Below are 576,716 nucleotides of genomic sequence, written 5' to 3'. Positions count from 1 at the left end.
CTGCCCGTCTTTTTTGTTGACTGCTCCCCTGTTTTGTTGACCGCTCGCCTTTTTTGTTGACTGCTCGCCTCTTTTGATGACTGCTCGCCTCTTTTGTTGACTGCTCGCCTCTTTTGTTGACTGCTCGCCTCTTTTATTGACTGCTCGCCTCTTTTGTTGACTACTCGCCTCTTTTATTGACTGCCCGCCTCTTTTGTTGACTGCTCGCCTCTTTTGTTGACTGATCGCGTCTTTTGTTGACTGCTCGCCTCCTTTGTTGACTGCTCGCCTCTTTTGTTGGCTTCTCACCTCTTTTATTGACTGCCCGTCTCTTTTGTTGACTGCTCGCCTCTTTTATAGACTGCTCGCCTCTTTTGTTGACTGCTCGCCTCCTTTGATGACTGCTCGCCTCTTTTATTGACTGCTCGCCTCTTTTGTTGACTGCCCGCCTCTGTTTAGTGGTCATCTCGCCTCTGTTTAATGCTCTGCTCGCCTCTGTTTAATGCTCTGCTCGCCTCTGTTCAATGGTCTGCTCGCCTATGTTTAATGGTCAGCACACCTCTGTTTTATGGACAGCTCCCCTCAGTTAGATGGTCAGCTCGGCTTTGTTTAATGGTCAGCTCTCCTCTGTTTTATGGACAGCTCGCCTCAGTTATATGGTCAGCTCGCCTCTGTTTAATGGTCAGCTCGCTTCTGTTTTATGGAGAGCTCGCCTCAGTTATATGGTCAGCTCGCCTCAGTTATATGGTCAGCTCGCCTCTGTTTAATGGTCAGCTCGCCTCAGTTATATGGTCAGCTCGCCTCTGTTTAATGGTCAGCTCGCCTCAGTTATATGGTCAGCTCGCCACTGTTTAATGGTCAGCTCGCCTCTGTTTAATGGACAGCTCGTCTCAGTTATATGGTCAGCTTGTCTCATTTATATGGTCAGCTCGCCTCTGTTTAATGGTCTGTTCGCCTCTGTTTTATGGACAGCTCGCCTCAGTTATATGGTTAGCTCGCCTCAGTTATATGGTCAGCTCGCCTCTTTTTAATGGTCTGTTCGCCTCTCTTTTATGGACAGCTCGCCTCAGTTATATGGTCAGCTCGCCTCTGTTTAATGGTCAGCTCGCCTCAGTTATATGGTCAGCTCGCCTCTGTTTAATGGACAGCTCGCCTCAGTTATATGGTCAGCTTGCCTCATTTATACGGTCAGCTCGCCTCTGTTTAATGGTCTGTTCGCCTCTTTTTTATGGACAGCTCGCCTCAGTTATATGGTCAGCTCGCCTCAGTTATATGGTCAGCTCGCATCTTTTTAATGGTCTGTTCGCCTCTGTTTTATGGACAGCTCGCCTCAGTTATATGGTCAGCTCGCCTCAGTTATATGGTCAGCTCGCCTCAGTTATATGGTCAGCTCGCCTCAGTTATATGGTCAGCTCGCCTCTGTTTAATGGTCTGTTCGCCTCTGTTTTATGGACAGCTCGTCTCTGTTTTATGGACAATACGATCATTTCTCTTTTCTCGTATGTTCTTTCTAGATATGTAGACCGTTCGCTTCCCTTTCCTCATTCATTCGCCTCTCTTTTCTGATTCGCCTAGTTTTCTTTCCTTTTTCGCTAATTATCTCCTTCCAATGTATGTTCTGTGTAAAGAAAACTGAAACATTAATACTTTTTTTACTTTTATGTTTATGCCTCACCATTCGTAATTTATTCCTTCCTTATTCTGTAGAAATGGCATAAGAATGAAAACGTAACTTGGGAATGGTAGGAGAATTTTTAAAATAATATATCTGTTGTCTTGCATCAATATTACTTTGCTAATGACGCTGGTAGTCTAGTAAAAGTTCTTAAATACTATATTATTACTGTGAACGGTCGATGACATAAGCTCACGACCAGAAGGCCTAATACCAGGTAGACTGATCTAGTATCTCCTGAAATCGTATCCTTGACGTTTGATGACCTTACAGTAATCCATTTTTGACGTCCGTGAAAGTAATCTTTTAAAATATAATTAAGCTAGTCAGGCCGTGGGACTGTGTAAGATTTCCCAAGTGTGATCGTTGTGAAATATTTGAGCATTGTATTGGAATAGTTTTGTGTCTACTTGTATTTACAATTTAAGCCGTTGTATTTTTCATTAGGGTGACACGTATTTGTTGTTCTGACATTGACAACGATCCTCGTCTGTGAATGGAGGGTAAATGAAGAAAGCTCTCTGTAAATTATTAGACGCAAATGTAAAATCACGGCTAGTGTTGTCACTCTGCAATTTTAAATTCGTATTATACTTTTGTGAATGAATGGCTATGCTCATACTCTATAGCAGGGGTCCTCAACTTTTAGAAGATTGTGAGTCCCGCCCATATGTGATACTGAGGGACCAAGCACCGTGAACTCGAATGGGTTGAATAGAATTATATGAATAAATAAATAAATAAACAAATAAATAAAGGAATAAATAAATAAACAAATAAACAAATTAATAAAGGAATAAAGGAATAAATAAATAAATAAATAAATAAATATATATATATAATTAAAAAATAATAGATAAATAAAGGAATAAATGAATAAATAATAATAAATAGATAAATAAATAAACAAATAATCGAATAAAGGAACAAATGAATGAAAAATAAATAAAGGAATAAATGAATGAATAATAAATAAATAAAGGTATAAAGGAATAAAGAAATATATGAATAAATAAATGAATAAATAAACAAAAAAACAAATAAATAAATAAATAAATAATAAATAAAGGAATAAAGGAATATATGAATAAATAAAAAAATAAATAAACAAATAAATTAATAATAAATAAATAAAGGAATAAATGAATAAATAAATAAATAATAAATAAAGGAATAAATGAATAAATAATAATGAATAGATAAATAAATAAACAAATAATCGAATAAAGGAATAAATGAATGAAAAATAACTAACTAATCAAACAAATAAAGGAATAAATAAATGAATAATAATAAATATATATATATATATATATAAATGTGTAAATGCATAAACGAATAAACGAATAAAGGAATATATAATAAATAAACATATAAATAAATAAATAAAGGAATCAATTATTAAATAATAAATAAATCAATCAATAAACGACTAAAGGAATAAATGAACAAATAATAAATAAATAAAAAATAAATATATAGACAACCAAATAAATAAATATATAAATAAATACACAAGTAAATAAATAAAGTAATACATAAATAAATAAATAAATGAGTAAATGAATAAACGAATAGAGGAATAAATGGATAAATAATAATAATAATAATAATAATAATAATAACAATAATAAATAAGTAAAGAAATAAATAAAGGAATAAATGAATACATAATAATAAATAAATATATATAAATGAGTAAATGAATAAACGAATAAAGGAATAAATGAATAAATAAACTAATAAATGAATAAATAATAAATAAAGTATTAAATGAGTAAATAAATGATTAAATGAATAAACGAATAAATGAATAAATAATAATAAATAAATACCAATAAATAAATAAATGAGTAAACGAATAAAGGAATAAATGAACAAATAGTAAAAAAATAAAAAGTAAATAAATAGACAGACAAACAAACAAATAAATAAGTAAATAAATAAATGAAATGTTAAAACGCTCTCTACGCTTGAGTAACTATATTTGAATATAATTCAAAATTTATTTTTGTGATGTCCAAGGAGAAACAGTCTCGCAGATGTGAATTAGTAAATGATGATCGTACTTTGTTCTTGAGATATTTCATAAGTAAGAGTTTCTTCGCATAGGCTGGTTGCCCCTAACATAGCCAGACATTTTAAAGAAACACTCCGCATTAAAGAAGTCCTTTCTTATCTTCTTTTTCCTTAAATACTATGAATGTTTCTTTTAAAAACAAATATTTTAGCGCTAAGGACTGGCTATCTATCAATTAAAATCCCTGCGAGGGGCCATATTATTGTCTTGAATAATCTTGATTTTTCTGATTATGTCCACACTGAATTGAAAAGTTTTGTACACCATGAAACACGGGAAGGTCTACTAGAGAGCTAAAATAATATATTATTATTGATTGATAGAAACACTGTTTCGGTTGTACAAAAAGTTTGAATCGGAAAAAGGACATCAGAAGCGCTCGTGCTGGCGACCACATTTTTATTTACATGATGAGAGCACCAAATATCATTAACCCTTTCTTACCTATAGATACCATATGTCAATAATTAACTTTATAACATTTATATAATTGTGTGTTACTTATGAAGGTAAATTTTGCTGGATAACTTCTATTTCAATACATTTTCATCAATATAATTTTGTTTCAAATGTTGCCACTCCCGTAACTTGGTCACTTAATTAGTCCTAATACAGCTATTTGTTTCAACATGGATTGCTTGTAAATTTAATTTGGGTTAGAAAGGGTTAAAAGAGCACCAGGTTGAGGACACCTGCTCTACAGGGTGGAAGTTGATATAACAGATTGAAAGGATCGCTAGAGCATATTGAAACGAATAAAAAACATGAAATACGTTTTGTGATTAAATTCACAGTTAATTATAGAATTAAGTTGTAAGTTTTAGATGTCTGGCAACACCGTAGCTAACCTCTGAAGCCCATGATTACGACAGCCTGATATTACACTGCCAGTATCACGGACACACTGACAGGCCGCGATAAATGTGTCTGATTTGGCATATTCCTCTCCGGATATCGTTCTACATAAAGCTTATGATCTGCATCGCGATTACGTCTTGTTTCGCAACGTAAATTTTGGCATTGCGATACACGATACAAACCCACACCGAATACAGTACTGGTTCTCCTAGTAAATACTTGTGTAAGAGGGAAACGAACCTGGCCTGTCAGACATTACGGTGAACTTCTTCCTCACTCCCTCTAACTGCAATGTTGCATCTCCTTGCATTGTACTCTAAATTAAAATGTGTAATTTTAATCAAATTTATGGGAAAACCGTTCGCTCTATTGAAGGAATAAATAATTCTTCTTAAGATTTTCCAATGAAATGGACAAAAATCACAATCCTACTCGCAATAGTTATTGAATTAGAGGGTGTTAAACATTTGGCACAAAAATATTTCTTTCTGAAAAAAAAAAAAAAAAACTACGAACTTCCAACCTATATGGTGTTAGACATTTTTTTTTTTTTTTATAAAATATGAGGAATGCATTTGAAAATATGTGCAGTTATTCACTTCACTCTGTTTAAGGAAGTTATAGACTATTAATCAGGCATGTATTATAAACAAGCATCACAGAGTATGAAAATAATTTTATGCTCGACCATGCCGAAATGTAGTAATTATACACCTGGTAGCAGTCCTTTATTGAATGTCATTAAAGTACACCTATTCATTAAAGTTCAGGTTTTAGATGATTCTCGGATATGCAATCGAAAGAAAAACGAGGGTACGTCACGGAGGCTGGAAATCCAATACTGTCGTAGAAGGTTATGTTCTGTTACTATAATAATTATCGTTAATTGTAAATAATATTCAAATGAATTCAATGTGTCATCTCGTTTTTCAATTCTAAATAAATTTCCAGGTTATATCAGAATTAGTTCATGTTACATTACGTCAAGGTCAATGACAATATTGTTCCTCGGAAAAAATAAATATTTTCGCGTCTGCGCACATCTTACGAGCTATGAACAAGGTCACTTCCGATCTTCTATCAGATACAAATAAAATGAATACTTCTGAATAATTTCAAGTTAGAAATATGGTCGAGCATAAAAAGTCGTATGAAACTTGCTCTATAATGGTGATTAAGACGCTCGTATGAAAATTATGAAACTCGCTTGCGCTCGTTTCATGAACAAGCATACTCGCGTCTTAATTACTATCATTATAGGCTCGTTGCATAATATAGGGGAGAGTCGGGTAGTATCGGACATCGGGTAATATCGGACAGTGAGTTTCTTTCATCTACCACACGATGATAGTACCTGATTGACATGGTTACGTTTCTGTGATGTCGCATAGAGAAACGTAACCATGTCATTCAGGTACTACCATATGGTGGTAGATGAAAGAAACGCACTGTCCGATACTACCCGACTCTCCCCTACTATTAGGTATACGTAAATATTAACATGTATTAATATAAGGTACATAAGTTATGTAGCTAGCTATGCAATATGACCTATGGTATTTACAAAATTATTTGAAGACTTACCTTTTTAACATTACCAACGTAGAGCGCAAGATAAACTGTAATAATGTAGAACAATATGTACTTCAGTATGAATGAAAGAAATAATTTATAAAATTAACACTTTAAATTACGCATAAATCAAGTTTGTATTGAACGTCTAAGGAAGAACGCAGTGATGATATTGTAGACAGAATTTATAACAAATTCATAAGTACTATACTAGCAGCCTACGATGATGAAAATGGTTTTGCGAAATGGTATCTATAGCAATAAACTACATTGTCTTTTCTTCAACAATAAATGTAATTCAGTTTCCAAGACAACTGCAATTAAGAGAACCCAACAATTATTTCCTAGCTTAATTGCTAAAGTTAACAGCCTATAAAATTAAGGGATTTAAGTAGACAATACTTCTGGTTATGATTTTGTTATGATTTTATTAAATCGTGATTGTTGGAAGGAAAAAGTGTAGGCCTAGACTGTGTTAGTGACACGGTCGCGGGTTTTTGGCGTGATAACGTCAAAGAACAGCTATCTTATAAAATTACACGTTTATTATTATGGTTATTAGTATTATAGACATCCATATTCGAAAGTTTGCGGGTTCGATCCCGGGCCAGGTCGATGGCATTTTTTTTTAATTTAACTAATTTATTTAATACTTTACATTTGAGCTACATTAGGCACTGCAGCCCGAAAGAGCAGAAGCTCGTGCTCGGGCGCAGTTCAGATCAGTTATTCAAAATACGTGGTACAGTCATTATGTTCTAAGACTTGGCGCCTGGAGGGCAGGCTTCCACAAGAATATGGATGTATCACAAGATGCCGCATAACATGGCGTACATTTAAACAGACCCACATCCTCCCTCAAAATAGTCTCCGTTGGCCGTTATGCACGTTTGCCAACGTTGGTATAGCTGCTGGAAGCACCGTTGAAAGATGTTAGCAGGAAGGTCTCGTATGGCTTCTCTTGTGGCAGTCATGACCTCTTCGGAAGAATGAAATCTACGCCCGCGTAGGCTTGCCTTCATGCGAGGAAAGAGAAAAAAATCGCATGGTGCGAGATCAGGTGAGTATGGAGGGTGTGGAAGAACTGTCACCTGTTGTCTTGCAAGTTCCTCTTGGACAAGGACAGAGCGATGTGCAGGGTGTTGTCATGTAGCAACAGCCAATTCTTTGTACGCCATAGCTCAGGTCGCTTACGGCGAATTGAATCTCGTAAACGGCCAAGGATCTCTTTGTAGCGGGTTTTGTTCACAGTTGCACCTTCTGGGATGAATTCCATGTGAACAATTCCATTTGAATAAAAAAACAGCTCAAGCATCACCATGCCTTTTGACCTGTCTTGTCGCGGTTTTTTCTGTCGTGTGATAACGGCGTTTTCCAGGTGGTGGAATGTCGTTTCAGTTGCGGATCGTAAAGGAAACACCAAGTTTCGTCTCCAGTTATTATCCGGTTGAGAAACGTCGGATCATCGTCAGCACTACTGATGAGGTCACCACAAATCGTCATGCGATCATCACGTTGGTCTTGCGACAGGATTCGTGGCACACTGTGCTGGGTAACACGAGACATGTTCAGGTCATCAGACAGAATTTTGTAGCAAGTACCATGGCTGACCCCTACTTTTGCTGCGATATCGTCTACCGATTGGGAGCGGTTAGGACGCACCAACGTTGCAACTTCTTGGATCTTGCGTTCAGTTCGAATTGTTTGTGGCCGACCAGTACGCACATCATCTTCCAAACTGTCTCTTCCTTGCAAAAAACGTCGGTGCCACCTAAACACAACACTGCGACTAACTGCGTCCTCACCGTAAACGTGCTGCATCATTTGAAACGTTTCGGCAGGAGTTTTACCTAATTTCTGGCAGAACTTGATGTTTTCCCGTTGCTCAAACTGTGACATCTCGGGTTCCGACGTGCGCATTCAAATCACCGTCACAACAAAGACCGTAGTTCTGCTTACAGTGCATGCACTCAACTGTCTCTTGTTGGGTCGAGAGACTAACTGACAAGGCATCATACCACGGCGCCACCTATGCGCTATAGTGCACCACAACGCCACTATGCGCTCAGTATTAGAACTTAATGACTGTACCACGTATATTTGTTACTGTTGCTCCAAGATATTTGATTTTTTCCACTTCTTCGAAGGATAAATCTCCAATTTTTATATTTCCATTTCGTACAATATTCTGGTCACGAGACATGATCATATACTTAGTCTTTTCGGGATTTACTTCCAACCCTATCGCTTTACTTGCTTCAAGTAGAATTTCCCTGTTTTCCCTAATCGTTTGTGGATTTTCTCCTAACATATTCACGTCATCCGCATAGACAAGAAGCTGATGTAACCCGTTCAATTCCAAACCCTCTGTGTTATCCTGAACTTTTATAATGGCATATTCTAGAGCAAAATTAAAAACTAGAGGTGACAATGCATCTCCCTGCTTTAGCCCGCAGTGAATTGGAAAAGCATCAGATAGAAACTGGCCTATACGGACTCTGCTGTAAGTTTCACTAAGACACATTTTAATTAATCGAACCAGTTTCTTGGGAATACCAAATTCAATAAGAATATCATATAAAATAATAATAAATGTAATAATAATAATAATGAATGTAATAATAATAATAATAATAATAATAATAATAATAATAATAATAATAATGCTATTGATCTGTGAAATTTCGAACTTCTACATTTTTACACCAAGTAATCTGAAACTTTCCCGACATATTTCTTACGTGTGGACACGCAATACACAACTTTTTACTTTCATGTTGCAATTAGTTCGCTCATAATCAATATTTTTAATATAGAATTATGATTGTCCCAGTTTTCAAAATTTATATTATTTTTCTTTAAATTTATCTTTCATTTATTCGTGATGAATTTAAAATATAACGCATGCTTTTCATTTTTTCCAATTACTTTTTCAGAAAAAAGATTTAGCCGTTATTTGTTAATTTTCCAATTCTTTTTTAATGTTATAACATTCTCAACAAATGGAGATTTGAATATTTTCAATAGCAGAAGAAAACGCCTGTCAGTTTACTTTACATGCCTTTGTGGACTTCTGTGCCATTTGTTACTGAGATTGAACAAAAGCTGCATTCATTAGAAGATTTTGAATGTTACAAAATGGTGAAAATTGGGAAATCGAGAAAACGAGTATCAAAATACTGCATCAGATATCCTTCTTTACTATACAAGTCTACCACACACACATTTTTCTCCTACATAACATAAAATCGAAAGAATGTTTTTTTCGCTATTTTAACCGTTTCATGGCCTTAATAATAATAATAATAATAATAATAATAATAAAAATAATAATAAAAATAATAATAATAATAATAATAATAATAATAATAATTCTTTATTTATACTGGCAGAGTTAAGGCCATAGGGTCTTCTCTTACAATCTAGCAGGTCACAAAATATACAAGCAGTTAAAATTTAACAAAAAATTACAGAACAGAATACTAACATATTACAAACAAAATAATAATAATAGCATAATAAAGTCGACACTAAACAACATGAAAATAATACCATAATAAAAAAAAAGAAAGTAAAATACATTGGAATATAGTGAAAGCAACTCACTTAGTACAATGAAATGTAATAAAATAATAATAAAAAGAAAAGAAATACAAAAATTAAATAAAATTTACGATAAAAAGGCTATGATAATAAATTCATCGGCTGATAAAGAGAACAAAAAGGGGAAAAGAAAGAAAAAGAAATATATAGCCTATATTTTTACAAAACTATGGCAGAGAAAAGGGCTTATAACTGCAAGGAATCTAATTTAAAAAGTGCAATTTTAATTTATTTTTGAAACTAGACAATGTCCGACAGTCTCTGACATGTTGTGGTAGAGAGTTCCAGAGATGAGCTGCAGAGACGGTGAAAGATGAAGAGTAATAGGATGTTCTGTGTTTATTAATAGAGAGTGTGATATGGTGTTGTGAGCGAGTATCTATTTCGTGATATGAGGACAAATGTTGAAAACGAGAAGCTAAGTAGCTAGGGTTAGAAATTTGAAGAATATTGAAGTGTAAAGTGAGAGAGTGAATAGTTCTTCGCTCCTTTAGTCGGACCCAGGACAGCATATTTAGTGAAAGTGTGATACGGTCAGATCTAATAATAATAATAATAATAATAATAATAATAATAATAATAATAATAATAATAATAATAATAATAATAATAGTAATAATAATAATAATAGTAATAATAATAATAATAATAATAATAATAATAACAATAATAATAATAATAATAACAACAACAACAATAATAATAATCTAAAAGAATAATAAAACTGTAATCACTATTTTCTGGTAATTTTCGCTTTTTTCAAAAATATCTGCCAGACATTAAGTTCTGACACTGACGCCTGAAGGGTAGGCACACACAAGAATCTGGATGTCTCAGAAGATGCCGCGTGATACGGCGTACACTTAAACAGATCGACATCCTCCCTCAATATAGTCGCCGTTGGCCGCTATGCACGTCTGCCAACGTTGGTGTAGCTGCTGGAAGCACCGCTGGAAGATGTTGGCAGGAAGATGCCGTACGGCTTCTCTTGTGGTATTCATGACCTTTTCGGCCGCATAAAAATTACGCCTTCCTAGGATTGATTTCATGAGGGGAAAGAGAAAAAGAATCGCATGGTGCGAGATCAGGTGAGTACGGAGGGTGTGGCAAAACAGCGACCTGTTGCCTTGCAAGTTCCTCTTGGACAAGGATGGAGCGATATGCAGGGGCGTTGTCGTATAGCAACAGCCAATTCTTCCTATGCCAAAGCTCAGGACGCTTACGACGAATTGAATTGCTTAAACGGCCAAGAATCTCTTTGTAGAGGATCTTGTCTACAGTTGCACCTTGTGGGATGAATTCTATGTGAACAATTCCATTTGAATAAAAAAAAAATGTTAAAGCATCACCTTGCCTTTTGACCTGTCTTGTTGCGGATTTTTCTGTCGTGGAAATAATGGCGTTTTCCAGGTGGCGGATTGTCGCTTCAGTTGCGGATCGTAAAGGAAACACCATGTTTCGTCTCCAGTTATGATCGGTTATAGCATTTTCGCCTAATTTCTGACAGAACGTGACGTTTGCCCGTTGCTCAAACTGCAACATATTCGAGTTCCGACGCGCGCATTCAAATCACCGTCACAACAAAGACCGTAGTTCTGCTTGCAGTGCATGCACTCAACTGTCTCTTGTTTGGTCGAGAGACTGACAAGGTATCATACCATGGCGCCACCTATGCCCTATAGTGCACCATAACGCCATTATGCGCTCAGTATTAGAACTTAATGACTGTACCACGTATAACTTATGGTCACCTGGTTGGGAGTAATTTAATTCTCATACAAATTCAGAACAAACTTGTCATTCGTTATCATTTGACTCAGAGTAAAATATGAGGTCGATAATCGAATGTCTTTCCTCACTAACTCAAGACTAGGAAGGAACCGCGCATTGCTGAAATGTGATAGCTGCATGAGATAGGAATAAGGTGCCCCGAACGTGACCGTTAAGTAATGGGGCCAATATATTTAATCAACCTCGTGGCCTCAGAACTTTTCAGACATAGAAATTTACCGCGCCACACGAGTTTAAACAAATTAACTAAAGAATGGAAGTTTTCGGTGAAGTGTTTGCTTGACTGAATGCCGTGACCTGCCAGAGGACGCGCCATTCTTGGGTTTGTGATCTTTCCTCCAGGGAATATGAATTTCAGAACTCAACCTCCTATTGAAACCTTGCTACGTTGAATTTCAACTTCAGAACACTAAAACAGACTGCCATCAATGATCTCACTGTGCAACTGTGTTAACGGACGTGGATACAAACCCGAAGGTTCAAAGTTCGATTCTTGAAAGCAGAAGTGGAGAATTGAGTCCTTTCGAATAAAGTCTTAAAGCCGTATTCAGGAACGTCACTTGAATTTCACTTTACTTACATCCGACTTTATTAGGTAGAAAACGCAGAATTTCTATTCAGAGCAACAACTTAACTTTAGTCATAACTTAGCCAAAAACTAGTAAGAATTAAGATACGCGAACACCAACCTTAAGGCTCATTCACAATGAAAATTAAACATAACGTATGCGTTAACTTAACAATATAAACGTTACGGTAAAATCAAGAAATCATACCATCATTCACGATGGGAACATAAACACAACAGCAAACATACTTGGTAACCATGGAACATAACAACGACGCCATTTCCTCATATTTTGTCGTATACTTAAGCGCTCCACGATTGTGTTCTGTTTGCAAATCACGTAAGCATAAGCATGAAAGAATGGAGTTTGCAAACTTTCATGTTAACGTCTTAAGGTAATGTTTATGTGAATCATTGTGAATGGTCCCATTTGGTAGCCTGGGCGCAAACGTCTATGTTTATGTTACGGTTATGTTTAATATTCATTGTGAATGGCCCTTTACACTTCACTTAACGCTATAGGCCTATGAACAACAACTAATGAGACATATGTTTACTTGGATAAAGTTAAGTTTATGGGCTGAAATGGATTTAGAATATGGAAATTTCCAAAAGATTATTCGTTCTGTTTCATTTTATTTTTGCTTTTTCATTCTCAACTTGTGCCTATGTAATCATAACCTCAATCTTATCTCCAGTTTTATCAGTTTATTCTGAAGTTGTGTAGACTACCTATAAAAAGTATTTTTAATCTCGCATTACTCTTATGTTACTATATAGCCTATTTTATTTATTTATTTTGCGTTTTCCCTGCGAAACAGAATAGCTCACAATAAAATTTAAAATGAAAACTTATATAAACAGGTTTCAGACAAAATTGATTAAGACACAAGAAAAAAAATAGAACCAAATATAATTTAAATTAAATGTACATCATAAAGATGCTGACGAAATATCGCTACAGAAAATTTTATTATGGTGGTGACGATGGCATCTTGAAGATCTCTCGTCAGCTTGTATTTTTCCCTCCACTTTACAAAGGCTTTCGGAATGGTGCCTCTCGCTCCGAAGAAGAGATCGGTAACTGTGATTTTTTCTATGTTGTATTTCGCCGATAGGTACTGAATCGTGGGCTCGTAGATTTTCTTTTTCTCTTCGTTCACTTCAGATGGTTGAGTGACTGAGATTTCAAATCTTATTGTAGGATTGTATAATGTTGTAACGTTTTATTTTGAGTACTTATCCCTGTGGGCAACTCCCAAACACATGTGGTAAAGTTTCATACTCACTGCAGTGCCTACAGTGTGTTGTGCCTGTAGAGCGACCAGGGAGAGAACGTACAACTAATGAATTTCAAGGAACCCAGAGGTACATTGCCGCTCTCAAATAAGCCCGTCATCGGTCCCTATCCTAAGCAGGATTAATCCAGTCTCTATCATCATATCTCACCTCCTCAAACCCATTTTAATATTATCCTCCCATCTGCGTCTCGGCCTCCCCAAAGGTCTTTTAACTCCGGTCTCCCAACTAATACTCTGTATGCAACTATGGATTCGCCCATACGTGCTACATGTCCTGCCCATCTCAAACGTCCAGATTTAATATTCCTAATTATGTCAGGTGACGAATACAATTCGTGCAGTTCTGCGTTGTGTATATATGTTACCACATATTATTATTAATATTATTATTATTATTATTATTATTATTATTATTATTATTATTATTATTGCCATGTCTCGTGACCAGAATATTCTACGAAATGAAACTATAAAAATTGAAAATTTATCCTTTCATCACGTGGAAAAATTCCAATATCTTGGAGTAACAGTAACAAATATAAATGACACTCAAGGGGAAATTAAACGCAGAATGAATATAGGAAATGCCATTTATTATTCTGTTGAGAAGCTTTTATCATCCAATCCGCTCTCAAAAAACCTGAAAGTTAGAAATTATAAAACAGTTATATCACCGGTTGTTCTTTATGAGTGTGAAACTTGGACTCTCACTTTGAGAGAGGAAGAGAGGTTACGGGTGTTTGAAAATAAGTTGCTTAGGAAAATATCTGGGGCTAAGTGGGACGAAGTTACAGGAGAATGGAGAAAGCTACACAACGCAGAACTTGTCGCATTGTATTCTTCACCTGACATAATTACGAACATTAAATCCAGACGTTTGAGATAGACAGGGCATGTAGCAAATATGGGCAAATCTAGAAATGCATATGGAGTGTTAGTTGGGAGGCCGGAGGAAAATTACCTTTTGGGAGAATAACATGTAGATGGGAGGATAATATAAAAATGGATCTGAGGGAGGTGGGATATGATGATAGGGATTGGATTAATCTTGGTCACGATAGGGACCGATGAATGGCGGCTTATGTGACCACGGCAATGAACCTCCGGGTTTCATAAAAAGCTATAAGTAAGTAATATTATCATTTTCATCAGAAAATCAATGAAGAAGAAATATCTGTATAACATAATAGATTTTGTAAGCTATTATGTACTATGGACTGTAATATTTTCGTAGAATAAAAGTGATTTAAAATCTTGTATTAATATAGTTTACTCAACATTAGTTTAAAATTCTAATTCAATTCTCACGTAAATCTAAACGACGTCCGATTAATTTCCACCACGTCTTCATATTATGCAAGTTATTTGATGTAGGTCTACACCTTCATCTGCGGTTCTCTCCCTTTCAACGGTTGTTTCTAAGAATAAGAATGGTAGCCCCCATGTTTCGTTTTGAACAGCTACGTACTACGTTATAATATTATGACTTGAAACACCAAGCTCACTTTCTTTTTACTTACATTTGGCTTTGTCAAGGGAAATTCAGTATTGTCTTTATAATTATTGCCTAACTTCCGACTTGATGAAGTGAAGCTGAAATGAAGTTGAAGTGACATTCTTGAATAGTGTCCCTTATCCAGTTTTACTCTGCATTTTCTTACGCAATGCTTATGCAGTGCGAGCGACAAGTTTCTCCGCAGTGCTTCTATACCCACGGTGCAGCCGAGAATCCACTAGGCAGAGAATTTAAGTGGAGTACTCTCAGCTAAGCATATGATTGTCTGGGGATGTGAGATTGTAAAACCGGAATTAATGGTGAAGTGTCAACTTTCTACCAGATTACATACCAGCTGTCTACAGGCTTACTAAAACTAATGGAGCTGCGGAGGGACTTTTGGATCGCACTGTATTTCATCGGTATTTATTATTTTCTACAGAATATATAGGATGGAAGTGAAGGTTGCATAATTATAAATTAAAATAAATTTGAAACCTCTTCAGCGTTTTGAAATTAAGTAGAAGGTTTAATTAGATAATTAGGCCACATGTTTACGTAGTTCTGCAACAGCGCGTGTTCGGCTCGCCTACAAACACACAAACCGACTGAGGCTGAATAGCTGCATTCCGTCCCTTAGTCACTGCAGTAGAGTTGCTAGACAATCTAATTACAGAAGATAACGATACATATTATTCGTTTTATTAATTTCGAAGATAACTATGGAATTTATTTACAATCCTCAAAAAAAATTATAATAGAAGTAAAAACCATTACCGTACGGATTGTACTTACATTTAAAGTAAAGCAGTGTTAACATTTAGGAGATTTTATTCATAGAAAAGTATTAATTCCAGACTACGTCTTATAATATTTATTGTACTCTTCCCAGAGAATAAGAATTTATATTTGCACAGTTATTTATTTCCCTCTACATACTCGATGAAACAGACTAAGAAATTAAGGAATAATGCAAAAGTTAAAAAACTTCTTTATTGGTTTTTTTCAACCACATTTGAATTTCGTAAACACAAATTCGTCTACATATTTTTGTTTTACTTCTCAATTGCTGTTCTTACAACCACACCTTAATTTAGAAGACAAAAATTCACTCTCTATTCTTTATTGATTTCCATATATCTTCGTTAGTTACTAGCTCGCCTCTCGCCTCTATGCTGTGATTCGCTCGCTTTTCTTCTTTGGTTCGCTCGCATATCCGCTGGTGCGCTGGTCCCTCTCTTGCGCTTGTTTCAGTTGTCTAGCTCGCTCGTTGCACTTTTCTGGGCGGCCCGTTTCTCATATGGACTGCTCGCCCCTCTTTATAGAATGGTCGCCGATCGTTTATTGACTGCTCGCCTCTTTTATTGACTGCTCGCCTCTTTTGCTGACTGCTCGAGACCTTTATTGACTGCACTCCTCTTTTATTTACTCCTCGCCTCTTTTACTGACTGCTCGCATGTTTGATGGACTGCTCGCCTCTGTTATTGACTGCTCGCGTCGTTTATATACTGCTCGCATCTTTTGTTTACTGCTCGTATCTTTTATTGACAGCTCACCTCCTTTGTTGACGGCTAGCATCTTTTATTCACTACTCGCCTCTTTCATTGACTCCTCGACTCATTTATTCACTGCTCGCCACTTTTGTTGACTGCTCGCATTTTTTGTTGACTGCTCGCCTCTTGTGTTGACTACTCGCCTCTTTTGTTGACTGCCCGCCTCTTTTGCTGACTGCTCGCCTCTTTTGTTGACTGCTCGCCTCTTTTGCTGACTGTTCGCCTCTTTTCTTGAATGTTCGCCTCCTTTCGTGATTGCTCGCCTCCTTTATTGACTGCTCGCCTCTTTTGTTGACTGCCCGCCTGTTTTGTTGACTGCCCGCCTCTTTTGTTGACTGCCCGCCTCTCTTCTTGACTGCTCGCCTGCTTTATTGATTGCTCGAATCTTTTGTTGATTGCTCGCCTCTTTTGATGACTGCTCAACTCTTTTGTTGACTGCTCGCATTTTTTATTGACCGCTCGCCTCTTGTGTTGACTGCTCAAATCTTTTGTTGACTGCTCGCCTATTTTGTTGACTATTCCCCTCATTAGTTGACTGCTCGCCGCTTTTGTTAACTGCTCGCCCCTTTTGTTGACTGCTCCCTTCCTTTGTTGACTGCTCGCCTCTTTCGTTGACTGCCCGCCTCTTTTGTTGACTGCTCGCCTCTTTTGTTGACTGCTCGCCTCTTTTGTTGACTGCTCGCCTCTTTTGTCGACTGTTTGCCTATTTTGTTGAATGCTCGCCTCCTTTGGTGACTGCTCGCCTCCTTTATTGACTGCCCGCCTCTTTTGTTGACTGCCCGCCTCTTTTCTTGACTGCCCGCCTCTTTTCTTGACTGCTCGCCTGCTTTATTGATTACTCGAATCTTTTGTTGATTGCTCGCCTCTTTTGTTGACTGCTCACCTCTTTTGTTGACTGCTCGCATTTTTTATTGAACGATCGCCTCTTGTGTTGACTGCTCAAATCTTTTGTTGACTGCTCGCCTATTTTGTTGACTACTCCCCTCACTAGTTGACTGCTCGCCTCTTTTGTTAACTGCTCGCCTCTTTTGATGACTGCTCCCTTCCTTTGTTCATTGCTCGCCTCTTTCGTTGACTGTTCGGCTCTTTTGTTGCCTGCTCGCTTCTTTTAATGACTGCTCCCGTCTTTTGTTGATTGCCCGCCTCTTTTGCTGACTACTCGCCTCTCTTGTTGACTGCTCGCTTCTTTTGTTGACTGCCCGCCTCTTTTGTTGACTACTCGCCTGTTTTGTTGATTGCTCGCATCTTTTGTTGACCTCTCTCCTCTTTTCTTCACTGCTCAACTCTTTAGTTGACTGCTCGCATCTTTTGTTGACTGCCCGCCTCTTTTGTTGACTGCTCGCCTATTTTGTAGACTGTTCGCCACTTATGTTGAATGTTCGCCTCCTTTGTTCACTGCTCGCGTTTTTTCTTGACTCCTCGAATTTTTTGTTGACTGCTCGCCTCTGTTGTTGACTGCTCGCCTCTGTTGTTGACTGCCAGCCTCTTTTGTTGACTGCTCGCCTCTTTTGTTAACTGCTCACCTCCTTTATTCACTCCTCGCATCTTTTATTGCCTGCTCGCCTCTTTTGTTGACACTACGTATCTTTTGTTGACTGCTCACCTCTTGTGTTGACTGCTCGCCTCTTTTGTTGACTGCTCGCTTCTTTTGTTCACTGCCCGCCTCTTTTTTGACTCCTCGCCTCTTTTGTTGACTGATCGCCTCTGTTGTTGACTGCTCTCTTCTTTTGTTGACTGCTCGCCTCTTTTGTTGACTGCTCGCCTCTTGTGTTGACTGCTCACCACTTTTATTGACTGCACACATCTTTTGTTGCCTGCCCGCATCTTTTGTTGACTGCTCGCCTCCTTTATCGACTGCTCGCCTCTTTTGTTGCCTGCCCGCCTCTTTTGCTGATTGCTCGCCTCTTTTGTTGACTGCTCCCCTCCTTTATTGTCTGATCGGCTCTTTTATTCATTGCTCGCCAGTTATGTTCACTGCTCGCCTTTTTTGTTGACTGCTCGCCTGTTTTGTTAACTGCTTGCCTACTTTATTGACTGCTCGCCTCTTTTGTTAACTGCTCGCCTCTTTTTTTTTGACTGCCCGCCTCTTTTGTTGACTACTCGCCTCTTTTGTTGATTGCTCGCCTCTTTTGTTGACTGCCCGCCTCCTTTGTAGACTGCTCGCCTCCTCTGTTGACTGCTCCCCTCCTTTATTGACTGCTCGCCTCTTTTGTTGACTGCTCGCCACTTTTGTTAACTGCCCGCCTCTTTTGTTCACTGCTCGCCTCTTTTGTTGACGCTCGCCTCCTTTATTGACTGCCCGCCTCTTTTTTTTTTAGTGACTGCTCGCATCGTTTGTTGACTGCTCGCCTCGTTTGTTGACTGCTCACCTCTTTTGTTGACTGCACGCGTCTTTATTTGACAGCTCGCCTCTTTTGTTTACTATTAGCGTGTTTTATTGACTGCTCATCTCTTTTGTTGACTGCCCGCCTCTTTTGTTGACTGCTCGCCTCTTTTTTGACTCCTCGCCTCCTTTATTGACTGCTCGCCTCTTTTGTTGTCTGCTGGCCTCTTTTGTTGTCTGCTGGCCTCTTTTGTTGACTGCTCGCCTCTTTTCTTGACTGTTCGCCTCTTTTGTTGACTGGTCGCCTGCTCGCCTCCTTCATTGACTGCTCACTCTTTTATTGACTGCCCGTCTCTTTTGTTGACTGCTCCCCTGTTTTGTTGACTGCTCGCCTATTTTGTTGACAGCTCGCCTCTTTTGATGACTGCTCCCCTCTTTTGTTGACTGCTTGCCACTTTTGTTGACTGCTCGCCTCTTTTATTGACTGCTCGCCTCTTTTGTTGACTGCCCGCCACTTTTGTTGACTGCCCGCCTCTTTTATAGACTGCTCGCCTCTTTTGTTGACTGCTCGCCTCTTTTATTGACTGCCCGCCTCTTTTGTTGACTGCTCGCCTCTTTTGTTGACTGCTCGCCTCTTTTATTGACTGCTCGCCTATTTTGTTCCCTGCCCGCCTCTTTTCCTGATTACTCGCCTCTTTTGTTGACTGCTCCCCTCCTTTATTGACTGATCGTCTCTTTTATTCATTGCCCGCCAATTTTCTTCACTGCTCGCCTTTTTTGTTGACTGCTCGCCTGTTTTGTTGACTGCTCGCCTCTTTTGTTGACTGCTCGCCTCATTTGTTGACTGCCCGCCTCTTTTGTTGACTGCCGCCTGTTTTGTTGACTGCTCGCCTCTTTTGTTGACTGCTCGCCTCTTTTGTTGACTGCTCGCCTCCTTTATTGACTTCTCGCCCCTTTTGTTGACCGCTCGACTCTTTAGTTGACTGCTCGCATCTTTTGTTTACTGCTCGCCTCTTGTGTTGACTACTCGCCTCTTTTTTGACTTTTCGCCTCTTTTGTTTACTGCTCGCCTCTTTTGTTGACTGTTCGCCTTTGTTTTTGACAGCTCGCCTCCTTTATTGACTGCTCCCCACTGTTGATGACTACTCGCCTCTTTTGTTGACTGCTCGCCTCTTTTGTTGACTGCTCCCCTCCTTTATTGACTGCTCGCCTCTTTTGTTGACTGCTCGCCTCTTTTGTTAATTGCCCGTCTGTTTGGTTCACTGCTCGCCTCTTTTGTTGACGCTCGATTCCTCTATGGACTGCCCGCCTCTTTTTTTTTTAGTGACTGCTCGCCTTGTTTGTTGACTGCTCGCCTCGTTTGTCGACTGCTCGCCTCTTTTGTTGACTGCACGCGTCTTTATTTGACTGCTCGCCTCTTTTGTTGAATATTAGCCTGTTTTATTGACTGCTCACCTCTTTAGTTGACTGCCAGCCTCTTTTGTTGACTGCTCGCCTCCTTTATTGACTGCTCGCCTCTTTTGTTGACTGCTCGCCTCCTTTATTGACTGCTCGCCTCTTTTGTTGACTGTTTGCCCCTTTTGTTGACTGTTCGCCTCTTTTGTTGACTGCTCGTCTCTGTTATTGTCTGCTCGCCTTCTCGCCTCCTTTATTGACTTCTCACCTCTTTTATTGACTGCTCGCCTCTTTTATAGACTGCTCGCCTCTTTTGTTGACTGCACGCCTCTTTTGATGACTGCTCGCCTCTTTTGTTGACTGCTTGCCACTTTTGTTGACTGCTCCCCTGTTTTATTGACTGCTCGCCTCTTTTGTTGACTACTCGCCTCTTTTGTTGACTGCCCGCCTCTTTTGTTGACTGCCCGCCTCTTTTGTTGACTGCTCGCCTCCTTTATTGACTGCTCACCTCTTTTATTGACTGCCCGTCTCTTTTATTGACTGCCCGCCTCTTTTGTTGACTGCTCGCCTCTTTTGTTGACTGCTCGCCTCTTTTGTTGACTGATCGCGTCTTTTGTTGACTGCTCGCCTCCTTTGTTGACTGCTCGCCTCTTTTGTTGACTTCTCACCTCTTTTATTGACTGCCCGTCTCTTTTGTTGACTGCTCGCCTCTTTTATAGACTGCTCGCCTCTTATGTTGACTGCTCGCCTCTTTTGATGACTGCTCGCCTTTTTTATTGACTGCTCGCCTCTTTTGTTGACTGCCCGCCTCTTTTTAGTGGTCAGCTCGCCTCTGTTTAATGTTCTGCTCGCCTCTGTTTAATGCTCTGCTCGCCTATGTTCAATGGTCTGCTCGCCTATGTTTAATGGTCAGCACACCTCTGTTTTATGGACAGCTCGCCTCAGTTATATGGTCAGCTCGCCTCTGTGTAATGGTCAGCTCGCTTCTGTTTTATGGAGAGCTCGCCTCATTTATATGGTCAGCTCGCCTCTGTTTAATGGTCAGCTCGCCTCAGTTATATGGTCAGCTCGCCTCTGTTTAATGGACAGCTCGCCTCAGTTATATGGTCAGCTTGCCTCATTTATACGGTCAGCTCGCCTCTGTTTAATGGTCTGTTCGCCTCTGTTTTATGGACAGCTGGCCTCAGTTATATGGTCAGCTCGCCTCAGTTATATGGTCAGCTCGCCTCTTTTTAATGGTCTGTTCGCCTCTTTTTAATGGTCTGTTCGCCTCTGTTTTATGGGCAGCTCGCCTCAGTTATATGGTCAGCTCGCCTCAGTTATATCGTCAGCTCGCCTCTGTTTAATGGTCTGTTCGCCTCTGTTTTATGGACAGCTCGTCTCTGTTTTATGGACAATACGATCATTTCTCTTTTCTCGTATGTTCTTTCTAGATATGTAGACCGTTCGCTTCCCTTTCCTCATTCATTCGCCTCTCTTTTCTGATTCGCCTAGTTTTCTTCCCTTTTTCGCTAATTATCTGCTTCCAATATATGTTCTGTGTAAAGAAAACTGAAACATTAATACTTTTTTTACTTTTATGTTTATGCCTCACCATTCGTAATTTATTCCTTCCTTATTCTGTAGAAATGGCATAAGAATGAAAACGTAACTTGGGAATGGTAGGAGAATTTTTAAAATAATATATCTGTTGTCTTGCATCAATATTACTTTGCTAATGACGCTGGTAGTCTAGTAAAAGTTCTTAAATACTATATTATTACTGTGAACGGTCGATGACATAAGCTCACGACCAGAAGGCCTAATATCAGGTAGACTGATCTAGTATCTCCTGAAATCGTATCCTTGACGTTTGATGACCTTACAGTAATCCATTTTTGACGTCCGTGAAAGTAATCTTTTAAAATATAAATAAGCTAGTCAGGCCGTGGGACTGTGTAAGATTTCCCAAGTGTGATCGTTGTGAAATATTTGAGCATTGTATTGGAATAGTTTTGTGTCTACTTGTATTTACAATTTAAGTCGTTGTATTTTTCATTATGGTGACACGTATTTGTTGTTCTGACATTGACAACGATCCTCGTCTGTGAATGGAGAGTAAATGAGGAAAGCTCTCTGTGAATTATTAGACGCAAATGTAAAATCACGGCTAGTGTTGTCACTCTGCAATTTTAAATTCGTATTATACTTTTGTGAATGAATGGCTATGCTCATACTCTATAGCAGGTGTCCTCAACTTTTAGAAGATTGTGAGTCCCGCCCATATGTGATACTGAGGGACCAAGCACCGTGAACTCGAATGGGTTGAATAGAATTATATGAATAAATAAATAAATAAATAAACAAATAAATAAAGGAATAAATGAATAAATAAATAAATAAACAAATAAATAAAGGAATAAAGGAATAAATGAATGAATAAATAAATAAATATATATATATATATATATATATATATAAATAATAACATAAATAATAAATAAATAAAGGAATAAATGAATAAATAATAATAAATAGATAAATAAATAAACAAATAATCGAATAAAGGAATGAATGAATGAAAAATAAATAATGGAATAATTGAATGAATAATAAATAAATAAATAAATAAATAAATAAAGGAATAAAGGAATATATGAATAAATAAATAAATAAACAAATAAATAAATAAATAATAAATAAAGGAATAAAGGAATATATGAATAAATTAAAAAAAATAAACAAATAAATAAATAATAAATAAATAAAGGAATAAATGAATAAATAAATATATAATAAATAAATAATGGAATAAATGAATAAATAATAATAAATAGATAAATAAATAAACAAATAATCGAATATAGGAATAAATGAATGAAAAATAACTAACTAATCAAACAAATAAAGGAATAAATAAATGAATAATAATAAATATATATATATATATATATATATATATATATATATATATATATATATATATATAATGTGTAAATGCATAAACGAATAAACGAATAAAGGAATATATAATAAATAAACATATAAATAAATAAATAAATAAAGGAATCAATTATTAAATAATAAATAAATCAATCAATAAACGACTAAAGGAATAAATGAACAAATAATAAATAAATAAAAAATAAATATATAGACAACCATATAAATAAATATATAAATAAATAGACAAATAAATAAATAAAGTAATAAATAAATAAATAAATAAATAAATAAATGAGTAAATGAATAAACGAATAGAGGAATAAATGGATAAATAATAATAATAAATAAGTAAATAAATAAATAAATAAAGGAATAAATGAATAAATAATAATAAATAAATGAGTAAATGAATAAACGAATAAATGAATAAATGAATAAATAAACGAATAAATGAATAAATAATAAATAAAGGATTAAATGAGTAAATAAATGATTAAATGAATAAACGAATAATTGAATAAATAATAATAAATAAATAAATGACAATAAATAAATAAATGAGTAAACGAATAAAGGAATAAATGAACAAATAGTAAAAAAATAAAAAGGAAATAAATAGACAGACAAACAAACAAATAAATAAGTAAATAAATAAATAAATGAAATGTTAAAACGCTCTCTACGCTTGAGTAACTATATTTGAATATGACTCAAAATTTATTTTTGTGATGTCCAAGGAGAAACATTCTCGCAGATGTGAATTAGTAAATCATGATCGTACTTTGTTCTTGAGTTATTTCATAAGTAAGAGTTTCTTCGCATTGGCTGGTTGCCCCTAACATAGCCAGACATTTTAAAGAAACACTCCGCATTAAAGAAGTCCTTTCTTATCTTCTTTTTCCTTAAATACTATGAATGTCTCTTTTAAAAACAAATATTTTAGCGCTAAGGACGGGCTATCTATCAATTAAAATCCCTGCGAGGGGCCATATTATTGTCTTGAATAATCTTGATTTTTCTGATTATGTCCACACTGAATTGAAAAGTTTTGTACACCATGAAACACGGGAAGGCCTACTAGGGAGCTAAAATAATATATTATTATGGATTGATAGAAACACTGTTTCGGTTGTACAAAAAGTTTGAATCGAAACAAGGACATCAGAAGCGCTCGTGCTGGCGACCACATTTTTATTTACATGATGAGAGCACCAAATATCATTAACCCTTTCTTACCTATAGATAGCATATGTCAATAATTAACTCTATAGCATTAATATACTTGTGTGTTACTTATGAAAGTAAATTTTGCTGGATAACTTCTATTTCAATACGTTTTCATCAATATAGTTTTGTTTCAAATGTTGCCACTCCCGTAACTTGGTCACTTAATTAGTCCTAATACAGCTATTTGTTTCAACATGGATTGCTTGTAAATTTAATTTGGGTTAGAAAGGGTTAAAAGAGCACCAGGTTGAGGACACCTGCTCTACAGGGTGGAAGTTGATATAACAGATTGAAAGGATCGCTAGAGCACATTGAAACGAATAAAAAACATGAAATACGTTTTGTGATTAAATTCACAGTTAATTACAGAATTAAGTTGTAAGTTTTAGATGTCTGGCAACACCGCAGCTAACCTCTGAAGCCCATGATTACGACAGCCTGATATTACACTGCCAGGCCGCGATAAATGTATCTGATTTGGCATATTCCTCTCCGGATATCGTTCTACATAAAGCTTATGATCTGCATCGCGATTACGTCTTGTTTCGCAACGTAAATTTTGGCATTGCGATACACGATACAAACCCACACCGAATACAGTACTGGTTCTCCTAGTAAATACTTGTGTAAGAGGGAAACGAACCTGGCCTGTCAGACATTACGGTGAATTTCTTCCTCACTCCCTCTAACTGCAATGTTGCATCTCCTTGCATTGTACTCTAAATTAAAATGTGTAATTTTAATCAAATTTATGGGAAAACCGTTCGCTCTATTGAAGGAATAAATAATTCTTCTTAAGATTTTCCAATGAAATGGACAAAAATCACAATCCTACTCGCAATAATTATTGAATTAGAGGGTGTTAAACATTTGGCACAAAAATATTTCTTTCTGAAAAAAAAAAAAAAAAACTACGAACTTCCAACCAATATGGTGTTAGACATTTTTTTTTTTATAAAATATGAGGAATGCATTTGAAAATATGTGTAGTTATTCACTTCACTCTGTTTAAGGAAGTTATAGACTATTAATCAGGCATGTATTATAAACAAGCATCACAGAGTATGAAAATAATTTTATGCTCGACCATGCCGAAATGTAGTAATTATACACCTGGTAGCAGTCCTTTATTGCATGTCATTAAAGTACACCTATTCATTAAAGTTCAGGTTTTAGATGATTCTCGGATATGCAATCGAAAGAAAAACGAGGGTACGTCACGGAGGCTGGAAATCCAATACTGTCGTAGAAGGTTATGTTCTGTTACTATAATAATTATCGTTAATTGTAAATAATATTCAAATGAATTCAATGTGTCATCTCGTTTTTCAATTCTAAATAAATTTCCAGGTTATATCAGAATTAGTTCATGTTACATTACGTCAAGGTCAATGACAATATTGTTCCTCGGAAAAAATAAATATTTTCGCGTCTGCGCACATCTTACGAGCTATGAACAAGGTCACTTCCGATCTTCTATCAGATACAAATAAAATGAATACTTCTGAATAATTTCAAGTTAGAAATATGGTCGAGCATAAAAAGTCGTATGAAACTTGCTCTATAATGGTGATTAAGACGCTCGTATGAAAATTATGAAACTCGCTTGCGCTCGTTTCATGAACAAGCATACTCGCGTCTTAATTACTATCATTATAGGCTCGTTGCATAATATAGGGGAGAGTCGGGTAGTATCGGACATCGGGTAATATCGGACAGTGAGTTTCTTTCATCTACCACACGATGATAGTACCTGATTGACATGGTTACGTTTCTGTGATGTCGCATAGAGAAACGTAACCATGTCATTCAGGTACTACCATATGGTGGTAGATGAAAGAAACGCACTGTCCGATACTACCCGACTCTCCCCTACTATTAGGTATACGTAAATATTAACATGTATTAATATAAGGTACATAAGTTATGTAGCTAGCTATGCAATATGACCTATGGTATTTACAAAATTATTTGAAGACTTACCTTTTTAACATTACCAACGTAGAGCGCAAGATAAACTGTAATAATGTAGAACAATATGTACTTCAGTATGAATGAAAGAAATAATTTATAAAATTAACACTTTAAATTACGCATAAATCAAGTTTGTATTGAACGTCTAAGGAAGAACGCAGTGATGATATTGTAGACAGAATTTATAACAAATTCATAAGTACTATACTAGCAGCCTACGATGATGAAAATGGTTTTGCGAAATGGTATCTATAGCAATAAACTACATTGTCTTTTCTTCAACAATAAATGTAATTCAGTTTCCAAGACAACTGCAATTAAGAGAACCCAACAATTATTTCCTAGCTTAATTGCTAAAGTTAACAGCCTATAAAATTAAGGGATTTAAGTAGACAATACTTCTGGTTATGATTTTGTTATGATTTTATTAAATCGTGATTGTTGGAAGGAAAAAGTGTAGGCCTAGACTGTGTTAGTGACACGGTCGCGGGTTTTTGGCGTGATAACGTCAAAGAACAGCTATCTTATAAAATTACACGTTTATTATTATGGTTATTAGTATTATAGACATCCATATTCGAAAGTTTGCGGGTTCGATCCCGGGCCAGGTCGATGGCATTTTTTTTTAAATTTAACTAATTTATTTAATACTTTACTTTTGAGCTACATTAGGCACTGCAGCCCGAAAGAGCAGAAGCTCGTGCTCGGGCGCAGTTCAGATCAGTTATTCAAAATACGTGGTACAGTCATTATGTTCTAAGACTTGACGCCTGGAGGGTAGGCTTCCACAAGAATATGGATGTATCACAAGATGCCGCATAACATGGCGTACATTTTATCAGAACCACATCCTCCCTCAAAATAGTCTCCGTTGGCCGTTATGCACGTTTGCCAACGTTGGTATAGCTGCTGGAAGCACCGTTGAAAGATGTTAGCAGGAAGGTCCCGTATGGCTTCTCTTGTGGCAGTCATGACCTCTTCGGAAGAATGAAATCTACGCCCGCGTAGGCTTGCCTTCATGCGAGGAAAGAGAAAAAAATCGCATGGTGCGAGATCAGGTGAGTATGGAGGGTGTGGAAGAACTGTCACCTGTTGTCTTGCAAGTTCCTCTTGGACAAGGACAGAGCGATGTGCAGGGGCGTTGTCATGTAGCAACAGCCAATTCTTTGTACGCATAGCTCAGGTCGCTTACGGCGAATTGAATCTCGTAAACGGCCAAGGATCTCTTTGTAGCGGGTTTTGTTCACAGTTGCACCTTCTGGGATGAATTCCATGTGAACAATCCCATTAGAATAAAAAAACAGCTCAAGCATCACCATGCCTTTTGACCTGTCTTGTCGCGGTTTTTTCTGTCGTGTGATAACGGCGTTTACCAGGTGGTGGAATGTCGTTTCAGTTGCGGATCGTAAAGGAAACACCAAGTTTCGTCTCCAGTTATTATCCGGTTGAGAAACGTCGGATCATCGTCAGCACTACTGATGAGGTCACCACAAATCGTCATGCGATCATCACGTTGGTCTTGCGACAGGATTCGTGGCACACTGTGCTGGGTAACACGAGACATGTTCAGGTCATCAGACAGAATTTTGTAGCAAGTACCATGGCTGACCCCTACTGTTGCTGCGATATCGTCTACCGATTGGGAGCGGTTAGGACGCACCAACGTTGCAACTTCTTGGATCTTGCGTTCAGTTCGAATTGTTTGTGGCCGACCAGTACGCACATCATCTTCCAAACTGTCTCTTCCTTGCAAAAAACGTCGGTGCCACCTAAACACAACACTGCGACTAACTGCGTCCTCACCGTAAACGTGCTGCATCATTTGAAACGTTTCGGCAGCAGTTTTACCTAATTTCTGGCAGAACTTGATGTTTTCCCGTTGCTCAAACTGTGACATCTCGGTTTCCGACGTGCGCATTCAAATCACCGTCACAACAAAGACCGTAGTTCTGCTTACAGTGCATGCACTCAACTGTCTCTTGTTGGGTCGAGAGACTAACTGACAAGGCATCATACCACGGCGCCACCTATGCGCTATAGTGCACCACAACATCACTATGCGCTCAGTATTAGAACTTAATGACTGTACCACGTTTGTAAACGAAACTTGCAACATGCGTCTCAAATAAAGAGCTTCCGTTTTATACATTGAACAGAGTATGAATTCTATGTAATAAAGAAATTAGATATTTCACTTAATTTATAAATAGCATAATAGCGATCACATGCTGAGAAATACAGTAGATACCTACTAGGAAGATTTGATGTTTCTTCTAGAATTAATGATGATTTGCTTAATCGCTTTCAATTATTTGTAATTGTGTTATTTCTTTTTTTATTTTAATTGTTTTCCCTTTTTTCATTATAATTGTTTACCTACCATTTATTTAAAAAAATACAATTTTATGGTAAGCTTTGTCTTGTAGGCAGCCTCCACTTGGCGAAAGCTGAATAAAATTAACAAGGTTTATTCAAAATAAATGTAATTGATTTTTGCGAGAAATTTACACAAAATAACCAGCTGTTTATATTGTATTTATCTCTAATATAACTTTATATTCATGAATATCGTCATTTAAAAGAATCACAAATTTTATAATTACTAAACGTTCCTTTCATTCAAAATATCGACTCTGAAATGTTAGCAAAGAAAAGTAAAAATTGAAGATCTGTTGTATAAATAATGTTAACCCAAAATGAATACATCATAACACTTTTTACTACAAACGCAATAGCGCCGTCATATTTTTCAAGTAATATGTTCCTAGCACGTGAGAAACTTTTAAAACTATCGTTTCGCAAGTCGACCACTTATCGCCTTGGCTCCCTAGCATCCGCCGGCATCTTCCTCCGTGAGCTTACGGCGTCACAACTGTCTCAAACTGTGAGCCACGCTTTTTTTGTAGTAGTCCAGTCATGTTGTGCAATGGTTAGACATTAACTGCGTCATCTCTGTACATTTTAAAAAATAGACCTACATAAAGTACAAGAAATCATGCGGTAGAACAAGGCAAAAATTTAGGAGTAAATTTCCCAGCAGCCCAAAGTAAAGTGTAAAGTAAAGTGTATGCAACTAATTCTCACACTCTATATGAATTAAAAGAAAATATTCTAACAGTAATTCAGTCCATCAGAACTATGTAACAGAAACGTTTAAATGATAGTTTCTCAAGATGATGTAGAAAAAGCATCACACAAAATTAGCAACATTTTCAATACCTTCTGTGAGAAGGGTGAGTACCTAATTAATTATTGATTTATTTAACGTATTAATAGTACTTCGTAAATTTACGAACAGGGGGAATGTAGTGGAATGTCGGTGAAGAGTTACGTCACCATAAGTTCACGGAAAGAGATGCCGGGAGATACGAGGGAGTCGCGCCGGTAAATGGCCGACTTTCGAACCTCTAGTTTTAAAAGATTCTCATTGTATTTATATAATACTTCAACCAAATGATGATAGTATGATTTAGAGATAGTTTACAAATCATAAATTAATTATGAATCTGAATTTTTACAGTTATCACAAATCACTATTTCGCCTACTCTCAAGGTCTTCAAATATGCCATATATAATATTTAATTTCCCGGAACCATAGGATTCTGGGCACATACTGGTCAGTACATATAGATTATTTTAATTCTTAATTTCATTCAAGAAATTCTGTATGGGGCAGAATCATGGACATTGCGACGAAGTGAAGGAAGAAACTAGAAGCATTTGAAATGTGGATACGGGGAAGAATGGAGCGTGTGAAGTGGACTGTCAGAATAAGAAAAGAAGTTGTGTTGGAAAGATGAAGAAAGAATCAAGTTGAACGTGATCAGGTAGAGAAAAGGAATTGGCTGGGTCACTGGTTGGGGAGAAACTGCCTTTTGAAGGATACTCTGAAAGGAATGGTGAACGGGAGAAGAGTTCGGGGCAGAATAAATGAGATGATAGATGACATTAAGATATATGGATCATAAGTTGAGACAGAGAGGAAGACAGAAAATAAGGACAGGAAAATGCTTGATTTTCAGTGAAAGACCTGGCCTTGGCAGAACACTATGAATTAATAAATGAATGAATGTATGAATTAATTAATTAATTAATTAATTAATTAAATGAAATTTAGAACAAACGTTCGAGCCGTTTTCAATATCAATGCCATTTTATGTTCTTCATTTCAAAATAAAGCCCCATTATTTCTCTATTGAAATTACTGAATTTCATGTCTCTTATTTTCATATTATAATTAGGCTACTAATAAATAATGAATATAATGAAAAATGTGACTCGTACCTAGAAGAAGTGGCTACAAACAAAATAACTTGTTTTGGTATCAGTAACAATGAAACATAGGCTACATTTCTGCAAAAAACTCTAAATACATATTTTGCATCATCTATTTATCTTATTAGTTTATTTATTTATTTACTCATTTATTCAATTATTCATGCATTCATTCAAACATTCATTCCGTTCATTCATTCATTTACTCTTCCACGCCACCAGAAATGCAATACAACTATAAAAAGCTCGGGCGCGGGTTCGTTTCTCGCTTGGGTTTTTTTCCGAGATTTTCCCGAACCGTAAGGCGAATGTCAGGTAATATATGACGAATCCTCGACCTCATCTCGCCAAATACCATCTCGCTATCACCAATTCATTAACGCAAACAACCTCATAGTTGATACAGCGTCATTAAATAACCAAGTAAAAAATACTACCAAAAATTTATACATCGTTATGCAAATTAATCTAATATAATAATGTGTGATAAAGTGGATGTGATATAAAAAAGCTGAACATACAATTAGAAATTCAAAATAAAAATTATTCTAACATATTAAGTAGGCTTACACTAATAATGTTTTAATTTTTAATCTCATGACTTATCAATTTAATATTAACATTTGTTAATACATTTAAGTATTAAATCATGTATAAACGTTTTCGTCTTATATGGCATCTTCAGATACAATTTGCTTCTACGATATCTAAATTACATAGTGGAATTTTTGTTTTCTCTCATACGAGGGAGAGTCAAAAACTAACCATAATAATTGTTTTATTAATTGAATATTACAATAAGACTACAGACACTTCATCACTTTTCAACATAGTCCCAACTACGTTCAATGCAAGTGTTCCTGTTATGCTATGTTAAAAGTGATAAGTGTTTGTAGTCTTATTATACATATTCAATTAATAAAACAATATTATTACGGTTAATTTTTTACTCTCCTTCGTAGTAAACCATCAAGTTGGTTTTATAATAATAAGTAATAATGACTCATGAGTATTATGTATTTTACTTATTGGAAGACAAGAAAAAGGGTTAATCTAATGTAAGGCAATTATTGTCAAAATATTAAAAGATAAAAACAACAGCATAAATCTAGCAACTTCCCAGCAACGGAGTCCGTGGAATAAAACATACTTTTCTAGTATCTATAATGAGAAAATGGAAAGAGTTATTTACAATTACATTTATTTCAACGAAGAAAATTACTAGGATTGCTCCTAATCCAAGGTAAGGTAAGTAAAAGAATTTACTTGGATGCGATCTCTCTTACATATCCTCCACAGACGTAGAAAACAAGTTAAATAAATTTTTAAGACTTATTGGTACAATTAAACGTACACTCATAAATAAAGTTGACAGAAAAACTGTACTCAAATTTTACAAGACGCTGGCAATTCCGACATTGTTATATGGTTCAGAAACGTGGATTCTGACTAGAGCCCAACAGAGAAGAATTGAGGCCGCTGAGATGAGACTCTCAAGGCCACTAGCAGGATTTAGACTACAGGACCATAAGAGAAACGAAGACATACGTCGAGAACTGAATATCGAGAGTGTAATAACTATAATTGAAAAATATAGAAATAATTGGTACGACCATATAACAAGAATGCCCAACGACAGGATACCTTTCAGAACATGGTGTTATAGACCTACACGAAGAAGACGAGTGGGAAGACCAAAGAGAAGTTGGAGAGACCAGTTTGATGGATAAAATTCTGGAGGCGGAACAGGCCATCGGCCTAAACCTTGAAGTTATTGATGATGATGATGATGATGATGATGATGATGATGATGATGATGATGATGATGATGATGATGATGATGCTCCTAATCAAATCAAATGTTTGAATGTATTACATCGTTGTTAATTATGTTAAACTGGCCTCCTCTTTCCAAAATGAATGCGTTTATCCACAAAAGCAGTTCATGAAATAGTTGTCGTTCAGTCAATCTGAAAACAATGCTTTAGTCGATCAACTTGGCTGTTTATGCGACAGTTATAGCTGTCAAACAGTGTTGAACGAGAATGTTTGTTAATGAACAAAAATAGATTACGCCAATTCCAGCGCTTTAAGGGTACCAGCATGAATTCAAAGTATTCGATAACAGATATTTTCACGGGCCATTGAAAAACTCGTGTGCGGGTTGAGCTTCAGTTATTGAACTCTTTTAACAATTACATGCTTGCAATGCCACTTTCAAGTCGAACACTGACAAAGCTTCCGTCACAAATATTTAACGTTATCAACATATCACACATTTATGGTGTATGACATAACTGTTACATTGTTACAGGTTCCATTACATTCTCATTCTTCCGTAACGTATAAAAAAACACAATAGCTTAATTTACAATTCATTTTTGGTAGGGTCAGATAAGCCCAAAACTAATGTTGTTATATATCAATATATTAATTCTTTCAATCTTACGGCTTAACACAAATATAAAAAAATAGCAGTGTTTTATTTATTTACAATAATGTCGTATTATCTTACAAACGTTTTCACCATCCTATGGGCATCCTCAGGTACAATAGTGTTTACAACATCAAATATCTAAAATCAATTAAATAAATGTGACCACATGTTCAAATGTAACGCACCATAGTGAAGTAACGGTATAGAATATCAAGCATAGTGTGCAAATTGAACAAAATATTAGAATGAACATATAAATTATACAATTAAGGCATAACCAGGTCAAATGTTAAAATCGCAGGCCTAAATGGCTCATAGTTGTGTATTACGTTTCTAGTATTGAGAATGCAATATATTTAATTATTAACTATCTCATATTTTGGACAGAAAGCCAACTACAGTATTTGACTTCAGATTATTTACTACTCAACATTTAGTGATACGTCTGCATTATTATGAATCATGTAACATATCATTATTGTTCAACATACAATATATCGATGCATTCGCTTACACATAATATGGTTTTAAGTATATAATTTTTTTACGAAAGTTTATTTGCTATAAGCATAATGTGTCCAAAATATGAGATAGTTAATAATTCTTCACGATAGTATTTTAATGTTATATTAGGATTCAATTTTTATGTTTTAGCACTAAATCATAATTAAATATATTGCATTCTCAATACTATCAACGTAAAACACAATTATGAGCCATTTAGGCCTGCGACTTTAACATTTGACCTGGTTAAGCCTTAATTGTATAATTTGTATGTTCATTCTAATATTTTGTTCAAATTGCACAATATGCTTGATATTCTATATTATTACCCCACTATGATGCATTACATTGAACATGTGGTCACATTCATTTAATTGATTTTAGATATTTGATGTTGTAAACACTACTGTACCTGACGATGCCCCTGGGATGGTGAAAAGTTTGTAAGATAATACAACATTATTGTAAATATATGAAACACTGAGTTAATTTGTCTTATATTTGTATTAATCCATAAGATTTAAAGAATTAATATATTGATATATATCAACGCAATTGCTTAAGTTAATATTTATTTACTTATTCTCTCATAATTAGAACAATTAGGTCTACACGTTATATAGAGGAGTCCAAAAAAAATGTACTCACTATATGCAAGTCCATATCTCGTGACATATTTGACTTGACATAACAATTTTTGTCACTGAGAGAAGGTTATGGTATGTGTTCGAAATGAACATTACAAACTTGTATACAACGCTCATGGCGCCGAACAGCACACCGAAATACGGCTGCTAGTGTATATGGCGTAATGGCAGCACATGACTCTTCGATTTTTGCACGTAGCTCGTCGATTGTTGCTGGTCTTTGTCGATACACGTCATTCTTTACGGTTTCCCAGAGGTAGAAGTCCAGAGACGTCAAATCAGGAGACCTAGGTGGGTACTCAACAGTACTTACAAACAGTGAGTACAATTTTTTGGACCCCTCTGTATACAGAATTTGAAATCAACAACATATAAATCAAGTTTTATTGTAATAACCAAAATTAACTCTCTTCAATATCTTCGAAGAAGAACTAGCTGGGGCTGTTGAAGCAGACATAAACAATTTTATCATAGCATCTGTTGAAGTTAAAGTAATTACTGATCTTTTGAAATATGTAGATAAATATATTAAACTGAAATACCTCAGTCTTTGAATAAGAACAGTGTATAAGAAAGAGCCAAGATCTTGGAAAGAGCGCTATTGTGCCGATCTTCAAAAGGACTGGGGCATAATTAAAATAATTTATATTTTCAATAAGATAGAGAAAATAACATGATATGGTTCTGATGTAAACTAATTAATGGAAACATAAATTAATATTAAGCAGATGAACTAACTTACCGTAAAGAGATAAAAATTAGAAACCATTTATACAAAAACATCGCTTTGGCATGTAACTCAGTAACAATGCTTTGTATGACATGTTCATAGGACATTTTTCATTAGTTATGATCGTAGGAATCACCTCCTGAAGTTTGTCACAACAATTTACATACACCCTGTATATCAGTTGAGGAGATACGAAGAAGACAAATAACAAGGAGTATATTTTGTAGTATTAATTATGTTTTATTACTAAATTAAGTAATTATTAAGATGTACATAGAATTATATAAATAATGATAGTGAGAGAAATAACAAGGATAATAAATTAATGTCACGGGGGTTCCGAATGCAGAAATTTTACGGGCCACCATAAGTTATAGTAGGACTGGATGCAATAATATACAGAATACTAAAAAAGGAGTAAAATTTTAAACAAGATTCATTATCTCAATATTCTCAAAGGAGAATTTTACTCTGCAGTTGGGCTATAAATCACATATCACAATCTTAGAGAAAAATGTATAGAATAAAATATAAAGCTTATTATATAAGATTTCGTTTAGAGTTACGTTTGTCATTTTGTGTTAATTTAAACCTAATGCTTCTTCAGCATGTCTGAGATAGCAAGATAGATAGTTCAAGATTCTTTAGGGTCGATAAGAGGAAACAATTGTGTGTTGTTTACTCAAATTACAATCCCGGTATTGCCTTTATGTAAGTGAAACTTAACTTGGAAGTGGAGGACTCTATTCAGCCTCAAGAACAAAGATTTCATTTGCAGAGGCAATATAGAAGATTAAAGTTGCACGCACAATGTGACGCAGTCCCCGATACCACATACAAACATTAAAACTCAATCGTAAACGAGTTTCATTTTATACGTATTTCCTTATTTCACACAACACTCTAATTAAATAATAATTAATATAGAAAATGGTACAAATACGTATACCACAGGTGCAATATTTCATTACACATGGTACATAAGCTTATTTTGACATCAGTTTTCTCTGATAAACGAAGGTACAGATATGTTATTGGGTGGAATAAGGACTATCTCTAAGAACCCGAGCCCGAACAGGCCTTTTGTGCACTTGTGATGGAATGAACTGAGTTCGGAATGCGTTGAACAGCTAAGCAGCCTCTACCATCCGACACAACACGCATTCCTCTCCAGCATTCCTCCGTATACCATACACCTTTTGGTGGCCCTCCATATCTGATAGATCTACACAAGACATCTGTCAGGTTAGCAAGAACCTGAGGGACTCCTGTGCTTCTGTTGCAAAGTCTATGAGTCGCCTAGAAGTCATTACCACTTACTGACGGCTTTTAGAGAACCTTCATTCCCGCCCTCACATATGCCCGCCATCGGTCCCTATCCTGAGCAAGATTAATCCAATCTCTACCATCATATCCCATCTCCCTCAAATCCATTTTAATATTATTCTCCCATCTACGTCTCGGCCTCTCCAAAGGTCAATTTTCCCTCTAGCCTCCCAACTAATATTCTATATTCATTCCTGGACTTGCCCATACGTACTAAATGCCCTGCCCATCTCAAAAGTCTGAATTTAATGTTCCTAATTATGTCAGGTGAAGAATATAATGCGTACAGTTCTGCGTTGTGTAACGTTCTCCATTCTCCTGTAACTTCATTCCTCTTAGCCCCAAAATATATTTTCCTAAGCATCTCATTCCCGAACACCCTTAACTCTCTTCTTCTCTCAAAGCGAGAGTCCAAGTTTCAAAGCGGTGATATAAATTGTTTTATAAATTCTAACCTTCAGCATTTTTGAGAGCAGACTGGATGACAAAAGCTTCTCAACCGAATAATAACAGACATTTCTCATATTTATTCTGTGTTTAATATCCTCCCGAGTGTCATTTATATTTGCTACTGTTATTTCAAGATATTTCATTTTTTCCACTTGTTCAATGGATAAATTTCCAATTTTTATATTTCCATTTCATAAAATGTCCTGGTCAGTCACCACTATCACCATTTACAAATTTTTCGACAAAATTCAAGGAACATCCACCATGGCGGATGACTGATTCGGCGTCAAGCAAATACAAGTAATATCTTATTTTTCGAGACATGATATTGAAAGGTAATTGTGGAGTGTGTTACTGGAATGACGAAGGAAAAACAGGAGAAACTCTAGCAAAGCCCATAGAACCTTGGCTCTGTCCCTCACAAATGCAACCCCGCTCTCTAGTGCTGCGGTTCACGTCAGATTATTATGTTCATTTAGCGTTCTGTCCAGCGGTAATGCATCCCTGCCAGTCGGGAGGGGTCAGTTAACTGGGAAATGTATTATATACATTAATCAACAATAATATTGTTATTACTGTTCAACATACTGCAGCTACACATCGCGTCCAGAAAGTGAATGTTTCTTGCAGATAATCTTGTTGAATTTATATCAACAGCTCTTCTGTAAATGTGTGCACAACTTTTAAATGCTCGATGGGATGCTACTTACGTTACATAATATACCTACTATGTATTTCATTTAAAATAAACATATGTATGAATGTGTGGATGTAAGCGTGCAGCGTGCGTGAATGTGAGTGTGTGTATGTATGTACAGCTATGTATGTATGTATGTATGTATGTATGTATGTATGTATGTATGTATGTATGTATGTATGTATGTATGTATGCATGCATGCATTTATGTTGTAGTAGAGTGGGCATAACCTGTTCTGTGGTCTTATATGCCATGACTGTATCACCAATGGGTATGGAGGGGGAAGTTAGGTTACAGTGTGAGATTTCGTATAATATGAACTAGAGATGAACAACGATCGAGAAAGCAAGACTAACAGCGCCCGTAAAGACGAAAACCCGCACGACAATGTTGTATACGTCGCGTCGTTGAGATAAAGACTGCTTGTGAGTGTTTCGAGACGTCGAGATTGAGCACTCCCGAAGTCCCGAACGTTAAGAAGCCTTGAATCGCCACACTTGTTTATACCAGACTGAACTTTTATCTACTTTGGCAACTGTTATATAGGTATAAACAATCAAGTTGCCTATTTGAAACATCATATCTACCTTTCAGTATATAATAATCCGTTCCCCAGTCTTTATTTAATTACTAGGCCCTTATCAAAAGGCTAGGAATTTTCTTTTCATATGTTTGAGATCAAATGAGCAATCTCAAGTAAAAATATATTAACGTTATATTTTATGTTTCTTAGAAATGCAAATTTATTTGAGAATTCTTTTCTCCTTATATATCCATAGGTATTGTCATATAAAAATATTTCATTAAAGATCGGACATCCTCTCTCCTTTCTTGGTGGAAGTTTTGTTCTTGTGAACTTTCTACCCGTGCTCAAGCAGGTACGCTACACATTAAATGAGAAAGATCTCTTCTAACGAAATAGAGTTAGGAAATGATCCCAGGATGGAGGCAGCATTCCCTCGCTGAACCGCTATTCCAATGCGTTGACGAAGGAAATTGATACATCTAGGATCGCCGGTACGGGACAGTAGGCGTGTACCAATTTGGGTGAGTAGATCTTTAGCGTCTCTACACCACGGACCAAAGGTCTCAACTGCAAAAGCGACGAAGATGTAATTGGATGTTAAATGTTCATATTTGCGTCGTTTAGCATGATAAGCGGATTCAGCAGCAGATCCGGCACAATTGACAGAAGATTTTAAATGGGAAAGGGCTAATGTATCTACACATGTAAAATCCCAGATGAGTGATTTACCTTTGGACCAAGGAATTAATGTCAAGCCGTCAGGTCGTTTACCATCCGACCGGCTAATACCAGATGGTTCAAGAAGAGTTGGAATGTCACAGGAGGTTAAAGATCTACTAATGATGTTATTAATAGCAGAATGCCTAGGAATGCGACCTTTACTTCTGGCACAGCTTAAGGCATGATGTCCAAAGGAATCCACAGTCTCTCCGCATATACATTGGTGTACATGGCAAATTTTGCAGCCCAGACGCAATGCAGTAGCGATTTGGAAAGATTTACCGTCCATCAAGGTACCAACATAGGAGGAAGGCAGAGCATGGAGCCAAGATCCAGATTCCTTCTCTTGGAGAGCTTTCATACGAGCGATGTCCTTGTCAGATGTGAAAGAGGATATAAGAGAATCAAGTATTTGACCTGCAATAATCTCATCCCAGGCTTTTTGAATGGCTGGATTCTGGGGAGGAGCAAAGATATTCGTTTTTTCGTACCACTTATTTAAAGCTTCAGGAACATAGCAAATGTCGACAGCATCACTGTAAATAGGGAAAATAAATTTGATGAAGTCAATAACGCCAAAGACTGAAGATAAAAATGCTGGTATACAAATATCAGTAAGTGTACGAATACCGAGGCCTCCTAATTTAATTGGGAGAGAAGCCTGTACCCAACTGTCGTTGTCAAAAGAAGTATTTAAAATAGATTGTAAAGACTGCTTTAATAAATCATCTGCCTGCTGGAGAAAAGTAGGAAAAAGAAATAAGGGTGTAGTTCTTAAAAAATAAGTGAATTTAGGGATTAATAGGCAATTTTTGACAATGAAATAAGAGACTTGGGGGTGAAAATGTTCAAGACGACCAAACAGAGTTTTCAGGAGCTCCAATTTTTGAGTAGCCATTTCATCAACAGAATCTAAAAAGATGGGAGAACCCAGGACGGACAGATTTGACTTTGTGACAGTTTTAATGCCAGGAGCAATATTCTGGAAAGAAGATAAAATATTTGGGTTAATAGCAGAACAAAAATAAATTTCACATTTATTAGGATTAATCTCAAGACCAAGTTCGAACCCAAGATGAATGATTTTCTGTAGATCACAAAGAACATCATGGGAATCTCCAGCTAAAGTCCCATCATCCAAATAAAAGAGATTTAAGTCACTAGTTAATTTTTGGATGAGGGAGTGGACTGTAAGACTGAAGAGTAAAGGCCCTAAAGGGTCTCCCTGCTGACAGCCTGTTTGTGATAAAATAATTTTGGAATTAAAAAAGAGATTGGACGGATATCTATAAGACTGCCAAACAAAAGGGTAAAAGCTGGGGAATTTTTCTAAAAAAGAATTTAACATGATATCACGTTCAATGCTGTTAAATGCGTTCTTAAAATCTATCTTCAATAGAATTTTATCTGAGTTATCATAAGTATGTAAGAAGGATCGTACAGAGTGTATAACAGATTCACAACCTTTAGGGGAACCAAATCCTAGTTGATGAGGTCGAAAAATATGACCACTTTCAATCTTAATAGCGTGACAAATAATTTTAGAAACAAGGCGCCTGAAAGTATTACCTATTGCGATTGGGCGTATGCCACCGCCAGGTTTATTAACTGCAAGCAAAGAGGCACCAAAGAAATTTGTACGTACATTATCATTTAATTTACCTTGAGACAAAAAATTGCAGAGATTAGTTATGGATGAAAGGAGCTTTTTACCAGAGTCACCAGCGGAAATGGACACTAAATCAACTAGATGCTGAGGTCGCAGACCATCAATACCAGAAGCAGATCCTTGAGGGAAACTTTTAATGGCGTGTAGGACATCAGATTCAGAAAAAGATGGGTGATTAGCAGTAATAACAGGAGCATCAGGAAAAGTAGATGGTCGAGAAGGAGGCGGGTGTTTTGATAATAATTCTTCGTAAGTAAGTTGATTGTATTCAGCTATCCCCATATCGGATGATAATATACGAACAGCGTTGCGAATGTCTCCTTCAGCAATTTTCCTCTCTATACGTTGCGCCAGGGAGATATGTGGTGACTTCTTCTTAGTACGAATAGACTCGGTGAAAGAAGGATTTTGAAAATTGTTTATGTTTTCCTTAATCTTGGAGATTAGTGATTTATTAGTAGACTTTTCAGGAACACGAAGAGCAATGTAAGCGTAAAGCATTAAATTGACCCAATGGGCCTCGGAATTAAATGATATACAAAGGTCAATCAGATGTCGAAGTCGGTCCGCTGCCAATGGGCGAGCTCCCTTGGGGATTCTGCGTATGACAGCAACAGATTTCTTGCACTGTATGAGTATGGAGTGAAGCTCTTCGTGGGTGATATTTGAGGATGGAATTGCATCTTGAATGTCAGAATGCACACGTGAGTGATGAATGCGCAGACCACGAGTACCTCTAAAAAGTCTAGTATCACCTGATGGACAATGTGGGCACGGAATATATTCATCAGGTTCAGTGATAGCACTAATATGTGTAGAAATATCAGAAGAACTTCCTGCTGCGGATGGGGTAATATCCAGCGAAGAATCTTCTGATGTATGACATCTCGAAATGTGGGTACTGATGCCTCGATGAGTAAAAGATTTACCACATAAATTACAAGTCACAGAAGAAATGTTAGTAGATTCAGAAGGAGTACACAGAGGGATGTTGGTTGACATCACTGATAAATTAAAGTAAAACGCGTAAATAAACTAGACGAAGACGAAAACTGAATGAAATTAATTAGTTAATTAATAATTGTAAGCACTGTTGCTATGTAAAATCAACAAGTCTGTAAAGTCACTAGAAAACACGCTGAATTTCTTGAATATTCACATGACGAAAAACATTCCTAATACACACATGAAGAAACAAAATAAGCAAGTCTTCAGATAATCAAGAGTTAATCCACTTAAGGATATTAATCACATAATAATAAACGTTTGAAATGAAAGAGAAAACAAAGCACATATTATTAAATCATGGCCTTCTATATTCCATCTTGTCATATAATAGAACCAGAACATTTTGATAAGTAAGACACTGTTCTGTTTTGTCTTTTTGTCTCATTTAAACATTTATAATGTTATTTATTTCAATGATATATGTTTTTCAAAGTTACGAAATCTTTCCGCGCCGACCAAATGCTATTTCGAGAATGACGAGCGAGAATCGAAGTGCACGAGAATGACGAGACGAGACTCGAAAGACAAATGCAATGAACACAGCGAGCGAGAGCGGCAGTTAGTTTTGTTCATCTCTAATATGAACTATCATGAAACAAAACTCCCTTTCTGACAGCTCATTCTTTCCCCTCTCGCACAGTTAAAGGGCCAGATCGCGCCCCCTCATCTTTATGTGTTTGTAATATAAAACGTATGTATTCTCGTAAGAAGGTATGTTTGTAAGCTTGCATGCATGCTTTAGCTGTACGTGTATTAGAATGCAGTACAGGCATTCGCTTGTAAGGTTAGCATGTAAGTGCAGAGTATCTACAGTGATCATCTATGAATTGTTTTAAAATATGAAATGAGGTGTAAGTGAGAATTTATTAACGTACCATGGGTCGTTTATACACAAATGTTTCGCTTCCTCTCATTGGATTTGTTCTGGGATTTGAAACGGAGTGAGGCAGTGGCCGCAACTAAGTTACCGTCGTCTCGGAGAGCGTTTTGTTTAATTAAGCGACTTGTATTTACATAAAACACCCCGAGAGCTCATTTGTTTTGTTTTAAGCACTACAAACTAATGATGTAACCAGAGATTTTATAAACCTAGTACTAGCTGTATCGTTGAATGCCAACTCCCTTGGCTCTTGTGTTGGTCTGCAAATATGAATTGAAATGCAGGTGACTGTCAACGGATAGGTATAGAAAATAACGTACCAACCCACGGGTTATTCCAGGTAAGCGCTATGTAAATATATACACACTTCAGAACAAAGTTTAGGTTTCACGACGCAACATATGTAAAGGTTTCGAATGTCAATTCTCTTTAAATGATGAATGCATAAAATGCGAGGTTTATCTACTGATAATTTAGGCATTTATAAGTCAGGCCAAAACACGTAGTACTTTAATGAAACTAAAATAGTTGCGCCCCAGAGTCAGGTAAGATGCAGCAGATAAAAAAGGGTCCCTGTTTTATGGGCATAGTTGCGACCAGTTCCCACCAGGTTGAGAAAAGGGGCATGGCATAGTTGCGCCCCGATGAAATAGGTAGAGAAAAAGACACTACGGAAAGTTGAGCCTCGTAATCAACCAACCTTATTGATTTCTTATTCGATTTAATAAAATGAACACCATGAAGTTTGCAATACTTTATTAACTGTTTTTCTACTGTTCATGCAGTGATCATCGATAGCCTACCATAAAAATGAACACCATGAAGTTGGCAGTACTTTACTAACTGACATATTCAAATGAGTGAATATGGGGCCTTAGCAGTCTTGACATTTTATTAGAGATTTTCTCACCGTCTGTGGCGTATAGTGAGGTTAATTTCAAATGAATGTTAAGTTTCGTGTAAAGCAGGGCTGGGCAGCAAGAGTGGATTCTACTCTCTCACGGGAAGCCATATGATTTCTCTTCATCCCCTTTCTTCCCCGCCGAACACCGCACAGCGTTGATTGAGTAACGGATGAATATTAAGCGTCACCGTTTAGAGTCTAGTTTCGCTCCCGATGCCCAGCTCTGGTGTAAAAGGTAAAGAGTTAACAATTCACAATGGTTCCAAGTTTCAATTTTCGAAACCCTTTACCATAGGGTTAAGATATCGGTGTACAAAGAAAAAATGCAGTTCATTTATTGTGTGTGATCGATAAAAAAAAAGTGTTATTTAAAAAGCAAAATTGATCATATGTTAGGCCTATCTGATTTCAGTGCAGCTACCATTATAATATTTTTAAGTAATTTATTTATTTTGTGTACTATGTCCATCGGGGCGCAACTATGCCATGTCCATTCTGCTACCTGATTTATTCGGGGCGCAACTATGCCATGTCTAGGCCTCCCAATTGACCGCGGGTCGCAACTATGCCATACCGGAGCAGGCAGCAGAAAAGCATGAAAGCCATCACTTTACAATAATATGCTGTATTTATTTACACAGGAGCAAAGAAGCTAAAATAAATTAAAACATGAAATTGGTTCAACAGTTACCTGAACTGCCTATTATATTTTGTTGGTGGTTTTGTAAATGCACAATGGTTCTACTGTCACATAGGACTTTAAATGTTATCCATCAAGCTGTTTTATTGTTCTGTCCTTCATGAAAGGTAGGATTTACAATTAGTCCGCAGGGATTTTCACCGCCTCAACGGTCTACTGGTTCCCCAGTAACGATTTGTATGCTCATATTTCACATTTGTGTTTCCACTGATAAATTAGTACCTCAGTATTACAAATATTCGCAGAAGTGAATTTGCCCCTAACACCCGTAACATAAATAACATGAAAGCTGATTGTATAGCGTAGTTTCAAATATTAATAGCAACCATTTGCCATTATAACTAATTCAAAACGAGAAAAGATTAGTCTGCAAATTCAAAAGAGGAAAACAATATATATATATAATTTGAACTTGTAGTGGAAATTACGGGAAAACGGCTGAACGGATTTTAATAAATGACCCTCCATTTTGAAGCTTGGAACCTAAAGCTTTTCAGAAAAATAATAACTTTCAGTGAAGCGTTAGTTTTATTACATAAGTTTCCTATTTTCCAAAATCCATTCTTCGTCAGTTTTGAGAACTAACAGCATTTCAGTATAAAACAAACACACACTACAATAAACAATAGGCTATTACACGAATGCCATGACTTCCAGAATTGCTGACATATTTAGAGCTCAAATTCAATTGGTTATTAAAAACTTAAAGACTTGCTAAAAATAAGTTACAGGTCTGATTCTGCGGTGTGCAATTTTCTGAGTACAGCTGTGTATTGGATATTAAAATTTACAAAACGTGAGGTGGTTTGATGACTTTATTACCATTAGAAATGAAATATTATTATAGTTAATGCCATGATGTGACTATTTTTCATTAATTATACATATTAATGCTATATTGATATGAAAGTAAAACGTTTTGGGGTTATGTAAGTAGATGTAGAGAATATTTTAAATTAGATTTTCATTTCTATAATTTACTGAGTGGCGGCTATATAGTGTATATAAAACTTACGTAAGACAATAATATTGTTATTAAAAATAAAATATTTTCATAGTTATTAATCAAGTGGGTTTGGGTCTTTTTCATATACTTAATGGCGGTGTGGTGTAGATATTTATATGTGTCATTCTCTTCGGTATTGGCTCGAGAGAGCGCAAAAATTACATTTCATAAGGAAAGACCAAAAGGTATTACTTACTGATAAAATAAGAAGCCTACAAAATTATGTAGTTTCCCGATCATTTCAGCAAGATCTCTTAACAGAATAAAATGATTTTACTCTTTACATTTCAAGCTCTACATGTAGCAGCTATACCAAGATACTATGTCTATGGTTCGAAAGCATAGCAAATCTGACATTTTTTAACTTTCGCCTAGAATCCACAATGACCAGAAATAGCTATTGCTTTACTCCTACATGAAAAGCCCACTGGTCGTCCTGACATTGCTACTTGCGTTTTCGCGTTGAAACTCAAAAACTGAAGGTGGATAAGTTCAAGAAAAAGTATTTGGCATAAAAAACATTTAGGGGGAGTATGTTCATTATAATGGAAGCAAATAACTTTCAAAATGTCTGGTATTCTTCATTGAAAATAAATCTCAAAAATTTTTATTTGAACGTCTAATAAACTCAGTTTGCAAGCATTTGCTACACAAGCCACTAGTATCCATACATAACCGAAAATGTAGATTACGTAAGTGCACCTATGTTACGTAATTTATAAAATTAATAGGTTAATTATTATACAGTTCTGAATTACGGCATATAAATAGGTCTGACAGAACAGTGCATGCAGGAGAATAGAAGTACGATTATAACTACCAATGCTATGTTCCCAAGGCGATTAAATCTATTAGAAGCACAAGTATGCAGGGCCTGATTTAGGCAGGAGCATAAATGGTGCCTCTGTTCTGGGCCTGAAAAGCCAGGAACAAGCCTTTTTAAAACGAATTATGGAAATGAAATAGACAATAACTCTGTCAACTGAAAATCAGAATTGAGGAAATAAGTAATTACAGTACTTGATAAATTATTATTTTAGAGAACACATCAAGAATCACTTTACTGTTTTACGTTTAAAGCAGCGGTGATCAAAACTGGAAAGGCTGTGATTACACGCGAGAGACAGCCTAAGAAGTAAGGAGACGGGGGAGAGGTACTTGGCATGAAAACTACAGCCAGTGGTGGTTCGTGCACATACTGAGCTTACCAATCCGTAGTTCATTCTCTGTCAACAGTATCTCTGTAGGTAGAATGTGCTTTGATAGGATGTGTGTTTTTACAATCATGCAGTATATTCATTAATCTCAATACAATAGCTTTATTGCTAACAAGCAAATAGTTCTACATTAATGTACGAATAATTTAATAAGGAAAGACCAGACCTCATTTGTAAGAGTAGTTAGAAATAAAACCATTTTTGAAACAGATAAATATATGAACTTAGTGTCTGAAACAAAACTTTTTCCTTCAATTATTTTCTGTACATCTCTCTCAAAAGCAAAGAAAATTCGTCGGAATGTTAGACACGGCAATTCTCAACTCTGTTGTAAGGTTTTCTTTCGTGCTTAAGGCAACCCCTCCTTGTGTTTGATAAGTGTAACCTGTGAAAGCAGTTTTCGCATAAGATAAGACAAAATAATCTAATATGTTAATAGCAAATGTTTTAGGCACAGAATAACGGAGTTTAATATTCATACACATTAGAATTAGACCATTAACATCCCGGTGCGGGCAAGAGCCTCCTGTACAGAGTGGTTTACAGTTACGAGTGCCTTGGGTCAGCCATCCGTGACACTTTTTCGTACAGAATAATAAAATTATCGGTGTGGCATAGTTGCGTCCCGCGGTCAATCGGGAGGCCTAAGCATGGCATAGTTGCGCCCCGAAGAAATCAAGTAGCAGAATGGACATGGCATAGTTGCGCCCCGATGAACATAGTACACAAAATAAATAAATTACTTAAAAATATTATAATGTTAGCTGCATTGAAATCAGGTAGGCCAAGCATATGACCAATTTTCCTATTTAAAATAACACATCTTTTATCGATCACACATAATAAATGAACTGTGTTTTTTGTTTGTACGACGATATATTAACCCTACGGTACAGGGTTTCGAAAATTGAAACTTGGAATCATTGTGAATTATTAAGTCTTTACCCTTTTCACTAACCTTAACATTTATTTTAAATTAACCTCACTATACGCCACAGACGGTGTGAAAATTACTAATAAGATGTCAAGACTGCTAAGGCCCCATATTCCAACAGCTCACTCATTTGAATATGTCAGTTAGTAAAGTACTGCCAACTTCATGGTGTTCATTTTTACGGTAGGCTATCGATAATCACTGCATGAACAGTACAAAAACAGTTAATAAATTACTGGCAACTTCATGGTGTTCATTTTTTACGGTAGGCTATCGATGATCGCTTCATTAACAGTAGAAAAACAGTTAACAAAGTACTGCCAACTTCATGGTGTTCATTTTAATAAATATTAAATCGAATAAGAAATCAATAAGGTTGGTTGATTACGAGGCTCGACTTTCCGTAGTGTCTTTTTCTCTATCTATTTCTTCGAGGCGCAACTATGCCATGCCCCTTTTTTCTACCTGATGGGAACGGGGCGCAACTATGCCCACAAAATAGGGACTCTTTTTTTATCTGCTGCATCTTACCTGACCGTGGGGCGCAGCTATGCCCTGCCCAAAATTATAACAGCATTTACTGGCCAACAAATAATAAAAATGATAACATAAGTAATAATAATAATAATAATAATAATAATAATAATAATAATAATAATAATAATAATAATAATAATAATAATAATTTTTACGTTTGTATATTCAGTGTGACATTTCTTGTAATGCCTTTTGATGTTGCTTCAAAATACTCCTAATTGAACCTCTCAAAAAAGCAGAACAAAAAATTCCTCATCCGATTTGTTACGAAACATTGCCTTCCTGCTGTCAGAGGCAGAGGGTTTGTAGAGCGACATGATTCCACCACTGCCTGTCTTCAGTACGTGAATGGGACAGACAGGAATGTAGAGAAATCTCCCTTTACCTATTTGAATATCTGTGATTACACAGTGTAATCGCGATATCCGTTTTGGTCACCGCTGGTCTACATACTCTGAATAACCAGAGCGAGTGGGTTATCATGCTGTTGTCTAGTTCCTCTCAAGTCTGCAAATTACATTTTATAAATAATTCTCTCATATCTTAGTTTTATTTCGTTTCACATTAATTTTATTTTTCTAAAAATTATTCCACGGTGTGTATTAAGAGTTTAGGTAAGTATCTCCTATACCATAAGGATAATGTCAACCATATTTACCTCTTGGACAGTACACTTATTTCTCAATGTGTTAATGCAGTGATAATTCTATAGCCTATAATTCTATATACATACATATATATAGTGCAGTAAACATTGAAATGTGTTTTGGCTGTGATAAAAGTGTTGAAAATTGATTTACAGTGCCACATTGGCAGTGATGAAAGAGTGCAATATTCGTTCAGTGGCAGGTGGATGCTCTACCTTGAATAACCTTACTTGCAGCGTTGTCTTAACTCTGGAGCTATCACATAATTATAAGTACATCAGTAACTATCGCTATGGATAACACATCGGTCAGAGGTGGTGATTTCTCAGAGCTATAATTTTGTAACTATCACAGTCAGAACTTGTCACAAAATAACAGGTCTTCAAATGACACTCCACCACTTTAACGCACTCGCTTCAGTCTGCACTTTTTCGTTTTTAGCTCAATATTCGCCAGTTATTTTGTATTCTTTCTTTCACGCTACGATCCCGTCAGTTTATTCCTCATGCAGGCATGTTTTTTGTAAAACGTTTAAGATAATTTCACTCAATGGTTTGGAATGTATAACGTCATAATACTACGTGGAAGACATACTGTCTGGCAGCAGCCCCACTACCCAATAACCTATGCATTTATTTGTGTAAATTAGCGGAAAACTGCAACCATTAACAACTTTATTTACTCGATAGCCTAGCAACGTATACAAGTCCGTAGGAACGACACGTTAAGCCTCCGTCACAGAATTTTGTTCAACAGCGTTCGACTAGTACTCTGCCTAAACAAGTTTCACTTAAAAAAATGACAATGTTGCAAAGGTTGGATCTATTTAAGTCTTCAGGTGAATGAAAAAGGGGAGAAGAGTATTCCACTTCTTCTGATCGTTACAAGTAACTAAATTCACATGGGCTTTGTTCATGTGAAGAGGACGGTACATTCAACTTTGGAATTATAAATTTCTCACCAATGAAGAAAGACTAAAATGCCGTTTCACAATAAACCGGGATCGGAAACAGCGAGAACGAGAACGGAAATATTATTGAAATAAATGTAAACTTAGCCTATTTAAATGTGAGCATTCAGAATTAACTATTGTGAATGCTCAAATTTTAATACATTTATTTATACAATATTTCCGTTCTCGTTTCCGTTCCCGGTTTATTGTGAACCAACCTTAAGCTACAACTGTTTTCGATAATACCTTCTCTTTTTTTTCTTCCTCATTTGATGACAATACCTTCCTTTTCTACTTTTCTAATAAAATATTTCCGTTCTCGTTTCCGTTCCCGGTTTATTGTAAACCAACCTTAAGTTACAACTGTTCTCGATAATCCCTTCTCTTTTTTTTTCCTCATTTGATGACAATACCTTCCTTTTATACTTTTGTAATAAAATATTTCCGTTCCCGGTTTATTGTAAACCAACCTTAAGTTACAACTGTTCTCGATAATCCCTTCTCTTTTTTCCTCATTTGATGACAATACCTTACTTCTATACGTTTGTAATAAAATATTTCTGTTCTCGTTTCCGTTCCCGGTTTATTGTAAACCAACCTTAAGTTACAACTGTTCTCGATAATACCTTCTCCTTTTTACCTCATTTGATGACAATACCTTCCTTTTATAGTTTTGTAATAAAATATTTCCGTTCTCGTTTCCGTTCCCGGTATATTGTAAACCAACCTTAACGTACAAGTGATCTCAATAATCCCTTCTCTTTTTTTCCTAATTTGACGACAATACCTTCCTTTCATACTTTTGTAATAAAAAAGACGAAAAGAAAGATAGAATGTAGCCTAATTTGGTACTTTAATATCTTCCAGTGCCTCTCTTGCATTTTCACTAAGTCAGTGATTGACTCCATCATATAAATATTTATTAGTGAATAAAAAAAGTTTTCCCGTCCTTGAATGAAGTACGCAGCCTTTAAATAATATCATCGCAGCTTTGCGTTTTCTCCATTTCAGTACTTTGAGAAGCGAGTCAAACTACCAAATGTTATTGGCGAATGAATCTCGTATTCTGCGCACAGTTTCGCAGGATGAAGCAACAAAAAAATCCTCTCTGTCATTTGGCTGAGACAGATAGGGATGGAAAGCAGTGAACTGAACTAGCGAAAGTTAATATTGCTGCTCCATAAGCTCCAATGCCGAGGCAAATCAATATGAGGCTTATATGAAGCTGTATTTAGAACTCATTAGCTGGGGAGAGTGCCATTACAATGATAAATGCTCTAAGCGCCATTTCATAATCATGAAATGCGCAATACTTGCTTCAAAATTGTGAAAATTTCGTTTACTAAAGTAACATTTTCAATAAATCTACAAAAATGTCGTTACAGTCAATGCTCCAACAACTCTGTACACAAAGCAAAACCGCAGGTTTATCAATGAACATGACAAAAACACAGCTGATGACAAACAGACAAGAAATCCCCATCTCAATTGACGGAACAACTCTACCATATGCAACGGAATACACATACCTAGGCCAACTAATTTCCTTTAAAGACAAGACTGGAAAAGAAATAAGAAGAAGAATATCCTTAGCTTGGAAATCCTTCTGGTCCCTCCAGTTCATACTTCTGGACAAGTCAATCAGCAGAAGACTCAAATTCGAAGTACTACAAACCTGCGTCTACCCAACACTACTCTATTGATGCCAAACATGGTCGACAACAAACAGACAGATGAATGCGCTAGAAATATGCCAAAGGAAAATGGAACGAAAGATATTGGGAATAACTATGAGAGACAGAATTTCCAATGATTCGCTGTCCCAAATAGCATCAACAACAAACGTCACACAAAGAGCAAACAAATTGAAGTGGAAGTGGGGAGGCCACATCGCGCGGATAAAAGACGAAAGATGGACATACAGAGCCACCATGTGGGACCCGCGCACAGGAGACCGGCACAGAGGCAGACCAAGGAAGAGGTGGGCAGACTTCTACACAACACAAGCAGGCCAGCAATGGTCCAGAATAGCAAGAAGCAGGGGAACATGGAGAACAATTGGAAGTCGACTACAAACGAAGACAGTGCCAGCCACAAACAACATCCCAAGTTAACTCAGTGAAAGTGCATTCAATATAATAAAAGTGTTAGTGAAATCAAATTAATCAAAGTGACAGCGAAATCAACTCCAACCAGACAAAGAAACACTAGACATAACCTAACGCGGAGTAGCTCACCGCGTTAGTGAAACAGAACTACCCTCTAGCAGGAGGCCTTTGCCCTTCAAGGGACACATTAGGCTATTATTATTATTATATTATTATTATTTGTCTCTTTTTGATAATAGTCATACTTCGTTCTGAAACTAGTGCTTGAAATAATCTGAATCTTTATTAACTAGGAATGTTTGAAAATTGTATTTTAAGTTACATATTTCACGATGCTATACAGGATGTAAGGGGTATAAGTGTCACTATTTTAACTGATGATTATTCATGATATGGAAGAAAAATGTCCTTACAATTTTTTTCTAATTGCAATATTTAAATAATTATTGAAGTTTACAATATTAGACCTTTTGCAACGTTGCTGGATGGGGAGGAGGGGATTTATAAGTACACAGTACAGCTCAAGCGGGAAAAGGCATACCCCTACAGATGCTCTGTTCTAATGCAAGAGCGGACCATGATAATACTGTTGTTTACATAAAACGAGCAAGAAATGCAAACTTTCAATTTCATTAATAAAACATTATGGTAAATTTACATTTTATGTAACAATATTGCTCCATTTTTTATTGTATGCCTAAAAAATAAACAATAATTGTTTTCTGCACAAAATCACACGAACTATTTTTTTCTGATACAAAATTTTAATCTCTCCCGCTTCCGTACAGCAGTATCATTTTTAAACAGATTTCTGGTTGTTTGATTTTCGAAACGGAGTAAGAGACTCTTAGTTTCTAAGAATCGTTGAGAAACTGCTACAAAAGTTTGTAGATTAAGTAACCTTCTTTGAGGAAAACGTTGACGGTACATTCTTCTTGTCTCACTTGAATTACGACGACTTTCTACATAAATTAATAACATATGATATTCCTAAACTGTAAATGACATTGTAAGTTGTTTATCGAATATCCTGTACTGAACTATCATCCGCTCTACAATAAACCTACGGACAGGGAGCTTGAACTCAGCTGACTCGTACTTCAGTTTGTGCAGAGTATTCCCTGCTGAACACGTTGCCACGTCTCTCACGCTAGAATATTAACAAATATAAGCATGCATTTTTATTTAATTTCACGAAAACTTAATAGAACACACAGATATTTATTTAAACTAATATTAACTGTTTGCTAGATATACCTACTGACGTAATTGTTTTCGAAATTTTACTAATGATGTAAGCAGTCTACGAAAATAAAATAAGAAAATAGTTTTTTTTTTCATGGACATTTCTGTTGTATGGACATTTGTTGATCCTGTAGACAGTCCTCGACGACAGTGAAAAGGATGACACTTATACCCCTTACACCCTGTATAATTTTACTATGGAGGCAAAGGTCAAACTTCAAGGAGTGTGAAGCCACAGAAGATGACAGAAATTACAAGATTATGCAACGTCGATGGAATTAATTATAGTAAAATAGTATTTGGGGATCTGAAGCTACAGGGTCCGTCTTAAATTATTGGGGAAAACGGGCTAAGGATCCAAACCTGGTAATCAACGCGATTCGAACTCATGTCCGATCACAACCTTGAAGCAAGAGCTCTGTTCATTAACTTATATTTTTCACGTATATTATACATGGTTATCATAAGATAATAGAACGCTAAAAATATCGGCAGATGGTACAAAAATAATCCGGGACATAGTCGTCCTATGTTGCAAGATCTTAAATGTGGAACTACGTGTGCGATTCGATAGTATATGAAAGCCATGAACATAGTAGATTATACATTTATTTTGTTTCATTATTCTTAGTTACGTTTTATGCAATTATACACAGTGAAACGTAAGTAATGTCTTTAATTTCAGGGGGATATTCTTCGAGATATTTGAAACTAAATAGTTTGATAGACTATAATTTCGCTCGTCCCCCCCCCCTTTTTTAGATGAAAACTGTTTTATATGAAACATTTCATAGCGTGTTCTGGGAAAGCTATTGATTTAATTTGCAATAATATGCTCATTCAATTTAAGAGAACAGTGTATTATTATAATAAATGACTGAAAGAAATTCAGTTTTGTCTTTTAAATGTGTAGAAATTTGATCCAAACAAAAATAACTCTTTGTCCTGAAAAAGAATTTTACAATGTTACATTTGTTAGAATCAAATTCCTCCACATTTAAAGGACAAAACTAAAATTCTTTCAATCGTTTATTATCATAATACACTGTTCTCTTAAATGGACTGACTAGCAAACATTCTCATGGGGGCAGATGAAAGTTACTTTCTTTCCTTCCATCATGCTAATAATGTCAAAACAAGTGTTTATACAAATTTTGGCCACTCGAGCGCAATTACGAGAGCCGTAAAAATATTTCCCTGGGATCGTTTACAGAAAGAAAACACAATTTTATGGAAAGATTTATTGGAACAGATACAGCAATTGTTGAACTATTTTTTAACATATTCCCCACCAGAACTGAGGCATTTGTAGTACTGTGGGATAAACGTTTGTATCCCTATGTCGTATAAATCTGTGTTAGGGATTGGAACCGGTGTGTGACAGCCGTCTGCATCTCTCTGTCGATCCCATGGTATGACAAATGTCTCATTTCCGGTGTTGAATGTATTGAAAAATAGCTCATCGGTTGTATCTGTTCTAATACATTTTTCCAACGAAACTGGGTTTTCTTTCTGTAAACGACGGCAGGGAAACATTTTACGGCCCTCGCAATTGCACTCAAGTGGCCAAAATTTGTATAAACACTTGTTTAGATATTATTAACATGATGGAAGAAAAAAAATAACTTTTTATCTGCCCCCATGAGAATGTTTGCTTGTGAGCATATTGGGAATTCAATCAATGGCTTTCCCAAAACCTGCTATGAAATGAGGCGTTCAGAAGTCAACATGATTAACTCCTTTTCCAAAAATTTTGAGATATTCAAGGTTATAGTTGATTCTGTGTTGTAGTCAAGAAGAATATTGCATTCTGTGGGCTTTTTACTGAACTATGGGGTTAATCACATTTACCACTAAAAATATGGTCAATTTAATACATTACCAACTTAGGAACTGTAAAATAACCAAATGTGGAGTTAATGATGTTGACTTCTGAAAGCCTCAAATAATAATAATAATAATAATAATAATAATAATAATAATAATAATAATAATAATAATAATAATAGTGATAATAATAATAGTGATGATAATAATAGTGATGATGATAATAATAATAATAATAATAATAATAATAGTGATAATAATAAGTGATAATAATAACAGTGATAATAATAACAGTGATAATAATAATAATAATAATAATAATAATAATAATAATACTTCATTGCCAGAACAAAATACATAGCCTATTTCTTTTTTATATAATACTCTAGCATCCCCAGAAAGAGTATGTTTCATATAAAGCAATTTTTATCTCGAAAAGGAAGAAAAAACGAGAAAAATTGTATTAAAGGCTTTGTTTAAAATTTCTCAAAGAACAGCCCTCTAAAATTAATTATATTATTTAAGGTGCATCCCGTACAAGTATACTCGTGTTCATACTACAATGTTACAAACTTCATGTTTAGTTACAGGATATCGGGAGGAACCTGTTGTCATGAAGAATCCATGTCCTAATGGTGAGATTTAGTCCCTAGAAGCCAATACATACGGACAACACTTTGAAAATGGGGCTGAAATGTTGTGTGGATCTTGATTGAAATATTAGTTACACAATTACACTAAAAGTCTTTCTGAATCAATTTTTATTCAACTTACAAATAATATATATTTTTATAAAATGGTAACAGAAGTTTTTCATGAACATATATTACAGGAGATGTCCGAAATGGTGTCTCCCAATGTTAAGCAAACAGTACTAAAACTAAGTTTCTTAAAAAAAAAAACTCAGCTCGGATCATGTTACAGGCAAGAAAGATTTTTTCTAGTAGTTCCTCGACGGTATCAGCAGATACCTTGTAAACAATGGCTTTGATATAGCCTCACAACAAAATCTCAAATATTGGGGTCGCTTTAACCGACTGCCAGGACTTCCTCTGCCATTCCACTTTGCCACAGAACGGCCAATCAAGTGATATGGTAATGGATACCGTCACCTATAAATCCGCTCGGCTTCTCTGCCACAAACTCCAGCTGCCCCAAACACAAAGTGCATGTCAACAAGTTCTGATAATGTGTACTGAGCCATTTCATCAACAAACATAAACTGAACTGACGCTCTCGTGGTCAAAGGTGCCTTCTAAGTTAGAGTGGCACCTCAGGTTTCGAATAAGTACATAAATTATCCACAACTAATAAATATGTCTAAAGGTTTTCCTGGTGTAAGATAACACGGACACATTTTTTAATCTCTTTATGGCTTATCATTAGTAATGAGAAATATTATGTAAATGCATATTTGTATCAGAACAGCAAATCTTAATGAAACTTTGTAATTACATGTTTAATGTTAAATTAAGATGATTGGCGCATAACTGTTCTTGCATATATGTGCATATTTTGGACGTTAGTGCATATTTCGTGCATATTATTATTATTATTATTATTATTATTATTATTATTATTTTCTTTTTGTAGCGAAAACAGTTTTATAGTTTTACGGACTTCGGTCAAACATGTACCGGAACTCGTTGAAGGTCACGTAAGCGTTGCTGGGAAGTTGCTATTAGAGACCGGCAAATCAGACAAGACTCACGCCCGTACCTGCTTGCTGTCAGGCTTGGGTTCCGGTGACGCTACAAAGCAAGTTAACTTCTAACACTGAACCCATTGAGCCCGGGTTTTATAGGTTCAGTCCAGGCGGGACCCAAGAAAGCCTGCCTGTTTGCTCGTATTGTAAGGTAGAGTGATTAGCATTCACGGAAGACAGTCTGTGCTGGTTAAGATGAAACTGTACTAGTTTGAAATCTAAGTTCGTTGGCTATTTAGTCACTTCAAAAAATCTTTATCTTATGGTCCAACACGGTAGTTAATTCTTGATTAAAGAAACACGGTTTTACGATTTATTGCGCTACAGAATTCATAAAGTAATAAGACAATATTATGTATTTCATGTTCCTGCAAACTGTATCTGACTCAAAATAGTTACATTTCGTAACTCGTGACTAGTTGGGAAGGGAAGGGAAGGGAAGGGAAGGGGAGGGGAGAGGAGAGGAGAGGAGAGGAGAGGAGAGGAGAGGAGAGGAGAGGAGAGGAGAGGAGAGGAGAGGAGAGGAGAGGAGAGGAGAGGAGAGGAGAGGAGATTATAGAAAAATATTACATTTTAACTTTTTCCTTATGAACAATTAAAAGCCTCATGAATACCTGTAAAGTGTATAAAAGTTTTTCGTTCTTCAGAATATTGATTTGCTATTTAACTTCTGAGAGGCAGATTTCTTTTTATTTATGAAGCTGAAAGTTTAAATGGTTTGCATTAAATTTATATTACTACGATGAAAAGGAAAGTGCAAGTAATTTATAATTACTGTTGGCATTTAATGGATATTATGTTGACGAGAAATAGTTTTCTTTGTCTTTATTAACGGTACGTTTCAGAAGACAACAAATTCAGTTTCCAGTAGTTTGTCTATATCTGTAGGATTATTGTCAGGTTTGAATGACTTGGTTCATATTTATCACGCATCTGAAAGCAGCACAGTCTGGCGCAGGTCGGCGGAACCCAACAGTCCTTTCGGGTCACTCTTAGGTCTCTTTGCCTGCTTGTGAGGGAAGGTTGCAGGCGGGCGAACGATACGAAGAGTAAGCCCGCTCACGGACATAAACAGTCATGGGCAAGCCTGATAGACATTTTTCCTGTCTCTAGTTGCTATGCAGCAGAGGAATCCAATGCGGAACCTTGGTATAAGTAAGTTTGACAACGCTGTATAGTGGCGGAAGAAACGCGTTAATGCTTGGTGTGGCTGTGGTCTACCGATCTTTCTTTGTGTTGAGGTCGACCAATTCACATCTCGGTGTCAACCATACCCGTGGAGTTTGCAGTCCATTTTAGTGGATATTAAGATATCCTGGCTTAGAAAGAAAAATCCAAAATTTAAAGAGTTTTTGAAGAAGATGTCAGTTTCACATAGGACAACCTTGTCAAAGAAATATTTGCCCGTACGCTAATATAAGGTGAGTTGAAATATAATTTCGCAATGATATTTTAATATTTAAAACCAGTTTCTTACCAACTATTACAAATAGCCAGCTTGCAGTTTCTGCTATCATGCAAACTATATTTTTTGTGTTCTGTGAACAATTAAAAAGTTACATTTTTTTAAAGGCTATATCTGGGATTCGTGAGAAGATTGGAAATGGCAATGTATGGATTACAGTGGATGAGACCACAGATTCTCTAAGTAAAAAAGGAAAGCCCATGGTCATACTTAACTTCGTAATTATTGTTCACTATTTAGCGTTTAACGTAGACTTCGTTTGTTTACAATAGTAGAATAAGAGAAAAATACGTAAAAAAAAATGAGTTTCTTATTGCAAATCAACATATTTCTCACCTCCGACTATATTAGAATAACGTTATGAACCACTCTATAAAATTAAAAACATCGTATAAGTTCTGTATTTCATCATTTGTATCTTTGCAATGGAAAGAAATTATGATACAGAATATTCTGATTCATTGTGAACTAAGTGGAAAAAATATGAAAACTATATATATATTTTTTTCGAACAGAGTGGTAAAAATACGTTACAACATGAGATGAGTTGCCATGCCACTCTACAAAATTAAAAATAAACAGATTGTAAAAGAAATCAAAGAGCTATATATAAGGGACAGTGAAAACAATTAATTATAAAAAAGCATATTAACAGATATTTATACAATATTACAGTAATCTATTACTACAGCAAAGTAACAGCCATTTTAATTCAAAATGAATCCATACGAGTCTATTTTGACGACGCATTACTGGAGATTTTATATCACAAATTATCTTCTGAGTTGGAAAACATTCCATCATATTATTTGGAGCGTAATGAACTTTCATCACGCAACAAATTTGTAAGCGGACCGGATTAGAAACAATAAGCAATGCATGCGAACTGCTCTGTGATTAACAGAATTTCAGTTTCACAAACATCTGCCTACCTTAAATGATGAAAAGTAGCGTGTATTTCTAAGAATAAGATAAACTAGGAAATGAGGCGCTCGACTCTTTTGTTACGAATAACTTTAAAGTTCCAAGTCTTCAGGCGGTGACCAAGGAATAAGCATGCGAACAGTCTGTTAGAAGGATTATTTGTCGATTGTATCTGTTAATGTGGATGAACCTTTCAAGTAAGCTCTTATAACTTAAGAATGAAAGGTATTTCTTCAAAAACTCAATAAAATATTAATATTACAGTAACTTATAGTTCTTGCCAAGCTTAGACGACCTCACTCAGACCATTCTGCTGACTCGTGCCCTACACAAAACATAATAAATCATACGGTGAATCCCTGTTAGTTATGCAGCGTTGTCACATATGACTCTGAATTAGCCCAGCAGATGAGCTAAGGCAAGTACGATTTTTTTTAAAAGAGAAGTTAGTAGTTGTCTCTTGCGAGAAGACATTACATTCTTGCAATACCTCTGATGTAACACGAGCCTATAGTCGGACAGTGCAAGAGACAAGATAAGCTGACCTTTCTACTCGGGCTGAGGCCGTCAATGTTTGGCAACGCTGTTATAAAGCAATTCAGTCATCGGACGCAGTCAACTGGATAACATAAACATCGAGAGCATGTTGACGTGACTTCTTTGACTTCTTTCCTCGGAGCCGGGGTCGTTTAAATTTGGCGAGTACAGTATAGTGTTACGCATTATGCCAATGTCAGAGAAGTTGTAATTTTATTTTCACAGACATTTCTGTTTCAATTATGTCATTACTGTTGCTATAATAAATGAAATAAACAGCAATTGAAGCTATTCTTGAGAGAGTAGTTAAGGTTTATTTTTCTGAAAATGCACACAAGAAAATAAATGTTTCTGCTACATCACTGCAAATTGGCGTTATTCTATGTTATGAATGTAATAGGGATTGTTCCAGAGCAATGAGAATAGTCAGAACTCTAAATGGATCCTGCAATATTTCGTCATCGTAGAAGCTTACAAAATAATTAGCAGATATTCAGCAATATTTTCTTCTCAATGCTGTTCATTCTTTAAAAGAGTGGCTATTAATGATAGAGACGAAAATTAGAATATCTTAATGTTTTGAAATTGATGTGTATTTGACTAAACCCCACTCTTTTATGAATAACCCTACACTAATATTTTTCTATTACTTGCTTCTTAACAAAGTTACAGAACTTTTAAAAATTTTCTGAATTTTGAATTTATTCTGTAGGGTTATTTTACGACGCTGTATCAACATCTCGGGTTATTTAGCGTCTTAATGAATTGAAGGTGATAATGCCGGTGAAATGAGTCCGGGGTCCAGCACCGAAAGTTACCCAGCATTTGCTCGCATTGGGTTGAGGGAAAACCCCGGAAAAAACCTCAACCAGGTAACTTGCCCCGACCGGGATTCGAACCCGGGCCACCTGCCAGACGCGCTGGCCGTTACTCCACAGGTGTGGACCTGAATTTTGAATCACCCTATACTTTTAATACTACTAAGATTTATTTCAAATCATCCGTCCTCAAGTGAGGTAGACCACTGGGATCCGGAATTAACAAACATAAAAGATAAAGGTACATGAAACGAGCAAAATAATGATTCGATTTGTACATTAAAACAAAAATTTACATGTTAATATAGAGGTGATAGTGTAGAATTTGAAGAGAGGCCTTCAGTATTTTCATTACGATCTTCTGAACCTCATAAAAGGGAATTTGAAAGGATTTAAGGGTATTACATGTAAATTTTGGTAAACAACCCCTCGTTCCAAATAGTAAGACTGTAACAACCCAGTTGTAAAGCGAAATGCAATATTTTTCACTGAGGTATGGACGACAAGGTACATATTTAGCTCGCTTATCATTTAACTGCAGTGCTTGATTTGTGTCTCGTTCAAAGCAAATCGTAGGGTCCAAGACCATCGCTTTCTGGGTTCTTCTATTGATGGCAATTAGCCTATATCGACTCTTCTATGAGAATCATCTTCAGACACACAATGAATCTCCTCATGTACTTCCCATCCTCTGTTTCTTAGCAGATTGTCAAATGCTGTACGGGCACGATGGTGTCTGTTGTTACGCAGTAGCTCTCCCTTCTTACAGAACCCCAGTACGTGGCCAAGTGTTTCAGTCTCGCTGCAACCGGGATGACGACAACGGGTAGTACTGAAGGTTCTGCCAGGGACAGATCTTACTGCGGTGACGTTGGAAGACATCTTGATGGCATTTATTTATTCCCAGGACGAAAGACACTTTTTAGAGGAGATCCAGGAGTTGGCTTTGGGGCATTCTTCAAATGTACAAACACCTTTGCCTTTATGTGGGAGCTGGCACCATGACTGGAATGACTGTTTTCTGAGAACTTCTCTGAGATGTTTTGCTTTAACTTTTTTATTTATATTTTCTTGAATAAAGTATTATTACAATGTATGGACAGCAATTTATGTAAGTATTTTAAAATTAATTATATATACCTGCTTACAGCATACACTGTATAAATAGACATATTTTCTTACATCTTGGATTTTTAAGATTGATTTTCACGTGCAATCCAGAAATTGTAAGTTCATCTTCTCACTGATGAGTAATAAGTGATTTCTTTATTCCCGTATTTTGAATAATAGTTTGTTTACTTGGATATTAAACGACGCTATTTAAGCGTTATTTACGAGTTTATCTAGCATTGCAGGAACTGGTGGTGGCGAGGTGTTATTTTGGCAAGATGTGGTCATGGATTCGCCTAATATTCTATTTCCGAGTGGTGAATATTTCAGAAAAAAAATCTCAATTACATTATTAACACAAACGGGTTTCGAACTCACGCTCCAATGCAGTCCCACAACCTGACCTGCGCAGATGGTCGATAACAGTCCAAGAAAATAAATTATTAACAGTAATATAATTCACTTTACTGATACTTTAAACTTTATCCGAAAGGAAGAGAAAGTACTAACTCAAATACATCCATAGCTCTCATCAATTGTTGAGATAATGATTTTGGGACATGCAATCTTTAAAAGCTGTGGTAACCATAATGAAAGCCATTTTCTACTTAATGATTTCATTTTCTTCCGACATTACATTCTGTCTAATCCTGTCTATTCAAATTTCTTAAGTATGAACTTACATTGTTTGAAAACGTCTAACAGAATGGCGTACTATGTCTAGTAGGATAGGAAGCTCAACTTTGCAATGTCAACCTGTTGCAGTCGCAGACGAGCCTGAAGCTGTAATTCATATGTATGAGACATTTCCGACGCAAAGAAAATTTATCATCCCAATAAAGCGAACATATACACAGCGCATAAAGGGAAATTAGATTATGTAAAGATCTAACGGGAATCTAACCCATCGTTGAAGCAGAACTTGGCAATAATGTAATGTGAGGTGCAGACGCCTGAAAGACTTCCTCTCTGCAGAATAGCAAGGAAACTGCGAACGATAACGCCACGATGCCTTCTTTTGTAGTACCGGTAATTATTTTGTCTTCACAACATATTGAAAGGAAATGTGCTGATTACAAAAATATACTAATAATTTCGAAATAGAAAGAATTTCAATTAAGTTTCTTACACGAAGCTGCAGGGTAGAGTGTCTTCGACCAGCCAACAGAGTGGAATCGTGAAAAGAGATATTCACTCTCCTTAGCTGGTACATACATGTACTGCCAATGCAGGGCTGTCATAAATCACCTTTCCAGTTTGTCTTGGAAATGTATAATAGAAGAACTACTCGTATATCCTTATCGGATATAATATATCTTTGCATCAATTCATACGGAAAGCATTTCATGAAACATACGAGTAATTTCAATGACATTATATTCTACATCTTGATTACACAACTTTTATCACTGTATCACTTCGGAATATGTATGATAAGAACTTTCTTGTGTTAAATATTAACGCACCTTGTTAACATGTTTCGACCTATTTTCGGTAATCTTCGGAACTGGTCATTGTTAGTCTTGGCGCCTCTTGTTTACTGTGTGGGTGAATATTCTCAACACACAACTCATTTTCAAAACACATACACTCTTTGACTCTACACTACGAACGCACCCACACAGGAAACAAGAGGCGCCAAGACCAACAACGACCAGTTCCGAAGATGATCGAAAATAGGTCGAAACATGTTAACAAGGTACGTTAATATTTAACACAAGAAAGTTTTTACCATACATATTCCGACATTATATTATTTGGAACTGTAATTCCAAAATTGCACGCCTAAATGAATCATCCAAAGAAAGTTTTATTTTTTTTATTTCATTCACAACAGAAAATAATCAACGGAAAAGAATAGTCGTCTGTCTCTAAAAACATTTGATGGCAGTAAATACAAATAAATTTACTCATAGTATCTCAGGCTGTTTGGTATAGAAGACGAACAATGAAATGTAAAAAAAAGATAAAAGATATCTCAAGAACGATATAAAATGAAACACTGTTTAATGGAAAGACAGAAATAGTAATTATTGTATAATCCTTGATTACAGATGATGATGGGCTATTAAGAACCAGCTTGAAGGTTTAAATGCACTCAGTAGAGCGACCTAATACCCTTAGAAAACATTAACTTATTTGGACGAAAAATATCTTATGATGGAAGCCCCAAACATAGGCTTTGTCGGATAGATGAAACTTCATTGCGTGTAATACATGGCAGAGTCCCTTAAGCCTCAAAGGATACCAATTGCGTTGCATAGAATTCGGAATAGAGAATATCATGATAGTGCATTACAATTTAAGGAGAGTTTAATTAACTTCTTTCCATGTTAAAGCGGTAGACAAAATGAATTCACTGAAACCGAGGAATTTCATGATATATTCGCTTACGATCTATTAAATTCTTATAACGACGGTAATCATTACTGAATTCACATTAATTTCAATTGCCATGTAAAGTGAGACTTTCGTTTTTCTTATGACGAAATTAAAAGAAAAAACTGACAACAATTTAAGTAAATATTTTCCATAAGCCAGAACTTTGTAATTTGAAGCCATTTTTAGGCGGGCGAATAAAGCACGGCTTTCCAAACGGAGAACCTGACTTCGAACGCCGGAAGTATCAAATGTAATTCGTGGTGGAATAAGTCAGGGTTAAATAGATTTCCTCGAAGTATTGCATGTTTCTCGGCATAAGTTCACAATTTCTGATCCGGAGCTGCGTTCGGGCTTGGGTTGGATTCCCCTTTGGTATCATTGAATGGTTTCTTCCGAGGTTTTCCCCAGCCGTAGGACTGAAGCCTGATGGTCTATGGCGAGTCCTCGGCCTCACTTTATTTCACCCCTTTGGTCTGTTTACCTGGTTGGGTTTTTCCGAGGTTTTCCCCAAACACAAGGCAAATGCCGGGTAATCTTTTGGCAAATCCTCGGGCCTCACCTCATCTCACTACATATCGCCAAAATATTGTAGAAAATTGTAAAAACTGTAAAAATTGTAAAATGTTGTAAAAATTGTAAAAATTTGTAAAAATGTAATTGTAATCTTGTAAAATTTTGACTTGTTCCACATCTTAAAGCTTCATTGCTAATGTAAGATCTATGGAATATAATAAATGAAATTATAATTTACAATAACATATCTGCAGTGCTTGGGAAAAGTGACATAAGTCAGTTTCCACAAAGCTTTTTTGATAATTTATTGACAACTTACACTGGTTTATGTCGATTTGATTCTTTTCTGTATGAATTATTGTAATGGGAGAAATACATATGTATTTTTTCCCAAGCGAGCAGATGTAAAATTGATGACACTAAATGCATGGTTTGTTAGAAAATTACGAAATTGTATGTGTACTTCGTGGCAGCTCGGCTATAAAAGCAGTACACATCAAATTTCGTAACCACCACCATCACTAAAACTCGGCCAAGCTGACTCTCGCAACGTGACATTATCTTCCATCGGAAGAATTTTTACAATCATCTCACTATGTATCAAGCTACCGGTCACGTCTTTTGTAACTTTAATATTGATAACTTAAATTTTAACCATATATATAATTTATTGACCGGCTTATGTGAGGGCGACAATGAACTTCCGGGTTCCTTAAAAGCCATTTGTAAGTATTAAAACTATACTGTACTTAGATAAGCATATAGACCAGGGATTCCCAACCGGTGTGCCGCGGCACTTTAGTGTGTCGCGAAATTTTTGAAACGTGCCGCGAAATTTTGTCTTGTAAAAAAATAACGAAACACTGGCTTAGGCTATCTTGCAGACATATTTAAAAAAATTGAACGATTTGAACTTGTCACTACAAGAAAAAGTTCAAAACTATTTTTCATCGCAGTCCACAAAAAACGTAGACTGTAATAAGACGCCTTTTGATTTTGCCGATAGATTTGAAGATTTGGATCTGACGGCAGTAGAAAGAGAAGGACTAAGGGCCTGTACTACGATCGCCTGTTAAAGCTCCAGATTCGTATACTCCAGTTTAGCAATCTGGAAGTTAAATATTTTGTTCTGTACTACCAGCGGATTTTAACTGCAGGATTGTTATCCGGAAGATATAGTAACATTTTTATTGCGTTGGCAATGAAGTTACTGAAAATGTAGTGAAATTTATTGCGTTGGTATACCTTTCCCCGCGTATTTCATGTTTATGTTCCGTGTTTATATGGTACTATTTATTTTGAGGTTTTATTGTAAGCATTATTATAATGCTGAAGCTCCAGCCAAGAAAATAACAGAGTGAAGAACAGAAAATTACACATACTGTATGAAGAAACTTTACATGGAAGCAAAAGGTAAGATTTTAAAGGTTATGTTTCTTTTCGAATAGTAATAATTCCTACAATATGATAATATTTTGGCTCTAATTAGTAGGCCTAAAGAGGACGGGTGCGGGTTCCAGCAAAAGTGCGTTTTTCTCCATAATCATTGTTTTATTCATGTGTAACTGCACAAGAAGTGTAGGTGGCAATTATTTTTGTATTGTAATTAATATTAAGTGTGCTTCCAGTTTGTTGTATAGCCTACATTATTAGTGAATCGGTAATTTTTTTAGAAATAGTGTACTCACGGCTTCAAATCATGGGTCGAAGGCATAGTAACTCGTTTAAAAAGAAACGTTCACTGATACTGATAATAATGAATGATGTTTTTGGCCTGGGATTTCTAACCAACATTAGTACAGCAAGGTACACTGTTCCTAGCAAATTACCATATTTCAGTATGTTAGGCCTACGTATTTTACTGTTAGTAAATGGGCGGATATTTTGTATTAGGCCTATAATACCATTCGATCACAGATAGGGCCTAACATTATTTTTTAAAAGAACAGCATGAGGTGGAGAGACGTTTCCACTAAAGTGCAATATCTGTTGCTGCTACCAGTTCGACTATAATCACTCACTGTAATGCACATTCAACACCTCGTAAAATAACACAGAAACAGAAGATATTCAGTTTTTTCCAAAGTTTCTATGTACAATATAGTCATGTTTGATATTGTACTGACAATCGTCCATTAAAAGCTCTTGCTTATTTAGGTATAGAAACTTAGACAAGGGAAAAAGAGAATTACAGTATATCTTCTAATGTTGTAGGTTGCATATGGAATTAACCTAGTTTTACTTCCTTTTTAGTAATATAGAATGAAGCATGGGAAGAATATAGTAACATCAGCACAAATACAAGGACCTGAAAACAGCTGAGAAGCAAATTTGAATTCTTGGAAAAGAACACAAAGAAAATTGCTGCTGCAGAGAGACAATGCAGGCCACAAACAATTGGAGCCCCTCCAACTGAAGCAAAACCAAATCCAAACTTAGCCAAGGTAAGTGATTTAATTCTCCTATCAATTGAGTGATTTCTCAGTGATTTTTATTCATATTCAATGCATAAGTTCACTTATATGTTAATTTATACAATTATTACATAATAAGCAGAGGAAATTGTATAACACAAGTTTGAATTCTTTTTATTTATTTATTTATTTATTTATTTATTTATTTATTCATTCATTCATTCACTCATTTATTTATTTACTTACTTTTGTTACAGCCGAAGTAGTAACTAAACCAAGTTCCACTGATACCAGTGCAGCTAATAACACGAATGAGGTTAGTGTGTAAGGAATTAAGAGTCAGAAGAAGAGATGATGAGCTTTAGAGATAAAAGAAAATATTAGATTCTTGAAAATTGTTATACAAATTTAATTTAATGTCGGTATTACTTTATAATACTATTATTTCTATTATTACCATTCAGGTTCACAGTGCAATTCTTTAGTTTTTGAAGTGAAACTGGACATCCCAACAATATCTCCAGGTAATTTGATTTATACTACAAAACATTCTTTCACATTCTACGTATGATCCTTTTCCAATCTGAAATAGCTGTAACATGTAAACACATTTTCAGCCAACATGTTGAAAATAAAACTAACACACATACTATATGAAATCTGCAGCAAGCAGTAGATAAATTAGATGCAAAAGTTAAAAAAAAAAAAAAATGTTAAAATATAAATTGTACATAATGATGAAATGGTCACAAGAAATGGATGTCATAAAAACTAAACATCATTGTATTATAATATTATGTGGGATTTGAGTGGGAATTTGAAATTTATAAATGTAGGCCTAAAAGTAGAAAGTACACTAAACTGAAGAATTTATTTTGAGATTTCTCTGTAATGGGTTTGTAATTAGATTAGGCCACATTATGTTAAGTTGTATTTCAATTTTACCGTGAGGATTCTCACTTTGAAACTTGTGAATGATTTTTTGTGTACAGAAAAACTGAAAAATATCTTTTCATAAGGTAAAACAGAAACTGGCTACACTCTATTTACAATAGAACTATTTGCTTGGTTTTCTCTCTCTCTCTTTTTTATTGCAGCGTCACTTTCTTATTGTTAGAAATGAGTTTGGATTAATAGCACGTTAGAAAATACAATACTGTTACAGCTGCTGACTTTGAAGTGTCCACACATTTATGATAAAACATCATCTTTCTCCAGAATTAAATATCTTATGAATTAATTCCACTCTTAAAATATTACAGAGTCAGCTGGTGCAGCAGGTGAAGGTCTTCCACTGTACGGGTGTCTACACAGTGTAATGAAAGTAAGTTTTAAGTGAAATTACTGGTTTATTCAGTGTAGGTAGTGTAGGCTAAATTCAGAAAGATCTGATATAAGCATATATCCCTCTCTTAAATATTTCAGCTGATAATGGGATAATAGCTGATCGAGTTACACCCCAAGGATGCTTAAAAAAAAAGAAAGAAAGAAAAAGCAAGCCCCTGAGGAATGCATTAGCCACATTGAAAAATCTTTCTCCATCTGTGAACTGTAAGTTTAATGTTGACTTACTTTTACTTGAGATGTTAGAAATTCATGAACTTCAGTACTATTACAGTGATTTCTTTAAAAAATACATTAGTTGAAAGTTGGATGCTAACATTATAACATAGAATGACTTGAAATAAAAGTAAGTCATATCCTCATGTTTGCAAAGAGATGGGGTTTGGAATATCAAAAGTAAGATTTGGAGTTTTTACATTACTTTTTCCTCCTCTTTAATGGGTGGTCTATCTACAAAGACATCTTCAATTAGTGGCAGAAAGTAAATGCTACAATAATCACCCATTTTTATGTATTAACAAAAAATATGTTTAATTTTGTTGACCAGATTTGTTTGACCTGGATGACTGGGAGATTACTTCTTCTCATCCTTCTAATGGAGTGATAATGTCTTGCAGCTGTTCTTGATCCCTGTGGTCTCTGGCCTCTGCTTTATCTGCTAGTCTTCAGGATTAGGTTCGAGTCAGGTGATAATTATTAGCTAATCTAAGGTTTCTGGTTGGGTTCGGGTCTGGTTCAGATCAGGCCGAGATGGGCCGGGCCTAAGAATTATGGCCCGTGCAGATCTCTAACAAATGGGGCTTATAGCTGAAGTTGGCTCTGCCACAGTTTTCCAAGTTTTGTGTATTTGCATATGTATTTGTGTTGTGTTTAATTACAGTTACTATGTACTCTTATGTATTAGCCTGTATATTATTAATTTGTAAATATGACATGTACCATAGCATATATAATGAGACAGTGGATGTAATACATGATTATGCTTATTGTGTCTCCTGAAAAATGTCGTGTTTTGTTCACACAAAATAAATAAATAAATTTTAAATTTAATTGCAGCTATAGTGCATCTCTCTTGTTTTAAGTACACATTCACAGAGTACCTGAATACAATTGAAGCGTCAGCTGGAACAACGTTGTAAGTTACAAAATTTTCATTCGGTGTGTTTCCATGTAATAATGTTGTATGTCATGTTACCTTGCTATACTCCTTGGCTTGCAACTGTCCATCAATGCAGTACGTGAAATTTGTCCACTCAAAAGTTTGCTACCCTCATAAGAACAAAGTTGTACGCATATACACATTTTTGCAGCTACTGTAAATCCGAGGTCATGGAAAGCATGGGGCTCTATCTCCATGCCCCCCAAGTGCCTTCATGGCATGTTACGGGGATACCTTTACCTTTACCTTTTACTGTAAATTTTACCAAATATAATTTATAACGTTGTTCCAGCCGACGCTTCAATTAATGTGCCTCTTGAAAAATGTTTTACCATATTTTGCTTATGTAAAATAAATTTGAATTGCAGATACAGTGCATTTTTATTGTTTTAAATAGCCTACAGTGTACCTGGTCATAATTTTTAAAATGTATTTATCAAACCTTTGTGTTTGAATCATCTTAGCCTGTTAAGACATCACTGTGAGGGATCCAAGCAATAAAATATATATAAAAAGTAACGATATGAATATGTTTGCATACATGAATCACTAGGCCTAGCGTGAATGAAACAGCTCCCTTGCAAAACATAAATGCCAATTCCGAAACTTTCAGGAAATGAAGAAAAACTGTCACGTCTAAAATTTAATAAACTGTTACAGTTTGTTAAATAATAATACTGTATATAGCAAGCATATCTTAAGTCTGATTAATGAAATATGTTAGGCCTACTCCTACTGGTGAGCGATATATGCAAGGAAGGAGAAGGGAACTTGCCACCCTACCACATTATCTCCTGACAGTTGTCTCATGAGTGATGCCTTATTGGTATTCCAATCTATCTTCGGAGAGTTGACTAAACAACTAGCAGACACAAAATGAAACAGTTCTAGGAAAACTTTAATCAAGACCTATAATATATACATAAAACCTGTATTAAAATACTATTCAGAAGTATTCGTAACAGCATCAAAAAGAGACAGAATCCCTTGGGGGGGGGGGGAAATAAGCCTTGCACTTAATTACTGGAGCAAATAAAACTACTCCCAATGAAGCATTAAAAGTCATCACTTCAATTAAACCAAGCAGCAAGTGCAGCACTAGCTCGATTGACAACAGTTCCTGCTGTAACTTCGTGGACCCCACAAAAATCTCCTACTGTTGTCAATGTTCTCCCAGTGGCATAGAATCTCAATACCAGTAGTAGTTGGTCCATTGGAGGTAAGGCATTATTTCTGGAAAAATGTATGAACAATGAGATTTGGTTACAACTTTACCGGTAAATCTTTACAATAGCGTTACCAAAAGAAGGCAAGGCTCCCTACAGGATAGCCTGGAAGAGAGAGGTTTGGATGTAGTTTTGACTTTTTTTTTAGACAATTGTAAATATATGCAAATCATACTAACCTGTCACTAACTCGATCTTACGAAAATTTGTCTTTTCCCTTTAATTAGTAAGGAAACACAGTAATGAAATGAATGTGTTGCCCTTCCCTGCCGCCTACCCTTCTATCTCGATAGAGCGATCTCGCCTACCCGTACCTCTCCACCGCACTCCACTTTCACAGCAACTTTCCACCTTTATTTGGGAAATTGGTGTCGGCACCCAATTTTTCTTTCGTTTATGGTACATATGACTTGACTAGAACCCAAAATTGTGAATACATTTGTATCTTAAAGTGGTAACGCAATTGTGAAGAAATGGTAGTTTACCATATAAAGGATTTTGATATATTATATACTATTATTATTTTTTATATAAAAGTATTTTGAAACTGTTATTATTGTAGGTTGCCCTATATTATTATATCAATCACCTTCATACCTTGTAAGGGCAACAGAACACCTGCATGAAGCAACATTCTAACCTCACTTCTACTGTATTACAGGTTACTGTACTTCAAAGTAATTATTATAGTGCTATTATATACAAAATATTGATGTAATACCTACCGAAATAGTGTAGCTTATTATTAACTGTGTACTTACGAGCTGTGTCTTGTTTCAGTTGATAATTGATTTCATGTAGTAGGTTTCGTTATTCGAAACTGTCTAAAAAAATTTCTCGTCATCCCATTCTTCAAAATTATTTGGACGCGGCCTAATTCGTTTTGCTGTTCTGATATAACGAAGCATCTGCTCCAGAACTTATCATCAGAATCAGTATCAAAATTAAATTGATCCTTCAAATCACCAGCTGTACAACGTGCAGCCATCTTGATTTCAACACCGAGTTCCAACCTCCGGATAACGCCAATCTGCTACTCTGCCTTCCGGATTGCTAATCTGGAAGTTTAGCCTCCAGATTGCACATAACCAAAAGTCGTAGTACGCAATTACAACCCAACTTCCGGATAAATATGCCATCTGCCGGATAAGTTTAAACTAGAACTTTATCCGAGAGTCGTAGTACAGGCCCTAATTGATTTGTGTTGTGATTCTACATTGGTAGTGAGACCAATTGATCGTGTGAATTCCTTCTGGCTAAGCATTACAGAACATTATCCAACTATATGAAAGAAAGCTATTGCAATGTTGTTGCCATTTTCAACATCGTACTTGTGTGAGCAGACATATTCGACAATGAACAATATAAAATCAAATTGCAGGATTCGTCTGTCTAACATTGAAGTCGATCTATGACTTGCATGTTCAAACATTCGACCCAGAATTGACAAGATTTGCAAGCTACATCAATTCCAATTGTCACGTTGATGGAACAATTTTTTATAAAGTGCTTAAACTTCTTCTTTGTTTCGTAATAAGTTTTGTAATATGGAAGTAAATTAAGTTTCTGTCAACTGCAACTCGACATTAGCCTAATAATTTTTATTCAAACTTAAATTTAGTAGAAATCTCAGGAAACGAAAGTTCATCAATGCCAGTTGTTGGGCCGTTATAACGGCCTTTAAAACAGTGCGCCTCGAAAATTTGGCCTCCAATCAAGTGTGCAGCGAAATGGAAAAGGTTGGGAACCCCTGATATAGAAGGTCTTCATAGACATATACACTTATAAATTGTTTCCTGCTTATCGGCCAACTATCAATACGTTTATGAAACTTATTTAAAGGAAGATTGGTATTAGAAGGTGGAGAAGACTGGCAGAGGACAAGACAGAATGGCTACAAATATTGGAGGAGGCCCGGGCCCTGAATGCGCTGTGAATGAATAAATGAATGTAAAATTATTATAGTACCTGGCCACATTAACACAATCACCTACAATTTCTTTACTTTCAAATACTTTATTTTAATTCTACATTTACTGCAATTATACATATAAAATATAACTATATTATCTCCATTATATTTTCAGAACAAATTTTGAATAATAATGGATTTATTATATCTCGTCAGTACAGATGCTCTGTGATAAGATAACATCTAATATGTGAGAGATGAAGAAAGTACCCAATATGACCACCATTCATGATAAGGCAGGCATCGGCACGTTTCCTAATTGAAAATTGTACACGTTCGATTATCCCTGGCGCGTCTCTAATGCATTCATAACCACTTACAATGCATTCCCAGAGTTCGTTAACATTATCAACAAGGTTGGAATACATATAACATTTCAAATATCCCCAAACATAAAGTAAAAAAACTGAAGTCGGGGGACTTGGGAGGCCATGGTGTTGGTAAGCAATGGCCGATTTACTTGTTGTGGAAGATTGTGTCTAAGAACTCTCGGCTCTTCAAGTGAAAGTGAACTGGTACTTCATCATTCTTATACCTTAGCAGCTGCCTTTCCCAAAGAAGCACATCATTCAAAAGATCGCGTAGCTCGTATTACAAAAGACGGAGTTATTCACGACCATTAAGTCTGCCAAGTAAGTCATGTGGTTATAGATATACGAGGCGTATTTAATTTGTGGTCACAGTGATGATATATCTCGGACACGTTTGGTTTCCGGACCTATGTTTACTGCATTAGGATTTTTTACCTTCATTGTTCTCTAGTCACACCTGCAATTTCTACCTATAATTATTGAACACTCTGAATGTGTATCATAATACTTTTTCTTATCGTTCCGATAGAAGACTGTTTCTTATGGTTTTGATAAAGAAGAAGTGAGAACAATTAATTGGTTTTTATAAACAAAAACAAGTACGTAAGTGATTGCGCATTTCGAAATAGAAAATGAAAAAAGCTAACTGTCCAGGTCCATGAAGGAGTGCGGAATATTTTCCAATGATATGGATGGCACATTGAAAAGTTAAGTGGTAGGTAGTCAATCTTCGAATAGCGGGAAATACGTCAAGTATACGTCTGCTTACATGATACAACAAATGGGATTGATAACAGTTTAACACAAAAATACTGTATTAGAGTGACAACTCAATTACCAGGACTTTATTATTATTAACTTACTTTAATTGTCTGATAAACATCTCAGTACGGTCTAAAGTAGAGGTTTCCAAGATGTCTTTACATAAGAGATAACTTACATAGTTAAGGAGATCATTCTAACATTTATTTTATACAGAGGAATTCACGAAACATTGACCAACTTTTCAAAATCTAATTTAATGTACGAGAAACAAGTAATACTAAAGTTAAACACGGAATAAAACTGATGGAATACCAAAAATTTTTTGCAAAAAAATTCTATTTCAATGTAGGCTACAAGAATTATGAGCTTAAACACAGAATATTAAAGGCTTTCATCTGGAAGTTCGCAACATTTTCGTTCATTTTAGTCAGAAAAAGAATGATTATTATTTTATGTAATAGAGGATATAACAATAATCAGTACTTCATAAATACTATTTCTGTATTTCGCAGAATTAGTTAATTTTTTTTCTGTGGAAAGAGGATTTTATAGCAGTTAAATCATTTCTCACTTCAATGTGTGTGAATTGCGAGTCCTAGAAGATACAATGGTCAATCAGTTGACTCCTTTCGCACTATACAATACATATATCGTGAAGGTACATATAATAGTGCGCAGATATAAAGGAAAGAGAAACATTGTTGAAGTAATATATATTTACAAAAGGAGAAATATAAAACGTATAAATTTTGTCATAGATTACTGATTCCCACTCTGGGAATAACTTGGATATTACAATATTAGGGTACTATATTTATTAGTTTATTTTACAAATTTTTGTCAACTGCGATGTTATCTAGCGTCTGAGTGAAATGAAGGTGATAATGCCAACGAAATGAGTTCAGAATCCAAAGCCGAAAGTTACCCTGCATTTGCTCCTAATGGGTAGAAGGAAAGCCCAGTACAAAATCTCAACCAGGCAACTTGTCCCAAACAGAATTTCAACTCGGACCTGCCGTTTTAAGGTCAGACATGCTAACCGTTACTCTACAGTAGTGGACAGAGTACTATTTTTGAACATCTGAAGGACTGGCAAAATTGATAAAATCGATATTTTATGCTACAATACTTTCTTCTTATACTTCTTATAAATATGGATTAGAGGACTGAGGAAATAAACATTTAGGGTTTATAGAACAGAATGATATAACCACAGTCTAGTATATACAATCAGGAAACTTAATATGTAAGAAATATGCATCCATAGATAGTTGCTAACCTCTAGGATCGCTACTATCGCCTCATTACAGACAATGAGAAATAGTACCTGCACAGTCTATTGTTCCTAGTACCCTCATCAACTCAAGCTTCGTGATTGTATATACTAGACTATGATATAACCTTAATTCCTCTCCTATGTTTACTGTTGTTTCTTGGTGATGGTGCTATTGAACCTGTCGTTTAATCTCATTGAATGGTTTTCTTTGAATGTTAAATCTATCTTTGAAATAGCTAAGCTATAGCCAGAAAATATATAATTTCTCTTCCGTTTTCATACATTCAAGACATGATTGTAAAGTTCTGGATCTCCATTATGTTCAACAGGCAGACGAAGAATGGGATTCAACGCTGCGGTCGGTTGTGCCATTCTTCCACAAAAACTTGCACATGCTGCTCGCTGCAATTCTGAGCACACGAGAACTAATATTAGAAACGATTAGTTTGTTTGCACAGCTCAGTCCCTCTGCTAAAGTACTTGGCATCTGTTTTCAATTTAGATACTCGTGTTTTTATTCCCCTTGCAAGAAGCTGGCGACATGGAACAACACGAACAACACGAATGCTGAACAAGATCCTTTGAAGAAATTACAAATGCTTCATAAGGAAACCAATAAATTATCATTATCATAAGACATTGATGTATGTACTATATGCATGATATTATTGCGTATCATTTTATTCTGAAGGTAATTTAAGACCTAAATAGATATCAGTCAAAGGATATTATATATAGAATGTATCCGGCAGACATCATACATCGGATTTATAAAATAAAACCATCTACCCTTCAATAAGGGTGACCACAAGGATACAGAAAACAAATACAAATAGTATAAAAGTTTACAATGAAAATACATAAGTTATAATAAATTTCAGACGAAAATTAAAGAGTGAATCATATTACTTGAAATAGAGATGAAACTGCAAAATTTATATATAGGTATATATATATATATATGTATATATTTATTTATTTATTTACAGTCTGCATGCTCCATTACTGTGGAGTAATCCTACATGCATTGGTTTATCTTAAACTATGTTCATATAATTACTTTATATTATTCTAAGAGTTGTTTTATAGGCAATACAGATGGATGAATTTTGTACTTTTCTTAAATTGTAATTTATCAAATTGTATATTGTTAGTAAATTTGATCAAGTTCTTATGGTATTTCTGCACTTCTTTGTCTTTACTCACTGGCCAGTTTTCAGTCTTGAGAACTGCCACTTTCAGGATGTCTCTTTCTCTCTCAAGTAATTTACAATTGTATAACAAATGATCTATCGTTTGTTCGTCATTGTTGTATGGACATAATGGGTTATCTATACTAATTTTATATTTATGTAGATAAGATTTTATATTTTCGTGACCTGTTATTATGGTTGTGAAGTTTGGTTTTTTTTAGTTGGTTATTTAACGACGCTGTATCAACTACTAGGTTATTTAGCGTCGATGAGATTGGTGATAGCGAGATGGTATTTGGCGAGATGAAGCCGAAGATTCGCCATAGATTACTTGGCATTCACCTTACGATTGGAAAAAACCTCGGAAAAAACCCAACCAGGTAATCAGCCCAAGCGGGGATCGAACCCGCTACCAAGCGCAACTTCAGACAGGCAGGCAAGCACCTTAATCGACTGAGCCACGCCGGTAGCCTTTAGCCGATCGTTTTTATATTACAATATTTATTATATTTTACTTATATTTTCAAACGTCTCTTTCCGTTTCTATTTCTGATTCTTTTTTTCTCTTCCCCTCTGTTTTTTCCTTTCTTCTTCCTTCTTCCTTTGTGTTAATGCAAAAGTAATTCAGATATTTCCGCGGAAACAAGCTATACGATTTCAACATCTGTGATATCACTGCATGTTTGTCCTCGTCTGTGTGTTTGTGAACAGCGATTACTAGTAAATTACCGAAGGGATTTTATTCATACTGTATTCAGTATTTACGATTAAATTTATCCGAGAATGATGGATACACGATGTAGTAATTTTAGAATGGATGTGACTTTATTTAAAAATAAACACACAGTATAGCGAATTAGTCGAAATCTGCTAAAATGCATTTCTCCTTAATTTTTCTTCCAATAATATAAGATGAAGTGCTGCAAATACCTTGAGTATAATGATATATAAAGACACCATGTAAAAATGTTTCCAAAATTTAGAAATATGAACTTTTACATTTTGAGTACATTATTTTCCTGATGATAATTTTTGTTAAAAACAAAAATATATTAAGTACTAATCAAAACATTCATTACTTTAATACAAGACACAAAGCAGATCTCCATCTACCCTCTGTCAGTCTTACGTGTTAAAAAAATGAGTTCACTATTCATGTATTACGGTGTTCAATGCATTGCTAATTGTCTTAAAACTTTGAAGATCGAAGAGAAAACGTATGTGTCTTTGTCTTTTCTTTCCTTCCTAACTTTATTCTTAGTGTTTTCTTCTCGTGTTAACGGCGTAGCTTGAAAGTAGCGATCTGAATTCATAGATCGATCCTGCGCTCGGGCGTGGGTTCAAATCGCACTTGGACCGTATTATCTCTTTCGTGATCCCCCTTTACTATAGTCTTCTGCTCTTCTTGTAGTAGCACTCAGTTTAAAATAAGATGTATATGTTTATTGACTTCCTTCATTCCCTTCTTTGACAACTTTGCTATCTATTACATTTCATTCAAAAGCAATGAGGAAATTGTCAGTCATATTTTTTTTATGACAGAATTCCCGACTTGAAAATGAAAAATATTGGAAATGTGTACATTGTACATTCACTCTTCAACCATCAGATTCTCTAACATCTAACATATTTTAAAGTACAGAAACACACTTACGTCTCAGACGTAATAAATATCAAATGAGGTAGTCTACTCCAAAGCAACAGCTCCGTAGCGCATCAAGAAACGAACTGGATAAGCTGCCCGATAACAAAACGAAAAAGAAAGCTGAATTCAATTTTTAGCTTAAAGTATGCGTTTTTTTTTATTCAAAACTCTATTAGTCCTTTAACAAACGGATGAGGTATGTCTTCGTGATTATGTTCACGACTTTCAGAAGTGTTGGAGAAGGATAAATGCACCAATTTCAAATAAGGAACTCCGGTCAAGAAAACCCTCAGTGATAAGTAAAGCCCGGATTTCTAAGCACGATCAAACAGTAAAATAAGCAAGCAAATAAGCATAAAAAATGGTGAAAATAAGCACCAAACTAAGCGAAAACGAACACACGGAGACAGTAAAATAAGCACGAAAAATGGTGAAAATAAGCAAAAACGAATACACTGAAATGTTATGACAAATTATTTGTTTCGTAGAACTGTTACCTTCTTATTATTATTATTATTATTATTATTATTATTATTATTATTATTATTATTATTATTATTATTATTATTATTATTATTAATTTATTATTATTATTAATTTATTATTATCATCATCATCATTATCATCATCATCATTATCATTATCATTATCATTATCATTATCATTATCATTATTATTATTATTATTATTATTATTATTATTATTATTGGAAAATGTATCACTAGTACTCGACTGTTCACCCACATTGCTTTTAATCAGTTGCTAGTTTAACCCTGCTGTTCTGTTCGGGTCTATTTGACCCGAAGTGAATATTGTTTTCTTAATATTTTCTTTAAATAGTGAGATATGCTTATGAGACTCAGTGACTTTGTCTAATAATGCAATATGCATTTGTGATTTAAAAATAATTAAAATGTTTCAAATAGGTTTGTCATAATCTGTAATTGTTACTTATGTAACGTTCGGGTCAATATGACCCAACATAAGATTTTATTATTTTCTAATGTGGTATTAACACTTTTCAAGAATTTGTATCATGCTTTTATTAAAATGAGTAGAAACTGAATTATTCCCAACAATCAGATACACTAATTTACAACAATGCACTGGTTTCCTGTTGTTTTTCTGAATGAATTCCTTCTAAACTGTTGCATTTTATCTGGATAAATATTTCAATGTTGTTTCTCAGTTTGAGTTCACACACCATGACGGAAAGTTCACTGAGTAATGCTCAGTTAGTATCAATTGTGAATTCCTCCGACAGTGAAGAGTTTGTTTCAGAATTTGAAGATAATGTAAGTGAATCTGAAAGTGAAAATGATGACGATTTTGACAGTCAACAACCAGTCAATATTGTTCAGTCAATTCTTTCAAGAATAAAGCTATAGAATGGAACTTGAATCCACCTCCACAACAGGGCCATCTTTCTGCCTCGAACCTCATCAAGATTACACCAGGATTTACAAGATATGCCACCATAATGAAATAATGTAGATGCCAAACATAGAAGGGCGGCAAGTTTATGGCCAGCAATGGACAAATATCGACTGTAAACTTGCTGCTATTCGTTGCATTTGGGAGAAATGTCTGGAGGTTTTTCCTAAATTCTTCAATCCTAGCGAAAATATAACTGTCAAACAGTTAGTAAGATTTTGAAGTCGCTGTCATATTCAAGGTGTATATTCCCAGCAAACCATCGAAATACGGAATAAAAATATGGACGCTTTGTGACAGAAAAATTTCATATGCATTGGTAGCACAAGTTTATGCAGGGAAAGAATATGGACTATCAGAAAAAAGTCAGGGTATGAGGGTAGTGTGTGATCTTTCCAGTAACCTAAGGGGTCAAAATGTAACTTGTGACAAATTTTTCACTTCTTACAGTTTGGAACAATACTTTTGAAAAAAATGACAATGTTGGGGACTATACGGAAAAATAAGCCAGAACTTCCACAGCAAATGAACAAAAAGGAAATACATAGTTCTTCATTCTATTTCACAAATGATACTACTGTGGTCAAATGTATCCCAAAGAAAAACAAAAATGTTGTGCTAATGAGTACACTGCATCATGTCAATGAAGTCAGCAACAGGAATGATAAGAAGCCTCGAATGATTTTAGATTATAATGCAGCCAAAGAGGCTGTAGACACACTTGACCAAGTAACATATACATATACTTGCAAAACAAAAATAAACAGATGGCCAGTGATATTTTTCTACAACATTCTTGATGTATCTGATTACAATGCGTATGTCTTGTGGACTTCGATAGACCCAAATTGGAATGTAAATAAATTGACTAGAAGCAGATTATTCTTAGAGCTTGTAAAATCACTGGCAAAGGAACAGATTTCATCAAGAAAGCACTTTTCAAGAACAGAGGAAGCAATCAGAATTGTCAAGAACATTCAAAAACCTAAAATTGTGACTATAGTACCGGTAGTAGGTTATTATTTTTAGTAGGTTATTTTACGACGCTTTATCAACATCTAAGGTTATTTAGCGTCTGAATGAGATGAAGGTGATAATGCCGGTGAAATGAGTCCGGGGTCCAACACCGAAAGTTACCCAGCATTTGGTCATATTGGGTTGAAGGAAAACCGGGAAAACTCCGGAAAAAACCTCAACTAAGTAACTTGTCCCGACCGGGAATCGAACCCGGGCCACCTGGTTTCGCAGCCAGACGCGCTAGCCGTTACTTCACAGGTGTGGACCAGTACCGGTATGAGAGTCTACAAGAGGAAAAACTGTAAAACGTGAACGCTGTAAGTTCTGTCCATCAAGCAATGACAATAAAACGAACATGTTGTATGGAAACTACAGCAAACATATTGTAAAGGTCATGTCATATATTTGTGTCACATAATTGTAAGCAATGAGAAAGAATTGTGATTATGCATATCATGTGCGTTACATAAAACATAAGACAGAAGTTAATCATTATAACATAGTACAAGCATTTAGTTCAATCTATAATTTTTCAAGGCCTATTGTTATAAGTTAAACATTTCATTCAAACAAGTATGTTTCTTCAATTTGTTATTAATTTTTAATAAGAATGTAGAAAAAAACAAATGAATAATATAGCAAAATAAAATATCACAAACGAATAATAGTAAAAAAAAAAGCAAAATAATGTAAGATTACAATAAAATAAAAAAATTAATACCAGTAATATTAATTAACAATAACAATAATGATAAACTATGTTATTGTAGTCGTATTGTAGTCATATTGACCCGAACAGCACATTCGTATAGTAAAATGTAACAGAACAGCAGGGTTAACTTAGATTTATTCTTAAACCTTTCATTATGCCGCGTTGTATTAATATGCTGCACAATGTTATATTTTTTCTTCGCAGAAGCACTCTTTTCACACACCAAACAAAATAAGACACTGGCGTCCTCACTGAAAATATTACTTCCAAACTCATTTACGCATTTGCGTAAGAATGCTGATTGAGACGTTTTTGTGGGTGCCATTCCTTAACTACAACAGCGAGCAACCACACACACCTTACTCAATCAACGCGTATTGCATAATTTGCACACTGCAGCTTGGAACTCGGGGATGCACCATCCATGCACATGACATCATTCCGATAACGCGAAAAGTGCAATAACCGATTGGCCTGCCTAGTCCCAGAAGCTTGGCGGGGAATCCCAAGGTTCTCTCCTAATTAGAACTACGCAGTATTATTTCACAACATCCTGAGTCATACCCTAGCATTGCTTTCTTACGGATTTCACTGAAGTTAATTTTTATTAGCCAATAAAAGAAAGGTAATCGGTGATAAATGACGGTTAGGAGTGAAATATGCACTTTTAAAATTACAATTTTTGGGTAAAATATGCTGTTTTAATTAAATATCGTAAAATAAGTAAGCAAAAACGTTTTCCTGCGAAATAAGCATTTATAAGCACTAACAAACATAGTTAAAACTGCTTATCTAGGTGTGTCCTACGAAGTATAACCTTTCTGCTTACTTTTAAAAGTGTTGCTTTAGTCATAAGTTATAAGTTACAACCATTTTAGTGAGTAGCAGAAGGTATAAGAATTTTCAGCAAATTAGTAGTAGAAGGGTAGCCAACTCCGCCAACATGTAGGAATAACCCACAAAGGGATGAGAAAGTAAACACCACTAAAGAAGGAGTGACATCAACAACAATGTGGGTAGTTCCAGGCACGAGTGTTCCGAATACAGTCTGTGTTTACATATTGAAAATGACCACTTGATCAATGAAATGAAATACACGCTTGAGGAACTTGCAGATATGTTTGTTTACGGACAATCAAATGGAAACAGTGGGGAAGCGGAAAAGTTGTATCGGATCACGTATCCACGGAGAAGACATCCAGCTCATTCATGCTTCGGAAACTTGCTGGAAAGAAGTATAATTCCACAAGCAGAGAGGAAGAACTACAAGGACTCCCAGGTCTTCCGACTTTAAAGAAACAGTGTCTGATAGCGTGGCAGAACGACTTTGTATTAGCGACAGAGTGCCTGCGGCGCCATTTCCAATATCTGCTCTAGGCCTAAATGTATTCATCTTAGCTTGATAAGACCTATAGAATTGCATTCTATTATCATACAAAATATGAATATAAGACCTTCTAATAAGTTTATTCATTAAGATAGTAGAAGAGAAGTAATTCTCCTTAATAGATTTACAATCTATCACCTAATTAATCTCCCCCCTAAAACAGCTATAATTAATAAACCCAATATTCCTTTAATTATACTAAGTCTATATTCACCTATATTAAATATACTCAGTATATTAAAATCACCACACAAAGTATAATAGAACAAACGAAAAGAATAACAAACAGTTAAACCCGTAGAAAAAAAAAATAAAAAATCCAAAAATATTTACATATCTTAAAGATACAAATCCATTACAAAACAAAACTATGAACGAACAAAAAAAATTCTTAAAACAATAAAAAATAAAGTGCCTGAGTAATATGATCATATAATTTAATGATTAAATCTACAACGGTGAACCTTAAGTTTCCTTGTATCATTCTAATAGTTAATAGGTACCTCAAAAAACACAGGCTAAATGAAGAAGAGAATGCCTAACCCCCTGCTACCTAAACGGTTTCCACTTATAACTTTTGGCTAAGGCGATTCCTGACCGGAATTTCTCATCTCAAATTAGTGATTCTCTCCTTTCCCACCGTCCCTGAAAGTCCTGAACATGGTCAAGGAAAGACACTGCAGAAAATCGAATTCAATCTTGAAGATGGTTTCTAATAAGAATTTGACAAATTTTTGTCTCTTCTTAAAATGTTTCCCATTAATCAATACTCATCTTCAATTTATTCACCTCGGTGGAGTACGCCGATGAGTTCCTTACATATAGACGGCTACACATTAAAATAAGAGGAAATGGGAGGAGAAATAGTGATTCGTCCGTCGGACCGGGACGTTAAGCCTGGCGGCCCTCTTGGTGCTATTCGACAGGAGTAAGCTACGTGCCGGCACCGGATTTCCCCTTCTCCCTTCATCTTCATCATCATTACTCATTCCAAACACTACACTTACATGAACACTTACACATACACTCACCTTAGTACACGACATAACTCTCACAGATACACATCATGTACAGTGTGGCTTGCCGAAGTGGTGTACAAATAGAAAATGTGTCACAGTCCTGCCATCTGTCCGCAATATGCGGAACCTGAATATAAAGTGAAGTGGATAGGCATTAGATACATACATACAATTGAAGGGATGAGAATGATGTCGTCATAAGCCACGCAGACAACATTTTACAGGGGAGCTAAGTCCAAAAAAAAAAAAAAACTTTTATCAAATGTCACTGAAGGTTGCAAATAAATTTCCATCACATATTTTTAATTTAAGTAGAGCTGCTCTCAAATTTTACAGCTCTGGTTGGCAATTTTAAATCCGTTTTATAATCTTGACGATTTTTTAAATTATATAATCTCTTTGTAATCTAACTGACCTAGTCTACACATTTTGTTTTTAGACATGTACTGTAATTTAAATTTTTTTAACTATTGTAGGTTTAGAGTCCAATGTTATTAGGTGCGGTATCATAATTTCTTTGGCGTATACTTACGTCATTTGTTGAGTAATTTTTAGAATATTTTTACAGATAGCTTACCATATGTATAAGAAATGAATTCACATAAAAACCATTTTTGTTAAAAGTGCGGCTTTGGACCATCTCATTCTCACCCCTTCAAATTTAAAAGAACGCTATCGTGCATTGGTGCAAGGAAACTTGGGCCTGAAAGGAAGTGTATATGTAAACTCCAAATCTGTTGGCCACTTGTTTTTCACTCACTCTGATATCCACCCTTCCGTTTGAAGGTACATCTCGATTCAGCGTTATTGGCCCCTGTCCTTGGTTGTTTGGCTAGTGAGCGAACTGTGTGTTGCATCACAAAAAAAAAAAAAAAAGAAATTTAATCACAATTGTGCATAGGAGGGGAAGAGGGAAGAGGAAGTCTGAAAATAATATCTATACTCGTAGCTGAAGGAAACTCATGTCAAGGAAATGTGTCATCATGACAATGTTTAGTCAACAGACGTAGTGGTTAGTAACTGGACGTGTGGAAGAATATTGTGTTTTTAAGGCGGAGTATACCCCGACATGATAAGAAAGAAGTGTTAGGTGTTATGACTGCGCGGCCTGACCTGTGTGACCCAGCCCGCCAGTAGTGATGAGTAACTCTCTCTTAGTCTATCTACTTACTTTTTGTAGGGTCAAAATCCCTGAATCAAGCTGTACATAAGAGAATTTTGAAGGGTGAACGCTGAAAAGGACGTAACCTAATAGCTACCACACAAGGGGAGAAAGGTCACAAGCACTGCTGAATTGCAGCAGGACAGATTAGCCGAAGATGTTAAACGCCTTGGAGAGAGGCGGGCGTCCCTATCCTCGCTGAACAAGTAAACAGAGTCCTTGCATAGAATAAGAGAAGATCAAGTAAGCACGCCCTGAAGTAGATACCTAAGGCGACAAGCGAAAGTACTCCAAATTTGAAGACATTACTTTGGAAAAAGTGGAAAATTATATGGAGGAATATGCAGGTCTAGAGACCATTTATTTTAGGGCTCATCCCAACATTTGACCTTTAGAGTGATGAGATTACATATCGGCTTGCGTTTACTCTTCTCCGCCAAAGGTTATTTCCAATCGCTACCTGTAACCAAGAGTCGAGAATGGAGTAATTGGGGAGCCTGGATATAGAACTTTGCCTTTATTCAGGTCTACTGATAATCAAAGGGATACATTAAATTCAGCAAGTAGTGCACTATACGAGAGATGAAAGAGCGCTTTGGAATTTTTCTCTTTCTAAAAATCTACACCTCACCGACCCAGGATCGAACACTCATAGCACGCCAAGAACGACAAATGTTTCCTCATTTGTATTCAACAAGAAAATGAGACTGTATAGATGAGATGTAATTTAATTTGTTGTAATCAAAAAATACATTTAAACACTCAACTGTTGCATAGTATTATGATTATGAACTAACTGGAGTTTTGCGGCTTACTGCATGAATTCAATGATATGCAAAAACTTTCAAAGAAATACTTTAAATGATGTTACACTGTCATGACAATCTTCCACTGAATTCTGAAATTACTGCGAAGCTGGAGTTTCAGTAATTTATCTCTTATTTACCTACAGTTCCCAGTTTTTTATTTTTGTCGGTTCAAAATATTTTGCAACTTTTCTCAGCGCTCCTTTAAACTTTCTGAAAAGTTATTAAGTCTCTTACGTTGTATTTTAATTAAAATGTTTAATTCCTTTGTGGTTTACTTCTAGCTGTCTAGCAACTGGAAGAGCTACTTATGTTTGGAGCGGAAAATTAACACGACAACTTTGCAAGGAATAAAACTTATCTTATAGTTAACAATAATTCAATTTCCTTTCAAGCTCCAGCAATTGGCTTTGTGGTCACTTTCCAGTTACGAAGCTTGATCTGCACAAGGTGGACAGTACTACATCATGCTAGGAAGAAGAGGTAATCGAACTTGGTATCAATTTTCATCCATCAATTTCAAAATAGGCGGACGTCTTTGTAAAAACTGATAGGAATCACACAGATATTATGGTCTCATAAATGAATGTAATGTTATCATTAACTAAAATTGTAAATAGATTCGTTCTATTTAATACCTACTGTAAATACTATATATATTATGGAACGCGTGACTAATAGCCTACTATAGCTGAAATTAACTCACATTCATAATGTCTCTGCCAACCGTCATGTAAATTAATTGCGGTATTTAAATAAATAACAATACAAAAAGAAAAAATACTTACAGCACAAATTATAATTCGTACGATGACAAATCAAGATGGAATGGCAGAGAAAAGTAGCTACCTAATTAGTCATGTTCGAGTAAATTTGCTTTTAAAATGTATCATACGTTCCCGAAAATAAATCAATATTATTCAAATAATATCATGTGATTATTACACTTTTGCTACGTCATACTATTTTTGACCAATAAAACTGTACAAAACGACGTGTTTCAACCAATCATGGCTGCTTATCCTACAACTTTGTCACTTCCTTATTATTTGTTTTTATCACCTCTCTAGCATTTGTTTTATCACCTCCCTAGCATTTATTTCTTTGTTTGCCAACATTGTATTTTGAATAACTGTACAGTTTTAAATGATTCATGTTTAATTCATCATCCTCAATTCAAACTTTTCTATAATTTCTCTTGTTCATATTATTTAGGTTATGTTATAGCTTCTGCTATATGAGATTATGAACAGTTATGTTTCAGAGATTGTTTTATATATATATATATATATATATATATATATATATATATATATATATATATATACACATATATCACCGAAGTAGAATGCAACAGCTGTTTTAATAAAAATGAAACAATCAACAAAGCCTTCTTGGCAGTAATCGTCCATAGAGTTCAATGAAGATTGTATACTTGGTAACAAGGGAACAGCTGATCATAGCACACTACTACCATCTAGCGGAATATTTGTAATAATGAGATGGTACAATAATACATTTTAAAGACAGTTTAGTATTTTAGCAAATCAATATTTTATTGTATTAGAGTACTTTATTTCTTCTAATCTTTATATACTTTTTCTAATCGTGTAATAGTCAATTAAGTCCCACTCGAGTTTTTATTTTCTCCAGGTAAATCAAAACTTCTAATGAGATTACTATAGATAAAAAGAGACAGTATCCTAATTTGAGGTGAATTCTTGTGACTGTCCTTGAACTTGGGTTTTGAAAAAGGACATTTTTGCATGACTTAACGAATGGTACGTACACAGAAAGGAAGTAATTTTAAAATTTCTGGTGAATTTATTTTATTTGTATCGATTTCTTGTCAAGAAGGAAATTGTATGTGCTGATCTCCTAAGTTCAAAAGACTGCATGTTGAATGTTGACCTTAGCATTGTTCTTGAGGTATTAATGTGACATGGAAATTTGTACAATTTAAAAGACAGATAGCCTATCCTAGGAAATTATTTTGAGTAATTTCAACTGCTTGTATTTTTATCTCTTTGAACAGAGTCCCAAAGAATTACTTCTGAAAATACTGTTATATAACAGTATTATGGGCATACAATTTTGAGTTTCTTATGACAAATTTATGTGACTTTGCAGCCGAATTAACAATATTGATGATATACATTGTGTTAATTATGTATGGAATATTGCTAATAACTTTTATATATTAATTTTATTAAAAAATACCAAAAACAAAAATTGTTGGAGATATCTAACTAAAACTTAGGTGTGGTCTCACAAAAATATTGATTAATGTGTGGCAAAAAAAAAACACTTTTTTAAATGGCACCCTATATTACATTTTACATATTTGAAATCTCCATTCAATTTTACATAGAAATAGAAGTTTGACTCAGCATAAATGATGAATACTCTCTTGTAAATGTTATGGTTCTTTCAAATGCTTTGATAATGTAACACAAAATAAATGTGTGTATTCATATGAAGTGGTGCTACAATATGCTTAGCAGCGTAGCTAGGAAGCTGAAAAACCCAAGTGTGTAAGGAGCCTAACGCGCATGCTCAGCGATGTTCGGAAACCAACTTCAAACCATCTCTGCAAGAACACACTTATCAGATCTGTGATCACGTGATACTTCTTTTGTGGCCACACGCAACCTGTAACTGGACAGAAAAAAAGTGTTTTCTGTTGAAATAAGAGTCACTATCAGCAGCTGGCTTGTCATTTTTAATGTGTGTGTCATTAATCCTGAAAAACTTCTTTTCCGAAATCATCTATTACGACTTATTCTCGTCCTGTTGGCCTAGTTATAATTTTATTAGATAAGTTACCAACAAATTAAATAACTTTCTTCATAATTTCGAATAATGTACTCAACGAGAAGTAAAATCTATCACCTGCATCTCGAAGTGAAGCTGTTTGGTAGCCAACATACTAGAGACGTATAAGTATTTCTTGCAACCCTAATTTTTCATTACTTCCCTCGATTGATGTGCGAAGTATTGCGACACATCATATTGATCATTTAAACTTTCAGCAACGTCTTGCTTATTCGAAAATGTTACATAACTGTTTCATTATTTTCTGTAATAAACATTTTTTTTAATGTGACAGGGGATTCATAGGGTCAAAGTTATTGCGTGAAATGTTTTTCTTTCAGTCGGATGTTATTGTCACATTTAGGCTTTTAAGAACCCGGTTCTATACTTTAAGGATTATGAATACGACAGAGTGAAACAAAATTTAATGAAAATTACGTATTGTAGTGATAATCTCACGCAAACATTCCGCAGCCAATGAACGAGCTCTTTGACGCTAGATTGACAAATGAGAATCGAATAAAATTATACCGATAGTTAAAAGCACAGTCTAGTATATACAGTCACGAAGCTCAATACGTAGGGAATATGCATCCATAAACAGTTGCTAACCACTAGGATCGCTACTATCGCCTCATTACAGACAATGTGAAATAGTACCGGCACAGTCTATTGTTCCTAGTACTCTCAACAACTCAAGCTTCGTGACTGTATATATTAGACTGTGGTTAAAAATATGCTGCTCAAAATTAATAAGTGATAGTTTTTCCTCCTACGTTCATTTGGATTATGTAATTATTGCTCGACTTCCGGTCTTGGAATAATTATCATGACAACAAACATTCGTTAAGCTCAATTGAATTATACCGGAAAACTATCAGAACTTGTTGTATTATAGAAGATAATTATTATTTTTCTTGTATTGCTTTATTGAATATATAATATCATACAACTCTACAAGAATTTTCAATGTGTTTCACTTTAATTGATTTGTTGGAGAGCCGTTAGTATAGGTCTAAGAGAAATAAGGAGTATAATTCCTGCAAGAAAGTAGATCCAGTCCTTTAGATAACACCATATCACTGCAAGAGTCTGATTCGTCTAAAGGAGTGACGTCATAATATGGTGACATAAATCATTATCGTTGCTAAGGAAGTGCCGACAGGTGTTGAAACTTCCGTAACATTTTACCAAACTGACCCTAGAACGTAAATATTTTAAGTTAAAACATGTACTTTTCCCTCTAATTAAGAAGCACAGAATATATTACGGTATAGAAACTTCTGTTATATTTACCACTTTAATTAAGAAATTGTGAAATATTTGGGCTGTGTTTTAAAATCAATGTGCCACTTTCAATTATTTAAAAATAATCAGCAATATCATCGAGTATCTACTAATTTGAATTCTTTCAAAAGGATATATATTACATCGAAATATAGTATAGGATGAATGTTAGTAACTTATTTTTGTTCTTTCGCCTTTTGTTAAATTTCACAGCTTCTGTACTTTGTGACTTGGCACAGTGTAAGAAAAGGCCCTATGGCCTTAACTCTGTCAGCATGAATAAATAAATTTTAATAATAATAATAATAATAATAATAATAATAATAATAATAATAATATAATAATATAATAATAATAATAATACTAATAATAATAATAATATTAATATTAATAATAATATTAATATTAATAATAATATAATAATATAATAATAATAATAATACTAATAATAATAATAATATTAATATTAATAATAATATTAATATTAATAATAATAATAATAATAATAATAATAATAATAATAATAATAAGCTCCACTATAGTGAAGACAAGTTTTTTTTATATTCACAAGTTTATTGACAATTCAACCAAATCCCGTTATAAGACTTCATTTTTAACTTCGAATTCGTCATAATGAAACTTAATTTATACGGGCAAATATAAGAAAAATCAGGCTGCATAAAATGATAAATTTGATCGGAAGATATAATTTACCTATTTGTTCTCTCCTGACATTGCTGTTTCTGATATTGGTATTGGTGTTGGAGTTGTTGTTGGTGGTGGTGGTGGTGGTGGTAGTAGTGGTAGTGGTGGTGGTGGTGGTGGTGGTGGTGGTGGTGGTGGTGGTGGCGGCGGTGGTGATGGTGTTGGTGGTGGTGGTGGTGGTGGCGGTGATGATGATGGTAGTGATAATAATTATGAATATGATCTTGAAGGTCCTGGCAAGTGCGATTTCCAATATATTTACAGTAGAGTACCACAATGAAACAATGAAGTACTTCAGCAGCAGCAGTTGTTGTTTAAATGAATATGATAATTGATAAGTATCGACATGTGGGCGCCCACTACTTGCTCTGCTCGTGAAACCTTAAGCATCGAATCCCAACTACAGGCGCTTTGTAGTACCGCAACAGGACGTGGGGTAATTAGTAATGTTGGACGTGAATTCACCACAAATACGAGTACGGTCTCCGCAGTTTACAACTGCTGTGTTTGACAAGTACTTTCCCTCCGAAGTTAACTTTTTTAATTTTCTTCTCCACTGGGACTTTTTCGCTTTAGACACACTGTTTTCTACGGTCATTATGAGTGTACTACAGTTCTACGTATAGTTCTTTAGTGATTTTTGTAGTTTCGCAAAACAAAATAACTTGGGAAACCGAAAAAAAATCAAATCAGAATAGCCAGACTGGTATGTAACCTCGGACTTCCCGAATTAAGGTGGATGTAGTAACCACTACACCATTGGTTCTCAACCTGATTAAGTGACAAACAATCTCTTTCTTTCATTATAATTGAGTACGAGTTTAAAAGAACACATAACTTGTTTTTTACAGACATATACAGAATGATTGACAGGTTTTACCGTAACTTACAGAGCTAATATCCGAAACATCCTGAGCAAAAAATATCATATAAAGATTTGTTCTAATGATAATATTTTCAAAGTTACATTAATTTGAAGTTGCTAGTAAAATACCTCTCTTCTTTAGTTTTACGGGTAAAAAATACTACAAATAGAGAATGAACTATTCAGAAGTGTAATTTCTTTAATTGGATAATATTATGAAGCTAAAAATGTGTTGATAATTGCTTTGTACAGATTTTATTTTCCAATTTTTAACTAAAAATGACACCATTCTTACGCACTTATCACAAAAATTGTTACAAATCATATGACTTTCGGAACTTGATTCTTTACAGTCTAATTATGCATCCTAATGTACAGTCTTAAAGAATTTATAAGAATGGCACGATTTGTAAGAATTGTGATAAATGCGTAAGAAAATGTAATTTTGAAGTTAAAAATCGATAAAAAAAATTTGTACAAAGCAACTATGGAATTCACAACACATTTTTAGCTTCAGAATAAAGAAATGATACTCCTGAATAGTTTATCCTTTATCTGTAATATTCTTTTACCCTTAAAACTCAAGATAATGGTATTTTGCAAACAACTTCAAATTAGTGTAATTCTGAGATTAGGACAAAGGTTTGTATTACATTTTTTGCTAAGAATGTCTTCGGAAATAAGCCACGTAAGGGACGGTAAATCCTCGTGAATCATCCTGTATAACGACATTATTTTTACTAAGTATCACTATTTATTTATTAGTGCAAATTATTTATATTTATTTTAGTCACTTTTAAATTTAGTGTTTATTAGTGAGATGGCGCGATTCTGGCAGTAGTATTGAACCTCTGTGAAAACTTGGAATTGTACTGTCAGTTCGTAAGTAATGCATTTTGATATTGATAATATTAAATAGTGATTAAGGCGATATAATTTTTAAGTGTAGTTGCAAATTGTGTAATATACTACAATGAAAATAAATATTTCCTCAGAATAAAATCCAAGACACAGTAAACATTTTTGATAATATAGAGGATATATTAAACTTGTATAAGCAAATTAAGCTTTGAAGTGCTTCCACCAGATAGGCTATCATAATACAAATTGTGAACAAAGTTAATTATTGAGAGTATGAGTTTTTATCTCGTTAAGTTAGCGTCTTTATTCTTTGGAAGAAAAACTACTTGCTTAGTTGTTATTAGCACGATGTCAGAGTCTGAAGGAGCTGCCAATCTCTGTGCCTCTTCTTTCTTTTCTTTTTCCTTTAGACAACCCTCTGAACACGTATAGAATATCTTCAAAGAATATATCGTTCATATAATTTGCTTACATAACAATTAAACAAAAAACCTGGCATTGTATTCTGCATAAGAACGTGTATTTTAATAATGCGAGCATTCAGAAAAGTTCAGAAATATGTCATTATTCTTAATACTTGCGAAAACGGTACACGATAGGTATGTACAAATAATTAACAGCCCAATAATAATAATAATAATAATAATAATAATAATAATAATAATAATAATAATAATAATAATAATAATAGCAGTAATAATAATAATAATAATAATAATAATAATAATAATAATAATAATAATAATCCGTGGCGCTACAGCCCGTGAAGGGCCTAGATCGACCAGCCGGCTGCTGGCCTCACGCCCACATGCGAAAGCAGAGGTGGACGATCATCCAACCAGAATGGAGGTATTTTGTGGTTAGCACGATGATCCCTCCAGCCGTTATAGCTGACATTCGCAACCGGATTTCGCTACATCACGATGCTGAGTGGGCACCGGTCCCATACACTGGCCGAAATTTCATGAGAAAATTTCTTCCCCTATGAGGACTCGAACCAGCGCGTATTCCACGACCACGACGCCACGGCGCGGGACAAATTAACAGCCCAATAACTTTAAACATTCTGTAAATAAATTATTCAAGAAACTCCATTATTAGTAAAATGTATAATAAATAATTCATTAAGAGAATTGAGCTTTTTTCAAGGGAATTAAACTCAGGCCGGGTGGATTAGAAGCAAGGTAACACATTCGGCACATAGGGTATTGTGTAGCGATAGTGGTAGTGGTAGTAGTATATAGAGACACTGTTCTAAACTCAAAACATGAGAAATGGATCATTAAAATAGATGAAAAATTCAAGTTTCGAACATGGCATAAAAATTAAATATTTTCAAGGGTAATTCTTTGCTGCAACAGAAACTTTTCATACATGAAGTAACTAATTTTCAGCAAATGACAAAGACTATGACTTTCATTCAATGCTGTACCTCACAAGTCACCATGATTTTAACTCTATTTTGTAAACAGTTTCATAATGTGCAAGGTAGTAAACTGCATTGTAACACTATGAGAAATGGACACTACTATCAGTATTAAAAACAGGCTTTAGCCTTTATTAATAGACAGTAGTGTAAGTTGTTTGTAAATTAAAAAGACGTAAATACTGATAGTGCTTAGAATTATTGTGACAGCAAATTTCGTTGTGACAGTGAAGTTATAGGCTACTATTATAATATCAGTTAAAATGTTTATAGTGATAGAGAAAAGTGTTCTAGTGACCATGAATTGTGTTATAGTGTTAATTCAGTGACTGAGGTGAAAGTATACTCGTATTACGCACGACTCTGCTCTGTTTTTCCTTTGTTCTGCTTGTTTGATGCATTTTATGTCTGTTTATGGATCAAAGCGCTATAATTAATCTACAATAACGTTATATATAATGGAACTTAGACAAATTCTTGCTACAGAAGATCGGTTATTTTTTGTATCTAAAGATGTATTCGTGTTTATATTTGTAACCCATTTTTATGCTAACATTAATTTATTGATCATTTTTGTTATCTGTATCTGAGTCCCCATGAAAACCCATTCGTAGTTAATAAATATTTTCATTCATTCATTCATTCATCTTCATCGCATTTTTGTTATTCTTCCTACTCTTCTTCCTGCCAGAACAGCTATTATGGATAAAGTAGTTCATTAATTTATTTGAAAAAATTGTGAACTACTGAGTTATTTAGAGTTTCATAAATGTAAGACATGGGACTTCAGCTTTAATTCCCTCTTAGAGGTGACATGTTAAGGGGTGGGTGTGAATCATGATTCACGCAAATCTAGTTTTTCAGGTAAAGCTCCCTATAAATCAGATTTGAATAATTTCAAGGTAAAAATTGCTCCGGGCCGGGTATCGATCCCGGGACGTCTGGTTGAACGTATCAGCGCTCTACCTACTGAACTACCCAGGAACCCCACCGGACATCGTCTCAATTTTTCCCTTTATATCCACACAACTCGCGTGGGCTGACGAGACGTCAGAGACCAACATTTAGCTAGATATATGCTACAGATCTTGTATTAGAGCCGTCCTATATCTCTGTCTCTATGCAACGTCACAATTTGCTGTGAGGTGAAAGAGAGATGGCAGAAGAGAGGTTGTACTAATCTGTGAGAAAAAGTATGACTAACCTTTCACCTTATACTCAAGCAAGTAGTGACCAGAGCATTGGAATGAAGACAATCAGATAGGCTATCTTTTGTTTTGCGTTTTAGTACTCTGATACCCACGACCAAGGTAAGCCACTTCAAACTTAAGCGTCAGTCATCGGCAGAGATATAATAAAATATATGTCTGAACATCACTGAGGACCACAAGATTTGTTGTCCCTTAATTGAAATTTGAAAACTATACGCCTCAATATTAGCGAAAGGCTGGCATTAAACTCATTTGACATTTGCTTTTCCTACGAGCTGGACAACAACTCGATTTAACATCAGAAATCTGTAGCGAAGTGAAGAATACGTCGAGTTCGGTACTAAAAATTGATTTCTGTAGGACACTCACGTAACACATCGTCAAATGCCTACTACTTGAACTCCATCTGTAGCTGGCAGATTTGTCAGTAAATGGAAGAGAGCTGTGCAGGGAGGTTCTCTCCTCCCTGGAACTGTGTGACACAGGAAATGGGAAGATCCAACAACTGCAGCCGCACAGACGATTGTCGAATTTTTGTTTATATTGAGGAAAAATTCATTAAGCTGTCAGGAAAAAATTACCTGATGCTGACAACCTGTCGTGTTACAATTTTTTTCTGCACAAATATTTCAGGCATGTAATATAATCAGCAGGTTTTACTTTAGCCAAGGTAATCCGGAAAGGTTATGTTTATAAGTAAATGTGATTAATGATTACAATTACAGAATGAAAGTACCGTTTCGCCCTCAATCATTCGCGTGGCCACGGATATTAACTGAAGTTACGTTTTAGTTGAAAACTGAATATCGCACTGTTTTATTTGTTCTGAAAATGTTTGCAAACTTCCGAAAATTATTGTGTTCTTATTTCCTTTGAGAAAGAAAATGAAGGCCAGAAAACGAAACGAAACGCAATAAAAATGAAACAGAATAGATATAGAAAGGGGAATTTAAGTATAAAGAGAACAACATGAGGAAATAGAATGAGCTTATAAATTCTACACGCCGTAGAAGTGACACTTCTTAAGCTGTAGATGTATAGTTGTTGTTTGCTGTTTAGTCAATTGCCCGAAGACAGGTTGGAACCACATAAGTGACACCAATAAGACATCACTCATGAGACAACTAAGCCAGAATTGAATACTTCACTGACTAGGATATCCTTAGTTCCATAATGTCTGACAGGCGGCATAAACATTTTTTTACAATTCATTTTAATATATCAATATGCCTGGTAAATTATTAATATTTAATGAATTTCAATCTTAAGGCATATAAACTTGCAAATGTTTATTTGCTATTTAATAACAATATATGAACGTTTTCGCCGTTTAGGGCATCTTCAGATATAACAAAACATATTATCTGGACCTATGATAACATATTATGCAAATAACAAGGAAAATAGAGAACAAATGCCAACGGCCTCTCTAAGCGAAATAATTACAAAACACAAGAACATTAACTACGCATACTATCTTGTAACTTACGACAACTTTCAGTCATGATTACTTTAAATATTTTATTATCATCATTTTAAATTTAAAATTAACATCATTGACAAATTTTAAACATTGTATATTAATTGTAACATGAGCTATATGTATAAAATAAAATATTCGTCCAGTCTAAGTTCAGATTCAAAGATTATCTCAATATTCATCCTGTTTCATGTCATATCTACATAAAGCTCATGAATTTCATGTACCACATATATTGTTCTCTATTTTCCTTGTTATTTGCATAATATGTTATCATAGGTCCAGATAATATGTTTTGTTATATCTGAAGATGCCCTAAACGGCGAAAACGTTCATATATTGTTATTAAATAGCAAATAAACATTTGCAAGTTTATATGCCTTAAGATTGAAATTCATTAAATATTAATGGCATAAACATTGCCGGCAGAGGAGGAGAGAAGTACAATTTTGCTATTCAACCAATGACGGGGTCTCATTCCATGCCTGTCTGGAAGTTTCGACGAAAGTAAAACGCTTCAGACTATGCAACTTCAAGATTTGCGTGAAAATAAAACTTTCCCATTGGCTCAACATCAATTAACTATCGCTCTCTATTCCGGCAATGTTTAGCCTATGTCGTCTGTCATTCATTATGGAACGAAGTATAGTAACATATAAATGTATAGTAATATTTTTATATCTTTATGCAGGGACAAAAAAAATTGGAGTTAAATTTAACAGATTTATACTTAATACTCTTCAGAATTTAAAGATGAAACAGTTGGTTTATGCTAGTTAAAATAAGATAGGCTATAAAAATGAAGCGTACAAAACCAAATTAATTGTTTATAGATTTATTTTCTAATATTTGATAAACACTTTTATTTTATTAAATGTACAGAGTATACCAGCCAGGCTAGACTCCTAATCGCACTCACGGCGGCTGATTCATACATAACGACGCTACCATATGCTGAGGAATCGTTCCGCGCTTTTGCGGAAAAACGAAAAAAGAAGGAAAGAAACAAAGTAAGAAAGAAAAATGGAAAGAAACAAAGTAAGAAAGAAAGATGGAAAGAAATAAAGGAAGGAAAAACGAAAGAAATAAAGGAAGGAAAGAGGGAAAAAGAAAGAAAGATGCAAAGAAATAAAGTACGGAAAAACGAAAGAAAAAATAAAGGAAGGAATGAAAAAGAAAGACAGATGCAAAGAAATAAAGGAAGGAAAAACGACAGAAAAAAAGTAAGGAAGGAAAAACGAAAGAAAGAAATAAAGTAAGGAAGGAAAAAGAAAGAAAGATGCAAAGAAGTAAAGGAAGGAAAAACGAAAGAAAGAAATAAAGTAAGGAAGGAAAAAGAAAGAAAGATGCAAAGAAGTAAAGGAAGGAAAAACGAAAGAAAGAAATAAAGTAAGGAAGGAAAATGAAAAAAAGAAATAAAGTAGGGAAGGAAAATGAAAAAAAGAAATAAAGTACGGAAGGAAAAAGGAATAAGGTGCAAAGAAATAAAGTAAGGAAGGAAAAACGAAAGAAAGAAATAAAGTAAGGAAGGAAATACGAAAGAAAGAAATAAAGTAAGGAAGGAAAAACGAAAGAAAGAAATAAAGTAAGGAAGGAAAAACGAAAGAAAGAAATAAAGTAAGGAAGGAAAAACGACAGAAAGAAAAAAGTAAGGAAGGAAAAATAAAGAAAGATGCAAAAAAATAAAGGAAGGAAAAACGAAAGAAAGAAATAAAGTAAGGAAGGAAAAACGAAAGAAAGAAGGAAGGAAAAAGAAAGAAAGACGCAAAAAATAAAGGAAGGAAAAACGAAAGAAAGAAAGTAGGGAAGGAAAAACGAAAGAAAGAAATAAAGTAAGGAAGGAAAAAGAAAGAAAGATGCAAAGAAGTAAAGGAAGGAAAAACGGAAGAAAGAAATAAAGTAAGGAAGGAAAAACGAAAGAAAGAAATAAAGTAAGGAAGGAAAAAGAAAGAAAGATGCAAAGAAGTAAAGGAAGGAAAAACGAAAGAAAGAAATAAAGTAAGGAAGGAAAAACGAAAGAAAGAAATTAAGTAAGGAAGGAAAAAGAAAGAAAGATGCAAAGAAGTAAAGGGAGGAAAAACGAAAGAAAGAAATAAAGTAAGGAAGGAAAATGAAAGAAAGAAATAAAGTAAGGAAGGAAAAACGAAATAAAATAAGGAAGGGAAAGAAATAAGGTGCAAAGAAGTAAAGGAAGGAAAAACGAAAGAAAGAAATAAAGTAAGGAAGGAAAAACGAAAGAAAGAAATAAAGTAAGGAAGGAAAAACGAAAGAAAGAAATAAAGTAAGGAAGGATAAACGACAGAAAGAAAAAAGTAAGGAAGAAAAAAGAAAGAAAGATGCAAAAGAATAAAGGAAGGAAAAACGAAAGAAAGAAAGAAATAAAGTAAGGAAGGAAAAACGAAAGAAAGAAGTAAGGAAGGAAAAAGAAAGAAAGATGCAAAGGAATAAAGGAACGAAAAACGAAAGAAAGAAAGTAGGGAAGGAAAAACGAAAGAAAGAAATAAAGTAAGGAAGGAAAAAGAAAGAAAGATGCAAAGAAGTAAAGGAAGGAAAAACGAAAGAAAGAAATAAAGTAATAAAGGAAAAACGAAAGAAAGAAATAAAGTAAGGAAGGAAAAACGAAAGAAAGAAATAAAGTAAGGAAGGAAAAAGAAAGAAAAATGCAAAGAAGTAAAGGAAGGAAAAACGAAAGAAAGAAATAAAGTAAGGAAGGAAAAAGAAAGAAAGATGCAAAGAAGTAAAGGAAGGAAAAACGAAAGAAAGAAATAAAGTTAGGGAGGAAAAAGAAAGAAAGATGCAAAAAATAAAGGAAGGAAAAACGAAAGAAAGAAATAAAGTAAGGAAGGAAAAGAAAGAAAGATACAAAGAAATAAAGGGAAGAAGAAAAAAGAAATAGAAAGAAAGAAAGAAAGAAAAACAAACTAGACAAAGGGGATAATATACGAAGAAATGGAGGGAAGGAGAGAGGCTCAAAGAAAGGTGGAAAAACAAAAAAGGAAAGAAATAATGCGAAAAGATTAATTTAATTGAAGAAAAACAGAAAGAAAGAAAATAAAGAAGAAAAATTTCTATACAAAAGGAGAAGATAAGTGCATAAATTACATTCTACATACATACACTCACAACGTACATAAAATAATATATACTAAACGAGTTAAAAAGAAACTAAAGCATTTCTATGAAACAAAGCTTACAGAAAATTTTACTGTACGAATCAGTTACTATTTATCCTTTTCCGGTTAACCGCCTCTTCATGCAAGCTTCGTGAATCTGTGTGTACTAACATGAACATTCTCAGCCGCCTCCACGAAGCACTTAACAGTTTACCTTACTAATTCGCTAATTAAATAAAGAGGGATGAACGCGTGGGAGATGTTTGCAACAAATTGATGTTGTGTGGCTGATAATTGGAGTAGGAAACCCGTGTAGCGTGGAGTGCGGCTTTTATCTCTGCCAGACAGACTTAGCGACGGCCATGCGACCTAATATGAGCACCATATAAATAAAAATAAAATTTCTCTCCAACGCTCACTTGCCTGCCGCTAAGGCTTTCAGAGGAGACGTGATGCGTTTATTAATACGATGTATGGGAAACTTATGACTCGCGAAGAGCCATGTATAGTTAAATGTATTTCGTATGTCGTATTTGTTTCGCCATATTCAAATGTTACAAAAGGGAACCTTTGTTCAACGAATTACAATATACCCATCATACAGCAAAAAGTGATAAATTAACAATTTCGAAATAATTCGCGCTTCTCTTAAGCCTCTTATGAAACTTGATCAAGAGATTATTTTCTCTAATAATAGAACAACTGCTTTCTGAGGAAATGGCTTGGGAAGTAATTAGATATTTAGTCGTGGGAGAGGAACAGTGCCATCAAATTAATATATTTTTTTTCGAAATGTTCTTATCCTTGCCAAAGCTTAGCAATTTCTGCTTTTCAGGCAGTTCAAGCCTTACACACTCCAGAAGAAAATGTGAGTACTCTCGTAGCATGGTGTCAAGACGAACGCCGGAGCATTACTTCAGACAAAACAAAACATCATTCATTAAGATAAAAACATTCGAAATCATAACAGTAGTTTTAACGCACCGTTCAAAATTAATTAATTCATTCATAAAGTCTTTCATTCATTTATTATATAGCCACGGATTATTATTATTATTATTATTATTATTATTATTATTATTATTATTATTATTATTTATTGTTTTCTGCCCAACGGCAGGTCTTTCACTGCAAACCCAGAGTTATCCAATCTTTTCTATTTTCTGCCTTCCTCTTACCAGTGACTCTACCAATTCCTTTTCCTCTTGTGATCAATTTCAGCATCATTCTTTCTTCACCCACTAGGCTATTTACAACACAGCTTCAGTTCTTACTCTGTCCGTCCATTTCACACGCTCTCCATATTCATATTTCAAATGCTTCTAGTCTCTTCTCTTCACTTCACATCTTTACGAACAGTTTTTCAGGTTAAACCACCAGAAGGATAATGTTTGAAGCCGAATCACTAATGAAAATTTAGTACCGTATGTGCATTACGTTTAACCTCCTCCGAAATGGAACCTGAGTTCGACGCTATTGTAAACAAAAAAGTGAGAAATTTCAGTAGGCACGTAAAATGTAAATTTTAAAACGGAAAGAAATTTAAATAAATATTTAGTTAGTTTACCCATTTTCTGCCTAGTTTTGTAAAGTAAATACACGCCTATTTCAGGTGATAATACGTTTTCATTTTAATATCCCAAACATTTATAGGTTCTATATAAGTGAAATCATATGTAATTGTTAATTAACTTATGTATGACTACAGAAATTTCTTGTGTGTTTCCGTTTAGAAGACTGTATCTATTGTTCTATGTTATTTTCAATAACTGTTTAACGCAATAATATGCTCCAGAAGTATCATATATCGTTATATTACACATTCGTTACTATGTATTATAAAATGTGATAGGAGTAATGAGTAGTGTCTTTCGTTTGGTTACCCAAAGCCTCAAAGCAACCCGCAACAATTCGTTCCTTCTTTCTTCAGAAGCAGCAGTCTTTTTGTGATATTTCTTCTGTTTTCACTTGTTCGCACTGGGTCATTAATGCCAATTGAAGAGTATTAAAACAACGCAGGTCACTGACTACTGACCAATTAAAACAAATGGTGATTTTAACTTGCCTCTAACAAGTCAACGGACAATGTTATTGGCGCTCTTTCAAGCAAAAACGATGGGTTTATCAGTGAACTTTCGAAAATACGATTTTACAGTGTATGAAGTACAGCTCGGCGGCATGCTACTTAGTTCAGGTCTGCTGTTCGGTGAACATACGAAAATAAAATAAAGCTAGGCAGTTGGAAATGAGTGCTACAATAGAAGAATTACTGAGCACGTCATTAGGGGAGCAGAAAATGTATTTTGTCAGAAAGAAGAAAATATTTTTCATTTGAAACGCTTAAAATGTTTAGAGTCATTGATTGTGATTTTTAGAGATTAGTGAAGTACAGTACGATTATTTAGTTCTGACAGTCACAGACAATGTGCGGCTGAGTTAGGCTAGTCCATTACGTTAAGCCAAGGGGTTTTCGGGTTAGTCACTTGCATTCAGAGCGATCGGATGTAACGCGTGAGGTAGAGCGGTGTTTTTCCAGTACAGTTAAGCTTTACTGCATTTCTTTACTGACTGCTCGCTTTTATCTCTACTCCAGAGCTCTCCCCACTACTCCTATTACTTCCCCTCTTTCGCGTCCCTGAGCTGTCAGGACTAAATAATCGGTCTGTACGCACTCATAATGTTTTAGTTTAAGTTCGTACTGAAATTTATATTTTTTCATTTGTTAATTTCAAACTTTAATTCTAGCTAAAGTATCTAGACGCGTTTTACTTACTGTCAAAATCAGGGGTAGACAAATTCCTGGCACCAGGTAGCCTGGCGACTAAAATTGTATTTGGCGCTTGAATTGTTTATCGAATTCAAAATGTTTCAAGACCAGTCAGTATGACTAATTCATAATGTTTACAAAAGCGGTTGTAGGAAGAAATTTCAATGTGCTTTTTAAATTAATATCGTTACATTTGTTACGATTCTCAAGATATTGTCCTACATTGTTTCAAAGCGTCTCTGAGAGCGTGTATTTACATTTTATAGATCAGGGGTCGCCAGAGGTAGTACCTTTCATGGAGATCCATTTTCAGACAACTAAATGAAGTCGAGGTCCGACACTGCTATTGACTAAACATACGAAGTTGTTATTAAAATAATGTTGTAATATACAGGCCCTAATACTCTGAAAATTAATTGTGAGAACACTATTTAATTTAATGTCATGGGAATGAACTACACAAATTAAACAAAACATATGGTAATTACTAAAATGATACAGTACACATTTATTACTTCTAAAGCATAAAGTGCACATAAAAATTATTCATTATTAATCAGTTTAACCATTCATCATTCAAAGTGAAAAGTGAAACTTTTTTGACCCAACTATTTGGCTGAAATCTGGATCTAAATCAGTGTAAGCTATTTTCAGCAAATATCTTAAGTGTTCATTAGTTAATCGTGCCCTAAATTTGTCCTGTATACAATTCATTTTTGAAAATGCAGATTCACAAGTGTGTGTTGAACAGAAGAGTGTACCGGTACATAATTTTATTGCCATCTTTTGAAGCTCAGTATATTTATTTGCAGACACGTATATGCATCAAAATTGTTCGTAGGTAACAACTGAAGGTACTTTCTGGAATGCGTTTTTCAAAGCTGCATTCTCTTGACCTCAATAACCTCCAGGTGTCGGGGCCGTTCTTGCTGTTGAAAACTGCTTCTGTTTCACTGGTCCATTCACCGTTGGTTTTCAAAGAAAAATATTTATTAAAACTTATTACCGATTCTTTTAAACCGTTGAATCTGTTCTGGAACTCAGGTAATAAATCAGTTATCTTCATAATTAAATTATTGCAGTCTATTGCATTGTTATTTTGCACCCAATCCTTTTATTCGGGAAATACAACCGGTCATCGGCCAAATCTGTTAAAAATTACTTTAGTCTTTTTTAGAAAATTCTTGTTTACGATATTAATTCAACCACGAGTTCTCCCCTTTCTTGTAATTTCTTGTTTCGTACGTTCATGTGTTCAAAGAGATCTCTCAAGGAAGCAATTGCTCCTACACAGTTTTTTCTTCCAGATATTCGAAGTGCTCCTGAACCGATAATGTTTGTATTTAGATAATTATCTTATTTCTGGCAAACTTGTGTAGAATCTCTACAGCACCTTTACACCTTTAATTAGCCATCGTACATTGTTATGCAACAATAAATCATCGTATTCAGCATTTCATTCATCACGGAATGATCTGAATAAGCGATAATTCAGCACGAATAAAATTAACTATGTTTACAACATGATGCATCACTGGTTGGAGTTCAAGAAGTAATTGGCGACACAAAACATTTTAATGGATAATGCAGTAATATGATAACAAATGCGAATAGATGTTTTTCAGTCTCGGAACTAATCCTTTTTTATCGTTACGGTTAGAAAAGGGTACTTGTGAAACCAATATTATTTCCACATCTAAATTACTTCGTTATTCAATTTTTGTTCGCACGAATGAAGGAACTTAGTCTGCTAGTCATTTTGTTCCTATTACCCTGCATTTATAGATTTACTAGCTGTATTTCAAGTTCAATTCTCAGGTTGCAACGAGAAAAATATCCAATCCAAAATCTCATTGGCGGACATTTTACACAGTCTGCACGGCTTATGTATTGATGTCAGTTTTGAATATGCTTTTTAATGATGCTGCATTCACACGTCGCATTTTGTTAAACAGCGACCTTGCTCACTACTAAGCTTATTTCAACTGTATGAGCGCTCCCTAATAATGTGCTTACTCCAGCCGCTTGGAAATGTGTTGCGATACCCGACTTCGATTAACTGTAACAACGATAAAGAGCTTATTCTGCCAAACACGTGACAGATTAATAGCTGCAGCGTAATGTATGCAAACGAGTGCTTTGTTTAACTGCTAACAAAGGAAGTCAAATGGGATATTTACTTCATGAAATGTCATTGATTCGGGATGTACTGTAAATAACCTTTTTATTTTGTGTTTTGTGTCAGCTGGACTAAACAATTCTGAGTTGATTCATTCCACGAGGAATAGTATGGATGGCACCTATTGAAAGTTAGTTGCATGACTAAATATTTTTCAAATTGATATTAAAAAGGAAATTATCTAATTCCTACAAACCCACATTTCGGAAGAGATTATTTCTTTCCTTTATTTACATGTAATCTCTACAGTCTATTATTGTTATTGCTGCATTACCCCTGCAAGTCATGGACGATATTTCTGTGCCGAATATTTTGGTATTATACAATTTTGTGGGATCACCTGCAAGGGTGTCCGCAGGACCAATCTCATTGGTAGCAAGAAGGTTACTAAATTGGGGGAAACAGACAGACGAAAAGAGAGAAAATTGAACATTAAAAATAGCCTGTTCTGAAATATAAATTATCCTGTCCACGCATTCATAATTTAAAGCACTCACTTTTGTTGAATTGTTTACCGAGGGTTTGAGAAAACATGTATCGAATACATAGAGAGAAAAAAAACGCTTAAAAATAAAAATCTCAGTTGTAGCAATTGTTACTACTGACTACACCCTATGGGCGCCCTTGATCACCTGTGGCCAATAGTACGAATTCTTTCACAACATACTCTCTTTCATTCATAGTTTTCTGCCCAAGGGCAGGTCTTTCACTGCAAACTAAGTATTCTCCAATCTTTCCTATTCCCTGTCTTCCTCTTAGTCTCCGCATATGATCCATATATCTTAATGTCGTCTAACATCTGATATCGTCTGCCCCAAACTCTTCTCCCGTTCACCATTCCTTCCAATGTATCCTTTAGTAGGCAGTTTCTTCTCAGCCAGTGACTCAATAAATTCCTTTTTCTCTTCCTGATCAGTTTCAGGATCATTCTTTCTTCACTCACTTTTTCCAACACAGCTTCAATTCTTATTCTGTCTGTCCATTTCACACGCTCCATTCTTCTCCATATCCACATTTCAAACATTCCTAGTCGCTTCTCTTCACTTCGTCGTAATATCGATGTTTCTGCCCCATACAATCTCACACTCCATACAAAGCACTTAACTAGTCTTTTCCTTAGTTTATTTTCCAGAGGTCCGCAGAAGATGCTTCTTTTCCTAGTAATAGCTTCCTTTGCCATTACTATCCTCCTTTTCACTTCTGGTAGCAGTTCATTTTACTGCTTAAAGTACATCTTAGATAATAGAAACTGTCCACTTGCTCTGCCTCATTTTGAATTCACATGTTTACCTTCTTTATTTTTCTTCCTATGACCATGGTCTTCGTCTTATTTGTATTTATCTTCATCCTACACTGCTCACAGCTATCATTAAGCTCCAGTAGCATATCCCTTAATATCGTCTCCTCTTCTGCTAACAATGCCATATCTTCAGAAAATCTTATGCACTTTATTCTTCTTCCTCCTACTATCACTCCTACCATGTTCTGAAAGTAGTTCCACACTAGATCCTCCAAATAGGTGTTGAACAGTGTATGTCATAAAGGGCATCCTTGACGTACTGCAAACATAGCATGAAGGTGATAACACCAGCGAAATGAATCCAGCCAAAATCCAGAGCTGAAAGTTATCCAGAATTGGCTCTTAATGGGTTGAGGGAAAACTCCGGCAAAACATCAATCGGGTGACTGATTCCAATCAGGAATGTTCGAATTGAAGGAAGGTAATTATGAAAAGAGATACAAACTTCATTGCTAATTATTAGCTCACATCAGATGGAAATTGGACCGGAATTATCTGGATTACTGTCGACAAATGAGGCCCACTTTAGTGTCAACGGTGGATTCAATACTAACAATTGTTGAACATGAACAACAGACAATCCACGTTCGATCCGGTGCTGTGGATTGAACTTCGGCATAGCTCAGTGGTTAGAGCGCTTGGTATGTAGAACTAAGGACCCAGGTTAGTATATAGATAGTCTAATGAATAGGAATGATAGAAAGTAATAGGAAAATGGTTATAAAGTAGAAAGCATAGAAAAGTATTAGAACAAAGGTTAGAGAGTAGAGTGTATAAAAGGTTTAGAGGTTAAGGGGTATGAGTACAGAAACTGAAATGAAAGGAGTTAAAGTCGATAAATTATAACGAGAAGTACAAATTAAGTGCTAAGAGGGTAGTATTGTAAATTTAAATAAATGTGGTGATGGCACCATATAGAGAAATGTGAGAGCTATCACTACATGTAGACAAGTGTAACAGTTGTTGACAATGAATATTCATATTCATATTCATATGGCTGATAATAGAACACAAGTAAATCAACGCAGAAATGAGAGTTATTTTGTATTGAATAAAATGAAGACGATATCTATAATACTTTTGCAGTGAGTCTCGATGTTATGGTAACAGAAATGCCATATATTTCAGACAACCACGAGACATTAAACTTACAAAACTCAGAAAATACAAGTAAATTAAACTAGCATAATACTTAATGTCAACATTTGCAAAACAAATACGTAAAATGAAAAATGGAAGCTTATTTTTAAATGAATTTAATCAGCATAGAAATAAGAACCCTTCAGTGAATAAGATACAGTTGGACCGTGGGAGTAGGGGATGTAGATTCAAAACAAGTCGGAAATGCTAAAGTACCAGCAGAAGGAAGAAGAGAATACGAAGAGAAAGGGAAAGATAAGAAAAGCGAACGGGTGAAATAGAAGGAATTGAGGTAGGGGTGGGAAGAATGGAAAGAGCACTTTATATTTTCCCCCACAGTTCTTAGTCAGCAGCATTGCAAATACAGTAATTGTTCCTATTAACTACGGAATATGTACAGACATTCAAGAAATTTACTGTTCAGAGCGATTAATAGGGCAAATGAAATTTTGTTCGAAGTTAGAGAGAATTAAACAGTAATTTTTTTACAGTTGGAATAATATTTGTGAGCTATCCTGGTAAATATGATGATCTACATCACACATCTGCATTCATTATTTTGTAGTTATTTTTAAAGTTGAAAGTACACGTGGTTTGAATATACGTTTTTATAAAGTGGTTAAGTAGGGTAAAACAATCTAAAAAGGAAAAAAGTTACTTCAATTATAAAGAGACGTAGGAAAACACGAAAATTAGAGTGAACTTCATGAATTGCTCCGTAGTTATGTTACAATCTGCATACTATTAGGATGAAATAATTTGAACAGAACGTTGCAACGTTTCAGTGCAAAATAAAAAAGGAACGTAGCGTCGTGCAACAAACTACTGTAGTGTTTAACATGCTGAGAGTTACATTATAATCAACCATGTAAGTTCTATGGAATTAGATGACATCAGGGAGACATTACTACAGTCTAGTATATACAGTCAGGAAGCTCAATACTTACTAAATATGCAAACATAGTTGAAATATGCATCCATAGATAGTTGCTAACAGGGGCGGCTTTCGAAGAGGGGCTGCGGAGCTGCAGCACTCCCAGACATTTGTGGCTCTTGTCTCGTTTTATGTTGTGAAATACATTTATTATACAGTCTCTATTTAGCGGCTCGAATTTTTTAAAAATTTCGCTCTCATTGACATGCACGCAATCGTTAGTGATGTCACTTCCTCCCCTGGTGCTGCCACAGCAAAACGAGAGACAAGAACGGATTGGTGAAGCCACTTCCTCCCCTGGAGCTGCCAGTCTCGTCTCTGAAGCTTTACGCGTTTGTTTTACCCCTCCACCTGCTAGCCTCTTGCCATGAATCCAGAGTGTTCAGGCGCTGCAAAATTTGCAGCAGTTTGTCAGTAGCGCGCAGTTTTAAATACATTTTCTTTACCGTTGTGAGTATAAGAAGTGCGACAATGTTTAATTCTGTGCAATATTTACAGTCTATTCAGTTCAGTATCTTAACAATTCAGGAAAATGTGAAATTAAATGCCCATCAGTTGAATCTCATAATGGAAAGAGCCGCTAAACAAAATAGCCTACAATTCTCGCATATTTTTTGCTAATGTACTCGTATCCAGTATCCCTGCTTTCTTCTCTCGATCTCCACACAGTCTGTATTAAATTAATGTGTTTGAAAGACAATTCCATCAGCTGGGGCAACAAGATGGAGTTTTAAATAAGAACAGTAAATCTTGTTCATGAGAAGAAGGAGCCATTGCTAGAAAGTTTTCAAACCATAATGGAATCTGAAACATCTAATAACATCACAATACATGAGACAAGCGCCCTGGTGCCTACTCTTGAAGATCCTGAATTCAATATCTGGCTCAGTTTTTTTTTTTTTTTTTCATTTATTGATGTATCATGTAGATATATTACACAACCAACTACAACTTCGCCAGATAGATATTTCTAAGGTTCAAATCTGCATGAAAAAAAATTAAATTATGGTTTATTTAACGACACTCGCAACTGCAGAGGTTATATTAGCGTCGCCGGTGTGTCCCGCAGGATTCTTTTAAATGCCAGTAAATCTACTGACATGAGCCTATCTAATTTAAACACACTTAAATGCCATCGACCTGGGCCGGGATCGAACCCGCAACCGATTCTGCTACCGAGGCCGACTCTGCATATCAAGCTTTGTTAATGCCATACAGACGATACGAAACAGTGCACAGTTGAGCAGCGAGATCTGTGAAAATGAAAACCCTAAAAAGTGTCGTAAGGTCGAAGGGATTCAGACAAGGGTTGCGGCAGCCAAGGACGTGTATGACCTCATTATCACACAAGCTAACACCCGATTCCAGTTCATAGATCATCTGATATTATCTTCTCTTCTGTGTCAAGAAAAATTTGAATGCTATAAAAGCTCATTTCCTGAAAATGACCTAAATGTATGTGTGAAGCTTTTCCTAATGCTCGATAAAGACAAACTAAAAACGGAACTCACTGTGCTGTATCAGAGACAAGAATTCAGAAATTTCAGTGGCGCAGTCAAGCTCTTGTAGTTTCTTCTATCCTAGAACTTGCAGGCCTCATTTTCAGAAGTTGTGAAACTACTACGCATAGCTATCACCATACCAATGACAACTTCCGAACCTGAACGTTGCTTTTTGTGTTTGAAGAGAGTAAAGTCCTATCTTAGAAATACGGTGAGAGAAGAGAGACTGACCGCATTAGCTATGTTTTCCATTGTAAAGACTATGTTAAACGACATATCGGATTTTAATAAGATGATGATTCAAAAGTTTGCAACCTACAAGACAAGGCGCATGGAACAATCTTTAAATAAAGTAAGTTGCTTGGTTTATTGTTGTATGCAGCCCCCCTTAATTCAATACCCACGAGCCGCCACTGGTTGCTAACCACCAGGATCGCTACTATTGTCTCATCACAGACCCTTTCCCCAGCAGACGATAAAATGTATTGTGCTTTCGATATCGTATTCTTTTGAAAAAATTAACACCTTCCTTCCAAATGTGAAATATATACGGTTTATATATTATTTTCATAAACCATATATTATATTTTATAAACTCACATTCCTGGATCTTTCGGAAGAAGGATAACTCTTGGCATCTTTTTCTTACAATATTTATAGTACCAGAAACGTCTACTTGTCCCATATTATTATTCAAATTATTGTATTTTAGCCATTTACAGTTATTACAACCGATAACGAACATTTCACAGTTTACACAACTTTTCACAACAAAGCTAAATACGGCACAGTCAATGCCTTTTCGATCTAGACCAGGCCGTAATGTATGTTCGGGTTTTCTATTTCAGTGTATGTAGCTCAGTGAAATATATTATAACTCTATTGAGTATCATTGATAAGTTTTATTTAGTGTAATGTGTCCATAAGTTCCGTTTACTTCTTGTTGCATAATATGTAGCAGAAATAATTACAAAACTGTGTTATTTTAATGTGAAGAGAATTTTACGTGTTAACATAATCTGTCCGCATCAACATTTTAAGTTTAGAATGGAAGCTATTTTGAGGTTCAATAAAAAATAATTTATATTGCGATTTTAATTTAGCACATTTACCTTCCTTAATTGTAGACAGAAAATTTACCATACCACTCCTATGAAATTAGTGTACGTACGATTGTGTTACTTCGTCTCTTAGGTAGTAGATAAATACAATAATTCAGTACTCAATTTTAGTACTAAAATACAGACAAATAGAATGTGACGTGTGTCATACATGACATTATGTTTAATTATAATGTATAATTGCGAATATAGGAATATAAGTTAAATATAGTAAACGTAACCTATAAAATCCATATGACATAACATACATATGTAGTGGCAGGGCATTGGAGACCACTAAAATTAGACAGAAAGGGGCAACTGGTACAGTAAACATAACCTGTAATTTCAACATATCTAAATATCCGTGCGGTGCAACTGAAAATTATTGAATCGTGCATATATGAATGTACAAGAATTTCGCAACATTTAATCGAAATAAAGGCAGGCATTACACATACGAACAACGTACTTTTCACATCAAAAATAATATTACAGCCTAACTCGCAAGTAATTATGTCTGAAGTGTCTCCTAATCATTGTTTTAAATTTTATTAATGCAATTACACTACATTTGAGAGAAATATATGTTACTCTTCATGCATTCCAATTAATTTATATGGTTGAAACGCCGCCCTTAGTGATCGGGTTAAGCGAGTCACATGGCCTGCCTTACGGCCTGTATTAGATCACGATGGCAGTGACACAGTCTATTGTTCCTAGTACTCACAGCGCTCCAAGCGGCTAGCAACTATCGCGAGAAATGCAAAAAAATCATCCCAAGCTTCGTGACTGTATATAGTAGATTGTGATATTACTTTAAAATCTGCATAACAGTAGTTGTATAGTTCACTGTAGTTCTGTCTTACAAGCAAACATTCTCATGGGGGCAGACAAAAAAGTTATTTTCTTTCTTCCACCACGTTAATAATGTCAAAACAAGTGCTCATACAAATTTTGGCCACTCCACCGCAATTACGAGGCCGCACAGTGGTCTAGAATGCAAATTTAGCGGGACATATTAATAACTTTTCAGCTACCGAACAGATTTTTATGAAATTTTACACAGTAGTTACAGGTAGCATATATGTTTTGTATGCAAGCTCTCGTTACGTTGGTATAAGGGGAACTACCCCTTATAGGGGGGGCGAAATTAGACAAAATTAGTAACTTTTCTATTTAACAGATTTTTTTTTAAATTTTACAAAGCAGTTACAAGAAGCATATATGTTTTGTATACAAGCTCTGATTACGTTCGTATAAGGGGAACTACCCCTTATAGGGGGCGCAATTAGACAAAATTAGTAACTTTTCTCCTATTTAACAGAGTTGTATGAAATTTTACAAAGTAATTATAGGTAGCATGTATGTTTTGTATACAAGTTCTCGTTACGTTGGTATAAGGGGAACTACCCCTTATAGGGGGGCGCAATTAAACAAAATTAGTAACTTTTCTCCTATTTGATAGATTTGTATGAAATTTTACAAAACAGTTACAAGGAACGTATATGTTTTGTATACAAACTCTGATTACGTTGGTATAAGGAGAACCACCACTTATAGGGGGCACAATTAGACAAAATTAGTAACTTTTCTCCTATTTAACAGATTTGTATGAAATTTTACAAAGTAGTTACAGGTAGCATGTATGTTTTGTATACAAACTCTCATTACGTTGGTCTAAGTGTAACTACCCCTTATAGGGGGGCGCAATTAGACAAACTTAGTAACTTTTGTCCTATCTAACAGATTTTTATGAAATTTTATACAATAGTTACACTTAGTACATTTGTTTTGTATACAAACTCTGTTTACGTTGGTATAAGCAGAAGTGCCCCTTACAGGGGGATGCATTTAGACAAAACCTTATGGGGGGGGGGAAATTTAACATTTTAGGCACCTTTTGGACACACGGGAAAGCTTATTTGGTACATAATTAACAAGCTGTCATCTTGAATTCCCTGAATTATACTGCGGAAGCAGATTCGGTTCACAGATATTGAAATAACTGCAACCGAGAAAAATGCCACTACTGCACCTCGAAAGAATAGTGCTCATAAATTATTACTTCCGAAAATCTGCGCACCTTAAGACTAGATTTAAAATAGAGGTAAATAGTGGAGGAAGTGAAAAAAAAAACATTTTGGACGAACCAAAGGGGTTTTTTTTTCTCTACCTTAGCAAAGTCTGCACTCAATGGTTATACTTATATTTTGTCCCGTGTCTATTCATGTTAATTTTACATACTATAGTAACATTCAATGTAAGAAAAACAAACAGTGTTACATACCTAAAGAACTACTTGACACGTTGGTACCAAATATGAATGGAATCGACCACTTACAACAGAGTTACAGCACAAAGAAAACGGCAGACTCGCGGCGCTTGCTGAGTAAGAATGCTGGGTGGCGAAATGTGGCATGTTACCGGCCTCTTATCTCGCTATGCAGCCACCTCCGGTGATTAAGATAATCAGTTAAGTTTTACTCAGTTATATAAAAAAATAATTTAAGGATTTAATTTCATTTTTTTACATGACATTTTTCTGCATTTGTCCTCCTAAATATGGATTTTAGACCACTGTGGGCCGTCCAGAAAGTGATTTTCCCTGGGGTCTTCCACAAAAAAGCGGAGTTTCATGGAAAGATCACTGGAACAGGTACAGCAACTGTTGCGCTATTTTTCAACATATTCTTCACTGGAATTGAGACATTTGTCATACCATTGGATCAATATTTGTATCCTTGTGTCGTGTTGTGCATGTCTCTGTTGATCCCACGGTATGACAAATGTTTCAATTCTGGTATGGAATATGTTGAAAAATAGCGTAAAAATTGCTGTATGTGTTCCAATAAATCTTTCCATGAAATTGTGCTTTTTCTGTAAATGGCCCCAGGGAAAATCACTTTCAGGACTGCCACGTAATTGAGATGGAGTATGATGCGGATTTTGCCAGATCCTTAACACATTAACTTTATACTTTTGATTCGTACGAAGTAAGAAAATCTTTTCAAATACAGGCTGAACCGTAGGTAATGTTATTAATAACAGGGATTTTCTATTACATATTTCAGACAAAAAAGTTCAATACAACTTTGTTTGTTTTCGATTCCTTTTGAAGATAAAAACTGGTTTGGGTATATGAATCATTTCATTGAGTTTTTTTGGAGAGCCATTAATTTAATTCTCGGTATGCTCGGTCAATTTAAGAGAGCAGTGTATTACGATAGAGTTCGTATAGGTAGTTTCTGTAAGATGCGTTTACAATTCACTGTGGGCTAAAGCAAGGAGATGCACTATCACCTTTACTTTATAACTTCGCTCTAGAGTATGCCATTAGGAAAGTCCAGGATAACAGAGAGGGTTTTGAATTGAACGGGTTACATCAGTTGCTTGTCTATGCGGATGACGTGAATATGTTAGGAGAAAATCCACAAACAATTAGGGAAAACACGGGAATTTTACTGGAAACAAGTAAAGGGATAGGTTTGGAAGTAAATCCCGAAAAGACAAAGTATATGATTATGTCTCGTGACGAGAATATTTTACGAAATGGAAATATAAAAACTGGAAATTTATCTTTTGAAGAGGTGGAGAAGTTCAAATAGCCTATCTTGGAGCAACAGTAACAAATATAAACGATACTCGGGAGGAAATTAAACACAGAATAAATATGGAAAATGCCTGTTATTATTCGGTTGAGAAGCTTTTATCATCCAGTCTGCTGTCAAAAAAATCTGAAAGTTAGAATTTATAAAACAGTTATATTACTGGCTGTTCTTAAAGGTTGTGAAACTTGGACAGTCACCTTGAGAGAGGAACATAGGTTAAGGGTGTTTGAAAATAAGGTGCTTAGGAAAATATTTGGGGCTAAGAGGGATGAAGTTACAGGAGAATGGAGAAAGTTACATAACACAGAACTGCACGCATTGTATTCTTCACCAGAGATAATTAGGAACATTAAATCCAGACGTCTGAGATGGGCAGGGCATGTAGCACGTATGGGCGAATCCAGAAATGCATATAAATTGTTAGTTGGGAGGCCGGAAGGAAAAATACCTTTAGGGAGGCCGAGACGTAGATGGGAAGATAATATTAAATGGATTTGGGGGAGGTGGGATATGATGATAGAGAATGGATTAATCTTGCTCAGGATAGGGACCAATGGGCTTATGTGAGGGCTGCAATGAACCTCCGGGTTCCTTAAAAGCCAGTAAGTAAGTAAGTTTGTAAGTAAGTGTATTATGATAATAAATGTTTGAAAGAATTTCAGCTTTGTCCTTTAAATATACAGAAATTTGATCCGACCAAATGTAACATTTTAAATTCCTTTTCAGAACGAAAAGTTACACTGTTAACTATCATTACGATTCTGCTTTTTACTCTAATAATTAAACAAGCTGCTAGGGAATGATTTATTCCTTTGCAGTTTTACTTGCAAATTAAATAAAAATATTAACACTTATCGTTATTTCCTGTTATTAGGAAGTCTGGCAACAGTACTAGAGTGACTATGGGTCGGAACTCTGCTGTTTAGACAGAGTTCCTGTGCGGTTTCGTACATGAGCAGGCGACGCGCTGCGCTGTTGGCAATCTACGCAGATTTTCAGCCTAATTTTGTAATTACCATACCCTTAGTTACAAAACGCATAGGTAATGGTTTTTTATTTATTGAATGTTCAGAAATTCTATTGTTCCTTCAATCTCCAGAGTATGCACTATTTATCACACGGAAAAGTTATTGTTTAAGATGTATAAATATCACAATTCAACTAAGAAGTTCACAAAAAAAAATAAGTGTGAATTTAGTAACTTAACTGCATCGTTCTGATGCAAATTTTTACGTGATTACTGTATGCTGAAATTGTCACTGTTTTTAATCCCTGAATTTGAGCCGCTTTCAATTATTATTCTCTAAAGTAAAGTAGCTTGAAAATAATTATTCTGAACGTGATAGGCCTATTAGTTTCTCGTGATTTAGGATTCTGGTTGCCTGATAATCCGATGCTCAAGACTTTGATTAATTGCTTCCAAATATAACGGAGTGTGACTTTGATTAATTGCCTCTAAAGTAATTAAGTTTTTCTAAACGTTTCCAGGATTTTATTACCTACAAAGCTATGTATAATTTCCCCGGAATAATCCCAGAATATGAAATTGTTTATTCCTTTAAACTACCACCACACAGTATGCAGCAGTTTAATATCGCAGCTTTAACGTTCCGTGGAAGCCACAGTTTTGGGGTCGAATATTTGCCTGGAGCATGGATCTTTGTGTTATTCAATGTGACATCCTGTGTGGCAACACGACACGGGGTTCCACCGCCTGTCCATCTATTTTGAGTTAACATGAAACAAAAAAATCAACAGGAGTAAAAAAAAAAGCATGAAAATTCATCGAGGAATATAAATTAAAACTAAAGAACGACGAGAAGTAGGCGATTGTCATTCAAACTTATATACAGATTGGATGGTAATCTCTGCACCAAAATGCAACTGGCAGTAGATCATTAGGAGAGATTTGAAAATTCTAAGTTTTTCCTCTAACATTCACCGTTTTACAGGAAATCGTTATGGTTCTATGAAGTATTTGACAACATTACCGCTACTGCAATAACTTCAATAAATCGGCCTGCACTCCTTACCTTTCCCTTCCCCTCTGCTGTACTCAGTCAGTGACACGCGACAGTTCACTAAGTTGCAAGATTTATTTTAACGATTTTCACAATTATTCAATTTAAATTCTTGGATAAACGATTTAATCTGCAAAAGAAAAGATTCAAATATTAACTGTTCAGATTGTTTTTACCTATCTCCTTGTATAGCAATCAGCCATTTCTCTCTGGCCATTACCGCAATAGAGAGCAGCAAACATTGGGCAAAGACTATTTTTTTCCTGCTTAGAGGTCCTTCATTGAAGGAAAAGTGTAATAAAAGTTCTGTTTATTTAACAAGTAGAATCAATTTGGTGCATCTGTCCCCTTCCCCTCTGTATACTTCCAAATACAAATTGGAATTCTTGCAGAAAATAAGCTGAGAGCAATTAACTACAGTCTTTAATGGTAATGGTTAGAATGAATATGGAATCTTGAGCATTCGATTTACTCTCTTCAAAGGAATTATAGAATATTTTGTAGTTGCACTCGGGCGCGGGTTAGATTCCCGCTTGGACTGACTACTTGGTTGGGTTTTTTTTTTCAGAGGTCTTCCCCAACCGTAAGGCAAATGTCAAGTAATCTATGGCAAATTCTCGGCCTTATCTCGCCGCTATCACAAACTCCATCGACGCTAAATAACCCTGCAGTTGATACAACGTCGTTAAATAACCAAGTAAAAAAATATTGTAACACAAGTGGTTATCCAAGAGACTAAAGAGACGGATTTTCATGCTGATAAGGCAAAAGCCCGATTCGATTCCCGCTGAGTGCATGAGGACTTAAGTGGTAGGTTTTCGCCGATTACTCTCGTTTCCCTTAGTGGAATTCAACCATTGCTCCACTCTTTGAGGCACAGAACTCTTAATAAATTTTAGGTGGATATCGGTCAAATGAAATAAAATAAATAAAATAGAGATGAAATTGAGAGACAATTTGTATTTTCATAAATGTGTATGCAAAATAGGAGGTGGCTTGGCTTTATTTAAAGCCACTGTGGCACAACTTCATGACATTATAAAACAATTCAGACTTTTACCTAGAAACAACACCAGCACTATTTGTGATAGAGAATGATTCAAATGAAGCCACTAAGCCTCAAAGGGTTAATCATCATACTGGTGCACAGTAGACAACCTCTCATGGTGCATCAAAGGAAAATAGTCTACAATATCACCGTAGGACACTGATAGGTAAATCACCACTTTTGTGCCATTATCGAATTCGAATTCTCTGGTTGAATAACAGGAAATGTTGTGCCTGAAGACACAAACGAGGATTTAAATAATATTTTTCTAAAATGTAAACAATTTACTTCTAAACTCATATGCCAGAGGTTATTGCCACAGATATTCTTTTTTATTTCAAACGTGATTTTTTGCTTGTATATAAGCCATTTCTTTGACTTTCTGAGTCTGCTTCGTCTTTCCTTGGCTATTCTGTAACTGTTGGAAGTAAAATCAATAGCACGTATTGCAGTACGTTTGAAAAGGAAAACAGTAGCGTTTGATGGAATATTTAAATGTGTAAAATGACGTGTTACATTGGGCTCGATACACAAAGTAAACGTTTATGTAGTATAGCCACACCCTTCAACCAGTGCGAGCTCTGCGGGATGCCTGCTCTACCTGCAACAGGCTCGGTGCAGGTATACTAACCTGGCTCAGGTTCATAAGCCGGGTTACAAATAAACCCATTACATTAAACAAAACAGGGGATGTTATAATAAGAAAGAAGTGCGCACAAACGTGCAATTTAGTTTGGTATGAGTTACTTCTCTTTACTATATTCCACCAGTGACTTCGTTCTATTCACACATTTACTAAAATTATATTTTGGACATACTTCGTTGCACAGTTTGCACACGCATTCGGGGGAAGGTTCGTGGTACTCTGATCTTCTGCACAGTTTGTAATGAAAACCTTGAACTGCTAGCCTTGTTATGGCGCTTCGTAATTTGTTGTTCGGCCCTGTCCAGTTGCGGTTGATCATCGCGTCCGTTCCATAGAATTCACTTTCTATTTCCGCCTTATTCTCTTGCATGACCGTGCGTAGTCGAAGTTCTGCTGTGGTAGATGGCAGCATGAGTCTGCTTTGTAGTTCCTCTATCAGGAAGGGTTCTCGCGCGAGTTCGTACGCCATTCTGGAGGGTGCATATTTTGAGATTCCCAGTGCTGCTTTTAAGAACCTTACTTTGACGTTCTCCATGGTCTTGAGGTCATTGTAGTTTAACCGGGTCCATGTGATGTCCAGTCCATATGACAGTATAGGGAGTATCTTGGCATAGAAAAGCTGCATGGCTGTTGAGAGTGCTAGTTGGGTAATGTCTGTTATGTCGTGGATAGCTATTACTGCGGCCGTTGCTCGTTCTTGAGTGTGGATTCTGAAGGATTTTGCTGTCGTCTGTATCGTTACACCAAGGCATTTAAATGCATTTGTAATTTGCAGGGGTCGATTTTGTATCCAGATTGTGTCACTTTTTGCTATTCTTCCTCCCTTTCTGAATACCATTTGGACAGTTTTCGACTGGTTTATGAGCAGACCGTTTTCGTCAGCCCAAGCTGAAAGGTTGTTCATGGAGACCTGTAGCTCTCTTATGTTGGTAGACCCGAGCACCATGTCGTCTGCGTACATGTACATCACTGTTGAGGGAGCCTGTGTCTGTGTTACGTCCGCTGTCATGACGTTGAAAAGGAGCGGGCTTAGAGGGTCTCCCTGTGGTACCCCTCTAGTTTGGCAGACTTCCTTGGACTTCTGGACTGTATCGTCTATTTGAATGAAGTTTTGCGCTAATATATTGTGGACCAGGTTGAGGACGTGTTTGTCCAGACCTTGCATGTTGTTCAGCTTGTCCATTAGCCGCTGCCTGTTTACCCTGTCGAATGCTTTGCAGTAGTCTACGAAGACCGCGTAGAACTTCTGCTTCGGTACTCTCAAAACAGGGGATGTTGACCCTGCGTTAGAGAAGCAAGAAGATAGATTCTTGTCGAAGAAATTAAGTCTGGTTACTACCAAGGGAGGTAAGAGTTTTAAGTTATTCTTGTATAGGCTTACTTCATATGAAAATGTATCGGGACATCATTTTATTTTAGTAACATTTCTAATATTAACCTGGCTATACCTTTGAATTAACGGTTGAACACTGTTTGTTACCCCTTCCACGACCGGAGTTTGAGATACTAGCGTAAAATAAAAACAAATTACTTTACAAGGTATAGGAGGGAAGAAAAGTAGTACGTCCATTTACGTAAACTAGGAAATATTACGATTTTGATTTTTATAATTTGCGTTCAGTTTTTATTTACTCAAAATACAGTATTAATAATAAGTGTTTTTTACTCACTAACTGAACTATTCAGGCGGACGTATTCAATATGATATGTATAGTATAGTGTGTCCCGTGATCGATACGCGGCCCCGGAACAATTACTCTTAATCTTTGTTCTGAGAGTCCAAGTTTCAAATCATACAGGACAACCGGTAATATAACTGTTTTATAAATTCTAACTTCCAGATTTTTTTTGACAGAAGACTTGATGATAAAAGCTTCTCAACCGAATAATAACAGGCATTTCCCATACTTATTCTGGGTTTAATTTCCTCCCGAGTGCCATTTATATTTGTTACTGTTGCACCAAGATATTTGAACTTTTCCATCTCTTTGAAAGATAAATTTCCAATTTTTATATTATATTTTTATATTTCCATTTCGTACAATATTCTGGTCACGAGACATAATCATATACTTTGTCTTTGCGGGATTTACTTCCAAATCTATCTCTTTACTTGCTTCAAGTAAAATTTCCGTGTTTTCCCTAATCGTTTCTGAATTTTCTCCCAACATATTCACGACATCCATATAGACAAGAAGCTTATCTAACGTGTTCAATTCGAAACCCTCTCTGTTATCCTGAACTTTCTTTATGGCATATTCTAGAGCGAAGTTAAAAAATAAAGGTGATAATGCATCTCCTTGCTTTAGCCCGCAGTAAACTGAAAAAAACATCCGACAGAAACTGATCCAAACGGATTATGCTGTACGTTTCTTTGAGACACACTTTAATAAATCGAACTAGTTTCTTCGGAATACCAATTTGAATGTTACGCATAATAAGCCTTACCACTGGCAAGGAGGAATGACAAATGACGATGATTACATTTATTGCTCTTTTACATGGTACCAATAGATTTCGATAGTTCAATGTACTTTTTCACTATCTTAACAACATTGAGTGTTGCACTTATGAGGACATCATGTTGGATTTATGAGGACAGTACTATGCATAATGTGAGCAACCAATTCGTATCATGTTTATTTTGTTTTTTTTTACACATCGCCTTTCATTCACGTCCCCCTCACAGACAAATCGAGAGGAGCAATGTCTGGGAACATTGGTGGTCAATGCACGTGCCACCGTGGCCGATAAATCTTTCGAAAATGTGAGATTACAGATGATGTGTCACCTCACGGGTAAAATTTGTAGGAGCTCCGTCATGCTGGAAGAACATGTCCATCCTTGGAAACTAAAACATCTGTTTTTCATCCATTATGAACAGTGCTGTCCTCAGAAAATCTTTGAAAAGCGAGATGTACACTGGACGCCTGGAATCTGAAAGCATAGCAGCCGTTACCTTCGTCTGTAAAACAGAGAGTGCGCATGCGCGAGCATATACTACCTATACTGCTTCTACCCACCGCGTGACGTCACTCATGCTTGCAGATCCCAGACGGGAAGTAAGTGTACTATTCCTTTGTACGTAGCCAACAGTATGCAGTCATTTGTCGTTTCTTCTTGCAATTTGTGAGACTTGTTATGCGTAACATTCAAATAGCTATATCTCCACACCTATTGAGCATTGGACACATGTTAATATGAACCATTTTACTAGAATAGTCCATATTATCACAACTTAAAATATTTGCTATTTCTTTTTCTTCGCCCAATACTTCACACATACAGACAGGTAAATTAGTGCTGATTATACTAGAAAATAGCTACTTGCATATTGCCTATTAAAAAGGACTGAATTTATTACTTCACGAGTAACCAAATATTGTGAAAGAAAACTGTTCAGAGGGAACGTGTAATAACGATTAATATATTATATGAGCCTGAACGAGAAAGAATATCTTTGCAATTCTGCATCGTCGCTTGAAAGAAATGCATTTCCTTTACCAAGATCATTTGCGGATGGTTCTGCCTGAACTGAGAAATCATTTCTAAGAATACAGTTACGAGTTCAACAGGAAAGTGACGAATTTTAAAGAAAAATATACTTTTTATATTTTCATAACATTCAGAACTGCGTTTATTTGTTAAAATGATGTATCTTTAAGTCTTACAAACATTTAACAAAATTTTGAAATTACAGCCAGTAAAACTATAAGTTGCAGATAGGGAGATAATATTTTATATCTTGATTCGTCATCGTATCCCTTTTAACCCATTTGCGTATTTTAAAGTTGCCGTTCTGGAATTTGCATGGTTCACAGTCACTCAGGAAAATATCATTTGTGAACTTGACTATAGTTAGTCGAGTTATTTCATCCGAATATTTAACTGCAATTCATCACAATTAAGCCTGGAACTGTAGATATAACCTTCCCCTTATGATAAAATATAACTCTAGGGTTGAATTTATACACATATATAAATAAAAACCCTTAGATGAAAATTATACAGCAACCTAAAGACAATCTCTCAGATTGGCTTTATTCAGAGATGGCATACTTGACATAACTTTCCCAAAACAAGCAGTGTATTGTTTACAATGAATTCTGTGCGAAATGAGATCACAGCTGCACAAATTACCTGTTAAAATCCTCTATAATTAAATTCCAGAGGTTATCGTATTGTTATCGAATACTGAGCGAAAGGCAAACAGATTGTATTAATGGTTTGCCAAAATGTTAAATTTTAATATAAACGGATATTTTCTCAATGAACTGACAACATAATAATTATCATTTTAAATTGTGTTATTTCCTTACATTTTAAAAAAATAGTCCATTATTAATTACGCAGAATTTTTGTATATTTTATTTTATTTTATTGAGCTTCCTCAAATTAGAGGCTGCCATTAGACAAAGCATACAAAACAATACAAGAACAAATAGATGATGAAAGATAACAGAATAAGGAAAAACGTAAACAAGTACACAAACAAACATACAAACAAACAAACAAACAAACAAACAAACAATGGCAGTTTACAGAATAAAAAAAGTTACAAGTAAAGAAGCAATGAAAGCTAAAAAAAAAAGAAAAATGATAATAGTGCGTCAGTTTTTTCAGTACATTGAATTAGAGTTCATATAGGTGATTCCGTAAAAGTTTGACTGACTCTCTAATTATGACGAGGGCCAGTTCATTCTGAAAAGATTTGTCCAGTCCTAGAGTCTTACAGAATTGAGAAGAGAATTTGGCGTCTTTATGTTAAAATTATTTACTTTTAATGCAATTATTTTATTGTAGAATTATCTTTTAATATATATGTATTAAAATTTTTCCTCTCAATAAAAAAAAAATCATGAAAAGCACTGAAAATATTTCGTCTTAATAGAACACAACAATATAATATGACGATGAACATAAAAATTGCAAGCAATATTCAGAAATTTTGTTTGGTTTGCAATGTCGAGTAATTGGCAGCTGACCCTTCTAGACGGCGAGGGTTTCCTTTATACTCGCTTTGAATTTAAGCACCTCGTAAAGTAAGTCAAAGAGTTCGCTGTAAATAGAATCTTGAATCTTGAATCTACATGTTCTCTTTCCTTTTAACACAGACCTGTAAAACGTTACCTAGGTCAGACCTCTTATCAATAGTTCAGAATGCAATAATGACGGAGCTAGAAAATAAATTTGACCTTATTAACATTTTAAAGGTGAAGGATAAAGTCTTTACTTGAAGAAAGGCTCACACAGATATTTTCAAAGTATATTGCTACTGGCTTTGTTTGAACACTAGATATTTATATCCAGGAAGATTCAGCCCACAGATGACATACACAGGTACATGGTATAGGTATATTCAGAACACGGATTCTTATGTTCTATGTAATCGATTATGACAGGTTTATATTTGTTCATTAACGAAATTTTAGGAAAGAGATGAGACAAAGAGGCAGAAAGAATAAGTAAGGAATGTGATTGTTTATTATAGTATATTGTGTATTTCAAAATACTCTTACATATGGAATATTGCTATGGAGAACTGTGCTTTTATAAATAGGGTCCTATTGCTTCAAAAAAGGGCAATAAGATTTATATCAAATGCAGCTTTTAATGAACTTTGTAAACCATTATTTGTGAAAAACAAAATCATGACTGTAATAAATTTATATATTCTACAATTAATTTTGTATGTTAAAATAATCTTCCAACTTTAACATTACGAAATGATATTCATTCCTATGACACAAGACAAGGAAATGATTTTAATATCATAACTTATAAGACTTTCTAAATCGCAAAAAGAAATTTTGTGAAATGTCATTGAAGGTTGCAAATAAATTTCCACCGCATATTTTTAATTTAAGTAGAGCTACTCTCAAATTTTAGATCTCTAGTTGGTTGATTTTAAATCCGTTTTATAAGAATGATGAATTTTTTTATTGTACAATCTCTATGTAATTGTTCCATTTTTTTTATTTTACGACGCTTTATTAACATCTTAGGTTATTTAGCGTCTGAATGAGATGAAGGTGATAATGCCGGTGAAATGAGCCCAGGGTTCAGTACTGAAAGTTACACAGCATTTGCTCATATTGGGTTGAGGGAAAACTCCGGAAAAAATCTCAACCAGGTAACTTGCCCCAACCGGGAATCGAACCCGGACCAGCTGTTTTCGCAGCCAGACGCGCTAGCCGTTACTCCACAGGGTGGACTTGTTACATTTTAACTGACCTTGTCTATAGGCTACATATTGTTTTTAGACATGCAATTTAAACTATTAAAGTATTTCTTAAAATGTTTTGAGTTAGTTATATAACGACGCTGCATCAACTACTAGATTATTTAGCGTCGATGGAATTGATGATAGCAAAATGATATTTGGCGAGATAAAGCAGAGGGCTCGCCATAGATTACCTGAGATTCGCCTTACGTTTGAGTAAAACCTCTGAGAAAAAACAACCATGTGCTCAGTCCAAGTGAGAATCGAACCAACTGCAGATTGGCAGGCAAGTGTCTTAGCCGACTGAGCTACGCCGGTGGCTTACCAATGTAATATCATGTTTTGTCCTAGTGAGGACGTCCAAAATCGTGCTGACATTGACAATATATCAGTTTAGGATAAATCATTGAACTTAGTGTGTGGTACTGATAAATCTCATAGTTGCCTAATTGATAAAACCAAGACATACGACACAAAATAATGACAATACTACTCCCGGTTCTCAATACGCATTATATGTTGACAGAAGATAAACGTGCGAATACTAAATGAGGCAATAGAGCAAGTGGACAGCTTTAAATTATCGGAGTGTACTATAAGCAGTAATATGAGCTGCCAGGAAGTCAAAAGGGGGATAGAAATGGCAAAGTGAGCTTTCAATAGAAAAAGGACCATCTCCTGCGGACGTCTGGAAAAAGAACTAAGGAAGAGACTAATAAAGTGCTAAGGAAGAAACTATGGAGTGTGAGACTGTATGAGGCAGAAACATGAAAACTACGACAAAGTGAAGAGAAACGATTATAAGCATTGAAACGTGGATATGGAGAAGAATGTAACATGTGGACTAGACTGACAGAATAAGAAATGAAGCTGTGCTAGAAAGGGTGGGTGAAGAAAGAATAATGCTAAAACTGATCAGAAGACACAAATAAATTGGGTGGGTCACTGGCTGAGAAGAAACTGCCTACTAAAGGATGCACTGGAAGGAATAGTGAACGGGAGAAGAGTTCGGGGCAGAAGAAGTTATCAGATGATAGACGTCATTAGGATATATGGATGATATGCGAAGACTAAGAAGAAGGAAGAAAATAGGAAAGATTGGAGAATGCTGGATTTGCAGTAAAAGACCTGTCCTTGAGCTAAACACTATGTATATATTGCAGGGCACAACATTTACTGAAAACATAATTAGAATACTCCACTATGTTTCGTGGCATTTCACCTTCAATCCAGAAATTTCGGAATGACTTGATATTTTCAGTGGGCGAAGTCATGGATGATAAAATTGGGAAAGAGAATTGTAAAGCACCATTCGTTGCTATAATTCTGGATGAAAACTCATGAAAGCTCTGACATAATATGAAATAGCAGTTATATTCAATTCTGCGATATGTAACAGACATTAAAGGGGTTTAAAAAGGAACGGAATCAGCATGGATAGTCTGCAAATGCTCTTCTTGAAAATCCTCTCAAAGTCGTTAACTATTTTGATTGCAGTGATAAACTTATTGCTCAAACCTACGATGGAGCGACTTCGCTGCAATATCCCCACACTCTGATATTCTGTTTCAAAAAGTAACAGATGTTGCTTTTGTAAAACAAGAATTAATAATTTCGAGGAGTACATGCAAGGACAGAGAAACTACTTCGACGAATTTTGGGAACGCATGGATGATTTTGTTCCTGAAAATTATCCTCAATCTGAAAGATGACGGCTGGATGCAATCCCTGGAGGGGATACGAAAATTGTATGTAGGCGATTGTTCCATGAAATCCTGCACGTTATCAGAATTAATATTAGCCTAATCAAAAGTTTGCTGAAAATTCCAAATTGATGCTTTCGAATATGCTTCATCATACACAATTTACCACCTTTGCAAATTCTCTCCCTGAAGAAATATTTTTAAATCTAAAAGAAAACTACGAAGCATATTTTGATTTACTATATTATCAACAGTATCTCGTTCTATGCACTTTCGTCTTTCGTGTTTTACGTAAACAAGGTCAGGCTTCGGCCCGGTAAATATCCTTGTAACTTATGCTACAAGGAAATTATAAAGAACATTTGAAAATTCGACTCAGACATTCATCAATAAGCGGCTAATTTCAAGATATAACTAAAGTAGACTACTGTATTTTAACCATTTAAAAAATCGCATCCCTATGTCAAAATGTCACGCGACGCCACTGCGTACAACATTTGGAAATTCGAAGTGATTACTGGTGTGACAGGTACGTGGACCAGTCCCTCATGGGCTCATCCCGACATTTGTCGCAACGCTTTAGGGAAACCAAAGGAAAACTACAGTTAGGATGAGTGGTATTAATTTAGGAGACCAAGTTAAGTGACCCTTTAATATTGACTGTAATAAAAAAGGGATAGAAAAAATCAAGGCATATCAAATAGGGAATAGAGCGAGGCGAATCGCACGAAAAACAACTTCACTTCTGTTTACGTTGTACCACGGGTGACGTCATCGTATTGAAAGGAAATGGAACAATTTTGCCTGCACAGGATTCCACTTAAACTATTCGTTTTAAAAAGAACAAAAGAAAATAAGTGGTTGAGTAACATACACAAACCGATAACAATTAATTACACTAAGTATATTTTTAGTAATGGAGAAAAATGTGAGTATAAGGGTACAGTGCATGTCATTCATAGATTTCAAAAAGCCATATGATTCACAAGGAGAGGAAACGCTCTGTATATCACCGAATTAAATGAGATTGTGTGAGATGAAAGTACAAGACGTACTGGTTAAAGTCATACCTGGTATGGGTGGCCAATGACCCCTCGTTTTGGAAAAAAATATAGGACCAGTTAAGACTCGAACTCAGGTTGCCTGGATAACAACTCAGCATCAACCATATGAGCTACGCTGTTACATAGTCTAATGCTTCCCTATTAGGCACCTAATGGAAGTGTGTCACAAACAATAGCCAATATTTCCAAAACGAGGGGTCATTGGCCACCCATAACAGGTATGACTTTAAACAGTACTTCTTGTAATTTCATCTCACACAATCTTATTTCCTTCGGTGATATACAGAGCGTGTCCTCTCCTGGTCAGTTAAAAGATAAATTTTTGTATGATAATTTTTATTGAATTTTGTATTCCCAAGAAACCAGTTCGATTAATTAAAATCGTTTCAGTGAAACGTACAGCAAAGTCCGTATACGTCAGTTTCTGTCAGATGCGTTTACAATTCACTACGGCCTAAAGCAAGGAGATGCACGATCATATTTACTTTTTAACTTTGCTCTACAATATGCCATTAGGAAAGTCCAGCATAACAGAGAGGGTTTGGAATTGAACTGGTTAAATCAGCTGCTTGTCTATGCGGATGACGTGAATATGTTAGGAGAAAATCCACAAACGATTAGGGAAAGCACGGGAATTTTACTTGAAGCGAGTAAAGAGGTAGGTTTGGAAGTAAATCCCGTAAAGAAAAAGTATATGATTATGTCTCGTGACGAGAATATTGTACGAAATGGAAATATAAAAATTAGAAATTTATTCCTTGAAGAGGTGGAAAAACTCAAATTCCTAGGAGCAACAGTAACAAATATAAATGATACTCGGGAGGAAATTAAATGCAGAATAAATATGGGAAATGCGTGTATTATTCGGTTGAGAAGCTTTTGTCATCTAGTCTGCTATCAAATAATCTGAAAGTTAGAATTTATAAAACAGTTATATTACCGGTTGTTCTTTATGGTTGTGAAACTTGGACTCTCACTTTGAGAGAGGAACATAGATTAAGGGTGTTTTAGAATAAGTTGCTTAGGAAAATATTTGGGGCTAAGAGGGATGAAGTTACAGGAGAATGGAGAAAGTTACACAACACAGGACTGCACGCATTGTATTCTTGACCTGACATAATTAGGAACATTAAATCCAGATGTTTGAGATGAGCAGGGCATGTAGCACGTATGGGCGAATGCAGAAATGCATTATAGAGTGTTAGTTTAGAGACCGGAGGGAAAAGGACCTTTGGGGAGGCCGAGACATAGATGGGAAGATAATATTAATATGGATCTGAGGGAGGTGGGATATGTTAATAGAGACTGGATTAATCTTGGCGGGTTTATGTGAGGGCGGCAATGAACCTCCGGGTTCCTTAAAAGCCGGTAAGTAAGTAGGCTATATTTTTAGTGCCATATATTTTCAACATAGCACTTCATTAATAATCATAGCCACCAATATTATCAGGAAGTTGAGTAACGATCTTCTAGAAGTAAAAAAAAGAAAGTAATAGAACTAGTGACACTTATTTTAATATGGAGCAGCTAATAATGGAGTGTCTGTAATAAAATCATAGAGCAAAATATAAATTTTAAAGATACGGTGAGAATAAAATTGAAACTAAATGAATATTATACACTTACCTATGCAACGTTTATGATACTTTTTGTTTTAAATCTAATGGCTGGGATCTTAACTTGCCTCACTAGCCCCTAATCTACGATCGTGCTCATAGATGCCGCTAGTGTTTAGAAGCATAAATCACTTAGTTCGTCCGAGACTATTCAGAGTGCACCACAGATGGTGTATCTACAGTACATTGCACTCGTAATGGCCTGATGATAATAGAGAACACTTTGTTGGGATGTCACAGAGGTTCTGGAGTACCCAGTTTAAAATTTAAATATAAAGCATAACAAAAAATTGGAAGATCTTTCGCAATGCTATACCAATGAATTCACACAAATGAAAAATTATTTATCTTACACTAGAAAAGTAACACCTCCTATCAGGCAATCGGGTATCATAATATTTTTGTTGCTAATTTAAAAAGCAGTAATTGTTCTCTCTTGTCATGTGAGTATATTTTGTTCTTAAGTTATTAAAGCCAATTTGAATAAATTCTACTGTTGTTGTAACACTTGCCTTGCAAATGTCTTGGAGATTCTTTACGTTATATTGCTGCGGGAAAGTACTTAAACTTTGTAAGTTACTTAACAAAACAAACTTAGTTCACTATATTTACATTTCAGAGTTTAAACTCGCATTATATTTTAGTGAAAACATGCTTTAAACTTCCCAAGCAGAATGTGTTACTCATATGTCGACAATGAATCAAGTGTGAAATATTATATTGCCTAAACACAAATATCAAAAGGAAAGTATTATTGATTAGTTCGTGTATCAAATCTCAAGATATGCTTTAAAAAACTGTCTGTAATTGTGTAGGATTTCATTTCTGAAGTAGGGATAGGTATAAGGTGGAGCTATTTATTTCCAATGTTTTATTGTAACTCGTACGAGGTAACTCCTGGCGTAAGCAACCCGCAGCGCATATTCTGTAAGGTTGTTTTTCCTACTTTATATAGAAAGTTATTTACTTTAGCAGAGCTTGCTTGACGTGGTTCTTTAGGCGTTTGGACACCCATGCACTAATAGGAGAATAAGGCTAATAGTAGGGCAATTTTCAGAGGGAAAACATAAGACAAGAGACAAATATCCCGTGGAAAGGTACAAATCCCCGCCCGCAAAAAAATTCGAACTACGAATCGCTTCTTAGGGAAGTGGCGGGCTAGAATTTATTGTTACTGAAATATTTATACAGTAGGCTATAGATATTTTATTTTATTGAATAATTTAATTTGAAACGATTATGCAATTGACATTCTAAAATCTGGTCACACTTTCTGTTAATAGAGTGACGTCATTCAAGCGCGCTACATCGTGCAAGCGATAAAAGCCGCGCTATTCCGTTCAGGCAGGCTGAGAAAATTTAGATTTATTGAAATTCAGATAATGAAAATACAAATCTGTAATGAAAAATTAAATAAAGCGCAAAAGCACAATACAGTGGTAACGAAAATTCGATCAATGTAACTTTCAAAACTTGCGCCTGCCATTTTGAATTTGTGCTCTCAAGGCTTGCGAGATTTTCCGCATAAGATATGCATCAATAACGCATAAGCTTAGTTGGAAATCGGTAGTTGCAATAACATAATGAAAAGCAGTACCTTTTAATGTATATCATTCAAACAGACGTCACATGTAATGAGCGTATTATAGTTTAGTCGAGCAAAAAAATTCATCACAACTGCGATTGAACTCTTAACTTTAATTACACAAAATTAAAAAAAAAAAAAAAAGAAGCAGATTAAATATTATACATAAACATACTAAGTTAAGAATAAATTGTTATAGTGACAAAAAGTATAGAATAATAATTATATTATTATTATAGTTTTAAAACAGTTCAAGCACTTAATTTTCTAATAGTTTGTTATTAATATGTGCAACAAATTTAAAAGTTTAAAGAAATATTCAATTTATTTTTAATTTTGTAAGAAAATTATTATCGTACACAAATAGGGGTGATTATTAAATAATGCTATGAATACAAATACATAAATAGTTTGAATAATTTGGAGAGAAAAATTGTTCCGGGGCCGGGTATCGAACCCGGGACCTTTGGTTTAACGTACCAACGCTCTACCAACTGAGCTACCCGGGAACTCTACCAGACACCGATCCAATTTTTCCCTCTACATCCACAGACCTCAAAGTGGGCTGACAACCGTCAAGCAACCAACATTGAGTGCACACTAACTCCGTGTGGCTTTCTGTTAACGAAGAGTGACGTGCATTATGCAAATCAAGCTTTCAGGTATAACTCCCTGTAAAGTGATTACTTCTTGATTGTATTCAGATTTGTAAGACAATCAAACACAAAAAGAGAAAGTATAACTCACACATCCCTTCATTTGTTAACGTTTAGAATTACATTGTGCTCATCTGACGGAACTGCCAGGCACGTTGCCGTCTAACATTCAAGGTACACTGAGCTATTCATAGAGATATAAAACTCATCTGAGTTGTGTGTGGCTCTGATGTAAACAAAGAGGGTTCAATGATCTTCCTCTCTCTTCAGGATTCAAGACTTTACAATGTGGTCTACATATTTGCTCTTGGTGTGCACTCAAGATATAATTTAATTAAACATGAATTACATTTCTGTTTCACATTAGACAAGAGATTACCCAGATCATTTCATTAGACACACTGAATTTCATTAGACACAATCCGTCTTTCCTTTAGTATAGCTAAAGGCTTATATCACACGCGTCGTCCTTGATTTGCAGTTGGATTCAAGGTTCGCGACTTCAAACTTCGACGAGGTCGATGGATTTTAGAGAGCAATGAATTTTTAGCATGGCTTCCTCTGTGAGAAAAATGAAGCTGCAAGTCCTGCTACATACACGCTGATACTTTTGTTACAAAATGAATGCTGTGAATCTTGAACCGATATGTTGCCAATGAAATTTGTTTAGAGACAATTTACCTAGTTGCTGCCATATAATAAGAATAACATTTTGTAATATTGTTTTTGCTTATCAGCAGGATAGAAATCATGAGCTCTACATTTATTACAAGGATGGAATCGCGGTTTCTCCCTATAGCGTTTTTGAAAAGAACACCGGAGACTTTACTTGACATGAAATAGAATGATGTTAAATACAGAGTGATTCACGAGGATTTGCTGTCCTTTAGGGAGCTTATTTCCGAAAACATTCTGAGCAAAAGATGTCATATAAACATGGGTCCTATTCTCAATACTTACAGAGTTACGTTTCGTTATTGGAACGCATTGCTGTGAACGCGTGATCTTGGTCAGCGTGCAGTCAGCAACCAGCGCTAAGGAAATCGTAAGAAGTTACATAATGCCACGAGTGCCGTTCACAAGCGTGCGCCAAGTGTACTCAAGCGGACGGCGACATTTTTTAAAATGTGTTGTAAACTCTCCAATACTGTAAAGTAGGATGCAAAATTGAACAGTAAATAATTAAGTCGGTGGAAGTGGTGTGATTCGTAATAACTGTTGTGATAAGTGCGTAAGAATAATGTAATTTTCTAGTTAAAAATATAAAAAGATGTCTGTACGAAGCAACTAAGGAATTCAAAGCACATTTTTAGCTTCATAATACTTAATATTTGAGGAGAAAAATTCGCTCCGGCGCCGGGAATCGAACCCGGGTCCGTGGTTCTACGTACCAAGCGCTCTGACCACTGAGCTACGCCAAATTCAATCCACAGCACCGGATCGAACCTTCGATGTTTCCCTTTGTGGCCTGACTGCAAGTTAGCTTGGAGCGCTTGGTACGTAGAACCAAAGATCTGGGTTCGATCCCCGGCGCCGGAGCGAATTTTTTTCCTCAAATATTAAGTGTCAATATTACAGATAAATTCTGTAGGACAATTAATATATCTATAACATTCATAATACTTGCCAATTAAAGAAATGATACTTCTGAATAGTTCATTCTCTATTTGTATTATTGCTTTACCTTCAAACTAAAGAAAAAACGTATTTTACAAACAATTTTAAATTATTGTACCTCTGAAAATATTGAGAATAGGAACTATGCTTATATGACAATTTTTGCTCAAAATGTCTTCAGAAATAAGCTCCGTAAAGGACGGTAAATCCTCGTGAATCACGGTGTATAATTTCGAGGAAATATATTGAACAAGTTAGCAATAAACCGTAGAAAATAATGGAGCTGGAAATGAATGAAGCTAAATCAGCAGTATTTCATTTCATTTCATTCAGTTAATTAGTCAAACGGCGAGAGAGACTTTTCATATGGAAGATTCGAGTTCAAATACCGATAAGCTCGAAACGAATTTACAGTAGACGAAGACGTATTGAAGTTCTTCTATCTTTTTGTCATAATTCATGAATGTCATTGATGAACAAAGTCTTATCACTATCATTACCACTACTAATACTACAATCAAGAGCTAGTGAATCCTATCATTGATTAACAGATGCCAAAAAAATGACCTGTACATGGGAAGCATTTATGGACTTCGTATTAATTGGTCCCAGTGATGTCTCACATACAAGCGTAAAAAATAGTTATATCAGGAATTAATAATACAAGAGTACAAAATGTATACATCGAAAGAGCAAGAATTAAGTTCATTCTATCATTTATTCATAGTGTTCTATCCCAGGGAATGTCTTTCACGCAAACCCCGTATTCTTCAGTCTTTCTTATATTCTGCCTTCTTCTTTGTCTCCTCATGTGACCCATATATCTTAATGTCGTCTATCATTTGATATCTTCTTCTGTCCCGAACTCTTCTCACCTTCATAATTCCCTCCAGTGCATTATTTAGAAGGAAGTTTCTTTTCAATATTTAATGAAGCAAATCTTTACAAAAATGAAACATTTTATACTCCTTGGCTCATATGCATATCTTTGGTAATGACAACTCATTTGGTTATCATTTTCTTTAAACCCACTAAACATATTCAATAGGGTTAATGTGCAGGGAATTTTCTTGCCGCTTAAAACCTCAATTGTCTGCTTTTTTTAAGAACTGAAACTACTTATTAATGATTGCTTCTCAAAACGTTATATTTACGAGGATTGTTTTTGCAATTTTACCATGAATACTAGTCTGCTTTTCAACTCAGATTAATTTGGCAGTCTTCTTTACAATAAAACCTGCCTTTATTCCAAAAATTTATGTTGACAACTCTTACCATACAACATCAATCATTACTTTAAGTATAACGTATTGCAATATCTTGAATCAAGTGATTAAACTTGATATTTCTCGTGTAACATCTACATGAATATAGAGGAGCACGTAAGCCTGTCCCCTGTTTTTGAATTTGGAACATGCAGATGCGACGTGTAGTCTAGTAAGCCGGCGCAATGAGAGTTGTGGAACAGAACGGCAGGCATGGGAGATATCGATCACGAACATCCTACAGGTCGAGTTCGTACACAAACAGTACACAAACATATCGCATATACTCTTAACATCTACCGGATACGAGATGTAGTCTGGAAAGAGAGAGACGTAAATTATGAAATAAGATAACACTACAACAAATATTTTGTATACTTTCAGCCAGTATTGCTTCCTATTATGCATGCACAGATAATAAATACTAAACGCTATGTGCCCATTTTATGTGATCTTATTGGTTGTGATTTTGTGTTTCGAAACAAAAGTAATCAGAATAGAATATTGAGAGAAAGTAGAGAAACGCTCACTTGTACAGGTACTGGGGATATAGCTTGTGTTCCAGTTGCAGGTACTACGTAGCATAAAACAGAAACTAATCTGTAAACTAGACACGCAAGTAGAGAAAATTACTATTTCCAATATCAACGTAATCATCTCCAAGGGTTAGGGTTAGAATCCTACACAATCGGTTGGAGAAATTGTAAATGATTCAATGCTACTCAACGCCTGGAGCTGTAGGGAGTATGCAAAGCTCTTCCGTCTTGCTGACTGCCTTAGTGTTCGGTTTAAAAAAAAATCGATTTTTATTGCTCTCTTAGCAGACGAACGGCTCTGGGGCATAAAATGCAGATGACATTCAGCCATCTACGTATTACGGTTTGGTATCGTCAAGAGTAACAACATACAGCGTAAAACTACAACAATTAGGAGTCTGAAAGTATATTTTGTTACAAATAACATTCTATCTTCTTAAAATTATTTGTTAATGAATTAATTATGGATATGCATAGAGTAATTTAAAAGTATCTGTATTATACGGATATATTATATATGAACAACTACATTTTTTAGAACATATTCTGAGTTTGAAGTACAAACGTTACAATGGAATGTATATACTTATGTGCTTTTTTGTTTTATAATTAACTGCAATTCTATATTTGCATTTAATTGCATATATTTCACATTATGCATTATGCTTATTTCCTTTACTATTACGGGTGTCCATTTGTTCATTTATGTAACAGTCATGCACTTACTGCAAGTTTAAAATAATAAAGAAAATAAATGTATTAAAGTGTATATTCAATTGTAGGCCTATTTTTAATTAGATAAATTAAATTTCTTTCAATTCTATTATTAACTCCGTTTATATACTCAGAAAATGTCAGAGTTGGTGTATGATGAAATGCGCTTGGTGTTCTATGTAGTCCGCAGAACATTAGAGGTAATAGTTTGAAGGTCGAACATTCGGTCGGATGCTCGTTAACCGATAGAATCTAACCCGGTTCTAATCCGAAATCTGCAGCTCTTTAGTTAGAGTATTTTCCTATTTCGACTTCAGATCTCCATCTATCAAGTGGACGACAAAGAGCTCTTTTACCTAATGGTGAATATTTTAAAATTGATTTTGGAATTTTACTATACGTCTACTCAATTCTACCACGATGCTTTATTCAATGACACTACAATTCTAAATTGTTTGTCATTGTAATTATCATGAGTTTTGAAATAAACCTCTGTACAACAATTAAGTACACGTATAACATTATCAGGAAAATGAAATTCAAACTAAATGAATAGTACAAGTACCATTTGTTCAGAGACTATTTCACGTAAACACGGGTTTTGTTTTGTTACCCGCACCACTTATATAAGTTCTGAAGCATGTGCTTCATTAACATGAAACTCGGTGTGGGGGAGACCACATAATGGAAACTTAAAACCATGTTGTCTTTTTTTGCTGCGTTCGGTTAAACCGGAAGTGATGCTAGGTAGCCTATATGTTTTAAATGAAACCGTCTACATATTTTTATTTTTTAGAAAAAAATGCTCTTTACGAACTCTTAAAAAAGTATCCGCAATGAAGAGTTCTTTAGCAATTAAAATTGATATATCGAAAACAAAATTGTATACCATCCTTCACAGAAGAAAAAATTACGTACCATAAATGAAATTAACTTTATTTTGACATATAAAAGAAGTATAAATTCTCTGCTTAAATTAGTAGCCTTCATCTGCTTGACAATGCGTCAATCGATTATAGAAACCATTTTCTTACACTGCTTCCAGCATTTGACATTGCAGATCGAGTCTTCCTCGATATACAATTGACTTCAAATAACCCCACGAAAAGAAGTTCAAAGACGACTAGTCAGGAGATCTTGCCGGCCACTCTATGTGACCTCGCCTTTGAATATATCTTTGTAGAGAAAACTGATCGAAATACTGACGAACATTCTGTCCATAAAATTTCTGTCCTCACATAAGCCACGATTTTTACATAGCTCCTTAATACATTTATCGTACTTAACCTCAGAACTACTCAGAACATATGTAGCTAGTCCGCCATCTTGAAGAAAGATTAATACTGGTTTTGTTGACTATTGGAGTCACGTGATGTAAACGTGATGTATTTGTAACACCCACTCAAAACTGAAGTTTGTCTTATATATATATATATATATATATATATATATATATATATATATTGAACGTTTTTCAGACAGACACACACACACACACACACACACACACATATATATATATATATATATATAGGTCTATAGATATGCCCAAGGATCGCAAACCCATTTCACATATAAGAGTAACGGGGATATTAACGAAATTTACTGAAACCGGAAACATAAATAAAAATCCACAACATACTAACCTACCAAAGAAATGGAATAGTATACAATATTTTGTCTGTGTAGGACTATCCTGACATAAAATATTATATAGTCAATATTCCAGATTAAAAATATTTTGTTTTCTGTTGAAGAAGTATTTGGAACATACAAAATAAGCTGGTACCTAGTTTATACAGCACAACTAGATGATTGAACGTTTTTCAGACATCTAGCTAAAATTCATAGAAAACAATGTACAGAATTGCGTTATATTTGAATATGATCTTATTAACCGCATAACTATAAACTTAAACGTAATAATATCGTCAACAAATTGAAGGCATTAGTGGATGAATGGATTACGTTACAAACATTACCATAGACAAATAACACTTTCATCTTCCAAAAAACAGATTTACACCTGTAACATACGTTCGTAATCCTTCTTGTATTTATAATTATATTCTATCACAAGACACACTCAAATAAGGTGCTATGTAAAGAACACTTCACACAACTTTCATTCACTAACTCTGATTACATATATTCACTAAGAAACCTCAATTTTCCAAAAAATATTAATCTGAATGTCTTCAATTGTGAATGGATAGAAATATTTTATATTCAGTAAAACTACAGATCTGTTTACTAAGATGTTATCCCAATATATTATGAACGGTACACAGTGAAAGCTTTTTACTGTAACACGAAAGTAATATTCTAATGCATATTAAGAACTTGTTTACAAGATAGTAGATACATAGTTTGTAAAATTGTATTCTCATTGTTTAATAACTAACCAACTCATGAACATGGAATACGATATTCGAAAATAGCAAACTAATAAAATATAATATATGCAGACCTAATATAAACAAATGCATCTCGCATAAAGGTACTTCAGACTTCTCTCGATTTCGTTCATAATCTGTAAAATCTTACTGCTTTACAGTTGCCTATTATTCTACGAAATATACGTAAGTGAAAAAAGAAACCCTATAAAAATCGTTTAGATTAGTATAGTAAACATGTACGCGATTTTACATTTCCTCGTTTAGGAATTTATTGGGGACACTTTCTATCGTTTCTGGAATGCAGTGTCCATCTCAATAAAATTTGAATATACAGAAGCAAAATATTCCGTTTTATTTATTTATTTTTTGAATTAGAAATGCATTTTATATAAGAAAGAATAAAAGCCGATAAGATATAAAACTTTTATGAAGAATAAAATGTATTCTGGTATGACAAAGCAGCTGTTGATACAGCTCTCACGAAGGGTCGATCGAACGTAACACCACAGTCTAGTATATACAGGCTCGAAGCTCAATACGTAGTAAATATGCATCCATAGGTATTTGCTAACCACTAGGATCGCTAATATCGCCTCACTTCAGACAATGCGAAATAGTACTGTCACAGTCTATTGTTCCTAGCACCCTCACAACTCAAGCTTCGTGACTGTATATACTAGACTGTGGTAACACAATATGCTTCTCTGTCACCCTTTCTCGAATCGGCTACGGTTGTAAGGTATCATGCCGATTTGTTTTCTGGCATAGGACATTCTCAGGAGCAACAGATTAACACAAGCTCTTGTAATGTAGATATTACATTTTTGTATTCCTATTTCGTATTTAATTCAAACTTTACCTAGAAATATCAAGACAACAGGTAGACCTCTCGTCACGAAGAAAGAAAATAATTATATACATTAATATGTTTTTGATCTAACAGTTTCAAACCTAAGGCATACGAAAAAATGAGATTCTTTAACAAATCTACCGTGGTGAACGATTTCACATGATTTGAATGTTTATATGAAATAATATATTGATAAAACATATTATTCATGCACATTTTTCCCTTTTTAGCAGAAAATGAATACTTTTACTAAATCACATTAGCCTATAGCTCAGAGTTATTAATGGGATCCGGATGCAAAAAGTTGTGGTTTGAAAGCTTGAATATTATTTTATTTTTATCTAAGTGAAGTATTTATACGTATTTAAAATGCACGAGTGCAGCTGCAGATAAAACTACATTGATTCGTTTTATAAATATTCTCAGCATAAATAAAATAAAATAATTGAAAATTATATCCTAAACATAGATTTACACATAATACCGGTGGAAGTTATAGTACATATATCTGCAAATATGGACTCAGGTAGCTTAAAAATCAGTAAAAAAAGAAATGAAATACTTGGCCACGAAACCAAGCGATTATGATGTCATGATTAGTGCATAAAACATACATGGCATATTATTTTGTTCCAAGTTAAAGAATTTCTTATTTTGAAAATAAACACAATATTTTCTGTAGATGTAATAATTTTTTAGGAAAGCGTACCAAAGTCTGAAAAAAAAAAATACAGTTTTAGAAGGTTTTTTTTTTTTTTGTTCAGAAAAAGAACTTGTTTTGTTTTATTCAAACGGATATTTGAAATTCTAAGAGGAATATCGGAAACGGACGAATATTTGGAAGGTGCGAGTCAATCAGTTTGGAATGGAAATTTTAAGGATAAGAAATCTGAGACAGAAATTTATTTTATAATTCATAATGGTCTTACCTCTTTCAGAATACAGGAGTTTACTATATCATAAAGACTGTCGTATGAAAAATGTTAATTTCACATTTGTGTATTAAATCTGATACGTTACTCTTTCCAGTTTCAATATTGTTTGGGTACTAGTAACATTAGAGAGTTTTTGGAATAAAGTGTTTCTTGTTAGGGAATACTCTAATATCACGTGACAAAATACGGTAACTACAATAAAGGTCTTTAGTATGAGAAAGATTTTGCCCAGCGGTCTTTAGTATGAGAAAGATTTTGCCCAGTTACAAGTGACTGGATGAGGTAAAGACTAATAATGTTAAGAGAGGAAGGAACATTCAGGAAAGAGATTTGACGAAGTCTACATTTGATTTAAATCAATTCGTCTAAGTGATTTAGAATATCGACAAATATTGAGTTCGGCTTGGATGTGCAGTCAGTACAGTGCTAGCTTTCCGTCCCCGAGATTGCGAGCTCGACCCCGTGCCAGGTCGATGGCATTTAAGTGTGCTTAAATGCGACAGGCTCATGTCAGTAGATTTACTGACATGTACAAAAGCTCCTGCGGGACAAACTTAGGGCACACTAGCGACGCTGATATAATCTCGGCAGTTGCGAGCGTCGTTAAACAAAACAAAATTTAAATTTAAATTGACTATTATATTAACACGAACCTTAACAGGCTTATGTTTATAGTCAGTATTGTCAATATAACGACATTTAACTATTTTTCGAGGATAATTTTTTCAATTTTTTTATTGTTTAAATTGGGACTTTGAGACATTTTCATTATACTCCAGCGACAAAAATAAAACTTTCTCCGTTGATAATAAGCGATCTAGCAACATTTGAACTATAGTGTCATTCCTCCACCGCAAAATTTCACCTCAAATGAATCGTATTAGCATGTCACCTTACAGCTCATGCATTTTGTCAAGACACTCGCGGTGCGCAGTAGGGAAACAACGTTTCTGTAGTGTGGATAGGAGTAGAAGGGCATATATCTACAGAGTTCAAGGCAAAGACTAACCCATTCCCCTATAATTCGTAAGTAGATTCATCCGATCTCGTGCGCAGCTCTGTAGGAAGAGTGGGGGAGTGTCTGGACATAATGCATGGGCTGTACTAGTTTATCATTACGGGAAAGTGACGCATGCGTAAAAATATCAGTCAGCTGACGTTAGTGTTTACCGTAAATGCTTACAAGCTGAGCAAAATCTCTCTATTAAAATACGAAGAAATAATATTTTCACTTCAGGAAATTTTCTACAGCAAAACATGTAAAAAGTGCAGGAGGGAAATCTCAGAGTGACTGTAATTGCAAGCAGTTTTCATTTAGTTGTAGCACACACACATTAGTATAATCTTATGAACACCTTCATGAACTCCTCAGTATTTATTTCGCATAAGTACCCGTATTCCATGGATTACTAATTCTAATGTCGACGGTTGCAACATCCAATTTTACTTACAATTGTCTTCATGAACGATGGATATAATAGAAGAAATTCTGTACCCACAGATGGGCTATACTCACCTGGAAAGAAAGAAAACAACATCAGAAAAGATTTAACAAAAATGATCCCTACTAAAATACATTTTAACACTATAGGGAGATACGAATCTATTAATTACGGTTGTATTGATAGCTTTAAAGCAGTCATGCTTCAATATTGTCATGCTATGCACCACAGCATCGATCGTGTTCTATTATCTAAGTGACATGTAATGTACCCAACGTTGTGACGTCGGAACGTGACTAGAATCAATCATTTCCAGTTTCATAAAAGGGGATACAAATCTAGAGTTTCATAAGAAGTTTGAACAAAATGAAATTTTCTGGTTCCGTATGCGGTATTGTAACATATCGTGAGACAATAAAACTGGAATAAAAATAAATTATATATTTTTTCAATAGTAAATATATACAGGTGTACGGCTTGTAAAGAATAATTTAGGATAATCGACGTTTTTTTCTAGATTTACTGTCTCTCTGACGTTACGAAAATACTTAAGAGTTCCTTCATCAGAGTCTTAACTAGAGTGCGCCCAATTTAAAACCTTGCCATTAAGGGACATTTTTACTAGCATCAGCTGCGGTTCGCAACTTAGTCGCAAAATAATTTCTTACAATTCAAAACTTCCCAGTCTAAATAAATAATTATCTAAATTGAATTCAAATAAAAAAAAAGACGTCAGTTTAGATATTGAGGGGGAAGTCTGAAACCAGGCTTAATTGCATGTTAGATTTCACCCTCACCTCCCAGTCACCACTAATTTGAAATTTCAAATGGCACCGCTTTATTTTTATACTTAAACTAGCGGCTTGTGCAGCAAATGCTGCAAACTATGTTCATTAGACGTTCAAATAAAAAATTTGCAGATTTATTTTCAATGAAACATACTTTCAACGTGAAAACGCAAGTAAAAATGTCAGGACGATCAGTGGGTTTTTCATGTGGAAGTAAAGCAATAGCTATTTCAGGTCATTATGGATTGTAGGTGAAAGTTAAAGAAAGTCAGGTTTGCTATGCTTTCGAACAATAGACATAGCATCTTGGTATAGCTGCTTCATGTAGAACTTGAAATGTAGAGGGTAAAATCATTCTATCCTGCTAAGAGATCTTGCTGAAATAATCGGGAGACTACAAAATTTTCTAGGCCTCTTATTTTATTAATAAGTAATACCGTCTTTCCTTAGGAACTGTGATTTTTGCGCTCTCTCGAGCCAATACTGAAGAGAATGATGCATAGAAGTATCTAAACCACACCGCCATTAAATATATAAAAAGACTCAACCCCACTTGATTAATAACTATAAAAATATTTGATTTTTAATAACTATATTATTATCTTACGCAAGTTTTGTAGTTTATATTAACATCATGGCACTATAATATCAATTTTTGTTTTCCACCTGTGCTTATCTTAAGATAAGCACAGGTGGAAAACAAAAATTGACATTATAATACAGTGAGCTTATCGGCATCTCCAAAATGAAACTAATCATGGCATTAATTATAATAATAATTAATTTCTAATGATAATAATGTCATTAAACCACTTTAAGTTTCGTAGATTTTAACATCCAATACACAGCTGTACTCAGAAAATTACACACCGCAGAATCAGACCTGTAAATAATTTTTACTAAGTCTTGAAGCATTTAATAACCAATTGAATTTGAACTCTAAATATGTCAGCAATCCTGCAGGTCATGGCCTTCACGTAACAGCCTATTGTTTATTGTAGTGTGTGTTTTGTTTTATTTTGAAATGCAATTAGTTCTCAAAACTGGCGAAGGATGGATTTTGGAAAATAGGAAAATTATGTAGGAAAACTGACATTTCACTGAAAACTACTATTTTTCTGAAAAACTTTGGGTTCCAAGCTTCAAAATGAGAGGTCATTTATTAACATCCGTTCAGCTGTTGTCCCGTAATTTCCATTACCATTTAAAATTATATATATAGGCCTATAGATATGTAAGAGCATTCAATTGTTTATACACCTCATTCATTTGTTTTCGTATCTCTTGTTTTCGATTGTCGCGTTGCAACTTGGATTGTTGTTTTTGTTGATTAGAGCTGAAGAGAATAGAGCTACAGAAACTTATTGAGCATTTCATGTAATAGTTGTGCTTCTGTATTAAATTATTTTAAAATGGTGTATACCCTTCAAGGAAGAACATAAATCATCATCATTGATTAAATTTAGGAAATTACAAAAAATAAGCTGTGTTTTCATCCTACAAAATCAACTGGTTTCCAAGAAGCTTCGAAACTTCCTATTTGTATTGCAACATTAGAGAATTCGCCTGCCGGTACAGGACTATTTGATATTAAAATGACTGTTGAATCCTATCGACCTAAACTATCCATACGTCAATATTACAAATGTCAGACTTTTGGTCATGTGTCTACTGGGTGTCATCACCAAAGTGATAAACATGCTATAGCCGACTGTCCAAAGAAAGGACCACAACATGAAGCTCTATGTGTAAGTTGTGGAGATAAACATACTGTGAATTATCTTCATTGCCCTAAGTTCATTTCATACGTTAACCTCACCACGCCGAAATCAATACTACAAAGTGAACTCAGAATGCAACCCCCCCATCACCTTCGGTCTCAACTTCAACTTGGGCTAAAATAGCGTCTATGAATACTCAATCACCATTTAGACAAACAACTCAACCGTTACAGACAGAATTACATGAACTTCATAAATTGTTACGTTTTTTTTAACATCCAAAACTTTCTACTAGAAATCAAAGAGGTTTTCAAGCAAGTGTTGTTATTAGTATGTTCAATACAAAAAGTCTTGGCGACAATTCAGCCTTTCAATAAGCCAACGCAACATGGTCAATAAAACTACTCTACCCTGTCGATCATTATATACTGAAATGTCAATAGGTTGAAGTTTCGATTATGAGAATTATAGTTGAATTCAAACATTTTCTTTTCAGAAGACCATAATTTATTAGCCAATTAATCTAATTATTTTTGTTGTATTCATATAATATTTTTATTGTAATGAAGACAAACACCTCTTTCTGGTGTGATACTTGAAAAAAAAATGCATAACTTAGGTTATGCGTCACGTGATTGGTTGGTTGGTTCATCCTACAATCAAATGGCAATAACAAAAATACAGGTTACCAGGCGACGATAGAAAACAGAAGATGCGAAAACGAATGAGATATATGAACAATTGAATGCTCTTTCATATTTAAGTATAAACATATAGGGGTGCTATATGAAATTTCAAATTGGTGGTGGCTGGGAGATGGGGGTGAAATCTAAAATGCAATTCCCTCTCAATATCTAAATTGATGTGCTTTTTGTTTAAATTGAATTCAATTTGAATAATTAGTTATTTAGACTGGGAAGTTTTGAAATGAAAGCCCTGTATATGTGTGTATACATACAGACATACAAACAAAGATACATGCATGCATACATACATACATACATACATACATACATACATACATACATACATACATACATACAGTAACATCACAAATATGCATCACGATACTGTGTGGGTACCGGTTCCATACACTAGTCGAAAGTTTATAAGAGAATATTTTTTCCCATTAAAATATGAATCATAGCTTACGATTAGCTTCAGGGAAACAAGAAAAGAAATATAGGCTTATTATAACTGTTGGAAATTTTTTCGACAAAATAATGTTTACTTTGTAAAACTGTTTTGGAGGCGAGTTAAGCTAATCCATATGGAATATCACTTTCGTTTAAGTCGTAGCCAGAGGGCCTGTTTGTTAACATAATATGTTAAAAAAATAGCAAACGTGTTTTACAGCATTATATTTTAACAGACACTCGAAACTGAGCGCATATCAGGAAAAATGTTATGCTATTCCTGAGCTTACATACATTTTCATGAACTTTTTTTTAGATGAATTGCAAAAAATCTTTAGATGATACTTGACTGAACTACGTGAATTGAAATGAGACGCTGCGGTTGAACGACTTCATATTTAACCACGAATTTCTGCTTCCGTACGTAAATTATTGAAGAATAATAGCAATGAATAATACAAGAAGTCTTGAAAAAAGACGTACATATTTTAACATTTATACAGAGTGTTAGGAAAACGCAGTATAAGGAGTGAAAGGTGCCATAGAAAAGATCGAGACATGTCAAATCGGGATAATAACTTAACCTAAATCGCAATTTTGCCCGACGTCAAATGGGACACATCGTATTTCTGCAAGTTATCGTAGCATTAGTTAAGCTTCGGTCTAGGTTGTTTGTTTAGTTAACTGTCCGAATACAGGTCTGAACCTCAAAAGTGATACCAACATGGCAACTTATGAGGCAACTAGGCCAGAAAATAATGGGGTAGGGTGGCCAGTTCCTTTTCCCCTCCATTGCATACATCGCCGATTAGTTACATACCTATTTCACTAATCAGACTTCAGATGTATACAAACAATAATTGTTCTTCCTCTGATACATATGATTAAATGAGATTTACTGCCTGATAATAGATGTACATATAAGCCAGAATCTCAATCAGAGGTATCGGTCTAGGTATCTTTTTTTATCCTGATTGAGTGATTTTAGGAAGGCTAGATACAGGATGGATCCTTGCACTTAGGCTCTTTAGGATCATTGTACGCCTTATATTCGATGTTGGTCTAAGTCCCACGGATGGCCCGGATGGTATACGTGAATCCAATGCTAAAGGCGGACCATCCTTCCTGTGCCCCGCAGGTAAAGTCCCATAATCTACGAGCCCGAACTCAGAGCCCCAAGCCCTTAGAATTTAGAACAGCATGGGAAACCCGTATTACCCATAGACATCAGTCTAAGCTATTTTTATTATTACATATAACACACGAACATGAGGAGTAGAGATGAACAACGATCGAGAAAACGAGACTAACAGCGCCCGCAAAGCCGAAAACCCGCACGAAAATGTATTACTTCGCGTTCTTGACGTAAAGACTGGTTCTGAGTCTTCCGGGACTCGATATTGATCATTTCCAGAAGTCCCGAAGTCAGCAGTTGTTTATACCCGACTGAACTTTTAAATACTTTGGCAACTGTTATATATGTGTAAATAATCAAGTAGCCTACTTGAAATAACATCTCTACCTTTCAGTTTATAATACCAAATCCGTTCTCCAGTTTTTATTTAATTACTAGGCCCTTATTAAAAGGCTAGGATTTTTTTTCTGTTTAAGATGAAGTGTTGCAATCTCAAGTAAAAGATATTAATGTCGTGTTTTATGTTTCTTAGAAATGCAAATTTATTTGAGAATTGTTTTTTTTTCTATTTATATAACCATAAGTAATATCATATAATAGAACCAGAACATTTTGATAACTAGGGTACTGTTCTGTTTTGTCTTTCTGCCTCATTAAATATTTATGTTATTTATGTTATTCAAAGTTACGAAATCTTTCCACGCCGACGAAATACTACTTCGAGAATGACGAGCGAGACTCGAAGGGCAGCGGAAATTACGAGCCAAGACTCGAAAGACAAATGTAGCGAACACAGCGAGCGAGAGCGGCAGTTAGTTTCGTTCATCTCAAATGAGGAGGAAATGGAGTGTGTTGCTGGAAGAAAATAAGAAAAAAACCCTGCAGGTCTGTTTTGTCCACAACTTCCACCCAGACCTGATCGGGGATCGTACCCGAGACGCCTGCGCGCTAGCACTGTAGCTATAGGAATGGGTTTATTATTCTGAACGGAATTTCCTACGCAACCTGAAATCGCTTCCGTGATAAATGTGATTGTTTAGAAGTCAGATGAACACAGCATACACCTGGTGGCCAGCGCACTATTGTACTGTACGAGGGTATAATTCTTTCCTGCTAATAAAAAGACTGCTTACTGTTACAGTGATTTTATTGTATCAATTAGCTGAACGAAAACATGGGTCGTAGGTGGCATGTGTCTGTACATTACAAAGCTGTGTAGACATGCCATGCTTATTTCTAATTTGCATATGTTTAATTAAGGATGTGGTCAATGAAGAGTTGGCAACGTAATTTTGTTGAGTGCAGCGCAGCTTGTTTATGTAGGCGTACATTATATTTTGTTTGTATTACACGCAGCGTAAATGTGATAAGCAGGACACAGCTTGAATCATTTTATAATTTGGCGACAACTATGAGGAGCAGCAGAAGGAAAGAATATCTGTTTTCCTTATAGTAACTAGTGTCCGCCGGTTGGATTGATCGGAATGAGCTTAAATTGGTCGAATCAAGGTACGTTTTCTGCGCAGTCAAGGTCGATCGCTGCGAGTCGTGCTAGCTGATAAACAGTGTGGTATTATTTAAGTGCAAACCAGATCACTGGACCTATTTTTGATGTAGAATATGTTACAAATGATTGATAGCTTCTCTATCAGCTGCATCGTTGCCTGCAATGCCACAATGAGAGGGTATTCAGATCAAAATAACTTCTTTTCCTTTCGCTATAAGTTTATGAAATATGATCTGAAACAAAGCACCAAAGATTCCACCAAGCCCGACTATACCTTCTTACCATATCGAGATTTCATTTCCCTCATAGACAATAAATGTAAATAATCATGGATTACACTTTGGACTCTCAATCCTTCCAGAAAACTTTTCGAAGTCAAATCAAAATGCTCCATTAATATACCGATCCACAAACTTAATAGAAAAGATCAGGTTTTATTATCAAGATTAAGAATTGGACATATAAAATTAACCCTTCTTACCTCATCTCAAGAAATGAACCACCAACCTGTGAAACCTGTCACTGCTTCCTGACCATCAAACACGTCACGATAGAATGCCGAAAATACCACACCTCAAGGAAAAAGTACAACATACCAAATGATATATCTACAGCACTCAACAATACAGATGTTCTTCTACAAGTAATTCAATTCTTTAAAGAAATTTCCTTGTATAATATGATTTAATTGTAAAATTTATGCTATTCATATATTCTGGTTATTAATTTTTTGTTTATTTATTTATTTTTTTACCTCTAGACAAATTGTAATATATTGTGTACTTTGTAATCATCACTGCTTGTCTTGTATTGTTCTGTATATGAATACTGTGGTCGCAAAAAGACCCAGCAGTTATGCGACCTAAAATAAATCTAAAAAAAAAATGTTCGATAAAATGGCAAACTTACTAGTGTTAATTATGTAAGCACTTATGGCTTACAGCTGTTTCGGTATATACTGATGATGGTGTACAATATACACCGAAACAGCTGTAAGCTTATATAATTAACACTAGTAAGTTTGTGATTTTATCAATCATTTGTATTAAAGTGTTAAAAATAGTGTACGCAAGATTCAAGATAGAATATGTTGTTTTCTAATGTCAGGCGTTTGACAATAAAGTCATTTGACCTCTTGTACTCCAACATTTTTCAAAGATATTGTCATCGTCAGCCACTGAAGCACAGATTTTGAGGTATGATGTAGAATATGACCTTCCCCGCATCGAGTATGGATATCATTGATTAACCCTTAAATTAGCAAAACTTCATTTCTCACACTAGTTTATTAAACCTTGTCGGACTGTAAAGAAAACAACTATCGCAATATCCATATTTTATGTTGTATAATATTATAGAATTGTGAAATTTTATTTCTCGTTGCCAAACTTTCAGAACGGCCCCCAAGGTTCACTCAGCCTTCTATAAAATTGAGTACCGGGTCTTTCCCGGTGGTAAAAGGCGGTCAGAGCGTGGTGCCGACCACACCACCTCATTCTAGTGCCGAGGTCATGGAAAGCATGGGGCTCTACCTCCATGCCCCCCAAGTGCCTTCATGGCATGTTACGGGGATACCTTTACCTTTTTACCATTTTTTTTTCTATTGTTCTTTTAAAATTATAGCATATAGCCTATTAACCTGTAGTATCCTATAGGATATACTGTCAATTTAAGGGTTAACCGTGTCGCGCTGCCTCTCTTAGTAATATGTCGGCATCGAGAGCAGCTACAGACGTGCTACTTATATTTTTGGTTTATAATTGCGATTTCTGCAATATTGAAGTGTTAATAGACGTGTAACATACATTTTGAGTGAACTATAGTTAAAAATTTGTTATGAACCGAGACTAATTTATTTTGGAATGTCGGTTCATATGAAGAGAGCGAATATTGCACGGCCTACACTAATTACTTTTGTGCGAGATCGTGCGTATTTGCTTGTTTTCCGCACAGAACCAATACGCGGTAAGTGTGAAGTACCACATTCAGTATTCCCAACGTAACACACATAATAATTTCCCTCTTCTTACCGCTTAAGTGCGACATTCATTTTACTGCTTTAGGCTTTTAACATATTATTTTTAGAGACGTTTAACATAGTAATAATTATAAATTGGAAACTTACCACTGCAATTTCACCTAAATTGCAATGTTAATTATTGTTTTTAAATATTTGAAAAAATTAAGTAAAGTCTACTACTCCACGAAACTTATTGCATTCCTGATACAAGTAACATTAAGGAAGCCGTGAAAAAATCAACAAAATTCCAGATGCGGATGTTATTACTGCAATATGTTATATAAATAATATTGTCAAAATATTAAAATGAAAAATAAATCATTACATAACCTTACCGTTTGTTTTAAGTTCGCATTTATAGACTGGGGGAAAAAGAAGACAGACGTATATCACGGCATGCTGGAGTATAGTACACACAGAAAACATTTTATAGCAACAATGTTGAAAGATATTTTGGTGTTTCGAAGTTGCAGTCATTAAACAGAAACCAACATGGAGATTTCATTGCAACTAATTATAAATTCGTCTTTCAGGTATGTAATAAACGATCTTCGCACAAAATAATGTACGATACACGAGCGGTATGTTTGTTTTCATGTTCTCGGAAATTTAAAAATGCTCAACTATGTTTCGCTTTTTCAATCTTTTCCTCGAACATGAAAACGTCAACATACCGCTCTTGTAACGTATATTACTATTTTATCACAGACCTATACTCTCCAGTTGTTAACCGACATAAAAATATAACATTCAAACCAACACAATTGTAGTCTAATTCCGGATAATGGATGACTTATTTCACGTGCTGGTGCATCCTTTACAGGCCTACAGCGCAGAATTGTTTTAAGGTATCATTAATTCAGAAGGTTTGTAAATGAAATATTAAATCCATTTTTTCCTAATTTGGCTGAAGGAGAAGAAATTAATGGACTTTTTATGTAGGGTAATGCGACTCCGCATATATCCGAATATTCTATGAGTGCATTAAGCGAAATGTTAGACGACAGAATAATAACAGGGATTTTTATCCTCGCACATGCCTCAACCTAAATCCAGCTACTTTCATTTGTGAGCCACACTTAAGTCTAAACAAAAAGCGTAGGAAATTAATTCACGTATGGAGGATTCAAAGACAAATATTGCCAACAAATGTTTGCAAAACAGCAACATAAACTTCACGCAGTTTCTCGTATGTCTAAGAACAGACGTTGAACACTTTGATAATCTGATATGGTGAATACCATTTGATTATTTATAATAATAAGTAATTGAAGTAAGTACGCCAGTAAAGTAAGTTATTAATAATAACTAACATTTTAGCCGACGGCAAAACACTACCAGATCAACCTGACTGGTGGACACCAGTTAAAACAACAAATGGAAAATATGTATGTGCAGAATACTAGCATCCGACTAAATATTGATAGCAATATAAACATTTGCTTTTGTGAATTCAAGTTCATTAGAAGACATTCGCATCGTGACAGAGTACTGCGACATGTATTATGTCCTTTTGAGATTTGTAGTATGTCAGCGTCATTGTTAAAGACTATACAGAAGTAAATCTCGCACACCGAAAATGACTAGCAAATCTATACACTATTATATTATAAACACTTTTCCACGTGTTTTGGAAATGTTCTCTGTTTGGTCTACAGATACTAACTACGATATCTTCGTAAAAGTGATTACGGAGCACTGACTCCTGTACTTAAATTAATCGGAATTATGCCCTTTTTTTACTTTGTTATTTAACGACACTATATCAACTACGAGGTTATTTAGCGTCGATGGGATTGGTGATAGCGAGATGATATTTGGCGAGATGAGGCCGAGGATTCGCCATAGATTACCTGACATTTTCCTTAAGGTTGGGGAAAACCTCGGAAAAACCCAACCAGGTAATCGGCCCAAGCGGGAATAGAACCCTCGCCCGAACAGGCAAGCGCCGGATCGGCAGGCAAGCGCCTTAACCGACCGAGCTACGCCGGTGGCTTATATCCTTTCTCCTGTAGTGGTATTTTGGATAGAGTGCATTTATTGATGCATAATAAATTATACACACTCATGTACACAAGATCCTTCGTACGAGCCCGTACGGCCATTCGTGCTGTAACTATGCACAGTTTGAAAGTTCTAAACAAAATTTTTTAGAACCCCCTATATTTAGATCAATTTCAAATACGAGAAGCAGAATTAAATAAATTTAACTGACCAAGAAGTATAAAATTTAACATGTTTCAGGAATCAGGTACTGCCATTATTGAATAAAATAACCCTGAAGGACCTGAACACTAAATTAGTCATGTACATGCCATTCGTTATCTCTTGAACCCAACTTGTACGTGAAAGGTAGAATAAAGTGGTTACAGCTCACCTATACATTTGGCGTCAAGAGATAACAAGTGGCCTATAAGTAACACAAAAATGTTTTAGAGAAAAATTATAAATGAAATGATATGCATTGCTATATATGACTAAAATGAAATATACAAAATGAATTGGGTGCGATAAATGTGTATACTGCTCACGTGATCGAAACGTGCAGCAGTGAACAGCAGAAAAATATTTCATTGGAAATGCGGAGAGAACAGAAAGAACATGGACAGAAACTGATATAGTTCGAAGGAATATAAAATGATATGGAGAAGATGGATGCCAGAATTTTATTGGCGAATTGCTACTCAAAATAGCGACAGGTGGGCAAAACTCATGGAGGAAGCTAAGCTTCACTAAGCACTAAGAAGTGTAGCGCAAGAGAAGTAGAAAACAGATGGGTGCAATACCTTAGTGTCAATATTCACTAAACGCAACTATCTCATTTAATGCATAAAGTAAGATTAATTTCTATTTTATAATTTACGATGTATGTACAGTACGATTTAGAATGGTGTTCATTATGCAGCTCTCAAAGAAGCATTTGCGGCTATTGAACCAATATTACTATTATTTTACTAAGAATTATTTTTAAATCATGTTAAATTGGAAAAAAAACTTGGTTGACCTTTTATCATTACTAGACAGCGGAAAAAAGTCAAAAGTCATGTTTACGGTTTACAAGTATTGTAAGCATGAGATGTGCACGCTTCCCAAGTAGGTAGCTACAACATGGTACCGTCCGCAGAGGGCACCACGCGAACACCGAAAACAACTGCCACTCTGCATTCTCAGTCAGTCCTCATCCGTACGTGAACAGAGGACATTGAGATACGTAAGCATATTATTCATTTGTGTTCGGTGAAGTGATCATAATGCCGAAGACATGTTAAAAACATAGGATGTATTCTTTAATACAAGAATATGATGTCCACATTTTTAGTACAGATATTGGTGCAACAATTAAATACGAGTCATGTATGTGTGCATTAAAAAAGATAACAAAACAATCGATAGAACATCAATGTAATACACAGAAACACATGAAAAATGTTGCTCTATGTTAGAAGAAAATAAGGGTTCAAGTTCAAATTCCGCCTCAAATATGAAATGTGACTTTTGCCAGGATTTGTGTCGAATGATGATAAGTTGCAATATTCCATTCAAAACGCTGGACTATTTTCACTTTGAAGGGTATATAGAAAGGTACACAAAATATCAGGCACCTTCTGAATCATCGATTCGAAAACGAGCCTCTAGTATGCCTACTGTGCTTACGTAAACAACAACCCTCTGACGAGACAAACTACTCGCGTTGTAGTTACCTTCACATCCGAATGACTTTTTTTCCGCTGTCTAATCATTACTGCTAGTGAAATAGGTGTTTAACAATGGTAGATATTTGTTTTCTTTTTAAAAGTGCTTGCGCTAGGCATGCTTATTGGCAGTTGTAATTTGAAGTCTTCATACCAGAAAAAAGAGAGAGAGAGAGAGAGAGAGAGAGAGGAAAAAGGTAGAAGAAGAATGTAATGTCTTGTGCTTATTATTAAGACCTGATATAATAATGGGTTATGAACATTTTTATCTTAATACAGTAGGTATTGTAACAATGTGCATACAAATTTTAATAAGTACAAACTTCCAGGACGGCCCCAAGGTTCACTCAGCCTCCTATCAAATTAAATACTGTGTCTTTCACGGAGGTAAAAGGCGGTCGGAGCGTGGCGCCGAGGCCAAGAAAGTATGGGGCTCTACCGCCATGCTACCCCCAAGAGTCTTCACATGCCATGAAGAGGTTACCTTTACCATCGAAAACATTCTCATTGAAGAATAGAATAATTGAAAATGTTACAAATATCCATAGTATCTGAACAGAAAGTAATGCATTCCACGGTAATAAAATCAAATTCACAACTATAGCATCGTATCAAGTATTCTAAAATTTAATACGTAGAATAAAGCCATGTATAGATGCAAAGATTGTCAAGTTGTATTTGACACGTAATTTTTCTAAAATCTTCAAATGCAAGGCTGATTATAAATTGAATAAAACAAAAAATTAACTGCTCATAATCATATGATTTTACAAGAGGGGAACAAAGTGCACCCTTCAACTTTAAAAATACCAGTGACATGTAAGTATGTTATTTTACAGTTTAATTTTAGTGTAATTAATAATAACAAATAGGAATAATAGGCCTAATTCTAAATATATTAATTAAATATCAACGCCATTTTATTAAGTTTCATTTCTGTGAAATGCATTGTCGTTCTCAGCAAAGTACTATTTCTCATTTTTGTCTCTGTTTTAAATTGTATTGCAAAATACTTGGATGTTTTCGCCACCGTTATTTAAATCACGCAGGCATAAAGAAGTAGTGAAGAAATAAAAATTGTTCATATCTAATTAATTAACAGATGGATGTGAGTGGTTAAAATGACACATCGACTGCATTCACTTCAAGAGAAAGAATCCGGCACACGCACTTGATATTAGAGTGAGTGAAGGAAACATCTCTGATCTGCAAGTTACGGAGAAAATACTGTATTTCCCTATAAAATGATTAAATTGCCCCTTCAATCACAGTCAAGTGCTTCACTGACTGGGCTCACGCGGTTCTATATTTCGAACAGATGATATGCTGAACGTAATGAGGTGAGGAATACCCCTGACAGCAGACCGCAGGAAACACAATGCACTGACACGTTATCCACCACAGCTCACTTGGACCGGCCGGGTATCGATCTACTATTCACTTGAAAGGAGACCTCGACTAGTCACTCTAAACATGAGGGTTAAGCTTCTCTGCACCTATTCTGAAACTATCTAACGTTACACAAGTTTAAAACTGGAAGAAGAGGGGGATAGAGAGAAGGCGGGGCGGAAAATAAACGAGATAAGAAGAAAGAAGTCGAAACACAGGAAGTGGAAATGGAAACAGAAAGACAAGGAGTTAAGAGAGAAAGAAAACGAGGAGAGAAAAAGTAAGGTGGAGGAAAATAACCAGAAGGAAACACACGGAGGAGAACGAGGCAGAGTAGTCAGAGAGAGGAGAGACAGACAAAAGACATAACGTGATAGAATACTGCAGAACACCTGACACGTCGACACGGAGTAAGAGGAGGAAGAGGTACTCGAGACAATAAGAGGCTAATACAGTAGAGGAAACCAGACAGGGGGATGTACTTAAGGAGACAGGTTGTAGACGATACGCCTGAGACAGGATAAGAATGATACAGTTGAATAGACAGAATGAGGACGCAGTTGAAGAGACAAGTTGAGAAAGATACAGTTGAAGAGACAGGCTGAGGGCGAAACAGGTAAGGAGACAGCATGAGGACGATACAGTTGAATAGTAGAATGAGGACGATACAGTTGAGTAGTATAATGAGGACGAATCAGTTGAGGAATAGGATGAGGACGATACAGTTGAGGAGTAAGATGAGGACGATATAATTGAAGAAACGAAAATAGACATAGTTGACGAGACGAGAACAGGTCTAAAGAGCTGTGGAAAGAGGTTGATAGAATTAAGGATGATGATAATAATAATAATAATAATAATAATAATAATAATAATAATAATAATAATGGTTTATTTTTTCTAGCAGAGTGAGGGCTTCTCTTCCACTCAACCAGAGGATAAAAAGGAAATACATGATAATATAATGTTGGTACAAGAGGAAGTTAAACGTATACCTAAGACAAGATCTAAACAGAAAAAAATTGCATATGCCAGAAGATTATCGAACTTAAATACCTACTTAAACGACATGACAAATTAAATTATATGATTACTTTATAAACTAGTTACAATTGTGAATATTAATATATATCCTGGGACACTGTGCGTTCTAAAATATGTTCCATTTTGGACTTGAAAGCGTTTAAGGTCGGGCAGCCCCTAACATCTGTAGATCATGAATTCCAAGAACGGATAGTGTCTATTGTAAAAGACGAAGAATACGCAGATTTTCTGTGGAGAGGAACTGACAACAGAGTGTCGTGTCGTGATCGGGTATACAGATAGAGTAAGACAAGAGGTGGAGGTAATTGAGAACACAGAGAATGACGCATTTGAAGAGACAGAAAAGGAAGCGAGAGAAGAAGGCTGGATGGATAATGGAGGCGACAGAAGACGCCTAGACAATTGAGAAGACAAAAAAAGACGAGATAGCCGAGTATAGTGAAGAACGAAATAATAGAGGATGGGGTAGATGCTGAGACAGAAGAATAAAACAGAACGAAAAGACAGAACAGGAGAGAAATACGAAAGAGGACGAAAGGGGAAAGACAAAGATGAAGTAGATGTGGTAGATAAATAGCAGAAAGAGAAAGTGTGGTGACTGAGATAAGAAATATACTTAGCTGTTGCATTTGTGATTAATGGAAAAAAATGGAATGAGTAAAGGAAGAGTGAATAGGAAAGAATGTGAAAAGAAAATGTATGCGAAGTAGAAAGAAAGTTCCTTGCCAAAGAGAATTGCAAAATATTTTCAACACACAACAAAGATCTCAATATAACCAACTACTTGGGCTGGAAATCCTTTATTGATAACTTACATAAAGCCATACGCGAATATTCAGGAGTCAGCACAGTGATTCTATCAAGTTGTCATCTAGGAAGAATGACCCGATATATCTAGTAACTTCTCTTTGTTTATTACGATTTCTATTTAAGACTTTCAATTTCAACTCAACTGATGCTCAAGGAAGAAAAATTGTCTTGGCTCTCTGGTATCTTGAGTTATTACGAACTTTAGTTTTGAAATTGACTTCATCCTGTATTTCTATAATTATCCTCACACAAAATGAGAGGCAGAAAAGAATGTAAATACGAACATTATGTACTATTCTCCTAAAAGTTATACACTTGGACATTTGTGTGAACTTAATGTTTCCAAACATGTAAATTAATTGAAAGTTATTTTACTGTGATTTAATTAAGTAATGATATTACCTTAAATATGCTGTTACAAAATATTTACTAGCGGTATATCGACCAGTCGATTCATATGCATGAATATGAGTAAACAAAGCATGTCAAACCATTATGAGCTAATTGAAAGCAGCACGAAATACAATAAAACGGCATATTTTATCATTATACAGAGAACAATAAAAGCGAAATGACTTGTAACTAAATCCATCCTATGCGGTATATACCAACTTCATTACAGGAATACTAAAAACTTCACATTACAGAATGACAGATATTTAATAATACTGTGTCAGTTACTACATTATATATTAATTAAAATGACAATCATCGTGATATAAACAGTGAAAGTATTACGGACAAATCAGAAGTTCCACATATTTGTTCTACATGCGCAGGGCCAGGTATTTATGGAGATCGCGAAAATTACGACGGGTTCCTTAAAAGTAAGTAAGTATGTAAGTAAGTAAGTAAGTAAGTAATTATTTACGAATTACGTGATTCCGATTAATAATATGCAGATAACACAATCGCAACAAATCTCGAAAAAGAGTTCTAATAGCTAAATATGAACACATTTGCGAATTATTACTATTGCGTCGTTTTATAGCGAATTTCATATTCTGAGTTTTTTCGGATTTTTTTTTTTACTTAAATATGTTATATATCCAAGTAGGCTACATTACATGGTATTCCAGATGTTCTGATTACATTAGTGAACTCAAAAGATGGAGAATTCAGTATTTCACTAAAATAATTTGAAAGTGTTAATTTGAGGGCTGCAAGTATATTTCGTTTTTAATGAATGTGTGTTAAATACAGCCTCAATTCAACAAATATTCTCAATTGGCGATACCGCACCCTTAACAGAATCCAACGAACCTTTAATGTTAATTATTTAGAACGTAATATTCATACTGAGTTAATAGTCTACTCCAATTCCAAAGTAATTGTATTTAAAAATTTCATTAATCTCCGCCAAGAGTACAAATCGATCTCCAACAATCTCCGTTGACAACAGTGTTAAAAAAACGCAAATGATAAAATTAATCTCCATAAATACCTGCCCCTGTACATGCGGTACTACCTGGAAAAAAGTTACGTTAGAAGACCAAATGACAAAGTATATGAAGAACCAAGGTTTACGCTAGCTTCAGTATAAGATTAGCTAGACTGTGATTGACAAGACACATACAAAGCATGACAAAGAGATGCCCAAAAGGCTTCTATATGCAAAGATAACTGGAAATCGGAAAGTTGAGAAACCAAGTCAGAAAGGTTAGATAAGATGAACAAGGATGAAAAGAAAGAAGATGGGGATAAAGATGCAGTTGGTAAAGCTTTAGACTAAGAAAATTGGAGATTTTTCTGGTGAAACCCAAGGCTCTGTATGGGTTGCAGAACTGTAGCTACTGCTGCTGCTGTTGATGATGATAAGACCAAATGAAGACAACTTCAGTCGTATATTAAGAAAATGAGGTAGCTTACAACGTTAATGATCCAAAGCAGGAAAGGTGAAATATAATATTGTAGGCCTATTATTGTAGGAGGAGATTAATATCTGATAAACAGATATTGAATTGAAAGGGTTACATCAGCTTCTTGTCTATGCGGATGACGTGAATAGTTTAGGAAAAAATCCAAAAACTATTAGAGGAAAACACCAGAATTTTACTTGAAGCAAGTAAGGATATAGGTTGAAAGTAAATCCCGAAAGGACAAAGTATATGATTATATCTCGTGACCAGAAATGGAAATATAAAAATCGAAAATTCATCCTTTGAAGAGGTGGAAAAATTCAAATACCTTGAAGCAACAGTAACAAATAGAAATTATACTGGAGAGGAAATTAACGCAGAATAAATATGGGAAATGCCCGTTATTATTCGGTTGAAAAACGTTTATCATATGTTATGATTTCAGAAAAACTGAAAGTTAGAATTTATAAATCAGTTATATTACCGGTTGTTCTGTACGATTGTGAAACTTAGATTCTCACTTTGAGAGAGGAACAGAGGTTAAGGGTATTCGAGAATAAGGTGCTTAGGAAAATATATGGGGTAAGATGAAGTTACAGGAAAATTGAGAAAGCGACACAACACAGAACTACACGCATTATATTCTTGTCCTAATATAATTACGAACATTAATGCAGACTTTGAGTTGGGCAGGGCATGTAGAACAGATGACTGAATCCAGAAAAGCATATAGAATGTTACTTGGGAGACCTGAGGGAAAATGACCTTTGGGAATGCCGAGACTTAAATGGGAGGATAATATTAAAATGTATTTGAGGGAGGTGAGATATGATGCTAGAAACTGGATTAATCTTGATCAAGATAGGGACCATGGCGGGCTTATGTGAGAGCGGCAATAACCTTCGGGTTCTCTAAAAGGCATTTGTAAGTAAGTAAACGAATGGATATTTGTTATTCTTTTCTTCTGCTAGTAAAGTAGAGAGAGGTACAAATCCAACCATAAATTTTAGACCAAAAGTGCATTCGCGAAACAAGAAATGTGAAATACTGTTTCAATTCGCTTGTCAGAAATTGAATTTTACGGAGAGATATGCAAGGTCTATAAGATTGATTAAAAACTGTAAGACATTCTACGATGCAATAAAAGGATGCAAAGAGGTAATACAAAACCCATTCTAACAGGTAAGTTCCTTTCATATCGATACTGATACTGTTGGAGGGGCTGTGCCTCTATGACTCAGAAAAGCGATCTTTTAGATTTTTTGGGCAATCCTTCCCAGCTAGGCGCATTCTCATCCTACACCAGATGACTACTCTAAGGTTCGCTGTGTGCCTAGGTATGGAAGCAGGGAATTCTGCTCTTCCTGGCAATTTTCTTCGGAGAATTCTGACCGCTGTAATCAATAGAATGTTTCTGAGGTACAGGACTGTATAAAAGTAGGAAAAATATTAAAACAAATATGTAAGTTTTGAATTAAACATATAACATTAAAAATGCTGCAGATTAATTGGATTTGGATTATTATTAATATTACTATTTTATCATTATCAACTTTCCAAATTACTAAATTTCGTTTCATTCATTCATAGTGTTCTGCCCAAGAGCAGGTCTTTCACTGCAAACCCAGCATTCTTCAGTCTTTCCTATATTCTGCCTTCCTCTTTTTCTCCGCATATGATCCATATATCTTAATGTCGTCTATCATCTGAGTATTTTATTGCAAAGCAGATATGAGTATTTTACTGCAAAGCCATTATTCTCCACTCTTTCCTATTTTCTGCCTTCCTCTTAATCCCCGCATAATATCAATATACTCTCAATTGATAAACATACTTGTACCATTTGGCCCATGCATAGGTAAAAATTTAAATAACTGACGTAACACACTCACTTTGTTACGTCAGTTACTATTTTTTTTGTTACGTCAGTTAATACATTACCCACAGTATACCGCATTATTAAAAAAAATTAAATAAATCATTCAAAAGGACGGATTTACCATTAGAAAATATTACATGCTTGCACACCCACACTAAGTTTATTATGATCTACATTAAAAAATAAATAAATATGGTAACTGTCGTAACACAAAAACATCATCTTATTTAAGTAATATATCTATATTATACCCACAGTTTTAAATTAATGTATACGAATAGTATAAAGTTGGACGCACTGACTTCAAGCAGGTTAACAAGAAGTTGATGCTATCTGCTTTCTTTCTTACTCACAAGCATGTGAAGTTATGCATTAGAACTCTGTCACACATGCTTGTTGTCAGCCATGTTTGAGTCAAGCCTTTCCTTACCTACAGGTGGCAGCACAAAATTTAAATTCATATTTTATAGAAGCAGGATGTTCCGTTGACGTATATCTGTACGAAGATTGTTGGAATTCGTTATTTTTTTCTAAACTTGTGTCCTATTTTACATGGAATTGACCAATATCTTAATGTTGTCTATCATCTGATATCTTCTTATGCCCCGAACTCTTTTCCCGTTCACCATACTTCAGTAGGCAGTTTAGTCTTAACCAGTGACCAAGCTAATTTCTTTTCTTCTTCCCGACCAGTTTCGACATTAATCTTTTCTTCAGTCACTCATAATGTGAATGTACTTTAATAAATTTGTAATTACATCCAATACCAATTCCCTAAATATTTAAATGTTCATACCTTCATCTTTTCCATATTTATTGTTGAACTTTCAGGAGGCTGTAACTTAGCCAAGCTTAAATTTATGAAAAACGTTTATAAGAACATTCTCGTCACAATTTTATCAGAAATCAGTTCCTTGTGTACTGCACTATCTCCGTGAATCATCCTATATTCTTCTTGCTTTTAACCGTTTTTAAAATAGTTAAATATTACATGTTACGGTTAGAAGCGGGCTGTACGCAAGACTATTTCAAAACATTGATAATTCCCTGTGCCTTTCTGTTTCTTCGTCTGCCTGTCACTTCGTTTCTTTCCACCTGCATGACTTCCCCTCTACAGGACTATCAGGCTGGGTGAAACACTCGACCTGGGTATTGACGTACGTTTGTTCCGTCCGTACTCCGAAGGACGAGGGCTGTCAGTGCAAGTAGAAGAAAATTGTGGTCGGTTTAGTTGTCAGTTTATCTCTCTAAATTATTTTCTCTACCAAGCGTTTTTCTACAAGAGTCTACACCAATTCTACAGGGTGTTTCCGAAGTGCTATTACAAACTTTAAGGGATGATGGCGAAGGGCACATGTATAAATTTGAGATAAGGAACCCTGGTCCGGAAATGACTGAGTCGAAAGTTACAAGCAAAAATAGTTGTGTGGAAATGAAATAATTTCATTCCTCTGTACACCTTATTTGTGTGTATTTATCTGTACATCTTACACATACTGTATTCATCTGACGTAGTTTACGTTGTTTACTTACAGTATTCCATTCAGTGCGCTGTCTGACGGATGGGGACAGGAAACTACACTAAAGCAATGCAGATAGCGTAATGTGTAACGGACATGGTCGGTCCTGATATGCACGTCTGTAGACAGCAGTGTATGTGTACAAGTTGCAGTGTCCAGTCGATCAGTCGTAGTGAAATGGAGGAGTACACGAGAGCGGAATAAGCAGACCTGATTTTCGAATACGGATGAGCCAATGGGAACAGTAGACAAGCTCACAGATTATATCGGGCCTGGTACCCACGTAGCAGACATCCGTCCCATACCATCTTTCCACGACTATTTCAAAGGTTAAGGGAAGGAGGGGATGTGGTGCCAAATTACAATTCCATTTCAACACAACTATTTTTGATTATAACTTTCGACTCAGTCATTTCCGGATCATGGTTCCTGATCTCAAATTGATATATGTGCCCTTCGCCGTCATCCCTGAAAGTTTGTAACACCTGCTTGGAAACACCTTGTATATAGGCCTACAGGTTGAACCGTAATATCATTAATTTCAGAGTTATTCTTTGAGATATTTCAAACAAAAAAGTTAGCACAATTTTGTTCGTTTTTGCTACTATTCAAGATAAGAATTGTTTTATGTGAAACATTTCATAGTGTGTTTCGGGAAAGTCATTGATTTAATTCCCTATATGCTCAGTCAATTTAAGAGAGCAGTATATTATGATAATAACTTATTAAAATAATTTTAGTTTTGTTTTAAGACTACAACAGTCCACCGCTGTGGAGTAACGGCGGCTAGCATGCATGACCGTAAAACGAGCGGGTCTGGGTTCAAATTCTGGTTGGGACAAGTTACCTGGTTGAGGTTTGTCCGGAGTTTTCTCTCGACCCAGTAAAAGCAACTTTCGGCGCTGGGCGCTGGACTCATTTCGCTGGTATTATGATCTTCATCTTATTCAGCCGCTAGATAAATATAGCAGTTGATAAAGCGTCGTAAAATAACCAAAAAATAAAATAAAGCTGCAATAGACACCTGATCTAATACATGTCATGATGATGATGATGATGCTGCTGATGATGTTGATGATGTATATGTATGTCAGGAAATCTCGTATGTGTTAAGTTCACAGTGTAGTTTCAGACAAATATACATTCAAAATTATATTTCGACTATTAATTTGTCGAATTTCGAAATCACTGTCCAAATTGCTACTATAGTCTGTCTTATTCTACATTTCTCCAATAGCTATTATTTTTTAGTGATTATTCAAAAAGGACTCAAGTGATTTTGCCTTATTTTAGTAACAGCTAAATTTAAGTCATTTTCACTTAAATTTGGTTACTGATAAAAAAAATATTTCTTGCTTTTCATTTTCTGATTTATGATATTGAAGTTTCGGACAGCTTCAAATAGTCTTTCCAAATATTTCCGTAGAGAAAAATCCAACATAAGTTTATCTATTACTGTTCTAGTCTTATTTCATTCCGCATGTGAAAGAATGGTAATGTTCAATGGTTTAGAAATAAGCTGTTCATTCTGAAGCAATGTAACGATATTAAAATGACAAATGCATTTCTTGTCTCTGTGCGATTTCTAAATGGATACTTCCGATAGTAGCTAGAAGCCGAGACGATGCGTCATTTCTATAATTTATAAGACGAGGGAGTATTAGCTACTTTCATCTCGGGATAAAGGACGTGGAGATTCTTCAGTAGACAGGCTTAGACTGGAAGAGAATTGTCTTCTCGATCGATCTTCTTTTATTCCAGCACGACATGCACTCAGCGCTGTAGAGTCTGGGTATTTCTGCACGAAAATAGAATATAGGGACACTCAGCGATACAGAAACTTTCTCGCAGAATAGTTTACTTCCACTTAATGTGATATAACTTTAGGTCTATAGTAATCTCTACTCTTGTATATACTGTATTACGTTTCATTAATTTCAAACTCATTATTAGCAAATTAATGATATATACGCATATTAATATATATGAATCGTTTATTGTAAGAACGCCACAACCGACATTTTTTACAAAATGCAGTTTTTGTGGATTTTGATTGCCAATATGAATGCGCATCTTTTGATATAAAATCCCTATACCTAGCATAACTGCAATATGTAAAAAAAAAAAAAAAACTGGACAAGAAATATGCATTTATTGTAAAAACCCCACAACTAACGTCACATGTGGTGTTTTTCAAATAAAGTACTCGAAGGTGAATGAGTTTATTCACTGCAATGAATAGAAATGTAAAGTTCTTTGTAAAGAATTCATTGACAGCATTCTACCGGCAAAGTATTCACCATTTCAATTCCTGAGAAAAATGTTTGAGCTGAAAATTTACCGTTTGAACTGCCAACAGACCTAGCTTATACCAGCTTGAAGCTACCAATCGATGTTAAAAAATGGAGGACCTTAGGAAGATTTTGCAGTGCATACCGAATGAAGTGAAAGAATTCTACACAGAACTGTACACATGACCTACCTCTAACACAGACAGTAATGACAATGAAAGCGAAGACTAAAAAAATAACAAGTCCTGAAAAGAAAAATGTCTGTTACAGCAGAAAATAAACTTTAATTTTTTCTGATTTTATATGCAGTTTTTACATAGATTATAAAGTTTGTTAATACTTATTTTCATTCACTCTAATACTCGGAAAGAGGCAGTGCTTTGCTTAGTTTCAGTTTGATTGTTGGAAAATGATGAATAAACCTCATACTTGTTAAATACAATTGGAAATTAAAATAAAATTAATTAAACTAAACAGTTTTTATTTGTTTCCCAAAAGTTCTGTTTTTGTCACTTGTGGGGTTCTAGAAATAAACGATTCACATGTTCTTCCTTCGTTATTCTTATACCTTTTTCTCTTTCCTTCCTTTGGTTTCTTTGTCTTTCATTCCATTCGTTTTTTCCTTTCTTCCTTTGCTTTCATTCTAATTTCCCTTCCTTACTTCTTGCTATCTTCTTGCATCTTTTTGAAATTTATCATCTTCTTTCGCTACTAAGTAAATTAAAATCCTTTTCCGTTTCGAAGATTGTCCTATTGTAATATACTCTAACTACCCCGTGTAAGGAAATAACATCAATCATAAGTATTGTGTAACAACGTCATATTTGTTCTGTCGTGTAGGAGAATCAATACGTTCCAAATGTTGAAACTAGTTCTTTACTATATCCTACTTATTTTCTAAACTTTTAATGTAAGTACTCTTGGCGTTACGTTTAAGCTATATCCAGACATTATTGTTAACGAGCGCATGTCTACAGCTCCAACATTCCTTTATAATAACTTACTGAGGACCAAATTTTGAATATTTTGTGATTTTATCTTTAAAGTTCTGTGTATTATTCTGCAAACAAATTTTGAAATATTCGATAATTCTTGTTCGAAATATTAATGTTTTAAAAACAAGCAATTTGACGTAGAAATACGATTCAATAAGGGGTAACTTGGAAGTTGATTGTAACAGAAAAATGCAACCCCTTTCGTTCTCCTCGTCTTCCCATCGTTCTCCTCGTCTTCTCTTCATTCCCCTTGTCTTCCCCTCGCTCCCCTTTTATTCTCCTCGTTTTTCTTGAATTCCCCTAGTTCCTTTTCTATTTCCATAGTTCCTCTTCCATTCCTTTAGTTCTCGTTCTCTTTATATTTCCCTCGTCCTTTCTTATATTCCCTTATTTCTCCTTGTATTCCCTTTTTTCTCGTTATAGTCCCCTTCTTGTCATTGTCTTTTCCTGATTGGTGAAGTATTCCACGAGCTATTGGTCAACAACCACTCCTACGTAAAGACATGCAACGTACTGTCCGACCGTTTCTCGTTTCTACTTGCCCCTCTGTAAAGTCTAGTGATTGAGCTATTAGGCTTTTATCTGAAAGTATTTGCTGTGCGGAATTATATTCTACTCAATATTATACAACAGATTAAAATAATTTAAAGAAAAGGGTTCCGTTAACTCTAAGTAACTGTCACGTGATTTCTCCCGTTTTGACGACCCTGCGACATAACCAGTCGTTCCGACAGTATTAGATCTGTGTACCTGTAAAGAGGTGATCTGATTCATACGTAATTCTAAATAAAGATATGCAGCATAGTACAACTTTGCACCTGTCGATTTTTATTACGTGAATTACGAGGAAAATTCCAGTATTAATTTTTTGCACTACTTTATTAATCAACTATTACTTCAAAAATCGATTATAAAACACAAAACTAGCTTACATCACAACACAAGTATTATAAAAATGCTATTACATTACATAAATAATAAAGTACCTAGCTAAAGAGCACTGCAATGATCACTACTTGCTAGAATTGGAGTCTGTTTTAATAAACACATGGAACAAAGTTCCTCTTCCTAATGTGTCCCCTCAATCTTATAATTACAGCCGCGTCTCTTTATTTTCGGCAGCCAATCATGTTGCAGCTCAGCTAAATTTAAACGTGCGCATCTTGGCATTGGCCACTGATGACGTCATGCACTTCCACTGTTGCCACATTTAGAAAACAACTGTTAATATACTGTCCTGCTCGGGGCAAGCAGGTACAATACTGTATAGCATAGATATCCAATTGTAACTCGTACGAGGTAACCCCTGGCGTAGGCAACCCGCAGCGCATATTCTTTAAGATTGTTTTTCCTATTTTATATGGAAAGTTATTGACCTTAGCAGATCATGCTTCACGTGCAATATCTCCTGTTTCTATAGGCGTTTAGACACTATGGTATATAGAATACCTATGCAACAACGCGGCCATTCGACTTGTCCAAGTCTCCAAGGAAAACTTACTGATGTAAGGTATATGGAATACAATAAATTATACGTGAGCTACATGCAAAAAATAATTAATCTGCGCATGCGTTATGTCTTCCACCATCAGGACCGGCGGATATACTGCGACTCCAATATGCGATTACTGATTCTTCATCCAAACCCTGACTGATGGGGGAAAGCCAATGGACGTGTTGTAATGTAGGAGTCCGCCACAATTATTTTTTTATGTGGTACACTTTTAAATAAAGTGGAGTACAAATTCCGCTACATCACATCGTTGCTAATTCCCAAAATGATCAGTTTCCAGAGTTTTAACTCCGACTTTTCTTACTCTGAACCAACTGGATGATGGGTTTCACCTCATATTCGTTTATAATGAAGTTCACATTAAACTCCTTTCAGTCCCATTGCTACCACAGTCACGAAGCTTGAGTTGTGAGGGTGCTAGGAACAATAGACTGTGCCAGTACTATTTCGCATTGTCTGTAATGAGGCGATATTAGCGATCCTAGTGGTTAGCAACTATCTATGGATGCATATTTACTACGTATTGAGCTTCGTGAGACTGTATATACTAGACTGTGTTGTTAATGTATCCTTTGACACGCCAGGTGCAATTTAGTATCCATCGGGTGGTATAGGAGAATTAAGAGTAATGGAAATGAGTTGGTGCAACAGCAGAGAACATTAAACAAGAAGGAAACAAGAACTAGAGGAAGATATTGACACTAATGACTAACAGTAGATATCACTAATCATGTGGAACATGAACTATCACGAGAACGTGAGATTAAGTAGATGCATGCATTGATAAAATGTAGCAAAGATGTTTATTAATTATGGCACACGTGAAATTATGTCGAACTCTCTAATGGATAATATTCCTAGAAGTAAGCTTATATATTATAAACAAGGTGCAGAACCGAAGGGATGAAGCATCGCCCCAACCCTCCATCTCGGCTAATGTGAATGTAAATTACGGTGTGTTCATCCCCTGCTGGAATATCGATGTTTACGGCTTTCATTTCGTATGAAAATCCTCAGCAGGCCCGCGGGGAACTCGATGATGAAGTACATGAAGCGAGAAACGAGGGCACGGTCAAGACGTTATCGGAGATGTAATGTTCTTTACTCCTCTGCAGTTTACGTCAAAAGCGAGAGCTCCAGTTCTATATTTTGCAAGGTAACTGAAACCTGAATCGACGAAAATATGTTCTTCATTGCTCTTGAAAAACAGTATCCTAACTCCGAATATGAACTTTGAGGCTGCAGAAATCAAGGAAAGAAAGATAAATAAACTAGGTGAAGGGCAGGTAGAAGAATAAAAAGAAGTAACACCGTTTTGCACACATCGGCTTAACATTGCCGTATCAAATCCAATTACTATATTATTATTATTATTATTATTATTATTATTATTATTATTATTATTATTATTATTTACTTATTCACCGCTGTGGAGTAATCGTTAGCATGCCTGACCGTGCAACGAGCGGACCCGGGTTCAAATCCTGGTCGGGACAAGTTATCTGCTTGATGTTTTTTCCTAGGTTTTTCCTCAACCCAACAGAAAATCACCGAAATACAACAGCACACAAATTAGCCACATACATCGACAACATCATAAGAAACAACATAAAATTCGAAAAACAGAAAACAATAAAAAACAGTATAGACTCAGTAAATAAATCAAAGGACAAACAGTGAAAAATTACCATCTTTTGACATAACTAAACTGTACACAAATAGAACAATAAAGGACACTAGAGATACTAGAACAGAAGCTCAACAATAACAACATACAACAAGAACACATCGAAGAAATCATTCACAGTGCAGATACCATCAGAAAAGAAAACTACTTCGTATACAACAAATATTACACCCAAACCGAAGGGATGCCATGGGATCACCCATTTCCAGCATTATTAGCAGAAATATTCATACACAACATAGAAGAGACATAGGCTACATACTAAACAAAGACGACAACAAATACGCAGACATCATATATTCGCACAAATACGTACACGACATACTAACATCACAGTCTAGTATATACAGTCACGAATCTTGAATTGTGAGGGTGCTAGGAACAATAGACTGTGCCGGTACTATTTCGCATTGTCTGTAATGAGGCGATATTAGCGATCCTAGTGGCTAGCAACTATCTATTGATGCATATTTACTATGTATTGAGCTTCGTGACTGTATATACTAGGCTGTGCTAACACGATACAAAAAAAGACAAAAGATAGATTAAAAACTCACATTAACACATAAAATACACCCAGAACTACACTATAGCCTACATTAGAAATCGAAAACAACAAATCCATAAACTCCCTAGACATTACAATAACAAAATTAAATAACAAACACACCTTCAAAATCTACCGAAAACCCACTACAACCACCACATTATTCCAATCACTCAACACAACACAAGCATGCTGCATTTCGAGCCATGGTACACAGACTACCCAAAATACCAATGAGCCAGGAAGACTACAAAGAAGAAATAAATACCATCAAATACATGGCACAAGAAAATGGATGCAACCCAAGCAAAATAGACAACATAATAAAAAAGGCAAAACATAATTACAATAAACATAGAAACACAACAGAAACACAAGAACACAAAAAAAATATCACACTAACATACGAAAACAAAAGCACATACAAAATTGCATCTTCATTCAAACAATTAAACTACAACGTCGCATACAGAACACAAAATACTCTACAAAAGTATCTCAACACAGAAACAAACAAAACCCAACAGGTGTATACAAATCACATGCTACAGCTGCAAGAACTTCTAGATCGGACAGACAGGTAGATCATTTCAAACACGTTACAAGTAACACATCACAGCCATAACCAAATATCACAAAACGCTTCCACATACGCAGAACACACCACAAACGCCAACCACACCTACAGCAACATAGACACAGACATGAAAATTCTACATATACAACCGAAAAACCACAAACTAAACACACTATAACAATACGAAATATACAAATACACAAAAACACACCCACAACAAAGCAACATACAACTGAATTTTAGAACACACATACTAATTAACTCCACACTATAGAACACAATCGTACCCCAACCGGGGGTGAAGATACCGAAAGACGCAAGTACCATAGCAGTTCTTTGATCAACTTTTATGTGCCTGTGTCGTAGAAGTAGAATAGCCGCATACTAGTCATATCAACACATAAGACAGACATCATCGTATTCATCATCATACACAATCCCGCTATCATGCTTGTGGAATAGGCTACCCTACTCAGTGACATTAGAGACTGTCGAATTTAACAGTGTTAAAAAACAAACTCATTTAACATTTTCTTACTGCGTAGAGTTCAATACAGTAAACTGAATTTTCTAACTTAGTGCAAATGTTTCTAAATTGTTACTGTTGTGTTCCGCTTTATATCTGCACAGTCAGCTACTTACTTCTAGATATTTAATCATTTATCTTAATCACTAATATATTAGGTAAACAACACACTGTATTAGTACCTTTGTGCTCATTGTGAACTTATCTTCCTACTAGTATATATTTCTTATTTCTCTCATTCTTTTTGCATTTGTATCTGTAATTTTATTTATACTTCTTATTTGCTTCTTCTCTCTGCATTTTTTCTTGTATATGTCTATTTGTATTCTGGTGATGTGGTATAGAAGGCCTAATGACCTTAACTCCCCAAGATTAAATAAATAAAAAACGTCTGCTGCCTGGAATCGGAACGAGTGTGTCACAGTCGTCTGCACATCTCTGTCGATCCCATGGTACGACAAATGTCTCAATTCCGGCGAGGGGATATGTTGAAAAGTAGCTCAGCAATTGCTGTGTCAATTCCAATAATTTTTTCCAATGATACTGTGTTTTCTTTCTGTAAACGGCCCCCGGAAAGCTTATTTTTACGGCCCTTGTAATTGCGTTTGATTGGCCAAAATTTGTATCAGCACTTGTTTTGATATTATTAACATGGTGGAAGAAAAAAAATAACTTTTTTATCTGCCCCATTAGAATGTTTGCTTGTTAGTTCAAGTTAACACATGAATGCAATCACCATTAGGCTATATTGTATTCCTCAATTAGGTTGTATCGGTTATGTATGTAGGGTCAAATGTAAATAAAGTCGAATTAATCTAATACAGATTTCAAATGTACGCCCATGAAATGTCAAGGTCGACAGATGGTTTCATGTCCACATGTCTCAACAGAGGTGGACGATCATTCAATCAGTACGGGAGTAAAATATGATCAACGCAATGATACCTCCCAAAGTGAATCTCTAGCTTCAATAAAACTCTAAAGTAGGCATACTACGCGAATCTTACATTACTGAATGCGCTATGAGATTCAGAGTTCATTGTTTTATCTATTGTTTGGACAGTCTGTCTCATTAATAGCTCACGGAAAGCGGGTGGTAACGGGGAGAATCCAATTACTGTAGATTACGAGTTCTCGTGCCATTGTGCTATTGTGAATATGAGAATACAAGTGTAGAAGAGAAGAAAATGGTTTTGGAAGAAACAATAAACACAACTTTATCATCAAAGTTCAACGGTGAAATACTTCATGTTCTGTTCTCACTATAAAGCGAAGATATTTATATCTATCTCAGGCATTCACATATTGAGGGACTCCTTAGTCGAATGGTGAGCATGAAGCAATTCACCACTGGATAGAGGAACGTAAAGTAAGTTCGTACACCCAGTGCCTATTAAAGTTTGATGATCTTTACTTCTCTCTGAGAAATGGAGCTCAACTTCACTAAATTTGTAGTCAGGAGTGATAAAGCGAAGCACTAGTGAAATATAACATAATAATAATAATAATAATAATAATAATAATAATAATAATAATAATAATAATAATAATAATAATAATAATAATCCTGAAAAGTATTCATTTTATTCATTTCGGATATGCTATCTAGTATATTTTAAAATCTATCTATGAAATATTTTATACGTCCACTGATACAGTCGTGTAGATTTTAATTAATGTGGTATCTCTTATGATTGTTAAAATTTCGTTTAGGACAAAAACCATTATATATGTATCCACCTACATCACGGGAGTCTTACTATGTATGTCCATATCAGATATTAAATTCAGATTTCTTTAATACAATTAGACGAGTACGAACGGGTAGAAAATTATCAGGATAGTTAATGTCACGACAGAAGCGACAACGTATTTCTTTTTTTTAGCTCAACTGCAATACTTGTGGTACTCTTTTTAAGGTTAAATAGCACTAATGGATAATTACAATGTTTGTACTCAACAGAGTGGTAAGTGGCTCATTTCCAAGTTTCACATTAACATACATAATTATGTAAATATTTTCAAAAGTGACGCATGTTTCATACTCCAATCTCATAGTTATGCTTTTATGTTCTGAACTAAGGTCATTTTTGTTTTCATAATATTAATATATACTTTGCCCAGTTTAAAATATTAATGAAGGAAATGATTATGACTAAAAATGTACATCAGAAACAGTTTTAAATATATCGAGGTTTGGTAGTGCATATGTAATATGCAGTTTGTACCGGTAACAGTGATGTGGTTGCCATGGATTCGTAGAATGAAAAATAAACGAACTAGGCTATTAGTAAATTCTATAAAACTTCAACGCATTTCGATATTTTTGGGGAAAATATGGTGTGTTAATCCCGGACTGTAAAAGAACAATCGTCTAGGATAAAAAGTTCCAAGAAACCGGAAATTTGTTGCCGAAAACCGGTAGACATTCCAAGTGATTAGTTTCCGATGGCAACATTAAACGGATTTGGATCTCATTTACAAGAATCCCAAACAGATCACAGAAGATAAAGTTATAAAGCTATCTTCTGCTGAAAGTGTCTTCTTAAAACTTCTCTAACGAGGCAACTCTCTACGTAGCCTATTAGGAAACGTAAATAGACACAATTGCAAGATCAGGGAAGCGAGAATCAGCATGTTGCATTGGATATGAACTCTATTCACACAAATTGATTATGTGGTGCTGTTTAATGAAAGATTGTCTGGTAGATTTCTTCTTTTCCCTGAAAATTCAATGAATAACACACTCTATTTAGGCATTCTTGAGTTATATGTTGTACCACAACTTTCTGCTGGAAGTATTTATCGGCAAGACAGCTCTCCTCCACATTTCGCATGTCAGATTCGCAATTTTCTGATGAAAATATCTCGAAGCAATGTGATGGATTTTTAGAGTATCTGAGATCATGGCTAGCCATCAGGGCCATCAGATCTAACATAGCTGAGCTTTTCTCGTAGGGATTTTGTAAACAATCAAGTTATAGAACACCGGCGATTTACCCGGACGATATGAAGTACAGAATCTGCCGTGCGATTCAAAATGTCACTTTTGTTGAACCTGGTTAGAGATGGAGTGTAAGTTCTACATTTGCAGTGCCTACTAAAGAACCTGGTTAGAGATGAGTACAGTTTGGACATCTGCATTGTCACAAATGATATTCAAATCAGTATCTATTGAACATTTAAATTATAACTTTGCAGTTGCCAGAGAATGTTATCTGTTTTATTAAATATGTTTCTTATTACAGCAACGCGCTTTCATTCTACTGGTGTTTTATGCAAAATAATGATAAAAATAGCCTATCTTCAAATAGTCATAAATATAATAATATCAGAGTTCTTTCAGTTTTTATTGATATGGAATAGGCCTATACACATTAAGCTTTAAAATAAATAAAGATTGGTTACTCTAGAGTAAATATTTGCCTTTAAAATAATTTTTGAATTTAAACATAATGTTTTTATAAATTCACTACATGCCTGTGTGCACTCTATTCACTTACCACAGTATACATTGAATTGAAATTTTAGCCACTTACTGTTAATAGTTATTAAAACACTAGTTAGTAACTATTAACAGTAAGTGGCTAAAATTTGAATTCAATATGTTCAATAATAAGTGAATAGAAACTTGCTGCTAGGAAGACCATTCTTCATAACATAAAACTATACTGAAATGGACCCATTACAGTGCAGTTATTGTTACTTAACATTACAGTGAAGTATTGCAAAGGCTTTGGAATAATATTGCTTTCAATTTTCAATGCAAAATATATTGTTTTTGCAATTTTAAAAATGTAATCGTGCAAAAAATGTTGTACAATAGGCCTACACGTTTGTAAAGTGCATTACAAAATCTCGGAAACTGAAAAACTCGCTATGCTCGTTTTTCAAACTTTTCCTCGATTTTGTAGCACTTCCAAACCTTGTATCATCTGGTGATATGATTACACTGGCTAACCCAGAAGGGCAGGTTGTATACTATTACACTACCGGTAGGCCTACTTTTCTCAACTTAATGCTCACATCTGTACCTCAATATACCCAAGAAGGAAATGGACGCTATCTAGTCGAATAATTAGGACGAATAACTACTAATGAGGAGTTAAATGTTATACGTTTGTTGTAATATCGATGCAGTGATATTAAATCGTGTATCCCTTCATCTTAGTCTTCGTGCTTGCGTATTCAAAGTTATTATTACATACATTATTCCAAAACTCCTTAGAGACACTGTAATTAATATGCTACTAAGAATATTAAGGGATACTCCAGATTATCTTCATTTCAAAGTAACTGTGCAACAAGTATCGCACATGTTGAGTTACACACTGTAAACGATGACCTGCAGAGAGATGAGACGAAATATCACAATCGGGTCAATGGAGAATCGATTCGTGGGATTTTCTCATATGAACGAAGCCTTACGAAACGTTGAGCAGAAATGGCGAACAAAAGAATCTAATAGATTTATACCCTTCCTATCACTCTGCTAAATCTATAGTTTCACCCAAGATTGATTTCCTGAAGAACTCTATTTGCTGGACCGTGCAAGCAAAGAATTTATGATCCAAGACATGCAACTGCGACAATCAAGTTCACGGATCCTATTGTCTCCTGCATTCTCTCGTGAATATAACTGTGAAGAAATTAGTTATACTTGAAGCAATATTGCTTTATCACCACCACCACCACCACCACCACCACCACCACCAGTACTAATAAATTAGGCGTATTTGCTTAAATAATAATCTGTTTAATCCGTCGTTTCTTTGGATATCCAACGGTTCTTCTACTGAGAGGGTAGGAATTTTTAAATTCTGTAACATTCTTAAAGTGTTAATCTCTTCTAAACTTCTCTAATGTAAAATATATTGATTCCTTTTCCTATTGTAATGTCGAATACCAACAAAAGTCACAATACACATTTATTAAATCCTACAATTAAGTGTTGTTACATTTACTGAAACATATATTATTATTATTATTATTATTATTATTATTATTATTATTATTATTATTACTGATTACTATCACCACAATAATTATCATCATTATCATCATCATCATCATCATCATCATCATCATAATTCTTATTGTGGCTATTGTATTCTATGAAATAAAGGTTACAGAAATACAATGAAATCCGTTTGTAAATATTTTAACAGTAGGCCTAGTTATCTATTTAATCTTCAACACCATCCTTTTCTTCAAGAACATGTAGGTGGGGGTAAAGAGTTGCACGAGGAAAAAAATCCGATTAGTATTTTTTTGGTGAACAAGGCACGATGTTGGTGACACTGTCTCACTTATGTCAATTGATCAGCGAACGCTTAGTTTTTGTTCTCCGCCAAAGAACAATTGAAACATAAGGCGAGTTAAGTATTCGCGTAGGTTTCCGCGGCTGGTGTACATGGTCTGTGGAGAAGCTTCGGGGCTTATACCGCGTTGTTTTGGTGTTGGTGGCTGACGTTTCGACCGCTGTGTTGTGGTCATCTTCAGAGCAGTTGGATAAGGAGATAGTCTGCGAGCTCGTATATATATAGTAGTATAGACTACTATATATAGTAGTAAAGTATATACTATATTTCCTTATCCAACTGCTCTGAAGATGACTACAACATAGCGGTCGAAACGTCAGCCACCAACACCAAGACAACGCGGTAGAAGCCCCGAAGCTTACCCACAGACCATAAGGTGAGTTAGTTTTTTCCCAGATTATACAACAGATTGCTCATCCCTATGTTAAAATCAGTAGCACTTTGAAGAGAACAACCGCCAAGATCGTCACCCGTTCGCTGTAAACGAATGCGAGATGGCAGTACAGTCGCTAATGCAATTTAAATGGGAGTTATGACGTGACTCCTTGTGTAATAACTAGATGGCAGCATAGTAAACCTAACAAATTTGTTACGGTTAAAGCCGTAATCTGGGTACATATGATCTAGGTTTTTTTTTTTTTTTTTTACATATTTTGATCTAATATTTGCACTTGATATTCTAGTTGATACTCTATTATTTTAGAAAAACAATCATTACATTCTTCAAACAATATTGATATAAATGCTTATAATGCTCATTGGTTTAGGTTACATTGGTATGTACAATCTTAAAAGAAAGTTTTTGTCGCACAGCTACTTTAAAAGTCCCAGGAAGGAAGCAGTGCGCATGATCAGAGAATGTGCGACCTGGCTCACAAGAGGACTAGTTGAAGTAATAAAATTAGTTTTGGTCAGTTGTATGTCTGATCATGCGTACTTCCTCCTTTCTGGGACTTACAAAGTATCTCTGTGAGAAAACCTTTTTTTAGGACTGTAGCCTAGATGGCGCGGAATATAAAAAATTGTTTTAACGGATGTGTTGCAGCAAAGATCCGAATGTGTTGTGGGGTAAGAATTCGTATGCAGAACTTTGCCTAGTAATCTGAATATTAGAATGGAGCGTTATATTTTCAAATTGCTCAGTTAATTAACGTATTTTTCGTTTAGTTTTTGTTAACTATAATTTTATTATGAGTAATTAATCCATCTTGAATCTTGCGTACACTACTTTTAACACTTAAATATAAATGATTGATTAAATGGAAAACTTACTAGTGTTAAATTGTATAGGCACGTGTGGCTTACAGCTGTTTCGGTGTATTCATCGGAGTGATGGTGTGAAGAATACACCGAAACAGCTGTAAGCCACACGTACTTATACGATTTAATGCCAGAAAATTTTCCATATAATCAATCATTTAGATTAATTAATATTAGAAATGGTTTTATTATAAATAATGATTAATAATATAATCATTATATTCTAATTAGCAATTGTCAGGAACAAACAAAAGCAATAGTGGTGGTCATACATCATCTGCTGATATGATTCCACTGGCTAACCCAGAAGGTCAGCATGTAGACGAAGTATCCCGACTGGATACTCAACAGGCTAACACTTCAATTCATCCAGGAACGAGCAGAATTATTAGTGCAAAGCATGTATCGCCAGCTGATGTAATTCCACTGGATAAGTTTAAAAGACCTCCAACTAGAACTGGAAGGAGTTTGAAGTCCACTCCACGCCAAATAAACTCAGATTTGAAGTTAGAAGAAAGGAAAACGAGGAACAAGCAAAGAAAAACGCCAAGAAGAATTTATTCAAAACTTCAAACAAGATAGGCTAAGCTAAATTGAAAACTAAATCAAAGAAACCAGAAGGAAACCAACAAGCCAAGAATTCAGACACTGTTGCTGTTTGTCCGGGATACGAAACTCCATATGAAGATCCACCTGTCGATGACTGGATACAGTGTAAAGTGTGCAAAGAATGGGGGCATGAGGATTGTACTAGTTACGAAATGGGAGACTTTATTTGTGGCTTTTGTTGAACTAATTGCTGGAAACAAATATTGTTACAAATAGACCTGTGCTTATTAGCGTATTCTTTTTTTCCTTAAATAGGCTACACTGTGCCTTTTAGACCATACAGAATAACACTGCAAAAGAAAGAGAGAAACATAGTACTAGGGCGTATCCATAAGGCCTAATATTGTTTAGTTAGCCATCTGTGAAGAATTATCAAGGATTGGGATGATTTTTTAACAATTGGGACCATAAAAATAATTTTTATTGTCCATGTATTTTTAAGTATCATGTCACTGCGAAATTGTATGTTGAAAAATCATTTGTTCTCGATTTTTAAGCATTTTTAATTAAACTGTTGTTTTGGGAATCTCTGAATTTTCATTTTAAGTTAGTTTTTTTATGTTTCTTGATCTGCGGATCGTTGCTCCAAGAGTTCTCTGACGTTTACCTCAAAGAACGAAGCAAACATACGAATTTGAATTTTTTTTCTATGTCCTATCTTGTGAGAAATCTGAACCAAACAAGTAGATCGAAGGGTAAAAGGAATACCTGTTCTGTGCTCAACATGGAAATAACCATCGCTTAAGAAGATCCAGAAGAAACACAGCGTAAGAGTTGGGTATAATCCTATCCGGATAGACAAATATGATGCCTTGACGGAAATCGAACCCTACCACTTCAGGCTAACTAAATAATATATTCAACTGATTTTTAACTATGTAGTGTATATGAGCGCCAGCGTTTCGATTGAGATTGTAGATGTCAGTGAAGAACGTCATGTTATGCATCTAGGGAAGCCTGTGACGGATAAAGCAAGAAACGAATGACAAGATGCAACTGGCCACCAACAGTTCCGCAATATTTTACAACCCTAAAATGGATTATTATTATCATCATCATCATCAAGTTCAGACGGCAAGAGACCCGATGGTCTGACTCTAGTCCCGTGGCGTGTACGCAAATCCTTAATTTGGAATTCCACATGTGTGGATACACTGGCCCCTTCTCATCTGTCTTCAACCTCTAAGACACCAGGATCTGCAGCAGAAAGTGCCGCTGTCAGTAAACACCATAAATATAAACATCTTGCAGATAATTATATATTTGTCCCTTTTGCGGTTGAAACGTTTGGATCATGGTGTAGTGCAGCCAAAGCTCTCATCTCCACCATAGGTAGAAGTTTAGTGCAGCTTTCTGGGGACCCTCGAAGCAGTCAATATCTACGTCAGCACATTGGTATCGCCATCCAGCGCGGTAATGCTACAAGTATTCTGGCATCTTTCCCCGAGTCCTCTTATTTAGATGAAATTTTCTTCCTTTAATTATTCAATTTATTTGTATTTTATTATAGTGTACATGTCAATGTGAATACAATTTTTTATTTGTAAAACTAAAATATTCAGAAAATGTAGTAAAACAAGATTGGCTTTGTGCAATTTAGTCTATTGGTTGAAAGACATCTGTGAGTTCAGATATAGGATTTTGTATATCATTATGTAAATGAAGATTATATTAAAAGATAACTGGTGCAATTACTCATATTCTTTAATAGATAATTTTAGCAACGTAAACAATTTTGATATTAGCATCTTAGGTATGTTTATGCATGCCCATTTAATTCCGAAGATTATATTAATCTGACAAAGGAATGGAATATATTGTTCTGAACCTCGTTTAAGATTTTATTTGACCATAACTTACAAAAACAGAAATTATTTTAATCTTGCGTATAAATGTCGGCGTAGGAAAATTAATATCTGTAAACCTTACTCGTGTGTACATGAGTGCCTTCCCCTGCAGCAGGCAGTACGCTGCTGGGCGCCGAGAGAACAAAGACTTTATTACCGGGCAGAAGCCGACAGGAAGACACTTCATTTATATAAAAAAGAATGTTAAGAGCTTGTCTACAACTGTGAAAGATTTTTGCTTTGGGTATCTCAACGAATCCACATAAACGTCTGACACAGAGTCTCTGCCTAACATCAAGAGGTACAGTAATGGTACAGTATTCGGAATTTGTCAGTTATGGAACACTTCCAACATTAAGATGTATGAGTATATGTACCGGGTGGTTCGAATGTCTCGACTCAGTTTTTTAGGAGACGGGCTGTTAAAAGAAATTATTTGCATGTTTTTATAAGTTCTACTAGCATGTGTGTTTAATCATGAGAAATAAATATAGCTATGAAGATTTTTACAGCTTATTTCTTGGATTGAGTCAACAAAAATTCTTATACCATAATCAGTCCCAAGTGAACATTTCTCTCAGAAAAAAAAAATATTATATCTTAAATGGTAGAACTATTATTACTCGATAAGTTATATCCGTTATCCGTAAGATTGTAATTTTTACTCTTATCGTTAGAGAAACTGTAAAAAATGATTTTTCTCCTTGCAATTTTCAGATAAAATGAACATTTTTTGCAAATTAAATAAAAAAAATTAGCACGTATCATTATTTCCTGCCATTAAGACGTCTAGCAAACCTACTGCAGTTACTAAGCGACGGAATGCTCCCACTCAGAACTCAGTTCGTGTGTATATTTGTAGGTGAATCGGCGATGTGATGTTGCCAAACTACGTACACTTTCAAAATAATTTTCTTATTAAATATGCACTTAATTACAAAACGCAACTGTTTTTATAAGCTGTACCTTGCATGTGTGTTTATTCATGAGAAATAAATATAGCTATGAAGATTTTTACAGCTTATTTCTTGGATTGAGTCAACAAAAATTCTTATACCATATCAGTCCCAAATGAACACTTCTCTCAGAAAAAAAAAATATTATACCTTAAATGGTAGAACTATTATTACTCGATAAGTTATATCCGTTATCCGTAAGATTGTAATTTTTACTCTTATCGTTAGAGAAACTGTAAAAAATGATTTTTCTCCTTGCAATTTTCAGATAAAATGAACATTTTTTGCAAATTAAATAAAAAAAATTAGCACGTATCATTATTTCCTGCCATTAAGACGTCTAGCAAACCTACTGCAGTTACTAAGCGACGGAATGCTCCCACTCAGAACTCAGTTCGTGTGTATATTTGTAGGTGAATCGGCGATGTGATGTTGCCAAACTACGTACACTTTCAAAATAATTTTCTTATTAAATATGCACTTAATTACAAAACGCAACTGTTTTTATAAGCTGTACCTTGCATGTGTGTTTATTCATGAGAAATAAATATAGCTATGAAGATTTTTACAGCTTATTTCTTGGATTGAGTCAACAAAAATTCTTATACCATAATCAGTCCCAAGTGAACATTTCTCTCAGAAAAAAAAAATATTATATCTTAAATGGTAGAACTATTATTACTCGATAAGTTATATCCGTTATCCGTAAGATTGTAATTTTTACTCTTATCGTTAGAGAAACTGTAAAAAATGATTTTTCTCCTTGCAATTTTCAGATAAAATGAACATTTTTTGCAAATTAAATAAAAAAAATTAGCACGTATCATTATTTCCTGCCATTAAGACGTCTAGCAAACCTACTGCAGTTACTAAGCGACGGAATGCTCCCACTCAGAACTCAGTTCGTGTGTATATTTGTAGGTGAATCGGCGATGTGATGTTGCCAAACTACGTACACTTTCAAAATAATTTTCTTATTAAATATGCACTTAATTACAAAACGCAACTGTTTTTATAAGCTGTACCTTGCATGTGTGTTTATTCATGAGAAATAAATATAGCTATGAAGATTTTTACAGCTTATTTCTTGGATTGAGTCAACAAAAATTCTTATACCATATCAGTCCCAAATGAACACTTCTCTCAGAAAAAAAAAATATTATACCTTAAATGGTAGAACTATTATTACTCGATAAGTTATATCCGTTATCCGTAAGATTGTAATTTTTACTCTTATCGTTAGAGAAACTGTAAAAAATGATTTTTCTCCTTGCAATTTTCAGATAAAATGAACATTTTTTGCAAATTAAATAAAAAAAATTAGCACGTATCATTATTTCCTGCCATTAAGACGTCTAGCAAACCTACTGCAGTTACTAAGCGACGGAATGCTCCCACTCAGAACTCAGTTCGTGTGTATATTTGTAGGTGAATCGGCGATGTGATGTTGCCAAACTACGTACACTTTCAAAATAATTTTCTTATTAAATATGCACTTAATTACAAAACGCAACTGTTTTTATAAGCTGTACCTTGCATGTGTGTTTATTCATGAGAAATAAATATAGCTATGAAGATTTTTACAGCTTATTTCTTGGATTGAGTCAACAAAAATTCTTATACCATATCAGTCCCAAATGAACACTTCTCTCAGAAAAAAAAAATATTATACCTTAAATGGTAGAACTATTATTACTCGATAAGTTATATCCGTTATCCGTAAGATTGTAATTTTTACTCTTATCGTTAGAGAAACTGTAAAAAATGATTTTTCTCCTTGCAATTTTCAGATAAAATGAACATTTTTTGCAAATTAAATAAAAAAAATTAGCACGTATCATTATTTCCTGCCATTAAGACGTCTAGCAAACCTACTGCAGTTACTAAGCGACGGAATGCTCCCACTCAGAACTCAGTTCGTGTGTATATTTGTAGGTGAATCGGCGATGTGATGTTGCCAAACTACGTACACTTTCAAAATAATTTTCTTATTAAATATGCACTTAATTACAAAACGCAACTGTTTTTATAAGCTGTACCTTGCATGTGTGTTTATTCATGAGAAATAAATATAGCTATGAAGATTTTTACAGCTTATTTCTTGGATTGAGTCAACAAAAATTCTTATACCATAATCAGTCCCAAGTGAACATTTCTCTCAGAAAAAAAAAATATTATATCTTAAATGGTAGAACTATTATTACTCGATAAGTTATATCCGTTATCCGTAAGATTGTAATTTTTACTCTTATCGTTAGAGAAACTGTAAAAAATGATTTTTCTCCTTGCAATTTTCAGATAAAATGAACATTTTTTGCAAATTAAATAAAAAAAATTAGCACGTATCATTATTTCCTGCCATTAAGACGTCTAGCAAACCTACTGCAGTTACTAAGCGACGGAATGCTCCCACTCAGAACTCAGTTCGTGTGTATATTTGTAGGTGAATCGGCGATGTGATGTTGCCAAACTACGTACACTTTCAAAATAATTTTCTTATTAAATATGCACTTAATTACAAAACGCAACTGTTTTTATAAGCTGTACCTTGCATGTGTGTTTATTCATGAGAAATAAATATAGCTATGAAGATTTTTACAGCTTATTTCTTGGATTGAGTCAACAAAAATTCTTATACCATATCAGTCCCAAATGAACACTTCTCTCAGAAAAAAAAAATATTATACCTTAAATGGTAGAACTATTATTACTCGATAAGTTATATCCGTTATCCGTAAGATTGTAATTTTTACTCTTATCGTTAGAGAAACTGTAAAAAATGATTTTTCTCCTTGCAATTTTCAGATAAAATGAACATTTTTTGCAAATTAAATAAAAAAAATTAGCACGTATCATTATTTCCTGCCATTAAGACGTCTAGCAAACCTACTGCAGTTACTAAGCGACGGAATGCTCCCACTCAGAACTCAGTTCGTGTGTATATTTGTAGGTGAATCGGCGATGTGATGTTGCCAAACTACGTACACTTTCAAAATAATTTTCTTATTAAATATGCACTTAATTACAAAACGCAACTGTTTTTATAAGCTGTACCTTGCATGTGTGTTTATTCATGAGAAATAAATATAGCTATGAAGATTTTTACAGCTTATTTCTTGGATTGAGTCAACAAAAATTCTTATACCATATCAGTCCCAAATGAACACTTCTCTCAGAAAAAAAAAATATTATACCTTAAATGGTAGAACTATTATTACTCGATAAGTTATATCCGTTATCCGTAAGATTGTAATTTTTACTCTTATCGTTAGAGAAACTGTAAAAAATGATTTTTCTCCTTGCAATTTTCAGATAAAATGAACATTTTTTGCAAATTAAATAAAAAAAATTAGCACGTATCATTATTTCCTGCCATTAAGACGTCTAGCAAACCTACTGCAGTTACTAAGCGACGGAATGCTCCCACTCAGAACTCAGTTCGTGTGTATATTTGTAGGTGAATCGGCGATGTGATGTTGCCAAACTACGTACACTTTCAAAATAATTTTCTTATTAAATATGCACTTAATTACAAAACGCAACTGTTTTTATAAGCTGTACCTTGCATGTGTGTTTATTCATGAGAAATAAATATAGCTATGAAGATTTTTACAGCTTATTTCTTGGATTGAGTCAACAAAAATTCTTATACCATATCAGTCCCAAATGAACACTTCTCTCAGAAAAAAAAAAATATTATACCTTAAATGGTAGAACTATTATTACTCGATAAGTTATATCCGTTATCCGTAAGATTGTAATTTTTACTCTTATCGTTAGAGAAACTGTAAAAAATGATTTTTCTCCTTGCAATTTTCAGATAAAATGAACATTTTTTGCAAATTAAATAAAAAAAATTAGCACGTATCATTATTTCCTGCCATTAAGACGTCTAGCAAACCTACTGCAGTTACTAAGCGACGGAATGCTCCCACTCAGAACTCAGTTCGTGTGTATATTTGTAGGTGAATCGGCGATGTGATGTTGCCAAACTACGTACACTTTCAAAGTAATTTTCTTATTAAATATGCACTTAATTACAAAACGCAACTGTTTTTATAAGCTGTACCTTGCATGTGTGTTTATTCATGAGAAATAAATATAGCTATGAAGATTTTTACAGCTTATTCCTTGGATGGAGTCTTATACCACATCAGTCCTAAGTGAACACTTCTCTAAGAAAAAAATTATTATACTTTAAATGGTAGAATTATTATTACTCGATATGTTATATCCGTTATCCTTAAGATTGTAATTTTTGCTCTTATAGTTAGAGAAACTGTAAAAAATGAATGATCTCTTTGCTATTTTCAGATAAAATGAACATTTTTTGCAAATTAAATAAAAAAATTAGCACGTATCATTATTTCCTGCCATTAAGACGTCTAGCAAACCTACTGCTATTCGCTCGTTTTCATACTCTCTCTCGCTATCTCGATCACAACGCGATAACACGCTAGAAATTCCACTTCACAGATCATCTCTGTATTTCTCATCTTTCACTGTTGCTACCTCTCGTCACTGTAACTCTCTGCCGCCTGAAGTCAAGGGCTGCCGAACATTGAAATCTTTCAAATCCAAGTTAGAAAATTATCTTATGACGAGTTGCCAAACTAACTTACTGTTATGACAAGTGTTGTATTGCATGTTTCCACGTATCCACATTTTTTTATGTTCTAGTGATATTTAATTTATTTTATATTTTTGTTTTCATATTTTCCGATAATGGTATATCTATAATGTGATAGGTTGAGCTATATATAATCATAATTTTCCTTACTGTGTGTACTTAAAAATATTGTATGCTTTGTACTGTATTTTATTACTATTATTATTATTATTATTATTATTATTATTATTATCAATAATTGTCTTATTTTTTATACTTTGTATGTCTCATTTATTTTGACTTGCTGTTCACATTTTATTATGCTTTTTTCTTTCTGTCTGTATGTTATATATTATGTCTGATTTCTTCTTACTTATTGTTTACATTTTATTATTATTATCTTATTCAGTTTTGTGTGTAAAATTGTAGTGTACTTTGTAAATTTGTAGTGTTTTTTGTAACGCAGTTTTTACTCCTGGTTGAGTGTTAGAGAAGGCCGTGTGGCCTTAACTCTGCCAGGTTAAATAAATCATTATTATTATTATTATTATTATTACTATTATTATTATTATTATTATTATTATTATTATTATTATTATTACCTCGCCTCTCGAATTCGTTACCTACTGACGTCAGGGATTGCCGGACACTGCCACACTATGAAAGTAAACTAGAAAAACATATATTATCTCACGAAACCGTTTCTGAGAAGTTGCTAGATTTATGCAGAAGTCTTTGTCTTTAGTCTTTTGCCAATAATAACCTTTTGTTCGATTAACTATTTCTCTCATCTTTGTGCCAGGATACTAGAACAGCTTATTGCCCTTGGTTAATAATAATGACGCCAAGTGTCACTGTTATTTTGTGTCTGTGTTTCTTACAGTACGATTGTTTAGTCCTGACAGTCCCCGGCAATGTGCGCCTTGATCAGGGGAGTCCATTTAGTTACGCCAAGGGGTGTTTGGGTTAGTCACTCGCTTGCCTTCGGAGCGATCGGATATCATGCGTGTGGTAGAGCGGTATGTTTATAGAGTAGTTAAGCTGTACTACATTCCTTTACCGACCGCTCGCCCTTATCTCTACTCCGAAACTCTCCCCAGTACTCCTATTACTTCCCCTCTTTCGCGTCGCCGAGCTGTCAGGACTAAATAACGGTCTGTACATAAGCTTTTACTTTTTTTTTTGCTCATTTAATATGTTAGGCTAATTTTTATTATTTTCAATTTCTACTTGTATGTTCAGTTGTTTTTTATGTCACATTTAATCTGTTACACGTTATTACATTAGATTAATTGCATGTATAATTTTTCTTGTAGTAGAATTGCATTTCTGGTCATGTGGACGAGAACGTTTGATGACCTTAACTCCAGCAGAGTAAATAAATAAATAAATAAATAAATAAATAAATAAATACATAAGTAAAATAATTTACTTTTAGATTCGTGATGACAAAAAATCAGAAAACTGTACATGACTAGGTCAAATTTGGTCCAGACTTAATTATTTATTGAATTAAAATAATATTCACTCATAATTATTGTAAATAGAATTGTCCTATTAGGAACTTATCACTAACTTTGAAAGAAAAATATTGACAGCCATAAATTTTTTCTCGGTTATTTAAGTTCTTAACGACGCTGTATCAACTACTAGGTTATTTAGTGTCGATGATATTGGTGATAGCGAGATGATATATAGTTGCAAAAAGTTAAATGCAAATCACAATATTAGTTATAAGCACTAAAGAAGCAGGCAGGAAAATTAACAAGAATTTTCCTTACTTAATTACTTATGGCTTTTAAGGACCCCGGAGGTTCATTGCCGCCCTCATATAAGCCCACCATCGATCCTTATCCTGTGCAAGATTAATCCAGTCTCTATCATCATATCCTATCTTCCTCAAATCCATGTTAATGTTACCTACGTCTCGGCCTCCCCAACGGTCTTTTTCCTTCCGGCCTCCCAACTAACACTCTATATGCATTTCTGGATGATAATAATAATAATAATAATAATAATAATAATAATATACAAAATCTAAAATACCGATACTGTAAATTGTAAACAGTTTTAATAATGGACCTTTCTTGACAAAATTCTACGTGGACCACTGATTGAACATAATAAAATTGTCAGTAAATCTGTAACATATGGTGTGTCTCACAAATTACTCTGCACATTTCAGTTCTTCCTAAAGCAGATGTAAATTTTCCCCAGGGACCTGAAAACATCTATAAATAAACGTCATAATGGCAAGAACTTTCTGCAGGGTAGTTGCTGGGGTCTGTTGAATTTGGATGGTGATTGCTGCCATCAATTTATTAATTTTGTGCAGGATTGTTCTCGTATATCTTTTCTTCTAGCGTATCTGAAAGAAGTGAGGAAAATGAGAAGGCCAGATTCCACGAAGATTATGCAATTGCCAAACATGTCCTCCAGAAATTGGGATTATGAGGAAGCTTTATGTGCAGTTTCACTATCCTGCTGGAACAAGACATCTTCATTTTAGCACTCAGGAGGTTGCCTAAGAATGGTTCGAGTTGTCGGTGCGATAACGTTCTGAGTTTATGGTGCCAGTGAAGAAAATGGACCCAAATACGTGTATGGAATTTATAGCACACCCAACACTATTTTCTTATTTAAGAAGCATTTCCTTAAATGTGTGATTATTTTCACTGATCTGCAGAAGAGTATTCTGGCCATTCACGTAACCGGAAAGATAGAAGGTTACAGTACGTAAGGATTTATGTTCCTTCCTCTACTTAAGGAAATTCCAAAACCAGACCTAGTAGCTATAGTTGACGAGAGACTGTCGATGTCTTCCAGAACGGACAATTATCACATCGAAACCACCTGTGTTATCTGCTACATTTTACTATATTTCAGTGCAAAGTAACTTTTGGGGCATATTGTGTACATGTCCTATCTATAATCCAAACTATAGGCTGCGTAGCTGCTTAGACTGTTTTCAAGCTCATCGTCTATATTTTGTGTCCGGTTTTCTCCTTCTGCCAGGTCGATAACCCAAAACGGTGAGATGGAATCCGTAATTGGAATCCTGTCGATCTTTATACTCTCCGATCTTGACAGATATATTGAATATTTTCAGTTCCGATGTCATACATTCAGTTCTGGAATTTGACCTTCTTTCAGCATTAAGCATTATGAAACTACTTTTATTTGTATGACATCGTCAAAAGTTTCCAACAATTTAAATAACTTTAGTCTTGCGTACTCTGTGACTAGTACATAGAATAATGTCGCTTCTGATATATATCTAGTACAAATTTATTTCTTTTAAAACTCGGTTCACGACTTTATATTGTATTATTGATTATTTCAATACCAACGCGGAAATTAGTAATAAATTTTACATTGAGTCATTAAGTAACTGATTAGAAATAAAGAATTCCGGCAGACCTCTGGGTAAAAATTTAGAAATTTATTTTAAAATAATCCATCAGGCTTTCTCTTCCACACCACCAGCATTACAGCTACAAGAAAAATTATATATAAATGTAATTAATCTACAGTAATAACGAGTGACAGATTGAATATGATATAAAAAACAACTAAACATACAAATACAAATTGAAAATAAAGAAAATTAGTCTAACATATTAAATGATACAAAAAAGAGCAAATAATAAGCGAAAATATATACAACAAATACAGACACAAAATAACAATGACACTCAGCTAACTAAGGGACAATAAGCTGTTCTAGTATCCTGGCACAAAGACAAGAGAAAGGATTAACATAACAAAAGAAAATTATTGTCAAAATACTAAAGGTAAAAACTTCGGCATAAATTTAGCAAATTCTCAGAAACGGATTTCGTGAGACTATTTCGTTTATAAGACGTCATTCCACTTTCAACCAATGAAGTGTAATGAAATTTTGAATTCCAACCAATCATAGTCACACTTTGCGGTAATTTTAGCAGCTAGATTTATCGCTAACAATTTATCGCATGGTCGTTCTTTTGTTTAGTCGTTGTCGCCAACTGTTTCCCCGTAAATTGATGAGCATGAATACATTAAGATGCAACTACGCAGCTAAACTTTCTTTCAACTTTAAAGCAATGAATGCAAGATTGATATATAATATTAATTAATATATTTACGCAGTGAAGACGACGTTCAAAACGGCGCACCATGTAGACAGAAAATCTTCATGCATCTTAATTGAACGGAATTTTTAAACTTGATTCTATAAATATTCTTCCCAGATTGCATGCACACGCGATTGGAATATTGAACTGTGTAGATGCAGTTTTAGTTCCGTTACACACTACAGCGAGAATGCGTTTGTCGAGCTATAAGAAATGCTTTCGTGTAGCACTGATTGTAACGGTCGAAATAAGGCACAGCTGACATTGGTCCTGCTTCCACAGGTAAATTAACCTAAAATTATAGCCTATAAAATTTGTATTTTGTGAACGAAATGAAACAAATAATAGAAAGTCAGATGTTCAAATTTATGTAACATCATCGCATATTAAACCCAAAGATCTTGCATAGTAATAATAAGGTATTTTTATCAAACTGCCTTCCGTATGGCCGTAATAAAATTCGTGTTTTAATTAGGCCTATATATACAGGGATGGCTTCACTGTGCAGCAACATGTCTCACTGTGAATACATAAGCATCGGTATATAGCTGTCCCCACTGATACTGTTAAATTAAATTATGATTTCAGCAGATAATGAAAATGTATTTATGTTATTATAATAATATGAGAAAAGTGCAGTACATGTAATTAACATTGTTAAACCTGTACTTCGCTTTTCGCAATTGGCATTACTGAATAATAACATCGAATTTCTTTATTGTAGTAATCGATATTCATCTACGAGTATTTCAACATCACAATGTCTGAATAAGTTAAGTATTCGTTAATATGCAATTATTAACATTTTGTGATCGAATTTTGTGATATTATTTACATTTTTATTTTATTCACGAAATAAAGGTAAAAAGGTAAAGGTATCCCTGTAATATGCCATGAAGGCACTTGGGGGCATGGAGGTAGAGCCCCATGCTTTCCATGACCTCGGCACTAGAATGAGGTGGTGTGGTCGGCACCACGCTCTGACCGCCTTTGATCCCCGGGAAAGACCCGGTACTCAATTTTTATAGGAGGCTGAGTGAACCTCGGGGCCGTTCTGAAAGTTTGGCAACGAGAAAAAATCCTGTAACCACCTGGGATCGAACCCCGGACCTTCCAGTCCGTAGCCATCTGCTCTACCAACTGAGCTACCCGGCCGCTACTATTCACGAAATAGCCCTAATAAATGTCACTCTCGTGACATTACTACAGATAAAACGTACTTTTCTAATTTAGTTTCAAACTGTGACAGTCACTAAGTAACGTATTCCAGAGGCGAGGCAATGATACAGTCTAGGAGGAAGAGTATAGGGAAGTTCTGTGACGAGGGATAAAAAGGAGAGATTGATGCTGATTTTGTGAAGTAGTTAGGAACTGAAAGCGTGAAGACAAGTAATTTGGAGAAGAGTTATGTAAAATTTTGTACAGTAGTGAAAGAACGTGTATGATTCTCCGTTCCTTTAGACGAGTCCACGAGAGCAGCTCAAGAGGCGATGTCATATGGTCAAATTTCCGAATATTACAGACGAATCTTATACATACATTATGATGTAAAATAAAATGCTTTGACAATAATGAACTCCAATTACCCGTATTAAGGGTTATCATTTTATTATCATACACTGATGTAAAGTGAGGGCATGTCAATACATTGGCATAACATAGCAAGTATTAATATACACGGAAAATGTATTTTTTCCTCTAATATTACAAAATTTGTCTTCGATGAGTCAAACTCGCATGAACGACTACAATACGCAACTCTCTGAACTTGGTTTCGCAGCAGAAAGCTCCATGCATCATTAAAGTTTCCTTTACAAGTATGCTGAAGAAACAGGCTTAAAAATACGATCTATAAAAGCGGTCAGTTCCCACATACAACTCGCAACATTTGATGTGCATATTGCTGTCAGCAGTTGGAAAACACGCCTCGGTGATCAAAGTCGGTAGCGTGTAATCAAAAAGAAATAGTTTATTTTAACAGTTTCAGTACTTCACTTCCCGTTCTGCTGCTCGGAAGACTTGAAGCTGCACCTTATTACATTCTAAACCTTTTTTCATTACAAGAATAATATTAAACTTGATGCTTGGCCATATTTAAACGTCGATAACAGCGCTCTGTTTTATATTTAAAAGCGCGGTTTGTTTGTACAGTATTGAAGTAATATAACTAAGCAGAATTTAACAGCTTATTTCTTTGATAGAGTGCAACAAAAATATTCTCCTATCATACTAGTCCGAAATTAGTACTTTTCTAATGTTAACACTTTTTTACTCGATAAGTACTATCCGTACGATATTAATTTTTACTGTTGCCATTAGAGAAACCGATAAGGAATGATTTATCCTTTGCAGTTTTTTTTTTATAAAATGGAAGTTTTCTTGCAAATTAAATAAAAACACTGACACATATCGTTATTCCCTGCCATTAGGAAGTCCAGCAATCCTCCTGCAGTAACTAAGGGACGGATTTATGCTATTCAGGTCTGAGTTTGTACGCGTAGTCGTAGGTGAGCTGGCGATGCGCTGTTGCCAAACTACTCAGATTTTCAGCCTAATTTTCTAATTAACCATGCACTTAATTACAAAACGCATAATAGGTTTTTATTAATTTTAATATACACTTTCTATATCCCCTTCAAACTACAGAGTTTATCATTTCCACCATATAGTAGAAAGGCATTAATAAGGAACCAAACATTTCTATTGACGTACTTCCCATAAGTATTCCATATATAATGATTCATTTTATATCCTTTATTATGTAATTGTCCTGTGTTATAAGCGGTGGTTTTGCGCCGTGGTAACCATATGTTCAAAAGTCCTGTTATTTATAAATTACTATTGAAAACCCATTATCCTGGGAACAGTTATAAAAACAGGTAAAAGGCCTTCTTGACTGCCTCTCTTGCCTGTTGATCAGAATGCTGGCTCCAAGATCAGGAGGTCCCGGGTTCGATTCCCGGGCTCAGCTCTCGGTCAAATTTTTCTTGAAGAACCGTGGAGAACGCAATCTGACAGCCTGTATTGTTGAATGGCGTAGCGGATAAACGCCTAGTGTGATGATTTGGGGCGCCATTGGATACAATATGCGATTTCGCCTCCTAGGTATTCAGGGCAATCTGAACAGCAACCACTACAATATTTCAGAAGACAATGCCCGGTCACATGTGGCGAAGATTGTGCAAGTCTTCCTCGAAGAACGACGGGTATCACTGCTTCCCTAGCCTGCACGTTTGCCAGACATGTCCACCGAAAATGTCTGGAATATGGTTGGTCGGCAACTTGTTCCTCATGGTCCTCCAGCACCATCTCTTGACGCTTTGTGGACTCGCATACAAATTCCGAGAAGGGAGATTCTCCAGGAATATATTCAGGTTCTCTTTGATTCCATGCCACGACGCTTAGAGGCTCTGATTGCAGCGCATGGAGTCTTCACACCATACTGAAATCTCACGGTCACAGATCAGGTACAGTACTGTATTTCTAATCATTTGTCTATTGTCATGTACCTAATCTGTGGTATCAATTACATTTCAGTCACATGTATCCTTCTTGGTGTTGGAATTTCCACAAACTTTAGTGTATATGGTAACGAAATCTGGCCACCAAAAGCCAAGGATGAATAAAAAATTAGGAGATCTGAAATGTAATTTATGATAAAAACTGCACAATATACTTTGTCAGATTATAAAAGTAAGAATATTTTATAGAAAAAGGTCTCCCAAGAACAATGAAATATTACAAATCTCGGGTAATACAAGAACAAGGAAGACCTCTTAAAACGACTATCAGATAATTGAGACTGGAACAGGTCAATCAGTGGTCCAAATCCGTGTATAATGATGATGATGATGATGATTATCATCATGATCATGATGAAGGAAGAAGGAAGATGGATGATGATGGTGATGATGGCGTAGCGTTCAGACACCAATTTCCTCTTGGGTGATTAACTGATTTTTTTAAGGTTTTTCTCAACTGCAAGATATATGTCACATAAGGACTTAATCCCATATCGATTTTTTCTCTCTAAATACCATTTTTCTTGCATAAATTGCATCGACGCTAAGTAACCTAGTAGTTGACACAGAATCACTAAATAACCGAAAAATACATTGAAAACATTCTGAGAATTAAGCTTAACATTTGGTATACAGCAAATTTTTCCCACGGTTTTCTACAACTTCAATTTATGTCTGTATTTAAAAGCACATGAAGTTATATTTCATTTGAGCGCGTCATGCTGTACGATTCCAATTTCGTTCTCTTCCTTGATGCATTTATTCAATTTAATAGTATTACCTCTTGAATATTCGACAGATTTATACACCCCACAATCCAGCCAGTTCAACTCAGAGGTCTGAAAGAAATCACTCCTGCTCTTCAACTTTTAGTTGGCTGTCTCAGTGAGTGTGTTCTTTAAATCTGGAATCCATCCAAGTCAAATGATTCAACAGCCAAGTGTTATAAGAATTTTTTTTTACATTTACCTTATAATCTACTACAGTTTGTTATTTAAGAGTGTGGAATAACCTTTAAGTTAGCAATGTACGAGTAATTTCAGTAGTAAGACAGAATGAGTTCCACGAACGGTGTTACTGGTAGCTCTACAATAGGATCAACTGCAGAAGCTGATGTCTATGGGTTAGGATGTAAATGATGAGCCCCTCTTTTTGTCTGTCATATGTCAACAGTATTCTAGAGGGCTGTATACAACTGCTGCCTATGTATTGGAAAATCTGAGTTTCCATACAGATGTGGATAGCCTATTTACATTATTACTAACAGCCAGTCTACTTTGTATGCGTATGTAAAATATTTTACAAATGCGTCGAGAGTAATACGATCACTGTTCTGCTTGTGGTACCAGAATTCTTGGATTTTTATTTGTCAAACATCTAAAGATGCGGAGCTGGAAATATGTCTCAGAAAAAAAAAAATGTTCTTTTTTCCCCCAAATGTTTAACTCCCTCTTATTCGGTAACTAATGCGAGTAGGATCGTGATTTTTGTTGATATGGATAGAAATAAAGAATAAATTATCCCTCTGTCGTATTTCATTAACATGAATGGTTTTCGTGTAAATGTAATTTAAAAACTAATAATTTCTAGTCACTTAATAATCCGACCAGATTGCAATGTTGTAGTCAGAGAGGGAGGTGGAAAGTAGTTCACCTAGAGAGACAGACCTCTGAATTCTCTTAGCGGCGATGTTACCAGAGTGCTGAAACTTCCAACTTAACTTTCTAAGTAACATTGTATTTAATCACAAAATGTAATCTAGGTTTTCTATTCATTTAAGTGTACTCTAACGTTCCTTTCAACCTGCAGGATTATGTCACTTCCACCCTGTATAATGATGAAAATCATTAAGATCCTAGAATGAAGCTAGACTATTATGTCAGTGAATTCTTACATCAGACATAGGGAGATACTAGTTTGCAGACAAGCTGTAATTGGATCCACAGAAGTAAGCCTACTGTACCAAACTGTAGTCTGTATTATAAACTTTTACAGACAAACTAGTAGCGAAAAACAGTACTACGTATCTGATGATGAATATGTTAAGTCGCTGTAGCATGACATTTGTAAGTCTTTCCGCTGAAAATTCCTGAAGCGTAAACTCAGTGCCTTCTTTACAGTTGATCTCAATCGCCATAATGCTCGCCACGTTTCCGATCACAAGTCTGTACACATTCCTCATTTTTATCGTCAGTGACATATGTCCCATCAATCAGAACTTGTTTCATGCTCCAGTTGCAGAATACAAATTTCAGCAGTTATAACTATGAGCCATTCATGATTCATATCAACTCATCTCTGATCCAAAAGAATTTCTAAATCATGCTTACTTAACATTAATTCATATTTATCTATTCGTACGTCACTTCACATTTGTGGTAGAAAAAAACTTCAACAAAGAATTTAAGGAAAAACATTATGCGCCTTACGTATCAAACATTTTCCAATCATTTCTCCATGCTTTAAATAACAGCTAACAAACAACATTAGAAATGTGAACGAAAATACTCGTATCAAGAAACATCAATCAATCATTCCGGTGTCATAACAGCTGTCGCCGTCTTCCGGAAACCAAACGCCACTCGTCTCTGTTCATCCATTGGCCTGGCTCTAATCCTCTAGCATCCATAGCTGCTAGTACGCCCTCCAGCCAAGTCTTCTTTGGTCGTCCTTTTTTCCTTCTTTCTGTTGGGACCCATTCCATAATTATTTTTGGTAATCGTTGTTCTGGCATTCTCCTAATATACATCTATAATGTCTGGCTCATCTTGCACTTCCATAATTTCTTTTATTCGTCTACGGTATTTCTTACTTTTTCCATTTTAGATTTTCCAGCTGATCTTCTTAGGACATCCATTTCTGTACTTAAAATCCTTTTTGTTTCCTTAGTTGGAATTTGCCAAACTCAAGAAAAATATTTTTTTTCAAATATTTTAAAAATCAATGAGAATAACCCTTTTAATGAACAATGTTATAAATGTTATATTTTATTTAACGACGCTCGCAAATGCAGAGGTTATATCAGCGTCGCCGGATGTGCCGGAATTTTGTCCCGCAGGAGTTCTTTTACATGCCAGTAAATCTACTGACATGAGCCTGTCGCATTTAAGCACACTTAAATGCCATCGACCTGGCCCGGGATCGAACCCGCAACCGTGGGCATAGAAGGCCAGCGCTATACCAACTTGCCAACCAGGTCGACTTAATGAACAATAGGACTGGCAGTTTGGAAAACTCTATAGCTTTTGCTCTATTGCTATCAAATTTAGTGGGTTTGTTGTGTCTGTATATTTAAATAACTGTACAAAATTTCACTAAGTTTCGTGCAATAGATCATTAAGTATTAATTTCAAGTTATTTTAATGATTTGTTGTCTAATTGCGGGTACTTGAATGTTAGTCATTCAACTATATGAAGCCAATTATGTAGGCCAATTTACCGACAGAATCGTTGTCCACGGTGCGCCATAGAAAATTGGTCTATACCAGCGATGAGATGATGGAGATTTGTTGGGATACCACAAGGAAACCGGAGCTCCGGGAGAAAACTGTTGTGTTACGTGGACCACGGGTTTGACCAACCCAAATTATAAATCGGGGGTACAACAGGTATCGAATTCGGGTCCACAGGATTATAAGTCCAGCGCACTAATCACTAGACCACTGTGTAGATGTTATTTTATGGTATTAAATTATGCGTAAATTCAAAACATCCCTGACGGCTTCAGAATAATTATTGCGTTTTAAAATTTTCTTTGAAGGACATAGCTACATCTCATGATTAAGGAAACTGCGTAGCAGATTTTTAAACCTGGGCGTTAGTTAACGAAATAAAAGTTTTAATACTAATAATAATTTCTGCTTGATAATGTTCTTTAATTAATTAGTTAAAAATTTATATCATGAAAAGTTTTCAATGAAGAGCTTAATCCATGAACAACTTTGTGTACTGAAGTGTACTGAGTATTCTTGCCAAACGTCATGTAAATCGGAGTAAATGGAAGCAAGTATGGACCCTTTCATTCACCAAAAATCAATTTTCGAGAAAACGCAATTTTTAGTGGGTGTGGTAGGTTTAAAAGAGCAAGTAAGTTTGTTTGTATCATGATTGCCTCAAGAAATGCATTTACTGCAATATAGGTACTAATGGAGTTAGCATTACGTTGCTGCAGTTAGTTATAGTCTATAACATAGATGTCCAATTGTAACTCGTACAAGGTAACTCCTGGCATAAGCAACCTGCATCGCATATTCTTTAAGGTCGTTTTTTCTATTTCATATGGAAAAGTTATTGACCTTAGCAGAGCATGCTTGACGTGCAATATCTCACAGTTCTATAGGCGTTTGAACACCCAAGGTCTATAAGATATCCACAGGAAGCAAGATCTGATGAAAAAATTCTCTCGAAAAGTTGTTACCCTCGTCGCTAAACATACGAGAATCCCTGTTTGCCGCTTGCACAATGAAATGACGCCTGTTAATTTGAAGTTTCTCAAAGCATTCAATTAGGTCCTCCTTATTTTCAAAGACGGAATTAGCTAATCGGCTATTAAAACTCTATCTTGTGCTTGACCTTCCAGGTACATCACCCAGCACAACTAATGGTGAAGACGACTTAGAAAAAAGTGCAGATTCAGTGATAAGACTGCTCAAAAACTATGTGATTGTGAATTCTGTGTTTCTGCCTGTTCTATTATTAGATTTAGCTGAACCGCATAGCAATGAACAAAATTGGCATATTTCTATGATTGCTTAATAACTGTCTGCACACCTTCCTTCTATCCACTCGTTACGTGCCATCCATCGTAAATATGGGTGAGAGTTCGTCAGCATTAGACAGCATTGTCTTCTATCTGTCCATAAGTTTTCGACCACATAGCCTATATTTATTTTATTTCCTTCTCGATCCCTATCTTCAGATTTGCCAGAATCTTCTCCGTTTCTTCCTCCTTTGTGGTACAGACGTTAAAAGTTCTTTTATTTTATTGAGCCCAAATTCAATTGCTTTTATGAAAAAATTAATAATACATTACTCTGCATGGCGTGCAATAATTGTCTTCGACTTGAAATATTGTACGTACAATAACAACAGACAGAGAATAATTTAAATTCAACAGTATAATGTCCTTCTATTATAATTATATAAACAATTCGGTACCTCTAAATGAGATGATTTTGTCTGATATGTACAGCTATTATCAGGTAGTACACCTCACTTGACGATAGCCTATGTGTCAGAGGACGAAAAATTATTGTTTGTATGCATCTGAATTTCGACTAGTGAAATGTTAGTCAGCGATTGCAATGGAGGGGGAAATGATGAACTGGCGCCCTACCCACTATCTTCTGGATTAGTTTCATCATGAGTGATGCTTATTGGCCTTACTTATGAGGTTCCAATTTGTCTTCGGACAGCTGACTAAACAATAAACACTTCAAACGATTTTACTCGTAATGCATAGGCTATTTCTGTATTTTCTTTTTGCATGCAGTAGAGTCTCAATTATCCGGACTTCGATCATCCAGCCTCCCGTGTTATCCGGATCGTTTTCTTTTATTACAGTAGTATACGTACAGTACTGAGCAAAACAAGGTTTTTTTAAAGTCTATTACATACTGTAATGAATTATGAATGAAAGCCCATTTATTATGTAGGGTAAAGTTGCCTAATTCCGTAATACTCCCAATTCCGTGATAGGCCTACTTTTTTCACTGAATGTCACGGGGTTGGGTATCTTGCTAGGAAGTTCACCGATGTTTCAAAAGTAGCTGAAAGACGCAACCTTTCGAGAAAGATGTCTGGCGCTATGGTCGAACGGCAAAGCTTTGACTGATATTCAATTTTAAAAAAGTATCACGGGATTAGGGGTATCACGGAAATAGGCAACTTTACCCTACTTGTGAGTAACGTCTTTCTACATTACTGGGTCTCACGTTTGTCCCTTTAAGACTACAGCATCAAAAACTACATAGCTCTCTCACCCTCCGTATTATGAGGACTTTTTCTTATCAGGATTGCCCTTGGCCTGTATAGACCGGATAATCGGGACTCTATTATACAGGGTGTTTCAAATATACGGGGCATAATTTCAGGTATGTATTTCCCACATGTAGACAATTAAAATAGTTCATTACAACATGTGTCCGGAAATGCTTTATTTCCGAGTTATGGCCTTCACAACATTTAAATTCACCGGAACGTTTTTCTTTCCACAGGTCGTTGCCGTCAAAGGAGACATTAAGAGGGCACTCTGACAGTTCATTCCGAGGCGAAGGTTACATTTAGTGTTGTGTAGGCGTTAGACTGTGCGACGTGTATTCAAATCAAGAGCTGGGAGAGATACACTTCATGTACGGTAAGGCGGACGGCAATGCTGCGCTGGCTCGTCCTTTGTACCAGGAGAGGTACTCACAGCGACAATGTCCAGATCGGAAGACATTTGTACGTCTCCATTACCGTCTGTGCGAGTATGGAAAATTTATATCTCCTGGTTTGGGAAGGGGACGACCAAGATCTACAACTCCAGAAGTACAGGAGGAGATTCTGGAGGCTGTGAACATGACTCCTTCTATCAGCACACGAAGGGTAGCGTTGCAAGTCAATGTTCCTCATACGACTGTCTGGAGACTGTTGAAAGAGGATCAATTGTATCCTTATCATTTGCAACGTGTACAGGCCCTGTCACCGTCACCAGCAGATTACCCTGTACGAGTCAGGTTCTGTCAGTGATTCTTGCAGCAGTGTGGTGTAAATCCGAACTTTCCTGCCTTAGTATTATTTACAGATGAAGCACAGTTCACACGAGATGGCATAACAAATTTCCACAATCAGCATGTATGGGCGCATGAAAACCCACGTGCAACTGTTCCATCTCATCACCAGGTGCGGTTCCCCCTCAACATGTGGGCCGGTATCATTGGTGATCGATTAGTTGGACCCCATGAACTTGTAAACAGACTTACGGGGCAGGCGTACACAAACTTCCTGGAAAACACCATACCTCATGTTTTAGAAGGCACTCCACTGATCAATCATAAACACATTCACTTCTTGCATGATGGCGCTCCTGCACACTTCAGTCGTACGACTCGCCGGTACTTGGATCGAAGGTTTCCTGATCGATGGATAGGTAGAGGTGGCCCAATTGCTTGGCCTCCACGCTCACCTGTTCTCAACCCTCTCGATTTCTACTTGTGAGGCCATTTAAAATCATTGGTTTATTCGTCTCCGGTGCCTGATTTGGAATCCCTTCGGAATCGAATTGTGGCATGTTCTGAGGACATACGCAATACTCCTGGAGTTAGGGATCGTGTTCGCAGGTCAATGAGACATCGATGTGAGGTCTGTATTCAAGCAGGAAGTGGACATTTTGAACATTTTCTGTAATGACAACGACCTGCGGAAAGAAAGACTTCCTGTGAATTTCAATGTTGTGAAGGCCATAACTCGGAAATGAAGCATTTCCGGACACATGTTGTAATGAACTATTTTGATTGTCTACATGTGGGAAATACATGCCTGAAATTATGCCCCGTATTTTTTAAACACCCTGTATTTCTATTAACATTTCGATGTCTGTTTCTGTAAATGCATGCAGAATATAGCTATAAGAGTGAAGACGCATATAAATAAAATAAAATCCTACGAATCGGTTAAGAAAACATCTGTGAACATAGAGTTATACGGGCGTCATGATATGAAGGTAGAATGTTGTACAGTATTTCTGAGATACAATGTCTTTTATCACTTTCAGAATTTTTTGTTTTAATGAGCATCGTCCTAAATTGCATTTTAGAATAGCAGCGACGCCTGTAGTAGGAGGTAATATTAACAAACCTGAGGCTGTAGCAAGATTGGATTCTGCTCTCTTGGGATAGATAGGCATGTGTTCTGCGTCGATGGGCATTGTGGATCCATCAGAGCACGAATTTAATTCAATGTCTTGTTATCCTCCCAAAAAGCAGTATACTTTACCGCAATGTATTGTTCCCCTTTCTAAAGACATTATTAGACCAACTCTTAAGAAAGTAAGAATGAATATATATGTAAGATGATATGCCTCTATGCATCGAGAAAATTATACGACACTGCATTGTAAGAAATGCAGCATATAGATTTGGTCATACAGAGATCGTTACTTTGAAATTATTTCCGGTAAGATTATTGTAGAGATTAGCAGCTCATCTTATATTTCTTATGCAGGAGTGAAATGCTCTACAACACCGAGGTTATTTATGGTTTCTATCGGTAGATGGGTGCCTTAGTTTTTCTACACACGTCATTCTACTCAGGGACAATAATCTTCGGCTCGAAAATTCTACCTACATTTACTAGAAATTTCGTATTAAGAATATTTACATGATTTTACCCACACAGCTAATGGAACCACAACAGACATGGTTAGGTTCTGCTGTTCCAAGAATTCCAAAGATGGGAATTTTTTAAATAAAACTAATTAACTTATTTATGGCTTTTAAGGAAATCGGAGGTTCAATGCCCCCTCGCATAAGCCCTCCATCGGTCCCTATCCTGAGCAAGATTAATCCATACCCTACAATCATATCCCACTTCCCTCAAATCCATTTTTATATTATCTTAACATCTACGTCACGGCCTTCCCAAATATCTTTTTCCCTCCGGCCTCTCAACTAACACTCTAGTATAAGTATTTCTGGATTCGCCCATACGTGCTACAAGCCCTGCCCATCTCAAACATCTGGATTCAATGTACCTAATTATGTCAGGTGCAGAATACAATGCGTGCTGTTCTGTGTTGTGTAACTTTCTCCATTCTCCTGTAACTTCACCCCACTTAGCCCCAAATAGTTTCCTAAGCACCTTATTCTCAAACATCCTTAATCCCTGTTCCTCTCTCAAAGTGAGAGTCCAAGTTTCACAACCATACATATCAACCGGTAATATAACTGTTTTATAAATTCTAACTTTCAGCTTTTTTGAGGGCAGACTGGATGACAAAGGCTTCTCAGCATAATAATAACAGGCATTTCTCATATTTATTCTTTGTTTAATTTCCTCCCGAGTATCATTTATATTTGTTACTGTTGCTCCAAGGAATTTTTCCAGTTCTTCAAAGGATAAATTTGCAATTTTTATATTTCCATTTCATACTATGTTCTGGTCACGAGATATAATCATATACTTTGTCTTTTCGGAATTTACTTTCAAACCTATCTCTTTACTTGTTTCGAGTAAAATTCCCACGTTTTTCCATAATCGTTTGTGAATTTTCTCCTAACATATTCACGTTATCCGCATTGACAAGCAGCTGTTGTAACCCGTTTAATTCTAAACCCCCTCTGTTATCCTGCACTTTACTAACGGCATATTCTAGAACAAAGTTAAAAAGTGAAGATTATAGTAAAATTGGTTTAATTATTAATAAGAACTCATGAAAGACACAAAATGAAGTACAAGTTATCGTTTGAGCCGATTTCGAGATCATTTGTCAAGTTTTGGTTTTGATAAATTATAAAGAGCTACTAATTATTACTTTATCAGGTATGTTTACAACATACGAGTATCTATTTCATGCAAATTTAACCGGACCTAATGATATACTGTAAATGTATAGATGACATCAAATGCTTTACTTCTGACATTATAAAAAAAAATACCTTTTGAGTATAATCCAGAAAAAGGAATGAATTTTCTCATTTGGGGGCCGCCACTGTGAACTGTTTATCTTAAATAACTATAGACGGTAGTACTCTTCGCAAGATGATGAAGGAACTAGTGTTGCAAAAGGCGTAAAAAGTATTTCGAGAAATTACGGGCCATCTCAGTCATGCTCACGCTTATCTTTCCTTTCTTTATCCTACTTTCCACATTTATCTCTCTCAAGAAGAGGCAAGGGATATACACCTAGTTCTTACGGACGCGATATATAGGATAAAGGTTGGTAAATTGTGTTACTAATAATATTACGATAGTTATTTTTGAGAATTTTTTACAATTTTACTGAGCGAGAGTAAGATCGGTTTTTTGCGTCAACGTAGTAAGGGAATATTCGTAGACAAGTATCTGCACAAAACCGGTCCTTCTCTCGCTCAGTAAAATTGTAAAAAATTCTAAAAAACTACTATCATATTATTATGAGTATCACAATGTTACCAACCTTTACCCTACTTCCATTTACCCTGCCAGGAAATTATTTGGAGTCAGCTGAGTGTGAAGCTAGAAACGCTAAGGTTTCAACTATAGCGTCGACCATCTCTTAATCATGTAGCTGTGAATTCATGCTGAAAAATAATTTAATCCCTTGTCTGGACAGAAAGTCATTTCATAAAAATATCTGAAAAGGACTACAGATTTGCGGCTTGTGAACACTGTCCGTGAGGAAGTAAAGGACTATACGATTACTTAAGAAGAACCTATAAAATCTTACGATGTGCAATCCCATTATGGAGCTTTAAAAGGAGCAAACAGAATCCCAAGAAATCGGTAGAATGGATCTGAAGGAATGAACCAAATACGGAAAAACTTCTGAAACTCAAAAATTTCACAATATACAGAGACCGCAAAGTTGTTTCTGAGCAGGTAATAGTGTAATCTTCCGAGAATGAGGGTACGTGACGAGAGTGCAGAGGCAGCCGCAATGCCACGACCGCATGTCTGTGGCGAGATTGGCTGGTGTTACAAGACAATAAATTGCAAGTGTTTAATAAACTTCAAACGTGCATGGCATTAATACAAACAGCTAACAAGTTAAGTGGTGACAATAGTAATTTATGAAAAATAAATTCCAAATGTCACAGATGTCTGAGAAACGTGTTTGCGTAATTTACAAGAGATCAGTGCGCTATCCTTGAATGTTTCATGTTACACTGTTGCAGGTAAAGCAGAACTTCATTACATATAACAATGTGCAGTAATCATCATCTTTCTTCACCTTAAATGTTAAACCATGCTGTCATACAACTGCCTATACAACTGAGTAGTAATAATAATAATAATAATAATAATAATAATAATAATAATAATAATAATAATAATAATAACAATAACAATAATGATAATTTATTTGTATTTTATTTATTTATTATTAATATTTGTGTCCTGACCAACAGCCAGAGACCAATTACAGTTCAGCACAATACACAGACAGAAGATACTTAAGTGCGATAATAAATAATATAATATCTTAAACAAACAAAAACATACATAAATAAAATTTAGAGCAGGGACAGTAAATGCTAATAAACGAAACTATACTTTGAAAGGATCTAAATTGTTCCCATGCACATTGGCATATTTTATGCATCTACAGAATGGAGAGATATATTTTGAATATCTGTTGTAAAAAAAAAAATTATGAAATCTTAAACTCTTAGTAGGAATACGAAGGCTGATATTGTTTATGATAAACTCACAATCAATATTACCCTTGATAACTTTACAAAAAAACTGATAATCAAGATTTTGAAATCTAGAATAAATGCTACAACAGTTGACATTTTTACGGGTAATCTCATAATTAGACACAGAGGAATTGGGTATAAATCGAAAAGCACACAAGGAAATAAATTTTCTTTGAATATTTTCCAGTTTCATTGAATCAAGCTCCGTACGTTGATGAAATTATTGGGGATCATCAGTGCGGTTCTAGGCGTAACAGATCGACTATTGATAAGATTTTTTGTTTTTGATAGATATTGGAGAAAAAAATGGGAGTATATACAGTACATCAGTTATTCATAGATTTCAAAAAGGCATATGACTCGGTTAAGAGAGAAGTTTTATATGACATTCTTACTGAATTTAGTATTCCCAAGAAACTAGTTCGATTAATTAAAATGTGTCTCAGTGAAACGTACAGCAGAGTTGGTATAGGTCGGTTTCTGTCACATGCATTTCCAATTCACTGTGGGCTAAAGGAAGGAGATGCGCTATCACCTTTACTGTTTAACTTTGCTCTAGAAGATGCATTAGGAAAGTTAAGGATAACAGACAGGGTTTGGAATTGAATGGGTTTCATCAGCTTCTTGTCTATGCGAATGACGTGAATATGTTAGGAGAAAATCCACAAACGATTAAGGAAAACACGGAAATTTTACTTGAAGCAAGTAAAGCGATAGGTTTGGAAGTAAATCCCGAAAAGACAAAGCTATGATCATGTCTCGTTCTGTATCGCATTTTGCGCACTGTTACAAAGATATAAAGTGGAAAAATAATTTTGTGGATTGAGTCATTTGTGCGCTGAGCGCCTCGTATATATTTCTTTCCCAAATGAAAGTTGTAAAATCAAAGAAAATTTCGAGTATTGCAGACAAACATCTCCTTGCTCAGTTAAAATCGGCTACATGCTACATGCAGCTTTTCTCCTAGTTTTAATGATTTAATTACACATCCATCATAATGTTTAAATTGTATATAAAATAACAGAGAAAAAGAAATAAAATCTAACAAAAATGTATAAGACATGAACAAATATATACTATAGGCATCCAACAAGGAAAACTCAGTGGGCAGAAACCAGCCGGCGTGACTGTCTCGCGCAGATGACGTATGCTCCAGTTCCCAGCATACTCTCACACCTACTGCAGGGAAGTAAGAGGGGTATAGCATGCGCGCCGCGAGGAGTCCGAGCTGAGTTTTGCTTGTAGGATACCTATAACATAAACTTCATTGAACTTTTCCTTAGGTTGGGTATGTTGACTATCCGTCTGTGCACTGAAAACTTGCAATAGTGAAGACGTTTTCCACCTTCTCCTTTTGTACCTCCCTCCTCTGATCTTCCCCTTTTATGTTTCGCGGGCTGTATTTTGCCGACCAGTGCAAAATATACAAACCATGCGGTTTTCTCTGATGAAGCAAATGACCTGGTCCGAATCACCTAGTAAAAAGAAGGAAAGCTGCACAGAGTAGTCTGAAGATTGGGCCGGAATTTGTATTCCTCACCTCACACAGACGAGACTAACACAATGAGGTGGGACATCTGGCGCGGATGGACCCGACGAGAAATGCATACGAAATAGTTGAAGGCTTAAGAGGAGAAGTCATTAGCGAGGTCCTTCAGATTTCAGAGGCGTGCGCAAGAGCTCGATTACACACTGGAATAGAGCCCAACATTTAAGTGTCTAATACAACAGAACATCTCTGCTAAGCAAGAAGTTAATCAATCCAAACTGATTAATTATAGATTTACTCAATTGAACTGTCTCACAGAGTGACATTTTAAGCTCAGTCAAGACATGTATGTAGTCTGGTTGACCAATTACTTCTACAAATATGAGGGTCATTCAAATTCTTTACAAATCTCTATTATTTCCTATAGGTAACGGTGTTAGTTATGATGAATTTATGACACTTAAGGGAAACGAGAGTACCTTAAGAAAACCTCCTCTATCACCATAATTTTCCTACCTCTAACTATATTGTGCTTATCAAAATATGAATCTTTTGACTCTGGCGTGCAAAATTGACACCTTATATTAGTTATATTAACGGTGAGTCGACTACATTACATTTTACAAACCAAAGATCTAGTGTTACGAAAGTGACGCATATTTTTTATTATACATTTAATCCATTCCAACAATTAGTTTCTTTTGTTAACAGTCGCATTACTGTCTACGTTACAAAACCACCTACTTATATTAATTATATTTCAAGTCGATCTCCATTACCTCGCTCGACAGGCACATAAACGCTAACGCATACTGTATCTATAACAAATTCACAGACTCGCAAAATTGACATAAGAAAATAAATACAGGACAAAGAAAGAAAGAAAGAAGGAAGGAAGGAAGAAAAGAGGAAAGAAATAAACAAACACAGTAACAAACGAACAAAAATTGCAACTGTGAGGGAATATCTAAATTAAATTGCCTGCATGTGCCCTGGATAGCCAGCATCCCTCAGCACAGTGGGTCATATTTAACTTTATTTAAAAACCGTACTGATTTAGTCAGCGCTGGGCATGAGAGCGGCTCCGTGTAGCCGGCCAGAGCTGCTCTCGCTCCGCAAGGCTCTTCAATTCCAATCCTGAGCAGAACGCTCACGCAGTGTCGGACTCACATTACAGCTACCTTCCCTGCATTAATATAACAAGAGCCACGGTTGTTCTAGTCATTCAGTCTGTCAGTACATAATAGTTTATAAGGATATTACATCAATCTAGTGTACAGTACAGACTTTATAACACTCTTATTAATTTAATGGAATAAAATGTGCTACACACGTACGGAGCGCACGCACACGCACATACACACAAATCATTAGGCTTATTTACAAAATCTATATGCACAGCGCTATAACAAGTACATAATGGTATTAATAATATAAACATATGTAATAAAGGATTTCAATCAGAAACACAAGAACTAAATTAGTAATAAACATTCTCTTACACTTTTCTTTTGCATGAATAAACTACTGTAACAAAATCATACTTATATCAATCTGAAATCAATAAATATTTTCTATTGAAAGAAAACTCTTTGAAGCTCATTAACCAAAATAACTATGTGATTGCTTTCCGAGACTGATGAGATCGTTTCATTTGCAGAAGCCGTTCAATGTTTCGAACTAATGAATTAGCCATGTTCAATATCAAAATATAATTTAGGTTTTCGTATGACATACAGCTTCTCAGGAGGATGCGGGTGCACTTTCAAAGTTCGCCATCCTACTGCAGAGTCAACTACTGCACTGACAGCGAGTGAGGTACAGTATCCAAACGTCATACCGCTCGGGAGAATTGCTCCTCAAAAGTAAACAGCGCTCATTTCTCAGAATCACGTAACGTGCCCATCCCTGGTTTAAGTAGATATAGGCTACTGCAGCGGTCGTCAACTCAGTGCACTCTCGGGCTAGCGTTTCTTACCCGCAGGTCTCTTACAGCACCAGCATGCATTCGTGGCTGCTGGCGGGTATGCTCTCTACCTCTTTCTGCTGTACGACGGGGCAAATCATATTGCTCTGCTTACCCTTTATCCATTTGACCGAGTACCGATAACCACTGGGCTACTGCATATAATTAAGCTCTCACAACATTACATAAAATAGCCATACATACATACATACATAGTTTTCTGCCCAAGGGCAGTCTTTCATTGCGAGCCCAGCAATCTCCAGTGTTCCCTATTTTCCGCTTTCCTCTTAGTCTCATAAGTAGGCCTAAATTATATTGAAATAATTTCTCGCAATATAGATGTAAGAGGTCAACGAATTCGGGCTGTTTCCCTACAATCTTGCTGAACCTTTCCTTCTCTGACTACAATCTGTTTGCATCGTTCAGTGGCTTGAAATTGATGGTCTTTAAGTTAAATTTACACGAAAACCGTCCACTCTATGGAAATACAGCAGAGGAATAAATTATTATTTATTAGATTCTCTATCGATATGGTCAAAAACACGACCCTACTCGCAATAGTTTCCATATGAGGCGTGTAGTTGCAAAATCAGACACATCACTTTCTTTTTTTTTTTTTTTTTCTTTCGAAAATGAGTTAATTTTATATTTCATATCTTCATATATTCTACAACTGCTATAGCAGTATCCAAAGCCAGATACATAACATGGATTTGTATGATGAAAAATAGTATTGGTTGCAAATCCTTGGTTCTTTGCAAACTGAAAAATTATGATTTAGTGATGTAACTGATTTTTCAACTAAACGCCTCATATAAGGTTTGAGAATAAGGTGCTTAGGAAAATATTTGGGGCTAAGCGGGATGAAGTTACAGGAGAATGGAGAAAGTTACACAACGCAGAACTGCACGCATTGTATTCTTCACCTGACATAATTAGGAACATTAAATCGAGACGTTTGAGATGGGCAGGGCATGTAGCACGTATGGGCGAATCCAGAAATGCATATAGAGTGTTAGTTGGGAGACCGGAGGGGAAAAAGACCTTTAGGGAGGCCGAGACGTAGATGGGAGGATAATATTAAAATGGATTTGAGGGACGTGGGATATGATGATAGAGACTGGATTAATCTTGCACAGGATAGGGACCGATGGCGGGCTTATGTGAGGGCGGCAATGAACCTTCGGGTTCCTTAAAAGCCATTTGTAAGTAAGTAAGTAAACGCCTCATATAAGAGAGTGTTAAACATTTGAAAGGAAAAAATAACATTTCTTTGAGAAAACTATGAACTTTACGTCAATATGTTATAACACTTTTTTGTTACAGATAACATGAGCTATTTGCTATGAAAATCTGCAGGGTCATTTCACTTCCACTCTGTATACCCTAAATTGAAGCTGGATCCACGGAATAAGTAAATATAAACGTTACTGGATGAGTCATAGCAGTTCCTTATTTAAATTTGTTTCATTTGATCTACTTATTATTGCTTTCATGCCGTCAACTAAATACCAATATAGTAAAGATTGTCAAACTGTTATGTTAATACAGAGATTTAACTGCGAAGTTAGTAAAATTTTTCTCCACTGCTGTTGTCGCAACGGGGTGCAATGTTACAATTAAATACAGAATATTTGCCTTACAAATAAAGAGTACAAATGACTATAATTCAGTTATGAAAGCATCACTAACTTTCGCACAACGCACACAGTGTCTATTCAAGCTGTACATGGTAATTTTGAGGTTCATATCTCATTTTCAATGCTCGCCAGCGAGTCTGCTGTACCTGGGGGTGATAATTAAGCGAGTCAACAGCTACGTAATGAATTTTGGAACTTCCTGTGTGATTATGTCTGCTGCAAACTGTTTCTGCTACGTAACAATCCGGCCAATGAAAAGGCCTCGACTTGGGTTGGCATAACAACCCCAGTTGACCCAGTTTTGAAAGTTAATCACCGGCCTGGCTTTACGCATCCACAGAATTGTCTGTAAACTCCACATTCAGCGAATAGAGATTAGTTGAATGGGCATGCACTTCGTTATTCTAGTTGTCGAAACTTAACACCACGGCATCATTTAAGGGTATCACAGACCACCAGAGAGAAATAGTACTGAAACGATTCGCAGTTGAGGACTATAATATGTATTTGATTTATGGAAAAATTCGTCGTAATTGAAATGCGGCAAGAAGTATGTATCGCCAACGTTTTCCGCAAAGAAGGTTACCTAATCGGCGAACGTTTGTAGCAGTTTCTCAACGATTATTAGAAACTGGGAGTCTCTTACCCCGTTTCGAAAATCACACAACCAGAAATGTCTTTAAGAAATGATACCGCTTTACGGAAGAGGGAGAGATTAAAATTTTGCATTAGAAAAAAATGTCGTGTGATTTTGTGCAATAAACCATTATTGTTTCTTTTTTAGACGTACAATAAAAATGGAGCAATATTGTTAAATAAAATGTAAATTTAACATGATGTTCTATTAATGACATTGAAAGTTTTACTTGCTGCTCGTTTTATGTCAACAACAATTGCCTTGTCCATCTCTGCATTAGAACAGAACATCTGTTTTGTACCGTTATGTCTGTATCCGCTTGAGCTGCACAATGTACTTGTAAACCCCCTCCTCTCCATCCAGCAACGTTGTCAAACATCTAATATTTTGAACTTTAATGATTCCCTATTGCAATTAGAAAAAAAAAATTAAGGACTTTTTCTTCCTTATGACATGAATAATCATCAGTTAAAATAATGACACTTATACCCCTTACACTCTGTATATTATAGAAATGAGTCGGTCTCGGTAGCGTAGTCGGTATAGCGCTGGTCTTCTGTGCTCGAGGTTGCGGGTTCGATTCGGGCCCAGGTTGATGACATTTAAGTGTGCTTAAATGCGATAGGCTCATGTCAGTAGATTTACTGGCATGTACAAGAACTCCTGGAGGACAAAATTCCGGCACACCGGCGTCGCTGATATAACCTCTGCAGTTGCGAGCGTCGTTAAATAAACCATAATTAAAAAATATATATATAGAAATGACTGTTCACCAAATAATCACTTTCTGCAAGAATAACAATAGACCTGAAGTAGACCTCTTTATAGTTTCGCAAGTGTTCGGTTTTCGATAAGTCATTACTTCCGTAAGTACTGTCTATAATATAAAATATAACAAACCCTTTTGAACGTTCTATATAATTTTATTTTCAATTATGTTTATTTATTACATAATATCATGTTTTCAAAACTCTTAAATCTTAAAGCGATAGTACTAAGTATGCAAGTCTTGGTGAAATAAACCATAAAATCTATATGAAATGTTCAGACCACAGAAACATCGCTCTCTAGAGGAATTCAGGCCAGAATACGAATTGACCAGATGCAATTGTATCCGGCTCGAAAAACGTACTCTCATTGAAGGTCTGGATAGAGGCCCTTTCAACTCTTTCTCTGTGGAGTGTGGCCTGACGAGAGCGTTGTATGGAGGACATTCATCGTGGCTCTATTCATCAGACAAACCTAGTTGATGCCGATCTGAATAACGCGAGAATTTAAAGAGAACGCATGACAGAAGTTTCGCTTGCCAAGTATCAGCAGTACCAAGGAGGAGATACATATAACCGAACTCATTTTTCATATTCTTGCAAATTATTTATTTCATGGTATGTTACAGTACAATAAATGTATTTATAATTTATCCAGGAATTAGAAAAATCGTCATCACTAAAATAAGGCAGGTAATTAAATTTATATATTAGAAAATTAAGAAAAAGTAATCATAATTTCGCGATGAACTTGCTTAATTAAGACTAGACAAAAAAGTAAAGAACGTAAGATATAGGCCTTCGAACCCGAGCCACCTGGTTTCGCTGTCAGACGCACTAACCATTACTCCATAGGTGTGGATGAATTTCATTCTTGCCTGGCGGTTTTTCCTGAGCATGTATTGGCAACACTGCTAATTATCATAATAATTTCGTAATCTACCCATACACTATAGTGATTGCGAGAACGTTAATGCCCCCTTCCAGAACGAGGCATATGGAAATAGGGCATTTTCCGTTCTCATTGAGACTCGTACCTGTGTACAATCTCAACAGTGCATTCTACGTTGACAATTCAAACACGTTAGATTTAAACTCACATATTTCTGACAAACTTCCGTTGTTTCCTTTTCTGCTATCTGCATTCATAACGGAGTTTTTCTATGCTGCCGGACTTTTGAATCACCCTGTATGGATTTGAAATATACAAAATGTTGTGCTAAACGTAAATTTTTTGAAAGGAAGATTTAACCATAAGCCAAAAACAAGATCCAGTTCAGATGAAGCCCGAAGAAACATGTGCCTCATTCTTAATAGTAGATGATGATGATGATGATGATGATGATGATGATGATTATACAGGGACATCATTTTATTTTTACTTCAAATTTTATTTTACCCGAGTTTCCGAATGTACTTCACTCCCACCCCTTCTACTAATGAAGTTCAATCGTGCTCCACACAGATCTAAGACCGCATATACAGTCATAGTAGCCTTACGGTTTTGGTAAACAGTATGTTCCAAAAATATGTTCGCGTTTTCCAGTGACGAAAGAGCTTTCAATATTGAATCATTTTCGCACAGGTACTATCGTCCATTTGCCTACGTCGTATCCCGGTTTCCCCCCCCCCACCAGTTTTTATTCGCCAGCTAGTGGCTGGGCTATCTTTTCTGAGAACATTAATTTATGTTAGGAATTGGACGTCTACGTAATATTATACGACTGTTTAAAATAACTTAAGTAAAAGGGCCTCGTGAAGTAATTAACTGTCACGTGATTTCCTCCGTTTCTACGACCCTACGACATAACCACTTGGACGAAATGTAGATAATATGTCTGAGTAATTTTATCTTTTCGGATCGGGCAGAAGTGAAGATTGAATTTACAGTACGTAAGGTACTCTTTTATAGAGTAGGTACAGAATTATTTCAACATGAGTTACTTGTACGAAGGACGAAACGGTAATTGGGATTAGGTACAATAATCTATAATGCGATAATATGCACATTAGAACTGAACCCTGTATCGAAATGAAAGGCCACCATTTTCAAAAATGTGTTTAAATATCCGTATTATGATTATTTTTCAATTTCACTTCATTCTCTATATTGTACGCTAATGTGCTGTAGATAGTATAATATGCACTGCATAATGAATACGTCCACATGGACAGCTCAGTTCGTGAGTAAAAACACTCATTGTTAATACTGTACTACATTTTGATTAAACAAAAACCTAATGAAAATTATCAAACTCAAAAGCGCGATATTTCCTAGTTTACGTAAATGGATGAACTACTTTTCTTCCCCCCTATTACCTAGAGAACGATTTGTTTGTATATTACGCCTGTATCATCGAACTCCAGTCGTGAAAGGGGATAGCAAACGGCGTTGATCCAGAGGTATAGCCAGGTTAATATTAAAAATGTTAGTGAAGTAAAATCATGTCCCTGTAGTATGATAGTATGATACCTGCTAAATTGTTGTTCATAAAGTAAATGAATATTACAGTAAGTGAAATTTCAATCGATTTTTTAACAGTAGATTATAATACGTGAGCGCCTCTTTTAATATAACACTTCTTTGAAGGAAACTGTCGTCTTCTCTGAATAGAAAAGTGAACTTGCTTGCGAGTGATCGCGTCACTTTTCAAAGAGACTCACTTTACTATCTCAGCCTTCTGCTCCTGTGATTGAAATAAAATTCTCCTCGCAAGGCAAGATGTAATCTAACTTGCAGAGTCTTCTTTGTAGTGCAACTGCGTGTTTCAGTTTCAAAACCAGTTACCCCGGTGCAACTGAATTTGTTTCGGAAGGAAAGGCACCCAAGGAGGCTACAGAAAACCTCTTATGCAATAAAAGGTAGAGTCTAAAATCTCAAATAATATAAAGGCACAGTCCTTCATATTTAATAATATAACACATTTTATTCCTCAGAGATAACACTTATTTAATTTATACACCACATTATACAAACACGCATGGGTGGGCAACTCGTGCTCACGAAGTGCACAAAGACACGGAGCCAGCCGCAGTAGTTTTCACTGCAGAAGCAGTTCACTGCCGAAGCAGTTCACTGCCATGGTGCGCTGTGGCGACTCAAACAGGTGATCATATCTACCCCGTGACTTGTACAGGGACATAATTTTATTTTTACTAACATTTTTAATACTAACCCGGCTATATCTTTGGATTAAAGGTCTAGAACCGGAAACAATGCTTGCTCCCCCTTCCAAGACTGGAGTTCGATGATACTGGCGTAAAATACAAATCACTTTACTAGGTATAGGAGTGAAGAAAAGTAGTTCATCCATTTATGTAAACTAGGAAATATCGTAATTTTGATTTTGATAATTTTCATTAGGTTTTTCTTTAATCAAAATGCAGTACTGTATTAACAACAAGTGTTTTTACTCACGAATTGAGCTATCCATTCGGACGTATTAATTATGCAGTGTATATTGCACTGTTACAGCACATTAGCGTACAATATAGAGAATGAAGTTAAATTGAATATGGCTATGGATATGAATATTTAATATGGATATTTAAACAAATTTTTGAAAATGGTGGCCGTTCATTCCGATACAGGCTTCAGTTCTTTTGTGTATATTATCGCACTATAGACTATTGTATCCAATTCCAATTACCAGTTTCGCCTTTCGTACTAGTAAGTCATGTTGAAATAATTGTGTACCTACTCTATAAAAGAGTATCTTACGTACTGTAAATTTAATCTTCACTTCTACCCGATCCGAAAAGATAAAATTACTCAGACATGCTATCTACTGTCCATCCAAGTGGTATGTAGCAGGGTCGTAGAAAGGAGGGAAATCACGTGACAGTTAATTACTTAACGAGGTCCTTTTATTTAAGTTATTTTAAACTGTTGTATAATATTACGTAGACGTCCAATTCCTAACACAAATTAATTATTTCAGGAAAGAGCTAAGACAGCCCAGCTACTAGACTTTACAGAGGGGCGAACATAAGCAGGTGGGAGAAACCGGGATGCGACGTAGGGAAACGGACGACAGTACCTGTGCGAAAATATGATTTCAATATTGAAAGCTCTTTCGTCACTGGAAAACGCGAACATATTTCTGGAACGTACTACACTCACTAACTCATTACTGCATACGCGGCCTTGGTTCTGTGTGGAGGACGGTTGGAAGTTTGGAAGTTTACTAGTAGAGGGGGTGGGAGTGAAGTACCAACTTTAAAAAACTCAGGTACAAAAAAAATTGAAGCAGAAATAAAATGATGTCCCTGTATTTAGGAAGGACGCATGGTACAATAATTATAGTAGTTTTAGATAGACTGTACCTAAACACACAAACTAAAATTATACTACTGCCAAGCTTTGTGAATTATAATAGGTTAATATTTATTACCGAAAACATCTTTGTATTAGGGCTCTCCATAACCTTCTAAAAAGAACACACACACACTTACTGACAACGTCGCCGTCCTCTACTGAATATTATATCAAAATACTTTTATGTAGTCCTCACGTAGATACTTATTAATGGAGAAAAATTCGTTCCGGCACTGGGAATCGAATCCAAGACTCTCAGCTTGTCGCGCTGAGTGCTCTTACCATCTGAGCTATGCCAGAACCAATTCACGGCGCCGGCCGAACTCTCCTCCTTTGTATCGTCAATGGCCTAAAACCTGGATTTTTTACATTTGGTATCCTGTATGTCATATATGCAGACGCGCAAATTTTAACGAGTTTTTATTGCCTTGTAATCAGAATGTCAATTACAACTATCATGGTCGTGTGCTGCCTGCTCGTTTTCTGTTTGCTATTATTTCTACTATAATACATACTCTCTATTGACTATCTATCCTCCTAACTTGAAATCTTTCACAATTTTCCAATTATCACCTCAATCCTTTTTTGTTTAATTACATTAAAGTACTTCCCTTCTAACGTTTAAAATTTCCCTGTTTATACACTATCCATTACAAAAATTTCCTGTATTTAGTAACATTTCACTTCTATCTCCAATTTACATCAGTGCATATATACTGTGGAATCTCGGCCACCAAAATATTCAATAGAGTGCACTTCTAGTATAATAACAGTTGATTTAATAATATGTCAACATATACATATGTCGAACATAGAGTAAGGCCACAAAGGGAAAAACACTAGAGGAGGGGGTTTCGATCCGGTGCTGTGGATTGAACTTCGGCGTACCTCAGTGATTAGAGCGCTTGGTACTTAGAACCAAGGACTCGGGTTCTATACCCGGCACCGGAGCGAATTTTTCTCTAACAATGGAAGTATGAGAGTTGTCTAATAAGCAGGGGAGAAAGAAATCTTTTGAAGACATGTTGCGTGTGTGTGGTAGTCAGCATCTCGTACCTTTTGACACATCACTTTCCAAAGTTTGTAAGCTAACTAATTCAACTCTATATTTTGTGTATGAAAATTCTCTCTTTATTATGATTTATGGATAGGCTATTATTTATTCATATTAGTATAAAAGCTCTTGAACTGTGTTTGCATAGCCTATTCACTTGCAGAAGCTGGATCATGTGCATCAGCATTATATTCTCGTAATAGGATTTATGTTCCCGATGCGTGGATACATCAGCTATTTGAAATGCGCTATTACAGAGTACTGTACAATGTAACTCGATTCCCTGAAACTACAATCACATTTAGCTTCCATCTTAGTTTAGCGGACAACTGACAATGTCATGCCAATTAACTGTATTCCTTTCAGAATTTTGAAATTGAATCTCAAAATAATTTCTACTTTTCAAGAACTTGATATCATTTCTACGAATGAATATAATTACTGTAATTAGGAGAAAGTTTGAGCGCCTTGGGATTGAATTATATCCTTAAAATGTCAAAGAAAACTCAAACGAATTTCCATCTCTCGCACAACGAGGCTTTATTAACGAACGACGAAAGTAAGCTCGACAGATCTCGGAGGTAAGGTTCGACTAATGTAAATACAGTACTGATTGTAATCTAAAGTAAGCTTCTCTCTATAGGAGAAGGTCTTTAAGAAAAAGACAAGGGATTCTACATTTCATAAGGCAATTTATATAACAGAAATATATACAAGAACTTCAAGGAGATATTCTCCTACATTTTCCCAGATGTAACTCAGCTAATGAATTCTCACTAAAGGAAGACAATTCCGCCTGTGTGGATTAACGATTAGCATGTCTGGCCGTGAAAGAAACGGGTCCGGATTCAAGTTCTGATTGGAATAAGTTACCTGGTTGGCGTTTTTTCCCGCAGCTCTCTCCCAACCAATTGAAGCACAATTGTTAAGTAACTTTCGGCGTTGGACCTCGAACTCATTTCGTCATAATTTATTCAGATATCATTAACATTATTACCATAGCCTGGGTAAGTTCATAGTGCAACGTGCTGTATTCGCGACCTTCCGGTGATAAATATCATACACGGGACAGGAGTGGTAAGCTGCGATGTAAGTCTTCGAATCCCTTTTCAGTAAAAAAAAAAGAAGAGACAAAGAATTTTACAGGGTCTAAATCAGTGGTGACCAATTCGAGCTCCTTCTACAAGAACTCTTTTCGCTGCACATATGCAGTACGCAAGAACAGATCGTCCCACTCAAACGGTTGTTTTTTGCTCGTGAGTGCACACGTTCCTTCGTAAGAGCAGCTTAGTTCGTCATCACTGCTCTAAATTCTTCTCTTGGTGTTTAGAACAAATCCAGAGTTCTTGAATCGATTTCCCGAGGTCTTGGAGGTCTATCAAATGGATTTAGTAGCTCTCCCATTTGTAATGTCATTCTGCTAGCCACTGGATCCGAGATTCGTGGGGTTGAACCCGGCCGAGGGTGATGGATTTTAAAGAGTAATCAAATCCATAGCATAGTTTCCTGCAGGGAGGAAGTAAAGCAGAGAAACTCTTGTCATGATATCTTTACTCAACTCTTTTTAATTTATTTTTATTTGGTATTTTTTTTATTTATATCTATATCTGCGTCTTTTATTTAGGTAATATTTATTTGTTTTTTTTTATTTTTAATTTGTAATTACACTGCTATCTTGCATTTGTATCTGTTTTATCTCTTTTTTTTCATGTTATATGCAATTCTATGTTTTTTTTAACAAATATTCGTACTGTCTATTGTAACTGGGACTTTGCCCTGTTTAAATACATAAATAAATAAATAAATTAATTAATTAATTAATTAAAATAAGTAAATAAATAAAATAAATAAATAAAATAAATAAATAAATAAATAAATAAATAAATAAATAAATAAATAAATAAAATAAATAATTAAATAAATAAATTAAATAAATTAATTAATTAAATTAAGAAAAAATTAAATAAATAAATTAAATAAATAAATTAATAAATTAATAAATGAATAAATAAATAAATAAATCAATAAAATAAATAAATAAATAAATACAAAATAAATAAAATAAATAAATTAATTAGATAAAGAAATAAATAAAATAAATAAAATAAATAAAATAAATAAATAAATAAAGTAAATAAGTAAATAAATAAATATTTACGGCATGGAAAAGAAACCCGTCCCCGACAGAGGGCTCCAGGCGAAATATGTCGTTCACTCCCGCCAACTTAAAAAATTCGAAGGTACTATAACGGACCTACAACAGTTGTTACACCGTCCAACCCTAACTCGATCCACGACAGCCTCAATAAAAATATTCCTGTGAAATAAGATTAGCTCTCAAAGAAGGGAACGGGCTATGACAATCACTTTGTTCTTGTGACTGTTATTTAGGACATTCTGCGACTTTTTCGACTTGTACAGAAACATAATTAAAAAATGGACACAGTCTTGGTAGCAGTCCTACTCTATGTAGGCAACAAGCTTCGCAAGACTATCCACAAGTAGCATACATTTAGGCGTCCTTGTTTATTGCACATGCGGAATGCGTTGTAATCTGGAACTTGCAAGCAAACATTCTGATGGGGACAGATAAAGAAGTTAATTTTTTTTTCTTTCACCACGTTAATAATGTCAAAAGAAGTGGTTATATAAATTTTGGCCACTCGACCGCAATTACGAGGGCCGTAATAAAATGAGTTCGCCAAGGGCCGTTAACAGAAAGAAAATACAATTTCATTGGAAAAATTTATTGGGCCAGCCACAGCAATTGTTGAGCTATTTTTCAACATATTCCCCATCAGAATTGAGACATTTGTCACATCATGGGATCGACAGAAAAGTGGAGACGGCTGTCGAACGCTGGTTCAGATTCCACGCGGCTGACTTCTGTGACATAAAATTACAAAAATTAATCCCGTGTTATGACAAATGTCTCAATTCCAGTGGGGGATATGTTGACAAATAGCGTAACAATTTCTTTATCCGTTTCAATAAATCTTTGCATACAATTGTCCTTTTCTGTAAATGGTCCCAGGGAAAATCATTTTCTGGACGGTCTGTTAATTGCGGTCGAGTGGCTAAAATTTGTATAAGCACTTCTTTTGACATTATTAACAGGGTGGAATAAAAAAATGTAACTTTTTTATCTGCCACCATCAGAATGTTTGCTTGTTAGTAAAATTAGAAGACCCAAATTTTCTTCCTGAGTCTGTACAGTATACAAGTTGGAAGTAATAATATACTGTAACTGTTCAGATTTTTACCGCTTATTCCTTGACTAGAGTATACGTGAAATTTCAATTTTAAAGGGTTCGGCAGGTATGACTGCAAAAAGAACGTCATTTGTCATGTACGGTACATATGACGCATTTCTGTAAGAAAACTATTACACTTATCCACCACTGTGGAGTAAGGATTAGAGCGTCTGACCGTGAAACGAGCGGGCCCGGGTTCAAATCCTGGTTGGAACAAGTTACTTGGTTGGGGTTTTCTTCCAGGATATTCCCTCAACCAACTGAAGCAGAAATGCTGGGTAAGTTTCGGCGTTGAACCTCGGATTCATTTCGCCATTATTAATTCACATATCATCATCATCCATACCATAGTCCGGGATAAGCTCACGGTGCGGCATGCTGTACTTGTACAAGAGTGCGGCCCTTCGGCTACCCAATCTTTCACAGAATAGGAGTATAAGCACAATGAAAGATCCTTCGTAAATTAAGAATCTCGTCTCCAGATATGAATGCAAAAATCCGGAAGTTGTGTTTTTGACAATGCAAAACTTCAGAATTTTTGTTGCCAACATCGCAAAAATGAAATATAAGGATTTCAAAAATAAACAAATATGTTGTCTTCTGATTTGGTAACATTGTTACACAATCCAGCAATATAGGATTCAAAACAAAAACATTGCAGTAGGATGACGCTAAGTCGCTCCTTTACTTCTTGACTTAGCCGGTTTTGAATTCATTGGCTGAGTGACTTTGCTCGTTTTGTTGCAAGTCCCTATATTCTGTGACCTGTAATGCGATGACGTGCCAATTTTGTAGCAAATTCATGTTTCACCAGATAGAGATACAGTACTACTTTCTGTGTATAATTAAAACTCATTTTCTTAAATTTTGTAACTTGGCCGGTTTTGATACTAGACTCCTCAAATATTGTGCGCAAATGGATTGGGTGAAAATGGATAGAACGAAAAAAAATTGGCATAGGGTTTGAAGAAAGCAAACAATAGACTACTACAGAACGCCACAGGAGACCGAGAAAAACAAGAAACTGAAAGGAAAGATAAAAAAACCGAAGGCAAAACGGCAAAACTGGAGATGGAATTATTGAATTATTACTACCGTCTAAAAGTTTGTAACGTCATCTTTGACGTCTGAGATGAAAATTTCGGAGCATGCTAAAGTCGTATGTATGATAACGTCATCCGTACAGGACTCATGTGTAGCTTCTTTGAATTTTCTGTGAATGACTGAAGATTATATCTGAAGGATCCAGACATTCTGTCAAGTTTTTTACTTTCTCCTATCACATCTTTGAAATAATTAATCACTGTGTGCTGCCTCTTTGAACATATTATATGCGATTTATAAAATGTGTAAAGAGGTTTAATCTTCAAACTGATGTATCGGTCTCTGGGCCTACTACCGTTTTGGAAATAAGAATTGTGTCAACACAGGAACAGCTATTAAAATATTACTGCGACTTGCTTCCATCACGAACTTCATGATTTTATTTAAGTGCTGTTACACACACATCCACTTAGCAGTGATGTCGAGTGGCGCCCCTGTGTGGCTCAAACATGCCACCGACTGGCACGGCTGACCGCTTTATGTAAACAGCTCCAATACTTCATCAACTGACACCAGCGCTGAGTTGCTGGCGACGAGGGTCGGCCACCCGCGGCCACTGTGGCTCGGTTGCGCTTTACGTGTTAATGTCTGCATTTAAAACAATGTTTCTATAACGGTACCGATACTGACAACCCACACTGAGTGGCGGCGTCTGAAAACGATCTACAACTTTCAACCTCAATTTCGGAAAAGCTTATTATCATTTTGGAAAAACTAACCTCAATTTATGAAAATAAAAATTCGATATTGGAAATGATACCAAACACACAAATGACTAAAGTCAATTTAAGATTCGAAGAAATATCTAATTTTTTCTGCTAACAAGGGAAAGTTTTCAGTAGAGCAAGATTGATTTGGCTGAAAATGTTAATGTAATCTGATTCAATCTTCCTGAAAACGATGGTGAAAATCTCTCGTTTCGGAATTGCATATTTGTGAAAATACAGCAATTTTAAAAATCTGGATTGTATGCCGTTCTTGCGCGCAGCTTGCTCATATACTACTCGCAGAAAGCACTAGAGGCGAGGTAACTACTTTCTTCCATCCCTATTAGAAATGTAAATACTAATAAGGAAGATCTAATAAGGAAGAGTTTAAGAGAGTTCTTGAATGTGTGATGTGAAATTTCCCTTAAAACGAAGATAAATTTGGTTCATTCAATGCCCAGACGTCTGGAAGCTATCACCCGTGCTAATGGCTTGCATACAGGATACTGAAAATACATTACAGACACCTATTATATGCCTACTATAATGTGTCAATATTTTGAAATCAGAAAATAGATTTTCTTTTGTAAATAATGATTTTGTGTTATTGTTGTTATGATTTCTATGAAAGAATTTTAGTTTTATATTATATTAAGAAATAAACATTTTATTTTCTTAAACTTGCCCTTATGCAGATTTTATACGGAAAACACTGAGTGTGCCAATACTTTTTGGTGCCAGTGTATTATACACACAACATACCATCATTATATACATTGTACATACTGTACTCCTATCAGGAGAAAGTCTCAGGGGAATGAGACGCAGCGGGGAAATGCTATGAATGAATGTTGATGTCATAAGATGTCATAAGGTCAAACGCGTGGGTACACGCAACTCCATTGGCTAACTCTCAAACCGCAAACGATAACACTGATACACACATACTTATACTACCCTAGTTACAAAATTATATCACAGTTAATTTCCTGGTCTTTAAATTCATCCATACAGGAAATAACACATGCAGGAGAGCGCATGTTTTTTTTTTTAAACTGACGTTATAACGGTAATATTACCTATCTATTTCGCCCCAATAGATGACGCAATAGTAAGCACATTTCTTTCACGGTTAATCTCCTGGTTGGAGAACAGTAGAGTACATAACATACGTAAAATATACAAAATGTAGATAAAAGTTACACATCATGCATAAGCTAGAACCGACTATAATATAGTATAAAATAACTAAGAAAGAAACTATAGATATCCTACAAGCAAAACTCAGCTCAGACTCCTCGCGCCGCGCATGCTATACCCCTCTTACCCCCCTTCAGTAGGCGGGTTCTTTAATAAGCGGCTACTGGTGTAGCTATAACGGCTACGGTTGCGGACATGTGCACTCAAAGAGCAGCTGTAACAATAACCACTTAAGTGAATATAAAATTACAATATATCAACGTCGTCTCTTTCTAAGTCACAATCGGTATCTATCTTCACTGGAGCTGTCCTCATATTTAAATTTTAAATATTTAAATTAAATTAAATTAAATTAATATTTAATATAAAACGCTATGTGATTCCCTGACTCTGGAGCAATAACACGTGTTCAGTTCAGCACAAGAAGATAATACGTGCGCATGCGCATAGTGTCGGCGGTATGATTGGAGACGGGGAGCATGCTGGGAAAGGGAGCATAAGTTATCTGCGTGATACAGTCACGCCAGCTGGTTTCTGAGTTTTGTTTGTTGGATGCCTATAGTGAAGTGCTCTGTGTGCAGTGTGACATTGTAGGCGTATGGGGTATAACGTAGACATTACGGCGAAGTGAAGAGAAGCTAATAAAAACATTTGAAATTTGTATATGGAGAAGAATAAAGCGTGTGAAATGAACAGACAGAATAAGAAACTAAGATGTGCTAGAAAGAGTGAGTGAAGAAAGAATAGTCCTGAAACTGATCAGGAAGAGAAAAAGGAATTAGTTGGGTCACTGACTAAGAAGAAACTGACTACTGAAGGATGCACTGGAAGGAATAGTGAAAGGGAGAAAAGTTCGAGGCAGAAGGAAATATCAGATGATATACGAAATTAAGATATATAGATCGTATGCGAAGAGTAAGAAAAAGGCAGGAAATATGAGAATGCTGGGTTTATAGTGAAAGACCTATCTTTGGACAGAAAAATATGAATGTATGAATGAATCAATCAATCAATTAAATATAACTCGTTACATATCATATTGGAAAGAGTTTGAGACACTGGTACTTCTGATTGTGTCATTATTTAGGTATAATTCGGCTGCGAAATTGAAAACAGACGTTACATTTCAGATGATAATTGAGAATCTTATAAACTCACGAGAGTGGCTTGCTTATTTACACTCTATATCCAACCAGAACTTATTCAAACATAAAGGAGTGTAATTATTTTCGTGTGGTTTTGTGTCTATAACCGCAACATGCAAGATTTAGTGAAACATTGGATTGTATTAAGACGTAAATTAGGCAAATAAAGTTGGACGATGAGATCAAAGTACAGGTAGAATGCAAAATAGTAGTGCTTCTTAATAGGCGTAACATTTTAGAGGGAATATAAACAAACTTGTATCAGCACTCGTTCTGTACCTGCAACATCAAGGGACTGTTTAAAATTGCATGTACACTTCCATGCATCCAAATAGCATTAATATTTACATGGGTCTGTAACAGTCGACTCAGAGAAGAGGAATATAATTTGTTGTTTACTTACGTGAGGAGCTCCACTTAAAAAAAAACTGTATGTAAAGTAAACTCGATAGCTCTATTTCCAATTAATAATTAATGTTATGGACAAAATTGGAAATGTACGCAAACTAGGACTGCATAGTCATATCAATATAAGACCGACGATTTCGGACATTACCTCGTGTATTCGTATTGTGATTTGCACCGAAAAATCGTTAGATGACAAGTTCTGGTTGAGTTACTTTAGTCAGTTTCGAGTTACGTTAGGCTAGCTGAAGATAAAGAAGTCTGGGGTAAGTTATATTTGGTTAGGTTAATTTATGTTAGGCTGGGTTAAGATTTCACTTAGTTACGTTCTGATTGATTGGGTTAAATCAGACTGGCTAGGTAAAGTTATATTGTGGTAGGCTAAGTTATACTGGGCTAGGCTAAGTTATATTGGGCTAGGCTAAGTTATATTGGGCTAGGCTAAGTTATATTGGGCTAGGCTAAGTTATATTGGGCTAGGCTAAGTTATATTAGACTAGGCTGTTATATTAGGCTAGGCTAAGCTACATTGGGATAGGTTAAGTTAGATTAGAATAGGTTGTTAGATTACACTAGATTGTTAGATTACACAAGATTAGATTGAGCTAGGATAAGGTACAATAGGCTAGATTAAATTAGAATAGAGTAGAGTAAGTGTAGTATGAATATATGAAGTTAGCTTACGGGAACGCATAGGTGAAATTACTAAATCTTACAGTTTTCATTTTTTTTCTCAAAGACCAAGGACACCAGAATAAAATTATGTGACACGTTTCCTTATTAAGATGAAATAAAAGGCAGGAATTTTTTTCAACGTGATTTTCTTTAATTAATTAATATATAAATGGTTCCACACGTCGATAATTAAAGAAAATCACGTTGAAAAAAATTCCTGCCATTTATTTCATCTTAATAAGGAGACGTGTCACATAATTTTATTCTAGTGTCCTTCGTCTTTGAGAAAAAAAAATGAAAACTGTAAGATTTAGTAATTTCACCTATGCGTTCCCTTAAGGTTGCCTGCTCAAAATCTGGGTATGCAGCGAACCTTACTGTATTCAACCGTTGTGGGTTTGGGAATGGGCCTAATTTGGGGGTTAGCTCAATAGGTCGTGAAAGATCGCAGTGCTGAGTTGTAGTGACCCCCTCCAGATATTCCATTCCATTCCATTGTTCGTTAGATTAAGTTGTCTTCGATTAAGATAAGTTGCGATGAGCTAGACTAGGTTAATTTTCTTAGGCTTGTTGAGAAAGGCGAAGAACGGTTATATTAGTGTACAGCTGGTTTCGAGTAGGCTATGTTATGTTGTATTAAACTAGGTTTAGTTAATCTAAGTTAGGTTAAATAATATTAAGTAATATTAGCTTATTTTTAATGCTTTTTATAATTAGTTTGTAGTAAAATAAATATAAAATAAGGATTAGGAATTATTGTACCAGAAATTTAAACATGAAAGTTTGCTAACTGTGGTGTTAAGTTTCCTAAATAGTCGGAGGAATTTAGCATAGCATAACATAAAGTAATTTTTATGTGTTTAGTGATATCAAAGTCAAATAAATTTACTTGTTCAGTGTTATCTTTATGAAAGAAATTTAGATGCTCAGTGACATTATTATGAAATAAATGAAATTTAGTTATTCAGTGATGATATTACGAAACTAATTTACTTATTCAACTATATGTTTAATTAAATGTTTACTGATTATAATATCTTTTTCATTTGTGTGCAGATTTACATGTGTACAGTAAGTATTCGTGTATTTCAAATTTTGAATTTACTTGGCAATGTTCATATTATTGCCAGAAATATTCTGCTTCATATTAATACTCAGTGTACGCAATACATATAGTTCCATTGCTTCAATGGTTTATGGAAATTTACGCTCTTGGGTTTCAATATTGTCTACGATACAAACGTTTGTCCGTTGTTAATTTACCGGTATATGTTTTTTTTTTTTTTTTTTCAGACGTCATGCATATTCGATACTGAAAAAATCCCACGTTGCCTGCCGATTCCAAACAGGAAATGTACAGTTTTAAATATTCCCCATATATAGATAAAGTCGTTGTTAAATTTTAGCTTTATATAAAAGGAACAAATTTAACATACCTAAGAGAAAAGCATTTCGGAATGACACTTTGTGAAAGGACACAGAGTTCAAGTGGGGCTCTGAAAGTAGGAAGACAGGGAAGAGGGTTCCAGTTACTCGATTGGAGAACACAGTATTTAACTACGACTCTCTCATTAAAGATTTCTAAAGTTCAAAAGTCACTCTAAACCACTGATGAAATTTAACCGTGCTGCATCAGACTTACAATCAAGTCTCTTCCAAAATCTTTACCCTTTAATTTAAGATCCTTTCTCTATTGAAGTCTGATTAGACCTAAGTCTCTTGACATATTTTTTGTAGTAAAGTTTCGTACGTACTGTATATGTTATCTGACTTCACCAACTCTTTAAATACACAAGACAAAGAAAATACGCCGTACTAGAAAACGGCGCAACTTACCTTCGACTCAGTTCTTACTACGATGATAATGATAATGATTCCTACTCTATGCACGAGATGACTGTCGAATCACGAGACTCTAGCCGGCTAGCCTTCAGAGACTTAAGTCAATGTTAACAAAGCTCAGTGAATTTTGTCTAGGACGTTCTCAATAACAGATACCGTTCTTTCAAATGTCGTAAATCTATCACATGGGAAGAACGGATTCACATTTATTTCAAAGCGAATCGTGTTACAAAATTGGGTTACACTTGGCCGTGTTTGAGCCCATGTTTACTCAACAATCGAAGGCGACTTTCTAAAAATTTAACATTTAATTTATTCATACAAAGCGTTGGAGTGAGAAAGAAAACTATAAGACATAAAAAAATACTCGTAAATATTGAAGCCTTCTCTATTCATGTTTAAATATAGTATTTAGACTATAGCAACACGAATTCTTCAGCACAATTCAAGCCTTGTAAGGTGAAAGTAGAAGATGAGGCATTACTAGGTGAAAGAAGTTTAGACGTACGAATAGAAATTGACATATTAAATTTAGAAATAGCCTAGTGTAAAATAATCTGAGTGTGGCTGTGTCGGGACACGGCTGAGAGCTTTAAGTGAATATGTTTGTATATATATACATTACACTTTCATCGTATGAATATGTTTGGCTTAAATCGACAGATCTAGAGGAGATCTTTCGTTTGACTCCAAAATCAGAGCAGTACCACCTCGGAGTTGCGAGATATACTGCCCGGAAATTTTTGTACATGCCCAAAATGGCCGTCAGTCACGGAAGAGGGGCTCACGACAGGAAGAAACTTGACAGCGAGATCAAACTGTTCATGCGCGGACTTCTCATGCAGTGCCAGCGTGATCCTTAGCTGGATTTATTTTCACGTGCACATTCCACAACTAATCAAGAAGTTCCCTTCGTACTCCGGTTACACATCTTGCATATACGAAGGTTAAGTTTGGTGAGTTTAGGTTTTTATTAACCAAGTCCGCGCATGCGCAGTTTGATCTCACAGTATAAAGATCTTCCTGTCGTGAGTCGCACGAAGCCGCGGGCCCACATCCATGCGCGGCTTTAACTCAAGGTCAAGCTCGAATTGTAGTCGTACACCCGATCGAACGAGATCACATTTTTATTTCAATCGTGTTGTTAGTCACGAAGTTATGGTCACAGTCTAGTATATACTAATCACGAAGCTCAATATGTAATAAATATGCATCCAGAGATACTTGCTAACCACTAGGATCGCTACTATCGCCTCATTACAGACAATGCGAAATAATATCTGCACAGTCTATTGTTCCTAGCAACCTCATAAACTCAAGCTTCGTGACTGTATATACTAGACTGTGTTATGGTGTCGGAATAGATCACTCTGCAAACATTACATTGTTACATCGCCGTTTCCGTCCTAGTACTCCATGTGTCGGTCTGATCTTAAAGACGAAGCCAAATCAAAAGACTGGTACTCATACATTTGAGTAACGCCACCACACGGCACACAAAAATGTTGCTTATTTACAAATTCGAGAGGACACCGATATGTTACAATCACGGCGAACAGATGGAACTATAAATTTCTTTGATGAGGAAACAAGCCAATATTTCTAAAGAGACGAAGTAAATGTTAGCTACTCAATTAACTCTAAACAGGGTGTACTAGTGTTTGCCATATCACAAAACCTATTTATCAAAGTTCTCCTTTTCAAAGTTGCAATTAAAGTCACACGTTTATTCTTCTTCAAACTGAAACAATTAAATGAGAACTTGTATAAATATTTTAGCTATAAAAGCATTTCTAAAGGACTTTTAATCTAACAGTTTGCATTACTGTTCTGTAACATGTTGTAAAGCATGAGGAATTCATCAGTATTATAAAAATTCGTATTATAAATGTAATTTAACGCAGCATCTGCCTCTCCTTTAATTTCGGTCTGTAGTACAATACGTGCAGTTACAAAGAACGACAGAAGGAAAATTTAATCTCGGTGCACACCGTCCGTCCAGTTGACATACTTGCAGGAATTTGAAATGTATTATGAATACGCAACTAGTGCTAACGCTAAAGAAAATGTCGGAACGGAATCTCAACCATTAGCAGTAAAGTCAATCGTTCAGCAGTGAGCAAATCTCTTTGTAGGTCTATAGATACTCTATCCATCGAAAGAATGAAGTGATGTAAACCATAGAACACTAATTACAAACTGAATATGTCACTCCGCCATTGTTAAATATTCATGATACCATATTTAACAATATTTTTACGGGGTACTCCCGTTTCCCGCACCAATATTCCACTACACCTCATTAATCATAATCATCCGGTGTTACTTATTTCATCTCCTATAGTGCAACAAAGACAACGCTTTCATGGCCACTGAAAAAACGAGCTTTGACGCTTGGCCTAGATGGTGACACTTGGGTGAATGACTCAAGACAAGAGTCCGCCATTAATAAAAAATAAAATAATATTTAACAAAATCAATAGATGTGGCCACATGACAATAAAGAGAAAATTTTTATTCTCTCTATTATTTATATGTATATTCAATTTAAAACGATTAAAAAAACATACAACAAATTGACAGAAATAACTTGATACAAGAGCGCCGAGTACGCTAGTGGCCGGACCAAACCGAAGCATATCAAACAAAAGACAATCGAAATGTTTGTAACAAAATTTGCGTCTGTTCTTCAAGAATTGACAGCAAAGTGCAAAGTCTATGGAGTATAACGGCGGTTTTTGAATGTATGAAAACAAATACATAATTAGTAAGATGTTATAATGTAGTAGGTCATTACAGCGAAATGAAGGAGAAATATTTGGTTCAGGGAATATAATTGAAATCGACGAAACTAAATTTCGGGGGAATCTTGGCCAAAGCGTTAACTATGTAATTATAACAGTGTGGGTATTATATATTCGGTCCGTAGAGGCTAGTGTGGCCCACTGCGGTGCACTACTGCCAGTGAGTTTGGACGGGGAGGGTACAGGTAAAATAAACTGTGGTACGGCACGCCTGTAAATTGACGGGACAGACAGATGCACCGTAGCGTGGGACCTGTTTTGTTAATTTTGTAAACTCATTGGTACACTGATTTGTTTTGAACTTTGTTCATTTATTATATTATACACTAAGGTTATATACCCAGAACTTGTTTCATGATAATCGGTCAATTCATACGGAGTTATATTATTCTTCTCTCTACAAATAAAATTTGACATTCAGTGAAATATTCCGCCAATGTGGGTAAATAAAGAACAACATAATGCTAACGAGAGTATATTTCAAAATGCTAATAGGCTTTGTCACTGTCTAATTTACACTGGTATACCTCATAAAACCCTACCTAACCTTGTCGCTAACAGTAGCGGTAGCTTTCAGTAATGTTCAGAACGAGGAAGGGAGGAGAAAAAACCAAATTTATCCTTGTAACGACGTTACAGGCAAATATCATGCTTACATGTTATCGCCATTGTATTTGTTTTTCATTGTAACAGCACTGGTGAAATCTGCGGTACCTCTTTCCAGTTTCACGAATTCGTATTTTCATATTATTTTGGTTCCCATTTCCGCTCGACTGTATTACTTTCTACAGAAACCCTAAATTAAATTAACGAGTAACGGGTAAACATTGTTAAGAAAATATGGAATTGTCTATATTGTTAAATTAGGTCTTAAATAAGGAACTTTTTCTCGAAAACTTTTGAAGCTAGAAAGCTGAAATTGTACAGCGCATATACAAATAACTTGATTTAATGCTGAAATAGTTTTTCTTTACTTTATCTCCTTACTGAAAAATATATATTTTAAGCATTCGTATACGGTACCCTATTTTTTTTTCAAGTATTTTCAGTACATTTCCCCATGTAACATCTAAAAATTCAACAAATACAAAAAAAGTATTACAGAATTTTTAGGTTTTCACGGTGACTGTAATTGGAATTAGGTTTTTGGGTAATCCACAGTGTTCTGGAACTTGACATTTACAATGTTTTGGAACTACATACAGGTTCCATCATCAGGGTAAGACCAGAGTAGGCGACCTCTCTCTGGTCCTACCCTATGTTACGAAACGTTGGAAATGTCAAGTTCCAGAATACGTTGGATTATCCAAAAACCTAACTTCGATTCAAAAATGTTGTTTGAGTACATGTACAACAACCAATTGAACAATTCCTGAAAACGTGAGATTTTAAGATTAAATAAAATCTGGGGAAAATTTATTTTGCGTGAAAAAAAGAAATCAGGAAAATAAGCCATACTACGCCTACTTTTCAGAAAAAAAACGTAAAATTAATATGGGCATTATTTTATTGTGATATACCATTTCAAAAGGAAAAAAAAAAAAAAATAAATAAATTATAATTTTCACACAAAATTCAATTTCATCCCACTTATGAAAACATGACGTCTATTACAATAAATAATTATCTAATTTATAAATGTGACACCATAAAATAGTTTGATTTCAATGGAGTCCTTATAATCTCAAACTGTCATAATTATAAATAAACATAAAATCCATCATTATTTATGAAAATTATTTTCGATTCGTAAAAGAAAGGGAGACAGGTCAGAAATTAAATGCATAGGCATTCTTAAATATTTGATACAAAGTAAATATGATCTCAAGAATACTATAATTATATTTAAACCACTCTTTCCCAATACCGTATGGTCCGTATCATAACGACAACTGAACCACCAAATCAAGACGCGCATAAAAATAAATTCGACGTAGTTGAAATGAGAACAATGTAGACTGGAGCATAAAACAAATCAAGGAATTATAACAATGAATACAGCCTGTGAGTCAAAATACAAGACGAAATTACTTAATTACCAACTAAAGAACAGGGAATAGTAGGAACCATCACTTAATGATGTTGAACATCTGAATTGAGTCAGAAATTTCTGAATAAATGAAATAACTTCTTGAAATGGCGGCTCCGTTCAAACGTTTTGGTGAAACTAATATTAGTGAAAAATAAATTTAGTAAGTCAATAAATATTTTATTGTATTTGAGTACTTTATTTCTTCTAATCTTGAAATTAAATCCCACTAGAGTTTTGATTTTCTCAAATCAAAACTTCTAGTGAGTATACGTTTACTACGTCATACTATCTAGTGAGCTTACTTTTACTACGTCATACTACTTTTGACCAATAAAACGCTACGAAAGGACGTCTTTCAACCAACCATGGCTGTTTATCGCACAATTTTATCACTTTATTAGCATTTGTTTAATTTTATGACTTCCCTAACATTTGTTTTTATCATTACCCTAGCATTTGTTTCTTCGTTTGCCAAAATTTCAAACTGCGAATTCGTTATGGTACTATAAAACATGCATTGGGATCGTCATTTGTTTACAGTGTAGACAGTCAACTCAAAATGGCGGCTCCGTTCAAACATGAGTGAAATAGAATTTCAGCAAGTTAATTAATATTTTATTGTATTAGAGTACTTTATCTCTTCTAATTTTTATATAATTTCTTCTAGTCGTGTAATAGTCAATTAAATCCCACTCGAATTTTGATTTTCTCTAGATAAATCAAAACATCATGTGAGATTACTGTTGACTATTTCGTTTATATGACGTCATTCCATTTTCGACCAATAAAGTGTAATGAAATTTTGAATTCCAACCAATCACAGTCAGACTTTGCGATAATTTTTGCAGCTAGATTTATCGCTATCAATTTATCGCATGGTCGTTCTTTTGTTTAGTCTTTGTCGCCAACGGTTTCCCCGTGAATTGATGATCATGAATACATTAAGATACAACTACACGGTTAAACTTTTCTTTGAACTTTAAAGCAATGAATGCAAGATTAATATTTAATATTAATTAATATATTTACGCAGTGAAGACGACGTTCAAAACAACGCACAATATAGACACAAAATCTTCATGCATCTTAATTTAACGTACGCTTTAAACTTGATTCTTTCAATATTCTTCCCAGATTGCATGCATACGCGATTGGAATATTGAACTGTGTAGATGCAGCTTTAGTTCCGTTACACACAACAGCGAAAATGCATTTGTCGAGCTATAAAAAATGCTTTCCTGTAGCACGTAGTAACGGTCGAAATAAGGCACAGCAGACACTGGTCCTGCTCACACAGCTAACCTTACCTATAAAATACATCTTCATCTTCTAATTCCATGTCCATTGTAGGCTATTTGAAAAAAATTACATTCCTTCATTCAGATTAGATAAATGCGTTTTCAACAATTCTTCATTTAATCAATGTATTAATTATGTTACTATAATTACATTATAAAATTTTAAATTAAATCATGATTTCAGCAGATAATGAAAATGTATTTATGTTATAATAATAAGAGGAAAGTGCAGTACATGTAATTAACATTGTTATTCCTGTAGTTCGCTTTTCGCAATTGGCATTACTGAATAATAACATCGAATTTCTTTATTGCAGTAATCGATTCCTCTATTTCAACTTCACAATGTCTGAATAGGTTAAGTATTCGTAAATATACAATTATTAACATTTTGTGATCGAATTTTAGGGATATATTATTTAAATTTTTATTTTATTCACGAAATAGTCCTAATAAATGTCACTCGAGGTCTGAGATTTCCCAGATAAATCCACGAGTAGGGAATATGCATCAATGACAGTTGAACTTAAGTTACTAGCCACAAGGATGGTCACTATCGCACAGTCTTTTGTTCCTAGTATTCTCAGTTGCTAACCGCTTGGAGCATTGCATCACCTCAAGCTTCGTGACTGTATGTACTAGAGACTGTGATTATACCACAGTCTAGTATATACAGTCACGAAGCTAAATACGTTGGGAATGTGGATCCATAGATAGTTGCTAACCACTAGGATAGCTACTATCGCCTCGTCACAGACAATGCGAAATAGTACCGGCACACTCTATTGTTCCTAGTACTCTCAATTGGAGCATTATATCGCGAGAAATGCAAAAAATCACCTCAATCTTCGTGACTGTATGCACTAGACTGTGGTTATACTCTGATTTCTTTGAAGCTGCCATGTAACTTAGGCTAAAGAACTGTTATGCCTTGTGGAAGAAAGACTACAACAAAGAATGGAGAAACAAAAGACGCCAAGTTACAAACAGAACAGAAAAATATTAACTTTTAATATTCCGTAAAAAATCGTTGAGTAGTATGAGCTTCAATATTATCTCTTGTAAGCTAAATGCAAGAATTTATAAAGTTTAAAGCTTTCTTCCCGTAAGGTAATATCTATACAAAACCGTCCTGAGATCTTTGTATTCCTTCGATTTCCTATTCCTATGCGCATCATGCAAGCAGCCTGTATTCCAGTCCGCTGAGGAAAACACATGAATCGAAAAACACTGATTTAAATTCGTCGTCTCATATACCCTCAAGGATGCAGAGATAAGCGTAGCAAGAAATAATACTGTATGGTGAATCACAATAGAAACCTGCATTTTTCAATTTCAGAACCAACAGAATAGCACAATAATATCAGTATACATAATGGACAGAGAATAAATATTAAACATCTATATGCAACTTACGTTAGGAATTGCCATTCATACATTGTGTGATACGATGAAATGTAACCACGTTGCTTCGAAAACTTCATTTTAACAGTCTTCAAATGTCATATTGACGTATAGCCACCTTAAATCGATATTATGTGAAAAAAGTTTCTTTACATTTGCACATAAACTAACTAATAATGTCAAATATTTACAGCCTAAATCTCTTGTAACTCTTGTCAGATAATATGAAGAGCTTGGTGGAATACAGTACGAACTACAAAATAAATTATAACTGTAACAATAAATAATAACACTACTTGTGTTACAAAATCTAGTGAGTGCAATGATATTGAAATTACGTATTACTCATATCACTATTACCTCGAAACCTCTGTAGAAATTACTTACCATATATCCAGCACAAGACATGCATGCCATCTTCTTTCTAACTTTCACTGAAGCACGTTTAAATGTTATAAATAGTACACACTAACAATTTATAAATTAACATGCAAATAAGAATACAACTATGGCAAATACTTTTGGAGACAAGTCAGTGATCCCTCAAACACACAAACGCAATACACAAACGCTGATCAGATCGTATGGGGACAGCCAATCAGAGGCCCACGTTTTCCCGGAGGAGAGGGAAGATACTTGGGACTGTCACTGCAGTGAACCTGTTCATCCGACAGTACACGTAAAAAAATGTTTTCGGACTTAAAATACGAAATAGATACGGACATTAGGTATACGTCATTGTTTGAATCGTTGCTTACGAGATTACACAAGCTGGCGCATAGCACGATCGAGAGTACGTCTCTGTGAGTCATGACAATTTCTGCCGCTAGGTTCGCCTCGCTGCCCTAAGAAACGATGAATAGTACCATTACAAAGCATTGTGTATCGTGAAAATAGTTCGATTAATTGTGCATTACTGATTGAGTACGAATATTATAAATATGCCAAGCATATTACAGTGCTATTTGAAGTTTGTTCAGCTATCTTTATAGCTTGCTTTTTAAATTACATATTGTCTGTCTTAGTTTTCCAATAAGCTGATTTTGTTTCCGAATTGTCCTAGTAATTTTTTTTACGTTGTATTGTAATGGCTTTGGGAATTTTTTTACTTTCAATTGAGCACTGTGTGGCTATAGTTTTTTATGTGCTTCATAGATTTCTTCAATTGAAGCATTCGCTTCATTGAAATCTGATGTACTATGTTCAACATTGGGTTTATTTTTCTTAGCAGGATAGATGTTATTCACCACTTCTGTTATCCTTCTTTTGTTGACTCTACTTATGTTTGAAACATTTTGTTTATGTTTTGGAAAATCATCAAAGACGGATGGTACCACATTAGGAAGAAAACGTTTTAATGTTGTGCTAATGCTAAAATCAGCTTCTTTGAAATGTCTCCTGCAGACACGCGATTTCTTGTTTGGCGTCCAAAGAGTCCTTGGTTTGTCCCGTTCGCGAGAAATGGCTACACACCACTTCTTTCTTAGTCCTTCATCTTGTGGAAGACAATGAAACGAAAAATCACATTCTTCATTCTGGTTCGATTTGCACAATGGCACACAGCAGTAAACCATTTCAATCACACAAATTACAGGCTAACTTCCTAATTTAATAAATGCTAATTCAAAATATATTTACACGCACTAAAATACGACAGCGTTTACTATTACTATGCTCAATAGATTAATCAGTAGGCCTATAGAAATATTTTCACCACTGCAAGAAAAAATCGCGCAATAATTATACTTCTCAGTTATTGTGACGTTCGTATTTTTTTAAAAAAGAGAGGGAAAAGTTAGGCCTTCTTGCAAATGCTTAATTATGAATTCAAGGAAATTAAAGATAATGCAGTAGCTTAATTAGTTGCAATATCTTATTTAATAACAATATTAATAATATTAGGTGAAAAGGTTAGGCTATAGTGCGTATAAGATGTCAAGTTAATTTATTTCCTGAAATGTTTGGTGTATGAACTGAAGTACAGAGCAGACAGTCCCTCAGTTTATATGTAATATGTTTAGTATCAAGAATGACAGCCTTTTATTGTAATATAATTGAGGAGTAGAAGTTTGGAAATTACGTCTATTGTCCATAAAATATTGTACGAAGCATTTAATAAGCAATGGTGAGTCCTTTAAATGTCCCAAATGTCAGTGTCATTTAAGTGTTCTGCTATGAATATTTAGGGCAGAACAGCGCTCCGAGCGGCGGAATTGGCATTACGAGGGAACCACTTCAGACTCGTTTTTCAAGCGCTATGCGCCAGCTTGTGTAATCTCGTAAGCAACGGTTTGAATACATATCTACAACGCCATCGCATTATTCTGCTCTGTGCTCCCTCTTTTTAATAATGTAATGTGCAGTACAGAGACAATTCGGCAAGATTATATCTATGCTTTTCTGTTTTAAGTGATGTGCTATAGCCAGGAGCAGGTATTTATGGAGATTAACTTTATCATTTATGTTTTTTAATATTGATGTCGGCGGAGATTGTTGGAGATTGATTTGTACTTTTGGCGGAGATTAATGGAAATTTTGGAAAATACAATTATTTTTGGAATTGGCGTATTAACTTAGTATGAATACTACTTTCCAAATAACACATATTCATTAGAAAACGAAAAAAAAATTGCAGCCCTCAAATAAACACTTTCAAATTATTAGTGAAATGTTGAATTATCCGTCTTTTGAGTTCACTAATGTAATCAGAAGACCTGGAATACCATGTAATATAGCCTACTTGGGTAAATGACAATTTCAAGTGAAAAAAATTAAGAAAACTCAGAATATCAAATTCGCTATAAAACGACGCAATAGTAACAATTCGCGAATGTGTTCATATTTCGCTATTAGAACCTATTTCGCGATTTATAGCGATTGTTTTATCCGTCTTCTTCTTCTTCTTCTCCTTCTTTTTTCCCTTAGCTTAACCTCTCCCTTTTAGGTTCTTATTACACGACCCACGCCAACCGGGCGATTGTTTTATCCGCATATTATTAATCTGAATCACTTAATTCGTAAAGATTAGTAAATATCTGTTGCATATCTAGGCTATTAGGTAGAGATTTTCGCGATCTCCATAAATACCTGATCCTGGCTATAACCATATTAAATGTTTGTTAGTTTGATAAATTATGCTGATTTAAATATGATATCTATCTATTCTTGTTTATATCTACAAGTTGTTGCTTAGTCATCTAGTCATTTTATCTCTCATTGTACATCTAAGTCAAAGAATGCCTCACTGCGTATGTTTCGAGTCGAAAGTTTTCGGTCATAATATGAGCTGTTCAGAGCAGAAGTGGTGTAAGTCAAGAATGGATAATGAGGGTTGAAGTAAATATTCTGTAAAATACAGCGCAAAGTAGCACTTTATTTAAACTATTAGTAGTCAGTGGACAGCAAGAACGACATATTAATTGCTACTTTTCGCTATATTTTACAGAATTTTTACTTCAAACCTCATTATCCAATTTTGACTTCCACCACTTTTGTTCTGAACGGCTCATATGTTGTCGAGATATTCGCTTCCCTTTTCTGTTTAAATATTACTTATCTTTGCTGTGAAATAATTAATACTATAGACTCATGAACCGCGCTACAGATCTTGAAACATTTCCGACCTCTCAAAAACTATTATGTCCCTCACTGTACTATACATATCAGCCAAAATCTCAATCAGAGATGTATCTATACGTATTTTATTCAGTTTTTCGTTGCATTAACAATATATGAAATGATGATTGAATACATGAATCCAAATAATTATTTTCTCTCGTGCACGAAACTATCATAAAAATTCTGCGCTGTACATGTATAAGGTTCAAACCAGTACTAGGAATACGTCACCCAGTTTCCGGCTATGAAACTACAGTTGTGTTAGTTTGAATGTTTTAATTTTGTTTCGGTTTACAAATGGAGAGTATGGGTCTATGATGTATGTAAGTAGGCTATGTATTTATTCACACTGCTAATGGGTAAAAACCCGGTTGCAGGGGTAACTAATTAAACTCAATAATGACAATTAATAAACACAATTAATAAACAAAATACAATTAGTAGTAGTAGTAATAATAATAATAATAATAATAATAATAATAATAATAAGAAGAAGAAGAAGAAGAAGTAGAAGTAGAAGAAGAAGAAGCATTCCATATTAAATGAAGCACGATCACTTAGAATAACATTTCAAGTAAATCTAATTTGTATCTTAATCCTAAGTTCGAACTAAAACCCACGAGTATGATATGTTCATGCATGCACAAGTACCTTTTAGCACTGCACTCATTTCACTGTCAACTCACTCACTGCACTGGAACTGCGACACATTTCACTGATACTATGCTGATTTCACTAACACTTCAGATAGATAACAGATGTAATAATCATCAATGAATTGTAATGCAATATTCAGAGTGTAAACGATAAAAACTGACAAAAAATAGCATAACTAACAGAAGAAAAAAATCAAATGATGTTTCTCTGTAACTGTCACGGTTTTCCCACAAAAAAATGTGTTTTGTGAGTCTAAAGTTTTTGGAAAAGAGAACAGACAATCATTATTTAGGGTATTTTGCCCGATATGTACACTGAAGCAGTCGTTTGTTACTGTTGTGTATTGGTGGGTGTTGGGTGAAAGGTCATTGGCAATAGCATTTACGTTCAGTCTAAATGTAAAGAAATAATTACACCACGTACTATCAATCTTAAAAACATTATGTTTTGAAAATTAAAAATAAAATTGCAACATATAATTATTACATTCCACTAGATATTTTCTTCAGTAGACCGATATGTACTGCCTACATAATTTTAGCAGTTCATACCGTTTATACTCTGCATATTTTTCTCTTCACATGAAGCGACGTACCGAAATTAGGTCTCACAACAAAGCTTTCAATTTGGTTCACTCTATTATTAATGTAATATTGTAGAACTCGCGATTACAAATCAAACGAGAGGTCGCACAAGTCTGTAGGTGCTCTCGATGTCGAGATATGACGGAGGACGCGCGACACGGCTAATTTTATACGCATTTCGGCACAGTGTCCATAGTGAGGAGAGGTGCCGTCATTGGGCGTGGCAATACAAGTTACATTGGTGCATGGCCTTACTACTAATTGGACGGAGTTTCGCAATAATAGACCAACCGACAATTTGAAAAAAAAATGAGATATTTGCACAAATCTGTTGATGGCAGGCTAATTTAACTCGGAAAAAAAAATCAAAAACGTGATATCTGAATTTTCTGCTATTTGTAAGCAAAAATTCGATTATTGCATAAAATTCATTTATTTATTTTGCTTTGAAATATTAATTCAACTCCTGGTCTCTTATTAAAAATCGGTTAACCTTTTTTAGTATTACCTATGCTATTTTTTTAATAGTATGAATGTTTTTTTTTAGTTGTTTATTTAACGACGCTGTATCAACTACTAGGTTATTTAGCGTCGATGAGATTGGTGATAGCGAGATGATATTTGGCGAGATGAGGCCGAGGATTCGCCAGAGATTACCTTGTATTCACATTACGGTTGGGGAAAACCTCGGAAAAAACCCAACCAGGTAATCAGCTCAAGCGGGGATCGAACCCGCCCCCGAACGCAACTTCAGACCGGCAGGCAAGCGCCTTAACCGACTGAGCCACGCCGGTGGCTAGTATGAATGTTATAGACCTAATACTTCTTGAATAAAATGTTTTATAAAACAACAAATTTATTTCAATGGCCAATATCTCGAAACAGGTTTTTGGCGCTTGGTCTATTATTGCGTAACTCCGTCCAATTTTATTAGCATACCTGTAGTGTTGTTTACAGTAATAATTTCAAATTCTGTCATTTTTTGTTTCATGAAGGATTCCGAAACTGGTGCACATACTCGATGCGAGGAACGACGTATTCTACGTCGAAAATTCTGAGATTAATTTGTTTGTGAATACTTGTATTTTAATGTCATAAATTAAACCCAAAATACATAAAGTAAATATTTTATCGTTATCGTGACTCCTGTACTGCAGACGCTGAAATCAAGATCTGGCTCTGGAGTTGTGTAGCAGTGTGACGTTGAACAAAGATAGGAATGGAATTAAACATATCTACGCGTTACCTTGAAATGAAAAGTGAGAAAGGTAACAGAAACTTGAATGCGCAATGCAGTTGTTGCATTTCAGAAGCGCAAGTGACTTGAAACTAATGGAGTAAGGAAACTATTTGACAAGCAACGTGTTTCTGGAATGTGACCTGTGGTTCCCGAACACACTTGGCAGATGGAATAGCTACAACACAGACACGGAGAGTGACGTCAGTACTTCGAATAAACACATACGTGAAACAAACGGTTGTCAGCCTAGATAGAAGGCACACATACCCTAGTCACTGCTTGCTTATTGGTTTAAAGATGTTCTATCATCTGAATCAGTTACGAAAGGATGAATTAGGATTCGTTAGTCATGACACAAAAACACACACAGACACACGCACACACAATATACACACAGATGCATTAATGATGACGCTCGTAATTACGTAACGTAGGTTAGGTATAGATTTTGTGTACTATGTGTTTTCTCGTGTATTGGATCTCCGAGCACATTTAAATTAAGCCTTGTCTGTTTCATTGCTAGCGCAATGATCATCTATCCATGCACTGTAAGTTCGATTCCCAGCCTACTCTTTTTTGAATTTGTAGTGGACAAAAATATGAAAAAACCTGCTATTATTGGGTTGAGAAACTTTTGTTATCCAGCCTGCTTTCAAAAAAGCTGAAAATTAAAATTTATAAAACAGTTACATTACCGGTTGTTCTGTATGGTTGTGAAACTTGGACTCTCACTTTGATAGAGGAACAGAAGTCAAGATTGTTCGAGAATAAGATGCTTAGGAAAATATGTGGGGCTAAGAGGGATGACGTATCAGAAGAATGAAGCTGCAACATTAAAGTGACCATATGTCCCGATCTTTTCGTAACAGTAAGGAATTTTGACAAGGTTTTACGATTTATCCGTATTTAGTGATTTTTTCATATGTATGCTATTTTTAATATTGAAATATAAAAATTTATATAATAGGCCTATATTAGGGGATCTAAATAAGTAATATTATCAGTGAAATTACATTTAACTTAAACAAAAATCATGTTTCTTGTTAAATGTGTTCAAGTTGGCAGAGTTACTGGAGTCAGTGCTGCAACTAAAAAGGCATTTTCTATAGTAATGTCACAACAGGTCTGAGATTTTCCGATAAATCCACGAGCAAAGGGGCGAGTGGATTTATTTGGGGAAATCTCAGACCTCGAGTGACATTTATTAGGACTATTTCGTGACTAAAATTAAAATGTAAATAATATATCTCTAAAATTCGCTCAAAACAGTTAATAATTGTATATTTATGAATACTTAACCTATTCAGACATTGTGAAGTTGAAATAGATGAATATCGATTACTGTAATAAAGAAACTGGATGTTATTCAGTAATGTCAATTGAGAAAAGCAAAGTACAGGTTTAACAATGTTAATTACATGTACTGCGCTCTTCTCTTCTTAGTAAAACAAATAGGCCTACATTTGCTTTATCTGCTGAAATCATACTTTAACTTAAACATTTTATATATAATTGCAATACATTAATTAAATGAACAATTGTTATGAAGGAGTGTCATTTTCTTTAGATACAATGGATATGGAATTAGAAGATGAAGATGTGGATGTGGAAGTAGAATTTCGCACTATATTTAGTACAATGGATTCATGCTAATCGATTTACGGGGAAACAGTTGGCGACACTAACTAAACAAAAGAACGGCCATGCGATAAATTGATAATGATAAATTGAGCTGCAAAAATTATCGCGGTGTATGACTGTGCTTGGTTGGAATTCAAAATTTCATTACACTTCATTGTCGAAAATGGAAACAGTCCTCATAAATAGCACATGGACATAAAACTCATTTTCTATAAAAACATCGAAGGCAATGTTTGCTAATAGTCTGAACTATGATGAAACTTGTTTTGATATTCAGTAATTTTTCATTAAAAATAATCTCACAGTGAATTCATACCTCCGAAGTCCTCGTTTTTCGCTTAAATTTCAAAATTGTAAAGGTAACAATAGTTTTGTTCCGCAATATGCACAACCCGAATCACGCAAGTGAAGTGGGTAGGTATTAGATATACACACAATTTTCTCAGTAATAGGTTTTACTTTATATAATTTGCGGTTTCTGTAGTAATATGTTTTTAAATAAATTACTTCATACAAATCCACAGCATTTTATTTAACTATCACAGAATTTTTAAGATGTCCCAAAGTTAATGCTGGAAAAATTGAAATCTTTATTTATATCAATAACTAATAAATTCAAGGTGGATAATATGAGAAGAATCTTGAAACGTAACAGAATAATAGATCTTCCCAGGATACAAAATCACTCTCAAACAAAAGTAAATTTCAACAAGATAAACACAGTGAAACGTATTATTAGCTCCTTGTAATAATAATTAGACTTCGTAGTTGAGGCATCTTTACTCTGAAGTTAAGTACATACAGAATAATAAAGTGTTCACAAAGCAGCTGGCAAGGTAGTTTTCTTCCCTCATACACACTTCATGTTAGTTGCAATAGAGACCGAGCAAGGAAAAAATTAAACATTCGCCTGAATGACAAACGTAAATATTATGTTGGTAAGAATACATTATATTGTCGTCTCTCGGGTATAGAGACATAATTTTTCTCTTAGGCCTATAAACATTTACACAGGGAAAGAAGTAACTATTTTCACAAAAATACTTTGTAACAATTTAATAATAATAATAATAATAATAATAATAATAATAATAATAATAATAATAATAATAATAATAATTTATTTACTAATATTTAATGTGCTGTACAACAATATTAACAATATATAAATCCCACAAGGGTAGCTGCCCTTCAGTAAGGGTTGCCAAAAGACACAGCATACTAAACAAATAAAATAAAAATAAACATTTTCGTTATCACTATTTACGATTTTTATTTTCAAATGGAAGCTACCCTTGGGAAAGTACTTTTATTCAATAATTAGTAGTAATCAAATAGAATATAAGGAAATTTAGGTGTAGGCCTACAGGTGATTACGTAAAATCTGAACAGAATATTTCATTACGTCTATAGCAATAATTTTCAAAATATTTAAAGGAATCCTAAATGACTTAAAACATTCAACTGAGAATTTTGGAATTATTCCCCTTGCTCCGAACAATAGTCCAAATACTTCAATCTGCCAATCGATTACAATAAAATACATTGGAATAATTATTTAAAATAATAACAAAACAATTAATGACAAAAATAATGATAATTGAAAATGAAAGCATGGAATCATATAAAATTAATATAATATAAATGCTATAGAAGATGACGAGAATAATATTATAATACAAATTTAAAAAAAAACACATACATTAATAACTGACACAAACCTCCGAACCTCCGAAAAAGTCCTACACTACACCTTGAATGGATCCAAGTTTAATGCATGCAAATTTGGATATTTTATACATCTACAGACCGGAGAGAGAGATTTAGAATTTCCATTATAAAAAATGTTATGAAATCTTAAACCCTTAGCAGGAATACGAAGACTGATATTGCTTAAAAAGGATTCACAATCAATATCACAATGCGGCGATAAAAAAATTATAATATTTTATGATTAGAATATCTGAACACACATTATTTGTATTTGCAAATAAATTAGAATACAAGAAAACGAAAGGCACAATTACAATAATTATAAAATGTAGGTTACAGAAATAGACTTGTCTAAGAATAATAAGATAACTATAAAAGAAAAAAAAACTTTATATAAAATGTACAGAAAATAATATGTTCTGTTTAATATAAATCTAACCTCCTTATGAGTAAATCTCGTGATATGGGGGACAACTAAAGCAAACACTGAGTACGAAGAAACGAAGATAATATACTGAAAATGAAAATAACTAAAGTATTGTAAGAATTTAATATCAGTAAGAAGTCAGAATGAAAGTTTTGTAGGTTAACTTGATAACAAAATAGAGTAAACTGAGAATCAAGTGAATTCAAATGAAGTACCGGTATCACAAATTTACAAGATACTTGTTTGAAATATACAGCAGCGGTCATCGGCTCAGAGCATTCTGGGGCTAGCGTATCTTATCCGCGGAGAACACACTGCATTATGCTCCATTCGTAGCTGCTAGCGGGTATGCTCTCTACCTCTTTCTGCTGCACGATGGTGCACACGATACAGCTCCGCTTACACTTTACGCCATTTCAGTGAGTGCTGACAATCACTGATATACAGTATGTGAAATATATTATATGAATGCTAATTTAAATTATGTATTCTAAATATATCCTATTTCTAATCAGGATTAAACGTTATAATTTTAATAGATACAAGTATTTGAAAATCATGTGGTTATAAATGTATAAAATGTACTTACAGTAGAACCTCAATTATCCGTCACCCTATTAACCGATTGTTCGATTATCCATCTATCTTTCTCTCGCTTTATTTTTTGCTGCAGAAATACATGACGTAATGTACATTGTATTAGCACGTTATTTTTTCTAGAGTGTGTCAATACAAGCCTTATGCAGTATGGTCTACTGTTCGAGTTGTTGTACTGTATAACTTCTATATAAAATGTCTTCTACGGATGTCAAAACAAATCTTGTGCTAAGTATCGAAAGAAAAGGTGTAGGCCTAAATAATTAAGTGGTTTGGGGAAAGAGAAACTGTTCCTCATTTCGCATCAGAATACAAGATTGGAGTATAAAGTATGTAAATCTACAACATGAGACCTCCACTATTTCTATCTTTCCACAAATAGCAATTACAAGGAATTTCCTTTTCCTTAAAAATCCGTCGTTGACAACCAGACTTCAATTACTGGACTTCTGATCCACTACCTAGCATGTTGCGTACAAGACTATAGAGGAAATTACGAAAGTGTCTCTGTTATTCACTAAATTCACAAAAATCTCTTATGGTACGGATTATCCGATTTTTTCGATTAACCGTTCAGCTCATCCCCTTCATTACCACGGATAATTGAGGTTCAACTGTATTTCTACCTATAAGGGTTTTTTCTTATAGACTGAATTTAATAATTTATATTTTAAAATTTGTTCCAATTGAATTTTTATAGACATCGCAATGACTACGTTGTCCATACTGTCCCAGCTTAAGTGCCAGTGCGTACGAAACTTCCAATCAGATCTAGACAGACAGTGCAGTGGATAGATCCGACAGATCAGCGGTCATCACAACACTGCACGCTCGGGCTAGCGTCTCTTACCCGCGGGCAAGACACAGCCCTAGCGTGCAATCGTCGCTGCTGGCGGGAATGCTGTCTCTCTATCCCTTGTGCACGACGGAGTAGAGTTCCTTACCGTCCATGCACTCTACCCATTTCAGCGAGTGCTGACGACCACTGCGATAGATGGAAAAGTAAACAAACCCTAGCCTGTTCCTTGTTTATATCCTTATGCGATGCATTACCTGTATTCTGCGTACTATATACCCAATTTTGTCTTTAACTTCAGTCTTTAGGTAGCTGGAATACGGGGCCTAATAATGACGGTGAAATGATAGCCTACTTGAATCCGGTGTCCAAATTTGCTCCTAATGAGTTGAAGGAAAAACCTCAACGGCAAACTTATCCCAATCAGGATTCGATCTCAGGCCTAACATTTTCGCAATAAACCAACTTGACTACCACTCCAAAGCGGCGAACATCCTGTGTAATATTCGGCATTCGAATCTCATTTACTTGTTACAATGGGAATAAAGTTTTACAAAAAAAAATAATAATATAGGACTAATTGAGGGGGAAAGGAACTGGCCATCCTACCCCATTATCTCCTGACCTAGTTGCCTCATAAGTGGTGCCTCCTTGGCATCACTTGTGAGGTTCAGACTTGTCTTCGGACAGTTGACTAAACAACAATATTATTAAAGATTTATTTCAACCACTACATTTACTATCAATATAATGTTTACTCTAGTGAACTACGATGCACATGGAACTTTTTCCATATATGCAGTTCATTTATCAGAAAAAGCTTCACAAATATCAATCGAAGAGTATGCACGGGTCAGCCGACCGACCTAGATAAACAGAACGAGATCGAGCGCATTCGATTCTGCAGGCCCGCAATGCTGATTTTTATTGTCTCTTTCACACCTGCTTTTGTTTACATTTCCCAGCACCGTACTCAGCATTTAGTTATGTACTCGTATTTAATTTCATTAGAAAATTCACCGCTTCAGTTACATCAGATTTGTGTAACTGGAGACATTTTGCTGCATTAAACAAAGCATTTAAATAACTACAATTTAATACTCTCATTCGTCCATTCGGTTTGCCGCAAAGATTTTCATCGAGTTCAGGTAAAGGGTGTGGAATGATGTATCTGTTTTTAAGAACATTTTGACAGAAATGAAAGCATGGCAATTGTGTTTCAATCAGAAAACAGCTAACTGTCTGCAACACTCCTGAAACGAGTGAAATAAAAAATTAACAATGCACGCGGTACTATCTGATGCATGTTTCCAAACATAGCCTATGGGTTTATGTTTCCATAACCCAATCACAATGCTACGACAGGTGAAATGCGGGAGATAGGAATGTGATAGATGACATCGTTGATAATAATAATATATTATTTATTTATTCTAATTATGTGTTGAACAACAGCCACAGGCCAATAAAAGTCCAGCACAGTGATACAATCAATACAATAAAATGAACAACTATGGTACAAATTAAATAATTGAGATAACAACAAAATCAAGAACATAGATTACAATGATTAATTTACAAGAATTGATACTATTATATTTTATGGAAAGGAGTTGATTCTTACAAAAGTTTTACCAATTTGTGTAGAAAGATTATGCAAATAATATTAGCAAAGACATTGCCATGTTCTAATAATTCGACACATTGAATGGATCGAAATTGCCTACATGTATGTTAGCATTTTTAATACATCTGGAGACCGGCGAAAAAGATTTAGAATTTCTAATATAGAAGAGTTTGTATGTCTCATGTTCTTCATAGGAATACGAAGGCTGAGACTGTTTAAGAAAGACTGACAATAAAATTATTATCACCTTTAAGGGCCTTACATAAGAATAAGTAATCGAGATCATGACGTCTAGCATACAAGCTTCGACATTTAAAGTGCTCGCATTTTTATCATAGTTATATTCGGAGTTTTTAGGTAGAACTCTATACGAACATTATGAATATTTCCCAGTTTTGCCGAATCAGTACTAGTAATACCCACACAGTTCCAAACTACGGATGAATATTCGAGTTTCGATCTCACTAATGCATAACATAGTATTAAAAGAGAGTGAGGCGTTGAAAAATAAGTAATTGACCGAATTATTTCTAACATTCTTATTGCATGGTTATAAATATAGTCAATGAGGTTGTGAAAAGAAATAATAACAATAATAATAGTAAATAATTATAATAATAATAGTAATAATAATAATAACAATTAAAAGGAAGATAGTAGTGAAGTACTTGTGTGGAGTGTAGCATTGTATGGGGCAGAAACATGGCATTACGACAAAGTGACGAGAAACGAATAGAAGCATTTGAAATGTGTATATATTATATTATTTTAATGTACCGAAGTACATATGATGATTCCATGCAGATATTCTGCGTCAGTGTACGATGAGAGTAGTGGAAAGGAGGAAAATTCTCTCCGTTCCACTATTCTTTCGTCATTTGAAATGTGGATAAGGAGAAGAATGGAGCGTGTGAAGTGGACCGACAGAATAAGAAATGAAGCTGTATTAGAAAGAGTGGATGAAAAAAGAATGATGTTGAAACTGAACAGAAAGAGAAAAGGAATTGGATGGGTCACTGGCTGAGAAGAAACTGCCTACTGAAGGATGCACTGGAAGGAATAGTGAACGGGAGAAGAGTTCGGGGAGAAGAAGATAGATGACAGCGACATTAAGGTATGTTGATCTTAGGATATTAAGATATGTGGATTATATGCGAAGACTATGAGGAAGGCAGAAAATAGGAAAGACTGGAGAATGCTGGGTTTGAAGTGAAAGACCTGCCCATGGACAGAACACGTCTGTATGTATGTATGTATGTATGTATGTATGTATGTATGTATGTATGTATGTATGTATGTACGCATATAATAATAATAATAATAATAATAATAATAATAATAATAATAATAATAATAACCACACCGATAATATCAATGCGACGAAAACACAACATTAAACGATAGTATTGTGATTACCCCTAAATCCAGGGGATCATATTGTCAATGCGGGAGAGCGAAATTCGTATACAGGAAAGTTAGTAGGTTTGTAATTTAACCACAAATTGATCATAAGGAACAGACAGCATCGATCTGTTTCCAATACGGCTCATTCCTTGGACGCATAATACAGCAAAATGTAGTTACAACGAACGCCAAAATAACGAAATATTCAGTACTACGATATTATTTTTTGTCCCTAATCTATAATTTAAAATATTTAAATTTAACGAATGTCGTTTTTACGAGAAAATCAGTATAACGATATAAAATTTTCCTTTCCTTGTCGAAAAATCCTACTTTTCCAATGAAAAATGTCTTAAATATAGGGTACAATTCGTTAGAAAGTAGGGAAATATTTCATAATATAATAACATTACAATTGTATAGTGGCCAAATGGTCATTAAATATCTAACTAATGTAATATAATCTATGTACTATGATGTAGATATCTTTGAATTTTGCGTTAGTTTTTTCATGGATTTGTTTCCTTGTTATCCCCATTTATTTTCCTTCTATCAATCACAGCCTACTAATCTCTCAACATGGTTTCCCAAGCAACATGCATCTCTTGTCGTGCAAAGGACTTCATAAAACTTTAATTTTGTACTTTGCCTATACCTTTCCTTGAACTTTTTCACTTCAACTGCAATGTAAGTTCAGCTTTGTATTTTATAGATATTTTTCCAGTACTTGCAAAATATCCAGAATTTACGACGTAAGTAGATGTAAATAAATAAGCATGTTTTTTTTTTGTTCAGGAAAACAACCTATTTCGATATAACAAAATTTCACTATAACGAAGTAAATTCAGTGGTCCCTAGGATTTCGTTATACTAGTATTTTACTGTACAGTAATTGAAAGTAATTTGTGGGAGTCAGAAAAACGAGCAGTGTTGCTGTGCTCGGAATAAAAAAGCAACGGTGTTTTCCAAGTCACGAGGCCACTGAAATAAAGGACAGTTAACCAGGAGAGGCTCCATTGGCACTGCGTTCTGATATAAAATATTCACGTAGAATGACTCCGTGTGCTGTGTTGTTCTTTCCCCTAGGAGAGTGTACCTTGTAGCATCTACCGGAAATTAGAGCCGTATCGATCACATTATATACGGTCTTCTTACCTGAGAGTGACCGGGGAGAGAGTCTCCGATATTTCTTTCCGCAGACAGAAGCTAATGCTCTCGCAAGAGATTTGAGTTTCATTAAAGGACAAAGACCACAATATTATATTGTTCAGCAAAAATGTGTAGAAGCAAGTAAAAGGAAAACTTAAAGGCTCTATAGTAATTGTTAAATTCTTTTTTTTTTTCACCATAATCAATATGTCTAGACTGTTGTAGTTTTCTGCTCTGCTACTTAGCCCTTATTGTGAATACCGGAGTTTTATTTTCTTAGAGTTATACTGATTGTAGCAAAAATGTCATATGAAAATAGTAATGCAGGATCGAAACCTTTAACGCCGATAAATGTAGGTATAGAAACATCCCTCCATCTCGACATCTTAATTTCAAGACAAATATCTTACATCATACATTCCTCGTTACTAAAATTTTAATATGTTCAGGTGTGATACAACGGTTAGCATGTCTGACCGTGGAACGAGTGGACTCGGGTTCAAATCCAGGTTGGGTCAAGTTACCTGGTTCAAGTTTTTCCGGGGTTTTCCCTCAACCCACTAAGAGAAAATCTGAGCAACTTTTGGCGCTCAACCCTGGACTCATTTCGCTGGTATTATCATCCTCATCTCATTCAGACGCTAGATAACCACAGCAGTTGATAAAATAACCAATTAAAAATAATATGTTCCATTAGTAAGGATCCCCACCCGAGTCTGTAGCTACAGTGCTAGCGCGCTGGCCGTCCCAGATTCGATGCCCGGAAAGGTCTGGGTGAAATGTATGCTGCACAAAACAGGTCTCGCGTAGGGCTTTCTCGAGGTACTCTCGTTTTCCCTTTTTCATTCCACCAATGCTTTCCATTTTCCCCTCATTTCATCTTACTTACTTACAAATGGCTTTTAAGGAACCCGAAGGTTCATTGTTGCCCTCACATAAGCCCGCCATCGGTCCCGATCCTGTGCAAGATTAATCCACTCTCTATCATCATATTCCACCTCCCTCAAATCCATTTTAACATTATCCTCCCATCTACGTCTCGGTCTCCCCAACGGTCTATTTCCCTCCAGTCTCCCAACTAACACTCTATATGCATTTCTGGATTCGCCCCTACGTGCTACATGCCCTTGCTCATTTCAAATGTCCTCATCTCATCTATCATCTATAATACTAAAAATAGGCTAGTTCATGTGTGGAGTACGGGTTTCCGATGCTGATGTACGTACTAAGGGCTAGAGTTTGGGCTCGTCAGTAGCCGATGGGACCTTATATTCAGGGCCCAGAAAAAATGACCCACCTGTCATCGTCGGATTCACGAATGCACTCGGGCCAATGGTTAGTAGACAATCAACGCATATAGGGCGCATAATGGGCTAAATGGCTTAAGTGCAAGGATCCATCCCGGATCCAGCCCTCATGAAATCAATCAATCAATTGATCAATCAAGGATTGCTCAAAATATAGGGCGTCTCACTCGGCTCCCTGCCGAGAAAATCCTTTCGTATTATCCCAGGGGAAGGAGAGAGATGAGGAAAGCTGAACCTTTACTAATACATCACAAGAACAAACTGATATAGCCTAATCCATGTAGTTGATGAAGTTAAAACTGTAAGAAATTATGTTTGTTTAGCTTTTAATTACATTGATAGTAATTATCATTATGTTGATTAATAAGTATAATAATGTGGATGGTGAAAATGAAGACAAAATCTACATCATTCCAAACAGTATTATAGCACAGTCTAGTATATACAGTCACGAAGCTCAATACGTAGTAAATATGCATCCATAGATAGTTGCTAACTACTAGGATCGCTACTATCGCCTCATTACAGGCAATGCGAAATAGTATCTGCACAGTCTATTGTTTCGAGTACCCTCATAAACTCAAGCTTTGCGACTATATGTACTAGACTGTGATTATAGTAAAGAACGAGCAACTAGCTCAAAAAAATTAATTTCTGTTTTTTTTTATCGGTCTGTTATTGAATGTAACCCTTCGCGTTTCCTGGGTTTAACGAGTTTTGCGACGAGATTGAACGAGATTACAGTCCATTTCCTTTTGTTTCGTATCTTAATATCTCGCATGCCCAGGTGTTCCCAACTGCATCATACATTACAAAATTATGCATCCAACGAAATGTTTTCTTTCCAGGCGCAAATTATGTTATATTTAGAATTAAATACGGAGTAGCAGGGGGTTTCAATTTGAAAACTTGCAACTATATTCCTGTTAATTTAAGTCAGTTACAAAGGATATAGGGAGGCTAGAAAGCTCAATTTGTGTAGCTACGGAGAGTAAAGTTCCGGACGGCGATGTAATTTTTCTTTTTGCTAAAACTTCCAGAACGACCTCAGGGTTTACTTAGTCTCCAGTGAAACTGACTCCGCAGTCTTTCCGAGTGCGCATCAAGAGCGCTATTTTATCTATTATCTAGCATTTATAAATGTGCCCAGTGTATACAGTACTACAAAAATTATTATACTTTCTCCTGTCGTATTGATCAACGTAATGTAGCGCATTTGACCTCTGGCTGTGTAGTATCTTTCTTGTTTGGTCCTACCGGTGACCTGCTGGCGTTTACTGCATAGATTTAACCTCACCCGAATCACGAATGGAGCAGAGTATTTCCATAGATACCTCAATAATAATTTTTTTCACCCCATCCGTCAGTTCATATACATAATTTTTTCTATTCTAAAACACATCCAGTCAAAAACCCATTTAAAATTAAAGGGAACTTCCAAAAAAAACCAAAATCCCATAATCTGGCAATCAAGATATTGTACATATACCCTATCTATATTATGCACAAGTAATGTTTGATCAACACACGGATTTCTGATAATATTTAAAAAGTGTGGCACTTCAGTATTTATCTGCGAACCTCTAAAAAGGGATATTTTATAAACTGAAGGCATTTATACACAGAAATTGAAGCGGTGAGACCAATAACCATTCAAGTCCACTTCTGGTCATTCATTTTTTGAAAATTAGAAATTAAATTTAGAATATTTCCGCAAGTGTTACGACTTTAAAAACTGGTATACTACTTTGTCTTGATCTCTAAAACAACCAGAAATATTACGTGCAAAAAATAATTTTAGGTAAGAAATAAAAAAAGTTTTTTTACATTTTTCTCGAAACTTGTATAGATGGACTTGAATGGTTATTGATCGCAACGCTTCAATTAGTGCACGATATTTTTAACCACACCTGTAGCTCATGCACATCCAGTGCTAAGTCTGGAAAAAGTTTGAAAGGGAATATTGTGCAAATTCTTAACAATGTTTTTTGCTACATCTAAACTGGTACTTTCAATACATTAAATCTAGCACTTTTGATACATCACAAGAGTATAATTTATTAGAGTTTTCGAAGAACACCGTTTCTTCCCGGGGAAAAAGACGGTCGAAACGTCTTCTTCGAGTAGAAAGGTCATGAAAGAATTTTATTGAGGTCAGCCCATAAACTTCCAATGCGTCTTCATGGCGTGTATAGAGAATACTTTATCTTTACCTTATCTTTTTAGGAGGAGTACACAGAAGTTATAGACCTACCACGTAATAATAATAATAATAATAATAATAATAATAATAATAATAATAATAATAATAATAATAATAATAATAAATACCTTCAAAGATTAAATGTTTACGGTTTTGTTCCTGTGTTTAAAATAAAACTGGCCATTTCAGCATTTCCTTGTGGTCCTGATTTCTTTTAATCGTAGCTTTGCCTGAAACCACTTCTAATTGTTTCAAACATTGGTATTGTTTCTGATTTAAAATGTAGAGAGCCCGGATCAATTTAAGATAACAAAGCGGAGAGTTAGAGAGCTATAGAAACTGTCCCATATCCTCTCTAAGTGGTGACCAATCGCTAGACTGACCACATTCATAGAAAGTGTAGCATATATTAATATTGCACAGAACTGAATGAATATCCTCATAATAAAGGACGGAACTCTAAAACAATGGTTATGATTCTGATACATTGCCATGTAAATTTACGGTAACTATTATTTTAAATGTATGTCATAATGTAGGCCTATCTTGTCTGACGAGCAGAAATCCTGTATAGTGAAAGATTATAATAATTTTACGCATAAACACCGCCTGCTTCTTTATCTCTTATTAAACATCATATCTAGTGAAGTTATGGAAATGTTGGTAGAAGGGAATTACACACAATTTCCAAATCCTGTATTTAGCACATAGGTTACATCTCAATATCTACTAGAATTTTGTGACAGTGTAAGCGAACCACGGGATAAGTCAGAATCAAAGATTATAACAAACTTTGAATTAATTCCGCTAATGCTCAATAGGTGACATCATACACATATCTGTCTTTTTTTTTCTTAGTAGGTTATTTTATGACGCTTTATCAACATCTTAGGTTATTTAGCGTCTGAATGAGATGAAGGTGATAATGCCGGTGAAATGACTCTGGATTCCAACATTGAAAGTTACCCAGCATTTGCTCATATAAGGTTGAGGGAAAACCCCGGAAAAACCTCAATCAGGTAACTTGCCCCGACCGGGAACCGAACGCGGGCCACCTGGTTTCGCGGCCAGACGCACTAACCATTACTCCGCAGGTGTGGACACTCATTTGTCATCTGAAATTGATATTTCTAAAGAAAATTAAAGAATTAGAATGCATCCTTAAAGTAGCATATTTATACTTACTTACTTATGGCTTTTAAGGAACCCGGAGGTTCATTACCACCCTCACATAAGCCCGCCATCGTTCCTTATCCTGTACAAGATTAATCCAGTCTCTATCATCATATGCCACCTCCCTCAAATCCATTTTAATATTATCCTCCCATCTACGTCTCGGCCTCCCCAAAGGTAACATACTTATACATCTCTAAAATATTTAAATACATGAAATATTATGGTATAAACAATATCATCAAATTGCATTATTTATTTATTCATAACACACTTTACATTTTCTCCTGTATTGTCGTATGATTACGAAACATTTCTTACGTCATAATTTCAGCAATTTCGACGTTTTCATTTCCTTTTATTATTCCAAATTCAAAGTGAAAATGTAGATTAAGTAGGCCTATAAATATCATTCTCATAGTGTACATTATATCAGCGATTTCCTGCTAAACCTACCATTTTTTACAAGCACAAGAGCGGAACGAAATTTTGAATTCTATAATGTTGGCATATTTTACATATTATTATTGCCAACACTGACAGTTATCTTCGCCATCTATTCATAGAAATAATAACTAATGAAGGCAAACTTACACGAACAAATTACCGATCACTATCGATTAGTAGGGGTCAGATATCTTCGAACGCCAGTGTACGAAAAAAAGTAGAGAGTCGAATATGACAAAACTTTATATATTTATGCCCTATTCTCTTAGTAATTGTGTAAAACTATCTACTGGTTCTCTTACATCAACAACAAAAACAATAACCAGAAGATTAGTAGAACATTTGTATAATTAGTTAAATTAGACCCTTGGCCTACTTATACGACTCTGAACAAAAGTACATATTATTCATCCTGAACGTCAATCCGATTTGCATGAAACTGGAGTTAATTACCAAGACTGAGTCCAGTATGCTCGCGTTTCATAGTAATAACATTAGTCTTCGTAACTTTTGACGGAACAGGAACAGACCGTTAAAACTATTACGGGGTTGTTACAATGCAGAATGGAAATGCATGAGCAGAAACGTAATCACTGGTCAGTACTCGGAATACGTTGCCTACCATATTGAACTTCACACTGGTTATTTAGTAAATGAATGTCCAAGGAGAAAATGTATGGAGTAATAGACGATGGTAATTACGGACATTATTCCTGATGTTATATCCGCCGAGTTAGCTCTGAAGTAGCGGTCTCCAGACTAGCCGGCCCGGGTTCGATTCCCGGCGGGGTCTGAAATTTTCGAGTAAAATATCCACCTCGCGACTAGGAAAGGTAGCGGCGCACAACTTGTAATCATTAGATTGTACACCAATATGCCTGGGTTAAATCCCAAATCTCCCAGCAGTGACAATGAAGAAAAAGCATATATAACTGTTGATGGTGATTCGTACGTCGGACAGGGACGTTAAGCCTGGCGGCCCCCTTGGTGCTATTCGACAGGAGTAAGCTACGTACCGGCACCGGGTTTCCCCTTCATCCTTCCTCATAATCATAATCATCCTCACCCATTCCAAGTAATACGTTTACGTAAACACTAACAGTTACACACCATGCATACCGTGGCCCACCGAAGTGGTGTGCAACTTAAAAAATGGGTCACAGTCCTGCCATCTATCCGCAATATGCGGGACCTGAATCACGCATTTCGGATGTTATTTCTAATCAAGAAAATCATACGTATCAACAAGTATTATAGCAAATAGTTACGTTGTTGCTTTCCATTTTAAGAAACATATAGGCCTACTAATTTTGTATTTGAAAATATTTTTATGTTTTTCTATTTTGCAATCAGTCGACTACTCGCAAGTACTAATGTATTCTGTTTATACTTTATCAAATATCACATAGGATAAATTAATAACAGAATTGTAAAATTTCACATGCATAATATTCTATTCTTTACACGACAATCATTGGAAAAATGCCAAAGACTTTCTGAATAAATATACAGTACATAGTCTGTAAGAAAGAGAACATTTGACACTGGAAAATTACAGGTAACTCTTACATCCTTCAACCATACATATTATTTTAAGCTCTAGACATATTTCTCCAAGTAAAAGGTACTCACTCAAGAAAGACGTCGCTCTCGCTGCGAGGAAGAATCAGCTTGGGCAGTACGATGGCCTTCTTCCTACGGGTCTTGAGGGTGGTCAAGGAACTGGAGAACTGGAGGAGATCCGGCTGGTGGGGACTATGCGGGGACAGAATGGTGAGTTTGCGGTCCGCCCCCGGGGTGGCCAGGCTCAAGTAAGTGCCCGTTGGGGGCGGGAGCGACAGATGTTGCGGCACGGTGGTGCGTCGCTCACCCGGTGTGATCACGCCTGCGTACAATCCGCGACGCCTCTCCGCGGGCGTCATGCTCGAATCGTCCGCGCCGCCGATTAATTCTTCACCCGACACCGCCTTCCGTTTACCCATCAGTCTTATCTCTTTCTCCAGGTTCTCCAAAGATCTGGCTTCCACAGAACTCGCTACAACTCTCCGCATGTCTCTCTCCGATGACGTCAAGAAGCTATGTCTGTGGGTATGATGTACGTTCCCGCTGGACGAAGAAGCCGTGCTGTTGCTTCGTAAACTTTCCATAGACTTTGCAGTCTCGGATCTGTAAGTTCCACTTGTAGCTGTCAGCCACTGCCGGCCTTCCCTGCCTATGGCCGATGTCTCGACAGATTTTGCAGTTGACAGAGTTCTCGCAGGAGACAGTCCTGGAGCAGAAACATCTGAAGATGTACTTGACATGGGAGACAGAGACCTCGACAAGGTCCTTTTGTGCTGAGCATTCTCGTAGTCTTCTTGTGAGGCCGAGAGGTACATCATTGGAGACTTTGCTCTCGCTACACCTTGATTTTGAGCTATTGTGTCTTTTGTCTGTGACGTTGCCATAGTGACCGTACTCTCCGCTGCCGATATTGCTGAAGTTTCTATAACATCTGAGCCAGACGACAACACATGGGAAGAAATGGATCCATATTTCTGTTTCTCTTGAGCTAAAGCCATAAAGGAACTGTTTGATGCCTGCATCATTTTTGCCGATGAAAATGCTTCTGCTGTTTCTTCTGTAGCGATCCCTAACAGTTCCTGCCCGTTTGGGTTGCTTACAGTATCCGAACCATCTTCTGATGTCTTGTCACACGCTATCATGTGTGTCAGTCTGCCCTGGGGCTTATTTATTGCTGTTTTGGTGCTTGAAGATGAGATGAAATGTTTGAAAGACATGCTCTGTCGACTGGATTCCTCCTGGATGATATTTTTGTCACCCACATCTGAAGTAAACGAAGACACTATACCGGAGGAGATGGTCTTGCTGCTTGAACTTGCCATCGTTGAACGAGATGAATATGACTGCTGCATTCTGGTGGACTGCTGAAACGTGCGGTGTTGCTGTTGCTTCGTCACTTGACCGGATGCAGATTTAACTTCCTCTTCCTCCTCCTCCATGTTTTAAAATTAAGTTGGTTTAAAAAATGTAAAAACGTCAGTGTCAACGGATCTGAAAAATCAAATATAATATATTAACCAGAAGAAGTAGTTCGGAAGTGAAGACTTCTACCTTCACTTTCGATGTGTGAAAGTATTGCAGCTATTGAGAAGAACGTCTTGCAGTGATTTACGTTCAACGCACGAAATCAGATAATCGAAATTAAAATCCGCAAGAACTATGCACATTTCATTTATATGACACTAGAAGTAATGTCGTTTTTCTGAAAGAGATATATTTGAAATTCGCTGAGTATCGTAATAAAATATTAATGAATAAATATATTAATGAAGAATAATAATAATAATAATAATAAAAACAACAACAATAATAATAATAATAATAATAATAATAAGAAGAAGAATAAGAATAATAATAATAAGTCGCTCTTTTCTATTCTTCGTGCTTTGCATTAACTAGGCTTACTGTATGTGCAACTGATAACATATTTCAAAATATATAAGGTAATAAAATCTTCTGCATAATTGCTGCAAATTTCAGAGCGAATTACGTTCTATTATTTCCCCGCGGGGAGATATATTAGGCTTCTTCCATTACTATTTCAAATAATCTTATACAATGCAACAAGATTAGTCCCATTCCATACTATGTGCATTTTAAACTAAGTTAAATGGCAGTCAGAGATGCGAGAAAAAAATACAGAAGAACGCAACAGTTATAACTAGTAGCTAAAATGGATTCCTTAAAACATTCTGCATTCATCTTCAGACTAAAACAGTATCAGATAATAATAATAATAATAATAATAATAATAATAATAATAATAATAATAATAATAATAATAATAAATGTATGAAACTCTACTCGACGTAACGGAGGAGGACAAACGCAAAAATTAAGGATATGAATAAACGAAGTTGTAGGTAAGACCATACTACCAGTTGGCATTTTTGAGATTCGGATGGTACTGCAAAATGTGAAATGGAGTGCGGCCTATGGAAACACTGAAAAAGATGAAGACTGGCGAAAATACATTACAGGAGGTTATACAGTACATTTATAGAGTCTTCAAATCGAACTTACGAAAATATTTTCGGAAGAGGTCTCTACCAGCCCCAAAATTTCATTAGAGTTACAACATAACCTGCGGAAAGTCTCTTTCGGTACTGACTGCGGTACCCAGTTAATGCAAATATTCATAATCATGACAATATATAGTTCTACCCGTGTAGGGACTTGGGTATGCGAAAATTACGTACACTCATGAAACATAATTTTTTTGTGTGTGTGAGACGTTTGTACATCTGTGACACAATGGAAAAACAAATATTATATAAAAGAATGCTTCCCTATAACGCAAGAAAAACAGAAAAATCTCGCACCATATAAAACGCCATGAAAGTCTTAAATTAATGCAGTTTTATTGACAGAAACTTATCAAGTGACCTCTGTGGACAAAATTTCGCGGGAAATATTATATATGATATATTTATTATAGTTCACAGACAAAAAAAGAAAAATATACATACATATAATCATTGAAGCCTTACATTACATAATTTATAATTTACATATAGATATACAATTTTTAATATAATTTCTAAACTTAACTATTTAGTATAAGATGTTTTATCTTGCACTTGCGACTAGTTTTTTGCAAGACTCAACTCATTTGAATATGTTGTTACAATTAGTCTTTGCTCACTTGGCTAAGATGCACTTCACATTTCAATCTGCAATGTGCAACTATCATATATAATCTTCTATTATTCTAGTATTTTTGAAACTTTTGAATATATATGTTTTATTTTACTTATTGACAGTACCATTCAAAAAACTAAACCTTTTTTTCTTATCCAATTTTTTCTCATCCAATTCTAGCTATTTCATTTATTGTGGGAAATATTATAAGAATGTCCTAATTTTACACTTCCCATCAAAAGAATAATATTCTGATTAGTGAAAACCATTCCGTTAAAATGGCTCTGTGTCAGACGAGAATATAAATTTGTTAGATAAAGTATATAACGCGGTAGTTAGGTCTGAAATTATGTATAGGGCAGATATTTGGGGCTAGGGCGAACCGAAAACTTAACAAGGTACAAAGCAACTTTTCAAACAGATAGCGGAATCCTAGGAGAATTCGAGCGCTCTAGAGATAAAATAGAATGCAAGAAAAAAATTTTAAAGTACTACTTCAGGATTGTGCATGGAGATCATACTCTTAGTAGAGCTGTTTGTTATAGGGAGTAACTCGAGAGGAGAGACCAAGTAACCTGAGCAGGTAGATTACGCAGAAGGTTGGAGGAAATAGACATGGGATTTATATACGAGGAAGGTTGCAGAAATAAGTGAAGTGTCTGGCGTAAAGTCAAGAAGCGCCTGAAGGATATAGACAGGCAAATAAGAGAAAAGAATGTAGGGATAAGGTTGCTCTGGAGATCCAAAACAAATTGGGGAACAGAGTTATACCTCTATGGGGGAAGCATAGAGAGCAGGCTGGGCTTAGCCTGGTTTCGTCTAGGAGCGTGGAGGGCACTTCAAATCGTCAATGAAGAGGGTTCGAGAATCTGTCCTCTTTGCGGTAGAGGCGAGACATCACATCATTATGTTGTGGGCGTATGAAGCCACAGAAACTCTGAGGAAGCGATTCCTGCCAGAGTCCTCCATTAGGTCATTAGACCATAAAATTCACAGCGTGTCTCAACTGAGTAGCAGATCGACTAAATTGGAACCCATTAGGATCAGACTTTCAGCACAAAAATATCGACGAGATCAAGGCGTGGAATCACGAAACTGCTTAAACAAAAATCATATACAATTACAACAATACACAGTATTGTGCATCTAGATCGGAGAAAGAATAAAATACAGAAGATACGAGTGTGTGCAGTCTGTCCATGGCGGTTTAATCAAGTAGGTACATTTTAATCTTCTTCTGTAGCGAGGCTCGATTATTTCGAATTTACTATGTTAATAGCGAAAGTAAATGTCATTGTATTACGGAAAAGTAACCCCTCCCCCCATTAGATGTTAGAAATTCCACTACACATAACTAAAAACTGGTGAAGTTTCCAGTCTTAATATTTTTAAGAGATGATAAACTTCTTGGTGTTATTTTTACACTGATTGAATTTTATTACCAAATTAACGAAGGTACAAAGGACTGTACATATTTTATAACAGGCTATCGCCACTGTATACATTACAAAATGTCTTATGATTATATTTCCTTTAGTGTTTGACTTGTCCGAAGATGCAAGGCGTCCGTGAAGATAGACTATGATAAATAATATGTAACGTAGGTATAGCAGAGGAGGCAAAACCTGTGCTGTGACCTTCTCATGTGCCGTAGCTATATCACCAATGAGTATGGAGGGGGAAGATAGATTTTAATCTGAGATGAAATTCCCTATAGGTAGACTCGTATAATATTAACCATCATGAGACAAACTCTCTTTCTGACAGCTCATTCTTTCCCCTATGCAAAGCTCACATGCCAGGTCTCGTCTCCCGACATACACTTTCTTAATCTAGTAAATAGGTTACGACTTAACGCAGTATTGTTCATCGCTAGAGCGGACAGTGACAGTGTGGGAGGTTCCGCTAACAACCTACCCAATGGAATAACTGGTATATGTACACATGTAACAAGTGTACACACAAATGTATGTGTGTTTGTTTGCTCCTGTTATGATTAAGGTGCAGCTTTGGTGTTACGGTTGTGAGATCGAAATTCTCTCGGGCATGGATGTATATCCGTTCTCAATGTGATATTCTGTATTATCCTAGGCAAGGCACTAGCGTCGTACTGACCGTATTTCAGAAGACTTCCGTAATGTGTATCCAAAATTTAGCGTATATATATATATATATATATTACATCATAAGATAAAATATATAATGCATAAAGCAAAATTTCTGGGAGAGAAACAATAAGTAAATAATTTGGAGTATATTCTCCTCTCTGAATGAAGAAAATTACACATTTAATAACTTAAAGCTACAGAAATAGTGATTCTAGAAAATGTGAATGTTTAACCTTACTTAACAGACACAATGGTTAAATAAAAATAATTATCAATTTCCGTTTAACAACGAATGTCAAGAAGAAGAGTTTTTGTTTCATTATTTAATTAGATAACGATGAATTAAGATTATTCTGAAAGCTTCCTTAACTCTGAAGGTGTAGCTTTACAGTCTTACTTTTAATTCAAGATACAATGACACGAAATTTCAATTTTCATAACCGTTGAGGTAGATTTTGCAAATTTGTATACGTAGGCCTATTATGCAGCATTTAAATAAAATCTATACAAACTTTCGTCTCATTTGGTACAAAATTATATGAATCATTAAAATGTTTGTAAATTTAAACAGTGTTTTAAAATCTCTACTCCGCCTACAAATTTCAAACTTTTTGCCTAAAATTTTCTCCATATAATTATAATAATATTCACATTTAAAACCTCCCCAAATATACCTTGCTATTTATGTTTTTCAGATTGATCTTCAAGAGTTAAGAAAACATTATATTATACCTATTAGTTAAAAAATAAAGAGAGGCGAATTGATGTCTAATGGAAAAAAAAATAATATACATTTTTCCCCAAAAATCTTGTGACATCACTAACATATTTTCAATGTTTTGGTTAAAGGAATCGCAGCTCTGGTTATTATAATCATAAACTCAGAACTGTTCCAACTTCACTCTTGCAAGGATTATTAAAGAATATTATATTGTATGGTAGAAAACTATGAATGAATAAATCGTAATGATAGTATTTCTAATCATAATCACCATCATTTATATTCAAGGACTTGTGCTTCAAACCAACGTGTTATCGATCTCTTGATTCTTTCTTCCTTTCTTTGTTACTCTGTTTAACCTCCCCATTTAGTCCAACTGACACTCCAAGGTTGAAGATTCATCTGATCGTACAGTACACTAGACATCTCGCAAATGCGAGCCTTCTTGTTCATGGGATGGGCAAGACAATGGGTCACTACAGAGATATCACAGGTAAATCATAAGTCAAAAGACGAACACTTAGTTCCATAAGCGGAAAATAAAATGTCTTTCATTGCCCTCACCGGAAATGGAATCTAAGGCCGCTTGGTTGGGAAACGAACACGCTACCTATATAGCGAATCCCTTGTTTCTTACGAAACCTTATTAGACATTCATTAAGATGATAATCACAATCGTGTGAGGATTATGAACCGACATTACCCATGCATCATCATGTTGGTGTACTTAGAAAGGAGATCGCTCAGAGTTCTTCCGACGGAGGTGGTTTATTTCAGTCACAATATTTGTCAGCGTTGAGTTACGTGGACCAGCTGTTCACTGTTTGCTGTTTCGTACACAGTGATTTAGTGCTAGTGAGAGGGTACAAGTGAACGGTTTCACACAGTAAATCTGCTCGAGCTATTTGTGTCTCAAGGGCTCGTCAAGCAGCCACGTCTTCTAGCGGCAGGCAGCCTCCTTGTATTGTTTGCTCCGATACCTATCACGCTGTGAACTCTCACGTCCAACATTATTGTTGAGGATTAATATGTACTCAACACTCCACGACTTCTCAGTTCATTGTCACAATTATTGCATTCAATAATGGTGGTGTAAGACTAGCTCAATTCACAGTATTCGGAGTGTATTTGCTTCTCAGCAGTAATTCACTAAGTCTGCATCAGCTACAATCACAAATCCACCCCTAGAAAGTCATCAAATAACGCTAACACAGCCTGCGATGAAGAAACTTCTAAAAACTTTTAGCTCTCCTTTATGTACTTTTATGTGCTGAAGCGAGAAATGATATAAAAATCGTACATCACGTACGATTTTTATACACAACTATATTTTATGTTTTATACAGTGTGATCGAGAAGTCTCTCCGCAGTGCCTATGTAGCCGAAAATCCACTAGACAGAGAATTCAAGTGTATTGGTAGAGCATTCAAGTAGCAGCACTGGCCTCAAAGCATATGATGAACTGAGGATGTGAGGTTGTAAAACCAGAATGAATTGGAGACTGCCAACTTTCTACAGGCTTCTATTCTAGGATTACTTGAACTAATAGAGCTGCGGAGGGACTTTTCGATCGCACTGTATTATTAATATATTACTGATTTTGCTGCAACCATAACCAATGGTCTAATGTTAAATTTCGTATTAAAGAACTGATGAGGATCAGAAACATAATCTAGATGGCTGTGTGATGCAGAGAGTGAAAGTCCTGAAGAGTTTACCAATTTGAAGTCAAATATTTAATGAAATATTTAGGATTACCCGAGGGAAAAGATGAGCTCTTACACTCCAAAATAAAATAAATAAACTTTCTGGCACCAGGAACATTTCTTCATTGGTACAGGAGTAGAGAAGAGGAATTTACGCCCTGCTCTTCATAAGAGGCTGCCTTAGTATACTGCAGTGATATTCCTGATTTGATACGAAAGTTTAACGTTCAGTATGAAGTGGATGAATGGAGACTTTTATTGATTCCTCCAAAAGGAAGCTGAAGGCAGTGATCAGTGCTTTTGCACAATGGCAACAAGTATGATTCGTTACCTGTTGGTCATTCGGTACACCTGAAATAAACTTATGAGAATCTTGAACTGGTTCTTACAAAGATAAAATATAATGAAAATAATTTGATGTTCTATGGAGATCTGAGAGAGTTGTGCATACTTCTTGGTCAGCAGGCTGGGTATACTAAGTTTCCATATTTCATCTGTGAGCAAGTAGCAGTAATTGGGAACAAAAACACTGGCTGTAAAGAATACCTCTTGAACCTCACACAGAGGAAAAGCAACAAACGCAACTTCACTATGAAGAGAAAAAGGCGGTAAAAAGCATTTGACAAGCGTGAGTTGTTAATTATGGCAAATCTAATAGTTTTTGTAAAATATAGGCCTACCTTTAATATTTCCCATATTAAATTCAATATCGCTACATACACATTGCTATAAGTGTCAAAGCATGTTGCGGAAAAGTGGTTACGTGATAGAGAAAATCTGACCTCAGATTTGGATTCAGCACCTCAAGAAACCATAAATGTAGCATAAACCTTTAGAAAAGTTTTATGACCTTTAATTTTGCTGTCCTGGAATTAATAAAGTAATTACTTTCATAACTCTTTCTTACTGGAGACTATATTCAAATTCAATCACGATGTATTGAAATTTGAACAAAAGGATTAAGATTAGCAAGGCAGAGCGAAATGTTCGGATGAAATCTGGCTCATGCACGCTCAACCGCAGACAATATAGGATCTCCTGTCCTACGTATCTGCAGTATGTCGGTCATTCTACTGTATTAGCTGTTTCGGATTTTTCAATTCAAAACGTAATATTGGAAACACGTGGAATCGATAATTTAAAGAGATAGTGACAGAGTATTTACACTGAGGATTGGTTGCTTAGAGTATAGTCCAGCCTCGCTCAATCAATCAGCCCAGTGTAGTGCAGTCAAACAAGCAAGTGAATTAGCCCGGTATAGTCAAGCAATCAGTTCAGCCGAGCTCAGTCAAATCAGGCAGTCAGTCCAATTCTAAAAATCAGCAAGTGAAGTCAATCACTCAGTACACGACAGTAATATCAAGACAAGTCAGTCAAGCAAGACTAGTCAAGTGAAGCCAAATCAGTCAAATGAGACTAGTCGAATCAGTCCCATCAATCGATCGACCAAAGGAATCAACTAGTAAATCTAGCCCAGTCAGAGAAGTCAATGAATTAGTCGGTTCATAAACAGTAAGTCTAGTCCAGTTCAGTGAAGTCTGTCAGGCAGCCCCGTCCAATGAAGTCAGGCAGTCAAGTCATGTCAGTCACTTAAGGCATATCAGTCCAATCCAGTCAGGTCTTATCAGTGACTTCAGTAAAATCAAATCAATCAAGCCCAGCGACACTAACAGAAGTCAGTCAAGCAGACTAGCCAAGTGAAGTCAAGCCACCCCAATTAAGTGAGTGAAGTCAGACCAGTCATGTCAGTCCATTGAATCAACCAATAAATTAGTCAGTTAATCCTATCAAGTCAGACAGATCAATGAATCAGTCCGTTACAGTCAAATAGTTCAGTCAAGGTCAGTAAAATTTTTCAGCAAGTCCAGTTCAATAAAGTCAGTCACTTATTCTCATTCCAGCAAATAAATTCAAGTCATTAGTCAATTCAGTCCAGCGAAGTCAAGATCAGTCAGTCAAGCAGATAGGATTAAGTTAATCAAAACCTATCCAATCAAATCAGTAAACTCTGATCAACAACTCAGTCCACTTATTATTCAATCATTCAAGTCAAGTCAAGTCAAGTCAAATCAATCAATCAGACCACTCCAGTACCAGCGACGGCTTTACGCCATGCTGACAACTCGAGTACAAAATCTCGCAACATGAAAATATCTAGCTAACGTTCGTCCACAACCTTCACACGGATTACTGGACATATCCTCAAAGATAAAAATAATGACGATGACTGTAAATTGCATACAGAAACATGTATGTAAAGTTGACTAAGAAATATCTTAAATTTGTCAACAGGTGATGTAATGAATTGGCATACACAGTTTCGTTATATATATTTAATGAGTACATTGTCCAATAGCTTATTTAACACCAATACTACGACAACTTTCTTAATATTGTGCCTTTTACCCTTTTGTGAAATGAAGTACGAAAAGCTCCGCAATGTTGCAAATTAATCTACGAATATTTTCACATATATACACTTTCCAGCAGAACTGACACAGAAAAATTTAGTTTCTTAAAAATGTTATTAGTATATTTTATGCATTAGAGTCTTCGCTACTAAAACAACGTAAAGAATTTTGCTCGTATTCATACCTAATAATCTTATGCAAGAATTAGGATGTAATTTTTCAATTCTTTTATTAAACAAGAAATGGTACCAAAACAAAGAGCAGGCTTGATTCATAACAATGATCACAAGAAAAAAAAATATATAGCAGAATAGTATGGCTGACGGACATAGTTATATGAAAGTTATTTGAAAATGTAGCTTAATATTACACCTTCACAAAATAAAGCAATAAGCTGTGTAAATACCTAAATTTAGTCCAAGTCACCTAGTGAATAAATATCCCTATAACAAAGCTTATTGGTTATGAAGGTTTCGGTGATGAATAGAATTTTTACGTTTTTCAAATTAGCATTATAAGAGGAACTGTTCTACCACTTCTGTTATTAAGCGTTCAATATTCTTCAAACTGAGTCTAAAGTGAGTTGAGAATTTGAAAACAGGAATTTTGCGATTTTGAAAAAGAAATGTATCTGTAAGAAAGTAATACAATGTATATGATTCAACAAAGCTTTGACTAACATCGATTTGGAAATTTAGACTCTCAATGTTAGTGAGCTCAATCAGATTTTGGGATTCAGACCAAGTTTACAGATTGCACGTTTCTAATTTCTCTAACTATTTTTGCGGATCTTACAATTCACACGAGGAATTTATTGCCTGAAGCTTCATCATACATAACAGGTGCAGCAACCAAGACGAACTAGAAGTTAGAATCAGCAACAGGTACAACACAGAAGATTAATCTGATATTAGAATCAGCAAGTTGTTCCAAAACTTAACTATATTAACTCTTCGAAAATAGTGACCACTTTAATTATTTTTAATTATTTAAAGAGGAACTGCTATTTACACGCTAATGAATACACTTCATAATTTTTGCTTTTGCAGTCAGTTTATATGATTAGTAATGTTCTCTAAATGAAAATAAATTTGTCCTTGATCTTCGGAAGACAAGAACACATGTTGTGCTACGAAATGGCTGCTCTCTTAACATCTGAAGTTGGTCAATGGTTCATTGTGGCGCTACAGCCACTATACAACTGAGATTGATGGTCATGTAATTGAGGGAATTTGTTACAATGTAGAGGAAGACGTCAGGATAGGACTTGCGAGGTGACCTATGTTATAATTCAAGCAGGAACTCTATAAATACAGATAGCGGTTCCTTAAAGCAGAACATAGCGTGCCAGCCACGCTGAGCTGTATAAACGGACAACAATAGGTATTGTGACTTCCATAGTGTTGAGAGTTTCAATACCTAGCCAGACAAGAGCATGGATGAAGAGGTTCAGCATATTAGGCATTGTTATAATTTATGTTGATGGTGGTGTTGATGATAATGATTACAATTCTTTCTAATACTGAAAGAATGTAACACCTGGCAGATCACGGGCTTCAAATGACTGCAGATCCGGTTTAGAAATCCTTCGATGGAGATGGTGAACAAAGCCAAGGTTCTGGAGGATCCTTCTGGAAGTTATCCCATTTTCCCTCCATCAGTCCACCACCACTCACCGTTTCAATATTCTTTACCATGAAGAGACTTAGTACGCTTCAAGGTGGAGAGGAAAAAACATTCTAGCGGGACTCCATCGCAATCTTCAGCCTATACGACAGAATCATAACATCATAATAGCTGAGTGATGATCTCTATAAAAGTTCAGTAGTTCGGACTTAATTATTTTTTTAGTTATTTAACAATGCTGTATCAACTACTATGTTATTTAGCTTCGATGGGATTGGTGATATTGAAGATTGCATTTGGCGAGATGGGCCCGAGGATTGCCATATATTACCTCACATTCACCTTACGGTTTGGGATAACCTCGGAAAAAACCCACCAGGTAATCAGCCCAAGACAGAATAAAACCCACAAACGAGTGCAGGTAAGCGCCTCAGCCGACTGAGCTACGCCGGTGGCTAACAATCATTTCTAAATATAGGAACACTAAGACACAATAAGTCAAATAGAGTTTCCAATGCTAGCCTTCGGGCTATTCCTCCATATCAAATGGAAAATAATAACTGAAATGGAGTAGTAGTGTTACTACGAAACTAGTATATTCAAGTTCAAATCTAACCTAGAATTCTGATCGATATTTTATTCAGAGATTTTTCTTAGCAGATATAAAAGCAGAAATTTTGTATAATATGACTTTAATCGTCATATAACAAGGAGAATAATATATCTACTTGCTGATCTACATGTATTTTGAACCTTATGATGAGCCCACACTTATGGGAATGTCAACCGTAAACAATATTCATATTTCAAGTTTCCAAATGCTAATTCATTAATAAATTAGAATATTTATTTATTTAAATATTTATTTATCTATTTATTAATTCATTCCATTTATTTATTTATTCAATACATTAGGTTTTCACTATATTAGCATTCTAGCCCGAAAAAGTTTAGTTAAGTTATACAAAATATTTCCAGATTGAAGAACGTTAATTCAGTACAATAGCATTAATATAGAGTAAAATACAGATAGATAGTGATAACATATATAAATATAGAAAATGCAAAAGTACATGGGGATTAAACTTCAATTTTAAGCTAAATTAGCTTAAGAAAAGAGAAAACAAATATTTAATCTAATTTGTTTCCTAAATCTAAGTGTGTTAAATGTACTTAGTTCAGGGTAAGCTCTATTTCAGCAAGAGCAATATATGAATGTGAGTTAAGAGAAAAATAAAATAGACTAGAACATTAATGCGAGAGCTGTGATACGGTGTCGCGGAACTATGATGATCCGAGAGCGCGGAAGAAGCTGTATAAGTAGCATCGATTTTCAAGTCGTTATATTTCGTAAACGAGGAAGAAGCGAAAGCTACAGGAGAATGGAGAAAGTTACATAAAGCAGAACTGCACGCACTGTATTTTCACATAACGTAATTAGGAATATTAAATCCAGACGTTTGAAATGGTCAGGGCTTCTAGTAGGCTACATATTGGTGAATCCAGAAATGCATGTAGACCTGAGAGAGAAGAGGTTTGGGGAGGTTGAGACGTAGATGGGAGAATAATATTAAAATTGATTTGTGGAAGGTAGAATATGCAATTAAGGACTGGATTAATCTTTGTAAGAATTGAGACTGATGGCGGTGTTATGTGAGGGAGGCAATGAACCTCCGGGTTCTCTAAAAATTAATTTGTAACTATTGTATTACTATTATCATTAACGATGCTCTCAACTTCTGGAGGAAATTATGCTAATACTAACTGTACCGTTCTTTAAAACCTATCGTCCTCGGTCAGAATTGAACCCACGTTCATCTCGGACCTAACGGCTAGCATGCTAGCCACTAGGCCCTGAGGACGACTAATTATGAATAAGCTAAGAGGTGTATGTATAGAGGACACGTTTTGTAATACTAATTTTCGTGTGCTGATCGATAACTACTTACAATAAGCTTAATTGACGTAGGAAGTCATTAGCAGTGTTTACTCAAGTGGACACCAAGTCTCACGCTAATTTAAGATACATCGCCTGAGGTCCGGTCTGTACTAGAGTCCGTGCGGAATTTAATTTCATGAAGCAGTTCATTGCACAGAACTAAAAGTAAATAATGTGATTAAAAGTTGTTGCATGCCTGCGCAGGATAAAATGCCCAAAGGTGGAATCTAAAATAGACCATAAAACCCCAATGCCCTCTACCATTAAACCTCGTTTCGTGATAACAAGAGAAGCAGCGTGAACTCCATAACATACTGCATTAGTTTTGCTCAAATGCGTACATAAACGAGAAGCAATTATTACTTCATCGTAGGAACAATATCATCATCACACAAAAAGCAGAGTCCGTTTAGCTCACAATTTAATTATTTCTTTCTAACGAGTTATTAAACAACGCTGTATCAAATACTATGTCACGATGAAATTAGTGTTAGAGGCAGTAACTGTGGCTAAGACAATCGCGCACCGGTGGGAGGATTGGAAATGAACGCCATTATTGATGGAATTTCAATTTCAATGGATCCGTGGAACTCATCGCATCGGAAGTTTTCCGTGTAGATCTTTTTCAAAACAAATGTTTCAGTAGTTCTTACGCAACTTAAGTTCTGACAATATTTCAATGTGGGTCGACATGGGAGAGTTCTTCAGCATCAAAACATAAGTCAACAGGAAGGCCAATGTTTTTTTTTTATTTTATTTTATTGGGTTATTTTACGACGCTGTATCAACATCTAGGTTATTTAGCGTCTGAATGATATGAAGGTGATAATGCCGGTGAAATGAGTCCGGGATCCAGCACCGAAAGTTACCCAGCATTTGCTCGTATTGGGTTGAGGGAAAACCCCGGAAAAAACCTCAACCAGGTAACTTGCCCCGACCGGGATTCGAACCCGGGCCACCTGGTTTCTCAGCCAGACGCGCTGACCGCAGGCCAATGTTACGCGATACCTCAAGACATGGTAGGCAGCACAGTGCTCAACTTCAGAGTCAGGCTCTAGGAGTCCATTAGAAAAAATTGACGGCATTTAGAGGATGAAATTGTCAAAAACTAATTTTGTTCTTTTGCATCAATAAATGACAATAATGCCTCTTTTCGACAAAAGAATAAAAATAATCTTACGGAAGGTCAAGAAACGCCTGAAGGATATATACAGGCAGATAACACAAGGGGACTATAGGGAAAAGGTTGCTCTGGAGATTCAATCAATGATAAAACATTTTGGGGAACCGAGTTATACCTCTATGGAGGAAGCAGAGAAGGCAGACTGGGCTTAACCTGGTTTCGTCTAAGAGCTTGGAGGGCACTTAAAATCGTTAACGAAGAGGGAGCGAGAATATGTCCTCTTTGCGGTAGAGGCGAGACATCACACTATATTTTATCGGAGTGTGAAGCCACAAAAGCTCTGAGGAAACGATTCTTGTCAGTGTCCTTCATTACATCTAGCAGGGAGTATTTGGCAACATACGATATATTACATAACGCTAAATTCTGTGAGAGTGTGGGAAAATTTATGGAAAAAGTTCGACAGCTGAGGGTGGAAATGGCTGAGGGGGAGGGAGTCGAGGAAATAAGGGGAACAGTTACTTATTAGTGTTGTAATGAGCGAATAAGGTATTTAGGGGTTAATGTTCTTTTTGTATTTATTGTTTTTTTCTATTTGTGTTTTTTTATGTATATGCTTTTTATGTCTTATCTTTATATTGATTATTTTGATTATTTATTGCAGTGTCAATAAGGAATTGGTTTATATATTTTTTTTTTCACTGTGTTTTTTTATTTTTATTATTTTTGGGAAATTTGGTATGAAGTTGGATTAGTTGTAATTGTGATAATTAATTATAACGGTAGAAATAATAACAATTATTGTTGTTTTACTCTTTTGTTATTAGTAGTATTATTTTTGTTTTCTTTGAAGATTGAAACTGTGCATAGTTATAGCACGAATGGCCGTACGGGCTCGTGCGAAGGATCTTGTGTGCATGAGTTTATATAATTGTGTATCAATAAATATACTTCATTCATTCATTCATTCATTCATTCATTCAATTACAACTGTGTCGTCTTATTTTAAAAAGTCAGATCTTTTTGCCGGACCCTTTATGTCCCTATCACTAAAACATTCTACAAGTATAGGGATTACTTTAAATTTAAACGTGTTACTAACATCATTATTACAATTATTATAATTATTATTATCAACCTCATCCTTGTCTTTACTTAATTATCGTGTTGAATTCGTAATTTGTTCCAAAGAATTATCATAGTCTTGAAATAGCACCGTCATTAAAGCTAACAAAAATAACAGGTTTCCGAGACTATTCATTTTGTCTTCAGGTTTCCTAAAGGAAAGACAAATGTTGAGACGACCTCTAGAATAAATAGACCACTGGGCTACAATTTGGCTAGTTTCCATATTGAGGAATACAGTACACTTCAAGTGTTCACTTTTATACAACGGAACTTCTATCTCAATAACTAATACTCCTAAGTTCGCAAAAATTCTACAGTTCGAATTCTGATATGTGAACAGCTCATTTACGTCTTGGTTTTGAGATCTAATGGCGGTGAATATTACCCAAAGATAGTTACAACTGGGGTGACTCCTATTGACTTGGTGAACGTGGCGGAAGAGTACGGCTTAAGACAATCAGAAAAAAAAAACACAAGTCAGAGTAAAACATCCAGTTCCTGCGTGTTTGTATCGTAAAATAAAAGAAACCTCGTGAGATCTATGTCTCTGTCTCAGTGACCGAAACTCTTGAGTTTGTAAACAAGTTTATGAAAGTTCGGCCTTGCACAGCTGTGCTCACAAGATGTTCTGTTCCCTTGCCAGTTTCTTGACTGAACTGCGCTCGCAATGACCGTGCTTAATGTCTTAACTGCTGACACCTGCTTGGCGCCGTATAGCTAGTCACGTGAGAAGAGAAAAATTCCGAATTGGAGAATTTCTCGATCTATTTCTAGAAACAGAGTTCATTAAACAACGAGTTATTTTGCTCCTTGTATGTCAGTTCTAGGATTCATGCCAAATGTAAATGTCGTATCTATATGTGATTGTCTGAGAACTATTTTAATGCCGTTAATATCTTCTGACAACTGAATACTGTAGGAATAATAAATATACATAATATGAAGAACATATTTTGTAAATTCTTACAGAAGGCATTAGGTAAGAAAATGAAAGAACAGAGAAGTTATTCCAGTAGATCAGATTTTATCTCTTGTATTGCGTACTCGAGGTACTACTCGTCCGTTGTAAATTGACTGGCGTTGATTCCACGAACTAGCAGAGTGAGTCATCCACCTCTACGAATGCTTTGATTCCCTCAATGCCCGCGCTCCCTAATTGCCTCCGATGTCTTGTATACAACTATAGTGGCGACATTAGCGCTCAGAGGTCATGTAACATGGAACGCGTAGTATATACCGGTAATAACCCGCCTGTTTTTAATTTAAAAAAAATTGCTATGGTAATTATGTGTTAAAACTACGTAAAGGCACGATAAAATATGACTGTTCGTTATATTTTTCAAATATGCTTGACATTTGTTATTGGAACTGACAATGATTGTATGTGCGAGTAATGTGTATTGAGTACATTAGTTTTAAATAATTATTTGCACAGCAAACAGTTCAGTTGCTCATCAGGATAGTCTAAGGAGTAGGCTAATATGTAAGCTGTTAGTATGAAATTAAGTTTAGCTATAGTTTACACGTGCTAAATAAGTGAACAAAATGTTCATCTTCTTTTTCCAAGTTAGAAGTGTGTCAACGGCATTAATTCATTGAGAGGCAGGTGACCAAAGTTCCTGCCAACGCTTTGGCAATTGTCCCAAAGGTCTTCAGATTTTCCTGTCATAACGATTTGGGGAAGGTGATCATCAGGCATTCTTAATACACGATCTCTATATTATTTTCTTCTTAATTTTATACACTTTTACCACATATTGAATTTCACAATTATTTCTGATAACTTCATTATTCTGCCTATCATATTATAAAGTATAGTCTGTGATGTTTCGAAGTGTTTTCATTTCCGTTACTGACAACATTTATTCGGTCCGTTTCGTTTCTGCTATGGTTTCTGTGGCATATGTTAAAAGAGATCTTACGTGTGTTTTATATATTCTGGATTTGTTTTTTATGTCCGTATATTTGTTTCCCCAAATCACATCTCTCAAAAATCCTGACACAGTGAATGCCTTTATTCTTTGTGCACTCACCACTTCAATCTAGTTTTAGTGTTTTGTAATCCCTTATCGAGATGGAAAAAGCTTATCACTTGTTCAATACTTTTATTGTGGACTGCTGGTTTACATCTTAACGGTTCTATAGAGGTAGTCTATGATTTACATTTTAGTTGATATTGTAGTATTAAATTATTTAGCAATTAATTGAAATTTATATAACAATCTCTGGAGGTGTCCTTACGTTGTCAGTATTAGAATATTCTCTTTTTTCGATTTATCAGTAGATAGGTAGTCCATATTATTTGTTTAATGTACTGTAGGTATACAGTATAGGCAGTGCCAGCGTTTCTGGCGCGTGTCCTTGAGTAAAAAGCCAGTCAGTGAGCACTTGTTGCTAGTGCAGCTGAGAACGGTACCACTCAACACGTCACGTCAGCAAACTGCCTACTGAAGGATGCATTGGAAGGAATGGTGAACGGGAGAAGAGTTTGGGGCAGAAGAAGATATCAATTGATAGACGAAATTAAGATAAGTGGATCATATGCGGAGACTACGGCAGAAAATAGGAAATTTTGAAGAATGCTGGGTTCGCACTGAAAGACCTGCACTTGGGCAGAACACTTATGTATGTATGTATGTATGTATGTATGTATGCATGTATGTATGTATGTATGTATGTATGTATGTATGTATGTATGTATGTATGTATGTATGTATGCATGTATGCATGCATGCATGCATGTATGCATGTATGTATGGTGTACCAAAGACGACTACGGACGACTAAAAAAACTACTGCTTCGTTGGTGACATGAATGACAAAAGAAAAACGTTCGCCATTGTATAAACAATTTTTTCATATGTCCCAAATGTATGATACTAGACTTTCAACATAATTTTCCTTCTAAAGGAGGTCATGTAAAGACAGAGGAACTCATCTTCTTCAGCCGTGTTTTAACTCGAGAACTTCGGGTAGACCGTCAAACATGACGACCAATCATCGAGCTGACTAGTTTGAGGAGGTATTTCCAACAGAGAATGCACAACAAAAGTAGGCAATTAAGGTAATTTCAACATTTATTTTGCCTACATCATCCGTGTGCTATTCTGACCGTGTTCAATTGTTTTGCATTCAGTATGGTTAGTTGCACGCTCTTCAATCCTCATAGCCAATAAATCGATGCATCACCCATTATCTGAACCCATCGACGTAAATCTGAATGTCATGCATCTGTAATTACGAATGATATTTTACGAGATTAATGAAAGCAGATATCACAGAAACAAAAATACACGCGCACCAATCGATACACAAAACACCAACAAAGAACCGAAAGGATCCAGGATTATTTCGATCCAGCTTCTAGTTAATACGTAAGTGCACATAATATTAGTGCATTGCATACATGTGAGATACTGCTTGATTGTTAAGTCTATTTTAATATAAAAAGAATGCCGAGATTATCGAAGGAAGAAAATCAGAAATGGGAAGAAAGGGAAATAAGAAAAATAGGAACGGAAAATGAAAAAAATAAAAGGTATCAGAAAAATAAAAAAGAAAGAGAGAAGAGAAAGGAAGGAAGAAAATACAGGTGGAATGATTAGAAGAGACACGGGAAAAGAGACATATTTAGAAAAAAAAACAAAAGGAAGAATGGAACAAAAAACAGATATACTCGCAGATGGTGTTTCAGAATTATGAGAATATTTTCATTATAATTTTATTATTAAGTAAGTATTAATGATCCGATAACTTGATGCGTATAAATTAAGATTCTCTCAATTTTATTGGATCATTATAAACACTAAATATGAGAGTCCCTTGTTACACGGCATACATCAAAGCGAGAGTCAAATTCTTTTCGCACTCTGTCTCTGCTTATGGATGTAAATGTAGCAATAACCCGATGTTTTTTTCGTTCAAAGTCTTGGGTCAAAGGTGGCACATGAACTGCATTCTTCACATACCACAAAGAAAGAAATTATATCAAGTCCGGTGACTTGGGAGGCCGAGGGCGATAGGCTACAACAGAGGAAGTAACGCGTCCAACCCAGCACTGTGACAGACGGTCGATTAGGAAATATCTACGAAACAATTTTTGCACCATTTTATTGAATTTGTTTTTTAAGCTGCAGAAGTGTTGGAAAGAAGGGCAAAGAAGAAGAAAAATACACTAAAAAGAAGAATTAACGTCAGATAAATGAATTAAAAAAAGAAAGCTTCAAATAAAAACAAGAAGGAAATAAGAAGGAAGATGAAAAGGAAACCAACACACAAAGAAATAAAAAGAGAGAGAAAAAATAATAATAATTAAGAACATCAATAAGAAACAAACGTAAAGAAGAGAGAGAAATGGGAGTAAAGAAGACTAAGAACATTAAATATATCGAAGTAACAGCAGAAAGAAAGAAATAAAGAAAGAAAGAAAGAAAGAAGAACTGGTAGAAGAAGACATGGTGGAAGATATTTTAATCACTTTTTGATTAAACGCTTACGTTTAGTTGTAGCACTTGATTTTTATTCTGTAACGTTTCTTTGCAACTTTATAGAATGTAAGACTCAAATTGATCATTCGTCGTCTTTGTTTCTACTCAGAATCTCTTATTACTATTTCACTCATGTTTTCACTCACTCTCGCGCTAGTGTAGATACCCAGTTGAAATCGATGAATAGTTTATGTCCACGCATTAAGTAGACATTAGGCAGGGAATGAATGCCACGCACTGAATAATGAAATGAGCAATGCAGCTCCATAGCGCGGAACGCTGCTGCCGCGAAACTTCTGAGTGTAAACAAAACTTAATGCTTTTTTTACTGGGGTCAGTATGCAAACATTAAAAAAGTAACTTTATTCGGTTGTTTAACGATTATGTTATCTATCGTCGGTGGAATTGGTAATATCCAGGTGACATTACACTAGATGAAATCGAAAGTTCAGGTGGAAGACTCGACACAAAGTTGGGGGAAACATTAGGAAAACCGGACCAAGTGGTCACCAAAAACGGGATTCGACCTATCACTTCAGAGCAGCAAAAATGAATAATATAAAACTGTAATACCATCTCGGTTCTATACACAGGTTGTGTGAAAAAAAATTATGGTGTATTTAACTACGCTCGTAACTGCAGAGGTTATATCAGCATCGCTGGTGTGCCGGAATTGTGTCCCGCAGGAGTTCTTTTACATGCCAGTAAATCTACTGACATGAGTCTGTCGCATTTAAACCGACTTAAATGCCATCGACCTCGGCAGCGACCAAACCAGCAACCGCGAGCATAGAAGACCAGTGCTATACCAACTACCCTACCGAGGGCGACAGTTGTGTGGATGTTAGATACCCGTTCACATGGAGAGTGTTGTACAAATTCCGAAGTAAAAGTTTTCAGAATGTCAGAAAAGACGAGATGTTTTGAGCCATCCGCCTTACAGCTCTTACGTTGTCAACAGTGGATTTTATTTTTTCGGACCCTTAAAGAAAGCCCTGAAGGGGACAGATTCTGTACAGGTGATGAAGTGAAGGCCGCATTCCTGAAATGGTTGAAGAATGGTTGTTATTTTCCTTTATTTTTCATATTTTTTGCTCGCTATATCTCATACTTCTCCACATAATGGTACGCTGTGTGAATACAGTATATACGGAGACTACTTCTAAGGAAACCTACCATATCCAAATATCCTTAAACTTATACCGTTTTATATATCTTAATATTTTTTTTTAAATCAGCTCGAAACGTTTCATTTTATCATTGCTAGTAGTGTATGCTTCAGTCAGCCTTTAGACAAATAGTGCAAGTAGCAGCAAATCTGCCCTCATAACCTTATACAGAGATTGCCATGTTCAGGTAGAGATCTAAAGAAAGAAGGAAGAAAGGATTTTCCATTAATGGAAAAATTACATGTCTAATTCTTGCAAAAAGTTAAGGAAGCCAAGGAAATGTTCAAACTTGTAAAGAAGACGATAATTAAGTAAGGAATATGAATATGAAGCACGTTAAAGGTAAAACTCTCCAAACTTTTATCTTAAAAACAGAGAAACTTTTGAAGATAAATACAAGTGTAGAAACAAAACTTAGTTTGCAAACTTGTGCAAAAAATTTAGAATGCTGCTTAAGAAGCAAGTTCGCAAACTCAGCTATGCTGATTGGGATTTGGAAACAAAGAACGTTTGAATATAAGAAATACATATTTGAATTTGTATGTGATCTTTATAATTTAGTTTAATTATTCACAAAATATTTTATTAATAACAATTTAAAATTAGGATATTTTAAATACTACAATGGGCCGTTAAATGTTAAGGTTGTGTTAATTGTTAAGTGTGAGAATAGTAATAATATGTTTTCGATAGCAGATAATTACTTCTAATATTCAACCATGCTTTACATTACATTAAACGATATCCTGATTATGATGGTGTCAAGTGTGTCAATAATAACTAATATTATGAAAATTTGTTCTTTAAAATAGCCCACTTAAAGTTGTAGAATAGCAGTCGAATTTTTCAACTACAGAGATCATTTATTCAACGCCCAAATTCAACGGGTGCGAGAAATACACGAGACATTTTACCATGAGTGCTTTATCACACATTATTTCATTTTTCACTCGGGATGAATCTTCTGGAAGGATTTTAACCACCCATAATATTCTTCACCGTCGTGTTGGCCGAGTTTGAAGTAGCGAACCTCAGATCAAAAGACTAGCATTGTTACCACTACAGCATGAAGTAAATAGTAATAATAATATAAAAAAAGTAAAAATCTTACTTCAAGTATTCTTGAATGTTATATTTAAATTCCTTTATAGTCTCATAATTCGTTGAGAGATTTGTGCTAAAAGGACGAGAAATAGAACACTAAATACAAATGGCTATATTTATTTGAAGTAAGATCTAAAAAAAGTACAAGTCTCCAGGTATCGATAAAATTACAGAATTAATACAAAAGGGTGAAAGCGCATTATCTAGCGAAATTTATAACCTTGTACTTGGTATTTGGGAAAAGAAAATTGTACCGGAACAATGGAAGGAGTCCATAATTGTACCTATCTTTAAAAAGGTGGAAAAGACTAACTGCATTAACTTTCTCCTGACGTCGTACAAAATTTTGTCTAATATTCTTCTGAGAAGATTAACTCCATATGTAGATGAAATTATTGGGGATCATCAGTGTGGGTTTAGACGTAATACATCGACTATTGATCAGATGTTTTGTATTCGAAAGATATTGGAAAAAGAGTTGGGAGTGTAGGGATTCACTACATCAGTTATTCATAGATTTCAAACAGGCATATGACTCGGTTAAGAGAGAAGTTTTATATAATCTTATTATTGAATTTGGTATTCCCAAGAAACTAGTTCGATTAATTAAAATGTAACTCAGTGAAACATACAACAGAGTCCGTACACGTCAGTTTCTATCTGATGGTTTTCAAATTCACTACGAGCTAAAACAAGGAGATGCGCTATCACTTTTACTTTTTAACTTTGCTCTAGAACATGCCGTTAGGAATGTCCAGAATAAAAGAGAGGGTTTGAAATTGAACGAGTTACATAAGCTGCTTGTCTACGTAGATGATGTGAATATGTTAGGAGAAAATGCACAAACTATTAGGGAATAGGGATTTTAATTGAAGCAAGTAAAGAAATATGTTTGGAAGTAAATCCCGAAAAGACGAAGTATATGATTATGTCTCGTGACCAGAACAAAGTATGAAATGGAAATATAAAAATTCGAAATTACCTTTGAAAAGGTGGAAAAGTTCAAATACATTGGAGCAACAGTAACAAATGAAGAGTCCACTGCAAGAATGATGGATGTCATTTGGAATACATTTTGCAGGAGAAGCAATTGAAAGTTTGAAATGCTTAGCGCTCAAAGCTTAACTGAGATTTTCCGATCATTACTGGACAATGACTATCAGTATTTATGCCATGTAACTCTCTATGTACATTCTATATGTCTTAAGCTATGCATTGACAGTCTTGGGTCACTTTCAACAAGAAAGTGACATCCATCATTCTTGCAGTGGACACTTCAAATATAAATGACACTCGGGACGAAATTCAACGCAGAATACATATGAGAAATGTCTGTTATTATTCGTTTGAGAAGCTTTTGTCATCCAGCCTGCTCTCAAAAATGCTAAAAAATGTTAGAATTTATAAAATACTTATTTTACAGATTCTTCTGTATGGCTGTGAAACTTGGACTCTGATTTTGAAAGCGGAACAGAGGCTAAGAGTGTTCGAGAATAAGGTGCTTAGGAAAATATTTGGGGCTATGAGGGATGAGGTTACTGGAGAATGAAGGAAGTTACAAAACGTAGAACTGCATGCATTTTATTCTCCACCTGACATAATTACGAATATTACATCTAGACATTTGAGATGGACAGGGCATGTAGCACGAATGGTCGAATCCAGAAATGCATGTAGAATGTTAGTTAGGAGGTCGGAGAGAAATATACCTCTGGGGAGGCCGAGATGTGGATGGCAGGATAATATAAAAATGGATTTGAGGGAGGTGGGATATGATGGTGGAGACTGGACGAATCTTGCTCACGATAGGGCCCGATGGCGGGCTTATATGAGTGCGGCAATGAATCTTTGGGTTCTCTAAAAGCCATTTGTAAGTAAGTTATAAGTATAAAGTCTATGTTCGTCCTCTATTAATACAAAAACATGAACTGATCTTGTAAAACGATTTCTTACACTAATACCATTCGATTTTGGTCGCTTTGAAAACGTTTACCTCATAGACGATAAGCTCATAGTGTGAATGAGTCTATCCCTATACACAAAGATAATCCGGATATAAGTATTATCAACTTCTAAAAGTTCATTATAATCCATAGAGGAGTTGCAACATATTTAAAAACTATATACTTATTCAGATGTACACTTAGCGGCAAAAAGAATGGGCCGACTCTTGATCGATAGAAATGCTAAGTTCTATCGCGCGGTTCACTCGTATAAACGTAACCCAGTGCAAGGCATTGCTGTGGTGTCTCTTCATTGAAAGTCGTCCGTCTATAATGTAATAAACCTTACGAGCAGTGTGTGGCCCAGTGGTAAGAAGTCTGACATCCGTGCCAGAGGTTGTGAGTTCGCCTCCTGGTACGGTAAAATTATTATTTTTTTTATTGTAACTTTTACTTAATTTATTAGTTTAAATGTGAAATAGCATTTGTTAACAAACTTCGTTATGCCTGCCTTGTAAAAATGTGGGCTATTAATAGGTGAGACTTGGTCTGTATGAACAAAAATACTTGTCTCACATCCTAAAAAAACGGACGCATATCAAACACAAATAAATAATTAAATTAACAAAAACAAAACAATTTCTTAATATATTAACAAAACAAGGCTGTGGTGGGGACTAGCATCTCGTCCACAAAACACCTGCGTCAACATCTGCCCTCATTCTGCGCGGCATGGAGTCCACAAGATTATGGAACAGGTCTAAATTCTTGGCCATCTTCTCCCTTGCATCTAGAACTCTGTCCCACAATTCCTCAGGTGTCCGAACGGGTGGTTGTTCTGCCCAATTAGAGCGTAGGATCCTTTTGACTGCAGCTCACAAATTTTGAAACGGATTCTTATCTGGTGAATTTGGAGGCCAGTCGACTGGGTCGACATCAAGCCTCCTCGTAAACCATCTTTGAATCCGGTTGGCGGTGTGTAGTCTATCGGATGATTATCCTGCTGAAAGAAAAGTGTTCCTTCTGGATATCGTTTTCGGGTGGAAGGGATCATTACATTTGCCAAAATGTGTTCGTAGACTTCTGCCGTAAACAGACCGTGGATGCGTTCTAGAAGTCCTGCCCCATCGTATGACATCCATCCCCAACACGTGACCCTCACGCGAAGCGTATCGGTGGTCATTCATACAATAAACTAGGGCAGTACTATCATTGCTATTGGAGAGAATTACCTCGTCGGAGAAAATGACATTTCTCCAATCAAAGTCCTGTCTGAGAGTAGCATACACAAAATGTTACTGGAGACAATTGCCTGGTCGGAGAAAATGACATTTCTCCAATCGAAGTCCTGTCGGAGAGTAGCATACGCAGAACAACCTATGCGAACAGGGCAATGATTATTGTTTCTGTGCCATCTTCAAGCGTAATGACGAGACAGAACGTTATATTAACATATAGCAGTATTGCTTGAAAGAGAGAAGGAGGTTTATTATTATTAGAGTTTGGGCATATTCTAAGATATATCGCCACATAATTGTAGCTTTGCGAGACACATATGATGGCAAATTTGTAATAAAAAAAAGAAGATTGGGGGAGATTCGAACCTTGAGCTACTACTACTAACTTGTTCAATATACCAATGCCGCAACAACTTACGCTACTGCAACTGTTTACGTCAGTTCGGCATAATACATGGTTTTCCTGTTCATATTCGCTCCGGTCGATTTTGTATTTATCAATTTTATTACTATTTCACTCTTCAAGGGCACTGATGTATCTAAATTCAACCCGCCGTTCGATTTTATTACATATTTTAGCCTCTTAAACAAAATACAGCAAATTTAAATGGTTTAATTATGTGTTACCTAGTGAACTACGGCGTTGACGAGACGAGCATGCGCAATGTATGTCTCTGGAACTTAGAAATTGTCGGCCGGCCCATTCTTTTTGCCGCTAATTGTACTTTGACATAGATACGAAATTGATTCGTGCATAATACATGCGAAACGACAGGAATTTAATACAAGACTGGTTCCACTAGTCAACACAGCGACATGCATATCGACTTTGAGGTGCTGCTGTTGCTAGGTTACATGGAATTCGCCGCAATAGTTAGCGCTGCCATCAGTCATTCAGTCAGTAAGCAGTGGTGGAGAAGGATATTCCTGTGTAAGGTGTTCTTTCATTAAAAATACATTTAATTAGTTGAAATAATCCTCCATGTTAAAAATTGCTTCACTGAGATGATTTACAGAATTATTAAATTTAGCGATCTTTTTTTTTCAGTGTTGGTGACCTTCAGAAGTAGCAAGGTGCAAGTGAAACCGTATGACGCCACATGGTATGATTTCGAGTCTCGTTATGCGTGTTTGCTGTGTCGACCAGTACTCACATAAAGATCGATAAATAATAATATTATTATTATGTATAGGATGTTCTCATGTGCTTGTATGTATTATGCTTACAATTTTTAATTATTTGAGTCTCACAAATGAAAAATAGTTCTCTACTTATTCTCTTAACAGTACAATGCGTTTAATACAAAATAGTAATAGTAATAATAATAATATTATTATTATTATTTTATTATTATTATTAATCATATTTAATCACCCTACTTTTATCCTTATCAACATACATTGTCTGCGCTTATTTATTTCGAAATAGGCACGTAAATTAAAGGCATATCTAGATTTTAAAACTGTCAGTGTCTTTCACAAATGTTTTGTATTCTGACACTCTGAAATAAACCAACATGTATCACACGAAATTACATAATTGACGTTCATTATTTTCTTGTTTGTAGTGTCCTTGTCTTTAATTATTCAGAAGCTCAGGCAATTGTTTATGTTTTATAATTGCATTTTCTGAAACTGGTCGAACTCAATTAGGTTTTATGGTGGCCTAAAAACAGAAATGAGAAAAACGCTAATCAAAACACTCTGGACGTTATAAAACTCGTAGCGCCTGAACCCTGCAGACACATTCTCCGAGGCTAATGGAACTCATTTCCTTGCTTCCCAGACAGGAAAGCAGTCTTGTCTAACAAGATTTAATGGTTCAAGTGATAGATTTTTACTAAAGAACTATAAAGCTATGATAAACCTTGGAATTACTTTTGCTCTAGAAAAAATGCAGAGTCGGTAATTCCGTCATCATGTGCTACAGCTAATTCTTTGCTGCGGTGGTAACAGGTGTACAGCTTCTGAACTCAGACGAGAGAATCATAAAATATTTCTATTCTGTGAAACGCGTTCAAAGCTATTACACTCATAACATTAAAACGAAGCGTGTTATATTATTTGGCACTGTTCCCATTTCTTTGTGTTTGATTTATCTAAAAAAAATCTGCTGCTTGTGAGATGTGTGTATTTTGAACTGAAACTTACTTCTCCTTCCTTTATTATTATTTTGATCTCATGACTAACACTTTGGAAATTATCGAAATACCGACTAACAAGGAGAGGACACGCTCTGTATATCACCGAATGGAATAAGATTGTGTGAGATGAAAGTACAAGACGTACTGTTTAAAGTAATACATGGTATGGGTGGCCAATCACCCCTCGTTTTGAAAATATTGGCTATTGTGTGTGGCATACTTCTCTTAGGAGCCTAATAGGGAAGTATTAGACTGTGTAACAGCGTAGCTTATAGGCTATGGTTGGGTGCTGAGTTGTTATCCAGGTAACCTGAGTTCGAATCTTAACTGGTCCTATATATTGTTTTTAATAATGATTAATAGTGTGATCACAATTATCTATTTACATATATCATATTTCTCAATATATTGAATGCTTCATCATGTTTTAAACAAATTACCAATTAACTAACATTGTATTGTAAAGGATAAACAATGAAATATTGCTCACGTAGGCAGGTAAGCTGTGTCACTGGTGTCTGTTCTGTTTCTATTCCACTTTATCTTGTACATGATTCATTATGATAAATGTCATAAAACCACACAAAACATACATATTTTCTGCACCATGCACAGCAAATAAAAGAAGGTTGTAAACAGTTACACACATTTTTCCGCACTTCTGCTGCGAAACAGACATCCTTCACATTCACAAACACTTCTCGTTCGTTTATTAATTTTGATGCATACCATGCATATTTCAACATGGCTTTGAATATAGGAGCTAACAACTGAAAGTGAATTAAAATAATAATAATAATAATAATAATAATAATAATAATAATAATAATAGTACTAATAATAATAATAATAATAATAATAATAATAATAATATCAAGCTTTAAAAAATGAGAAGGCATTAGGATTCGAACTCAGGTTGTCTGGATAACAACTCAGCATCCAACCATACGGGCTACGATGTTACATAGTCTAATGCTTCCCTATTAAGCACCTAACGGAAGTATGTCACGAACAATAGCTTATATTTACAAAACGAGGGATCTTTGGCCAGCCATACCAGGTATGAATTTAAACAGTACGTCTTATACTTTCATGTCACAAAATCTTATTTAATTCGGTGATATACAGGGCGTGTCCTCTCCTTGTAAGTTAAAATTGAATACCTCCCCAGAATAATGTTGCATAATACATTTTTAACTACTATGAGTTAAAGGGAAAAAAAAAAGTTGCATATTCCATACCTGTTAGAGCTCTAATAGCAGAATATCGAATTATTAAGTATGGAAGATATTATAAGACCTTGAAATAGTCAGTCTCTAAAATAATGTTGCGTATGATGAGAAACATGGCTCGGCACAAACAGAATTTCTCTACCGTGCAGCTCATTACAACATTTTTATAAAGGAGGACGTAGGACGGTGAACATATAGTAATAGAGGGATGTAAAAAAATGTTCATTGTGATTTGTTATAATGAGGCTATTTTATACAGTATGTATGGGTAAATTATTTTAGATCGGGAGTTACGAAGTTTGTTGTTTAGTCAACTGTCCAAAGACAGGTTTGAACCTCATAAGTAACATCAATAAAGCATCACTCACGAGGCAACTAGGCCAGGAGATAATGGGGTAGGGTGGCCAGTTTATTTCCCTTTCCAATGCATGCATCGCCGATTAGCTACATATTCCACTAATCAGACTTCAGATGCATACAAACAATTGTTCTTCCTCTGACATAGGCCTATATCGTCAAATGAGATGTACAGTAGATACTGCCTAATAATAGATATACATATCAGTCAGAACCTCAATCAGAGGCTTACGAAGTTACAAATTCTGGTGTTTATTCGTTTATTATTTTCTATCTCTAAGGCCGTGGACGGTTGGAGCACAAGTTTGGTTATGACCCGGCTGTACAGTGCATGTTTGTCGTTCTGGTTGAGTGACCATAGAGCTGCGTTATTATTTTACCTTCTGTAGCTATAGTCCAAGCTCACACAACTTAACAGTTTTGGTACGAACTTCCTAGCCATGGTTATAAGAGTAGTCTGAAATCAGGAACTCAAGTCCAGTAACACCTAATTAAAAAGTTATGAGCCTTAATAAAACAGTATATGTAACCATGTTACCACAAAGTAAGCAATCCTCATCACTTTTGAGAGATTTGGTCGAAATCTAAGTGCTATAAAACTTGTAACTCAAGTGTTCATAGTTTTTATTATTTACTGATTTTACTACAGTTTTATCCACAGCGTTATCCACAACATATTGTATTTATAAGAATGTGTCCGAAAGACGACCTTCAGAGGTCGTAACATCTCTGGTAAAATTATCGCATTCTCTCTAATATTTCTGGTATTTTATGAATGACATTGCATGCAACTACAATATTTTATTATTGCAACAAGTTTCTCTTCTGTTTCTACTGGTGTCTAGTGAATACGACTTTTAACATGGTGCCATAGGAAGAAATCTGGTGTGGTTAAGACTGGGGAGTCGACCTGGTTGGCGAGTTGGTATAGCGCTGGCCTTCTATGCCCAAGGTTGCGGGTTCGATCCCGGGCCAGGTCGATGGCATTTAAGTGTGCTTAAATGCGACAGGCTCATGTCAGTAGATTTACTGGCATGTAAAAGAACTCCTGCGGGACAAAATTCCGGCACATTCGGCGACGCTGATATAACCTCTGCAGTTGCGAGCGTCGTTAAATAAAACATAACAAGACTGGGGAGCGTATTGGCCATTGGCCTTTTCTTCTAATTCATCTGTAAATGAAATGCAGATTGATGTATTCAAGAACTCCATGCCAGTGCATCACAATGCAGCCGTCACAGATTTTCACGACTAGCGAGTGGAAAGTCTTCTAGTAACTAAGGGAGCGTCTGCCTCAAAAATTGCTCATAAACTTCAAGATGATCTTGGTTGCCCCAAGTCTCGTCGTCGTATTGGTTGATACGAGAAAACGTGTTTGGGAGATCTTTCTTTACTCATTATATTTACGTAGCCTTTCGAGTTCTGTTAGTGTAATTACAATAATATTATGTATATTTAAGTCAATTATTGTTTTAGATAACTATATTACCATCATACATTAGCACCATTTTCATGTAATTCAATAATTGCGCCAATTTGCTAGTTACCTCCTCCGCCTTATCTATTCCCAGGACTTCCACAAGAAGACCATATAGTCGGTAAGGCGCATTTATAGAAGTAAACAAGGAAAAGCATACTCAAGGCACATAAGAATCCTATAGATTCAAAATCCCCTATATCCACTTTCACAAATTAAAGGATTTTGACAGTAATTGAAGGCAAATGGAGGAAATTTTCATCTAAACAGTGATTTTTAACAAACTTTTTGCTTAACATTTAGTGGATTTATGTGAGCATAACTCAATTATGAACAAAATGGTCTTTAGGGGGTTTTGAATCTAGAGGATTCATATGTCCATTGCCTGACCTATGAAAGGGAAATATATGAGCTACTTCATGACGACCAATAATCGCGAAAACTACAAAATTCATATGTCATTTCATGTATTTGTGACACAAAATTCCACAACTGATTAACCCAAACAGAATGCTGAATATATTAATTCTTCTCTCAATTTATAGCACTGTGAATTAACAGGTTTAGCCTGGAATTCATTAACTATACGCAATATCACGCCAAATATAATTTCCTGGTAAGCGTAACAGCACAAAACGGGAAGTCAATATTGACCGTATAAGCCAGGTTATTAATATGTTTTCGTATTTCATGGAACTCGGTTGGCTCTTAATTAATACTAACGTGGGGGATAGGAATGTAGGAATGATGGTTATCTCACAATAAGTGAGTAAATGCGATGGGGGTATGAGAAAGTGATCGAAACCAATGAGCGACAAGAGAAAGTATGAAAAAGAACTAACAATGAAATGTTCCATAAAGTAGAAATGTTCATAGAAGCACGATGATTGCGTGAATATGTCTTTGTTTTATTGTTTTGTATTTTATTAGGGATAGGAATTTTTATTGTTTATTATTTGGGTCATTCCATACAAAATTTTAAGAATATGCCAGCGATGTTGAATTTTTCTTGGGCTTTTAATATAATAATGTTATTATGAAAATAAATTAAACTGCCAACTATGACCGCCATATCATTAATATTTTAGTCATACGGATGACTGAAAAATGGGTGGCAGTTACATGTTATCCATCATTTAAAATATTCTAGAAACCCTATAAGAATTGTCATCGAAACTAAACACACTCCATTGTAAACCTGAATAATCATATATTAATACCTTAAAGACTAATCCGAATAATATTAAGGCATGCTCATAAAAACGTCTCATTGAAAAAAAATAGTTTTATATTCGAATGCACCAATTTAAATTCATGCGAATTTCATTCGTATTAAAGAAAATCTTATTCCTAATATATATCCCAAGTTTTATGACATAATATAAAAAAACCTATGAATAATTAAATTAATAAAGTTATTAATCTTTGTCCTGACGGTCTAAAATCGCTCGCTGTGTGTGGCAATTGCAGCGTTCGCGAGACTTCGTAAAGATAAGTAATCTCAAACGTCCGTCTCCCTGACCCTGATCGCGCAACATTCTGTACGACGGGAGAACCTATCTGCTGAACTCCTTTGTTCCGGTGAGTTATTTTTATTAAAAACTGACATGATGTTTAAGTCTACATTCTGAAATTTTCACAGTGGAATCAATATACCCTAAAGAATTAAACACATGTTTTTTCATGTGTAAAAAATGAGGTGCATTTAGTGTTCTATATATTTTTTTTTATTATTTTACGGTGAGTAACTATTTAAAAAATTATATATATATATATATATGTGTATTTTTTTTTCATTTTAAGGGCATTTATAAACAAGGCTCTCCTTTTTCCAACTGCATTGAAATGATTTTTCCATCTTCTTTTACATAGTAAGAAAACTTCAATGAATGAAACAGTGTTCTTTGGTAAACCAATATTTTAAATGCTGATTGCTGCCAAACTGTGAAGGATATAAATATAATATATGCGTGAAATTCATATTTAAAACATACAAAATAACCTACTGCAATATGTTTAACTTTTGAGACATCATGGTTCAAAAACATACTTTTTTGCATGGAATGATCCATTTGTTATTGCGCTTGATTTTTTGTTATAAAGGCTATTTACTTATTTTGTGATACACATGTAGGCTGCTGTTGACTGTCTTGTGTCCGAGACAAAAATACTAAAAATTATTAAATTAATACATTTTTAGTCTACTCTTTTGGATATAAATAATAAGCATTTCCATTCTCAACTGAGTCCCATCCATTACATGGACTCGTACAGTGACGTAATAAAATTATTTTATTGACAGTATGCTTTATTGTGCACATAATACAGCTGCCTATTACATAAAACTCGTCGCTTTTTCATTTACAAATAGATTAAATGACACTCGACAGATGGTAGCATGAGTATTCGTTGGCATTTGCAGCATCTAGCGGAGACTTCTGAACTTCATGCTATACTAAAAATGTTACGTCTTCTCATGAATATTGCACCTCGAACGAAGATGTACTTGCGTGAAAAAAATGACAAAAGTACAGAAGCAAACAAATGAAGTGAAAAACAAAACAAGATAAAGAAGTTCATTAATGAGTAACTGTTTAAGAATTAAGAGGATTATCGCATCAACATGATCAACATCATCAATACCATCATCCCCGCCATCACAATCACCTTCATCTTCCTCTTCCTGAAGCCATGGTTCCTAGTTTAACCGTTATTGCTCCAATTCCAATGTAGGCCTATATGTTTAATGTATTAATTTTTTTAGACGTCACTCTGATCCTTTGTCTTTTGGATAGTAGTATTTAATGATTGAAAATGTTGAAGCGACTTCATTAAGGTGACGTAAAAATTAGAGTGAAACTCTCATTTCGTACAATAATTTTGTGTAAAAGGCTGTACACATACGGAAAGAGAAAAATAACTATAAATCGCTTTTCCGTTGTCAAGGATTCTAAGAACAATATACTTCTTTCAAATCTCTAAATAAGTACCAAGCAGTAATAAAACAATTTCGATTTGTAGGTACTTCCTATAATGTGTAGCACCATTAAATTATGTCATGTCATTTCGGTTATTAGTTCTTGAAGTGACTGAAAGGAAAGTTATTGTACAATGTGTCGCTGCCTATTATAAGCATTGTGTCAGAAATATATCTAGTAAAAGAAACATATCTCTACTAGGGTCGAACAGATCGTTTAGTTAGTTCTAATCATTAACCCTTTCTAACCCAAATTAAATTTACAAGCAATTCATGTTGAAACAAATAGCTGTATTAGGACCAATTCAGTGACCAAGTTACGGGAGTGGCAACATTTGAAACAAAACTATATTGATGAAAATGTATCGAAATAGAAGTTAACCAGCAAAATTTACCTTCATATGTAACACACAAGTATATAAATGCTATAAAGTTAATTATTGCCATATGGTATCTATAGGTAAGAAAGGGTTAAGCTGTCTCTGGACGTCACATTTAATTAAGCACAACATGGGAACGTTATAATGGGCTGATTCGTTCTTCCTCTACTGTTGAAGTCCAGGGACTCGAATGAAGAGATTTAATGGAACAATTAGTGCAACAAGGTTTACAGTTCCACCCTGCAACTCCACTGATCCGAGACAATAAGAGACGGAGAGGTTGGAAAACGGATTTAGCTTCTACACTTCCAAACGCGTCTTTGAAAAAAGAAACATTTTCTGAACTAAACCTGTAGCAGATACAACTGCCGTATAGAAAGTGTTTCTCCACTATTTCCAATGTTCTTTCCGTTCACATACATGAATTCTTCCTCGTTTTAATTCAGTTATTTAACGACGCTGCATCAACTACGTTATTTAACATCGATGGAATGGGTGATAGCGAGATCAGGTCAAGAATTTGCCAGGGATTACATGACATTTCCTTTACAGTTGCGGAAAAGATAGGAAAAAACAAACCAAACGATGTAATCGACCCAAAAGGAGCTCCGGATCAACAGGCAAGTCCCCTTGGGTAGCGCAGTCGGTGTAGCGCTGGCCTTCTGTGCTCGAGGTTGCGGGTTCGATCCCGGCCCAGGTGTGTGCTTAAATGCGACAGGCTTATGTCAGTATATTTACTGGCAAGTAAAAGAACTCCTGCGGGACAAAATTCCGGCACACCGGCGATGCTGATATAACGTCGGCAGTTGCCAGTGTCGTTAAATAAAGCCTGAGCTACACCGGTGGCTTACTTCCTTATTATAAGTTTCAACTTGCTTAATAAAAATTCACTTCTTTATTATATTACCAATAATATTGGAGTTTGTAGTTTCTTTCCTGAAACTTCCATTGTCAATACTACAATTAAACAGCCTAAATCAAACCATTTGCTGTGCACACAAAATAAAATTATAATTTTTCTTACTATCATTGCCATAAAATTCACTTTGCTTAAGGTATACATCGAAATATCAGATTTCTTTAAAATTGTGGAAAATTATGTTTTCGCCTCATCTGGAAGCTCATTTCTTCCAGTTTTCAAAAATATATAGGCCCTAACTTGTGGCCATTATCTCAATAATTTTATAATTATTTGGGCATTTACAATATAAGCGCACAATACTTTGTATACCTTACTTCATCTTCAGTGTTTTTTTTTTTTTTCCTATTTCACATTTTTCGACATTTATTATCCTTCCGATGGATATAAAGTAGACTGCCAACTGGGCAAAATACTCCATTAAGGTACCAAATTGAATGATTCAAGATAAATAAACTATTTTAATTTGTAACATTCTCTGTATGCAGGGGATCATTTTGGCGAAAGAAGTTTTACCCTACGTCAATTTCTAATGGTTTTTAAGCCCACGCAGAGGAGAAGTGATTTCTTTCCAAAGACAACCTATCTAGAGGAAGGAAAACCTTAATCAAGAACTCCAGGTTAACGGTTGTACGGCTGACTGGTAATTCGTCCACGTATAAAAGTATTTACTCGAAAGCTTCAGTTTATCCAAATTGATTAGTTATTCAGTACATAAATAATGAAAGGTGTACTATTTACCTTATACCGTACGTTAGAGTTCACTCGGTCATGAAAGAACACAGTTCTTTAAAATACTCATGCATTTTCTGAACAAATGTAGGCTACATAATTTCTTCTACAAATCCATTTTAAAGACCTATGTTAATAATTCATTCTTGATGACTAATATTATTCGCTATGTTCTATAGTTTGAATTTGTTTAAAATGTCGGGAATTCTTTATCGTGCATTTAAGAACTATTAAAGAATACGATCAAAGTAGTGCCAAATGCTAATGAAAAACTAATAATTACATACAATCTTATTTACACATACGGTAACAATATGAAAGAAAAATAGAACATAGGAAATAAATTAACTTTGCACCAACTAAAAGCGTTTCTTCCTTTCGGGATATAAGGAAACGTCCTTGGGTTAAAATTTTCCATCAAGATATAGGAAAATAAAATATCACGCCGCATAATCGAGGACACACACACACGCACGCACGCACGGACGCACGCACACACACAGATATATATCTGTTCGTAAAATTCCCGAAGCCAAGGAAGCAACTTGTGACAGCTACGTAATGCATATTATTGAACCCCCTACCATCCACTCCCCGAATTATAATCCAATGAGAACTGAATACATCATAGGCCTTTCTGGAGCCATACAAGAAGTGAACACGACTTTGCCATATAGATATCTCTCCTAACTTCCCATCCGGAATTATCTGTCTGTCCATCTACCTAGCCATCCTGCAATTGTCATCACAATGAGGGAAGGAGGAATGCTATTACTTGCAACGTCGTGCTTTGGCCCTGTACCTTCCACGAGCTTCACTAGAGACGTCGGAAGTCGAATCGTTCTCCGCGTACAATGTAAAACTACACGCATTCGCGTGACATTTGTCGTCTGCTTGCTTTTCCATGTTCATTATTTAGTGTAATGTTTTACGTAAAGTAGCCTTGCAGTGACTCACTTGCACGGCATGAGAAAGTATTAGAAAACAAGAAGGCAAACTTCTAATATTATCGGCGTCTTGAGGTCAGAATCACACGCTGTCACTCTCAGAGAAAAAAACTTCAAAAAGCTTATTTATGTATAATGTGCTAGACCTTCCAGGAGTTACAGCGAAGACAATAGATAGGCTATCCCGAATATGACAAGTAAGTTATTATTACGCATTTTATGCAGAAATTAAAATAAACACTATTTTAGTAAAGGTTTATTAAATTATCCACGATTACACACTTATAGACATTGCTTTTTCTCAAATCACATAATATAACTTCCTGCTACAAACCTCGTCTTAAAGTCTATCAAAAAGATGAGTGTCACTTTTAACAGAAGACATGCTAATAAACCATAACGTTGCAAATTTCTTGCGTTTATATAATGTAACATAATTATTTTATCTTAATAAGATCTCGGTTTTCATAGGGTGTATTGTATTGTATTGTATTATATCATATTATATTATATTATATTATATCATATTATATTATATTATATCATATTATATTATATTACTGTATATTATATTATATTATATATAATTGATCCACATATCAGATATGAGAAGAATGAACGGGACCAAGATGTGGACCACGAAAATAAAGGTATTTATGAGCCTTGTATTCCCTTCTTTTAGAAGATGTATGAAGACAAGTTCCCTAATTTCAAATATATTGTACAAGATTTAAGCTATATATATATTTTTTTTTGGTGCGAAAGAGACTATCTATCACAATACCGTAAATGTATTTAATAACTCTGGCCTCACCAAACAATATCCAATTCCTGTGGAATAACAATTAGCGCGTCTAGTCGCGAAACCAGATGGCCTGGGTTCGAATCCCGATTAGGGCAAGTTACCTGGTTGAGGTTTTTCCGGGGTTGTCCCTCAACCCAATTTTAGCAAATTGTGGGTAACTTCCTGTGCTGGACCCCGAACTCATTTCACCGGCATAATCACCTTCATCTCATTCAGACGCTAAATAACCTAAGATGTTGATACAGCGTCGTAAAATAACCTACTGAAAAAAAAAATAAAAAAAAACAATACCCAATTCTATTTTCTGAGAACTTTATTGCTGATTACATTAGAATTTTAAATCATCACATATATAAAAATATTTAAGGTAATCCTAAAGTACAAAAGTTCATAACTTTTGCGAGTGCCATAATATATAAATGAAAGTGAGGGAAGGATAAAATTGAACCATCATTATCATCTCTTCAATACGTTTCCAATTCTCGATTATGATGTTTGTGCTAGAGTTTCACGCTGCACACAGCTGTCGACATATCAACAAACCAGAAACTCTACTTTCAACATCGTAATTTTTACGAGTGTCTGTGAACGTGTAACTTTTAATCAGAATAAGGCAAATAATTTTCACTTCATAAAAGTAACCGACGTTACATAACCTAATATCTTATTAGTCTTCCGAAATTGCTGTCAAAATAACATTTTCATACAATTGCGTGAATATGTCTTTGTTTTATTGTTTCGTATTTTATTAGGAAATTTTTATTGCTTATTATTTGTTATTGCGATTGATTTTTGTTTATAAAATTTGTGAAGTGCAACATTTATGAATGTGGATGGAAGAAAAATGTTGTGTAATCACTGCCGACATCCTACACTAGTAAGTATTAAACAGTGTGTTAAAAGTAAATATAATTTCTCTTAACATCCCAGAATATACTTTATCCAGTACTCGTAAAAATTACGAACATTTGTATTTAACGATGTGTGCGAAAAGTTTGTGTCCTAGGGTTAAAAAACAGTATGTCAAATAATGTAGACCTAAACATTAAACGAATATGTATTACTATATTTATTGCAATTATTGTCTTAAATGATTGATGTGAACTGTGTCTCAATGCAATTTGTTAAACACAAGCAGCTTCATCTGTTTGTTTCTTTGATCCAGAAAATGTTTTTCTTACTTGTGTATTTGTTATTTACTACAGTCTATGACAGAAACAAAATAAAGGTGTTAGCTGTGTTAAGAATTTCATCGCTCTTTAAAATAAATCATTCTCGGCCATGTTTCACACCGTGAACTTCTAAAATAGTTCGTTGGACGCATTCGGATTTTTATTACAGTATCACTTACTTGTCCGCATTTCTGAATTGATAATCAAATAGTATTGAAATTTGCCGCTAGAGCGCACATTTTCATGGTAGTATTCTAAATCGAGCCTGGAAATAAAATGAATAACTCTGTAACATAAACTATGAAGAATATACCTGGTTGATTTAATATTTTCCCAATATCATTCCATATGTTCTTTTTGCATATTACATTACTATAACTCTAATTCTACAGGGACATAATTTTATTTTTACTTCAATTTTTATTGTACCTGAGATTTTTAATGTACTTCACTCCCACCCCTTCTACTAATGAAGTTTCAACTGTTCTCCAGACAGAATCAAGGCCGCATATAGTAAACCGCACTGAGTTATTGAGTACAGTACGTTCCAGAAATATGTTCGCGTTTTCCAGTGACGAAAGAACTTTCAATATTGAATCATATTTTCGCACAGGTACTGTCCGTTTGCCTACGTCGCATCCCGATTTCCCCCACCTGCTTCTGCACGCCTCTCTGTAAAAGCAGGGCTGTCTTATCTCTTTTCTGAAAGCATTAATTTCTGTTAGGAATCGGACGTTTACGTAATATTATACAACTCTTTAAAATAACTTAAATAAAAGGGCTTCGTTAAGTAATTAACTGTCACGTGATTTCCCCCCTTTCTACGACCCTGCGGCATAACCACTTGGACGGACAGTAGATAGCATGTCTGAGTAATTTTATCTGTGCGGGCCGGGCAGAAGTGAAGATTGAATTTACAGTACATAAGGTACTCTTTTATAGAGTAGGTACAGAATTATTTCAACATGAGTTACTAGTACGAAGGACGAAACTGGTAATTGGAATTAGATGCAATAGTCTATAGTGCGATAATATGCACAGAAGAACTGAAGCCTGTATCGAAATGAACGGCCACCATTTTCAAAAATGTGTTCAAATATCCATATCATGATTATTTTCCAATTGAACTTCATTCTCTGTATTGTAAGCTAATGTGCTGTAGACAGTATAATATACACTGCATAATGAATACGTTCGCATGAATAGCTCAGTTCGTGATTAAAAACACTTATTCTTAATACAGTACTGCGTTTTGATTAAACAAAAGCCTAATGAAAATTATCGAACTCAAAATCGCCATATTTCCTACTTTACGTAAATGGATGAAGTACTTTTCTTCCCTTCTATACCTAGTAAAGTGATTTGTTTGTGTTTTACGCCGGTATCATGGAACTCCAGTCGTGGAAGGAGGTAGCGAACGGTGTTTCCGGTTCTCTAAAGGTATAGCCAGTTTAATATTAAAAATGTTAGTAAAAATAAAATGATGTCCCTGTATAAATTTTAAAGCTCTTCATACTGTTGGACTAACAAAATAAGACTCGCGTTATCCATTTCATTTATACCTTCAATATTACCGCGATTGGAAACCTTGCATTGATATCATTGTCATGACATTTTCTATTTCCATCTTGGCCCGTAAGGAAATTATTTAGAATTCTCTGGCGAGAATTCTGGACGGAATCTGGTCATGTGGACGATGCCAAGTGGGCGATGCTCCATTTAAAATAATACAAATAATAACAATTCAAACGCAACGAACGACTCCGTTCCGTAAAGTCAGCGCCTACCTTGATTCAACGATTATCACGGTAAGACCTTGTTCACCGATAAGAAAATTGGTCTTTTATACCTTTTTTTTAAAGATGGGACATGACAGTTAAGCGGTCGAGCTTGGAACTACAGCGCTATGTTGCCAATATGGACTACCACGCTGCCAGCTGATGGACGCTAGCTATTGACGTTAATATGGTTGATGTTAAAACACTCATTGACAATTGACGTGAAGGTAAAAAAATAATACAAAAACAGACAGAGAAATCAAAGAGGAAAGTACCAATGTTAAAACTGTGTGCACAATAAAATGTCGCCAAGAGAGGTATTAAGCACTCGTCACGTGAGAACTGTAAGTTTGGCAATTCAACTGTTGTTACCATAGCAACAGTCTACCACGCTATGTGACATTCAGTTGTTTTTCCGATCGCAACGCTCCTGCCATGTCACATCCTTCAAAAAAAGAGGTATAGTTGATATCATTGTCGCTCTTATGACGTTTATGAATTAATATTATACATGTATTCACGGGACACTCTAGTTATAAGGTTAGCAAAGCACAAAGTCATCTCTGAAGGTAACAATTTTATTGTGGATTAAATTTTCTTTTAACCAATGGCACGGCCCTTAACTTGCCGTTATTCGCCCCGACTCTACGAGTGTGACTCATAGATGTCGTAGTACCGAGAAACGTAGACCACTTAGATCGTCAGATATTATCCAGACTGCAAAATAAGCGATGGATCTACATGACACTCATAATGAATGGTGATGAAGATGGTGGTGGAGAATTGTTGAGATGTCACACAGGAAACGGAGTACTTAAAGAAAACCCCCGTGTTGCATTGCCCACGGGTTTGCCCAACACAGATTATAAATTCAGGGTGGAACTGGAAGAACGGTAAAACATAAGACGAAACAAACATGGCCCCAATAGGAGGGCAATGGATCTTCAGTTTTCTCGATTTAGTTAGAAACTTTACCGTTGAAACACAGAAAAAGTACTCTTAATTTCATATTTTTAGTTCCATTATTAACTTACGGCTCAGAAAACTGGTCATTAAACCGCGCATCAAAAAGAAAAATCCAAGTAAGTGAAATGAAGTTCCTACGAGGTGTTGCAGGTTATACTTTATTGGATCATCAAAGAAACGAAAATATCCGACAATTATTAAATATTTTTAATTTAGAAGAAAAAATTAAAAATCAGAAACAAAATTGGTACCAACATATTACAAGAATGAGTAATGACAGATTACCAAAACAAATGATAGATTATGCACCAACAGGATACAGAAATGTCGGAAGACCGAAAATAAGAGGGACAGATTATTTAAGACTTGAAGACGGAACAGTCCAATAGGCCTAATCCCTGTAGCTGAAGAAGAAGAAGAATTTCATATTTTGTATTACATTTGGACCTCCTTACTTATAGAGTGTAATTTTCTATGACAGAAATATGTTATTGCGGTGCAATTATCTGAACTCAAACTCCGAACAGGAATTTGATGTCCCAATCCATCCTGTGTTTTTGTGTGGTTCCTGTTTCCTACAGTTTCAACCCATATCTAATATGCTTGTTACATAATTCGCAAGGTGCAATATTAGCAATGGCATTTAATTTGTCTAAGCCTGGATTTGTAACAACGGCACTGAAGGATATATGTTACGTGAAGCTACTGGCGGGAGTGATTGATGGAGTCTGATCATGGATCATGGATTGTTAAAATGACCCGGGAAGTAGGTTAGGCCACGTGCAAACCCCGGGTTTAGAGGTTATATTGACGTGTTATTACCCATCATGCCTTGCCGTCATGTATTTCAGTCCAGCCATAAATGTTTCGTGAGAATGCCACACCCGTTCCCGTATGTTTTAACAAAGCAAGGAATGGGAAAATCCCACAGGCAGCCATACAGTCATTCTATGCTGTGTACACAGTGTCACATTAAACAGCTTGCAAATTAATTACCACAGAGTTTAACTATTGACGCATTCAAAACGCAGTCAAACCAAAAGCAAACTGGCTGAATTCTTCGAAACCGTTGTCGACGCACTAAATATAAGATATTCTTACACACGATTTTATAATTCTAAATATTTTTTTCCTCCTTCTACAAAATTATAAAGAAAAAGTAAGGTGACGCTGCAAAAACATGTCACCTGTGTACAGTGATCTCTTGTAAAGTACCGATACATTAATATATTTGCATTATTAGTATATCGAGTGAATTCACGTTAAACATAATCAGCATTACGAAAATGTTCGCTTGCTTTTATTTTAAAAATCATTACAAAATTTCGAAATTGGCTTTTACGATTTGCTGTTTTTTTTTTTTTTTTTTAAGTTTTGTGTCTCCAATGAGAAAAAAAATATTTAAAGAAAATAATGAGGTAGAGAATATGTCCAAAAATTTCCAATTTTTCTTCATATATTTAATTTTATTTATGCTTGGTGCGAACTACACCATCTCATTTTAATGCCGAAATAAGGAAGTATGAAATTATGAAGTCTACATGCATGCCCCCATACAACTTCATGATGTTTAAAGGGGATACATTTGCCTTTACTTCTAACAGAAGGAATCAGACAAAATCGATAAGTGCATAACTTTACTATGCTGCAGATCTTCACGTAGAACTCTATGTGTGGCTGCGATCACCTGTCGTCAGGCAGAAAGCTCTACATAACTATATGTGGATGGTGCGAAAACTGAAACATACAGAGAGCAAGGGGGATATAAGGAGAACAAGAGAAATATAAATAGAACAAGGCAAAGACAAGGGAAACAAAGTGAAAATAAGGACAGCAAGGGAAAGACAGGGAGAACAAGGGTAATACAAGGAGAATAAGGGGAATACAAGTAGAATAGGAGGAATACAAGGAGAACAAGATGGGCACAAAGGGAACAAGGGGAAGACAAGAACAAAGGAAAGACAAAGAGAATAACAGGAACACAAGGAAAACAAGAAAAGGGTTTGTGTTTTTTAATGTGGTGGTTAATTTGTAAGTTACCACTCCCGTTCGCTAGTGAGGAGAAATACGTAGTTCTAAGCCTTAAAAAGAACTATTCAAATTCGTCTGCAAAAATTTACGTAATCCTAATTGTTACGGAAATAAAATAAATAATGTATATAATTTTATATATATGTATACATAGTCCTATAGACCTACATACTTACACACACATATATACATATATGCACACAGTGCGATCGAAAAGTCCCTTCGCAGTTCCATTAGTTCTAGTAATCCTGTAGAAAGTTGGCACTTCCCCATTAATTCCGGTCTGACAACCTCATATCCCCAGTCCATCATACACTTGGCGGCCAGTGCTGCCACTTGAATTCTCTGCCTAGTAGATTCTCTTCCCGTCACGAGCTACACAAGCACTGCGGAGAGACTTTTGGATCGCACTATATAGCATATGTATTCCTGTAAAAATTACAGCTGTCTATAGAACCATGTCTCTACTTGAAAAGTTTTTCATATAAAAGGTTCAAGAATGAAAGATTCCCACGAAAATTAGTTTACAAGACCTAAATTAAGGAAATAAAACACAGTAAAGTGAAAGTAATTGCACAAGGAGAAACGTGAGACTAACAGATCGGTAGATATAAAAGGAAATGTGCATGAATAAGTCTATAACCTACTTTTAAGGCGCAGAATATATCATTTCTCGTCTTAAATGATTTAAAAGTCAGGATAAACCCTTTAACTAACAGAGTCGCTGTTTGTTATAAGAAATTACATGCTTATTATACCGCTTTGGTAACTCAGTTCGCATGTTGCTGGCGTACAATGATCGCGGAGCTGAGTTTAAATCCCGGCGACGTGACAGTGGGGTTGTTTTTTGGTAGGCAAAGCTAAGGTTGTGACGATTTTTCTCGAAATCTTCCCGTTTTATCTACATCATTTCACCAGAACACTAAACAATCATCTGTTTGTTATCTCCGTTTAGAAAAATAGGCCACCACTTGTGTTTGTACGATGTCTCATCGGCTATTCACCATGTTGGGTATTTCTCGCGATTTGTCCGAAAATGGTAGGTGGCAGTGATGACTGTTGGTCGAAGACTCATAAATCTGCAAAAGAGACATAATTTCAGATACCTCACAGCTATAGCAGACCACAACCTGAGGTATGGTGTAAGAATTTAATAGCTGGAGATTAATGCGTGGTGTGGCGAATGGTGGGGCCTGCTTAGTCGGGCAACACATCGACACACCTTCACGGATGCACAACAAGCCTATTTGGGTTGAAGTTCTTAGGAGTGCTTTAGGTCCCCCACGATATTAAGCAATTCTGTTTTTCCCTCTTTATGTACACATTACAATAGCGAATCCTCTAGATAGCTTGATCCAGTTCTGAAATCATATCCCGGTGAGTGAAAATTACATTTTTGGACGATCATGTGTTTGTTGTATTTACAGTTGTTGTTAGGCCTTAAAAATTAGAATTTCCATACAGAAACTTGTTGCTGGGGAAACCATTCTTCATAACATACAATTATATTAAATTAGACCCATTACAGTGCACTTATTGTTACTTAGTTACCATTACAGTGCAGGCTTGCGGAGTCTTTGGAATAATATTGCTCTAAATTTTCAATGCAAACTATACTCGTATTGTATTTTCAATTTAAAAAATATGAACATGCAAAAACTGTTCTACAATACACGTTTATGAACTGCACTAAAAATTTAAGAAATTGAAAAATTCGCTCTGCTCGTTTTTCAAACTTTTCCTCGATATTGTAAAAAGCACTTCTCAACCTTGAATAGTAATATACTATCTATAGACCAGGACAGTATTCAAATACCTTTCCTTAAGTTACTCCCGTTTCGCGTAGAATTTACACCATTTTTCAATTTTCTACTATTCATAATCATAGCAAAAAATTGTTTTTGCTTGCAGTCTATTCCTTCCTATACATTGTTAGTCTGGCAATATCAAGAATTCTACCAGAGTAAAATCTTTACTTGCAATCATAGCATGAGATGATTGTGAGAATAATGAGTAGCAGTGACGAATGGTCATCTGAAAGAGAAGTGGCCAGGGGAATCTAGTCTGAAGCCTTCTGACTTAGTAAAGTGGATTGTTTTACGTGCTCTAAATTTACAATATGACTTACACTACCGTCAAAAGTTTTCGATCATCTATCACAACTATGGATTTGTGGTTAAAACAGGGATTGCATTTTTAATGTTGTCATATCATAATGCCAGAGAGATAAAATATTTATTTTATTGGTATATTTAGTTTTTCCGATGTCTCTGTACATTGAAACAAAGTATACAGTTGTTTTCATAGTGATCGAAAGCTTTTGACCAGTAGTGTATATAGATCATACCAAATCTATTTCCTTCCAAACAAAGACAAGCTAATAATTTTTGTTGTCAAGGCTGGATTTTAGCTAAGCATATACAGGGACATCATTTTATTTTTACTAACAGTTTTAATACTAACCTGGCTATACCTTTGAATTAACGGATCGAGAACTGGAACACCGTTTGCTACCCCCTTCCACGACTGGAGTTCGATGATACTGGCGTAAAATACAAACAAATCACTTTACTAGGTACAGGAGGGAAGAAAAGTAGTTCATCCATTTACGTAAACTAGGAAATATCGCAATTTTGAGTTTGATAATTTTCATTAGGTTTTTGTTTAATAAAAATACAGTGCTGTATTAACAATAAGTGTTTTTACTCACGAACTATGCTATCCACTATCCATGCAAATGTATTCATTGTGCAGTGTCTACTTCACAATAGCGTACAATATAGAGAATGAAGTTAAACTGAAAAATAATCATAATATGGATATTTAAACACATTTTTTAAAATGGTGGCCGTCCACTTAGATACAGGCTTCAGTTCTTTTGTGCATATTATCGCATGATAGACTATTGTATCTAATTCCAATTATTACCTGTTTCGTCCTCCGTACTAGTAACTCATGTTGAAATAATTCTGTACCTCTCTACAAAAGAGTACCTTACGTACTGTAAATTCAATCTTCACTTCTGCCAGACCCGCACAGATAAAATTATTTAGACATGCTATCTACTGTCCGTCTAAGTGGTTATGTCGCAGGATAGTAGAAAGGGGGAAAATCACGTGACATTTAATTACTCAACAAGGCCCTTTTATTTAAGTTATTTTAAATAGTTGTATAATATTAATTAGACGTCCAATTCCTAACAGAAATTATTATTTTCAGAAAAGATCTAAGACAGCCCAGCCACTAGCCCTTACAGAGGGGCGAGCAGAAGCAAGTGGGGAAAATCGGGATACGACGTAGGCAAACGGACGACAGTACCTGTGCGAAAATATTATTCAATATTGAAAGCTCTTTCGTCACTGGAAAACGCGAACATATATTTATGAAACATATTATACTCACTAACGTCTTGGTTCTGTGTGCAGGACAGTTGGAATATCATTAGTAGAAGGGGTGGGAGTAAAGTACTCATACATTCAAAAACTCAGGTACAATAAAAATTGAAGTAAAAATAAAATGATATCCCTTTAGGACCTAATGTTAAAAATTACAGCCAACTGACCACCAGAATGGCTCGAAAAATTAAGTGAAAGAGATAAATCGTACTGCGAATGCCAACATGGCAGGATGCAGGCACAATAATTTTTCATTCATTAGAGGTACTCTTGGACTTGTTCCAACGAAACTAGACTTAAATCACACACATAATACACACAACACATTCATACAACAGTAACAAATTTAAGTTAGCGTGTCATATTAATAGAGACTTCTTGCTACACTGGTTTTCATTTACGTTAAACTGTAAAGTCATGATCGATGTTCTACGCGTGCGTCACATTAACGTTACCAGAAATCCTGCTACGGTGATACGACAATCCTATTTCTTTATCGTAAAGCTTTATCGTGAGCAGAATGGCGCAGGAAAGACTAGGTTTCAACATTAATGATGACTTAATGCTAATGTGTGAAGTAATTGCAACTAATTCCTATGAAAACTTGAATTTGTGGAAAGATATTCATGAGAAAATAGTGACTGCAAATGAAACACCTTTTTGAGTTGTTACAGATTTGTGCTCTCAGTGTATCAATATTTGCCAAATGACGTATAAACTTCGTCGTAAAATTAGATTTAGAATGTGGACTGGATAGTACGTCTATCCAATAAGGAAGACACGCAGTAGCTGCATGACATACCGCCATTACTTGATGAGGACCGCGGGGTTGAGTTATTGGAATTTCTTTACGATCAACATCCTCCGTTGACAATTCATTGGATTACCGATATGACAAATCCGAAAGCTGTAGTTAAACTGGATTAAGAGGAACAGGTCATTTTATCCAAACATCTCACTTTCATACCGAAAACTTTTTTTTCTAGGTAAATAATATATGATATGGATACCTTTCCTGCCTTTCGTAAAAGGAAACAATTATATCTAAAGCCAAATACTGTAGTTTATTTTATTAGAGCTATCGTCGTCAACGTCAACATCAGCAACATCATCACATTGTAGATTTCCGACTCGTGAAATAATCATGTCTTCAAAAGCTGCAGGAAAACTGATTGAAAATTCCTTGGCTTTTGGTGAGCCGGATCTAGAACGGATCCTTGTACTTAGCTTATATTATGCAAGAAAATAACTTTGTTATTACCAATGAAACTTCAGTCTTTTTCAACGTTTTATAAATTTTATTTGCAGTACAAAACATTAATAAACTGTAACGTCTTCCGTTCTTTTTCTTCAACTTAGCAACCGAAAAAAGAGGAACTTTTATAACACATTTATCTATTTAAACTGTGATGCAAATAAAATGATTAAAATAAAATGTTATTTCTTTTTAATCTCTTGTTTAATAGACAACAACTGCATATGAACTGCACACTTTTGGAATGTTTAGTCCCGAAAATTCACATTGGATTACCCGACATTCGTCTTAATATTTGAAAAACCCTCGGGGAGAGCCGAACGAGATAATCAGCTTGACGGAGATTCGAATCCAGGCCCCAAGCACAGTTAGAAGCAAACGTTCCGCTCATAACCTCATGATGGTGATGATTATTATTATTATTATTATTATTATTATTATTATAGGCCCTACTAATATTAATAGAAGTAAATCAAACTGAAAAAATGTCCTACTCTCAGGAATATTTGATATTCAAAACACTATTTAACAAAAGGCTGGATAGCTGTATTATATTCGGTGTGAAAAATTTCCTTCCAATATTGGTATTAAACCCAAGATTGATCAGCCTATAGCAATTAACTACAGATCCATTACATATTTCATTAAGGGGATATAATTGAGAACGTTTCATTTAATATGCAGTGAAATGAGAAAGGTTAATGCCATATAGGCACTTATGCAATAGGAATGAACAGAATATAAATTCGGATCACACCAGTTTTTATTATTGTTATACCTAACTTATTATTATTATCATTATAAATTATCTCATAATCATCATTATCATCACGTAGCTGTTTGTGTAGTTCAATTTGCAGAGTGCCGGCTTACGACGACAGAGGGTCTGAACTCAAATCTTAGAGATGGAGGAGTTGTATTTGTGGTGGACAAAGTCGAGGTCAGAAGGTTTTTTTGAGATTCTCACGTGTTTTACTTTTCATGACAATTTATATTTTATTATCACCTTTGCCTAAAAAATAGGGCATCACTTATGTTTGCGTAACACAGAATGGCCATATCGGCTTTTCCAAGGATTCTAAGATTGCAGTGATGATGGATTTTAGACGACTCATAGATATACATAACAGGAACCGCAGTCCCCAGGATACTTATTGTCTGATAGGAACGTAAGAACTCACGTAGATCTGAGAGGTACGGCTGACCATGACCAGGGATACCGTATACGATCTCCTTGGCCGGAACACTATCGGCACGCAAATCTTTTAACCGCGGATGCATAGAAAGTCTATTTCGGCTAAAGTGCTTAGGAATGTTCTATGTCCAGTCCAATATGCACTTCTATAACTGGGCCGTCATTACGTGAAATATATTTTATACTAAAAACGAAGACATTATGCCAAAGAAATAAATACCAGAAGTAAATAGGAAAGGAAACTGATAAATCGATAAGTGATGATTGTACGTTATCTTACTAAAAAAGTGAACCTTGTTGGATTTGTATTGCTTGTAGTACGAGTACAGGCGCTTTCACTTTCCTGTTGTAAAGGTTGTAGGCTATTATGAGATCTGTAAACGCCATGAAATGAATAAATAATAATATAGACGCCATAAGCAAATAAAAAACTAATATACGAGCAAGAAAGTATGTGAGAAAAACGAACAAAAAGAAAATGAAAAAAAAAAAAATGAAATTAAGAAAATGAAGTAAAATAAAGCATAAGAGGAAAGAACTGTAAGAATTACAAGAAGGAAGATAGTTGAAAATGAGATGAAGAAAGAAAGAAAGAAAGAAAGGGAGAGAAATGGAAAGGAAAATAAATAAAAAGGAATGGCAAGAATGTAAGAGATAAAATAGAATAGAAAAAATACGATAAATAAGAAAGAGATAAATAAAAGAAGAAACTAAGTTAAGAAAGAAAGAAAGAAAACATAAAGAAAGGAATGAAAGAAGAAAACAGCGAAAAGAAAGAAATTAAAGAAGGAACAAGAGATATAAATTGAGAGAAAAAGGAAAAAAGGATATTGCTAGAAAGAGAAGAAATTAAACGAAAAGAGGTAAATAAAGAAAAGAAGAGAAAATGGGGCAAAGAGGTAAGAAGAATATGAAGAAAAGAAAATCAGAAAATTAGAAAAGAGAAAGGCAAGAAAAGAGGAATGAAAAGAGAGTAAGTTTCGTTTATAGTTTTCCTAGAACAGGGATGTAAAACTGTGCTACAATTTAAGCATGCGTCATAAGCCGGAACATGTAACTCATCTCTTCCCTTCAACCCTCGCGTCATTGTACGGTAAGGGGAGAAGAGAAGAGAGAACAGTGTGTTTGCCAAACGTCACAGAAACGTCATTGAAAACACCGGCTTTGTGGATGGTTGAACGAACTCTTTCGCCATTCTTCCACCCCTATCTTCCCAGTTCTGCAACCCTGTCCTAGAACCATACCCAGTAGTACTATGATAATGAGATAAGGTCAGTTCACATAACTTCAACACATTCATGTTACATTATTCTTCCTCTCATAATACAGCAATATTGACGTCAGCCTGTGGCATTCAGTTATGTGTGAAGCTATAAATTCTACAGAGTTTTGGTCAAGGATTCCTTTAATTCGTGAGTGGGTCTCGAACACACAGTCTTTATTCGTGGAAACTGAACGGAAGAAAGAAATTCATTGCCTAAAAACACAGGATGATATTCAGACTTTTCATTATGATGCAATATTGTGGCTTACAGAAGTTACACCAGTAATAAATAAGAAAGGATGCATAGTAAACTTTAAAGCAAGCAGAGCTCATAACATGAGCAGGAAGGATTGGCAGTGGCTACATCCAATACATCCTTGCAGTTATTGAACTTGGCTCTTTGGAGTGTAATCCTTTCATTTCCAGAACCTGCTATTCACTGAACACCAACTACCGAAACTCAATTCCCTTGTCTGTTTGCTGAGCTCCGGGAAAGGTCGTCTTCTCCTGTCGATGTCTAGGTACACTCAGATTTTATTAACTCTACACTGTATGTTCCCAAATCAATGAGCAAGGTCATTGCCGTGTAATATTATGAGAGATATAATGAAAGTCATTATCTTCAAGCACTCAACTATGAAAAACTTTGCGGCTGTACTTATTTTAAGCCATCTCTTCTCCGCTGTTCCCATGCTTCTTGGTCCTTTAGGAATAGAATAAACATTTCGTCTCTGTTGAACTCTTTATATCCTTTCCATGTTGTTAGTCTACAGTCGCGCTCAAACCTCCTGACGTTTCGCGAGCGCCAGCAACATGCGAGCGCGACGTTGTCACAACGCTTTTCTCCGTCTCTGTCTCTCAGTGGCAGTAGTTTTAAAACTGTGGAGCGCGACGCTTTACCTGAGATTCGTTAGATAGGAAGATGCAGAAGGCATAATAATAATAATAATAATAATAATAATAATAATAATAATAATAACAATAATAATAATAATAAATATTATCATAAGATTGCATCGATTGAAATTAAAAGTCACAAAATATATCTAAATAATCATACTCGCTGAGATTATATCGGTTTTTTTTAACAGTTTTACTTCTAATAGGATTAATAAAGTTGCCGAATAACACAAAGGTACAATGTGATAAAATGAATTGAATGATAAGCTAAATTTGAAATAGTAATTTTCTGTACAAGTGATTTATTGACATAGCCATAAATAACATTATGTCCATGCTATGAAAGCATATTCTTGCAAAAATAGCGGTTATTATACGTCTATGATCCGTTTAAGGAAAATGATGAATGAATGAAACGTGCTGAAAATTTCTACTCCAGTGGAAGACGACATTAAGGACGACAATAAAAAATATCGCGACTCAATCAATGCAGCTGCGACGTTGGGAGGATGTAAGCGCAGAAAAGTGAAGTGTGGTAAACACGAGGACTTGGAGAACATATACACGACTTTTTTTTTTTCGAAAGAATTGAATACAGTAGGGACTATATATTTTAATGTCTTTGACGTACAGTACAGTAATTACATAGTGGAGTAATACTGTATTACCATTCATGTATATCAATGAAGAAAAATACTAATAGATACTGTATATAAGTCAAAATTAATATACCACCTAATACGCGGTCCCGATTAATACGCGGTCCCTTGAACAGCGTCTTATCGGGGTTTTACTTTACTAACCCATAAAACTGGAACCACGGGGGGTATAAATGTGATTTTTGTTTGTATGTATTCAGAAAACATTAAACATTCATCATCCTATACATGCAGGGTCCCTACAACATACCAATTTTCCGAGCATACTTGTTATTTGATCTTGAAACTTTCAGAGCGACCAGTATGAGGCGAGTCTGCGTGCCCATATGTTGCAACTCAGCACTGCCGCTATTGGCTATCGCCGATAAGCAGACACACCTGCAAACGTCAGGAGGTTTGAGCGCGACTGTAGTCATTGTTTTCTGCAATCTTCTATTCTTTATCACACTAAATTCTTAAAAGGACTTTGCATACGTTCATTTGTTAGTATGTCGTTTCTTGAAAAACTGATCTAGAGAGGTTGCTTTGTCGAAACCTGGATACTACGCGAATCATAGTAATGTCAGCTAGTGTGGGTTGGGAATGCGTCTATCAGGGAGTCTCAGACAGAAGTAGCACTGTTCTTCGTGATAACAAATTAATCTTGTTTCTCATATCTATCATTACAGATTTAACAGAATATTTTCCTTAGGATGGAAATTAATTATAAATGATCACCGGTTGCGTAAGTTAGTCTCAGGTTACCTTCAATCTATACATAATACAGAATAACTATCTGAACAACACTTTAGGAGCAAATGTAGGATCAAAACTATAATATTTTTTTTTAAGTACCGGCAATTAAAGGATTGAAGTGTTTGGGCATGGCACTGTATAGTAGACAACTCGAAGCACTTTTAGATTGGAAACTAGTTTACAATAATCAATAGCAGAGCATTGATAAACTTGTTTTATCTCATGGTTCACTAGAGAATATATTCGAAATTATAGAGAATTTTGTTGCTTAAGTGTATAGAAAGCAGCAGGAAATGAATTATGCTTTCGAAAAAGATCAAAAACGTCTCTGATGATGCTGCTACTTTCAGAAAAGAGACAATAAGTGCCATTTATTCCTCCACTGGTGTATCCTATACTTTATTCAAACATTCTTTGTCCTTACAGACAGAAATTCGGAGGTCAGAACCACACTATGTAATTCATCTATGCCAGTGCTCTATGTGCAAAAGTTTTCTTCTCTGCACACGAGCAGTATGCGAAAGCAGGTCGTTCCACTGCTTGCAATGCTTTTTTTTTGCTCGTGAACGCACGTGTGTCTACTCAGTGCTTTTTAAGAACAACTGAATTGGTCACCACTCACATGTGCGATAGATGATTTCTTAACTTACGTCATAAACAGACATCGAGATTTTGGACCCGATAGAATAAGTTTACTAAGTCCATACTATAGGCAGCTTTTTCATTGTGTTAGAGGGGGATGGGAGTCGGCAGAAGAAGAGACATGTGTACATGAAACCCAGTCCAGTCCAGTCTGCTGGTGCTGTACAGTGACGTTCCAAAAAAAAGCAACTAATTTATCAAACATTAAAATAAAACGATTGTTAGAGGAAAAAATTCTATAGGACCAAAAAATTAATGTTTACATACATTAAAATAAAATAAAAACCTATAATGCGAAATTTTCAAAATAAATTAATATGCATTTCCTTTCGGCTTCTGTCATAAGCACAAGTGCAATACTTACTCAACATACATAATAATCCTTCACAATATACACAACTTATGATGTACAATACATGGTACTGTTACAATGTAGCCTACTACAACACACATTCTGAAGGTCTCAAAACTAAATTTTCTTCGGTAGTCGGCAAGACAAAGTTTATATTGGGAGACGCTCCCCTCTACATCACATGATATAATGGATTTATTTTATTTTAGTAGGTTATTTTACTACGCTTTATCAACATCTTAGGTTATTTAGCGTCTGAATGAGATGAAGATGATAATGCCAGTGAAATGAGTCTGCGGTCCAGCACCGAAAGTTACCCAGCATTTGTTCACATTAGGTTGAGGGGAAAACCCAGGGAAAAAACCTCAACCAAGGTAACTTGCCCCGACCGGCAATCGAACTCGGACCACCTGGTTTCGCGGCCAGATGCGCTAACCGTTACTCCACAGGTGTGGATGATGTAATGGATGCAAAACGAAAAAACAGTAAGTCATTGAAATCTATTTTCGCTATCCCAGCAGGTCCATAGACTTCTTCCCTGCTAGCATGTCTTTTATGTCACAGAATATCGCATATATTCTTAGACTATTCACATAGATGCACAGATCAAAACTAGACTACTAGCTATCTTCTTTCCTCTCTTCTGATAAAGCAAACTAGGTGTACGGGACTGTTTTTATTATCAGAACAGTACCTCCTCTCCCTGCCTTATGAATATGGCAGAGTAAATAAAGCACATGGGACGACAGGTAGGTCGCTACCCTCACTACCGTCCTGCTTTCCAACTTTAAATCGCAGTGTTTTCATCTATCGGGTCTAAAGTCTCTAAGCCTGGTCATAAAATAAAGCACCGACATAGACTATCTCGCCCTTTGAAATCCATCTCCCTCGGTAGATTTGAATCCGCGAACTTCGGATGTATAATATTCAACCGCGTAACTCCATAAGTTTTGATGCTTCTACACATGGCACCATGCAGGAATCCAGGAAACGTTAAACCACTTTGGACATCTTATAAGTCTTAAGCTACATTTAATTACCATAGGCCTAACCTTAACTGATATGCAAATGATCCTTACAGGAAAGGATGTAAGTTAGTGTTTGATGATGATGATGATGATGATGATATGATGATGATGATGATGATGATAAACTTTTACTATGCTTTTCACGCGACTTAATTTATACGTCTCGTCTTCATCGTCGCTACATTATTTTGTCTCGACGCATGTAATATCTTATTTAACTTACCATGTTTAACAGCGACCGAGTCTTGACAATACAACTAGCAACGCTGCTTAAATGCGAATGGCTCGTGTTGTGCTGGACTGCTAAAATGCCCTGATCTCCATTAACTAACTCGCATTAAAAAGGGTTTAGTGAACGAAAAACATGCGTGGTTATTTATCTTTCTTGTGTCAGTAGGTAGAGCCCGAGCGCAAACTCGTGGCACCTGCGCGGAAGACGAATTGGCATCCACTTACATGGACTCGCCCAATAGTCTTGCTGGACGGGTGTTTGAACAGTACGCTGTATGACTAAGCAGTCGCCTGCACACACAGAACATCCCCCACTACGAAGCCTCAGAAAGAAGGTCGCGCATGATGGTGCCACGAGTTTGCGATCAGGCTCTACGCTATCCGATACAAAGTGTTCCTGCGTAGTAGTTCGGTTTTTCAGTTTATGTAAAAACGTAATTAGATTGTTGGGATCAATATGTACTCTCAATTGTTCTCTTTGGACAACTGATTGTTTCAATGCATTATTTTATGCTAGTCACAAAAGAACTGGAGTATGCAACTAAAACTAACACTGAAAAGTTTGAAAATATGCAGTGTAAGCAAACTCATGTGCTTTTACTTACACCGATTCATGTGAAATTACTGCAACACAAAATGCGAGAGCCATCGAAGACTATACTTGGGTCTACGTCTGTATCCCGCGTGGGATGAGTATTTGATTGGAATCTTTCAAAGGTTACCTCCAATATTATGACAAATCCGTATTCTCGTCTCGCCAAATACCATCTCGCTATCACCATTCTACCGATGCTAGTTGAATCGTGAATTATAAAACCCCCAAAGTCTCACTTTTTCTCAAATTAAGTTTTTCATACTTAGGCCTTACTAGTTGTGCAGAAATCCCACACTTCCAGTCCCCAGTGTACATTTCACAGCGGCCATATCTAAGTTAGGCTTACAGTGAATTGCAGAAAATTGCAGGAACACCACAGAACCAGGGCATGTGGAATTTTTCAGAAACAAAAAAAAAATCCATTTTGCTTTTCTTTAACTTTTTTAAATATTTAATTAAAGGTGTTTGAAGAATTAAATGTAAGCTTACTATGCACATAATTTTACATTTTTGTAACTTTGTGTACTATTTCAGTTTCTTGACTTAAATATATACGTATTTAAAGTTCCTTATAAGATAAAGAAATTGTCCTTCTCAGTCATCTTTACCTAAAAGTTGTTTTAAAGAAATATAATTATTTTTCTATTGGTTAATTGTAGAAACCCCACATATCCGGGCAACTCCGATTTTTTTTTTTTTTTCAGAAAATACAAAATTAAATAATTAAAGTTAAGATACGTCAAACAATATGCTATAACTTTTTATCATGCTTTAATTAAAAATTAGTCACTACAAAATACCAATCGCTTTTGAAGATAATTAGACTTGTGCATCCTGAAAAATTGACTCGAATGGACATGTTGGGTTTCTGATATTCACGATTCAGTTAAACTCGTGACTGAAAAAGCGCCGTTATGTAACTGATTATTAATTTATTAATTGATTTATGTATTTATTCATTTATTCTTCATTTATTCAATTATTCATTTATTCATTTATTTAGCAAGTAAACAAAATGCGTAGCATACAATTCAAAAGTATACAACAAAAAATATTTCTAGCCACTGCAGTGGCTAGAAATATTTACTGCCTAAGAGGCAGGCTCGTGTACGGTGTAGTCTTAGCCAATAATATAACATAAAATTCGCAAAGGCAATTTACTAAATATGCTAGTTAACTTAATTCAGAGCAACAACTAACACACAAGAGAAGAAAGAAAGAGAAAAAGAGAGAAAACACATTTAATATGAATTTACTATCAGACAGAAGCTACATTCAATAAAAACATTAAAATACCTAATCAACAGAAATAAACTGGAAAAAAAAAAATATACACATTTTCTAATACTCTATATCAGGAATGATTTCATAAATTTCTTTTTTAACAGGTTCAATTTCATAATAGCCTATTTCAAATTTGGAAAATGATTTTGAATTTTATTATAAAGTCTTGGATCGAAACTAGCATCATGTTTAAGTGCTGCACTTGTATGACATTATTTATTATTATTACTATAATAATAATAATAATAATAATAATTATTATTATTATTATTATTATTATTATCATCATCATCATCATCATCATTACTAATCGTATTAATCAGGAGTTTTAGTTATATACTTTACTGAACAACATCTGGATTTGTCTAAACATGCAACTGAATGTGAAACTGAAAAATGTCTAGGCTACATGAACAAGATTATTTTTAATTTGCGTCAAGGAAATTATAGCTAATCGACGCAATTATGCACAAATGTATCTTTTCCCTTTGTTACAACAGTATTTTAACAGCTGTTCGTAATTCATCAGGTATACGGAACTGTTGACAGACACAATGGAATATTCCTCAGTATAGAAACGAATACATCATTTCATACTTCATTTGTGTTTGAATGATGTCAGTATATAATAAATATTATGCAGCAGTTGTAATAACGACTATATTTGGGGTAGCCTAGATAATTTATTATTACAGTCTTGCAGTACCAATTTACTTTGCGAAGCTACAACATTTCCTCTATGGGAACTTTTATAATCTGTGGCACGAGAGCCCATAAGAGTCCAAGGCCGAGCAGCCGGCTGATGGCCTCACGTTATGCCTCAACTGAGGTGAACGATCATACAACCAATACAAAGGTATCGTGTTGCAAGCACGTTGATCCCTCCAGCTGTTTAACCTGGTTTCCGTAACCGGATTTTGCTACCTAGCGTAGCTCCTAAAATACATCAAGATCCTGGGTGGACACCGGTCCCATACACTGACCGAAATTTTAATGAGAAAATTCCTTCATGACGACTCGAACCAGCGTGCTTTGTGTAATGCAGGTCATTGGCATGATGCCTTAGACCACAATACTATGACGTGGGACAGAATTTTTATGTTTTGTCTAATTTCAAAATCGCCTGTATACAGTAACAGCATTACACATTGAAGACTACGATCTTAAGAGGCAGAACTTATATAAAATAATAAGATTTGATCAAACATGACAAATTTTTACTATAAAAATCGCTTCACCTATATTTATTAATTTATAGTGTTCTGCCAAAGGAGGTCACTGCAAACCCAGCATTTTCCAGTCTTTCCTATTTTTTGCTTTTCTCTTAATCTCCGCATATGATCCATATATCTTAATGTCGTCTATCATCTGCCCCGAACTCTTTTCCCATTCACCATTCCTTCCAGTGAGTTCGGGGCAGAAGAAGATATACCAGGTGATAGATGACATTAAGATATAGTGATCATATCAGAAGACAAAGAGAAAGGCAGAAAATAGGAAAGATTTGAGAAAGCTAGGTTTGCAATGATAGACCTGCTCTTGGACAGAACAGTGAATGAATGGCAAGGAGAATAAGGGAAATACAAGGATGACAAAGGAAATAAAAGAAGGACAAGGTAAATACAAGGGGATCAAGGAAAATTCAAGAAAACAAGGAGAATAAAAGGAAAATAAGAGGAATACAAGTACTATAAGGAGAAGATAAAGAAAACAAGGGAAAGATGAGAAAAAGAGAAAAAATGAGAATGAGGGAAATACTAGGCGAATAAGACGAATATAATGAGAACAAGGAGATGACATGGAGAGCAAGGGAAAACTAGTAAAACAAGAAGGAGAACAAGGAAAAGCAAGAGAGCAGGGGAAAACAAGGAGAAGAAGGGTCATATAAGGAGAAAACGTAGTTCTACGTAAAGATATGCAGCATATTAAAGCTATAAATCTGTCGATCTTTTTGTATCATGTTGTATTTTGGAAGAGAGCACTAATACATAGCACTATGACCTTGTACAACTATAGTGCTTATTCCTCTCTTAAGGTTTCGGTGAAATCAAAATAGATTACCTTTCAATCCCCAGAAGCATACCACGCATCCTTGGACTGGTGTCATTTGTACCCCATCACTCCGCATGACTTTGGTGCATATAATTGAAAGGATGATAATGAATTTTGAAATGTAGAGTGATGGCAGAATAACGGAGGAAAACTGAAGAATCTCGAGAAAAAAAACCCTTAGAAATGCTGGCTATGTTCACTACAAATACGACTCCAATAAAAAATAAGTTTCCGATCGTTTAGCAAGGCGCGATATCGGAATCATCACTAATTTGTCTTTATATTATACAGTCATTCGAGAATAACCTTACCTGAGTAGTAGTATTTCTATTTATATCGTTTATATATTTATAAGAAACAATAAAGGTGCAAGAACAATTGCTTGAGGAACTCCTGATGTTACAGTTCCTAGTTCTGAAATTTCTTTTCCTAGTCTGACTTTTTCGGTTCTGTTTTCTAACAATTTTTATATTTATCTTACTACTGGGTTATCTATTGGAAGCCTGCTTAATTTCGTGAGGCACTACGTCGAAAGTTTGACGAAATCGATCACAACTCCATCTATTCTCCCCCCCCCACCAACTTCGTCGGATAAATATTGTATTAAGAATGTGATTTGACTTTCGCAAGAGTATCCTGGTCTGAAATCGTGTTGATTTTTGTCCAACCACTCGTTATTTTCTAAAATATTTGCGAATATATTGTGTTATTAAATATTCCATTATTTGGAGATAACTGTTGTGAGACTGACAGGTCTGTAATTTTTCGCATCGTTTTTAACTCCTGCTTGACAATGGGGGATTATATAGCCGATTTCAAGTCGTCTGGAATACTACAATTATTTATTGATATAGACCTACTAAAAATTCTCATTAAGTACTGTATCATGGCTTCATCTCATAACTTTATAATTTCTGTGGTAATATCGTCTGTACAGGATGATTTTCGGTTTTGTAGTCTTTTTATTCTCTTCCGAACACTTTTAGCCCTTATTTCGAACATCTCTGTGCACTCACCTTCTTCGATTGTAATATATCTCTCTTTCATTGAATACAGAAATAAATCTTGAATTAAATAAATACGCCTTTTGTTTGTCCCCTGTAATTATTTGGTCATTAACATCTCTCAAAACTGGTACCGATTCTTGGTTTCCGCTTCTTCTGCGCATGTAATTATACAGAGTATTCCGAATCTCACCGGACCGGTGGACATCAATGACGCCACGCTTCAGCGAAATAGGAAAAAAAAAACTGCTCGAAGGTTCAATGGCTAACATGGCAGCTGTACAAGTTGTTGTCTGTGCTACGTTATCAAGATTTTGCGAAATTTCCGTACTGTGATCTCGTTCAAAGAAAAGAGAGCATAAACAATTTATTTCTTGAACCAATAGTAATAACTGGTCCGTTGACATGTTCGCTCATAAGACATTAACATATTGTTTTTACGTTGTGCTCAAGACAAATAATTCAGCAGAACACACCGCCATGACACAAAAGTGCACGATGTCATTCGTCAGCTAATTCCTGCCCTATACAAGAACCAATCAAATTCACTGATGGCGGCTGATGGATATTGCCACCACCTCTGCAAGCTGATGGGACCAGTGCGACACCGGTGGAGCATGAGTGACGTCATCGTTGAAATTCGGAACACCATGGCGCCATTAGATTGCTTAGCGCTGAGATTCGCAATACGCTCATAAAACTTACCCTAGTTATTTTCGCCTTCTTTCAATAACTTTCGCAAGTAGTTCTCTTCTGCCTTTTTTTTTCTTTCTAATTGTTTGGTTAGGTCCTTGAATTTCTGGTCGTTTTCGGAAATCACATTTCTTTTGTTGTGCATGATATTTGAATTAAAACATCTTACCTGGTAAGACAAATGATAAACTGCAAATGACTACAACGAATATATAGCCTAGGACATATTTGGGCTTTGCACAGTATACCTCCAAATACCTCCAAATCTTTGGAGTTACATAATACTTCCCAGTAATATTTTACTGCGTTTAAATCTCAGTCAAGTCCTGATCATAAAGAGGAGTCGAGTGGTAGAAGGGGAAGCGGAACTCCTCTTTCTCGCACACTGTAAACAGAGCACTACGTGTTATGTCATCCTCAAGGACAACAAATGGGTGTTAAGCCAGGCATACAGAGAGTCATGGTACTGTGCCAGAGTGCTAAGTAGTCATTGTGCAATTATAAAGGAATTAATATTTATAAACTTTCTCTGTCTATACATTTATGAGTTGAAATTGTCATTGTTTCATGACCTCATATTTCACCTCTTCTTTCACGTGATTATGCTGCCAACTGTCAGGTAAAAAAATCTGATTAATAGTGTCCGTGTTTTTGCAATAAGTGTCGTACCAAAATTCCGCTGAGAATATTCTCTCTAGTGAACATTAGATGTCTCTCGCGACCCGATGGAATTGAGTTTTACAATAAATACAGGTAATAATACTCCTCTTCCTCTTGATGAATGGAGTAGCCTATTAAAGTTATGAATGTTTGTGAGAGAAAATAGGAATGATATAAATGATGAAGCAAGGTATAACTAATGATGGATGGTATAAGTTATTACCAGGGAAAGGATTTATATGTAAATACATATTTACTTATAAAGCTAATATAATTTATATTTTGCATTATCTTTATGTTTCACAATGTGTAGGGTTGAAAAATCCTACTTTTATTTTCCATATTTTTTCATATTTTAGAGTTTAGTACATATTTTCGTTAATTTCCATATATTTTCCATATTTCATATAAAACAGTCCATATTATATTAGGTTTAACAATAAAACAAAACAAAATTCCATTAACTTTTAAAAATACATTTCAACAATAGAGATTTAAACACATGTTCAGTAATCCCTTTAACATCAGAGTTATTTGAAAATTAGCAGTCCTATCAACAATGGGAAAGTAAGTTACAAAACTGTATTAATTTAATTTAAAATTTTTAACAGACTTCAGTTGTGCAGCTCAACAGTTAAATGCCAGTCAGAGTACACATAGGTTCAGTTTTGTAAATCATACTATAAAGACGGTAAATATGCCAAAAGTACGTCATTCAGTCAATTTAAAATCAAAACTAACAAGTTACATTTCAGAATTTAAAGAAGATGGTTTATCAACTGACAATAAAATATTATTTTGTAATTTGTGTCAGTGTGCAGTATCATCTACACAAAAGTTCCTGGTGCAACAACACATTACAACTAGTAAACATCAGGCCAACAAACAACTAAATTCCAAGCAGAGACAATTGTTTTTAACACAACCAACAACATCGAATGTAAGATCTGAGTTTAACATCGACCTGTGCCGTTCTCTCATCTCTGCTGATATTCCTCTCTACAAACTAAAGAATAAGGTCTTCAGGGAATTCCTTGAAAAATATACTCAACATACAATCCCGGATGAGTCAACACTTAGGAAGACGTATGCTCCATCCATCTACGATGAGACAATACAGAAGATAAGAGATGAAATTAAAGATAGTTCAATTTGGGTTTCCATTGATGAGACTCCCGACAAAGAAGGTAGACTTGTTGGTAATGTAGTTATCGGTTTGTTAAGTGACCAATATTCTGAACGAATTCTTTTACATTGTGATGTTCTAGAAAAGTGCAATAACAAAACTATAGTTAAACTGTTCAACGAAGCTATGGGTATCCTGTGGCCAAAGGGTATTATGTACGATAATGTGTTATTCTTTATTAGCGATGCTGCCCCTTATATGGTCAAAGCTGGACAAGCATTATCTGTTGTATATCCTAAATTGACTCATTTTACTTGTGTGGCGCATGCATTTCATCGTGTGGCAGAAGTGGTCAGAGACAATTTCCCTGAAGTAGATTTGTTGATTTCATCAGTGAAAAAAGTATTTCTCAAAGCTCCCAGTAGAGTTAACGTGTTGAAAGAAATGTACCCTGAAATTCCATTGCCACCAAAGCCAATTTTAACTAGATGGGGTACATGGCTAGAAGCAGTTGAATATTATGCCGAACATATAGACTCTATTAACAATGTTCTCCTTGCATTGGACTCTGAAGATGCAGTCTCAATTGATACTGCGAAAACAGTTACCTGTGACATAAGTGTGAAGAATGACTTAGCTCACATTCAGCATACATTTTCATGCATCATAAAAACGCTCAAAAGTCTCCAAAATAGGCACCTTTCACTATCTGAAAGTTTTGAAATTATAAATAGTACTGTGGAACAACTGAATCGTGGTAGAGGTAAAGTTGCAGATGCAGTAAGAGCTAAGGTGGACACTGTACTTTCAAAAAACCCTGGATATGAAGAACTACAAAAGGTTGTTGCTGTGATGAGTGGTGAATCAACAGTGAAGATTAACTTGGACTTATCCCCAGCAGACATTGTGAAATTGAATTATGTACCAGTTACTTCTTGTGACGTCGAACGCTCTTTTAGTCAGTATAAATCTATCCTCAGAGACAATAGAAGAAGATTCACTTTTCAGCACTTGAAAGAAATGTTTGTAACCTATTGTTATGGTAACAGACAATAAAAATTGTGTTTTGTTGAAACTACATTGGAAGATAAGGTACGTCCATTATATTTTTTGTTTAGTTTGATTAAAATGTACCAATATTTAACGTACATAGTCATTTTTTTATAATTTTAAGTCCATATTTAATTCCATATTTTGGTAAAAATCCATATTTAATTCCATATTTCGGTAAAAATAACTACATATATATTTACATATTTCATATATTTTTAGTCCATATAAATCCGTTCCCTGATATTGGATGACATAAGTTTAAATAATGTTCATAAAAGATAGTACAATTTTAAAGACGGACATATGTAATGATAATGAAAGATGAATGTTTGCTTACATAAAAAATTATAGTATTTAAATTATGACCTTGGATGATATAAGTTATAAATAATGCTCATAAGAGATAGTACAATTTTAAAGACGGACATATGTAATGATAATGAAAGATTATACAAATGATAAGGAATAATATAAATGACTGTAATAATGAATTACACATTATGAACAATTATGTAAAATATCATGAGAGATTGTATAAATTACAAAGGATGATATTAAAGGATGGAATGAATAAATAAACGATATAAATGATGATCGCGAAGTAAGGTACAATTTGTAAACAATGATACAAATGACGATCATGATGGTTACAAAAATTATGAATAATGATATAAATGATGATCATGAAGCATATTATGCATCACAAAGAATTATACGAAAAATGACCTTGAAGAAATATATTAGGCTATTCTGTAAATCATGAATGACGAGATTAATTATGATTATGAAGAATAGTATATTATTATGAAAGATGACATAAATGACTATCATGAAAGATATTAACTACGAAAAATAAGGTTAATGATGACTTCAAAAAATTATATAAATGATGATCATGAAAGATAAATTGTAAAAGATGATACACCGTTAATGATCATGAAGAACGATAGAAATTATGACCTTCAGGATATAGTTGATGATCATGAGTATGGCACAAGTCAAGAATCATGTAAATCAGAAACGTGGAAAATAACAAATAATTACCATAAAGAATTTATATAAATGCTGACGCATGATAAAAATAAAGATGTTCGAGAATGATTTATAAATTATAATGAAGCAAGATGATGAAAATAATAACCATGAAAAATTATGACCATGAAGAGTGATATAGTCTTCCTGGGTGGCGCAGTCGGTAGAGTTTTGGACTTCTGTGCCCGAGGTTGCGGGTTCGATCTCAGCCCAGTCGATGACATTTAAGTGTGCTTAAATGCGACAGGGTCATGTCAGTAGATTTACTGGTATGTGAAAGAACTCCTGCGGACAAAATACCGGCGAGGCTGATATAATTTCGGCAGTTGCGAGCGTCGTTAAATAAAACATAATATAAATTTTAAGAGTGAAGTAAGTAAAGCAATGATCTAAAAAATTACATAATGAGGATTGACGTAAGTACTTATCATGCAGGTTGGCGATATTAATGATGACCCTGTAGAATGTTTTGAATGATGATCGTGAAGTACCGATATTGTAAAATTATTACTTTAAAAGACAGTTATAAATGTTAAAATTTGGCGTAAATAATCATTAACAGATAAGACGATGAACGCTGAGATAACTGATAAAAATATTACTGATGGTGATATTAATGATATATTATCACGAATGATTAATGATTTATAATGAATAACAGTAAATGAAAATAAATTAAATAAAATCGATAATAAGTAATGACGCTGATAGTTATTCGTGATCAATCATTATAACTGACAACAATATCTGATTTTTCAGTTTTACGACTGGTCATCCCTTGATGAAACAGAACTTCGTCGTTGTTCATGCAATAACTCCTAAGTGACATATAGTATTTATCGATTTTCAGATTTTTGCTCTATTAAATAACTTAAATAGTGACGCAGCAAATAATAAAATCTCCTATATGTAATTATATTTCTTTGTTTCGAAAATGTAAGAATCCAGTCTCTTACGTACGGCTGCCATAAGATGAAAAAAATGTGTTTTTTCTTTCTACTTAAAAATTTCATATTTTCCACATAGGAGTTATTGCAGGAACAACGACGAATTACTAAACGTGTTATATACTATTATGTCTGTATTTACTGTAGGCTACATAAGTAAAGATCCATATGGACACACGTACAACAATAATTAAAGAAAATATCAAGTTAGACAAAGAACGGAGTAATGAGCTTTCATACACAAATGTATAGGCCTACTCAGTAAATCGCGAGTCCTCAAAATCGAACAGATGTGCTGCAGTGTGCCTACCTTGCCATGCGCTGTAATACTGCAGGTCAAGGCCGTGTCAAACCAGCCACTTTCACGTTTCCTATTACGTTCGCATCTTCAGCAACGGAAATGAATCTCTGCTTGTTTAATCACGGTTGTCTAAGCCAACGGACTAATGCGTGTCATGAAACGGAACGTGCCCAGAGGGAACTGAAACAATATGTAACCGCACAACGATACAAGAAATCAGTTGTTTAGTTCCATAGGATCTCAATCACTTTAAGTGAAATCTTCCTTTATCATCATCTTCTTCCCTTCAACGATTGGGTGCATTCGACTGTTCCATCGTCATTCTTCTTACGAGAATTATGAACCGAGTAGCGAAATTCCTGCTCAACTGGTCAGATTGGCACAAGGTTACTAATTTAAAGTACATAAGGACAGAATATGAATCTATTTGTTTCGAAAGAGCATCAGTCACTGATTTGTATTACTTGGAAATTAAGAAAATACATAAAAAATAAAAACATAAATTCATTACAAATTGAAGACCTCCCTGAAAAAGGAAGTTGAATTTACTTTCTGGTGAAATTAATGTTTCACTTGTTTCATACGTTAAAAAATATGTCCGCCTTTTTAGTGCAAGAACAGTGTGATTCCGAGCATTTGGGATAAGTTACAGTGGAAATGAAGCTGAGCTCCCAATCGTTTCTTTTTTTATTCCATAGATCTTACATGAGCACTGAAACTTTAAGATGTGGAACAAGTCAAAATTTTACAACATTACAATTACAATTTTTACAAATTTTTGCAGTTTTACAATTTAGTAATTTTCTACAATTTTTACAATTTTGTGCAATTTTTTACAATATTTTGGCGAGATGTAGTGAGATGAGGTGAGGTTGCAAAAAGGAGGCAGCTCCTGGAGCTATATCCAGAGTAAACAAATGTAACTTTTCGTTCGTAGTTAATATATTTCATGATTGTCATTTGTATAATTTTTCATAATATATACCATGCTTCATGATCATCGTTAATATCATCGTTCATAATTTATAGAAAAATATATTACTTCAAGGTCACTTTTCGTATCATTCTTTGTGATTTATATCACTCTTCATGATCGTACTTTATATCAATCTTCATAATTTTTCCATCCATCATTTAATTACTTTAATTTTATTTAATTATTTAAGTAGCTACCCAGCTATCTAGCGAGTACAAATTAAAATTATAAAACAAAAATGTTTCTAGCCACTACCGTAAGAGCCAGGCTCGTGTACGTTGTGGTCTTAGCCAATATATAACATAAATTTACAAGGTCAGTTTACTAAATACAACCAATAAATAACACACAAGAGCAAAAAAAAAAAAAAAAAAAAAAAAAAAAAAAGAGGAAAAGAGAGAAAAAGAAAATCGGACAGAAGCCAGTGATATTCAATAAAAATACGAATATAGTCTACAGAAATAAAAGGTAAAAAAATATAAAGGTAAAAAAAAATAAAAAGGCAAAAACAAATCATGATCGTCAGTTGTAACGTTCTGCAAATAAAATTTACAATTATTTCTTCGGATCAGCTTTCTGCACATTTAGAAGACAAAAGTATATCCCTTTTTAAATGTAGTTGTAGTGCGCATGCGCTAATTTCCCCTCCCACAGTTCTTGTTCATGGCACACGCTGAGTTCGTAGGGAGTACGGTTGCGCAATAGTGAAGTGAAGTATAAAATAAATAAATTAATACTAGTAGTAGTGCTGTGTATTTAAGTAATAATCAGGGTATTGGCATGTATTTACGTGAGATGATGAATATTCCCCCGAAAAGTGGAGGAAATTATGTGAGCATATGCGGAAAATAGACGACGAATATTTTGACTAGAAGTGTACGGTTGCAGCGGAAGTAAACAACGTAATCCAATGAGAGTCACGATAATAGCGGCCTAGTAGCTACCGACTAGCATCGTGCGTCGTGTTCGATTCAAGTTTGTCGAGTATGGCAAAGTTCGATATTCGCCGATGATTGCTCTGTTTGTTCCACCTTGTTATAAAAATACTCACTGTCTTGAACTCATCTTTTAGTCGCTTAAGAATTTTAGCACAGATCTTGCGATTAGTTTCTCAATTGAAATAAGACGAAATTTGTGATGTCTTGCTTTTCTCTCTCATGTTCGATCATTGCAGGACACTAGTACCGCAGTCTAGTATATACAGTCACGAAGCTCAATACGTAGGGAATATGCATCCATAGATAGTTGCTAACCACTAGGATCGCTACTATCGCCTCATTACAGACAATGTGAAATAGTACCCGATTTGCTAGAACTTGCCTTTGGAAATCTTCATTTTCAATTCTCAACTTCATAACAAATAAACAAACCAGGTTAACTGATGAATATTTGGAATAATGCAGACTCAGACTTATTAGTTATTCACTAACATGAAATAAATTTATAGAAAAAGTTTTCGCTACGTTTCACGCTAAGTGGAAAAATAATTGTATTGAAAATGTTATTTATTCAGAAAAATTTAATAGATTCATAGATTTAATAGTAGAGCCATCAATGTAGCTCAGTCGGCAGGCTCGCTGGCCTGCTGATCCGGAGCTGCGCTCGAGCTTGGGTTGGATCCCCGTTTGTTCTGATTGAATGGTTTCTTCCGAGGTTTTCCCAGCAGTGGGACTGATGCCGGGTGGTCTATGGCGAGTCCTCGGCCTCACTTCACTTCACCCCCATTTGGTCTGATTATCTGGTTGGGTTTTTCCGAGGTTTTCCCCAACCATAAGGCAAATGCCAGGTAATCTGCTGGCGAATCCTCGGCCTCACCTCATCTTACTACATCTCGCCAAAAATTGTAAAAAATTTAAATTGTAAATTATTTGTAAAACTTGTAATATTGTAAAATTTTGACTTGTTCCACATCTTAAAGCTTCATTGATATTGTAAGATCTATGGAATATAATAAATGAAATGGAGAAAAATGAAATGAATATTTTATTTCCATACGTATTTAATTCTATTGCGTTAAACATTATTTACCGGTAATTCCAAAAATAAAAAATGGCGTGATAATTTTGATTATTATAGGTGTGAAAACATCTTAGTAGATCATCAAATCTTCGAGTTTCCATGGCTCTGTCGCATGTCTCCCCGGGAGGAGGTAGGCCTCCACACACACTGCGTGCCTTGCTAGCAAACTTATGTAGCGTAAAAGTGACACTATATCAACATTCTAAACTATAATAAAAACCCTGCTCTGTCGACAACAGTTCATTTCCACTTTCCGTAGCAATTTCGTTTCTCTTGTGAAGATTGTGAATCCAGATTATACATACAAAAGTAGAATGAAAGAATGCCGTCTCTTATAACGACATAGAGCAAACAATTCCAAAGGATGGGTTACAAAAGATCTCTTTCGCAGTCTCACTTAAGCAAATAAATTAACTTCACTTTACGTCCTGTTGAATTCTGCGAAACTGCAGAAACATTCATTCTGCGTTGCTCCGTCACTGTAAATAATAAAGAATTTAATATAGAAAAAGTGAAAACTGAGGAAATATATGTTGTAAATGTAAACTACGGTCCATGGAGAAGACTTGAAGATAAAATGTATTTTAATGATTTGCTTTCCTGCACTAGAATAACGGTAAGAAAAAGAGCATGAAGACTATTCTTGATGACTCATCAAGTTTCACATAAACAGTGTTTACTTGGCCCAGGCCAGCTATAACGAAATTGAGTGAATAGATGCCTGAGATTGTCATTTAGAGGGCCATTAACTACCAGGTTTATGGCGCTACTAAACCTTCTCCCGTGTTTGCACCTCCGGAGCACCAGAAAATTGACTCTTACGACGTTCTTTATGCAAAATAGATTTTATATCACTTGTAGGTCTAACACTAGTCCAGTTGAGCAAAAAAATTCTCGATCTTTTCTGCTTTGTAATGGTAAGCTCACGCCTCCCATATAAAATACATATTCGTTCGTTATTCATGAACTTCAAATATTCGACATACCCATACTGTTCATACGGTACCTGTAGTGATGTCACCTCTGGAAATGTATCGTGCCTAAAAATTGTTTGTAAACGTGTTACGCTGTCTGCATCTATCGTTCGTCCTCGTCAACTATTTTCCGCGGGATTTTAATCATTTTCCGCTTAACGAATTCTAATCGAAGGAGAAATACCGAGAGCTGAAATCGTTTTAAACTGCAGTTGCCTGTTACTGGCTGTCACCGGAGTGTTTGATTGTTATTGACATTGCGTTTGCTCAGGGCACTGTAAAAATATCGATAATTGTACTAATATCGGAAAAATAAATATGTACTGAAAGGATTTTAGCCATTTAAAATATAATACTTATGTACCTGCACTACTTTACACATTATATTTACGCTATTTGGAACAATTATCACATACATAATAGTTTAGCCCATCTATGATTCAAATAAGTCAGAAAGGAGAAAAAGATAGCTTAACAAAACATTTACATACAGTTTCTCATTTGAATAAATATGCATTACATTGACAAAAGTATTTATCAAATTACTCCACGAGAAGGTATGGAAAATTTTATGTGCCATAGAAATTTCATAATATCTTGCAAAAATAATAGAAGACATACTATCGGGAGCTGGAGATGAAGTGGTGGTAGGAAAGATAAAATCTATTCTCAAGGTCTCGTGGTCATTACACGCTACTTATCAGCAGAGCAAGGAAGTTTGTACCAAAACTGTTAAGTTGTGTGAGCTTGGAATATATCTCTACCGAATGAACAGTAGCAACATATTTCAAAACGTAACCAAACCAACACAAGAAACCTGTACAGTCGGGTGATAATCAAACTTATCTTTGTGCCAACAGCTCATGGCCATAGAATAAGGAATACAATAAGGAAGTAATATAAAAAGACAACTAATTGTCAATTAGAACCTTCGTAAATTTAAATCTATAATAATTGGGGCCTACATATAAAAATAATAAATCGATACATAGTGATTGTGTCTCCATACTTGCTACAATACCTAATACAGAACACAAATTATTTGTAATTTTACATGAATTACGATAACTTATAAGGAAACGAAGCGACATAATTACAGTAAATGTACGATGTAGATCACAGAAATAGACTTGTCTGAGAATAATACGATATGTTGTTTAATATAAATCTAACCCTATTATGAGTAAAACTCGTGCACGGGGGTACAACTGAGCATAGGGAACGATAAACAAAGCTAATACTATACTTCAAGTGAAAAAACTAAAGTATTGTATTTAATAAGAATTTATTAGTACAGTAACAGTCAGAATGAAAGTTTTGTAGATTAACTTGATAACAAAATATAGTAATATGAGAATCAGAAAATCACAAAATACTTATTTAAAATATACATTATGTTAAAATACAATATATTTATACTAATTTAAATTACGTATTCTAAATATATTCTATTTTTATTTATTTTACTGGGTTATTTTACGACGCTGTATCAACATCTCGGTTATTTAGCGTCTAAATTAAATGAAGGTGATAATACCGGTGATATGAATCCGGGGTCCAGCACTGAAAGTTACCCAGCATTTGCTCGTATTAGGTTGAGGGAAAACCCCGGAAAAAACCTCAACCAGGTAACTTGCCCCGACCGGACCACCTGGTTTCTCGGCCAGACGCGCTGACCATTACTCCACAGGTGTGAACAATATCTTCTATTTATAATTTGAATTTATATGTTACAATTTCTAATATTGATATCGGTACTTCAAAATCATGTTATTCTAAACATTTAGTTCATAATCAAAGCTGTATTTTTCTGCAGTTGTGACGCCTTCTGCCATTTAAAATATAATATACTTATTTCTACGTGTAACGTTTTTTCTTGTTGAAGGAATTTTCTAATTTATATTTTTAAATTTGTCCCAATTGAATTGACATGGCCATCGAAATGACATCACGTTGTCCAAACTGTCCCAGCTTCAGTCTTAGTTCGTAAGAAACTTCCAATCAGTCGTAGACAGACAGCGCAGAGGATAGTTCCGATAGATGGAAAAAGTAAACAAACCCTCGTCTATTTACCCCACCTCCGCCCAATACTCTACTATCAGTTAACCTGTATCTCTCCGACTGGGACCCGAACTTCGAAGTCTACTTATCAGTTAAACTTATAGCGGCTGCATTAGATTGTCACTAACCTGCAATAATCGTCAAAATGCGATAATATTTTTCTGGACGGTTAATATTATACAGGGACATCATTTTATTTTTACTTCAATTTTTATTGTACCTGAGTTTTTGAATGTACTTCACTCCCACCCCTTCTACTAAGGAAGTTCCAACTCCACACAGAACCAAGACCGCAGATAGTAAGCAGTACTGAGTTACTGGGTATAGTACTTTCCAGAAATATGTTCGCGTTTTCCAGTGACGAAAGAGCTTTCAATATTGAATCATATTTTCGCACAGGTACTGTCCGTTTGCCTAAGTCGCATCCCGATTTCCCCCACCTGCTTCTGCTCGCCCCTCTGTAAAAGCTGGGGCTGCCTTAGCTCTTTTCTGAAAACATTAATTTCTCTTAGGAATTGGACGTTTACGTAATATTATAGAGTTGTTTAATTTAACTTAAATAAAAGGGCCTCGTTAAGTAATTAACTGTCTCGTGATTTCCTCCCTTTCTACAATCCTACGGCATAACCACTTGGACGGACAGTAGATAGCATGTCTGAGTAATTTTATATTTTCGGGTCAGGCAGAAGTGAAGATTGAATTTACAGTACGTAGAGTAGGTACAGAATTATTTCAACATGAGTTACTAGTACGAAGGACGAAACTGGCAATTGGAATTAGATGCAATAGTCTATAGTGCGATAATATGCACAAAAAGAACTGAAGCCTGTATCGAAATGAAAGGCCACCATTTTCAAAATTGTGTTTAAATATTCATGTTATGATTATTTTTCAATTTAACTTCTTTCTCTATATTATACGCTAATGTGCTGTAGACAGTATAATATACACTGCATAATGAATACGTTCGCATGGATAACTCACTTCGTGAGTAAAAACACTTATTCTTAATACAGTACTGTACTTTGATTAAAGAAAAACCTAATGAAAATTATCAAACTCAAAATCGCGATATTTCCTAGTTTACGTAAATGGATGAACTACTTTTCTTCCTTCCTATACCTAGTAGAGTGATTTGTGTTTTCCGCCAGTATCATCGAACTCCAGTCTTGGAGGGGGGAGCAAGCGGTGTTTCCGATTCTCTAAAGGTATAGACAGGTTAATATTAAAAATGTTAGTAAAAATAAAATGATGTCCCTGTATATGTTTTGATCTACTGTTCGATCATGGGCGGCGCTTAATACTTTCATTATCGCATTCCTTCTTCTCGCAAACTCCGTAGCTCTACAAAACAGTAGCATATTTTTGTAATACAATAATAAAAATCAGCCATATCGTATAAGCCGAAATACAAGAAGAGACCAAGGAAAGCCATTCCAAGGATGGATAGATGGACCAATAAAAATCGAAACAGGAAACTAGGGTCTAACCTAGAAAGTTGAAAGAAAAAAGAAGAATACAAATTAAATTTAAAATTGATTTTAACAACAACGAGAGAAAAACTTCGCGAGGATCATATATGCTTATAGGCCATACATAGTAAAATCATTAAAAATTAGCTGAAGGTATTGAATGTAATACTTAACACACTAATCAATGTTCAATAGGTCATTAAATTCTATAGTTACTGAAACAGAAATTAACCTTGAAAAGACTCATTACTTACTTACTTACTTAATGCTTTCGAAAAGTACAACTTGAACACGTCAAATAAATCGAAATCGTTACTTTGAAAGTAGTTAATCCCATCATAACTAAAATTGTATCATGTAATACCAAAACAGAATAAATAGTTTCTGACTCCTGGAATTACCTACGCTGCGTAATTACACATTACGAACACAGAGATGCTTAATTTAAATTACAAAGCATCGGAAACAGAATCATAATAAGAAGGGTCAGTCGAAGGAAGAGAGAAAATTGTATAAAGACACTTTATATTTATCGGTAATAATATAAGGTCTCGAATTGATATATAGGCTAATTGCTGATACCATTGGCCAGCTTTACGTTGCTTTTTCATCAGCAAAACAAATTATCTGCAAGCGACTAAGAAACTGAAGTATGGTGACAAAACAAAAATAAAAACTCCTGGTACTAACATATTCCGGAAAGAGCGAAAACTCATATACCTTTCAAATTAATGACGTAGCCGTTTGAAAGAAGGCATAATTATGAAAAAAGTTAAGTAATATGTAAAGACCGAAACAGCGTGGAACTGTGGTGTTCGTCAGGACGAAAGCTGAATGTAAAAATTGCATATACCCCGATCTACTGTAGGTTACTTTAAGTATGGAACTGGAACCTAAGGCCGTACTCCGATGCAGTATTAAAATAAACCTTAACCGCTACGTTCACCACGGCTAAGCACTAAACAGTAACATACAGTTGAATAGAACTTATTACTTTCTTTAACACCAATAATATGTTAATACGAGAAAATGTGTAATATTATTCCTACTCCCCACCAAAAATAATAGATTTATTTTTTCTTTATAAAAAATGATAAAATATGACCACAAAACAGCACAGTACTTTCCTTAATAGAGTTCAAGCTACTAAAATTGATAATGTATTAAATGAATTTATTAAAATTAAAATAGGTGCTCCGCAAGGAACAGTACTTGGACCGATTTTATTTTTAATATATATTAATGACCTTTTAAGGATAGACCATAAAGAATATGAAGGTGATTTATATTCGTATGCTGATGATACCGTTTTATTTTTAGTGGAAAAACTTGGACTGATGCTTATTATAACGCAAATTGCGGCTTAAAATTAGTAAAAAAAATGGTTCGATTTAAATTCACTTGTAATTAATAGAGATAAAACAGTAGCTATCCCATTTTCTTTCAATAATAAAGGTAATAAACTAGTTGCACCTATACTACAAATTCATATCGATATAAATTGCAATTGTTCAGTAATTAATGAAGTTAATGAGGTTAAATACTTAGGTATAATTATTGATAATCATTTAAAATGGAACAATCATATTCATTATATTTACAATAAATTACGTAAAACATTATGTTACTTTGTTGTTCTAAGAAATATTTTGTCAATTAACTGTTTACGTATAATTTATTTAGCATTATTTCAATCTATATTTATGCATGGTATTATAGGTTGGGGTGGAACTTATAAATCCAACCTTTTTCCGCTAATTTTACTACAGAAAAAAGTGTGAACAATTTGTTTAAAAAAGTAGAAAGATTACCCAACTGAATTGTTGTTTAAACACTTCAAAGTTTTAAATATTAAACAAATGTATTATTTTATTTTACTAAAAGATTTTCATAGACATTTTTTAATAACTTTGAAAGGTATATACATAAATATACAACTAAAAATATGAATTCTCTGCGTTTGTGTGAAGCAAAATGTAAAACCAATGCAGTTTTTTATCATAGCATGAGTCAAGGTCCCAGATAATTAAACAAATTTTATTCCAATATTATTTTAACCACGAATCATCTCCAAATTAATAAAAAAAATAAAAAAATTGTATTATATTTATAGTTTGCATTGAAACATACATAGTATTAAACACTATTTAATCTGTATTCACTCTCAATTTTAATTTTATTTTTGTCTGTATTGGAATCCCCTTCTGAGCACGAGTCTTACTCATTCAGGAGTGGGCTAGTTTATCTTTCATTGTATTTATTAACTTGTATTCATTTCAAACTTACTAGCAATAAAATAAATAAAATAAATAAATTAATAACTTCACGATAACGTCGAGCCACTTCAAGAATTCATATCTGAAAACGAAAGTACTAAGCTTCCTCCCACCCGCATAACAACGAACCGAAATGTTTCACAAATATGATAGGGATTTAGTTGTCTAAACAGGACAATTAACACAAGAAAACCGACTTCTGTTTAATCCATAAAAGGCTGGAACTCGCGACTGGTAGTCAGAGAACAGGAAAGGAAGTTGATCACTAAACTCGTGGAGTGAACATAATACGTCTCAGTGGAGAGCTACCTAGTTGCGTATGCTGCACAGACAACGTGATCAATCATAACCATGTTGGCTAGGTACATTGAAACTCTGCGGGTTTTTCGTACAGTGCTGTGAGACTTGAGAGACGGCTCAGTTTTCACTTGTGTTTACGCATAAATTTAAACACAACAGTAAAATCATCGTTGAAATTTATTGATTGGCTCTCTCCCAAGAGAACGTCGTCGCATTTGATGTCTGAACTAAGCGGATTCTGAAGTACAGCCAGGTTTAGTGCATAATAAGGCGTTAGTTGAGCCATGCATTACAATTTATTTATTTTTGTTGCTGGTTGTTTTTCCGAAGAGGAAGCCGAAATTTGGTGTTGCGACTGGATTTAAGCCCGCTACCTCCTGTGCTAAACTCTAGGAATCATTTTATGAGATTTACAGGATATTACACAATTTCTCCAAGAAACTTCAATATTTATTCGGAAAGTACTAATACATTCTTGACGGGCGGTAAGATATATTTAAAGCATGGGTGTCCAAACGCCTATTGAACCAGGAGATACTGCACGTCAAGCATGCTCTGCTAAGGTCAATAACTTTTCATATGAAATAGGAAAAACGATCTTAATGAATATGCGCTGCGGGTTGCTTACGCCAGGGGTTACCTCGTACGAGTTGCAATTGGACATTTATGATTTAAAGTAACGACGCTAAGATATCATTATAGTAAATTTCAGATGTGAATGGAGAACGCCCAAGCAGAAGAGAAGAGATCTGTTCACTAATTTCGTTCATATCATTAGGACTACATGTTAATGCCACTTATAAAAACGTTCATCTGCCGCATTATCGCTGTGTATATTTGTCACGGACACGATAAATGCTATGTAAAACTTCAGCACGTTGTACCCTCAAACACAAAGCAAGTCTGTATATCGCTGTCACGAGCATGGTAAATGCGATGTAAAACTTTAGCACGTTGCGTTCACAAACACAAAGCAAGACTGTATATCGCTGTCACGAGCATGGTAAATCCGATGTAAAACTTTACCACGTTACGTCCACAAGCACAAAGCAAAACTGTGTATTGCTGTTACGAGCATGGGTGAAGTGAGCTCACGCGAACATAATCTCCCCTGCCAACTAGCCAGTCAGAGTACTCGGATACTGTGAAGATGACGACAGTAATGTGGACCAGGCCTGGGTGCTAATAACTTAATTGAGTCATGGAGACCACCCCTTAACTTCCCACTCCACCTTCACCGGCTGAGACAATGCACAGAGCCTTACTGTGTGTTTGTTTATAAAGCGGTGTAAGCGAAAAGGACTGGGAGGGGGTTTCTCCGTCCGTTTCACTTCTCTTATCCCCAGGGCTGACGTAGACGGTTCTTCTATTCACTGTTTACCAAAGAAAGTATTTAGATTTCGTTGTGTTAAGGTACAGTATAACTTGCAATAAATTACCAAGATATTCTAGGCAAGTACTCAAGCATTCTCGGAAAGTACTAAGACAACATATTTTCTAGGTGCCATATGTCCGTGACAGATGACGACATATCCATGCAAATACGGAGATATCCTTTGCAATATTTAAGCAGTCATCTGTCCAAACTGTAATTCAGCGCAAGAGATCTGGTCTTCCATTGCGGTGGTAGAATTTGAATTCTTGCCTGGACATGATAATTTGTGGTGAACAAAGGAGAAGGTGTAGAGGAGTTTTCTCGAAGACTTTTCGCTTTACACTTTCATACCACCAACAATCTCTATATCCCCCATTCAATTTATTATTTATCAGATGCATTTTCTTCAATTCGCTACAGTGAACAATAGTTATGAATATAAAAATGGCTGTAAGAAATAAATCTATATTATTGGCTATTTAACTCAATTTCTACAAACAGTGTAGACAGAAGCTTTTCATTCTCAAAGCACTATATGTATAATGTACAGTATAATTATTATGGGCTAAATGTATAAAGCTATTATACATACCGTAGTACCCTTACATTATGGGTCAGAGATACAGTATGTTAATATCAATCACGGAAACATACGAAAGTAGCAAAGATTAATATATTAGTAATATACTAGAGCATGCTTGTAGAACTGGGCGACAATTGTGGCGTTACGTCACTCACCCCTTCCTTCCAACCCTGCATTATTGACTTGGTAGGGGAGGGGATTTGTATTCAGTGTCTGTCTTATGTGATTGCGTACGGGCCACAGATACGTCATTCATCGCCGGTGGAATGTGGACGGAGAACCAAACGCTTTCCCCATGTTTTCCAACCCCTCTCTCGCCAGTTCTGTATCCCTGTACTAGAGTCTTAAGAAACAGTAGAAATAGGCTATAAGAACAGCCAGGCTTATGTAATATAAATAAATGCGACTTCAGATTTCTCGGTGTTTGGATTGTAAAGGAAATTTTGGATTTTTCAACTGTGCTGAAATTACATTCAGACATTTCAGAAATCCCTATTGTTTCATTTCATCACCACAATCAGGGACATACTATTCCCACAACAGAAACTGTGAGAAGCTCTAAATCTAAAACATCAGTGCCTTTCATTCACGTGTTAGATTTTTAAAGAAACTAGTGCGGTGAATTGGTAGTTAACACATCCGTCTTGTATTCGGAAGGTCCAAGGTTCGATCGCAGGAGCCGCTTAGGTCTATCCTGATTTGGGTTTTTCGTGATTTTCCAAGTCTTTTCAGGCGAATGCTAGGATAGTACCAATTTATTACAAGGCCACGACCGGATTCCTTCCTATTCTGCAATTCTTTTTAATACAATTCCAATCTAAATACCCTGAAAGCTGTATTCGCATTTATATATATATATGTGTATATATATATATATATATATATATATATATATATATATATATATATATAAGCCTCGCTATCATTATATTTCTACTGATTTTTAATACTCTAGTACTATTATATTATTAATCTTTGTTGCTTTCCCTTGTTTCCCTGGTCGACAATTGCCATAATGAGGTGTTCAGAGCAGAAGGGAATCAAGTCAACTCGGAGATATTTTTTCTGTACATATCTTAGTTGAGGCTACTTTCAGAGCATAAAAGAATCATGTCCTCACAATCTTTGCAATGATGCAGATACTTAAAATCTCACTCACCTTTAATGGGTTATTAACTATAAATAAAGACTTTAAGTCTAATTTTCTCAAAAGTTTGTTTTTGTGACTTGATTCTCTTGTGCTCTGAACGCCCCATATCTCTGACCCATAATGTAAGGATACTACGTTTAATAGTTTTATACATGTAGCCTATAATAATTTCGAATGGCCGAGAAGTATCGTAATTGGCTGAATGTGCTAACCTCTGACGAAAGAAGAAAGAGCTTTACAGACAACCGCTGAAAATTGGAAATGCCTAACAAGAAAAATTAGTTTTAAAAAATCTAAAAATATGAATCCGAGTATGATATAGCATGAGGACCGCATGATAACGAGCAAACTAGAAAGTTATCAGAAATATTGAAGAGAACAGGAAAAGGAAACAAAAATATTTACATAAAGAGTCTGCTGAGGTTCAGATGTAAGAATGAAGCGGGTTTCACAATGGTCCATACTGGAAGCTGGTGATGATGATGATGATGATGATGATGATGATGATTGTGGTGGTGGTGGTGGTGGTGGTGGTGGTTGTGGAGAATTTTGAGTAAATTTCTTAATGATTGTTAAATTATGATTCATAAGCCTAACAGAACTACTTCAGTCCACATAAAATTATTTCATACCATCTTATTTCTTGTTGATATTACGTGATGGGTTATTATTGCAATAGAGCATCCGCCGGTATATTTTCCGAAGTAGTCGTATATTATGTATAGCGCGGTTATGAAAAGAGACTGCATTACTTATTTATTGACATATTCCTACTATAACAGCGTTCTTCTTACAAACTGTTTATCGCTTCTCCTTCAGCGGATTATAAACTGTCTCGAGATCGTATGTTAACAAAATTTGCTGGATATAGGATGATTCGAATGTTGATATACATGCATGTGCTACAAAAGAACAGGACGCGTGAATGCTTGTGCCAATAAATCTCACACAATGAATTATTAGACTGATCATGTATCATAAGTAGAGCCCAGTGTTTGGTCACATTGAACTACAAGTTTAGTGAACACATACCGGTACCTACCTCTACAGCCTACACTGGAGTGCAGGGGTTCCCAACCGGAAAGTGTCGCGAAATTTTGGAATTCAAAAATAGATGTTATGCGATCCAGAATGTCCCTTCATAATGCATTTTTATTTGCAATGAAGTCTTTCATATGATACATTTTATTTTGAGACAGACTTTACCAATTAAACGTGAACACCTGAAACAATGTTCAGTTCAGTTTTCCAACCATAAGGCCAAGTATAGAGAAAGTCTGTGCAACTCACCGAGCGCAGTCTTCACATTAATTTAAATAGGCGAGTTTTCAAAAATGTAATAACATTTTTTATCTAACATCCAAATAGATAGGTTGGGTTATTTGACATATACCTTTGTTTTTTTTCTAATGCCACTCAAGTTGCTGCTGGTTCTTTTACAATTTTCGATTGCGTGTTAACACCAACCTATCTACAACACTGGATATCCGAAACTACATAGAAGTTGTTATAAGCGCTACGGCTATTAATGTCTATTGTCTTTGAGGTGGGAGCCTTAACCTATTACCCTCCGGGACAATTTGGCCTATAATGGGAGTTGACTTTATCTTAACCGTAAGGGTAAGGCATAAACAGGTTTTTATAAAAATAATAATATGGAAATAAAATATTATATAAATATAGAAAAATTGTTGTTGATTTGTCAATTGTCCGAAGACAGGTTGCAATCTCATAAATGGCAGCAATAAGACATCACTTATGAGGCAACTAAGACAGGAGTTACTTTTCCCCTTCAGTGTATAATCGCTGTCTGGTAACATATTTCACTTATAAGACTTAAGATGTATAGAAACAATATTGTTCTTCAGCTGACACATAACATCAAATAAGATGTACTGCCTGATATCCAGACTATAATTTACGCATCCATTTATTTAAAAAAATCAGGTTATTAAAGAAGTAATTTTAATGTTGAGGAATTTCTTAATATTGCAGATTGCATAAATATATATATATATATATATATATATATATATATATATGCAGCGTCTGGATATTAGTTATGCTACCATCTACAATTCGGTTTAACCATAGCCGTAATTATTTAATTACCGCCTCAGACACCTCTTTAAAATAAATATCTGTACTCATAATTTTATTACCTTGCAGCATTTTGTCTGAGTGTTTTTAAGCATGCCAGAATATTTAAGTAGTTTAACATACGCAAACATACTCGAATAAAAATTTGTTCAACGACCACATAAAAAAGTTGAATTTGTAAGAAAAATCCGTACTTCATGAAGGCGGATCTCCCTTACTAATAGTGCCCTGAATGGGTTACGTGGAAGCCTGGTTGTCCACAGACCATCAATTATTGGGAATCATTGGTACAGAAGACAAAATCAAACATATTTTAATTCATCATACTTGCACACATACAGTTTGTAAGTGCATTTTTGACGAAAGCATTTATTTATTGCGTTACACCAGAAGAAACATACTTTTCATACCAGATGTTATTGAATTCTCGTAGTGTTGCAAGGTTAATGCACTATTTTTTTTCATTTAATCATACTTTTCATATATTATAAAACATGCTGAAGTGGAGAACACAGGCATCCATGTACTGTAATTAAAATAGCGAAGCTCCATAGTTTGACGCACTTGTCAGAGATTAACAGTGTGTCCTGGATGTGTCCACAAACTGTCACTCTTCCTACTATGAGTTCTACTTCCTTCTCCACGGGTGGCATATAAACAAACAGTTTTCAAATTCTCTAAAAAAACAGTCGAAAGGAATAATGTGTTAAATCCAACAGAAGGAAGGAGTTCCCAATGCAGGCATATAGGCTGATGAATGTTTGTCCATCAATCCATTTTTACAATAAATTAGTGTTCCCATACCTCATTAACAGCATTGACGAAAGGAATATCATGTTGGATAAATATTGATGTGAATAATTATATAAACAAACCTATTTCATTTGATCCTGTCATTTTCCGAAGGTCAGAGGTCAGTTCGTTTGTTAAATCACACGGTTAAAAAATCTGATTTTAAAATGTCGTCGTTCTCATCATTATCACCAAATAATGCCCATGGCTTGTCAGTATATCTTTTCATTAATAGCCTTCCTCGTATGTAATCGTGAAAACTTTTAAACTAATTCAACAGTTCATAGCATAAATACACGTCAAAAAATGACTTTCATACTCCATCGCCTAGTCTATCGTACTATCAAAAAGGAGTGCGTTATATGGCAGTAAAAAATTGTAATAGCCTCCCTAGCGATATAAAAATGAAACTCAAAACATAAGATTATTTAGGGCAAAATTAAAGAAGTACCTAACTTCACACGCCTTCTATTCTGTAGGTGAATTCATGACATTCAGTGACACTTCACGAAATTGATACCGAAACTTTGTGTTGTACTAGTAGACTATATTGTAAATCTCGTCTGTATATATTTCATCTATTTCATGTGTTGTACTAGTAGACTATATTGTAAATCTCGTATGTATATATTTCATATATGTGACTATAAATTAAGACTTTATAATAGTATTAAGGTTTTGACTTGTTCCATATTCCAGCTGTAAAGCAATGTATGAATACCATGGAATGTTAATAAATACAATACAATACAATACAATACAATACAATACCACTGTAAGGTTAAGACACGTTTGGGCCTGTTCTGTCATCATTTCACTTCATATCTGTTGTCTCCATCTTTTAAGTGGTTTTCCAATAAATATCCACCATTATGATCTACAATCCTTCAGTATAGTTTTAACATTTAGTAGTATTCTACTATTATCCATTCTTGTCATGAATGTGTTAATCATCTATGTCTATACATATTTCAGCCACTCCAATTGTCACAGATGTTACAATTTTACTATTTTCAAACTCTATATGTTGATTATGAAATTAATTCTACTTTTGTCAAGTTTTATTTTTAAACTCAATTTAGAAGTTCAGTATCATTTAACGGAAAAAAAGTAGATAAATAAAATTTACTATTATTGCAGAAAATAAAGAAAAAGTTTCGTCACTGATGTTACTAGATTTGTGAACTCACTTCACACCTCATGAACAAAACGTGTAAAACTCAGGTCTCTATCTCAAGCAAAAAGAGATTCATTCTCATAGTGTCCATGTGAAAGCTATGCAAATCTCACGGCATCCAGTTAGTTCACAAAAACATAATCGGTAAATATTTTATAGCTGTTTCTTCCATCTCACGGATGTTACACACATTTTGTCACGGTTGCTACAGATGAGTTAATATCCTTCATTTTTCCAGTTTTAAAACAACTGTGACATTTCTAATTGAAAATATACACTTGAACTGTAAGATTAATTGTTATTAACCCAAACTACTGAAAATAGGTGGTAGAAATAATGGCTATAGTACAGATTAAAGGTTCCTTGATTCTGGAACTCTGGAATTAACAGTGCAGGCCTCGAAAAACTTCAACAATTGTTCCTTAAAAAACATGTATTAACAGCTGAGCTTTCTATCAGTAAGTGCTGCTAACTTTAGAGAAACAAAACAGAATCTATTACCCAGCCAATACCACTTAGATTCAATGCCCATAAAACTTGTAAAATATTTTCCTTTTGAAAATTAATGAAACATTAGAATATTTAAATTTAGAGTCATATCTATGTCTTATACTAATAATACAAAAATATTTCTGAAAAAATACTTTTTTATTGGAATTCCCAGCTTGCTCGGAATGGTTGATTTATAATTTGTACAATATTTTTTGTTTCTAGTTTCTTTCTGATTTGTTCGTTTTACCTAGGTTCAAACGTTTGTATTCAGCCAGAAGTCTAAGTAGTTTAATTTCCATAGTTTCGATTCTTTTTCCTTGTTGTTTTGGTGCCTTCCAAGTTTCCGAGTCACATAGTAGAACTGGTAATGCAATTAATGTATCTCTCCTTACGTTCGTCATTAGTGATGACTGTACCAACTAGCTGCTGTTATTTATGTATTTTATTGCCTATATCACTGTGGGAGGTATATGAATGATCGTGTGCTAAGTATTGTGGCAAACGTGCTGGAAGATTCTAGTTGCCTTGGGAGTCTACGAGCGCGTCCGGCGGAGAGGGAGGCGCGGAACGCGGAGCTCGGGCTCGACGGACGCTGAAGCGCGACGCGGCAAAGGGAAAGAAGGCTACGGGCCGCGGAGCAGAGGAAACGTCTGGAAGTAGAATGTTGTGGAAACCTAGAAGCTTCGCGACACAGAACATACGAGAACGTGTGATTTAATAAATAAAAGCACGAGCAGCCTTCGAGTTTAGTTTAGTTTGTCAGGTGTGAGAGAGCTAGCTAGTCTTCAAGCTTTGGACCAGGGTGAACCTGAGTTCGATGTGCAGTGAACTTGAGTAGGTCCGCAACTATTGAAGCGTCCAGGCCAGTGCGATGTATCCGGAAATCTTGGATTCGAAGTGCAGTGAACTTTATCTGGAAGTCTTGGGTTCGAAGTGCAGTGAACTTTATCTGGAAGTCTTGGGGTTCGATGTACCATGAACCTGAGTGAGTGAGCTAGAAGAACTAGCCAAAGCGAACGAATTGTGAACTGAGAACTGACAGTTTTGTTTTGTAAATAGTGCTTTGTGAACATTAGTTGAAATTAGGTGTACATTGTTGCTCTTCTCAATAATACACGTGAATTGTCATTGTCGTTTGGTGGAGTGCAATAACGATTACTGTGTTGCTGTGTTGAGTGGAATACCCATTGTTGACGGGTAAATAAAAGTCACACATTATTGTTATTTAAAAGTTATAGTATTTAAAGTTATTTTCTTGTTTTTAATTGGTTATTTTACGATGCTTTATCAACTGTTATTGCTATCTAACGTCTGAGCGAGATGAAGGTGATAATGCCGGCGAAATCTGACCAGGGTCCAGGGCCGAAAGTTACCCAGCTCTTAATGGGTTGAGGGGAAACTCCGGAAAAAACTTCAATCAGGTAACTTGTGCCAACCAAATTTTGAACCCAGGCACCTTTACTCCACAGCGGTGAACTATTTACTCGTTATAATATTGTATTTTTTTTCTAGCTCTTAAAATATCAAGAGTTAAAACTAACAATGATATTTAAAGGAAATATCCTGTTGAAGATAAAATAATAATCCACAGATCAATCATTCCATTTAATGGACAAAAGGCGGTCGGAGCATGGTGTCAACCATAACACCTGCTTCTACATGATAAAGGATGGATAGAACAGAGAAAAATTCCCTCCGACACCGGGACTCGAACTTGGATTTTCAGCTCTACTTGCTGGCCCTTTATCCACTAAGCCACACCAGATCGAATCCACTCAGCGTCAGCATGTACAGCTTTTAACTCGGGTTCGAATTCCGGTGCTGGAGAGAATTTTTCTCTTCTATCTATCGTTCATTATATGGCAACGCAGAATTCCTGCACGGAAATATCATATGTATCATAATAATATGATATGCGTAAGTAATCACTTAGTGATTCAAGACGGCGTTCGTCCCGTCGGATCCTGGCCACTTAATCACTCGTAATGAGTGCACCTCTGTACATAGTGCATTGGACATTGTGCCACAGTCACATATTCTGCGACACAGAATACATGAGGGTGGGCCACCAAAGGGAAAACTGAGAGGTAGAACTTAAGCTGAGGGGATTCGATCCGACATCGGAATTAGAATCCGGTGTGGCTTAAAGCGTCAGCACGAAGAGCTGAAAACCCGGGTTCGAGTACAGGTGCTAGGTGTCCATCATATGGCAACGCAGAATTCCTGCACGGAAATATCATATGCACTTCGATACATCATAATAATAACTTCCTTCCATTGTCAAGGTTAAGCAAGCGCTGGAGTTTTACCTCCCATCACTTCTGTGCTCCTGAAGAGTTTACACTTGGACATATTTATTTCTTCATAATAATAATAATAATAATAATAATTATATCAATGCTGGTAGATTTATGAAGTGAAGCACCACTCTGCACACTTACAATATTAAATGAAAAGGTAAACTTCTCCGCAAAAAGTCAGAATTAAAGATATGAATGAATACAGCAAGAGACTGGAACTGCTATGTGCTTTTGTTGTATCGCATAACAATTTCATACAAAGTCTTCAACACAGCGCCTTCGGTTCTAATGAAGAACCAGAAGTATGATTTTATTGCTTTCATCGGTGTTAATTACTATCTGGGTCGTTATCGCCTTCTTTCTCTTGTTTGACACGTCGGACAGCTTTTCACAAGCATTCCCTTGTTTATGGAAGCTTTAAACGTCGCGTACTCCAGGAATAGTTTCCTAGTCGTCATTAGAACGCCGTCTCGCACGACAACTCCATTTTCTTCGAATCCTGTATTCTCTTTCCTGCTTTCTTAAATTATTCAGAGAGAGATAGCAAGACTGTAAAAAGATTCGCAAGCTGTTGGCTCTTCTTGAAGGATAACAAGGTTTTTGCGTATTGTGCAATAAACGTCACACTTGATCGCAGTGCAATACATTACCGAGAGTCAACAAGAACCAGCTGACACTAATATATGCGAAAGTTTTTCTTTTATAATGTCGCTCAAAATAAAGAATTTGTGTAGGGAGGTGTGAAGTATTTACAAGCGAACTTAATTTCCCTTCCTCCTGCTTTCGTGCATTGAATACGAACCCGCAGAGATAAAATTAAATGCAGAAATATAAGCACGGAACTAAATGTGCCGAGACATTTTATATTTATGAACAAAGAAGTGCTGACGTCAGCGGACTAAGTAACTGTCCTCGGGGAGAAAAGGCTCTGCGTTGCTGGAGAGAGTTTCTTGTTGCCTATACCATGATCTCTTTCAAGAGTGTTACAGGGGAATAAAAACAAATGCCAGGTTTAGCGCTACGACATTTAAGGATCAGGCTTCTCCCTGGTTACAAACCCAAAACAAGCCTTTCAAGACATCAGTTTTGTGTACAATGCACAGCAAGCAGACACAGAAGGAAAACAAGAAAAGAAAGATGTAATACGACAGAATATTCTGAAATAATATCTTTACAATTTACGATACCGAATGGAGAAGCCACTGAAAATCGTTAAAAGTAATGATGTTCATACAGAACCTTTCCGACGACAGTGTACAGTTTTTTTTATTGGGTTATTTTACGACGCTGTATCAACATCTCAGGTTATTTAGCGTCTGAGTGAAATGAAGGTGATAATGCCGGTGAAATGAATCCGGGGTCCAGCACCGAAAGTTACCCAGAATTTGCTCGTATTGGGTTGAGAGAAGACTCCGGAAAAAACCTCAACCAGGTAACTTGCCCCGACCGGGATTCGAACCCGGGCCACCTGGTTTCGCAGCCAGACGCGCTGACCGTCACTCCACAGGTGTGGACCAGTGTACAGTTAGGTGAATACAATATCCTATAAGCCTACTTCATGTAGGTAAAATGTTCCCGTTACAGGAAGAAATTCTGATATTACATGACGCAGCACTTACGTTTCGGTACTAATAGTAATAGTGGTGGTAGTAGTACTACTAATAGTAGCAGTTGTAGTATTAGCAGTAGAAGTGGTAATATTAACAGTACTAGTACTAGTAGTAGAAGTAGTAGTAGCAGCATTAGTAGTAGTAACAGTGGTAATATAAATTGTAATAGCAGCTGTATTAGTGGTAGCAGTAGTAGCATTAGTAGTAGTAACAGTGGTAGTAAAATAGTAATAGCAGTTGTATTAGTGGTAGCAGCAGCAGTAGTAGTAGTAGTAGTAGTAGTAGTAGTAGTAGTACTAGTAGTATTAGCAGTTCTGGTACTGGTAGTATCTTTTTAAGTGGTAGCATTAGTAGTAGTAACATTGGTAGTAGTAGTGGTATTAGTGGTAGCACCAGTAGCTTTAGTATTAGTAGTAGTAACAGTGGTAGTAAAATAGTAATAGCAGTTGTATTAGTGGTAGCAGCAGTAGTTTTAGTAGTAGTAGTAGTAGTAGTAACAGTGGTAGTATAAGTAGTAAAGGGTAATTCCATGCAAAACAGTATGACGAAAAACAGTTATATCTCCAAATTTGTTAAAAATTGTACATTCAACTCTTTATGTCGTATATATTAATCATGTACAAAATTATGTTTGCGACAGCTACTGTTTAAATGTAACAGATAGAAATGTATTGTACATTTTAAACTTAAATGCAAAAGGTGTTAATCCTAATACATAAATACTTCTTGGAAATAAGAAGTGTAACAGATTTACAGCATCGAAGTAGTTATTAATGAGTACCGAACTTAGCACATTTAATTTTAACTATTTACTATTATGTTAATTATTAACAGAACTGGTATGTACAGATAAGGAAATAAAATTTGGAGCTCCCTTATTGTATAAGTTTGTTTACAACACACTGTGCATGTGCAGTAAACAAGAAACTCTGTATATATGCTATTTGTGGACGGTCGTGTGAAATAATTGTTGCCTACATACAAATGGACTCCCATCAAGATTCGTTCCAAATTTTAATTCCTTATGTGTACATGGACAGTAAAAATAACTTTCAAGAACTGATAAGTAATTGGCATTTAATGTTGAATTATAAAACATATTAAATATGTAATGTAATGGTATGCACGCCACTGTTGTCGCTTAAGTCTTGGTTTTTCTGAACCGACGCATGCGAGATGCGGGGCGCGTCTCGCACAAATCCGGACTACACAAGAGATAGTGAGTGGTTTCTGTAGCTACGAGGTGCCCCTCGCACCTCACATGCGTCGGTTCAGAAAAACCAAGGCTTTAGTTCTGCTGCGACGGAATAGAATAACACTTGATGTAAACAGCAATCAGTCCAGAGTCCAAAATTGTGTAATGAGTGAATATTAGAATGTACATTTTTCCCCTATCGCCCCCATATTTGAACAGAAGTGGAAAAGTGCTTTAAATAACAGATTATTAAGTCATCGAATAAATTTATCAAATTTATATCGCTGGCGACCAAGTGATTATAGAATGATCAGTAAAGAAAATTCGATGTTCATTATATAAATTACGTAGGTCTATTACTACAAAGAAACCTTACATAATTATTTTCAAGCACAAAAACGAATAAAATGACCTGACGGAATCAATTTTAGCCAGAGTTAAATTAATAACAGAAGACATATCAAATACAACTAGTGATTTGAAATAGGCTGTCTGGATTCAATATTATATAACCCAGAGAAAGATATGGAACAAGAACAAACAAATTTCGTTTTTTCAATGGAATACTACAGAAAGCTACGAAAAGTACCATAGTCTAGTATATACAGTCACGAAGCTTGAGTTGTGAGGGTGCTAGGAACAATAGACTGTACCGGTACTATTTCGCATTGTCTGTAATGAGGCGATATTAGCGATCCTAGTGGTTAGCAACTATCTATGGATGCAAATTTACTACGTATAGAGCTTCGTGACTGTATATACTACACTGTGAAAAGTACTATGCAAAAATTAAAATCATAGCGTTACGTCCGCTTAAATAAGTCATGAGCTATATCAGCCTGGGCATTATTAACTCAATTGAGGCAATGCAGATTTCCCCTTAACTCTCACTCCACCTTCCCATGCTGAGACAAATACACAGGAAGAAAGTATTGCTCAGTGACGGATTGTATAAGGCTTTTATGAAATTTCGGCTCTCGCTGGTCGCCTGAAATCATCACTATTGCACAGTGGTTATTGTGTTTGTTTATAAGGCAGTATAAGCGAAAGGGATATGGGCGGGGGTTTCTAAGTTCCGTTTCGCTTCCCCGTTGTGCCCAGGGCTGGTCTATACGTTACAGAACAGAGAGCACAATGAAAAATTATAAAAAAGCTTATCGTGAAAAACGTCAAGGACGTAATATGTTTAAGGAATGTTCTCAGTACATGGAGGATTAGCACTGCTTCAGCAACAATGCATTACAATCTCGAAAATAAAGAAAACTAGATGAACCAAGTAAAAGACGGTTGGAGGTCCTGCGGCAGCACAGTTTTAAAGCGACCTTTCTTTACGGTAACTCGGGTTGGGTTTACAGCATCAAGTGAAATAAATTATATATATATATATATATTTGGTATACAGGATCGGAGGAAGAGGGTTTTTCTTCTGCTCACTGAACGTTACAAGCTTCACTTCACCGGTTTTCTTACGGAGGTGTGACTCAAAGGCTAACAATGTAACCTCCAAGTGGGCTTACAGTATTGTCCCTCACTTCTCTTTTCGTAGGAATGATGTAGAAGTTTGAACAGTCTCGCTGTGCTCTCATAGATATCTTTACTTAACTACGATTATATGGTATCATCTGTCTTTTCAGACTGAACGTCTTTACAGTTCCGATAGAATGTCACTACAGTGCCCGCCGAAAGCGTACTCTCTCTCCTCAGACAAATGCCATATGTACGCCAGTCATAATACTACACCACGTTGTCACTGTTTTTGGGTAATTATGCTGAGCCTAAATGTGACAATGAAAATTGAAATAGAGCGTGAGAGTGATGGAGGGAACGTGAAACGCCGAGAGAAAATCCCATAAAGCTTGGTTTTTCCCATCACAAATAAGACTCCACTATCACTGGGTTCGAGGCCAGATCTGCCGTCATCGTAAGCTACCGACCTGCGAACTGAGTTACCAATGCGGCTGATTTCATCTTACTATTTCACTTCATTTTTCTTCGTCAAAGAAATGTGTTTACAGGGTGAGGTGTATGAGGTTCGGTGATGTAGACTAGAGATTTCAGTTACGGCTTTCCTATGCAAGTTCACAAGTGTGTACGTAACCAAATGAAAACAATCGATGGACGGCATTTGCTGATGCGTCAGAAGCCTTCTTTTATTGATCATTTAACGGCGTTGTATCAACTGTGGGGTTATAGGCCTACAGTGTAGCGTAAATGGAATTGATAGAGAAATACTATTTCTCCATGAGGTCCTTGCACAGTCTTACAGTTGGAAAGGTACTGGAAATATCCAACCATGTAATCAAACCAAACGGGCTTTGAACTCATCCTCGAATGCAAGCTTATATTATGAGGTTAGCTATTACCTCTAATCATAGATATTACTGGCACTGAACAAGGGATGCTTTGTGACGTTCTTCAATAGTATCTATGGGATGATCATACAGGTCGGGGGCGCGCTGTTGGTCTTCAGGGAGCAGTCTGTTATATGATGACAATTAGGGACCAGTCAGTATTGTCTCTGCGTTATCTTCGGGGTTGAAAAGCGGACCACAATAGCACTAATATCACTTCATGAGAATTATAAGCTTAATGGAACTGCATGATGTTAGATATTCATCTGATAAGTTGAAACGGGCACTGGTATTCAAGCTATGTAACAATAGCAATACTGCAAGCAGCAATATAAACGATAAGAGTAGTAGTAACAGTAGCCTATATTGTGCCAATTGTGAGGATTAGCCTAATCTGTATGCTCCTGTGCTGTTTAATTACGAATAATGTCCAAATTAAACCCTTTTACCCCTGTCCGCATGATATGCAGCACTTGAAGTATGATCATGTGATAAGTAGCGTGATAATCATCTTGTCTATAGCAATAGAGGGCAGTATGCGTCGAACCGCACGCCGTTTATAAATATCAGGCGCCTGTTAACATGATTAGTGATATTCCAATTCTGTCCAAAGCTGACTAGCGAGAGCTATTTGTTTTTTTAACTGTAGAATGCTCTGAGCCACTCACCCTACAGCTCCTATTTATCACTACGTGAGTTCCATTTGTTCAGGCCCTTAAAAAAAGTTCTAAAAGGGTACTTATTCCGTAAATATAATGAAGTGAAGACCGAAATTCTCAGAATGAAGTCATTTTTCGCTGATTCGACGCCTCCCCACACATTGGGACGTATGTGTGAATGCTTATGGAAACTACTTCTAAGGGAACTTACTGTATGGATGTATCCTTGAACATTAATATTCTGTATCTATACGTAAACAAATTTATTTTTGTGTACATTGGCATTTAGTAAAAGGATAACCCTGGTTCGAATTCCGGTGGATCCATGTGGAATTTCTGAAGGATAATTACGGAACTGGGTGGTAAGTTTTCGTTGCTTCCCATGCCGGGATACTAGAATTGCTTCACTTATTATCATACGGTGCTATGCAATTCGCTTGTCATAGTACAACAAGGGCAACGCTAACACAGCGACAAGAACTACAATTCCGGCTTGTCACTCCTTGATGTGGAGTCCTCAGTGTAGCCTATAACCCAGAGTTACATATCTCCCATTAAAAAAAGATTTCGTACAATTTTGACATACATACATACATAAATGTTCTAACCATGGGCAGGTCTTTCACTGCAAACCCAGCATTCTCCAATATTTCCTATTTTCTGCCTTCCTCTTAGTCTCCGTATATGATCCATAAATCTTAATGTCGTCTATCATCTGATATCCTCTCCTGCCCCGAACACTTCTCCCGTTCACCATATAGATATTTCTGAATATATTTACATTAAACGCAGTAAATATAGGAAAATTACATATTGATTATAATTCAGGTTGTTTTTAGTTCATAAGGTCCAATTTAGTTTCCTTTTTAGGTTCAACAGAATTTACTTATACATAATGGAAGTAAATTTTGGTAGGATCAATGAAACTTATCCTGGGCGTTGGATTGGTCGCGGTGGAGTCATTTCTTGGCCATCGAGGTCATCCGACCATATTCCATTGGATTACTTTGTGTAGGATTAGCTTAAAAATGAAGTCTACAAACGTAAAGCAGAAACAAGGGAGGAACTTCTCGCTCGCATTTTAAATATTTGTGCTCTAGTAAGGAAATGTCCGAATCAGCTCAGATCAGCAACACAGCAGCTGTCTACAAGGGATGCAAAGTGCATTGAAGTTGACGGTGGACTTTTTGAACATGTTCTGTAAAGAAAAGTACACAATTAAACAGAACATAAGGTAACAATATTTCAATTTACTATCACCTGCACTTTTCCCGCTCCTTATTGTTTCCATTAGTTTTCTTCGAAACCGTTATGAACATTAAACATGTACATATAAGCTTTTTTGTTTAGAATCACCAATATTATCACTTCTCAATCCATGTACCTTTCGTCACCCTGTATGTACTGTATACATGAGCTTTTCGCTCTGGAAATCTGCAAGGCTATTTCATTTCCACTCTGTATATCGTCGTTATTCCTGCAATAACTCCCTTGTGACATTTATCATTTTCAGATTTTGCTCTATTAAATAATTTAAATAGTGATACAGCAAATAATAAAATCTCCTATATGTAATTATATTTCTTTGTTTCGAAAATGTAAGAATGCACAGTCTCCTATGTACGGCTGCCATAGGATGAATAAATGTGTTTTTCCTTCTTCCTGAAAGATTTTATATTTTGCACATAGGAGTTATTACAGGAACAACGACGATAAGTCTCTTATGACCATGATTCGGAAAATTATATAAGAAATTATGAGTTTGTAAGTAGGCCTAAGGGAAAAAATAGGTAAAACCTGTAAATCCAGTACCTAGTAATAATACGTTCTTTTACGCTCCATATAAGGAGAATATAAAAATGGATAACAAGAAAACCTTGTCGTTTCCTTCCAGTCACTCAAGTAAAGCACTGATGGATTCATACACGTGGTCATTCAAGATTTAATTCTCCACGCGAACGAAAACAGTTCACGTACAAAGTCTAATTATGTAACGAGAGGCAACAGTGATGAATTGTGTTCGACTCCATTCACGTCGCGATTGCATTTACAAACCATTGAGACTATTTAACGCCTTTTTAAGTGGCTTCCTTTGTTTCTTCAAGGACTTGCTCCTTCATGGCATATTAAAGTCTTCGCACAAAGAGTTCGCGCCAAGATTTGTATTCACAAGATCACAAAGAAACAAAAGGGAAACTAATTAATGCCATGTACACGTGCACCAACCACTTTTTGTTACCTAGTTCACTTTGTTGGACCTTGATTTTATTCATCGTGGACATTAACTCAGTGACCTCTTAGTGCTATAAACATAATGGCTAATCGGTTAGTGAACTTTTAAAGCAATAGACCTACTTACTTATTAGAGACCATTTCTATTGTTGCTTTGGATGGCAATAATAATAATAATAATAATAATAATAATAATAAATAATAATAATAATAATAATAATAATAATAATAGTTTTATTTTCCCTGGCAGAGTTAAGGCCATCAAGCCTTCTCTTCCACTCAACCAGGATCAAATCACATACAGATACAGATATCAGCTACAAATGAAATGGACGTGATTTAGATTCTGGACAATTCTTTTGAATTTTTTTTATATAGCCTATGTTCAGAATTAACACTACGTAGTCACTTATTGATCTTACATTTTCTTAAACAGTGGCCTTGTGCTGTTCTAACAACATGGCTAAAGAGTACTACTGCTTGTCAATTCTTATAAAAATTATAAGTGAAGGGATAAAAGATGTAGCTACTAGTAATTCAGCTTCCCTCAAAGACGAATAATTTAATAATAATAATAATAATAATAATAATAATAATAATAACAATAATAATACGGTAATAATAAAATAATAATAATAACAATAATAATAAATACATACATACATACACAAGTAGCCTATATATACAGAGTGTTTCCGGGCTGGTGTTACAAACTTTCAGGGATGATGGGGATGGGCACATGTATCAATTTGAGATTAGGAACCATGGTCCGGAAATGACTGAGACGAAAGTTATAAGCAAAAATAGTTGTGTGGAAATGGAACTAATTTCGCACCACGTGCCCTCCTTCCCTTAACCTTTGGAACAGTCATGGAAAGATGGTATGGGTCGGATGTCTCCTACGTGGGTACTTGTCCCGATACAATCTGTGAGCTTGTCTACTGTTCCCATTGGCTCATCCGTATTCGAAAATCAGGTCTGCATATTCCGCTCTCGTGTACTCCTCCATTTCACTAGGACTGATCGACTGGACACTGCAACTTGTACACATACACTGCTGTCTACAGATGTGCATATCAGGACCGACCATGTCCGTTACACATTACCCTATCTGCACTGCTTTATTGTAGGTTCCTGACCCATCCCTCAGACAGCGCACTGAATGGAATACTGTAAGTAGACAACGTAAACTACATCAGACGAATACAGTATGTGTAAGATATATAGATAAATATACATAAATTAGGTGTACAGAGGAATAAAATTATTTCATTTCGACACAACAATTTTTGCTTGCAACTTTCGACTCGGTCATTTCCGGACCAGATTTCTTATCTCAAATTGATACATGTGCCCTCCCCCATCATCCCTGAAAGTTTGTAACACTAGCCCGGAAACAGACTGTATATACCGTGTTCCTCTTAGGGGGATCGAGTAATATCTGATAATTTCAAGTGTAAATAATGGTATATTAACATAACTTTTTACATAATTTGATGTAAAAACTCTCCGAGTTTTGGAGAATGCTGAATGCAACTCGATGTGTGCGCCTTGAGTTGCCCTGCAGACATCTAAACGACGGTATTCAACCTCCCGCCAATTGTTCTGTGGCATTTGTGATGCGTTGTCTCAGTTCCTCCAAAGTGTTAGCTCTGCCTCTTTGGTACACATCATCCTTCACAAAGCCTCAGAAATAAAGTCCAAGGGGAACACATCGTGTGACCTGATTCGCCAGGCAGTGGTCCTCGTCTTCCGATCCACCTATCCATGTACGACGAACACGGCGTTGTACTCGCGTAACATTTTTTTCTTCTGCTAGCCATAGCACACACTGAACTTTCTGTTGTAGTGTCCGCATGTTGATCATAGCGTGTTTTCCTACAAAATGGCGCCAGGCTTGTTTTAGCAAGAAACACACTAAAGTTACGCATGCAGCTGTTTTCAGACTATGTTGCGTAAACTTGGACAGTTTCCCTATCTTCCCAGATGTAACTCTCAACGATATCTTTATCTGGTTTTAAGTGGTAAGCATTTATTTCTCGATGCCTCTAAACGGGACGTATATGCACCATATGTAAGTAGCATATTATTCCCTTTCTCAATTTTCAAAGCAATTGAACATAAATTTATAATGACACGTATTCAATAAATTTCTTTCGGAGTCACAAACACAACTCTCATTCTCTTACAAGATATTACAGTTAATAATAATAATAATAATAATAATAATAATAATAATAATAATAATAATGTACTGTTTGAAGGGAAACTGACTGCTTGTTCTTTCAGTGCAATCAATTCCAATGCGATCCCAACACTGATTTATTATTCCAATTTGAAATGCTAAGCATAAGCTTACGACGACTGCGGACTCGGGATCGAATCTCAGCTATGTGATGGCCGAGCCATATTCAGGTGAACAAAGCCTTAAGGAATTGGACTCTTAGTGGCCTAAATGTGCGTGGTCTAATTCTACACTTTAGCAGTATTTTATACAATAATAAATATGTACAATTACATTAACTTTATATGCATTTAACAGCTCTTATATAAGACGTTACATTAACGACCTTAACATTAATTTTAATGATATGGAGTCATTGTTGAGGTGGAATGATTTTCATTCTAGACTGCCTACTATTTAGCATGCGTGCGCAAATTAATTTCTTGGGTGTGCATTTAAATATTTCAAATGTGTCGTGCTGAAACCTACGACTAATGAAACTTCGTTTTAATTTAAGAGATCATACCCATGTGGACTACTTGCCACGCACGCCATACACTTGCGTTTAGATCGATATGTCGTCTGGAACCTTAAGGGCGATGTGTTATTTTGAGTTTCGTCAAACTAAAGACACAATGCCTGCACGACATTCATGCTACCTACGATGGTTTCACAGGGAATAATTTTTCAGACTGTAATGTGCCACCTACGTAAAAAAGTACAAAAGGGGCTGAACAATATGTACACTTAGGTTCCTAGGAAATAGGGAAGGTTATAGGTCTCTATCAATTCATAGGGGATAAATCAGTTTGTAGTGTCTATTTTTTCTCTGTTTTCTTAAATGGTGGGTTTGTTCCTTGGTTTTCCTAAGGCGCTAAGACAAATGGGATGAGCCCTAAAAGAAATGTGCCACGGACCTGCATTCACTTCCCCAGATATTGGTGAAAATTAATGATCATTCACATCGAACTCGGGCTCTAACAGAATTTAATCGTCCCCTTCTATAGATCAATGGAGTCATCAAAGAGCCAGTTGGCTGGTCTCTTGATCTGAGAAAAATAATCAAAGAGCCAATTGGCTATTACCGTTAAGATGATTAATTTCTACGCGTTCGAATCTTTAAACATCCAAATTGGCTATTACCTTTTCTTTGCCTAGACTTCTACCACTTCTCCTCCTAGTTGGTACCATCGCGTTTCTAACTCCTCCGGGTCAGCTCGCTGTACTTCTCCCCCTCCTTCCCCCCGTATGTTATAGCTAATAAGTTACGTCCATTTTCGACTTTCCCCCTCGAAATTTTCTAGCGCTCCTTCATTGGAACGGCGAAATCCGAAGTGAGACAAGTGGCCAACAGGCTCGGAGCTCACAGCCCCAACTCCCTTGCAAGGATGTGTTTTCACGTACCTTTAAAGTTTCTTCTCCCATTTCCCTTCTCATTCATTCATTCATGCTGACCATATGACCAACAACTAGTCGCCTTGGTAACTGAGTTGGCAGAGTTGTGGCTTATTAGGACCGCGGACCAGAGTTCAAATCTCAACGACAGCGGAGTTATATTTATGATAGAGAAAGCTAAGATTCAAAGATTTTTCTCGGGGTTCACCCTTTTCTTCCCTCCTTAATTCGCCAACACTCTTCATACTCTCTCTTCCATTATTACCTCCGTCTAATAAACCAGAGCATCACCTACGTTTGCGTGACGTCGAATCGATCGCTCGATATGGTCGGTATTCCTTGGGGTTTGTCCAGAGACTAGTAAATATAGCGGCGGTGGATTCTCGACGGCTCATAGATCTGCAGAAGAGACACCGGAGTCTTCCCCGCCCCCTCTAGGCTCTTACTTGCCTCAAGGGAACATGATGACTCATGTAGATTTGTGAGGTATAGGCCTAACAGACCACCATCAGAGGTATGCTATATAGATCTGATGGCTGAAATATGCATTCTGACCAAACATATTTCAGTCATACATTCATAAAGCCGCCGTAATATTTTACGAATCTCAGTTATATTATAATTTAAGTACTGATAGTTAAAACAGGCATTACAGATTAAATACAAGAAATTCTTTCATGAAATGTACTGTCATTAACTTATATTTATTATGAATAACGATTTTACAAATTAATCATATACCTTAATTGGAGGATTCAGAGCGATAGTGGGCCAAACGCCATATATTAAAAATTACAAAACAAGGGTTAAAATTAAGTGAACACCATAATTCAATGAAACATGTAGCAGGTAATATAAAGTATGCACATTAAAACTAAACTATATGTGAATCCTTCATTAAATTATGATATTCACTTAACCTTAACCCTTGGTTTCTTCATTTTAATATATATATATATATATATATATATATATTAAGAAGTAAGGTTAAATATAAGAATAATACAATTTTATCAGAACAAATGTAACATTTTTAAATTCCTTTTCAGAACGAAAAGTTACATTGGTTCTGATTAAATTTCTGCATATTTAAATGGCGAAACTAAAATTCTTTCAATAATGTATTATCATATTACACTGCTCTCTTAAATTGATTGAGTATATTGGAAATTCTATGAAATGCTTTTCAAAAACACGCCATGAAATGTTTCATATAAAAAATTTGTTTATCCCTAAAAAGAAGCAACGAGCAAAATTCTATATTTTTTTGTTTAAAATATTAACAACATTACTTACGGTACACCGTGTATATACAACGCAGTATCTCTGCCAACAGAGTCTAAGAAAAGGAAACAAGAATGATTTGGCATACGACAGTGCAGATCTGTGCAGAAGTAAGTCAACCAATCTGATTTGGACTATCTCCAAGCAGATATGTTATGAAGTAAGTACGGTATCTTCATCGAGGAGAACGGTGTGTTTTCTAACAGTTACGTAATAGCTGTTATTTATACCTGCGATTAACACAGTTTGGCTACAGATCAAACAGGTACTGGTGCTGAAGGTCTGAGGAATGTGAAAATACCTTAGTAACATTTTCACACAAATTTACTGAGTATGGCTTGTCATCTAGAAAGCGCTGAGAACTCAGTTCAAGAACATCTCTGTAGAGCAGCTATTTTCAACCGGTGTGCCGTAGTCGCGAATGATGCTCCGAGGTGCCGCGAGGAAATGAAAATACTAAAAGTTGTCGTAGCAAAAATTGGAAGAATATAAGTGAAATGAGTAGTAAAAAGTGTTTCCACAGGAGTCAACTTTCAATAATCACAGTGTAGGTGTGTTTTCGGCAAAGAGGAGAATGACTAACGCGCAGCCAGGGTTCCCGCATTAGTAAAGTTAGAATATTGTCCAATCTCGAATTGAATTAAAATGAATTTGAATTTAAATCTAGGTAGGGTGCACTACAACCCATCACTTCGGTCTTATTAGGCCTACTGCGCATTCGCAACCCATACCGGCTGATTTTACTAACAAAGATTCGTGCGTTCTCAGGTTTCTAGCTGACAACCCCACTCGTTCATAGGTCAGCCCCTTCCATGTGTCGCCGGCGTTAGGGTAATACTGTGGAATGATAACGAAATGGAGAAATATTGACGGAATAATGTAGATGCCTAATATGGGGAAACTGGAGAACCGCGACAAAAGTCTGAACTATGAACATTTCTGACACAAGTGTCACTACAGACTAATCTTAAAACGTATTATTTTACTTGTTTTTATGAAAAAATCCCCCCTCCCTAGCTAGAAACAGCAGGTTTAGACTATTCAAGTGTGCCGTAATATTTCAAATTACAAATTTAGTGTGTCGCTTGCCGAGGAAGATTGAAAGACGCTGCTGTAAAATGTAGACATAAATTAATGACTATGAAAAAGTAACATTAACCTTCATTATTATACAATTGTGGTATTTAAATTAAACAGAGAGATCTACTTAGAATTTGAGACCGGGTCTATAGCATATTTATACAATAAGTCAGTCATGTCAACTGATGCCCATAGGCGCAAGCGCGCGCTTTAGAGCTCAGGAGATCCTGAGCGCTTTACAGCGGAAAGGAAAGAGACAGACGAAAAGGTAGTATATGCCGCTTCGTCGAACTATATATGTACCTTATTTTATTTCAAGGAGTGCAGTTCGGTGTTCAAATAAGCCACCGAACTGCACTCCTTGAAATAAAATAAGGTATACAAGCATGGCCAGCACTGATTCAATGGAGAACGGAAAGAGAACTTATTAAAACTGTATCCACGTTAATTTTTGGATTTGTCTGAAAAGTATAAACGCATTGTAAGAATGTAAGTTTTAATTTTAATGCTCATTTTTTACAAGTGTGTTTTTTTATTCAAAAGGAATATTTTCTCAACTTTTACAGAAAAGTGAAACTTTTAGATATGTTTATTTAACAGCCTTACCGGTACTGAAAAAATGTTTTCGTAAATCTAATATATCGTACATACGTTTTACTAAAGATAGTGTATTGAAAATTTGGAAAATATTCGCATGGGAAATGTTTGTAAGGAAATCAATTAACAAAGCCACTATTGTTACATTATAAACAATGTGTTGGTAAAACGTCAGCTCTAGAGCTTCAGCAGATTTCGAGAAAATAATTTAACATTTTGATGATAAGAAGTTGCGCACCAATATCACCTTAAAAGAATAAAGCGGTAAGAGTTTTGTTATGCAATATTAGTTACAGTTAAAACATCCACCTAGGTAACTTTGCTTTGTATTTTAATACTGTCGTGATTAGTTAATTGATTACTTTTATAAGGCTAAAGAAACCATCAATATCAATTCAAATTTATCATGCCATATTCAATCTCTTTCTTTGGGATATCACTTTCTTTATGAATGATGTGTTCCATTTACTTAGTACAGTATTACTACTATGAAATTTATGTGATTATTCCTTCTTAACTCTTTATTATGTTATTAACGTTTAAAGCACGTTTAAAGTACTGTAGATAATATCAAACAGAAAGCAGCCATATAAAAATAACGTCAAAAAATGTCACATTCCGTTTGCAGTTTGTGCACCACTGTTTTATTAATCCAAAGGCTGCTTATTCATATACATAATTCTTTCTCCTTCCATACATAGCACTTGATACCTAGCACGACGTCAAGGCCAGAAAAATGCGCTTTCTTTGACATCACTGCAATAAGTTATGAGCATTACGTCATTTCCTTCCGTAGCGTCTCTCATTATAAGGAAACGGTTCGGCACAGTATTAGGCACAGTACTGCTCTCTACAATATTAGGCAGATCATTTCTAGTGAAAAATTATTTGCAAAAAATAATCTCAGTCAAATGTGGTAAAATTGTGTTCGTAAGTTTCCGCCACACATCCGGAACGCCCCATTCTCAAATTATAAATGGATCTCTCTTTACTTCCCAATTATATTAGAGTATAAGGTCAGAAATTCTTTTCTCTTCTATCCGCATTGTATTGTATAACAATTTAATTTCATAACAATTCAGTTTTCCGATTATATTTCCTTCTTGAGATATCTCACTACGATTTTATGGATGAAACCATATATCTATATAATTTAACATAATACAAATAGAGATATAAATTCAATGAAAGAGGATCAACCGTAATTAATGGCATTAATTTCAGTGGACCATTCTTCGAGATATTTCAAACAAAAAAGTTTAATATAATTTTTATCGTTTTTGCTTCCTCTTTAAGATAACTAAAATTAAATTGACCGAGCATATTGAGAATTCAATCAAAGGATTTCCGAAGGTTCACTCTGTATAGAGCACGAACTGATGTAAACCCTTCTGCTCGGTGGAAACATTGCTCTTAAGTTCTTACTTTCCATCCCTTCCTCAATACCTTTCTTCCATCTTGTCTGTGGTCTTCTCCTTTTTCTTGGCGAAAGATACAGAACTTAAGTAAAATATAAAGTTCTGGATAACCAAAAAATCAAAATTAATAATGATATAAGATTGGATCACTTCCCTTGATTGCATCAAAAAATGATGTAGACTATTTAAGTTCATATGAATATACAGAGTGTTCGAGTCAGTGTTTGACAAACTTTGGGATGCGATAGATGGTGTGAAATGGAACAACTTTTGCTTATAAATCCATAACCGGCGATGCTCCAGTACGAAGCTATATATCGTTGAAAACATCAAGTTTTTCCCATGACAGTTTTGACTCATCCCTTTCCTGTATTAAATATCTGGAATTATAGAAACCTGTTGAACGGATCTCCATCTTTGGTTGATTAATACCCATACTAAGTGGCTGTTGAACGTGTTCGACAGTCAATAATGAAACGATGCAATGTATGCAACGAGCTGAGTGGACAGCATGTTGAGAACCGCCTTCAAACTACTGGCGATGTACTGTACGTACATTAATTTTGTAAAGATGTACTGACATGTAATCATTTTTTTTAATTTGTGTAAAACATTTGTTATGTGAGAACATGTACACACTTGAGTTGTAAATAAAGGAGTGATGAAAAGAATTACCTCAACAAAACAGTAATTATTTCCTCGTTCCAAGCATTCCACACCGCAAACGAGAAAAATTTCATTGAATAATATCCATGGCCAAAACTATTTTCAACGTTATGTAGCTTTGTACTGGAGTGTCGCAGGATATGAGTTTACAAATAAAAGTTTTTCCATTTGACACAGCCTATCACACATAAAAGTTCTGTAACACATTCACCCGAACACCCTATATTTATGGCTAATGAATACCGGTATGAAATGTATATTAAAGGGGCAATATTTTGAATAATTATTAAGACGAAGCTATGAGTTTATCCTGGCCTTTCAAGAATGCTTAGAAATCATCAATGGAAAGGAGCCGCTCTACCTTTTAGAGGCCACACAATCCGTTAAATTATTAGGAGAATAGTACTTACACAGACAAATAGACGAATAAACAAACGTTATGTCAAAGATCACTTTTTCGAAATCATGGATGCTTAAATTGTGTATTCGCTTAATCATTTACAGAGAGATTTCGTGCAGCATCACAATGATTTCTTTGTACCTTATGCAATGAGAAAGTAAACAGAGCAAAGCATTTTTATTTCGACCAGTAACCATGTAAGCGAAATTAATTCTGTCAACAATTCGTGTCGTGATGGTACACTGCAGCCTTAGTTTTAAATGCCAATTTATTCACAATCATCGTCGTTCCGTCAACAAATATCCGTGCTTTATCAAGAGAATGCAAACGACGGGCATTGAAATGCATGAATTAAACACTACTTATTTACCAAATCAAATTCCACGTAGACGTTCCAATATGAGACTTCAAAGTTTACCTTCAGCTATTGACTGATTAATTCCTATGGCATTTTGGAATATTCATAAAGGTTTAGGTTATAAATGATATATTATTTTATCACGTCGCATATTTCTAAAATGACAGTTTTCGTATTTTGTTTGAATTAGTCATTAATAAAAGTATAATCTTTACCAGTTATTTATGATAGCATAACAACATACCACAAACTATAACGGAAATTTTATTTCGTTACTACTTACAGAATTACAACAAAGTCCCTTACATTCCTCAAAAATGAGTACAGTACCTTATTCTCTGAATGCAAAGAAAATTCTCTGGAGTGCAATTCTAGCTGCATTATCTCCTTCCATTGCCACGATATAAAAACATGTAAAATTATTTACTTCCAAATCTCCTGTAGATATGAATGTCCTGTATTTGGACATACAGTAATAACTTCTGAAGATATATGGGCTTCTTAATGTCCATTATGCCTTATTATTTCCAACATCCCCACCAGTCTGTCGTTCCACTGTCCGTCCACATTCTTCTCTGTTGTAATAATGTAGGTTGTTTCCAAATTTTTTATAAGTTTCGGTAATTGAGTAGTAAAGACAAATTTCGTAGTAACACAAGGATTAAAAAATCTCTGAGGTTTCACCTACCGATACAAATTTTACAAGTCCGATTTCTTCATATCTAGAATAACAATGTGTGTAAAATTATCCATTCACTGAAATTCTCGTACGATCGGTTATTATTCTCATGAACGCCATATTCTGTTTTTTTTAACAAAGGCGTAAAATAATTTAAAACTTTATATCCTTGACGTAGGATCAGATACGACGTAGGATTTAACCAATTATAATATAAACAATCATATTAAATGTGAAAATTTGAAAATTCACAAATATCCGACAGCGGTGAGAAAAAAAGTATTGGCATGACATCATCTTGCAAATAAGCATGAACTAGTGCACAAAACATACTTGGAAGAGGCTCGACTTGGAAGCCTCCATCGTTTAGTATAGCCTGTATTATGTTAAGCGGATCTCAATACTAAAATAATAAAACAAATACTTGTCTATCAGATTTATACACAGGTCCTAATTCATTCTATTTTAAACTATTTATTTATCTAGATTTTGAATATTATAGGCCCACAAGTTTTGAAAGGTCCTATTTGGCTTCTAAATGGACGTTGGAGTGAAGAATTTGAATGGCTCATTTTCTTAAAGGCCATATTTAACTAAAACTATAACATTTAACTACATTTTTTTTTCGGGATTTATAATGACCCATTTTTCTTTTATGTTTCCATAATGATTACATAGTTCATTAGGAGCAAATAGAACATTATTAATATAACTTGAACAATTTAAAATTAAAATTATAATTATATAGTTATATTTTACATGTTTAGAAGAATCTACGCATTTCTTAGAACGGAAAAATCCGGAGCGCAAGACCTCAGGGAGGAAATTAAAGCCGTATGTCCCGTATCGGAGTTTTCCGGCACGTTAAAAATCTTCAAGCCAAAATTACATCCTCTGGATCAAATTTCTCCTCTCTCGCGTGCTAATAATATCTTAGTTGCATACTAGGTGGCGTTTGAGGCGATGAGCTTACCACTTGTCTCTCTGCCCCCTGTTGGGAAATAAATGTAACTGAATTCCTTGTAGGTATTCAAAAATCCGTTAGGGGGCACCTATGTTCAGACTCCGGAACAATTGGTTGAATGATGAAAAGAATCTCAACACTAAATGGTTTCATGGAGGTATATTTATTTTCCTGTTGAAGCTTAAAGTCTCTTAGTACAGTGCTTTCAGATTTATTTGTGTGTCTTATTATGTCCTCCATATTTAAATTTTTTTCAATTGTGTCGATTTTCTTTTATTCACGACCTTATATAACATAAAACAGCCACGGAGTCTACTCATCCTTCTGCGACATTGAATGCCGAATCCTTCCAGAGAATAAAAGTGACCGGAATGTGAAACCCAATACAACACCTTACTGCAGTACCGAAGTCATAATAGTGTGGAGCTCTATCTCCATATTCTTCATGCGACTCCATGGCGTGAGAAGGGAATAAAATTACACTCATATAAATTATTTCCATTACATAAATTAGGATTCACGAATGTTTTCAAAAAAAGGGAATAAAATTACACTCATATAAATTATTTACCTTATATAAATTAGGATTCACGAACGTTTTCAAACTATCGCTTTAAACACAGTGTCCTTAAGACTATTAATATTTCTAACTTCATATATCATATTGTAATGTATGTATTTAACCCATTTTTCCGATGCCGAAGATTTCAATACCTACTAGGAATTTAGTGACATTTATTTTCCGACAGTGGCAAAGGAACAAGTAGAAAGCTCATCTCTCAAACGCTACTTAGTATACTACTAAGGTACTACTATAACGCGAGAGAGGCGAAATTTGGTCCAGAGGCTCTAATTTAAACTTGAATGTCTTTAACGTATCGAAAAATTCCCTCCCGGAGGACTTCTACTTCGGAATTTTGCGTCCTGAAAAATTTATCGACTCCAGCCGGATTTGAACCTTCAACCCTTGAGTCTAGAGAGGAAAGCGCTTTACCTCTACACCACTGGAGACTATTATGTTACATCTACTATAATAAATTATGATCTAGAGCAGGCCTGCACAAGGTTTGCGCTCTCCGAGCCGGCTCACAGCTCATGAGCGGAATGCAGATATTAGCTGCCCTCTGTATAAGGGTGGATTGGAAGAAGGGGTGATCTCGTACAAAATGTAGGCCTACACAAAAGGAAGTACTGTTACGAGTGTTTATGAAATGAATTCCCGTTCAGTGTTTGCAAAACTATCTTGGACTATTATTACTTAATAAAGAAATATTTATTTTATAGAAATAATAGAAATTCTATAGCTACTTAAATGTACAATATCATTTTGTTATATTTTGATTTATCAGTACATCAAAACGAGGTTTCATGCTGTTGGCAGCTGAAAGGAACAGTAGCCTACTGATCGTAATGAAACATCAGTTACAGATGTTCGATGCCTGCCTTTATTAAAGTTGATTATAGAAAACAGTTGCTCACAAATATAAATGTTGAGCCAAACATAGCAATTATTTTCACAGCCAGCCTGTGTAGTCGTGGATATTATTGCTAATGTATAGTCTTGTAAAATTCAACCAGGCTATTAGTATTATTCAAACGGTCTTTAGCCCTTAAGTCACATTGAAGATCAATAAGTTCGAGCTGTAAATCATTAAATGTTATGTTCCGTCTTTTAGATTCCTCCTTACTGTACTGTACGTAGCAGTAGGTAAGCAACGTGAAACAGTTACTGAGAATAAACCTACACATTGCACTCCACTAGATAACTGAGTGGTCGTTTCCCTCTCCTCTACCTATAGCAAGTCTATGTCATTCTGACGTATCTTTCTCTCCGTTTCGGCAAGCGGTAAACACCGCTCTCCGGCTCCGAAGGAGCGCGCGCGCTCGTTAAGCGCTGTTTGTGCAGGTATGATCTAGAGCTATTAATTAAAATTCTATTTCAAAATATAATAATTACAAAGACAATTCAGTTTAATTCTGTATAATTTCGAAATAATAAACCTATCGGTTAGCAGTTCTGTTGAATCACTCTGTACTTTCCGTCTAAATCTAGCCTTACGTTCACGTAGGTACAGACACTCAATTTCATCATATCGGTTTCGTCTATATGACCTGTATAACCTAGTTTCCTCTGGTTTCTCACCTCGCTGTCTGGAGATTCGCGCCGGTATCTTCAACTACGAATAAAGCTCAAGGAACGCTAATGATCTCTTCACAGTGGAAGCAAAAGAAATTCAAACATTTTGAAAAGCACGACTGCAGTAAGATACTTCAACTTTATTCTACCTCGGTATAAAGTGATTTAATAGATTACAAAATAACTGAGAGAAGGAACCTGAATATAAAAGTTATATATAGCACTGTAGTCATGAATCAGAATAGATATGGCTAGTGGAGCGCGGTAGAAGGTGGAATAGATACCAAACAAAATAACGGAACGTTTCTCTACCACTCTACAACTTGCAGAACGGTACTGCTTTATGTACGATATGATTAATGTTCCTTTCGTAAGATTAAAGTATCCGGAGAGTAACGCTGGCCATTCACTTTCTTACTTGTAACAAAAGACAGAAAGGTCTATCTGCCTGTCCCTCAAGACTTCTCGGATTATTTTTACTTCTTTCAACGATAAAAATAAAATATAAATGAAGAAAGTAAAAATATAATTTTGTTTATCGTAGATTTTATATTTTGAATTCCTAACAGGTATAGAATAAGAACCAGACAAGACCAGTGGGGAGACGATATTCCACTAATCCCGCAATCGAACCTCGATGCGCTGAATAGATAGATATGCTATTCTTTCAACTACAGTGCATGACTAAATATTTTAATATTAACCCAATTGAATTTTATTAATCTCAATGTAATATATAAATTTGAATTGTTTGTTTAGTCAGAGTTTGCTAGTCATCAATATTTAGCAAATTCTTGCAACAATTTTTACGGTTATTTATACTATATCTGCACAAAAACAGTCTACTCCAGAAGATATTGGACAGTTGAAATTATGATAATCATTTTGGGACACGGTGACCACTATCATCCTTTCAGTGTAAATTTTTTAAACGAAACTTAATAAAGCTTTACATATGTTAATAATGATGAAACAAATTATAGCAACGATGTAAACAAGTTCATATTAAGATTTCACTCGTTTTTAATAATAGGATCGATTCAAAATTTTATCGATATAACCGATAAATTTCATACGAGGTCTAATCTTAAAGTAACTTTTATTTTCATATGGAGCGGATAGTAATCGGCGTTTTTTTTTTTTTGCACGACAACGCCCGTCCGCATACTGCGCAGCGTAGGCCTGTTGTGTTCCAACTGAAAAACTTCAACTGGGAAGTGTTTGATCATCCTCCGCACAGCCCTGATTTGGTGTCTAGTGATTACAATTTTATTAATGCATATGAAGAAATGGCTTGAATCTCAGCGCTTTCACGATGAAGAAGAGTTGCAGTCCAGCGTCGTAGGTTGACTGTCACAGGCGGAAGATTTTATCCAGAAGTTCCAGATGTTTGGAAGTAATTTGTGTTACGTCTCTTAAACAGTCAGAGGTCACAGACATTTTTCTATGGGTAATTATTAATTTATTGGCAGAATTACATATCTAACCATACGAAACAAAGTTAAAGTAAACCAGCACAAACTAAAGTAATTACTTCAAATATATCAAATGCACTACAAATTCAAATTATAATTAAATTAATTTGAATATTTAAAAAATGATATAATTCAGACTAAAAATAAACTAAATCCACTATAACAAGGAAAATCACACAATCTAAAATTTCTGTGACGACACAAAGCATAATTCCTATCCATTTAATCTTTAACGTTGATATCTTAATTGTAATTAAATTCATTTCTTACAAGGAAACACGAATATGTTTTCTCCTATAGAAACAGTTACCATACTATAAATCATCTGGTAATTTCCGGAACATGACTTCTATAAACATCTTACTCCCGAAAAATCTTCTTTTAGTGAACGAACTAAATAGTCTCTTTAAGGACAAAATTTCAGGCTCTGGCCAAGATTTGAGCCGGGAATTCATGATTTGTAGCCCTTGAATGTTGGCCGCTAGACCAAGAAACCGTAATCTGCTGATTGCATTGTCATTTCTAATAGCATTGATATTCTGGCATCGCCTGTTGTACATACAACTAAAGCAATATCTATTACATAAAGTTGCATTTTATTGTACGAATGCTGCTAGGAAATCTGCCGTACTCTACACTGCTATTTCCTGTTCTATGGTGTTCTACCGCTGCTTTACAACACTAACACTAATCCCAATGTTATCTAAACGAATTTACTGCACAATTGGTATACTTATAAGCGAAACTGTCAATGAATTATTTTTCGCCTATTTACGATGTGGACGACGGAAGTTGCTTTTCACTGTAGCCAATCGATCTGTTGCGCACACAATCTCCTAAGGAGGAAGAGGTGAGATGACTGAAACCCGATAATTGGATTTTAAACTCAAAAATACCACAGAAAAGCTAAGACAGGCCTATACTGATCTCCAGATTTAACTGATCAACCCCATGTATCGACATTTTCCACAGGTCTTCCAAAATGCTTTCCGACATTACCGACACAGATTTATGGTCGTGTAAGTTGCACGGGAAAGTTGTACTGTACAATGACCGCACACCACTGGAACTCGCATGCTGCCCTAAGCCATGTCCTTTTAATGAAATTTAATAGTAATCTGTGGTGAACTAAAAAGTGTTGATACAATTTTATTAACTTTGTAACTTTGTAAAGAGAAAACGAAAGAATTCCAGAGAAAACTTTCATTTTCGGTCTTCTTCATAACAAGTGTCCCTCCAATCATTGCCCGTTATCGAATCCGAGCTCGCGGAGTATTCTACAGATTTGCTGTTAAATTAAATACAATCCTAGACAAATAAATGCTTGTAGACGATAACAACTACTTGAAAGTTCTGACGACGTCTTGAATATCAACATATAAACTAGAGAAATATTTCCAAAATATAACATGGAAAATCCATTCACTATAAAAATCGACAGGTGCATAAATTTGCTATGCTGTCTATCCTTATGTAAAACCACGTGATTTCCTTGTCTTCCCCTTGTTCTCTTGCTCTCCTTATAGCCTATTCCCATTGTTCTTCTGGTCTTCGCCTCGTTCTGCTTGTCTTCCCGTATATTCCCATTTTTCTTGTATTTCCCCACGTCTTCCTTGTATTCCCCTATTTTTCCTTGTATTATCCTTGTACTTATTGTATTCTTCTTGAATTTCCTTCGTTCTTCTTGCATTCTCCTTTTCATTCTTGTCTTTCCCCTTTTTCGTCTTGTCTTCCTCATCGTTCTCCTTTCATTTTCCTCAATTCCCTGTATTCTCCCTCGTTCTTTTTGTCTACTACCTCATTATCTTTGTATTTTCCCTCGTTTTCTTTGTATTTTCCGTCTTTCTCTTTGTATTCTGCTCGTTCTCTGTGTATTCCCCTCGTTCTCCTTGTATTATTCTCATTTTCCTTTCATTCTTCTTATACCCCCTTCGTCCTCTTTTTCTTCTTCTAGCTCTCCATATCCTCCACTTGTTCTCATTTTATTCCCCTTGTTTTCGTTGTCCTTCCCTTGTTTCGTTGCCTTCCCCTTTTCTCTTTGCATTTCCTTTGTTATCATTTTATTTTACATGCTGTTCTTGTATTACTTTTTTTTTCCTAGTCTTGCATTTTTTCTTATCTCTCCCTTGCTGTCCTTGTCATTTCATTTGAGAGCAGCAGGAACAAGAGGGGTTGCATTTTTTACGACGGTAAAATCCCAAGTTACGTACCTTCCATAGTAAGGAGAAAGCGTAGTTCTACACCAAAACAAACCGACTCTTGAATAAGAAAAACAAATTCATATTAAAATAGAGTATATTATGGTGAACTAATCGAACCAGTTATCTTTTCCAAGTGTTTAAATTTCAATCCAACATGTTTAATAAAATTAAATTAAATATGATTTCCATTGCGACTCCACTGGTCGATATTCTAGCTACCAGAACTCGATACCCAGCAAACAAGTGAACATTTCTGTCAATCTACGTGAAATTGTCTCAGGTTATATTCAGTTTCACGCAATGATCTTACTATATATTGACGAAAGAGGACTTGTACTTGTGAAAATATAGAATTGGTTCAGAATATTCAATAAATGAGGACGGAACGGGCCAAATCGTCCAATCCATGAATGTATGTCATTATATTCTTCTCGCACGAATTAGCTTAATAGCCTCGTTCATATTTCATGACTCCATTAATCTCTGGTGATGTACCAGGTCTACCTCTCCCTCTGACTTTGTAATGTAACGATCTAAATTGAATTGTTTCTGATGCCATCATGTTATTACATGACAGGAGCTGCCGTAATGGGCCTGAAAAGGTTTAAGCCGTGAAGCTGATCATGATGATGGTTGCTGTGATGCAGCGACAGTAATAAATAATAGTAGGCTTAGTAACAACAACAACAACAACAATAATAATAATAATAACAATAATAATAATAATAATAATAATAATAATAATAATAGAACTAGTAGTAGTTCTATAATAGTCCATTACAAAACTTGAATAATTTTGTCAGCTCTATCGGTTCTTTGGCAGGCTACTCCTATCAAATAGGCCTAATAAGAGAGTAAAAGTAGATTTAATGCGCGAGTAGAAAGTTTAGGCTTCGCGTCGGGTGATAATTTCCACGAGCGCTTAAAATCTTTTTACTCTCGTGTGCTATAAAATATTTTATCCATTGCTGGTATGTAAATTTAATTATTATTGACATCTATATTCAATTTTAAATTGTACGCCTTTCCTTTGCAATATTTTTTTCGTGAAGAAGTTATAAAATAAATAAATGAATGAATGTCTGGATTTTATTGTTGCTAATGTGTTGGTTGTCGTAGAAAAAGTTTTTAATTCACAGTAGTGAATCAAAAACTTTTTAATTCAATGCTGTGAATAAAGGAGGGTGAAATATAGACCAGTTTAAATACCAGATACCAGCTCTGGATAAAATATTTTCAGTCAACACCAAGGAATTTGAATGTGATATAGCACGTTAGCAATAATAAAGTTTTTTATATTTCATACACTATGCCCAGTACATTGTTCTGAATGGCAGTGCTTTCAATTGGTACTAGTATTATTTCTCTTCCTAATGAAATTGTTACTAAAATGCTGCTTATTATTATTATTATTATTATTATTATTATTATTATCATTATTTTGAGGGAGGTGGGATATGATGATAGAGACTGGATTAATCATGCACAGAATAGGGAGCGATGGCTGACTTAAGTGAGGTCGGCAATGAACCTGCGGGTTCCTTAAAAGCTATTTGTAAGTAAGTATTATTATTACCAGTAGATCACTACAGACAAATAAATAGGAGCATCAATCAAAACGTATTAACATATCTTAGCTGCAAAAATTTATTAATAAATTGAAAAGGATTCTCGATAAGACATATTTTGTGTATTGTCTTCTTAAAATTAAAAGAAAAGAATTAACATTGGAAGACTCCTGCTGTAATTGGTTAAATAAGTCACGGAAATTAAGTTGCACCAATTTTTAGATTTTGGCAATATGACATTGGGTTCCACAAGACAAGCGTTATCTATGAACAGTCGATACAAAGGTATAGTTATTGAGATTCTTTAAATGAGCATCACACGCAAGCCAGCTAAATACATATTGCTTTGTTTTGCAAAAGGAAATTTAGATGTGCCATTACCAATACACCAAATAGTAAGTTAAAAGGCTATTAAGAAATGAAAAATAAGCTTTTTACTGTAATGTTTAGGTAGGTATTAATAGTTTTAGCTGTCTTATCAAATGTATTAATATATCTAACCTACAACAAATCATGTCAGTATGTGATTTTCAAGTCAATTTGGAGTCTACAATAATTCGTAATAATTTTATGTGAGACTCGAGCGTATAATATGAAGTATGCCTATATTTTAATGTAAATAAAATTATTTCAGTTTTATTGGAATTCAGACAGAAACTATTAGCTCAAAACCACTGACTAACATCAGTAAGGAATAAGATACGACACTTTCCAAGATATTAATGTCAGAATTTTAATTATACAGAATATTATCATCAGCGAATAGCATAGATTGGCAAGTTACTTTACAAGGTGAATCATTATTCAGCACTAAAACCTAGAAAGATCTCAACACGAAGCCTTGAGAAACACCACAATCAACAGCAGATGATTTTAATAGTGAATATTATTATAGTCAGTAAAAGTAACAGTATTAACATATTACAAAAATTCAATGAACAACTCGGAAAGATGACAAGTGTCAAACTAGCCGCAAAGTCAGCAAAGAACATTAAATGAATATGTGCAGACTATGCCATGAGAAAGGATAACAAATGAGCACACGAAACAACAGCTTAGGGCCCAACAACTGACCATAGGAGAGGAGAAAGACAGAGGAGATGATAGGCATACAACTTGAGGGTCATCCAAGGCAAAGGATAGAGGAAAGCTGGAGAAGTCAACTAAAGGAAATATTAAGACAAGCATGAGGATCTTTCTCTAAGTGGCTATTTAGCATTGCCAAAATAGCTACCTTGCTTAGGCAAGAGGACCATGCCTTAAGGGGATTTCATGGGCTAATCCTGAACAGAAATTTAAGTCAAAATTAGACAATTATTTGCATTTTATAACATTCGTGGTGCAAAAGTCCATGTAGAGTCAAGGCCAACTAGCTGACGACCTGAAGTTTACGTGTCTCAGAAGAGGTGAACGCTCATCGAACCACAACAGGGTAACGTGTGGTCTGCATGATAATCAGCTCTGAACATTAAAGTTTTCTTACGAAGCCGGATTTTGTTACCTAATGTAGCTTCCCAAATTCATCACGATACTGGGTGGACACCGGTCCCATACAACAGCCGAAATTTCACGAGACAATTTGTTTTCCAATGAGGACTCGAATCAGAGCTAATTTCTTACTGTTATTCGAAAGTATGACGCCTTAGACCACACGGCTATGGTGCTGAACGAATTGATAACAAGAAATAAATGAATTAAGGTCAATCTGAAAATAGAAACGCTGATAAATGATATTTAAATAAGACCTCAATTGTTATGTAAAAAGAACGGATCCATGTATGATTCTTTATTCCTAAACAAATACGTCTAACTTAATTATCTATATAAGTATTGGAAACACTGTCTTAAAACGTGAGAGGAAAATTGTCAAAAGACATTTTAAGTGTACTAAAACCCCTGGTATTGATATAAAGAGAGCTTTGCAGAGTAATGACTTAACGACGAAATAAATAGTATTTCATGGAAATTGATGGAGATTCTGAAGATGGAAATTCGATTTACTCTGCAGTACACACAGTTTTATGTTTCCATGTCTCACTACAATTCTGAAATTATAGGTATATATTTTCATAATATGAGCGAGAATGAAAAGATCAAAGTGCATAACCACTAACCGACTGTGGTTTCCTTTAGAAAATTGGAGCAGGGCGTGATCACAGAGTGCATTTTCCTATCTCCTAATTTAAGAGTTTTCAACACCATCGCCATTAAACATAATAAATCACGTCCCGATTTTACGGCACAGACGAAAGAAAGATGGAGATAAATTATTTTCCTCCTTAACTTCATTAGTACAACGTAAATTAAAGATCAGCTTCTCGCGGAAAAGACACCATTAAGGGAAACCAATTATTGATTTTCCTGACTTCATGTGTTAACTGTCTTCGACGAAGGAGACAAGGATTCTTCAACTTAAGAGCCTTTGCTTCAACTACTTTAAAGCTGATGGAATCACGGTCGTGAGAGAAAGCTAAAATTTTCCCGTTCCATTTCCGCAAGAAATAAGAGTTTCCTTGCTCAAGAAAGTCGTAAAAATTTGGCCAATATAGTTATGTAAGTGAATGGAAAGTTTGAGTTACTTTCTAGGCCATTCATAAAATTTACACAATATATTATCACAATTAATAAATTTAAATTTGAGGGTGGCAACACAGAGACAGAAATTTATAGCGCTCTGCTTAGTTTCCGTCGCACTACTGGAAAACTTCAGACAACAAAATATTTTAACCTCTTATAGTTAGCGAAGCGAGTCCGAGTAATCGATATGGGATAACTGGACATTCGAGTCAGAGTTGGGCAAAGTCACGAAAAAAACTCTAACAGGTCACGAGACATAATCATATACTTTATTTTTTTCGGAATTTACTTCCTAATCTATTTAATTATTTGCTCCAAGTAAAACTTCCGTGTTTACCCTAATAGTTTGTGGATTTTCTCCTAACACATTCACATCATCCGCATAAACAAGCAGTTGATGTAACCCGTTTCATTCCAAACTCTCTCTGTTTTCCTGGACTTTCCTAATGGTATATTAAAAAAGTGTTAACATTACAAAACTAATAAATTGACGAATGAAATTTGCAATTGAAAAATTATTTATAATTGACACTGGAATACAGAAGATTATCTCTCAATTTTCTTTGTGAAACTTTGTTTTTTCTTGAACAAAAACATTTTACAAGCGGAAAAAGGTACTTCTAATGATATCGAAGTAATGAGTGCATACTTAAATATAGCAATACTAGCCATTCTGATTTCTTTAGGAAGGAGTGGGCCTATATCCTCCCCATTGATCACATTCCTATTGCCTATTCACGTACTCAACGAAACAAAAACTTTCTCTTTTATCGCTAAACGAAAAAATTAAAATCAAATATTAATAACAAAATTACAATAGACATTTTAGGCTTTAAACCCTTAAAATAGGTCACTATACTCAAAATAGACATTTCAGACACCATAAAACTCCTTCCAAACGTTTATATTGTATACAAAACGTGAATATATTAAACTGTTTATAGTTTATCTCTATAGAAAAAATAGGCATTTATCGTAACATTCGAGGACGACTTATGATAAACCAATTTTTAAAATAATGAACCATTATGATATTCATACTATTCATAAAATTAATTACCTCAGAAATCTCTCGGCTCTGTTTTAGTAGACATCCAGGCTTCAACGAGAAATCTACAGAACCAAAAGAAGAGGTTTCATCATGATCACCACCTCTGTGAAGTTTATGCCTTAGGTCTGTTTCGTTTCGAAAATGTATTTTGTTCTTTCAATCTTTTCCTGAGCCTTCTTCTATTTCTTCATCCTTTTGATTGGTACTGTATTATTTTGAATCGGATGCAATCATATTCATTAGTGACAATTCTGGTACCAGTCATTTCTCCATATGAAGTCGATTACATGTTGCATGATGAGTCGCTATCGAACATTTTCAATTGCTCTGATGATATAACAATGATTATCCTGATAATGATGGGAACAATCGCGATTATACTTCTCTAATTCTTCTGATTTCCTTTGAATGTAAGATCTATAGCTCTGATGCATAATGTAAGCGCAGGGACTGCCCTAGTTTTACAAAAATTTAAAGTTGTTTCTAATCTGACCCTTCTCTCTATTGACCTTTTCATAGTCCCAATCAGTTTCTAAAAGTCAGATAAAGTTCAATCCACAACTGTATATCCAATAGACAGATAGGATTTTTAAAAGTTTACGCGTTCCAATATTTTACTGTATATTATTATCTTAATTCTGATATTCTAAGTTGCCTTAAAAGCGAGAACTTCAGTATTCTCTTTTGAGTTATTTACATTATAGATGATTAGTTCTCTCGTGAAACCAAGTGCATTCGTATTTCGTACACATAGTAAGAACCTTATGGTGAGAGTAAGCGAGCTACCTAGCTTGTAAATCGAAGCGTAGCGAGGGATGGAAGCTTCTCAGTCCACTTTTTCCTTCCCTTCACGCGCAGGTAGGCTTCATGAGATAACGAATGGCCTATACAACTCTTCGCAGTGAGGTACAGTTGGTGAATAGAACATTGGAAATTATCTTTGGTGTTAGGAGGCAGAATCTTCTACGCAAACATTAATTTTTTGGTTCTACTGGCTTATCTGTTATCGTTACCATTGGAGAAAAATTCGCTCCGGTGCCGGGAATCGAACTCGTGTCCCCAGTTCTGCGCATTGGGTGCTCTAACCACTGAGCTACGCCGAGGCTCAATCCACAGCACTAAGGAAAAATATCGAAGGAGAGGGATTCGATCCGGTGCTGTGGATTGAGCTTCGGCGTAGCTCAGTGGTTAAAGCGCCCAGTGAGTAGAACTGAGGACACGATTCTTCGAAAAGGAGCGAATTTTTCTCCATTAATAACCAAAACAGGATATTGTTATCTGCGAGGAGTAAAGTATTAAAGATTATTTATATGACTATTATGTTTTAAAGTATTCAGCAATTTCTTGTTAATGTCGTCGTCATGATCGTTAAAAGCGCGAATGAGGAAGAATACCTTTAACTTCTCGTATAATTCGTCTTATGTCCTCATACATTCCTTTTCCTACGATTATTTATATTTCAATCTATATAATATAGGTTTTTTATAGCATTCATAAGTTTGTTTGTGATGATTATGGATGGAAGAAATCCTTCAATGCCTTTCTCCAATTGCAAATCGAATGTTAGATAATCCCGCAGCAAATTTTAAGTTTCATCTCACTAAGATATATATTCTTTTACTATCGTCATTTTCATCCAAGCTAGGTAACAACACAGTTGATACAGCGCCCTTTAATAAGACATAAAAACATCATGTATATTGCGCAAATCATGTATATTGAACGAAAATGTTCACAATACATATTATAAAAAGAACTAGCAATGTAAACAGTAAATGCAACAAGCAAACACAAGTAAAGTTAATATTCCTGACATTTATGGAAAGAAGCGATAGCATCAATTATAACACGGAGATTCATCTTCGTTCAGGTGTAATCTCTACTAAGGATTTTATCGTCTTTTAAAATTCACAGCCTTCAGCAAGGTTTAAACCCGAAAATCCCAGATGTAATGGCTAACATTGTAATCCACAGACCGTTGGACGACTTTAAATAAACATAACATTAATAGTCTGACAGAACAGATAATTCTGTTATGGTTTAGCTCATTTTTCTTATTTAGCAAGAAGGTGCCGAAAGTAATTCATTTTTGGTAAATATTTATCAAATTATCTACTAGCAGGTGTTTATAAACATGCACATTTGCAAAATTGTGCACTTCTGAACTCCGTACTTTTCTAACTGCTCTAACTACAAGGATATACAATAATTAGGAATAATGAACAGTGCCATCCTCAACAACGAAAATGCTGCCAGCATTTCCTTCAGCAACAGACATAAGACTACTAATGTAGCAACTTTGGGACTTTAAAATCCTTATTTATTGAGAACGGTACGGAAATCTTATCTACGAGCGTGAACGAAGCTTCTTCTTATAACAATTAGACAACAATGTAGAGTATTCACAACTTTTGAACTACAGTGGAAGCTCTTAAGTTCGACAGAAATCAAGTTCGACATTCCTATAGTTCGACTGCTTACGTAGAAGAATTAGACACGCCCCTATACGGTCACTAAGAAATGGGTTTGCCATTTGAATGGGTATTGGTTCTATTTTCTGTAGTGATAATTTTGTTAAAGGAAAACAGAATATGTTATTGATTAGGACATCCATATTTAATCGCTGATTTTAAATTAATGAACTCTTCTTTTTCTATTTTTAGATCCTTTCAATTTCTTTTTTGTTTCCGAAAGTACTGCTATTGAAATATTCTTTTTGGCTAAAATATCATCTAAGTGATCTAATAAAGATGTCAGTAGAATAACAGCAAGTGAGATGAGATTCATGAGAGCAATAGCTGGATATACTCGCTGGGATCATAAAAAAAATGAGGACATGATGCAAGAACTTCAAACAGAACCCATTATGCAGTTCATCAGCAAATATCAACTTCAGTGGAAGGGTCATTTCGAACGACTGAATCGATGCAGAATTCCAAAAGCACTGTCCGAAGAAGAGATGGATTGAAAATTCTAGTTTGAGACCGTAAAAGGCTACTCGGCCTAATACTTGTTAGGAAGACGACGACGACGACGACTTTTTCTATTTGAGAATTGTGCCGTTTGTGAGACGGAACTGTAGAAACCCACTGTGATACTAGAAGCGCATACACACGTCTCGGCCCGGGCAGGAACTGTAAGTACAGTACTGTATTCGTTGATGGATAACCAATAAGAATTTTTATTCATTTCACCTGCCACATCCACTATCCTTATTGGACTGAACTTTCATTTCTGTTTTGTCGAACTCTACTCTCTCCAGAAGACAACAATTCAAATTCATCTATATACCCATATACTGTACGTGGTTTCTTTTTGTCGAGTGTAGTGTTTTCCAAGTAACTGAAATCTATATAACTGCTGTCATTAATAAAAGATCTAGTTTCTATTTCAAATTTTTGTGCCACAAGAAATGCGATTTCAAGGGAAGACTCTCCACCTATTTATTACAACTTTGGAAGCGGTCGATCACATATTGCAGTAGGTGCAAATGTAACGAGTTTCTAAGTACCAGCACTTTTTAAGACACCATTTCTCGAGATTGCTTATGTAATACAAGTTTACAACTACCTCTGTCATACTTAATAGACACGTGAACACACTTTTAACTGAAAAGTAGACAATAAAAAAGAATAATTATATAGCTTAATGGCTGAGGCAAACTGCGCCACTTCCCCTTTACTATATAAGACAGAGAGTGATATTATCTGCCAACACAGTTACACTTTCAGTACTCTAGCTGGTATGAGATGCTGCTATTAAATTAATCTTTAATTTTTCTACGAAAACCTTTTAGGAACTTATATACAGCACTAAATATTTATAATATACATTCAAGTATGAAGTCGTAAGACCCTGTTTGCAGTAAGTAAATGAACACTGAACTGATCGCATTTAAGTTATTTTTTGTTTCGAGTAAAATATCAGTCTATTTCTCATGTCCATACTTTTCAGGTAAATTTCTCTTATTATGAACAAAATACGTAAGATACAGTGAACTCTGGATGTAATGAACTCGGTTATAGTGAACATTCCGCTATAGTGAACCTAAATTGTTGGTCCCGACCAGCATACATTAAAAAGTACATTAATATTTCCATTTATAGTGAACCCTCGCTTCGATTATAGTGAACCTTAAAAATTGAAGTTACAAGACTTGTACCCTGACAAATTCTTATTTGAAGTCAGACCTTCATGTATAAAATTGAAAGAATGTGTTAAGAACAACATTATAAGTTTCTTACTCCTTTAGTTAAAGGACTAAAGTAGGATTAGTGATACCTCGACAATGAGCTGGACTGTAAATTCAGACAACGCTGACGACCTTGCTTCCCTCCATCGTCGAAGGCTTGCCATTCTGTTCTCAGGTACACTACTGTTATTTCTAACCCTCCACCGTCAAAGCTTTGCCTTTGGTCTTAGAAACATTTCCATTATGATGGATAGCATCGAAACAAAGAAAAATGAAAGTGTCTTCTTTTATTAAAAAGGGGACGGACATTACGTCTAAAGCATAAATGAAGGTAAGATTCCGACGGCTTTCAAACTTCATGAATCCCCTCCCAGTTTCCATTAAGTGACCCGGAAAATTCCAAGGATGAGTATGCATTCACACCATAACAGCGTTTGTCATTTCCAACTGATCAGTCTGTTTCTAGTGTTCAAACAGTGAACGTACTGTATAAAAATGTCGAAGCGTAATGTGTTTTCTTTGGAAGATAAGGCGAATATTATAAGTGACATTGAACGTGGTCTTTCGTAAGCGGACGTGAGTCGACAGGATAGCTTAAGTAAATCAACTGTGAGTAACAGTATACAGCGCAATCCATTTCACAAAAATTAAACATTTTAATAACTGTATAGTATTTTATTTTCTTGTTCACAATTTCATTCATTCCTGTCATTTAGGGGAGAGACACTTGGGATTTAGTGAACCTCGGATATAGTGAACGAAATATGCAAGTCCGCAGAGGTTCACTATATCCGGAATTGACTGTATTTAGGAGAAAGACAAACCGACAAATGAGATTTCAAAAATAACTTATCCCGTACGAGGTACAGTATGTTCAATACTTTTGCATTCAAAAACCTTTTCATATGCATTTCCGCAGGTCACAATACCAACTTTACAGCTACTTATACATTGAAGAAGCAACAAAGATTGACGCAAGCAAGTAGCGGATATACTAACTGTAAATGTTTTATATATTTCCATAACAGAAAATGCAAAGACTGATAAATAAACTTGAAAATAAAAACAAATCTTTAATTCTGTTTACAGTAAACTATTTCTGCAGAGTGATATAAAATACAGATAATCCAGACCTTCTGAACACTTCAGTAATTATCCTGGAAAGGAACTAGACAGAAATGAGCTTTGTTACATTAATACTCGCGTGTAGTTTCAGAAAAGCAATTCTATAACCCGATCGTAAATATATAAGGCTTACCATAAAATTATGAGTCACACAACTTATGATTAGACTTTCGCAAGGCAAATCAAGCATCAGCTATTTCAATAACGCTGTTATATCAGAAGCATAAAGCGCCGGCGTTGCAGTTAACTCTATGCCCAAGTATTACAAGCGCTTTATGACGACACTTACTTTGATTAAATGTTGTTTTGCAATCCAACATCAACAAAATGACTTTATACACAATTAATTATTTTTACTCAAAATGTACGGACAATTATGAGGATCGCTTGAACATAACGGCCACTTTATTTTAGTATTCATCACACCAAATGTAAACATAATTGTTACTGTGGCGTTCTATCTTACAATAATGAACAAGGAAATAAATATTGGCCTTCTTTTGTAAGTACACAGTGTCCCAAATTGATGTATACACATTTTGAAACACTATTTCTCAGCAACGAGTTGAAACAGAAATACGATTTTTGCGGTTTTGTATTCCTTAAGCCCGTACATGTCCGCCATAGTACACTCCCAACAACGACGTACAACAGAGCGACATACCAACTGGATTGTTGCTAATGGATTATCATTACAGACATGTTCAATCTGAACTCTCAGTTCCTCCAGTATTTGTGGTTTTGTGGCGTAAACTGTGTCCTTTAGAGCTTCCCACAGGTAGAAATCTGGAGGGATTAAATCCGGAAATCGAGATGGAAACTCCGCAGCACTTCCTCTTCATAACATCCATCTTTAATTGAGTGTGCGATCGATAAAATTCCTCACATTGACATGAAAGTGAGCTGGAGCCCCGTCTTGTTGACATTAAAATCCATTTTCATTCTCAAAGAGGTCATTAAGACGTGGGATCGTGATTTCAACATTTACAGGTATTTCTCACCCATGACAGTCCCTTCGAAGAAGTACGGCCCAATTATTCTCGTAAAGTAAAGCTTCCATTTTTGAGCTCGCAAAATTCGATGAACACAGGATATGCTGATACCAATCTGATGAGAATATTGCCTCATTGACTTCTTTGGGGATTGTGCAAAAGTCTGCATTACTGCATCAACACTCTCCTTATCGGTGAAGTTTCTCTTTCTTCCGCACAGTTCTTTCAACACATCTTGTACCGTTCCATCGACTTCAAATTTGTCTCAGATTCTTATGACAGTTAACCTCGTTAGTTAACCGTGTTGGTGGTTGTGTTTCAAATCCAAGCCTCCAACGTCATTGATTACTTTCATCGAAAATTAATTGCACCGCCATATTTGTTTAAAAACAGATGAGCATGTTTCCATGCTTTCCATTGCCTTCTGAATCATAAACCGCAAAAATCGTATTTCTATCTTAGTTCATTGCTGTGAAATAGTATTTAAAAGAGTGTATATATCAATTTGGGACACTCAGTATATTAGCATTGCTGCCTCTCTCCACGTGATGCCATAGGCCTGGCAGTGAATGATATTGGGCAACGACATTTCAAGTTTGTTTGCTTTCAAGAAACTTTAAGGAATACAGACACTCAATATCAGAAGAAATACACTCAGTGTTACCATAAAGACGATCATGAGTTTTCACAATATTAATTAGTTAACAATATTACTTTGTAATTAGAATTATTGGTTACAATGACCATTACTATGAAGAACCTGATTTAAATGCCAGTGAGTTCAAAATTGACTTGTTACACACAGACATAATGTTGACGTAAATTACTCGCAGTATTCCCGTCACAATAACAAAGCAGACTTGCAGAGGGTTTTCTCGGGATACTCCCATTTCCCTACATCATTCCAAAAACACTTTCCACTTCCTCCTCATTTCGTCTAACATCCACAATAGTAAATATAGGCTGGCAAAAAGTCTTCGGGGTAGTACAATGCTGATATAGGAAGGACTTGAGGCTCACACTCACATACGGAAGGGATCTGGCTTTATCAGGGGTTGAAGTAGGATGATCCACCTGTCAGCGTCGACTGATCAGGATAGGCTTGAGGCTCCGGACCCCTGGAACTTAACAGACTAGCGAAGCGGGACCTGACTATCAGGGGCTGAGGCAGGATATCCCAACTGTCAGCGTCGGATGCAACTCAGGCCACCTATCGGATTAGACAATCATAACATATAAGAGCGCACAATAGGCCAAAACGTGCCTAAATTTACAGGTCCTGGGTCCAACCCACGTCAAGGCCAAGCAAAGCCCGTCACCATAAGGATCCTTTGGGACATGTAATGGGATAGCTTTGCTTTTACAAAGTAAGAAACATTTTCAAATCGCACTTAACTGGATACAATGAAATATGAACTACAACAGGTCAAATTCTGAACGGCAGAACTTTTACTTAGTTCAAAAAAGACAATGTTGAATCAGTTTTCTTGAATTATTCTCTAGTCTGTTCCTTCACCTTATCATCAATCTGTGAGCGACTCTGTCCTCGCCAGCCAGCTTCCTATAACTCATTTGTGACGTATACTATTCGACGATTCAAGGTTCAAACCCAACTGAGAGCTACGTTTTTAAGGAGTTATAAAGACCGCTACCTACTTTTACCACCATCCATCCATCCATCCATCCATCCATCCATCCATCCGTCGATCTAATAAAACGGCGGGGATCGTGAAAAAATACTATTCTTAAATGCAGGTTTCTAAGCAGAGTTTCCGAAAATGTATTCTCCATGTAACACTGTAGCGTCCCACGCCGTAGCGTCGTGTGTAAAAGAGCGAGATTACCACGCGCAGCAGCCTCTCACGGCAGTCTGTCTGTTGTTTTCTTCATGGTTTTGTTCTTTCGATAACGAGGCAAGAACGCGAAGCAGCATGAGCCACCAGTTAGTGCGAGGCAATTGAGGCAGTAAAATCGGGTTTTGTGATGGTATCTGTACCAAAGAACAGTCCACAATGATTAACTCGCTCCGAGTTAATCAGTGCGAGGCATTTTGATCACATCCAAAAACCGACTGGAGTTGGCACATGGTTGGGTCAGTCATGCAACCTTGCGAGGCAAGAAATCCATTGAGCGAAGCAAGCATCATGAGGCAGCCTCGGGAAGCAGCTTGCCTTCGTGGATATGCGGCTGTAGGCATCATGCTTAGGACTAGAGTTCCCGAATACAAACTAGTTCGAGTCCTCGTAAGGAAGGTATTTTCTCATTAAATTTCGGCCAGTCTATGGGACGAGTGCCCACCCAGCGTCGTGATGAATTTGGGGAGCTACAATAGGTAGCGAAATCCAGCTTTGAAAACCAGCTGTAACGGCTGGGGGATCATCGTGCTGATCACACGACATCTCCTTTCTGCTTGGATGATCGTTTACCTCTGCTGAGATAGAGGGGTACGAGAGGCCAGCAGGTGGTTGGTCGGCCTTGTCGCGCCATAATATAACACTGCAGCGGTCTCCAACAATATAATCAGAAAAACAAATAAATATCTTTGTGGCGTGTTGTTGCGAAAGCTCTTAAGATTCCTAAGGAGATGTTTAGGAAAAACTCTTTATGTAGTGGTAGTGATCAATTGAAATTGAACTACTGAGAATTATCCGAGTACATAGTCTACTGATCTTTTACAAAGGGCTACGTGTTTTAACCAGTTATTTAAGGTAAAATCAAAACAGGAAAGGACGAGAAACATTCCGTGCAGCTACTGGTATAAATTTTCTACCCCTCAGCAGAGCGAGGCAGTGCCGCCTGCTTCATCTGCTGTAACAGACTGGAGGTCTACCACAAAAGATTAACGACACGGATCAAAACATATTTACTTGCTTCGCTTGCCTTACTCATCCTGAAAGTCTTTATGCCCGACTGTTAGTCGCGTTCTGATCTGATACAAGGACAACGTTGTCTTGTATCAAGTCAAATGACGAACGTGAAATGGTTATCAGACTATTTAGCTCCGGTGGATGTTCTACAAGAGCTGAAGAGGAGCGACATGAATTTAGATTTAATTTCCTGCATCATTGTGCTACTCAGTGTGTAATTAGTGTCACGTTTATTGTTCTCGTTTAATAAAGCAATTTAATTATTTTTTTTAATTTCATTTATCACTGCTGCTAACAGCTACATATTAGCTTCAACAGATTCCCTCCTTCTTATTATACTCCATTTTGTACATCAATCTCCCCCCCCCCCAATCTTGTCAGAATTTTTTTTTTCCAGTAACGTTATAAAATATTGCATTCAAAAGATCTTTCTTACTTTTGTTTACGGTTAAATTTCTGTGCTTAAATTGACAAATTAATGTCTTTAGATCATGTGTCTGGACTATAATATTTATTTTAAAATTTTGAATGTATAAGAATTTCTATACCTCATTTGAGGAATGGAAACACTGTAATGTTTCTTTTGTAACAGCCTGTACTCAGGTGTTCAGGCCGCTATTTGGAGAAATATGAACAACATACTGCACAATGCAGAAAAAATAAAAGTGATCCCTGTATAATGTGAAACTTAAAGACGAGATTAAATAAAATAATTAGAGTTTATATTTCATATGATAATATCTTCAGGAAGGTAAGCTTTATATAAAAATGTTCTGTTGTATACTTTTTATTGATGCATGCATGTGTTTCTGTACGAGAGAGAAAAAAAGAGGAGATTGTTTTATGTTATGCACTATTATAATTTGTAGTAGACCTACAGTTCAAGCCCTTATACAATTCGGTCCGAAATATAGCGGGTATGGATGAAAAACTGTAAAGAAACATGTCTCCGAAAATACTTTTATTAAATGATCACATTTCGATATATTGTACCACGGTCAAGCTGTAACGGGGGAAGGAGATAAATGACGTTCTCCATAACCCCGTTATATGGAGATTCTATGGTTTTGCTTGGCCCCCCAAGGAAACGATTCTCTCTCCTCCTATACTTTCTTTGTTGTTACGTTAATTAAACATACTGAATACGTAATCAACTAGCATTAATTTTAGTGATATTGCACGAAATTCGATACAATGGAAATTTAATTATATCAACAGTATTTTACTTTTATCTATAATTCCACTGTATCTATATATTCAACTTGAGCATAAACAAATAATAACAGTAGAAAGGATAATTAAATGTTCACAGTTCTGGTTTATAAGAGAAGCTCGAGTTCAATCCTCTTAACTTACTTTGTTTTTATTTTAAATTCAAATTGTGATACATTTTTTGTTTGTTTCTATTTTCTTTTCATTAAATTTCCAGTTAGTAGATAGAACTACATAAAATATTTACCTGTATTTTTATTATTGGTTCAATTTTTCAAATTCCGTCGATCGTCTGGAAGGTACATTGATCGGATAGAGTACAAAAAGTAGAAATAAATATATTAAATACAAAGATAATATTTAACAATGTTAAACATGAATATTATAACGGATCATCTTCGAGTCAATCGTAATTTGTAGTGTACATTAATGGTTTTAGTCTCAACGAAAAATAATTTATTCCAGGAAATGTTATTTGCTGACGACACAAGTGTGATTACCTAAAGTAAAAAAATTAATTCATTATTAGTTTCCTGTCAAGGGCAGCTCTTTGACTACAAATCCCGAAGATGTCAGATGTATGGAAGTAAACAATATAGTCACTTCATTGACACTTTTTATATTGTGTTAAATCTAATGAATGAATGGTTTCGTTCAAATATATTAGCATATAATGTTGATATAACCAGTGTAATCAAATTTAATCACAGAATACGTAACACTGCTAAGTTGTTTGCATGCTACATCAAATTTAATTTATATCAATGAATCCACAACTCATCTGAAGCTAAACATAATTTTCTAGAAGATTTTCCGAAACTTATAAACCTTGGCTTAACCTTAGGCACATATTATTTGCCTGATTATGTTTTATGCTAAAAATCAAGATACCTTTACAGCCAAACTGGGAATTCCAATGAAAAAGTATTTTTCAGAAATATTTGTTTATTATTGGCGTAAGACATAGATAAGGCTCTAAATTTAAATATTCTAATGTTTTATTTTCAAAAGAAAAATATTTTACAAATTTCATGAGCGTTGAATCTAACTGGTCTTGGCTAGGTAATGGGTACATTTTCCTTTTCTACAGTTTGTAGCAGTTACTCATAGAGAGATCAGCTGTTAATGTATATTTTTCAAGGGGCTATTTTAGAAGAAATATTTTGACAGCCTGCACTGTTAATTCCACATCTCCAGGATCAAGGAACTTTCACCCTGTACTATATTCTTTCTGCCATTTATTTTAAGTAGTTTGGGTTAATAACAATTAGCAGTCTTACAGTTCAAGTGTATATTTTGACTTAAAAATGTCACAGTTGCTTTGAAACTGAAAAAAATGGAGGACATTAACTCATCAGTAACATCCGTGACAAAATATAACGTAAGTGACATAGAAAAAACAGCTATAACATATTTACCGATTATGTTTTTATAAACTAATTGGATCCCATGAGATTAATATAGCTTTCATATGGGCAATATCAGAATGAATATCTTTTTGCTTGAGGCAGAGACTTGTATTTTACACTTTTTTTTAAGTTATCAAGTGAGTCCACAAATCTTGTAACATCGTGACGGAACCTTTTCTTTATTTTCTGCAATAATAATAAATATTATTCAAATAACTTTTTTTCTGTAAAATGATACTGATCTTCTAAACTGATTCTAATAATAAAAGTTGACGAAAGTCATTTCATTTTCAATATATAGATTTGAAAATAGTAAAAATATAACAACTGTGACAACTAGAATGGCTGTTTAGTAATCTATTAATCAGAAAATTCACAATTTCAATACGACATACTAGTTATATTTCCACCTACATTCCTGTTAGTCTCAACTCTTAGAAAAGAGTTCTCAATCCATTTAATACAGTTTTGAATCCACTGCCTAATTATCTTAAAGGTTTCAAGGATCAAGAGAAGTAGTTTAGAACAGACATATAAAAGTGTCCATATTCATAGGCTACAAATGATTAATTATTTATGATTACAAATTAAATTAAGTCTACTTACTAGGTTTTTTATATACCTATCACACATTTTGTATAATTTTTTATTGTTCCACATCTCAAAGCTACAATGATGATATAAGAACTACAGAATAAAAGAAAAGAAAAGGAAACACATAAAAACATTTAATTCAAAAATAAAAAGAAAACCAGTTATTTACCCTAAAAGTCATTGTGTAAGTCAACGTAGTTTTCCATTCCCAATTAATTTAGTGAAAATTCAGAGGTCCGAGAAGTGAGGGTAAAGACAGCGTAAAACTAACTGGTGGTATTGCATCAATATGCAGTGAAAATTGTCTTCGTCACAGCACGGCGTGCGGCAAAATACTTAAAATGCATATTGAGGAAAAAGAATATTAAAATGCTAATCATGTGAATACAAGAGGCGCTCTACATCAATATTATAATGCAGGTATATTGAGCTGCTTCTAGCTGCGGGGTTATTTATATTCCGCAGGTTACAAGACGGATCTTCTCTTCGGATTACAACGTTTATAATATCAAGCCCCTTCCCTACAAGAAGAAACATACAGCCTAGGAAAGTCTTCTTACAGTTAGATGAAATATCTCTTTACAAAGTAAAATGCATTAAAATAACTGGACATTATTTTATTACTATTATTATTACTATTACTATTATTATCACTATTATTATCACTATTATTATTATTATTATTATTATTATTATTATTATTATTACTTTTATTAATTGTAACTGGTGGGGCTCCTTCACTTTGTGTGTTTATGGACAATGGCAAGTCCAACTATTCTGTAGTTTTGCCCCTAGTTGGAGGAGTACGTCATATCTTTATTTTCACGTCTTTATGCAGTGGTTTCTCGTATCTTCTAGCACGCTTTCACATCCAAAGATATTTAAAATATTTGCTTGAAACTGCGTAATAATTTCAAAGCCGAAAGCGATAAGTAAGCAAGGGATCTAATGAATAATTATACACATGGTATTAACGTTTCTGTTCAGAATATTCTATACCAAGAACTTTGGATAATGAAACATTGTTTCATTCCGGACCAGAAGATGACTACTTATTCATACCCACTACACTACACTACACTACACTGCACTACACTACACTACACTACACTACACTACACTGTCACAGGCATAGCTAAAGTTGCAGCGACCTCGATCGTACACAGAAACTGTGCTCGGTTCTGAATTTGCAATCCCGTATGGGCTGATTAGATGGTTGTGTTTGTTTCGAACCTTCTTTAACGCTAAGAAGAACATCAGGTACATCTACAACAAGTTCCGGACTCTTTATTTTATTGGGTTATTTTACGACGCTGTATCAACATCTAGGTTATTTAGCGTCTGAATGATATGAAGGTGATAATGCCGGTGAAATGAGTCCGGGGTCCAACACCGAAAGTTACCCAGCCTTTGCTCGTAATGGGTTGAGGGAAAATCCCGGAAAAAACCTCAACCAGGTAACTTGCCCCGACCGGGATTCGAACCCGGGCCACCTGGTTTCACAGACAGACGCGCTGACCGTTATTCCACCAGGTGTGGACGTTCCGAACTCATCTCGACAAATATCTTGTTCCTCCAAATTGTGATTGATAGAAAACATTACAAATTCTAAACATTGCTTCTCTTTGAATATGAAGTGCAGTGTGATGGAACATTAGTTGAATGAACCCGCTGTGTTAAAGAACCGTCTTACACGGTGCAATGAAAAACTGAATGAGGTTCCTTTGGTTACAACGATAGGCATGGTCATCCAGTATGACGCATTCTCTGCACATTATTACCGTCAGATGATATATGATCTGAATCTAACTTTTCCCGAACGATGTATCGGCCGAGGTGGACACATTCCTTGGCCACAAAGATCCCCAGACCTTAGTCTTTAGGATATTATCTCTGGGAATGAATGAAAAGCGAAGTAGCCTGTACAAAGAAAAAGTAAATAGAACAGTCGAATTATTTTGTTGCTTGCATTATGAATAATGTTCCCCTCATAAATGAACGACAACACGATCTCAGAGAGATACACATACTAAAGTTGGTGGTCAGATTTTTTAACACTTATTTTGGACTGTTGCAAATTATTGATATAATTTAAATGTGATCAAAAATTTATTTGTATTTCTTTCATACCTTTTGTAAGACTTTCAATTATTAAACAATAAATAGGCCTACTGTCAGTAAGTTATTTTCCTCTCATCTTTTACAAGACTTTTAAGCGTAACTTTCAAAACTTGTAACTCCACGCCTATTGAAAATCGGGTACATGTTTATAATGAGCCTTTTTACTTCGAATAGTCCATTTGTCATCTCCTGGAATATTTACTACTACTCCTGAAACGCCTTGTATAGAAACTTCCATTTCGTTCAACTCACGTAAGGGTCATGAACTAAAATTAGCCAAGTAGCGTTATTTGGTTAACATGTCACAGGGTCACTGCTTAAGATGGTAAAGTGCAAACACGAGACGATATAATCAAACAGAAGATCTTGACTACTCTTCCGAGAATGGAGCCCGGATACGCCATGTTTTTTAGCTAAAACCGTTAACGCTTGAGTCACAGCGGGGAACTTAGTTATTTATTGTGCAGATGTATTTTAATTACAGAGCAGACAAAGTAATAGACAACGTATCGTGTGTAGAAACTACAAAATATATGCTGGAGGAAATATTTATAATGATAGCACTAAAGTGAGAAAAACCAGATCGGTGTAATCAGCATAGAATTTAGGATCTTTAGTTTCAAAGGAAACTAAACACATATAACACCTGGAAATTTGTGGTACAGAGACTTCTCTTAGAAAACATGTTTTAAACTCGTTAAAATATAAAAGTTTAAAATATACTAATTTACAAACTTCATTAAAAATGACAACTTTTTCCTAATCACTTTTTTCAACCAAATTTTAAGAGAATTTTTACTATGTAAAGGACTAACAAAATCCGAATTTTGATCTTCCAAATGTTTTTGGCTTTTGATTATTTTCTATTTTTTAGAAATATTTTCAAAGCCAAATTTTTAGTAGAAAATGTCAATTTTTAAGCTTTTTTTTTCTTTTTTTTTTTTTGGTTACATCCAGAAGACATAGAGAAACATTTCTACGCATTCATTTTCTGAAATAACTCATTTATTCACTTTCATTTTTTTAAATTTTGAATGTGATATGTTTTCTATAACTCACAAAAATTAATAAAATAAACTAGAACAAAATAAATGCATACAAACATGCAGCTAACTCAAATACTTGCTGTAAAATTTCAATCCAGATTAATATTTGGCATAAAAAGTTGGTGTTGAATAAACTAACGGAAAAATGAATTTGAAAGTAAAAAGAATATTTATGTAACACGTACCTATTAAAATTCTCCTCCGCTACATTCATCTAGTATCTTCAGGGAGCCAACTTCAGAACAAAGAGTTACCAGTTTTGTAATCAGAAATTTGTAAAGATGAAAAGATAATGTTGACAGCTCTTTAAATGCCATGTCCCGTTACAGACTTATTTTTAAAATATTTGTAACCAGAATTCAACTAAATTCATTTGGGATATGAAAATATACGTTCTAAAGACGTGAAATAGCCAAAAACAATTGTTTGGAAAATTTTCATGATTTTCAGTGGAGTCTCTCTTTAAAGCTGATATTGGTGATCACATTTGAAAAAGGACAGAATAAGAACAAGAAAGTGTTTCTGAAAATATATATGTTCAAGAAGCCAGTTACGTATGCAATAGGGAAAGCTAATCTGTATACCGGGTAAAAGCGGAATGCTTCACGGCAACGTAGTCACTGCATCATCGGGAAGTAGATTCCACATAAGGAGGATATCTTGTAATAATAACTACTAATTCTTTGGATTAAATCTCTATAAGCTTGAATAGCTATCCTTCATGCAAATCTAGCTTTCAGGTATAGTTCCCTGTGAATAATTTCAAGGGAAAAAAACGTTCAGAGGCCTGGTATCGATCACGGGACCCTTCGCTTAGCGTACGAATGGTGTACCGACTGAGCTACCCAGGAACTACGCCCGAAACTGTCCCTTTATATCCACACAACTCAAGTGGGCTGACAAGGCTCCAGAAACCCAACTTTGAATGCACACAAACTCTGTGTGACTTGAATTGTGGTTTTCTGTTAACGTACCTAGTACCTACAGTGACGTATATATTATGCAAATTTGACTTTCAGGTATAGCTGCCTGTGAAGCAGAACTGAAGTTATCCTTCAGTTAAATATGTACCTTAAAGTCAATATTATTTTTAACTTTATTCAAGTAATTTATACTTTCTCGTATTTAGGATGTTTTTATTTCTGGTCTTTAAAGAGCCCACAGTCGTAATCCTACGGACTGTATTTTCCAGATAAAGAACATGGTGAAGGCACTCTAGACTTCCGCCAATAAAAGTAGGAAATGGGATCAAGGATGGAAGTGAACAATTGTATGATGTATATACGATGGCTACTTTTACCGTCTGTTATCTTTTTACAGAAAATGGATATACATTCACCTTGCTGGTGTCATAAAAAGAAGTCTTATCTCGCTCACGAGTCACACTAAAGCGTGTTTTACACTCGAAGTCACATGTCGCCCCCAGCTGCAAGACGTTTGTCAACCTCAAGTGTGAGATAATGCCTTACAGTCGTGATTCTTCAAGCCTGCAGCGAAAATAATGTTAAGTTAAAGTTAACGACAAGACTCTAAGTTCCTATCGCAAAAATATCAGGTTCATATTTAGTACAAGTAGGCCTATACGCTAACCCATCAGCGAAGGAAATATGGTAACGCGTTCATATCCAGCGTCAACATGGAAAATTGCTTGTAGGTGAGATGCCCTGTGCTGCATTTCAAGACAAAATGCAAACTTACAAGGTACAAGATAACAAAACGAACTAAAAAAAAAAAAAAAAAAAAAAAAAATCAAGATGTGGGAACGAGAGAAACAGATTGAACAGAAAGATAAGCAAAGGGTGAGGAGAGCAGGGCAAAGAGAAAGCAGCAGGGTAAAACGTGAAATGTGCAGAACACAAGAAAAGAGAGAGGAGCAAGATGGGTGGAAATACAGCAGCAGAACAGAGGAAGAGAGAGAAGAATAAGGCAGAAGAAGAGAAAGAAGAGCAGAACAGAGGAAGAGCAGGACAAAGGTAGAGAGAGATATAAGACGGATAAAAAGAAAGGTGCAGGACAGAGGAAGAGAGATATGCGTAGGGCAGAGGAAGAGAGAGATGAGCAGGACAGAGGAAGAGAGAGATGAGCAGGACAAAGGAAGAGAGAGATGAACAGGACAGAGGAAGAGACAGATGAGCAGGACAGAGGAAGAGAGAGATGAGCAGGACAGAGGAAGAGAGAGATGAGCAGGACAAAGGAAGAGAGAGATGAACAGGACAGAGGAAGAGACAGATGAGCAGGACAGAGGAAGAGAGAGATGAGCAGGACAGAGGAAGAGAGAGATGAGCAGGACAGAGGAAGAGACAGATGAGCAGGACAGAGGAAGAGAGAGATGAACAGGACAGAGGAAGAGAGAGATGAGCAGGACAAAGGAAGAGAGAGATGAGCAGAACAGAGGAAAAGAGAGATGAGCAGGACAGAGGAAGAGAGAGATGAGCAGGACAAAGGAAGAGAGAGATGAACAGGACAGAGGAAGAGACAGATGAGCAGGACAGAGGAAGAGAGAGATGAGCAGGACAGAGGAAGAGAGAGATGAGCAGGACAGAGGAAGAGAGAGATGAGCAGGACATAGGAAGAGAGAGATGAACAGGACAGAGGAAGAGAGAGATGAGCAGGACAGAGGAAGAGAGAGATGAACAGGACAGAGGAAGAGAGAGATGAGCAGGACAGAGGAAGAGAGAGATGAGCAAGACAGAGGAAGAGAGAGATGAGCAGGACAGAGGAAGAGAGAGATGAGCAAGACAGAGGAAGAGAGGGATGAACAGGACAGAGGAAGAGAGAGATGAGCAGGACAGAGGAAGAGAGAGATGAGCAGAACAGAGGAAGAGAGAGATGAGCAAGACAGAGGAAGAGAGAGATGAGCAGGACAGAGGAAGAGAGAGATGAGCAAGACAGAGGAAGAGAGGGATGAACAGGACAGAGGAAGAGAGAGATGACCAGGACAGAGGAAGAGAGAGATGAGCAGGACAGAGGAAGAGACAGATGAGCAGAACAGAGGAAGAGAGAGATGAGCAGGACAAAGGAAGAGAGAGATGAGCAGGACAGAGGAAGAGAGAGATGAGCAGGACAGAGGAAGAGATATGAGCAGGGCAGAGGAAGAGAGAGATGAGCAGGACAAAGGAAGAGAGAGTTGAGCAGGACAGAGGAAGAGAGAGATGAGCAGGACAGAGGAAGAGACAGAAGAGCAGGGAAAAACAGGGAAGAGCAGGAAAAAGAGGCAGGGAAAAGTAGTGCAAAGAGACAGGAGAGCAGGACAAAGAGAAATGACAGCAGGACAAAGAGAAATGACAGCAGGACAAAGAGACAGAGGAGCAGGGCAAAGAGACAGACGAGCAGGACAAAGAGACAGAAGAGCACAGCAAAAGCACGGAAGGGCAGGGAAATGAGGCAGGGGAGAGTAGGGTAAAGAGACAGTACATCAGAACAAAGAGACAGAAGAGTAGGGCAAAGAGACAGAAGAGCAGGACAAAGAGACATGGTAGCAGGACAAAGAGACAGAAGAGTAGGGCAAAGAGTAGGAAGAGCAGGACAAAGAGACATGACAGCAGGACAAGGAGATAGGACAGCAGGACAAGGAGATAGGACAGCAGGACAAAAAGACAGAAGAGCAGAGCAAAAACAGGGAAGAGCAGGGAAAAGAACAGGGAAAAGAGCTGGGGAGAGTAGGGTAAAGAGACAGTACAGCAGGAAAAAGAGACAGAAGTGTAGGGCAAAGAGACGGGAGAGCAGGACAAAGAGACATGACAGCAGGACAAAGAGACAGGACAACAGGACAAAGAAACAGAAGTGTAGGGCAGACGGGAGAGCAGGACAAAGATACATGACAGCAGGACAAAGAGACAGGACAACAGGACAAAGAGACAAAAGTGTAGGGCAAAGGGACGGGAGAGCAGGACAAAGAGACATGACAGCAGGACAAAGAGACAGGACAACAGGACAAAGAGACAGGAGTGTGGGGCAAAGAGATGGGAGAGCAGGACAAAGAGACATGTCAGCAGGATAAGAAGACAGGACAGCAGGACAAAGAGTCAGAAGTGTAGGGCAAAGAGACGGGAAAGCAGGACAAAGAGACATGTCAGCAGGACAAAGAGACAGGACAGCAGAACAAAGAGGCAGAAGAGCAGGGCAAGGAGAAAGAGAAAAGCACAACGAAAAGACAGAGAAGAATAGGATAAAAAGAGAGAAAGAGAAGTGCGGGGCAAGAGGAAATAGAATTGCAGGGTAAATGAGAGAGAAGAACGGTATAAAGGGAGAGAAAATCTGGACGGAGAAAAAACGAGCTGAATAAGGAGAGAAACAAACTTGACAAACGGAGAGTGGGACAATACAGACAGAGAAATTAAAGAGAAAGAGAATATACAAAAAAATTGAAGGAAGGAAAACGCAAAACAGAATTAAATAAGGACAGGAAAGAAATTAAGATGAATGAGGCTAAATTGAAGATAGAGATATAGAAACAAGACCAAATCTGAAAAAAAAAATACATGACATAAAGGGAAGAAGACAGTAACTGGAACAATCAGCGACAAAAAAAGGGACGTGGTAGAAAAATGTAACGGACAGGACAAATGGGTAGCCAGTTTTATACTTCCAGTCTGAAATCAGAACGGATCATAAAGCATAGCCGACTTGTATGATCATGACTTTAGTGGAATAGTCTTCAATTTCAGTTTATAAATCGTAGTACCTTCGTATACAGATATATACATACAGAACAGGAACAAACTCCTAGAATATGGAAAGAAAATAAATCAAATTCAAAATTATTATAACATTATATACTTTGTGATTAGACAGTCCAGGAGTATACTTGCACTGCTTAATAATATGAATTTATTCAACAGGGATATTAAATAATAAATTTAACAGATAACTGAATACATAACTCAGTGCATGACATTATGTTTAACGATACTATTGAGCAGGCAACTGTGTGAGCATATTGAAAACCAACAAAATTAATGAATAAATAACCACATAATATTGCACTACATGTTTATTCAGTCCATTTGTCACTTTATTTATAATAACTGTTCAAAGCTCCGATCATTTAATATTCATTTCGATTAACAGCTTGCTAATGTGATATGTGACATACAACCATTCATGCTACAGAATACTTCATAATGTTCGATACGTACGCACAAAACGAAACTTCGAAATGAAATGGGAAATTCAACTCGAGTATAATGGCAGTTCCTTGGTTCTCTATTACTAAAGAGAACAATTCTGTCGTCGATTTTCAAAAGAGAACATGTCCAAAGTAACAAAGTGTTGGAAAATCGCAAAAAATATAACTAAGTTAACAAATTTTAAACGTTTACATTTTTTCTAGTTAGATCACTATGGATACATACATTCAGGATCAATGAACATTTTATTTTTTTAAGTCTGTTATGGTTTTTTCTTATTTCCCAATACTTTGTTATTTTGGACGTGTCTCCTTTTGCAAATCGACGACAGAATTTAAAAGTGTCCATTTAGCTGTTTGTATGATATCTAATGTGATTTTTTAGACCTCTAACATATTTTAAGGTTGTTTCCTTCCAAAACAACGCCAATCCTTGATCCTTGTATACAAGCTTATGTTATTGTACATGTCACTTGAAAACTACCAGAGTCCCTAGACCCGTGGATAAAAAACTAACCCAGTTCTATCATAAAAATGGACTAAACGCGTTTTGGGATCACACTCTTCAATGAATGAGACTGTAATAATGATTCACATTTGCCTTATCACATATAATCGATGTTGTGAAGAAAATGTAAAAAATTGGGCATGTAATTGATTCTAAATCCGAAAAAATAACAGGGTATTACACATAATTTGAATTCCTGTCAAGGGGCGAACGGCCATTTTTATTAGCATCATTTCACAGCGAAATTGGTTGGTCTTGTAAATTGAGACAGCTCATCCTGCCTGTGGTTTTTGTAAATCGCTAAGAAAAATGCCAGAATGAGCTCTAAAAGAAATTTGCCACGCACATACATCTTCTTCCACGCAAATTTAGGATTTTTCCAAGTTAAAACTTTCAGAAAATCGGATCCTTGAATCTCGCTTGTCGCCTTTGTGCAGTACTTCAGGCCAAGTTTCTCGAGTGTAAGTCGCAAACACTGTGGCACCCACTCCCCCACTCATTCTGCCCAGGCTTTTAACATGTTCGGAAATTCTGCCCTGCTGATGTTCGGTCGTGTTTAAACTTTCCTCCTCTTCATGTGCTAGCTATTAGATTACGTCCATTTTTGCTTTCCCCTTCAAAGTCCTCTTTTGTTTCTATCCTGAGCAAGATTAATCCAGTCCCTACCATCATATCCCACCTCCCTTAAATTCATTTTAATATTATCCTCCGTCTACGTTTCAGTCTACCCAAAGTTCTTTTTCCCTCAGGTCTTCAAACTAACACTCTGTATGCATTTCTGTATTCATCCATACGTGCTACATGCCCTGCCTTTCTCAAGCGTCTGGATTTAATATTCCCAATTATGTCAGGTGAACAAAACAATTCGTGCAATTCTGCGTTATGTAACTTTCTCCATTCTCCTGTAACTTCATCCCTCTTAGCCCAAATATTTTCCTAAGAGCCTCATTCTCAAACACTCTTAATCTCTGTTTCTCTCTCAAAGTGAGAGTCCAAGTTTCACAGCCATACAGTACAACAGGTAATATAACTGTTTTATAAATTCTAACTTTCAGATTTTTTGAGAGCAGACTGGAAGACAAAAGCTTCTCATATGAATAATAGCAGACATTTTCAATATTTATTCAGCGTTTAATTTCCTCCCGAGTGTCATTTGTATTCGTTACTGTTTCTCCAAGGTACTTGAATTTCTCCACTATTTCAAAGGATAAGGTCCCAATTTTTATATTTCCATTTCGTAGTATGTGCTGTATGTGCTGCTCACGAGACATAATCATATAGATATACTTTTATTTTTCTGGGTTTACTTCCAAACCTATCACATTACTTGTTTTAAGTAAAATTCCCATAATTCCCCTAATAGTTTGTGGATTTTCTCTGTCAGCATACAAACGAGTTACAATTGCCACCGAAGTTACCTGTAGGACTGGAACAATAATCGCATATATTAGTCACAGTGAGCCAATGTAAACATACGTGAATGGATTCATCCTGGTTCCGGCCCTTAAATAGCCAGCCAGCTAACCTCTACTGTCGACTGACCCGAAAATATGTGTCATACGCAGTTGAATGATGAAATAATAATCAACCGAACACGCATTTTAAGTAATCTACAATTGATGTGGCGATTTTACAAGATACCTACAACAAATCTAATCCGAAAGTAGAAAAATTAAAATTGACACAATTTTAATATGGTCATATGTGATGTATCATGCATTGTAAAGAGCGTAAATGAAATAATAAATTAGAAAAAAAAATCATATATCAATATTTTCATCCAAAATTCAATTCCATTTTACCTTAATTGATTCTGTGAAATATTTCGAGAAATATGTGCAATTGAGTTAGAATATTTAGGCTATCCAATGCTGTAGTGACAACACATACGGGGTGTTCAGCTCAAAGTGTGTCATGGATCGCTGTATGCCGTCATGTGGCTAGTCGATGAGCCTACAGAATTCAAACTTCCTACACTTCCGCAGAGGTGTACTACTTATGTGCCAGAGAAGTTTCCTAGCAAGTACGGCGTTCATTCAGAAGAGTACTTACCGATACGTACGGTAACGCCGGTAGTGGCAGGAATGTGAATTGTTTCGAGGTGAGTTTTTTTCTTACTGTCGGGATAAGTGGAGAGGGTTAAGACGATTACTTACGTATTTATTGACATTAATTTCGACGATCAACATGGACACGGAGCATTTGATTTGTGTTGTGGAATGTTGCCGTACGCAACCGATGATAACAAATACCCTGCGTACGACTTGGCCGCGCAAAACACAGTTCAAAAAAGATTATGGTAGCACACAGACCGTACAGACCGCCATCTGTTGCTACGACGTTCAAGTTATACCGTACACGTTCTCAAGTTCAGATTGAACGTCTTGATTAATAGGCAACTTCTCTGACACAAGAGCTGAAACTCGCTTCAAATAGATGCCTCATCAACAGTGACGTCATGACACACTTTGAAATGAACACCCAGTAGGCTACAGCGCCCGACTGTCAGAGGCTCGAAGCTGATCTTAGGTTGATAAATTAGAGACTGAACTAAAATTCAATCTCAGCATTAAAACCACCACCATAAACTCTCGGAATACATAATTATGCTTAACGTTTATATTATGAGGAGACGTGCTGGAACTACCGGCAATGAAGAAGCTGAAGCATCTTTTAGTTTACACTATTCCTAATTTCTCTTCTCGTTTACAGAAGAACAACTAAGAAAGAACATCATGTAGAAGTGGGATGACCACTGGAGAAATAATACCTCAGGATCGCTTACAAATGAGGCCTTCCCAACGGATAAAATGTATGCTAAATTACTGGCTCCTAACTGTCACTCTGTTTCTTTGAAGCCACGGTAAATACGATTCCTATTTTCAAATATACCCCCAAAACAATTACACGAGCAATTATAATGAATTATTATCACAATAATAATTAATAACAAAGATAACGAATTTCTCAATTTTCACACCTTCGCCCTCTTTCAAAAATCGATTTATGTAATTCATAGTACTGCTCTAAAATCTTTTTGGCAGTGTACTGCATATTAATAATGAGAATGATTATCTCTGCAAATGCAAGGACACATTACGACTGTTTATTATCTATTCGATTGCCTAAATTTTTGGAGGGAAAGATGTAAGTTCACATCATATTTATATGAATGTAAAGTTAATATTTTCTTTCTTCGTTTAAAATATTCGGTAGTCTTATTGTTCTAAATATTTTTTCAGTTTCATTTGCCATATTATTAAAAGATTGTAAATTTGTTTGCATTATTACACTTATGCTCAATTTATTATTACTCTTTTTAATTAGAACCCTAACGCAACTTAGCTGAAATAGTGTTATTTACAAATTTTGGAGTTTCAATAATAATAATAATAATAATAATAATAATAATAATAATAATAATAATAATAATAATAATAATAATAATAATAATAACAATAATAATAATAATAATAATAATAATAACATAGAAATGTTATTGGAAATTGTATTTACGATTCCTTATTGAACACTTCATGATATCAATATTGGTGTCCTGCTTGAATTACTTTTCATGCCTACCACAAAACTTTGAAATACAGAATGTCGTAAAAAGTTATATTATAGCACCTACTGTTTCCCAGATGCTTTCCAAGAAAAATCTTGAGTTGGTAGGCTTCGCGAAGGAGCACAGGATATGAAGCCATTGTTTTGACGAATGTTTACAGTTACGTATATAATAATCTCGCGAAACGTTCTCAGACATAAAAATATAAAAACACCTGCACGCGCTGTTGGGACGAGGAATAATTTTCAAACATTTATTTTTCTCCCCTCTGCAATGCCGAGACTTTGCATTATTCAGCTGAAGGCGGTAGACCGCGATCTACGAGCGAATAGTCCCCTTGCTTCCTTCGTGGGGAAGTACCAGCACGCTTGATTGTGAGTTATTTCCTGATGGAACTAATGTTCCTGCGACTATAATGTACTGAATTATGTAAACCAAAACATATCGAAATAGTTGGTCACGTTTCCTCACGTGAAGGCGGGTTGCAGGAACGCCAAGGACTCTATCCCATAGCATTTCAACCCGTGCAAGTCCAGTGCTTTCGGATGTAGAAGTTTAGAAAATGAAAACAGACATTATATAATAACTATATTACTATGATTGGCTGAAATATGACTAATATCGACATACAAGAACACCTGGCGTGCTTGTTTTCAACTGTTTTGCGGAGCATGGCGGAATAATCAGGAGATAGCCTACTGGGTCTCGTGAGCAATTCACAGATTTTTAAAATTTGAATAGAAGTATCTGATTTCGTAGTAAGATAGCCTGTGATTTTTCAGAGTTCAGAATCAACTCAAATATCTGTGACCAGAAGGTTAGAGATTTAAAAACCGAATTTAATTTATTTATACTGTCATTCGCCGAATCAGGATTGGAGTGGCTATACAGCTGTAGATCGTCTGCATAATGATGGTAACGAAAGCATCGTATTGCTTCTGAGATACCGTTTATGTATTATATTGAAAACAGAAGAGACCCCAAAACAGAACCCTGGGGAATCCCAGTCTCCACGATACGCCATAATGAAAACCGATCATTAAGAGAAACACTTCGCAAGCGATCGCGAAGATAAGATTCCATCCAGGCGATACTGCTCTCAGAGAAACAAAATACACGTAACTTGCCCAGAAGGATATCTACGTCAACTGATTAAATATCTTGCTGAAATCAAGTAATGTTAATATTGTCACCTGTCGATTGTCCATTGCTTCGCGTGCATCTTCACTAATTTTGAGAAGGGCTGTAGTTGTGCCCTGACCTGAAGCCTGACTGGAAGAGATTAATAAGGTTGCAAGAATTCCAAAGCCTTTGAGAGAGCAGGAATAATGTTGATTGATCTAAAGTCACTGGGAACAAAAGGGGAATTAATTTTCGGAAGGGATCGTACTATGGCTTTTTTTTTTTTTTTTTTTCAAATTTTAGATTAAGTGGCGATTATGAATGAAGAATTGAATACATGAGTCAGCGTAGGAAGTATAATGTTAATTTCATGCAAAAGAATTATACTGATTCCACCTGTACCTTTTGATTTTGTTTCAATCCGTCTTAATACTCTCCAGACTTCAGTGGATGTAACGTCTAAAAGGTAAAATTTATCTCGTGAGGATGAAGGTTTGTCGGATAATTCACCTAATGTCTGAGTTTTAGTTTCATTGTCAATTTTTTACGGTAGTTTTGTGAAGCAATCATTAAGACTGTCAAGAGAAATGTTACAACCAGTCTGCAAGTTTTTTGTATCAATCCTAAGGAATGTGTGTATTTCCATATTTCTCTACAAACTAGCAGAAGAACTGATGATTTTTTTTGCGTACCGAAGCTTCGCATTTCGAATGGCCCGAGTTATTCTGTTTCTTAGTGTTTCGTAGGGGTTCAGATTTTGCTCACACTTGTCTCGTCTGAAGGTTCTGTGTGCGGGAACGAGAGGAGATGATGAGATATCAAAATTAATTCCTGATTTGGGAACTAAGAGGACAAATTTTCGTCATAGTCATCATCATAATATGTACAGTTCAGTCTTAATTTGATTACTTGGTGTCAAAAAATTTCACATTTGAGTCCAAACAATGAGAAAAGTTCGTTTCCTTCAGAAGGTATTTTTCTATTTCTAAGTTACAATATTGATGTAAGCTCTGTGGAACACAATAAATGAAATGAAAATAGTTCAGTAGCATGTGATCAAAATATGTAGGCAGGCCCATAAATAGATGAGTGGATCAATACTCAGCGTTTGTTTTTGGAACAAGGAAACTAAGTATCCAAAACCTGAGAACAACAAGATGAATTAGTCGTCCTGCTTCTTTCTCATGTTTTATGGTGGCGTTTCTCTACTTTCACAACGAAGATTTGATAAATTTTAACTGTAAACATAGCAAGGATTTCACTATACTCCACAAGGTTTCTATTCAACTCATGTCACCAATATAAACAACTGAAAATTAATTATGAAATGAAAGCAAATTCAGTTAAAAACCTTTTATCAAGTATGAGTAAAAGTAAAAGAATTCCAGCGCGAGGAATCTTTCCACAGTACATTTTTTAGCAGTTACCATTCTCACTAATGGAATGGAATTTCACGGACCAAGCGCAACACACAACAACAACAATAATAATAATAATAATAATAATAATAATAATAATAATAATAATAATAATAATAGGAAAGATTCGAAATCATCCTCAGAAAAGGAAGCAAACTGAAAGATTCGTTCGTAAATAATAATAATAATAATAATAATAATAATAATAATAATAATAATAATAATCATCATCATCATAATTATTATTTATTTATTTAATCTGGCAGAGCTAAGGCCAGTAGGCCGTCTCTTCCGCCCAGCCATACTCTAATTCTAACAAAATACAATTGGTTGCATAGTTATTACATGTATAGCCATGTAAAATAATCCTGTTTCTAATTATAAGACTCATGATAAAAATTAACGGCTATACCTCGGTTCACGGTACAATTCTGAAGACAGTCCACATGAGTGGTCCAAGTCTCTTCCTTCACCTTTAATTTGCACCATACATCTACCGATATCAGATTTAGTATTTTTAGTTTCAAAGCGGGATAAAGGGAGTGCAGATTAATATTTCTCTTCCATCGGAAATTAATTAATAGCCTAACGCTGTATCGAATTGAAGATTATGTAGTGCCGTTGGAATTAAGTGATAGCGAGACAACATTTTGGCCAGAAGATTCTGAGAATTCGCCAAGATATTGCTCGGCATTCGCCTTGGAAGACTAACCAGGTGAATCATCCGAAGCATGATTGTAATCCACATCCGAAATCAGCCTCCTATCAAGAGTGCGAGTCGCTACCCTGAGCTAAGTCTTCTGGGCTTCTTAACCTTTTTTGATCAATAGCCAAAGTCAACTAGGCGACCAGCTTGAACGATCCACGGGTTGATTTTGAAGTTAAGCTGTGATAATGTAGTAATAGCGTATAAGTGAATAAATGTATTATTATTATTATTATTATTATTATTATTATTATTATTATTATTATTATTATTATTTACCGGTAATGTTTTTATTATTGTTCGTAAAACAGTATCGAAGAAATGCTTTATAATTTTAAGTGTAGTAGACCTACTTGAATTAACCTTCTATTTTAATCTGGGAGTTACAGATATCCATCACTAAAGCCACAACAATGCATGTTTGGTTCGCAACCCATAGCTTAAAAATCCCTAACATAGAGTCATGGCGACGATGTGACCAGGAAGTCCTCCTACTATACTTGTTTATGTCAGATATTTGTTTATAATATTCATAAGAAAGATTTGTATTAAAATTGGATTTTTAAATTGTGTATGAAATATAAAAATCACGACGTTTTGAATGTTGAGTTTACTTCATCTTCAAGTGAAAAGTTTAGAAGGGAAAGAAACTCTACTCGTCGGGGTCTGTTAAAAATCTCTAAGCTGATTTGAAAGATCAACATTAGAACAGAATGTTGGCTCCTAACATTCTCTTCTAGTTATTATTAGGCCTAAGTTATTCTAAAAAACAGAGGGTGAGACCAGGGGCTAAGTCTATCTGAGAGAACCCTTACGCTGTCCCATAGATAGCTGCATGTTCAACACACACCAGTTGAGTAATCTGGTTTCGAAAACCTAGAGAAGAAATTCCAACTGCGACCTTATACGTCACAAGCATCACTATGGATTCTTCAATGAAAAATCTTGGACTTGACCGAGACTGTAACCCGGACTGTCAGCGTGACAGGCACTTCAAGGGTCTGACTTACAATCGTATTAGCTCCAGCCAGTCACAACTCAAGATGCTATAGTGATCGGACTCCTATAGTGAGTTTACTCCGGCCTTGGTAGATGCAGCACCAAGCGAAGAAACTTATACCATAGTCTAGTACGAAGCTTGAGTTTATGAGGGTACTAGGAACAATAGACTGTGCAGGTACTATTTCGCATTGTCTGTAATAAGGCAATAGTAGCGATCCTAGTGGTTAGCAAATATCTAATGGATGCATATTTACTACGTGACTGTATATACTGTATACTCAAGCTATAATTATTGGCCATACTGTAAGCGTTTAGTTAACTCTCTTAATAACAGTAATCTTTTAGTTGTTGCCCTTAACAACACGCTAATCCCTTATTCAACTGTCGTAAACAATCTTGGCTTCTTTTTCGATAATAATCTAAATTGGAATTTTCAAATTAAAGAAACGATAAAAAAAATCTGTTCCTCCATTCACCGTTTGAGTCGCTTAAGAAACTTCTTGCCCCAGCAACTAAAACTTACCCTAGTACAAACCCTAGTAATGCCGCATTTCGATTATTGTGACGTTTTGTTAAGTGACCTAAGTTCTGAACTGTCAGTCAAGTTACAGCGAGTTCAGAATATGTGCGTCAGATACGTATGCAACATCCGACGATACGAACACATATCACCGTCCTTCGCAAGTCTTTCGTGGCTCCGACTTAAAGAGCGTAGAAATTTACATTCCTTGCCATTGCTCTTTCGAATTCTGCGCAGTTCAACACCAAATTACCTTTCGTCTCGTTTCTCTTATCTATACTCTAACCACGAGGTAAATACCAGATCACTTATCTGTGGCGCGTTAAGTATACCTCTTCATAGAACATCTCGTTATTCATAATCTTTTACAGTATCCACCTCGCGACAATGGAATTCCCTGTCAGAAAGTATTAGGGGCTGCAAGACAATAAACGCTTATAAAAACAGCTTAAAAGATAACCTTCTTAGCATTTCAATCCAATCATACTGACTTAAACTATCACTGTCTACATTGTTACTCCTTCCTTTAGACATGCATCCTGATAGTGCTGTATTTTCAAAATTGTCTCATAATAATCTCTTTCTATTATCTAACATTATTTGAAATATATTAACATTCTATGTATTTTAGCTTAATTCTGCTACATAGTTTGTATTTCAGTGTTTAATTAATAGTCTATAATATTTTGTTGTTTAATTCGTAAATAACTCTTCTATACATGTAGCTCTTATCTAAATCAAATTGTTGAATTCTTTGTAAGTATATACATATGTTTGTATACTTTTTGCTGGTTGAGTGGAAGAGAAGGCCTTACGGCCTTAACTCTGCCAGTTAAAATAAATTATTATTATTATTATTATTATTATTATTATTATTATTATTATTATTATTATTATTATTTACTAGACTGTGCTTATACTTTTTCCGAACATTCAGGTCAAGTAATCGGATTATATTTTCTATTAGGCACATTGCAATACTGCAAAGGAGTGGATCCACTATAGCTAAATTATGCTCTCATAGGAATGTGGTAATTCTAATGTTTAAATCACAACAACTGATAATTTCTTTTTGTCATTAAAGGGAAGACGATATGTATAACGTGGCAAATACTCTTTTTCATACTAACTGCTTCACAAAGAACCAGGATTATAATATATAAAGGTAGGTTTTTTTTACGATTTTTCCTCTGATTAGAAATGCATTGCACATGGTTAAAAGCTGATAGAGCACTGTAGTTGTCATTACGAAGAGGATGACATTCCGCCCACTTGGAGTTGCATAGACGGTAAAGGTCACGTAGTTGTGCAACATAGGTTGTAAGCATGAAAACAAACAGCACATCTACATTCAAGCACCGACCACCCGTAAGCTCGGAATGTAAATCCAGAACGCAAGTAATTGCTTCGGGCTCTGGAGGTTAGATGCAGAAAGAAATGGTGCTATACATACGTACGTAGGGCTATGGCTTTAAAAGAACCCGGAGGTTCATTGCCACCCTCACATAAGTCCGCTATCGGTCCCTATCCTGAGGTATATTAATTCTGCCTCTACCATCATATCCCACCTTCCATAAATCCATTTTAATATTATCCTCCCATCTACGACTCTGCCTCCCTGGAGATATTTTTCCCTCCGGCCTCACAACTAACACACTATATGCATTTCTGGATTCGCCCATACGTGCTACATGCTCTGCCCATCTCAAACGTCTGGATTTAATGTTCTTAATTATGTCAGGTAAAGAATACAATGCGTACAATTCTACGTTGTGTAACTTTCTCCATTCTCCTGTAACTTCATCCCTCTTAGAATCAAATATTTTTCTAAGCACCTGATTCTCGAATACCCTTAACCTCTGTTCCTCTCTCAAAGTGGGAATCCAAATTGTACAACCATACGGAATAACCGGTAATATAACTTTTCTTTTTTGTAAATTCTAACTTTCAGCATTTTCAAAAGCATACTGGGTGATAAAACCTTCTGAATCGAATAATAACAGCCATTTCCCATATTTATTCTGCATTTAATTCCTCTCGATTATTATTTATGTTTGTTTCTGTTGCTCTAAGGTAGGCCTACTTGAATTTTTGCACTTTTCAAAGGATAAATTTCCGATTTTTATATTCTCATTTCATACAATGTTTTGGTCACGTGACAATCATATACTTTGTCTTTTCGGCGTTTACTTCCGAACTTCTCTCATTATTTGCTTTAAGTAAAATTCCTGTGTTTTCCGTAATCGTTTGTGGAATTTCTCCTAACATATTCACGTCATCCACATAAACAAGTAACTGATGTAACCCGTTCAATTCCAAACCCTCTCTGTTATGCTGGACTTTCCTAATGGCATATTTTAGAGCAAAGTTTAAAAGTAAAGGTGATAGTGCATCTGCTTGTTTTAGCTCGCAGTGAATTGCAAAAGGATCGGACAGAATCTGACCTGTACGTTTCACTGAAACACATTTCAATTAATCTAACTAGTTTCTTCGGAATACCAAATATTATATAAAACTTCTCTCTTAACCGAGTCCGATGAATAACTGATGTGCTATGCCTTTATACTACCACTTTTTTCAGTATCTGTCGAATACAAACAATCTGATTAGCAGTCTATCAATTACGCCTAAAATCACACTGATGATCCCCAATAATTTCATTTACATATGGAGTTAATCTTCTCAAAAGGATATTGGACAAAAATTTGTACGACGTCAACAAAAGTGATATTCCTCGAAAGTTGCTGCAGTTAGTCTTTTTCCCCTTCTTAAAGATAGCTACAATTATGGGCTCCTTCCATTGTTCTGCTACAATTTTGTTTTCCCAAATAGCAAATACAAGCTTGATATTACGCTTCCACTCTCTTGTATTAATTCTGCTGTAATTTGATCGATACCTGGAGACTTGTACTTTTCCAGATTTTCTATCGCAATTTCGACTTCAGAAAGTGTGGGTTCGGTTGTAAATTGCTCAGCAGTTTGTATTTGATTTTCGTCCTGATCATTTCTAAGTGGTGTTATATAATATAAAACTTTCTGACTTGTTTTAATACAAAAATAAATACATATGAATTTGGCTGGTAGTGACGACGATGACGACGATAATAATAATAATAATAATAATAATAATAATAATAATAATAATAATAATAATAATAATAATAGCAATAAAGAAGTGCAAATGCTGATTTATTATGATTATGCACTCTTAAGTCCTTGTCTAACTAAGCACTAAAATTCATTAATTCACGAAATATGCCCTTATTTTCAGAATCTTCTTATTCATTGCGTACTCTCAATAACAAGTCAAGTTCACAACAAAGCCAATACTTACTTACTTACTTACAAATGGCTTTTAAGGAACCCGAAGGTTCATTGCCGCCCTCACATAAGCCCGCCAGCGGTCCCTATCCTGTGCAAGATTAATCCAGTCTCTATCATCATACCCCACCTCCCTCAAATCCATTTTAATATTATCCTCCCATCTACATCTCGGCCTCCCTAAAGGTCTTTTTCCCTCCGGTCTCCCAACTAACACTCTATATGCATTTCTGGATTCGCCCATACGTGCTACATGCCCTGCCCATCTCAAACGTCTGGATTTAATGTTCCTAATTATGTCAGGTGAAGAATACAATGCGTGCAGTTCTGTGTTGTGTAACTTTCTCCATTCTCCTGTAACTTCATCCCTCTTAGCCCCAAATATTTTCCTAAGCACCTTATTCTCAAACACCCTGAACCTATGTTCCTCTCTCAGAGTGAGAGTCTAAGTTTCACAACAAAGCCAATACAATTTACAATTAAAATTAACACATATTATTATTATTATTATTATTATTATTATTATTATTATTATTATTATTATTATTATTAATTTTGGCATAGCTCAGTAATAGAGTATTCGAGCAAGAATCGAAAGATACCCGCTTCAAATCCGAGTGTCCAATAAACTTTTATAATTGTATTTAATTCTGAATTGTTTCTTTAGTTATAAATTAAATAATTAGTCAAACAATTTAATTTGTATATGTTTCTAAACCAAAAAGGTCACTTTCAAAAGTAGGCTCGCCAATGTTTGAACAGATTCATCGTTCGGTTGTAATTAATGTCGTGTAAGATTTAGTGGAAAACCAATGATAATCGGCACAAATAGTTGAAAGCCAGGTTAAAAATATACTTCGCCATTGTGTTAAAAGTACTTTTCGCACGCTGTAGTATAATATGAAATTTTAACACTCTTCCATATCGTTAAAAAATCTACTTTTAAAAATGAGTATATAAAAATGCATTTTATATCCTCACATAACTTAGTGACAACTTATGTTCTTCCTACCAGGTTAAATCTTCACCAATTATCAAATTTGGCACTTTGTTGTTTATACACACTACATTGCTCTGTCGATATAGGAGAAAGCCAATGTCTACCTACTTACATATAACACGCGGAGCAAGTCCCTTGCAGTCTGCAACCATCGTGGTTAGGTATAGCATGAATAGCCAGAAATATTATGGACATTACAAAATTCGATCATACGGGAATAGATACTTAAGAATTATTAATTTATTTTAAAAAGTGAATCTCATACAACGTTAATACAAATTAATTTTATTGCCTAGAACATATCTATAAAATACAATAATAAAGAAATAAAATAAATATGTAAACAAATATAAATTATGTAAATAATTAAATAAATATAAGTAGGCCTAAATAAATAAGTAAATAAATAAAGGATTTTAAAAATGAAGAAAGAAAGAAAGAAAGAAAGAAAGAAAGAAAGAAAGAAAGATCTTAAACTCTCCAGCAATATCCTTAATATTTGTGCCGTTTTCAATGCGTTGAATTATGCTGTATTTACTTTGTGAGAAATACTCAGACGTGAATGCGGGGGCTTGGATTCTTGTCACAACAACAGATCACGTTGTACTGTTTTGCTGTTTTCTTTAGACCAGCGGTGACCAAAGCGGGTGTCGTGATTACATGATGTAATCACAGACATTCAAATGAGTGCGACGAGTTTCCTGTACATTGCTGTGTTTTTCATTCACGTACTGTAGGCAAGCAGTGGCAGTATCATGTCCCTCTACAAACTTTGTCTACACAAGCAGTAAGAGGTGGTTTCGTAAAGAATGAGAAGGGAAACTTTGTTGTTGTTCTGTCAAACAAAATGTAATAAGTTTACTTTGCTCAACAGTTCAATTAGGAGTATATAGAAACATTAATTGCCACGCTGAATAATGTATTATTACTATTATTATTATTATTATTATTATTATTATTATTATTATTATTATTACTGACCACTCGTACGTGTTTCTATAAATCTGCTGTACGTGCATGATATTGATATTTTTAGATATTCTCCCTAGAAGGATAAAATTATTAGGTTTTATTTCAATTGGAATATTCTTAATCTTTAGATAAGGTTAACTATATATTAGTTATTTATTTACTTAATAATAATATTGTAGAAAAACTGATTCAATATTATGTGCCAAAAAACAGTTAAAAGCCAGGAATTTACAGATCTTAAATCATAGCCAGGAAGAGAAAGATGACATAAATGAATGTAAGGAAGTCGGCTACCTAATGGGGTTTGAAATATCTCGCACTCTAAAGCCTTTTAATAGAACAGAATTTCTCAAAAGAATAATGATTAAAATAGCTGAAATAACTTGTTCATAAGAAGTTTTTAATTTTGAAGAACTACAAATTTCTCGACCAAGTATCGAGAGAAGAATTTCGAAAATTCCTGATTATATTCAATAGGAAGGTTAAAAAACGAAGCAAGAAAAATCGTATATTATTCACTGGATCTTGATGATAGCAGTAACATTACTGATACAGCACAGCTTGAGATTTTTATCCGCGGGATTGATCAAGATGTTAGTACAGGATGGTAGTAGTTTTCATGCCAAGTACCTTTCCTTCACCTCCTTACTTCATAGGCTCTCTATCGCATGTAATCACTGCAGTTCGAGTTTTGGTCATCGCTGCTTTAGACTCAAACACTTTTACTAAATAGGCGGAGCAGTGTATTGAAGTCTGACACGGACTTACCTATATATATATTTCTTTTTCACTTTCTCATAAGATAACGTTGAACATCAAGTCTTCAGGAAAACGATTATCGAACAGCAATAATCTTGTTCTACTGTGACAACTAAAGTTTGTTACGTCATCGTGCTGTTAAGGTATTGTACGATTCTCGGTATTAAAAATACTAGTTACGTCTACGAGTCACGAGAATCAGAAAAAATAACAGCAAGTAAAAGGCCACGCAGTTGCAAAAAACAATAGCCTAATTTTTTATATTCTGCGTTTGGATCTTTTTATAATGATATTATTTTCTTCCTTTATAGCGTTCTATTCTTGGTGTATTCCTCTCTTATGTAATAAAAATAAAAGATGTAAAGTTCTAATAAAGCCTACCCTTTTGCATAATAATATTATGCTACAGGTAAATAAACTCGAAATTCTATCAACTAATGGCTAATGACGAGGAAAGGTCCAACAGCAGATGCACCCGTATAGATATTCATTGTACAGTTCTTATCCAATAAAAAGATACTGTCTATTCTCGGTAATGTTCTGTGATATGTTACGAGAGCAGGGCAACCTTAACTTAAAACCCAACGGACATGTTACTGTGTGCCAGATGCGCCGCAATGCGGGTCTATTTTAAAACATGCAGCCTCAGTTCAATGTACAAACCACGGCCGTGTCAACGTCTCTCCCACTTCTAGTAATTTGATCAACTGATTGTACACGAGCTTCCACTACGAGTTCAATTAATGGAACTCTATTTCTGCGACTTGCATAACAAATTGAATCAGAATGTGTCGAACACAGGGTGTAGACGCCTTGGATAAAACTTGGCTAGACGTCGATTTTGTTTTACATCCCAGACGTGATTCACATTTTCAGTGATTTCGTGTTGGAGGAGTTTCACGAACCATTTGCTGGTCCATGTTGAATCTTTCGTACACTACTTTTAACACTTGAATATAAATAATTGATTAAATGGCGATCTTACTCGTGTTAATTATGTAAGCATGTGCGGCTTACAACTGTTTCGGTGCTACTTGACACCATCCTCAGAGCCTTCTGTGTCTCGGCGTCATCTCAAATTCGCTGCCTGTTGTGTGGGTGCGTTCATGTGATGAAGAGCTGAGTCAAATAGTGTGTGTGTGTTCTGAAATTGATCTGTGTGTTGAGTATTTGATTAGGGTGTGTTTTAGTGTGTCTGTATATTTCATATTGTTCTAGTGTGTTGAGTTTTTGGTTTCTGGGTTGTATGTGTAGGATTTCCATTTCTGCATTTATGTTATTGTATGTGTGGTTGGCATTAGCTATGTGTTTTTTTATTTTAGTAGGTTATTTTACGACGCTTTATCAACATCTAAGGTTATTTATCGTTTGAATGAGATTAAGGTGATAATGTCGGTGAAATGAGCCCGGGGTCCAACACCGAAAGTTACCCAGCATTTGCTCGTATTGGGTTGAGGGAAAACCCCGGAAAAAACCTCAACCAGGTAACTTGCCCCGACCGAGAATCGAACCCGGGCCACCTGGTTTCGCAGCCAGACGTGCTGACCGTTACTCCACAGGTGTGGACTTAGCTATGTGTTCGGCATATGTAGATGTATTGTGTCCTCTGGTTATTGCTTTGATGTGTTCTTTGTATCAAGTAGCACCGAAACTGCTGTAAGCCGCACATGCTTACATAATTAACACGAGTAACCGCCAATTAATCAATTATTCATTTGCTGGTACTTGAAGGACTTCTTGCACGTACGTCAGTATGTAAGAGTTCATAGTGTCCAATTCTCTTTTCGGCTTAATAATGTTATTGTAACACCTATTGCCATTACAGTTTTATTCTTTTGTTGATTAGCATTGTTGTTGCATTTCTAGCATAAACACCAAGCAGTAATTACAACTATGCCAAGTTTCTTATAAATGCCAGAAATATGTTTAAAAATTTGTAAGTTATTAATATAAGAACATAATTTAGATATGTTGAAATTCACTCAAACACCATAAAATAGAATAGAACACAGAGGGTTGTTTCCGATCTCTGATAACGAATTTGAATGACGTCATCTACGTCAGGAAACATACCGACAATTGAATTGCGACGAGAGGTGACAGATTAGTAATGAGTGTTTTCATAATCAGAGTGCACGGTGTATCACAGTAGCAATGCCCAAGAAAATCGTGCCTTTTTGGGAGAGGTACACTTAGCGGCAAAAAGAATGGGCCGGCCGACAATTTCTAAGTTCCAGAGACATACATTGCGCATGCTCGTCTCGTCAACGCCATAGTTCACTAGGTAACACATAATTAAACCATTTAAATTTGCTGTATTTTGTTTAAGAGGCTAAAATATGTAATAAAATCGAATGGCGGGTTGATTCTAGATACATCAGGGCCCTTGAAGAGTGAAATAGTAATAAAATTGATAAATACAAAATCGACCGGAACGAATATGAACAGGAAAACCATGTATTATGCCGAACTGATATAAAGAGTTGTAGTAGCGTAAGTTGTTACGGCATTGGTATATTGAACAAGCTAGTAGTAGTATCTCAAGGTTCGAATCTCCCCCAATCTTTTTTTTTTAATTACAAATTTGCCATCATATATGTATCGCTAAGCTATAATTATGTGGCGATATATCTTAGAAAATGCCCAAACTCTAATAATAATAAACCTCCCTCTCTCTTTCAAACAGTACTGCTATCTGTTAATATAACGTTCTGTCTCGTCATTACGCTTGAAGATGGCACAGAAACAATAACTCAATGCCCTGGTTCGCATAGGTTATTCTCCGACCAGGTAATTGTCTCCAGTAACATTCTGCGTATGCTACTCTCCGACAGGACTTTGATTGGAGAAATGTCATTTTCTCCGACGAGGTAATTGTCTCCAATAGCAATGATAGTGCTGCCCTAGTTTATTGTATGAATGACCACCGATACGCTTCGCGTGAGGGTCGCGTGTTGGGGGGTGGATGTCATACGATGGGGCAGGACTTCTGGAACGCATCCACGGTCAGTTTACGGCAGAAGTCTACGAACACATTTTGGCAAATATAATGATCCCTTCCGCCCGAAAACGATATCCAGAAGGAACACTTTTCTTCCAGCAGGAATATCATCCGATACACACCGCCAACCGGATTCAAAGATGGTTTACGAGGAGGCGTGATGTCGACCCATTCGACTGGCCTCCAAATTCACCAGATATGAATCCGTTTCAAAATTTGTGGGCTGCAGTCAAAAGGATCCTACGCTCTAACAGGGCAGAACAACCACCCGTTCGGACACCTGAGGAATTGTGGGACAGAGTTCTAGATGCAAGGGAGAAGATGGCCAAGAATTTAGACCTGTTCCATAATCTTGTGGACTCCATGCCGCGCAGAATGAGGGCAGATGTTGACGCAGGTGTTTTGTGGACGAGATGCTAGTCCCCACCACAGCCTTGTTTTGTTAATATATTAACAAATTGTTTGTTTTTGTTAATTTAATTATTTATTTGTGTTTGATATGCGTCCGTTTTTTTAGGATGTGAAACAAGTATTTTTGTTTATACAGAGCATGTCTCACCTATTAATAACCCATAGGTGATGGGCAATAATATTTTTACAAGGCAGGCATAACGAAGTTTGTTAACAAAAGCCATTTCACATTTAAACTAATAAATAAAGTAAAAAAATAAAATAAAAAAATAATAATTTTACCGTACCAGGAGGCGAACTCTCAACCTCTGGCACGGATGTCAGACTTCTTACCACTGGGCCACACACTGCTCGTAAGGTTTACTACATTATAGAAGGACGACTTTCAATGAAGAGACACCACAGCAATGCCTTGCACTGGGTTACGTTTACACGAGTGAACCGCGCGATAGAACTTAGCATTTCTATAGACCAAGAGTCGGCCCATTCTTTTTGCCGCTAAGTGTACATAACAACTCTTTCCGATGCCAAGTATAGTTACGTGAAAATCATAGGAGCCTGCAAAGCATGTGGTTTCATTTTTTCTAAGAAAGGCATTTTGTGTGTACCTAGTAAGACTGGCAAAGCTCGGATGGGATTAATTCCAGAGTGGAAAAAGCAAGCATATCCATCCCTCGTCACAAGTCGCCTCACCCCATGTGATAATACAAATTAATTCCATTCGAGCTTTACCAATCTTATTAAGTACAAAGAAGATGCCTATCTTGGAAATAACTAAACCTCGTTTATTGCAGGCTTCTTTATTTTCACTTAACTGTACGTAACTTAGCAACAGAAAGAGTCGTAACGTACCCCTCCCAAAAAGGCTCGATTTTCTTGAGAATTTGTGCTGTGAGTCGCCGTGCACTCTGACTATGAGATCACTCACTACTGGTCTGTCACCTCGCGCCACAGTTCGGCTGTCGTGTGATTCCTGATGCACATGATATTATTCAAAGTCGTTATCAGAGATCGGAAACAACCCTGTAGAATAGAATGTTTTATTTTCGCTGGCAGAGTTAAGGCCATAAGGCCTTCTCTCCCACTCAACCAGTCTTAATCAATAAAATAGTGACATACATATTTAAATTATGAATATTTATAATACACTTAATAGATTCTCCAGCAATATTCTTCTGTTAAGTTTCAACGACTAGTACATGTTCATTCAAATTGAGATAAAATCTATAAGAAAAAGTAAAAATTTAATTAATGAGCTAATGTAATTCAATTCAGTCTCTATGCAATATGTAAATAATTATTATTAAGTTGTGATAGCTAGATGGTTAAAATGATTAGAATTAATTTAATAGAAGTTTACTAAAACTATGTGATAGGGGGCAAAATATAAATCTGAAATATATTGATATAGCTAATGAGAATATTAATGTAATGACATTTTGCTGTTAGAGATTTTGTATTCTATTTAGAGAAATGAATGGTAATAATAATGGGCAGATATTAATTTCATTATACGTAACAAATATTGATCAGTAATTAATCTGTTAAGCAAGAATTTAAGTAATTTTAACCTAAATGAAGTTGTCTATCAACCCCTTACATTACTCGGAAACGAGTTCCAATTTCTAGCAACTGAAACTGTATAGGATGAATATAAAGATGTCTTGTGATAAGTTACAGTGAGTAAATTGTTATGATGAGACCTGGTACTTAGCTGATGATATACGGATAAATTTTTAAAACGAGAAGTCAAATAAATTGGGGTAGCGGTGTGCAGAATTTGAAATAAGAGAATAAGAGAATGCAGGGCTCGTCGATCGCTTAGCCTTAATATTGTGAGTTTCATTAATGCAGGGTGACAATTATTGGTCACAATTGAATTTAATGTTTCGTGTGTACTAATATGTCCTTTATACTGATATAAAGATAAAACAAAAGATCAACCATTCCAAAATTTAGTGACGTGAGATGGAAGGATGGAGTTCACAACAGCGATCAGCAAAGTTTTGGTAACAATTTCCTGCTCCAAGAAGGTTCCTTGCTACGTTGGATGGGACTGCATGCCCTCGAAATTCAATTTTGCAAAATGCTAAATACCACAGAAATAGTGGTAGTCTATAGGGTGCTAAACATACGTGTAAGCGGAGTTCTGTATACAGTGAAGACACCATTCAAAGGCTGAGAACTACAATCACAAGGAGAACAAATTATTATATCTGCAGGAAAATTGAAGGGTTCAGAGCCATAGTGGGCCAAGCGCCATTTATTAAAAACGGAGAAAGCAATTTTTAAAGTTAAGTGAATATCATAGTTTAATGAAGATTGATATGTCATTTAGTTTTAATGTGCATAGTTTATATTACTTGCTATACGTTTCATTAAATTATGGTACTCAATTTTAGCCCCTTTTTATCCGTTTTTAATATATGGTGCTTGGCCCACTATGGCTCTGAACCTTTCAATTATCGCAACAGTTGTTGCCATTAGAGAAAAACCTGGAGAAAAGATCTGAACTTCTTTCTTTAAAAATCCCAGAGGTTGAAACCAACAGTTCGCAAAAGTATTTTGGTGCTATGCCAGAATGGATTTATTAAACTATCTAATCCAAATTTTGGAGAGAGTCTCAAAGTCTGATGAAGCGCACTTCCACTTTCTGGGTACGTGCATAAATAAAATGTCCGAATATGGAATGGAATAAACCCATGTGAAATTCATGAACGTCCTTTACTTGGTAGTGCATAAATTACTGAACTTCTTTGAACAGCGATGACTGCGCTCCGTTCCTGGCAGAGCTTTCAGCACGATCCGTTGCCGTCAACCAGACTGCAACGAGACAGAAACTCTTGGGCACGTGTTGGGCTTTTGTCGGAAAGGAGAGTTATTGCGTAATAAGAGGCATCATAGAGTCCGTGGAGCTATCGCCTGTCTTCTTCGGAACAAGGGTTGGAAAGTTCATGAAGAGGTCCACTGTTTTTCTGAAGACGACTTTCACAGAAGAGCGGATATAATAGAAATAAACAGGCAACAACAAAAGGCTATTATCATAGATCGAACTATACGCATGGAGAGAGATCTAAACCATGCTCATCAAGTTGATCAGGAAAAGAGGGCCATTTATGAACCTTGTATTCCCTACGTTAGTGCCAAGTATAACATCCCTCTCTTCCATTGGTCAGTGACAGGTTTATTTTTTGGTGCTCGGAGTTCTTTACCAAAATTTACATATAATTTTTTAAAACAATTATCAATATCATCTTTTGAAATTCAAAAAATCATCTCGCAAATTCTTAAAGATTCCCTGCAGATTAAATAGTTTCATTTATACCACTCAGAAGGCCTTAATTAAGGATATGCTAATTTTAAATAACATCTTTTATTTATAAGTGTAATTTTATAGTCATCTTCTAAGATTTTATTTTATAATTGATAATCAATGGTGCTTAATTATTGCATTTTAATTTTATAAAAATATTCAAATTTAATTAATTGTATTTATTTGCTATTAATTACCGGATCCTCGTGGTCATCCTTAATTAAGGCCGGAAAAGTTATTTCTCTCTCTCTCTAGCTAAATAAAATTCCACTATTACTGCACACTGTTATGCACTCCAATGTTCCATGTTACACCACTAAATTTAGCAATTATTGGTCTTTATATTGACCTGAAATCAAAATAAAGAAAATAAATTAATACAACGAAATTTTACATTTAAATGTGGTCATTATTTAATATCCTGTATTTCTCGTTTTCTGTTTGAGGTTTCTTGCAAGTTCAGATACAGTAAGAAACTTGTTAACCACCAGACAACCGAGGAAATAACACTGAGTGAATATAAATTGACACAGAGATAACGAGAAATAAACAGTCCAGGGCCTATTCAAGTCTTGCAAGGAGGACAGGTATATAGATAAATATATATCTGTCTCTATGCCAATTACCACTGAAGGAAATTTCTTTGGGGACAATTTACTTTATGGTTTGCTGTTGCCATATAGTCATTTCTCACGCAATAGCTACATGGGGAGGGTTATTTCTGAGGCTGATGCTTAAGTGAATATAAGTGGACAAAGAAATAGCGAGAAATATACTGTACACGACTCTTCTAGCACTAGCAAGAAGGACAGGTGGATACAGGGAAGTAGTTATACCTCTTTGCCAATTACCACTGAAGAAAATTTCTCTCGCGACCATTTGCTTCAACGCGCGCTGTTTCCGTAATAATCATTTCTCACGCAACAGTCGCATAGGAAAGATCGTTTCTGAGGCGAAATGCGTCCCTCACCCCACGTGAAAGTACAATACCTGGACGAATAGCGCCTGAAATGAGATCCACGGCCCATTGCCATAATCGCACAGGAAACTGAGAAGTTGGATAAATGTAATAGCCTATAGGCTTCATGAAGTTTCTCACATGATAGTAACATGAACAGTCAAGAAGTAGTTAAATCATAAAACTGGTTTCGGTGTATTTACAGTAAATAGAACACTAACTACAATGAGAGGCAAACGAACCGCTCACTTTAAAAAGCAGATAAAAATAATAGTTGTTGATTTCGTATGGGAGAAACACATATTACATACGCTTTTCGGCAAATCATATTTCTTTACCTAATTCCACTACCCCAATTCCTGTATAGATTTTACACACAATCATATAAATTTTCTTATGTCCTTCATCCCTTTTTTTCTTTACGTAGCATTTCATGTCCCATCTTCTCAGAAATGTAATTGGTACAATGTTAGACTAGACGGCAGTTCGGAAGGCGGTCGGCTACTATATGCGCCATAGCATTTCTGGTATGTGACGTCACAAGCTTGTACAGTATAACCAATCGGAATCAGTCTGTAACAAGTACTTCCCAAGTTTGTTTGTTCACGTGTGAGTGTTTCAATACATTGAATAAGTGAAACCAACATATAGGCCTACTGTGTGTACGATAAATAAATGGAAGAATAGACTGTAAAAAGACAAGTATTGCACAGGCTGGCGCGAAAAATAGTGTTTAAGGTATATAATTATTTTAAAAACGTTGACGAGCAGAACGCTGCCGACCATCTTGATGCTGGCTGCAACGTTGTCAACATGCAAGAAACGACTTCTGAAGCATGTGGTGTAGGATTGTGCAAAGAATATTGTTAGTGAAGAGAAGAGGATTTGTTTGATGTCATGCTTACAGTAATCAAGGCTAAGGTCAATATTATCTTTTGATAATTTAAATTCTCTCCTGCGCTATTTGTATTGCACGTGCGCGTTAAGTATGATGTGACAATGTTGTACGCTGCCTTGTTCTCTCTATCTGTCTCTCTCAACGCAAACGCTAGCAGACTATCGCCTTCCGAATTGCCGTCGACTCTAGTATTTATCCAGATCTGATTAAATTAGTAACAACAATTAGTTTCATTCTTAACATGACAGATAATATAAAATAGTTTTGTACAATTTTCAGTCTATCACTTACCTAAGTGTGAAAGCAGAAATAAATTCTGTTACATCAATTAAAATATTATATTATGTATCACATTATGTATAATATGTAACATGTATATATAATATTTTAATTGATGTAACAGAATTTATTTCTGCATGTGATACATAATAAAATATTTTAATTGATGTAACAGAATTTATTTCTGCTTTCACACTTAGATAAGTGATAGACTGAAAATTGTACAAAATTATTTTATATTACAATTTGAACTTATCTGAATTTCCAACATGACATTTAAATAAAAATGACAGACAAAGTAAAGTAAATCCATGACGCTACAGTCCTTTGCAGGGTTAAGACTGACCAGCCGGCTGCTGGCCTCACGTCCACATATTGAGGCAGAGGTGGACGATCATCCAACCAGAATGGAGGTATCATGTAGTTAGCACGATGATACCTCCAGCCGTTATAGCTGATTTGCGAAACCGGATTTTCGCTACCTATCTTAGCGTCCCGAATGCATCACGATGCTGGATGGGCACCGGTCCCATACACTGGCCTAAATTTCATGAGAAAATTTCTTCCCCCATGACGACTCGAACCAGCGCGCATTCCGTAGCGCGAGTCCTAGGCGAGATATCTTAAACCGCGACGCCACTGAGCGGGACTAACATGACAGACAGGCTAGTTAAATAAATGAAATCTTATACATATACAAGGTGGGAGAAAACCTACTACATTAATTTGCAGAAGTAATAGATCAAGTCAATGAGAACAACTTTTGTCAAATAAGTTTTTGATACGTCCAGTAGTTTTAAGAATACCATTGCTCCTTGACGTCACGCTCCGCGGTGGGGGTGAGTGTAACTCCACTCAGCAAGACTTGCGAGAGGAGAATGTAAAGAAAAATGTCTCATCAGATACGTTTCGATCAAATTACTGTAGGCCTACATATGTAACTCTTAACATATTACTTAATATTAAAGTAAATTTAATTATTTTTCCACGTTATGCTTTAATTTCTTAAAAGATAATAACTTAAATGTAGATTGAGTCTCAGAATATGTATTCGTGACAATGTTATTTCGAGTTTACATCAAATGTAAAGGAATCTTTAATAGAAATAGTTTTGTTGTATAAGAATGCACAGTATATTCTTTACTATTTTGTAATTACGTAAAAAGCAAAGAAATCAATAGATACTGTGAATGTTAGATAAGTTTCATGGTATTAAATTTAGAGTTAGAGCGTAATGAAGGATATATTAAAAGCTAAACAATTTGTGTAATTAATTAAGTGAATACTTTACGTTTTAATGTACAGTAATTTGATCGAAATTATCTGATGATAATTTTTGTTTACATTCTCCTCTCGCAAGTCTTGCGGAGTGTATGATTGGAGTTAAGCCTTGGTTTTTCTGAACCGACGCATGCGACCGCCTCGCACAAATCCGGACTACACGAGAAATTGTGAGTGGTTTCTATAGTTGCGAGATGCGCAGACATCGCATCTCGCAGTTATAAAAACCACTCATTATCTCTCGTGTAGTCCGACCTCTCAAGTCGCATGCGTCGGTTCAGAAAAACCAAGGCTTAACACTCAATCCCACTGCGGAGCAACACGTTACATTTCGCATTCTCAAAACTATTGGACGTATCAAAACAATTATTTTAACAAATATGTTCGCATTGACTTGATCTATTGCCTCTGTTAATGAATGTAATAGGTTCCCTTCCACCCTGTAATTACAACCATAAAAAAAAATTAAAAAATTGCATGCCCAAGTTGACATTCCTGGGGTAACGTGTAAAAATGTCATGAAAATCCATTAATGGATTGATGAATTATGAGTCAAGTCAAACTGATGTTTGCCTCAGGCATTACCTTTCCAGCTGCAGGTATTACTATCCTCGAAATATGAACAGGGTTACTATATTTTCTCTAAAAAGCAACAGTGAAACTTGCTACTATATGCGTACAAGACGGAATAAGACTTTATTCATTTGTGCATTATGATTAGGCCTGTAAATCGTGAGATTACGACCACATTCGCGTGTTCAGAATCTTCCTAACAGCTAACATTTCTTGGATATCCTTATTTAATTGTAAATAAAAGACATTTATAAGTGCAACATTCGACAGCAATGAGTAATAATGCTTCAGTGATATCAAGACGGCTTGCGCATTGTAAATGTTACGAAACTACCACCATCACTTTAACTTCCTTTTCCGGAAAGAGTATAACCTGTTTTCAACTCCACTGGTATTGAAATTAATGTGATAGGAAAAATTTCGTAATTATGTTCTACGGATAACGCATAAGCATTTTTTGTTGAACTCAGATTGCTCCAAAAAATGAAACAGACTATATAGCAGAAGTAAAGACGGTTTTTAAAATATATAAAAAGTTATTTATATACTTTTCCTAGCAAGCCACAAAAAAGAAGGAAATGCTAAGAACATTTTAGTTTGCTTTATTTCAACTCTTCTTTAATGTAGACCTAAATAAATGCATCGATCGATCTAATTCCTGTCGGAATAAGGAATATCAGGAACTCATCGGGTGGGACTTGGAGCATCCCTAATCATTTCAGCTCGAATAGACTTCATGTTCATATGAAGGAGTGAGTTGTGTGCCGACTGCTCTGCACGGCTAAACCGGCTCCACCATTCGCCATACTAACCGTTCCTATCCAGCCATCAAATCCATATGCTATAACTTTCGTAGTGATCTGTCTTATCTGACGGATCTATATAAAACGTCATGTCCCCATCATGAAAGCAAGAACTTTGGGGGCTCATGTGGCTTTCAGGAAGATCTATAAATATTCTAAAATCCATCAACATTACCATCTATCAATCTTGGGACAAACCGCATTGAGCAACCGCCATGGCGGAAAATCGATTCGGCGCCATACAGACACAAGAGGTGTCCTATTCGAAACGGAGGTGGTAACGAAAGGTAAGTGTCGGTCAAATGACGATGGTGAATGAGAGAACCCCGAGAGAAATCCCCAGAACTTTGGCCATGTCCACCATGGAGTACAACTTTGCCATCGTCGAGATTTGAACTTGAGTTCGAAGTCGTCGTAAGGGAGCATTTTTCCAAATGAGCTACCAAGGCGGCTTCCAGTAGAAGAGCAAGTCTAATATACATCTGTCTATGTGTTTGCGTGTGTGTAAGATAATATTATATTGTGACTTTTTTTATTCTCACTTTTACCACCACACACCTGTCAATAATGTGACTTTTATTTCTTAATAATTCACCCTACAACAATGGGTATTACACTCAACACAGCAACACAATAGTTGTTATTGCACTCCATACGACGACAATGACAATACACGTGTATTATTGAGAAGAACAACAATGTACTCCTAATTTCAATTAATGTTCACAAAGCATTATGTGCAGAACAAAACTGTCGTCTCAGTTCACAGTTCCCTTGCCTTGGCTAGTTCTTCTAGCTCACTGTTCAAGTTCACTGCACATCGAACTCAAGTCTTCCAGACGCGTCACCCTCGCTTGGACGCTGCCACAGTTATGAACTCACTCAAGTTCACTGCACGTTGAACTCAGGTCCACCTTGCTCGCTGCTATCCAAGACTTGAAGGCTGACTGAAGACTAACACCCAAAGACTTCTAGCGCTTTTATTTACTACACTGTAACTTCTGGAATCTTCGATTCGTGTGGCTTTCTGAACCTTCGCGAGGAATAAGCTTCTAGATGTTTCCCCTGCTCTCACCGCTCCGCGCCGTCGCCGCAGTTCTCTTCCCTCGCTCCAAACCGCGCTACAGCGCCTATCGGAACTCGAGTTTCCCCGCGCCTTCTTTCTCGCTAGATGGGTGTACAACTCCCTGACGCGACCAGAATCTTCCAACATAGCGCCACAATATATTCCAACGCTGCAATTTATGAGCTGGAGAAAAAGAATAAGTTAATACTACTGTATCTCCTTTTTCATATTAATTGTATTATTTTATTTATATTTATCTTATTTGTAATTATATTCTTTATTCTGTATATTTAAATTTAAATAAATAAATAAATAAATAAATAAATAAATAAATAAATAAATAAATAAATAAACTATCACTTTTGGTTAGCGTACTACACAAAGATGTCTAAATATAAATCCGAGATTAAATGATAACTTCTAGCCGGGTATTCTGCATAAATTTGTAATATCTATATGGCACTGGTGCAGTAATAATCAAGTGATTCATCATTCATTGCTGTCAAGGGTCTATTTCATGATACGGCGCTGTGAAGGAAATAAATGTTATCATTCAGACCGTACGTCTTCAATGTTTTAGCATTTAAGTAAGATTAATGTAATTTTTATTAACTTCTTCACCGTGGGCAGCCGTCCGCTTCTGTAATTAGGTATTATGACATCCAAGTTCACTTGAATACTCGACAGGAACTGCGTTTTGACAAAAATAATGAATGTCGCTACGTGACTCGAAGCTGTGACAGTTATTCAGTGCTTTTCATGACATTTAAAAGTCTTAATTCACACCATTAAAATGTTCTGTAATAGTATTTCTTTTGAAAAGTATGACAACGTAGTATCATACAGGGAATGTAGCAAAAATATCTTCAAATAGATTAAAAGTCATTCATTTAACACATCTGAAACTTAAGTACATATACCGGATCATCATTTTGTTTTTACTAACATTTGTAATATTAACCTGGCTATAACTTTTGATTAACGGTTGAGAACCACAAACACTATGTTACCCCCTTTCACGACGGAGTTTGGTGACACTAATGTAAAATACAAACAAATCACTTTACTAGGTATAGGAGGGAAGGGATGTAGTGCATCCATTTACATAAACTAGGAACTATTACAATTTTCAGTTTGATAATTTTCGTTAGATTTTTATTTACTCAAAATGCAGTACAGTATTAACAATAAGTGCTTTTACTCATTAACTGAACTATTCAGGCGGACGTATTCAAATATAATATACTGTCTGCAGCACATTAGCATACAATATGGAGAGTGCATTTAAATTGAAAAATAATCAAAATCTGGATATGTGAACAAATTGTTGAAAATGATGGCAGTTCATTTCTATATGGGCTTCAGTTCTTTTGTGTGCATATTATCGAAAACGTTTTTAAATATATCTTCTAAAATTGAATGTATTGTTTCTGGAATGTACTTCTTTAATTCTTCTATTGTTGTAGGAAATTTAACAAATACACTTGTTTATAGTAGTAACCCCAAAATAAATAATGCAAAGCATCAGTCAACATGAGGGGGCATAATCTTTTGCCTTCTGAAATAATTATTCTGTACCTACTCCATAACAGAGTACCTTACTTACGTATTGTAATCACTTCACTTCTGCCCGATTCGCACAGAGAAATTTATTCAGATTGCTGTCTACCTGTCCGTCCAAGTAGTTATGTCGCAAGGTCGTAGAAAGGGGGGAAATCACGTGACAGTTACTTAACAAGGCCTTTTTATTTAAATTATTTTAAACAGTTGTTTAATATTACGTAGACGTCCAATTCCTAACAGCAAATGTTTTCAGAAAACAGCTGACAGCCCATACACTAGCCTTTACAGAGAGACCAGCAGAAACGTGTGGGGGGAACCGGGACACAGTACATACCTGTGCAAAAATATGATTCAATAAAGAATGCACTTTAGTCACTGGAAAATACTACTGTATTTCTGGAACGTACAGTACTAGCCAATACTCACTCAGTACTGTATACTGTGATTGTAAGACGACTTTGACCGGATTGTGCGGCCTTGGGTGGAGTAGTAGGTTATTTTACGACGCTTTATCAACAGCTTAGGTTATTTAGCGTCTGAATGAGATGAAGGTGATAATGCCGGTGAAATTAGTCCGGGGTCCAACACCGAAAGTTACCCAGCATTTGCTCATATTGGGTTGAGGGAAAACCCCCTTGGATGGACGTTCACTAGTAGAAGAGGTGTGACTGAAGTACATTAAAAAACTCAGGTACAATAAAAATAAAATTACACCCCTGTACAATTTTATGTATTATGTCATTAATACTATATGTGAAAAAAAAATCTCATTAACAGTCAGTTTTCTAAAAGTTAGAAGTGTACGGCAATAAGATCCTTTCATTCACTGTATTTAATTATAACACATTAAATTAAGTACTAAACATCTTTACACTGAGTTGTAGGACGAGTACTAAAGAAATAAAAGTTCAGTATCACGCAGACTGTCTCATTTATCTATTCACAAATGGACTGTACTAACCTGTTGAATGTATCTATCTATCACTGCGATATTATCATTTGAAATTCTCGATTTTGTTTTATCGCTAAAGTTTGTCAATTGTTTCTACCTCTTTAGATAGACAAATTTTAGGGCCATGACTTGTTATAAGTAAAATAAACACACAATGGCGAAAACTTTAAAAAGTTTACCTGAAGCATCAGAGAAAGTAATTGATAATATAACAAATAGGCCTATATTTTTACAGCTCATTACTTGGGTTCTGTCAATCAGCTATAGTTACTAGGGGTAGTTAATACAGGATGGTTCTGTTTGTATTTGTAAATAAATAGTCTCTCTATTACGTTAAAAATATAGCTAGTAGTTCATGCCAGGCAACAAAATATAATGTAATAAATAAATAAAACATATTATTTATGTCGTATGCGAAACAGTTCTACTAAATAGCACCCGAAAAAAAAAACAAATTTAGAACCTAGATACAATAACAGCGAAAGTAGATTTAAGTTATTTTGAGAAATTGAAAGACAAAGTTTTAAATTTGAATAACTGAACAATAAACCTAGTGTGACGGTAAATGTTACAGAGATTGTTGTTAACAACCAGATAAGGCATTTCTAAAGTTTGTACTTTATTATCGTGCATGATTTGAAAGATATAAATAATTAAAAATTTTCTTAGGATACGTTCTTATTGCATGAAATGCACAAATACTATTTAAATACAAGTTTTGACTAATTTATCAGATGAACATTAATGCACTGTGGTTGGAAAACAGGTTTGGATGATTCTTTGAATTAATTAACATGATTATGATTCAGTTTAACGTTTTATTTCCCTTATCACTTTTATGCACTATTCTCGCACATGTCTCACTAATAGGCGTCATTTTGTCCTATTCACGCTGTAGCCGAGGCATCGATTTTGTTCCGTGCATTAAGAGCGTAGCACATGGCAACCATTTCTGTAAGTTCCTGATCTCTAGGAGCTGCGTACGGAATTTAGAAGTAGTTTATCAGAGAGCAGAAGGTTTAAGGATTTTGAGAACGATTCTTATGCAATAAGAGAGTGAGTACACTTACGCTGTTATTGTATCCAGGTCCTCAATTTACTTCTAACTGAAACTATTCGTAAATTTATCTTCAAAATCAAAATTTATCATAGCAATATCTATACCACCAGTTCTCAAACTTCTTGAAGGCGAGACCCATTTTTGGGTGCGACATTTGTTTGCGATCTCCCCTTCCGTACCAGTACTTAAAGATATTAGAAATATACAAATCCTATAAAATTGAAAACTTCGATAATTTTACTAAAAACTAGTGACTACCTTCCAACTTCTAATGTACCGGTACCGTCAAGAAAAGAAATCTGAATATGCAAACCTATTTTACTATTCTCTTTGACTTCTCAAATTATCCTTCGTTGTTGATATTTGTTCGAGTACTTAAACCACTTTGAATAGTAGTTTGCAAGGCCAACAGCCATAGATAAATAGACGGATTGAAAAGGAAACTTTATTTCTGTTCGACATCGCTTGACAAAAGTCATTTGATTGTTTTCAGTGTAATAACGAAGTTATAGAAAATATAGCTACGTACAATATAATAGACAGATAAGAAGTTTGTTTTTGCGAACATGCAATTAATATTGTACAATTATTTTAAACAACAGGTCTTTGACCACTTTCTGAAAGAAACTCAAAACAACTACAACATTCTCTGGTCGATATTGAATCCGTTTTTAGACAATTGCGTCAAACTGCCTGAAATAAAAAAAAAACATTAAGGAAAACTCAATGAAATAGGCCTATGTACTTACTGATGGATATAGTATCATCATTTCTACTTTTTTTTTAGTAGAGCGTAGGTTAGTTTTGGATCAAAAAATACAAGAATATGTCGAGTTTGCAAAAGAAGCTGTTAAATTTTGTGTATAGTTCAAACTCATGACGTTTGAGATGAGCAGGACATGTAACACGCATGGACGAAACGAAAAATGCATATAGAGTGTTAGCTGGGAGGCCGGAAGGAAAAAAGACCTTTGGGGAGGCCTAGACGTAGATGGAGGATAATATAAAAATGGATTTGAAGGAGGTGGGATATGATGGTAGGAAATGGATTAATCTTGTTCAGAATAGGGGCCAATGGCGGGCTTATTTGTGGGCGGCAACGAATCTCCGGGTTCCTTAAAAGCCATAAGTAAGTAGGTAATTATTTCGATTTTGGCTTAATTCGGACGAAAGCAAATTTACAGCACGAAATATCTCCATTTGATGGTTGGATGGATATTGTCAAAACGTCTAAAAGAAAGCCATCTGAAGCTACTGTGATGCAACACGAATATTTTTTTTATCAAGAGAGGCACTAATAGTGTCACTAAACGAAAATTGCAACTCGTGGACATGCCGTATAAGGACGTAAAATTAAGTGGCTACGACCTGAAAGGGGTACACCATTTACTATTAAGTTTGAAAAGACATTGGACTGTGAAGTGGAGCTATCTTCAATAAATATGAAAAGAAAAAAAGTCAAGGTTGTCCATCAAGTTTAATTTCTGTTGCTGAGGAAGGTAAGCTGTAGACTATGCAATGAGAAATCTATGCCCGAACATAAGAAAAAGGATAAAGATTGATACTGAAACTGATCAGAAAAAGGAAAAGGAGTTGGCTAGGTCAATGGTTGAAAAGAAACTGCCTAATGAAGGATGCACTGGAAGGAATGGTGAACGAGAGAAAAAAATCTGGACAGAAGAAGATATCAGATTTTAGAAGACATTAAAATATATGGATCATATAAGGAGAAAAAGAGGAAGGCAGAAAATAGGAAAAACTGGAGAATGCTAGGTTTGCAGTGAAAGATCCGTCCTTGAGCAGAACTATGAATGAATGAATATTTATTGCCATTTATTTCTCCCAGCCGGCACCCTAACTTCAAAAACTTGCCAACACCAGATTAGGCCAAAAACAGCATGTCAGCAACATTAATGAAGATAATGACGACAAACGAATCTATGATTTGTAGTTTATTGACACTGCCTGATTTTCCTTTGCTTTATATAAATGTTCATTTTCATTGGAGAACCATTGTAAGTCCATTTTAATTTGTTCTTTCTTAACTTATTTCGAATACATTACCTACAATTTAATTATTTTATTATTGATATGTGTGCTAATGTCATTAGCCTATATGTGCCTATGCTAATAAATTTTCCGTGCATATTTTCTAGACTTTATATTTTTCATTTTCACAAATATCCCATTTTCTCAATATCACTTTTTTGGACTTACACCACTTCTGCTCTGCAACCTTTAATTATAAATCAAAAAACTTGAACTCTTAACGAAAATAGCAAGCAGTGCAAGAAAAGAAATGCAGCATTCGCTGCTCAAACCAGACGTAATATCTTGAATGTAATACATTTACAATGATATTCAAACTTCATTTATTTTTCCAATAATATGTTGAGGGTTGCATCGGCTCGCTGCCGCTAAGTTGGAATGATATTCTCTGAGTTGCATCGATGCGCTCCAGCTAAGGAGTAAGATGTGCGTAGTTTTTTACAAAAATGTTAACGGATATTTTCCCAAGTAGGTACCCACAGACAAAATTCCACGCCAAATTCGTTATACATTAGAACAAATATTTCATTTGCGTCATTGGCGGATAAAGTGCCTCGTACAATACATGTACACAGATCCATGCCATGCAATAATCACCTATTCTATGCACTGCTCGAGAAAAAAAATACGTTCTAATAAATCCGTCGAAATATATTTCTGTATTCCACTTCGAATAATTACAAATCATTAGTCTAATACTATCGCGTAATAAGCTACATTTGAGTGGTAAAATGTTTATTACGTGTTATGGATTTCGTAAATTCATGTGGAGTGCATTTACGGCCAGGCAGGCAGCAGACTGCTTATACAACAATGTACCGCGACAGAAAATTCTCTTGGGGAATCTAGGTACATGCGAATTTAAAATAGCGGTATACCCTTCATATTTTCTGCGGTAATTTGTAGCTTGTCTCACTTTGAATACGAACCCAGTGAATATTTTGCGAATTTGCCGCAGGTTAATACTGTGACATAGTCATCCCCCACAGAGAGTGAAAAAACAAATCACAGCAAATTCATCAAGCGTACGTACTTAAAATACCAACTGAATTGCAAATGTGAAGAAATTCCCCAGTGAAATTCACACTGCGACTGAAATAATATGACGAAATAAATGATATGCTCCATATTATTTGAATATACAATTTCTTGAACCTTATTTGACCCGAAATTCACATTAGGGTTATAGGATAGTTATAGGCTGATTGTTTATATATTATAATAATTCATTTGACGTGGGTAATCCGGTCTATGCTACTTAAAATTATTCGCTTGCATGTCTTGACCTCATGGGGAATAGAGAGTACGAACAAAAGACTGGATTCTTTCTCTTGAAGGCGAGACAGATTAGAAGTGCAGCTGTGGAAATTTTTGATACGAACTGACGAAGGGATAATGTTATCTACCCAATTATTTACTTTTATGTCTGTTTTAGGTTAGGATATATGATATAATGTGTTTTGTTGTGCCATTTTCATTTTAACCTGTGTGTTCTTTTTAGAGAGTGGTTGGATATAATCATAGGTGAGGGGAGTGAAACCTACAAAGTAGGACTTGTTTGAAGTACAAAGCACGTACGGTCAGAAGACCCGTGCATTGGATTTTACAGAAAATTACAATAATATAACATCTGTATATATAATATTACTCAATAAATCCATCTATCTATATCTACTATATTTTAATTAATTACAAGCTCTTAAATACTGTATATTACATATAAAATTACAAAATTATTTACAGCAGAATATTTTTCTGAACACATTGAATAATGGTTTGTCATATAATTACATTACAAATATGTAAATGTCCGACGAAAAGAAATCTTCTGTTTTTGAATACTGGACAATGAAACAAAAGGTGATCCACAGTTTGCTGTTCCTCACAGATACATAAGTAGCCATTTTCCTTATGTAATTTAAATCGTTGTAAATAAGAGCCAAATTTTCCATGACCCGACAAAAATTGCGTTAGTATAAAATCCGGTATAATTTTGCTGTTATTTAAGCGGATGCCGACCCTAGCAAAACGATTTCTCTCGTAACTGTACTGCATAGCCACTGTTTGTTCCACCTATTCATTATGTGCTCATTTTATTTTCCTTTTCGCATATGAATAAGGGCACAGACTACTCGTATAGCTTAAATTGAAGTTTGAAACTGCAGCAGATTTTTTTCAAGTTCATCATCTCTTTTCATTTCTTACTGTTCCACTGTGTCCTCTCACCCATAAGAAGCAAGTGTGTTTGTCACAAGGTATTAAATTTCTTCTGATTTCTACTGCCAGAGGATTTAAGTTAAACTTAGATTTGAGAACTGTTTGAGAACCACAGTGAATACGACAATTATAATTATGAAATTTAGTCCATATCACTGCCTCCATAATAGCTAATAGCTCGACTTACACAATGGAGCATTCAGGTGAAAGTTTGTTCGTCTGTGTGTAGGGTAGTGACAAAAAAAAACCGGACCGACCCTTGTAGCTGATTTCAGAGCCTTGTTCACTCCAGAGCACAATAGACTGGTAACTAAGACTTTCGTGGTTCGAATCCTGCCTGGCAAGGAAACTTTTTTTTGTTCCTTATTCAAATTTATTCCCAATATTTTTCGATTGCTGGTAAAATTCGTGTTCTGGGAATAATAAGTGAATTAAGTAGTAAAATATCGCTGCAATCGAAAAGTATTCGGAATAAATTTCAATAAGGACCAAAAAAAGTTTCCTTCCCAGGCAGGATTCGAACCACGAAAGTCTTAGTTACCAGTCTATCGTGCTCTGGAGTGAACAAGGCTCTGAAATCAGCTACAAGGATCGGTCCCGTTTTTTTGCCACTACTGTACACTTCTTGGCCATTGCGGTATACAACAAAGCGCATCCGACCTGACCAATATCACCTTCTTTATACATTTTTTATCCATCTGTAAAGATATGTACATTGTGGTTACTCATGCAACTGGTGTATTTGACAAAGTCGTAAAAATAGGCTGAGTGTCCGGATGTTAAGAAATGGGCCGGTTTCTCAACCTCCATCTTTAAAAATGTAACCTCATATGTGTGTTCCTTTCGAAGTAATGTAAGTTCTGTCTTAATTGTTCCAGTCAAGTATAAGGGCTCTATAGGCCAGTCCAATGGCTATTATGCTTCCTACAGAATCTGAAGTTTATGGAATTAACTGCAGCCGAAGAAAATGAATTTTATGGGATGTGAAGCCGTTTCGTAGATTTAAAACACGTAAAGAAATCCTTCCCATAACAGAGAATTCCATATAAGCTTTTACAGGTCGTATCTTGCTTACATCAAAATTTGAAAGTAGCAGAATAGTACGCCTATATCCGTTGACAAAGTGGGTCTGGTCTTTATCCAAATATTTAATTCATTCATCCATGTGCCTACACGGCTGTGAATATTTAATATTAATGAATGATCAGCTAATATGAATTGAGTTTTTGGAAATGCAATCCGCAATGTTTGAGTTTTATATTCCTAGAGAGTACTCTTATGTACAAATGTTCAATATGCGCATCATTCTAGAACGATAATGACCCAACAGAACAGTTATCACTGTAAACAAATATAAGTTCTCACAGCTTCATTATCTTACCATATTCTTAATTATAAGTTTTCAAGTGATTTGAGATAAGAAAGGAACATATGGAGTGTCCTTCACAGAAAATAACTTGTGAGATACGGGATTTCATAACAAGGGGCCTGTTTACACAATCCATACCTTTCAAAGTAACTTGACTCAAAAAGCTATGGATGATTTTCAGTGCAGCGGTGTTATAGCTAATTGTAACCTGGGCCTATTTCGCTAAGTATTTACACTTTATAAGAAATTTGCTTATTACTAATACTACTTAAAAAGCTTCTTCAATGAGTATTTCGTTATTCACTAGTTATATTAGCGTTACATAAGTAACTACCTTAATCTTACATGAGTATTTTCTAACCAGTGTAAGTAACGTTGTACTTAAAGGTGTTATTAATATTTTATTGATCATATTTCCATCGGTTGACTTAAATGTGTGATCCAGTGGCTGTAGTCAAGAGATAGGCAAGTTAATTTAGTTATCTGCGTACTTAGAGAAGGAATAACAGCTTATATTTCGAACAAGAAGAGTAAAATCACAAATATTGCTTGACATGTGATATAAATTAACACACATTACATATTTATACAAGGAAAGCACTGTTAGCTAGACGTTTATCACTGATTACGCTGATTAAGTGATTAATTATTCATCACACCTAAAGAATTACTAAACCTTCACTTATAAATTTCATGTAGCTTAAGTAAATTTATTAATAATTATGGAGTCACTTGTAACTATTAAGGTTGCACCTTTCGCCAGCATAATTTTACTATATTTCAAATTTTTTCTCAGAATGTATAGATCCTCTGCAAACAAATATAGGTATGCTTAATATACACTATCTGCACATCAATAAATAATTTTAATGTTTTTGAAAAGCCAATAGCTGTTTTTTTAATTATGAATTTTTTTAGATTTTTTTAGCCGGGCAGCGTTTTGATGATAAATTACTCATATATTTGAATTTAGATATAACTCTTCTTTTGATCTATTTTAATAAACAAATCTTAAACATAATACTAAACTCTGTAATAGGCCTATGTTAGTTCTAAAATATTTTTATTTTTTTTTTTTTATTTCATTTTAAACAAATTTATGTTCAAACAATTTTGATAAATATTATTTTAAAAAATAAATTATTTACTCTAGTTTAATATTTTACTACATGTTGCTCACATGAGAGAACTATACATGAATTAAGATATCTTAAGTAGGTTTTGGGTTATCATTGTCACACTGCCCGGCTGAAAAAAATTCTAAAAAATTTTTCATAAATTAGAAAAAAAAAATGCTATTGGGTTTTCAAGAACATTCAAATTATTTATAGATATAATTTTTTATTTCCAGAGAACCTACAGCTTCAGAGGAAGAAAATGTTTAAATAGTTATTAGAAACATTATACTAGTGAAAAGTGTACCTTCTCCTCAACCGATTTAATAATTATAAATTGTACTTACATATTATTTTGACGACAAAAACTACAATTCCGTTCTTCACAATAATTTTTATTCTATCGTGTAAATTATTACTTCATACTTTTTCTAAACAGACCCTTGGATTCTTTCCAAGAAAGTACTGCATGAAATGGAACTTTGTTGTCACGTTCGACTAAAAGTAAAAAAAGAAATATATAAATATTTTTGTTAGGAGTAGAGAACAATTTCCCGTAGGACCATCCCTGATGTGCGGAAGTGTATCATATATATAAATGCGACACAATAAATTAAGAGGAAGCAATGTATCCGAGACCGGAGATGAAAAATAAACTCAGTGCTAACATCAAAAACAGACACTACATTGACCAGGCTACAAATAGGACATATTAAAAATTTAGAGGTAGTGCAAACATTTTAATGAATATGTCGTTGGTAGCAGTAGCGGTAGCGGTAGCGGTAGCGGTAGCAGTAGTAGTAACATATTTAAGGATGCTTTCAACTACGTAGATTAGTGCTGCTTATGATTAGGTTTTCTCCGGAGCGGTTGTTTGCGCGCTTTCAATCGGAGACCTCCGGTTACCTCCGATTGATGCCGAGCAGGTTGTATATGTGCTGCGGCGCAGACGTACATTTTCCTAGGAGCATTCCCTTAATCGGATCAGGTAGTGATTCGAGTCCGCTGACGTCCGCATATCTTTTAAAATAAGTTGTAATTTGTTGTTGTTTATTCTCTCTTTCATGCTAATTTCTCTCTCTTTCTTCGGCTCTTTTTTGTGTTGCTTAAAGTGCTACGTTAGCTGACAGATTTTTTTTTTCTAGTTTTGAAATTCATAGTATATGTGGAAAGACGTATTATTTTTATGTTATTGATCAAATTAATAACATTCAATCTAACTGCAAAACTAACACAGAAGTAAAGCTTTTCAGTAGGTAATGTAAACATTTAAGGGTGCTATTCATAGACATTTCGCTAGCCCGCGCTACGAGCGTGCTAAACAGGATTCATATCATATTATATCGCTGACACTGGTTTATGAGTACGAAAAACGTTAGTTCGCTGATCATCCACCGAAAGCCCACGCTAAGAATGTCTATGAATACGGCCCTTATACTTTAATTCTCCTAGAAACTCTCGTTTAATCGCAAACAGGGTTTGTCAGTTATTATTCTAATCGGTTAAGTTTAACGTAAAATATATTAAGGGAGCTTCAAAAATGAACAAAAGAAACGTGGGCGATCAGTGGGTTAAAGTTTACTGTCCAACATAATTTATTCAGATTCTTCACCGGACAGCATTGTGATCATTGTGTTAAAGGGTGTCAGTATTTGAACTGCCTCTTCTAAAACGCGCCACCCTTTCTCTGTAATAAAAATATAAGCGGATATCAACTTAAGAATAATTATATTATTACCACATGTTTCTTTAGTTTCATTCAGAAGTATTTTAATCCAAACAGTGAAATATAACTGAAGTTGTCTAAACAATAAAATATAACTCAAGTCGTCTTGTAAATATTTCATATGTTTTTTATTGCCTCGAAAGTTAAGTTTTAGAGAAATTTCAAGACTTTCCTACACTGTGAGCGTTTGGAAACAATAGCACTAAAACAATTTAAAAATAAATCGTATCAAATGTTTTGCGTAATTGTTTTCATCAAGTTCGCGATTGTGCGATCGCTTCAAATGGTCTAACAAATTCGAAGTTCCACCACCCTTAGAGTAAATTCGCCCACAAAGTATACAGTGTGCGACTATATTATTACCTTCAACTAAATTAAAGAATTTCCATGCGACGGATATCCGATTTTGTGCCATTTTTATTCCACTCGCAACTACCGTCAGTCCGTACGCGCCGGTCGTCCTTGAGCTGACTGTCGCTTCGCTCCGAACCACCGCATCCCTCCGCATGTCCCTTGTTCCACCCACGGTAGTATCGGAGATCACCGGTGGAGAGCTTTATTCGTAATCTCTGATTCCTCCGCGGTAGTAGTCACTCCGATGAGCAGCACTGACGTAGATTATTGAGCAATGAAATATTCATCGTAAGCGAGAAATGAACAAATTTTGTCTGAAATTCTTCATGAGGAACAGGATTCTTTTATGTGTCGTAAATCTATGATAAAAGACCCATAACTTTACTTTCGTCCAGAAGGAAGCCATGCTCAGATTTATATCGTCCTTCAAATAAAATAAATTGCCCTCGGACGGACCCAAGGGCTTTCTTAGTTTAACAAATTGACAATCTGCAAGGTATTTTGCATGGTAAAATTTCAGAAGTATTTTGCATAATATCATAGACTGTATAGAATACTAGTAGTTACTCATGTATACCTACACAATTAAATTTATCGAATTTATTATCTTTACGGTTCTATAAATCACTGAACAACAAGAATTTTGCTCAGACTTAAAACAATGTGTCCCTTATGGTTTTGTGTGCGCTGAATCCGAAAATGCATCTCTTTTCTTCGTATAACGTAAGGTTTTTAAGATATATACTACGATTTCACTTTTCTATAAGCGCTCCCCCAGTAAACATCTGGAGGGGGTTGGGGGTTGTAAACCAAAACAAAAGTTGATGCAGTTTATGACTAATTTTCGGTTCCTTATGGTTGTTGGCATGTTCTTTTGTACTTCTAATAAATAAACAGATATTGGTTCCTTCTATTCAGTATATTTCATAACAGTTCAAAGTGAGATCTACGCAATGAACGAACAAGGGTTTGGTTTTCATTATTTAAAAGAAAAGAGTCCACACTTGTGGATAAACGGTTAGCGTGTCCCGGTCGGGACAAGTTACCTGGTTGAGGTTTCCTCCGGGGTTTTCCCTCAACCCAATATGAGCAAATGCTGGATAACTTTCGGTGTTGGACCCCGCACTCATTACACCGGCATTATCGCCTTGATCTCATTCAGACGCTAAATAATCTAAGATGTTGATAAAGCGTCGTAAAATAACCTCCTAAAATAAAAAACTAAAATAAAAAGCAAAATTTACCATTTTGAGTGAAGGCAAATTAAAATAGGGTATTTTCATCGGTCCACAAATTCACAAAGTTATGGCAGACCCATTGTTTGAGGAAAAACTTTCCGTTACAGAAAAAAATGGCATGGCGCGCTTTCAAACATGTTTGCTCAAATTTCCTTGGACATTCTACGGCAGACAACTATATAGAACTTGTTGTGCAAACCATGCCAAGTACATATGAGAAAATGGAGTGTAATATATCTTTCAAAATATACTTTTTACGTTCTCATTTGGATTTCTTTCCTCCCAACCTTGGAGCGATAAGGGACGTGCATGGGAAAAGATTTCATTAAGAAATATCTGAAATGGAAACGCAATATACAGGAAGATCATCATCCACCATGCTTGCAGTCTATTGCTGGTTCCTTGTAAAAGACACTCCCGGGTCTAGTTATAAACAGAAGTCATCTAGAAAATTCTTTTAAATACAAGTTTAAATTCCGAGACTTTTCTCATTATACGCATGAAATATCTTTATTGTTGTTGTGGTTTAAACTATGTAACATCATTTTTGTATCCAGTACACATTTTTCAAATATTATGAGGCATTTTGAATCGCTAGTGTGTTATAATTTTACCAGTATCAGTAAAAAATAAAAAAGTAGTTTTTCATTTAAAAAAATCAATTCATTTTCTCCGGAAAATGGTACGTGATGAGGTAATTTGGATTTTAAATTCATGTTTAGGGCACACATATTAGTAGTATTCACCTATTTTTATTTTAGAACAAGATAAATAGTAAAATTTTGTTGTTCAGTGTATTAGCAAAATAAGATCTGGGCAATAAACTTAAGTACTGTACAAATTATTTCCTTCCAGTGTATAAATTTAACTGAATTTCAGTATTATCCACTAGAAGAACTATTGCACTATGAATTAGGACGCATTTCCAATTCAAACCGGCTGACTACACTAAGGTTTGCGTTTTGCCTAGATTTCGATCAGGCAACCTCGCTCGTCCGTAGGTCAGTCTCCTCTTTGCATCACCAACCAGAGTTCGAGGAATGCTTATTAATGAACTTTCGCCGAACGTTGGCGCTCTTGTACGAATACAGCAAGCAGAACCGTAAACTTCACCTATGTTACACTAACGATGACAAAGATATGTGAATGAATGATAGTGAAATGAGTCCGATGTCAAATGCCACCCAGCAATTGAAGACCGATTTTTGCAAAACTTGCTAACTGAAAAAACTAAATTTAAAAGGCATGATGGGACCGATAAGTTAATATACTATTAGTGACAATTAAAATTTATTTCGTGTGCCGTCTATGCTTATCCTTATTTAACAAGTATATTGGTTATACAATATTTTGTTACATAATATATCAATTGAACGTTTTCGGCTCTATGGAGCCATCATCAGAAACAAATAAGCCCATATGTATGATATAAGTACACAGTATATTGCCGTACAAGTAAACTCAATTAATATTAATTAACATGCTTCTGTTTAAAATCGATGATTATATGGCAATAATTACATTATAAATACAAAGCGGCTTATTTGTTTCTGATGATGGCTCCATAGAACCGAAAACGTTCAATTGATATATTATGTAACAAAATATTGTATAACCAATATACTTGTTAAATAAGGATAAGCATGGACGGCACATGAAATAAATGTTAATTGTCACTAATGAAAAAACTAAATTTTACAGGAGAGACAAAAAACTGAATGAAGACAAATAGGTTATAGGTGCAATCATCACACTTTGACACACTATAATGAAGGGAAATAATTGAATTTTACTAAGATAACTTTAACATCGTGTAGAGGCCTGCTTTATGTTAACGAATCCACCAAAATCTCAATTTTGCCAATTTTGCAGTTAGCAAGTTTTGCAAAAACGGTCCTCAGTTCCACTTGAAATGGTCGAAGAAAAACCTCGGAAAAAATTCCAACTAGACAACGTGTCCCAAGTAGGATTTTAACCAGTGCCAGCTCGTTTCACAGTCAGATCTGCGAACCGTTAATCTACAGCGGTGGACTTTTCTTGAAGTAATTATGAATTTTTAATTTAATTTCAGTAAGATAAAGGAGAATGAATGAATCGTTTACAAGCGAAGGGCGACCAAATGAAGTTTAAGTTAGGCCACGTATGTGGGCGTAGTGTGCTACCTGAATAATTTAATTTCGATGGACGCAAGAAAGAAATGGTCGGACAATTTTACTTGAAACCCTCCCTTTCACGGAAATCGTCCTCTCACATTTTCCATTTCATTTCATTTATTGTACTCCATAGATCTTACATTAGCAATGAAGCTTTAAGATGAGGAACAAGTCTAAATTTTACAAGATTACAATTGCAATTTTTACAATTTTATACAATTTTCAAAATTTTTTGGCGAGGTGTTGTAAGATGAGGTGAGCCCGAGGATTCGCCAACAGAATACCTGGCTTTTGTCTTATGGTTGGGGAAAATCTCGGAAAAAACCCAACCAGGTAATCAAACCAAACGGGGGTGAAGTGAAGCGAGGCCGAGGACTCGCCATAGACCACCCGGCATCAGTCCCACGGCTAAACCCGGCATCAGTCCCATGCCTTTAATCCACGATATAGACTTCATAGCTTTACTTTTATTCCAAAGAAGTCACATTAGTACTTTCATCGCCTTCAAAAGTCTATTAGTATCGGCCGAGTATAAATTTAATCTGTGAACCTCAGCTTCAATATATAATAATACTCCGTGGCGCTACAGCCCGTGAAGGGCCAAAACCGACCAGCCGGATGCTGGCCTCACGCCCACATGTCGAAGCAGAGGTGGACGGTCATCCAACCAGAATGGAGGTATCGTGTGGTTAGCACGATGATCCCCCCAGCCGTTATAGCTGGTATTCGCAACCGGATTTCGCTACCTATCGTAGCTCCCCAAGTGCATCACGATGCTGGGTGGGCACCGGTCCCATACACTGGCCGAAATTTCATGAGAAAATTTCTTCCGCCATGAGGACTCGAACCAGCGCGCATTCCGTAACGCGAGTCCTAGGCACGATGCCTTAGACCACGACGCCACGGCGCGGGACGCTTCAATACTGTATATACCGAGGACAAATTTAAGTATAATAGAAATAACAAGAAGTATTCCTACGTTGAGATGTCTGTTTTAATAATCTAAAATGATCCAATTTTGAAGTACATGCAGAAAACTATAAAGCGACTATCATATATGAAGCAAAATACTGAAGAGAATGTAGTCTTTGCTAGCTACAGTGGATATAATTCAATTACTTCCAGGCTTATGATGCAATTTGCTGGTGCAACAATTGCTTCATTCTACGTTATCTATGATTCACGATTCAGCAGACTAAAATCACATTACCATTGCTTACACAAGCTTCACTGCAAAGACGAAAGATTTTGAAGACAGGCGCTTCGTGTTGTGCATTTCAGAGATACCGATTAAGGAAGCTACAACACGGCTCGCTGTCACGGCTAGATCTACTGATGGAGACGAAACTGTCTGCTGCCTGCCAATGTGCTCAACGCAAAGCCGCTGACTTCACTACACCGACATCAGCATTAAGGAGAACGATTTTTCTCTCTCAGATGAGAACCAAAATTCTGTCTCTGAAATACAAGCAAGGATAAAAAAACGTTAACTTATAAGTAGCGCTATTCAAAGTTGCACAGCAGGCGAGTCACCTGCCCCTTATTTATTCGAAGTTATGCAATTGGCACATTCACAGTCAATTCTTTACAGTCCTCGTAATCATATCTTACGTGCAAAAGAGAATAGCGCACCTATAAAATATCAGATGACAATGGCCCGTAGCTGATAAATTATGGTTTGCGGGTTCGAATCCCATACTACAGCCGTCGGCAAATTTGTACTCACGATGACATCACTGGACGCAAGCCGCAATACATAAGCGGTCTTAATAATAAACCGTGTATAGTATTTATACGAGACTTATGCAGCGTTGAGACAGAAAACGTTACTAATAAACCATGCATAAGCGATGGATGTATAAACAATCTGTAACTATACAATGGGAATTGCTTTGCAGTAGTTATAATATACGAAACCCCTTGTTTAAGCGTTGTATAGCCTATAGAGAAAAAATGGACGCCCCTCTAACAGTTGTTCGTATCGACTGTCATTTTATGATGATGGATGCCTTGTAACCACAGAAGAACACACCAGAGAGCACAGAATAAGTAGAATATTATTGCTGTAGCTTGTACTCTTTGACCAAAATATAGTGTGATAATCGATCAGAGCCAGTTGTACTATCGATTCTTATCACGGCACACTAGAGCGCTCTACCGGATGCAATAGAGAATCTCAGATATTCTATTACCTTTCGTAATGAAGTAATGACGAAACTATGACGTAGCTGTGTAACAGTTATACTGTTATACACGACGTATGCAGTGATTATTAGTAAGAAATTTACACACGACTTATAAACGAGCTACTCAGTGTATAAGTATAAGAGAGTTAAACGTCTGTATATAGATTTTTTATTAGTAAGACCGAATATGTAACATCAATCGAGGAGTATAAAGCACTCAGTTCGGATCCCAGTGTCGGACTCTCAACCCAATCATCTGACGTAGACTACACAATATTAATTTATAGATGGACAGATTATATTTTATTTCACTTTCATTTTTACTGTGTTGCAACACTCTAGAAAAATACGTCACAAATTGCCACTTTTAATACAATTTGTAAATTTTCGTCTGTTAGTCACGATCTTAGATTAGATTTTACAAATTTTCTTTCAGAAAACAATTGTTCGGATATATACTGAATGTAGAGCCAAACATAGCAGCTATGCAGAATAGCGGCAGGAGACCTATAAAGGTAAGCGTTCACTACATCGTATCGCACTCATCGGACGAATCGCACGGATCAGAAAATGACAATCTTTGCTTTAATTGTTATGTAACCACGTTCACTACATCGTATCGCACGCATAGGCTCTCGGGAAATTCGTCCACGTTTCTCGGATGAGCAACTTTTCCGATGCGTGCGATATTGGCCTTCTTTAATAAATCAATTTTAATTGCTCAACTGTTACTATTATGTTGTGCCATGTTCAGTGTCGCGCCAAAATTGCAGACGAAAAACTTATTTCGCTTGTAGATAATTGTGAAGAATTATATAATTTTAGGTGTTCCCAGTAATCAAGTCGTGTCTTACATATATATTATGTAACCAATATCTCTTTCGTTTCTTCCTCTTTAATTAAGACGCATGAAACAATTATAAATTCTTAATTCATAACAAATAGACCTAACCTCAAACTCCTCTGTTTTCAACAATGTCAATATCGTACGACGTCATGTTTTAAACAGCTGATAGGGAATCCGATGAGGCGATGAGGTAGAGCCGTTACAGTGAACGCACTGCACTTAAATTATCCGTTGCGTGCGATTCGTACGAGGGGTGCGATACGATGTAGTGAACACTTACCTTTATAGGACTACGCATATTTTTCTATGGACAGCATTTTAAATAAATCTAAGCCAGTCTGATGTGTTTACACAATGGAAACGTTTTATGTCCTCACTTCTTTCCAGCTATCTTAATAACACATCGTCCACCTAATAGACTTTTTTAAAGTCGTATTTCGAGCCCCGAATGTTACTACAGATACAATTTGCTTTATGTTCAGATTTATTTCTTTTATACGCAGGCCTATATTTTCTTCATGCTTGAAATAATTCTTCTCCTGTTGCATTTTCTTCGACATAGCAAATATCCTTGTACAGAGAGAAACTTCCTAAGTCCGAGAGTGAACATTACGAATTCCACTGTATCAATATCAGTGTTCTCACCTAAAGCGAGAGATTAGACCACTGTTTATGCATCTTCGATTTTATTTCTCGTTCAGCTAGTGTTTCAACATTCCTTATTTTCTAATTGTTTGTGTTGATAATTTCATAAGTACTATTAAAAACATCAGATTATTCGGGACAAAATAATGTTAGTAACTTTATGCAGACATGCTTTAATGAACTGTCCATTATAGCACTTCAGTGATTTTGCGAAATCCAAAGCAATAACGTAACTTATATAGAATTGCCTTTGATTCGTAGCTTGTTTCATCATATTTTAGTACCGCAACTGTTATTTGAATTTAGTTTTTTTTTTATGTTTTAATTGCTTCGCCCTGTCCAGGCCTACGAAAATAAAATTATTTTTATCCTTATTTCCTACTGTATACATTTCCGTTTACAATTACATTGGATATGAAGAGTCCACTGCAAGAATGATGGATATCACTTTCTTGTCGAAAATGAACCAAGACTCCCAATGCATAGCTTAAGACATATAGAATGTACATACAGAGTTATATGGCATTAACACTGATAGTCATTGTCCAGTAATGATCGGAAAATCACAGTCAAGCTTTGAATGCTAAGCATTTCAAACTTTCAATTGCTTGTCCTGCAAAATGTATTCCAAATGACATCCATCATTCTTGCAGTGGACTCTTCATATGTTCTTGCTTATCTATGATTTCGTGATAATCTTATGACGTGTCGTAATGTCGCTAGACGTTTGATTTATAAGTGTCTATAAAATTTCAGAACACAAGAGACCCCATGTGCAAAATAAATATTGATTCTTCTATCCTTCCTTAAAGACACGTTTCCGAACAGACGTTGAAGGTCTTGAGAAATAAACAATCTAAATGTAATCAGGTAACCCGCCACTGATACATGCCTGTGTACTGGAGTTGTAGGGAAGTTGGACGTAAGGGAGGGGATGAAGCAAAGACAGTTTGCTGCGCTGCCCCTGCGACGTCACTATTGCTAGTGATCAGGATGACATTTTTGCCGATCCCTGCTATATTATGTAAGTTATGTTACTTAATGACCATGTTATAATATGGCAACTCCGAAATAACCATATACAGTATATCCTCTGTAAAGATAATTCAGTGACCAGCTCAGGTAGATGGCATTTACGTGTGCTTAAATGCTACTGGCTCATGTCAGCAGATTTACTGGCATGTAAAAGAACTCCTCCAGGACAAAATTCCGGCACACAGGCGACGCTGATATAACCTCGCCAGTTGCAAGCGTTGTTAAATAAACCATAATTTAATTTATGTCACGCAGACGGTTCAGGTTCGAGCCCCGAAAAATCCGTGGCGGGAAACTTACAGGTGGGACCATTGCGATTCGAAAACTCGTCGTCTACTGCGCATGATATCATTTGGATTGCATTCTCATCCCGCCAAGACCAAGACGATTCCAAACATTTATTATGTCGTAGCTCCTATGATAGTCAATCAACCGCACTGATATTTTTAGGATTGATAGAAAAGCATACAAAAAAATTCGAAATGAAAATGGTTTTTCAAAAGTGAGAAAAATAGTAACTTCGAAGTGATATGTTCAAAATAAACATTTACGCATTCAAAAGTGACAAACTTTTTCATTTTTAACGTTAAAGAGGGTGTCAGAGCGAGAGAAATGTTGAGAAAGAATTGAAATTACTATTAAAAGCCGTCGCTATTCAAAATTTTTACTAGTATCCGAGTTACGGCGAGTTGAACCGAGCGTTTTCGCTTGGCTTGCGGTTGCAAACGTTGTCGAGAAACAGCTCTGGATGAGAAAACACATAGACAAAGAAAAAAGTGCCAGTGAGAAAGTAATAGGACTAACACATTTTTAAGATTACAGTGTGAACGGTTCTGTTTCAACAGTAAGTAACATTTGATTATTTATAATAGGTTATTAACGTAAAGTAAGTAAGTATTATTAAAACAAATTATAGCCTATCTCTTTAAATTGAAACTGTTAATTATTTAACGTCTTTTGTATAGGCCACATAGTTTTTCTTTCCCTCCCTTTTTTTTAATATTTTTTTTTTAGTTTTATTTATAATCATTTTAATTGCATTATTATTTTATGACGTAATTGTAACTCCCCAAGCACGAGCATTTGCTCTTTTGGGTGCAAAGTGTATATTTTAAACACGTATCATATTATGTAATTTGTAATTTAAATTTCAATAAACACACATTCAAATAAATGAAAATAATAATATCCGAGCTGCGCAGCGCTTTGCCAACGGGAAAACAGTTCCTGATCAACCTCACTGGCGTTGCCATAAAGGCTATTGGACGTTGTTGCTATCGGCATAGACGCAGGCAAACAGCGTCATAGTTTAATGCCTATACACGGTGTTTCAAATGTGATGGTCAAACATTTAGGGATGAGAAGTAAAAACAAATGCCAGCAAAAAGAGTTCCAATAAACATGGGTCCGTAAATTAACCGTTTACAAGATAATGCCATTTTTTAATGATTGGAGCCGCCAGTGAATCGAGCGCCTGGATTCGGTAAAGCGACAACATTCATATATATTATTTTAATGTACCGAAGTATGTATGATGTTTCCATGCAGATATTCAGCGTCATAGTACGATGAAAGAGTAGTGGAATTGAGAAAAATTCTCTCCGACACCGGGATTTGAACCCGGGTTTTCAGCTCTACGTGCTTTATCCACTAAGCCATACCGGATTCCCATCCCGGTGTCGGATCGAATCCTCTCAGTTTAAGTTCCACCTCTTGGGTTCCCTCTAGTGGCCGCCCTCTGCACTACGTCATAGATGTCTATGAAAGTAAGACTAATGTCCACATATGTGCGGAGGTGCACTCGTTATGAGTGACTGGTTAGCCGGGATCCGACGGAATAAGCGCCGTCATAAATCACAAGTGTGGACATTAGTCCTACGTTGATAGATATCTATGACGTAGTGCACAGGGCGGCCACCAGAGGGAACCCAAGAGGTGGAACTTAAACTGAGAGTATTCGATCCGACACCGGGATGGGAATCCGGTGTGACTTAGTGGATAAAGCACGTAGAGCTGAAAACCCGGGTTCAAATTGCTGTGCCGGAGAGAATTTTTCTCCGTTCCACTACTCTTTCATCAGGCAACATTCATGCTCTGTACATATGCCGCACTCTCCCCATCCCATTTCCTTCTATTAAGAGTGAGACGATATCTAAAGAGATGATATAGTTAACGGTGGAAAGGAGTATTTCTAGATTTAAATCCTTTGGATTTTTGTGTATAGGAGTATGTAAAAAACCTAATTTAAACAACAGACAATCACACCTGAAGAATTGCAGCATCGGATTGTAGATGCCTTCGAACAAATGAAGAATGGCCCAGGATTGCTCGAGCGCTTTCTTGAGTTTTTGCGCTGAAGACTAGACAGATGCATGCATTCAGCATTTTGAACACTTGTTGTAAAATTCTTCAGTTAACATGTTCACACTGTATGATACCTTGTTTATCCACAAACTTCACTGTTGTTGAAACAAAGGAATTTCTTTTGTGTATGTTTAATCACTTTCTGTGGTATTTAAGCCGAAATTATGTATTTTGCTGTCCCGTAATTGATGAAAGAATACAATTGCCACTGCTTTTTTGGAATTAATAAAGTACTTAGTATTCAGCGAGCCCAAACCAGTAGACAATGGCATTATCTCGTGAACAGTTAATTTGCGGACCCACATTTACTAGAACGTTTTTCTTCCCTTCGTTTTTACTTCTCATTCCTAAATTTTTTACTATTACTTTTGAAACACTCTGTATCTGAGCTAAACCCTAGATCATATATACCCAGATAGCTCGGCCTTAAGACGCTTTGACGGTAACAACTTTTGTCAGGTTTGCTACGCTGCCGTCTAGTTGTTTCATAAGGAGCCACGTAATAATTCCCATTTGAATTGCAATAGCGACTGTACTTCCATCTCGTGTTCGTTTACGACGGACGGGTGGCGATCCTGGCGGTTGTTCTCTTCAAAGTGCTGCCGATTTTAACATAGGGATGAGCTATCTGTTACATTTATGATCTAGAGCTAAACTTACAACATTACGAGAATTTCATATCGGTGAATATACAACATTTATTGATTTGGTCAATGGAATCTCATGTTTCTTTCTGCCTGAAGATATTTCAGCCCATCCTATACTAATATCTAATGAAGATGCGTCCGTTTACATTTTATCTATACACTATATTCCGAACTTAAAAATTATTATCCTTCTAGTGTACCATGATATAATTAAATAGCAAGCGAAATGTTTGATTCCATGAAATTATTTAACAATGCGAGTTGCTCTTTCTTATAGGGTAGATTAGATTAAGCTATTTCTGGCCATATTTTAATAGTGATTTAGTCATAAGTGTGTTGGTTTCCACTAATCGCCTATAAAGGTGTTTCAAATTTTACTCGTCATCACTAGTTACGTGGCTGTGGAAAGCCGGCGAAGCAAAAGCCAAGTTACCACAGGTAAAATTACATCACCCCTCTGTCAGCCGGTAAGGTGAAGGAGTACGCACTGCTATTTTATGCTATACAGGATTCCTACATGATGCATTTAATTTTAAAAACTCTAAATTGTCAGTAGATTATTGGTTGTAACAGAAACATTACGGTATTTGTCAAAATTTGCTTGTAATGACCTGATATACAGTGTCAAAATTTGGTTTACAAAGTTTCAGGGACATCAGACTTGTCATTTCGGCCCTGGGAGTTTTTAAGTGATGTGAAGAGATTGTGTTCAGACTCAGTTACCTGAATGCAGTGATGAGAATATAATGTTGTTCAGAGATGTGGTTCAAACTGCCTTCCGTTTAACCGAATGCACAATGTATTTCTACGCACTACGAACTGTCTGATAGGCTACGCTCAGAAATGTCAGAAGTCTGTCGAATGATCGCTGGAGCTTCAACAACGAGAGCAACCAGCTCTTCTGCCGTATTTATGGGGGTTTCACAAACTAGACATTTCATATACCCCATACAAAGAAATCCATAGTGATTAGGTCGGGCGATCGAGGTGGCCATGATTCCGCAAACAGAATGCAAACTTATCTTTCTTAGTAATTCACTCACTGCGTTTGTAACACGATTCGCCTTACAACGTGTTGCAGGCAAAAGAATCAAAACAGAACTGACTGGTAAGTGATCTGTCGGAAGCCAATCGATCTATTCCTTTAGGACATCTACTAGCAAAATCTTGCACCTGCCAGATTTTTGTCACATAAAAATGTTTATTTTCACATTCTCTACCCAACATCCCTGGAACGGACTTTTTTTGACACTCTGTATAATTCGTGTGAATTAATGTAATAAGTTTCTTTCCTTCCTGTATTATTTATTTTATGAAATGCTCTGACATATGGAACAATTGCCATTACTCTTCTGGCTTCCCGGTAAAATCTATTCCGCATAAACGAAGCAATAAAACCGTTTTGAGGACGTGGTATCCGTCTCAGAACAATAGAGTACAGTGCAAAATTCTTACAAAGAAACTGTAAATTATATCGACATGAACACGATAAATCAGGATTGCTACACGACACGTCTCAGTGCTCTAAATATGGGAACAATACCAAGAGCGAATCTACTCGTAGGTTCTAATAACTCAACGGTCTGGTCTTCGTTTGAAGCCGCAGAGGAGTTAATATCATCCCATTCTCACTGCTGTCTATAGCAGACAACAAATGAAAAATAACGTATTAAAACAGCTGTGTGAAATACATTTCGGATATAACACTCGAATGTTACTGTATGAACTATTCTAAAATTATGCCACTCTCCACGATGTTATACGAATTTCATAGTCTTAAGTAGATATAATAATAATAATAATAATAATAATAATAATAATAATGATTTATTTTAGCTGGCAGAGTTAAGGCCGTAAGGCCTTCTCTTCCACACAACCAGCAAAAAGTGTATATACATATGCATGAACTTACAAAGAATTCAACAAATTGATTTAGATGAGAGTTACATGTATACAAGAGTTCTGATTTTTATATACCAAATAAAGTTAAAATATGCTTTAAAATATGTAGTTAAAAATCTAAGAAATGTGCACTTTAATATGTTACTAAAGGAAAATATGCACTTAAATTCGCCACTAGGGATAAATACGCACTTAAATATGAAAGTAAAACGACATATGCACTTAAAATATCACTAAAGAGAAATATGCTCTTAAATGCGGAACTAAAAAGAAATATGCACTTAAATATGTCACTAAAGACGAATATGCACTTAAATATGCAACTAAAGATAAACTTGGACTTAAATATGCCACTAAAGATAAATATGCACTTCAATATGTCACTAAAGAGAATTATGCACTCGAATATGGAACTAAAGAGAAATATGCATTCAAGTATGAGACTAAAGAGAAATATCCATTTAAATATGTCACTGAAAATAAATATTCTCTCAAATATGCAAACTAAGTATAAATATGCTCTTAAATATGTCACTAAAGAGAAATATGCACTTAAATATGCAACTAAAGGGAAAAATGGACTTAAATATGTCAATGAAGAGGAATATGCATTTAAGTACGATATTAAAATTAATAACAGATATTGCTTATTTAATATAAATCGAAATTAATACAGGCAATATTTTCGATGAACTTTGCAACTGGAAATTAGTCGCCTTCTTCACATTTAGGCCTACACCTACGCTGTTAGCGCGCTACTAAGCTGATCTAGACAATACATAACAGAGTAGTGCCGCAATATCCTTCATATGTTTTTTATGATTCCACAAAATGGATGTTACCGAAATGTAATGTGTTAAAATATGTATATGTTCATATTTATTTTCATAATATACATGTTTCAGCCTTTATTCTTCTGATATGACATAACTGCTCAAATATCCATTATATATAATTACTTCTGAGAAAAATGCGTTTGAAAGTTCTTGACAAAACTAATTTATTTTTAATAAGTTATTTTTCTTTGTGTGTATTTCATTTTCAAATTCTAAGTTTACACACACATTATGTAGGCCTACATTCTATATGACGTTTTCTCAGAAGTAACTTTTTTACCTTTTTATTCCTCTTTGCACTGAGGAGGGACCGGAGGCTTACACTGCAGCCTGAGGCTTATTGTGTTTACCACTCCTATACTTGTGAATGATTGGATAGCCGAACGGCCGCGCTCTTGTACAAGTACAGCACGCCGCACCGTGAACTTAACCCGGACTATTGTATGGATGATCATTATATGTGAATTAATAATGGCGAAATGAGTCTGAGGTCCAACGCCGAAAATTACCAAGCAATTCTGCTTCAATTTGTTGACTCCAGAAAAAAAAACCCAACCAGGATTTGAACCCGGGCCCGCTCGTTTCATAGCCAGACGTGCTGACCATTACTCCACAGTGGTGGACATATTTTTGACTTAATGTGTTTTGCTTATAAACCGACGATATAATAAATGGTATACGCGTTGACATAATATCTATTGTACTATAATTACATAAATTTCAATTATGTATTCGTTTTCTTCCACCTTTATTTAAGCAACGCCTATTTGTTTTTAAATGAGTTTTTTAAATCAGTTGACGATGGTGCTGAACAGCTTTTTGTCAAGCGTTTTGGGGAAATTTTGTCCCTGAATATTCTTGGATAGCGATCATAAAGTATCCTTAAACATGATAGTTTCATTCTTCTTTCCTTTTTCAAATAATTTTTTCTAACTTAAACCTTTTATATTACACTGATAATTGCTATATATGTACGTATACTGTACTATCTTATCTCTCAGATATTTACAAAATATTATTCTAAGTATTCTCATGTCGGTTGTCCCGAGTCTTCGTTGCATTGTATTTCGTCTCAGATCGTATTTCTGATAAATACATTCGTAGTGGTCTTACAACTCTAAATTATTATAATCTCATTACTGTTTAGTACATAGCTTATCTGTTTTTTCATACTACAGCCCGTAGGTATTCGAATGTTATAGCTCATTTTCATATTTAATACTGTACCGCTGTGTCTCTACTGCTACTGTAGATATTTCCACTCATATCTGAATTCGATAACATGATGTATTATAATTCCTTCTATTTCTAATTTTAATTATTTTACAACGTTTTTTTAACTTATGATTATCTAGCGTCTGAATTTGTTGAAGATAATAATGGAAGCTAAATGAGTCCAGAGACCAACGCTAAAATTTCAGTATTTGCTCTTAGTGGGTTGAGGGTAAACCTGGGAAAAAAACGCTCTACCACGTAATTTGCCTCAATCAGAATTTGAATCCGGGCCAGCTCGTTGCACGGTCAGACATGTTAACCGTTACTCTACAGCAATAACAGTACATTATGCAACGAGCCTATAATGGTAGTAATTAAGATGCGAGTATGTTTATGAAACGAGTGCAAGCGAGTTTCATAATTTTCATACGAGCGTCTTAATTACCATTATAGTCAAGTTTCATACGACTTTTTATGCTCGACCATATTTCTAACTTCAAATTATTCGTAAGTATTCATATTAATCTTATCTGACTGAGGAGCGGAACTGACCATGTGCAATACCTCGTAAATTGTGAAATGTGCGCAGACGCGAAAGTATTGATTTTTTCCGAGAAACAAATGTTGACATTGACCTTGATATAATCTAGGGAGTAAAATAAACATTAATCTTGATATAACCTTGAAATTGAATTAGACATTGAAAAACGAGATGACAAATTGAATTTATTTGAATATTATTTACAATTAACGGTAATTATTATAGTAACAGAACATTTTTTTCTTTCGATTGCATATCCGAGAATAATCGATACTTGCGCTTTCATATTGCTACAATGGTATTTTTTGATTGGTGGAACACCTGAACTTTAATGAATAGGTGTACTTTAATGAGGTTCATTAAAGGGCTGCTACCAGGTGTATAATTACTACATTTCGGCATGGTCGAGCATAAATATTTTAAATTTACTCGTACATCTAAAAGATTCTCTAAATATTATAAAACATTTTGTATTTTCTTTAAAAACTTTGACCTGATTAGAATACGGAGCAGCACTCTCTCTGAATCGTCTTAATCAATTATGTATTTATAATACCAATTTTTTTGCTGGTTCCGAATATTTCCATACTTTGTTAATGTATAAATTATTCGAGCTCTATTCATTATCAAAATAAATATGTCGCAGTTTCGTTGTGGTGTACAAAAGTTTACGTCGCTGCTTGAATTTCGAATGTAAACCACAATCTAGGGTTCTAATCCCGCTATATTATATTTGTCAGTTGTCATTTTGATGCTCTGTATTCTGCAGCGGCAAGCCACAGTTGAATGCTGCGAAGAATCAATTTAACTTGTGTGACCACGTCCAATGATGTCATCTTCACTCGCTACGGAAATGGGGATGCCTAATTTGCTTATAAAATTAGTCTTGCCACGCGGCCTATCTCAGTAATAGAAAGCCGTTCCACGGTGGTTGAAGCATGACCTTGGATGCGCTGGAACGGCTTTTCTATCTTGGCGTCGAGAGCTGCTACAGGTGTACATTACCACCCGTTTGATTTGTAATTGCGAGCAGTGTAATACTGAAGTGGTAATATAATTCAATTTAAATCCTGTCCAAATTCAACGTCGCATATTTCTAGGACAATAATTAATAATAGATCCCTATTAGAAACAACAACAACCAAATTTCTTGGCTTAAAAATCGATAATGTTTTAAATTGGAAAAATCATATTAAAGAAATTACCCCCAAACTAAATTCAGCTTGTTTTGCTTTTATATCTATGCAAAAGACAGTAAATATCAATACCTTAAAAACAATATACTTTGCATACTTCCACTCGGTAATGAGTTTTGGAATAATATTCTGGGGAAATTCCACAGATAGTAACAATATATTTCTATTACAAAAAAGAGTAATTAGAATAATAGTAGGTGCCAAATCTAGGGAATCGTGTAGAACTATTTTCAAAAAAGTACAAATAATGCCCATGGCTTGTCAGTATATCTTTTCATTAATAGTCTTCCTCGTATGTAATCGTGAAAACTTTGTAACTAATTCAACAGTTCATAGCATAAATGACTTTCATACTCCATCGGCAAGTCTATCGTGCTATCAAAAAGGAGTGCGTTATATGGCAGTAAAATTTTTTAATAGCCTCCCTATCGATATAAAAAATGAAACTCAAAACATAAAATTATTTAGGGCCAAATTAAAGAAGTACCTATTTTCTCACGCCTTCTATTCTGTAGGTGAATTCATGACATTCAATAACACTTCATGAAATTGATACTAAAACTGTGTGTTGTACTAGTAGACTATATTGTAAATCTCGTCTGTATATATTTCATCTAGACTGTGACTATAAATTAAGATTTTATAATAGTATTAAGTTTTTTGACTTGTTCCATATTCTAGCTATAAGCATGTATGAATACCATGGAATGTTAATAAATACAATACAATACAACAGACACGTATGATACACTTCGAGTGAACCACAGTGAAGAATTAATTGTGAGCTGGGATTTATTTCGGAATGTTATTCCATATTAAAATATATCGGATGTCCTTCATTAATTATTCATCTTAACATAGATCTATAGTCTTCATTTTTAAATCGAAACCAAAATAAAATATTCAAACCAAAAAATGCGCAGTTTCATTCGAAACTTCGTGACATATTCTACGAGCCGGTGTATCCCCTCATACAGCGCATTTTTTTTTTTACTCATGAACTGTTCGTCAATATTTGAGCCGTTCAGAGCAGAAGTGATGTAAGTCAAAAATGAGTAATGAGGGTTAAAGTAAACATTCTGTACAATACAGCGCAAAGTAGCAATTAATATTGAATTTATTTAAACTATTAATAGTCAGTGGATAGCATGAAGAACATATTAATTGCTAATTTGCGCCGAATTTGACAGAATTTTTACTTTAAACCTCATTACCCAATTTTGACTTACACCACTTCTGCTCTGAACGGCTCATTTGAGGAAGCTCAAATTCATTAAGTGGCTTCTTCGGCAAAATCTGAGAATTTAGAAGCAATTCCTGAATAGTAGAAATAATACAACGAATAAAGCAGGTAAAGAGGGCAACATATAATATGTTATTATCAAGAGCTAAATTTAGCTAGTCCTAGAGATTAGCTCTTGTTAACGGATCCAACAGGTTGCCCCTCTCCTAACGAAGGAGTCGATATTTAGCTCTTAAACCTTGAACGCCTCTACATCTGTGCAAAATCGAAAACCTCGTACCACGTGTAATAACATGAACGTTTTAAATTGTAAGAGATCATTGAAAATCGATCATTCTCATTATTACTTAAGCTGAAACCAGAGAAAAATAGTTTATTTGCCAAATGTGCTTTGTTTGTTTTTGTTTTTTACTAATGGCGGATATTAGACTGTTCGTCATCCACCCATATGTACACCAATTTACCGACAGAGTCGTTGCGCCATATGAGGCTGGTCTACGCTACACTTACGATGAGATAATGTAGGAGATATGTTGGGATGCCACAAGGATACCGAGCTGCCGGAGAAAACCACTGTGCCACCTGAACCATGGGATTGTCCAACGCAAGTTATAAATCGAGGATATGCAGGGGATAGAACCTGGGTCCACAGAATTACAAGTCCAATGTTACAGTCACTAGACCACCGTGGTAGTATTCTCTACCAAACGTAACAAACCTAATTTCGTGTTTAAATAGCAATAATTACATCCAAAACAAAATCAATGGCCTTTCAAAGAAAAATAAAAAGAGCCAAAATTGTGGTTAATAACAAAATAATACAGCAAGTATCATAATGGAATATTTTATCAAATTCAGAAAATGAAGAATTAGAACAGAAACTATATAAATATAATGCAGTAAATTGAATTAGACATTTCAGGAACCAAATGTTAAAAGAAACTCAAGTCAGATTACACAATATTACAGGAAAACAAGTGCTAAAGTTTGGCAGTGAAACATGGGTTAAGCAAAGAGAAAATTCTCGAATACAGGCACCTCAAGTGAAATTTCCGAGATCAATTTTAGAATTTACAAGATTTGAACATCAGAGGAATGAAAATATTAGAGCAAAGTTAAAAGTTAAAAATATAAGACCTGAAATAGTAGAATACAGAGATAAATGGAAACAACATTTTGAAAGAATGCAAAATTTCTGCTATCAAAAGGCGGCTCTATCGTACAGATCAATAGGACTAAGAGATCAGAGAAGACCATCAACAAGATGGTTAGAATAGTGAACGGAAACAGACAAAAGTGGCTAAGACGGGAAGTCAGAAGATGAAGAAAAAGAAGAAGAATAAGAAAAAGAATAGGAATAATTGTATTTTTATCCCTCTCTTTCACATAAGCCTCGCAGAAACGCAATTCTTGCTTTATTTTATTTCGGATTCTATAGCAAATTCATTAAAAATAGAATATAATAGCCTATGTTTCTAACGCACTATAATCGCGTCGCTGTTATTTCCAGCGTGACTCCTCCTCTTTGCTTACGCCTTAGAAAGTGAAGACTCTATAAAGTCTATGTAGGTATTATCGTTCGCTATTTTTGTTCTTTCGTTGCCGAGCTACCAGACGAGGAATCTGTTTGCCGCACCGTTAAACATTATCATGTCGCAGCTCCTATGATAATAAATCAAACGCACTGTAATTTTTAGGGTACATAGGTAAATGTCTAACCAAAGCACAGAAAAAATTCTAAATCAAAATCTGGTTTGGATAGTGAGAAAAAAAATATTAACTTCGAAGTAAGCCGTCCAAAATAGACAGTGACATGATAAGTGACAAACTTTTTTTTTATTTTTCACGTTAGATAGGGGTCCAAAGCGAAGAAATGTCTAGCAAGAATGGAAATTACTTTAATTACCTTATAATTAACGTGTTTCTAAGGCATTTCACATTATAAATGTGTAAGTTCTCCATTTCTCGTTACTGGTAATTAAATTTCCAGTGCAATGAATGCCAATGTAATTATCAGTTGTTCCATGATTTCCTCGTGTTCAAACAGTAGTAAACTATAGCTGTACGACAACAATCTACAAGTTTCATACCATATTGAACCTCAATATTGCTTCCTGACTCCCGACGCATTAGTCATTGTTAGAACGTACATTGTGAAGACTTCGACCTCAATGTTTAACCTCATTTATCTGCAACACATTGAAGTCGAATAGGAAATTACACTCAACGCCACTATTAACAGGATTAATGCAGTAGTAATTATACCGGAAACAAATTATTGAATTATAATTGCAATTCGCAAAATGAGCTGTGTTAACTGCATGTGATATGGCGGAAGAATTGATTTTCACAAATGCTACGCCTATGCACAATTCAAGCTTTCTTTTTAACGGCTCAAAATGAGGCTTAATTCATTCATAGACAATCAGTGCTGATGATGTTGATTTGGGTATTTGAACCTTGCTATGTTTCGGAAATACTTTCCGGTTCCATGGTCAGGATACTTTATGCTATCTTGAATCTACACTACCCAGCAAATACTTAAATCAGTGGTCGTCAGCACTCGCTGAAATGTGCAATGGGTACGCGCTGCCATCCCGTGTGCACTGTCGTGCAACAGGGAGAAATAGAGAGCATTCCCGCTAGCAGCTACGAGAGCACTATAGTGCAAGTGTTTTCCGCTGGTAAGAGAGGCTAGCCCCAGCGTCCTCTATGCTGACTACCCCTGACTTAAATGAAAAGAATTACAATAAGCTTGGGTATGTAAACACGTAAACATCATATCGAAGAAACAGAGTTAGATTAAATAAAAAACTATTTTTCGATCTCAATCACGAAAATGAGTTTCCCGCAACAGATCTTGAAGAGCGAGAATTTAAAGCATTTCTCTTCTGCCATAGATATTGAGACTTTTTTTACTGGATCGTATATAGCGGAGGAAGTGCAGCGTTATAACGTATAAATGGCTTTTATTGCTGCCCTCACATAAGCCCGCCATCGGTCTCTATCCTGTGCAAGATTAATCCAGTCTCTATCATTATATCCCACCTCCCTCAAATCCATTTTAATATTATCCTCCGATCCACGTCTCGGCTTCCCCAAAGGTCTTTTTTCCCTTCAGCCTCCCAACTAACACTCTATATGCATTTCGCCCATACGTGCTATATGCCCTGCCCATCTCAAACGTCTGGATGTAATGCTCCTAATTATGTCAGGTGAGGAATACAATGCGTGCAGTTTGCGTTGTGTAACTTTCTCCATTCTCCTGTAACTTCATCCCTATTAGCCCCAAATATTTCCCTAAGTATCTTATTCTCAAACACCCTCAATCTCTGTTCCTCTCTCGAAGTCAGAGTCCAAGTTTCATAACCATACAGAACAACCGGTAATATAACTCTTTTACAAATTCTAACTTTGAAATGTTTTGACAGCAGACTAGATGACATTAGCTTCTCAACCGAATAATAACAGGCATTTCCCACATTTATTCTGCGTTTAATTTCCTCCCGAGTGTCATTCATGTTTGTTACTGATGCTCCAAGATATTTGAATTTTTCACCTTTCGAAGAATAAATCTCCAATTTTTATATTTCCATTTCGTACAATATTCTGGTCACGAGACATAATCATACAATTTGTCTTTTCGGGGTTCACTTCCAAACCTATCGCTTTACTTGCTTCAAGTAAAATCTCCGTGTTTTCTCTAATCGTTCGTGGATTTTCTCCTAACATATTCACTCATCCGCATAGATAAGAATTTACTGGGTCGTATATAGCGGAGGAAATGCAGCATTATAAACATATAATTTTTCTATAAGAGTTATTACTTCTCTTTTAGATGATTTGCACTTCATTGCTTTAACAATATACGCCCTCATACGGCCAGCCTCTCTGAGAGTGTGGTCAGCGCTTTGCAGGAATGCTACAGAGACGTCGTACGCAATAAAAGACAAAGAACAAAAATTCAGTCCAGTGGAATGTAGGTGAATCTCCACCTTCTCGGTAATCGAACCACGGACCATTCAGTTAGAAAGCGCAGTCGCTTCTCCACCGAGTCATAGCGGAGGACACTTCTAAAGATCATTACTTGTATGTATATTGCTAACGTTTTTTAAGAATCCTCAAAAGAATGAGGACAAATTGGTAGCATGGTTCGATCCACGAATATTTCGAAATTGATATTTTACAGTGACACAATACGAACTTTTTCTAATAAGAAAGTAAAATTGTGGACTTACGAAAGTTCTGGCTATCATATAAAACAGTCTCATTGAGAGATGGATCAAGTAGATAAAAGGAATAAATTGAATAAACATATTAAAAAACACTTTCATTAACACAAACAGAAGAACATTATTATTGCTATCATAATCATCATCGGTTCATCACTGGATTTTTCAAAACTCCGTTTAACAACTAAACGCAGTTTATGCAGCCTAAAATCCTCGGTCACAAGAATTTCTCTTAGGACGTTGATGTTTGCTCGTTTAATATTTGATGTCCTGTGTTGTTTTATTTGAAGTTTGGCGTCGTACTTATTACACGCAACCAGAACTGAATCGTTTATTATACAGCTTTTCAGACGTAAGGTCAGGTAAGTCCGAAAAGAACATATTGGCAATGCGAGAACTTATTGCAAAGCAAAACAATATTTTTTACAACTGTAAAGGTTGTGTAGATTATACCTCTCATTCCATATACAGTCGGACACAAAAGTCTACATACACCCTAAAAATAACACTTAAATTCAAAATCAATAAAGAAAATATTATGTATTCACTTTCTGTGACATAAACAGACATTTTAGGAAATGAAAAACAACATATATACTGCATTATTAATAACAGTTCCATATAATAACATCTTAAGCACACAAAAGAAAAACCGTTCAGGTACAAAAGTCAACATACATTTTGATTATTTTCACTTTCAGGCACCATTTAATATTTTGTATTTCCACCTTTCGCTTCTATCACAACTTCCAAACGTCGAGGCATAGATTCCACCAATTTTTTTGTGTCTGCTGATGTAAATTTATTCCAGTCTTTCACTAAGGCAGCTTTTAAATCCTTCTTGCTTTTGATTTTTTATTTTGTTATCCTCTGCTTTAGTTCTTCCCAAAGATGTTCAATTGGGTTGATGTCTGGTGACTGGAGAGGCGAATGCAACTGTTTTGGTACATTGTAAAGTAGCCATTCTTTTACGACAATGGCCGTATGCTTGGGGTCATTGTCTTGCTGAAACACCCAGTCTGTTCCTAGTCCAAGTTTCTCAACAGATTGTTTCAAATTCTCCTTTAATATGGTGAGATACTTCCATTTATCCATAATGTCCTCAATAAATACTAAATTCCCAACCCCAGCTCCAGACATGCAACCCCATACAAGAATATTTCCATCACCATGCTTCACTGATGGAACAAGATTTTTCTTTTTCAAACTTTCATTCCTTTTTCGCCACACCTTTTGCTTTCCATCACATTGAAATATGTTGAATTTACTCCCATCCGTGAAAAACACTGTATTCCAGTATGTGGAATCTTTACTTCGATGCAGAGTTGCAAATTCTAGGCGCTTCTGTTCATTTACAATGCTTATGAACGGTTTTTTCCTTGCTATTCTACTTTGAAACTCATGCTTTTTCAAAAGTCTTCGTACTGTGATGGGATGAACAATATCTCCACTAGTATTTGCGACATCTACTGCCAACTCCGTAGCTGTAATTTTGGGATCTGAATTCACTTTTCTAATGATGTGTCGTTGCTCCCTGTTAGATAATTTTGTTGGTCTTCCACATCTGGCTTTGTTTTCTACACTTCCTCGATCATTGTAGTTCCTTATTACGGTTTGGACACTTGCATGGCTCCTTCTAACCATTTCCCCAATTTTACGCAGTGAAAAGTCCTTTTTATTGAGCTCAATTATATTTTTTCTTACCTCCACTGATATTTCAGTTCTTTTTGGATCCATGATACGCGATCAAATTATGTATTGTAATACACATCTACTGTTTTAACAAACTGCACCAATTTCACTGTGTTCACTGCAACGTCTCTCCTACAACTGACGAAAGAATCGCAGTGTATGTTCACTTCTGTACTTCAGTAAACACAAACAGTTGCATCTAACAAGCTTGTAGTGCAAGATACTGGTCCGAATACCTTGGTTTTTGTTGTTATGGAAGTGGACGCAGACATAGAGTTTCACGTTAACATCTGTGCATTCAGGGTTGTACAAAATATGCTAAAAATGGGGGTGTATGTAGACTTTAGTGTCCGACTGTATCTATGATGATAAAATGTGGTCGTTGGTGAGAAAGACAAGAAGTCTATAAAAGTCACAGCCTTGCTTCAGTGAAGGATTCTAAGCGTTTAATACAGCGATGGGGACTATCAGCAAAGTAGGGAGGGAACGTTCCTACTCACCCCACATTCGTTTGATTGGCAGGCGAGGGGTAACGCAGTTGTTTTGCAAAGTCAAGTGCAGTGGTGGGTTCGACACATCTTGCGCATCAGTAATTTCTCCGCTCTTATTTCTTGTTTCAAAATCTTTATAGTCTTTTGTTCATATGAAGTACACGTGTCATACAATAATTATTTCAGCCACCTACTGCCATTAGAAAAATTATGTATTCTTCAATTGTATAACCATTCCTTTATCATGTGCAAGAAAAATTCTTGAACTTCCTTGTGATCGACATAATAAATTGTTCCTTTTTTAAAAACAATAAAGAAAAAAGCAAAGCTCCATTGTTATTTAACTGTACAATATATTAAACAATATAATAATCAATATAATAAATTGTTTCTCTTTAAAACCAATAAAGTAACTAAGCTCCATTGTCATTTAATTTGAAAACATATTAAACACAATATAATAATCAATATAATCAATTATTTCTTTTTAAAAACACTAAAGAAAGTAACTTGACTTGACTTGAAAACGTATTAAACAAAATATATGAATGAAACGAAATAGGCTACTACTGTAGACTTACTTTGCTAGTTTTTATTTATTTATTTATTTTTTGTTATTGATGCCCCTCGGAGTTTCTTGTTATTAACTATATATTTGGCTCTAAAGTACAACTCAACCGTATTAATGAAATTAATGAATGTCTGTGATCCTAGATCTGGAGATACTTTTGGTCATATTCATTTTGAAAAGAAAAACTGCTCACAACAGTAAGTTGATCTAAACATAAATACAATACACATTGAAAATGTGCGCAGATTATGGAATTGCTCCTCTGGTAGGTATTTTAAAGAGATCTAATACATTTTTTCTAAACACTTTAGTGGCGTACTCTTTGCATCTCTATAGTGGCTCTGCTGCTTGGGTAACACCAAATACAAATGGATTATTAAACAGACACATCTCCTTCTACATTGCGGTTACTTCTGAAGATCTTTCTTGGAAAGATAACGCATCAAGTAGGCCTAATATGCACTCAAAGTTTTAAATAATTCAGATCAGTTCCAGATAGGTACTTAATAATATAATAGGTAACTAATTCCTGAAAATACCATAAACATATCTTGATTTGTCTCTTTTCACAGATATTATGAAAATAGCTTTTAAAATTGTAAATAAATACCTGTAAGATAATCAAAGTGGCGTTTAATATTGAAGCGTTTTATATGCGCAATTTTAAACCCACATATTAAGTAGCAGACATTTTTCTTTTTATAAGTAATAAAGAATTATTTCTGCCACTCTTCCTGAAACTGACGTCCCGAGATCAAAGCCATACCCGCCACTGAATGAACCGTGTCTACGAAGCACCAGGCGGAGGAGATGGTCGGTGGAGTGAGGTAAGGAGACTTTGAGTGCAGTGGCCCTTCGGAGCCATTTTTCCCCATGGTTGGTTTAATTGATGCCGAAATTGCACAGGGTGAAAAGTGTTCAATGAGAGTCTTTCTAAGGAACGAATAGAAAAGTACTGTATTATTTTGTTCCTTTTTTGTCTCATATTTATCATAAATAATAATTTTACATGATAATTTGTCTCTATTATCATTTAAACACATTTAAAAACATATGTTTTATTTACGTCTTTAAATTAGAGTTCTCAGTTCGAGAAAATAATTTTGTACAATGTTTCTGTGCGTTTAAGGTTTAAGAATAGTTTAATCATTTATTTATTTATTAATAAATCACTTTAAATAAAACATGTCTGTTAACAGTTATCGAAATGTAAACACGTGCTTCGTCCTAAGGTCTAATACCGCGGGACGTAGAATGTTTTGCAGAGCTGAGCGAGTAGTAGATAGTTTTTTTTTTTTTTTTTACATTTATTTTCCTCACTGGTGCAGAGAAGTGGTGTTTCCATGCGTTGCAAGTACTATGAATTTACTGAAAAGTTTCAATTATTCTAGAAACAAAGTCGATTTTCCCACCAAATAAAAAGAAATAACGCAAAATGACAAAGGAAAATTCTGTTCCTTTCATCTAACGGACTCACTGTGTGACGTTACTGATACTGAATATCATTTATCTTGTATACAGGTGTGTATTATGTTTGATATTACTCCTATGATTCATACTACAGATAATTACGAGTACAAGAAAGGTATGGAGATTGTCCCGAATGCAGCTATGACAAGATTTTTCATAGCTTATTTAAAGATTCAATGCGATGTACCGAAGTACATATTATATTTCCGTGCAGGAATTCTGCGTTATATGCTGAAGGCTCAGTGGAGCGGAGAAAAATTCTCTCCGGAACCGGGACTCAAACCCGGGTTTTCAGCTATACATGCTAATGCTCTAGCCACTAAGCCACACCGGATTCCAATTCCGATGTCGGATTGAATCCTCTCAGTTTAAGCTCCATCTCTTAGTTTCACTTTAGTGGCCAACCCTCATGCATTGTGTCACAGATATGTGACAGTGGCACAATGCCCAACACACTAATGTGCAGAGGTGCACTCATTACGAGTGACTAAGTGGCCGGGATCCGACGGAATGAGCGCTATCTTAAATGACTAAGTGATTATATACGCATATCATATTATTGCGATGTACCGAAATACATATATTTCCGTGCAGGAATTCTGCGTTATCATATGATGAAGGATGGGTGGAGGGGAGAAAAATTCTTTCCGGCACAGGGATTCGGAGAAAAATTCTTTCGTAGTTAGAGACGATATCAGACGCGTACCGCGCCGGTAGGAAAACCGTGTATGATTCTATCGAATTTGTAGAGTGACGTAATTTGTTTCTCAATAAAATAAGGATTTTGTTCACAATCTCGTTTCATTTCTTACACCACTCTCAAGCAGTTCTACGTGAAATATACGTCATAGTAAATTCTTGTAAAAAAGATAGCAGAGCAGGTTTAGCGTGGCTAAGATTGGGGGCATGGAAGGGTACTAATAAAATTGTCAACGAAGAAGGAGAGCGCCTTTGTCCACTGCGTGGAGAAAAGAATTCGTGGACACATATTTTATTACATTGTGTCGAATTGGAACATATCCGGAAATAATATCTACCACCCTCGATGCTATGTCAGAATAGGAGTTCGCTTGCATGTCTTGACCTCTTTGGGAATAGAGAATGGGAACAAAAGACTGGATTGTTCCTCTTGAAGGCGAGACAGATTAGAACTTCAGCTGTTGGAGTTTGTGATGCGAACTGACGAAGAGATACTCAATCATACACTTTTATGCCTGTTTAGGTTAGGATATATTATATAATGTGCCTTGTTTGTGTCATTTTTATTTTAATTCGTGTGTTCTTTTGGAGAGTGATTGGATCTAACTATAAGTGAGAGGGGTGAAACCTACAAAGTAGGACTTGTTTTAGGTACAAAGCACGTACGGTCAGAAGATCCGTGCATTGGATCCATCCATCCATCCATCCATCCACCCATCCATCCATCCATCCATCCACCTATCCACCTATCTAGTAAAGCTATGTAACTGTTGAATTTTTTTTACATAATTTTAGAGTAAAACTGTGCTAATTTTCTCAGAATGAATTATGTGACAGTTGTCAATTATTCTTCCTACACATTCAAATACAATTTGCTGAAGAATATGCTATACAAATGAGGTAATTAGGACCATACAATAAAACTCATCTCACTATGTGCTGCCATGAACAATTTTTTAACTTATGAATTGTAATTGAACCGAGGAAATTTTTTATATTTGTACTAGCCCATAACGTGAATGAATATGATAAACTTCTACTTTAGTAATTAAATTTAACCGAATGATTTAAATATTCTTACACATATTGCATATACAAATCACTTTAATCATTAGTAACTCCACAAGTTATTGTTATTAGTTACATCCGTAAATAAATTTCGCCGGGGAAAAGGAAAGTTAAGGCAGCGTATATGTTTTCTGCTACACGTGTATGTCTCTATTAGGGCTGGAGTAGTAAGGACAAAACCCATTCAACGCCAGGTCATTAGACGTTCTTGCTTTAATCAACGGTGGAAAAAAAAAGAAAGCAACACAGACGGTAGGCTACTGGGAATGAACAGTTGCTGCCGGTGCAGGGAATTTATCTTAGTTTCTATGAGACTCAAATGAACCTATAGAAGTGTCGACGCTTTTGCGGTACGATGCAGGTTCACCTTCAACCTGCACACTGCGACACATGATTAGTTGGAAAATGGCACAGCATTCAGCGGCAATTGAAGACTGGCTCAATTATGAATCATTAGTAGAATGATTCTGGCAGGTGAAACTGGATTACTCAAAGAAAACTAATTTTACTGGTGGTAAGGTCATCTATGTTGTATGGAGCGCAAATTTGGGGTTGGGAAAATTGGGGAAAATTAAATAAAATACAAATGGTTTTCCTAAAGGGAATACTTGGCAATGGAAGAAGCACAGTTAATTGCAGGCTGTTAAAGGAGTTTGGGCTTCAAAACGAAGCAATTCATATCAAAGTCAGGGTGGTAAAATACTGTATAAGTATTATTTTTGGGGACCAATCGCTTTTATGGCCGATATGTTACAGACTTCAACAAAGAGTGGGAGGAAAGTCGGGTTTATAAACTGCAGAGAGGGCTGTATCATAGTATAGGAATGGGATGGGTGTGAGAAAAGAGCAAATAATAGAAGAAATGTATGGCGTAATGTGAAGATGCGATTAATTGATATCGAGAGGAACGAGATTGAACTCCAATGTTTGAAAAAATCCTCACTGCATTTACAATCAGACCTCATGCTTAAGTGGGGAAGGGATGAGTATATAAATTCTTGTAGCAAATATAGTACAGCAGGTTTAGCCTGCCCAAGATTGGGAGCATGGAAGTGTCATAAAATTGTCACCAAAAGGAGACCGCATTTGTCCATTGTGTGTGGAAAAGGAGACAAGGCAACATATTTTAGCCCAATTTGAAAAACAGAACATTTCCGGAGAAAATACCTATCATCCTCGATGCAAAGTCGGAACTGACGAAGGGATAATGCTAATATTGAATTATACAGTTTTATGCTTATTTGTATATTAGTTTAGGATATATATGATTGTGTTTTGTTTGTACCATGTTAATACTAATATGTTTTTTATGGAGTGGGGTTGGATTTAATCATAGGTGAGGAGGGCGAAACCTACAAAGTAGGACTTGTTTTATAAAGCACGTACAAGTACGATTATTTAATTCTGACAGTCGCTGGTAATGTGCACCTGGGTCAGGCGAGTCCATTAAGTTATGCCAAGGGATGTTCAGGTTAGTCTATCGCCTGCAGTCAGAGCGATCGGATGTCACGCATGCGGTATAGCGTTGTTTTTCCAGTACAGTTAAGCTGTACTCTATTCCTTTACCGACCGCTCGCCTTCATCTTTACTCAGGAACTCTACCCACTACTCCTATTACTTCCCCTCTTCCGGAGTAGAGATAAGGGCGAGCGGTCGGTAAAGGAATGCAATAGAGCTTAACTGTACTGGAAACACAACGTTATACCGCATACATGACATCCGATCGCTCTGTTTACAGGCGACAGACTAACCTGAACATTCCTTGGCGTAACTTAATGTACTCGCCTGACCCAGGCGCACATTGCCGGCGACTGTCAGGACTAAATACTCGTACTTGTAAGCCTTCGGACCCTCCTCCTCAATAATAAAAAAACAAATATTTGTTGTACACGTGTAGAGTAGTCTATGTTCAAATTATTTTGACACCGAGGCTAGTGATATGCTTAACATGTTTAATTCGAAAAAATAAAACTCCTAACACACTAGTTAGATTTTAAGTAAATACTTTATATTACATTTACTTTATTGTTATATCGTTATTATTACTTATATTATCGCCAATTTTATAAATTATAAATCAATAAGGAAGAGGGAGGAATAGTTATCTGGAAAGTACACATCGTCTGTCTTTACAAATGGTAACTTTGTAGCAAATAAGAAACTGTGTGAGCTCTAAGCCGGTTAATCACTTGTCTCATTTCACAGGTAATTCTCCTATTGAAGTAACTCAGAAAACTGGCAAGGGAAAAGGAAGATAGGGGAAGTGTAACTGGAGGTGAACATGACATTCCTTAGTGGTCTGGGAATCAAACCCAGGATTGCACCATAGATGACCTTAATGAGAGATGGCAATCGAATAGTGATCCTGAAAAGAGTCTGTTTACGTACAGGCGGCGAAAGACGAACGTTGTCAAATTTATTAAAACAAAACGGAAAATGTTTTTGAAGCACTGTGTTGGTCCATGCCCTATACCTTAAGAATCATTCCGACTTGTCTCAATTCCTTGAATAAACCACGGAAAAACACAGGTAAAGTTAGTGTCTTTATTTAGGGGACAAGCTAGTTATTAACCTCAAACTCAAGGTAATTTTGTAATATTGAAGACCTGAATTGACTAACTTCCCAAGTACACTGAAGTATATTTTTCATAAGAGCGGAAAAATGATATAGACTTGCAATAAAAGAGTAGGCTATTGAAATAAATATTTTTAAGATTGAAAAACACGGACATAGAATCGGACTTGGAATATTCTTTCTTACCGAGTGGTAGCCATGCAAAATACAATATACTGTATAACAGGTAAAGGGTCAAATTCTATAAAGTTTGAACTTGGGATGTTTGTCAATTCAGATCTTCAATTGAAGATTGTAATCCCAAAACTCGCTTAGTTTATTTGGATATTTGTATGATTTATACATATTATACGCGATTTTTTTAGACTATATCATTATAATATTTTAAGCTTCTTTTCTTACCAAAACAACGCCAATACTTATCTAAAAGGCTGTGTTATTGTGCATGTCACTTGAAAACTCGCTCAGTCCGTAGACCGGTGAATAAAAAAAATAGTCCAGTACTTTCATAAAAAAATAGACTGAACGCGTTTTGAGATCACAATCTTCAGTTCTATTTATCTCTCAGTCTCTTTAGCCTATAAATTCATTTGGTAGTTTGTGAGGAAAAAAAGTTCGTAGTAGGCTTATGTTACGGAAGGGTACATTACAGTGCTGATTTTCAAGGAAAATGTAAGTGATGTGGAAAATTAATAAAATGGTGGAATGGGGACAGAAAAATTCTGAGACTACCTGCAACAGTAACATTTAATTCCACCATTTCTTTATGACTGAAATTCAGTCTCAAGCTTGAAAAGCCGGCGCAGCCATAAACGAAACAATATATTTAAAATTAATTTGAACTATTTACTTTAGAAATATTACCGTTTGAATAGTGGCATTAATTAACTTAAAGTAAATTACACAATGTTTAAAGCTACAACTAATAAAAATTCGAATAATAATATTTTCATTTCGCGGTCTAACAAATCAAAAGCTAACCATTCCTCAGCTCTTTTTTACTTTGGTACCCAATCCATTATCCTGCTCGTGATAACAACAGAGTTTTGACTTCTTACACCCAATCTCATACTGTGTACTTAGTTTAATGTTTCATTTGTGAGAGATCTCTAGGTTCTCAGTAGAATTACTGCACAGACAATAACCGTCTGAGTCGAGAAGTTGATTGGCAGAATATCTCTCCACAAAGCAGCGAACGCGGCGAGGTGAGAGATAGCTGGTAGGTATTTTGCCTGGAAACCTCTGAACTAGAAGCATGTCACTGTACGTTCCATAGTTTATACAGCGTGAATTGTAATTCATCGTATTCCTGTAAAGAAGTGATAATGGAGAAAAAAAAACATTTAACCCACCAACGGTATGTCCACAAGTTATTAATTTTTGCAGATATGCCAGTGTAAAACAACAATAACTACGATTGATTATCAAGTATATGTCTAATTTTATTGTGATTATTGGACCTATTATTCCGAAGGAGGATGGCGAACAGTAGCGCTATCTACAAGAAAACTACTACTCTAACCCACAACTTTGCGCATCCCGCAGGCAACCTCGCTGGTCCCTAGACCAGTCCTCTCCGAGCGCAGCAAGCTATTGTTCAGGGAATGCTATAGAACAGGGGTCGTCAGCACAGAGCACGCTGGGGCTAGCCTCTCTTACCCGCGGAAAACGCAGTGCACCATAGTGCTCTCGTAGCTGCAAGCGGGTATGCTCTCTATCTCTCCCTGTTGCACGACAGTGCACACGGGACGGCACCGCGTACCCGTTGCACATTTCAGCGAGTGCAGGCGACCACTGCTATAGAATGCTGAAATGTACGGAAGAAATTATGTTGACAACTAACATGGTGAAACGGAAGAATCTCGACAAAAACCCCCAAGTGCAATTATGATCGCCACAATCTTCACTGAGATTTTTTAATGAAAAACTCCAGGTCTAACCGAGACTGGAACCTGGAATTTCCACAATAGTCTGTGTCTCAGATGAGTTTTAGAATCTCTTTGAGAGTGTCAGACGAGAGCTCACATGTTAGGAAAGTGTTTAAATTATGTATACTGTCTTTAAACGTCGTTTCGATAACTCATCTACATGTTTTTGCCTCTCTTTGGACCAATACTAGACTCTCTAACATGGTGGTCCTCCCTGATCATGAAATCAGCACGATGCAAAGTCACCACGGAGACGTCACAGGACACAGCTTTCGCTGGGAATCGAACCATGGACAGTTTGTTGAAAAATGCACTCGCTATTCACTAAGCCATACTAACTAACTTCTACATACATAACATGGAAATAAATAATACGGATAAAAGGAACTTTATCATACATGTATCCTGATCCAATATGGTAATAGTATCGATTGAGACGTTCCCTGGGACAAGAACTTAGCTACAAAATCTTGAATTTGTGATACAGAGCATTAAATATTTTATATCTGGAACAGCAGCATTGCACAATACGGCATTATAATGTTTGCTGTAACGAAATAATATTTTGTCGAAAGAGAAATGTGTTATTAAGGACTCAATGCCCTGAAAACGGAAAAAGATCTAACGTACGCTAAGTTTTTATACCAGGGAACGCCTCAATTATATTTCAATTTAATGACACTTTCAAGTGAAGAGGTTTACCAGCATCAAAATTGAACTTGAGCGAAAAATGTACAACAAATTTGACTTCAAGTTCTGTAACACGGACAGGATTCTCTTACGTTTAGTAAATTAAGGGGTTAGGTACAGCTTACAGCATTAAAAGTTTGGAAATATTCAGCATTTCTTTCCTCAATTACTGTATCTTGTACAATAATGAAAATTAGTATGTGTAAAACACTGTCCTTCTGCTAGCCTATATGAAAAAAAATATTTTTACGATTAAAAAAATACTTATATATATATTTTTTAATTCAGTTCACTGTGCAGTAACGAAGCGTTTCCCACATAACTAAAATACTAACCAACATTCTGTGACGAAATTTCTTGTGTGCATTAATGCATGTCATATCTACAATATGACACAAGATCACTTTCTTTGTTAGATTGTCTGATAAAAAATAAATTCATTTTACAAAATGGTCAAATATCAGTATTTTCTTCTAACACAAAATAAAAAAAAAATATTAAGAAATGTAGTTGAAAGATATTGTAAACATGAGTTTCAGCAATAAAATAAACGAGAGAGAACATCAAAATGTTAACAAGTTTATGAATTATGAGGGAAATGCTTCACCACTGCACATTTTGAGTTTTGAAAAAAAAATATAGGTATACAAATAATGTTTTAAATCGTAAAAATATGTTTTTCATATAGCAGAATGACAGTGTTTTGCCTATACCAATTTTCATTATTCTACAAGATAAAATAATAGAGGGAAAAAATGTTGAATATTTCCAAAAATTTTACTGCTGTAAGCTCTACCTAACCCCTTAAGAAACAGTACCCGGAATATTTAGTCCCTTCCTGGAAAAAGCCATAATAAAGATTTCGTTCCCTTTTGAAACCCGTTAGTCCCAACCTCGTGATCAATGCCTAGCAAGGTAACCCATAGACAACCGCGAACTATTAATAAAATATTCTGAATTGTATGGGGTTGGGTATTAAAACCCTTGGGAAATGTTCGACTCCTGGAAATTTAAATGGAACTAGACCAGCCAAGTAGACTCGACTCTGAGTTATTTGTGAATTCCCTAAATAGAGGCACACAATAAGCCAAATTACTAGATCTTAACACTTGAGATCACTTTTATAACATGCTAAATTAGGAACCGTAAAGAAAATGCTAATATTTAAAATTATTAACATTCTATTCAGACTGTGCGACTCATTTTCTTGACGTCTATACGCATATGCATTCGAAGTTTGGCACTGCTCATGCACAAATGCCCTCGCTGCTTGTACATCGCTTTACCTAGACACTCAAAGCGTTACTCGTAGCTCATGAATTATGAAAGTCGGTTCATTTTAATGAATAATGCAACACATTTGCAACTCATATTTAAGAAGTTAAGCGCGAAAATTAAATTCAGATTCTGTAAATTACGTGAAAGTTTTCCAGAAATAATCATTTGCATGAAATACGACTAGCTAAATCATAACGGAAGCAGAAATATTCACTTATATCTACAAACTAATATCATCTAAGAGTAATTAAATCGATAGAAGAACATTAATTGCTCGACGCTTATACAGATCTACAAATGACTGCCACGACTGACACATCTTCTGAATATACTCTTTAGAAGTTTCGCAACAATTAAGTTCGAAGAAATATTACCGTTTATTATTCATTTAGCTCGTGAAATGGGCAGACAGAATAAGAAATGAAGCTGTGTTGGAAAGAGTGGGTGAAGAAAGAATGATGCTGAAACTAATCAGGAAGAGGAAAAGGAATTGGCTTAGTCACTGGCTGAGAAGAAACTGCCTACTAAAGGATGCACTGGAAGGAATGGTGAACGGGAAAAGAGTTCGGGGCAGAAAAAGAAATCAAATGATTGACGACATTAAGATATATGGATCATATGCGGAGACTAAGAGGAAGGCAGGAAATAGGACAGATTAAAGAAAACTGAGTTTCCAGTGAAAAACCTGCCCTTGAACAGAACAATTCACTCTTTTTCTTACCTTGTGTAACAAAAAAGTAAAAACAATACAAATATTTTTCGTATCACAAAAAAGGTGCAATTTTATAGAATATAGGCCATGTACATTCATTCCTTCCTTTTAAATGACGCAAAGAAATATTTACTGTATATGCAGACAAACTGTCGATACTTCGATGGGAACTAACACAAAAAAATGTTATGTTTTATTTAACGACGCTCGCAACTACAGAGGTTATACAGCGTTTGTGTCCTGCAGTTGGTCAAGTATGCCCTGTGAACTAAAATGTGACAATGCTTATACTGTACGGCGAATATGTCTCGCTTCCCTCATAAAGGCGATGACATTCATAAAACATAAATTAGTTTTCACTAGAGGTATCGTTGTGCTGATGTGCTCTGATTGGCCGGTTCAAGGTTATTCCAGCCTTACTGTTCACTCTAGCCCAGCGTCGAGCATGAGAACGGCTCCGTTAGCTGGCCAGAGCTGCTCTCGCTCCTCAAAGCACTTCAAATCCTAGCAGGAGCAGAACGCTCACGCAGTGGCGGACTCACATTACAGCTACCTTCCCTGCATTAATATAACAAGAGCCAGGGTCGTTCTATTCATTCAGTCCGTCAGTACATAATAGTTTATATGAATGCTACATCTCTCTATTGTACAGTACAGACTTCATAACACACTTATTAATTTAATGAAATAAACTTCACTCTATGCGCACACACGAGCGCATACATACACTCACACACAAATCATTAGGCTTATTCACGCAAACTATATGCACAGTGCTTTAACAATTGCATAATGGTATTAATAATATAAACCTATGTAATAAAGGATTACAATCAGAAATACATAAAGAAAATTAATAATAAACACTCTCTTACACTTTTCTTTTGCATGAATAAACTAATGTAACAAAATCGTACTTCTGTCAATCTAAAAGCAATAAATATTTTCTATTGAAACAAAACTATTCGAAACTCGATAAACAAAATAACTAGAGTACCGGTATATGGTTGTTTTCCGAGACTTATGAGGTCGTTTGATTTGCAGAAGCCGTTCAATGTTTGGAACAAATGAATTAATCATGTTCTAACCTCAAAATATAATTTAGGTTTTTGTCTGGCATACAGCTTATCGTAACGGTCAGCGCGTCTGGCCGCGAAACCAGGTGGCCCGGGTTCGAATCCTGGTTGGGGCAAGTTACCTGGGGTTTTTCCCTCAACCCAATGCTAGCAAATGCTGGGTAACTTTCGGTGCTGGACCCCGGACTCATTTCACCGGCATTATCACCATTTCATTCAGACGCTAAATAACCTAGATGCTAATACAGCGTCGTAAAATAACCCAATAAAATAAAAATAAATACAGCTTATCAGGCGGGTGCACCTTCAAAGATCGCCATCCTACTGCGGAGTCAACCACAGCTCTGACGGTGATGTATAGAATGCATGTGTCACAGAGCTCTGGAGAATTGCTCTTTAAAGTAAACAGAGCTCAAATCTCAGAATCACGTAACGTGCCCAGCCCTGCCTAGCCTGTAACGTTTATTGTATTGAACATAAATGAAAATGTATACAACTGTTGTGTCTATATAATGAATGGTATAATTATTAAAACTTTTACTTTCTCATTACACAAAGCAATGCAATTACAGCAGTCCCGTACAGAATCATGTTAATTGGCAAAGAGCAACGTTAGTGGCAGCGAGCGCATCCCAATGGCAGATAATTATGACGTTATGACCTTGTTTGCGGGTTCATACATAGTCAGTAGTGGACTTGGAACATAACATTAGAAATTATACCTTACAACGAAGTCTCAGCCAAGTAAAAGCAGTACTAAACAAAGGTCTTCAATTTTATCATTCAAAGATGAATCGGAAGATTTCTTATTCATAGAAGTGGATGGTGTTGCAAAATGTTTAGTGCGTCATAAGACTCTTCTTGACGATCTTGATAATGAATATAATGATCTACCTTATCACTGTGAAGTACTTAGAACAGCAGTTTGCAAAGCCAAGATATTAACATAATAGCCAGAGATAAAATCAGCGGATACTTAAGTAAACTTGACTTCTAATCCACATCACTTGACAAATAGAAATTTGATTCATTAAAGAATTGATGGAAATTTAGCTACGTGCCGTATGTTATGGCAAGTACAGTTTCTTTTCGCGGACATGCAATTAAATTTGTACAATTTTAAACAAAAATTTGTTAGCATTTTCCGGAAGAAACTCAAAAGAATGCCGTTATCGTCCTGATACTCTATATCTCGGTCTGATTTTAAAGAGTAATTCACGTCATAAGACAATGTGTGATTAAACAAGAATCAGTGATCTGATTCTTCTAGTAGACTGTACGAAACCTGCACAGACATCTACTTGATAATGCAAACAAAATGACATCAATTTTGTGAACTGTTATAACTGGGTTCATATGTTAGAAACATATATTTATATTGTATTTAGAAACATAAACGTAAAATAAAAAAAAAATGCTTTCAGAAGTTATACCCTAAAGTGAAGAATAATTGAATAGCCGCCCAGAACAAGGTTGTAACCAGTAAATACGAAATTCTTCAAAAATGGGGATAAACACGTTATACTCTATATACTTTTAATTTTTTAGCTTAAGGTTGACAAGCAGACATGTGTGCTGATTTTAATATGTGTACAAACATTACACACAGCGCATCATTAACAACCATTATTCACGGAAAAGCCAGCTTATGAGAAATGAGGGTTACAACCTTGTTATGGACGGCTATTCAATTAATACCATAAATATGCCTTTTTTAAAGTAGTTTCTAAAATCTGAACTGTGTGTTCAAGACACACAGACTAATATTTTCCATTTCTAAGGATATTTCTTGCTTCCTTTTTGATTGCAGTCATAGACGAGAAACTTGTTTTTCATAAATGCGCTATTCAATCGAAAAAAGTAAATATTACAAGTGATTACTACTGTTATGATTGGTATGTATATGTTACTTCTAGCAGTGTGGAAGAGAACGTCTCATGGCTCTAACTCTGCCAAAATAATTAGATAAACAAATAAATACATAAATAAGTGCATGAGTGAATGAATAAATGAAAAAGTAAAAGAATAATACATGACTAAATAAATAATAAGTAAATCAAATTATTACATTAAATAGATGAGGTCCACATTTGTTGAGTAACGCTTAGCGCGTCTAGCCGCGAAACCAGGTGGCCCGGGTTCGATTCCCGATCGGGGCATGTTACCTGATTGAGGTTTTTTCCGGGGTTTTCCCTCAACCCAACATGAGCAAATGTTGGGTAACTTTCGGTGTTGGACCCCGGACTCATTTCATCAACATTATCACCTTCATCTCATTCAGACGCTAAATAACCTAAGCTGTTGATAAAGAGTCGTAAAATAAGATACTAAAATAAATAAAATAAATAGAGGATCGCAACAGTATGGATAATACTTTAATAAAATTACCCCTAACAGAAATGTATACATCAAGTTCAAATAGATTATTCTTACGTTCTGTGTTGTCAGTGCTGCCTTGAGTTGATCTAATTGTACGGCACGTTGTTCACCTTTGATTTCAGCATAGTTCTTATTGAGATAAAACGTATAATGTCTTTTAAGATTGAATCGTTTTAAGTGTTTCAGAGTTTTCGAAAAATACAAATCCCAGTAAAATCGAAAACGGTGGAGATTGCTATAAGCTCTATGCCCATAGCATTGCAGATAATTTTCGTAGGGAGTGTTTTAGTATCTATTTGCAGTAAGTGGCTAAAATTTCAATTCAATATGTGCTATAAGAAAATTATAATTTTACTCATAACCATTGGAGACCATAAACTTCTATTGCACCGCTACCTACAAGACGAATAATCGAAATATGGAAACCTATTTTCCAATTCTCTTTTGATTATTAGACTAACCTTTCTTGCTGAAATATATATATTAGATTGAGGATCAGAATTTTATTACCAATGAGTCAGCTTTAAGACTGAGTTACCGTAATTCTATGCAGATGGCTAAGACTAAAATAGTTAAAAAATTTATTTATTTATTTATTTATTTATTTACTTATTTATATATATTTGTTTATTTATTTATTCATTTATTTATTTTATTGCTAGTAAATTTCAAATGAATACAAGGTAATACAATATAAATATAAACTTTCCCACTCCTGAATGAAGACTCGTGCTCAGGAGGGGATTCCATTACAAATACATTACTCATGTTTCAGAATAGAACGCTTGCGTAACAGAGTTCACAACGTGTCTGATAGAGCCTATACGCCACTGATGCTGCATCCAGCCCGTTCATTGCGCGGCCGACCTTCGCTGCTCTCGTTTCGTCAGGAGTAAGAGTACGATCGTACGGGCAAAGCCTGCAGGGTCAGGTCTACAGTATCATAGTAAGGTACTGTAAAGGAACATATTAAGTTTGTATGTCTGTCTATCTGTACGAGTATGTAGCTACAGTGATTTCTCAAACATTGCGGCGATTTTATGTACATTATTATCCATTTTACGCTTAAATTAAATCCGAAATGAAACATACTGTATGAAATAAACAACAATAATTTTAATAGACGAGATCAGAGTTACTATTAGAAACAAATAGGACAACTGAAGGACTCCCTGCAAAAACGAGGTAGCTCCACTTTCACAAAGTTATGGAAAACTACAAAAACATTCTAAAAATTTCAAATTTTAACTGAGCTTTCATTTTTCAGAGTATTTCCCTTAAAGAACGCAGAACTTTACACTCTTTGTCTTTACTCTTTCGAATTCTGCACACCTCAACACCAAATTACCTTTCGTCTCGTTTCTCTTATCTATACTCTAACCACGACGTAAATACCAGATCACTTATCTGTGGCACGCTAAATATACCTCTTCATAGAACATCTTGTTATTCCTCATCTTTTACAATATCCACCTCGCGTCAATGGAATTCCTTGTCACAAAGTATTAGGGGCTGCAAGACAACAAACACCTTTAAGAACAGCTTAAAAGATAACCTTATAAGCATTTCACTCCAATCATACTGATTTAAAATATTACTGACTACACTGTTGCTTTTTTTCTTTAGACATCATCCTGATTGTGCTGCATTTTCAAAATTGTCTCATAATAATCTCTTTCTATTATCTAATATAATTTGAAATATATTAACATTCTATGTATTTTAGTTTAATTCTGCTACCCAGTTTATTTCAGTGTTTAATTAATAGTTCATAGTATTTTGTTGTTTAATTCGTAAATAACTCTTGTATACATGTAACTCTCATCTAAATCAAATTGTTGAATTCTTTGTAAGTTCATGCATATGTATATACACTTTTTGCTGGTTGTGTGGAAGAGAAGGCCTTACGGCCTTAACTCTGCCAGCTAAAATAAATCATTATTATTATTATTATTATTATTATTATTATTATTATTATTATTATTATTATAAGTTTCATTTTATCACTCAATTATTATAATCAGCAATTTAGGAGGTTTGAAATATAAACAAATAATGAAGCTAACCTCTTTTTGCAATAAAACTGTATATAATTAGCCAGGTTTTGCATGGAATACACAATTTGAACCGTAAGTGGCTAATGTCATTAATTTCAGAGAGTTAGCCTTTCAGATTTTTAAACAAAAATTTTTAATAGAAATTTGCTCATTTTTGCTTCCTTTTCGAGAAAAATATTGTTTTATATTAAATACTTCATGGCGTGTTTTGGGAAAACCATTAATTTAATCCCCAATAAGCTAGGTCATTTTGAGAGAGAGCAGTGTATTATGATAAATTATTGAAAGAATTTTAGTTTTGTCCTTTAAATGTGCAGAAATCTGATCAAGACCATCCGGAAAGACCTTTCATTCTATCAAGTGATCATATCTTTTTCTAATATTATCATTTAATTATGATGTTACCGTAAAAAGTTACGTCCGAGAAATTAATTACCTGCAGTTATATGCCTCCAATGAAAAAAATGAAGAAGAAATTATTTACACAAAACTTACTTTGGAAAAATTATGTAATCTCACTGCTTGGAAGTTGGAGTCTCTCCCATTAATAAATAAAGACGTACTAATCATAATAGCTGCAGCTGAAGAATTGATTATTGTAATGTAAGTAATTCTTCATTAACAATTCATTTCATGGCGATTAGAAGGATAATATCGAAGTTATTACTTCTATGATCAATATAGTATAATTAAATTTAAGTTTAAACCGTACGTAGGCGCAGCAGTCCGTGAAGTACCAGCTGGCTACTGACCTCACGTCCACATGCTTCAGCAGAGGTGAGCGATTATCCAACCAGAACAGCTGTATCGTGTGATTAGCATTATGATCCCCTGCCGCTGTAATTGGTTTTCGAGGAAGTATTCCGCTATTTAGCGTTGTTCCCGAGATTTATCACAATACTGGGTGAAGACCGGTGCTATATACTGGCAGAAACTTCATGAGAAAATTCCATCTCCATAAGGCCTCTTAATCAGAGCTCATTCTGTAACGTGAGTTCAGGCATGATACCTTAAACCACAACGCTACGGCGATAGATTTACATTGTACCTTGTAACAAATTTTATTTATAAACTTTTTATTTTTCATGTAAATACAGTTATATGCCTCACCTTTGGGAGTTGGAGTCCCATTAAACAATAAGCAACTAAAGTATTATTAACGATAACAGCTGAAAATGTGTTATTAATTAATGATATGGTGTAAAGAATTATACATATATTTATTTTATGGCAAATAGAAATGATAATGTTAATATTATTTTTATAAAACATTACATTATAACACTATACAATAGGAAGAAAAATAATACTTTATTGTAATTTTTCAATAAAATATTTTTTTTTTGTATTTGTTAGTATTCTGTTCTATAACTTTTTGTTAAATTTTCACTGCTTGTATAATTTGTGACCTGGTAGAATGTAAGAGAAGGCCCTTTACTTTAACTCTGCCAGTATAAATAAAGAATTATTATTATTATCATTATTATTATTATTATTATTATTATTATTATTATTATTATTATTATTATTATTATTATTATGTCTCTTTCTGTACATTTCTGAATCTCTATTTTCTTGACTTCTACTGCAGAACTGAATATTTGTATAGTATATTTCGTATGTTATGTAAATGTTAAATCTCTATGTACTGTTATTTCTTTCCTTTGATCGTTTATTAAAGGAAATAATATATTTAAAAGTGTAAGATAGATTATGAAAAATATTACTTAAAAGGTAACTGCTAATGAGCTCGTGTCGAAACTCCTCTTAAACTGCGCACAAAGATTTCCATATTAGCCTAGATACGAAAATATAAAAATTGCTCGTAAATTTAAGACTGTGAAAACTTACTTTAATATTGTGTATTAAGAAATAACTGCGTGTACTCGGAGAGAATATTTTAGATGTCATGAAACTAAATCCTACAATGTTAATCGTATCCGATATGACTCTATGCACTCAACTCCCACGGAGCTGAGTGATTACTAGCTGCTCACGACCGAGAGCTACTCAGGCTTAATTCTGCGTATTCACGAAGCTAGGCTGCCACGCTCGGGAGCCTCGCTTGTTATTTGCCTCGCGGTTTTTTCTTTTGGTAGAGAGGTAAGAACACAAAGCAGAGTGAGCCTTCATTTAGTGCGCGACAATTGATACAGTTAATATCGCGTAGCGCAGTTGCATCTTTACCAAGAATAGTCCACACGGAGCAAGTTAATCAATGCCAGGCACATTTGATCGCATCCAAAAGCCAACTAGAATTGCCTCACGAGTGTGGCAGCCTCGCACCCTTCAGAGGCCGCCACGTACTATTGCGAGGCAAGGTATCCACTGAGAGAAGCAGCCTCGCTTCGTGGTTACGCGGATTTACAGTTACTATAAACAACCTTTTTTGTATTCATCTGCAGTGGAGATTTAACAATGTACGCCGTTTGAGGAGCGACTTGGACATAAACTCATTAGTTTATTAACAGTTTTATTGTTATACATAATGATTTGACGTTTCGATTATATCATTCGATTGTTTTCTTTCTGAAGTACAGGGTCCTATTAAACTCAGTGCCATGTCGTTGCATTTTCTACGAAATAAATCCTAATTAGTTGTGTTAATTCTAATACAAGATTGCAAATACATAACAAACATAGTCCGCCGTTGTTGTTATGCGGATAGCGCGTGTGTTTTCAAAGTGAACTGTCGGAGGTTCGATTATCGGCGTGGGAAATGGCAGGAATTTATCTTTCATCCACTTCACTGAATGTTTGTCCGTGTCTTGGGATTGTCCTTTAATGTCTCTGTAGTTGCCCTGCAGTATGCCCATTCCGTGAAAATGAAGGCCCGCATTTTGGTCAGATGTCTAGTGTGTGACCAGTTAAATCTCTCTTCCTTTCCCGTAGTAGTGTGTAAGTCGGATAAAAGGGGAGTTTAAGGAAAGTAAGAAAGTAATAAAGATGTATTGTGTATGTAAGTATGTATCTAATTATGTGTACTTAGCACCTTATTGTTATTTATTTACTTATTTACTTACTTACTTTTATTTATTTATTTATTTATTTATTTATTTATTTTTGTTTCTTAGCTTGAAAAGAAAAACTAAAGAATAACACTGATTGCACGATGAAAATAAAATGTAAAATGGCACGGAATTCCATATATGATAAATTGATAGGTAATCTTTTCATAGTCCTGGCATATAGGCTATGCTGTCAATTGAATTTCCACTTAATTACTTTACTGTTTGACTGTTTGTCTGACTACGAGTAACTACATTTTACATATCATTGTTCGTCAAAAACCTATAAAAATTGTACGTTCAGTGGAAGAAACGTTAGGTCATTGATAAGTTTGAATGACAGGGAGTTATTGATAAAACTGCTAATAAGTCAGGAGTGCTAAATTCGTAATATCAAATATCGATCTCAATGTATCTGCCTCGCCTTTGCTCCGATTTAGTCCCGCCAATTCGAGATTCCTCTCTGAACTTATGTGCGTTATTAATGAGAATGTTTATATGTGAATGATCGTCCTGGCTATGTGCATGCCGATATCATAGTTCACCACTTGCGTAGAATATGTACGAGTATGTAATAAACCAAATGTTACAAATTGATACAGTAGGTTTTTCTTGTTTCATATGTTCAATATGAAGATGAAAGAAAAACAAGACGACTAATAGGCTTTCATAGTGTAGTGCGAGGAGGGATAGTTCATATTACGAATATTTCACATTGGAAAGCAATTAAACTCCATCAGACAAACTATTACGATGGAAAGGCTAGGTTAGGTAAAATAACTTTTTATGCAATTCCAAATTATGTTCCTTGAAGTACCACCTATGATAATAAAAAATATAATAATAATTGTCGTAGCTCAATCGGTAGACGCATTTCCCCAACTGGAAGGCTAAAATCAGGTAATCTTGTAGGGAATCCTCGGTCTCGTCTCAGCAAATACCCAAAACCATTGACTCTAAAGAACTAAGTTCATATAACGTCATTAAAGAACAGTCTAAAAAGACATCCTTGTATTATCGCCCAAAAGCAAGTAGGCCCTATACATTCAATTGAAATTAACAGTGTTACAAATAATATGAGGTAATTAAGACCACTATTAAATCAGAGAAAAAGATGTGACTTAGACCAAGTTAGGCCTATGTGACAATAATAACAATGACAATTTCAGACATGAAATATACTGGTGTTTGCAGTGCTCCCAAGATATTTTGGGGCAGATTGAATACACAGCGTTTAGAGTTTATAAAATACCTTTGGGTTCATAAGCATTTTATTAGCGGTCATGTCCTCTTTGCAATATACCAAAAATAATTTATTTACATATTTGCTAACTTATATAAATTAGAAAGTATATCTAAACACAGTAAAGGCTCATTCACAATGAAAATTAAACATAACGTAAACGTTAGCTTAAGAACATAAACATTACGGTAAAATCAAGAAGTCATACCATCATTCACGATGGGACATAAACATAACAGCAAACATACTTGGTAACCATGGAAACATAACAACGACGCCATTTCCTCATATTCTGTCGTATACTTCAGCGCTCCACGATTGTGTTCTGTTTGCAAATCACGTAAGCATAAGCATGAAAGTTTGGAGTTTGCAAACTTTCATGTTAACGTCTTACGGTAATGTTTATGTCAATGCTTATGTGAATCATTGTGAATGATCCCATTTGGTAGTCTGGGCGCAAATTTCTGTGTTTATGTTACGGTTATGTTTAATTTTTATTGTGAATGGGCCTTAATTTAACATTGCTTCAAATACACACTCTTTATAATGCTTATGAATTAGATATACAGTATATTATTTTATTTGTATTTCCAATAACTGAATGAATGGAATAGATTACTTTTGTGCGAGATCGTGCGTATTTCCTTGGTTTCCGCACAAAACCAATCCGCGGAAAATGTAAAATTCCACATTCAGTATTCCCAACCTAACACACATAACAATTTCCCTCTTCTTACCGCTTAAGTGACATATTGATTTTACTGCTTTAGGCTTTTAACATATTAGTTTTAGGGATGTTCAATATAGTAATATTTATAAATTGGAAACTTACCACTGCAATTTCACCTAAATTGCACTGTTAATTATTGTTTTTAAATATTTGCAAAAATTAAGTATACTCTACAACTCCACTAAAGTTACTGCATTCGTGATGCAAGTAACATTAAGGAAGCCGTGAAAAAATCAACAAGATTCCAGATGCCGATGTTATTACTGCAATATGTTATATAAAAATATTGTTAAAATATTAAAATGAAAAATAAATCATTACATAACCTTATCGTTTGTTTTAAGTTCGCATTTATAGACTGGGAAAAAAAGACAGACGTTATATCACTGCCTCCTGGAGTATAGTAAACACAGAAAACATTTTAAAGCAACAATGTTGAATACAGATATTTTTGTTTTGCAAATTTGCCGTCATTGAACAGAAACCAAGATGGAGATTTCATTGCAACTAATTAGAAATTCCTCTTTCAGATATGTAATAAACGATCTTCGCACCAAATAATGTACGATACACGAGCGGTATGTTTTCTTTCAATTCTCGGAAATTAAAAAAGCACAACTACGTTTCCCTTTTTCAAACTTTTCCTCGAACATGAAAACTTCAACATACCGCTCTTGTAACGCATATTACTATTGTTGCTCTTTATAAGTCAGAATAAGTTAAGGTAATCATAACTGCACTAAAATCACTGGTATTTTAACTAAAAATGCCACAATCATATACAAATAAAACAAATTATTAATATAAAAATCACTTACCAATATATATTACAAAAAGTGGGAAGTCCTCTAAGAAAACGTCTATACACCCAATGGTATTTTCTAAATTTCGAACGCTCTGTCACTGCATATATACTGTATTTCCAATTCATTGATTCTCGAGCCGAAAGACCTTCCATTATACATGCAAATTAAATCAGAACTTTTGAGAGTTTTACATCTACCTCCCATGATTATATTTAAAAAATCCTTTCAATCTCACCTGCAAATAAAAAAATCCACTTAGGAAGGATTTTTTTTCCAAGCACATTATCAGGCAGCAAGACCAACAAAATATTCGAATTCCTGGTATAAACTACAGCCTTACATCAGGATGATGTTTGTAAATGGATGTGAAATATCTGTATTCCACTATAACTTCTGTATCACCGCAGAACCGATGATGATCATGAAGATGACTTTTTTGTAGACGTATTAGGAATATCTAGAAAGGTTTAATTTAAAGTAAAATGGAACTCAGGATAGCAGTCTTCAAGCGAAAGTATCACAGTGAAGATAAGAACAGTATAGTGGTAATAATTACGGCAAATACTACCTCGAACTTCATGTTGTAGTATGAGAAATTATATCTGTGGCCGGGAGGAAAAGGTCTTAAGTCAATTTTTTTATAAAAACGAGATTTTTATATATTCTCAAAGCGGAAACAATTCTTTACAATCTGGTAAAACGGTTAAAGTCAAATAAGACTCCTGACTGGATTTATAGAGCATTACCAAATGTCCTAAGTACTTTTTGAATCTAGCACACACAGAATAAAGGACTTAATAATGTTTAATACTTTATTCCTTACAAACCATCACATGTTTACTTTCCATGCTTCCCTATTAAAAAGATCTAACTTGTATTTTAGCCAATTTATGACATACTGATGCCCTTTCCTTTTAAAACTTTAAGCACCTGGGTAAACAGTCCTATAATTGCTTAAGATCCATTTTGGATTCCTAATAATTTACACTTATCATTTATTTTGACATGAAAAAGGTCTTATGTCTAAATAGTTCCTTCTACTCAGTTTGGGTTCTAGTCTTGAAAGGGCTTAAGTGCGGCTATCTTTGGAAATAATCAAGAAAATGGTTAAATTAGCAACATTACCTATTTTAGAAGAAATATAAACTAATAATATCCAGGAAAAACCTCTTAATTAAAAATGACTCTTTAATTGGTACCAATTTCAACCTTTCTACTGCTCTCCTGAAAAGTATAAAATTTTTACTTAAGACCTTTTTCCTCCTGGCCACAGATGTTCTGCTGTACTAAACGAGTTTTAAACAAACAAACACACTTTCCGCGTAAGTTTTCATTCATGTCTAATGAATTATAATTCCAATGGCAATTTTTGGTTAGTATAGGTAATACCCCAAGTGCTATTCTATGGGATGAACAGTACGAGTGATATTTGTTGAGACTATTTCATTAATACAATAATGCACTATATCCTAACATTAATAAGCTAGGAAAATAAAAAAATACGAAATATGTTTAAAACAAAAATTAAGTAGAATAACAAACCCACGATCTCTCTTAAATCCATTTCCTTTTCAATGCAACTCGATCACAGGCGAACTTACATGCTTCGAATTTGTCCTTGTGACGTCACACAATGCCAGAAGGAAACAATAGAATGGAATGGAATTTCACGAGGGTGAACTACGACCCAGCACTGCGACCTTTCAAGATCTACAGCGCTAACCCTCAAGCTAGGCGCATTCCCAAACCCACACCAACTGACTATACAGTACTAATGTTCGCTGGATACCCGGGTTTCGAGCAGAACCCCTCATTCGTCCCTAGGCCAGCCTCCTCAGTGCGTCGGCAGCCGGCGTTCGGGGAATGCTATGGAATAATGAGATGGAGAAATGTTGACGGAATTATGTAGTTGCCTAATATCGGAAAACGGGAGAACTACGAGAAGAACCTCAAATATAACCTTGTCCGCCACAAAATTCACTATGCATTTTTCAATGAAATAATCTCAGTCCCGACCGGTACTCGAACCCGTAACGCCTTGGTGGAGGTGTGACTACACAGCCAACGTAAGGGCAAGGAAACAGATTAATAACCTAGCTCACTATTTTGTCGTTATCCAAGAGTCGAAATGACAGTTTTAGAAGTTGTTATACTAATAAATTATTGAATTAAAATTATTTAGATGTCAGACAGTCCATAGCAGCTAACAATGCTATTAATTTGTCACTGCAGCACAACTTGAGACCTCGCCTGCTACTGACCTAAGAAAGAAAATTGAATATTTCATATGTATTGCATAACAATAATATGTTCAAATTATTTCCTCAATATAAGTAAGCTATTGAAACAACTTCAGGAAGATCGTTTATATATTAAGAACAAATCATTTAAACCAGTCTTATATAAGCAAAAAATCATTTAAATACACAAGGCATTGCGCTTTTATAGTTAATTATACTGGGTGAACAGTATAGAGCAGAACAGGTTTCACGGGCGGCCAGCTATGCGCGCGGATGTGAGGGAATCAAGGCCGCGCGAGGCCGTGAAACCTGTTCTGCTCTATACTGTTCACCCAGTATTTTCTGCATCTTCTCCCGGTCGGTCAGTCCATGTTCTTTTTTGTAAATCAGTGCAATTTGATGCGTGTTATGGCTGTGATGTGGCTATTGCTTATTATTGGTTCCACAATAAAGCAACAGACCTTTGCGGTAAGATAATTGCAACCATCAATTAATGAACTTCGGTCACCATCATCTTGCTCCAAGGGGCTAAATTAGTATATAATAATTTTGTGTTGTTCTACTGAGCTCTAATTGGTTGAAATTCAATGGATTCTTACACACCACTGGTGAATAACTGCACGAGTGAAATAGTCTATAGCATGGGTGTCCAAATGCCCTTTAGAATCACGAGATATTGCACATCAAGCATGCTCTGCTAAGGTCAATAACTTTCCATGTAAAATATCAGAAACGACCTTAAAGAATATGGGCTGCGGGTTGCTTACGCCAGGGGTTATCTCGTATGAGTTACAATTTGGACATCTATGGCTCTATAGTAATGTTACAAGAGGTCTGAGATTTGCCAATAAATTAACTCGCTTCGCTCGTGGATTTATTTGGGAAATTTCAGACCTCGAGTGACATTTATTAGGACTATTTCGTTAATAAAATAAAAATGTAAATAATATATCCCTAAAATTCGCTCACAAAATGTTAATAACTGTATACTCGTATTTATGAATACTTAACCTATTCAGATATTGTGAAGTCGAAGTAGATGAATAACGATTACTGCAATAAAGAAATTGAATGTTATTCGGTAATGCCAAATGAGAAAAGCGAAATACAGCTTTAAAATGTTAATTACATGTACTGCATTTTTCTCTTGTTATTATAACAGAAATAGGTTTTCATTATCTGCTAAAATCATAATTTAATTTGAACACTTTATAGTACAATCACAAATAACCTGACTAATACATTAATTAAATGAACATTTGTTATGAAGAAGTGTCATTTGTTTTAGATACAATGGACGTGGAATTAGAAGATGAAAGAAGTAGGACTTCGCACTTTATTTAGTACAATGGATTCATGCTCATCGATTTACGTGGAAATAGTTGGGGACACTGACTAAACAAAAGAACGACCATGCAATAAATTGATAGTGATAAATCGAGCTGCAGAAATTATCGCAATGTATGACTGTGATTGGTTGGAATTCAAAATTTCATTACACTTCATTGGCCGAAAATGGAATGACGTCATATAAACGAAATAGTCTATATAATCAACCAATTGAAAGCTGTATTAATAATACAGCATGTAATAATCAGGGATAAACTTTCAACGGATTTTTTGTTATACTAATATAATGTAGTATAGAAAGAAATAGTAGTAAGAGTAGTCCTACTGTAGTAGTAACAGTAGTATTGTTTTATTTAACTTCACTTTCAAGCGCAAGGCAGCGTTAATTCAACGTGGGCGGTAAATGGCAAGCAAATTTCACGCTGAGCCCTGTATCAGAAACAGAGTTTTTTCAAATGCCTTAAATCTACGACACGGAATCTACAACTTTATTTACCTTCCGGAGAAAGTTATGCTCAGGATTTGATCACCTATTAAAATGTATCGCCATCGGCCAGGTTTGAATCAGCGATCCTTCGACTCGACGGCCAACGTGGTAAACAGACACCACAGATTACGACTTACAGAAAGAAAATCTGGCCTGTAGTTAATAACGTCAGTTATTAACAATTAACAATGTCTACCCTTTGTTACTGCAGTACTTCGTCCACTTTACTCCAGCGAACCGATTGCTGGATACAAAAGAAGGTTTTATCATGGCTGTACTAGCACTACTTTATCCTCGAATTTAATAATCAATAAACCTATCGAAAGGAAATGCAGACAGTTTCAAGGTGCAATGTGTGTCAAATGAGTATATCAACCTATCACAGTTGAAGCGGCGAATTAATTACGCGATATCGTTGAATGACATTTTACATAACACGATTACTCAGCAAATAGGCTATCGTAGTAACTGCTTTAAATAAGTGTTCGTCAAACTGTCTACAATACATTCCTACAGATTCCTCATCTATGAATATGAATATTGACACTTTTCGTTATTCTCTACTTATTCCAGAACTATCCCACGAGATTGTAACAATGAAAAGTGCAGAGTATTTATGCTGTTAAAAGTAATGAGACCGTAGGTTTGTTTACATCTCAATTATCGAATAGAAAACAAAACACAGACTTATATATACCAAATATTCACAAATACACTCTCAGGGAATTTAGGAATACAGTGGAAGCTCTTAAGTTCGACAGAAAACAAGTTCGACATCCTATAGTTCGACTGCTTACGTAGGAGAATTAGATACGATCCTATACGGGCATTAAGAAATGGGTTTGCCATTTCAATGGGAATTGGTTCTGTGTCTTATAGTGATACTTTTGTTAAAGGAAAACAGAATATTTTATTGATTAGGACATCCATATTGATCGCTGATTTTAAATTAATGAACTCTTCTTTTTCTATTTCAGAATTGTGGTTTTTGTGAGACGGAACTGTCGAAACCCACTGTGTACTAGAAGCGCATACACAAGTCTCGAGGCGGGCAGGAAATGCATGTGCAGTACTGTATTCGTCGATGGATAACCAATAAGAATTTGGATTCATTTCTACTGCCACATCCATTACTCTTATTGGACTGAACTTTCAATTCTGTTTTGTCGAACTTAGGAGAGTCCACTGTATCTATTAAACATTGGTTTCCACAGATGAAATTTAGGTTCACTATTTCTAGTTTATATTAAAGCTATGGAACGGTGAAAACGACAAAGGAAAAACATTAAAAAAGGAAAGTTTGTTTTTAACTCTAAGAAATAAAATAATGTTTAAGTTTTCTAAATCTGTGCTTATTTTAGCCCTATGAAAATTTAAAGCCCGTCAGGATGAATTTAAAGGGGCCAGCGAGTGAGTGAAGTTACAGCTCTTTAATCTGACACTCAGCTGTCATTCTGACAGTTTTTGTTCTTCATTCTAACTGATTTTACTTTTCATTCAGTTCATATTTCGCGCTGTTACGTAGGAGTAAAATGTGTGTGGTAGATCTGTATAGGAAGGAAGATATCGATAGTAATTTATCATATACATGTTGTATTTTGATACTCGTTTTCACGATTTTCAAATTTTCAACATTTTGTAGCATGCTGTATTGAAGACAGTTCTTCTCCAATGTCAGTGAAATTTTTTAGAGAAGTACACAAAAACATGTGTAGTAAACTGACACATATGTTTTCTCCTGCTATTTTTTTATTTAGTAGGTTATTTTACGACGCTTTATCAACAGCTTAGGTTATTTAGCGTCTGAATGAGATGAAGGTGATAATGCCAGTGAAATGAACCGAAAGTTAACCAGCATTTTCTCATATTGGGTTGAGGGAAAACCCCGGAAAAAACCTCAACCAGGTAAATTGTCCCGACCGGGAATCGAACCCGGACCACCTGGTTTCGCGGCTAAACGCACTAACCGTTACTCCACAGGTGTGGACCTCCTGCTATTGAAAGTATCCAAATCACCATGTGTTTAGGTTGTGATAAGTTTTCAAAAATTAAAAAAATTAACAACTAAAAGGTAAGTATTTTTTTTTCTAAAAAAGTAATTGGAAAAACATGAAAAGCATATATCATATTTTACATACATCTATCAGGAATAAATTAAATATACATTTAAAGAAAAATTATGTAAACTCTCAAAATTGGGATAATTATAATTCAGTATTAAAATAATTATAAGTAAACTAATTGGAATATAACAGTGAAAATTTGTGTATTGCATGCCCACGTTATAAGAAATGTGTGGTAAAAGTTTCAGTTTAATTCGTGTAAAAATGTAGAAGTTAGAAATATCAGTAATAAAATTTATCCCATGTAGCCTTATTTGAAATGTTAACATATCAAGTAAACAGTATATAATTACTTCATAAACACTTCTAATACATTGTTAAAACATATTAGTGCAAATAAAATAGTATTTAATGTTGATAAAGCCAGTGTAATCAAATTTAATATACATAACAGTGTTCGCTTTCCTGCAATAATAGATTAAATGGAATTGATCTGAAAAAATTTATAAGCACATAATTTCTTGGTTTGAAATTATATAATCACTTGAATATGAAAATACTGATGAAATATATTACCCTAAATTGATCTCTACCTGTTCAGAAATAAAATGTTTCTATTCTATTGGTGATATGAACACCCTTAAAATATCATACTTTGTATAATGTATTCTTTAGAGCAATGTTTGTTAACATTTTGGGGCAACTCATCTATAGCTAAACATATTATTTTTGGTTTACAAAAGAAAGCTGTAAGGATATTTACAGGTGACAAAAGTACATCATGTATAAAGAATAATGAGTTGAGTCTTGCACAAAACTATACCAAAGTGCAAGATAAAACATCTTATATTAAATATTTAAGTTTAGAAATTTTTATTAAAATTGTATATCTATGTGTAAAATTATAAAGTGTGTAAATGTAAGTTTTTTTCAATGATTAACCTATACGTATGTACTACTTTTTTCTGTAAACTATAAATAATAAAATATCAAATATAAAGAATAAACACGAGAAATATTAACCTCTTCTTGTGAGAATATTCTTTTCCTGATTATGTTTTATGTTGAAAACCAAGATATATTTAGTAACAATAAAAGCATTAATAATTTTAAAGCAAGGTAAACCAGACTTGCATCTATTTATTGTTTTCATTTATTCTAGTAGGTTATTTTACGACGCTTTATCAACAGCTTAGGTTATTTAGCGTCTGAATGAGATGAAGGTGATAATGCCGGTGAAATGAGTCCGGGGTCCAACACCAAAAGTAACCCAGCATTTGCTCATATTGGGTTGAGGGAAATACCTCAACCACGTAACTTGCCCCGACCGGGAATCGAACCCGGGCTACCTGGCTTCGCGGCTAGACGCGCTAAACGTTACTCCACAGGCGTGGATATTTTTTGTTAGTCTCAGCTTTTTAGAGAAATGGATTTTACTATTAGTGTGTTTCTGTTTTCAATTCCCTGCCCAATTATCTTAAAGCTTTGAAGAGCCAAGAGAAAAATTTCATAACATAATTAACAAAATTTCTCTATACGCGTACCTTCTACTCAACTGAAAAACTGCTTTTGCCTGTAAATTCAATTAATCTGCTTGACATGTGTTGTATATTTTTGTATAACTTTTCACTCGTTCCACATCTCGACACTACAAGGCTGATGTAACGTCTATGGAATACAATAAGTGAAATAAAAATAAAACACAGCAACGACGAAAAGTGCCACTATTTGCAACAAAAGACACCCCACTGATTCATTGTCCAAATTTTTTTCTGATTGGAAAAGGAAAGAGTTGAAAATGTTAGTTAACAGCTATGCAGGTATTTCCTAATTTCGTAACTATTACACAACCCGCAATGTATGCAATATTTCTGTCGCCAATTTGCAAAAGGGAACATGTCCAAAATAATAAAGTGTTGGAAAACTGCAAAAACTATAACTAAGTTAACAAATTAAAATGTTCACATATTTTTTTCTCATTAATTCATTATGGGAACATACATTCAGGATCCATAAACATTTTAACGTTTTAAGTCTGTTATGTTTTTTTGCGATTTCCCAACACTTTGTCATTTTGGACGTGTCTCCTTCTGCAAACCGACGACAGCTTTGAGGCGTTCAATTTTAACTTTGAGTTGGTGGATGTCAGTGTAGGGGGTTTAATTAAAGCAGTTAACAGTAATGGATGTATGCTCACTGTCAACAAGATTAAACGGTCAGCGCGTCTGGCTGCGAAACCAGGTGGCCCGGGTTCGAATCCCGGTCGGGGCAAGTTACCTGGTTGAGGTTTTTTCCGGGGTTTTCCCTCAACCCAATACGAGCAAATGCTGGGTAACTTTCGGTGCTGGACCCCGGACTCATTTCACCGGCATTATCACCTTCATATCATTCAGACGCTAAATAACCTAGATGTTGATACAGCGTCGTAAAATAACCCAATAAAATATAAAAAATAAACAAGATTAAAACGTATTTTTGGTTTTATTTCACGGAAGTGCCATCACATGTCTGTTAGTGTAGATGGTTAACATTTTCTGCAGAAAAAAGAAAAACAAAAAATTAAAGTCGAAAATGAATAAGCCACCAAAAAAAAAAAAAAAAAAAAAAAAAACCACCAAACACTTCTAGGAAGAGACCGTATGTATACTTTCATTAGACACTGTTTATGAAAATAATTAAAGACCGAACCAGAGTCGATTTTCAATAAACCACATGAAATTGTAACATAATGATTTAAATATCTATTTTTGTTTTCATATAAATCACTATCTCTTGTATGCATACTTCCCAGACAAGCTGATTCATAGATATCGAGTATGAACAAAATCCCCTCCGTAGTTTAGAATAAGTAAAGTTTCAACGAGAACAAATGAACGGACGGGCTTTTAGAGATGGTGAAAACCCACATTTTCACCCTAGTTTACTTTTAACTATTGAAAATGACAGTCAGGGCTCGGAAGTTGAGGGAGAATACTTTTTTTTCCGAGTGTCCGAAGACAAAGCTCAACATAATATATGTTCATTTAGTAGGCCAGAAAATAGTGGTTTTTATCAGTCCTTTTTTTGCCTTTATCAACGCTTTTCGGCTTATTGGTCCCTTTTTTCAGCTTTTTTTTAGGTCTTAATGGCCTTTTCGCAACTTCACCTTCTTTCAACTATATTTTTTCTGCCATTTTTACAGTAATTAAATTATTCAAGAATCCGCAGAATTTTAAAAACACGTTGTTTAGTTTTACTTTCAAAAAACTTTTCCAGATTTCAAACACTTTTGTTCCGCGAGAAACTACTGAACCCTCATTAAATATTCCGTTATTTTTTCCAGCCTATTGGGCACTTTAACTATTTCGACTTCAAACTTTGTAAGGCGTTTGTAAGTTGAAACTGAAATTAATAATTAATTTGGATCACCTTTCTACGTCCGTTTTTCCAGTCTTTAGGTTCTTTTTTAGGATACCTTTAGGTCTTTTAAATGTATTTTAGGCAATTTATACATGTAGGTCTTCAACTTTCGAGCCCTAGGTGTGCATACTCCGATGAGCTGATTCATAGATATCGAGTATGAACAGACTTCGCTACGTAGTTTAGAAGAAACAAAGTTTCAACGAGAACAAATGAACAGACGGGCTTTTAGAGATGGTTAAAACCCACATTATCCCGAAGATTTCACCCTACATTATTTTTAACTCTTGCAGATGAAAGATGAAATAAGAGAAAGATGGGGAGTGTTTTTGGAATGAACGAGGGAAACGGTAGTAAAGCTCAAGCATTTTGTCAAGACACTCGCGATGCGCAGTACCGGGAACAACGTTCCGTTGAGGGGGTAGGAGTAGAAGGGAAGGTCGGGTGTGTGTCTACCGAGTTCAAGGCAAAGACTAACCCATTCCCCTATAATTCGTAAGTAGACTCATCCGATCTCGTGCGCAGCTCTGTAAGAAGAGTGGAGGAGTGTCTGGACATAATGCATGCTACCTTAAAAAAAATCTTCTGCAAAGTCTGTTTTCCCACCACAAATTCCATCACGATCTCGCCGGAGATTAAACCTGGCCGTCTGGATGGAAGTCCATCAGTTGCAGACGGCAGCAAGATATTATATCAAGAATCAATTTTTTTTTAATTAAGAATACTTAAGATATGTATTTCCATGTGATTCCAAAAGAGTTTATCTTCCTCTGCAACACAATACTTCCTCTACTATCGTGTAGTGACAGGATAGAAGTAATGTGAATGTCAGGTACTATCACTAACACAATTTTTTAGACACTAGGTAGCCTCACAGTTGGTCTAGCATCATTAAACAACCGATTAAATATTTAAGAACATTTCAGTGAGAAATAACTGTGCCAGTGATAGTTTGCAAACTGTAACAGCAGCAACCGCAGAATGGGATGGGTGGATACAAGACTGATTCAATCCTGACACTCCTGGAATTGAACTGTCAGGAATAATCTTGATATTTACTTTGACTTGGGGAAACGTCTGTGAGATTTATTTCCTACTCGTAATTTTTAAAATACCAATAACCAGGATTTGTTACGAGCAGTTTTAACTTGCTTCAAAGAGCCGAAATCTGCTGAAACTTATATAGATTAATAAATTGATTACGACGTCGAAGTCTAGACGGACGAAAAATCAGATTATAGTTTCACGACGTATTTTTAGAGCAGAAATAAATGATTTTCAAGAACACAAAGCATGTTTTACTTTTGTTTCATCACCACAACTTTTGAATTTGTATGAAAAGTGTATTTTAGAAGATGCGAAAACATCATTATTATTAACTGCAACTAGAACGTGTAGAAAAATAATAATAGTAATAATGATAGTAATAATAATTATTATTATTACTATTATTATTATTATTATTATTATTATTATTATTATTATTATTATTATTATTGCATCACCATCATCATGATTCGAAGCTATGGATCTCTTTGCTGAAGATTTAACAATAAATGTTCATCCTACACCATTTCTTCCAATTACAGTTTTTTAACGCTTCTATATACAAGGTGATTCATGAGGATTTACCGTCTTTTACGGAGCTTATTTTGGAAGACATTCAGAGCAAAAAATTTCATATACGTGGAGCCTATTCTCAATATTTACAGAATTACGTTTCGTTATTGGAACGCATTGTTGTGAACGCGTGATCTTGGTCAGCGTGCAGTCAGCAGCCAGCGCGAGCGCTACGGAAATCAAAGATAGCCGTATACCAGTTACGTAGAGCGACGAGTGCCGTTCACAAGCGTGCGGACTAGTGTATTTTTTATTGAGTTATTTTACGACGCTGTATCAACATCTAGGTTATTTAGCGTCTGAATGAAATGAAGGTGATAATGCCGGTGAAATGAGTCCGGGGTCAAGCACCGAAAGTTACCCAGCATTTGCTCATATTGGGTTGAGGGAAAACCCCGGAAAAAACCTCAACCAGGTAACTTGCCCCGACCGGGAATCGAATCCGGGCCTCTTGGTGTCGCGGCCAGACGAGCTGACCGATACTCCACAGGTGTGGACGGCCTAGTGTACTCAAGCGGACGGGGACATTTTTTAAAATGTATTGTAAACTCTCCAAGAGTGTAAATTGGAATGCAAAATTGAACTGCAAATAATTAAGTCGGTGGAAGTGGTGTGATTTGTAATAATTGTTGTGATAAGTGAGTAAGAATAATGCAATTTTCTAGTTAAAAATAGAAAAAGATGTCTGTACGAAGCAACTAAGGAGTTTCAGCACATTTTTAGCTTCATAATACTTGCCAATTAATGAAATGATACTTCTGAATGGCTAATTCTCTATTTATTCTTTTACCTTCAAACTATAGAAAAAACGTATTTTTACAAACAAATTTAAATTAGCGTAACTCTGAAAATATTGAGAATAGGAACTATGTTTATATGACTTTTTTGCTCAAAATATCTTCAGAAATAAACTCCGTAAAGGACGGTAGATCCCAGTGAATAACTCTGTATTAAAGTCATCTAAATATCGAAGTCTTGGTCCTTCCAATGGTCTACATCAATGGGATAGTTCTTCCAAAACGCCCTTAATTTCGTGTTGTTCTGGGATTCTTACCATATGTCCTATCCTCTTTAGCTTTCTAGGTTTGGTTTCTACAATTTTGTTGGATTCCTTTTAGAGACTGTGAGCTTCTTAGTTTTTTAATCTTCTTCATTCTAAACTCACTGGATCAAATATTACATCAAGTATTCGTTGCCTATCAACTGGGTCTCGCGGCATACTAACACGATCCCGGTTACTTTTATATTTATACAAACTGGGTTCCTGGGAGTGATCGTATTATGTCGGTCCGGAAAAAGACATCCAGGAATGTCAAATGATTAAAGTAAACACTATACTAGCAGAACAAAAGCAAATTTTATTTTAAATATTATAATTGAACATCACTGATATTAGATTTATCTTATATGCAATTGAATTGCGGGTACAGTATTTAAAATATTAAGATTTATTAATTCTCCACAAAGTAGCTGCCGTTAAGGAAAGGGATGCCCAAAGGACGCAGCATACTATGAATTAAAAAACAATTCCAATACACAACATAATATAAAATTTTCCGATATAAGCCAATAAAAATATACATAATATTATAATTTCTCATCGCTTTAATGTTGATATAAGTAATTGTTTGAGAGTTCATTGTCTGTATGAAAGGTTTCTAAGAATTTGTACTGAATAATTATCTGTAGTAACGGCCAGAGTTTTTAATGTACTGGTTGTAACATTAAACCTCTTGCAAAATTTAACAAAAAAGTTTGATATAATAGTATCACGAGAACCTAAAAAACAAATCACTTCAATATCACCATTGAACAGCAGTATTGATATTAAAATCGAATCGCACCAAGATCTTAAAGTTGAAAAGGCTGAAATGTGTATGATACAGATGTCATGAAATACATAACATACACGGTCTTCTGTCATTAACTGCAACATTTTTTTATCTATATATTACTATTTCGTCGAATTACTATACTCCTTCGAGACACTTCGTAAGATCTGTTACTTTTGACAATGCACTTCAATGTATATTTCCTTCAATGCAGATATTACTGAAAATAAATTGAGAACGTGATTATAAAACACTGAGTTCAACTTCGAGTGGAAGACCTTGAAACTATTTGTAGGTCTTATTGCATTTAAGGAAAACTTTACCCTGTTCATTCAAACGGAAGGAGGAAAACCGCAATCAGGAGAAATATAATTTGTAAACACATCATCTGAATAACTATATTTTGTTAAAAGGGCCAAAGTCGCATTTTTTTTTTTTCCGAAAATCACTTTCTTAGCTTATAATGTTCTTCGAGCATAGGGACATTACTTTATGTTAGAAGAACCGACAAATGTCCAATTTAAGTGACAACTAGACGGCATTCAATATCGAGATTTTTGTTAAAAGGACAGAAGTGTAATACGTGTGCCCTTTTAACAAACAACATAATGCACATGGAAACTTGAATGTTGGCTGAACTTCATCAACTAAGTTAATTTTATTTAAAGCTAATAATGAGGCTCGTGGTCATTGTTGGAGTACATGTGTTCCAGTAAACACATAGCTTTATAAGACGTATACACGATATTATGTTTAATATTTCATTAGAATGAATTCTGATAGTAAAGTACACGCTGTAGTTAATACTAATATTAAAAAAGGCAAGGGGCTTGCAAATCCAGACATCTACACATCTAAATGATGCTTCCAAAAGAGCAGCAGCTACAGAACTAACTATTCTTGTCACGAAGTGACGAATCTGATGCAAATCTATCAGAGGTCACAGTCTGAGCCTTGTGACAGATTTTGCGATTATCAAACGAGCTCAACAAAAGCATGACAGAATTTACAGAATATGGCAACTGATTTAAATCATTATTTTTAGCAGTTCTTCGCTCAAATTTGTCGTTGTGGAAGTGCAAAAAAATCTGTCTAAATTTATAATTTTAAAGGCTGGTGGCAGAAAAATTACAAGAAAAATCTGTGGACAAAGCTAATGGCGAGCGTCGTAAGAAGATGTTCCTTTACTATCGGTAATTTGTATCACTTTATTTATGACAAGGAGGGTCCAGGAGTTATTATTGTCTTACCATTTATCATTGGGTTTACCACCCACATCTTTGTTTTGCGTCATAGTTCGCATACAATCATCTATTGAACTGCCTAGTGTTATTGCCTATGCAGAAGGAAAACTTTTACTTAGAAACCAAAAATTTAATGACGCAAAGAAAATAAAATCATGCATTGGGGATAATGTTAAAGTATTTTATGAGCAGATTGAACAGTGGACCCAACAATGATGTGACAATATCAAACAGATCAATATAATAGGTTCTATTATATTTTCATATTACACAAAAATAAACTTCAAATTCATGGTAAAATTTTTATATACAGTAATACATATTAATAAATCTTCTTTTTCATACAAAACTCATTTTTATTATATTTAAACAAAAAATCCCTCTTAAAATATATTATTTATTTAAAGGGAATATGTTCAGCTAATTTAAGTGCCCTTACTAAGGGCATCATTAATTATTATATTTACAAATACTATTCCCACGCAAGTGAGTTAAGAATAACTTCTTAATTTGAATGACTCAGAAAATTAATACACTTAAATGATTAAGCAGAAAATAGTTTTTTGTTTCCCTGTAAAATTTATCTTTCTGGACTTCGGCCCTTTTAACAAACGGCTATTCATCTGTAAAAGATTACACTCGAGGTTTTTGGGGTTGAATATACATTAAATTATCCGTGAAAGCATCGTCAATGTGACTGGGTTCAAGAAATGGCAAACCGAAAACAACTTTAAGAATTGTTTACTTCAGATTATTATTTTTTTTTGTATTCAACACTGAACTCTAATAATTGCAATTTTAAACTAATTTTGACCTAAGTGAAATCTGCAACATTCTGAAGTGCAATTAAGCTAAACTTAAAAAAAAATTCATTCTGAATAGACCTTTCGAGATCTGCCTAAAATCTAAGAGGCACAATGTCATTCCCTGTTTAACACATTTATATCTATATCAGAGCCTTGAATATTTTGAAGTTCCATAGGCAGACACTAAGGTCAGTATACAGTCTATGAAACCCTAGGGGGCTACTCAGTATGTTTACATTTGATCCAGTAAAATTCAATCGTTACTCGGGTACCAGCTAGTAAGCAGCCCAAATATTGTCCTCAAAATTTTACATTGAAAGATTTTCAGATTCTGTTCAAACACGGATATTAAATTTGTTTATTTTCAACACTTTAGTGGGCTAATAACATCAACTTACATTATAAATTTAATGATAATCTCTTTCCATGAATCCATAATTTAATATAAGAGTGTAGTAAACATTAAAGGTTATTGAACCCAGTTTTATCAATTTTTAAGTGGTTGTCGAAACAGGTTGCATTTGTGAAGCCCGATAACCTACAAAAGTCATGTACATTATATTGCTATTCGAAGTGTATGCAATCACAGTTGTCAGATAATATTTGGATTGAGAAAAATGTATCTCCTGAACAATTTAGTTCTGTGTATTTACAACCTACGTCGTTTTGACTCTTTAATTTATGTGTTCCTAAACATGTAATTAACTTCCTCTCTAATGTACTATGCTAATGTGTAGGCGATTACACGAGGCTGTGAATTGATGCACTTATAAAAACAGGCCTGTACTTCAGTCCATAGTTTTTCGTGCATTTTATTAAGAACAGGAATGTATATCTCTATGGAATATTATTTTTGAGTGTACATTCTTTATTTCTGCTGTACGACTTTCACGTTTAATGATACAAACCCTCTTTAAATCTCAGACTGATTTACCAAGAAAGACGAATTTCCTTTCATTGTATTAGCTACTAGAAAAAAGCGTAAAATTGTAAGTTTAGTACTTGATAGTTGTGTAAATTTGACAACACTATTCCTTCCTAATTCAATACTATGTGATTAGATTATGAAATTTGTGTTTAAACCATTGTCCCTTTGTGTGTGTGTGTGTGTGTGTGTGTGGTCTAAGGACATGATAATATAATCAGTAGTGCGTGACAGGTACTCAGTAGTTCCTTACTTACAAATGACTTTTAGAGAAACCGGAGGTTTATTGCCGCCCTCACATAAGCCCGCCATCGGTCTCTATCCTCAGCAACATTAATCCAGTCCCTATTATCATATTCCACCTCCCTCAAATCCATTTTAATATTATCCTCCCATCTACGTCTCGGCCTCTCCACAGTCTTTTTCCCTCCGGTCTCCCAAATAACACTCTATACGCATTTCTGAATTCGCCTATACGTGCTACATGCTCTGCCCATCTCAAACTTCTGCATTTAATGGTTTCTAATTATGTCACGTGAAGAATAAAATGCGTGCAGTTCTGAGTTGTTTAACTTTCTCTATTCTCCTGTAACTTCATCCCTCTTAGTCCAAAATATCTTCTAAGCACCTTGTTCTCGAACACTCTTTATCTTTGTTCCTATCTCAAAGTGAGAACTGGTAACAAACGTGTAAATATATAAACAAGTAAATAAATAATTAAGTAAATAAATAAATAACTGAAATTTTCAGTTTCCTTGAAGTGAAGATAATAAATTATATTTTAATACAGAAAAAATAAAAACCAAAAGATATGAAAATCCATATTTTAGTATTTTATTTCTATAAATAAATTAACTTAATTATTGCTCATTTTCAGTGTTTTCGTTGTTAACTCTATTATGTAAAATAAATGTGTATCGGTGTTAAGTGTTGAAATGTATTCATTATAGATAAGTTAAGAAATGTACATTTCTTTTTTTCCTCGACAAATACGACTTATCTACTGTATATTTTATCTGGATGCTTTCATAATGAGGTAACAATGATTTATCTATGGGGAATGAACAGTGTAATATTACTACTATTGACTTTGAATGAAGTACAATAGGATTTACGTACTTCTCCTGTAGGATTTTCCGCTATAAAATACTAGTTTAAAATCTTTATCTACTTTCCGAAGAATGCTACCTATACAAAAAAAAAAAAAAAATAAATAAATATAGTAGAACCTCGATAATCCGGCCTAATTGGGGGATAAGTTGTTCGAATTGGCGAAAGTTCGGATTAACTGAAATAGAAAGTGCATTCGAATTCCGTTTACAGCAACAAAACACATCTATTATATTATTATAACTTACACTGAAACGGTCACAGGCCTTTTATAAATACGTACATATAGACCTATACTCGTACAAATATATTACCGAGATATTTTAGTGATACTAGTGATGAATCATTCGAGCTAGAATGGTGATTAGATTACTATTATTATTATTACTATTATTATTATTATTATTATTATTATTATTATTATTATTATTTTTTAGTGAAGGAAATGAATTCCAAAGTGTCTCAAATATTTTAAATCTAATTTTGCAGCAAGCGTTTGGAATGACGCATACCATCATAATTATCAGGTACCTTTGCTATTGTATTATATTATTGTCTGTCCGAATCAAGCGAAATCCGGATTAACGAGGTTTTATTGTACGACTCTTCCGAACAAGGAGTCATTTTCGAACCAGATACAGCCACGGAGTAGACCTACTATAACCTAACTATGCATTCTACGTAACTTACATACTTACTTACTTACTTACTGGTTTTTAAGGAACCCGGAGGTTCATTGCCGCCCTCACATAAGCCCCATTGGCCCCTATCCTGAGCAAGATAAATCGAGTCCCTACCATCATATCCTACCTCCCTCAAATCCATTTTAATATTATCTTAACATCTACGTCTCGGCCTCTCCAAAGGTCTTCTCCCCTCTGGTCTCCCAACTAACACTCTATATGCATTTCTGGATTCCCCATACGTGCTACATGCCCTGCCCATCTCAAACGTCTGGATTTAATGTTCCTAATTATGTCAGGTGAAGGATACAATGCATACAGATCTGCGTTGTGTAACTTTCTCCATTCTCCTGTACCTTCATCCCTCTTAGCCCCAAATATTTTCCTAAGAACCTTATTCTCAAAAACCCTTAACCTATGTTCCTCTCTCAAAGTGAGAGTCCAAGTTTCACAGCCATACAGAACAACCGGTAATATGACTGTTTTATCAATTCTAACTTTCAGATTTTTTGACAGCAGACTAGATGACAAAAGCTTCTCAACCGAATAATAACAGACATTTCTCATATTTATTCTGCGTTTAATTTCCTCCCGAGTGTCATTTACATTTGTTACTGTTGCTCCAAGATATTTGAATTTTTCCACCTCTTCGAAGGATAAATCTCCAACTTTTATAGTTCCATTTCGCAAAATATTCTGATCACGAGACATAATCATAAATTATACTTAGTCTTTTCGGGATTTACTTCCAACCCTATCTCTTTACTTGCTTCAAGTAGAATTTCGTGTTTTCCGTAATAGTTTGTGGATTTTCTCCTAACATATTCACATCATCCGCATAGACAAGAAGCTGATGTAACCCGTTCAATTCCAAACCCTCTGTGTTATCCTGAACTTTCCTAATGGCATATTCTAGAGCGAAGTTAAAAAGTAAAGGTGATAGTGCATCTCCCTGCTTTAGCCCGCAGTGAATTGGAAAACCATCAGATAGAAACTGGCCTATACGGACTCTACTGTAAGTTTCACTAAGACACATTTTAATTAATCGAACTAGTTTCTTGGCAATACCAAATTCAATAAGAATATTATATAAAACTTCTCCCTTAACCGAGTCACATGCCTTTTTGAAATCTATGAATAACTGATGTACTGTACCCTTATACTCCCATTTTTTCTCCAATATCTGTTGAATACAAAAAAATCTGATCAATAGTCGATCTATTACGCCTGAAACCACACTGATGATCCCCAATAATTTCATCTACATATGGAGTTAATCTTCTCAAAAGGCTATTCGAAAAAACTTTGTACGACGTCAACAAAAGTGATATTCCTCGAAAGTTACTACAGTCAGTCTTGCCCCCCTTCTTAAAAATAAGTACGATTATGGACTCCTTCCATTGTTCTGGTAAAATTTCCTTTTCCCAAATTGCAAGTACAAGTTTATGAATTTCGCTAGATAATACGCTTCCACCCTCTTGTATTTATTCTGCTGGAATTTGATCAATACCTGGAGACTTGTACTTTTTCAGATATTCTACGTAAACTGTTTAATATCTGAAATAAGAAAATAATCACTTTGGTCGTGAATGCTGACGCGTCGCATACCATCTATCAGAATTAAAAATTCTGATTTTATATAACATTATTAGTTATAATCGATACTCGGCCGTGAATATCTTCCAAACGAAAAGTGGATAAAATGTTAAACTCTTTAGAAAGTATACAATGTCCTGGCTGAAGTATACACAAATAACAGCGTATAATTCGAGAACTGTTCATTATAATTTTGTGACGTAAAGCGCAATCGATAGAAAATCACTCCGAGATTTGTTCTGCCACACTTGGGAAGTCACTGTAGCATCACCTGCCGCGCTGGTGCAGAAACGGAATGACCTCCAATAGCATAAAGTACAATACATGCTCGGGTTTGCAAAATTTAAACAGTTACACGTCCCCGAAGGGAATGGATTGGGAATCCTTCTACATGTAAATCCATTCACGAGTGGAAGAGAACCTTACAAAGATTTATTTTAAACACAGAGAAACGTTCTAAAAAGCAGATAACAGAAGAAACTGTGGATGAGGTGCGTCAGTTATTCGCTAGAAGCCCACGTAAGTCAATTAGACAAGCAAGAAGGGAATTGCAAGTTCCTTGCTTAACAGATCACGACATTCGTCACAAGAGTCTCCGTTTACGTGCTTGCAAACCTTCAACTCAATTTTAAACCAGACAATTGCTATAAAGGAGCTAATTTCGGTGCAGATATGTTTTGCCATAGGTTTATCTATAAAATTAGCTCGCACTGCACTTTACGCTATGGCGTTCACATCTCGATTGACAAGGAGACAACTAATGCATATAGTTCTCCTTTCATTTTCTGCGCTTGCGCGGCAGGTGACGCAACAATTATCTTGCAAGTGTGACAGAATATATCTCGGGGAGATTTTCTATCGATTGCACTCTACGTTAGAAAATTATATAATGTACAATCGCGCTTTTATGATCATACAACATAGACGAATGCAAAATTACGATCATATTGTCTCCTGTCGAGCTACAGAAGCTTATGGTGATGGCGTTTATGATGATCATGATGGTGATAATATAATAAAATAGAAGATATTACGAACAAATATATTGATGTTTATGATTATGATGGTGTTGTTGAAGATAGTGATAATAAGTGTGATGATAAATATGATAATGAAAATGAAGATAAGATGACGATGTAGCATACAATGGTAAAAATAAAATAATGAAAATGATAGCAATGACGAAGCTGACAATGATGACTATAGGAGAATTTTGTGCGAGAATGGAAGTCTCGAGAGAAATGTTACATCTATTACCAGTCACTTATTATTCTACCATCAAAACAGTGGTGACCAACTCGTGATATATGTGCAAAAGCTCCCTTCTCTGCACACGAGCATTATGCGAGAGCATATAATCCCGATGGTTGCAATGCCAACTTTGCTTTTTTTTATCATGAATGAATTGAAGTGCATAGAGTGCTTCGTAACACGCGAGTTAGTCACCACTGATGAAGGTAATTCTTACGCGTGTCCAGCTCATGAATCCCATTATTATAAGTGTGTGAGAATCCTGGATGATCTCAGTCGACTTTATTTGTAAGCTTTATCAACAAGCTACCATTATTTTTAAGAACACGTCATTGCCAGTATACGACGAAAATTAGAACTTCTTTGGCTATCCCTTCACCAGCGACAGGGATTCGAAATGTCTCCGTCAGCAACAGAAGCATGATGGGACTACGTAAAACCTTGATTTTTCTGAACCGACGCATGCGAAATGTGAGGCCCGGACTATACGAGAGATAGTGAGTGGTTTCTATAACTGCGAGGTACGCAGACCTCGCACCTCGCAGTTATAGAAACCACTCACTATCTTTTGTGTAGTCCGGATTTGTGCGAGGCGGGCCTCGCATCTCGCAGCTAGCATGCGGTTTAAATCCCGCTTGAGTCATGGGTGACTGTACATGTCCTGCCTGCAATGAAAGACCGATATCATGTGGCCTGCATTATTAAGTTATGACGTGATGACTGGAAGGGAAAAACTAATAGAAAGAATGAACAATAGAGTGGAGACGAATTCCAAAAACCTATTAAATGTCGTCTATTTTAAGACTACTGAAATGTGTGCGACATCGTACATTGTAGTAAAGTCTGCCTCTATCCAAATGTCAAATTTTCGATTAAATTTAAAGCAAGTGGAATTAAACTCACGCAAACCGGAAGCAGAAGCTTTGTTTTCCTGAATGGAGTTTTCGGCTTCTGTAAATACAATTTTAGTTTATTTGCAATTGAAGTAGGCATACGTCAGTAAAATTATACTAAACTCGTTAACAGGAAAACATATTTCATTACCAACTAAAAGGGCACAGAGATAGAGCAACACCTAAACAACGCTGGTCAAATCAAAATAATCAAGAGATGCAGGAACAGATGAAATTAATGAATGATGATAAAAATAATTAACTTTATCATATTTAATATGATAAAGTTAATTGTTGATACTGTAATTCATCATTAGTTCCACATTCTTATGAGACATGGCCTTTTTAAGGAAGCTTTTTTGCAGATTCTATAGCAAATAATAATAATAATAATAATAATAATAATAATAATAATAATAATAATAATAATAATAATAATAATAATAATAATAATACGAATAAGAATAATCTTTAATGTTTCACTACAGAAAATATTTTGTTCATTTTAGAGTTGTAAGTTTTTGGTATCCGAAGTGTACATTTTCTGAAAATGAACATGTCAGATTTCGCAAGTTTGCACCTCAATTTGCTCCAGTAAGCTATATTGCAGCTGAGAAGTAAAGTACCTAAATGCGAGCATTCATTCTACGAGTAATAATGGCACACATTTACATGTGTCATACGATAATAATAATAATAATAATAATAATAATAATAATAATAATAATAATAATAAAAGAAATTCCAATGAAAAGTTAAAAGTTTAATATTCTGAATGTACAAATGGTAGTGGAAATTATTCGCAATGGCTATTGGACTAGATATTTTTACCGGTCGCACATGATCTTACAACAACCGTTCAGTATTCACCACGCAAATATATAATAATGGCAACGTGTGTGCAATTTACATGGTGCTGTTCATTTCTATTAGGCCTAACAAGAACAAATGCTTCTTCGTACTCTCTTGTAAGGATAACTCCAAGCCCTGACACGAAGAGGCTAAACGGTGTTAATACAGGTGACCTGAGGTCGAGTCACCAGATGCCGGATCCCAACTAGTAGGTTGACCTGCAGGGAAAGCCAACCAATATTGACATATAACAAATACGTAATATATCACTTTCCATATTTAGGCATGAATGCCGAAACCTAAAAACAATAGTAACTATAATAACAACAATAATATTATTAATATTATTATTTAAGTAAGTAGTACATTGCTGTACCTTAATCTTGATGCAGAAATATTCTAGCTAAATATTTCCTAGATATGCTAACTTAACAGTAGAAAAACTGATTTGTTAAAATTCAACTTTATTTCGAATCAAAAACCAAATTAAAAAAGGAAGATTATTTTAAAGATCTTCGGCATAATGGTGATAAGCATAGCCTATATCGGCTTAATTTATAGCCATAAAATCAGAATCTCGGGTCTCTTGCGGTTCATTGGTTATTTGCAGCAATTGTTGACTCCAATATGTATCTGTAGTTTGAAATTATTTACAAAAACGGATTCTACAAATATTATAACATATGCAACGTTTATTTATGACTTTATATTTATATAAGTTACTATGCTATGATTAATGAAATTGTTTTCTTAAGTGTCGCATAAATGTTCCCGACAATCTTCATGATTATTACGGGATATACAGAAGGTGATTACGTAGATTCCTTTTGAAATAAGAATCAGGGAAGGAAGTTAAACATAAAAGTGTAATAATGTTATTGTGGTCGTTCTTGAGGGAGTTTAAAATCATAAAAATAAGAGCGAACAGATGGCAACATTGCAAAGCGTCACACGTCAACACATTATACGTATTTATGTTTAGTATGGACGTAACTGCACTAAGGATTGGTTACCTAACGCGTCACAGAGGGATATTGGTTGTTGTGAATTTCCTCCTTCCCGCTCTATTCTTGTTTCCGACTTGCTTCTACCATCGCAGAATACACGCTTGCCACTATTTTCTGTCACACACTTTGTTACCCCTCTTCAATGAAGTAACGATCAAACAATAAACCAGTAAAGGGCACATTTGCTGGTATTTGCTCTACAAAAGCGCCCAACATAACATCTCAAACGTCTCCCGTTTTTCTAGAATACGTATTTCGAAATTAATATAAAAATGCTACTTTTGTCAGAAATTCTTCACAAAAGACCACAGTTTCATGTTTAACTCACTGCTCTGATTCATCTCTCTAAAGTCTAAAGGATCCTACTTAATCCCCTTCCACCCTGTTTAATTTGTGAATCATCTATGAACTGTACTAGCTCACGCGTTTTCATAAAAGGCACAAAAAGTAACTTACAATCTTTTCTAGGATATAATTTGTAAATTTCCTTTCCGGTGTCCAAATGCGCAAAATGTCTCATTTATTAAAAATGTAATTATTTTACTTGTAATATTGTAATTAAAAAGTATCCCAGCTTCTTTAGTAATTAACTTGTTACACAAACTTTCGTGTATAAACGCTATGTACTATATACAGTGCGATCGAAAAGTCCCTCCGCAGCTCTATTAGTTCAGGTAACCCTAGAATACAGCCTGTAGAAAGTTGGCACTCTCCATTCATTCCGGTTTGACAACCTCATACCCCCAGTCCATCATATGCTTAGCGGCCATTTCGATTCTCTACCAAATACACTTGAATTCTCTGACTATTGGATTCTCGGTTACACAAGCACTGCGGAGATACTTCTTGATCGCACTGTACTAACCTATTATTGGTAACATGTTGAAGATAAGCACGTTAATAAATAAATATATTACCGGTAATGCTCATTACACAATTTCAATGTTTTGTTCTCTAAAACTCTGTACATCATTGTTTATATTTACCATTATTTACATATAAATATCGTATTTATAGTAATCATAATAATTATCTAATTATAATGTTTCAAATTAAAACAAATGAATTCCTGGTGGTGATGCGTCTTTTCTTGACGAACAGACCCACAGGCACACCGCACGTCAGTACAATTTCGCTGTTAACCCTTTGACAGCCAAGTTGGTCGTAAGACATGATTGCGTGTTCGAAGTAGGGTATGGGGAATTAATGTTTGTTCGTTGTCAGTTTGTTACCCCTTATTATCCGTAATGGAGACTGGATATCATGCCGACTCTGTGTCATGGAAATCCTTCGTGTGTTCCGTTTTTGGCATGAATATTGCAAATATGATCTACGAGTAAACTCAGATAGGAATATGAAAACTTTCAAATAAGATACGATGGATGACGAAGACGATGATAATGATGTTGTTGAAATAATAATAATAATAATAATAATAATAATAATAATAATAATATCAGCAATAACAATAATGGTAGTATAGAAAATTATTCACAAATGTTGTAATGACGATAAAGTAAACTTATAATAAGTCTGCACCAACAGAAACTTTTATAGCAAAGAATTTCACTTAGAAGTCGATAGGGCTAACGCGAGAATCTCCATTCCGTGAAAATCTTTCGGCCAGCGATGTATTTTAACATGAAACGTTTATGCTCTAGGGCCAACTGGAAGAAAAAAAATGTTACGGAAATTTCAAAATTTGAACTGACCTGCTTATCAACGGCAATGACTTGCGCCACATTATTCTGACGTCACTTGCTTAGCAACGGCAATGAGTTGAGACATTATTCTGACGTCACTTGCTTAGCAACGGCAATGAGTTGCGCCACATTATTCTGACGTCACCAGCTTGGCAACGGCAATGAGTTGAGCCACATTATTCTGACGTCACTTGCTTAGTAACTACTCAGATTCTATAATATATTATAAGGTTTTGTTTTTCTCGTTTTTTTTTCCATTTCCCCATATTAGGTAGCTACATAATACCGTGAACATTCCTCCTTTTTGTCAACATTTCATAACATTCCCCGAATGCCGGCTGAAGAGGTGGCTGGCCTAGGTACGGGTGTGGTTGCCTACTCGAAAGCTAGATAATGTAGCGAGTCCTTTTCTTCCCCTGTTGAAGATTGGGTAAAACACTCTTGTACAAGTACAGCAAATCGCATCGTGGACTTAACCCGAGCTATGGTATGAGAGATGATGATATGTGAATTAATGATAGCGAAATGAGTCCGAGGTCCAACGCCAAAAGTTACCCAGCAATTCTACTTCAATTGGTTGAGGGAAAACCCGGAAAAATTCCAACCAGGTAACTTGTCCCAACCAGGATTTGAAGATTTGAACCCAGACCCTCTCGTTTCACGATCAGACGCGCTAACCGTTACTCAACAGCGGTGAACTTGCAGCGAGCCTTAGTGTAAACAAACTGTGAGAGTTCGGGAATGCGCCTAGTTTGAGGGTAGCGCAATTGAAGAGGTGGATTCCAAAGTGTCCTAAGTCCTTTTTGTAAGATTTTAACTTGCTTTATTCACGTTTTAATTTATCCTTTTCGAGTCTATATACAACTGTGTAAGTTTATTTAACAGACTCTCCTAAGTCTTGTTTTGGATCCGTTTGGAAAAAACACACGCAGAAACTGAGGGCGTCAAATTTATTTCATCAGGTTTTGTCATTGTCCTTATAATTTGTCATTTGGACTTAGCCCAGTCTTGCTAAAACAGAAGGTGATAGTATTTGCAAGAAATTTATTTTTAGTTAAGAGGTGCATGTGCTTGAAAGATCCTTTTTTATCATATTATTAACTCAGAAAGTTGTAACTGCAATAAATTGGGTCATCCGTTTAAATTTAACGCATCTGTAAAGACTACCTGCGGTTTAGACAAGCAAATACATTTCTTAAGTTAAAAAAAAAATAGTTCCGACCTTTTTCTTTACTAGGGCTCAATAGATCTTAAAACATAGCATTCCTGGGTCGTAGTGCCCCTCTTCCGAAATTCCATTTCATTCAATGATACCTTTTCCTTCTTCCCACTCTTCAGTAACAAAAGAAAGTAGATCATAACTTGGAAAAGGTTAAGATCCAGTTTCACCAAGCTTCGTTAAAATAACGCTAACAGCATCTTAAGTAACGTGTTGTTAACAATTAAACATCCTGTTAGTGTAATAGTGTTTCTCCAACCATTTGAGATAGCCTAATTTAGTTAGGTAACATAATGTTAAGAGCAATGTAACAGGAATCAAAGATGTAGTAATTATATGGACGTTTACTGAATGTGGCCATAGTTGTGGTGTAGTTATTTTTTAACGTAAAATGTTATTTTTTACATTATGTAAGTATTAGAGACTAACATAATTACAAGGGAAATCGAGAAAAAGAAACTTAAGCCTATAAGGAGTAGTAATTTTACCTCGTATGAGAAACATAATTACGTTAGTATATTTACCAATTAATTATAAGAATATATTTGAAGCCAAACGTAGTGATGGAACTTTCATGAGGAAAAAAGAACAAGCATTGGTTTCTTTAACCTAACATTTCAATCGCCATTTGGATGTGAAAGCGCCAACTACGAAACAAAGCAATGTTATGAAAGTATTAAGAGAAATGCTAAGAAGGATCATGCGCAAAATACGTCTGAAAACTGGTGGTCGGTGGTAATTTCATTCTCAGAGTTAATGAAATGGCTGCGAAGATTCTTTCAATAATTTAGGATCAAGTAGAACCAATATAAAATTAAGATGATTGTGATGCTAAATGCAACATTACTTTTATTTCTTAGATACCTGACATATTTTCACACGTTATGTCATAATTACGTTGTTAACTATTAAATCAGTGAAGTAAAGAAACATCGCTTTCAAAATCTGCAAATATCTGTACGGAATAATCCTAAATGCTTATCTTAGTAAGCGCACATCTTTTCTTTACTGCGGATGCAGTGCTAATATTAATATATATTATTTTAGCATTTACAAACATATCTATTCTAAATAATCAAAAATGCTGAAGTAGTGATTGCAGTTAATTGTTTTGACTGCAAATATATCTCGATATAATAATGCAGCTTGTAACATATGTTTCCTGGTAGCCATGATTCAGACGTAACAGAACGTTAAGGATTTAACTGCGGGGGTATGCTTGCCTATATTAATTTAACAGTGGGTTTAACATGATGTTAGCAGTAACAGGATTTAGATTTCTCGTTATCGTACAATATGTACTAGAAAAAGTTATATACACCAATAGCTTCATGATATGTTAAATTCTAGTTGCATGTTAGTTATAGTTATAATCAGATATCCTACTTTATTGGAACATATGTTCTGTAGTAGTGAATTTCTTAAATAAATTAATTAAGTCTATTAGGCCTACTATATAATACTGTATAATGAATTTATTAACATAGTGTTATATTTACTCTGTAATTTGCCAATTATAGCTACATTTTTCATTTTTGGCTATGATATCTATACTTAACTCCTTTTAATTTATTTTTATTTGGTATTTTTCATTTATATATATACCTGTGTCTTTTATTTAGGTAGTATTATATTTGTTTTTTTTTCATTTTCAATTTTTAATTTGTAATTACACTTGTCTCTTGCATTTGTTTCTGTTTTATCTCTTTTTTCATGTTATTGTAATTGTAATATTGTAAAATTTTGCTTGTTCCACATCTTAATGCTTCATTGCTCATGTAAGATCTATGGAAAAAAAGTTGTATGCAATTCTATGTTTTTTAAAACAAATATCTGTACTGTCTATCGTAATTGGGGCTTTGCCTTGTTATAGACATAAATAAATAAATAAATTAATTAATTAATTAAAATAAACAAATTAAAATAAACAAATAAATAAATAAACAACTGTTGATGAAACATCTCTTCCGTTAAGTTTACTGTTAAACTGTCTTAACGACATTTTAAATATTTAACAAAGGTTGGTGAAACTGGGCATGAGTGTTTCATATTTCACCTCCAACGGTGAATGTTCAATTCAAATGATCTTCAATAAGTCGTCAAATTGTCTTCCCGTTTTTAAAATGAACTTGCCAATTAAGCGTAATGAGTTCCTTAGTAAATTTCTATCAGACTTGTTTAAAGTTTATATTCTTAATTCTCCATCAGAAAGCGGAAAACTCCAATCCAAACACGTCTTAAATGAACCATTAGGTCCTATTCATTCCGTCTTCTTCTGTATTGAATCTGGAAATTAAACCACCATCAGTTCTCTCGAAAATATCTTTCCACTTTGTGCAAGGTCCACATTCCTAACGTGCACCTCTAGCTCGGACAAATGTTACAGTGTACACTTGGATATTGCACAGCGAATTTGTTTGCTTACAGCAGATGTAACAAGCGTTCAACGAGGCGGCGATTAATCTTGCAGTTGGGGTCCACGCCGCGAACTGAATGGAACTAACAGAGCTCCAATTTACGATCGAATGATGAGCGAGACATCTGCCCGGTCCACAATACGGTCCTAATTCAACTGTCCATGGATTAAACGGTTAGTAAACTGCGCTAAATATCAAGTACAAAGAAGGCATTCATTGCGATCAGAGTCATGTATTTTATATTCTCCGAATCCATTTAATTTATGCGTTATGCTTCGTTATAGTGCTTTCACAAGAACATCTGTGAAGTAATTTATCACTCCCTGAGGAAACAGACACGCGTAATTAATTTTCCGTTTGTTCTATGCTATCTTAATCGGCCAACTTTTCCCATGCTAACCACATTACAAGAAATTCACGTTTCCTGTAAATAAATATATTTATTGTTGATTCAGAATAATTCTCGCAGGATTAAAGACGAAACAAAGATAACGAGCTCTATTCATGAAGAAGATTAAAAATAAAATGATGATGATGATGATGATGAAAATAATGACAACGTGAAACATAAAAGTAAACACTATTTTTCCTCGTTTAATGTGGTCAGAAGATAGGTTACAGTATTACCACAGTCTAGTATATACAGTCACGAAGCTTGAGTTGATGAGGTTGCTAGGAACAATAGACTGTGCAGGTAATATTTCGCATTGTCTGTAATGAGGCGATAGTAGCGATCCTAGTGGTTAGCAACTATCTATGGATGCATATTTATTACATATTGAGCTTCGTGACTATATATACTAGACTGTGGTTACATAAAGTAGACAATAATGCAATATTCAATCTTCTTAATAATACCAATGGGACCCGCGATAGCGTCGCGGTTAAGGCATCACACTGCAAAGCCGAAAGGTCGCGGGTTCTAATTCCAGTGGGGTCATGGGTATTCTCCATTGCTCTAATCCTCCTGGCAGCACTATGACCCTGGGGTTTACTCAACCTCTAACAGAAATGAATGCCAGAACAACATTTCCTTGAACATAAAGGCAGTGAGTATGTAGGGCATCACTACTATCATTAATGCCGATTGTCTTTGTAAAGGTGGAAGTCTTAACCTCCCACGACCCCTTTCAAGCCGATATGATCAGTAATGGGGTTGACTACCTTTTACCTTCTATTCGTAAAGTTGTAATAGTCGCAACAACATCGAATCAGTAACGATATGAATATAATAATAATAATAATAATAATAATAATAATAATAATAATAATAATAATAATAATAGTCCACACCTGTGGAGTAACGGTCAGCGCGTCTGGCCGCGAAACCAGGTGGCCCGGGTTCGAATTTCGGTATGGGCAAGTTACCTGGTTGAGGTTTTTCCGGGGTTTTCCCCTCAACCCAATACGAGCAAATGCTGGGTAACTTTCGGTGCTGGAGCCCGGACTCATTTCACCGGCATTATCTCCTTCATTTCATTCAGACGCTAAATAACCTAGATGTTGATACAGGGTCGTAAAATAACCCAACAAATTAATAATAATAATAATAATAATAATAATAATAATAATAATAATAATAATAATAATAATAACAATAACTCCGATATTACTTTCACTTTTACATCCATATGAGACAGTTTTATGTAGGATTTCTAATTTATTACACATTCGAGCTCAAAATAACAGTTATGTATTTTTTATATTTTATTCGTCTATTTATATTTCATTAATTCTGGAAATTACTCTTACGTTGTACGAAGTAGGAACACAAAGAGGAAAAGACTGTCACAAACTCCTATTCCCTTTGTGCTCAATGAACACAGTAAATTTGTTAGAAGCAATAAAAGAAATTATAATACCTAATTTGACAAACTTCTGAAGTGAATGACAAAAGTATTTCCGCAGAGATTAAAGATTTTAACGTGGAACCTTTAAGTAGGCATCAGTTCAGATAAAATGTCCGTTACTACAGTACTTCCGCAATACTCAACGCGCATCTTGCTCCTTAGCGGGAGCGAGTCAATTCAACCCGAAACATTATTTATCCCTCCTTAGAGGCAGCGGGCTGATAAAACCTTGAACATAGAAAAAAGGATACAAATAAAAACTCATGCATAATGATCTTTACTTTAATCAATACACATCACAACCTACAAACATCCAAACCCATACAATCACACAAACACTAAACACTTCAACATTTCACGCAAGTATAGGGATTCTACGAATTTCCTACGATCGTTTTATGAAGTAATATCACAGCTTCAAAGAGAAATTTATTTCGTTTCAATATCGTAAAATTTCGTGCTTAATTTCAAGACTAAGTCAAATCGTCGTCGATGGCTTAGCTCTTATCATGTTAATAGTTGAATCCAAAGTTCTAGGGTTCAAATCCGACCATGGGGAGAGGAGTGGATTTTAAGGAACTTAAAATTTTAAGCATAACATTCTCTCGGAGGAAATTAAAGCTATAACACCCATCTGCTAGATTACAACACGTAAAAATATCCCATTTCTGAAAGAGAGTTTCAGGAAAATTTTGACATATTTCTCGCCCACGTCGAAATTCGGAGGTAACACGGTGAATCCGTATTAGTGGTCTACGTAAGCGTGAATTTGACGTCCACCGTCCATCCATCAATGACCCATAACAGGTTGGGAGATGCAATGTTGGATATGCCGACGATGATAACGATGATGCGATATAACAATTACATCATCGTCGTTTACTTCAAGAATTTAATTTATTGGCCCATTTCAACGAACACGAGATATTCACAAATAGGGGAATTCCTCAGCATGATCAGAAAAACAAATCTATCGCTTACGACAGCCTAGATCTAGAACAAGACAAGGATAACATCTTAATTTTCATGAAAGTCAAATAACCAGCTCCATAACGGAAATCGAGTCGAATAGGGTCCCACTTGGCTTCAAGTAGGAAAAATAGCAACTTGAGTCACGACGGAGGACAAATTTAATTTATTTTATTATATTGTTTTACATATCCATATAGACTACGTATTAATATCTGATTGAAACTATGTTATTTATATTTGGCGCGAAACGCACAACCCAATTATCAGTACTAAAATCATCGTAGCTTCAACCCCGTCATTGTCAATAATTACTTAAATCTGACCATATTAATACATAAAATACCAATATCTTTCAGTTAGGAATCCAATAAACCGAAATGTTTAAATTTTATATCAGAAATGTATAGGCCTATTAGATTCATGAAGGAAGCTAAACTAGAACGGAGCATGTCCCTGACGTAATTTCGAGTAAAAGCGATTTCATGATAAAATGTACCCTATCCCAAACAAACATGCATGTACTTCGCATTAGCATACCAATATAACAATTTTTTGCGCCTACGCAGCGATATCAACAGTAGCTTTATCAGACACATCAATGCACAAGAGAGCGTTTTCACGATCAGCTGATACCTAGCCTACGTATCTTTAAAGGGCATCCGGACGAACGATTCACATGCGCGTAGTCGGGTACCTACAGATATTAAGTCAAATTTATTTAAATGTTTGGCAAATATTGTGATAGCAAAAGAAAGAAATTCTACCAGATGCGAACATATTATTCATAATGTAATAATTATTCCAATATTCTTTGTGAAATGAAATAATGATGGCAAATATATCTTCATTTTAAAATGCACAAGGTTATTGTAAAACTTTAAGAGAATTTTTAAATGGGATCTATTCTGTAACTAGATAAGTACTTGTTATTTACAGAAATTATGATTTCAAAGCATTTATTTCGGTACTTCTGTTTCTTATGTCGTATTTTTTTTTCTTTTTGATTTATTATTGCTGAGAGTCACTCAATTATCTAAAGACTTTTCAGAAACATCCGTTTTTTTCTCAAAATTACGTAATAATAAGCATTTTATTGTCTATCTAGGCTACCACATAAATTACAATCCATTTTAGTAAAAATAAAAATAACACCAAAGATCAAGTTTCGCTTACCCATTCGCATTAGCATTTTAAAAAGTAGTTCTTGGACTGTTTGAACGATATGTTAATGAATTCCAATCGCAAATAAAACATTCCATGTTTATTTGATTTAAATGCGATTAATTGTGTCCCCTTGTAGAAGATTAAACGTTCTTCCATGAGCTTTAATAATGAGTTTGAAAAACTCACACAGTTTGGGATGGTATGCTAATCGGGGTACGAATCTCCTTATAGACAGATCTAATCTACCTTTTTCCAGTTCAATGAACCGTATCTAATGGTCGGTCTAGCACGTTAGCAATCATAGGATATCAATTTCTTACACTACTGGTTAGAATCGGAAGTCAAGTTAACTCAGTCGGTAGACTGGAAGGGAGAGTATTCGATCCTGAACAGAGGTTAGACATTTTTATCCTCGTCGTTAACTTCCGAAACGACTTCAGCGTCCAACAGGCCTCTTGCCAAATTAGTACAGGAAATACTACACAGGAATCAAGGTGAACTTTAATTTCGCATAGGAAGAAGGGTTCAAATACTGCAAAAGAACAGACGTTCTTGTGTCGCTAGTGTTATATTCTGCGTTGTCTAAAGCAGAGCTTTGGCACTGTGTAGACTGCAAGTTACGGAATCCCACCACATCTATTGTTATTGTGTTCGTAAGATTAAAGAAAAATTCAAGGGTTCCAGGATCAAGAGTAACTGTTTGTGAAATTATCAACAATTGCATTTTTATAGAGCCTTTTCCTCCTTTGCCAACTAACATCATTCTATTCCTGTATTTCTGTATCTGTTCGAATTCCTGTCATCCAGACGTAATAACAGTGAAGAGTTCCATCTCTACATGTAGGCTAACATGAATTCCCAATCGTCAGCTTGCAGCTGCAATAGCCTAAAAATATTCTAAAACCCTGCCTACTTACAAAAACAATATTTATATTCGTATTACCTAATGCTACCGCATGAAAGTTCTAATAATTGCTTGTGAAACATTGAGCACTTGTTAAAAGAGATGAGAAAAATGTAAGAAAAATCTGTAAAGAAAACATTACTGGGAATATTTATGGTAAAAAAGGATACTACTGGGAAATTTTAAAACAGGAACAAATATTCCCCATCTTCCGATTCAAAGGAAGAGTCAAACATGTCTCGTTCCGAGGCTAAGGGAGTTTTTCCATCTACTTCTAGACCTTCGTTCTTTAGGATGATTGTGAAAAGCTTGAATGTCCACAATTTTACCCGTTCCAAATTTATTACGATGGTGCAAGGAAATAAGATTCATTTCATTGCCTCGAACTAAACAGCACTGAATGGAATCCAGCTGTATACTAATGCTCTAACCTTAACATCCCTTCGATATCATAAGAAAGACGAGAATGGAGCTCAATTCTAATCTAAAGTTTAGGCTATATTTTGCTTAAAGGCGAAATTCGCCAAGAATCAGATTTCGCACAGATAATTGTTGTCGGACTTATACTACAGTATGATAGATCGAACGCCAATGCCGCAGATACAGTGCGTACAAGTTCTCTGGATCGAATATGGGAAGTTTGTGAAGGCTGAAGGGATGTCAAGGTTAGAGCATTAGTATATAGCTGGCTCCCATTTAGTACAATTCAGTTTAGTTCGAGGCAACTTAGTACAAACAAAAAATGAATCTTCATTAATAATAATAATAATAATAATAATAATAATAATAATAATAATAATCATAATAATAATAAATTATTTATTTACTTTGGTAGAGCTAAGATCTGTAGGCCTCCTCTTCTGCCCAGCCAGACTAATTCTAATTGAATACAATTGGCTTACAGTAATTATTACATTAACATCTAGAAAGCAACACAATATGAAAGTGAATAATGAAAATAAAAGTAAATAATGAAAGTTAGATAAGTAATATTACCGGTAGTGAGATAATAATGAAAACTGGTAAGAAATAGTAGTAGTAGTAATATTTATTCTGTGAGATTTATATATAACCAATAAATATTAGAAACTTAAAACAGCTATTATTGTTATCAAGAATTGTTTGAAGAATATTTCCTTAGTTTATTCTTAAATTGGTTTGATGTCTGACAGTCTCTGGCATTACTCGGTAAGGAATTCCAAAGTCGAGGAACAACCACAATGAGAAAAAAAAATGAATATGAGGATTTATGATACCTATATTACGAAACAATTGAACAAAAGTTGTCGTGCTATATTTCATAGAAGTATCCTTGTGTTCAGCAATTAGGATCTGACTCAACAACCCACAATGCAGTGGAAAAAGTGAAAGATACCGTCTCAATTTGAACAAAAAAGGAGCATAAATTGCATTCTGAGTTAAGAAAAATTCCACAGCATAGGCAATAGGCTATAACAGTCGTCCACGAAATAATTACGAACATTAGCTCAACAGGCAAGTACTCGTATATACAATACTTACATCATCTTGCAAAGTGATGAAACTATTAAAAGTGTTACAAGACAACAGTTGTTGTCAAACTGAGTGACAAAAACCATAATCAGGATTCAATTCTACCCATAAAGAAGATATTCAGCAAGAGTCTAGAAATCTTTTGAAAAGCTGTGAAATACTGTTTAGAGAGGACGGTCGATAGTTCCATAACTTATTTGTATTATAAAGTAAGCCAATACATTACATCTGTATCTGTAATATAACATACGAGCATAAAGTGTGAGATTTTAAAGCTGATACGCAGAATCACCACTAAACGAGCTGTTACTTGCTCATGCCACTTTTCGAAAGGCGCCGTACTATTCGAAACCTGTTTTCAGGCGTACACCCGTTATATTTCAAAGTAGAAAGGAATGAAAGAAACGTGAGATCAGTAAACAAAGTGGTTTTTTTTTATTAAATGTTGAAATTTACTTTTCCAGCATTACAATACTTTCTCTATACTTCGTAAATAAGAAGGTAGAAGAAGTGGATGGGGCTAAATATTAATATTTTTTTTTTCTGGAGAGACCGGTAAGAAAGAATGAAAGCTCTTATCTTTCTGTCATCAATACGCATCGTTTAGTCAGCAGTCCGAAGAATAGTTGGGACTCAAAGTAAGTTTTTAAGAAGAACAGAAAAGATTACCAAGTTAGTTTACAACATATGCTTCAAAATTTACTCATCAAATCAAACTAAAACTGCAATTATGAGACAAATTGTTACTTTCGGAGCACTAATGCGCTTTTGGTACTAATAATATGCCATTAAATTCCTGTAACAAACACCTGTGCTCAGCAGCGGCGTAACAGATTTAACACTCCGTCAGCAACTATGGAACCTTGGTTGATTCGGACGCTACGTAATTCATTGAGCATTATACCAATTCAATATGACAGATATGTTGGCCGAAGCTTCAGGATAAGAAAGGTGTGCGAAGAATGCGAAATTATAGACCTCCGTTTACGGACTGCAGAAGCAATATACCAACAATTAAGAGAGAACAACACGTATCGTCAAAGCGTTCAGCATTCCATTTCAACTTCAGAAATATTCATGCATCATTCTTTCTCTGTCTAGCTTTTACGATTGTTATATGAGCATCATATATCTCCGGCTTTGTGCTTTGGTCTGAAAATTATCTCACTTGGAAATATATTGCTATATTCCTTTCCTCGACTATTAATAATCTCACGAATCCGCAAAATTCTCATATTCTACAATGTATGTACGCGAAACGACTCGTTGATAAGAAGAACTTATATGAACCGACGTTTTTCAGAGATTGTATAATACTGACAAGAATAATAATTCATTATTTCATGCAAGTTATAATTCACTACAGTCACATTATCTCTGCACTCAAGAGCTGGCATTACTGTACTACAAAAGAAGTACCTATTATAAATGTTTGTCAGCCTTTGAGCAGTAGACGTTTGTGATCTGCGTTTCCCGAGTCCATTAATAATCATTTATGTTGCAACCGTTTTAACTTTGTGTGTGTGTGTATATATATATATATATATATATATATATATATATATATTTATATTTTGTATAAATTTATAATAGTATATATGTTGGTACTAATAAATAAAAATTAATGAATTGTAATGTCATTTTGCAGTCGAATTTTCGCAGAAACAATATTTTTGCTACAAGGTTTTTATAAACATATTTCTTCTATATTATTATTATTATTATTATTATTATTATTATTATTATTATATTTTAATTTATGTAGTATATTTACCAGATATTAAGATCTTGATGATTTATTTTTTTTAAGTCATTAAGGGCGATATTGATTGTGAATCATTCATAAGCAATATCAGTCTTCGTATTCCTACTAAGGGTTTAAGATTTCATAAAATTTTTATAATAGAAATTCTAAATCTCTCTCTCCGATCTGCACATGTATAAAATATGCTAATTTTCATGGATTGAACTTGGATCCATTTAATGTGTAGTATATATGTTTTGAGTTTTAAGTCAGTTGTTACTTGTTATTAATATATGCCTTTTGTTCAGATATATATTATAATATTCTCGTCATCTTGTATGTCTTTGTAATACTATTTATATGATTCCATTCTTCATTTACATGACTCCATTATTTCATTTGCAATTATCATTTTATTTCATTGCCATTATTTTAATTATTCCATCGTACTTTTATTGTAATTTATATCACTGCTAATGTTTTTGTTATAATGTCTTTGTGCTGAACTGTTGGCCACTGGCTGTAGTACAGCACATTAAATATAAGTAAATAAATAAATATTTATTATTATTATTATTACTATAATTATTATTCCTAGCCAAACAAGAATAGTTACGAGAAAAATTGTGAATTCAAGTACTGTTGCTCTGTACATATATTTCCTACATAGATATTTTGGCGTGCCCTTTCTATTCGAGGGCATTGAAGAAAATAAATTTCGTCAATAGTTTATGAACAATGTTAGTTTACGTGTTTCTATCAGAGTCATGATAAGGCAAATCTCTTCTACAATAGTAATGAGAGGGGTTTGAAGGGGTGAAAATATATATATTTTTTCATAAACTAGTTCGTAACAAACTTTTAAATGAACTATGTATTATTAATTACCTACAATATTACGATGTCAAAAGTTGTATATACCTCCAGTATTGTATATTACATTTAAGTATTTCGCTATTTCACTGTCTGACTCGTTGATTTATTCCCAAATAGGGGGAAAGATAAACTCTTCAAAGCCATCCTCGTGTACGGCCTTTAATTCTAAATCTCTTTTCCCAGTACCAAAATACGTTAAAAGTGATGTCACATACTATTATAATGATAGCATTATCAAAAACGATAGAAAACCGTTTCTCCATTGTCAATTATTTGATATATTAATTTCTGTCTTAACGTTATGTACATTTGCAAACAACAATAATAATAATAATAATAATATATTATTGTTATTATTATTGTATTATTATAACATGATTTTTAATCACATTATACATTAGCAAAAGAACTAAGTAATGATATCACCATTATGTCGCAAGGATGGAAAAATTCTCTATATAGGAATCCGACGCATTACACCGAGACATATTATGGTCGAGCGAGTGCAGTTTGAATTAAGGTCTGTAATTGAAGTAGTCATGAAGGAGGTGTGTACGCTACGCACTTCCCACATCTGCAGAATAAATTAAGTGAATTCCAAGCATCCGCTAAAATTTGTAGCGTGATTTGACTGGTCATAATGGTTTAAATACAAGGCCATTTCATTTAGGAATACATCTATTTTATTTCATTGTGTAACAGATTATCCGGAACTGTGAATTTGTTATGTAACTAGTAAGATATCTCACTACTCTAACAGACTTCATAGTACAATAATTTTTATCAACTAGTTTATTTGGTGTAAAACTGTAGTGAGAAGTGTCACATTTTAATTTGCATAAGCCTTTGTCATTTCTGCTACATTATTATGCCCATTTGTACAGTCCACATTTTCTGCTACTTTTTTATTGTTATTATTATTATTATTATCATTATTATTATTTATGGTTTTTAGAGAACCTGAAGGTTCATTGCCGCCCTCACGTAAGCCCGCCATCGGTCCCTATCCTAAACAACATTAATCCAGTTTCTACCATCATATCCCACCTCCCTCAAATCCATTTAATATTATCCTCCCATCTACATCTCGGCCTCCCCAAAGACCTTTTTCCCTCCGGCCTCCTAACTAACACTCTACGTGCATTTCTGGATTCGCCCATACGTGCTACATGTCCTGTCCATCTCAAACGTCTGGATTTAATATTCTTAATTATGTCAGGAGAAGAATACAATGCGTACAGCTCTGGGTTGTGTAACTTTGTCCCTTCTCCTGTATCTTCATCCCTCTTAGCACCAAATATTTTCCTAAGCACGTTATTCTCAGACACCTTTAACCTGTGTTCCTCTGTCAAAGTTGGAGTCCAAGTTTCACAACCATACAGAACAACCGGAAATATAACTGTTTTTTTTTAGAGTAGACTGGATGACAAAACTTCTGAATCGAACAATTACAGGTATTTCCCGTATTTATTCCGCGTTTAATTTTCTCCCGAGTGTGATTTATATTTGTTACTGTTGCCCCAAGATTATTATTATTATTATTATTATTATTATTATTATTATTATTATTATTATTATTATTATTATTATTATTGCAATGTTTTTAATTAATTGCAAATGCTTACTATCATCTTTATAATATACATAGCTACATCTTTATGAGGTACGGATTTACCCTGATAAAGTACTACTATTGACACGTTTTAAATATGATAATGTATTATTTAATTTTGAAATTTATAACACACTCTGATTGATGAAATCTGATCAGTATATATGTAGCTAATTTATTATGTATGCAATAAAGAGGAAAGAAACTGGTCACCCTACCCCATTATCTCCTGGCCTAGTTGCCTCATAAGTGGTGCCATGTTGGTACCACTTGTGAGGTTCTGACCTGTCTTCGGACAGTTGACTAAACATGAGTGAACAACTCTGATGAGTTTACTGCAGTATCGAAGTGGAAAAGTATGCACTGTTTATGTTGTGCATATTTTCTCAATTTCTAATCAATTCTAGAATTTAACTTCGTAAAAAAAACTTGACTATACCTTCTGAATATAATTAGTAGTGTGCCATCTTTTATGATTTTGCCCTTTTTTCTTTACTACATAGCATTATGTGCTGTCTTTTTGCTTAATTCTTTTGTCTATTTTCATTCCACTATTTCCGTGGGATTTCAAATATGACTTTTACATTAATTCTACGCTTTCGAAAAAGTCTTAAAGATACCATCTCCCAAATTAAATCCTTAGAATAAAACCCTGCTAAAAATGGTATACCACAAAGAGCAAAATTATAAATACATAAACAAGTTGAAGTTAAAAGGTATTTGAAAGGACAAATTACCTATAAAACAAATGTCTTGAGAATCCCTTATAACATGAATTACTATACCAGCACACATAAATAATAACGCTTTAAACAATCCATGAGTTAACAAATGAAAAAAAGGCCAAAACAGAAAAAAACTTAGACAAAATCCTGTTGTATTTCTAGTATGCATCATTAATAAATTAGTTAATGTGAGGCAAATATTATATTATTATTATTATTATTATTATTATTATTATAGCAAACTCTTTGGTTTTGATATATAATAATAATAATAATAATAATAATAATAATAATAATAATAATAATAATAATTCACAGATATAAATAATATTTGCTTTCACCTTTGAATTTAGATGTCATAAAAGTGTATAATTAAATTGTAAACTAATTCAACGTGTAAGAATATAATTAACAATAGCTTATAACGTGCAAGTCATTGGAAAGTAGGCCTGCTTTAATGTAATTCAATTTGTGTTTCAGATCTTAATGGAAGCACGACGTCCCCCACAGCCGAAATGACACAGTCCTTAATGGCCAGACATTAACATACCTCGATACACGGATGACTGGAATACTTCTAGCATCACAATATTGCAAACCATATTATAAAATACGTAATCGATATTTGAGAACTTAAAAAAAAATCACATTAGACGGTCTTCTCAATGCTGCAATAATAGTTTCCTTAAAACTAAAGATAGAAAATTTTGTTAATTTTAAGTTAATTATTTTTTCCCTTAAAACCAAAAAATATATTATATAAATATCATGCAATTTAATTTATTGATAATGAGACACAATAAAAATTTAATTGATTTAATTACTATACTATTTATCCAGTAAACATGTGTTAGAGATGTCACTGCTACACATCCAGCAATTCGTTGAACATCACGCTGATTCACTTTATGACTTATTTTTATATTATTAAATAAAAAATAACTAAAAAGAACTACACTGTTGAGGAAAAAAAACACATGGTGGATATTGAAGATTAGATCCTCTGGACTGTAGCACTTAACAAAAAAAAATCACACACTTATTTGAGCATTTTAACTTCATAAGTTGGCATTACCTATGACGTAAAGGCAATTGCTGTTGATATTTGCTTTATTATCGCAAAGCACCACACTCGTAGCACACAATACTCCCGACACGCCGCCTCAGCATTGCAAGTAGTACTAGCGGTTCTGCCTTCCTAACAAACACATCTCCATCAGGCGCGGCCGGTGTGGCCCGAAGTGGAACGGAAATTGCCGAACCACGTACCTTGTTTGAAAAATATCATTTCAAATAGGCCGTCGGTATGCATAGATGTTAATTACAATCGTTAACGAGACATGCGTCGTTATGTAATGCATGTCAAGGAACCAGCCTTAAATAAAGATGCGACGTCTGCTACGCGCCATTAAACACAAAACAGTGCTAGCACGAAAGACTTGCATGTCACCCTACTCCAGTGTGCCAATTAGCATTCGTTTCTGCCACGCGAGTTCCATTGACAAAACAAGTATTATTTCTAATGTATTACACGGTTCTCTATCTTCTTTTGTTTTTTTGTATTGGCATTTCTTTCTTGTCAGGGTTTAGCCTTGTACTGCTTCATGAAAATTTGACCTTAAGCTGCTTCAAGACGATCACATTTTTCTTCAATTCAATACTTCATATAAGAACGCTTGTCAAAGATTGATCAGTATTGAAAAAAAGATTTTTCAAAGACTATTTCATATAGCTAAAGATTTGGTAACATTCTGAAACTTCAGCTTGAAAATCACTGCAACCTATGTATGCCTACCTACCAAATGTTACAATATAAGTATGTAAATATCAGGAACTATCAAACATTAACCAATTTAACAATATACTAAGGAAATATTTTTCTAACAATTCTTGTTAACAATAACAGCTGTTTCAAGTTTTTCAATGTTTAATGGTTAGATATATATCACAGAATAAATATTTAAATTACATTATTATTATTATTATTATTATTATTACAATTTCTTACCAATGTTTATTATTGCCTCACTAACATTACTTATCCAACTTTCATTATTTACTTTCATGTTGTATGGTCTAGATCAGATCTGCAGAACTGTAGGTCCTGAGAGCGACTTCTTTCCTCCCCTTTCTTACCCCACCCACCTTTTCTACCTGTGCGGTCACGGCGTTTTAGTTACGCTCGGCTGCATCAACATTCATTCTCGCGGCGGAAGTCGATCATCTCCAATAGAAGTGGAATGAGGCTGACGTCATAGTTCCCCTACTTGCGAGTTCTGCAGGCCTGGTCTAGATATTAATATTAGTAACTAGGTAACCAATTGTCTTTAATTAGCATTAGAGTCTGGCTCGGCGGAAGAGAAGGCCTACTGGCCTGAGCTCTGCCAGATTAAATAAATAAATAAATAAATTATAAATTATAAATATTTTAGAGAATATATAGGCTATACAAAACAATATTTGTATTAAATGAGGATAAACAGGTCCTATATGCTTATCTTCAGAACAATTAACATAAAGTTATTTGTCACATTTTTTTTTACAGTATTTGAGTTGAACGTTTTCGACTCAAATGAGTCATCTTCGGTAGCTATCCCTTTGAATACATAAATGCATGTAGATTAGAGTGTGTATGTGTATAATCTTAATAAAATAACACTAAACAATTGCAAACTTCTGTTGTAAAATGCAATTGTAAAATCTGTAAAGATACGCGAAACCTGTAACAAGATATTATATATCAGTCAGTGTGACTATCATGTCATGCCCATACTACTTAACAGTTTTTAAGCATTTGTTAATGTATAACTTCGTCACACTATACTATTGTATTTCGTAACTTCTAACTTGTGTATATGAATTATTAATGTTGGCCCACCATATGATTTGCATATCTATATATTTTTCATACAATATTCATTATTTGCAGTTGTGTTTAATCTCCATACAAGATACCACTGGAATCATATGGTTTTCCATCCATTGCCACAGACTGTTCAACAAATTGTAGCCCGCACTTCATTTTAAAATTTTATTGATGTAACAATAATTTATGTTTTAATTATAATCATATTTTAAAATTGCACTTTACAACGGAAGTTTGAAACTTGTTTAGTGTTATTATATTAAGATGGGATTGGTGATAGCGATATGATATTTGACGAGATGAGTCCGAAGATTCGCCATAGATTACCTGGCATTTGCATTATCGTTGGGAAAAACTTCGGTAAAAAACCCAACCATGTAATCAGCCCAAGCGGGGATCGAATCCACGTCCGAGCGCAACTTCAGATCGGCAGGCAAGTGCCTTAACCGACTGATCCACACCGGTAGCTTCTAACTACTTTATGTATTATATTTATGCGGACTCCTCTTGTGTATAGGAATGGACAAAGGTGACCAACATGGAATGACCTCAGTATAAGAATCGTTTCACCAAATTCTTTCATTTTTTTCTATTAATATACTGTAGGTAAAATATAGATATTGCATGTCAAATGTAAAGCATTTCCAAACAACATACAGTAGCTCTTTATCATGTTACCAAAGATGTGTCTGTGTGTAGTTTATTTCACAACAGACACATAAATGCGCATCAAATTAAAAAAAAATTCTCCGAATTGCATAGAAATACACTTTTATAACGCCAAAATAAATGGACCGATACGTAGCCTAGTGTTCGATTTATAAATATACAATTTTTACTACGCAGAAATGAACATGAAAAAGTTATTACAATTTTGAAGAGCATCTAATATTAATTTCTATTTCAAAAGTGGCCGTCAAGATTAAAAAAAATACTCAAATGTATCATCAGTGATTTACAACAAGAATCTCGCGTCACCTACTTGGCAAGTGCCCAGCCGTATGCCTAGTATGAAAAGGAAGTCCTACCTCTACAGCCTGTAGTCTATTATGGACCTGATCAGGTTTAGTGCTTTAATATTGTTTTCTATAACCCTCCCAGAGAACTGAACCCTGGTGACCTTGTCTGGCTTTTAAATTAATTGTGGTGGCGAAATAAAATACATGATGTAAGAGCATATTTACAAACAGTGAGCAAATATATTAAGTGTTTATTTTGCTCTCTCTCTCCCTCTCTCTCTCTCTCTCTCTCTCTCTCTCTCTCTCTCTAACAAAACGGGATATGTTAAAGAACGCAATTGTGCAGATATTCTCAAGATGTACAATTTTCATCTGAAAAACTTATCAATTTAAGTCATAAATTTGTAGACACTATTTTTACACAAAAGTAAAATAATCTTATTTCTTTGTACATTTCCTTAACGGCTGAGGATACACCAATTAAGGAAAGTTACTCGCATACAAATCTTTGAACTTCTATTCTGAGAAAGATCTGAATTTTGTCTTAAATCATTCTAAAACTACGGTTGTACCATTTTCGTTAACATCTGTTGGTATGAAATCTCCTGAATCGCTCTTGTGTTTAAAAATTCATACATCCAATTGTTCTTCTAATAGTTGTAACTGTCCTATACTAAACGAATCTCCTCAAGTTAAATATCTCGGAATAATAATCGACCAACATTTACGTTGGGATAAACATGTTCTTTTTCTGTGCAATAGATTCGGAAAAATTATTCACTATTTTGTCATTCTACGAAGTTATTTGACTGTCAATACTTTACGACTGATTTATCTCGCATTAGTACAAACTATATCACAATACGGCATCATAGGATGGGGCAGTGCTTATAGTATCTCCTCATGCCAATAACTCTGCTACAGAAAAGAATAATAACTAATAACAATATGTCTTAATAAACCTCTTGATTCCTTCAGAGCTGCTGTATTCAGAATTTAAAGTATTTGACTTCCATCAAATTTATAACAATGTATTATTGAATTTCGTACATACAAACCGAAACATATTTAATTTATATTCACATAAATATAAAACCAAAAGATCAAATAACATATGCTTGACAGTACCTAAATGTAGTACAACTGTAGCATATAATCACAGTAGAAATTTCGGGCCAAAGCTTATAACATGATAACAGCTAAATTCCCAAACATACAATTTGCTAATGCTCATTATTAAAAAAAAATCAATTAAAACTGCCGTTAACAGAGAAAATTTAAGGTTCAATTATTGTGATATCTGTGTTTTTCTTCTTCTTTTTATTTTTTTTTACTCTGTTATTTAATAACATTTCTTAACATTATGTGGAATGTCCCCTGAGCACGAGTATGTAACCTACTTTTTCTGGGGGTGCTAGAGTATTTTATATAAAAAATCAATATGTATCTTTTTTTTCTGGCAATAAAGTATTATTATTAATATTATTAATATTATTATTATTATTATTATTATTATTATTATTATTATTATTATTATTATTATTATTATTATATGCGAATGGAAAGTTCAGCGTCCGAGGCGAAGTCGAGGGTGATTATTTCCAAGAGAGCATAAAATCTGTTCACTGTCGTGTGCTATACAATATTTTATCCATTACCAGTATCTAAATTTCATTACTGGCATCTAAATTTAATTTTAATATATTAAACGACTTGTTTCGGTTTTATGCTTTACGTTGGATACACACTTTTAACAACACTTAGGTCATTGATTAACTTCACAACTTCTTTACTATGTTAACACTAGAATTTCACCTGGCTCACTAGTTTCGAAGTGGTATTCTTCATTGTCGCCTTCGGAAAATTAAGAATACCACTTGGAAACTAGTGAACCAGGTAATTTTATGTTAACACAGTAAAAAAGTTATAATGTTAATCAGTGTTTAACTTTAAACCTATCTTACCTTTTCTTTGTAATGTGTTGTTTGTGAAGAAATAATAAATCAATGAATGTATGGATTTTATTGTTGCTAAGGCGTTGGTTGCCAACCAGACAGTGATGGGAAAAATAATTCGCGTGCAAATTAAAAGCTTTTAATTCACTGCTGTGAAAAAAGGTAATTTTTGGATTGCTAGGGACGGTAAAACAAAGACAAGTTTAGATACCAGTAATAAATAAAATTGATTTACACGTAAGAAATAAAATTTTGAAAGCGAAATGTTTAAACTCGATGTCGATGGTATTCTCAATCTTATTATTTTCAAATAAATGTCCATTAATTTTCTGATAAAATCGTTAGGCCTACATCCCATTTGCATCATTTCTGGATAAACTGAATCGTAGAAACTTAAAACGAATAAAATCTTTCGGATACTTGAAAAAATTTCCTGTACTTAAAGAGACAGAGAATGCCAAGAAATACTTTTTAGACAGCCATTCCTAAAAGTGGAACATTTAACGGGGGGCAAGCTTGTTATAAATTGAATATTGTCTAATTTAGTATAGAGTGCAGTTCTTTAAAGCTTTTTCATTGGCAGTGATTCAGTGTTAATCATATATGAGAATGTCTCTCTTCAATGTCAAATTCACTTGTTAATAGATCTAAAATAATAATAATAATAATAATAATAATAATAATAATAATAATAATAATAATAATAATAATTATTATTATTATTATTATTATCATTATCATTATTATTATTATTATTATTATTATATGTATTGTTTATTATTTCCTTTTCTATTGTTCTAAAACTAATAACAGTGTGCAAGATTTAAGGAAGGGACTATTAATGAGGTAAAGTAACCCAAAAATGACTGCGAAAAAGCTTACAAAATTTCTAATACGCCACTGCTGCTGGTTCTAAACATTACTCTACAGGGTGATTCAGACCACACGTAACAGTCACTTATTTCTGAAACTAGTGCATTAAAATTTTCGAGACTGAATCACTCTGTGTATAATATCAGAGATTCATAGATTCAAATCATGACGAAGGCAATGGTCTTACGTGGGCATACAATTCTTACAATGTGATATCTTTTGGAAATAAGTTAAGTAGGTAAATGGTCTCGTGTCGTAGCCTATAGCTATTTACTGTATGTGATACGATTCTATTACTTATTCGAAAAAATTCGAAAAATCGAAGGAGAATTGGGAGGAAAATTTAAAAGGTACGCAAAACGCGTCCTTGCAAGGGGTTGGAGGCTGTACAAAACTAAATATGTGAGCTCCAAGCCTGTTGGCCACTAGTCTCACTCCGGGTTACGCTGCTCCCCTGAAGGAGCTCTAGAAAATTTTGAAGGGGAAGCCGAAATTGGACGTAACCTCTTAGGTACCACATACGCGAGGGGGGCTGAGATTGATCAATTGATCACGGAACGGGGCGAGGAGGAGTTGGCTCGATGTTTGCCGTTAGGATGGCAAGACGTCGTCATCTGTTGTTCGATGACAAAGCATCTATTACTTAGTGAGAGGGCTCCATTATATCACCCACTTTTCGCCTACGTCAAAAATCATCTCTACTATAGGCATCCAACAAGCAAACTCGGTGCGCAGAAACCAGCGGGCATGACTGTGTCGCGCATATGACGTAGGCTCCCGTTTCCAGCATGCTCTCACGCCTACTGCAGGGGAGTAAAAGGGGTATAGCATGCGCGCCGCGAGGAGTCCGATTTGAGTTTTGCTTGTAGGATACCTATAGTTATGCTTCTCATTTGCCGTCTTATCATCGAAAATAATGACTTCCAGCTTACTTCATAAATGGAGTTACACACTGGAAGCCTAACATGGTCACAGCATTTAAAATGGAGAAACATCTATAACTAAAGCAGTATTCGAACTCGAGCTACTAAATGGGTACGAGTACATTCTCTAAATAGTCTACATGTAATTAACTACTTACTTACAAATAGCTTTTAAGGAACCCAGAGGTTCACTGCCGCCCTCACATAAGCCCGCCATCGGTCCCTATCCTGAACAAGATTATTCCAGTCCCTACCATCATATCCCACCTCCCTCAAATCCATTTTAATATTATTCTCCCATCTCCGTCCTGGCCTCCGTAAAGGTCTTTTTCCCCCAGGTCTTCCAACTAACACTCTATATGTATTTCTAGATTCATCCAGACGTACTACATGCCCTGCCCATCTCAAACATCTGGATTTAATGTTCCTCATTATGTTAAGTGAAGAATACAATGCGTACAGTTCTGTGTTGTGTATTTTTCTCCTAGCTGAAATAATTTCACTTTTCCAACCTGATATATTATTTTTTGTACTCTGATATCCTGTGTTGTTTAGGATGAAAGCTCAACTCCTACACACGAGAATAGAGCTGTTACAGTGTAGAATATAGGTTAAATGAAAATGTGTAACCTCGAAACCAAAGCGTAAAAGAGATCGCAACAAAACTAACAAACAAACAATTATTTAGCATACCACATTTCATTTATATCATCAATAGTAGCGCGAACATTACAGATTCCACTCTATGGTTTGGTATGAAAGTGCCTAAACACGCATAGAGATGCAGCTTGAATACGACAGACATGAGTTTGAAATTAAAGTTTCATTTTGTTTGGAATCCTGTGCACGTTTCAGCAATCTTTTACCGAGACTTTTAATCCCTCCGCATAAAACCCAACTAATTATTCAATTAAGTCCATTTTGTAAGTTCAGAAAAAGATAATTTAAAGTCGCATAATCACTAGAAAATAAAAGAGAAAGATTTCTCGAAAGAAATCAGCCTTTCAGTGAAAATTGCGTGAATTATGATCCGAACGTGACAGCGGTGAAATGATTTCGTGCTATAGATGAAAACCCAGAATCCAGGAGATCGTGCGGGCATGTACCACCATACAGGAAGATTGAGTTTATTGTGTTTGAAACGTCTGGACAGGCAGGAGCGGGCGATCTGTTCCCTTCAGTGACGCAATTCAATTTGGCGTTTATAGTGACAAAGCATGTGAGAAAGCGGCGGCCGCTATCTCAGATCGGGGCTCTGTGCAGAATTAATTCCAGACCGACATGACACTTCGAAAGACGCGTGTTCCCTTAAATATTTCTAGCCTAAGCGCCATTTAGGACTAATGAAACCACAGTATTTTTTAATGTTCACCATAAACACTGTAGCTTACATTTCAAAACTTTTAACTGAATATCATCGCGAAAGATTTTTCCGCTGTAACTCACTATTACTTACTTACAAAGAGGCTTTTATGCTCGACTATGCCGAAATGTAGTAATTATACACCTGGTAGCAGCCCTTTAATGGACCTCATTAAAGTACACCTATACATTAAAATTCAGGTGTTCCACCAATCAGAAAACAGCATTGTAGCAATATGAAAGCGCAAGTATCCATTATTCTCGGATATGCAATCGAAAGACAACTAGCGAAACGTCACGGAGGCTGGAAATCCAATACTGTCGCAGAAGGTTATGCTCTGTTACTATAATAATTAGCGTTAATTGTAAATAATATTCAAATAAATTAAATTTGTCATCTCGTTTTTCAGTGTCTAAAACAATTTCAAGGTTCTATCTAGATTGTCATTTTACTCTCTAGATTATATCAAGGTCAATGATATTCGTTCCTCGGAAAAAATCAATACTTTCGCGTCTACGCACATCTAACAATTTACGAGATATTGCACAAGGTCAGTTCCGCTCCCCAGTCAGATAAGCATAACATGAATACTTATGAATAATTTCAAGTTGGAAATATGGTCGAGCTTAAAAAGTCGTATGAAACTTGCCTATAATGGTAATTAAGACGCTCGTATGATGATTATGAAACTAGCTTGCCTCGTTTCATAAACATACTCGCGTCTTAATTACTACCATTACAGGCTCGTTGCATAATGTACTATTACAGAACTAGGAGGTTCATTGCCGTCCTCACATATGCCCGCTATCGGTCCCTGTCCTAAGCAAGATTAATCCAGTCCATAGCATCATATCCCAGCTCCCTCAAATCCATTTTAATATTATTCTCCTATCTACGTCTGGAATCCCCAAAGGTCTTTTTCCATCAGGTCTCCCAATTAACATTCTATACGAATATATGTGGATTCACCCATACGTGCTACATGCCCATCTCAAACTTCTGAATTTAATGTTCCTAATTACAGTGGAAGCTCTTAAATTCGACAGAAAACAAGTTCGACATCCTATAGGTCGACTGCTTACGTAGGAGAATTAGAAACGCTCCTATACGGGCACTAAGAAATGGGTTTGTCATTTTAATGGGAATTGGTTGTGTGTCTTGTAGTAAGTATATATTTATTTACACTGCAAGTGGGCAAGCACCCGGTGGCAGTGGTATACACAATATAAACAATACACAAGAAAATTACAATACACAATACAATTATACAATACACAATACAATTATATACACAATACAGTAAGAATACACAATACAATTTAACACAATAATTACAATTAATAATAAAACATAAAATACTTAATTTTACAATACAACCTACATATGTATAGGCCCTACATAAGTTTCAATAGTCTTTCACTTTACTCTCATCTCACTCACTGCAGTGGCACAATGACGCATTTCACTGAAACATTAGGACACATTTCACTGACACTATAGAACACAATTCATGGACGCTATAAATTATCACTGATCGGAACTATTCGCTGCACTGTAAAACCATAACTTCACTGACACACCTCGCTTCAATGATACAACAGTTCAAATAAGACACATAATTACACCCTTATGCATACTTATAAACAGAACTACATTGAAGCTAATCATTTCTAGCCTAAGGCCCTCTTACACGCTATTTTTAAATAATTTACAATTCAAACCGAGAAATTAACTCGTCAGGCTAAATAAATACATGTCACCTTAAAAAATAAATATCACCTTAATTTTAATTTACACTTTATACACAACTTTTTAAGTTAATCTTGAATCTCCTTAAGGAAGGACAGCCATCAAAGACCGCTGCAGGCAGGTCATTCCAATCATTTATAGTTCTATTTAAAAATGAGAATTTACCTACATCCGTTATCTGTTTCCTACATTTGATTTTAAAATCATGATCGTTCTCCCATAGTACGTTGGCTTTTCTAACCGAGCCGCTATGTCTACCCATGCTTTCTGACCTTGATGTGATACTTTTGTTAAAGAAAAACAGATCATTTTATTGATTAGGACATCCATATTTAATCATTGGTTTTAAATAAATGAACTATTCTTTTTCTATTTGGACAGAATCTCTCCGCCTTCAACACGTTTTAGGATATTTGTTTTTTCCTTTGACGTACAATATGTATTCCTTCCACTACAGGAGGCATACTGCATTATGCCGTTTGTGAGACGGAACTGTCGAAACCCACTGTGGTAATGCAATGCGTTCGTAGCTCGGCCGGACCGTTCCGCGGCCTTGGACTGGGTGAAGATTGGCGCGTCTGCCGCCAGAGTAGCGCTGTAGCTATCGCTGACGTGTTAGTCAGGTTCGGCCGATCTACGAACGCACTGTAGAAGCGCATATACAAGTCTCGTTGAGGTCAGGAAATGCAAGTACTGTACATTATTCGTTGATGGATAACCAATAAGAATTTGTATTCATTTCACCTGCTACATCCACTACCCTTATTGGACTAAACTTTCAATTGTGTTCAGTCGAACTTAGGAGAGTCCACTTTATATTAGGTGAAGAGTACAATGCATGCAGTTCTGCGTTGTGTATCTTTCTCCATTCTCGAGCAAATACCCTTAACCTCTGTTTCTCCGTCAAAGTGAGAGTCCAGGTTTCACAACCATATAGAACAACCGGTAATATTGACTGTTTTATAAATTATAACAAAGGACAAAGCCAAAATTCTTTCAATCATTCATTTTCATAATACACTGCTCTCTTAAATTATCTGAGCATGTTGGGAAAAAATCAATGGCTTTCCCAAAACACACTATGAAATGTTTCATATAAAACAATTTTGATCTCGAAAAAGATGCAAAAATGAGAAAAATTGAATGAAATTTTGTTCGAAATATCTCAAAGAACAACCACCTGAAATTAATGACATTACTTACGGTTCAGCCTATATATGACGCTTTTCTCTCACCGCAAGCTCAGAGGTATTTTATGTTAAACACCTCCGTTTCTGCGGTAGTAACTCTAGCTTCTAGAGCTTGTTTAGCGAAGAAATATAGAACTTAAAATAAATACAAGTTCGTCTTACCGTTGTCACGAGATAATCAAAGTGTCCTCTTACTGTTTCAACACATTTCTGATTTCTCCGAAAATTGTTCTCAAATACTCGAGTAAGCTCTCCTTGCGAAATGTTCGAAATCTTGTCGGATATTTTCTTCCACTTTTTGCATAACTGACAATTACGGTACAAAATCTTGCTGCAACATGCTATAAATCATTCTCAAATAATTAGAAGTACAATAGCTTGCAATATACTACATAGGCCTACGGATAAGTAATTCAGTGTTCTCAAACACTTATGAAAAACCATTAGCCTTTACTACACTACGCATGAATGAGTAATCACTGGTGTAGCTCACAACAGACTGAGATGAACAGCACGTATACAACATTCTGACAAACGCCATTGAACCTCGGCGCCCACAACAGGCCCACTCTGGGAGACATTGTTCCTGTACGTCCCGCGGCGGCATAAACGGAGGACTCTATGCTACTGCTACTACTTCTGCTGCTGTTGCTGCTACTGCTGCTAATACTAATACTGATGCTGATGCTCCTGCAGCTACTGCTATTGTATACTCGCACAGGGACATCACTTTATTTTTACAAACATTTTTAACATTAACCTGGCTATACTCGGAAACACTGTTACCCCCTTCCATTTGGTGTTACTAGTGCAATATGTAAACAAATCATTTTACTAGCTATAGAGGAGAGAAAAGTAGTGTATACATTTATGTTACAAGGAAGTAGGATATTACGATTTCAGTTTATTTATTACTTTTACGGTATTTTATCAAAATAGAGTATAGTAGTAAGAGTATTTTTTCACAAACTCAACTCTTCAGGCGGTTGTATTCATTATATAATGGACACTTTATTCAGCATATTACCGTACTTTCGGTAACTCTAATCTTCACTTCTGCTCAGTCCACACAGATAAAGTTATTCAGTCATGCTACACACCGTACCTGTGCGAAATAAGCAGGGGGGGATATTTACGGAGATCGCGAAATTCACGACATGATAAATATACAATAGATCTTTACTAATCTTCACGAATCAAGTTATTCTGATTAATAATATGGGGATAAAACAATCGCGACAAATCGCGAAATAGAGTTCTAATAGCGAAATATGAACACATTCGCGAATTATTATTATTATTATTATTATTATTATTATTATTATTATTATTATTATTATTGCGTCGTTTTATAGCGAATTTCATATTCTGAATTTCTTTCGGACTTTTTTTTTCACTTGAATTTGTTATACATTCAAGTAGACTACATTATATGGTATTCCAGGTGTTCCTGATTACATTAGTGAACTCAAAAGACGGAGAATTAAACATTTCACTGATAATTTAAACGTGTTAATATGAGGACTGCAAGTTTTTTTTTTTTCGTTTTTTTTGTTTTTAATGAATGTGTGTTAAATACAGCCTCAATTTAAGAAATATTGCCTATTGGCCATACCGCACTTTACCAGAATCCAACGAACCTTTAATGTTAATAAAATTATTTTGAAAGTAATATTCATACTGAGTTAATACTCCAATTTCAAAATAATTGTATTTTCCAAAATTTCTATTAATATCCGCCAAGAGTTCAAATCAGTCTCCAACAATCTCCTCCGACACCAATATTAAAAAACACAAATGATAAAATCAATCTCTATAAATACCTGTCCTGGAAATAAGTTTCAATAATATAGGCTTTTTCTTCTATAGGAAACGCAACCATATTTCTGAAACACACTATACTCTGTACTATTTACTTCACTGCTAGCAGACTTCGAATGCAACAGCGGCCGTAAGTTTGTGTGGCTGATAGGAGCAAGAATATTACTGCAAGGGGTGGAAGTCAAGTAGTACATTCAGAAACGCATGTACAATAAAAATGCAAGTAAAAATAAAGTGATGTCCCTATACTACTATAGGCCCTACTACAGTTATCATTCAAATTCCAATTCCTAAGAATTCCTTGAAATGTCCATGTACTGTGCAGATATACTGAAAATTGAAATTTCGCACCACCAGATAGAAAAAGTGACTCAGCTGTCTGCTGTCAACTGTCGATTCAGTTTGCACGAATTTACGATTCCAATGGAGTCCGCTACAATGCTCTCCACCACAGCAAGGAACGCGTCAGTTGTAGGCATCCAACAAGGAAAACTCAGTGGGCGTGACTGTCTCGCGCAGATGACGTATGCTCCCTTTCCCAGCATGCTCTCACACCTACTGCAGGGGAGTAAGAGGGGTATAGCATGCGTGCCGCGAGGAGTCCGAGCTGAGTTTTGCTTGTAGGATACCTATAGTATCCTCTTCAAGATGATGTCGTCTCAATGCCAGTCACTATACTACATCACACCGGCACCATTTTGGTTAATATTATTGTAATAATGACAATGAGTATTGAAATGATGAGGGATGGTGGAACGATGAAAAGAGAGCCATTGGCGTAGCTCAGGCGGTGGCGCGTTTCTCTCCTAATCAGGAGTAGCGCTCAGCGTATAGATAATTATACAGTATGGACACTTCGCGTCGGTACCTTTGATGAACCAGGACTGATTTCAATGACCTTGAAACCAGTTTGAGCGTGAGATTCTGCTTTCTCCCTGGAGTTGCCAATGACATCACACCAGCTAGCAGTCGACACAGCGAAAATGTAACACATACAATTAATACATCTAAATACATTATGTACTCAAATAAAATAAATTTGACCGATGAAATAATAAATCCGTTATTAACTGTAATGTCTAGGCTCTAGAGTTACTTTATAATGAGTGTTGAGTTGAGACGTTGACCCCAACAACAATTAAAATATGTAATAATTTGATAGCGCTGAAAAAAGAAAAAAAAAAAATCAAAACTCCTATGAGAAGTAAAACCATACCTACTCGTGTATTATATTGTACACAAATATTAAACGAATTTGATACATAATTTTATAATGTATTGTATTATTTTATAATATAATTTATTATATATAAAACATAAAAATTTATTATTACAACTATTTTGTCATTGAGAAATAAGGAAAAGCTGTTAATTTGAATAAAAGGCGATGTTTGGATCCTGTGTCTCAAGTCTTATACTCAATTATAATCTTAGCGTGTGCTCGATTACACTAACCTCTAGCGCTTGAAAGCGGAACTAAACGCCGGCGCACAGAGAAACAAAACAGGAAAATTCGCTATGTCCATTTTATATAATCCCTATTCGCTGTAGCACTCGAGCGTGGTTCGACTCCTGATTTGGCTGATTTCCCGGTTGAGTACTTTCCAAGTGTTTCCTCAACCGTAAGGTGAATGTCAGATAATCTTTGGCGAATTCTCAGCCTCATCTCGCCAAATTCCATCTCGCTATCACCAATTATATCAACTGTAAATAACCCAGTAGTTTTTCCCCCCTTTCTTAACTGTAAATGAGCACAAGCGCTACTTAGGCGTAAATTTTTCTGACATTTTGTATATTCGATTTCCTAACCGTTTCAAATGTATATCATTTTACCTTTTAGGTGTGTTTCCAAATTATATGTAATACGCTTTGTCAAATCTGGCAACGTTTTCATAAGGGAAGCTAAATTTATTTATTTACATAGTAACCAAGTTAATCCTTAAATTGGCAAAACTTCATTTCTCACACTAGTTTATTAAACCATGTCGGACTGTAAAGAAAACAACTATCGCAATGTCCATATTTTCTGTGTTGTACAATATTATAGTATTGTGTAATTTTGGTTATTTAATTTTCCTACCAATTTTTTCTATTGTTCTATTAAAATTATAGCATAAACCTGATGTATCCTATAGGATACTTTGTGAATTTAAGGGTTAAAAATGGAAAGAAACGAGAGAACACAGAATAAAACTCTCACGAATCTTAGTTTTGACAACCACAAATACGACTTTGCCATCATCGTGATTGGAACCGGGGCCCACAGTCATCTTGTACCAGTTGTCTACCAACTGCGCTATCATAGCGAAAAATAATACCGGTACTTAAGTAGGCGCTATATGCCTGCTAAATTTTAAATTAAATTACTAGGCCTATTAGTTGGCATTTCTACTATTCTCTTCTTTAACCTTTCCTTTTTTAAGTTCTCAGATCCACACATGTTGATTATGCTGCATAATACACGTACGTCCTCTATCCATTACTGCATCTGAAATGCACTATATTTAGGTATAAATTCAGCAATCTTGACAGGTAGATTTATTTCCCTTCCATAAGGACGAGTGTGTGACACGTGTACCTCTCTCTCTGTAATTTATAATCACATTATAGGCCGAATTTAGAGGAGTGCTCGAATTGGCGACCAGCTTTCAGTGCAAGCACTACATCGGCTTATCATATGTATAAGGCGCATAACGTCACGGAAGCGATTGCGTGATGGAAACTAAAATCCTGCCAATAAGTTTGAATAGTAGTATTATGAACCAATTATAAAGCCAGAAGCACTTCAGCGGAATGGGATAATATTTTTAAGTTGTAGAAATTAGGAACCTTTAAGAACACAGAGAATTGATTATGGCCAAGAACTTTAATTTTCGTTTCCCTTTCATAAATCAAGAACATTTAAATGTTTGAAGTGAGATTTTAAAAGTGGCACCATGGCTGTCACAACCATCGTCATGTTTTCGTTTTTGCTTTTCCTCGTAACTTTCGATTTTTCAAATTTTTCCCTCCTTAGAGTTAAGACGCAGTAAAGCCTTGTGTTCTTCACAAAATGGTTTTCTACCGTACTTCCAATAGGACTGGATTATTTCCCTCTTCTTTGCACGGCACATTGCGCACACAGTATGTTTTTCGTATTCCTGAGGTACTGGACTCTGGACTCTGCTCTCCTTTTTCTTCAGTGCCAAAATTTTTATGAACTTCCTATTTCAATTAACGAATCACGACCTGGCTGGGGACCTAACCCGGGCCACCTGGATGGAAGAATGGCGCGCTAACACTTAATTCACAGACGCGGATAGATATATGTTAAGCCTTGGTTTTTCTGAACCGACGCATGCGACGTGCGAGGTGCGAGGCCCGCCTCGCATAAATCCGGACTACACGAGAGATAGTGAGTAGTTTATATAACTGCGAAGTGCGCAGGCCTCGCATCTCTTATAGAAACCACTCACTATCTCTCGTGTAGTCCGGATTGTGCGAGGGAGGCTGGCCTCGCACCTCGCAAGTCGCATGCGTCGGTTCAGAAAAATCAAGGCTTTAGACTTTACACCACGACGCTACGGCGCGGGACGAAATAAAGGCAAACCTTACCTTATTATATTATTATAGTACTGGTTTTCCCTCGTAGACTCTCACTGAAGGTAAACGATCGTAATTATTACGATGGGACCTGTGAAATTACAACACTTGGTATAGCCTATGTTTGGCAGCTGAAAGCATATTATCGGAGAGTTCAACACACATTAAGAAGGTACACGGAAAGCTGGAAGTATTCACTGAAACAATCGTCAACAATGGACAAAAATAAAAACCCGCATAGTAAATATTATCGATTTATTAATTAGTCCTACAGAATAATCTCTGTAATGTTGGCAATTAATATGCGAGGAGAAAAATTCGCTCCGGTGCCGGGGATCGAACCCGGGTCCTTGGTTCTACGTACCAAGCGCTGTGACCACTGAGCTACGCCGAATTCCCCGGCACCGGAGCGAATTTTTCTCCTCAAATATTAATTGTCAACATTACAGAGATTATTCTGTAGGACAAATTAATAAATCCACGATATTCTCATAGCTAGCAGTGCATCGTAACTGCAGAATCCCGGCCAAATAAGTCACTCAACTGAGTGCGCTCCTAATATAATGGCAGTTGACACTAGACATATACGTCAACATATATGCCTAACTTGGAGTCAGGCCACAAAGGGAAACACTGAAGAAGGAAGGTTCGATCCGGTGCTGTGGATTGAATTCGGCGTAGATCAATGGTCAGAGTGCTTGGTACGTAGAACCAAGGACCCGTGTTCGATCCCCGGCGCCTGAGCAAATTTTTCTCCTCTAATATTAATTTCCGCATAGTAAATCTTTCCAGTATTACCTCTCTAGGGTTAAAGTAACTGTACTCACTTTTTATATGCAATACAATAATTTCCTTAAATTTTACGTTTATATACTCACATTCTTTAAACCTTAACATTATCATTCCTCACATTCTTCAATAAAAGCTCCCGTGCCTTGTTTCGATAAAGGAAAAGAGTTCGGGCGTTATATTATTTGAGTACGTCCTACCCAGATAAACGCAATTATTTGTCTCGTATCCCATATTAATATATGTGCCATCTACCAATATGTTTTAAATTCACCTGCAATAAAACTTAGGTATAATACTGTCGATATTAGGACAAAACGTATTGGTGATAAACAGCAGCGTTATCTGGCACCATACTGAGGGGTTTATAGCTGCATGCAATAGCGTCTGGCAATATTTATTAAAAGCGAAAGGTACGAACATGGTAGTTTAGTTTAGAGAGAGCTTTTAAGAATTAAAATCCGTTTTATCTTAATGAGAAGTGCCAGCTGATACTGAAATCAGAGTTGAATAATTCATGAATGCGAGCTTGGTCAGTACTGGTAGAGCATCCTTAATTACTAGAAGTCCCTAACGTTACAAAACCTAAAGAACACCACTTTTACACATACTAAGAAACAAAGGGAGGAAAAGGATAAAAACTGATATTGTATTTTAAAGTTATTATTTTATGCTCGCATACGATCAGTATGGTTAAATTTGTTTGCGGATAAGAAATTAATATTAGGCATTGTTTAAAATGTGACACATAAGCGAATTAAAAAAAGGTATGAGTATGAAACTGGAGACCGATAGCATCTTTCTAAACCAGGCTATGAGACATTGGTAGTCCCATAGTCTTCACGATTAAATTATTGAGCAGTATCTTTATTCTTTAATAGACTGATTAATATGTTAGAGGGACAATAAATTTTCTGAAGACATCGTCTTGCACTTTAGCACTCTAAGCAAGAAGAGAAACATGGCGATAAATTCTTAAGTAGCTTGCGAGAAATTGCAGTACATTTAGATAAGCGACCATCATTTCCAAGAAATAAAGATTTGAAGGAGCTTGTAAGTTTCACGTCTTGTAATAGTCACATATTCAACATTTCCCACTTATTTAAGAGCATGAGCTGAACACAAGTTATGTTTTCAAGTTCTCTTTAATAGCTTCTTGCATTAGTATTTAAATAAGATACATGTAAATATGGATTTGTACCTTTATATCATGATAAGAGAAATGTCTAAAATGTCATGTTTTATTTAACGACGCTCGCAACTGCCGAGGTTAGCCTATATCAGCGTCGCCGGTGTGCCGGAAATTTGTCCCTCAGGGGTTCTTTTACATGCCAGTAAATCTACTAACATGAGTCTGTCGCATTTAAGCACACTTACTATAAATGTCATTGGCCTGGCCCGGAATCGAACCCGCAACCTCAGGCATAGAAGGCCAGCGCTATACCAGCACCACCAACCAGGCCGACTGATAAGAGAATACTTATCATCTCATCGTTAGCATAAAAACAGTGAACGTACAAATAATATGAGTACAGGAGTGTAAGTACTTAAGCGTGTATGTATGTATGTATGTATGTATGTATTTTTTATTTTTTTATTTTAGTAGGTTATTTTACGACGCTTTATTTTAGGTTATTTAGCGTCTGAATGAGATGAAGATGATAATGCCGGTGAAATGAGTTCGGGATCCTGCACTGAAAGTTACCCAGCATTTGCTCATATTGGGTTGAGGGAAAACTCCGGAAGAATCCTGAAGCAGGTAACTTGCCCCAACCGGGAATCGAACACGGGCCACCTGGTTTCTCGTTTAGACGCGCTAACCGTTACTCCATAGGTGTGGACTGTATGCATGTATGTATGTATGTATGTATGTGTTTCAATGTATTTCAGGTTCTATGTATTATGTATAAAATTAAAGCAAATTTGTACCTATTACAGGCCACGAAGATGCATAGTGTAGCGAGAGAATAAAGGGGCACTGAACAAAAGAAATATTTTTACTTAATATGTTGTAGACAGCATGGAGCTGATGATAGCACTGAAAACCGCAACGTGGCTTGCGTTGCTTGAGGTCGCAGCTTAACGCTTTGTTATGAAAATAGGAACGGTGTTTTTCGCGATTTTGACATGAATAATAGTGAATACAACGTGATTAACTATACAACAAGAATGAACTTGCTGTGGTACGGAGCGGCAGTATGACGTCATACTTATCGCCAGTATCCACGGTAATTCGGAAGCTATGGGTCGTAGAAAGGTCTAGGTTGCGTCATTATTGTGTGTATAATTACAGTAAATACATGTTATATGGAACGTATCATCCCAGAATGTGATACTTTTCGTTTAGTACCTCTTTAAGTTTCCACCATAACAGACAATCGACATTAGTGGCAGCAGGGATGACAGTTCTACGGCTTGCAGCCTTGGCATCCACGAAAATATTCCTAGTTTTTATTAGAGACCAAGTGAATTCCAGTTCCATAGTCTGCACGGAAGAATTGGACCAATAGAGAAAATCCATGACTCCATCTGGAATCAGAGTTTCGACTTTCTTCTGGCTTGCAGCGCAACACCTTAACCTGTATGCTAACGCGCGCCACTACATTACATGTGTTTATTTCTGATAGACACGAGTAATACATAATATTATTTCCTTGTAACAAATAAGAAATCTATTCGAAATAATATATTTGGTATTATTATGCACGGTATACTTTCTAAATATTGGACACTTTCCCATCCAGTAGAGTTAAAAGCAGATTATAAAGTTAATACTATTAAAATTCCATCTATCCGTATTCTGCAATACAGTGAGTCAGCTATTCCGACTTTAAATTCATTCCATATTTACTTGTATTTTTATTGATCTCGCATAATAAGCAGTTTTAGATAGTCTGTTAATTTCGAAAAACTAAAAGTTATAGGCGAAAACAAAGAACTTCGAAATAATAATAGACAAGGCCGAAACGGACGTACTAATATGAAATTAATGTTCAGTAATTGCGATATTGATTTTTTAACTCATTACCAGGCTTCGAGACTTTGGACCCGATAGAGCAGTTCAGTGGGAAATCCGCATAACGGCGTACTGAGTATAGTGTACAGTGAGTGGGGATACTGTAGAATGAATGCCAACAAATACGCAAAGGAAAACGCTCTGGATTTGAAGGTTCTGACGAATAATTTGGTTTTCATACAAACCTATTTTCAAACTGTGTCTGAAACTATTACACGATTAGAAAAGTCAGAACAAGAGATGCCATGAACCCTGAAATTAGTTAAGGAAATGACACAGAGAATTAATGAGACATCAAGTACACCGGTTACTCAGCGTGTAAAACAGAAGTGGAAATCAATTTTATGTAAAAATAACGGATATGGAACATTGTGTAACATAAGCAGCAAATTAGTCGCCATAATCACTCGAGAATAAAGGACTGTCTCTTAGAGACTGCAATGATGTTAGGTTTTTTCGTTTTGCTCCTATCACGTCATGCGGCGTAGAGCGCAGCTTTCTACTGTACAAACTTTGGCACATAACCGAAAAAGATTTACGTTTGTAGTAGGTACATTGCAATTCGGTACTGTAACTGCACTTCCTAAAGACGACCAATAGGTAAATGAAAAAATTAAAATTGTTACATGCTTATTTCCACCATTAACACTGTGTACAATTAAACACAAATGCTTATAAGAGACAAGAGAATAAATGCTTTTCACATTATTTTGACATTGTCATTGTGTAATGTATATTTACTTTCAGAATGTACATATGTGTGTTTCCCCATACTACCGTACTCTACTCTAAATAGCAACGTTGTTACCTCAACACATCTCTATCTACCTGCAGCGAGTCAACAACCTATAATGCATGCACAGTAAACTTAATGTATCGGGTCCAAAGTCTCGAAGCCTGCTCATTACTTACATTTCCCTTTTTTATTAGACACTGACTTCATAGGAACCTTAAGTCTACATGGCTGATTCGACAGATGGCGACATGTGGCTGAGTCACGATATCTACAGAGAAAGCGGCCGTTCGGACTCCATCAATCATTCAAATGGCGCTAGTCTTCGGACCCTACCTCCGTACAGAACAAAATGTAACACTGGTACAGCCGTTGCTTCATAGTATTATTTTTATGTTGTTTTGAAATATTCTGTCAATTGTTCAACAAATAGATTGCAAGACATATAACTCATCATTCATCATTCATGCTACTGTTTATATTGAACAGATATCTATTTTCGTTTACAGTTTTAACTAATATTTATATAAATATATTGAGTAGAAGGTCATAAATATCAAGCAACGTGAAAGGATTTTCAAAAGATGTGAAGTTCCCGTGTGCACTTTTATCAAATTTGTGCACAGACCGGAATAAAGTTATACCGGGACATTCTACTAACATTTCTAATATTAATTTGGCTTTACCTTTTGATTAACGGTTTGAAGCCGGACACACTGTATGCTACACCTTCCACGACCAGAGTTTGGTGGTACTAGCGTAAAATACAAACAAATCACTTTACTAGGTGTAGGAGGGGAGAAAAATAGTGTATCCATTTACGTAAACTAGAAAATATCACGATTCTGAGTTTGGTAATTTTCGTAGGTTTTTAATTACCTAATCAAAATACAGTATAGTAGGCTATTGATAAGTGTTTTAACTCACTTACTGAACCATCCATGCGGACGTATTCATTGTGCAGTGTATATTATACTGTTTACAGCACATTAGCATACAATATAGAAAATACATTTAAATTGAAAAATAATCAGAATATGGATATTCAAACAAACTGTTGAAAATGGTGGCCGTTCATTTCGATACAGGCTTCAGTTCTTTTTTTTTTTTTTTTTAATATTATCGCACTATATTGTACCTAATTCGTATTTCAAGTTTTGTCCTTCGTACCTGAAAACAGTAACTCATGTTGAAATACTTCTGTACCTACTCTATAACAGAGTACCTGACGTACTGTAAATTCAATTCTGCCCGATCCGCACAAATATATTAACTCAGACATGCTATCTTTGTACGTCCATGTGGTAATGTAGTAGGATTTTAGAAAGGGAAGAAATCACGTGACAGCTAATTATTTAACGAGGCCCTTTTATTTACGTTATTTTTAGCGGTTGTATAATATTACGTAGACGTCCAATTCCTAACAGCAAATGTTTTCAGAAAAGAGCTAAGACAGCCCAGCAACTAGTCTTTACAGAGGGGTCAGCAGAAGCGGGTGAGGGAAACTGGGACGTAAGCAAACGGACGCACAGTATCTGTGATAAAATATGATTCCATATTGAATGCTTCTTCTTCACTGGAAAACGCGAACATATTTCTGGAACGCACTATACTCACTCAGTACTATTTACTATGAACGTAAGACGTTTTTAACTGTATATGCGACCTTGGTCCTGTGGACGGGTGACGTTTACTAGTAGAAGGAGTGGGAGTGAAGTACATTCAAAAACTAAGGTACAATAAAAATCGAATTAAAAATAAAATTATGTTCCTGTACTTGCGCAGTGCATATATTTCATGTGGCTATAATAACGCTGTATGTATTACACTCTCTATATGCACTGCCTCATGTCCTCTAGAAGCACTTGTTAAAGCTACAGAGCTTTTAAAATAAGGTGTGTCAAAACTCTGACATATGTATAACTAAATAAAACTGAAGTGAAAAAGTATGTAACACTCTCCAACCAATACATGCTGCATAGAGATAGAATTGTTTATCTATACCAAATTAATCTTCACACATATAATATTTAAGTAAACGAATGAAATTCATTGTAATGAATAATTATTTCGCTCGGGTACGTATCGATTTCCGCTTGGGCTCATTATCATTTTAGCCTTAGTTTTCCCCAACAGAAAGGCAAATGTCAGCTAATCTATGGGGAATCCTCAGCCTCATCTCGTCACGTACCACCTCGCTATCACCAATCCCATCGACGGTAAATAACCTCATAGTTGATACAGCGTCGTTAAATAACAAAATAAAAATAATTATTTTGTGATAGTTCTTTCCTCTTGTGATATTTTTAGATGTAGGCCTACATATTTTATTCAGTAGGCTATTATATCGGCAAAATTCAGAATATAAAGTAATTTTTAAAACAATTTTATTTATACCTTTGCAGTACTGAAATTTGTGAGTTGTGCCGGCTTATCTCAGATGGTAACGAGCTAGACTCATGATCTGAGGCTGAGCTAGGTATGGGTTCGAATCCTGCTTAGACAGATTACTTGACTGGGATTTTCCCGAGGTTTTCCAGAACTGTATGGCAAATGTCGGGCAGTCTCATTGCGAAGCAGAGTAATCTTGCGAAATTCCGTACTATTTCACTATCTGCAACGTCAACGACGCTATATAACTTCGCAGTTGATATAGCGTCATGAAATAATCGATTTAAGAGTTTATGAGTTAAATAAACAATAGATGCTATATTCATACGAATCCGGATTTCAATTAAAAAAATTATGTTGTACATAACATCACAGTCTACTATATACAGTCACGAAGCTTGAGTTTTGAGGGTGCTAGAAACAATAGACTGTGACGGTACTATTTTGCATTGCTTGTAATGAGGCGATATTAGCGATCCTAGTGGTGAGCAACTATCTAATGTTTGCATATTTACTACGTACTGAGCTTCGCGACTGTATATACTAGACTGTGGTAACATTATGGGAAATAATGCAAAAATTACCACCTCGTTATGTATGCCTAGAGTTTGGTCGATAATTTTAAAAATGTTTCATTGTACGTACAAATTCATATTTCGACAATTTTTAGTTACTTTTGCTGTTTATAATATGAAATATTCAAATTTTAAAAACATTTCGTCACATAAATGTTATAATTTATTACAACGTACTCGTATGTAATTTGGCAGTACCATTCTTTCTCGTTTCTTTAGAATAGTACACCTTCATCCGGCTTCTATCATGCCACTCACAAGAAAGTCGCAAAACAAACTCTTTGATATTTTCTATCATTACCGGTAACTGTTATTACAATGAAATGAAAATAAAAATGTGTGATTTAATTTTAAAATATGCTACAAGAAGTGTTATATGGTTTAGGGTTTAGAATTTTCTGGGTAAAAGTATATATTTAATTTTCTAACTGCATAACAACTGAGAATTCAGACACAATAAAACTTTTCTGCAAACCTCCTTGGCACATGTCAGGCATAATTAGTCAGTATATGAGAAACACAGAAACTCCTGTTGAGTTTTAAACAAAAATATTTACTGCAATCACACGATCACCATAAAAGAAATTTAAAGCCTGTACTGACTGACCGATATAGCAACAAATATTAACTCCCTTTCGAATGAGTCCAATAGTCTTATATTTGTGCTATGCTTTCTTATTGTTATCTCATTTCTCGATATTAGCAAAAGAAAAATAGAGTGAGGCGTGTAACTCATAATTCATATGCACGCAAAGCTTGTAATATGCATGCACATGAAGCTTGTAATATGCATGCAAATATGCTTTACAAAATCTTAAAATATGCAATATAAATTTATAAAAATAAATCTCGTAAATGTTTTCACTTTTATATGTAGTAAAATGATTATACTTTTTAAATCCACAATGCAAGCACAATTTGTTGAAAGTTGTTTAAAACTTCATACATTGCAATAAAACAAAGTTAAACAACTAAACTGAGTTTCACTTTATTATTTATGTATAACATTTTTATCTTTTACCTTCATTAAAACTCAGAATTGCAGGAAAAGATTAATGACATTCTTCATATTTTCCATAGTTAAGCTTCTACGTCTAACAGAGAGAAGATTTTAGTGCATTGAGAATAACCTCTCCACATCAGAAATACAGACCGATTATTTAGTCCTGACAGCTCAGCGACACGAAAGAGGGGAAGTAATAAGAGTAGTGGGGAGAGCTCTGGAGTAAAGATAAGGGCGAGAGGTCGGTAAAGGAATGCAGTACAGCTTAACTGTACTGGAAACATAACGCTATACCGAATGCGTGACATCCGAACATTCTGACGGCAGTTGACAGACACTAACCTGAACATCCCTTGACGTAACTTAATGGACTCGCCTGACCCAGGCGCACATTATCGGTGACTTTCAGGATTAAATAATCGTACTGTAATCTGGTGTACGGGATAAACTCCATATTACTTACACTGGTCTGCATGGATTTTATTGTTTAAAAAAAAATTAGTATTTAGTATTTATTGCAAAAATGAAAGCCGTTTCCGTGTACCATGTCACAATTTCTCACAATTCAAAATTTCATGTTCTTAATATTTTTCATAATATAGTAAATCATTATTTTACTGCGCTTGACATTTTGTTAAAACCAATTATTTGAAAGGCACGACAGTTTACAATATCAACTTTATTAGGTATTTAAAATATTCTCACTTCTACAATGAATAAAGTCTAGTCTAACTATTTCCGTTCTTTCAGTAGCTTAAAATGTACAGCAGGTAAGATATCCGTTATTTATTCTTAAGGATTCTTATCTATCTGAGGCTTGATTAGTTTATAGTATGTTTCTTTCTTCTTTTTATTTCTATTATTGTATTTGTATTTCTGGTGGTGTGGAAGAGAAGACCTGTTGGCCTTAACTACACCAGAATAAATAAATAAATAAATAAATAAATAAATAAATAAATAAATAAATAAATAAATAAATAAATAAATAAATAAATAAGTGAGTGAATTAATGAATGAATGAATAAATGAATAAATAAATAAATAAGTAAATAAATAAGTAAATAAATAAATACATAAGTAAAGTAATAAATAAATTAATAAGTAAATAAATAAATAAATTACTAAATAAATAAGTAAATAAATAAATAAAGTAATAAGTAAATTAATAAGTAAATAAATAAATAAATAAATAATCAACTATAACAGAAAGTTGAGATCCCAAGTGTTTTAAAGTCATAAAAATGTACCGAAGAAAATATTTACTCTTTTAAGAACTTGCTATTGAAACAAACAATGAGGGAGTTAATTGACACAGGATCAGTTATACAGATTTATAGGGGTGCAATCCAGCCTGTGACACTACACATTTAAAACCTTTCAGAGAAAACCTACCTCACTTTAAAAGTTATTTTAAACTTGGAGATTCAGTCTTGAATTGTTTATTGTAGTGTTAAAGTGAAGTGTATCAGCAGTTCTCATTTTTCCGTGGGAATACAGAATAACAGTGTCGTTTCATATAAATGTCAAAGCGTGTGAAATTAGGTTTAATGAAACAATTTGTGAAAGCTCTAGATAAAGAGAGTGTGAGTGCTTTGAATACCTTTGTGTTAAATTTCCCTCATTAACCTCTCGAAAAATTAAATTATTCATTAGTCCACAAATTTGAAAATTGATGATGGACAGGCAGCTGGAGAATCCTGCGAGTGTAAATGCAAAGAATGCCTGGAATGCGTTCAGAAACGTTTTTAATTACCTTGAATATAAAAAGACTCAAACTATGTTAACACAGTGGAAGTGTGTTACAAAGTTTCAAACAGATTGGTTGCAACGTGAGTGTCGAAGTGCATTCCCATCTAAATTATTTTCCTAATAATTCAGGAGAATTTAGTGAGGATTTCGCCAAGATAGCAAAAAATGAGAACGAGCTATCAAGAGTAATGGAGTGGTAACATAGCAACTGGTTGCTGAGTGTTGAAAAGAGACTGCTCTGAAGAACATTCGAGGAGGTCAAAAAGGAGGAAATTTGAAGTGGAATATTGAGGTATGGTTATGAATGTGATTTTCTCAAAACTGTTTGTTTAAAAAATTTTTGATGACGTTTCACAAAGCTACAACTTCATTTATAGTTAGTAATTAATCAACATTTATTCAAAGTTTTATGATTTGTATGGGAACCTGGCGTGTTGAAAAAAAATAGAGATTATTTTCGAATTCAGCACAAGAAATCCATTAAGAATCGCATGTTAGATGCAAAAGAACAGAAAAAAAGTTTAAAAATGCAGACCAGTGTTATTCTTGTGTTAACTTCTCCTGCTTCATAACATAACAATTTTGCTGTCTTACAAACAAAGTAGTTCCAGAATTTTTGCCAGCACTGATTGAAGTTTCTCAGAAACTTTTATTTTCGTGTGTTCCAGGGGCAAAGCATCAATAACATTTTGAAGGACAAGGCCTTTTGCAGTTGAGAACACTGTGATTCTCCTTTTTGTTATTGCTTCAGATATACTGACTCACGTGGTACTAAAACAAGTGAGCGAAGCATAATAGTACCGCGTTTCCACAGGTCGTTCATTAAGTTTCGGAGAACTGCTCAATATGCCTTTTTTATATTACAAAGGAAAATATAGATCAGAGTATGTCCACAATACGCAAATTTTATTCTGAAATTAGAAAAAAATTCATGCAATAGCCTATGAATAAATATTAAAATATTATACAATCATGTACATTAATAAATACAAGGCTCCTACAGAAGACCTTTCCGGTTTCGAACACAAGTAATTTACGTTCTATGAATCTGAAGTGCATGAAAAAAATGCACTATGAAAAGAGAAACTCAAAAAGTTTAGTTGTGGTAACATTGTTTTCCTAGCTGGTAACACTAGCGAATAGGGATTATAAAGAATGGACACTGAGCGAATTTTCCTGTGTTTTGTTTCTCTGTGCGCCGGCGTTCAGTTCCACTTTCCAGCGCTAGAGGTTAGTGTAATCGAGCACACTCTAAGATAATAACTGAGTATAGAGTTGAGACACAGGATCCAAACTTCGCCTACCTTATTGCATAATCTAGTAACGCTTTGCTTCAAATAATTTCAAGTTAACAGCTTTTCCTTATTCCTCAGTGGCAAACTAGTTGTAATAATATATTTTTTTATATTTTATATATAATACATTATATTATAAAATAATATAATACATTATAAGATTATTTATCAAATTCATTTAATATTTGTATAAGTTGCAATATAATATAGGTAAATGGTTTTATTTCTCATAGGAGTTTTGTATTTCCATTTTCAGCGTTATCAAATCATTACATATTTTAATTGTTATTGGAATCAACGTCTCAACTCCCATTATAAAGGAGCTCTAGAGTCTAGACATTACAGTTAATGACGGATTTATTATTTAATCAGTCCAATTTATTTTATTTGAGTAGATAATGTACCTAGATGTATTAATTGTATGTGTTATATTTCCGCTGTGTCGACTGCTAGATGGTGTGATGTCAGTGCCAACTCCTGGGAGAAAGCAGAATCTCACGCTCAAAGTGGTTTGAAGGTCATTGAAATCAGTCCTGCTACATCAAAAGGTACCGACGCGAAGTATCCATACTGTATAATTATCTATACGCTGGTAACACTGCCTCATAATAGCGCATATAAACAAATTTGTTCATGTTGAGGCGAAATAGCTGCTATAGAGGACAGAAAAGCTTGATTTTCATGCGAACCAGTCTATTATTAATGTGCAACGGCATTACCGAACAAAATTTGGTGTAGATCCACTCAGTTGGCCTACATTCCGTAAATGGTGCACTGATTTTAAGGCAAGATTCTTCGCAAGCGGTTACGATTTCATCCACACCGACTACAGTTAGTGCAAGCCCTAAAATCAGAGGACAAAGTGCTACGAAGAAATTTCTGCATATGTATGCAGACTTAAATTGAAAAGGATGATGAATTTATTCGTTTCGTGGTGTTTTCTGACGAAGCCACTTTTCATCTTCCTGGTAAGGTGAACAGACATAACCTCAGAATCTGGGGGTCGAAAAATCCGCGTATCTACGTGAATCTTGACTATAGGCTTGATGTGCGCCGAGTTACCAAGAGAGGACACACTGAACATCTTTGAGGTAAAGAACTAAATTTTTTATTTTCTCTTTCCATTTATATTATTTTCATGCAGCTCAGATTCATAGAACGTAAATTACATGCGTCTCTAAACTGGAAAGGTATTTTGTAGGAGTCCTGTACACCAGCATATGTATATTAGGTGATTACTATTGTCATGATAATTAAGAAAACCATTTTTCCATATATTAAATTAACTTGTATGCGTTTTGCATATGAATCCGGTCGCTTGTCATGTCATAACACAAGTGATGCAGTAACAGCCACTAAGCAGTAAGCAAATAAAACAGACGCATTATATGAATTGTAAATTATATTACTTCTTTAGTTAAATTGCTTCGATTTTTGAACAATGAAGAATGAATAGTAGTAATGCAGCACTAGATAGAAATAAAATGGGAAAATTAGAAAGTAATTAAATATCGAAAGACTTTATGATGCGATATGTCCATATGTATACGAGAATGTTTTGAACACACAGAAGATTCAAGAGTTGCTAAAGAACAGTATAATGCAATGCTAAAAGGAAATAGACGGTTAAGTCGACTGAGATGCAGAGAAAACGAAATGGACAATGATTTCCACACGTGTATTAAATGACGATGCAATTCTTTGTAGAAGGTATATAATAATAAGGCTACTATTTTATATAAACTTACGTCAAATAAACTACGGGAGGCAATAAAATAATGTGATAAATAGCTTTCTTAAGAGAGACTGCACACTGAGGGATGGAGATCCAGAGAGAAACAGGCTTGTCATATATCATTATATCGGATATCAGAAATACTAAAAATGTATATTTTCTTAAACATTTTAAACAAAATTTCTGCAATATCAAGAGACTTTCTCTACATTTCATATAATGAGAAAGTGAATTTAATATACTAACATCGAAAGTTATGTGTGGTTAAGAAGAGGCTGTCATGTAAAACGTGTGGCAGTCATATTGGACTTAAATTATCTCTCACAGTTAATTTGTAGCCAGCCTATAAAGGGTAATAGCTTATTATAAGCAGGGAAGCAATTTTATCGTTTATGGCTATTATAAAGAGTGCCTATTAAATCATACCAAGATTATTGCCGTAGGTCCACGGACATATTGTTTTATTATACTTTAACAGCTTCAATAAAGTTCACTGACAATGTGTCTTAGTAAAGTTAACGACGGGGAAAAGTTTATTTATGGCTGAAAGTACTTCACATACCATTCATTGCACTTACATTTATACCGCCATTCAGAATCTGAATTATTAATATAAAATGGAGTAATTACATATAAACAAATAAATATTTAGGTCCACGAAATTTTTAGTTTACTTTCCTGCGCCGAATACTATTTATTAAGTCGCCTTTTCTCTCTCCATTCATTAGGTCTAGGAAAGTTAAAATTATTATGTATAATTAACGTATTGAAAAATTGGCTTGACTCTAATCTCCTGTCCTTATATACAAATAAAACTACATACAGTATATTCCATTTTCTTTAAAAAGAAAGATTTACCTCTACCTATGAATAATTATCACTTAGTAATATATATTTCATGTAATGAATTAACAAATAATTATTGTAATTGTCCACATCTAACACCTTCCACACAAGTCAAATATTTAGGAATCATTATAGATCAGCATTTACGTTGGGATAAACAAATTGATTTCATGTGTACAAGTATAAGAAAAACAATTTATAAATTCATAATACTTCGAAATTTTGTCACAAAGGAGGCTTTGAGAATAATATTTTTAGCTTTAATACAATCATTAATACAGTATGGTACAATAAATTGGGGTAGAATAGCATCAGCTGTACTTAATCCATTAATTTTATTACACAGAAGATTAACAAAAATTTGTCTAACCAAAAATATGGTTTACCCAACAAACTTAATTTGTACAAATTTTAAAGTATTAACTATTGAAGAAATATATAATTATAGCTTACTAACTTACTACCAAAGAAATCAAATAAAACATAAATCTAACCAACATGAATATCGTACTCAAGACAAAAGTCTACTTTCCCATTAATTGAGTCTAAATGTCATACAAGTGCAGCTCCTAAACGTGGTGCTAGTTTCGGCCCAAGGCTTTATAATAAAATTACAAACCATTTTCGAAATTTGAGATATTTTAAAATTGAACCTTTTAAAAAGAAATTTATAAAATTATTCATGATGTGTAATATGAAATAATGTATGTATTTTTTACCTTTTTTATTTCTGTCAACTATATTAATGTTTTCACTGAATATCACTGGCTTCTGTCTGATTGTCAATTTATATTAAATATGTGTTTTTTATTTCTTTCTTCTTCGCTTCCTTTTTATTGTCTTGTGTGTTATTTATCGGTTTGCATTATGTTGCTTATTATATTTAGTAAACTGTCTTTGTAAATTTTATTTTATATTATTGGCTAAGACCACACCGTACACGAGCCTGGTTCTTACGGTAGTGGCTAGAAACATTTTTGTTTTATAATTTTAATTTGTATTCACTAGCTAGTTAGCTCAAACAAACAAACAAACAAACAAATAAATAAGTAAATAAGTAAATAGATAAATAAATAAATAGATAAATAGATAAATAAATAAATAAATAAATAAATAAATAAATAAATAAATAAATAAATAAATAAATAAATACATATTTAGTGAGACCTAGCCATTGTTAAAATCTGATGAAAGAAATCTAGCATATTTGAAACAAGAATTTTTAGTTACATGTTTGACCCTCTGCAAGAATATGGAGTATGGAGAAGAAGATAGGCTTACAACTTTGAACTCTACAAATGATTATTTAATGAATAAGATATTTTTTAAACAACGTGACGAAATTTTTCATTGTTTATCTCAGTCACAAAGGCAAATGCAGGATTTAAGGTTTACTTGCTATGATTCATCACCGTCTCAATCACCAATATCATATACATTAAACAAAATCTTTATCAGTTGCATAAAACGTGGCTAAAGAAAAATACAGGCTATGGCGCGACGACACATTCTCAGTCTTAAAATGGCCAACGTTGAACAAGTTTATGCAGTATATAAATGTACGTTTAACTTGAGTTTAATATAACAATTGCTTCATTTTTTATAACTTTCAACATGTATTTATTATATTAAGCGATTGTAACGATGGCCATGACTGGACCAAGATAACAATGTGACTCCGATTCGTGTCGTAGCCCGTCTTTCTGTTTGTCACGCATAAACACAAGCCATCCACAACACACAATAGAAGCAGGAACTCAGTAATACTAACAACGGCAGAAGTGAGAACTATGAAGAACTAGTGGAAAATTTACTGTTGGCGTACGAAACTATGGGTTATAAAATGTCCTTTGAAAATTCACTCCCATCGTCGTTTTTTCCCCGAGAATTGTGGCGATTTAAGTGATGAGCATGGTGAGCGCTTTCATCAAGAAATTTCAATTATGGAAAAAAGTTACCAAGGGCAGATTATTGCTGGACTTTAGCTCGTGATGTACCTGATGCCCAGTATAAAATAAAATGCAGAAAAATATAGCTGTAATCTACTGAATAGCGAATACCACACACGAGGTGAAAGGCAGTGTGAAACAAAATTCTGTGACATGTTTTAAAAAGGCACTACGTGTTGTTGCTACGTTATTGTGTACGTTGCTATATTATCACGTAAAACAAGTTACTGATGTCTGCAGCATTAAACAGATTTACACAAATTAATGTAAAGGAGCTGCCGCCGGGCAGTGAGTTTTAATGTAGTGTTGTGACTTTTTTTTTAGTTGGTTATTTAACGACGCTGTATCAACTACTAGGATTTAGCGTCGATGAGATTGGTGATAGCGAGATGATATTTGGCGAGATGAGGCCGAGGATTCGCCATAGATTACCTGGAATTCACCTTAAGGTTGGGGAAAACCTCGGAAAAACCCAATAGGTAATCAGCTCAAGCGGGGATCGAACCCGCACCCGAACGCAACTTCAGCGCCTTATCCGACTGAGCCACGCCGGCGGCCGGTTGTGATGTTACGTAGTTGAAATCAGTAAGAGAAATTTCATTGTAAGAAGACATTTACTAGCAAATATGCCGAAGTCAGAGACTGAGCGATCCAGAGCTTGGTGCAACGTGGGAATGAACGACAGAAAAATGGAGCCAAAAACGTAAAAGATTAGACCGGAGTGAGTGTCAGAATGTAGGGAAAGAAGTTATTTCATTTTTAAAATATGAAGAATACGAGAAAAGTGTTAAATTTAATTATAATTTTTCGTATCTGACTGCAAAACATTTAAAAAGATTATTATACATTTTTACAACTTACGAAGTTTGACATGTGTCACACGTAAAGGCTGCATAGTTATTTTTTTTAATACAGTGTCCCAAATTGATGTATACACATTTTGAAGCACTATTTCTCAGCAACGAGATGAAACAGAAATACAATTTTTACGGTTTTTTATTCCTTAAGCCCGTACGTGTTCAAAATGGCTCCCTTACGCCACAGTAAACTCCCAACAACGACGTACAACAGAGTGACATACCAACTGGATTGTTGCTAATGGAATATCATTACAGGCATATTCAATCTGAATTCTCATTTTCTCCAGTGTTTGTGGTTTTGTGGCGTAGGCTACACTATGTTCTTTAGAGCTCCACATAAGTAGAAGCCTTGAGGGGTTAAATTCGGAGATCGAGACGGGAACTCTGCGGCACTTTCTCTTCGTCCTATCCAACTCTGATTGAGTGTGCGATCGAGAAAATTCCTATCATTAACATGAAAGTGAGTTGGAGCCCCGTCTTGTTGGAAGGAAAATCCATTTTTGTTCTCTGAACAGGTCATTAAGATATGGTATCGTGGTTTCCAACATTTGCAGGTATTTCTCATCCGTGACAGTCCCTTGGAAGAAGTACGGCCCAGTTATTCCTCTGGAAGACAGACAACATCATACTGTTACTTCTGAAAGATTAACGGCCTTTTCGTGAAAGATGTGTGGGTTTTGTTAGCCCAGTACACACAATTGTGCCGGTTAATTGTGCCATTAAGTTTAAATGTGGCGTCATCTGACCAAACAATTAAGTCTTGAAAATCTTCCCTTTCATCACACATGTTCAAGAGCCACTCACAAAATTCCAGTCGCCTATCTGGGTTGTCCTCATTTAGTGCATGGACAAGTCTCGGAATGTAAGGCTTTCAGTTTTGAGCTCGCAAAATTCGATTAACACTGGATTTGCTCATACCAATCTCACGAGAACATTGCCTCATTGACTTCTTTTGGGACTGTCAAAAAGCTTGCATGACTGCATCAACACTCTCGTTATCGGTGGAACTTCTCTTTCTTCCGCATCGTCCTTTCAACACATCTTGCATCGTTCGGTCGACTTCAATCTTATCTCGGATTCTTGTGACAGTTAACCTTGTTGATGGTTGTGTTCAAAATTCAACCCTCGAACGTCGTTGAACTTCAACAACATTCTCCATTTTCCAATAACATTTCAGTATCTACTTAAGTTCATCGAACGATAATGCACCGCCATGTTTGTTTATAAACAGATGAACATGTTTCCATGCTTACCTCTGCCTTCTGAATCATAAACCGCAAAAAATCGTATTTCTATCTTATTTCTTTGTTGTTAAATAGTATTTCAAAGAATGTATGCATAAATTTAGGACACTCTGTATTTGACATTTCTCATAGATCATTGCTGTTCCAATAAGCCGCAATATTCGCCCACATCAACGGCAACTGATTTCATTGTAATTCCAGAACTTTTAACAGTACGAGCAAATAACACGCCAAAATAACTGAACGATAAAATAAGCGTGAAGCGTATATTACTGACAACACACCTCTTTCACAATTTGCGTATATGGTTTCCAAAACTAGTTTTACAATAGTTGGCAGTTCTGTACTTTTAAAACTTCCCACAGGCGTGTTTTTTGTCTGTTTTTTTTTTTTCGAGAAGTTCACAAACAAGTACCGTACGTGGATAAATTTAACACCTCTGTGTTTCTAATTTAGATTATTCAAAAGTTAAGTAACGCGACTCTACGTCGCTGTTATCGCCAGCACAAACAAGCCATCCTTACAGAGGCAGAACCCCGTGAGAATAAATATTTTACGGTTTAATTCCGTTTCTGTATGAAATGTTTCACAGGGGAAGCTTCCGACCCAGTTACTACGTTAGAAGCAATTGTGCGGATTGTTTGCCCTTGATGCCTACTACGTATACAGAGGCAAAGAAAATTTTTATCTTGCAACATATTTATGCCGCACAGTTAGCCGAGCAGCTAGAATGTGGATTACTCACACCTAATACCCGTGTTCAAACCGGTATTTGGAAGAGACAAATAATACCAAAAGATCAGTTTCATCGAAGACATTTAGTTTTCTAAAACTATGTTGCTTAAGAGGTTAGGTAGACCTACAGCTTAAAGCAGTAAAATTTTGTAAATCGTCAACATTTTTTTCCTCCATTAATGCATTCTGTACAAAAATGAAAATTAATGTGTGTAAAACACTACGGCTAACAACCCATCAGCGTAAAAAGCAGCTTGTCACGAAACCTTCAAATAAGCCTCGGAATCCAGACGTTTGAGATGGGCAGGGCATGTAGCACGTATGGGCGAATCCAGAAATGCATATAGAGTGTTAGTTAGAAGGCCGGAGGGAAAAAGACCTTTGGGGAGGTCGAGACGTAGATGGGAAGATAATATTAAAATGGATTTGAGGGAGGTGGGATATGACGATAGAGACTGGATTAACCTTGCTCAGGATAGGGATCAAAGGCGGGCTTATGTGAGGGCGGCAATGAACCTCCGGGTTCCTTTAAAGCAAGTAAGTAAGTAAAACACTTCCTTGTACTACATAAAAATATTTTTTACGAATTAAAAAATTATTAACTTTTTTTTTTCTTTTGGAAAATTCACTGTGCAGTGATGAAGTGTTTCCCATATAACTCAAAAACTATTCAACATTCTGTGATGAAATTTTGTGTGTGTGTTTATGCATGTCATATCTACAATATGATGCAAGATCACTTTTCTACCTTTGACAGATTGCCTGATAAAAAATAAATTCTAAAAAAAAGGTCAAATATCAGTATTTTCTTCTAACATAATAAAAAAATATATTATTTATTAAGGAATGCAGTTGAAAGAGCATGATATTGTAAACATGAGTTTCAGTAATAAAATAAAAGAGAGAGAACATGAAAAAGTTAACAAGTTTATGAGTTATGAGAGAAACGCTTCATCACTGCACAGTAAGCCGCCACCATTTTGAATTTTGAAAAAAAGAATATAAATAAGTTGTTATTTTTTAATCTTAAAAAGGAGTTCATATAGCAGAAGGGCAGTGTTTTACACATACCAATTTCCCTTATTGAACAAGATATAGTCATGAAGGAAAAAAATGTTGAACTTTTCCAAAAAATTTACTGCTGTAAGCTGTACCTAACCCCTTAAAAGGGATTAAAAATTATCACTCATTTTAAAATCTTCGTAGGATATAAGATTCTTAAATCTAAGTAAGACAGTCCTGTTTAGTAGTCCATGTTTTTGTTTATGTATAAAACTATAGCCAGCCCCAACAAACATTTATTTTGTAAAATAGGGCTACTTTCCTTGGAGATTCGTTAATGTGATAATAATAATAATAATCAGGGAACGGATTTATATGGACTAAAAATATATGAAATATGTAAATATATATGTAGTTATTTTTACCGAAATATGGAATTAAATATGGATTTTTACCAAAATATGGAATTAAATATGGACTTAAAATTATAAAAAAATGACTATGTACGTTAAATATTGGTACATTTTAATCAAACTAAACAAAAAATATAATGGACGTACCTTATCTTCCAATGTAGTTTCAACAAAACACAATTTTTATTGTCTGTTACCATAACAATAGGTTACAAACATTTCTTTCAAGTGCTGAAAAGTGAATCTTCTTCTATTGTCTCTGAGGATAGATTTATACTGACTAAAAGAGCGTTCGACGTCACAAGAAGTAACTGGTACATAATTCAATTTCACAATGTCTGCTGGGGATAAGTCCAAGTTAATCTTCACTGTTGATTCACCACTCATCACAGCAACAACCTTTTGTAGTTCTTCATATCCAGGGTTTTTTGAAAGTACAGTGTCCACCTTAGCTCTTACTGCATCTGCAACTTTACCTCTACCACGATTCAGTTGTTCCACAGTACTATTTATAATTTCAAAACTTTCAGATAGTGAAAGGTGCCTATTTTGGAGACTTTTGAGCGCTTTTATGATGCATGAAAATGTATGCTGAATGTGAGCTAAGTCATTCTTCACACTTATGTCACAGGTAACTGTTTTCGCAGTATCAATTGAGACTGCATCTTCAGAGTCCAATGCAAGGAGAACATTGTTAATAGAGTCTATATGTTCGGCATAATATTCAACTGCTTCTAGCCATGTACCCCATCTAGTTAAAATTGGCTTTGGTGGCAATGGAATTTCAGGGTACATTTCTTTCAACACGTTAACTCTACTGGGAGCTTTGAGAAATACTTTTTTCACTGATGAAATCAACAAATCTACTTTAGGGAAATTGTCTCTGACCACTTCTGCCACACGATGAAATGCATGCGCCACACAAGTAAAATGAGTCAATTTAGGATATACAACAGATAATGCTTGTCCAGCTTTGACCATATAAGAGGCAGCATCGCTAATAAAGAATAACACATTATCGTACATAATACCCTTTGGCCACAGGATACCCATAGCTTCGTTGAACAGTTTAACTATAGTTTTGTTATTGCACTTTTCTAGAACATCACAATGTAAAAGAATTCGTTCAGAATATTGTTCACTTAACAAACCGATAACTACATTACCAACAAGTCTACCTTCTTTGTCGGGAGTCTCATCAATGGAAACCCAAATTGAACTATCTTTAATTTCATCTCTTATCTTCTGTATTGTCTCATCGTAGATGGATGGAGCATACGTCTTCCTAAGTGTTGACTCATCCGGGATTGTATGTTGAGTATATTTTTCAAGGAATTCCCTGAAGACCTTATTCTTTAGTTTGTAGAGAGGAATATCAGCAGAGATGAGAGAACGGCACAGGTCGATGTTAAACTCAGATCTTACATTCGATGTTGTTGGTTGTGTTAAAAACAATTGTCTCTGCTTGGAATTTAGTTGTTTGTTGGCCTGATGTTTACTAGTTGTAATGTGTTGTTGCACCAGGAACTTTTGTGTAGATGATACTGCACACTGACACAAATTACAAAATAATATTTTATTGTCAGTTGATAAACCATCTTCTTTAAATTCTGAAATGTAACTTGTTAGTTTTGATTTTAAATTGACTGAATGACGTACTTTTGGCATATTTACCGTCTTTATAGTATGATTTACAAAACTGAACCTATGTGTACTCTGACTGGCATTTAACTGTTGAGCTGCACAACTGAAGTCTGTTAAAAATTTTAAATTAAATTAATACAGTTTTGTAACTTACTTTCCCATTGTTGATAGGACTGCTAATTTTCAAATAACTCTGATGTTAAAGGGATTACTGAACATGTGTTTAAATCTCTATTGTTGAAATGTATTTTTAAAAGTTAATGGAATTTTGTTTTGTTTTATTGTTAAACCTAATATAATATGGACTGTTTTATATGAAATATGGAAAATATATGGAAATTAACGAAAATATGTACTAAACTCTAAAATATGGAAAAATATGGAAAATAAAAGTAGGATTTTTCAACCCTACACATTGTGAAACATAAAGATAATGCAAAATATAAATTATATTAGCTTTATAAGTAAATATGTATTTACATATAAATCCTTTCCCTGATAATAATAATAATAATAATAATAATAATAATAATAATAATAATAATAATAATAATTTCATGATCTATCAACCACCGGCAGCACTCGTAGGATTGATATGATTGCTTTCTAGAACCATCGGAGAGGTTTTATAATTGACCCTACAGTTGGTTTTGAGACTTGCAAGAGCCAACCACAAGATGTCCATAAGGGAAAACAATTAATTTATGAACCAACAATCCCATATTAGCAAGACAAATATCAACTACAACAGATTGAAGTAACAGGCTTGATGGTCGGAGCAAAAGGATCCATCCCGAAGCAGTTTGTTGATTTTTGCAAGGCCCTACATTTGCCTTCATCTAAAATTACCAATGTTTGTTTACTTGCGTTGAAAGGTTCGATTGCATTGTTAAGAAATCATGTCAAATAAGACACTGCACTGTAATTTATTTTTCTCTTTCTTGCCATAAAACCAATGTTTTAAATTCATAACAAATCCATGTAATATGTAGGCCTACTACTCAAAATTTTGGTTTGTAAATTGTATACTTTGTCTTCTAGGCAATCCCTGTTCAGGGAAAGTGTTTGGTAATAACATGAAATGAATGTATTTTAATATCTCACAAAATCTACGGTGGAGTGTACTGTACAATGCCGCAGTTATATTTCGGAAATGTGGGATGGTTAAAATTAGACAAATTGTCAAAGCAATAAAAACACAAAATGTAAAAAATAAATTTTATTCAAGAAGATAAATAATTTGACTGCCTCCGTGGTCTGTTGGTCAGCATGCTGGCTTCTAGATCAGGAGGTCCCGGGTTCGATTCCCGGGCTCGGCTCTCGGTGAATTTTTCTTGAAGAAGAAGAAGAATTCCCTGGGTGCCTAGAGTCTGGAAATTTGTATGAATGAGAGTGTGATTGTGAGTGTGCCGGGTTAATATTAATTAACCAATCATCACAAATATAAAAATACATCAGGACTGTCGTTGGGCAGTAACCTTAACACACGTTTCAGCGTCACATTGTTGACAAGTAACTCCATTTGTTAGCACAACCATAAAGCATCTAATAGATGCTATAGAGTTACCAACAATGGAAAAAAAAAAGGTAAATAAGCCTCAGAGAAGTGGAAATTTTAAAACTAAAGAATAAAAATAAAAGTCATACAGACTGTCGAAGAAGACCGGCAAAAATATCTTAATGAAAAAGTTTTCCACATAGCAGAAAGCGTGCATTCTTTTTTGAGGGGGGGAGGTTACAACAAGCAATCCAAATATAAGTGACAAAATAGAATAACGGCAGTTAATTAAATAAAGTCTCGTACGGAAGACTGAACAAACAAGTGAAACAGACTCCTCTAGAGAGAGTCGAAAAAGTGAATGACCGAGAAAAAGTTGGCTAAACTGGACGTGTGATGCGATGCGAATATTTCAAGTGAAGTCCTGTCAGAATAACTGTAGGCTACTCAATGTCTGGGAGTCGGACTGTGGAATAATTAGTTATGATCCACTTTTTATTATGTATCTAACTACTAGCGATTCATTCTCTACATGTATTTTGTAAGTACACACTGCCTCATTATAAGATAAAGGATTCGTTCAATCATACTGCTCTGCCCAAGAGCAGATCTTTCACTGCAAACCCAGCATTATCCAGTCTTTCTTATTTTCTGCCTTCTTCTTAGTCTCCGCATATGATCCATATATATTAATGTCGTCTATCATCTAATATCTACTTCTGCCACGAACTTTTCTACCGTTCACCATTCCTTCCAGTAATAAACAATAAAATAATCAATTTACAGATTACCTGTTAAGTCTGGAATAGGAATGAATATTTTTAACGATTATCTTGTACCTTACTAAAAAGAAATCTAATGCTTTACTAGGTATTTAAACCTTCATTTTATCTGACTGAACCTATCATTATATAGTAAAAACTGTTAACGTTATTCCATTCATTTTTCATTCATAGTGTTCTGTCCAAGGGCAGGTCTTTCCTATTTTCTGCCTTCCTCTTTGTCTTCTCATATGATCCATATATATTAATGTCGTCTATCATCCAATATCTTCTTCTGTACCGAACACTTCTCCCGTTCACCATTCCTTCCAGTACATCTTTCAGAAGGCAGCGCTATTTCATAAGAAACCTTAAATTAAAGATAAAACACTATCAGTAACTCCGCATTCTTCATTTTCATTATTTTAGTGAAGTAATATAAGATAATAGTCCTTAGTAAAAACTTAGCAAGTTACATAACAATCATCATCATCAACCGCAGGGATTAGGCCTGTTGGTCTGTTCTGTTTTCAAAGTTTATGTCGTCTATCCAGCTTGTTCTTGATCTACTAATATTTCTGTGTCCTCTTGGTTCGTAGTTCGTACTTCAGGTAACCGGTCGCCATTCTTTCTTCTTATGTGTTGGTACCAATTGTGTTCTTGTTGTATTTTCTCAGTCAAATTAAAAGTATTTAGTTATCATATATTTTCGTTCTTTTGATGATCTAAAAGTGTGAGACCAGCAACACTTCGAAGGAATTTCATTTTATTAGTTTCAATTTTCTTTTTAGTTGCTCGATTTATAGACCAATTTTCTGAACCATAGGTTAATAATGGAACAGCTAACGATTTATAAAATTTTAGTTATGTTGGAGATTTTATTTTATTTTTAAGGTCCTTCGTATTATTACGCATCCATTGAAATTTACTCGTTTTATTTATGACGTCTCGTTCCTTTAAATATATATTGCAGCCTAAATAGTTAAATGAGGATACCTGTTCTATAATTAAATGATTTAAAACTATTTTACATCTTCCGTGTTCAACTTCTTTAAAAGCCATTGTTTTTGTTTTATAATTAGACATTTTTAAGCTTATATTTTTCCATTACCAAATCTAGTTGATAAGCTGCCCTCTGTAAGTCATCCTCCAATTCTGCCATCAAGATCTGATCGTCGGCAAAATATATGTACTTCAATAATGCCGGTTGTCATTTTATTCTGTCATTGTATAATGTTGTTTAAATCCCTTATTTACAATTATTGTACGAGTATCACTTGTATTGTTTCCTATTGTTACTGATATTGTCTCGTATAAGCTTTTAATAGTTTTCACTAGATGTGTTGGATATCCTTCTATGCACAATATATTCCATAACTTATTTCTTATAAGCTTATCAAAAGTTTTTTCGTAATTCAGAAACATTATGTATGTTGGGAGATTAAATTCTCTTCCTTTCTGGATCATTAGTTGCATCACGAACACACAATCGGCACAGGACCATTTTCTAACTCCACATATAATAATAATAATAATAATAATAATAATAATAATAATAATAATAATAATAATAATAATAATAATAATAATAATAACAATAATAATAATAATAATAATAATAATAATAATAATAATAATAATAATAATAATAAACACTAAGGATTACATAAAACAAGCGGAGTAATAAAAATGACAACTTATTACTCATTATATATTTCCTGTATTCCGAAACAATTTTGTTTCTCTCGTTATCTTGTCTACATTAAACAACTACATTCTTAGGCTGCTTTTATATTTTGATACCTCGCTCGACATGAACATATGCTGACACATTTTCAAACGCATAGTCTCGCAAATTTACATAGGTTAGTCAGTAACTTACAAATTGAAGTAGCAATATACATGTTTGAATGAGGCACCTGAAACTATCACCGCAGGTGGCAGTATTATCCAAGTGTGAAGACGATCAATGTATGCGCAATAGAAACATTCTTTGTTCTAAGATGTGTGCAAGTGTACTATTATCCAATAGCTCTCCTTTTTGCGATTTTTCTGGGCTTTTCTGGCAGTAAAAGATATCCATAAAGAAATACTCTATATATGATCAAAATTGCCTGGTACTTCATGCTGGTTACAATAAAACTGGGTGTAGAAATTCTCTGAATGATGAACAAGAAAATCTAACAACAGAGTAGGGCAGCCAGTGGAGATTACCACGGCGGCAAATGTGCCACAGATTTACGATTTTATCCAGGTGTACAGGATGAAGGGGACGATATTATGTTAACCCGGACAAAGCGTACAAAAATACTCGTATCAAAGTATGGAAGTGTCGATATCTTCCAAATGCTGCTTCTTTGCTTCGTTTATGCATACATAAATAATATTGCCATATAGAGATGACAGCTTCAGGGGCGTCATTAAAAAATGTAGGCCGCTACTTCAATTTGTAACTTATGAATACTCACTGGTTCTTCCTCGTAAATGAAAAAGTTATCACAGGAGAACAGTACTAGAGGAGGAAGAAAGAAGAATGTAAATAAACGCAAGATAAGGAAATGATATATTATTATAACAAATATAGAACAAGCGAAGATATTGACTTCATTCATAAACTCTACTGTTTAAGTAGTTATACGTATTTTGTAATCGCTTTAACATTATTTTTCTATTTAGTAAACTTGACAGTTAAAATTACGTGAATGTTAAAGTATAGACCTAAGTATTAGATTTTGATACGATTAACTCACATATAATAAATTCCATTATGAAAAGGAGTTTTAACCCTAATACTATCTGAAGTACAATGAGGCTCTCTTTATTATGGATCGTGGCTTATATTTGGACTTGAAATATAGCCATGAAAAGTATAAGTAACTTTGCATGTGATAATACATTTTTACAAAACCTAGGGATCTACAGATGTAGCTGCGCTGTTTATTCCACATGCAGACCTATCTTCACTTTACGCAAGACAAAGAATAAAAAAAAAAGTTTTTTTTGGAGAGATTTCAATTTAATGGACAACTGCATTTTTTGTTGTAAATAAAAATCTATGAAAGTTTAACTAAAAGGTAAAATAATCATTCGCACCACTCATAGACATATTGAGTCATACCTAAATGCAGTACATGGAAAAAATATTTCCATTAATTTAGGATAAACCGCTGTGCACAAACATACAAAGACTTGACTACCCAAAACCACGAATACCAGTGATGCTGAGAACACGGATAGTCTCAAAAATCAATCAACCTTTTTTTTGGAGTATCACAATATAATTCCGTAAGGCAGGAAATTAAAAAGGCACGCACTAAAGATCCTTCTACTATAGCAGAAGCAACAGATTTCGACACATTGTAGGGAACAATGACTTCAGGCATAGCTCTCTCGTGTGCATGACATTGCTAGGAATATAATCTTCCTACCTGTTACTCTAGGGCAGCCGCGGCGAAAATGCGACTCACGAGCACACTGTGGCTCGCAGTGCATTTCTCTCGCTTCCTACCTATAACCCCCACCCTCTCACTCACTGGAGTCAAACTCCGTTCTATTTGTGTTTGTCTCGGACCTGCGAGTGGCGTATCGTCGCAATATCTCTCTCGAAACCATGTACCTCAATAAAAAACGAAAGTTTCAAGTAGGATGGGAGGATGCATTCTTTTGCTTACAATATGATGAAAATATTAAATGTATGATTTGTTCACAAATATTACTAGGAAAACGGTTGTATAAAATAAAACGACATTATAAGTTACTACATGTTACTGATGAAACATTAAAAGGTTAAGTGTTATTATTATTATTATTATTATTATTATTATTATTATTATTATTATTATTATTATTATTATTATTATTATCTCTGTATGTCGATTCTTTTACAGCAGATGTACGAATAATGCGGTTAGATTTTCAATTTAAACTCACAGATTTACAATGTGACGTTAAATGAAAGCTAGATGTAAGGACTTGATAGATATTGAACTTTTCAAATCTTTGGAAAAAAATAAATATTTGAAGTTCGTTCTTTCGCTTGCTCTGTTGAAGCCATGTTCGCTGTAACTTATGTTTGTGAAAAATTATTTTCAACAATGAAAATAGTAAAAATCAAATTTAGATCACGACTGACAGACAAATACCTTCGTGGTCAACTACGATTGGCAATAAGTGACATAATTCCTGATTTTGAAACTTTGTCGCAGAGACATTCTGAAGACAGTTAATTTTAAGTTGTGATAATGTGTCCTATGTTTTCGTGTTCATTTCTTTCTTCGTTACACGTCCTAAACAATTAACTTCCCCTTCGGTTGTCCGCCTCCCTCCATAGGTGCTATGCACGTTGCAGCTTACACAGTGGCTCGGCGCACCTTGGCCTTTTCGCCACGGCTGCTCTAGGGCATAACCATTAATTTATTGGTAATTATATTTCCTTTACTAATAGTAACAATAATTGTAATATTATTACTATTATCATTGTTACAAATGTTGTTATTACTGTTGTAACGCTTCAATCTTTCACACAGCTTCGAGCAAGAAAATAACAGAAACAGTCATGAAATCCAATTCAGAGATGCAGTTAGGAAGATTTTCATGCTATTACTAACAAAGGTCATTTGAAAATTAGTGGAAACGCTGCTAGTGTTTAGCTCCCCTACTGCAGAGTAATGTAAGCTGGCAGTATGAGATGGAATGATGCTGATATTTGTTTTGTAACTCTAAGCCTAGATCATACATACCCTGATTGCTCGGCCTTATAGGCTTTCACGGCAACAACTTTTGCCTAGTTTACTATGCTGTCATCTAGTTACATACGGAGTCACATCATAACTCCCATTTGAACTGCATTAGCGACTGTACTGCCATCTCGTGTTCGTTTACGGTGGACGGGTGGCGACCCTGGCGATTGTTCTCTTCAAAGTGCTATCGATTTTAACATAGGGATGATCAATCTGTTACATATATGATCTGGGCTGTAAGTTATAAGGTAATAATCTCTTTTACACTCTTCATGCAGCGATTATAATAAACTTTTATCTCCAATGCTATAAGGCTAAAAATATGTAGAAAGAGCAGGACATTCTCAAAATTATGTTTATTGTTGTTTATGATCATGGGGGTGTATTAATGGCTAATTCTCTTTCAATTGGAATACGTATGGATGCTGCATATTACAGTCACTTTTTAGAAAACAGTTTACTAACATCAATGCTAGTACACATCTTTTGAATACACATCCCATTGTGCTTCAGGATGGTACTCGTTGTCACGTGACTGTCTAAGTGGTTAATTTACTTAAAATTCTGTAACATTCTCCTTCTTCTCCGGATATGACTCCCTGCTATTAGGCCTACTACCTTTTCCTTATGATTATAATTATCACCAAGAGGGATACGCTTAGAAATAATTATACCGCAGTCAAGAAGTTCAATACGTAGAGAATATGCATTCATAGATAGTTGCTAACCACTTGGATCGCTACTATCGCCTCATCACATACAATGTGAAACAGTACCGGCACAGTCTATTGTTTCTAGTATCCTCATCAACTCAAGCTTCGTGACTGTAAATAGGCCTACTAGACTGTGATTATACCATTGTAATAGCAGTAGAGCAGTCAAATATAAGCTTAGAGTAAAATGAAGCTGTTGATAACATCCGTCGCCCTTCAGACGTGTGAAGACGGGTACATGATACTGAAGGAGATTATTTTTAAGAAATATAAGTACACCAATTGTGAAGAAATCAGATTCTGATCTCAAAGTGTTACCACAAATTCTCGAATGGTCCATGTAGAATCCTGTTGCATACTATGTGAATAGTGTATAAAATGCTAATATTTATACTACGTATCCAAATCCGGTGCTACTACGTAAGATACGACATTTAGAGAGTATTTTTCTAACATTTCCTAAAGCGCCAATCATAAATAAAGTGATGACAATTTACGCATTTTCGCATACAATATTGTATTAAGAGGATATTATTATTATATTATTATTATTATTATTATTATTATTATTATTATTATTATTCGTAGTACTTTCGACTTCAAAGTATTTTTACTTTTGTAACTGCATTATTTGTGTTCACGAGGTGTTAAATCGGTTAGTTTGCAGTGGCTGAGGGATGATTAAGGAAGTAAAGAGCAATAATTTAGGTATGTGACAACAGTCTAGTAGATGATATGGGTTCCCGCTAGGGTTGCTTACGGATTGGGTCGAATACATATCAAAAATGTTGTTGAAACTCTCTGCCATTTACCTTAGTAAAGAGGTGACATTTGTCTACCACTGATGATTTATTACTCCTAAAAAGTCAGCTGTTTTGCGTATAATCACTGCAACCACAGATATGCGAGCAGCTAGTTCTTCTACATATCTGTCCGAGTCTCATACGGTAGACGTTTCACTTCCTCCAAAAAAAAAAATAAAAAAAAAATAAAAAAAAAAATAATAATAATAATAATACATACATACATACATACATACATACATACATACATGCATGCATACATACATACATACATACATACATGCATGCATACATACATACATACATACATACATACATACATACATACATACATACATACATACATACATACATACATACATACATACATACATACATACATACATACAGGTGAGTCCAGAAGACAAAGGTGGAAAATGTAACATGACCATCCCTATGAACTCAACAATCTCCGTATGTTGCGGTAAGGAAGGTCTTCACATCGACGGCGAAGTACGCAGCTGTGACTCATTCTGTAAGCGCTCCTAACGGGAAATAGTGCATCTGTGTGATTTTTGTCACATAGCAAACTGCTCCTTTTTGCTTCCTTCACTATGCATCAGCTATTGCAAACGAACTGATTTAATACTTTAAATACAGGGTGTAATAGGAACTAGTCGACAAACTTTGAGGAATGTTAGATCACACAGAAAGAGGGTCACTTTTTGTTAAGGAACATATACTTGATGACAGTTTCTTAAGGAGCTGTGTATTCGAACATTCAGGCCTCTGATAGATTTATTTAAGTATCTATTTATATATTTATCTATTCATCTATTTTCCTATTTATCTATTTATTAATCTATTTATTTAATTTTTTCCACTAATGAAATGGAATATTCCATGCATGTTCTAACAATTTACAATAGCTATTCAAATTGAATATGCTGTACCTTCTTACATATTTGACACATTTGCAAAGTTGATCGTCCAACTGTGCCGACCAAGGCAGCATTGTATTACATTTATTGGATGAATAAGACGGACTGAATGTGCATTACCTAAACACCAAACCTGCGTACGTACTGTACTACCAAATCATCTACGGCTTTGACCTAGAAAATCGCTAGAGCAGTACTTATCACCTACCAGTTGGGGCGTGGGCGTGCCAAGGTACTTGCAACTGGAGTACGATTCTCATGACTGCGTCAGTTACTGTGTTGCCACGTCTGATTAAATCATCCTTAAGGATAGTGAAAACTATGTCATGTCTTCTACTAATGGCGAGTAGGTGACAACACTGAAGATACCGGAGAGAAATTCAACAAACTTATAATGACGAGTTGGGACTTAGCGGCTAGATGTAAGTTCGGTCAGATGTTGTCAGTCGATCTACAGTAGTGGTTCGCATATTTTCTGCGTCGTCAGAAGTTTAGGCGCATCAGTACTGCAATGTGACAGGGGTAAAGAGAAGGATTCAAGGTGCGCTACACAGACCAACAACAAACTACAATTGTGAAACAGAGATGCAAAAGAATTAGGGCGCATACTTATGCAACATGCGCGATTTGGATTGTGCTTCTGAAGGACCCATAACTCGTGAAGAACACATCATTGAGTTTATGATCCTTAAAAAAAAATCTTCTCTATGTGACCTATAATTCCTCAAAGTTTGTCGGTGAGGTCCTGTTACACACTGTATCATTTTTTATTTATTTTTGGGGTAAGATTTATTTGTTTTGTCACTACGATAACACTGCTAAATTCAATACGAAATGTTGACAGAAATTCTAATAGTTTCGAAATATAGACAAATGTAAGGCTGTGAAATATAATGTACTCACGTTTCTGGTTTTCCAATGATCTCCGATTGTAGTAAAATAGCATTATAATGCAGAGTAAAACGTGATTTCATTCACTGTAAGGGCACTTAAGCACTTTATTTTCTACCGAAGTAAAAAAATCTGTAATTTAGTCGTTTTGCTTCGAAATGAAAGTTCTTCTTAATAATTGAGCACCATAATAACAATATTTATTTTAAACCTTCAGTAGACTCATGAAATGCTAGACTAGAGTGGTATATGGAGGCTGTTAATTACATTTACATTTCTCTTATTTTGTACTTAAAAACTGTCTCATTTAACACAAAGAACTCAATATTGCAATATAGTGAATAATTTTATCCATTTGCCTAGTAATTTACGTCATCTACATTGTATATTCACTTAGTGCTACTGACGGAGAATATAATATGTAAGTGACATTATCGGATGTGAACAAGGAGTGAAACCTTTTGTCTTTTAACATGAATATAACTACAATTTCTAGTAAGACTCATCTGCTATAGTCGTATACTATAATGAGGTTGAACTAGTTGATTAAGCAATAGAATCGCGGCAGAGCTTCATTTCCAGACAGATTCTGAGAGTTTCATTAAGAAAGACATGCTTGTATAACATTTGTCCTTATGCCACTCTGATTAAAAAGCTAAGAAATCCTTATAATACTTACTTAATTTCCCAAATGTTTACAGTTTATCACAATTTAAAAGGATCTGTTTCTTTAAAGCGTAATTTTATGTGAAATCATGAACAATTAAAATTACAAATTAGCTAATATTTAAAATTATACACGCGCAACAGCTCGCAGTCATAATTTTATGTAATTTTTGCAGGCGTGTAAATGATAATTTATGCGAGAGACATAGCTTATAGGTGCATAGATTTGTTTACACATTATCACATGCTTTATGGAAACATATGAAATTTGAATGACGTGGACACATTTAAAGATACAAATTATTTCAGGAAGCTGACATTTTTTGTCAATTTTCAGAAATAAAGTACGTTAAAAATATATTGGGTGTTCATTTCAAAGTGTGTCATGACGTCACTGTTGTTGGGTCACCGATTTCAAGCGAGTTTCAGCTTATATGTTAGAGAAGTTTCCTATTATTTAAGGCGTTCTTCAATCTGAACTTGAGAACGTGTACGGTATAACTTGAACGTCGTAGCAACAGATGGCGGTCTGTACGGTCTGTGTGCTACCATAACCTCTTTCGAGCTGTGTTTTTCGCCGGCAAGTCGTACGCAGGGTATTCGTTATCATCGATTGCGTACGGTAACATTCCACAACACAAATCAAATGCTCCGTGTCCATGTTGACCGTCGAAGTTAATGTCAACAAATACGTAAGTAATCGTCTTAACCCCTCCCCATATCCCGACAGTACGTATTTCCAAACAGTTCACATTCCTGCTACTACCGGCGTTACCGTACGTATCGGTACGTACTCTTAAGAATGAACGCCGTACTTGCTAGGCAACTTCTCTACCTCATAGGTTATACACCTCTGCGAAAGTGTAGGAAGATTGAATTCTCTAGGCTCATCGGCTAGCCACATGACGACATACAGCGAGTCATGACACATTTTGAACTGAACACCCAGTACTTTTATGGTGATATCCACGTAAGAATTTCAAATGTTTTTAGAGAAACAATTTGTTACATATAAAGTGATTTTCGATAATCAAATATAATTATTTTCACCGTAACTAATCACATAAACATAATAATAACTTTTTTAAGGATTGTATTATTAAGAACTACGAAGCCACCGACATAGGTTAGACGGTAGCATTTTTGACTGCAGGTTGGTATCTACTGCGAACGCGTTATAATGATATTTACAATCTGGCTACAATGCATCAGTTGTACAGGAGAAGTATGTGATAAATATTTGTAGTTTCCCGTATAAAACATCCGTTCTTACGAGTACATTAACGGTAACGTCCACTGACTTCACTCGGAGCAGACATGTGTAAGTAGTGACACAGAAGAAAAATTGTGTGTTGTAGGCTCATAATTTTGCTTTCGAGTACTTACCAAGAGTCAGGAAACACAAATAGACATTTTCTTTGGCGTTCTTGTACTCACCTGAAATACAGTAAAACAAAAGAATTAGTACCGTGAACATAAATCATATGCAATGGGGCGAGACTTGTGTTATAAATGCAGAGACTTCTAACTTATAGAACTTAACTGTCGACTCCATCATCATCAGAGAGAGCAGAGAAAGGAGCAGAGCTTATCTTTTGAATTCATTACCAAGATGTAATCCGCAGTTCCGGACACAAAATCCAGAGATTTCTCAGAGAACATGCCAAGATGAACCAGGAAAGAATTTCTCTAGAAATAAATTAATGCCACTATATCTGTTATAAAAAGAATTGAAAACCGAACCCTCAAATGGCAGTGACCCTGTAGAATGAATAAAAAATGAACGATGGCCTATAAATGTTATTTAGTGTTCACTTCCGGGTACAAATAAACGTGGTAAACCGAGACTGAAATGTAAAACAAACGTGAAAACATTAGTTGAAATAGAAATTTGAAAGGGAAAGATAGGAATGACCGATACAAATGTAGACTGAAGACGATAAACTTTTAGTGATAGAAAGCTGAAGAAGAAGAAGAAGAAGAAGAAGAAGAAAATTATTCTATTTCGTGTGCATTATTCCAGGATACGGATGACCCTTACTTATATCCAACTTTTCATTCATTTATTACACATAAATGACATTACAGGAGAGGATCAAATTAGAATGAAATAGTAGTACAATCATAGGCCTACATTAGGATAACTTAAAATTCAACGTAAGCACCAGAACTTGCTTCACATTTTTCTAGACGTGCCTGAACATTCTGTGCTGCTCTCACAAACGTATCATTTGGCACCCGACCACACTCCTCTCGAATTACCACTTCTAAAGTAATTACATCCTGAGGTTTCCTGGCGCACATCTTTTCTTTAAGGTATTCCCACAGGGAAAAGTCCAACGCTGTTGAATCTTCTCGCCATGGCTACTGCTTCAAGATTTATTTCTTTATACAAAACATTTTTCAGCAAATTTTCTGATTAATTACACACGTTTCGGACGCAATAAGAATAAAGTTAAATTAAAGCTTCATTTGTGATTCAAAATACATGGGACACAGTACATTTTAGCTGGTGGAATGGGTCACTTAACCAGTTTAAGCTACTACAATGCAATAAAGAGATGGATACAAAAATGGGTCGTCCTATCATTAGGTAGTTACTATGAGTAAAATGCATACAATAGTTGACGCAAATCGACTTATACCTAAACAAAGAACCAAATGGTCTACCTAAAAGCACATCATCGGTATAAAAATACTGAAAACATGTATTTTCGTGTAAAAACTCGGATTCGAATTCTGGAGCACCACAATGATTTTCCCATATACTTAAAAATTAGTGAAGTGGTAAAATAAACGAAACGTGTTTCAAGTTCTGGAAAATTGAGAATTTGTATTTCAATAAGTTTATATTTTTTTATTTTAGTAGCTTATTTTACGACGCTTTATCAACATATTAGGTTATTTAGCGTCTGACTGAGATAAAGGTGATAATGCCGGTGAAATGAGTCCGGGGTCCAGCATCGATAGTTACCCAGCATTTGCTCATATTGGGTTGAGGGAAAACCCTGGAAAAACCTCAACCTGGTAATTTGCTCCGACCATAAACCATGTTTATATTTTATTCCAAGTGATATGAGTTCTTTTGTTTGGTGGAACAATTAAAAGCCCTTAAAGTATTAAGTCTATTTTAGCGGTTAAATTCCATTTAAATTTATAATGTATAAAGGCCTAGTTCAAAAAATATAATCTTTTTTTCAGACACTTCAATTTTCTTATTTTAAGAAAATTTACTGGTTCTATTTTCAGAAATTAAAGATTAATAATACGAAAAGGAAATAAACATCGAACAAGATATTATTTTCCACAAATTATAACAGTACAGTCTTACACTGAGACTACATATTTAAAACTGAGTTGAATTATTTTTCATACTGCTTTGAGACTATATACCAATCATCTTCAATTCTACATTTATTTTTGGATATTTAAATTATAATTTAATCTCATTGCAAATCTAATCACATAACAAAAATATAAAATTTTAATCTTATAGTCTAGGAACGTGCAAGAACGCTGGAGTTCAGAGGTTTCGTTGTGAGAAGTGCTATGATTCGACCGTAGAATGCAAGAAATAGAACTCCGGGGCTAATTTTATGGACGCATGGTATAGCAAAAACCAGTCAGCATAATTGTAGTTGGCGAGTCAAGTACCGTAGTTGCACAGTCAATTAACTCCGGCTATCAAGAAGCAGAAAATAATTAAAATGCCGGTCATTTATATCACGCATAACAATAAAATTTAACTGGTAGGTTAAAATAGTGAAATCGTAACCATCTGGCACATCTCATTTGTATGACAATCTGCTTTAGTCATTACCAAGGAAGCTAAAGTAAACCTGTAATTTAATTTTATGGAGATCTCACATATACTCTTTGATAGACGGGGGATAATACTGGTAATTCGCTTAATATTCCCCTCAAATGTCCATTAAGGAAGCTATATTTTTACATATTTACACTATTTATGAAATCTTTTCTATGTGTTATTTAACATTAAAAATGTATGCAATAAAAGCCGAATGAAATACTTCACGTAAATATAAAAAAATTACTACGAATTTCGAGAGACAATCTCCGATTGAAGGGTTCAGAGATAGTGGGCCAAGCGCTATTTATTAAAAACGGAGAAAGCAAGGGTTAAAGTTAAGTGAATACCATAGTTTAATGATGATTGATATATCATTTAGTTTTAAAGTGTATACTTTATATTACTTGCTATATGTTTCCATTGAATTATAGTAATAACTTCATTTTAACCTTTGCTTTCTACGGTTTTAGTACATGGCGCTTGGCCCACTATGGTTCTGAACCCTTCAATTATGTTTTTTAAATTGATTGCCTACTTCTGCATATAAAAAAAAAAAAACAAAACGAAAATCAAACTAACAATCTCTTGTTTAGTTACCTGTCCGAAGACAGGTCTGAACCTTACGAGTGATACGAAGAAGGCTCCACTTATGAGGGAACTAAGGCAGGAGATAATGGGGAAGAGTGTCCCATTTTCGACACATATCAAGTGAGATGTAAGCTGCCTGATAATATATGTACATATCAGCCAGAAACTCAATAAAAGACACAATCTCTTGTAATAAATAAATATTTAAACCATTAAAATATATTTCTGAATTGAAATATTTATAAACCATTTTAAGACGAACTTAAAATTACGCCATACTAAGTCTCACGTTATCAATATCTTAAGGTACAATAAGATGAATACTCCTTAAGGAAACTGGGAAATAAACATAAACTGAATTGTACTGTACAAAAAAAAGTGATTTTTAAATTCCTGTAATTACGTGAGTACGTGTTTATTATTTCGGTTATTACGCTATTAATTTACATTATAGAAATTAACTCGTCTTATGCTTTCATTTCTTTCTGGCGATTCACACCCTCGTATGATATGGACTTGTCCTATACTTTTATTTGTTTGTTCAGAACTTGACTTCAGTGCCTCTTGTTTTACAGTGTTAAGCCGCATTTACACGAGGCCAGTCAATGAGACAATAGTTGGAAGACAGTTGACAGGCATAAAATTATTGGCTTTGTGTGAACACTTCAGCCCAACTGACTAGCGAGTTGGCTACGTAATTTCCGAGCCAGTCTATTGTCCCCGATGGTAGATTTAAGACGGTCCAATGCGGGGAGCACGCCATTGGCCGGCAAATGGCGTCATGTGAACGCGACATGCTAGTTGCTACGCTGTTATTGGGGCTAGTCTGCTTGAGTCACACGAGAAGTGAGTTTTCTCACGTATTTTTCAGTTGTTTTTCGTTAAAATAATGACCCCAAAGTGGAATAACGCTATTAATAACAAATTCATTTAGCTGTATAAGGACAAGCGATGTTTGTGGGACCAAAACCACGACCTTTGCAAGAACAAAAATTCTCGCGAAAAGGCATTGTTTGACATTGCTTGTGAGATGAACATTGAAGGATTCAGTGCTGTTGAGGTCAAAGCGAAAACTAAGTTTCTCCTTAGCACTTTCAACATAGAGTTCGCTAAACAGTAACTCGGGACACCACAGACGCTGCACACTGAGTCATTTTTCGTCACCTACTGCCACGGCAATACTTTCCTCGTGTGAATAGGTCAAATTCAACTAGATTGGACGATGACTGTCTCGCAACATTTTGGGGACAATTTTCCACAATTACTGTCTCGACAATAGGCTTATGTAAATGCGGCTTAAGAGCAATATTATTGGAGGTGCGCTTTTCTCTTATCTTTGCATGGCGTCAATATTTCATGTTACACGTAAAATTTGAAATTCTTTCCTTTCGTACGTCCGACAAAAACGTAGTCACATCAATAATAACAGTTCTAACTCTTCACTTACGAATGTGATATGTGGATTTTAAAGGTTAGATGTTCTGACAAACGATTCGAAAAGAAATTAATGTGAAGAGAAAAATATTTGATATTATTGAAAGAAAGAGGAACGAGAACATAGTCATTTTTTGTTATGGAACTGAATATAGAAATTTAGAATTACAGAATAAAACACAATACATTTTAATAAAACAAAGAAACAGACTGGCACAATTCGCGATAAAAGGACAATTCAAGATTTGAAATCGGTTACAAGACACAATAAAAATGACAATGATAAGAGTGACTCTATAATGATGATAACGATGAATCTAACAATAAAACTATAATATTCAATGGTGATACTGATGTTGATAATCTAATCGTCATAACAACGGTGATATTGATTATATCAAAACAAATTATTAGCCCTAATAAGAAACAGCGATGATAAAGAAAATAATGTTGACGTTGGACATTCTTGTAACAGACATGTTAAAATCTAGCCTTAATTTGACAGTGTTTCCACTCAATTGATTAAAAAATTTAACATACAAAGACAATACAGTAAAATTATTACAGTATTAAAACACACATTGAAAATCGCGTTTGAACCATACATGTTTCAGGACGTGCGGTCCTATCGTCAGTGGTCATCTGTTATATATGATATCTGGTCTTGATATAATGTTACTAAAAATTAATGCTCGAATTGAGGTTTAATAATGTGTTTAAAATTGAAATCGGCCATAGTACAGGATGGATACTTACGACTATTCAGCTGATGTTCGCTGAGATGCGACGCCGGTATGGATAGGTAACTGAATGCGGCGTGTGTTATGATTTTACGCTGGTCAAATTGAAAAGCAAATACACAGATCAATGAGAATGTTATTGTCAATTGGAGCTTTATCATTTAAATTACTTTTATTTGTAATTTTGTCTTTATAAATCTCTATGGATACTAGAATGTTTAAAGTTTGACCTTTACTTTGTACATGCAGGATAGTCATATCTGATTCTATGTTCGTAACGAAATGAAGGACTATTAGCAATAAGGGGGAATGTCCACTTTTGTCGAAAATTGAGATATTAGCACCATCCGTTTCTTTATTCGATGTACTTTGTTTCACTAACGTTTCCAAGCAATAACGTGCACGGTTACAAATATATCAGGTCTTGTTGTTTTTCTACTTTTTTAAAAGAAGGGGGAATGTCCAAAGGTATATACTGAAGAAGGGGTAATGTCCATTGATGTATGATATGTTGTAAATGTTGTAATCTGTTAATTATAATTAAGCTAATTATTCTTTCCAGATGCTTCAACAATGTACACATTATTTTGTTTCGTTTAAATGACCGTGGACTTTGGCTTAATATTTAAATGTTAGTTGCACAGTATTACAGAGCTATTAAATTTCAACGTAGAAGTTTGTGAAAAATGTCTTCAGTAGCGAGGAAAGCCAGGCAAAATCTACACAAGCCAAGAAACGACCTAGACTGGGTAGATTAACTGACGGTAAAAAAAAACTCCTAGCTCAGAACAATGAGACTGGTGAGGATTGTAAATGTGTAAAATATAAGTGCTTTCAAGTTATACCGAAAGTTGACAGAGACCTGATTATTAATAATTTCAACAAGTTAACACACAATGAACAAAATTCGTATCTTAGTGGACTTATTGCAGTAAACTCAATAAAACGCAGAAGACCTAGGAAACCTGAGGAAGATGCTACATTTCACGACAATTCTTATGGTTACAAGGTACGGGTTAAGAGGGAGGATGCAGTGATTGAAGTCCCTGTATGCAGCAACGCTTTTGTGTCAGTGCATGGAATTACCAAGAAGAGGCGAGAAGTAATTCAGAGGTACTTGAAAGGAGTCTCACCCAAAGATCGCCGAGGTAGCCACAAAAACAGAAAAAATCGTCTAAGTGAGGATACACTGAAAGCTGTATGTGATCATATTTCATCATATAAAGGGAGACAGAGTCATTATAGTTTACATGATTCCAAACGCATATATCTTCCAGAGGATTTGAATGTCACTAAGATGCATAATTACTTCAGAGAGTGGTATCCAATCTGAATGTTTCTTATCAGAAGTTTATTCCAATATTTAATGAAAAATTTAACATAAAGTTTAGTTATCCCAGAACTGACACCTGTAGTGTATGTGATGAGTTTGTAACAGAAGTTGAATTTCTGAAAAAAAAAAATGTTCCAGTGTCTGATAATGAACATAAATTAGTTGAGAAGAAAATACAGGATCTTACCACAGCCAACAGAATCCATAAATTGAAGGCCGATGTTTACTATACAAGGAAAAGAGCAGCTCGAATAAACAGTGAAAAATGTTCGGAACGGGAGGCAATAGCTATGGACTATCAAAAAAATTTGAATACCTAATGTTACGTTGAATGATGCATATTATCGCAGACAGCTTGGATTTTATAGTTTTAACGTTCACATTCTATCATTAAATAGTCATTTTTTATGCTTATAATGAAACCATTGCTAATAGAGGTACAAATGAAGTATGTTCATTTTTGCATCACTTCATCAGGTGCCATATGAATCAAAATGTTCGATATCTTGAGATATTTTGTGATTCAGCTTGTGGCCAAAACAAGAATTGGACAGTTTTTAGACTAATGCATTACATTTTGCATCATACTAACAGATTACAGTCAATAAAAATAACTTTCCCAATACGTGGTGACTCGTATTTAGAGTACGATACAAATTTTAGGCTAGTTAATCGGCATAAAAGAGCTGAACTGCCAGACGACTGGATCCAGTAACTACAATCAGCAAGACAAAAACCTTGTCCTTTCACAGTACCACAGGTGGACCAAAGCCTTGTTCGAAACTGGTCAGCACTTCTGAAGAAGAAATATCTTCGCAAGTGTCCCTTCGTAACACGATCATTGAAGGAAATTGTTGCAGACCGATCGCATCCTAGATTTTCGAAGTATAGGACCACTTATAATGGAGCATGGGAGGAGAGTGTAGTGAACACCCCTGGATCGCTACCACAAGTTGCTTCTTCACATTGCAGAGAGTTCATCTTACCAGAAAAACATACAAAGGTAAGTGGAAGTTTTTTATTGAAATAAAAACGAGAATAGTTATTGCAAACATTTCAGGCTCTTAATATTTCGTTCTGTTCTTCCCTTTTTATGCCTATTACTAGTTTCAAAGGAGAAGTACAAGGATCTTCAACAACTGAAAAAATTCTGTGGAGAGGAAGCAAGAGGATTCTATAAGAAATTGCAGAGAATTGCAGAGAAAGGATTGATCGGTGTGAAAAATGTGATATTAATTCTGTAGTGCTCGGGAAAAGTGACACAAGTCAAAAATGTTAATTTTATATTAGAAGGTAAAAAAAAAAAACTGTCTTCACACTGGTTAATGTCAATTTATTTTTTTTCTGTATGAATTATTCTAATGGGAGAAATACTTATGATTCTTTTCCCAAGCGATCAGATGTTCTGTAAGTTGTCAATAAACTAATAAAAAATTTTGTGGAGGTTGACTTATGCCACTTTTCCAAGCATTGCAGAATTGATAAGAAAATTAATTTCATTCCATGCTAAGTTTATGTAGTTAATGTGATT

The 576,716-nt window shown here is 35.3% G+C and overlaps 1 protein-coding gene, 2 long non-coding RNA genes and 1 other non-coding gene across 4 annotated transcripts; 1 reads left to right on the top strand and 3 right to left on the bottom strand.

Moving 5' to 3' along the window:
* Positions 1-65,041: 65,041 nt before the first annotated feature.
* LOC138695297 (uncharacterized) lies at positions 65,042-67,122 on the top strand. The gene is made up of 3 exons (XR_011331120.1): positions 65,042-65,134; positions 65,975-66,165; positions 66,393-67,122. It is a non-coding gene; the product is annotated as an uncharacterized lncRNA (long non-coding RNA).
* Positions 67,123-69,522: 2,400 nt separating this feature from the next.
* On the bottom strand, positions 69,523-70,902 carry LOC138694556 (uncharacterized). The gene is made up of 2 exons (XR_011330973.1): positions 70,626-70,902; positions 69,523-69,871 (listed from the first exon to the last, which is right to left on the bottom strand). It is a non-coding gene; the product is annotated as an uncharacterized lncRNA (long non-coding RNA).
* Positions 70,903-129,200: 58,298 nt separating this feature from the next.
* TRNAN-GUU (transfer RNA asparagine (anticodon GUU)) lies at positions 129,201-129,273 on the bottom strand. The gene has a single exon. It is a non-coding gene; the product is annotated as a tRNA-Asn (tRNA).
* A 124,109-nt stretch (positions 129,274-253,382) lies between these two features.
* LOC138694555 (serine-rich adhesin for platelets-like) lies at positions 253,383-518,284 on the bottom strand. Its single transcript, XM_069818409.1, has 2 exons — positions 518,104-518,284; positions 253,383-254,808 (listed from the first exon to the last, which is right to left on the bottom strand). Exon 2 carries the CDS (start codon positions 254,754-254,756, stop codon positions 253,383-253,385), a length of 1,374 nt encoding a protein of 457 aa, XP_069674510.1. The 5' UTR covers positions 254,757-254,808; positions 518,104-518,284.
* Between the last annotated feature and the right edge of the window lie 58,432 nt (positions 518,285-576,716).

Source organism: Periplaneta americana, chromosome 2 (genome assembly GCF_040183065.1).
Source record: "Periplaneta americana isolate PAMFEO1 chromosome 2, P.americana_PAMFEO1_priV1, whole genome shotgun sequence".
Taxonomy (NCBI): Eukaryota; Metazoa; Arthropoda; class Insecta; order Blattodea; family Blattidae; genus Periplaneta; species Periplaneta americana.
This window is presented reverse-complemented; position numbering and strand designations above follow the sequence as displayed.

Bases quoted from the DNA above. Each gene is read 5' to 3' on its own strand.
- LOC138694555 (XM_069818409.1), bottom strand. From the start codon at position 254,756: ATGGAGGAGGAGGAAGAGGAAGTTAAATCTGCATCCGGTCAAGTGACG.